The sequence below is a fragment of the Typopeltis vanoorti genome, chromosome 7 (assembly GCF_054136105.1).
Source record: "Typopeltis vanoorti isolate ZY-2024b chromosome 7, IOZ_Tvanoo_1.0, whole genome shotgun sequence".
NCBI lineage: Eukaryota > Metazoa > Arthropoda > Arachnida > Uropygi > Thelyphonidae > Typopeltis > Typopeltis vanoorti.
The window spans coordinates 55,884,491-56,363,376 of record NC_143555.1 but is presented as its reverse complement, the minus strand read 5'-3'; the positions used below and the strand labels follow the sequence as shown (position 1 = coordinate 56,363,376).

Sequence of the window (478,886 nt, the reverse complement as noted above, 5' to 3'; positions counted from 1 at the left end):
TCTGCAGATTTTCTTGCAGTTTCTTGGTGACAAGGCGCGGTTTAATAGATCTGGTTAATATAGCTGTGTCGTCTGCGTATAGGGCAATGATAGATGACATTGGATTGTGCGGAATATCCGCCATGTAAATCATGAAAAGTATCGGTGCCAGTAGGGACTCCTTGAGGCACTCCTGCCAAGATTCGTCGCTGGGTAGATAATATATCATTTAGTTTGACTTGCATTCGTCTGCCACTAAGAAATGATTTTATAATTTGGACTAGATTTAATGGAATGCCAGCTAAAATGAACTTGTATAGTAGTCCAAAGTGCCGTAATTTGTCGAACGCCTTTTCTAAGTCAAGAAAAACTGCTCCGGTGTATGGTGCCAATTGTAACTTCTGGTAATGAATTCGATTAGTCTATGAATTTGTTGGATGGTACTGTGAAACTGGCGAAAACCAAACAGTTCTGAAGGTTTAATTAACTTCAAATTTGTATAATATAGAGTTAAATGAACCCACTTTAATCTAGACATCATCAATCTCTGATAGGTATAGGATATTAAGATAGTGCTACATAAAAAAAATCAGCTAACGCTTTTTATTCCCTTATAAGGAGTAGGCAAGACCTCTATAACCTATCTAGCTTTTGGAGACTGAGTGGGCAGTTCAGTGCTACATAAATTATTATTATTATTATTATTATTATTCCTGATACCTCCAAGGAGGCCGAAGACTCATCGCGGGAGGACATCTTCAACTATCTCTACACCTTACCTCTACTACGAATCAACGCCATCTACCGCCCACCTCCAACACCACCACAACTAGTAATTTTTGTCTGTAAATTGCGTGTGTTCTGAAGGGCCGATTTGTATGTATGCGGAATGAAAAACCCGAGTTTCCGGGAGAAAAAAACCCTGCTACCTCCGTATGAGATCGGCTAACTCACCATCGATTGAAATCGACCAGATAAAGATTCCTCCCGTCGCGACGAGAATCGAACTTAGGCCTATTGCAATCGAAGGGCGCAATGTACTGTCGTTCTTCCAATTGCGCTACGGAGGCGCTGTACTATATACTATATAGAAAAGCAAACAGTACTACATATACAACCATCGGATAATTTAGATATCTGGGTAATAAGAAACATTAGAAAAAATCCAAATGCAAATGAATAAGAGTGTCGCTGGACTATGGGACATTCAGTACTAGGTCATTTCCCCTTTTATGTCGTCTCAATGGCTTGTCTGTCGCGGCTAAGTAACTTGGCATTTTAGAATACTTATGATAGGGCAGTAAATCCTATCTGCACTGTCTGTGAACTGGATGTGTTCTCAGGGGCGTACCAGTAGTGTCCGGCGCCTGTGTGCAAAACTTTAGTTGGCCCCAATACCCCCTACCCCAATAAAAAATCACTTTATAAAAACGTATCGCAGAGTTAAAATGAAATACGAAATATATTAATTAAAAGTTTATTGGAAAAAAAAAGCAGAAATTACAAAAAAAATATAACAAAAACAAAACAAAAACAACAAAAAATAATTTGAAAAAAAAAATAAAGTAAATAAATAATAAGATAAATAAATAACAGTAACTTACAAGTATATAAGATAGGAACATATTAAACATTATTGGGTAAAGAAATAGTTAAATAAATATTTAAACTGAAAGAAAAATCACCTGGTAATTGAACTTTTCTAGTTTTCATTAATGAAAATTCTCGAATAATATCAAGATAATAATAAGATCATGTATATCAAGTTGATCGAAAATATCTGACTCTATTGATATATAATGGCAAGTGCCACTGTGGAGCGCAAGTATATTTTAATAATTTTAAGTTTAGTAAAGGACCGTTCCCAGATGCTACAGATACCGGTAATGACAAAAGAATCCGAAGAGCAATTGTAAAGTTTGGATAAACTGTGATTAAGTCGTTTGAATAAATACACTGAATTATCTGATATATATATATATAGTTTTTAAAATTAGAAATAAATGGTTGACAGTGTAAAATTTCTTCGCATAAATCATCTGTGTCAATGTCTGAATGATTCTCATGTGTTAATTTTTGTCGTAACTTTTTACAACAAGATAATACATATTCTTTATTTCGTGAAGTACTTAACAAATACAAAAACTGAAATGAATTCATATGTTCTTTTAATAAAGTAAATCTTTCCTTCAAAGAATGTAATATTCGATCTATTATGCAGAGAAAAAAAAATTACTTTAAATGAAAAGGATCTACTATATTTTCATTTTCATGTTCATAATCAAATTGTGTTGTCTTTTTACGTCGCCTTAGTGGTCTACTACTACTACAAAATACAGATTCTGCGTCAAATTTTGCTGCAATAATTTTAGCTTTCTACAATTTCTTTGAATTTTCATCAGACCTATAATAATTTTAAAAATCCAATGCATCTAAAGTAAGTTGGAGATTCATAGATGAAGACTGCAGTATTTTCACTGCAGTCTTCATCAGTTGAAAAACATTGCTAAAAGTTCTTCGCGTCCCAGACTAGATTCAAATACACGTCTTACCAGCCAAAGAGAATCGTCCATATCGATTGAATTACAGACTACGAATACTTTGTCTACAGTGGTGTAGAGAACACCGTGACTGAACATCGGAAGATTGAATATATATATATATATATATATAATATGGTCCAACGAAACTCGGTACACGTTGTTCTGTACCGACAGTAGAAAGAGTTTGGCGGGAGTCCCATAAAGCAATGAACGCAGCTTGTCTTCTAAATACATCTCAAGGTTCTGGAGGTAGTGTCATGTTCTAGTAGCATAGAATGGGTTTCTTGATATTGCTGGAAGGTCGAGTGTCCTCCAAGGAATATCTGAGCATTCTTGCCGATGAAGTCCATCCTACAACGTGGAACATCCTACAACTATTTATCCACATGTGATGGTTGTTTCATGGACCGGAATGCTACTGTCCATCGGTCAAGAATTGTTCAGCAGTGGTTCAGCGAGTAATGGCCGAAATTTTCAACATGTTCCCTGGCCACCACAAAGCCAGAATTTGTATCCCATTAGAATGTATGGAACATGTTAAAAAAACAGATCCAGGAGCGAAGTTCTCTGCCCTTAAATCGGTGCCAGTTAAATTAATATCTGATGAACACCTGATACTATGTAGATGCAAAGGAAATCCAACACCTTTTGAAAATCTATGCCAAACCAACCATATATGTACTGTAATTCGGGGTAAAAGAGATCCAATACGGTATTAAATAAAAGTTTCTAATTCGGTGGCAGATATATGTATAATGTACTTTATTTCCGAAACTGTCTCCAAGAGATGAAATTTTTATTTTGTTTCGTTTTCAATTTAAAGGAGTCTGAATTGAGTGTCAAAAATCATTGCCTCAATACTTAATTTAACAAAATGTCTAGAAGCAAACGTTTTCTAATATATAACTTCCTATATGGGAATAAATTTAATGATAAATTATGCCGACAAGTTTCACCAACTGGGCTGTTTGGCTTCTTCAGGGCATACAAACGGTAAAGACAACTCAAAGTCGCTACTACATAAAACAAACGTATAAATGATAAAATTAAAAAGACGCGTAACATCATGCCCATGGAGCGTGTGTTTTCATTAGTTATTGTTGTGTGTGCACGTTCTGTAGTTTGCAGCGAAATTAAATTCTGGCAAGCTTAGTGATCTTATTACGGTTTTCCATATGTCAGGCAGGATCATTCCTTGATTTCTGTTTAGGCTGCTTTCAGAACGGAGAATCACTGTGGCTTCTTTAAATTGCGATACCGGAAATTTTCTTCTAGATAAGGGATGGAACTTTTGTCCCACTCAATGGTGTGGCTTGTTTTGAAGAAGTGGAGGGCTAATCCGGTACTTTCTATTCTGTTGCTTTTAATACTCCCTATTCCTTGTTTCTTATTTCAAGACTTCTTGATGTCTGACCTATGTAGTTTAGATCACATCCTTAATGCAGGAAGAGTGTCAAAAAAAAATTGCAACACACTTCAAACCTTTTAAAATTGGAGTAACTTTCAAACCGATCAAGATGATCCGAAACATATTAAGATCATCAAAAGACAGCAATGCCTTCTTCAAATACGCTGGAGTATACAACGTCCCTTGCTCTTGTGGTCTAAACTACATAGGTCAAACATCAAGAAGTCTTGAAATAAGAAAAAAGGAACACGTAGGGATGTTAAAAACAACAGAATAGATAGTTCCGGATTAGCCCTCCACTTCTTCAACACAAGTCACACCATTGAATGGGACAAAAGTTCCATCCGTTATCTAGAAGAAAATTTCCGGTGTCGCAATTTCAAAGAAGCCACAGTGGTTCTCCGTTCTGAAAGCAGCCTAAACAGAAATCAAGGAATGATCCTGCCTGACATATGGAAAATCCTAATAAGATCGTTAAACTTGCCAGAATTTAATTTCTCTGCGAACTACAGAACAAGCACACACAACAATAACTAATGAAACACACGCTCCAAGTCTATGATGCTACGTGTCTTTTTAATTTTGTTATAATATATATATATATATATATATATATATATATATATATATATATATACCGACTATAACCGAGACTAGAATAACAATTAAATTTATATTGTTAATATAAATACATAATATATATATATATATATATATATATATATATATATATATATATATACCGACTATAACCGAGACTAGAATAACAATTAAATTTATATTGTTAATATAAATACATATATATATGTCCTTACCGTTTGTATGCCCTGAAGAAGCCAACTATATATATATATATATATATATATGTAAAAAATATCTATATCTACAGGTATAGATATATATGTAAAAAATATCTATATCTAAAAATATTTATATCTACAGGTAAAAAAAACTATGTTTTTTTTACCTGTAGATATAAATTTATTCCCAGCATACTAATAAACTATATTACACAGAAAATATGTTATGAATTTCGTACAAATTAAATTGCAATAGGTTTTTGTCAAAAGTTACAAAGTTCTCAAGGATGTAGTTAAGGAATTAATCTACAGTACCTTACACAAAACTATGCAGAGAGATATTTCATTATGGAATATGTCCACCCCGAACTGCGATGCAGCTCCCACGTCGTACCATGCTTAGCACCAAGTGTTCTAAATTCCCCTCCAGAATACAAACCTTGTTTGTATTCTGGAGGGGAATTTTGAGAACAATACAGTTCCCTATTGTGTCCGAAACGTGTTCTGTGGGGGTTGGGATCTCAGGAGAGTGTGCTGGTCATATAATTTCATTATTATCCTCGGTCGACAGAGGTATTTTTACTGCTCATGTACAATGTGGTGTGGCATTGTCATCCATAAATATTAATTCTTTGCTTACAGCACCATGGAACAATCGAACATGACGTTGAAATTCTTTGCAATATCGTTCATCAGTCATAGTCCCTTTTTTCCGCAATTGCAGTTCGACGCGTCTATTAAGCATAATGCCTCCCCACACCATCATCCAAGTACCGCTGTATCTCTCCCTTTCGCGATGGTAAGCAGTACCAGTTTCACGCCGGATCAAGTGCGGTTTAGAATCGGAAGAATGACTAAAACGACTCTCTTCTGTAAAGAATACATTAATCCATTCGTATTTTTTTCAGTGTTTATGGAAACAACGCCACTGAAAACGTGCACTATAATGACAGACTACAGGCCTTTGAGCGTATAGGCCTACTTGTCTCAAACGTCTTGCCACAGTTTGTCGAAATATCCACATACCTGTGCTTGAATGGAACAAATTTGCAAGCTGACCTGCCGTGGTGCGTCGATTGCGTTTTGCTGTTATAACTAAAAATCTCTCTTCATGCTCCATGGTAGAGTGAGGGCGAACTCTTAGCAAACCTTTGGAATACATTCCATTGGTTTGAAATGCTGCCCAGAGCCTGGAGATAGCGTTTTGTGAGATTCCAAACTCTCTGGCAATATCAATAATTCTGCGGTCTTCTTGAAGCTTTCCAATAATTCATCCCTGCATGAAATCATCCAGTTTTTGTCTTTGAGACATTCAAGTTTGCAACTTGATTCCTTCATGAAAAGCGCTTCCTTCAAACACAATTTGCTTAGTGCAGCCTTTTGCCTTTCATCCTTTTGAATGGTATAACGTGACCCCTTTGTGACCAATTCGAAATTTTTACTATATAACCGCTTTCTACTCGAAATCGTCAGTTATACAAATTCACACAAGCTGATTCGTCTGAATTTGCGCTTATAGTCTTCAGAAATAGCGTTTGTTCTAAGGTTTTGGGATACCAGTGGATTCTCCAACTAGAGTACCTTTTCCTGACCCTTTCATTGATGGGTGTCTGAATTAATCGATTTTGGATAAGGACAACTGAGTTTTTTCGTCCTGTAAACTCAAGTAAATCGACCACAAAACTCACTAGATAGCGACACTTGCTTTACCCTCTTCACCGGATGCCGTTGGATTCTCCAACTAGAGTACCTTTTCCTGACCCTTTCATTGATGGGTGTCTGAATTAATCGATTTTGGATAAGGACAACTGAGTTTTTTCGTCCTGTAAACTCAAGTAAATCGACCACAAAACTCACTAGATAGCGACACTTGCTTTACCCTCTTCACCGGATGCCGTTTATAATTACTAATAGCTTTGATCCAAATATTTCCGATGGACTGCCGCTGAAGGTTGAATTGCTTCCTCGGTCTCCAAACGTTAGATGGGGTTTAAACCGGATGAGCCTATTTCCAATAGGAAATAAATATAAATTGGATTAATTATAAAAAACGGATGGAACTGGCTTTCAGGGCTACCTGACATTTTTGTATAAAACGTACGCGCCCATAAAACCGAAAGTTATTAAAAACAGAAAAATCTTTTAGTACTGAAAAGGTGTGATTAGTTTTGTCTTGATAGAAGTGACAGGACACATAACATAGAATTGAAAAAAATCAGAGATGCATAAAAACATTACTTGCGTACATTTGTTGATATATTAAATTAAATATGAGAATTGACTGCTATATTTGAAAGAATTCTTGAACTAGTTTCATTGTTGTGCACATAACTGAATAGCAGAGCAGTAGCAATCAAAACGTTTGGCTGCAGTGGTGCACTCAGGATTTAACCTTTGGGGGGGGGGCCGAGTTGAGTAGACGTTTTGCGAATACACACTACACATTTCATACGACCTATAACTGAGCATCTGCAGTGATCGCTAATTCATAAGTAGCACACAACATAAATAAAATTTTAATTAGGAAAAGATTTTTGGAAATTTTTCTAGTGTTTTTTCCTTTTCTTTGGGGGGTGCCCGGGTCCCTTGGCTCCCCTCTGGGTGCGCCACTGTTTGGCTGAGATTCGTATTATGGCATACAGAGTTAAGTGCAATTTCTGTTGATTGCAATATTTTCCTTTCAAGCTATCATAGCATCTATATGTTGTATATGATTTGATATGAATCCCAGTTCACTGAGTGTGTAATGAATCCTTCATCCCATTTCTAAACGTTGTTTAGAAATGGGATGAAGGGTAGTGAAAGCGGTGGCGTTGATAACTAGATGACGTCAACAACTCAACCTACTTATGATCAGAGGGCTCTCATCCACTCGCATCTGCTCTGACAGATACATACTAATTATTAACATGAATATTTTTTAACCGTTAAAGAATATTCATGTTAACAATTAGCATGCATCCATCAGATCAGATGCGAGCGCCTTGCTTTATCAATCATAATGGCAAATGTATTTGTTTATTATGCAATAATAGTGTGACTATTTCTAAAAAAAGTAATATAGAAAGACATTTCAAAATCATTCATGGCAATTGTGATTTTAAGTTTAATTATTTAAATCAAGAGTCGTCAACGCAGTGCCCGTGCATCATGGCGCCCTTCATATAAAAAAGGTTGCCGACCACCACTGCTTTAAATTATCAATTAATTGTAACCAAGTCCGCAGAGTTAGGGACAATGTGTTTGTTTTATGACACTGTATATTAGAAAACAATAATAAATGAGATGCTATATTTGAATTACTCAAATGTTTAAAATTTAAATGAGGAGGATGAGTCTTACCTGCTTCGACTAGAATACTGTTGACCATTGAAAATATGGACAAAAAAAAGTTATAAATTTATCGAAAATTATATATTAAAAACTTTTCTATATTTCATTATACAGGTAGTCCTCGACTTACGGCGGCCAAAAATTATTATTAAAAATTCTTTAATTTAACTTTGCCACCAGCATATACATACATGTGTCACATTATTTTTGTATACGCATCGCAGCGTCGCCATTAGTCGAAAAGCAAAGCCTATCACCAATACGCAATAGCCGCTGCTATGATTCACCTACTTCTAACTTATCACAGTCTATTAGCACGTTAGCATTAGTGAGGATTAAAGACGGCGTCTCGCGTGTTAGTGTTTCGTGTCGTGTATTTTTGATGGTGAATTGTGAATTTGACTGATATGTTTTTTAGAGATTTATGCTCATATTCATTAATAATATCAGTAATTACTTGCTGCCATAAACAGGCACTTTATTTTCTATACTGGTTTATCGAGGTAAGTCTATTGAATTTACAAGGGCGATACGCTAGGCCTACTGCCGCTAGTATCGCCATTGTCGTATTTTATATCGCCACATCTTATTGCTGCTAGGCACCTTAGTGTGTCTACGGGATTTGCTAGTAGACTCAGTCTACAGGATTACCTGGGAAACTGTTAGTTTCTCTCAAGCCAAACTATGGAGTCTCCATATGACGAGCTTGATTTCAAACAGCTATTGGGTATCTTTAAACATGTAGGAGGCCTACTACAAAGGAAATGGCCAGGTAAGGTGGCAATCCACCTGGTTGAGGAGGTAGAAACAGAGGACTGCCAATCCCATGACCCTCTCCCCTGCACTTCTCAAGATAACATTAGAGAGATTATGTCACCGATTAATGATCAGACCCTAGTGGACTCAGATAACTCATTAGATTATCAGGTTGTCAGCAGGAAAAAACGTAAGAAAAATTTGCCAGTAACAGAGCCTGAAATAGTCCTTCAATCCCTGGAAAAAACAACTCCAACGGAGTTAACAGCACAACCTGACGTAAGAATAGAGACCGAATCCAGGGCACAACCTAAAGAGAGGATCCCACCTATAATCTTGAGAACCAAAGAAAAATGGTCATCAATAACAACCAAGATGAAGAACGTAAACATCAAATTTACATCAGCAAAGAGCACAGATGAAGGAATCCGAATTCAACCTGAAGGTATTTCGGACTACCGCCAACTCACCAGATTGCTGGATGATCTCAATGCTCCTTATCACACAGTTCAGCTTAAAAGCGAAAAGAACTTAAAAGTAGTAATTAGAGGGCTGGCTGAGACCATTCCAGCCGAAGAAATAGCTACTGATCTGAAATCACAAGGCCTAGAGCCGATTAAAATTTCACGGATGTACCGATCGGACAAGCGCCCTATGCCTCTGGTCCTGGTTGAGATCAGTAAAGAGCATAAAGAAATTTACGATATTAAAGTAGTTTGCAGTTTGGTCATCAAGATTGAGCCTCTCAGAAAAAAGGCTTCAGCTGGTCAATGCCATCGCTGCCAAAAGTATGGACATGCACAAAAGCTATGCAAAGCAGAAGTCAAATGCGGCAACAGCCACCCTTCACACACTTGCGTCAAGCCACGAACCACACCTGCTAAGTGTGCAAACTGTGGCGGCCTACACCCAGCAAATTACAAGGGATGCTCACTTTATCCACTCAACCTGCAGAAAACTAGAGAGGTTCTACCCCTGCCCAATCAGAAGAGAATTACACCAGAAAGCAAAACGCGGGTTGTTACTCCTGAAAAGTCATGCTTCTGCCGTCTATACTAATAATAAACCGTCATCTTGCAACCAAGCCACTGCAACAATCCTAGCTGCCACACTAGGAGAGATGTTGACAACCTTTAGTAAAACAAATCCCAGTCAGGCTGACACCAATAAATTCCTCAAAAGCACACAAGTCATCTTCTCTATGATTAATGGATAACATGGTCAATTTAAATAATTCACTACAGATTGCTTATTCGAATGCTAACGGGCTAAAAAACAACCTCCTAGAACTAAAAGAATTTACTGAAAGATACAAGATAGACATCCTTCTGGTCAATGAGACACACCTTAGACCTTATGACAACCACAAAATAAAGTACTACACACTACTAAGATCAGATAGACTTAATGCCAGAGGGGGTGGAACTGTTATATTTGTTAAAAATAGCATTAGATACAATGAGATCAAGAAATCAGCAACCATAAACCTGGAAGAAACAGGAATTGAAATACAAACAAAAAACACAGGCAGTTTAAAACTATATTCAGTCTACAACCCTCCAGGCAAATCACTTCTAGCCTCAGACCTCTCCCAACTCCTTGACACAAACGAAGCAACAATAGTGGCAGGAGATCTAAACGCAAAACACCCTGCATGGAATAGTAGAAACACCAACAACAACGGGAAGAGCCTACACAAATTTGCTATGTCAAGAAACATCACCATAGCAGGTCCTGTCGAACCAACTCACTATGGACCAATGGGCAGGCCTGATGTGCTAGATATCGCCATTTTCAGAAACACCCCATATCATTTCAAGTTGCAAGTTATTAATGATCTTAGCTCCGACCACAATCCAGTTCTGCTTAGCCTTGGCGGAGAAGCAGTAACCATCCACGAACAATCCTACATAAACCTCAACTTAATTCTCAGTAACACCACAGGCCCTGTTCCAACTATCTCCTCACCCAAAGAAGTAGACATAGCGATCAATAAACTAGAAAGAACAATCCAATCTGGCCTTACAACAGCCTCCACCGTCACCGTTCCAACCCAAACTAACCTGCTCCCTGAAGAGATCCTAAAACTTATCCGAAGCAAAAACAAAATTAGGCGACGGTACCATTCAACACTATCACCCGGATAAAAAAGAGCTTAACAGAGCAATAAACCTAGTCCGATATGCAATCAAAGACCATAAAAATCAGCAATGGGAGAGAAAACTAAGCTCCTTAAGCATTGAAGATAACTCGCTATGGAAGATGACTAAAGCCCTTCGCAGCGATCACCTCAACATAAAACCAATACATGGAGAAAAAGGTATAGTCTACCGAGACGATGAAAAAGCTGAAGCTTTTGCAGACTCATTGGAGCTGCAATTTCAACCAAACTACACTCATGCGGACTTGCGCTTCTTTGAAAAAATCCACAAGCAAGTACGCTATGCACTTCGTCGTCCCGCCACCCATGACAACTCAAACTACACTACACCAAATGAAATACGCCAAATTATCAAGAACCTCAATAACAGAAAAGCACCAGGTCCTGATCGGATTTCAAACAAAATTATTAAAGTACTTCCTCATAAAACAGTAATGCATCTTGTGGCAATCATTAATGCTATGCTAAGACTCAATTATTTTCCCACTCGATGGAAGCAAGCAGATGTAATCCTTATACACAGACCAGGGAAGGCGCCCCAGTTCCCCCAGAATTACAGACCTATCAGCCTCCTGTCGAGCCTGGGGAAAATAGCAGAAAAAGTAATTCTTAAACGCCTCCAAACTGAAACAGAGAATCTAGGTGTAATCCCAAAAGAACAATTTGGATTTAAAACTGGACATAGTACAACCCAACAAATCCACAGACTCATAGAATACATCACTATTGGATACAACTGGAGACAGCATACAGGTGCAATCTTCCTAGATGTGGCAAAGGCCTTCGATAAAGTGTGGCACAAAGGCCTCATCCACAAACTAATTACTGCAAAATACTCACTAAACCTCATTCAAATCATAGACTCTTACCTAAAAGACCGAAAATTTCAAGTGAAACTTCGTGGACTCAAATCAACTACAAGAAGAATCACAGCAGGTGTCCCACAAGGCTCCCTGTTATCACCACTACTCTTTAACATTTTCATCTCTGATGTCCCAAGTACAACATCAACCATCATGGCATTTTATGCGGACGACATGGCAATACTCACCAGATCGCTCAAACCATACCTGGCCACCCAAAGATTACAGACTGCAGCTAAAAATCTTGAAAAATGGTTTCGATTATGGAGAATAGATGTTAATGCAGATAAAAGTACGGCCATACTATTTACAAGGAAGAAAGCAGACCATCATGGAGCAATCACGATGTTCAACACTGTTATCCCATGGCAAACAGAAGTAAAATACCTGGGAATCATACTAGATAACCGTCTCCGTTTCAACTCCCACATCTCTCATGCTTGCAATAAAGCAAATTCAACAATAGCTCAGCTCTACCCGCTACTCAACTGCAGAAGCAAAGTCAGTCCAGAAAACAAATTAAGAATATACAAAACAATCATCAGACCTATACTGTCTTATGGTTCCCTGGCGTGGAGTCACACCTCTCCTAGCAACATCAAACGATTGCAATTAATCCAAACCAAATGCCTCCGAATGATCTTTGATGCCCCATGGTTTGTAAGAAACACCATTCTCCATCAAGATGGAAACCTGCAAGACATACCTACATTTCTCCTCCAGATAGCAACCAAGTACTTTACTCAAGCATCACTCCATCCCAACCTACTCATTCGTGAGTCATCCAACTATGATGAAAATGACAGATGGAAACATAAACGCCCAAAGGCGGCCCTGATCACAGATTGAAACCTTTCAACACAGCCCTAATAAGGACGAGCCAAGTGCTCAAAAATTTCTCCATTAAACAGAGAATTTCAGAGCGATGTAGGGAGTAAAGTCCACGGGACTGACATCCATCAAGCCACAGAAGATAAAAGATTAGCACGTTAGTTGCTAATCAGCGGTCGAAGTGTTCGTTTCTCTCGTAACCCTATCATGTCCAATAAGAGAAGTAATACTACTGATGAAAATTCCAACATAAAAAACAAGGCCAGGAAAGCTTTAAGGTTAGATGTTAAAATGAAGGTCATTAAAGCATATGACAAAGGAAAGAAAGTTGGTGAAATAGCACGAGAAGAAAAACTATCGCATTCAACTGTTTCAACAATTATAAAAGATAAATCAAGAATAATGGAGGCAGCTAAAGGAGCAGTTAATATGAAATGTACAATTTTAACGAAAAAAAGATTAGGGCCAATTCATGAAATAGAGAAGCTTTTAATGATATGGATAGATGATCAAATCAACAAGAATATTCCTCTCAGTTTGTTTACGATTCAAACAAAAGCAGGCAGACTATTTGACAATTTAAGGAAACAACAAGAAGATAAATACCGCGAGCATGTATTTAACGCTAGTAAAGGTTAGTTTTATCGATTCAAAAGCCGATTTAACTTACATAACATACGAATAACGGGAGAAGCTGCTACTTCCGATTTTGAAACTGCCGAAATTTTCAAGAAAAATCTGAATGATAAAAGATGAAGGCTATTTGCTAGAGCAGATTTTTAACGTAGATGAAACCGGACTGTTATGGGAAAGAATGCCAGAACGAACTTACATTCACCGATAAGCTACATTGGCGCCTGGTTTTAAGGCATTTAAAGATAGGAATTACGTTCTTCTTGAAGGAAATGCTGCTGGTTTTAAATTAAAACCATTTCTTGTTTACCGTTCAAACCCCCAGAGCTTTGAAAAATATTGACAAAAATAAGTTGCCGGTTTACTACAGGAGTAATCCTAAGGCTTGAATGACATTGTTTTAATTCAAAGACTGGTTCTTAAATTGTTTTATTCCAGAAATACGTGACTACTTTCTTGAAAAAAAAAAATCCTTTTAAAATTCTATTGCTGCTTGACCTCCAGGACATCCTCTTCACATCGGCAATTTGAATGGAAATGTGTGATGTATTTACATCCCAATACAACTGTGATTCAACCTATGGATCAATGTTTGATTGCTACATTCAGGGCATTGTCTGAAAACTACATTTTCTCAAGCAATGGACAACGATGCTATAACATTACACGATTTTTGGAAAAATTACAATATTAGCCAATGTATCCAGAACATGGGAACTTCATGGAAGGAAGCATCTGAACAATGTGAGGAATTTGGAAGAAGTTACTACCGGAGGAGACACTCGAAGAGTATATTATATATACATAATGAACATAGTATGTTAGAACAAATTGGTGAAGAAATCGTTGATATTGCAAGAAAACTGGATCTAGAAGTCAATATTCCCGATATAGAAGAATTACCAGATCACGAAGAAGGTGAACTGACTGACCAAGACTTGATTTTCCAAAACGAAAGAGTTGTAGAAGAATAAAGGAATAATGAGGAAGATGAAGTAGAGAAATCGTTAAAAAAATTTACTGTAAAAGGATTTGCTGAAGTATTTTCTAAACTAAATCAAGGACTTCAGATACTCGAAAATATGGATCAAGACTGATTGCTTCGCCAAAGTCGAAAAGCAGTCAGATGTTATCACAAAGTATATGAAGGAAAAAAACCAACAAACAACGTTAAATTTTCTGATTAAAAAAGCTACTCTCGATCGCGAGAATTAACCATATCGTCCAAATGAGTGACAATTACTCATCTGTTTAATTAAAGACACCGTTAATAAGTTTTGTTTATGTTAACTAATATTTAAAGGAATTTCAAATTAAAGCGAGTGCACCATTTTGATGTGTTTATACATACATCTTCACGGCCCACAATTCCTAATTGGGTTGTGGGGGAAACAGCTGCAAGAGGAACTTCCAATGGTCACGATCCTCTGCCACCAAGCTAAGTTCTGGTGGGATTCCCAATCGTGTCCACCCAAGGTTTTGGATATAATCTATCCAATAAGTCCTTGGCCTTCCACCCTCGGGTTTGGCAAAGAGGGCCTGCTGAGGGAGCCTCTCTTGTGGCATTCTGACCAGGTGCCCGTACCAACGTAACTGTGATCTCTCAACACGAAGAAGCAGCGGTTGAGTATTGAGGGTTTTCCGAATTGCAGAGCTTCTGATCCTGTCGATTCGTCATCCCAGCAACCCCTCGAAGGAACATCATTTCAGCCGCTTGGATTCATGTCCGCATGACCATAATTGAGGATGGGAACATATACTGAAGACAGCCACCTTTGCCTTCTGGCTTAACTCCCGTTTCAATACTACCGAACGGCCAAGCTCCCACAATATTGAGCTTGCTAAGCCAATTCGAGTATGTAGCTCTACGTCCCTTTTTCCATCATTCGTGAATATGGACCTAAGGTATTTAAACTTTTCCACCTGCCTCTTTGGGACTCCACTTACGTGTAGAATGCACTAAATGGTTGTCTTGAGACCACAAATGTTTCAGTTTTGGCCACACTGATCTTCATTCTGGCATCTGCACAAACAGCTACAAACCTATCCAGGGCCTGCTGGAGGTCATCTGTGGAAGAGCTAAGCAGAACTAGGTCATCTGCAAAAAAGCAGATGTCCAATGCAACATCTTCCAATTCTGACACTCACTGCCTCGGCTGTGCCTATCAATCCGGTCCATAAATATTATGAAAAGGAGGGGTGACAGAACACACCCTTGGCAGAGGCCAAGGGAGACTGTGAAAGGCTCAGACTTTGTGCTGTTTACCCTGACACAAAACTCTGGGCATTCATACAGGGGACTTAATGGCAGGTAATAGTTGGACATCCACACCATACTCCTGTACTACTTGCCAAAGCTTATCCTGAGGAACCCAGTCATATGCCTTCTCCAAGTCCACAAAACATGTGTAGACATTCTTGGCATATTCCCAAGATTTCTCAACGACTTGCCTTAAAGTGAAGATTTGGTCAGTTGTGCTTCTACCAGGACGAAAGCCACATTGTTCTTCCTGGAACTTTGACTCAACTATGCTCCTGCACAGTCTTTCCAAGCACCTAGCATACTTTCCCAGGCAGGCTGAGCAAAGAGATGCTACGAGAGTTACTGCAATCCTTCTGGTCTCTCTTTTTGAAGACTGGTATTATTATGTCTGTCTGCCATTGCTTTGGTGCTCGCCCAGATATCCAAGCCACCAGCATTTCGGGGCGAATTTCATCATCGCCAGCAGCCTTGCCCGATTTTAGCGATTTTATTGCTAAATGGACCTCTTCTGCTGTGAGACTAGTCATTGCCCCGATCTGCACCTCTTGGATGTCCACAACTGCTGGGGGCCACCCATGTTAAGAATGCTCTCAAAGTATTCCCTCCATCTGTGGAGGATATCCTTTTCGGTTGTTAAAAGTGCACCATCAGAGGCCTTGATTACCCTTGCTGTGCACAATTTCCTCCCTCGAAGGCAGCGGATGGTCTGCCAGAATACTTTGTTTGCATTTACATAGGATGAGTCTAATCTTTCTCCAAAGGATTCCCAAGCCTTCTGCTTTGCTGTCTTTACTGCCTCAGCATACTGCCAACCCATCTCAGGTGACCTGACCCTAAGCCATGTTAGGTAGGACTCCTTTTTTTGCCCAGACAGTTTTTTGACTTCTTGGTTCCACCAAGGTGTCCTTTTCTCACTGCTCGTTGCCATGCCGAGCAGCTTTCTGCCACAGCATGAGTGCAGAGGCAGTGACAGCTGTTCTTAACAGCTTCCACTCCTCAACATCTGCAGTATGCTTGAGAATCTCTTTGAACCTGGAGGAAATGTCTTCTGCAAATTCTGAAATGTGACATGTTTGTATTTTTTTATTAATTTTGTATTTATGAATTTTATATGTATATGCTAATAAATAATTTATGTTTATGTAAGTTTGTACATTTTTAACCGTTTTAAGTTAAATAGAAACATAATTTATTAAAATATATATAACAGAAATCAAATAAATCAAGAATTAAAAAAAGTCCTAGACTTACAGAGACATTGGAACGCAACTCCGTTGTAAGTTGAGGACTACCTGTATATAAAAACTTGTCTCCATCAGTTCATACTTAAAGCACATAAAACAGATGAAACTCATAAAACAAAAACAGCAACTCATGACAAATAACCAATCACAGCCTCTAGATGCTATTGTCTCAGAGCTCACCCCCTTGTCTCGCGAACAGTTTAAATCTCCTAGAATGCAGAGAATTTGACTCGCTGTACCAGCTGTACTTCAAAGGTGTATGTATTTTGAAAGCACACCTGGGCTATTAACACGAATGTGATGTAATGTTTACACGTCGAAAAGTGTCTCTTTATGAAGTATTAGTCTGTTGCGTTTACTTTTAGGAATCACGTGAAGTCTGGAAACAATTAGGGGAATGTCATTAATGAGAATAAATGCAAAAAACACATCGGTGATATTGCTATTCGATGGATGAGCATGCACACCTGGAATATTCGCCTCTGATATATATATATATATATATATATAGAGAGAGAGAGATACACACACGTGTATACATATTAAATATTAAAAATAATTGGTTTGCAACCCTGATTTTGGCAGGCTTTGCGTCGAGAAGTATGCGTAATAACATTTACGAAAAATTAGCAATGTAGAAATCTAATATGCCATTCCTACATGATTTTTTAGCATGGAGTGCACGAGTTGAGGGAGAAGCAAACCTATATTATGTTCGTGGTTTGATAAGATGAAACACAGTAGTCTTCCGCTGACATGTTTTGCACGTTAACACAGTGCTGGGGCGGCTGTGTGGTGCAGACTGTCTGTGTTACATAAATATATTGTAAGATGAAAATGTTCCATGACACACAAAAGGTAAATGTCAGGTTCCCTAATATTGGAGTAAAAATTAGAAAAATTACTAGTAAAATTCATTTTTTCACACTGCTGGAAAAAGTCATTTCGCAACAGCTCAACAAATTTTCTTTCATTCTTGAGTTTACTCTACTATCCAATCAATGTTCATATAAGTTTAGTCCAATGATTATTCATTCAATTACCCATCAGGGTAATACTGCAACATATTTCATTCTTCCTAGCTACTGAACTGAGGTCTGTAGCAACACCCCACCATGTATGCCATCCTGTTAGCCTCTGCTTCACACAAATAACCTACATGGGACATTATTACTATTTTTGCTTTTACCAGTTTCTGACTTAAGTGGACTCAAATCACTTGATATGTTTGTAAAAATAATGAATATTATTTACAAAGAAACATAGGGAAATCTACAAGCTAACTGAACATGTAAAGGAGCAAAATTCTTACTGGATAAAAAGTCAGAAAGATGTGTGACCATAAAGTGATCCTTACTGAGCAGCATTTCTCAGTGTGGTCCGTGAGCCTCGAGAAAACTTTTAGTAATTTTTTTTTTTAAATCTTAGTCTAAATTTTCAGATAGTTTAGAATACAATATATATTAAAATTCCTGTTAATTAAAAAGTTATTACATAATTCATTTAATATCAGTATATGCATTATATATATATTGCCACATGCTATGTACCTCAAACATGTGAGTGCATAATAGTACATAAAATCTACTACTCCACCATTTTGAATTTATGAGCAGAATATGAAAGCTAACCTCTGGTGGTAAAATGCGATATGAGTAAAGAGTGAGGCATATGAGCTAATGGGCACACCAAGTTATATACTTCGTCTGAGTGGACTAATTAAGAAATACTGCCCTAAAGGACTAACTAGTGAAAATGTTGTAAAAGCAGGAAACTCAGTAAGGATCATTGAGTGTGCCAGCTCACAATGATAGCGCATTGTGAGTGTGCCAGCTCACAATGCGCTATCAGCTGAAACAGTGTGGCAGGAAAGTATCAGTCAGCATGATTATCTTTATTCTCCCAATTCCAGTCCTTTTCACTTTTTAAGATCCAAAATATTATAGCAGTGGAGACATTAAGAAAAACATACTTAAATTGCAAAACAGAAGAAGTCATTACCAGCTGCTGCAACTGATATGAATTTAACTTTCAGCCTAAAACTTATTGTATAAGTGTTATGCATAGCATAAAACACAAATGCAATACCTTATTATATCCACCCAACCTTTCAGTTTTAAAAAATAATTTACTCTATATAATTTCACATGTTCTAATGATAAAGCTTATAGAATATAAAAATCAAAGACAAAACAGTAGCTTAATAAACTCTACAGATAATTTGTGATATGGACTTTTATTTGAGAGGTCAATCTTTTTAAAGATAGTATACAAGTGATGTCATAAATCAATCTGAAAAAAAATACACATACAAAAGAAAAATGTACCATTAAGCAATGAGATTTTCATGTTTTCTTACAAAAAAAAAAAAAATGTTAAGACTACAAATTACTTAAAGCTCAGTGGAATGCAAAAAAAATTATACAAATTTACATCACTAAACAAGTGATTAACTACAGTTCAAAGCAACAAAGTAAATATATTTTTGGTGTGCATAAACTATATCATTTCTTGATTATTAGACAACAAATGAAACTCATGTATGTTAACTCATGGTTAAACTAATGGTTTTTCACATGGAACTATTATATATGAGAAGTAAGCATTCTTTATAATATTTTACTCTAATAAAATTATGATGTGTGTGTATTCTAATTAAACCTAAGTGTAAAATTCATATTTATTAATGTACTTGATTTAGGTGTGAACCTAAGTCCCAGATCACATTTCCACCCATCTCTCTCTCTCTCACACACACACACCATATGTATACCATTTTGGAAAAGAATGTTCCAACAAAACTGCAGATCCCAATTCTTGTGTGATTGCTACCAAGCAAACCCTATTCATGAAAAGATAATCTAACCCAACAAAATTCCTAATACGTTTGCATTTAATTATACTATGCATATATGATGTTTGCCTGTTAAATTTGATAATTTTTTTTTAACTTTAAAACTTATATCAATACTACTACTTCACTGGAAAAAAAAAGAAAAAAAAGAAGCCAAATTCCCTTAGAAAATTTTGGAATTTAACATGCCAGGAGGTTTTTCACATGGCACACAGATATCACAGTTCAGGTACAGCAAAATATGAGTAAAAGCAAAAAAAGAGTAAAGCTGTGACCACTCTCAGCAGAGCAACTTTATGAGGTCATTGTTATAAATCCTAATATATAAAAATAAAACTTAATATCATCTTGTGAAGATAACATTAAACACTTCAACAAATGAAATAAATGATTAGCACTTAATAGTAATAAATACTGAATTATTAATTGCTAATACATAGAAAATAAGTTTATTTTTTAGCATTTTTACATTACAAAAATATGTTACAAGGTAAACTACAATGGTATTTAAATAATTGTTAGCTGTGTGATTTGATTCTGAATTAAAAAAAAAAAAATAAACTTATTTCTGACTTTCTCTCACATCTGTGCTGGCAACTTTATCCTCATTACTCTGAACTAAAATATTTCAAGTAGTAATGGCAATTATAATTTCAATTTAGATTTTCATTCCCTACTTACTTTTAAGCATATTACATTATTATATAAAAGGAGCAGTATTAAACAAATGCAATTTTCTCTTTAGAAGGTCAACTATTACACTTTTCAAAGATCTTATAATATTGGCATAAGAACATTTAATTACATTTTATATCAGTTATGTGATACCAAATCAACCATAAATTAAAGAACTATTTAATTTAAAATAAATTGGATGTAAAATGATGTGTACACAATGAAAACATCCTGCAACTTAAATTACTCTATACCAAATAAACATTGCATAAAATATATAAAAACTGAATTTGCAACTAGGAAAACAAGCATATTTTGTTTTCAGATCCATGCATTTCAATAAATAATATTTTACCACTGGAAATGATATTCAAAACAGTATTTTTGCAAATAAGAAAGAAAAAAATATGATTCTTATTTTTCAAGACAACTTTTAGAGTATAAAAAAACTTCATAAAAATTAGAGAAGCTAATTAATATATATATATATATATATATATATATATATATATATATATATACACACACACACACACAGATAGCAAAATAATTTATATAAGTAAGCAAAAGTGTCCTATGAAAATTTAAATCACTTCTATAACTAAATAAACTGTTTCATGATACAATAAAATTTTCTGTTACAGATTTACATAGAAAATAGAAGGTATCCAATTGCTAATGCTCACATCTATAGGGAAACCAATTTTAACTGCTTTATTACTCCCTTCCTCATCCAACAATATGCCTTGCATGGAATGTATATAAATTATCATAAGAAATCTACATCTTTAATACTATTTATAACCCCCAACACTAAGTTTTAATCAATTTGCATTTCATATAATAACAAATAACACTAATGTATGTGAATTATTGATAATTCTTTTTCTGTTATAAAAAGACAAAAATTATACATTTTTTTAATCTTCAGGAGCTCACTATTTGCTCAAGTTATACAGGTTACTGATCAAGATTTTGAACCAACCAAAATGCTTATCTTTCAAGAAGCACCCATTAATTTGTAAATTAGGTATAATAATAAGCAATCACATTGGATAATTTGAAGAGCTGAAGTAAATTTCATCACTAATTATGTATTTCGAGATGTGCATTACTTTGCTTTGAAATACTGTTCTATACAGCACATATTTGTACAAAAGCTTTCATACTAGATGCATAAAATTAAACATTTCAAATGATGACTGAAACCAACTAAATCCATTCAAAAATTTAAACTGACTTTAGCAATGCAAGTGCATTAGATATCCTTTCACATTAATCAAGAGTCATAAAAGAAATATCTATATACTGTTAATGTTACTTTTTTTGTGTTAATATACACCATCGAATACTAGTAATCAGACTATATCTAAAAACTCTGAACTGTATGTGCTAAAAACAAAAGCTAAACAAATCCATCTAATTAGCTGATGTCATGCTGGAATTCGTACATCTATTAAATATAAAAATATTAGAAAAATGCAGCATATAAGCCACAGTGATGCATATGTCAACATGAAGCTTCTTAGCATTCTTCACAAAAAATATACAATTATAATGATTATCTTAAAAATATTACAATTCTTAACAGAAGTCTTTAAAGACAAAATTTCTGGAAGACATGCATAAAGTTCTTGAGTTTCTGTAGGGGGGAGGGAATCCATTTTTATTTATGCACATCAATTTCTGACTGATCAGATTCTGTTTAATATACAGATGTGGGGCATGAAGTAAGTCAGTGTCGTATTGACACTAACATATTTCATTCGGCCAGGAAAGAATTAAGGCAAAAAAACCTATATCTCAATTAACCTTACACATCAGTTTAGTTATAAATTTAAATGTCTGTTTCTAGTGGCTGTTATTCAAATCAATATTTTCAGGGATGGATGTTGTGTAAGTTGGTGTTTCGAGTTCTTCATGTTTCTTCATTTTAGTACCTTGCTGAAGTTTATAATGATTTATAATATCTTGATCTGCAGGACAGGACTGGGTAAAGGCATCAAGCTGGTACATGTGATACATGTACTGCCAAAGGTGCATTAATTCTTCAAGTATCTCAAAATCAGCAAAATACTTTCCTAGAAAAATGGAAAATTATTTCAAAATGCAATTTCTAAAGCCATGAAAATTTGTAGTATACATATACTAACAAGCACTTAAAGAAACAATATAGTCAGTTATATAGTATTCGTCTTCCACTAAACCACTTATGTACTCCTGATCACTGGCTTAATTCTAATTTTCGCATTACTACCAGAGATAGTATCCAATGTTAGAAGAGAAGAGTCAGAAAACAATAAGGATGTTTATTATCACTGAAGCCTTTAGTATACTTCTCATAACAACTTAGAACTTTAGTTTAGAAAATAACTCCCCAGTCCCACAGATAATTCCATATTTGTGATTGCCTAAATAAAAACTTAGGTTTTTATCCAGGTAAATCACCTCCCAAAAAATCTGGACTAAAATATTTCTGAATTAACATTTTCTATTACAAACTGGCAAAAAAATTCATTTGAGTTAAATTTACTTTATATGCCTTAAGCCAACTTGTAATAATCCAATTTTGTTTTCCAACTTCTATTACCACTGGCATCATCATCATCATATTCCTGCCATGTACCCTCAAGGGGTGTACAGGATATGATAGTACTACATGAAAAATTTACATTATTACTAACTTCCTGTCTACAATTTTCCTCCAAATCAGTCTGTTACTTGTCAAGACTCCAACATTATCAGATCTTACATTTCTATTGTCTAAGGCACTTTGTACCGTATCAATCCACATATATCTTGGTCTTCCTATGGGTTGTTTTCCTGGCAGAGAACACTTACTTTGCCAATCTTTCCCCACCCATTCTGTTTAATTGACCATACCACCTGAGATTAGCTCTACTAACACATTCTTGGATGCTGACAATGTCATGTTCTTTCCTCATATCCTTGTTTTTAATATGATATTGCCATCTGTTCATGCCTCTAATCTTTCTCAGGACTCCCCTATTTGCAGTCTTTAGTCTTTGGTTTTAAGTGTTTTACTTCTGACCCAGCTCTCAGATCCATAAGTTAACACTAGTTTGAACACTGTCTTGTATACAACTAATTTAGTGTTTCGACAAACTTCTCTCTTATTCCATATGAATTTATTCAACTGACTTCCTACCAAGGAAAAGAAGGAGTAGCCATAGTATTCAACACAAAATATGAGGCTAATCTTCTTGAATGGCAGTCAGTCTCAAGTAGAGTAATGCAGGCAAATATGAGAATGGGGAACTGGACAATGAGACTTATTTGTGCCTATGGTCCCAAAGAAGGTTCTACTAAGGTAGAAATGGAGGAATTTTTTGAGGCTTTAGAAAAAGTAACTGACACAATGAAAAAGGTAAAGTTGGTCCTTGTTGGGAATCTAAACAGCAGAGTAGGAAATGATTGTGAGACATACAAAAATATTTTGGGAAAATTTGGAGAAAATAGCAAAGCTAATAATAATGGCAAATATCTGTTGGATTTCTGCTCAGGATAAACTGGTTATTACTAACACCATGTTCCGACATAAAAATGTGCATAAATTCACATGGAGAGAAGAGGAAAGGAATAAGAAAAGTCTCATTGACTATGTTATTGTTGATAGTGATGTTTTCTCCCTGGTGCAGGACACCAGAGTGTACAGAGGATTTGAAATTGGAAGTGATCACTATTTAGTCCTGAGCAGAATAAAATTGAATTTCATATTGAAAAGAATAACATGTAAGAAAGTTTTAAAGCGAATAAAAGTTGAGCAGCTTTCAGATATGAACTGTAGACTAAAATACACAAAGATTATTGAAGAAAAAATGAAAGAGTTTGAGAACAGGAATCAAACCTTGGAGATTCAGTGGCAAATCCTGAAGAAAACATTGATTGATTCTGCCAGAGAGGCATGTGGTGAGGTTGTCTGCAAGGATAAAAAAATCAGAACTCTGTGGTGGACACAGGAAGTTAAAGAGGCAGTGAAGGAAAAGAAGAAAGCATATCAAAAGTTCCTGTCAAATAAGTCAGCGTGTGCTCTTATAGAATACAGAGACAAATGCAAGAATGCTAAACATTGTGTAAAACTAGCTAAACAAAAGTCATGGGAAAACTTTGGCAAGAATATAGAAAATAAATATCAAGAAGGTGGCAAAAATATTCTGGAGGTTATTAAAGAAGCTTAGGAATGGAGGAAAGAGTGCTGTAAAAGGAGTTAGAGATGATAAAGGTGACATGAAAATGTGAGAAAAAGATATCCTTGAAGTATGGAGTAATTACTTTGAAAAACTGCTAAATGAAACAAGCAGTGATGACAGCACAGTGGTAAAAAACACTGACCAGGCATGCAGCCAGGAATACATATCCATACTTGAAGTAGAAAAAGCCATTAAATGCTTGAAATGTGGAAAGGCAGCAGGAGATGATATTTGACCAGAAATGCTGAAGTATGGTGGTATAAGAGTCTTGCAGTGACTGCACTGCATAGTTCAGAAAGCCTGGACAGAGGGACGAATTCCCGATGATTGGAGTAGAGCTCTCATAGTACCCATATATAAAAAGGGAAATAAAACTGAATGTGAGAATTATAGGAGGTATTTCCCTACTGAGTGTTCCTGGCAAGATCTAAGTAAGTATACTTGAGAAATGGTGAAGAACAAGCTGGATTCAGGCCAAATAGAGGATGTCAGGATGAGATCTTCACTTTACGACAAATAGTCGAGAAAGCATGGGAATATAACAGAGATCTGTATTTAAGTTTTGTCGATTTGGAAAAGGCATATGACAAGGTGCCAAGAGAGAAGCTATTCAATACGATAGTTATATGGTGTCAATGGGGCATTATATCAAGCAATACTTAGTCTTTATTTGAGTTGTAAGTCAACACTTAGAATTGAAGGAAGTACAGGAAGATGGTTTAATGTTAAATCTGGTGTGAGACAAGGATGTACATTATTCCCTCTGTTATTTGTTATCTATATAGATCACATTATGAAGGAAAGTGGTATTAAATATGATATCAAAATTGGAGATGTTAATGTCAGCTCTTTGCTTTATGTGGATGATGTTATACTTCTAAATAAATCCGCTACAAGTCTGCACGATTCTCTGACTAAATTAAATAGCCGTTGTAATAGATATGGTATGAAGGTCAGCAATAAAAAGACAAAGACAATGAAAATAGGCAGAATCATTGAAAATGTCAACTGTGCTGTGAATGGAGAACCTGTGGAACAAGTGAAACATTTCAGCTACTTAGGCACGATTTTTACTGAAGATGGTAAATTAAATGTAGAAATAGACAACAGAATCAGCAAAGCTGGTATGGTGGGAAGTCAATTGAATAAATTCATATGGAATAAGAGAGAAATTAGTCGGAACACTAAATTAGCTGTATACAAGACAGTGTTCAAACCAGTTTTAACTTATGGATCTGAGAGCTGGGTCAGAAGTAAAACATTTGACCAAAGACTGGAGACCGCAGATATGAGAGTCCTGAGAAAGATTATAGGCGTGAACACATGGCATCAATGGCAATATCATATTATAAACGAGGATATTAGGAAAGAACTTGACATTGTCAACATCCAGGAATGCGTTAGCAGAGCTAATCTCAGGTGGTATGGTCACTTAAACAGAATGGGCGAAGAAAGATTAGCAAAACAAGTGTTCTGTGCCAGGTTGGCAGCAAAACAACCCAGAGGAAGACCAAGATATAGGTAGATTGATACGGTACAAAGTGCCTTAGACGATAGAAATATAAGATCTGATAATGTTGGAGTCTTGACAAGTAACAGACTGGTTTGGAGGAAAATTGTCGATAGGAAGTTAGTAATGATGTAATTTTTTTAATGTAGTAATATCATATCCTGTACACCCCTTGAGGGTAAATGGCAGGAATTTGATGATGATGACTTCCTACCATACCAGCTTTGTTGATTCTGTTGTCTATTTCCAAATTTAATTTACCATATTTACTAAAAATTGTGCTAAGTAGCTGAAATGTTTTACTTGTTCCACAGGTTCTCCGTTCACAACACAGTTGACATGTTCAACGATTCTCCTATTTTCATTGTCTTTCTTTTTATTGCTGACCTTCATACCATATCTATTATAACACTTATTCAATTTAGTCAGGGAATCTGCAGACTTGTGGCAGATTTATTTAGAAGTATAACATCGTCTGCATAAAGCAAAGAGCTGACATTAAGATCTCCAATTATGATATCATGTTTAATATCACTTTCCTTCATTGTTGATTTTATGTGCTATCCTCCCTCCCATAAAGTATACAGAAAGGCGTGTTTGAATAATAATAATAAAATTAAAATAATTGATGACACTTATGTTAGTAAAAAATTCTTTAACATTTGCAGAATTTTTGTCTAGGTTTCCTTGCCATTATCTTAATACTTAACTGCTGAAAGTTTATTTTTCACCTGGTTAGACTATAATAAAGTTTAATCCTTTATCCAAGTGTGAGCAAACAAAGTTTGCACCTGAATACTAAGTATCTTCAGGACTAGAGTAAGGTAGAGCAAGCTTACATCACTCCTATCTCAGTATCTCCCATAATGCAAAACACATCTCCTTGTGGATATGTATAATGTTATGCATTAAGGGTATAGCCACTACCCAGACTAGTTTCGACCTTTATTGAGTTCTCTTCAATGGGAGCCAGGCCCAGGTGTGGAGATACCAGGCAGAAGCAATAGCAAGATCATCTCTACCTATAGGAGTTGCCAAAAAGTGTGTCACCTTTTTTATTAAATTACTCTGGATTTAGAGAAAGATGTTGAAAGTTTATTTTTCACTGTTAGACTATAATAAATTTAGTTTAATCCTTTATCCAAGTGTGAGCAAACAAAGTTTGCACCTGAAAGTATCTTCAGGACTGGGGTATGGTAGTATAACACCAGGCAACTCGTTGCAAAGGTGGAGTAAGCTTACATCATAAGCTCCCACTGAAGAGACCTCAATAAAGTTCGAAACTAGTCCGGATAGTGGCCCTTCCCTTAATGCATAACATTATACATATCCATAAGGAGATGTGTTTTGCATTATGGGAGATACTGAGATAGGAATGTTGTAAGCTTGCTCCACCTTTGCAACGAGTTGCCTGCTGTTGTACTACCTTACCCAAGTCCTGAAGATCCTTTCAGGTGTAAACTTTGTTTGCTCACACTTGGATATAGGATTAAACTAAATGCAGGAGGATAACTCCATCTACAACTATCAGAAGAATTCAAAGATATAATTTAAATAATTACAATTTTATGAAACACATGAATGGGGAAAGTTATTTAGAATGACTTCCCAAAATTGAGAAAGTTTAAGGTAGGGTTCCCATAATGCTTTACTAAAATCTGGGACATTAAGAAATTTTTACTTAAAAAACCCGGGACATTTTGTAAAAAAAACGGGACGTTAAAAATTAAGAAAACCAAAAATAAAACTATTATATACGCTGCACTTTAAATTAAATGCTACTATAAACATTAACATTAAATCCATTTTAAAAAAACGATTATTATTCACAAACATATTTAATTAGAAAAATAATAAGTTTAGTTTAATCCTTTATCCAAGTGTGAGCAAACAAAGTTTGCGCCTGAAAGTATCTTCAGGACTGGGGTAAGGTAGTGCAACACCAGGCAACTCGTTGCAAAGGTAGAGAAACCTCTCATTACTCCTATCTCAGTATCTCCCATAATGCAAAGCACATCTCCTTGCGGATATGTGCAATGCTATGCATTAAGGCAAGGACCACTACCCATACCGGTTTCGACCTTTATTGAGGTCTCGTCAGTGGGAGCCAGGCCCAGTAGTGGAGATACAAAGGCAGAAGCAGTGAGAGGTCATCCTAACCTATAGGAGTTGCCAGAGGGTGTGCAACCTTATTATTAAATTACTCCGGATTCAGAGAAAGATGCTGAGAGTTTATTTTTCACTTGGTTAGACTATAATAAGTTTAGTTTAATCCTTTATCCAAGTGTGAGCAAACAAAGTTTGCGTCTGAAAGTATCCGCAAGGAGATGTGCTTTGCATTATGGAAGATACTGAGAGAGGAGTAATGAGAGCTTTCTCCACCTTTGCAACGAGTTGCCTGGTGTTGCACTACCTTACCCCAGTCCTGAAGATACTTTCAGGTGCAAACTTTGTTTGCTCACACTTGGATAAAGGATTAAACTAAACTTATTATAGTCTAACCAAGTGAAAAATAAACTCTCCTAATTAGAAAAATATTTATTAGATTTATGGACATTTTAAAGAATTTTTTTTTTCTTTTGATATTTGATCATAGAACTCAACACAAGGGAAATTCTTAAAATATGTCTTTACAATGATTAAAGCTTTTACTGTCTCAAATTTAAGTCTGTTTTTTATCTGTCCAGAGCGCATTTATTAATGAAAAAACAGGTTCAACAGCTGCATTAGTTCCAGGCAGTGGTAAACAAAAAGTAACTAGGCATTTAATACTCCCAGAATTTATACCCTGCTTTGTAAAATGATCAATCATTTCACACCATTTATCACTGACACTTTGATCCTTCTGTTCACTCCACACTTTAAATTTGCTTTCACAATATTTTTTCACACATACAAACTCATGAAATAAATCCTCTTCATTCACAGTAAAACTTGGTGACACTGTCTGTATGAATATGTAGCTTTCTTGAATGTTATTCCAAGTCACAGGATCCTTTCTCTTCAAATGTGTCCAATCCATAGACTGAAGAGGAGTGAGAAATGGTGTGCACCACTCTTGAATATATTCAATACAGGTGCAGTAGAAATCTACTGCATAGCTTTCAAACTTTTCCACTGTTATGTGTCCTCCTCTTTCTAATTCTTGCAACTGTTTTTTCACAGTAGTTGTAAGAAACTTTCTGCCTTACTACAATTTAACCTTTCAACCAGTTTGTTTCATCCTTCACTTCAATTACTGTTATATCTTGCTTTTCAATACATTTAATGGTATCATAAATGGTTTTTAACTGGCTGACAAGGAAATGCAGGAGTGTAATTGAAAGTGGATTTTCAAAGAAATTTTTGAGACTGATAGGACATTTGTCAATAGAAAGAAAATATGACCTCAATGAAGGGAACATGTCAATAACCCTCTGGATTACAGGAAAAAGAGCGAGAGTCATCTTGTCTTGCTGCTACCCAAAACAGTTTTATACTCCGTGTTTGTGAATTCACAAAACGATTTAAGTTCCTCAACTCGTATATGTGGAAATGTTGGTAAATCTTGTTAATTATTAACTGAAGATTGATAGGTAAGCAATCTGCATAGAATTATGTATCACATGTGCAGGGCAACCAATGCTAATTAAATTGTTCACAGTGTTTTCTTGCATTTTGAAGTACGGATTATTCTTTCCACCAAAGTTTGTATTTGTATTATCAACTAATATAGCAATAACCTTTTTCAGGAGACCTAACTTCCGTAACACTTCCAACACAAGAAAATAAAAGTTCCGAAGTTTCAGTCTAAATTAACTAACTCCAACAATTCACCTTCACACCTTTTTCTGGATGATAGTATCTAATGACCAGAGGCACTAATTTCATGTCAAAGTGGGTTGATGAATCGACTAGCACTGATATAAAACAAATTTCTTTTAGCTCTTCCTCAATCTGCTTTGTTGCTAATGGTGCAATAACAATGGTTATTATTGTCTTGCACTTTGTTTGCAAACGCCTGAATTTATCGTTGAAAATTTTTTTCACGATGGTTGATGTGCAGTCCATGGAGTCAAAGCTGTGGTTATGCACTGCTGTGTGATATGCGAAGGTTTCTTCCTGTACTGCCAGTGATAACTCTTTTTCCCTTTCACTCTTGGTTTTCACAATTAAAAAATTACTTATACTGCAGTTTTAAGCCTTACTTCGAACAGCAGCTTTATGTGTTTTCATTTTCATGTGATTGACTACGTCTGACCGACCACCATGCGAAATGCAAAATTTACAGTTACTTAAAGTATATTCCACATTTTCATCTACACCTTTAATGAAAAGAAATTCTCTTCTAATATTATCATTAATACTGCACTTACGTTTCGGCATTATAGGGGTAGAAAACAATAAAAATTATAACATGCAAAGTATTGATCAAGTAAGATACTTTATAACAGAAGCATGGGAAAAAAGAATATCGCCATTAGTTACTATTAGTTAGTTATATTATTTATAATACTAATGGTTATTATTATAAATAATAAATAAATAAAATTTATTATTATCAACATTGTAATAGAAATTGGTACTAAAAATGAGATAAAATCCGTTTTTCCATTTTTTCCTGAAGGATACTTAAAAAAGCGGGACTTTTGGAATTAACTCGGGACATTTTTATAAAAAAATGGGACCGTCCCGGGACGAATGAGAACCCTAGTTTAAGGCAATCATTTTTTGTTGAGGTTTGGACTGTGAATGTGGGCTTCACAACTTTCTTTATAAGATCTTTCCAGAAGAAAATAACTTCTGCATATTAGCTTTATTCCAATGAAATCTATGCCTATATGACAAGGCATGGCTGGCTAAATTAGACTCTTGATGTTCCTCCTTCATGACTAAACTACTTGTACACAGAGGCTATTGACTTCACATTTTCCTTAGTATCCCAAAACTGCACCTTTCAGACATGTATATTGCCATGCATTATGGAAAGGGTCACCATCCAGACATTTTCAACGTTCATCAAGGTTTCATTAGTGCAGCTAAAACCATGGATATTCTAAGAGCACATTTACAAGGAAACTATTTTTCAAGCACAGTTAAGAGACAACATTTCCCATCAAAGTAATAAAGGAGGTTCATTTTCTTCAACATACTCTGAATGGTTGATGTGTGAAATGCAAATAGCTATTCGTATATCTTGTTGATGGGTAGGATCCAACTCTCAAATGTATTTCTCATCTTAGCAATGGATGCAATACCTTCTTCCTTATGCCTGTGTGATCATATTCTACAATAGATCTTAGTCTGTGGAATCTCATGTCTGCATCGATTGCTGAGAGAGGTCATTATTATCAGGCATATACACTATCTGATCAAAAGTATCCAGACCCCCCCCTGTAATTTGTAAACTGACGTCTAGATGTCACCATGACCTCACTTACTGGTATAAATGTAGGCACAGAGCTGTGTGTTGTTCAGTGATAAGAAGTACAAGCAGAATGGGTAGGTCAAGGGAGCTCAGTGGCTTCAAACGTGGACTAGTCATTGGTTGCCATTGTTGTCATCAGTAAGAAATCTGTCAGAGACATTTCAACCATCCTCAAGTTGCCCAAGTCAACAGTTGGTGATATGTTCATGAAGTGGAAACGTGAAGGTACAGCCACAACAAAACCATGCTCAGGTAGGCTGCGTTTAATGACAGACAGGGACCATCGAGAGTTGAAGAAGGTGGTACATGGAAATCGCCAGACATTAAGTGAAACAATCACCTGGGAGTTCTGCAGTGCTACTAACTGTCCAGCCAGCACCATAACTGTGCATTGAGAGTTAAGAGGAATGGGGTTCCATGGTTGAGCAGCTGCCCATAAACCAAACATTTCTCCTGTGAACGCTAAGTGCCACCTGCAGTGGTGTAAAGAGTAATGCCACTGGACAGTGGATAACCACATCTAAAGTAATGAGCAAAGTTTAATATCTCTATTTTTGATATCATGTTTAATACCACTTTCCTTCATAATGCAATACATACAGATGATGAATAACCATGGAAGTAATATGCACTTACACCTGATTTTTTTTTTTTTTAATCAGATCTTCATGTACTTGTTTTTATGACTCCCATTCCACCCACAAATGTTTGTACACTTGCAGCACATTCTTATTGTACAGAATAAGGATTATTTTTGTATTTAGGAATTTAGAAGAATTTACTATCTTGATATATATCTATATATATATGTGCCAGCCTGGTTGGCCGAGTGGTTAGTGTATCCGCCCTCCAGCCATGTGGCTGTGGGCTCGAATCCCGTGTAGGCATGGATGTTTGTGATTGTCTTCCCTTTATACATTCATTCACCCAAGTATAGATACACTCTCCCAATATGGACTGGGTCACCATGGGAGTAGTAGACCCAAACCTCCCTCAACGGGAGAGGCCTTCACCCTCCAGTGGGTAGAAAAATAGGCTGTTCATCATCATCATCATCATCATATATATACACACACACACACACACATATACATACATACACAGTGTGATGCAAAAAAAACAGTACTGAACTTCAACATCCCCTTCAAGTACATGCTGTATGAGATATGCCGTTCAACTGCAAGCACATTAACACATGTAAAATCTATGGCATTACATTTAGCTGTAGAAATGGTGCTGACAATGGAAAAAAGACATTTATTGTTGAGCATTATTTTCATTTATATGGAGTTGGTAGAGCAAATAGTCCAAGCCTACAACACGTTTGTGAGCAGTTTGTTCGTCATTTTCCATAAGCATGCCACAAGCAATAATGACATCGCCTTAATCGAGAAGTTCCAATCTACCGGGAATGTTCTATCCCAATGTAGATTGGAACTTCTCGATTAAGGCGATGTCATTATTGCTTGGGGCATGAACTGTTAACACAAATGAGAATTACAGGCATGTGCTAGAACAAGTGTTACATTCTCCAAAATACAGTCAATGCTGAACAGCAGTAAAACTTGGAATACCAAGGTGGTCACTACACAAAATCCTTAAGGAGCTGGGTGCCTTCTTCTACATCATTCACGTGGGTAATTGTTTAACAGCAACAGATTATGCTGTAAGGTGGGAATACCGTGCACATGTGCTAACCAATATCTATGAAGATCCATCATTTTTCCATAATGTCTGGTTCTCGGATAAAAAATGCATTTCCACCTAGTGGCAATGTAAAGAGATGAACCTAAAGATTTCTTGCTTTCTTGAGAATGGTCTTCACAGTGAGGTCATCGCATGGTGTTTGGTTTTTAGCCATGGCATATTGGGCTCTACTTCATTGAATAGGGTGGTGTAACCTTAAATAGCAAATGCTATGAGGGTGGTCTGAAAAGTTCTCACCGTGACAATAGATGGCAACACTATCGGCAAGATTTTTTTTTCTTCCAAGTTGGTACATCTGTCGTAAGTATCCATGTGAATCATTCTATCAAGTAGCTTGCTTTATACAGCTGTCTGAAGCAAAACTGTTGTCTGTAGCCCTTGAAATGGATAAAATTGAGTATCGTGTGGTTAAAACGTTTTTTGTAAAAGAAGGTTTAACGGCAAAAGAAATTCATTCAAAGTTCATAAAAGTTTATGGGCCCTCTTCTCCTTCGTCTTTGACAATTAAGAAATGGGCTGCCGAGTTTAAACATTGCCGTACCAGCCTTGAAGATGATACAGGTAAAGGACATCCAATAAGTGTAACAACACCAGAAATCACTGATCAAGTGTACGATATGGTATTGGATGATCGGCGAGTAAAAGTGTGTGAAATTGCTGAGATGATAGGCGTTTCAAAAGAACATGTAGGATATATTTTGCATGATGAATTGTATATGATAAAGCTTTGCACAAGATGGGTGCCGTGCTTGCTCACAGCAGATCAAAAACACACTCGCACATGAAAATCTCTGAACAGTGCTTGGAGCGTTTTAACAAAAATAAAACTGGATTTTTTGTGTTGATTTATTACTATGGATGAGACTTGGATTCACCATTACACACCAGAATCCAAACAGCAGTCAAAACAGTGGACAGAAGCCAGCTGTTCAGTGCCAAAGAAGACAGGTCATGGCATCGATGTTTTGGAAAGCTAAAGGCGTTGTGTTTATTAATTATCTTGAAAAGGGTAAAACAATAACAGGGGAATATTATTCCGATCTTTTAACCAGACTAGAAGAAAAAACATCTTTCATCAGGACAATGCACCTGCCCAGTAAGGTGTTTTGCCAATGGGAAAATTAAGGGATCTGCACTATGAATTGTTGGAACATCCACCCTATTCCCCAGATTTGGTTCCCTCTGATTTCTATCTCTTCCCAAAACTAAAACTCTTCCTTGCTGGTCAGCATTTTTCTTTGAATCAAGAGATGATTGCAGCTGTAGAGGGGTATTTTGCAGATCTTACTGAGAACCACTAGAGGGACGGGATAATGGAGCATCGCTGGAATAAATGTATTAGTCTTAAGGGAGATTATGTTGAAAAATAAAAATAATTTTGAAATGATAAATTCATTTTTTCATTGTTAGGCTGAGAACTTTTCAGACCACCATGTTACATCGAGAATGTGTTGGTTCCATTCACCCAGCATATGAATATGATGTGCCATGCAAAAAAACATTCCATTTCATGCACAGGTATTCCAACAGGATGGAGCAACCTGTCACGCATCACACGGTTCTAGGGCCTATTTAACAGAACATTTCCTCAGGAGGTTCATTTCGAGGTTCGCAGGATTCCTGTACCCATCATGTTCTCCTGATCTCACATTGCTTTATGCCTTTGTTTGGGATATTGAAGGAATGGGTATTCCACCATCACTCACCTTTAAACTTTGGACTAAAGAATAGAATTACATGATAAGTCCAACAGATGTTCCAACTCTTATTCTCCAAGATGTCACATGCACTATCAAACCTGTCTTAAAACCTTGAAACACAAAATGTCCATTTCGAGCATGTAATCTATTGCCGTTAATGCTTTATTCGACCAAAATTCCACCGACAGTTGTGGATGTACATATCAACATGTGCAAACATATTTCTTTGTTAATATACCCATTTACTTCATAACATACATTGTTGTAGTAATTTATTACTTTTTTTTTTTGTGCGCCAAAATGTATATGAAAATCAACTCAACAAGAGTTGTCACATAAATCAAACTGATTTGTGATCAGAATATTATCAAATGTAAGGAAGTGCGAATTAAGATCTTTCGTCTGTGAAATAAGACAATTTTTTGGTAGCATTGAAATTCACTACATTATCTTCACTCAACTGGAGAATGATGAGAGGGGATGAGATCAGTGCTTAAGACACTGATTATGGAAGATCTTGAAGCTTGAATCAGTGTAGTGTGGATAGGATTTGAGGTTAGCAAGAGAATGTCAATTATTGGAAGAAGTGTAATCAAAAGAACGGATCCATAGAGTAACCTTGTAGTAAGAAAAATATGATGACAGGAAATCAATCCTTATAACTATGAATAATCAGAGAAGATGCTGGTGACCCAGTCACAAAGGGACAAGTGAGACCTTCGTATGGTCTCACTTGTAAGAAGGCATCTATGCAGACCCAATCAGATGCCTTAGAAATATCAAGAGGAATTACATGAGCTTCTCCAAAGGTGGATAAGGTTATCTAGGAGATCAGCTGGGAAGCGAGAATGTCAGAATCCATATCGATGATCATTAATTGGTGCCCCTCTGATCTTTACTGTCCTTTTAAGGGACAGTAAAAGATCAGAGAGGCACATGCAGTGAGTTGTTCATAGTATAATGTGAGATATTCAGATATTCTCCTTAGTTGTCTAAACAAGACAAGTGTTTTGATGAATAGACCCATTTATGAATTCTCTCTAGAATGCAAAGGCATGCAAACTTTGAAGATAGGACTTACCACTCTATCATACTATCAAGATTTCTGTAAAGCTACTTGAGTTGCATTTGACATTGTGAGAGGATGAGTTGGAGAAAATACACAGTTCTTTAGGAGATGTTACCATGGTGAGACAAGTGGAAGCAAGGAACAAGAGGGCTCAACTGCCATACGAAGCAGGATAAGAGAATTTGCCTCCTGCTTTCTGTTGATGTATCAAATAATTAAAGGAAATTCTATATGTAGTTGGTATATTTAAATTACTAAAAGGCATAAGGAATTATAGGTGAACCATTAATGAGATGTGAACCAGGTATGAACAAAAATTCATTAGAGACAAATGAATTACCTATGACTTGCAGTTGTGATAAGCTGCTATTCAGTGAAATGCATTACATACTACCCATTAATGAAAAAGAAAACTCATGATAAGAATGAAGAATTTATTGAGCTGTTGAAAGAAAGCTTTCTCAAGTAGCATGTAAAGAAAGAACTCAAGGTCAAAGAGATTTGATCATAACATCAGAAAGCCATGCATATCATAAAGAGAACTGATTCAGACTTCTGAAGAAAATTGCAGGAGTGAACAAATGACAAAACTTCACAACAGTATTATTCCAGAATGCAAAAATGACAAGGAAAACAAAAGAACTAAAAAAATGAGTGGACTGATGCAGTTAGGTAAATCTTGTGTTGGAATGTTAATAGTATAGTACTGTAACACTATAATACAATTCCTAGCTTATTTTAATGGTATTACAACACCAAATGAACTAAATTATAAAAAAGATGTTTATTAACTGGTTTATATTTCAATGGATTTCTTCCATTAGATGGAAGAAAACCAATGTGCTATATAGAAGTTGTTACAGGTTATGGCTATGAAGCATTCTCCTAACCCAGACATGAATGGTTTGCATTAATTCGCCAAACATTTGGGAGATTGTTATCTTAAGATCAACTCCTACACAACTGTAATACTTTTTTTACAACATTAGAGGGTGCCAAATTAGACTTTAGATCTTCTGTCCATTACATTATTTCACATACTCATTATCGTGCATAAACTGTAAAGTTGTTTTGTGCTTTGAAGATGCTGGTTGGAAATCCAGCAAAATATAAGCAAGTTAATAAACATCTTTTTTTTTTCATAATTTAGTTCATTTGGTGTTGTAATACCATTAAAATAGGTTATGGATAAGATTCAACACCTAATTTGCTTATATTACATGGCACAGCATGTAATATAAGCAAATTAGTCTGCTTTCTGAGAGAGATTTGTCTCCTAATAAAATAGCTAAGAAATTTTCATAGTACAATAACACAATACTGAACAAGCTCTTTGGATAGGCAAGGATTCTATTAATAAAACAAGTATTTGAAAACTTTCTACTATAAAGTGATCTCTAGCATAACAAATATGATATATAGCAAGCCAAAATTGTCCAATACTTTACCTGCAACCCTGATATGCTGCAAGCGTGGCATCAACTCACAATCAAAGCAACACATGGTATCTCCTGTCAAAAACCGCCCTTCCTTTTGTGACAAATGTGCATCAATGTTTTTTAACTGATTTAGCAAGGCACGCTTTGATTGTTCATCTCTTCTAGTCAACATCAGTTTAAATTTCTACAACCAAAACAAGAAACAAAAAGATCATGTTGCTGAGGAAGCATACTACATATATGCATATATAAACAAACTGAATTAACCAAAACTCTAATGTTCACATAATCATTCCTTATATGCTGTCACAAGACCTCATTAATTATAATACTAATTAATGATGCAAGTCATTAATTAATATTATAATTAAAATTGTTTATTTGTAGAATTTTTGGCTATAAATTCATAGCCATTTTCATTACATTACAGGAAGATAACCACAAAAAAAAAGAGAGAGAATTAAATTGAAAGTGTGTAATATTATATGTGCTACTGACTGCTGGAGAAAAACTTCATTTGCATTAATAGATAAAAAAATAAATAAAATTAAAAATTTTTAAATTTAAATAATAATTAATTACAATTTATGTAATACATGAATGGTAAGTATTAGGATAACTTCCCAAAACTTAGAAAGTTTAAGGCAATCGTTTTTTGTTAAAGTTGGGATTGTGAATGTGTGTTTCACAGCTTTCTTTGTACAATCTTTCCAGAAGACTGCATAATGTAGATAAGGCATGGCTTGCTAAACTGGATTTATTGGGCTCCTTAAGCGAAATATATTCTTGATGTTCTTTAAGATGAATTTGTGCAGAATGACCAGTTTGTTCTAGGTTAAGAAAGATGAAAATATTTATCTTCTGGAGAGCAGGTATTTAGTTTATAAACTAGACAGAGACTTGTAGGGTAATTTGGCGAAGAAGTCTTGCCATTCTTTCTGAGAGTCCTTCAACATATGGAAGACATTCTAGAAACTTATTCATGAAGAGGTTAAGATGAAGGTCATAATTATTGCTTATTTTATCAACAGTTATACAGAGAATGGGAACATCCCGAAAAGGAAGATGATTATCATCTTCTTCTTCTAGGATAAATTTGATTCTAGGATTTACTGAATTCATTTTCTCAAGAAATTCATGATCAGATAAAAGGAGTTCCATACAGCAAAAATATCAACATGTCTGTACCAAATTGGATGGAATTAGGTGAAAAAAATGTTGAGAATGTTGTTCAAAATGTTCCATAAAGTAAGTAGCTAAAGTAGGAGAAATGGACGACTCCATAGCTGTTCCTTCTATTTGCTTGTATAATTTGTTTTGGCAATTGAAGTAACCCCTTAATTAATGACAAAGTCAAATAAATTTAATATTAGTATTACATATTAGAAGCATTATGACAAAGTAGCTTTTGTCCTTCCTTTTAAGGCAAAACAAATTTTTATCATTTCTATTTTTAGTCATCATGCTTTTTTAAATCGCTGCAAGTAAAAAGAATTTTTCATTTGTAGATACATATTAGATTAGTCTTGTTCCTTTATCACTGGAATTTGTGCAACTGATATTTAAGTTGTAAAAACTGAAGATGTCCAAGAAGCTGATCTGGTGCTTAAAGTGTACAGGGTGGCTCATAAGTCACAAAGAGGTTTAAAATGTTAAGTGACTTCTTTGATTATTAATTTTTCATTTTTTTAAAAAATTCTTTTAAGGGATATTTGAAAAGTTTACAACTCAACAACGAACCAAAATCGTGTAATTTTATTTTGAAAACCAGCATTCGATTGGTAATGTTCTCCAGATCTGATAGCTCCTGACTTCTTCCTATTGGGATTACCTCGAAGGAAAAGGTGTGTGTGTGTGTGTGAACAAGCCTTAGACAATCCAACAGCTGCAGGAGAGCATTTGTGCAGAAATTAGGATGCTGCAGCCAGAAACATTAACAGCTGTCATGGAACATGCCATAGAAAGGGCCTGTCTTTGTCAAGCTTAAAATGGAAGGCATTTAAGTGATGTGCTTGCTCATAATTAATTAGGTTTTGTATTTCATTAAAAATAATAAAAATAATTATTAAATAAAAACGCTACTAAATGTTTAAACTCTTTTATGGCTTATAGGTCACCCTGTACAATCCTTGTGTTTAGTAATCTGCATTTTAAGATTTTAGTTTAAAAAAATTTATATTAAACAAGATGTCTAATAGTCCTCAGGATTTAACCAGTTTTAAACACATATGAAAATCAATAATAAAAAGACCAAAATAAAAATCAGCAGGAAACAAAATAACACTTCCATTTTAAATAATGAACCAACAGAGCACATTTAGTTGCTTAAGCAGAATTTTTTAATAAAGTAGGTATTTCAAATAATGAAAATAATACAGCATGGAAAGCTGAGAGGCAGGACATAAATTCATGTGGATATTAGCCAAATACTTTTATAATAATATAATATCTGTACTTGTATGCTGTTCCCTGATGATGCCAATTTGACTTTGGCAAAATATAGAAAATAAATTATTTTAGTTATATCATTTATACTGTCATTACATTTCTAAAATTGTCATAATGTAAACTATATATGAAAGTGCTCATTATCAGTTTGAATGAACTTGAAAGCTTAATTAGGAAAAATCTGATCACAGAGCTCACTGACAGCAAGTTCTAAAGAAAATTAAGAAAGTGAAGGCATCAATGGCTGAACCTAACTAAAACCAAGACATTAGAAAGGAGCATAATATTACACTCAAATTTGTAAGTAGAGCTAATCCCTGATAGTATCATTCAAACAGAATGAGAGATGAAAATTAAATATTAAGTAAAAATGGTAGGGAAACAAAAAATATATTTGTTTTTACCATTTTTGAATCTTAAACTAAGACTGTTTTTTAGAAGCCAGACAAATAACAGCAAATCAGAGAATTATGAATAACAGCATTCTGGTAGAAAAATTGGTGATAAACTAGCAGTAGTGATGAAAATTTATGCAGGACTAGCATAATATTTTGTACATCCCTGAAGGAAGAATATTCCAAGAAATGACAATGATAAATTTATTTGAACCTGGTTCAACTTTGTCCATCCCATCACTGAATTAGATTTTTGTCTTCATTCTCTTTCTCCACCACCTCTCTTCCTCTCTTCGATTTTCTTGAAATTTTCTGTATGTTCTGATCAGAAAAGTCAAAATTCTTTTTTTCCTTCTAATCGTTGGCAACATGTGAAATAGCCAGAAATGTTTTAGATTATACATGCTAAAATTCAGATAGGCCTTGATATTGGTGTGTACATATCTTTGTAAAAATATCAATTCTATTTAAAAAAAATATACAAAGGGTAAATTCCTCAAACCATTCAAGTGCTAGACTCTGGATTATTATTTATGTAACTATTTTCTTTGATTTATCTTAAAATGACAGCTGCCGGAGCTGTCACAAGGATCAGTTTACTAACTTGACAGTTTCCATTATCTCACTTTTGCATGTGGCATACCATTTCCTGTTTTAGCTCAGCATGCATGCTTAGTAACCAGTAACAACCAGATCTGCTTGTATCTTCAATATATAAAAAACAAAATCTAAACACAATTATGAATTAATAGTTAACCTACAGTTCCAAAGGGGAAAAAACTGATAATAATTTAATAAATCAAAAAGATAGTAAAAAAAAGGACTATTTTTAATTCATATAATGAAAATCTGTATCAGAAACACAAAATGATATGAATTAAAAATGTTCAATGTTCAATACCAGAAAAAGAAATCTGGTAGTGTAATAACATGACAATACAATTCAGAATTTGCAGCTTTATTCCTTATACACAAGTTCTTGGTTTTATATATATATATATATATATATATACACACACACACACACACACATCAAGTTTTAAAATATTTCTTATTTCTTAAAATATTCTTAATCACTTCTATTTTCTTAGTGATTTAAAAAAAAAAGACTATAATGTTTGAAAGTACATTAAAATGTCAAAAACAGAAAAAACTTACACTATAGAGATTCTCAATAACAGTTGCTGTATCTTTGTCTTGTATAAAAAGATTATGTCCTCCAGGAATGTTTTTCATAATGTAACGCTCAATCTTTTCATTTTCCAAGATGGCCTGCCCTCTGTCAATAAGAATTGGTGGTGGTGTAGAGTCAAAATTAGAACGGAAATCAGGTGGTGGTTTCAACATATCTACTGTGGTGACCTGAAAATAAAGTCTGATATATTGAATAAGCAAAGACTTACTTAATCCCATTAAACGAATATATTAACGACTGACTCATAAAATAATTGTGCAAGTAGAATCAAGAGGATAAGAACCATTTTTTTATTAACTAAATTATGATGAGCTTACTGACTCTCAAAAACATCAGGATTCTATTAGAATCTTTAATAAAGAAGATTTTTGATCTTCTTCCAAAACTGAATCATAGACAAAAATCATTCTGTGAATTAATACACTTCTGTTTTTTTTTGTTTTTTTTTAATGATAATACTCAAGAAGACTGGAAACTATATCATATTAAAACTATGGATAGGTCAATGGCTAGATAAACCACAAAACCCTTTGAATTTTAAATCTGCACTAAAACTCTACATATGGGTGCACCTCCATATACCCAAGTCATGGTCTCAGACCAGGGAAAGTAATTTACAACCTAAAGACTTTCATAAATATCAATCATAATGTGATTAGAGCCCACACTAGTAGCAAGATCATGATGCTATCTACGCAGCCCAAGGATGACCAATTATTTCAACTGGCTGCCCCATGTTGGTTGCTTAATGTGCGATTGCTTTTTTTTTCTCTGAAACAAAGAATACACTGGATATACTTTAAAAACCCAAGCTGCCATTTTTCCTTTTGTCTCCATAGTCTTGTACTAACACCAAATCTCTTAAGTTTTGTTCCTTCCTGAACTTGTTTAAAGCTAATCTACTCTTTTCAGATAAAACATCTTTTCTTTTATTACTGTCCAAGATGCATTCAACTTTTGTATCATATTAGGATTATGAGACATGACATCTGAAGGTGGGAAAAAAAAAAAAAAAAAAAAGGATCGAAACACACATAATGCAAACATGGGTTTCTTTCTGATAATGTTGTGTACAACAAATCGAAGAGAAAACAAAGCTGTAGGAAGATGCAATTACCAATCCTCAGAGTCAGACAGGCTTGAGAGAATTAGTTTCAATGATTTGTTCATTCTCTCACAAAGTCCACTGCACTGAGATCATCAGTATATGAATACAGACATCTACAGTATTTTTATTTAATTAAATAAATATGAACTTAAATATTCTGTTTCAAATACACATATTGACAGTCTTTTTTTTGTTTGTGTAATTATGTATTGTTTACATATATAACTGGTTGGTAATTGTTATGACCAGTGCCTCTAGGGGTTCTGGTGCCCCAATGCAATTTTAAGTTGAGTACTCTTACTTTTTTTTAATGTACTTAAAAGTTAAAGGTTAAAAAAATCAAATGCATATATTTTTATGTAAAAATGTTTAATTTGAAAAATACATATATAACCTCTCAACTGGCCAGAATGTCTATTTATATGCATCCAGCAAAATCTGGATACAATGCATGCTATCTGTTGAAAGAACATGGATAAGAAGTGCAATTTCACATCATGTCCATTATAAAATGCAATCCTTCAAACTGAAGAGAACACTTAACCAGATTCAACCAGATTATTTCGTGATCATAGCTGTGTCTCAGTTGCCTATAACAAAAAATGCAGTTCCTTGTTCTATGCTGGGTAACTGGACTTTTAGTTATATATTGGATAGACTAAAAATATAGAAATTATTTTTATTTTCTCCTTTTATTGTAGAAATTTTAATACCAGGACAAAATAAGAGATCCTTGCATACTTTCTTCACTTAACTATTGCATTACCTTGAAAAACCAATGTCATTTTCAATTTTTTGTGCTAATTCTGTCCAATCGCTTAGTCAACAATACATTTTATTTGTTCTCGGTAATTATTTGAAATATTTTGGGGAAAAAAAAAAAAAAAATGGGCTGTCGATGTTCCAGATTGTTATTTTTATCTTTGTTCAAAATCAAATTTCGTAGAACACTTCACAGATTGCCTATAGGACTACCTTTGAGGACTTTGCTTTATAGATAATAATATGAAAATCTTCAATCATATCAAATGTGAAGTACATAGTGTGAAAAGTATAAAATACGAAATTAGAAGAAAGTAGATATTTATAATTCAGTTACCATGGGGGGGTTGTTTACAGTGGGAGGTAAGGGTTAAGAATACTTCAAAGCAAACAAAATTTTAATCAATTCTCTAAATAGGACATGCCTCAGATAATTTCATCATATATGTATTTATTTATGTTGCTTCCATCTACAAAAGGTTATTTTGCAATGGTAAAAAAAAACACATTATTATTATTATTGAAATGAGCACTCTACAAATAACAATAGCAATTTTTCATTTTTCAACTGAGAGTTCATTTGAAATACTACTGAATATAATTTTGTGATATTTTAAAATTAGCCTTGAAATAAGAATGTTATGCAATTTAGCATGTATTGTTCATAAAAGCAGAAAGAATTGTTCTCAAACAACAGTATATCTAAATCTATAAGCATAACAATGTGACATGCATATTTCCACACATCATAGTCATGCAAAGTAAAACAAAAAGTAATGTTCAAACCTTATTTATTCTAATAAATTTTACTTGACAGAATTCTTTTCAGAATATTTTAAAACAATTGTTTAACAAGCATGGAAATTAGGATGAAAATAATTTCACAATATTGTCTGTAACACATCTTCCAAAATGATTATATATATATATATATAAAATCATTCTCATTATTTCCGATGGTCAGTTGACAAAAAACTAAGAAAATAATAACGTGCATTTCCTTTTCAAGAAAACACACAAAGAAAGTACATTATGAATCACACATCATTCTGAAATCTCCACTCAATGAAAGAAAAAATACTACATTTTTTCTTATTATTCTTATCATTATCTGGCATTTTCTTTTAATACAAAGAAGAAATTGCCGCATATTTGGAGAAGACATTCACTGCTAGTATAGATAGGTGGCAAAGTAGCTATAATTTTAATACGATTTCACACTAAAATGCATGAGTATGCTCCCCAGGTAATTTACATTTGTAACAATTGTCTTGCGAACGGTTTGAAAATAAATTATTTCAAACATCAGCAGGATGAATAGGTGGGTTCTCTACCCCAAAAAAAGAAAAAGCTGAATGCTTATGCAACATATATGCACCTATTTTTTTAGATTCAAATATTTCTTTCTTTCTTAAATAACTGCATCAAATTTATAAGTTTTCGATAATAAAAGTGAAATTGACTATTATAAATTAAGAAATTATTTTGACATAAATATTGTATCAGACTGTAAAAGAAATATAAGTATTTCTGCTTAGGATATAATTGAAAATAAAACAAAACACTGCTAATGTATTGTGCACTACTTCTTGAGGCTCTTTAGTATGACTTCTGAAGAAGTGGTCTTTCTTTCTCAGTACCATTTGAGAGGAATCTATGCTTTTAGCCTTTACCTCCAGCTGAGAAGATTATTGTCTAGGGTTTCTAAGACAAAAGTTATTCACAGCAGCAGTAAAAGCTGTCATATTTGGAAGAATATGACAGCTTTTACTGCTGTCATATTCTTCCAAATATGACACGTATTTTACTTTTTTTTAAGAAAAAAACAAAACAAAAAACTAACACTACCAAACTTTCTTCTTTTTTGTTGCATACATGTAAATGGTTTTTATATGGTAAAAATATAGAATAGAATTTCTAAAATTTAGAATAATGTCAACAAACAGCTGAACAAATGATTGTAGATTGCAAAGAAATAGTCGGGAATTAGAAAGTATCTGCTTCGCCGGATGCAACAATATTATTGACTTACTTCTTTTATTAAACTGTAAAATGAAGTAATAGATATTGTATACTGTCAATGAAAACTTTCAAACCTGTAGAATATTAGATAGAGTAGTTATTTATAATTCAATTCTAGGAGTTTCATTTTTTTTGAAATAAATATAACTAAATATGTTAGTAAAGAAATGCATACATTTTTCTTTCATTCGTATAGCCTTAGGTTAAATTTTGAATCTACTTACCTCAGTGTGAATTAGATACACATTCAATGTGTTTAGCAATCAACAATCTGATGATTTACAAACAATGCCCAAATGTCACTTCATAATAGAGTTTAAGCCAAGTACATCTGCGGGCCTCAAGTCCTAACTGGTGAATGCGCACTGCATGTAAAAAAAGAAAGTATTAACGATATGCAATCAAGAGTGCATATCGTTAATACTTTATTGATAAAAGCCATAAATCTGAAATGTGGAAAGTCAGTTGGAGTAGTGATGTTCAGCCCAAAATGCTCAGATATGGAGGTATAAAAGTTTTACAGCAGTTGCACTGCATAATTCCGAAAGCCTGGTCAGAAAGTCAAATATCATATGATTGGAGTAACGCTATCATAATCCCCATCTATAAAAAGGGAAATGAAATGTGAGAACTGCAGAGGAATTTCCCTACTGGAAATAATTCTGTTTTTAAGGTAAGGGGGGAAAACCAAGCAGAAATTAAGTGATTGAGATATGGTAGAGATATAAAGCAAGAGTTACAAAAAAAAAAGAAGAAGAAAACACTGTGGAGGAAATATAAAGAGGTGGTCAGCACTCATGAGAAGTACAAAGTAAGAAGGATGACTGGTTTGGTAAGAAAGGCCAAATCAGATTGAGAGAAAATTAGCTAAGCAGGCCAAAGTAAACCCAGAAGTTTTTTTGTTATGTAGCAAGTAAGAGGAAAAATGACAATGATAGGAAGACTTTAAACAATGCTCATAGTAAGAAGGTGATAGAGGCAAAAGAAATAGTGAAGTTGCTGATGTGACAGACACACATCAAAATTATGCTAAATAATGAGGTGGTGTTCAGAATATTGAAAAATATGAATGTGAACACAGCAGTGAGACTGGATGGCATGTCAGCCTGTATACTGTGTGAATGTGCAAGAGAACTGGCATTGCCTCTGATGAAGTTGTTCAAATCTAAGTCTCAGCTCTGGCAGGGTTCCAGGAGAGTGGAAAGAGGATAAGATAGTTCCAATGCATAAAGGTACTCCAAGACAGAAGTAGCAAACTACATATCAATTAATATATCAGGAGTGGTTGTTAAAGTATTTGGAAAAGTTGGTTAAAGGTAAAATCCAACATTGGGTGCATAGGAATGTGATAAGCTATAATGGTCAACATGGCTTTGTAAAAGTAGGACCTGTCTTAGTAATTTATTCACATTTTATAATAAAGTAACAGACAGCAGAACTAGATAAAGGAAATGGCTATGCCATGATACACTTTGCAGAGACATATGACAGAATACCACATGGAAAACTATTACAAAAGTTGGAACAAATAGGAATGGAGCCAGTAGCATGAATAGGGGAGAGTGGTTGGCAGATAGACACCAGAGAGTAGCATATGGTAGAGTACCTCAAGGTTCTGTACTAGGGCCACTACTCTTTAATTTGTATATCAATGATATTGGGAAAATTTTAAGAGAGGTGGGAGATATTTAGTTTTTTTGCTGATGATGCAAAACTGGGGAGAGCAATAGTTGAAGGTTGTGTAGATCTGCAGGATGATTTACCACTTTGTACCGTATCAATCCACCTATATCTTGGTCTTCCTCTGGGTTGTTTTCCTACCAACCTGGCAGAGAACACGTTTTGCTAATCTTGGCACCATGAACAAAGGATAATGACTGTCAATTTAATGTTGCAAAATATAAGGTTATGCACTTTGGGTTGAAAGGCTGCATAGGGTGTATCATATTGGGGATGTTCAGAGGGCATATTGCAAAAGTTGGTAAAATGCCTCAAAAGGATTACTTGGATGTTGAAAAACATGCCAACAAGTAAAGACAGGGAAGTTATTATATCTCTTTATAAGGCTATGATTCAGATGCATCTTGACTACTGTGCTCAGATTTGGTCACCTGGGTTTCTTGGGGGACCAGGAGGTGGTCGAGAAGATTCAGAGATGAGTGACTAAGCTGGTGACAGATCTGAACGATTCCTATGAGGATAGGTTGAGTGGAGTTACAAAGTTTAGTTGATAGGTGAGGAAAAGAGGAATCATGACAGAAACATTTAAGATGTCAAAAGGGATTTATAAAATTTATAAGGAAATTTTTCAATAAATGACAAATAGTTAGAAAAACTAGGGACCATCCATGGAAGTTGTGTAAGTGTGTGATTGTAGCAGTGTGTGGACCAGATTTTCTGCATGGAGAGTGCTGAATGAGTTTAAAGAGATGTATGTGTATAATAGTTAGTTTGGGTCTTCCATGATGAGCCTCTGGACTCCATGGAAATACCCTATAATAATAATAATAATTTTCATTTTGATAAAATTATGGAGACTACTACACGTTGAGCGTAATGATTTCATATTAAGGGCATCATGGAGTATAAATCATCATCAAATTCCTGACATATACCCTCAAGGGGAGTACAGGATATGGTAGTACTACATGAAAAATTTACATCATTACTAAGTTCCTATCTACAATTTTCCTCCAAATCAGTCTGTTACTTGTCAAGACTCCAACATTATGAAATCTTATATTTCTATCGTCTAAGGCACTTTGTACCATATCAATCCACTATATCTTGGTCTTCCTCTGGGTCGTTTTCCTACCAACCTGGCAGAGAACGTTTTGCTAATCTTTCCTTGCCCATTCTATTTAAGTGACTATACCACCTGAGATTGGCTCTGCTAAGGCATTCCTGGATGCCGACAATGCCAAGTTCTTTCCTAATATCCTCGTGTTTAATATGATATTGCCATTGATGCTATCTGTTCACGCCTCTAATCTTTCTCAGGACTCTCATATTTCCGGTCTCTAGTCTTTGGTCAAGTGTTTTACTTCTGACCCAGCTCTCAGATCCATAAGCTAAAACTGGTTTGAACACTGTCTTGTATATAGCTAATTATTCAGTGTTCCGACTAATTTCTCTCTTATTCCATATGAATTTATTCAATTGACTTCTAACCATACCAGCTTTGTTGATTCTGTTGTCAATTTCCATATTTAATTTACCATCTTCACTACCAATCGTGCCTAAGTAGCTGAAATGTTTTACTTGTTCCACAGGTTCCCTGTTCACAACACAGTTGACATTTTCAACAATTCTACCTATTATCATTGTCTTTGTCTTTTTAATGCTGACCTTCATACCATATCTATTACAACAGTTATTCAATTTAGTTAGGGAATCTTGCAGATTTGTAGCGGATTTATTTAGAATTATAACATCATCTGCATAAAGCAAAGAGCTGACACTAACATCTCCAATTCTGATATCATGTTTAATACCACTTTCCTTCATAATGTGATCCATATAAATAATGAATAACAGAGGGGATAATGTACATCCTTGCCTCACACCAGATTTAACATTAAACCATCTTCCTGTACCTCCTTCAATTCTAACTGCGGACTTACAACTCAAATACAGACTAAGTATTGCTTGATATAATGCCCCACTGACACCATATAACTGTAGTGTATTGAATAGCTTCTTTCTTGGCACCTTGTCACATGCCTTTTCCAAATCGACAAAACTTAAATACAAATCTTTATTATATTCCCATCCTTTTTCAACTATTTGTTGTAAAATGAAGATCTGATCCTGACAGCCTCTATTTGGCCTGAATCCAGATTGTTCTTCACCAAGCTTTTCTTCCGCAATTCTTCTCAACCGTTTCTCAAGTATACTTGCATAGATCTTGCCAGGAACACTCAGTAGGAAAATACCTCTGTAATTCTCACATTCAGTTTTATTTCCCTTTTTATATATGGGTACAATTAGAGCTCTACTCCAATCATCAGGAATTCGTCCCTCTGTCCAGGCTTTCTGAACTATGCACTGCAGTCACTGTAAGACTTTTATACCACCATACTTGATATTCGACCAGCATTTCTGGTCGAATATCATCTACTCCTGCTGCATTTCCACATTTCAAGCCTTTGATGGCTTTTTGTAATTCAAGTATGGATATGTATTCCTGACTGTATGCCTGTTGAGTGTTTTTTTACCACTGTGCTATCACTGCTTGTTTCATTTAGCAATTTTATGAAGTAATTACTCCATAGATATCCATTCAAGGATATCTTTTCCTCCTGTTTTCATGTCACCTTTATCATCTCTAACTCCTTTTACAGCACTCTTTCCTCCATTTCTAAGCTTCTTCAACAACCTCCAGAATATTTTACCACCTGCTTGATATTTATTTTCTATATTCTTGCCAAAGTCCTCCCATGATCTTTGTTTAGCTAGTTTTACATAGTGTTTCGCTTTCTTACATTTGTCTCTGTATTCTCTAAGAGCAAAAGCTGACTTATTTGCCAGGAACGTTTGATATGCTTTCTTCTTTTCCTTAACTGCATCTTTAACTTCCTGTGTCCACCATGGAATTCTGATTTTTCTATCCTTGCAGACAACCTCACCACATGCCTCTCTGGCTGAATCAATCAGGGTTTCCTTCAAGGATTGCCACTGAATCTCCAAGGTTTGGTTCCTGTTCTCAAACGTTTTCATTTTTTTTTTCAATAATCTTTGTGTATTTTAGTCTACAATTCACATCTGAGAGCTGCTCAACTTTTATTCGCTTTAAAACTTTCTTACATGTTATTCTTTTCAATATTAAATTCAATTTTGTCCTGCTCAAGGCTAAATAGTGATCGCTTTCAATTTCAAATCCTCAGTACACTCTGGTGTCCTGCACCAGGGAGAAAACATCACTATGAACAATAACAGTCAACGAGACCTTTCTTATTCCTTGCCACTTCTCTCTATGTGAATTTTTGCACATTTTTATGTTGGAACATGGTAATAACCAGTCCATGTCCTGAGCAGAAATCCAACAGGTATTTGCCATTATTATTGGCTTTGCTCTTTTCTCCAAATTTTCCCAAAATATTTTTGTATGTCTGACAATCATTTCCTACTCTGCTATTTAGATTCACAACAAGTACCAACTTTTACTTATTTCTTGTGTCAGTTGCTTTTTCTAAAGCCTCAAAAAATTCCTCCACTTCTACCTTAGTAGAACCTTCTGTGAGACCATAGACACAAACAAGTCTCATTTTCCAATTCCCCATTCTGATATTTGTCCACATCACTCTACTTGAGACTGCCTGCCATTCAAGGAGATTAGCCTCGTATTATGTGCTGAATACTATGGCTACTCCTTCTTTTCCTTGATTGTCATTTCCTGAATATATAATTTTGTATTTATTGTTCAGAAAGATCTCACCAGATTTTGTCTTTTTTGTTTCAGTCACCCCTATTATGTAGATCTGGTACTTATCTAATTCCTCAGCTAGCTCCATTTCTTTGCCATTCAGGCTTCTTATGTTGATAGTACTGATCTTTAAGATCTTTAACTCTGGTGATGTTGAGTTGGGGTGTGCTTTCAGATTTGTTCCAATTGCTGACTTTTCGCTGTTCGCCCTGGTTCCCTGGCGAAAATAACAGGGGCCTTGTTTAGCTGGGCGACGTCCTAGCCGGCATGAAATTTTGTCATGTCATACCATCATTTTCTATATTGGTTTAAGCCAATAAGAATACAATTTGGTTGGCTAAATCCAAAATTGCCAGCCCATCCTCGTTCGTTCAGTATCCAGGTAGATACCCAACAGGGTGCACCACGAGAAGGTGAGGATTGGACATTAGGTCAGAAACCCTGGTCGGTTCTCTGCATTCCTTTAAAGGCTATGTGGAGGTCTCCTCTCAGTTATACAGCTTTGACCCTGATATATGTAGAAACAAGTTACATTATAATTCAAACAACATATCCAAGTAATACTAATCTGGTCAATACTAAGTAATACTTATCTCTTAGTATTACTTATTCCTATTAGCCTTTAATAATGAGCAATAGTTGTAGTTTAATCAGTATTTAAAATAAGTATTAAGGTTTGTTATTAACAATTATGGCTAAGATCTTGGAATAGTACGATACTAATTATTATAACCTGTTAGAATAAAAGGTTATGTGGGTAGATTACGTTGATTGCTTCACAGGCTTATTTAAATTTGTGCTCATACCAGGTTTTGGTGTCATGTAAGGAAAAGGTGCCTTTCCAGTCAATTCTATTTAGAGTATCCAGGGCATGATCAGAAAAGCTAGACTCATCAGTTATTAAATTGAATAACTGATAAATTATTAAATTATGTCATTTATGTTATTTAACTTAAATAGGAATCATACATCCAGTTTCACATATATAAGGCAAAACTCGTAAAAAACTTTATTAACGTAGAATTTTTGCCTAAGTATCATAGGCATCATCAGTACAACATTAGAGAATAATTATGCAAACTCAATATAATTCATTACTGAAACAAACTTATATAAAACAAGTTACAGGTGCAATGAATATAACATATTCAGGTTAGGCAAGGGAAGGTAGGGGATCCTTGGAGGAGTTGAATTAACTCTTTAATTTTGCATTAAGTTTAAAGGTAGCATTAAGATTATTTTTTTTGTAGAATTCTGTTTGTTTTAACCAATATCCTTTTTAATGTATGGAAATGTTCAGTTTATTTTAGGTACAGTCCTGTAAAGAATTCTATTGATAGTATTTGTACTGTACCATTTTTTTTTTTTTTAGAATGTATTACTCATAATTTTAGATCATGCTTAAGTGCTTATTTACTGGCAAATCTTTATAGCCCTGTTTTTTGGTGTGTTAATGAAACCTAGTTTGAAATGAGTGGTGGTAAGATTTTGTATTTACAGGGTGTTCGGGATAAATTTGACATATTTATAATTAATTATATTTTTCCGTAAGTTACATGTATTAACACACACTTCTCTTCATTTAAAAGTTTGGACCCTTCTTCATTCATATACAAGATGTCAGAAAGGATGGATAGCTGGAACCCACCTGAATCATGGAAGAGAATAACTTGTATCATGATGATTTGTGCCCGCCATCAAAATAAGGATATTACGACTGCTGCCCAATGCTCCCTGAATACAGTAAAAACAATCAGGCATGAACTAGAGACTTGCAATGGTGACTACGAGGATGTAGCAAGAAGAAAGATCCCTAGCAGACGATCTGATTGCGTTCGTACAGCAGAATTCCTCGCAAATCTGCAGGAACAGGTGTTGAAGAACCCTGGCATTGGAATTCGGGCTTTGTTCGTGGAGTTGCTAACTGTAGTCAAGCCCTGGATAACAAGGGTAGCCAATGGTAGGCCGTATGTATGGCAGCAGGATTCGGCCCCTTGCCACACCTCTGGGAAAAGTCAAAAATGGTTGTCTGAAAATTTCTACGACTTCACCAGTCCAAATGTTTGGCCTCCAAACTCCCCAGACCTTAACCCCATGGATTATTTTGTATGGGGCGCAGTTGAAAAAGACACCAATCGCACTTCCAGTAATACAAAAGCCCAGTTAATGGATAAAATTAAAACAGTTTTTGCAGCCCTTCCCAGGGAGACTGTAGCATCAGCTTGTTCGAGGTTCCGAAGCAGAATTGAAGCTGTGATCGATGCTAATGGTGGTTATTTTGAGTAAATCTTGTTGATAGTATTGTAATTAACTCTGCTTGTAATGTTTTTTTGTCAATTCATTAAATTTAATAGATACAAAGAAGATTTTCTTTTTCCTTACGAAACTGTCAAATTTATCCCGAACACCCTGTATATTGGTCAGTATGTGTAATCTTATGGTAATCCAGAAACAGAAGTGTATTTTGCCCAAGGGTCAAAGCTGTATAACTGAGATGACACCTCCACAAAGCCTTTAAAGAATGCGGAGAACCGACCAGGGCTTCCAAACTAATGTCCAATCCTCACCAGAAGATTGAGCATTAGGACATTATCTATCCAGGATGGGTTAGCAATTTGGGATTTAGCCAACCAAATTGTATTCTTATTGGCTTAAACCATAATATAAAATGATGGTACAACATGACAGAATTTCATGCCAGCTGGGCTGTTGTCCAGTTAAACAAGGCCCCTGTTGTTTCTGTCAGGGAACCAGGATGAACAGTAAAAAGTCATCTACTGGACAAATCCTTAAACACACCCCAACTCAACATCACCAGAGTTGAAAATCGGTACTATCAACATAAAAAGCCTGAATGGCAAAGAAATGGGGCCAGCTGAGGAGTTGGATAAGTACCAGATAGGGGTGACTGAAACAAAAAAGACATAAACTGGCGAGATCTTTCTGCGCAATAAATACAAAATGTTATATTCAGGCAATGACAATAAAGGAAAAGAGGTGCAGCTATAGTATTCAACACTAAAAATGAGGCTAATCTCCTTCAGTGGCAGGCAATATCAAGTAGAGTGATGTGGGCAAATATCAGAATGGGAAAACTGGGCAATGAGAAAGCAACTGACACAATAAAAAAACGAAAAGTTGATCTTTGTTAGAGTCTAAATAGCAGGGTAGGATTTTATTGTCAGACAAAAATATTTTGGGAAAATTTGGAGAAAAGAGCAAAGCTAATAATAATGGCAAATACCTGTTGGATTTCTGCTCAGGACATGGACTGATTATTACTAACACAATGTTCAAACATAAAAATGTGCACAAATTCACATAGAGAGAGAAGAGGCAAGGAATAAGAAAAAATCTCATTGACTTATTGTTGATAGTGATGTTTTCTCCCTGGTGCAGGACACTAGAGTGTACAGAGGATTTGAAATTGGAAGTGATCCCCATTTAGTCTTCATCAGGATAAAACTGAATTTCATATTGAAAAGACGAACATGTAAGAAAGTTTTAAAACGAATAAAAGTAGAGCAGCTCTCAGATGTGAACTGTAGACTAAAATACACAAACATTATTCAAGGAAAAATGAGAGTTTGGGAACAGGAACCAAACCTTGGAGATAGTGGCAACTCGTAAAGAAAACATTCATTGATTCGGTCACAGAGGCATGTGGTGAGGTTGTCTGCAAGGATAGAAAAATCAGAACTCCATGGTGGACACATGAAGTTATAGAGGCAATGAAGGAAAAGAAGAAAGCATATCAAAAGTTCCTAGCAAATAAGTCAGCCTGTGCTCTTAGAGAATATAGAGACAAATGTAAGAAAGCTGAACACTGCAAAACTAGCTAAACAGAAGTCAAAGAAAGACTTTGGTAAGAACATAGAAATAAATATCAAAAAGGTGGCAAAATATTCTGGAGGCTGGTGAAAAAGATCAGAAATGGAGGAAAGAGTGCTGTAAAAGGAATTAGAGATGAAATAAAAAACACTCAACAGACATGCAATCAGGAATATATATCCATACTTGAAGTAGGAACAGCCTGAAATGTGGAAAGGCTACTGGAGTGGATGATATTCGACCAAAAGTGCTCAAGTATGGAGGTATAAAAATTTTACAATGGCCGCATTGCATAGTTCAGAATGCCTGGACAGAGGGATGAATTCCAGATGATTAGAGCAGAGTTCTCACAGTACCCATATATAAAAAGGGAAATAAAACTGAATGTGAGAATTACAAAGTATTTCTCTACTGAGTGTTCCTGTCAAGATTTATGCAAGTACAGTGAAACCTCGGTTGTCGAACATAATTCGTTCTAAGGCTGTTCGGGAACCGATTTGTTTGAAAACTGAAACCATTTTCCCATAAGAATTAATGTAAAATGGATTAATTCATTCCAGAATCCCAGATGATTGCTTATTTAAACCTTTATAATAGTATTTCATGCATAAAATCATATACAAAAACAATGAAAATACATAAAATATTACACAAAAAGAATAAACACAATAAATAGATAAAATACAGATGAAAATTTAACTTCAATTTAACTATACGGAGGAGAGAGAGAGAGAGAAAAATTGACTCTCTCTCTCACCTTACATCTCAGCCCGCTGAGCACATGGTTGCCGGTTTACGTGTTCGGGAACTGAGATTCTGTTCGGAAAATATGTTCGGGAACTGATTTGCTCGAGATGAGTCATTTGACAACCGAGGTCCCACTGTATACTTGAGAAAAATTTATGAAAAAACAACAAAACACCAAGAAAATCAAGAAAACACACTGCAAATTAGAGCAGGTGTCTGCACTGAGCGGAGGCTGCCACGTAATTGACTCTCTCTCTCACCTTACATCTCAGCCCGCTGAGCACATGGTTGCCGGTTTACGTGTTCGGGAACTGAGATTCTGTTCGGAAAATATGTTTGGGAACCGATTTGCTCGAGATGAGTCATTTGACAACCGAGGTCCCACTGTATACTTGAGAAAAAGTTGGGAAGGGCTGTGGAAGAGAAGCTTAGCAAAGAACAAGCTGGATTCAGACCAAAGAGAGGGTATCAGGATGAGATTTTCACTTTATGACAAATAGTTGGGAAATCATGAGAATATAACAAAGATCTGTATTTATGTTTTGTAGAACTGCAAAAGGAACATAACAAGGTGCAAAGAGGAAAGCTATTCAAAACATCAGTTATATGGTGTCAATGAGGCATTATATCAAGCAATACTTAGTCTTTGAGTTGTAAATCAGCAGTTAGAATTGAAGTACAGGAAGATGGTTTAATGTTAAATCTGGTGTGAGACAAGGATGTACATTATCCCCTCTGTTATTCATTATCTATATGGATCACATTATGAAGGAAGGTGGTATTAAAAATGATATCAAAATTGGATATGTTAATCTCAGCTCTTTGTTTCATGCATATGTTATACGTCTAAATAAATCTGCTACAAGTCTGGAAGATTCCCTGACTAAACTGAATAACTGTTGTTATAGATATGGTATGAAGGTCAGCAATAAATAGAACAAGTAAAACATTTCAGCTACTTAGGCAAGATTTTTAATGAAGATGGAATATAAAATATGGAAATAGACAACAGAATCGACAAAGCCGGTATGGCAGGAGCCAACTGAATAAATTTATATGGAATAAGTGAGAAATTAGTCAAAACACTAAATTAGCTATATACACGATGGTGTTCAAACTCATGGATCTGAAAGCTGGGTTAGAAATAAAACACTTGACCAAAGATATGAGCGTCTTGAGAAAGATTAGGACCATGAATAGAAGGCATCAATGGCAATATCATATTAAAAATGAGGATGTTAGGAAAGAAATTGACATTGTTATCATTCAGAAATGTGTTAGCAAAGCTAATTTCAGGTGGTATAGTTACCTAAACAGAATGGGACAGGAAAGATTAGCAAAATAAGTGTTCTCTGCCAGCCTGACGAAAAAAGATGCAAAGGAAGATCAAGATATAGATGTAGTGATACAGTAAAAAGTGCCTTAGAAGATAAAAATTTAAGATCTTATAATGTTGGAGTTTTGACAGGGAACAGATTGATTTGGAGGAAAATTGTAGATAGGAAGTTAGTAATGATGTAAGTTTTCATGTAGTATTATCATATCCTTACACCCCTTGAGGGTATAAGTCAGGAATTTGATGATGATGATTTCAATTGCGAATTGTATGCATTTGTGTTGTTTTCAGGTGGCTGAAGAAGGTGTTTAAACCCTGGCAGCAGTGAGTCCAAAAAATAACAAAAACAATGATGTTCTCAAGTCTTTACCTTACCACATTCTTGTTTAGGATAAATTTATTTACTAACTTTTATAATGATTTTTTTGGATGTTTGGATGCCAACTCTGTAGTTATCTATTTTTATGTCCTGTTTTGTGGGATATTAGGAAAGAAAAAAAATATTAGAAAAGAAAAGAAAAAAGAAAGAAAAGTTTTTTGGTCATATTAACTCTCCCCACTTTCTGAAAGACCAGTGTTATACATAGGTACTTAATAACTTCACATTACTACAATATTGTTTTTGTAAATAAACCCTGAACCCACCCATTTTTTGGGGGGCAAGCAAAACGAGTTGGTATAAGTTTCAAATTAACAATTAATAAAAAAAATCCTTGTTAACACTCAGTGTTTTTTAGCCATAAAAAAACCCTTCTTCCCTTTTCATCTACCTATATGCAATACAGCATTTTCAACTTAATGTTGCCGAAGTCAAAACACCAAAACCAACTTAATGCACTGTCTATCTTCCATCAAACTAAATATCACTAGACATTGTCTGGCTAAACCAGTCCAACAATCACATTAAATTTGTGTTTTTTGTCATATTAATCCCCCCCCCCCTTCTCAAAGTCCAGTGTTATACATAGGTACTTAATAACTTCACATTACTTCAATACTGTTTTTGTAAGTAATACTGAAATATTTGATATCACAAAAACATAGTACATGATATATTTTATGATCCAAATTCAAAACTGTCAAGTACTGAAAGAGAATTTAAAAAGGAAAATTTGCTGAGGAATCAATAATAATGAAAACTGGAATGATATTACAAGTGGAACAGCTGCAAAATGGGAAAGCTCTTGGAGCTGATGGGGTGTCAGTGGAATTAATGAGAGCAGCTGAGGATGAAGTAGTGAATATATTAAATGAAATTTATCGACAGGTTTGGAAAGGAAAAAAAAAAAAAAATATATATATATATATATATATATATATATATATATATATATATATATATATATATATATACTGGCCTAGGGATTGCAAAACATCAATATTCATCTCAATTCCTAAAAAATAAACTTCCAGAGATTGTGAGAATTAAAACCATCACTTTAATGTCACATGCAACTCAAGTTATTCTGAAAGTGATCCAAAAATGACTGGAGCCATATGTGAAGAGGAATGCCACACGAACAGGCAGGCTTTAGGAGAGGTAGAGGAACTAGAGACCAGATGGTAAACATGAGATGGATTATAGAAAGTACAAGAGAACTTTAGATGGAAGTAGGCCACAAAAGTTAGAATTGTCAAAGAATGGTATTTCCACTGCAAGACTATAAAGACAGAATGCTCCATGGAGGCAATGATCACTAAACAGAAGTAATGTACTTCAGACATATTATGCAGCAGATGAATTATATGCAATTAGATGGTATAGCAGCTTCAGAAGGTACTAAGGAATTTCCAGTGCCTCTGATCACATTGTTTAAGTCACAGCTGTGGGTTGTTCCCACGAGGATGGAGAGAGGAAAAATAGTTCCATAGCATAAAGGAGGTGCCAAGACCAAGATAGCAAATTATCAACCAATCAGCAAAATGCTGATTGGTTCCCAAGATGGGAATGGTGGTGAAGATATTGGAGAAGTTAGTTAAGGGAAAAATCCAGGAATGGGTCCATAAGGATGGAATACTATATTATTATCATCGTCACACCCTCTATGGAGTCAGCAGATTCATTCAACTGACAACACATTGATCATATTGAACTTTAAAATCCTTAACATTCACAATATGTTCTGATAATGTGTTTCATTCACTCATAATTCTCCATGAAAAAAAAACTACTCCTCACACTTTTCCTTGCAACACTTACACAACTTATGGGGAGCAACATGGTTTTGTAAAGGATAGATCATGCCTTAATAACTTACCTTTCATATACAGTGATGACTGAGTTGGGTAAAGGTAATGGCTATACTGTGATGCAGCTGGATTTTTGACTTTGCAAAAACTTTTAACAGGCTACTGCATGCAATTAATGATCTGAGGGGAAATATTCAGTTATTTGCCAATGATGCAAAATTGGGTAGAGCAATAGTCAATAAAGATGTTAAAATTTTTTAGGATGACTTAAATAGACTTGCCAAACAGATGTCAGTTTAATGTGACGAAGTGGAGGTAATGCATTTTGGTATGAAAAGATTACCAGCTTATGTACTATATCGATGGAACTGTACTCCAGGCAATTGATGAAGCCAGGGATTTGAGTGTTGGTGGACAAGAAGTTAAATTTCAAGAGCATATTACAAAAGTGGCTAAAACAGCTCATCAGATTACTTGGTTACTGAAGAACACCCTGACAAGCAGAGATACATTATACCTCTTTATAAGGCCTTGAGTCCTTATCTTGACTATTTACAGATCTGGTCACCTGGGTTTCTTGGGAGGATGAGGAAAAAATGCAGTAGATCTAGCGGGAAGTGACCAAGATGGTGGTATATCTGTGAAATGCACTTTATGAGGATAGGTGGAAAAGGGATAATATAATTGAGACCAGAGTTTTTTTTTTTTTTTTTTGGCATGGAGCACAATGGCACAATATACCAACAACTTTATTACAACGACATACAGAAGCAGTATCATTTTAATTTTCAACTTTTCCTGCTAGCAAGGATGCATACTGGCACCTATTGTTTGGCAAACAAAACGCCGATTGAGACATAAATACTTAAAAGTTTTTACAGGACTGATACAGAAATAATTTTCAGAAAAGGTATGGTAGTGGAAGAACTAGTAGCCATCTTGGAAATTGAGAAAAAGTGTGGTTAGCAAGGGTGTGAAGACTAGATTTTTTTGCCTCGAGAGTGGAAGGTTGCCATGACTGCAAATGAGTTCAAACGAAGTATGACAGATATTGTGCTAATATACTGGATAATGCTTGGCATTATATTTAGGATAATAATGCATAATAATAAGTTAGCAGAATAGAAATAATCAAATGAAATGTGTGATATTAAGAAAAAGACTGAAGAAAACCAGCTAAAACAAATATAAAGAAACATTAAAATACAAGCAGACCTTTCACAATAAAATCATAAAAATTCACAGAGTAATATGTAATATATATTTGCATGATTTTTAGATATATGTACAAAATCATTAAATATGCTTGTGAGAATTAGAAGTCTACCAAAATACAGTTCAGAAAGCACTTCATTAAAAAATTAATTTTTACGCCTAATTAATTAAAATACCACGTGTGTAATAATTTTGAACTTAATTTTCATGATAAAAATACCCCACAACGAAAACCAAAAGCAATTTTTAAAAAGTGAAGGAAAAACTGACTGAGAACATTCACACTATCAGATTATTATATAACAGGGAGAGGAAGGAAGAGAAGAGAGAGAGAGAAAAAAAACTCTTGTATCAATATATAATTTTGGTTCGTGGTAAATTTTCACACAGTAACCATTATTTGGAAATTCATTGCACCAATTGAATTAGTTTTGTCTACCTATCCATGTGTATGTTATTTCTCAATTATGGCTAGACAGTATTTCATTGAAATTTGATATTTGGAACCCTTTCAAAAATTTCAAAAGCCATTTCATTGGATTATTTGGATACAGAAAAAAATGCAAACCATTTTAATTTTAATTTAAAAAAGGAATGACAATTCTGGTTGGCTGGAACAATATTTTCAATATCGCTAATAAAATATAGTCTACATTTCCTTCTCAGTAAAATTATGCAAATCATTTTGCAAAATTTTAGTGAAGATAAGATAGACGCCTTCAAGTTGGTTAATAACTATTATTTTTTCAGAAAATTATAATATACACTGAATATTATTAATTATAATAACTTTAATACTTCAGATATTTCAGCAATGTTACATTGCCATCACCAGGGATCACAAAACAGCAATGTGTGCATGCAGGCACCAATATTGAGTAAAAAGTTAAAGAAAGGCAACCAAATACAGGCCTGGAGTCCTAAATGGCATCCCCTAGCAGGATAAATTGAGTGGTCTTAGTCTTTGGGCTAAAGAATTGAGGGTGAGTGCTTCTCAAATTTGGGAGGCACCCATTAGTCCCTGTGAGCACATATTCTGTGATCCCTGATGATGGAAATGCAACGTTACTGAAATATCAGAAGTATTAATTAAAATAATTATAATTAATGTTCAGAATATGTTGTAATTTCCTGAAAAAATAATAGTTATGAATAGCAAACGTACAAGCCTTTCCACAATTTCAGGTTGGTTAATTTACAGATTAATACAGAAGGAATTATAAAGTGCAGACAGTAAGATGGGAAAGACAAGAGGCCACCCATGGAAGTTGTATAAGGATGCAATAAAGAATGATGCGAGGAGTAGAATTTTTACATGGAGAGTTGGTGAGTAAATGCAGTGTCAGAGTGCAACTGATTTCAAAGGTCCACATAATAAACATGTTGCTGATTGAGTGGGGACCCGCCCACAATGAGTCTACTGTAATAATAATTCGAAATGCAGACAATTCTACTCTAGCTGGCTGAATTTAATTAACGATATTTGGGATTTATGACCTCCATTTTGATTAACTCAATTCTGGTTTCAACATTATTATTGCAAAATGCACTTTTGCTGAATGTTGCACTACTTGTTACTATGGATTTTGTACCTTTGTGTGCGTGATTAAAAAAAAAAAAAAAAAAATGGCTTTAGCATGTACTTGTTTTCAGATGGCATGATAAAACAGTTTTTCTATCACCAACCAATGGAATGTTCTAGAATAAATTAATTAAACTGAAAATGTGCATAAATAATTCACACAGTATCAATTTATTTCAAATTGCTGACAATTGTAATTATAAGACAATTATTACCTTGAGAGAAATTGTTTTTAACTCTGCCAAAAGGTAAAGATCCATAAAATACTCCTGACAAAACAGACATGCTCCTTTACGCCTTCCATCAATTGTGGATGCCTGTAATTGAATAGTCATTAAAATAAAATGAACATTTCCAGTTAATAAATAACATACCTTAATATATAAAAACTACCACTACTAACCAGATGCATTTAAGTTATTTATTCAAATAGTCCTTTGATTTAATTTAATATTTTAGTCAATATTCACAATCCTATTACTCTGTAGAGTGGCACTAACTAAAATTTGTAATTTACTTAATGATCCCTGTCACCAAAAGAATTTAAAAATCTCATAGCTGAAAATTGAGGTTAATAATAAGATTAAAACAAACTTTAAAAGAGACAAAGCAACAAACAGCTTTGTGTAATTCTAATCTTTGCTATGAACTTCATTTTTTTGGCCAGAATTCTACAGACATCACAACACTGTTATTGCCCTGTATATTTTGAAGCTTATTAGCTAACTTTAAAGTTCACCAGTCTCAAAGTGGTATGATTTTCAACATTCAAAAAAGTTGGATATAGATCTAACAATACTGCAGTCCTGACAAATAAAATTTATTAGGAGGAAAAATGCTGAATGTCCTAAATGGACCATTGGGTCACTCATGACTGGTAGGTGATATTCTTTGTTAGCCTCCTCCAATCTCTGTCTCTTGATGTCAATTGAGAAAGGGAGGAATTTGTCCATTTTTTGATGCTATCAGTCCATCTGTGAAGTTAAATTGTTCATATTTCATCTAACCAATTATGAACAATCTTGTTTATATACAATGTTATTTACTATGAAGAAATTTGATTTCAGGCAATGATGAAACAAATGGATGATGTCCTGAGGGAAGAGAATCTCATTTTTTTTTTTTTTTTTTTTATTTATTTTTTTTTTACAGGGTTTTTCAACAATTTGTTGAAAAAATTAAGACAGTCACAATTTCACAAACTGACATTATGGCAAGTCTAGATGTTGTGTCCCTATTCACCAACATTCCGGTCGATGACATGGTTACCATTCTAGGATCATTAAAGGATCTCTTCCCTCAGGACATCACCCATTTGTTCCATCATTGCCTGAAATCAAATTTCTTCATAGTAAATAACATTGTATACAAACAATCAGAAGGCCTAGCCATGGGTAGCTGTCACCACCATGCGCAGACCTATTTATGGAAAAACTTGAAAAAGATATTTTTTCCAAAATTTCACCTATACCTTCAAATATGGTGGAGATATGTTGATGACATGTTCACCATATGGAAAGATACCATGGAAAACCTTCTAGTGTTTCTTAATAAAATCAACACACTACACAATACGTGTATAGAGGCTTATTGGTAAGCTTTGATATCTCCTCTTTGTTTCCTAATATTCCCTTAATTGACACCTTATCTCTCTTACAAAAAGTTTTCCCTTCTGACATCTTAGATCTCTTTTCCTTTGCCATTAACTCTGGGTATTTTTCTTGGAAGAACAAAATCTACAAGCAGATAGAGGGAACCGCCATGGGTTCCCCCCTCTCCCCCCCTTGCTAATTTCTATATGGAAGATTTTGAAAAATGAGCCATAGACTCAGCCCCACTCAAACCTTCTATCTGGCTAAGATATGTAGATGATGTGTTCTCTATTTGGCCTCATGGCCCAGACACATTAGACTCCTTCCTCAGTCATCTCAATAGCCTACAGTCAAGAATCCAGTTTACTATGGAAAAGGAAAAGAACAATTGTTTACCCTTCCTAGACACCTTAGTCACATGTCTGCCTAATGATACACTTGCCTTCACTGTATACAGAAAACCCACACACACAGGCAGATACATTCACAAACTCTCACACCACCACCCCTCGCAACAATATGGCATTATTAAAACTCTTACCAAGAGAGTCCACAATCTTTGTTTCAGTGGAACTGCCCTCACTACTGAGCTTAACTACATACACAACACTTTCCTCTCCAATGGCTACAGCGATCACAGTATCAAAAAAATAATCAGTTCCTCTCCCATTCCCGGTCCTTCTCGTCAACAAGAATTTAAAAATGCCATCACCATACCCTACATTCATGGCACATCCGAAAAAATAGCCAAGATTCTAAAAAAGTACAGCCTACACACAGCATATAAGCCCCACCGCAAACTTGCTACCCTTATCTGTTCTATGAAAGATCAGCTCCCTCCTCTCTCTCTCTCTCTGCCTGGAGTTTACAAAGTACCCTGTTCCTGTAAGCTGGCGTACTTTGGACAGACAGGCAGATCAGCATCCATCCGCCTAGAGGAACACAAGTCTTACATCTGTAAACACAACTATGGTCATTCAGGCTTGGCTGACCATGTCTTGGACACCACCCATAGAGTATCATGGAAGAAAACCACCATGCTCCATCACAGCAAATTCAAGAGAGAGAGACTATTCTTGGAAGCAGCAGCAGCTCTTAGAAATCAACCAAATCTTAATAAATACGGCTGCATTAAGCTTCCGAAAATTTGGGAAACACTGATCACCAGAGATCCTACTTTATATTCCAGGTCACCTACAACCGCCCTCAGAGGGTGCTCCACCTAGATAGGACTTTAGTGTCACCCACATGGTTGGGCTTAGTATTGTATATTTGTGTTATGTTACATTAGTTATTTTTGTAATCCCCATAGATGTCCTAGTGACTAGGACGAAATATAGGAAGTATTAAATTCTTTTTATTCCTTTCTGAGTGTTGTAAAAAATCCATTAAACCTCCAACATTACACTACACAATAAGATCAAATTTTCTATGGAACTAGAGAAGAACAATGAACTACCCTTTCTTGACATACTGGTGAAAAGAGAATATAACAATGTCCAACTGTCCATTTACAAGAAACCCACAGATACAATAAGATATCTACATTATTCGTCAAAACCATCATCGATCACAAAAACACAGCATCATTCACATGCTCCGCAACAGAGCATTAAAGTTTATTTCAAAAGAAGATGATGTACGGTTAGAACTGTCGCAAATAGCTAAGACTATCTCTGAATGGATACCCCACCAACATTTTACACAAATTTCTATTCAAAGACAACCTCCAACAACGTGTAACTGATTCCCAATATGTGTCCACAGCAGTGATTCCATATATTAGTTCAGTATCCACAAAATTAGCTAGAATGTTAAAAGCTCATAACATCAGAGTGATTTTTAAACCAACTACTATGATCAGACAGGTCTTAAGATCACCTAAAGATGAAGTCCCATTCTTCAAACATCCTGGAGTATATGCAATTCCATGCACGTGTGGCCTAGCATACATTGGACAGATCTCTCTAAGTCTTGAAATAAGACAGAAAGAACATGTGGGAGACGTAAATCACAACAGAATAATCACGTTATAGACTGGAAAAACAGTTCTATGCCTTACATCGAGGATGACTACAGACACAGAACTTTTAAAGAATCAGCAGTGGTGCTATGCACAGGCAGCGATTTAAATAGAAATCAGGGTACTATTCTTAAAGACATGGAAAAATCTCATCAATTCTCTCAGCTTATCAGAACTACAATATGCGAAAAACCACACAACACGTGGTCATGTACCGAATTCTGACTAACGCATGCACACTTCCAAACGAGAATTATCAAATGTAACGGCCTAATAGGTACTAACGCTTCTGTATTCATGTAACTTGGTGCATTTGTATTTACACCAGTATAGCCTTGATAATGCTAGACAGTAGCTAGTGAAACTGGTTGGCAATTTGTATTTTATTCATTAAATCGTATGTATGGTCTCTTATTAAAAGTTTTCAGTTATCAGTCCATTTTAATCGAGGTCAGCCCCTAACCCTTGATCCTGGAGCGATTCCTTCTAGTGCTTGCTTTGGAATGCTATTAGCCCTCTCCACATGTCTGAACCATTTTATCTGTCTTCTTCTGATGACTGTCAGAATCAATCAGTTTTCGGACATTTTCATTGGTTTCATGAGCAGTATAATGAATTCTCAAAAGTCTTCTGTAAGTTTTCATTTCAAAAGATAGGAGTCTCCTCTCATCTTCCCTCAATAAAGTCCAGGCCTCACAACCATATAAGAGGACAGAATTCAACAAAGTGTCAATTAGTCTTAGAAATAGTACTACATTTCATGTAGTACTATTTTCCTACACCCTTCCCCCCAGGGTACATATCAGAAATTTGATGTTGAAAAAGTTGGATGCACTCCCACTCAAAAGGATAACTAATCTGACCCTCCACCACAATCACACCAATCCCAAGAAAAAACTAACCTTCAAAGAACCTATGACAGCTTCTTGGGTATATATTATTATTACGTGACACCTCAAAGGAGTCCGAAGATTCATCGAAGGAGGGCACCTACTCTACAACTCTCCGTCTCCACCACTCAATCTACCAACTACAGCGAACTGCATCATCTACAACCACTGCCATCTACTGTCCACCACCACTAGTATTTTCACAGACAATCACAAACATCCATGCTCACGGCAGGATTCGAACCTGCAACTTTCTGGCTGGAGAGTGGATCCACCAACTACAGCGAACCGCATCATCTACAACCACTAGTATTTTCACAGACAATCACAAGCATCCATGCCCACGGCAGGATTTGAACCCGCAACTTTCTGGCTGACGAGTGGATATGCTAACCACTTGGCCAACCAGGCAGGCAACTTATACAACTAGCAGAGATCAAGAATAAGGTGCATTTCATTAACTTGTAAGTTTACTATGCAATTTTTTCAGGTTTAGTGGGTAGAGTACTGTAACAGTATTATTCATTTTTGTAGCGTTTCATAGTTATCGGCAAAAGTTAGCTACATAGAATAGCAATAATAGGAGCTGCTTCTTTTTCAGTGAAGTTAACAAATCTTTCATAAAACTTTCTGCACATGCAAAGTACTGTTATGATGAATTCATGCAAAATATTCCCTGTGTAATCTACAATTTCTTGCACTCATTTCCACATTACTTACTGTGAAGATGGGTGTTTATGCATAATTTAGTGAAAACTTCCAGCTTGTAGTCGAGTTATTTTGATACTCATTATCAATTAACATGTCTAGAACAAAACCACGAGATAAACTTGCTAGTAACACAAGTAAGTGTTAGCAGCAGAATTAGCAAATAGCACTGAAGTGGCACTGCAATGGTTGGAATTTCAGAATAAAATTCTTTGTCAATATTTTTCAGGTTAAATAATTTGTATATGGAATTAAAAATATACTCTGTGAAAATCTAAAGAGAACTCAGAAAACTTTTTTTTTTCTTTTTTTTTTTTGTAAAATAATTAGTCACTTTCACTATACCAAACAAAAAGATGACAACTCCACAGCATTAATGCTATTCTAAGGAAAATTCAGAATAGCAAACTTTAGTAACCTTAAGGATCCTGGGAAATGTTTCAAGAGTTGAATAAATTAAGTCAAATTATTGGAAGTAACTGATACTGACTAATATATCACACCACAGGAACTATTCCTGTGCCAAAGATATATGTCCCAGTTGATGAAATAATTTTCTTTATGCACAAGATATATTTTTTTGTCCTTTATTCTGTATTTAGGCAATACGTCTGACACTACGATAATACAATTTTAATTGCATTTCAAATTTTTTTTGAGCCACATACACTGTACTCTGTCTGAAAAATATGGAGAGGTGGGGGGGGGTGAGAAAAGATATTTGGAAAAAATAAGCAATTTACCTGCTAAGAAAGCTTCCTGCTTTCACTAGTATTAAAACATTCCTAAACTTCACCAAATCTTTGGATCCTCAGTGAACTTCTTTTTTAAACTAAAAGTTTCTTCAAACCTAAGTTACATATCTCCATTTGAGATTAGCTATTTTCTATGGAAATGCCTGTCCCTATTGAAGCAGACAATATATGAAAGGGAAAGAGAATGGAGTTGACCTAGAATTCACAAGCTATTTACTGATATTTAGTTGGCCTTGTCTGTTTAAAAGATTACATAACATTTATACAGATTTTTATAGCCTGTACTTATCTTCAATCCCAGAAATGAGCTATTCATGAAAGTAATGTCACTAAGAGATGGCTTTATTTTACTGATATTACACCCATAAACAATGCAGTATTAATCCTAGAATAAGTCTTCTGTAAAACCAATGATATCAAATCATGTGACACATTTTTAGTATTTGTCAAATTTGTCAGACGAAATTATTAGTTTTATTAGTTTCTTCAAATCACATCTAATGAAATTTGTGAAAAATAGTGTTTCCTAGTGCCTAGCAAGAACAGTGTTAGTATAGCACTAATGCAATTAATAAGCTCTTCTCACCCTTTAAAATTGAAGTAGCTTGCTAATTTTTAATCAATTAAAATTAAATTTTTGATTTATGTATCAGAAATTTGAACTAGCTACTCATATATTACTGTATACAATGTACAGTTCTAAAAGTATAACAGAAAAATTATTTCTTAAATATGAAATTTTTTGTAATCTTGTAATTTTAACATTTAGTCAATTTTAGTCTACAGTGAATTGCATTAACACATTATATATGTGGATATAAATTTAAAATAAAATTAATACATGCAATTAAAATCATAGTTACACAAATGTACTTTCAAATTTGATACCTCAGTATATTTCACAATGATTTCTCATAAGAATCTATTGAAAACACATTGAAAAATGTAGGTCAGAGACCTCATGGCACCTGTTCTTCAAGAGCCATTGAAAAGTAGGTTATTAGGATACTGAACTCCACTGTTCTAACTATCCAAACATGTTACAAATGAGTTAATTAAAACAATTTATAATACTTTCTATTCTTGATTTTAACAACCTCAACGAAACAGTGGTGATGCAAATATTAACTGTGAAGCATATAAAGTAGCAGTGCTTTACAACTGCTGAAAACCATGATATGAGAACATAAAATTAGAAAAAAAAAAATGAAGGTGACAATAATATCACAATATAATAATAATAAAGTGTTGCATTGGAAAGTTGCAGGAAGAGGGAGCACTTGTAAATTGACTTTAAAAAATGCCAATCTTCAACTTTTGGACTAAGTGAGAAACATATGTTGAAAATTAGAAAACTGTAACAAGCCAATGTAAACTTATTGGTTGTTGACATTAAAACTGAAATATTTATGTACCTGTTTCATGGATAACAAAACATCCCATTTACATGAATTTATGGAGTACTCTCCTACTCCAACACTGCCCCACAAACCTACCTCTGTGTAATATTTGCATCTTGCTTTTGAGGTCAAAAAGTCAATATGCAGAAATGTTACCAAAAAAAAAAAAAAAAGAAAGAAAGAAAAAGGAAAAAAAAAGCTGTTGTTTTGGAGAGAGAGAAAGAGAGGGGGGGGACAGGAAAAAAACCCTATTAAGTGAGAAAGTTTTTAAAATTCTCAAAACTGCACCAAGTGTGTGTTTACTTTTAATATTGCGACCTTTTTAACTTAGGACCATAAAAAGAAAAAAAAAAAAGCATTAATTCCAAATATTCAAGAAAGTTTTATGGTGCCAAGGGTTTCATTGAACATTCTTCACAAAAAGAGGGGAAAAAATAAATGCACAGTAAAAATTGAAAACTTTCACTCCTCTATCTGTAAGCATTAAACTGTCCCCTGAATGAATTAACATATTATTATTACAAATAGCAGAACTATCATAATTTTGGTTTAAATCAACTGAAAATATACAAAATGGTTTGAAATAAATTATTTTATAGTTCTTCACTAATCCTTCCCCCCCCCCTTCTTTCTCCTCTCAGTTTTATATCATGCAACAGAATGCAAGAAAAATTATATTTCTCAGTAAAAGACTAACAACAGTATGAAACAAATCTGAACAGATTCTGATGGGGGGGGGGGGGGGAATTATAACCACAATGTGTAATATGTGAACATTGAAAACTTGATGTTTCAATGTGAATAGCTGAAACAGTTGCTTTTAACAGTGCCCTTTCTTGGGTGAATTATACAAACAAGAGAATAACAATTATATCATTCATGCATTACTTATTTGCACATGCATGAAAGAATATATATGAAATTGCTACAAAAAAAGATAAAACACAACCTCCCCAATCCTTCATCTGAGCTTTTCATTGTGATTTGTTCACGTATTATTTAGGAGGACGAAAGCATGGAATGCACACAAGATTCTAAAACAATGCAACAGGAAGTGCTGATCTTTGATGGCTACAGCAGTCAAATAATAATATATATATGATTCCTGCTTTGCTGCTAATGAGCTAAGGATTCAAATGCCAATAGTGGGATATAGGTGTTCGTAAATTATTCAGGTGGTGCTGAATGAAGAGCCTGAAGTAGCATGAAAAGCTACACCATGTTTGGTCTCTTGGAATTATCATAAATTATTCCATGATGCAACCCAAATGAATTAAAAGACCTAGATGTTCACATTAAACAGTTGTGATAATAAAGCAATTTAATATGACTAACAAAGGCTGAACTGGGAGCAGAGTGTCATTCACTCAGTCATTATTAAACTTAAAGCAAAGCTATACATACAGCTTCTGGTTTAAAGCAGATTCCAAAATTACACAAAATAACTAAAAATGATAAATTAAGTATCACACTTAAAAAATGTATCCAAGAAACTAAATATGTACATAATGCAAACAGGTAAACAATCTTCAGCTATTTTCTCTTTCTCTCTGCACTTTCTTTTTGTTAAATGCAAGTTTGGTAGACAGCTTAATAAGAAATTTAAGATAAAGAATTTCAAATGTTCAAAAATATCTATCAACTGTTTCTTGAATTACTGCCAAAGCAACTAAACAATGATACTGAAATTATCTGTTAATTATGTGTGTCAAAAGAATTACAGTTGTATCAGTCTGACTCTTCTGCAGAATTGCAAATAAAGTGTAACTATAAGATGGTTGGCTAACTCACCTTCAGTTGAAAAGCTCATATAAAGGTTTGGCTTTTAATGTCCTAGATGGGATTCAAAATTGAATCCGTAGATGAGATTCTTTCTTACTTAAGAGCACTGTTACAGAGTTATGAAGGCTCTATACATCATAAAAACGACATTATGACTCAGATGAGTGAGGAAGTGCATCATATTTTTCTCTCTATTACTGTGAAATTGATCTTTGTAGAAAAAGCAATCTGTTTGTATCATGTTCAGCTGCAAACCCAAAGACAGCTATATTTGGAAAAGCAGTACTGAGCAACATTGAATTTTAATGGCATTTCAACATCAGAAATGCAGAGGTAATACTATCTCTGATGTAAAGGATTTGAAGCACTTAATTTTTTTTTTTTTTAAAGTTCAGATTGACTACAGAACCATTTGCCAACACATGTGAACTGCAGCTTGTCAGAATGCATTTTCACACTGTCACCTGATTTCCACACATGACAATGTTATGGGCAGTGCCTTTTTTTTTTTTTTAGAACAGTACGCAATGGTACAGCATACCAGGACTTTTATTAAGGATGACATGTGATGCATAGATATAGATGCAGCATCATTTCAATTTTGACTTTTTCTACTAGAAAAGAATACATACTGGCAACTATTACTTGACAAGAAGCGCTGGATATGGATTCCAAGTACCAAATTTCAATATCCATCTTGCTAGGGTGCTAGGAATAACTTGCATATATAGGCACATATTAATGAAAAAACTGATAACATTCAACAATTATCTGAAAGTAAAAACACAAATTTTATTAAGCCATAACTAGATCTGCTGGACAGAATTATGCCAGATGGCAATAAATATTAAAGAAAATCCAATATGCTATAATGCAAATAGTATGCTATATGCAGCAGTATGCTTTAATGCAATTCAACAGTAACTTCAAAATCATGAAAATGTCTGTAGAGATGAAATTTGTTTTCCAGTGCTACTGTAGGTGCATATGTTTTAAGCAAGAACAATGGATGAACAAATGTATTCCAAGCGTCAGAAGGTTATTTATTTCATATGATAACAGCCGTGAACCCCTTTTACAGGAAGGCACGACACCATCCCAATCCCCCCCCCCATTTTATCTGGGCTTGATTCATCATAGCTGACAAATCAGGCCTATGGCTGGTCTTAAGTATCCTGACTGTAATCTGCCTGTGTTCAAAGGGACGTTTTCCTGTGCTGAAAAAAAAAAAAACCTACCTCCTTATGAAATTGGCTAACTCACCTTTCGTTGAAAGAGACCAGATAAAGGTTCCTCACACCATAGACAGGAATCAAACCCAGGTCTTCCCAACCAAAGGGTTTTGTCTATACAGACCAAGCTATGGAGGCTCCGTCAGAAGGTTAAATAAGAAATGTGTGAAATGGATGAATGAAGAGATTAAGTATGCGATACAGAGAAAAAAGGCATTATGGAGGCAGCATAAGACAAGTGCTAATAATCAAGTCCATGAGGATTACAAATAACAGGAAAGGAGGGTGACTTGGTTGATATAGCCAGCAAAAAAAAAAAAAAAAGATTATGGAAGAATGACACGGATTGGAGAAAATGGTATGAGAACAACTGCTGTGGAAGATATAGTGGAGGAGATACTTAATGATCAGTTCATAAAGGTCTTTCATTCTTGTGAATGTGACATCATGTAGAGTTTCAGAGAAGCTGATGATGAGGAGGAGCAAGTGAGCAAGCGGTATATGTGGAATGGAGCAAACTTGATGTTAATAAGGCTGTGGTGCTTGATAATACATCACCATGTATTTTGAGGGAATGTGCCAGGGAGTTGGCATCTCATCTGCCTTGATATATATTTTTATAAGAGGTAATAGAACTCAAGCATCAAATTATAAGCCTATTGTGTGTCAGATGTTGTGGTTATGTTTCTGGAGACGCTGGTGAGAACTAGTATCCAGAATTGGGTTGACAATGCTATTATACAGTAGGACAGCATGGATTTGATAAAAGGAGGTCATGTTTTAGTAATCTACTTACTTATTACAATAAGGTGATGGTTTCATTGGACAGAGGACACACAGTAGAATACTTAGATTTTGCAAAGGCTTTTGATAGATTACTGCATGATAAGTTGATGGTCAAACTAGAGGGGATGGGATTGGATATTAGATTAGTGTATTAGATTAGCGACTGGCTATCTGATGGTATCAGCAAGTTGTGTATGGGGGAGTAATATCCTGGAAGAAGAAAGTCACTAGCGGTATGTCTCAGCGATCCGTTTTAGGGCCACTGCTGTTTAACCTGTATGTTAATGATATTGGTGAAGATTTGGATGGAGTCCTTCATTTCTTTGCAGATGATGCAAAGTTGGGATGAACTATGAAGAGTAGAGAAAATGTTGTGGCCTCACAAGAAGACTTGAATAGATTGAGTCAATGGGTATGCCAGTTCACTGTTATGAAATGTAAGGTGGTGATATATTGTTGGAGGAAATAAGAGATCTTGGGGTGATAGTGGATAAGAATCTGAAATTTAGAGGACATTGCCAAAATTGTGAAGACAATACAAAGAATTCTGGGAATGATGCAGAGGACGCTGACTTGCAGAAGTAATGGGATTCTTGTTCCATTGTATAAGGCTGTGATTATGCCATACACGGACTACTGTGCACAGATTTGGTCTTCAAAAGGATGAAGAGATGTTGAAAAGGGTCCAGAGGCAACTAACTAAAGTAGTTTTTTATCTCTGGAATGTCAAATATGAAGAAAGGTTGAGAAGATAATTTACAGAGGCTAGTGGATAAGAAGAGGGATGATATGATAGACCTATAAGTTAGTAAGGGGTCATTATAGGATCAACGTTGAAGAGATTTTACAGAAAACAGTGGGAGATCAGGAGAGAACCAGAGGTCATCCCCTGGCAGCTGTATAATGAGGGCATAAACAGGGGAGTGAGAAGCAAGTTTTTTGCACACAGAGTTGTGAATGATTGGAATGCCTCGCCTGAGATGGTGTTTGCAGAGAATTTGAGTGTTTAAGGCATGATATAATGAGCTGTGTGTATGACAAAAGGACCTCCTAGATGAGTCTTTGACTCCGAGGTCTTAGAATAATAATCAGGACATGTTGAGTAATTTTGTCATCCTGCAACTGCAACAAAGGAGGTGCTCCATCATACATCATATAAGATAGCACACCTCCCCACGTAGGACATGAAATTCATTACTTACTATCAACATGTCATAAAGGGCAGAGTGAGTAATCACTCACTAATTTTCAATGACTATGGCCATAGCATTCACCACACCTTAACCACTGTGACTTTTGGCTTTGCAGTTACCTTAAAAGCATGGTGTATCAGGGCAAAGTTCTTCACGTGCAAATTTCAAAGAGAAAAAAAAGACATCATGTGCAAAACCTATCAACAGATCAGATGCATTCTTCTATAGAAAATGCTGTATGGAGGTATCAGCTACTGGTCACCCCACACAAAGGCTAACACACATTGAATGCCACCTCCAATGATCATCTGGATCTCCCTGACAGCTCCTTGCAGCATGTCAGCTCTGTGATATGATTTTTGTATCACATTTTATAAAATGAGAGAAATAAACATTAAATAACTTTGTTTATCTTTGACTCGAAATAATTTCACAATCACATACCTACCTAGTTCACATTAATGTAATTTTCTCCCACTCACAGTACCATATATGTATATATATATATATATATATATTTGAAAAAAATATAGATTTAATGACTATAAGACCGAGATAACATATAAAGATTTTAATGATAAATACTACTAGTTTCGGCATATAGCAGCCTTCTTCAGGTATTCATAAAGGAAAAGAATACTAATAAACATTGAATTATTTAACAAACTGGAAATTACAGGTACAAATTGCCTCACATAATTGATACATAAAAACGTATTTTTTCAAGTTGTTCCAACTGGCGTGCCATTGTTTGTTGCAATTGTGCGTGCAGGTTCACGTGATCGCCAATATTGAATAACTGCAGCATGGCTATCTGGGATGTTATAACTTAAATTGTTGTTTAAGTGGACCGGATTCAGTAGGATTTCCCTTGATTCTACGATTTTCCTTTCAAACTCATCATCACAGCGAAAGATATTTTTCTTTCTTTCTTTCGCTGTGATGATGAGTTTGAAAAAAGATATTTTTCTTTCTTTCTTTCTTTCTTTCGCTGTGATGACGAGTTTGAAAGGAAAATCGTAGAATCAAGGGAAATCCTACTGAACCCGGTCCACTTAAACAACAATTTAAGTTATAACATCCCAGATAGCCATGCTGCAGTTATTCAATATTGGCGATCACGTGAACCTGCACGCACAATTGCAACAAACAATGGCAAGCCAGTTGGAACAACTTGAAAAAATACAACGTTTTTATGTATCGATTATGTGAGGCAATTTGTACCTGTAATTTCCAGTTTGTTAAATAATTCAATGTTTATTAGTATTCTTTTCCTTTATAAATACCTGAAGAAGGCTGCTATATGCCGAAACTAGTAGTATTTATCATTAAATCTATATTTTTTTCAAATGTATAACAACCGAGTAAAAGCTGATCATCATATATATATATATATACACACACACACACACACACACACACACACATTTTTTTCTTTATTGCCAAAATCTCTTCCCCATGATCTAGTTAGCATACCTACAAAGTTTGAGGTTTATTGGCTCTCTACAGATTTCTCTGAATAGGGATACTTTAATTTCATATATCCTGTGTACATTAGTTGATCTGTGGTAAATCTTGACTGTTATCTTTCACTTTGTATAATGACTGTTAGTTTAGAGCTCTTTTCCAATGACAGGTTTTCAAGCAAACTTTTCACCAGAGTTAAGAAATTAGCTAATGCTTTTATTATATTATTATTCCTCAAAGAGAACAGATGAAGCTCTTAGTCCCAACTTTTGGAAATTGAGTTGGCTGGTCTCCATTCTTAGATGACACTGCATCCATAGCTATCAATTTCAGAGGCACCAGGATGAGAGTATGGTAAACAACAGTCACCATCTTGTGATGATGATTCTAATACTCATTGTATAAAAATGAGTTCTACAATCTGCATTTGAGATGTTGGGTTAAAAACTCAAGTTTCCAAGAGAAAAATCCTATTTCGCATGCCAGAGATCTGTTAATTCAAATAGACCATTCTTGGACTCATAGGAATGAATTTTTTAAATCTGAAATTTGCATTCTGCTATTTAATGTAGTTTTTAATCTGTATGCTATTTCTTATACAAGATAGCAATGACTTGGAACCAGCAATCAATTCAGATCAGCAATTTTGATTATTTTATCACTTCTTACATTGCTACATTTTAAAATCCCAGAAAGAAAATTTTCACTTGCTTCCTTTACACGTTGCAGAAGCATGCTAATTGGCACTGCTCAGGTCTTAACTTTTTTTAATATATCTAAGTCATAAACAATTATTATTTATCTCTTCTCAAATTCTAAACACATGAATCATTTTTTCTCTATTAAAAATTTATACTGTACTTGTTCAAATGTGTCTCTACTTGTCTGAACATAAATTTTTAAAGCTTTATAAGTACACTAAGCTGAGGTGGCTTCGTTCCAAGGAATTCCATCTTGCAAGAACATCATACTTAAGTTATTCTTTAAATAACCCTTTATTATTATGGAGGTCAATGAAGAGCACATTAGGCACATCATTCTTTATAAGTTCAAAAAAAGGCAACAATGCTGCTAACATCATCATGCCTATCAAAGATTTAGGCCTAGAGTGGCCTGTTCTGGTCTTAGAAGTCATCGTTGAATCTTTTAGGAGAATGTCCTGGTTTTCTTTTTTCTAATGGCTTGTACACAATGCTGCTAACACTGTAAAAAATGTATACAAGAATTGTACAGCGATAATGTTTTGAATGTGCAAAAGTGCCAGCAATGGTTCCAAAAATTTCGATAAGGGGACTTTAGGTTGAAAGACTCCCCCACCCACACTTTGGATCCCCCCCTCTCTCTCTCTCTCGATAATGATATACTGGAAGCTGCTATAGCAAGAAATGTCAATGCAGCTGTTGAAGATTTAGCAAAAGATCTTAATTCATCGTCATTGACCATCCATCGCATGCAAGAACTTGGAATATTGTCTAAGCTTGGCAAGTGGGTTCCTCATGAAATGAAGAACAACAATCGAAGAAAGCACTTCAACATCTGCATTGCTCTTCATTCTCGAGGGGGTTCAATCTCTGTTTTTGAGTCATATTTAGTCACCGGTGATAAAAAATGGATAGTTTCCAAGAATGTTAAGTGCCGAAGACAGTGGGCTCATTCAGGGAAACATGCTAAACCTCAGCCAAAACAAGAAACAAGGTTTGGCTGAGTTTTAAATATCCCTCAGATTTTGTTAAGCATTTAGTGGGATATGGCTGGTATTATACAATTTGAACTCTTGCCACAAAACCAAACAATCAAAGCTGAAGTATACTGTGAACAACTCAATTGACTGAATGTAAAAACTGAAAGAAAAGAGGTGTTCTCTGGTCAATCGAAAGAGTGTTATTTTTCCCCATGATAACGCATGCCCTCATGGTGCAAGAATCGCCTGTACCAAGATTGAGGAATTCGGCTGGGAAAAGCTTCCACATCCTCTGTGTTCTCCTGATCCTCATCTTCAGATTATCACTTATTTCAAAGTTTGCAACATTTCATTAATAAAAAACAATACAATATATTAGAGGCACTGAAACTGAGCATATGAAACTTCTTTACCTCAAAACCTCCGAAATTCTAGAAATGGCATTATGAGGCTTTTACAATGTTGGAAGAGTGTAAATGATTCAAATGTAGAATATATCATCATCATATTCCTGATATGTACCTTCAAGGAGGGGTGGGGAGGAGGGTGTACAGGATATGATACTAGTACATGAGAAAATTACATCATTACTAACTTCCTATCTACAATTTTCTTCCAATTCAATCTGTTACCTGTCAAGACTCCAACATTATCAGTTCTTATATTTCTATCTCCTAAGGCATTTTTTACTGTATAAATACATCTATATCTTGGTCTTCCTCTGGGTCCTTTTCCTGCCAGCCTGGCAGAGAGCTCTTGTTTTGCTAATCTTTCCTTTCCCATTCTGTTTAAGTGACCATAACACCTGAGATGAGCTCTGCTACCACATTCCTGAATGCTAATAATGTCAAATTCATTCCTAATATCCCCATTTTAAATATGATATTACCACTGATGGCATCTCTTCATGCCTCAAATCCTTCTCAGGACAGTCATATCTGTGGTCTCTAGTCTTCGGTCAAGTGTTTTATTTCTCACCCAGCTTTCAGATCCATAAGTTAAATTGGTTTGAACACTGTCTTGTATACAGCTACTTTAGTGTTTTGACTAATTTCTCTCTTATTCCATATGAATGTATTCAACTGACTTCCTACCATACCAGCTTTCTTGATTCTGTTGTCTATTTCCATATTTAATTTACCATCTTCACTAAAAATCTTGCCTAAGTAGCTGAAATGTTTTACTTGTTCTATAGGGTCTCCATTCATAATGCAGGTGATATTTTCAATGCTTCTGCCTTTTTTAACTGTCTTTGTCTTATTGTTGACCTTCATACCATATCTATTTACAACAGTTACTCAATTTAGTCAGGGAATCTTGCAGATTTGTAGTGGATTTATTTAGAAGTATAACATCATCTGCATAAAGCAAAGAACTGAGATTAACATTTCCAATTTTGATATCAGGTTTAATACCACTTTCCTTCATAATGTGATCCATATAGATAATCAATAACAGAGGGGATAATATACATCCTTGTCTGACACCAGATTCAAGAATAAACTATCTTATCTTCAATTCTAGATACTGACTTACAACTCAAATAAAGACTAAGTATTGCTTGATATAATGTCCCATTGACACCATATAACTGTAGCATTTTGAATAGCTTCTCTCTTGGCACATTATCATATGCCTTTTCCATATCTACAAACTTAAATACAGATCTTTGTTATATTTCCATGATATCTCAACTATTTGTCATAAAGTGAAAATCTGATCTTGACAGACAGCCTCTATTTGGCTTGAATTCAGCTTGTTCTTCACCAAGCTTCCCTTCCACAATCCTTCTCAAGTATACTTGCCTAAATCTTACAGGAACACTCAGTAGGGAAATACCTCTGTAATTCTCACATTCAATTTTATTCCCTTCTTATATATGGGTACTATGAGAGAGGTACTCCAATCCTCTGGAATTTGTCCGTTTGTCCAGGCCTTCTGAACTATGCAGTGCAGCCACTGCAAGACTTTATCCTCCATACTTGAGCATTTCTGGTGAAATATCATCTACTCCCACTGCCTTTCCACATTTCAGGCTTTTGATGTAGTTTTTTTTTTGACGTACTTGAAGTAGAACGGATATATATTCCTGACTGCATGTCTGTTGAGTGTGCTGTCATTGTTATTTTATGTAATTACTTCATACATCAAGGATATCTTTTTCTCCAGTTTTCATGTCACCTTTGCCATCTCTTATTAATTTTACAGCACTCTTTTCTCCATTTCTGAGCATTTTCACCAACCTCCATAATATTTTGCCATCTTCTTGATATTTATTTTCTATGTTCTTACCAAAGGTCTTCCCATGACTTTTGTTTAGCTTTCTTACATTTGTCTCTTTATTCTCTAAGAGCACAAGCTGACTTATTTGCCAGGAACTTTTGATATCCTTTTTCTTTTCCTTCACTGGCTCTTTAACTTCTTGTGTCCACCGTGGAGTTCTGATTTTTCTATCCTTGCAGACAACTTCACCACATGCCTCTCTGGCTGAATCGATGTTTTCTTCAGAGCTTGCCACCGAATCTCCAAGGTTTGATTCCTGTTTTCAAACTCTCATTTATTCTTGAATAATGTTTGTATATTTCAGTTTACAGTTCACATCTGAGAGCTGCTCAACTTTTATTCGCTTTAAAACTTTCTTACATGTTCTTCTTTTCAATATGAAATTCAATTTTATTCTATCAAATTATTTCGGTTTTGTGACCACATTTTTATTTAAAGAAAAAAAAAAAAGGCTGTTTTTAAAACAAAACAAGTACTAAAAAAACAAACCCAACAAGTTTCATTAGTTGTCAGACTAACATCTTCAGGTGTAAAGAGACCTAACAGTTTAAAGCACAAACTATAAGAAATTATGAAAAAACAAGTTCTTTTTTGGTATTATGAACATCAGAAAAAGTCTGTTAAAAAACCAAATAACAGATCTATACAACCGTTAATACGTGTTAGCTGGAAACAATGTTATTTGATGTTGCGTTCTGTGGTTCACTTTCACTCTGTCGAGGTCTGAACTGGGTAAATTTTTAATAAACGCTGACCGAACTTGATTTAAAATCAAACCTTCATTTTTGTTGCATTGCGTAAGAATTTTAATCATATTTTGCTGCGTTTTTGAATTTTCTTGTGAAAACAGTTTTTTATCAATGTAGGGACATGTTTCTGTCCCAGAGTACATCATGACCAGTAGAAGTTGTGTGAAATGCCAAATCAGACTTACATTCTCTCTTTTTTTTGTACGTCCTTTTGATGTTCGCTCATGCAGATTTCTCCCGAATCTCCCCATCTGGGCCTACGTAGTAGATGCCACAGGAATAGTGAATATTATAAAACTCCTGGTTTTTTCATTGGGTGACGTGGAGGTTTCGGAGGATGAAGAGATTGTGATATTTTTTCAAGTAGTAGGAAAGTCACTTTTATGTTGTACTTGTAGAGAAGTTTGGCTAATTTATCTGTTACATTCTTCATATAACGAAGGGTGACTGCTTCTTGAAGTCCTTGTTTATTTAGGTTTCTTATAGGTGCTGTATTAAGAATTTTCTTAATTATCTTAGTTTTGAAACCATTCAGTTGTAGGATCTATGTTAAGTATTGTATTTCTTCTTTCCGCTTTTCTTCTGTACTGGGGATAATGTATGCTTCATCCCTTAAAGTTTTTTATGAGGGACTATTTTTTTGCTTGGGGTGGTGGTGTGAGGTAAGCATGAAGGAATCTGTTTGTCAGCTTTCTATAAATGGAAAATGATAATTTGTTTTTTTCTTTCATTTATTTCTATAAGGATGTCCTAGGAAAGGAAGTTTTTTATTTTCTTCTAGTTCCAGAGTAAATTTTATGTTAGGATGTAAGTTATTAAGATAGTCTTTAAATGCAGTGAGTCCTAGTGAGTTCTAGTGATATTCCTGGCCAAATGATGAAGATATTGTCCCATATAGTGGATCCAAATTTTTGGTTTGATGTGCCAGTTTTGTAGAGCATTATTTTCAAAAGTTTCCATATAGAGTTTTGCTAGAGCTGATGAAAGAGTGATCATTTCCAATTTCAAATCCACTGTACACTCTAGTGTCCTGCACCAGGGAGAAAACATCACTATCAAACAATAACATAGTCAATGAGACTTTTCTTATTCCTTGCCTCTTCTCTCCATGTGGATTTGTGCACATTTTTATGTTGGAACATGGTGTTAGTAATAACCAGTCCATGTCCTGAGCAGAAATCTAACAGGTATTTGCCATTATTAGTAGCTTTGCTCTTTTTCTCCAAATTTTCCCAAATATTTTTATATGCCTGACCAATCATTTCCTACTCTGCTATTCAGATCTCCAACAAGGACCAACTTTGTTTTTTATTGTGTCAGTTGCTTTCTCTAAAGCCTCAAAAAAAATTCCTCCACTTCTACCTTAGTAGAACCTTCTGTCAGACCAAAGGCACAAGTAAGTTTTATTGTCCCAGATTCTGATATTTGTCCACATTACTCTACTTGATATTGCTTGCCATTCAAGAAGATTAGCCTTGCATTTGGGGTTCAATACTATAGCTATAACCTTCCTTTCTCTGATTGTCACTGCCAGAATATAACATTTTATATGTATTGCTCAGAAAAATCTCACCATTTTGTCCTTTTTTGTTTTCAGTCACCCTTATCATGTTGATCTGGTACTTATCCAGTTCCTCATCTAGCTCCATTTCTTTGCATTCAGGCTTCTTATGTTGATAATACAGATCTTGAGCTCTTGTGATAGTTGTGGTGTATTTCAGTATTTGTTCCAGTAGCTGACTTTTCGCTGTTTGCCCTGGTTCCCTGGCATAAACAATGGGGGGGGGGGGTTAACTGGGCAACGCCCCAGCCAGCATGAAATTCTGTCATGTTGTACCATCATTATATATTTTGGTTTAAGCCAATAAGAATACAATTTGGTTGGCTAAATCCCAAATTGCCAGGTAGATACCTAGCAGGGTGCACGAGACGGTGAAGATTGGACATTAGGTCAGATGCCCTGGTCGGGTCTCTGCATTCCTTTAAAGGCTATGTGGAGGTCTCCTCTCAGTTATGCAACTTTGACCCTTAAGCACCCCATGGAGAATATATATTTGATTAAAGTAGCAAGCGATTTATCTTTTATATCCTTTCAAAACTTAATGCTAAAAATTATATTACTTTTGGGTTGACCTGACAGATATCATGATACTCCAGTACGATGCCCTGAAATCGGTATCTATTTCTCTTCTACAATTTTTCTTAGCTTCTTTCTAAATATGCTTACATAAATCATTGTTGGAACATTCAGCAAGAAATTCTTCCATTCAAGTTATTTACTTTTGTATTATAGATGGTCACTATAAGAGCTTTACTGCTGGAATTCAACCTTCTGAACAGTCATTCTCAATTATGCAGTATAGTTACTGAACACAATATACATATTTGGGCTTTATTGATTAAATACCTTTACTTCAGTTTCTTTTCCACATTTAAATTTTTTGATGGCCTTTTCTACCTCAAGTCTTGAGATGTACTTCTAAATTTAATCAAGACTGGAGACCTGTCTGAGAGGTATCAAACAGGTTGTGTATGTGGAAGTGGTATCTCAGAAGAGGAAAGTCACTAGTGGCATTCCTCAGGGGTCGTTTTGGGACCACTGTTGTTTAATTTGTATGTAAATAACATTGAAAAGGGTTTAAATGGTGACATACAGTTATTTGCAGATGATGCAAAGTTGGGGAGAGTTATGAGAAGCAAAGATGTTGCAGCTTTGCAAGAGGACCTAAATAGCCTGTCTGAATGGGCAAGTGTGTGGAGATATCAGTTTAATGTAAAATGTAAAGATTTTAAATTTGGGAAGCAAAGATGGGATGCAGACTATACGATTGGTGGGGATGTTTAGGAGGTGGAGAAGATGAAGGATTTGAGGGTTGTAGTGGATAGATTTGAAATTTCATCGACATTTTGCTAAAATTGCGAGGATAACACACCAGATTATGGAATGATGCAGAGAACACTGACATATAGAAGTAAGGATGTTTTGATTCAATTGTACAGGACTGATCAGACCGCATATGGATATGGTGAATGCACAGATTTGGAGAGGATTCAGAGACGACTGACTGTTGGCTTCTGATGTCTGGAATATGAGTACAGATTGAGAGAATGCAAATTACAGAACCTGGTAGATAGAAAGAAGATGGGCGACATGATCTAGACATATAAGTTGGTAAGGGGTAATTACCAGATTAATGTGGATGTTTTTTCCATAGAATATCTGAAGATGGGAAAAAGAGAGGTCATCCCTGGAAGCTGTATAATTTGGGTGTGAGTAAGGAGGAGAGGAGTATATTTTTTTGCATGAAGAGTGGTAGGTGAATGGAATGCACTGGCTGAGAGTGTGGTGAGTGCAAGGGCATTAAATGCATTTAAGTCTAGGTACAATGAGTCTCTTGACTCCATGGAGGTGTTAATAGTAATAACACTCTTGAATGTGCAACCTCAAATGCTCATTAATAACTAAATTTATTTAATTATTAATGAGCAAGGGGTGCTTAAGGGTCAAAGCTGTATAACTGAGAGAGACCTGCACAAAGCCTTTAAAGGAATGCAGAGAACCGACCAGGGTTTCTGACCTAATGTCCAATCCTCACCTTCTCATGGTGCATCCTGTTGGGTATCTACCTGTATTGTGAACAAACGAGGATGGACTGGCAATTTGGGATTTAGCCGACCAAATTGTTCTTATTGGCTTAAATCAATATACAAAATTATGGTACAACATGACAAAATTTCATGCTGGCTGGGGCGTTGCCTGGTTACACAAGGCCCCTGTTGTTTTCCCTAGGGAACCAGTGCGAACAGCGAAAAGTCAGCTACTGGAACAAATCTCAAAACACACCCCAACTCAACATCACCAGAGTTAAAGATCGGTACTATCAACATAAGAAGCCTGAATGGCAAAGAAATGGAGCTAGCTGAGGAATTAGATAAGAGTACCAGATCGACATATTAGGGGTGGCAAACGAAAAAGACAAAAACTGGCGAGATCTTTCTCAGCAATAAATACAAAATGTTATATTTAGGCAATAACAATCAAGGAAAAGAAGGAGTAGCCATAGTATTCAACACAAAATACGAGGCTAATCTTCTTGAAGCCAGTCTCAAGGAGAGTGATGTGGGGAAATATCAGAATGAGGAATTGGACAATGAGACTTATTTGTGCCTATGGTACCACAGAAGGTTCTACTAAGGTAGAATTGGAAGAATTTTTTGATGCTTTAGAAAAAGCAACTGACAATGAAAAAGGAAAAGTTGGTCCTTATTGAGGATCTAAATAGCAGAGTAGGAAATGATTGTGAGACATACAAAAATATTTTGGGAAAATTTAGAGAAAAGAGCAAAGCTAATAATAATGGCAAATACCTGTTGGATTTCAGCTCAGGACATGGACTGGTTATTACTAACACCATGTTCCAATATAAAATTGTGCACAAATTCACATGGTGAGAATGGGCAAGGAATACGAAAAGTCTCATTGACTATGTTATTGTTGATAGTGATATTTCCTCCCTGGTACAGGATACAGAGTGTACAGAGGATTTGAAATTGGAAGGGATCACTATTTAGTCTTGAGCAGGATAAAATTGAATTTAATATTGAAAAGAATAACAGGTAAGAAAGTTTTAAAGTGAATAAAAGTTGAGCAGCTCTCAGATGTGAACTGTAGACTAAAATACACAAAGATTATTGAAGAAAAAATGAAAGAGTTTGAGAACAGGAATCAAACCTTGGAGATTCAGTGGCAAATTCTGAAGAAAACATTGATTCTGCCAGAGAGGCATGTGGTGAGGTTGTCTGCAAGGATAGAAAAATCAGAACTCCATGGCAGACACAGGAAGTTAAAGAGGCAGTGAAGGAAAAGAAGAAAGCATATCAAAAGTTCCTGGCATATAAGTCAGCTTGTGCTCAGAGAATATAGAGACAAATGTAAGAAAGCTAAACATTCTGTAAAACTAGCTAAACAAAAGATATAGGAGGACTTTGGCAAGAACATAGAAAACAAATATCAAGAAGGAAGCAAAATATTTTGGAAGTTGTTGAAGATGCTTAGAAATGGAGGAAAGAGTGCTGTAAAAGGAGTTAGATGTGATAAAGGTGACATGAAAATGGGAGAAAAAGATATCCTTGAAGTATGGAGTAATTACTTCGAAAAATTGCTAAATGAAACAAGCAGAGATAGCACAGGGTAAAAAACACTCAACAGGCATGCAGTCATGAATACATATCCATACATGAAGTAGAAAAAGCCACCAAAGGCTTGAAATGTGGAAAGGCAGCAGGAGTAGATGATATTCGACCTGAAATGCTGAAGTTTGGCGGTATAAAAGTTTTACAGTGGTTGCATTGCATAGTTCAAAAGGTCAGGACAGAGGGACGAATTCCAGTTGATTGGAGTATAGCACTCATAGTACCCATTTATAAAAAGGGAAATAAAACTGAATGTGAGAATTACAGAGGTATTTCCCTACTGAGTGTTCCTGGTAAGATTTATGCAAGTATACTTGAGAAACGGTTGAGAAGAATTGTGGAAGAAAAGCTTGGCGAAGAACAAGCTGGATTCAGGACAAATAGAGGCTGTCAGGATCAGATCTTCACTTTACGGCAAATAGTTGAGAAAGCATGGGAATATAACAAAGATCTTTATTTAAGTTTTGTCGATCTGGTAAAGGCATATGACAAGGTGCCAAGAGAGAAGCTATTCAATATGCTTAAGTTACATGGTGTCAATGGAAAATTATATAAAGCAATACTTAGCCTTTATCTGAGTTGTAAGTCAGCAGTTAGAATTAAACGAAGTACAGGGAGATGGTTTAATGTTAAATCTGGTGTGAGACAAGGATGTACATTATTCCCTCTGTTATTCGTTATCTATATGGATCACATTATGAAGGAAAGTGGTATTAAACATGATATCAGAATTGGAGATGTTAATGTCAGCTCTTTGCTTTATGCAGACGATGTTATACTTCTAAATTAATCCACTACAAGTTTGCAAGATTCCCTGACTAAATTGAATAAGTGTTGTAATAAATATGGCATGAATGTCAGCAATAAAAAGACAAAGACAATGAAAATAGGTTGAATCGTTGAAAATATCAACTGCGTTGTGAACGGAGAGCCTGTGGAACAAGTAAAACATTTCAGCTACTTAGGCATGATTTTTACTGAAGATGGTAAATTAAATATGGAAATTGACAATACAATCAACAAAGTTGGTATGGTAGGAAGTCAATTAAATAAATTCATATGGAATAAGAGAGAAATTAGTCAGAACACTAAATTAGCTGTATACAAGACAGTGTTCAAACCAGTTTTAACTTATGGATATGAGAGCTGGGTCACAAGTAAAACACTTGACCAAAGACTAGAGACCGCAGATATGAGAGTCCTGATAAAGATTAGAGGCATGAACAGATGGCATCAATGGGAATATCATATTAAAAACGAGAATATTAGGAAAGAACTTGACATTGTCAGCATCCAGGAATGCATTAGCAGAGCTAACCTCAGGTGGTATGGTCACTAAACAGAAAGGGCGAGGGCGAGGAATGATTAGCAAAACAAGTGTTCTCTGCCAGGTTGGCAGGAAAACAACCCAGAGGAAGACCAAGATATAGGTAAATTGATACGGTACAAAGTGCCTTAGAAGATAGAAATATAAGATCTGATAATGTTATAGTCTTGACAAGTAACAGACTGATTTGGAGGAAAATTGTAGATAGGAAGTTAGTGATGTAAATTTTTCATGTAGTACTATCATATCCTGTACACTCATTAAGGGTACATGTCAGTCAATTGATGATAATGTCTACCTGAAAGTAGACTTAAGAATAAATACTTGTGGAGGGGGGGGGGGAATTAGCCATGGGTGGTCCCCTCTCTCCTTCTTGTGCTGACTTATTCATGGAAGACCTAGAAGATAAAATCTTATCTCAAATTACCCCACAACCTACAACTTGGTACAGATATGTAGATGACATCCTTATCATTTGGAATCATAAGAAAGACGAACTAATGGATTATCTCAACAAAATCAATCGTTTCCACCATACTATCAAATTCACATTAGAAATTGAAAAAGATGAAAAACCTCCATCCCTAGACATCCTAATAAAGAAACAAACCAATAACAGTATCAACCTGTCTGTGTATAGAAAACTTACGAATACTGGATGTTACCTCCATTTCAACTCATCACATCATATATCCCAGAAACTTAGCATTATCCATATGCTTAAGAAAAGAGCTATACAGTATACCACAAACCAAGATGGCTTACAAGAAGAATTAACTATAATATCCAGAGGGCTATCCTTAAATGGTTATCCTAAAAGACTCATCAACAAGATTCTCTTTTCGGATATACCACAAAGACAACGTGATGACACCCAATACATCAGCACTGTAGCTATTCCATTTGCTAGGACCATTTCCAAAAAATTGGCTATCCTTCTAAAACCACACAATATTAGAGAACATTCAAGCCAGTCAACACTATTCGAAAATTTTTAAGATCACCGAAAGTCCCTCATCCGTTCTACAAGTACTCTGGAGTATACAATATACCTTGTTCCTGTAGTGTTAGTTACATTGGTCAGACCTCTAGAAGCTTCGAAACGAGACAGGAGCACATAGGTTATGTTAGAAACAACAGACAAGATATTTCAGGCCTTTCTTCCCACTTCACCACTACCAACCATCTTATTCAGTGGGATAAAAGTCATATGCCCTATATAGAAGAGAACTATCATTCCAGAACCTTCAAGGAAGCTGCTATAGTCACCTGTTCAACAGGAAACCTAAATAAGAATCAAGGTCTAATCCTACCGGATATTTGGAAAACTTTAATTAGATCACTAAATACTAAAGAAATCAACTTTCACGCCAATTACATTATGTCTCTCAACCAATAAATCATGTACCCGTGACACGCGTATTGTCTCATGCACAGTGCTAATTTTGTATGAATTAGAACTGTCAGCTAAAACCTAGTCTGTTACTTTCATATCGCTTACCAATTGTATCCCTGAAGATGCCGATAGCAAAAATCAGTGAAACTAGTTGGATAATAAATATTACTCACTTGACTAACATTCCTAAAAATGTGTTATAGTTTCTAATCAAGAGAAATGTTTTTAAAAAATGCTCAATATTTTTAAATAATTATATTATTTAAAAAAATCTTGATTTTACTGCACATAGGACATCCATTTTCACAAGTTTAAGTAAAAGAAAACTGTTACTATACAGGAGTTATTAAAAGCTCAATGTTATTTTTGGAGAGGTGCTTAAGGATCAAAGATCGATAATTGAAAAGAGATCTCCACATAGCCATTTAAGGAATGTGGAAAACCTACCAAGCATTCTCCAATCCTCACCCTCTCATGGTGCACCTTGTTAGGTATCTACTTGGATACTGAATGAATGAGGATGAGCTGGCAATTTGGGATTTGGCCAACCAACCTGTATTCTTATTGGCTTAAACCATAATGCAAAATGATGGTACATGATGGAATTTCATGCCAACTGAGGCATTGCCCAGTGAAACACCACTGCTGTTTTCATCATGAAACCAGGGCAAACAACAAGTCAGCTACTAGATCAGATCCCAAATCAACATCAGCAGAGTTTAAGATAGGCAACATCAACATAAGAAGTATTGAAAGCATGGAAAAGAAATGGAACTCGCAGAAGAATTCGATGAAGACCAGATTGACATAATAGGTGTTACAGAAATAAAGAAGAAAAAAGGTGATGAAATCTCTCTAAGTAACAAATACAATATGTTATATTCGGGCAATATTAATCAGGAAAAAAGAGTAGATATAGTATTTAACAATAAATATGAGGATAATTTTGAATGACAGGCAACATCGAGTGATGTGGGTAAACATCATAATGGGGAAATGAACAATGAGAATTATTTCTACCTACAGTCTCACAGAAGATTGTTCTAAAGAAGTAGTGGAGGAATTTTCCAAGGCACCAGAGATGGCAACTGACACAACAAAAACATGAAAAGTTGATCCTTGCTAGAGATCTAAAGAACAGAGTAGAAATGATTACCAGACATAGAAAAATGTTTTTAGGGAAAATCTGGAGAAAAGAACAAAGCTAAGAATAATGGTAAGTACCTGCTGGATTTCTGTTCAGGGCATGGACTAGTTATTACTAACACCATGTTCCCAACATAAAAATGTACACAAATTCACATGGAAAGAAGATGCATGAAATAAGGAAAGTCTCAAGACTAAGTTATTTTCAACAGCAATATTTTCCAGTGGTTTGGGACAGAAGAGTATACAGAGGATTTGAAATTGGAAGTAGTAACCATTTAAGTGTTGAGCAGGATAAAATTGACTTTCATACTGAAAAGGTGTGTGTGTGTGTGTGTGTGTGTGTGTGTGTGTGTGTGTGTGTGTGTGTGTGTGTGTGTGTGTGTGTGTGTGTGTAAGAAAGATTTAAAATGAATAAAAATTGAACAGCTTTCAGGGGTGAAACTGCAGACTCAAATATGTAAACATTATTCAAGAAAAAAAATGAAAGAAAGAACCAAACCTTGGAGATATATTGGCAAAAATCTGATGAAAAGATTCATTGATTCAGCCAGAGAGACATGCAGTGAGGTTGTATGCAAAGTTAGAAAAATCAGAACTCCATGGTGGATTCAGGAAGTTAAAGAGGTGATCAAAGAAAAGAAAGTATATTGATAAGTTCCTAGCTTGTGCTCTTAAAGAATACAGAGAAAAAATATAAGAAAGAAAAGCACTGTGTAAAACTAGCCAAACAGAAGTTATGGGAGAACTGGTAAGAACACAGAAAATAAATATCAGGAAGTTGTCAAAATATTCTGGAAGAAAGAGTACTGTAAAAGAAATCAGATGATAAAGATAACATGAAAACTGAAAATAAAGATATTCTAGATGTCTGGAATAATTACTTTCAAAGATTGCTAAACGAAACAAACAGAAACAGTATGATGGTAGGGAAAAAACTCAACAGGAATACTCATCAATACTTGAAGCAGAGAAAAAGCAAAAACTTAATAAAATATGGAAAGGTAGTTGGAATAAATGATATTCAACCAGAAATACTTATGAAGGTATAAAAGTTTTATATTGGCCTACACTGCATAATTCAAAAAGCATGGTCAGAAAGTCAAATTCCAGATGATTAGAGTAATGCTCATTGTACCCATCTATATAAAAAGGGAATACAACTGAATGCAACACAATTACAGAGGAATTTCCTACTAAGTGTTCTGGAAAACTTTATACAAGCATATTTGAGAAACATCTTGGAGAAGAACAAGCTGATTCACACCAAACAGAGGTTGTTGGTATCAGATTTAAGACAGATAGTTCAGAAATCATGGGAATAAAACAAGGAACTGTATTCAAAATTGGAGATGTTAATCTCAGCTCATAACTTTATGCAGATGGCATCACAATTCTAAAGAAATCCAGTACAAGTCTACAGGATTTCCTGACTAAATTAAATATCTGCTGTAATAAATTTGGTATGAAAATTAGCAATAAAAAGATGATGAAAATAGGCAGAAACATTAAAAACAACAATTACATCCTAAATAGAGAACCTATAGAACAAATAAGTTTCAGTGATTTAGGCACAATTTTTAGTTAAGATGACAAATTAAATATGGAAATAAACAGAATTAACAAAGCTGGTATAGCAGTAAATCAGCTGGATAAATTGATATATGAAATAAAAGAGATATTAGTTAAAACACTAAATGAGCTATAAACAAAACTGTTCAAACTAATTTTTTATGGATCTGAGAGATGGGTTAAAAATAAAACATGATCAAAGAAAATAAAACATATGATCAAAGACTGGAGACCACAGATGGCATCAATAGCACTAGTTAAAACACTAAACGAACTATATACAAAAGTGTTCAAACTAATTTTTTATGGATCTGAGAGATGGGTTAAAAATAAAACACATGATCAAAGACTGGAGACCACAGATATGAGAATTCTGAGAAAGACTAAGAAAGTATCATATTAAAAATGAGGATATCATGAAAGAATTTGACATTGTCAACATTCAGGAATGCATCAACATAGCTAATCTCATATGGTATGGTCAGTTAAACAGAATGGAAGAGGAAAACTTATTTTCCTCTAGTGTTATTTTCCAGCAAAGCAGAAAAAGATCAAGATGTAGGTGGGTTGATATAGTAAGAAGTGTGTGATAGGACAAAAAATATAAGATCTTATAATATTGGAGTCTTGACAGATAAGAGATTAATCATCAATTTCCTGATATGTATTCTCTAGGGGTGTTCAGGCTAGTGTGACAGCATTACATGATTAAATTTTGATTATTAATCTCATATCAACAATTTCCCTCCAAATTAGTCTATTATTTGTCAGCACTCCAATATTGTGATATCTAGCATTTGATGCTTGTAAGTCACTTCTGACTGAATCAATCCACCTAGACCCTGATCTTCCTCTGGGTATCAAATACCTGCTTTGCTAACAGTTTCACACCCACTTAAGTGGCATAACTTAAGTTAGTTCTGCTCACACATTCTTGAATGCTAACAATGTCAAGTTCCTTTCTAATATCTTAATTTTTAATATGATTCTGCCATTGACGCCATCTGTTCACTCCCTTAATTTTTCTCAGAACTCTTATACCTGTGGTCTCTATTATTTGATGAAGTGCTTTATTTTTAACTCAGCTGTCAGAGTGTCAAAGCCACAAATTAAAATTCGTTTGGACACCATCTTGTATACAGATAATTTAGCATTTTTGACTAATTTCTCTTATTCCATATAAATTTATTCAAATTGCTCTCACCATATCAGCTTTGTTTATTCTATGGTCTATTTCCAAATTTAATTTGCCATCCTCACTGAAAGCTAGGAAACAGCTGAAATATTTTGTTTCATAGTATCTCCATTGAGAATGCATCTTAAGTTTTCTATGTTCCTGTCTATTTTCATAGTTTAGGTCTTTTTTACTGTTAAAACTGTTACTCTTAATTTGTAAGAGTAACAGTTTTAACAGTAAAATTGAATTAAATTGAATTAATTAACTTGAATTAAATTAACTAAATTGAATTAAAACTGTAATTCAATTTAGTTAGAGAATCCCGGAGACTTGCACTGGATGTGTTTTGATATCTCAGATTTGAATATCAGGTTTAATGCCACTTTCCTTCATAATATGATCCACATCAGTGGAGATAATACACACCCTTGTCTCAGACCTGATTTAACTTCAAACCATCTTTCTGTAATTTCTTCAATTTTAACTGTTGACTTACAACTCAAAATATAGACTAAGTATTGCTTGATATCATGTACCATTTACATTATATAACTGTAGCTAGAATTTTGGATAGCTTTTCTCTTGGTACTTTGTCATACGTTTTTTCCAGATTCTCTTCTAGGCACTTTATCACATGCCTTTTCCAGATTTACAAGTACACTTCCATATTTCAGCATTTCTGGTTGAATATCATCTAATCCAGCTGCCTTTCCACATTTCAAATTTCTGATGGCTTTTACTACCTTAAATATTGATGTCCTCCTGTTTGCATCCCTCTTGAAAATGTTCCACTACTGTTCTGTTATTACTTGTGTCGTTTAACCATCATTCAAAGTAATTACTCCAGAAATGGATATCCTTATCTTCAGTTGATATATCACCTTTTTCATCTGATTCCTTTTACAGTAATCTTTCCTCCATTTCTAAACTTTTTTCAATAGCCTCTGGAATGTTTTGGCATAACAGATTAATTTGAAAGAAAACTGTTGATAGGAAGTTAGTAATAATGCAACTTTTTATGCAGTACTATCATAATATCCTATATACCCCTTGAGGATACAAGTCAGGAATTTGATGATGATGCCATTTTTGGAATCCCATCAGATGCACCTCCAAAACAGCAACAGGTACAGCTGCACTTGTATAGTAATCTTTCCTCCATTGCTAAACTTTTTCAATAGTCTCCAGGATGTTTTGCTAACAAATTAATGTGAAGGACAATTGTTGATAGGAAGTTGATAATGACATAACTTTTTCATAAAGTACTCTCATAATATCCTGTATTCCACTTGAGGATACATGTCAGGAATTTGATGATGATTTTTGGAAGTCATCTGATGCATCTCTGAAACTGCAAGAGGTATGGCTGCATTAATTTAGCAAAAACTCTTGGAAGGCCACTTCATGACCATATTTAATCCAGCAAATGTAAGCCAAGGCACTACCTTGACATATTGTCATTTTTTCTTCTTTTTCTCCCATTACAATTTCAACTGTTTCCAAAATTATTCAAGCAGATTGCCTCATTATTGTGATATGTTCTCTGCTCCAAGGATGCTGATCTGAAATCCTGCAGAATATCGTATAAGCAGCTTTAATATTCATATTTATTTTGCTTTTGTGTGATGCTGTGAATGAATACCAGAAGAAGTTAAAAAAAAAAAAAAAAAAAGTTTAAGATATAAATGACAAAAGAACACCAGATAATTTTTTCCCAATACATTAAGTGCATCAGAATGGCAATGGCAAAGTTTCAAGTATAGTCCACTCCTTTTTTATTAATAATGAATGTAATGGGAGGGTCTGATATTTCCAGTCTTGACTAGGAATTTCAAGCTCTGTCATTACATTCCATTATTGACAATAACACTTGTGGATTCATAACCAAAACTTCACTCTTTGTTATTTCAAACTTATAAGGAGATATAACTGAGTTAGAAATTGTTTTCCCCACAAGATTATGATTCTCATTAAATAACTCTGAAATCTACTAAAAATAATAATAATAATCAGTATTTCTGCCAATTGATCTCTTGAATGACTTAATTAAGGAGTAACTGTGCTGGAGAAGGAAAAGTGGCCACCTTTACAACATACTTGGGCAAAGCTAGGTTTTCACAACTGATTACAATAATAGAAAAATTCAGAAAAGGAGAACGTTGTATTCCATATGCAAATTCAACTTTCTAGCATCATTCCAAATAATAAATTATATGAAAACACACTCCTCCAATTAAAAAAATCAGAATAGTTTATATTACTGACCTTTACTTAGGCAAATAAAATTTTAATATGAAGTACATTAAAAAAAAAAAAAACTAGTTCTAAAACTTCTTTTATTGTATTTTTTAAGCATTATAATTAAACACATTTTGGATGTGAAGTCAAAATCAAAAAATTTTCAAACTTCTTGCCTCAAAATTGAAACCGCTTCCATATGAAGGTGGTTTTTTCCCAACTTTCTGCTCTGAAAATTTTTCCAACTCAACAGCTTCTCTAATCAAATTAATTTGGAATGCAATTTATGTTATTAACTGTTTAACGCGGAATTCACACAAAATCATCGGTCACTACATCCTTTAATATGTTAATTTTTGGAGATAATTCGTTAAAAAACAGACAAAACTACATGTTAAGATTTTCTTTACTACTACTACTACCCTACAACAAGGTGTCTTAGTGATTTCTGATACATACTGAAAGGTTCAAGAAAGGGCTATTTTATTCAAGACAAAACGTTGCCTTTACCGGAGGCACAAGGTACTAGGTCATTCCCGATCTTTTAATATGCATTTAAAGAGACAAACAGAACTTCCGAAACATATTTCGGATATTTGTAAAATTGTATCCAATCCTTCCTATTCTTTTCCATAATGACCAGGAAGAAATAAACAGGGAAAAGTGATTCTGACTGCCATGCAGTTAAACATCTATATAAACGTTTATTGTTTCGGCCACAAGTACGACTACATCAAGTTGAGGTCTGTAACAGTAAAATAATGAGTGCTTATGTACCATCACTGTGACGTACTGTATGCCTTCAGAGAGTAGAGATTTTCCTCTTATGATTTTTTTTTCGTTAGTAAAACGGCATAAGAAGGATTTATAGAAAATCAAAATCATTGGAGATGCAACAAATAGTTAACACAAGTGAACAATCTAACATTAAACAGCATCTAAACATTAGGCCTAAATATATGGTTTTCTTCTGACCTATTTTTGTATATACCTTATTTTATTTCATTACTTACTCACTTTTATTATTAACTCTATTTCTGGCACCTCCTGTACATCGTTTGTGTGTTCATTAATGTCCTCTGCCATCTCTGCTTAAGACGAAGAAACAAACCTTGCACTATACAAAAATTACACAAATAGGATCAGAAGTTCCGCAAAAAACTGCTTCTAAGAACACAGCGGACAGAACGGCGCACTGTTCCCCACCTACTCTTCTAACGCATGCGTAAGAAACACTCAATAGTATTGACACTACCGCTATCCTCTTTTTTTCTTTTGAAATATGTGATTGTGATCAGTTGGTGTTCTTTTAATTAGATACTTTAAAAATTGCTGCTTTTGCAAAAACGATGATAATTTCAGGGAGTTTTAACATTTAATTTGTTACATAAAAGAATATGTCAAAACAAAGTTATCTGATATCTCGAATGCAAACTGAAATAGAAAATAGACGTTACTTTATGTTTCTGATTTAATTATACTTTACTCAATTTATTTTCCTCCCATAAAGAGACAGATTACATAAACTTTTTCTAGTTGCACAGTTAAAATGGTCTACTGCATTCATTTTTCTAATCTCATATAATTCACGAATATCACATCACCTAATATGGTAAAATAGAAGTAGATACACTTCATTATGATATCATTCTGAAAATTTCTCCGGAAGGCAGAAACGATAGCTTGCAACTACGCATAAAATTCTTTACAGTGAGCTGAATCAATTTAAATCTGTTGTGCTTATCAATTGATAAAAATCAGTTTAAAATGCCCAGCGCCATATAAATTCAGTACTTCCCTATTTAGTTTTATTATTATTTTTTTTTTTAATTATATTGAAAAACATTTTAGGGTTGGTAAGCAACATTTACTCAATTTATTTTCAATCGATTTAGTTACGCCGCATTCCAGGTGTGTGTGTGTGTGTGTGTGTACGAGGAAACTCATACAAGGATCTCTTATCTATTATTTGTTTTCTTTCAGATTACTCTGCCAAGGAAATGCTAAAATTTATGTTCTACTTCATATTGTATAAATTCTTCTCGAACGTGTGTGTGTGTGTGTGATGAGATGAGATGCCATTGGGTTAGTTTATCAATAATCCTTAAGGATTAAGGTGAAAACAAGACAGAAAGAGCGAGAGAGGCGTAGATCATGGTAACACGTAGTCCAAAGTTCTGAAGATAACCATTCTGTTAGTTTCTTAATATTACAGAGATTTCATTCGGTAATTTTTTTAAACCAAGAACTCTACTAGCTTTGCTCTTGCTCTCAACGCCATTACTCCATAAACACATGATTATAACTTTTTAGAAATAAAAGTTACTTTGAGGTCACCGGACCACTTTATAAAGCACTAGAGTAACTGTTCATTGCTCGTTGATGTTCCTGAACATCTAGTTATTATTCATATCACTCTAATTTTTAAACACTTATTTACCTATCTTCACTTATTTTGATCCCGGGGACTGAAGTTTGTGAAATGTTTTTAATGTTAAGTAAAATTTTAAAATGTTTTTTCCATTCTGATAATTCTTTATCTTTGTCTTTATTATTATTATTATTATTATTCGTGACACTTCCAATGAGTCCGAAGACTCATCGCGGGAGGATATAGTACAACTGTCCGTCTCCACCGATTCTCTACTACCAATCATCTACATCAGCGCCATCTACTGCCCACCACCACCATAGCTAGTATTTTGTGTCTATAAATTGCGTGTGTTCTGAAGGGCTGATTTGTCTGTATGCGGGATGAAAAACCCGAATTTCCGGGAGAAAAAACCCTGGTACCTCCGTATGAGATCGGCTAATTCACCTTCGATTGAAAAAGTCCATATAAAGATTCCTCCCGTCATGATAAGAATCGAACTTTGGGCCTTTTCCCAATCGAATGGCGCAACGTACCGTTCGTTCTTCCAATTGCGCTATGGAGGCGTTTCTACAGTTTTATCATCTTTATCTTTACTTCTTAATTTTTTGGGTTTCCTTTCTTTGTTACTAAGATGTTTCACAATCTGAAAAGCTTCTTTGGTCTTATGCTTTCTGTGATAATCTTCCAAAGTTTGACGTGTGTTTTGTATGTGAGATTCTTTGTCTCTTTTAAAGGACTCATATACTTGGCTAATTATCTCGAAGTTTTGCTTTATCTGTTCACTCTTAAGTTGTCTCATTCTTTGCTTGAGGATGTTTCTATAATTAATCAGTTTTGTGGAATTCGGTTATGCCCAGTTTTCTACTGGTAAGGTATAGAACATGCAACTGGATCACTGTTTATCAAGTGATCCAGTTGCATGTTCTTTGGTTAAATTATTGAAGTTGTTATTATTTTCAGAGTTATTACTCGTAAGCATTGGGTTTTTTACTGGTTTGCAAATGGCTTCATTATATTTATTGTGGAGTGAGGGATCTTCTAAATTGTTCTATTTTATATGTATTGTTGCTGTTTTCTTTGAGTTGTTAGCTGAAGTTTGATATGAGCACTAATGATTTTGTGATCCTAGTTAAGAAAGAAGTTGATGTAGGCTCTAGAGTTCTGTGTGGATCTAACCCATTTACCATTTATAGTATGCGATCGTGTCAAGATTTCAATCCATTTGGGTACTCTCTTGTCCATTTTCTATTTGCATAGTGAGGAAATTTGGTGCGGGGAATGATATAGTTATGGTCATTGCAAAGTTCTGAAAGCAGATGTCTATTGTGATTTGTCGTGTGGTGATGTGTATGTTGCTGTATATTTCTGTGGATCCTGCTAAGTCTGCTCCAATTTGTGCGTTAAAATCTCCACCTATTATATGACAATTATGCATTGGGAGGTTTAAAAGATAAGTAGCAAGTTCTACGTAAAATTTAGAATTGTCTTCTTTGGCGACTTCTGTGGGCATGCATACTGAGGTAATAGTTTGTCTTGGGGTCAGAGTCCAATGTTATGGGTAATATTCTGTTTGATACTTCCTCTATTGCAGAGATTTTATTGTATAATTTTTATTAACTATGATTCCAACGCTGCCGTTACCATGTTTTTCTGCTAAAGAATAAATGACAGTCAATTTTTTGTCTGTTGATGCAGTTTCATTCCAGTCCACGTCAGTTTTCCAATTGCGTCGATATTGTTCAGTTCAGCTCCTCTGCAGAGCTCAAAGAATTTTCCACATTTTGAGAGTGTGCATGCGTTATAACTGGAAACAATTAAAGGGGTTTTCCAAAGTCGAAATTTCGAGGGCTTGCTCTTTTCCTTGTCGATCGACCAGCTTCCAGAAAGGCTTTTGCCAGTCAACGTCATGTTCAATCTCAAGGTGGAAGGATCAGAGCAAGCTCTAGATTTATTTGTTCTGTTTCCTTTCGTAATCAATTTCTGAATCAGCATATCAGGAGATTAACCCTAATATGCTTCACCTGTTGGACCGCGGAAGGTATTTCATTTCCCTCCTACCACCTATTTCTGGGAGGCATTCCCCTATCCACCACCTGGGGGATGCGTTCTTCCTCTAGGGGTTATAGGTTCCCCCCCCAAGGGAGCCTGAAGAAATACCTATAAACTGCAACAAGTTCACTCTTGACGAACTCAAATCAGCACTCAACAAGCAAAAAACATTTAATGCCGGAGGAACTGATGGTATCACAGTCGAAGCCATACTCCACGACCAACTATTTAATATTTTCCTCAATATATGCAATAACGCTCTCAGGACAGGGAAAATACCTCCCGAATAAAAAGAAGGTATAATTATACCAATACAAAAAAAAAAAAGAAAACCTAAATAAAAATAAAACTGCCAAGGATTCCTAAAGAACAGAAGCACATTAGAACACATTCACAATATAAGAAGATTACTGGAAGGTTCCAAGGACGAGAATATTCTTCTTATCCTCAATTTCATAGACTTCACAAAGGCATTTGAGTCCATTAGTAGAATTAACGTGTTTAGTATTTTTTTTATCACCCCAACAAAAGTATTGAAGCAATTGCAGCACCTTATCAAGATTTTCGCGCAAGCGTTCTTGTCAATAGAGAATTGACAGAAAAATTTTCTCTAACAATAGCAGATCTACAAGAAACACCTTGGCTCCCTTCCTTTTTATAATAACCCTAGATTAACTTTTCAGGATACCTGAGAACGGATTTGGCGCAACACTGATAACCAATGATAATCAACTCTGTCTCAGTGACCTCATCTAAGCAGACGATATAGTATTAATAGATTCATCTTTATACAATGCGCAACAAAACTTTGATAAACTATGCCAAGCTGCAAGAATATTTGGATTGCCAGTTAACTCAAATAAAGCCAAAATACTTACAAATAATGGAGACATTATTTGTAAGTATTTTGACAGAGCCCTTCTCAGCCATAGCTAACTTTCTGAAGATAGATCTATAGCCAATCTTCAGCATTCATCAATGTCCCTCTAGGATGCGCATGTATAAGTCCACACATCAGTAAAAAGGAGATGCACCCACCCACCTAGTAACTGCCCACACAGAATTTTTGCTTTCAGAATTTTTAATTTACAGTCAATAATTTTTGAACGTAAAAATTATTGACTATGATAAACGAATTATACGATAAATCATACTTGTCACTTATTTTATTTAGTAGTTATTCTAATATATAGGTTGGTCGATTGGTAGAGCCTCTGCTACTAATGGCTTAGTTAAGTAAGTTTGAGCGGGGTTGGTAGAATACACTCGAATAAGTTACTTTTAACCTGAGATGTATGAGCGAACAGACGCAGGCATCTGCAAATTGCAGAGACATATTTGATATCCCAATAAATATGAGTCTCTTTAAAGAACGTTCAAAAGTACTCTCCTTGCCAAAAATCTGGGAAATTATTATAAAGAACTATACTGTTTAATTACATAAGTTTTTATTACATGTACTTTAATTTTTTTTTTTAATCACACGCACGCACACTTCAAATTATCCTATGTAGTAGCAGTTTTTTATCTGGCTGTGCCGAGACTGCATGTAAGGAGAGAGTCCATTCCCCAATTCAGTGAATGGTGAATATACAAGAATATACCTTTATTTTTGGTAATTGTTTTGATTTTTAAGTGTACTATACTGATGAGATACAAAACGTTAATCGAAATATCTGTAGTTAATATATCTTAATTAAATATTTTTCAACTCTGTTAACTTTTTTACAAAATGAAAAATCCATTGAACAATCTCTCCATAAACGTAGAAATAAATATTATTTGGTTTATAAATATCAGCTTTTATCAAAAGGCCTGTGTTGCTCAGTGGAAGTGACGCTTGCGTCCTCTACATTTGGTCGGACTTCAGTTCACGTCTAGTCGCCGACTGGAGGAACTTTTTCTAAGCCTTTCTTCCACCGATTCCCGAGTTAGTCGATCTCTGGCACGGAAAAGCGGGGTTTTTCCTCCCGGAAACTCGGGTTTTTTATCCCGTAAACTCAAGAAAATCGACCGTAGTACCACATTATATTCAGACAGTAATATGTCTTGTTAGGGTTAAGCACCAAGAGATGGCAGCACTTGTTTGCCAACCTCTTCATTGGTGGCTGCTATAATTAGTGTTGACATGGGCCAGCTATCTCTGATTGGCTATCGGTGGAGATTGAACTGCCCACTCAGTCTCCAAAAGCTAGATAGGGTATAAAGGTCTCGCCTACTTCCCTATAACAAGAATAAAAGGCGTTAGCTGATTTTTTTTTCTTTAGCTTTTATCAATTGATTTCTACCTTTCGTATATACTGGCTACCTACTAATAAAAACAAACAAAAAAAATCAGCTAACGTCTATTTGTTCCCGTATAGGGAGTAGACGAGGCCGTTTACCCTATCTAACGTTTGGAGACTGAGTGGGCAGTTCAATCTCCACTGGTAGCCAATCAGAGAGATAGCTTGCCCAAGGCTATCACTGATTCATCGGTACGCAGTGAAGAAGGCGGCAAGCTAGTGTCGCCATCTCGTGGTCTCTAATCCTAACACAATATATTTTTTTTTTTAATGCCTGAAAATAGTGTGGGTTCGACGGTCGATTTTCTTGAGTTTACGCGTTCCTCTAGTCGGTGACTAGATTTGAACCACCAAATCCTTTCTTCGTGCGATCAAGCGCCGTAGAGTGCAAACGCCACTTCTACTGAGCTACACAGGCTCTATAATAAAAACAAAGTATTAATAAAAATATATCATATTTTTATTAGTATTTAACTTTTTATTACTGCCTATTTCTCTTTTAATGTGAACCTGACGAAGGCTGATACAAGCTGAAACTAGTTGTGTAGTACTAATAAAGTTTGTTTTCATGTCTCTCGGTTCTAGTCATTCACTCTTTTTATAAAAATGTACAACAACCGAGTAAATCAATCTTCATATAGATATACACTAGGGGGATCCTCCCTAGCGCCTATGGTGCCCCGAGCTGGTAAGCTGGTAAGACAAAAAATGTGACATAAAAACGTTTCAAATTTCGGCTTATCTTTTTATATATAGAGAGTAGATATATATCATATACTGTATATCTACTCTATACTATAAAATGATAAGCTGAAATTTGAAACGGTTGTGATGTCGGCGTGAAACGGATGTAGGCTGTAACGCTTTTTTGTAACGTTTTATGTGACGTTTTTTGTAACATTTTTGTAACGTTTTTATGTAACGTTTTTGTCAAGTTATTTGAAACTCAGGGGCTACCCTGAGTGTCGAGTCATCGGAATTCAAGGAGAACCGGCCTACCAGTCCGGAACCCGGGCGCCGTAGGCGTCAGGGGGAGGAGCCCCTTAATATATATATATATATATATATATTATTGATCATAATTTACTCGGTAGAAAATGTATATAAAAATGAATTTAAATGACTCTACACGAGAAAGAAAAGTTTAATGTTAAGATACGACTAGTTTCGTTGAAATTCAACTTCAGCTATCACAGGAAAAGAATTACATAAAAAATAACAGAGACATGATAAAATACATTAAAAGATCTAGTATAAAACACACAAGTAGATTTAAAAACAGGAGAGCGTGCTTCAGTTCCAACTGAAGTTGAGTACGTGCGTGAGCTGACACGAGTGCGCCAGTATTGGACAGTGGCCATGTGTGTATCAGAAATATTGTAGCTAAGGATATTATTAATATGAGATGAATCAAGCGATATTTCTCTAGATTCAATTATTCTTCTTTCAAGTTCATCATAGCATACATGGATATTAGAAGTTTGTGGCCAATCTACGAGGTGTTGGCGGCCTTCATCCATGTTGATAGAGAAGAGAACGTGGCTAGAGAGAGCCACGTTTTATTTAACATTAAATAATACAGATATTTTCGCTAGCTTTGATATAACTTCTTAGTTCACCAATATTCCTTTAAACGACACCTTATCACTTATAAAGAAAGTTTTTTTTCTCCTGATATTATCGATCTGTTTTCCTTTGTTATCTATTCTGGATATTTCTCTTGGAAGTATCAATTTTATAAACGGATAAAGGGTCTCCATCTGGCTTCATGGCTCAAACACATTGGACACTTTCCTCTCTCTCCTCAACAGTCTTTCCTTTCCCACCTCAACAGTATACAGAATCCTACCCACGCAGGCAGTTACATTCATAAACTTTCCCATACAATAATATGGGAAAGTTTGTGAATACAATACTAACCAATAGAGCCTGTAATCTTTGTTCAAATGAGTTTTCTCTTACAGCAAAACTTAATCATATACACCACACCTTCTTATCTAATGGCTAGAGTTCCTACAGCACATTAAAAATAAATAAATAAATCATTCCCCAATCCTTGACCTTCTCTTCAGAAAGATTTTAGTAATGCTATCATCATCATCATCATCACCTATGTCCGAGACACTTCAGAAAAATTAGCCACCATCTTAAAGAAATACAATCTCTGCATGGATTTCAAGCCCCACCAAAAGCATGCTACCTTATATGTCATACTAAAGATCAGCTCCCTCCTCTCTGTCCGCGCCTGTAGGATATTGCTTTTTTCCTGCAAGTTGGCCTACTATGAACCAAAGTTCAGGCTTTTCATTTCAATAACATATCATCGTATTCCAGTGTGTTTGTGTTTCCCATCCTACTGCAGTGATCTGGTATATACTGTATACTCGTATCTCAAATCTATTTCCAATACAGCAGCAAAACCAGTACCCAAACAATATCATCCTCAGATATGATAAGCAGCATTGAGGATACAAAATGGCATTACACCTCATCCAGGATCAATATTTAAGAAAGAAAAAAAACATTTATTGTAACTACTGTATTCTGTATCTCTGAATCTACGGTTCATGTATCTCCTTTCTGTGACTTTTAGTAGAAAGTTAAAAAGCAAGGCATTGTTCTATGGAACTCCCCACATTTTTTTTTTTTTTGCTACAACTCTCTTTAAATCAAGAATGCATTCAAAACATTCATGAAAGTGTTTATAAATCATTGCCTACCTTTCTATTTTGAAAGTAAAATCTTGAGGTTTTCTAAAGGCGAAGATTGATCAGGGTTAATGTAAAAACTATGAAATAAAAAAAATTAATAGTGAGTGAGTATGATGTTACTAAAAGTGAATGAGAATGATACAGAACAAATAAATAAACCAAAAATGAATAAGTATGATGTTGAAATAAGTAAAGAACGAGAATAAAAACCGCAGTAAAAATATAAAAATGAATCGGACATTAAAAAGATCGGACGTTAAAATTTGAAGTATAAAAAGACAAATTTAGACAACTTAAGAACTTAAAAACGTAATAAAATATGACACAATGATGCAACAGGGACCAAGAAATCAATTTACGAGGTGAAGTAAAACCGTTTCGTAAATAATCGTCTTCAGGATATATGAAAATTGTAGAGCACTCTATTCATATTCTGTATTAGTGATCGATGGCGTTCTGATAGGTGGAAAGTTTTGTATGCATATTTATGTTACCGAGATTCTTACTATGTGTTTTTTTTTTTTTTTTATCGCTATAGCACGATATTCTTCATTTTATTTCGCTTTTATGAAAGTTGAGAATTGCCTTTTTTTTTTTTTTTCTATTTAGGGGATGCGAAGTCCAATGATTTTAATTGAACTTCACATGAAGTCTAGTTAAAATCATTGGACTTCATGTCAAGCTATTTCTATGGTTATAGATTTAAAAGAGAGAGGTTTTTTTTTTTTTTTTTTTTTTAAATATTGGGGGATAGGTACACAAGCAATTTCGGTATATACATGCTCTAGATTATCGCTTATATGCTCATATAAGCGGTAATCTAGAGATCTACTCGTAGACACAATCTATTGAAGATGGCGTTGCAAATGAGTGGGCAGAGAAAGCGATAAACCACGGTGCAACACTGTATAATTTAGTGGATTGTTTTCATTTCTGTAATTTTTCACGAGTCATTCAAAATTTTGACAATTTTGAATGACTCGTGAAAAGAACTTTATAATCAGAATATTTATATTTTTAGTGTTAAAGGCTGTGTTGATGTAATAACGAAGTTATTACATCGAATGAGAGAAACTTTACTACATCATCCTTAATCTGGACAGACTGAATGCCCTTAAGTTATCCCCTATGACATAACGTAGTTATTACCTCGAATGAGAATGTTAGCAGCATCTTCTGAGAACTACGTGATGATAAATTTATAACCAAGTGATCTAGACAAAGTCTGGGTCGGAACGTAGTGCGTTGGAGTTGTTGGAGGCTTTCAGATTATTCCAGGTGCCTGCCTTTTACTTTTGTGAATTCTGTTTTCTCTGACTTTGGAGACGTGATATAGGACAAATCACAATTCATGATTTAAAGCATTTAACAGTTCTTCATGCAGAACAGCGATAGTTCTTTTATTTTGGTGGGCTCTATGCAAATAGTAACAATTTGCTCACTTAGAAGCGTCTAACTCGTCCTTCGATAAATACAACGTGCCTGATAGATTTCAACTTTTCCATGAATTTGAGAAAAGGAGAAATTGTATTGGTATCGCAGCATCGTTTATAAAAGACTAACCTGTTAGCGCATTTTAGTTAACTCTTGCCAAATTGTAGCGCCTGGGGAAAATATCATCTGTTTAACGTTATTCATAACGTTTTTACGGTACTGTAACACAGAAGCACTAAATTATAATACCAATAATTTCTGCAGTACTCTCTTTCACAGATACCAATTAAAATCATTGACAGTCTTGGGCCAGCTATCTTTAATTGACTAAGAGTAGAGTTCAATGCCTCCACTTTCCAAAAGTTAGTTGGTTAGTGTTAAATAACCTCGCATAATTCTTCTAGGGTTGCCACCTTTTGGTAAGTCCAAAGAGGGACACACTTATCGAATATGAAAGTCTTCTTCTCCTCTAAATGTATAAAATGAAAGAGCAAAAGTTGAATATGTAATTCTAACCTTATAAAAAATTAAAAGATTGAATACATTGGTACTGGTATTAGTGATTTAATAATATTTGTATTTTAAATATATAAGTTGTCCAACTTAGGTGTAATTCGAGACGCTGAAAATTTTCTTAAAATTCGGGATGTCCCGCCTAATTCGGGACAGGTGGCAACCCTAAATTCTTCTGGGAAATAAAAGGTGTCAGCAGATTTACTTTATTTATTATTTGTATTTCTTTTATTAGTAATAGGTAAAATTTAAAATATATATACTCTGTTGCGAAAATATCATTCAGATATTGATATTTTATTATTATGCTATAAAATTTAATCGCATGCTTTTATGACATTTTAAGTTGCCAAGAATGGGTGGGATGACGGTAGCAGAGTGTGAAAATAAATAAAACTTTTTATTTTTTTTTTACGCTGCTGTTTACAATCTACAAAGAATGTTAATATATTATATTAGAAAAAAAAATAATAATGATGAAATTGGGCGCACGTTTGAAAGCCATATCTCCCATTTGGTGGCTGGTGCAGATAAATTCTTTCCTTACGATACTTAATAACTGCGTGGAAATATTTCCATTAAATTTTATCACTTAATGTGAATAGATAAAGAGTGCCCTCCAGCGATGAGTCCTTGGAGGTGTCACGTAATAATAAGAATAATAAAGTGGAATAATTAAAAGAAACTGTGATAATATTTTCATACGCTTTGCCAAAACCATGGTTCGAGAATAAAAGCAACTACTATTTATCAGTTTGTATTCAAGAACTATCTGCATTTAAGTCACGCTATTCATTAAAAAAAAAATAATAATAATAGTAATAAACAGTGTTTCCAATTTCTACATGATATCAGTTAGCAAACACGTGCGATAGACTAACTTTTCCATGACCACCATTTCATACACTGAAGCTATTGTGAAAAAATCAACCTATAGATTCCCAGATTAGATTTGGTTTTTGACTATACGAAACACAGAAAGAAATACTTCACTAACAGACAGGATCCTTAAATATTTTGAAGCTAGTGAGGGAGTAATTTTTAATAACAGAAATAAGGCGACTTATTGCTTTATTTTAATCGCATTTAATAACAAGCAATGCATTATTAGCATTAACAGATGTTATGATCCAAGCCTAAGCTACTATTTTTTTTTTTTTTTTACAACCAATTTGTCTTTTTATCCAGAATAAACTCTAAATTGGTGTCCCAGAAGGAACTTCAATAGTTTAAAAAAAAAAGAAGTGAAATGCAGGACGTCCGACGACATATGAATGAATCCTCTGGACTCTTCTACAGAGGAGAATCTGAAGCGGAGCCCTGCAAAGGACGTTTTGCAGCAGCGGTGATTGCAGCCTAACTCAGTAATTTGTATTTAAAGTAGACTTTAAATACAGATTATGGTATATGGTATAAATGAACAAATCATAAAAGTCAATAAAAGCAACGCGCGCACACAAGGAAAAGATGCCAACGTAACACATCACATTTTACTCTGTACTACATTTTCTGTGGAATATACATATTTTTGTGGCACATATGGCAGAATTTATGTTTTCCTCTCACTTTTAGAGGAAGCTGAATAAGACTAACGTGAGTCATTATCATCATTGGCTCGACAGCACTCTGTGGGCCCTGGCCTTTTTCAGAAATCTTTGCTAGCCTTCCTTATTCATTGCTAAGTTCTTCCAGGTTTTAACATCCTGGATCACTCCATCTTTCCATCTCAATTTGTCTTCCAAAATTTTTTCCCCTTCTGGCTTGGCATCGAATAACTTTTCTTAATAAATCTGTTATGAACTTCTGGACAAACAAACAAAAACGTTGGTGGCAGTTATCTGCCATACTCTACCAGGAAATCACTGATAATATCGGCCTGCTTTTACTATGGGTAAGGGTGAAGTTTTGCTGCAATCAATCTACGAAAACTCTGTTAGGGTTAAAACGACTTCGCCTATTCCCTTTGGTAAATAAAAGGCGTTAGAGGATTTTATTTAAAAAATGGCGGTCTCGACAACTTGATGAACGTCTTTGAAACACTACCCCCTCTCACAAAGCTAAAGCCTGACTTCAGATTTTTGAAATATTATTGCAATAAACAACTCTTTTCCATTTAATTAAATATACGGGTGATTCATCGCTGGAGAGCAATTATTCATATCTCCTTAAACTCATTTACTGACGAAGCACTTCACATCCACCTCACAACCAAAGTGCAAAGTTTCTAAATTTAGGAGGCAAAGATGGAATGCAGAGAATACACTAGGTGGCAATATCTTGGAGGAAGTGCTGGAAATAAGGGATCTGGGAATGATTGTGAATAAAAACGTAATATTTCAGAGACACATTGTTAGAATCGTGAAGACATAACAGATTATAGCAATGATGCGTGGACACTAGCGTGTAGAAGTCAGGACTGATATGGTTCCACTATATAAGGCTTTGATTAGGCCACATATGGACTATTATGCACAAATTGTCACCTGGTTTTTCAAAATGATGTGAAGAGATTGGAAAAGGTCCAGAGACTACTAAGGTCATTTCGGTCTCTGGAATGTTCAGCCTGAAGACAGATCGAGAAAATGTAGACTGCAGAGACTAATGGGTAGGGGAGGAGGGGGAAATTTGTTTGAGACATACAGTATATGTTATTAAATGGTTGTCACTAGATTAATGTGGATGATCTTTTACATAGAATGGGGAAGAACAAAGGAAGAACCAGAGGTCATTTTCGGAAGTTGTACAAGGAAAGTGTGAGCAAGGCAGTGAAGAACAGATTTTTTACATGGAGAGTGGAGTGATTGGAATGCATTGCCTGAGAGTGATGTGAATACTGAAACAGTGAATATATTTAATGCTAGTGTGATAAACTGTGTGTGTGTGTCTACTAGTGGGACCTCCCACGATAAGTCACTTAACTTGATGGATGAAAATAACAGAAATCAGTTAACGCCTTTAATTCTCTTATAGGGAATAAAAAGGCAAGGATTTTTAACCCTATCTAGCTTTTGGAAAGTGAGTGGGCAGGTCAATCTCCACTGGTAGCCAATCAGAGATAACTGGCCTGACTATCACTAATTCTAAGGGGAAACCGCAGAAGAGACTCGCAAACAAGTGCTGTCATCTTTTGGTACCTAACCATAACAAGGTATGTTATTGTCTGAAATAGTGAGGGTTATAAGGTCGATTTTCTTGAGCTTACAGGACGAAAAACTCGTGATTCAGGGAGAAAAAAAGCCTCCTTGTCCATGCCAGAGACCGAAACTCGGTAACTTTGCTGAAAAAGGGCAGAGAAAAAATCGGCGACTAGACTTGAACCTTAAGTATCTTCTGGTGGCCTAGTGCAGAGGATGCCAGTGCCACTTCCGCTGAGCTACACAGGTTACCACTACTAATAATGATAACCATCTCTAGCAAATTCATTTGCCGCACTCCAAGGAAAATTTAGTCTTAAAACCTTTGTTAACTACATTCTTACAATTTTCACGACTGATCCCTCATTCCCCTCCTTCCATGTATGCAACCTGTAGTTTAAAAATGTGGCAAACGGGAATGACTATGTTTACATGAAATTTAGGCAATGGAAGGCACTGGGAGACAGAATTTTTTCGATCTCTGGATTTAGCATCAGCAGATATAGTATTTTGGAATCAAGGGCTCAAGGGCTCACTTTAGTGAGTATGGGCATGGCAAACCCGAGGTACCTGATGCTGGACCATGCCTTATTTCATGTAATATATATCTGTTATATTATTCTGTACACTGGTCCCTCCTCTTCTTTCTTTGCTTCTTTCTCCTCTCCTTGCTCCTTCCCCCTGATGCTATTAGAGTATTCGAGGGCTAGGGGTGAGTCTTTCCTATCTTGCTAAGTCATTTCGTCTTATGCAGCCGCCGAAGGAGGCAAGCTAGCCTCAATAGGTGCCGGTCCCAAGCCCGGATAAATGCGAGGGTTGATGTCAGGAAGGGCATCCGGTCGGAAAACTTCAATGCCAGCTCAAACTATGATTATGAGTCAAAGAGAAACTGATATAAGGGCTAGGGCGTACCCCTTAAGCGACGCGCAGCCACATCGCCCTACAGCTGCGAGAAATGGAAGAGGGCTACCGCATCAAGGGCGGGTGCGGTTAAAGAAGCGAGCCCAGCAGGTGGACAGGATGTTGCGAGTGGGAACACTGAATGTTGGAAGCATGACTGGAAGGGGAAGAGAGGTGGCAGACATGATGAAGAAGAGGAAGTTGGACATTTTATGTGTGCAGGAGACAAGGTGGAAGGGGGGGAAAGGCAAAGGAACCGGGAGATGGATATAAATTGTTCTACTCTGGAGCGAATAACGAGGGAAGAAATAGTGTAGGAATTGTGGTGTGTGGCAGAATGAAGGGTAAAGTACTGGACGTGGGTAGAAGGAATGACAGGATCATGCGAATGAAATTGGGTCTTGGAGAAGAGCGGGTGGTCGTATTATGTGTATATGCCCGCAAATTAGTTGTACAGCAGAGGAAAAAGATGAGTTCTGGAACGTGTTAGATGAAGAAATGAGGGAATTGGAAGAAAATGAGATGGTGATTGTCGGAGGAGACTTGAACGGACACATAGGAAGACAGAATAGAGATTATGAAAGGGTGCATGGTGGCCACGGAGTGGGAATGATGAACCAGGAAAGAGAGAGGGTTGTGGACTTTGCAGTAGCGTTTGATCTGGCAATTGTGAACTCGTTTTTCTACAAGAGGGAAGAACATTTGATAACATTTAGGAGTGGTAACAACAGCTCACAAATTGACTACATTTTGACTAGAAGAAAACATCTTAAGGTTGTGACAAATTGTAAAGTAATTCCAACAGATCAAGTAGCACAACAACACCGACTGCTGTGCGCAGACTTTCAAATAAGATCGAAGATAAGAACTTCTGGATGCCGTGGAATGAAGACAATTAAGTGGTTTCGCTTAAAAGAGGAGAGTGTGAGGAATTGTTTTAGGGAGAGGGTGTTAGAGAAGATTTCGGATGGACTGGAAAGTGCACAGGATTGGTGGAAACATAATTCAAAAGTAATCCTGAGCTGTGAAATTGAGGTGCTTGGTGAGACATCTGGAAAGATTAGAGAGCAGAAGGAGGGTTGGTGTTGAAATAATGATGTACAAGTGGCAGTGATAGCTAAGAGGAAGGCAAAACAGAAGTGGGATGAGTCAAGAGTGGAAGAGGACAGAGAGGTGTACAAAGAGAGAAAGCAAGAAACCAAGAGAGTTGTGGCACAGGCGAAGGCCATGGCATATCAAGATCTATATGATCAATTAGAAACAAAGGAAGGACAGAGAAAAATTTACCAACTAGCGAAATGTAGACATAAAGCAGCAAAGGACATCTTATATGTGAGGCAGATCAAAGATGCTGAAGGAAGAGTATTATGGAAGGATGTGGACATAAGAAACAGATGGAAAATATACTTTCAGGGACTTTTAAATGAGGAAAATGCAAGGACTCTCAGAGGAGATGGGCAGCCGTCTGAGGGGATGGTGCAGAACATCAGTAGAGTGGAAGTGATGGAGGCCGTGAAGAGGATGAAGAATGGAAAATCAGTGGGCCCCGACAGAATTCCAGTGGAGGCATGGAAGGCACTGGGGGAAGAGGGAATTGACCTGCTGTGGGACCTGTACATGAAAGTTTGCCAACAGGAAAATATACCTGAGGAATGGAGGGAGAGTACTCTTGTCCCCATCTACAAGGGTAAAGGGGATGCACAAGACTGTAAAAATTACAGAGGAATAAAGTTGATGTCCCACACAATGAAGATCCTAGAAAGAGTTCTTGATGGTAGATTGAGGAAGGAGGTAGAGATTGCAAAGGAACGATTTGGTTTCATGCCTGGTAGATCAACAACAGATGCTATCTTTGGGTTACAGCAGATGATGGAAAAATATCGAGAGAAACAAAGGGAGCTACATCTGGTATTTATTGATCTGGAGAAAGCATACGATAGAGTGCCAAGGCAAGAAGTCTGGAGGTGTCTGAGGGAGAAGGTGCCGGAGAAATATGTCAGGTTGGAGCGGGAAATGTACAGAAATGTGAAGACAAGTGTTCAGACCTGTTTGGGACAGACAGAAAGTTTTCAAGTAACAGTTGGCTTGCATCAAGGGTCAGCATTAAGTCCGTTTCTGTTTAATATTGTGATGGAGGTGGTATCAGAGGAGGTGAGAGAAGATGCGCCTTGAACAATGTTGTATGCAGATGACATCTTGTTGTGTGTAGATTCAAGAGAAGAAGCGGGAACTAAACTGGAAAGATGGAGAAAAGTACTGGAAGAGAGAGGTATGAGACTGAGCAGAAGTAAGACAGAGTATATGTGTTGCGCAGTGGGCGGCGGCCAGGAGACAGATCTGGAGCTGGAATGAAATGTCATCAGGAAGGTGAGAGACTTTAGATACTTAGGTTCAACAGTGGAAGAAGATGGAGGAGCTGAGAAGGAAGTGGGATGCAGGATACAAGCGGGTTGGAGGAACTGGAGGGAGATGGCTGGAGTGTTATGCGATAAGAGGGTGCCGATCAATCTGAAAGGCAAAATTTATAGGACAGTGGTGAGGCCAGCTATGACATATGTTATAGAAACTGTGGCCCTGAGGAAAAATAATATCAGCAGGATGGAAGTAGCCGAGATGAGAATGCTTAGGTGGATGTGCGGTGTGACCAGAAAGGATCGTCTGAGAAATGACTATGTCAGGGGAACAGTGAAAGTTACGAACTTAGGAGCGAAAATACAGGAGGCAAGGTTGAGATGGTTTGGTCATGTGATGAGGAGGGAGGACGAATATGCGGGAAGAAGGATCATGCAGATGGATGTGCAAGGAAGGCAGAAGCGTGGGCGGCCAAAGAAGAGATGGAGGGAGCTGGTAGAAGAGGACTTGAAGATGAAGAACTTGGATGTGGTGACAGCCCAAGACAGGAAGGTGTGGAAGAGACTCATTACAAACAGTGACCCCACTTAAGTGGGAGAAGCTGCAGAAGAAGAAGAAGAAGAGTTAGTATTTTGGAAACAAATGATGTCGATTTGTGGATACCAGTAGCATGCTGGAAAGTGAAGAGAATTTGGCAGCTTGGTAGAGGGAAACGGTTTATCTGGTGGCCATGATTGTATGCGTGAATGACAGTTAAAAGAAGGATGTGTGGAGAGAGAAACAGAAGTGGTGAGATAGATGGAAGGCATAAAAAGGTTGAGGGAAATGAATGAAGATATTAGAAAACTTAGTGGTTGGCTAGTGTAAGGGGAACAAGAATAGGTGTGGGGGTAAAGGCATGAGAGAGCAAAGAAGAGAAGTAAGCGAGAGAATAGGAGAGAGAGAGAGAGAGAGAGAGAGAGAGAGATGAGAGGAATGAAGTTGAAAAAAAGAGAGACCAGAAGAAAAAAGATTCAGGGATGCCAATGAAGACATTCATTCATTTATCATGTATGGAGATTAGATGATTTACAGCGTGTAAATCATCTTCTAAAAAATATTATAATACGGATAGAAATCGAAGGGTCAAGCAGAATTCTGCAGAACAGGGAAGGTAAATGTGGTAGTGGAGTGTTACTCATGATAAGTGATGAATTGTGCCCTCTCAAGGTATAGAATCAGAGTAGAAACGACACTAATGGCTTTGAGAGGATATAGTGTGAGACAGACACCCATATGGCAAAATATTTAGTAGAATATTACTGTAGACCAAGGAATATAAATGATCTGTCCATTCATCGGCATCATCGGTCCATTCTTCTTCGAAAATGCAGCTGGTAAGGCAATAACAGTTAATGGTGCTCGCTATCGCGACATGATAATCCAGTTTTTTGTGCCTAAATTGCAAGATATAGATGTGGACGACATGTGGTTTCAACAAAACAGTGCCACATGCCATACAGCCCGAGAAACAATTCAGTTTCTGCATGACTCATTTCCTGGTCGTGTAATTTCCCGTTTTGGTGATCAGAATTGGCCGCCCAGATCATGTGAGTTAACACTGTTGGACTTTTTTCTTTGGGATTTTTTGAAGTCTAAGGTTTATGCCAACTGTATCAACGAAACTCAGCCACATTTATACAAAACGGTCATGGAAAATTTCCACAAAAAAGTGCGTATGTGCCACAAAGCCGTGGAGGCCATTTACCCGATATGCTATTCCATGCATAACCCTATACTGTATACGTTATGAATCAATAAGAAATTAAAATTTTTAATTAAAAACCTGTGTTTTCTATTAAAATTACTTTATGCGAGAATTTTGGGACACCCTGTATAACCAAATGGGCAGGACAGCCAATATCAAAATTTCTGAGCACTTGGACTATATCCATTTCTACCATTACAACCACTCTGGACTTGCTGACGATGCACACCACAGGATACACTGGAAGAAGGCCACTCTATTTCACTGCAGCAAACACAAATACGCGACTGTTCCTCAAATCTTCCTCAACCCTGAGAATTTTTTTCAAACCTGAACAACCAAAATCACCCAATTTAACACAGTAGGGAGACACCATTTAGAATTCCAGGCACTACTTCTGTTACATTTCTTCAGCCTCATTAATATATTCACAATGTTAGAGCCTGCTTGAACATATTGTTCTGTGTTCCTTGATAACAATTTAACTGTGCCAATATACAAGTATTAATTAACCTTATAATCAATATACATTATAATTTCCTCAAAAATAAGTTATGAAAACCCAATATGGCGGCAGAATGCAATACTAAGGGAACTGAATTTTTTTTTGGATTTCCTGAGGGACAACTATTTTAGGCAACATGTGGTGGATGGAACAAAAGTTTTGGATCTAGTCATACTTCCCTGTGTAGCTCAGTAGAATTGGTGTTTGCATTCTTCAGCGCTAAAGAACCGCCTGAAGATAAACTTAGGCAAGTGATGTTCAAGCCTAGTCGCCAACTAGAGAAACTTTTTCTGACCAGTTCCATAGTCAGTTGATCTCTGGAACAGGGAGGGCCTTTTGCCCTACTGTGTTAAGAAAATCGACCATAGAACCCACACTATTTCAGATATTAAAAATATTGTGTTAGGGACCTAGAAATGTGGCACTTGTTGAGCCCTTTCTTGACTGCAGGCTGCTTAAATAAATTAGTGATAGCCTTGGGCCAACTACCTCTGATTGGTTACCATTGGAGATTGAACTTCCCACTCAGTCTCCAAAAGTTAGATATGGCTAAAACGGCCTCGCTTATTCCCTATACGCTAATAAGGCATTAGCTGATTTTTTTTCCTCTTCTCATACTTCCATTTGGTGAGTGACATATATTCCTGAATGGAAGGCTGCATAAGTACATAGAAGAATCAAAGCAAAAGGAATTTAAGTGGAACTTTAAGGCAAGCTGCTCTTGTAGACCGAGAAACTAACTTGCAGCAACACAATGGGTGAAAGATGAAGAGAGGTCAGTAGTGCATGGGAGATACTTAAGAACAAACTGTCAATAGCAATGACATTGTATATTTGAGTAAAGATAAAGTGATTTGGAATCAAATGGATGGAAAGGGACATTTAAGGGGAATTGCAGATGAAAAAAAAGAGAAAAGTTGTATGAGGAATGGCCTCGCCCACTCCCTATACGGGCATAAAATGCATTAGCTGATTTTTTTTCCTCTCATACTTCCATTTGGTGAATGAACATATATTTCTGTCTGGGAGGATAAATAGGCACATATGAAGGTATAGGAAATAAATTAAAACACTGTTTGTTTTTGAAGTTAAACTTTAATTTCAACATTCAAAAATGTTATTTTTCTTGCTTTTTTGTTAGCAAAATCATCGATGACATTGGTGAAGTCTATTTCATAGTAATGTAGGTAATTCTTAATCAATTTTATTTAGAAAAACTCTTCTCACAACTAGCAACACTTACAGCAATTGTGAGGAAAATTCGCAGTAGTATTACAATATTTGGAAATGAGTTCTCGAGACTCATCATCAAATTCCTGCCATGTACCCTCAAAGGTGTGAGTGTACAGGATATGACAGTACTACATGAAAAATTTACATTATTACTAATTTCCTATCTACAATTTTCCTCCAAATCAGCCTGTTATTACTTGTCAAGACTCCAACATTATCAGATCTTATATTTCTATCATCCAAGGCACTTTGTACAGTATCAATCCACCTATATCTTGGTCTTCCTCTGGGTTGTTTTGCTGCCAACCTGGCAGAGAACACGTTTTGCTAATCTTTCCTCACCCATCCTATTTAAGCGACCATACCACCTGAGATTAGCTCTGGTGGTATGGTAACGCAATCCTGGATGCTGACAATATCAAGTTCTTTCCCAATATCCTCGTTTTTAATATGATATTGCCATGTGTTCACACCTCTAATCTTTCTCAGGATTCTCATATCTGCAGCCTCTAGTCTTTGGTCGTGTTTTACTTCTGACCCAGCTCTCAGATCCATAAGTTAAAACTGGTTTGAACACTGTCTTGAATACAGCTAATTTAGTGTTCCTACTAATTTCTCTCTTATTCCATATGAATTTATTCAATTGACTTCCTACCATACCATCTTTATTGATTAAGGTTCTGTCATATTGTAAGCATCTCTGTTTTATCTGCCTCTGTTCTTAAATCAGTCAATATCATAGTGGCACTACAATATTATTTCCACTTGGATGGTATACCATTACAAAATGATCACTCAGTAACTCATCCATTTCATATGCTTCTGTTACCTCCTTACCATCAGTATTAGTTATAGCCATTTTCCATAATCATTCCTCCTTTTACTTACCACATAATGAAAGAACTTTTTGGAATTTCCTTTGGGAACAGCTTTCATCAACTGTTTCGTCAATTATTACATACAAGACGTTCTGTTTGTACATACATGTGGCGGTGAATTTGAGCTGTGTAGAAGAAAGTGATTTTTAATTAGTGAATATCCATTTTTTCCTACGTTTTTGAGTGCTAAATCGTTTCTCTGAATACGAGTGTACTTCAATGGTAGTTTTTTGGAAGTTAGTTGCTGCCGCGATATAATATATTTTGGTTACCTTAGGAATCAAATGCATAACGGTGGAAGACAAAACGAAGCTAAGTTTTCATTACTGTATTTAGTTATATTTCATTTTATTTATTGTACTTAAATGTTTTGTTTTGCTTGTAATTGTTTGTACTTTTTTTTCTATTTATTTAACGGAATTTATTAACTGAATAATTAATGATTACGCTACTCGGCAGTAACGAATGATGACGGATTCAGCAGAAGTCGCAAGTGGCGTATCGCCAAGTCCTCCGCCATTTAAGAACTCAATTATTAGCAATATAATAAGGGACTTAGTGGCATGCAGTACTTGCGGCATGTATGCGTCTCGGGAATTAGATATGTGGCTTGTGAAAGAGAGCGGAGGGCGTATATGCGCAAAATGCAGGCAGTTGGAGGAAATAAGTGCATTAGAAATATCGATATCCGACTTTGTTGCTCCAGGAACGGGGAATGAGCGTAGGAAGACAAGTAGTGTAATAGGAGAGAATGAAAAAAAGATATATATGAATGAGAAAATAATAGTTGATAATGTGGAAGGTGTGAGAGACTGTGAAAGTTTAGATGGTTTTGTTTGGGAGAGTGAATTTAGATTAAGAGTGACTGACCTGCAGAGGGGGATAGATGAGTTGAAAGAGGAGGTGGAATGTCTTGTGAATGAGAGCAGAAGTATGAAAGATAAGATTAGGAGAATGGAAGAGATAAATGCAAGGAGAATCAGAGTAGGAGAGAGGGAGAGAATTTAGGGAGTATGAGTGAGAGGTATAAGGGTGCTAGTAGAGGAGAGAATGGAAACAGTAGAAGACAGGGGATGAGAGAGAGGTATGGGAATGCTAGCAGACGAGATGGAAACAGTAGGAGATATGGAAGTGCTAGAAGAGGAGAGAATGGAAACGGTAGGAGAGATGGAATGAGAGAGAGGTATGGGAATGCTAGAAGAGAGAATAGCAGTGGAGGAGAGGGAATGAGAGACCCATGGGAATGAAAGAAGAGAGAATGGAAACAATAGGAGAGGGAATGGTAAGAGGTATAATGTATGGCGACTCAATGATCTGTGGTGTTCAAGATAGGATGCGTGAGGAGTTTGCCAGGAGGAACAATAGAAAGGGTGGCTATGGCAATTAAGAGAGGTGAAAGGGTGGATGAGATGATTGTGATGGTAGGAACGAATGACTTGAGTGCTAATGTAAGTCGGGCAGCGAGAGATATGAGGTTTTTGCTTGAGACTGTATGGAAGAAGACAGAGAGAGGAAAAATAATGTGTGTTGCCTAGGTATCATAATGATGAGCTGAGCAGAAGAGCAGTGATATTGAATGGCATAATAGCAAGAATGTGTGACAAGAGAGGAATTGTATGCGAGAGACCGTTTACATTTGAATGAGGATGGACGTAGGTATCTGGAGAGATTGCTGTTCTGAAAGAGTCAGTGTCCCAGGGAGGATGATAGCAGGGGTGGCCTCGTGGGAATGGATACTTGGGAGAAGGGAGACGATGTCAGGTAACGCTGAGCCCAGTGGAGTCTAGAAGGGATAATGCTTGATATAGAAACAATGGCATTTATATGCTTTATACTAATGCCAGGAGTATCCGGAATAAGGGAGAGGAATTGGTGGCACAGATAGCATCAGCCTGGCCAAAAATTATTGGGATCACTGAGACATGGTTGACAGAAGAGGATATAATAACAGGAATAGAAGTTGCTGGGTATAGCATTTTTAGTCAGGATAGGAGGGGAAAGCGTGGTGGTGGGGTACTGCTTATGATAAGTGATGACCTATGTCCTCTAAGAGTGGAGGCTGTGGAAGGAAATGAGAGAAATGATTTTGAGAACATATGGTGTGAAGTAGAGGTAGGCAAGACAGAATATTTAGTGGGGTGTTGCTACAGACCCAGGAGCATGGAGGATGGGGACCAGGAGATGTTTAGACAGCTAAGTTTGGCAAGTGTAAGAAGAATGATTGTTATGGGAGATTTTAACTACAGTAGTATAAATTGGAGAGAGGAAGATGCATGTAGCAATAGTGGAATGGAATTTCTAGAATTCTTGAGGGACAAATGTCTTAGGCAACATGTAACAGAAGGAACAAGAGTTTTAGATTTAGTTATAGCATCAGAAGAGTTGATAATAACTGAGATGACATCTCTCCCACCACTTGGAGAGAGTGACCATATGGTTTTGACTTGGAAAATGAATAGACATGCAGGAGTATCAAAGAGACGGGAACTTATGTGGAATTATAATGCAAATGATTATAATAGTCTTAGACGTCAACTTCGGGAAGTTTCATGGAGGGAGGAATTGGAAGGCCGGGATATCGTTAGTGCGTGGGAAATTATGAAAGAATATTTGTTAGCAGCAATGGTAAGTTCTATATCACGAGTGAAGAAGAGGACACAATTTGGAGTAAAGTGGATGACAAACAATATTAAACAGGAATTGTATGTGAAAAAGAGGCTATGGAAGAGATATAAGGAGACAGGTGAAGAGAGGATGCGTGAAGAATATAAGACAGAGGCCAGAAGAGTGACTAGTGTGGTAAGGAAAGCGAAACTGGAATATGAGAGGAGATTGGCCCTAAGATCCAAAGAGAATCCTAGGGAATTTTTTAGCTATGTGGCCAGTAGGAGGAGAAATGACTGTGGAAGAATGATATTGTGGGATAAAAATGGGAATAGTGACTAATGCAGAGGACATAGTGGAATTGTTCAATGACCACTTTATTGAAGTATTTCATCCTGGAGGAGTCAGTTTTAATGCTAGAGGGATAGGGCAGGTTCAAGGTTTAGAGGTATAGGAGGAGAGTGTGTTTCAGATACTGAGAACTCTGGATGTCAATAAAGCTTTTGGACTGGATGGTATTTCACCACGAGTTTTGATAGAATGTGCTAGGGAACTGACAGTGCCTTTAACCTGGCTTTTCAATGAAAGTCTGGCTTCGGCAAAGGTGCCCAGGGAATGGAAGGAAGGTAAGATAGTGGCATTGCATAAGGACGGTAGCAGACTGGAAGTGTCTAATTATAGATCAGTCTGTGTGTCATCAGTAGTTGTTAAGATCTTGGAGAAAGTAGTGAGGGCGTATACAGCACTGGGCAGATGAGGGTAATTATCTGTGAGAGTCAACATGGATTTATGAAATGCCGCTCTTGTTTTAGCAATATGCTAGCCTTTTATAATAAAGTTACAAGAACATTAGATGGGGGAAAGGCATATACTGCAATTTTCTTAGACTTAGCAAAGGCATTTGACAGGGTGCCACATGATAAGCTGATATTTAAGTTACAACACATGGGTCTGGATGTCAGATTGGTCAACTGGATTCAGGATTGCCTGTCTGATAGGTATCAGAGAGTTGTGTATGGTGGAGCAGTTTCAAGGGGACAGAAGGTTACAAGTGGGGTCCCACAGGGCTCAGTACTAGGACCTATAATGTTTAACCTTTATATCAATGACATTGCAAGTGGATATTCAGTTGTTTGCAGATGATGCGAAGCTGGGAAGGATTATTAGTAAGAGTGCAGATGTGGTAGCCCTGCAAGAGGATTTGAATAAGCTAGATAGATGGGCAAATGAATGGGGGTGTCAGTTTAATGCAGCAAAATGTAAGGTCTTGAGGTTTGGAACACATCGATGGGATGCTGCATACTCTATGGGAAGAGTTATACTGGAGGAAGTAGGGGAGACAAGAGATCTGGGGGTTGATGATTGATAGAAACCTGAAGTTTAGGGGACATATTGCAAAGGTGGTGAAGGTAACACAGAGGATTGCTGCAATTATGAGGACACTGACTTGCAGAGATAAGAGGGTTATCATTCCGTTGTATAAGTCTCTGATCAGACCACACTTGGATTATTGTTCTCAGATTGGTCCTCAGGATTTGAAGGGGATAAATTAACTGTGGAAAAGATACAAAGATGGTCTCAGGACCGTACAAGGATAGTTATGAGGATCAGCTGAGAGAATGTGGACTGCAGAGTTTGGCGGATAGAAGGAGAGGTGATATGATTGAGACTTTTAAACTGTTGAGAGGTGGTTACAGGGTCGACACTGGGGAGTTCTTTCACTTGGTTGAACAGCGGGAAGGAGTGATGACAAGAGGCCATCCCTGGAAGTTACGAAAGGAAACTGTGAGCAAGAGGGTGAGGAGTGGTTTCTTTGAATGGAGGGTGGTTGAGCCGTGGAATGCATTACCTGATAGAGTGGTGAGGACGAGAATGGTCAGTGAGTTTAAGGAGTGGTATGATAGACTTTGTGTTTCTTAGGGGGGGACCTCCCCTCGATGAGTCTTGACAGACTTTATGTTCTTAGGAAGGACCTCCCATGATGAGTCTTTTGACTCCATGGAGGCCTGAATAATAATAATAATAATAAAAGATTCTCAGACAACAGCATTCTCATTCCTGACAGACTATCTTAGTACCACACTTATGCCTCTTAGACAAGCAATGCAAATTGTTTTTCTACTGATTAAACACCTCGTATATCTCACCTTTTGAGAAACTAGTCATCTGTGCTATTTTCAAAATTGCGGCTCCAGCCAGATAGGCACCAACGAGCCCTTTATTGAACTTAAAAAGATCCTTTGTTTTTCCCATTCTAATCAATTGAGGATTACAGACCAGCAGCAGCATTTTTAAATAGTTGTCTAGAATACATAATGACACATGACCAAGTATTTTGTATATATGCTGCGTAAGTGACATTTATGTACATCTGCATAAAGATTTCTAATTCAGTGGCCAGTATGTCTATATTCATGTGCAGGTTTAATGGAATATAATCAGTACTGAGAAAGGATTAAAAATAATTTAATACTTCCAATATATATCGTCTCCATCACAGAGACATCTTCAGGGATTACAAAAAACTTTTTGTAGCAACACACACAAAATAATACAATAGTGAGTGAAACTAAAATCCTATCTAGGCGGTGCGCCATCTATGTGCATTTGCAGGTGGCCTAGGATGTAAAGAGGGATCTTTGATAATTAATGTTTCCCAAATTTTGGGAAGTTTAATGCAACCGTATTTGTTTAAATCCAGTTGATTGCAGATGCAGATTCAAAGAATAGTCTTTCTTTTTTGAATTTACTATGGTGGAGCATGGTGGTTTTTTTCATGCGATCTTGTGGGTGGTATCCAAAACATGGTCTGCAAGGCCAGATTGACCATAATCGTGATTGCAAATGCATGACTTGTGTTCTTCTAACCGGATGGTTGCTGATCTACCTGTCTGTCCGAAGTAAGCCAGTTTACAGGCACAAGATACTCAATATACTCCAGGCACTGAGAGAGGAGGGAGCTGGTCTTTGGTGGAACGGATAAGGGTATTAAGTTTACAGTGGGCCTAAAAGCTGCACGGAGGTTGTACTTTTTTTTAATGATATGGCTACTTTTTCTAATGTACCATGGATGTAAGTTATGGTGATGACATTTCTGAAGTCCTTCTGAAAAGATGGTCAGGGAATGGGGAAGGAATTATTATTTTTTTAATTTTGTAGTCACTGTAGCCATTGGAAAGGAAGGTGTTGCATATGTGTTTGAGTTCAGTTGAAAGAGCAGTTTCACTGGAACAAAGACTGTGGGCTCTATTGGTAAGAGTTTTAATAATGCCATATTGCTGAGAGGGGTGGTGGTGGTGGGAGAGTTTGTGAATGTATCTGCCTGTATGAGTAGGTTTTCTATATACAGAGAAAGAAAGGCTACCTTTAGGAAGGCATGTTATTAAGGTGTCTAGGAAGGGTAAACTACTGTTATTTTCCTTTTTCATCGTAAACTGGATTCTTGGATGTAGACTATTGAGGTAACCGAGGAAGGAATCTAATGTGTCTGGGCCATGAGGCCAAATAGAGAACACATCATCTACATATCTTAACCTGATAGAAGGTTTGAGGGAAAGAGCCTATGGCTCGTTTTTCAAAATTTTCCATGTAAAAATTGGCAAGAGGGGGAACCCATGGCAGTTCCTTCTATCTGTTTGTAGATTTTGTTCTTCCAAGAAAAATAACCAGAGTTGATGGCAAAGGAAAAGAGCTCTGAGATATCAGAAGGAAAAAAGGTTTTTAAGAGTGTTAAGGTGTCAATTAGGGGAATATTGGTAAACAATGAGATGATGTCAAAGCTGACCAATATGTCTGTATTATATAATACAAACCATCCTACCTTATATAAATCCTTTCATCCATTGAACTCTCTACACATCCACAAACCCCACACCATTCCTCCTGCTCAACCTTAGCTTACTTCTATCAGACCAAGGCAGCAGACTCACAATCTTGACTCTCTTTTACTCTTCTTATTTGCTTGTACAAACAACTCTTTCATATGCCTAACTGCCAAAATAATGATCTATTTCACTTTTTCCTCTCTGCATGCTTACAGAGAGGAAAAAGTGAAATTCACTAATATGTAATCTTTGCCCCAGGGGAAATAATTTTGTCACACTCTCCTCAAGCACTCCTCTTATCACAGTTTCCATGCAAAACTCTATCCCTATTCTTCCTCATTTGCCATTTCATACACTTTCTCTTCTCTTGCATCTCCCTCCTTTCACACCCCTGCAATGCCTATCAGTAAGCATTTTTCCAAATATTCTATCTCGCAGTTTGTTCTATGAACAAACAAAAATAGTTTGTTCTATGAGACAATGTTTTACAATGGGTACATTGTATAATTCACAAGTCTGAATTATACAATTCAGAAGGTTGAATTCCAGATGATTTGTGAGTGAACTTCTGACAGACCCTATCAACAGAAAGGGAAAAAAAACTGAATGCAAATTAGAGAGGAATTTCTCTATTGAGTGTTCCAGATAAAATTTTTCAAGTTTACTTGAAAGAGGCTAAGAAAAAAACTGTGGAAATGAAACTTTGTGAAGAACAAGCTGAATTTAGACAAAACAGTAGTTGAGAAATCATGGGAATATAACAAGGATCTACATTTGTTTTGTAGATCTGGAAAAGGCATATGCCAATATTCCAAGAGAAAAACTGTTCAAAACTGGACATTAGACAGAGTAATACATAATCTATATTTAAGTTGTAAATCATCAATAAAAATATTTTATTTTCTATAAATAAAAGATAATTTTGTAAACAATTTTTTTTTAATTTTAAGAAATCATAGAAGAATATGCATAATATAAAGTAACAAAAATTAATGTAACAAATTATATTTTCCAAAAGAGGAAATGCTCTTCAAACAATGATACAGCACCACTTTAGAGAACTCTTGACTTATTAGGACATAACATAAAAAAAAGGGGGGAGAGGGGTTTCTTGGGCGAGTACATTTATTTTCATGGTGAGTAGGATTTTACATAATCCCTGATCATGCAGATGACTTTATATTCTTAAATCTACAAATCTGCAGAATTGTGATTTTTTACTGACACTAAATTCTTAAGCTCTTTGGGCACAATTTAGTAGATATTCAATTTGCCTTGAATATGGCAAATTAAATATAGAAATACACAACTGAATAAAATTAAGGCATACAGTAAATATTAATACAAACAAGAAAGTCACTGTATACAATAGTTTTCAAACCAATTCTAATTTATGGATGTGAGATCTGAGTCAGAAATAAAAAAGTTGGTCAAAGACGAGGGGTAACAGATATGAGAATTTTTCTGAGGAAAAATTAGGGAAATGAACAGATGGCATCAATTGCAGAATCATATTGATAATAAAAGATATTAGGAAGGATCTTGATATTGTTAGCATACCAGGTGTTTGATGGGAGGAATTAAAAGATCAAAATAGGCTGATGCAGTTAGGAGTGCTGCTTTAGAATCCTGATCAACAATATTAAATTTCTGACAGATAACAGATTTGGAGCAAAATTGCTGATAGGAAGCTAGCAATAATTTAAACTTTTTGTGCAGTAGCATCATTATACTCCTTGGAAGAACATAGAAGAGGTTGATGATGACCCTCCATTATTAGCTTGTCTCCAAATTTTCTTGTATATCTGGTATTCATTTCCTGCTTTATTTAGTTTTCTAATAAGGATCAGGTTTTTCTTTATGTTGGTTGCTTTCTGTAATGGCTTGAAAAATTTTTCCATTTCTTCTTTTGCAAATCCTTATGTGACACCAAGCACACACACACACACACACACACACAAGTTTCAATGTCCAATTTCCCATTTTGAAATTCGCTCATGTCACTCTATCTGAACTTGCCTACCATTCAAGAAATTTGTATTGAGTACTGAAATGTGACTGCTACTCCTTCTTTTCTTTAATCATTATTGCTCAAATAATATCTTAGTTATTTCCCCCTGCTTGAATCTCTCCTGTTTCAATCTTCTTTGTCTGAATAAAAGATTATATGATTCCACTTATGTATTATATGATTATATGATTCCACTTATCCTGTTGATACTTTTCATGCTGATGGTACCCATCTTCAATTCTCCTGATGTCCAAGTTTGAATTTGTTCAAGTGGCTAACCTCTTTTGCTGTTTATTCTGGTCTCCTGATGAAAACAACAGTCTTGGTGAGTGGGTGACACCTCAGTTGGCATGACAGTTCATTATATTTTAACATCATTTTGTTTTTGGTCTTAGAGTCAATGCAAAATACAGTTTAGTCAGCTTAGTACTACCAAATTAAGCCTGGAGAGAAACAGAAAATGATGGGTAAGTGCATAAATTTAAACTATTATTATGACATTAAATTTTTCTGTATTAAATCAAGTTTACTGTGAAAAAGTGTAAGAAAGAAAGAAAAAGAACTAGCACATCTTACCCTTTTTTTTTTTTTTTTTTTTTTTTTTTTTTTTGTCCCATCTTGTTTCTTTACCAAAAATAACATAATTAATGCTGTATGATTTAACTGAAACTGAGTGAAGTAGAACTTTTTTTTTTTTTTTTAAATCAATACTATATAATAACAAAACCATTACAAAGACAGAACAAAATAAAAGTTGTACTGAACTTTTATTTAGGCATTAGTAAGAATCAAATATTAAATGTAAATTCAGAATTTTAAAATAGTTAAAGGTAGGATTACCATAATAAATGAAAACTTGTTTGAAAGACTATTTAAAACATCTGGACCTGAAAACAGGCTCACTGTATAAAAGTGGCATAATTTCATTGACAGAACAATCATCACTTCTTGCACTCTCTGTAATGTATGCATGTTTATCCTCTTCAAAAAATGTTTTGGTATTTTTACATATATCTTCTCTCCTTGCATGATTTCTACTCCATCGATAAGTATAATGCAAATAATACAAAAATTGGATTAGTAATTCATTTACTAAAGGATATGATATATCCATTTTTATTATTTAGTTGGAGTCAAAATTTTCTTGAAAGCTTATGAGAATATGACCTTAGGAATAGGAGTTGCCTTGGTTTGCACTACTTAAAAAGGAAATGAACTCAGTATAAAAGCACATATATTTGCCATTTATTGCTTTTTAGGTTTCACTGGCCTGAGAGCTGTTTTGAACTGCTGGTTCTCATCAGGAATCAGGCATAAAGAGAGCAAAAATCCTCTGTCCAACAATAGCAGCATTTCATCAGAAAGTTATTATTATTATTATTATTATGGGTATCTCCATGGAATCAGTAAACTCATCACAGGAGACCCAAACTATCAAAACAATATCTATCATATCTCTTCTTGAATTCATTTACAGATGAAGAACTCACAACCGAGTCAGGCAATGCATTTCACTCATTCACCATCCTCCAGGCAAAAAACCTCATTCTCACACCCTTGTTAACCACACTTTTCCTTAATTTCCAGGGATCACCTCTTGTTCATTCATTACTATCACACATATGAAACATTTTCCCTGCATCAATCTTATAAAAACCTTTTAGTAATTTAAATGTTTCTATCATATCCCCTCTTCTCTGCCTATCAACTAACCTCTGCAATCCACAAGCTCTCAATCTATCAATGTAGGGAGCATTTTTTACATCACTCACCAACTTAGTCACTCTCCTCTGAACCCTCTCCACAACCTCCTCATCTCGAAGGAATCCAGGTGACCAGACCTGAGCACAGTAATCCAAAAGTATCGACACTTTATAAAGGGGAATAATAACCTCTTTATCTCTGGATGTTAGTATGTTCCTCAATAACAAAGTAATCCTATGTGCAATCTTGGACACCTTAGCAATGTGTCCCCTGAACTTCATCTCACTATCCACAACACCCCTATGCCCCTAGCACCAGGAGTACCGTTCCATCAATGTAGTACACAGCTGGTAACCAAAATGCATAACTTTACACTTTTCCACATTGAACTGACATCCATTACCTTTTGCCCATTTTGCAATCATCTTGCAAACTCTCAACATCAGCTTGATTTTTTATTGTGCTACCCAACTTTGCATCACCAGCAAACAACTGAATATCTCCCTTTAAGCCATTTCCTATATCATTTATTAACATTTATTAAAATTAACAATATACAAATTAACAAACAATGGCCAAAGCACAGATCCCTGAGGCACACCACTGAGACACCTTCTGGTATCTCTCCCTGAGCCATTCTCCTATCCATATCACCAGTTTAGTATCCATCCCTATCTGCACCAATTTGCACAACAGTATTCCATGGGATATCCTGTCAAAAGCCTTAGCAAAATCCAGAAGTACCACTGTGTAGCCATTTCCTTTGCCCAATTCAGATGTCATTCTATTATAAAAAGTTAATAAATTGCTAAGGCAGGATCGACCTTTAACAAAACTATGTTGGTCCCTATAAAGTTTCATATCCTGATCCACCCATTCTTGAATTTTGTCTTTAACCAACTTTTCCATTACTTTTACCACCACTTCCAAGATGGTGATTGGTCTGTAATTAACTACTGCAGTTTTAGAGCAACCTTTATGCAAGGAACTCCTGAAGATACTGTACCCATCACATTCAATACCAATGCAAGAAGCATTCGAAATAAGAGAGAAGAATTTTTGGCATTGGCCAGTGCAATTTCACCAAAAGTTGTAGGCATTAGTGAAACATGGCTGTCACCAATTTCAGTAGTCCCATGCCAATTTTTATCCACTCTATTCTGCAATTTATTCCACAAATAAGGATCAACAAATATACAATCACTACTTAAGTTTCTCCCTCTTACACTCAACCTTTTCAATTTTAGTTTCCCTGTCCAATTACTTCAACTTGTTTAGAAAACAGTAACTTCTTCAATTACTTATGACTTTCCATGTTCAGATGCAACCCATCTCTTTCATACAGCTGTCTTTTTCTTTCAAACACACACTCCAGACATAAACAAATTCCAGACCTCTTTTTTTGCACATTTTTGCAATCATATCATTCATTATCATCGTTCGTCTACTTAACTTATAATTGTCAAAATGAGGCAGCACACACACTATCCTTCCATTGACACTTTTCTTCTTTACGATATCTAACAATGTTCTTAAATCTTTTGTTACCCGATTTATACTACCACTCAGGTCATTTGTACCCACCATAACTATCATTTTTTCTGCATCATGCCATCTCTTTATTGCTAAAGCCACTCTCTCTATTGTTCCACCAGCCAAGCACTCCTCAGGCGCTCTCCATACCCTTAATTATAGAATCACTATCTATTTTACCACTCATAACTTCATTAAGTTATACATAGTTATACTTTTCATAAGGATCAACAAATATATAATCAACTAAGAAAGGTGCAAACATAAATTACTAAAACAAAGAGTCTAAAAATCTTCATTCTAGCAACTGTGCTCAGGTTCTGGTCACTTGGATTCCTTGTAGATGAGGAGGCTGTGGAGAGGGTTCAGAGAAGAGTGATCAAGTTGGTGAGTGATGTAAAAAATGCTCCCTACATTGATAGATTGAGAGCTTGTGGATTGCAGAGATTGGTTGATAGGCGAAGAAGAGGGGATATAATAGAAACATTTAAATTACTGAAAGGTTTTTATAGGATTGATGCAGGGGAAATGTTTCAGCTGTGTGATAATGATGGAAGAACAAGAGGTCATCCCTGGAAATTAAAGAAGAGTGTGGTTAACAAAGGTGTCAGAACAAGGTTTTTTGCCTGGAGGGTGGTGAATGAGTGGAATTCATTGCCTGACTTAGTTGTGAGCTCTTCGTCTGTAAATGAATTCAAGAAGAGATATGACAGATATTGTTTTGCTAGTTTGGGTATCCCGCGATGAGTCTACTAACTCCATGGAGATACCCGTAATAATAATAATAATAATATTACTGTATTCACTTTTATTATTTAGCAGTAATCAGGAATATTATACTTTCATTCACACTAAAAATAGAGCTGATTTGCAATTTAACTAACTTTTCTTGCATGACTTCTTCATTTACTTTCAGACAATGCAAATAACACACACACAAAAAAAGAAGATATGATTAGAATGTTACCCTTGCTTAAAAAAAATGGACCCATTTGTTTTACAATATTTCTTCCTCCACACTTAATTTCATTTTAGCATTTCTGAATTCACATATGACATTTGATTCTTTTTTTTTTTTATTAACTCTACTATAAATTTTGTTTCTTTTTTTCCATTCCTAATTTTTAATTTTAAATTAATTTTTTTTATCTTCTATGTTATAATGCGTGATTATAATAAGTTAAAACTTAACTGCTTTACTCACAGTCCTATTGCCTATTATTTTTTTTTTTATGTTAATCCCATGCACTAAATGTTGTGGATGGGAACCTATAGTATATTAGTACTATATAAGGTTACGGGAAGAATATTTATATGGATTTTTTCAACTGAATGTGAGTTAGCCAATCTCATATGGAGGTAGCAGTTTTTTTTCTCTCAGAAACTTGGGATTTTCATCCCATATACAGACAAATCGGCCCTTCCGAACAGATGCAATTTACAGACAAAAACTACTAGTGGTGGCATTGATGTAGATGGATGGTAGAAGAGGTTTGGTGTCGTGATGTCGAGTAGGTTGTCCTCTCTTGATGAGTGTTTGGACTCCTAGGAGGTGTAAAGAAATAATAGTATACTATAAGGTTACTACTATAGAATGGGCTGAAGGTTAGATAATCCTAAAACCCTACTCTAGAGAGCAAACCTGGAACTTCAAGTTGCTTCAGGCTTCCAGTAAGCAGGGTTATTAATCTCAACAACAGGTGATGAAATTCATCTATCAATTAAAAACACACAATATCTCTTTCTTAAGGTGAGATCTGAACCTATAGTTCAAATCTAAATTTGTAGGAAAAGAACCAAGATAGGATAAAAGTATGTTGCATTATTTTTAATTTTATTTTAAATTATTTTTTATAGATAATATTAATTCATAAATTGGCAAACTACCCATACCTAATTTAAAAGCTTAGTTTTTAAATAAAAAGAAAAGTTTCATAGAGTAGCTTGGGATAAAATTTTATATGTATATCAAAAATTTTATTTTATTTTAATTGCATTTCAACAGAAATGCAGTTAGAAATGTTAATACATGTGTATGTGTGGATATATATATTTAAAATAATTTCTGGACATACTTCAACACTGATTTTGTTTCAACATTTATTCAGCAATTTTGTTTAAATAATAAAGTTGAAACAATTCATATAAACATTCACGTATCATACCTGAAAAACTTACAATTTACCAATGTTAAAAGTTTTTACAAATTATGTAGTTGATTTAGAAACATAAAACACAGGTACAATTATAATGGAATTTGTTGATCACATAAAAATTAAGCCGTATTTGAAAATGCCAACAAATTAAGATGATTTAAACATGTACTGTCACAAATGCCTATAATGGGAGAGTTTCTTCTACAGACAATTAGTTTGAACAATATCTTAACACAATGTATAAAGTGCAATAATGTTAATGCTTTGATATATCATCTATTTCCTATTTTAGGAGACTATTAAAGTTCTATTCTTAATTTGCAGTTGAAAATTTGGTTATAAATATTTCAATAGTTATGTTTATACCTGTTAATTACTTTATTAGTGTAACAAATCAAGAGGTCACTATTTTAATTTATTTGCCACTGTTTCAGAAATCACTTTTTAAAAAAAAATGCATTTTAATTAAAGTATTAAAAGCACTGTGATGAACTATGTAGGTTATTTAAAGTGCTGCCTATTGCAAAACTTGAAAACTAAAGGCAGAGAATTAGTAGAATATGAAATAAACAATGATTCAATTACAGAAATATTTATGAATTTTAATAGCAGAATATCAAATCATGATTCAATGCATACTGTTTTAACAGCAAAAAAACTTTATATTTAAGGTTACAACAGTTCATTTATTATATTGTTGTCATCTACAGGAGTACATAATATAGTGAACTAACTAAAAAGAAAGAAAATAATAAATTCAAAAAAGTAATGTACAGGTGTAGCTGGTTTTGGATTTATGCCCAAAGCAACTCGAGACTTGAGCTCTACTGGTGTAAGGCTCTAAGCCACACTATATGTTAATACTTATACAATGATCACTGTCTGCTTAAAATAAGGCTTACCAGTTTGGTTCATGGGTCTTACAACACTGTTTTAATAGCCTATAATTTTAATTATATTTAAGATTCCTTCTCAACATTTCATTTTTTATCTTTACACTACATCTCATCACGAGCAGCTATCACAGCGGACTAATAAACTTGTAAGCAACTAAAGTCTTTTAAATTAACTTTATAACTAGCTAGCTTCAGCCTAATGGCAAAAACATAGTTTAATAAAAGTTGTTTTTTCCCCAACTAGGCAGAGACTAGTTACTATAAGATTAATTTTTTTTATAAGACTTTACTTCTTATATGTTCATGATATATGAATAAAATGTTGCATATGAATTTTAAATATAATTGACAAATAAGCCTACATGTTTTCTTAAGCATCTCTTCCCCCCACCCTTATATTTAATTATTTAAAAAAAAAATAAAAAATAAAAAGATTCTTGTAAATTTAGCTGTCTACCTTCAATACTATTAAAATCTGAAGAAAATTTATGAAAAAATAAAGAAATTCAGTCATAGAAATTATTACAAATTTTAATAGCAGAATATTTATTCAATCTGATAGCTACTATTTTAACACCAAACAGCAAATTTATATTTAAGATTGCAATCAATCTGTGCTGTATATAATACTATTAAAACAGGTAAAGACTCATTTAATACATAAGCTATTTGCCATTACTCACTGAAGCAGAGAAAAAAAATTCTAATAGGATGGCAATATACTACATTTCAAGTGAATAAAGACAATGTAAAACAAACAATAAAGCAAGATATGTTTTGAAATAAGCATAAATCATATCACTGGCTCTTTCTACTCACAGTTAAACTGCTTATCTTGTGTGGCAGCATATTTTTAGAAATATTGTACAATGGTTGCTGTATTTAATTATTTAAAAAAAAAATTCTTGTAAATTTAGTCATCAGTATTCAAAAGGACAATAATATATGCTGATGTCATATCTGAAAGAAGTACGTTCAGTTTCAAAATTATTCTTTCATCTTATCTTCACTGGAAAAAATGTAATGTTTATAAATGGAATGATTTTGATCCCTCAATGAATGTTAAAAAAATAATATACTAGGATAAAATATACTAGAATACACAAAAAACAGATAACTTTAATATTATATTATTTGCTGAATTTGCAATACAGAACATTAGTTATATTTAAAAATAATTTAAGCTCTATTTTGATCATTGAAAAACAATGTAATAAATTAAGCAGTTATTTATAGATTTTTAACTGTGCAACTACATGCCTAAACTAAACGAGTCCCATGAAAAACACTAAATATAAACAAATGAATGCATATTAAGTATAACAATTTTAATATATTCCTCACTATAACACTTTTATGTTCTGTTTGTTATTTGTACAATATTAAGAAAAAAACAAACAGAAAACTAATTTCAATTATTAAATAATTTGCTATTTTTAAAGGTGAGAGCTATTATAACTTCACGTAAGGGAGTGTATTTATTAGTAATCTTGTATATATACATTATTTAAGAGTTATCATAATTTGAAAATGTCCAAATGATTAAAATTTATAATTTAACTTTCTGATCTCATTAATAAATTCTGGGACATTTTCATTAAATTAATAATCATAATTTCTTTGACATATATTTAAAGAGAAAGAAGCAAACTGTGATAACTATGTTTTTGTTATGCACATAATGTATTATATATTCCCTTGTTTGCAGAATGCAACATTCAAACACTATTACTGTTAAAAATCTATGGAAGACAAACTATAAAACAGTGCAGAAATTTTTTTTTGCAATTTATTACAATTCTACAACAGACAGAATTAGCGGCAAATGCATAAAGATCAAGATGACAGTACAATAACAGCAGGAGAGGTAAACAATCAACACAAGCAATATATTTATATATTTATATATATATATATTTATTTATTTATTTATGTGGACCAGCCACTAAACCTATACTACATCTTTTCCCTTTTCTTCTTCTAACATTTGCTGAATTTCATTCTCCCATTCAGGATCATCACCTGCATTGGTCTCATCAGCTACTACTTCATATTCCTGTAACTCTTGCTGAAGCTCTTTTTCCCACTCATCCTCTACGGGAAGATTATTCACACTGTGATATTTGATAAAGACTGCTGAAATATTTTATGTCTGTAAAATAGTTTTTATTCTGCAAAAGAATAGTTAGGAACTATACAAAGAAATTTACGCTACTCCATATACACAGAAAATTAAAAACCAAATAGAAAAAGCCTCTCTATATAAACACTTTTTTTTTTTTTAATGGGGAATCTATCCCCAATATCTTATTGCAGGAGTCAGCAAAATACTGCCTAACCACCATATTACAAAGGTTCACAGCCATTCCTTTTCTAAACTGACACTATAAGACACTTGTATTTATATAAAATATCAGAAATTCTAGCACCATATTCTATATGTTCATTAAAAATATTAAAGAGAAAAATGATAAACTCAGATGCATTAACATTAGTCATATATTAATTATTCAGTTTAGTGACATCTACATAACTCAGAAGTTTCATTAAAATTTAGGAGGGATTTCTGAAGATTGCCATGTATGAGCTGCAGTAACTTATATTTTGAAGAGCAAAATTTACAATACTTACTCCATTACAAAGAACAGGTGGCAAAGAAGTTGTGCATTTGAAACTTTATGACAACTAATATGGGGATGACAATGATATCTTGACAGGTATAAAAATGGAAAGGTAGAATGTTTTTTGCAAGGGCAGAAAGGATAAGAAGGTGCTGTTGATGATAGATGAATTATGTGAATCAGGGGAATTATATAATTCCCCTGATTTCATCAGGAAATAGTGACAATGTTTTTTTTTTCGTTTTTTTTTTTTTTTTTCAGACAATCCATTTTGAGATAGAGACTGATAGGAAGAGATATTTAGTTGAATATTGCTATAGGCCAGGAAATGTGGAATCATGCCAAAGAAATATTAGTGAACAAAGAGAGAGGGTGCTCATTATGGGTAATTTTACTTATGCTAATAAAGATTGGAAAGAATAATAGCATTTGGGAATAAGGAAAATAAATTTCTTGAGTTTTTGACAGAGAATTATCTTAGGCAGTAAGTATAAAGAAGGGCACATAGGATCAAGAATTAGATCTGATCATTTCATCAGAGGATGTAATTTTGAGTGGGATAGCAAATTTATCACTAGATGGTGGATAGTCATAGGAAGACTTCTGTGAGGCAAGGATATATGTGGAATGACATGTTTGATTATTATAAAAAGCTAAGAAGACAGTTTGGAACTAATAGCGTAGAATAAGTTGACAGAATTCAAGCACATCAGCACTCGCAATGTGCCTGAATCCTGTCAACCGCAGCATTGTTATTTTTACATAATAAACTAACAAAAAATATTTAAAAATAATCATAATTTATAATTATGAATCTTTTTACATTTGTTTATGTTAGTATATTATTAGTTTTGCTTTCATAGCATGTATGATTGGCACTTGCGATGTGCTCATTATTGATTTGTAAAAATGAAATGTCAAGCATTTGAAATTGATGTACTTAATTTCAGTCTTCTTTATCGTAATTCATATTTATTAAGTGTTGAGATTCTTTTGTATTTTGTCAAGACATTCTCTTTGTTGCTAATGGCGACATGTCAACCATTACTATGTAACTTCTTGCTATTTACATGAAGTGCACATGCTCACCGAGATTGATAGCTGAAAAAGAGAGAGTTCAGTATCTGAATAACAAGAAAATCAAGAGAGAGAGAGAGAGAGAGAGAGAATGAAAATTTGAGAATGGCAACCAGAGAATTTTGTCAGGAAGTTTTTAAGAAAACGTGAGTCAGGAGAATATTAATAGAAGATTCCAAAAAGGAATCGTAGCATTGTGAATCTTTTCTCAATGAAAAGTTGAGAAAAGATTCACAATGAGTTGTGAATCTTTTCTCACAAGTGTTTAGTAGATATTTGGAGTTGACATTCTAATACAATGTCCGAGGAAATACTGAATGAAAAGTTTTGTCGTCTGTCTTAAGAACACTGGATCTATTTGTTATTCTAATTAGTAAACGGAATTAATAAAATCTGAAACTGTAAAGTGGCTTAACATGAGCTCTACTTAGATTTGTTTATGAAGTAGTAGAAGAAACTTCTTTCTCTGGTACAAAAATTAGTAATTTGTGTGTCAAATTGAACTGCAAGCGGTAAGAATATTTAAACTCCAGTGAAACAGTGAAAAAATCGTATGCTAAATAAAGAATTTAAAAAAAGGGTCTCATGGAAGTGAAGAAGGTAGTTCTATGTTTTGAGGAAAGGGCTTAACAAGAAAACTGACTCTGATGAACATTTTGTTGTTGTGTAAACAAAGTATTTAGTCTGGTAGATGTGATTAAGTATATGTTAAACAAAGCAGTTTTAAAGAAAGTCAGAGAGTGAATGATTGTATTCTTTTAAGATAAAGAGATATCTAAAGTATAGACTTATTTAGAAGGCCATGGATCCAGTTATTTTTGTAGTTATTTATGTAATTTTATTTAAAATGTATATAATGTTTTAGTTTCATTAAATGTATATATGTTTTTTATATGGTCCTGAAGTCAATATTTTTATTTTTCCGAATTCTAAAAGGAATAGAGTTAAAAGTCATTGCACCAATTGGAATGAACTCTTGTGTAAAAAAAAAAAAAACCTCTTTACAGAGATGAAAAATGATAAAAATAACACTAGGATATATATATATATATATATATAGAAGATCACAATCGTAATATCGTTTATTCTTGAAGAAAGCCAGCAAAGATTCTTAATAGAAACATTTCAAAAAGATCAACTGAGATCACTGAGGGCAAAATAATGGACATAGAGGAAAAAGATCAAGAAAACAGTTCTGATAACACACAAGCAAACTTCTTTTTGAAGACAAGACTCATGAACCACCTGATATTTACCATTTGGCACAAAACAAAGCAACTTGGCTCACTTTCATTCAATAGACTATTTCCATGATTTTTTTTGTTATATGAATATTTACTGAAGAACCTTCTGATGATGAAGGTTCTTCAGTAAAGTAATGTATACTACAAGGGGAGGGGGGGAATAATTAATGTCTTTCAAAATACACTATGACACAAAAAAAAAACCTCTTTACAGAGATGAAAAATGATAAAAAATAACACTTGGATATATATATATATATATATATATATATATATATATAGAAGATCACAATCATAATATCGTTTATTCTTGAAGAAAGCCAGCAAAGATTCTTAATAGAAACATTTCAAAAAGATTAAACTAGAAGATTAAACATAGTGTATGAGACCTGTTCCGGTCTCATACACTATGACACAAAAGCATCATGCAGCTTCTGAATGCTGTTTTTAAAAAGACACAGAAATCTTAAAGACAGCATCATATCAGCTCCCATTTCTACCACAGTAATACGAATATAAACTGCAGGACTGCATTTCTTCAGCATATACATCTTTCACGGTTGCCCAGCACTTTACAAGGCATTGCGAGAGCAAGTATCTATAGACATTGATTAATGTGACTGATTCAACAAAGAAGAGCAGCAGAGTTCTATCAAAGAATTCTGTTACTCATTAATATTTACCTATACTTTTTTCTAATTCATATGAAGTAGTGTACTTAATAGGTAGCGTGCATTAGTTTAGTTCATTTGATAAAGGATTTGCATAGTATTTATCACACAATAAATACTGTTATATCTGTTTTTACAGAAATGGGGTGCAGAAATATTACAGCCATTATCTGAAAGTATTATGTACTTGTAGAATGACAATGCACTCATCACATCCAAAGTAAAAAATCTGGTGCTCACACAATTCCTACTAAATGCATTCGAATTCTCACCATCCAAGAATGACTTCTGTTCTCTTCTTCTTAACATGGATTTTAAGCCAGGTGGCCTGTTACGGTCTCATGCCATCTCTTTTTTGATCTTCCGATTCTTCTTTTTCCATTTACTTTATATTATTATTATTATCTGAGACCTCCAGGGAGTGAAGGACTCATTGAGGAAGGCTGTAAATTACTCAACCCAGCTATCATACCTTCCCTTAAATTTATTTACACTAGATGCACTCACTACCCCCTAAGGGCAAATTATTCCAATCACTCACTGCTCTCTGGGAGAAAAAACCTAGCTCTTACTCCTTTCTTGACAGAGAATAACCTTAACTTCCATGGATGCCCAGTGTTCTCTCCTCGCTTTCCATATAATGAAAAATTTCATCATTTGAAATGCTATAACACCCATTCAAAAGTTTATAGACCTCTATCATATTACCCCTCTTTCTCCTGTTAACCAGAGTCTGCAATCCACATACTTGCAATCTGTCCTCATAATCTAAATCCCACAATCTGGATATAATCTTTGTAACTCTTCTTTGTACTCTTTCCACAGCTTGGAAACTGGGAGACCAAATCTGCGCACAGTAATCCAGGTGTGGTCTTCTCAAAGCCTTATAAAGAGGCAAAATTACTTCCTCATCCTTACAAGTCAAGGTTCGCTTCAACATAGTAATTATCTCTGAGTTGTATTTGCAACTTTTGCTATGTAACCTTAGAACTTTAAATTCTTATCCACCAATACACCAAGATCCCTTGCCTCTTCAGTTTCTTATAGCATAACCCCGCTAATATAATGTGTCACTGGAACTCTAATCACACTAAAGTGCATAACTTTACACTTATAGTTCGCCCACCGATTAGAGGTCCCTCGACACTTCTGCGCATCTCAGAAAAAGGAGAACCCATTCCGATAATAGGGTAATCAGTCCTATTGTGGGATGAGTTGTTCATTATTACCGGTCGGAAAATTAACTTCTCTTTTATGATTATTGTAGTTAACTATGTTGCTTGTATAACAGTTGGAAAATTTTACCTATAAAGCACGTAATTTCGCGTGTTGATGACCAATTCGGACGTCCTTCATTTCTTTTTCCCCTTCAGCATGAATCGACTATTCTTGGAAAGACACAAAGCAGGGACCTACAAACGGTGGGCGAACTATACTAACATTAAATTGACAGCCATTTTCATTTGCCCAGATTTCCAATTTATTCAAAACATTTTGTAATTGTTGAATATCAGTAGCATCCCTGATTGCCCTGCCTATCTTCGCATCATCAGCAAACAATTGTACATCTGGTGATAGACCCTGCTTGATGTCATTAATGTATAGATTGAACAATAATGGCCCAAGGACTGAATCCTGAGGTACACCACTGGTTATCTTAAATCTGGCAGATTCACACCCACTGTATACCACTTTTTGATATTATTATTATTATTACATGGCACCTCCAGGGAGTCCAAGGACTCATCATGGGAGGGCACACTACTCTACTTCGCTAAATACATCTCATCCTCTCATATCCGTATAATATTTTTGGTAGTCTGCTGTTGTCCATTCAATTTAAATGCTCTATCCATTTTTGTTTATACTGTCTTATGTAGCACAGTATGTAGGACTTCTGTTCTCTTGCACTTTAATGAAATATTTCTTTCTCAACATTAATAATCCTCAGTGCTACACTTCTTGGAAAGAAGTCAATGGACACCCTCATGGGCAATCCTGCCATGTAATGAGTCACATGCTTGAAGCCAGTATAAATTGGAGGAATATGATGCTCCCAAGTCAGTGCAACTGTGTCTGGGAGAAATGACTGCAAAAACGGAACTTATGGATTTGGAAAGAGGCACTGTGATAGGATGCTATGTTGCAGACCTATCACAGATCAACAATCGGTGATACCATACTGAGATGGAAGTTCAGGGAGTCAACTGCAAGTACTATCTGCAGTGGACAACCCACCACACTCACCAAACATGATTATAGGGTATTACAAAACGATAATGTGTAAAACTGCCATTCATCAGCCAACAACACCTTGAATGTGGAGTTCCAGACATCATCATCTGTAACACGAATCTGCACAAAAATATTCAGAACTGATGCTCACAACATGGATTTCCATGGTAGGATCACAATATGCAAGCTCCACATTACCCGAACCAACATGTTATCTTCAATGGGATGAAGGAAGCTTGGAAAGCTGCACGTTATGGAGCGATGACTCACACTACACCCTCTCCCAAGCAGATGGATGAGTGTGGGTGTGGCGGATGCCCAGTGAATGTCTCTTACCAGAGTGTGTAACCCCAACTATAAAATTCGGAGATAGCGGTGCGATGGTAGGGTCCTATTTTTCCTGGTATGGCCTTCAACCTCTGTTTGTGGTGCCACAAACATTGAACTCGAAGGGGTATCTAAACATTCTGGATAATGCAATGCTTACTACTTTGTGGTGTTTTCTTTGGAATTGACCATTGTCTCTTTCAGCAAGACAATGCTGAAATCATAAGGCTGCTGCTGTAACTGCATGGTCTGTGGACATGAATGTCACAATACCTGATTGGCCTCCACAGAGCTCTGATCTCAACCCTACTGAACATCTGTGGGATGAACTGGAGCATCGGGTGAGGACAAGGGATGTCTGTCCCACAACATTACATGCTTCCAGGAAGAATGGCCCAAAATTCCCATTGATTGCTATCTTATGCTTGTGGAAAGTATGTCCCATAGGACAGCTGAAGTCATCATAGTGAAAGGAGCTTCTAAGGTGGGTGACGTGGCTGTTTGTTCTTCATACTATGGTGTCCACTGACTTCTTTCCAAGCAGTGTATTTTAACCACTTTCATAGTGTGTTCCCTAAACTACCTATTACTATCACGTCTAGATTGTAGCATGAACAACAATGCAGCCAATCAATGTAATAAGCAACTTGTTATCTCTTCTTTCTCCTGTCAGGAATCTAGGCTAGATCATCTGTTTTGGTCTCAGCTTAGCCTAGCATTTCATCGGTTTGACCTTTTGGTTTGTACTTTATCATCTTCCTGAATATTCTATCACATGCCATTCATCATAGATGCTCTTTCCATTTGGTTCTATATTTTTCCATGGTATTTGGTTTAGTTCTTTCAGTATGAATAAATTTCTCTTTTTATCTAGCCTTATATAACCTGCTGTTCTCATATATTTCATTTCCATGTTTCACTGCCATATAATAATATTGGTTTTGATAAAATATTATATATTCTTAGTCTGCTTTTCCAGTAACTATTGCTGGCCTTAATGTTTTGTTTATTATTCCATTTACTTTGAAGAATTATTAATTTTGTTAGAAATGTCTAAATTTTCATTGAAAATGGAAGGATGGACATGAGCCTTATTCGAAATACCTTAGAGTGAGCCTGGACAGAAGCCTAACCTATAAAAGGCATCACCAACCTGTCCAACAAAGTTAAAATGAGAAATAACATAATCTCGCAGTCCTGTCTAAGAAAGAGGTGCACACACTAGCATTATAGACACCCAGCTAAACTCTACCATGCGCACAATTAGTGGGACACTGAGAAGGACCCCCTTTCCCCTGGCTGCCTGTCCTATCTCACTTTGCTCCACTAAATATACAGAGAAGACAAGCCTCGATTAAAGTATATAATAAAGTAATGAGCAACCTCTCCTGCACCAGACTCTCATAAATCCACCCAATATTCGGCTAAAATCACGAAACCCTTTCTGATCCATGGACGAACTCTCTTCATCTGCCTTACCATCAACACCTGACACGTGGAGAGAACACTGGTCCAACAATCTTCCAACAAATGGTTTCCTGGTTGAAGACCCTTGTGCTCTGCAGCCTGGTTTTGCTCTTCCCAGGAAGATTTGGTCATCTTTCAACAAGATCGGAACTAATCAGGGCAGTTGTGGCTACCTAGTGCATAAATGGAGATTATCAGACCACCCTTATTGTGACTGTTCCCCCTGTGGCCCAGATGATCATTTATATTGTGAATAACTGCTGAGATGCCAATTTCATGGCGGTGGCCTCCAGGACCCACAAGATGACAGATGAGGGCCCTGGATTGGCTTTTTGGTCTGGACATTGACCTGTAGCTGCTTTTGCCATAAGAATAAATAAATAAATAGATAAATAAATCACTTGTAATCTCTAAAATGCAAAATTTTATGCATGATTGGTTTTAAGATCTTAAATCCATTATACATTATCCACAACATGAGGCTATTCAAATCATCCAGCAGAATCTCATGACTTATCATTTGTTACTGGCTTTTCCATCTTGGCATCATCTACAAATAATTAAATATTGGCTTGAAACCATCTCCAATATCATCTTCCTGGATTTCCATGTTTATCTATCAGCTTTCTGATTGATGTCACTAACTGCTATTTCCATTCTCATTCTCCAAATTTATGTACTTTTTTTAAAAAATAAATAACTGGGTTTACTATTGTAATAAACACAAAAATTAAGCAATTAGCTAATACCTTTGCTACTGCAATATGTGGCCATATAATCAATGTTACAGAGTTAACATAAAATACAAAGAAGACTGCACAACAATACAACAAAAAAAAAAACTATTAACAGTATACAGTAGTGAATAAATTAATCTCAACAAGCTGAATTTTTGTCAAGTTTTTGGTTTGGTTTTTGTTCAGTTTACAATCAATTTGGTTTTGGTTTCAGTTTTACTATTTTCAGTTTTCAAATATTGGTTTTTAGTTCACTATTTTGGTTGAGTGCTGTGTGTTTTAACTGTCTCTACAATGTTTATTAATAGTGTTGTGTGTTTTTAATACTGTAAACAAGCTGACATTTGTAGTGTTTTTATTCATTTTGTGTAGATATACATCTCCAACAAAGCACTCAAAAATATGTACTCTTTCTCAGCATATATCCATGACTTTAAGACAAATTGCCAACGAGTGTGGGGTTGGTTTGCATTTTGTTAATGCAATTTTAAAGGGGCTTAGGGAGACAGGTACCTTTTCTCCTGACAAAAAAAGGAAAATGTGGGCAAAAAATGAACTACACTTACGCAAGATCGTTTACTACTGTTAAATTGTGAATGAAGATATTTATAAATAATAATACTTCATTCATAATTAACATGACCTACCATATCATATGCAGGACTTATTTAAATTTATTTCGTTAGTCTCTTGCTTATAAAATGTTATTCATGTAATTCCTTTTGAGTTTTGTCAGTTAATTTTATTTATGTAATTTAAAAATATATTATAGACATGAAAAGGCTCTATATTAAAGTGTCATTTATTTTATTTGCTTTATTCCTTTATTAATAATATAAGAAACTGTAATGCATGTAATTTTAATATATCCAGAAGATTCTTTGTGATATCATTTGATTGGCTGTTGTGAGAAAACATGCAAATTTCTCCTAGCGCGTGTTGGAGCATGAACTACTATATACCAAGGGAAAAACAAGTTTGATGTGAGCCTAACCGGTGAGAACCAGTTACTGGCGGGAAAAAGGAAGGAGTGGATACGAAAACGAAAGTAAAAGAGGGAATCGAAGAGGAGAGTATAGAGAACGGTAGATGGAAACTGGAGGGGAATTTTGACATGCCGAAAATGGAATTGAAAGGACTGGGATTCACTTGGTATTTTAACTTACCTTTTTCTGAGTTGGATTTATACCAAATCTTCCTAATGCCTAGTAGTGGAATAGTACAGGAAATAGGATAATACATATAAGAAAAAGAAGAAATAGATAATTTAAACCAAGTGCATAAAGGTTATATTCTCCCGAGTCTATAAATGAGTCGCGGAAGTGGAAAATTCTTTTAAGTCTGTGTTACTACAAAGTAAAAGTCAGCAAGGATTTTAAAATTATTGTTCGGTCTCCTTATGATGTGATGAAGCTATATCCTGGTAAGATTACTTTTACTATACTTAGTGAAAAGTAACGAAAATTAATTCCGCCAAAGGTAATTTATTCCTAGTTGGTGTATTCAGCGAGTCAAGATTTAATGTGTGATGTGCTAAGACTTTTCCCTCTTCAAGTGACAAATGCTATATTATTGAATTAGGTGTTCATTGACTGAAGAGAATATTGAGAAGCCTATTTGTTGTAATTTAGGAATCTCGAACTTACAAGAAGTAATTTTGATTGACTGAGCTTAGAGAATTACAAATGAATGTCTGATAGTTCATGAGTTGCATTCTTTCTGAATATCTTGAACTGATTCGATATTTAAAATGTTTTGAGATGTAACCTTGGTCAGAGTAAAGTTGTGATAGAAGTTCTTTATAACAAGATGAATAAGATCTGTTAATATAGTTTTTAATTATAAATTTTAAGCTCAGCTGAGTAGTATACTAGTATCTTAATGAGAGCGTTATATTCGTTTAATTGTAATGTCCCTGTTGGAATACTGTGTTATGATGTAATTTATGTGACACTGCATTAAATAATTTTAATTGAATTGAATCTTGTATTTGCCTGATTTTTTTCATTGCACCGCTCATTAAAATAATTCGAATCTTAGCAGGAACCCTATATAATAAAGAGAACCTCGGCCTAGAATTAGCTTTATAATAACTTAGTACAGTTGATGGTTGATTTATCAAAGTTGCTCATGCAATTCAGAACATGGAGTGGTGCAGTATAATATAAATTTTCTTCATGTTCGGATGATATATCAGCCTACAACTAGTTAAATACTAACGAGAGAGAACTATAAGACGATAAAACTTGATTGAGAAGAAGTTACGATACAACACTACTTAGGAAAAGCAAAAATGAATCCAAGATTGTCTGCTGTAGACTAGAGACTTGCCATGTAACAGGATTAATGTTTCTGACATGAGTCCATCGAAGATTGTTGGAAACAGAGAGGACTGCCTACAGACCAAAAAAGAAAAAAGAAACTGTCGATGAAGACTATGCCGAAAACAAGGCTCCACTGGGCAAAAGTGTACAAAGATTGGACTGTTGAGAAGAGGAAGAAGGGCATATTCTCAGATGAGAGCCGTTTCTTTGTCAAGGGAAGAGTGAGTACCATATGTTCGCAAATCAGTGGCTGAGAAGATTTCTCCCATCCACCTTCAACAAGCTCCTAAACACCCAGTTTAAAAAAAAAAAAAATAAGTAAGTAAAAAAAAATGCAACACGCAATTGCTTCAATGGTAAGTTAATTCTTTCTTGATATTAACCCAATAAAAAATTTGTGGGCCACAGTGAAAAAGAGACTTGGAAAATTAAATTGTGATACAAAGAATAGCTTAATACAATCCATTATAAAAGGATGATTTCGATATACAGACATAATATGTGTTCTACGTTGGTAGAGTCCATGCCTTAGCAAATTAATCAACTTATTAAGAACAGAGGAGCACACACATTATTAGGTAAAGTTTTTTCTTGCAAAATTAAAATTTTTCTTTAAAATGAGAATGTTTGGATTAATTTGTTCACTACTGCACAGCTGCATCTAGACTACAGCACAGGTTTGGTTGCCTGGATTTCTTGGAAATGAGAGTCACAAAGAATCCAAAATCAAGTGAACAAAGTTGTTATAGATCTCTGATTATGAAATTAAAGATTGTATTCAATATTAAAATTAGTCGATAGGTGTAAAACAGAGATATGAGAGAAACATATAATTTACTAAAGAGATTTTTATAGAATTGTAGAAGAAATTTTTCAATATATGACAAGAAGAGAAAGCATAAGAGGAATCTTGGAAATTGTGCAGGAGTGTGATTAATAATAATATAAACTAAAGAAGATGAGAGGTTCAGCAGGACAGAGGATATTAACAGTTTTAGAAGGAAAAATTATGGGAAAAGGATCAAGAGGCAAAAAACGAAGGACATGGCTTGAAGATATAAGATCATGGACAGGATCACATGGCTATGCAGAAACAAAAAGGAAAGCCACCAACAGAGAGAACTGGAAGGACATGGTGCTGCACCCTCTCACTGAGGAAGCTACATGAAGAAGAAGAAAGAAGATGAAATACGAAACAAGACAAAAACTTAACTTCTAAAACAGAATATACAGAACAATGCAAAACAATAAGGAAAAAGATGAGAAATGAAATAAGATATAACACTACAAAAATAAAAGAAACAATTGAAAACAATACAAATATGAAAAGACTAAGGAAACATTTATCAGTTGGTAAAAGTTAAATAACTGCAATAAAAGATAAGAATGGAACTACAATAAGGAACCAAGAACAAATCCTAAGCAGAGTAGAATTTTATAAAGAACTCTATAGTGATCCTTCAATAGATAAATCAAATATAAATATCTTCCCCATCACATATGGAATTCATCTCCCCCATTCACTTCAGATGAAATAAAGCAAGCATTAAAACAAATGGAAAATGTCCTGGTAAAGAACCTAATTCACAGAGAATTAATTAAACGGGGAAGAAACAACATAATTCACCATGTCACAAACATGCTAAATTTATTCCTAGAATAGGGGAAGATACCAGAAAACTGGAAAAATGCTACTCTGATACTGTTATTTTTTTAAAAAAAGGAAACAAAGAAGAAGTAAAGAACTATAGACCAATTAGTATTCTCTAATCTGTACAAAATTATCAAAAAAGTAATAACAAACAGGTTAACCCCTCTTTTAGACTCAAATCAACCTGCAGAACAAGCAAGATTCCATAAAGGCTTTAATACAATTGATCATATTCATGCAGTAAAACAAATAATAGAAAAAAGCAAGAAAAAGAAAACTAATTGCCTCTCTGTTCAGCCTTTATTATGAAAAAGCATTTGATTCCACCAAAACTAATGCAATAATTAAAGCACCCCAGAATCAGGGAGTTCCTGGAGAATATATGGACCTCCTTCAGGAAATATACCACACTGCAACAGCAACAATCCAACTTCACATGAGTAACAATAAAATATCAATTGAAAAAGGTGCCCAACAAGGAGACTATCACCCAAAATCTTTACAGCAGTCCTTTAAAGAAATATTTAATAATATAAACTGGACAAACCTTGGTATAAAAATTAATAACAGAAACTTAACACACCTTAGATATGCAGATGATATCATAATTTTTGCAACCACTCCAAAAGACCTATTTTGTGAAAGCAGAAAAGTCTGTCTAAAAATAAACAGAGAAAATACTAAAATCATGTTTAATCATTTTGTAACACTAAAAAAACATAAAAATAGAAAACAATTTCTTGGAAAGAGTCTCTACATATACATATTTAGGTCATCTCATTGATCTAAACTGTGGACTCCAAAAAGAAATAAACAGAAGAGTCCAACTTGCCTGGAGTGCATTCAGAAAATTGAAAAGCATTTTTCAAAACAATGATGTCTCACTCTGTTTAAAAAGGAAGACATTTAACTAGTGTATATTTCCACTCCTCACATATGTGTGTGAAAATTGGTCTCTAATAAAAGCACTCACAAATAAACTAGCAACAACGTAAAGAAAAATGGAGAAGCTGATGCTAGGCATCACATTAAAAGAAAAGAAGCTAGACTAGCACCACTGAAATCATTCTTCACCACAAGCGACTAAAATGGAAATGGGCAGGACATCTATCCAGAAGAAGATGAGTGATGGACCATCACACTAATGAACTGGATTCCAAAAGAAGGGAAACAAGGCCGAGGATGTCTGAAAAGAAGGTGGAGTGATGAATTGTCAAATTTTGCTGGGAAAAATTGGTCAACCATTGCCAAGAACAGAGAAAGGTGGAAGGAACTGGAGAAGGCCTTCGTCTAGCAGTGGACAGAAAATGGCTGAAAAGAAGAAGAATATAAACTATGAAAGATGCAAGTCTTATGTTGCAGATATGTTTTTCATCAACCTTCTCATACTACTTTCTGATAATTATTAGAATATTTGAGGTCTGAAGTATTACATGACCTGATAAGCAATTTCCATGTCATGCAAAATACACACCTGATTGTTATTAAGAGGTGCAAGCTTTTGGAATCCTCAAGAGTGGCATTTTCAAAAAGGCTCGTTAATCACCCTAATATTTAAATCCTTAAGTAATGAAACAAAACAAGTATACAAGTGGAAATTCCATTTATGAAAGGGGAGATGGTCTCTGTTCTTTACATATGTAGTTGAACATGGTGTTTTCTACAGAACAGTTTAATGTATAATTAAATTTATAGCCAGCATGTCTTAGCAATGGATAGTCCTCCTATCTAAAGGTGTCAGTTTAGAAAGATCTAAAGAAGAAACTATATCTCAAGTAACAGGGATGACATGTTTCATTATCTAGAAACACAGGAATATGATCAAAATTCTTTTCTTAATTTGTCATAAAAAAAATAAAATTTACTATGGCACTGGGAAGAAATAATAAATTGCCATTTTTAGATGTTTTGAGCAACAAAAAAAAATAAAAAATAAAAAAATAAATAAAAAATCAGAAGGTAGAATATTTCTAGAAATTCTATCATTAACCCATCCACCCAGGATATTTCATGCTAACTCTCTACACCTACACATGCACACAAAAATTTGGCTTCATTAATATTCTGTAAAATAAAATATTTTACATCTTAAAAAGATACAACAAAAAGAAGAGCTAGATATCTTATATATATAAATTTATTATTATCTGACTTCAATGGAGTCAGAGATTCATCGTGAAGGTACACACTATTGCACATCCAACCGTGCTTTAAACTCATTCAATACATCTACATTCATAACACACTCAGGCAATGCATTCCACTCTCCATGCAAAGAACTCACTCTTCTGCTCACAACCTTCTTAGAGTTTCAGTGATGGTCTATTGTTCTACCCCCCCCTTCCATTCTATGAAAAATCTCTTCCATGTCAACCTGATAACAACCCCTGACTAGTTTATATATCTCAATCATATTCCCCCCCCCCTTCCTCCTATTCACGAGGCTTTGCAACTTACATTCTCTCAATCTGTCCTCGCACTCTACATTCCAAAGACACCGACCACCTTTGTGAATCTTCTATGGATCCTTTCCAACATATCCTCGTCACCATGAAAACCCGGCAACTAAATCTGTGCACAATAATCAATATGAGGCCTGATCAAGGCCTTATACATGGCATCATAACCTTTTTCTGCATGTCAGGGTCCTCATCATTGCCATTATCTGATGTGACAACTTCACAACTTGTGCAATGTGGCTCCTGAATTTCAGGTCCTTGTCCACCATCACTCCTAGATGTCCCATCTCCTCTATTTCATTTAAAGTTTCCCTGCAAAGTGTATACTTCACACCCCATTGCTGCTTACCAAATCTCAAAACCTTACACTTTGCAACATCGAACTGATAGTTCCACTTACCTACCCATTCATGCAATCTATTCAAGTCCTCTTGTAAGGCCATAACATCTGCTTGACTATGCATTGCTCTCCCCAGTTTTACATCATCTGCAACAGCTGCATATCACTAGTTAAACCCCATCCCAATATCATTCTTAATGGTTAAAAAAAAAAGTTTATAACATATTGCATGCAGAGACTATCTCCCTTCATACTTTGGTTTTATTGTTTCATTACTTAGATTTTAACATTAGGTGGCTTATGAGCCTGTCCAAAAACTACACAGCCTCTTGAGATCTTCAGAGAATCTATAAAATATAAAATTTGGTGTTTTTGTGGGAAAACCTTACCTTAATCAGATGATAAGAAATTATGATTAGACAACAAATACTATAATTAATTAATTAATTTTCATGTGATGGTACAATGGCCATGAGTCCCCTTTTACGGGGAGGTACGGCACCATCTCAGTCCCCCCAAATTTTATCCGGGCTCCGGAACCGGCATAGCTGATGAATCAGGCCTATGGCTGGGTCAGTATTCCTGACTGTAATCCGTGTGTGTGTGTTCATGAGACCAGTTTGTCTGCTTGCGAGATGAAAACCCCCCAGATAAACTGGCAGAAAAAAGCCCACTGTCCATGCCCAAGACCAGCTAACTTGGCTATGGCTGAGAAAGATCCTTCAGCTCCTCACGTCACCGATGGGAATCGAACCTAGGACACTGCTTCCCCAGTCATATGGTTGTGAAGCGCAAAGCCACTAGGCTAACCGCACGGTTTAATACTATAATGACATGACATCACTTATGATAAAAATAAAAACTTAACTACAAATTACACCAGGAAGTAGAATGCATCTAAGATCAAATTTTAAAGCATCTAGGGAGTTATTTATTCACATGAAACACTCAACAGGAATCAGGGAATGATTTTGCATGACAAATCAAAGGTCACTTATCAGATCTTGCAACACTTCAAGCCTTAATTATTCTAATAGATGCTAGAAAGCAATTTATCATCATCAGACCTCTGTGGTGTCTAAAGACTAATCATGGGAGGTCCCACTATCACTCACACAGCTCATCATACTGCGCCTTAAATGCATTCATCTCTGCACTCACAACCTTCAGGCAATGCTTAATAACCTACGACTCTTTATGCAAAATGTTAGCTATACAACTGTTAGCAGCTGTATAGCTATCATGTTTGCATTTTATATTAATTGCCAATCCTGATGAAGCTATCAGATATTAAGGTAGCAAAATGTACTCATTATTTTCTTAATTCTTGTGTTTATTAAGACAAACCCACTAATTTAAAAAGAATATTCACTGTAGTAAAGCATTCTTCATAAATTTATGTACCAACTATCCTTCATATCTTGTCAAATGCCTTTCCAAAATCCAGCAGTATTATGGCATAACCACATCCCTTATGTAGTGCAACCATTATTTGATTATAAAAAGGGAGTAAACTACTAAAGCAAGACTGCCCTCATACAATCATACTGCTATTCCCCCATTCTAGAATTTGGTATTTAACTATTTAAGGCTGGATCACCTAAGGGTGAAAGCTAGCAAACTTGGATGAGACCTCCTCATGACCTCAAAGGAATGTAGAGAACTGACTAGGGCTTTTGACCTAATGTCCAGTCCTCACCTTCATGCGTTTAGCTACTAATGGTGCATTCCATTAGTAGCTATTGTTAGATCCTGAATGAGGACCTTTTTATCAAAAGGGTTGTTCAGTCAGGATTTACCAAAATTCTGAACTAGAAATACTTGTACTTTTAGTCAAAAAGGCAAAAGGAAAACATGTTAGAATTACCCTAGAAAGAAGTCAAGTAGAAGTAAAATTTATGTTTAAGTAAAATTGTATTGTTAAAAAAATTTTGGTATTTTAAATATGCTCTGTGTAAGAATGTATGTCTAAGTGTGAACAAAGGTGCAAAGGTTGCTAGCTAGCTGCCTACAATGACATAACACCCAAAGCGAAAGCGTTTGTGGAAGGCAAGCTGAACTCGTGTTCTGCGAAAAAAGTGCTCTTCAAGGAGCAGAAGTGTGATGCAACCACGTATGAACGAATAGGCGAGTGCAATGAGAGCTCCTCTGATACGACAAGAGGGCGCTACAGAGGGCAATAAAAGGAGTTCACTCGGGTTTAAAACCCCGTTTTTTCTGTTCCTGTTTCCTCGTGTGGACCAGCAGTGCTGACCGATCAAAGGCAATCTTCCCGGTTGCTAACTGAAGGAGCCGGGCATGCTATAACGTGAGATGACGGCATCCACCAACTCGGGCCATCGGTAAGAGTTTACCGATGCGAGACAGCGGAAAGTCTCCCCCCCCCACCGAAGGACAGCAGAGCTGATGATGACGACGACCTTCTAGACGAGTGTTAGTCTGGCAAAAGCAAGGAATGGCCATTTGTGTTGATCAGAGCAAGCTCCACGTGGACCCAACTAGATAAAGCAGAAAGACGTCTGACTACAAAGGATGGATGAAAGGAGCATGATGACTGCTCAAGAAAGTGGTAATGTACAGAAATTTCTTTATTCATGTAACAATTAGTATTGGAGAAAAAAGAGAAGAACAGATTTCTAATTGAAGGGAAAGAGAACTTTTAAATGACTTTGTGCTCAGTAACTTATTAACTATATTGGACTAGTAGTCTGAGAGTATGCAACACTCAGTTGAATGTGAATGGAATTTGTTAGCGAACTTCGCTTAGAAATTGAACTAGTGTTTTATGATGTGTGTATCTTTTAACCTAGAGATGTAAATAGTGTGTTTGATAATTAGAATGTTCCTTTATTGCTTAGCTAGTGAATTAGAATTTTGATATGACATACATACCTTTGATGTGTGGAAGTCTATTTGTATGCAATTTGATATTTAATAAACATGTTTTTTCTATGTAAGCCTGAGTTTGTCTGAGCATGAGACTGATTTTACCACTCATAAAAGTTCGGACCTATGAATAAGAGGAAATTAAGGGAAGTTTAGAAAGTTAAGGCCATGACTGCAATGTTGAAATTTCTATAGGCACTTAATACTTTAACAAGATTAGGTAATACTTGAACTCTGGAAGGTTTCTTTGAGCAAGAATTCCTCTGTTCTAGGACTCTGACTAGTGCAGCTAAATCAAACAAATTTTGTCAGAGTTCCGAAAGGAGAAACGGCCCCAGAGAGATAGGTTAGAGATTTAAGCTTAGTAGGCACAAGACGGATAAGGATAAGGAAATAATAGAAAAAAGTAACGACATAACACTATCCATTGGATACTGAATAAATGGGAATGGATTGGCAATTAGGAAACTTAGTCAAACAAACTTATTTTGTAATGGCTTAGACCATACACAAATATGATGATACACTGTGATGAAATTTCATGCCAGCTGGGATGTCACCTAGTTAAACAAGACCCACCATTTTCATTATAGAACCAAAGTAAACAGCAAAATAGTCATTCATATTTGTTAAATTAGGGACACAAAACACACGTGTTGAAAAGATTATTTTACTCATTAATAATAAAATAATAACTTTACATTTCGACCCCTGTATTGAGGTCATCTTCAGAAGGATACATTCAGAAGTATAAGAACAAGCTACATGTTGTTGCACTCTATACAAGTAAATTACATCTACGTTGTTAACTAATCTTTTTTTCTTAGCCTGCCCTCTAGTGGGAAAAAAATAATAATAAAATAAAAATTAAAATTAAATAAATAAATAAATTTTGCCATTTGGCCCCCAAGCACTAGATACATTCCTTAGCCACCTGAACAAACAACACAAACGCATCCAATTCACCACTGAAATTGAAAAAAACAACTCTCTTCCGTTCCTAGACACACTTGTCACACGTCTTCCTTCAAGCTGTCTCTCTCCTTCTCAGTTTACCGCAAACCTACACACACAGGCCAGTACATACACAAAACTTCTTATCACCACCCAACACAAAAACTAGGGGTCATAAGCACCCTTAAACACAGAGCTCAAACCATTTGTTCAAATGAACAAGCTCTTAACCATGAATATGAGACCATCAAACATACCTTTATAAAAAATGGATACAATATAAAAACCATTCACAAGATCCCACAAAGATACCACTAATAACAAAAAAGATTTCAAAAATGCTATTGCTATACCATATGTTAGAGGCATTTCAGAAAAAATAGACAACACTACACAAATACAACATCAAAACCACCTTTAAACCCCCAACAAAATTAAGACACCTACTCAGTTCTTCCAAGGATCCCCTGCCACACTTAGCCCACCCAGGGGTTTACAAAATAGATTGCACATGTAACATACCATACATAGGGGAAACAGGGCGAACCATCCCAATCAGAAAGGATGAACACAAACATCACATAAAATACCTCCATTTTGGAAAAACCGGCCTTTCTGACCATGCACTCCAAACATACCAGAATTGACTGGAAAGGTACCAAGTCCCTACACCGCACCAAAACCTGGTTCGAGCGGAAATTCAAGGAAGCTTGTGAAATGCTCAAACATGATCCGAATCTGAATAAAAATGATGGTCTAACAATTCCAAGAATGTGGAGGACCCATCTACAACCTTCATAGCAACCACGAAGAAAAATCTCAATACAAGATCTAGTGAAGTTTTTTTTTTTTTTTTTTTCCCCTTGAACATTCAATAGCAACATGTACTGTACAAATCCAAAAGATAATCGTAATATAACTGTATAATTCCAGAAGAATCCTAGTACATGAGGACTTTAGCAGAGTTTATTGTATTTTTTAATTTTTTTATTTATTTATTTAATTTTAATTTTTATTTTTTTATTTTATTTTATTTTTTTCCACTAGAGGGCAGGCTAAGAAAAAAAGATTAGTTAACAACGTAGATGTAATTTACTTGTATAGAGTGCAACAACATGTAGCTTGTTCTTATACTTCTGAATGTATCCTTCTGAAGATGACCTCAATACAGGGGTCGAAGCATAAAGTTATTATTTTATTATTAATCAGTAAAATAATCTTTTCAACACGTGTGTTTTGTGTCCCTAATTTAGCAAATATGAATGCTGATCATCGTGTAACCTTAAAAGAAAGAGCAAAATAGTCAGTTACTGCATACTCAATATCAGCAGATTAAAGATAGTTACCATCACCATAAGATGTATTAATTGAAAAACAGAAGAGGCAGAAAAACTAGAGATCTCAATGAAGGCTGAAACTGATCTGGATAATGATCCCTCCCATAATGTATAGCAATACACAATTCTGAAAGTGCAATGCATTATGTGATAATAAGGCAACTGATGTGAAGTTATCTTTTTCTATTTTATATATATATAGAAAAAATTTTTTTACTTTGGGTGTAATATACGTTAAAGATACCAAAAAATTTTATATACTTACATGAATTACCTGAATTAAATAAAAATATATTTTTGTTGGATATGTCATTGTTGTTTATATAATTTAAAAAAAAAAAAAGATTTTGGAACATAACTCTACTTTTTGTATGTGATTTGAGTCTCGCAAATTTTTTCTCTCACAAATTTGGGTTTTTTATCCTACATACCAGGCAAATTGGACAGAAAATGTATGAAATTAAGGAACAAAAATACTATGAAGATAGATCAGTGGTCACCAGAGTGGTCGATTTGGGCTCAGGGGTCGATAGAAAAATATAAGACATCATTGTACGGGTAATATTTAATTCAGTTAACTTGGATTCCTTCCATCCTGAATGACAACGCAATTAAGAGTGAATCGTGGGAACAGTGACATGAATAGGACCTGTAAGATGGAGCAAGGTCATGAAAATAGTTACGAAGGCCAATCAAGTAGGCCAAAATGACGTATTTACCAATAAAGGGATGTCGGCGATTTTATATAAATATATTTTATATATTATTTATTCCTCCTATCAAATATATAATGTTAAGAAGGACATCAAAAACAAAAACGTATCCCTTTGACGTTAGGCCAATATAATAATATATACTATATTATGCATACAATAAACACTGTAACTATAAAATAAACAATCTAAAAACTCACATAAGTGTCTTTTTTGCTTGTCCTATTATAATTACGTAATAGTAAAATAGAGGGGGTCGATAAAAAGTCAAGAAACACCTGAAGGGGTCGACGGTCAAAGAAGTTTGGTGACCCCTGAGATAGATAGTAAATGGTGTGGTGCATATGGTGAATTGCATACTTAAGAGCAACTTCCTCTGATGAGTCCTGAGATTTCACAGTAATAATGTTCTCTCCATCCCAGTATTTCCATTGGGACATATGCCCCACAGGGAGGCAATTTGAATATTTGGAGGAGGGGGCAATTAGAAAATGATGTCGCATTTGTCCTCTCATCACCGATATAGTCAAAAAATTACCATTGTGGGTGATAAATTATTGATGTTGCAATCCTGACTTTCTGAGGAAAAAAAACTGGCAACACAAATACAATGAACATAAATACTAGGCAGCATAAGTGCGTTAAGGTTAGATCATAGCATCTCTCACTTCTGAAAAGTAAGCAGTGCCAGTTTGACTTTGAGCAGTTTTTGTTGTAAAAATGAGGCGAGTTTGTTTAATTTTTTTATGTATTGTTAATGTTTTTTAATGCTAGCAGGCATTTTTTTTATGTAACATTTTTACCTGTTGTTAGTTTCTGGTTACCCAAAAGTTGTGCTACTATGAATTTAAATAAAATGAACACTTTGCCACAATTGTATTAGGTTCATTTGACAGTTGAAAACATAAACATAATCTCTCATATTTCGTTGTTTCTTTTTCTCTGCTTGTTGTTTCTTTTTACAATTTTACTTTTTTTTATTTTAACTTTTGAGTTAAGCAAAGGAAAACTTTCCTTCCCTTTGTGTTAAGTAATGCAAATTCGATATGCACGATAACCGGTTAGTGCGAGTGAGTGAAATGATACTATTTCCTGCTTTAAGTGAGTGATTAATCAGTTAACATGATTGTGTCACCAATCAATCTGCAGTGAGCAGAAAAGCTGGAAGTCATTAAGAGACATGAAAGTGGAGCTAGTGATACAATGACTGCATGCGGCCTGGGATACAGCAAGTCTACAGTTTGGAGTTTATTAAATAAGAGCAAAAAATACAAAGAACAAGGAAAAGTTGCTACTGCTTCTTTAACACTTTGAGTCCTAGACCTACCGGGACTTAAAAGAACCCTGTGTCCTGACCGTTTATTATTAGCTCTATTTAAAAAATTGCTCTGCAGTATTTCTATGGAATATTCAAATAATTATTTTTTGTCTTTTAGTTAGCATCTTTGACAATTAATTGGAACAAAAATTTTAGTTATACATGTGGTATGGGCTCCGGAAACAGATTGCAAGAAATCAAGGTTTTTAAAAAAAAATAAAGTTAATTTTTTATTAGTTTCTAGCATCCAAAATTCAACAAATTCAGTCAAAATATTGTTTAGATGTCACATAAATAATGAAAATTATAAATAAAATTTGTGTGTTATTATGATGATGAAAATATCATTTTACATAGGGGTGTACATCACTATAATTATCCACTATTGGCCACAAAAGTCGAATGGTAAATTATTGAATTAGGCCATTCAGTTTTTGAAATGCCATGACCTCGCAAGCGATTGCGAACATGACTCGCTGGACGGCCTCGAATTTGGTCACCTCTCGTTCAAAGTTCTGTGTCACTGTCGCTTGACTCGAAGCTCACATTTGTGGGGAGATCTGCTTCCTCTTGTTCTAGATCACTGTCTGCCCAAATTCAGATCCTTCGTTATCGAGTATTTCCTCGAGCATTTGTTCTAATTCGCGTTCACTCAAGAACTGTTTTACACCCCTGCTTTGGGTACCACTGGGTCCTGGTCTGCCCATGGTGACAGAGAAATTCAAACTGATCTCTCAGGTCACAAGAAGAGAGTTGTGAATCCCTTATACTGTTTAGTTTGGAATAGCCAGAGTAATGACAGCACAATGTAATATAAACATGAAAAACATGCGATCGTACGTGACACAGCCGATGGGCAGGTGTTACAATATACTAATATAAATTCCCTTTTTTATTGATAAAAGTCAACCATCCTCATGGATAATGAATTTCAAGCATATATTATTATTTTTGGAATTTTTAATTTAGCAATGTAAATATACATCGATGGGATTTCACATGCGATCAATGTATATTTACATCGATAGGATCAAAGTGTTAAGCATGAGATCGTCTGAAATAGAAGTCATTTAATGATCAAGATGGAATGTCTTCTATCACTCTGGATTGAAGATTATAACCAAAACAGAATACTTCTTAGTACAGGGAATATTCAGGCAAAAGCTCCCAATATTTTTACCTCATTGAAAGAGACCAAATTTCAAGAGGAATGTGAAAGCTTTACTGAGTTTAGGATTGTTTGACCATTTTAAAAATTGAACTGAACTGCATAACATAAGAATAATTGGGGAATCTGCTAGTGCTGTTAAAGATTCTGCGGCCCAGTTTTCTGATAATTGCAAAGGATAATTCAGGTGGGTGATTATGATGATTGGCAAATATTCAATGTTGACGAAATTGGTCTATTTTGGAAGAGTATGCCAACAAAAACTTTCCTAGCTAAAACTGAAGCATCTCAATCAGGATACAAAGTATCTAAAAATCGTCTTACGCTTTTATTAGGAGGTAATGTAGAAGGTGACTTTAAACTCAAGCCTAAGTTAGTTTATCATGCGCAAAATCCAAGATCTAACATTAATGAAGAAATCAGCACAATTGGAAAAGAACTTCGATTTAATGAACTGGATAATGAAGATGTGAGAAATTTGCTCGATTCCCATTCAGAACAGTTAAGCAAGAATGATCTCCTTCAACTAGAAGAACAGCATGCGTATGAAGAAGAAGTGGATAGGAGTGTAAACAAGAAGAGGTTATGACTAAGAAGCTAACTGAAAAAGAACTTGAGCTGGTTTTCAATCACATTGAGTATGCTAAGGAAATTTTGTTTGATGCTTATCCTGATATGGAACAAAGCTTCGAAGTCCACTGAAATCTTGATAAAGCAATCGCCAGCTATCACAAATTACGTGACAAGATGAAAAAGTCGAGCACGATTCAAACATCTTTACTTAATTTTTTTGTAAAAAAGTAGCTCAATCAAATGTTTACACATGAGATAAAAATTTAAGCAATTGATTTTTATTAACTTTGATGATTTTATCCTCTAATATAGCTTATACTGTATTCCCCCCCCCCCCAAATTTACACTAACTGATGGATGAATTATAATTATTTCTATTGTTCATTGTATTTGATTAATGCAATTTTGCTAGTGCGCATTAATTGATGGATTAATTAATCACTTTAAGCGAGGTTTTTCTGTAAATACATGTTATACACCATTAATTTCTTTGTATAATCCACACATGAGTATAGTATACTTTATCTTTATAAACCTAGTTTTTCATTTCAGTTGCTAATCCAATGCATAAAGTCTGGTTTCATACCTGCCACTCAGAATGAATGGTCACCATTCTGTCTATTGTGCAAACACTGTTTGACCAACAAATCAATGAAAAAAGGTCGTCTCGAAGCACATTTGAAGGCAAAACATAGCGGTTAAGTGAACTATGATTTGAACCAATTTAAGTCTCTAAAGGAGAAGTTTGAGAAAAGATCAACAATAAATTCATTGTACGAACTGCTATCCAAAATCGTACTCTTGAAGCTAGTTATGAAATTTCTCTGCCTATAGCTAAATCAGGAAAAAAATCATACTATAGGAGAGGATTTAATTAAGCCAGCAATATCAAGGGTTCTGGAAACAGTTCTGGAGAAGACGAGAAAGATGTCAAAGGAATGCCACTGAACAATAACACTGTTAGCAGCAAAAGAATAGATGAGATGGTTAAAGATGTGTAAACACAACTTGTTGAAAAGTTGAGATCAAGGAAATTCTCAATACTTGCTTGTTTCTACACACTGATGATGTGCTATTATTTTCAGCACGAAATATTTGTACTTCCATTTCATTAAAGTTAATTACTGTGGTTATCGTGTAATTTATTGTTTAGAGAAAATTTAATTTCTAAAAAACTTTCACTGTTCTAAATGAGATATTGAATTCAGTTATAAAATGTATCAATACTATCAAAGCTAATGCCAAATGTGAGTGCCTCTTCAAACAGCTTTGTGAGGATAAAACTGCTGACCATGTAAGACTAATGCTTCACACCGAGGTGAGATAGCTGTCACAGGGGAACTGCCTGAGAAGATTCATGGAACTATTTGATATTCTTAGTGAGTTTTTGAATGACAAACCTGAAACGGAACTCCTACAAACAGTTGATGGTCAAGAATTTTGAGTTATTTGACAGATATCTTTGAAAAGCTGAATATGAATAAGCAATTGCAAAGAGCAAAAAAGACCCTTGTTGATGCAAAGGTTAAGATATTTGGCTTCATTGCATTTTTGCAATTATGCTAAAAAAAAATTTTTTGAGCAAAAAAATTTGACCAATTTTATTTGCTAAATAAGTGTGAGGTAAGTGATGCTGCTGTAGTTGTTATTACAAATCACCTGAGCAAAATGGCCTGTGATTTAAAAGAAATTGATTTTCCATTTTGGATAACTCAGCCAATGCTAGTGGACTTAACTGTTGTGGCCATGCAATATCAAGAACTCTCAGAAATGTAAAACGAGGTGTCTATTAGAACTTTATTTAACATAAAAGGAACAATAGCATGGCTTTGTGATGAGACAGAAACAAAATACCCAAGAACTACTTTTACAAGAAAATTACTGTTACCCTTCCCATCATCATATTTAGTTGAATGTGGCTTTAGTGCAAATGACTTGTTACTGAAAAAAAGAAATCATTTGTATATCACAAACCATGAGGATTTGAGATTGAAATTGATTAAATTGGTACCTCAAATAAACAACTCTTTGCAGTAGACATCAAGCTCAAGGATCACATTAACTTGGATTTTATTTTCCCCGAGTTCGATTTATGTTTTATAATATACAAAATGTAATATAAAATTTATATTCATTGAAGAAAGTCAAATTAAAAACAGTAAATGTTACTTTTTTAATTGAAGTACCTATTTATATTATACTTTTTCAGAACTTAGGTGACTATTATGCTAGAGGGGGCCATCAACATCTTTGAGGTGTTGAGGTGGGGCATGATCCAAAAGAGGTTGGGAACTAGCCTGTTCTACCCCATATAACTGTAGCATTTTGAAAATCTTTTTCTCTTGGCACCACATGTGCCTTTTCCAGATCTATAAAACTTAACTACAGATAATTTTTTATTTTCACGATTTTTCAACTATTTGTCTTCAAGTGAAAATCCTGATCCTGAAGTGAAGATCCTGAAAACTCTTATTTTCCAATAGTCTCCAGAACATTTTTCCACCTTTATGACCTTCTACATTACTCCAAAAGTATCCCCATGATTTTTTTAATTGCCTTTATTGATTGTATTGCATTTTTCTGTGTGTTCTCTTAAGGTACCTGTTAACTTACTTGGTACGAAAACTTTTGATATGGCTTCTTTTCCAGGTCTGCTTCTAATTCTTGAGTGTAATTCTTGACAATCATTCCAATTTAAAATTGGAATACAATAAGGCAATGGAGCTTTCCTTAAATAGATGTTCATATTTAAAATGGCTTCTTAATAATCTGTGCTGAGCATGACCAAACTTGAGATTTTTGGTAATAGAGTATTAATGCTCTTGAAGTCTCTTTTATTATTTCTCCTTTCTTTTTTTTTTATGTGAATCTCTCTCTACAAAAGTTTGTAAATCTGTAGTACATAGTGCTGTGGATAGGTGATTGAGAATTAAGTAATACAGAAAACCTTACCCAAAAGACCAAAATATGGAACTTTATTCAAGTCATTTCAGCACTCCATTAAGCTGGGTGGTAATCACACTGGGCAATAAAATTCATCTATTCACAAACATCCATACTCTAGTCAGGATTCATATCCACAGCCTGAATGATACTATCTACTCAGCCAACCAGGCCAGCATTCTTACAAGGCTTCCTAGAAAATAATGTTTTCCTTTTTTAATACTTTCTTTCAATGATACTATCTGTTCACTCCTGTAATTGTTCTCAGTATTCTCTGTATCAGCAGTCTTCATTCTTTCATCAATACTGATATTTCTAAATCAATTCTCCAGTCTACATGCTGAAACTGGTTTGAGCACTGTCTTGTTTATCATTCAAATCAGTGTTTTGATGGATGTGTTTCTTGATCCACATAAACTGATTCAGTTGGCTTGCTGACATACCAGCCATAGTTATTCTGTTATCTATTTTACATTTAGTATGCCATTTTCATTTAAAATTATTTTTAAATAGCAAGTTCCGTTATTTGCTCTGTAGGTTCATTCTGATAATATGGTTGCTATTTCTTATTTTACTACCCATTTTCATTGTCATTTGCATCTTTATTTTCATCTAGCAGTTATTTTATTTTAAAGTGTTGAAAACTTGTAAGAGATTTAAGATAAACATCATCTGTTTAGATAAAACAACCCAGCATAACTTTCTATGACATTACATTTAATATTGCTTTCCTTATTATTATTATTATCTGAGACCAAGAGAGAGTAAAAGACTCACTGAGAGAGGCTATAAATCACCCACACTAGCTGTCATATCCTCTCTTAAACTCATTCACGCCGGATGCATTCACCACTTCAGAACAGACAAACTGTTCCACTCATTTACTGCTCTTTGAGAGAAAAAGCTGGTTCTTAATGGCAACAAAACTTAACTTCCATGAATTCCCCTGAGTTCCTTCCCACCTTCCATATAATGAAAACTTTCATGAGATAATATCCTATAATAACCATTCAGAAATTTATAGATCTCAATCATATCATTCGTCTTTCTCCTGTTAATCAGGATCTACAGTCCACACACTTTCAATATGTCATCATAATCTACATTCCATAATCCTGATAGAATCTTTGTAACTTTTCTTTGCACCCTTTCTACATCTTTCTTATTCCTGTAGAATAAGGAAGATGTAGACCAAATGTGCCAAACACTATTCCAGCAGTAGTCATATCAAGACCTCATAAAGAGGCAAAATGACTTCCTTATCCTTATATATCAATGTTTGTTTCAACAGTGCAATTATCTTCTGAGTTGTATTTGCAAATTTTGTTAGTAACTTTTGAACTTCAGTTTCCTATCCACCATAAATAACTCCAAGATCCCAAAGCCTCATCAGTTCTTGTAGCATCATCCCACCAATATAATATGTTACTGGAAATCTTATCACACAAAGTGCATAACTTTACACTTACTAACATCAAATTGATAACAATTATCATTTGCCCACATTTCTAACCTATTGAAATCATTCTGCAGATGATGGATATTAGTAGCATTCCTGACTGCCCTACTTATCTTTCATTATCAGCAAACAATTGAATACGTATCAGATACTTCCCAATATCATTAATGTATAGACTGAACAATAATGGTCTAAGGAGTGATGAACCCAGCACACACCCACCACTCTCTTGTCTTTAGCAACAACTGTTCCAAAAGAAACTGTTGAGTCAGGAGGATCAAATCTCCCCATTTCTTTCTATCCTCCCAAATTCTTCCTTCATGAACATTGTGCCAGTTCAGGTTTCTCTTTTCTAGATCTCTTATCTGGTCCTTCCACGTTTTCCGTGGTCTTTCCTTTAAATCTGGCAGATTCACACTCACTATACCATTTTCCGATACCTGTCCATCAACCATCCGCTTATCCAAGTCAAGTGTTTATATTCCAATCCCACATTCTACAGTTTATGTAACAGCCTTTCACGTGGTATTTTATCAAATGCCTTAGCAAAGTCCAACAGTATGACAGCGTATCCCATTCCCTTTATCCAACTCAAGCATAATATTGTTATAAAATATGAGCAAATTGCTAAAATTGACCTCTCTTTTGTAAACACATGCTGTTTATTGCAAAGTACAGCTTGCCAGTCAACTCATTTCAGTATGCGAGCTCTAACTTCTCTAAAATCTTCACCACCACTCCAGAGAAACTGATAGGTTGGCAGTTATACATTGGTTTTTGCACACCCTTGACCATCATACATTCTTTTCATTTGTGGTATATCTCATGAGTTGAGACTCCAGTTAAACAAACATGTCATGGACCTAGCCAATTCGGCTGAACAGTCCTTTAGCATATGTGGTGCTATTCCATTTGCCCCTATTGCTGAATTCTTATCCAGGTAATGCGATAGCTTTTATTTTGGACATGCTCCTCTATCTCTTTAAAGTGTAGCAATAGTAGTGTGCAAATGTTATATGTACCCGGTTGATAGATCTTAGCAAATTAGCACTCATTATTTGAATAATCTCATCAGCTTCTGACACAAGAGTGACATCTTCATTCATTCATGCTTTCTTTCTTTATATGTCATAAAAACAACTTCTCAGAGACAAAAAAAAGGCAACCTTGTTAGTTTTAGAACAAATCATATTTGTATTGTTAGACACAATTTAATGTTAAAAAGTCTTTGCAGGGGCAAAATATTCGAGAGAGAAAAAGAACGATACAATTGGTAGCTAAGGTTTGATCTTTCTAAACAGTCTGCCTGAGTCACTTAAGATTACTTAATTACACATGAAATAGATAATGGCTTACCTGGTTCTGTTGTCTGGAAGATGCTTGTTGTCTTGCATGACTGTTATCTTCAAATGATATAGTCATTTTAATGGTATCAGAAACAAAAGGAAAAGAAGTTTGTTTTTAGAGAGAAGAGGACGACACACCATGTTTTACAACTGTCTGGCTTGGGAAAAGGAAAGAATTTGAGGTAAGGGAGAGAGAAGTTGCTCAATTAGAATGGATACAAGTTTCTTTCAATGCATACCATCATCAAATTGAGCATGAAGTTAAAAGAAGAGATGGGATGAAGGGCATGTATAGTGAGCATTAGTTAAAAAGTAAGTAGAAGATGCTATTGTGGTTGAATAAAAAAATAAATAAAAACAAAAATTAATAAATGTTAAAAAAAAAAAAATCCACTAATGCCTTTTCATTCCCCAAAGGGAGTAAGCAGCACTCTTTTTAGCCCTAACTTTTTTTTGGAAATCAGTAGGTCGCCAGTCTCCATCTTTCACCATTGCTGAGGTCGAGTGCATTCACATGGCATTCTACATAAGAGGCGATGTTCCTAACCCTAAAATTAATGAAAAATATATATATTAAAAAAATTTAATGAATAAATATAATTTAATTTAAAAAAAGAGGGAATTTGGGTTGGATTTTTGTAGCATATATTTTTGGCTACTGCTGGAGTCCCCCCCACATTGCTGGTTTATGGTAGAAGAACAGGAGTACAATGGGGCAATAATACTGGATAAAAATTAACTTGGGAGGTGTTCAATATTGGAGTGATGATGATATGGGAAAGCCTGATATTTAAAGAGTTGAGATCTCCATACCTAATTTCAATCTGGAAGGAATTCTTCCCTCATTTCTGTCTGTCATTTCATAGCACACAACATGTTCGCCCTTAACAAGCTTCAGAGAATACCTTGTTTAATATTTAAAACAAAAATTCTATGTATAAAATTCCTCTACCAGTTCATTGTCCTATGTAAATTCAAAATATTCTTCCATGTGGGAAAATAAAAAAAATCCGCACAGTTGCAATAATAGCTCTGAACACCACACAGGAGAGTGTCTTAAAAAAACATATGCTTTGTGTAACTGAAACATAAACAAAGCAAATAAAATTAGCAGCACTAACAAAACAGAATAGTAAAGCATCTTCTATCCCCCTCCTCCAAAAACCAAAACTTCATAACAAACTTTTCTAACTACATCCATATACAAAGAGATAAACTCTTCATTCTGGAAAAAGTTCTTACTGTTGGCACTCTTGGTACATCACAGTCATATTATGTAATAATGAACACAGAACACTATCATTCGAAACTAATAGTCATTGATATGACACAAGCACACAAAGAGGTGGGGAGGAATAATGGAAGGACAATGCCAATAAATTAAAAAATTACCTGGAACACACACCACAATGCATCTACTAAAAATAAAAATATGCCATCACAGTGTTACAAGAAATTGCAGGTATCCTTACACTAATCTCATTTCAGACACCTAAAAATCATAAACAAAAAAACTTGGTCATAAGGCCAATACTGCCTTAAAAAGAACAACTACCACACGACTATTCAAATCTCGTATAAATCCATACAACTGATTTAGCCTACTTAATCATCAAAAGAGACCTGTCATCAGGATTCTTTTGATGGTCACTTCCCATATCAATGTCCCCACAACTCTCCAAATTATCCACTTTGTTGCAACAGTCTTATTAGCAACTTTTACTCCAGTAAAAGTTGTTAACTAAAACAACACTTTACTCACCCCTGACAACACACAAGAACTTCTCAAAATACTACAAACAAGTCTTTGGCCTGGCAGGATTCTCAGTGTCTATGTCCCTCTTTAATATATTGAAAATCTTTAATGTTTCTTTCTCAATCTCATGCTCAAACATAGCTTATTACAGTTGATAAGCAGATGACTTTTTCTAAATTGGTACTCTGAATACCACACAACAGTCCTATTAGCAACTTTTACTCCAGTCCAAAATTCATTCTTGAAATAGAAAACTCAGTAAATTTCCCAAACCATAATCTGTCAAACCAAATGAAATTTAAAACATATCACAAACTCATCGACATACACAGTTACCTTCCCTACAATTTCTACTCTCTCATCCCCAATCAGCATCAAAATATCTGTTATTTACTATCAGTTCCATAACAGATGCAATTACACTGAGAATGCTAAGACCAACAGGAAGAGAAAAAATTTCCTTTAAGCATCTTTCAAAATAGGGTCAATTTATATAAATGACCTATTCTCATTCACTGCAAACCCTATTTATAGTTTTGCTGATGATAGCACACGCGACTCGATCTACTTATATGACAGGCCTCATTACTACTCAAACATCCCATACTTCAAGATCATCTATAATAAGTGCCCTGAACACTACTGATCTTCACAGTATCCTTGATTTGGGTGAAAGCAACCAAATCAACTTCAATGCTTCCAAAATGCAGTTTTGTTTGTTTTCCCATAAAAAAAAGGCCTGAGATTATGTCTCTTCTACAGATATTTCCATGACCACTGTTCAGCAGAACTAGCATCTGTTGTGCCTTCTATTTCTTCCAGATCTACAGAAACTTGTGCTACAGTAGCTCAGCATCCTTTTATAGTCGAACTGCATACTAACTGAACCTGCTACTCCCTTTCATTCCTTCCACCTCAATTCTGTGGAGCAGTCTCCCTCATGAAACATTTCCAAAGGACCACAACTTCAACAGTTCAAGAATATCAACAGATTACTGTATTCCTAATTCTCCTCATACAGTATCTGCCTTTCATGTGTGAGATAAATATATATATATATATATATATATATATATATGAATATTAATATGGTTTAAATGACTATAACACTGAGATTAAAAACTAATAAGGTTTAATTGTGAGAAACTACTAGTTACATTGAAAAAAATCAACTTCCTCAGGTGTCCAATACAGAGAATTATATAAAAAATAACAGAAACATTGTAAAATAATAACAGATCTAATGTAAAAAAGTGAAGAACAAGTTAAAAAAGAATACGTGCTGAAATTCCAAATGAAGTAAGCTACGTGCGTGAGCTATCAATATTGGACAGTAGAGATGTGTGCATCAGATAACAGCCTCAGCTACAATTTATGTGATGCGCACATCTCTACTGTCCAATATTGGTGCACTCGCGTAACTTACTTCAATTGGAATTTCAGCACATATTCTTTTTTAAACTGTACTTCAGTTTTTTACATTAGATCTGTTGTTGTTATTTTACAATGTTTCTGTTATTTTTTATATAATTCTCTGTATTGGACACCTGAGGAAGTTGATTTTTTCAATGAAACTAGTCGTGTCTCACAATTAAAACCTTATTCTTTTTTAATCTCGGTGTTATAGTCATTTAAACCATATTAACATTCATAACATTATTAACCGAGTAAATATAAACTACTTACTTAATAAATATCACTGCAAAATTCTGAAGATAACAACTATAATGCAACAGCATTATCAACCCCTTTCCTCATGATCTGTTTCCCATACATTAAACAAATCTACAGCAATATCCCTAACTCTCTTTCTCTACAGATTGCATACTACAATTACATCAACTATAAAATATAATACCCTCCCTATAATTCCATCAATACCCCAAAATCCCCCCCCCCCAAAAAAAACTCCTCAGATCAATAGGAGCCACCTCACTATCAATCCATGCTACACAAATGAAATCCAACTCTCAGATCAAATCTGTGGAACTCATCAGTTTCTGATCCAATCTTCTGTAATTGTTTTGTATGGAAACATTAGACATGAAATTAGAACCAAATTTCATAAATATCAAGTGCTCAGATATTGTCTCTGCCATCTGGGACACCTCTCAAGTTAACTGGCCAGTATTTCATTGAACTCCTTTCATAATCTCTTCACACAGTAAGTCAAGTTTTCTTTTATTCCCTCTCCTTCAAGCCAACAAAAAGACCTCCAAAAGGTAGTCAAACAAAACACATAGATATGTAACTATGAAAATCCAAGCCCCATTTAAAATTCTCTCCTTTTTTTAAATCGTCTTATATTTATTCATTTATATATATATATATATATATATATAGATAGATAGATAGACAGACAGAAAGTGCTATGTATCTTTTAATTTTTTTATATTTATCCTTTTATTTTTATTGAAATAAGATAAATATAAATAAAAAAATAGGATTTCTCTCTTTTTAAATGAAACCCCAACCTATGTACTTTCTAACTAGTGTTCACTAAATATGCTCTTCACCAAATCCCTTGTTACGTCTCCTTTAATCTGAATACCAGTATGCAATGAAAGAAAATGAATTACACTGAGTGACTATTCCCCCCCCCCTCAAATTCTTTCTTCTCCTGCCATTACTAATAATGCCAAAATTCAATGCACTTTCTTTCTTCTCTATAAATAATTATTTCCCTTTTCCTTCCTAATAACACCAACTAACAAACAATAACCCTGCAGGATAATTAATACCTTATAGACAATGGAAACAGGTAACATTCCATGTTTATTAAATAATCTATAAGTGACTCATATAACTCCAAAAATTGTAGCTTAGCTGCCAAATGTGAGAATCACTTAAAAATATATTTAGGAAATTGATAAATTTAACCAAATTTTAATAAGTGTAAAAAAGTTAAATACATAACAGAGAGATAATATAACTTTGCCTTATACCTGTATAAATGTCACTATGCTTATCAACACATGCAGGTTCAGCTGATACCAAATGAAATTGGGATAACTTTTTTTTTAAGATACTATCACATATATGATAGGTAGAAAGAACCTATAAACACATCAAGTGCCATGTGGGTTATAGGTGAGGGCTAGAAAAGAAGTTTATTGATATTTTTCTTGAAGAGTCGGAGTTTTTGGGAACACTTTATGGGAGCAGCCTTCCTAGGGGCTGTTCCAGGACACAGAGGTAAATGGAATAAAAGAGGAGAAGCAGGTTCAGTGTGTTTGCAGTTGTACTGTAAAGGGATGTTGGACAGCTACGGCTCTTATTTAAAAAGAGCTAACAGAAAGTAGAGGAATGATGACTACCAGTTCACTAGAACAGTGACCAAGGAAGTACTGGTAGAAGAGAGAGCTGAAAGAATGTGTCTGTAAGACAGAAGTTGAAGCGAATCTGTGATGGAAGTAATAATTTATGACCAAATTGCTGTCTTCTTGACAGCATTCAGAATTTTTAGAGATGATTTAGGTGCAAAAATCTAATGAGCAGTTATTCTAAGGAAGGGCTGATATGGGATTTGTATAGAGTTAGTAGTGAGTGGGTGAAAAATAGCATCTGGAGTGAAAAAGAATGCCTGGTATTTTAGAGCCTGAAGAAATTACTGACATATGATGTGTTTGTGCAAGGAGAGGCAGGAGGTAAATGCAGAGAGATATCATCTGGTCTGGTGATTTGTACATTTCTGATGGTAAGAGTAGATGAGTTGAGACTGCTTTTTGCAAGAGAAAAAGTAAGGCTATGTTTTAGTGGCACTGAAGGTAACCAATCTGTCCACACCTCACTGAAGGATGGCATAGAGATAAGTGTTTAAGGCATAGGTGAAGATGATCACGAAGCTTGGGATGTCTGAATACTTCATGGCTTGTCAAAACGATTAGATTGTATTATCATCAGTAAAGCTGTGAACAGAATTAGTGGGGATTAAGAGAAGGTCATGTAAGAATAGAAGAAATAGGGTAGGTAATGGAACAGAGTCCTGAAGCACTCCTGCATTGGTGGTAATGCTTGAAGAGTTGGAGTCATCCAACACAATAAGCTGTGAACAACCAGAAAGCTGGATACCCAATTACAGAGGATGGCAATTTGCATAACAGGCCTAAATGTAAGATATGATCAAAAGCTCTGAAAATGTCAAGAATAACAACACATATTTCTCTGCAGAAGCATCATTTCTATGATTTATAAGTGGCTCATGGTATCACCACCAAAAGAAAAAACTACTGTATGTACTAATATTTTACTAGTTTTCTAATCAGCATTGTCAGAGCACAAATTACAACTGTGGCAAGCACACAGCACTCACTAAGTAGTTGTAGAAAGAATTCAAATTGTAACTGAAAAAGAACTAATGTCCTAACAAGGTGCCCTCTAGAAGTTGGACAACCAAAAAGTTAATCTGAAGAAGTCAGGCTATACTGGTCTCAGAATGATTATCGCAATTTCTGCAGCCATAACTGTTAAGGTTGGGAAGTGTTTCGTAGCTGATGGCAAGTCTAAAAATGATCTCTCACACCTATAGTGATTTGTATATGTAGCACAAATGCCTTCTTCCATTTGATCATGAGTGAAGCAATATCCAGAGCATGGTGTGTTAGTCCTGACTTGCCAAAAATTACACAGTAGATGTAATTTTTGTGTTCTTCAAGGCAGATGTTAACAGATCTTCCAGTCTGTCTAAACTATAAGCACAAGGAACTTAAATATACTCCACAATGTACAAGAGGATGAAGTTGATCCTTAGTAAAATGGATGAAGCTACCTAAATGAATGTTTGAAAATGGCATGGAGATATGGGCTAGCCTGGTTGGCTGAATGGATAGTGTATCTGCTCTCCAGCCAAAAGGCTGCGGGTTCGAATCCAGGTGTGGGCATGGATGTTTGTGATTGTCTGTGGAAATGCCAGTGGTGGTTGGCGGTAGGTGGCATTGGTGTAGTTGCAGTCAGTTGGTGATTGAATGGTGGAGATGGAGCTGTAGAGCATGTGTCCTCCCTTGATGAGTCCTTGGACTCGCTGGAGGTGCCAAAGAATAATAATATTTGTAAAGAAATTTAGCTATCTTTTCTGAGTATCCTGAATATAAGAATGGGAATAGTTTTGCTGTGATCATGTGTGTTGGTTGCAGGAGTGGCATGGAGTATTTTATCTATTTTATAAAGGTTGTAGCCATTGGCTAAAAAAAAATATTGCATCCACAAATACCACTGTACATGGCATACTTTTGGATAATGGTGTAATGCATATGCAAATAGGGTTTATACAAACTGAAAAGGATAATGAACAATTTGGTAGTCATGTCACTTTTTTTTTTTTTTTTTTTTGCTTCCACCCACGAAAGGTTAACTGGTGAATCTATAATTATATTTGTATCATGGGCAAGTTAAGAATTATTTTTTCTATTTTTGATTTTTTAAATACCGTGTGTTTCAAAAAGAATGACCCAATTTCAAATAATTATATTTAATAATGAAAAGCCTTCTGTTGACTAGATGCCATCTTCTCATTAACTAAGCATAGCGGCTGTTTGGGCGCTAGTACTGGCATCTAGCAGTCGTCATATCAAACTCTAGGCCAAGGCCATTCACATGGTACAAGTTGCTTTCATTTGTGGTTCGTGGTTGCAGAGATGTACAATTTTTAAATTGGAACATTCTTTTTGAAACACCCTGTATTTTTGTATTTTTCAAAGTTTTACCTGGTATGGAAACCCTGCTCTAGAGAACAAACATAGAACTTTTTCAAGCCACTCCATGCCTGGCAGTGTGAAATCCATCTCTCACATTAACCAAATCATAAACATCCATGCTCATGGTGGGATTCAAACCCATAGCCTGTTGGTTAGAGAGTGGATATGCTAACCACCTGGCTAACTAAACCAGCGAGGTCTATAAAGGAAAGACAACTATAACTTTCTTTTCCTATTGTAAAGTGTATTTTTGAATGTTGGCTATTCAGATGCATTGAAAATGCATCTAATGTGCTAGGCATGAGGCCAAACAGCAAACACATCATGTACACAGCATAGCTGAACTACTGGTTTTTGTGTAGCTGTGTTGAGGACTTGCTTTCCCAAATGTTCATACAGAAACTGGATAGTGAGGGAGAACACTGCAGTCACATCTAGCTGTTAGTGTATTTTTCCTTTTCATGAAAAATAATGAGAATAATTCATGAATACGAATAATTCAAGATTCATAGGTACATTGATACATATGCTCCCCCTCCAACCTATTTGAATTATTTGAGTTCACCATTTATTCTGATCATTTTTCATGGAAAAAATTGGGTGTGACTGCAATGAGTCCACCCCCCCCCACCCCAACCTACTAGTTTCTACATGGAACATTTGGAAAACCAAGCAATTGACATGGCACAAATCTCAGGGTCTAGACACATTAGATACATTTTAGTGCATCTAAACAGCCAACATCCAAAAATACCTTCTACAAAAGAAAAAAGTAATAGTTGTTTTCCATTTATAGACACATTAATGACATGATGATCAAATGGTTCATTATCATTTTCTGTTTATAGAAAACCCATACATATGTGAAAGTATTTAAATAAGCAATCACAAAGCCACTACCACTAGGACAACAGTATGGCATCCTCAAAACAATTACAAAGCCAGGACTATTTGTTCAAATTATGCAGCCCTTGAAACTGTGCTCTGGTACATCTGCAGCACTTTTTTTTTTTTTTTAGACAATGGCTACAATCCTTATAAATGATAAAATACTGCATGTCCCTCCCATCCCTCTGGCAACCAACATATAAGATTGCAGTAAAACAATTTCACTATTCCTATCTCATATATTCAAAGGTACGTCAGAAATAACAGCTAAATTTTTCCATACATATAATCTCTGCACCACTTTCAAATCACTCACTCAGCTACTAACTAGCTTCATCCATTGTCCTTAGGATCAACTTCATCCTCTCACACATTCTGGAGTATATAAAGTTCCTGGTGCTTGCAGTTTAGCCTACTTTGGACAGACTGGTAGACCTGCCTTGAAGAATATAAAAATTACATTCGCAATCACCTATATGGTGTCAAATCAGAACTGGCAGGCTATGCTCTGAATATTGAATAAAGTATTGTTATTTTTTTTGTGTTGTTTATAAAAATAATGTTATGAATGACCACTAACAATTAAGTCTATCTATACATTCCATTACTCAGAGAAACATATGCTATCACTCTTGACAACAAAAATCATTCTGTTCAGACACATTTCTACTACAATATGTGTTGTGGTGGGTAATGTAAAAAAGAAGTCAGCTGCAGATCTTAATTGGAAGAACTGCTGGTAGTCACTAATTAAATGGTGGGTCTCTGGTTGAGAAGAAGTTAAATGTTAACCTTCTCCATATTTTGAAGAGGACTGAGGTGATGACAATTGGCCAGAAGAATTTTATCTCCCTTTTCTGGAATAAGATGGATATATATACTTGTTACCATATGATGGAATAAGTGTCAACTGAGCATAGAAAAATAGACTGCATTTATAAAAATGCAAATCTCCCAAAGCATTCAGATTTACTTTACAAAGAAAACCTTAGTTTTCTCAATAAATAAATTATGGAATTCATCTATGCTGGAAATAGATATTTATTAAGAGCAAAATTTTCAGTCAAGTTCCAAAACAATTTTCAATGGTAACAGTTAAGATGACAAAATACAAAGAATATCAACTGAAAATTTTAGTGCATGATATTATATTGACTTCAACAGGAGATCAATCAATTTGTAACTATTAGGATTCAAGGAAAGAACATGGAAATTATTATCAATCAATAAATTATTTAACACATTCATGAGGAGTATTGAGTAAGATAACTTCCCAAAACAAGGAATGTTTAAGAAAGTCATTTCTGTTCAGGTAGGATGATGAATATGAGCTTCATAGCTTTCTTTATATAATCTTTCTAATAAAAATCAGTTCCTATGTAAAACTTTAGTCTTATTCTGTTGAATTCTATGTGTGGTAGATATGCTATTACTAGCAAGACCTGACATATCAGAATCATGGAGAGCTGGAGATAATCCTGATGTTCTCCTAGGTGTATTTGGGAAGACCAATCTGTCAGTCCATAATGAGAGGTTACATGAGCAATGACTGTAAACTACTTGATAGAAGAGAGGGGCATATTTTTCCTTAGGAAAGTTAAGAATGAATTTATTTATTTATTAATTTATGAGCGAACATATAAAGAAACACTCCTTGAGACAAAAAATAATCACACTGTTTAATTGAGAAAATTGAGATACATAGTACTTGAAGAATGGAGACGGAAATTAACATCAAAATTGGAACTAAGACTATTAAAATTACACAGTAAGATTAATTATGAAACACAGAAATGTAAGATAAGACACCAAGTAAATACATGACAGAATTCACTTATGCTGAAAATAAATATTAAGAGAAAAAATACAATAGAATAACAATTATTATTATTATTATTATATTTACAGCTATTTTGCCTGTTTCTGTTTAGGATGTCATTGGCTTTTTACTCACGTATTCTTGGGGCATTGTAGATGTATATTTACTAATAAATATATGTAGCATAAAGGAAGAGAAATTTACACATACCTTTTTCTGGGTGTTGTGTCTTTTCTTCTTTCTACGATGTGCAAACTACTGTGTGTGTGGGAGGGGTTTTGGCAATGTGGGAGAATTAAAATAGAAATGGAAAAAACCCAGGTTTTTTGAATAATATATATATATATATATATATTATATTATTAGGGATGGGCAGAGCGTTTTTTTTTATATTTATATAGGGTGGGAAAGGGTGAAAGGGGTTGAAAACAGCAACTGATTTTTTGAGGGGGAGTGTGGGAAAGGGGGTTGACGGGGTGCAGTCCGTTTCGACTATGCTTGATCGTCGTCTGAACACATCCTCCATGTGTTCAGATGATGACCAAGCATAGTCAAAATGGACTGCACACTGTCAACCCCCTTTCCCACAATCTCCCTCCTCTAAAAATCAGTTGCTGTTTTCAACCCCTTTCACCCTTTCCCACCCTATATAAATATAAAAAAACGCTCCGCCCATCCCTAATAATATAATATATATGTATATATATATTATTCAAAAAACCTGGGTTTTTTCCATTTCTATTTTAATTCTCCCACATTGCCAAAACCCCTCCCACACACACAGTAGTTTGCACATCGTAGAAAGAAGAAAAGCCACAACACCCAGAAAAAGGTATGTGTAAAAAGGTATGTGTATAATATATATGTATATATATATTATTCAAAAAACCTGGGTTTTTTCCATTTCTATTTTAATTCTCCCACATTGCCAAAACCCCTCCCACACACACAGTAGTTTGCACATCGTAGAAAGAAGAAAAGCCACAACACCCAGAAAAAGGTATGTGTAAATTTCTCTTCCTTTATGCTACATATATTTATTAGTAAATATACATCTACAATGCCCTAAGAATCTGTGAGTAAAAAGCCAATGACATTTAAACAGGGGCACTCCTAAACAGAAACAGGCAAAATAGCCACAAATATAATAGTTTGTAAAGAGGAGTAACATGGGAGTTTTCCCAGAAATAATATCCATAATTATTATTATTATTATTATTAAGAGACACCTCTAGGGAGTAAGGAACTCATTGAGGGAAGTCATACTATTCACATCAGTTGTCATACCTGTTCTTGAATTCATTCATGTTACTTGCACACACAACATCAAACAGCAATCTATTCCAATCACGCACTATTCTATGAGAGAAAAAAAACTAGCCCTAACCTCCTTCTTGACAGCATTCAATCTCAACTTCCATGGATGCCCTCATGTCCTTTCCATACCCTCCATAAAATGAAAAATTCCACCTACTGAAATTCTGTATAACATTTTCAGAAGTTTGTAAGTCTCAATCATATCACCGCTTTTTATCCTATTTGCTGGTGTCTGCAGCCTACAAATTCTCAATCTGTCTTCATAATCTGTATTCCACAATCCTGATATTATTTTTGACACTCTCCTTTGCTATCTCAGTCCACTATATCAGAATCACCACGAAAACCAGGAGACCAGACCTGGTCTCCTGGTTTCCTGGTTCATTTCGCCTCTTTACAAAGTCTTGTAAAGAGGCGAAATGACTTCCTTATCTTTACATGTCAAGGTTCATTTCAGCATTGCCATTATTTTCTGAGTTGTATTTACAATTTTTGCTATATGACCCTTGAACTTCAACTCCCTATCCACTAAAACTCCAATATCCCTAACCTCATCAATTTCTTCAAGCATAATCACACAAATATCATACAATAATGGATACCTAATCACACTAAAGTGCATGCCTTTATATTTATTAACATTGGAATGACAGCATTTTCACATGCCCACAATTCCAGTCTATTCAAGTCATTCTGCAAGTGCTGCAGGCAGCACTCCTAATTACCCTACCTATCTTTGGATCATCAGCAAACAGCTATCTGTCACATGTCTTCCAATGTCAATGTACAGATTGAATAACAATGTACCAAGGACTGCTCCTTGATTCACACCACTGGTTACCTTGAATCTTGCATACCCCCCCCCCAATATGCACTTTTGATATATCACAGTCAGCCATCTTCTTATCTATGCTAATAGTTTATAATCCAATCCTATATTCTCCAATTTATGCAACAGTATTCCATGATGTATTCTGTCAAAAGCCATAGCAAAATCCAAAAGTATCATGGTGTATCCATTTCCATCTAACTCAGTGGTAACATTATTATAGGATGTGAGCAAGTTGCTAAAATATGATTTTCCCTTAGTAAACCCATGTTGTTCAATGCAAAGTAGCGATTACCTGTCAACCCATTTCTGAATGCGAGCCCTAACCATCCTTTCCAAAATCTTCACCACCACTCCTGGGATACTTATTGGTCAATAGTTGATACATTAGTCTTTGCGCACCATCCCTGTGCAATGGGATTACCATACATTCTTTCCACTCCTGTGGTATCGTTCATGTTCTGAGACTCAAATTATATAGCCTGGTTAAAGGGAATGGCCAGTTCAGCTAAACACAGTTTTAGCATCTGTGCTGATATCTCATCAGTTCTTATTTCAGAATTCTTATTCAGTTTGTGCACTAGTATTTCCTCCTCATTCACATGAGTTTCCTCATATGGTGAAGAGGTAGTGGTGAACTGAATGTTGCATACAGCAGATTGACAGCTTTTAGCAAATTGCTTTCATTAGTTGAACAATCACTTCTGCATCAGTCACCTGCATGCCATCTGCATTCAGTAGAGCTATTCTTTCAAATTCATTCTTTCTTTTACTTGCAGAGCCAGTTTCTCTTTTAATATTCAGATTTAGCTTTCTGCACAACACTCGTGACTCTTGTGGCCTGCTGCTTATAATTATCATAACTGACATCACCCTTATGCACACAATATTCCTTCCACATCATCCTTTTCTTACGAATCTCTTGCTGAATTAGATTACACATCCATTTCACTCTTGCTCTATTTATTCTTTGAACTCTAGGGACAAATTCTGATATCACATCATTTAAGTATTTTTTTAACACTTCCCCCACACACTGTCACTCATGTTCCAATCACTGATACCATGGCACAGAACCAAGCATACTCCTGAAGTGGTCACAATTTGCTGCTTTGTAGTTCAGCATGTAACCTTTTCTGAATGGAACATTCATAAACTTAGCCACTTCCCAAATGAGTACTGCATGATTACTGTCACCGACTGGAGGAAAAATAGTATTGTCTTTAACTGGACCCCCCCCCTGCTAAGACTATAATACCCCCCCACACACACACACTGTCAATATCCTTCCCATCCAATAACTGATACCATGACACAGAACCAAGCATACCCATCAGGTGGTCACAATTTCCTGCTTTGTAGTTCAGCATGTAACCTTTTCTGAATGGAACATTCATAAACTTAGCCACTTCCCAAATGAGTACCACATGATTACTGTCACCAACTGGAGGCAAAATAGTAACGTCTTTAACTAGAAACGCCCTGCTAAGACTATAATCAGATCTAACACTCTTCGACCTCAAGTTCCTTCTGTCACATGCTGCTTGAGGAAGTTGTCTCATAACAGCTCAATAAATTCAGTTTCATTCTTCTCATGCGATTTCATAATATTTGGATAATTAAAGTCCCACATTTTGATTACTCTTTCTGCACCCATATTTATTTGTTGATGCATTTCTTCATCACTAGCAACTGATCCACCAGATCTGTACCAACACCCCACCGTGTATTTAATCTTTTTTAGACTCCACCTCACACCAGATGGCTTCAAACTCACTGCCATATGAAAAACTGTTACTAGTATTGCAGTCATAGGTCTCAACTCTAACTGGATATTTAATAAAATTAGCAGTATGCCCACTCCTCTCCTATTTATCCTTCCTAAAAATACTAAAAATTAATAAGAATAAATCTGATAAACCAGGTCAAACTGCTTCCAGCTTAGTATTTCCTATTATTATTTATTTTATTTTTTATCTTGTCTGGTAAAAAAAAAAAATTCTTCTCCATTCTATCAAATTAATTTACTCTTGCTAATGCAGTCCTAATACCAACTATCATAAAAAAGAATCACGTAATAAACATTCTGAACTTTTTAATTTTCTTTCTTTAATTATTATTTTTTTTTTTTTCAGTCCAATTTTCCTAAATGTGAAATCATCTTCCTTGGAAATTTTAAAGTGTACAACTCCAGCTGGATTACCTTTTCTAATCACACTCATTCAGCAAGTAGAGATGCTGAGACATTTGGTGTAAAACAATGATCTCAGACAAACTGTTCATGTCTATCAGACAACCAAAAAGACTAAATACTTTTATCTTTACTGCAGATGTCCTCTAAGCAATTCAGACAATGATCTAGTATCAATTCTTCTCTCACAGAGAAACATTCATACAGCCTCTCTCACCAAATGTTGTTTTGCATTATAAGAATGACAAGTAGGATAATTACTGTAATTATTATATCTCATTTCCTTAGTGTTTTCAGTCTTCCCATCCAAACATTTCACTAAATGCCACACTAAAATAATTGTTATTAGTATGAAAACATTCATTCCACTTTAAATTCTCATATTACCCTAGGCTTTGGTTCTTTAAGAAGTGCGCTTTAAGAAGAAATGGTTCTTATTTAAATTTATAACTTCCTTTCATGCTTGCAACTAAATACTGCAGTTGCAAGTAAATTATCAACATTTCCAAAACTGATTTTTGAAAGTGACAAATGCAGGTAACTTACATCATGTCTAAATTTGAAAAGAAAAGGACAAATGGAAGGAAACAGAATTTATGCAGCTAAGGAATAAATACCTGAGGCAACATGCGACAGAGTACTGAAATCAACAGAATAGAACTCATCCTTTCCAGCTGTGGTCATCACATTTATAGAATGTGCTGAACTGGATTTATGCATAAGCTAGACAAGCTATAGCTCAGGGCCCTGCATTACAAGGAGTTGCCCCTATCACAGTACAAATAACTTTCCTCAGACAAAATTTACTCAGTAGAGGGGGACCTCTTAACAGTTACAGCTTAGAGCCACAACGACCATAAATCCATCCCATAGGTGTTTTAATTAATTCTGCATTATTTCCTTTAATCTATGTTGGTCTTGCTCTAATGATACTAGGTGAAATATAAGCTATGGTAGGTGAAAGTTTCTTATTATTTTTATGTTAATTGATGCTCAATTCCATTAAAGATACATTTATAACAATGAACCAACTGATATATCTAGCAAATTAAATCAACACTTTCATTTACCTGACCAGAACAGCATTAGCCCTAAATATTTTTAATGACGATATCCATCCACAAAAAGATTGAAGATGCCCTACAGCATGTTTTCCAATATTTCTGTAAATGCAGACCGTCATATTTCTGTTTATGACAGTTCGCTCAAACCATGGCTTAATAAAGAGGGAGAGGTAAGGTGGAAAGGAGGTTGGATTACATTACTGTAACTTCGTGAAGCCACACACACACTGGTGTTAAGCAGTACCTTAAACAAGACACTGCTCAAGCAATATCTTTATTAAACTTAATAGACCTTTCTATTAACTCATTGCCTACATTTACAGTGATGTTACCTGACCTTCAAATAATTAAAACTTCCATTAGCCATTTCTTAAATTAGCATGTTAATCAACTCCAAAGAAAAGAAAAAAAAAACACTATATAATTGTACATTCAGTGAACCATACCAGCATAATGATTTCAACTGAATGGCATACTGATTCGTGAGAGGCCACTGTAATAATACTTTTCTCACCTCTTTCCCTTAGCATATTAGGCAACGACTTGTAATGGACAAGTGACATGGCTTGACGGTTGTCAACTGAATGATTCCTTGGATGGTTTGCCTCTTTTGTGGGATGAAAAAACCAAAGTTTCCAGGAGGGAAAATTTTCTCACCCCCATATGAGACTGGTTAACTCATGTTCAGCTAAAAAGCCCTTAGAAGCAGTTCTTCATGTCCTAAACGGGATTTGAATCCAGGTCTTTCTTACTAAAGAGCACTGTGATTGCTGACTGAGTTATGAAGGCTCTAAATAATCATATTTTTAATAATCATTTATCTTAAATTTGTTCAGTTGCATATTTCCACTATGTATTTACTGGGTATGCAAGAATAACACTGTTCTGAGTTTTAAATAAGCCATAATGAGGAGAAATTTACAAAAATTATTAAATCCCTTAGTTTTTTATTTTATTTTATTTTTTTTTTTGTATATGTTTAAAAGCATACAGATTTTGAGTGAAAACAAGGAGATAATATTTTCATTAATTCAGTACAAAAGCTGGGATTGTTAAAGTTATTATTTAAGGAGAAGATATTATCCTTAGTCATAGCTCCTAGTGTTGAGGGAGAGGATCATAATTCACAACGAATGTCACCTTGACATAGTCAGGATCAAGTTATAAATGCAACAAATTACATGAAAATCAAATTTATGTGGAGGGATGTGTGTGTGGGGATTTCTAGTAGTGACAGGGAGCTTCAGTAAGAAGAGTTGTTCTTCGTACTCTATGGAGAATCTCTACACAGAGATTCTCATGGAAAATAATATATACAGGAATTCCAGGATTTAATTCAATGCAATATGAATTTGATGTTGTAATAGATTTAACGGTTTTGATATGAACACAGATGGATAAAAAAATAACTATTCATTAACTTAAGCTAATATTTCGCTGGTATTATATCCAGCATCATCAGAGCACACAACACAAAGTTTGTTACAAATGCAAGGCAACCACAATCCAGTGTAACAGTGGGGCTAGTATAAGTAATTGCAGCATGCAACACAAGACTAAAGTTCTAATAGGGCACCACTAGGTTAAAAAAATAAAATAAAATAAAATAAAAAATAGTGCAAAGTTTTGAAATAGTAGTTCAAATAATAGTCTTAGAAAGTTTGAAAAAAATAAAAAAATAAAATAAAAGTAATAAATATTAATTTGGTCTTAGAATGACTGTCTCCCAAATCTTTGGTAGATTTATACAGCCATACTTGTTAAGGTTTGGAGTATGTTTTAAGGCTTCTGTTGATTCTAGGAACAACCTCTCTGACTTGTAGAAGCTTCTGTGCATTACTTTTGTTATTTTCCAATTGAGGTGTGCAGGGGTATCCAAAGCATGGTCTGCCAGACCCGACTTGCCATAGCGAAAGTGTCGAATATATTTTTTGTGTTCACTGAGGCAGATGTCCACAGTTCTTATGAATTTGAGTTTCCATATCCTTATCTGGGAAAGATCATTTATAAGAAAATTTTGAATCATGTCTGGACTACTGCTATGTTTGAGAAGGAAAGATAAGATATCTAGCAAGGAAAGATATCCAGCAAGCCATTTCCAAATTTCTCACAGACTATAAGGTCTGTAGATCACCGATTGAGAATAATCTGCTATTGCAGATTAATATGAGTAAACTGCAGGCAATGTCAGATAAACTAGAAACAAACAGTGCTGAATTCTAATATGATCTTTTTCATTCCACTTCAGCCATCTTGTAAACAAGATGGTGGTGTCACACCATGCAATGAAAATCATTTGCCACTTAAAGGCTTTCCCAAACATCCATGCCATAACAGAATTCAAATCCATAGCTCACTGTTAGCAAAACAGACCATCCATTTAACTGACCAACAACTTTGTGTAATAGTACCATGAAGTCCTTGAATAATGGAGAAATTATTATTATTATTATTATTAAACAAGACCTCATGGAGTCAAAGACTCATCTAGGAGGTCCTTTTATCTCACACACATCTCATCATACCGGGTCTTAAACACATTCAAACTCCTTGCAGACACCACACTCTCAGGCAAGGCATTCCAATCATTCACAACTCTGCACGAAAAAAACCTGCCTCTCACTCCCCTACTCACACCCTCTTTATACAGTTTCCAGGGATGACCTCTGGTTCTCCCCTGATCTCCCACTATTCTCTGTAGAACTTCTCCACCATTGATCCTATAACAACCCCTTACCAACTTGAAGGTCTCTATCATATCTCCCCTCTTCCTTCTCTCCACTAGACTCTGCAAATTACATCTTTTCAATCTTTCCTCATACTCGACATTCCAGAGGTCAGAAACTACCTTAGTCAGTCGCCTTTGGACCCTTTCCAACATCTCTTCATCCTTCTGAAAACCAGGTGACCAAATCCGGGCACAATAGTCCATGTGTGGCCTAATCAAAGCCTTATACAATGGAACAAGAATCTCCCTACTTCTACACGTCAGTGTCCTCCTCATCATTCCCAGAAGTCTTTGTGTTGTCTTCACAATTTTGGCGATGTGTCCCCTAAATTTTAGATCCTTATCCACTATCACTCCCAGATCTATTTCCTCTACTTCCAACAATATATTCTCACCAAGCATAAATTCTGCATCCCATCTTTGTTTTCCAAATTTTAAAACCTTACATTTTGCAACATTGAATTCACATCCCCATTTCTGTGCCCAATCACTCAATCTATTCAAGTCTTCTTGCAAGGCCACAACATCTTCACTACTCTTTATGGTTCGTCCCAACTTTGCATCATCTGCAAACAACTGAATATCTCCATCCAAATCTTCGCCAATATCATTAATATACAAGTTAAATAGTAATGGCCCTAAAACAGATCCCTGAGGCACTCCACTAGTGACTTTCCTTTTCCTGGATATTGCACCCCCATACACAACTTGTTGATACCTATCAGATAGCCAGTCTCCAATCCAATGCACTAATCTAATATCCAACCCCATCTGCTCTAGTTTGACTGTCAACTTATCATGAGGTACTCTATCAAAAGCTTTTGCGAAATCCAAGTATATTACTGTGTATCCTTCTCCTCTGTCCAAGGAAGCAGTCACTTTATTGTAATAAGTAAGTAGATTACTAAAACACGACCTCCCTTTAGCAAATCCATGCTGTCCATCAAAGATTATACCATTGTTGTCAACCCAACTCTGGATCCTAGTTCTCACAAGCTTCTCCAACAACTTAACCACAACACCTGACACACAGATAGGCCTATAGTTTGATGCTTGAGTTCGATCACCTCCTTTATGAAGTGGCACAATCTTGCCCCCCTTCCACTCTATAGGGACTTGACCAAGTGCAAGACTCGTATTAAAAAAATATGTCAAGGCAGGTGTCAACTCTCTGGCACATTCCTTCAGAATACGCGGTGATATATTATCAAGTCCCACAGCCTTATTTACATCTAGTTTACTCAACTCCCCAAACACCTCTTGCTCACGTACAGTCAGTCTCTCCTCCCCATCATCAACTGCTCTTAATCTCTCCATGAAGTCACAATCACAAGATTGAAAGATCTTTATGAACTGCTCATTAAGTATCTCCACCACACATTCTGCAACAGCTGTCTTTATACCATTTCCTGCAATCAATGTCATCCTTCCATAATCATTCTTTCTTTTGCTGGCTACATATGGAAAGAACTCCCTAGGATTCTTTTTAGCTTCATTAGCTACCTGCTGTTCATACGTCTCTTTAGCTACTCTCACCAACCAAGTCACCCTCATTGCCTGGTCTTTGTAGACCTCATGAAATTGGTTACTTCCACTTCTCTTATGCTGCCTCCACAATGCCCTTTTTCTCTGTATTGCATGCTTAATCTCTTTATTCATCCATCTCACACCTACCTTATTTAACCTTCTCACCCATGGTATACATTTAGACATTGCATCCACTAAATATTTTTTGAAAATCCCCCAAGCTGCATTGATCTCTTTTCCAGCTAACTCCTCATTCCATGCTACACCTGCAAGCTGTCTCCTGAGCTCTTCATAATCACCCCCTTTGTAGTTCCACATATACCCTTTTTTCACAGGGGTCCTTGCACTGCTGGCAACCACCCAAGTAATCACCTCATGGTCACTTTCACCAATTGGTGGATGATTTGATACCTCATTGATAATTACATCCTCCGATGAGATGACCAAATCCAAGACCCTTAATCCTCTTGTGCCCTCTGTTACATACTGTCTGAGGTAGTTATCCCTCAAAAACTCAAGAAACTCATTTTCTTTACTTCCAGTTGCTATCTCTTCATTCCAGTCTATATTGCCATAATTAAAATCACCCATAATGATCACCCTTTTCTTATTTGCTTGGCTTATTTGACTATACATTTCACTATCACCACCATCCACATTACCAGGTCTATAACATCCCACCAAGTATTTGATTCTATTCACCTCTATCTCACACCATACTGCCTCAAAACCACTGGCCCTATTTCCCTCTTGCATCTCTACCTTGTATGGACATAACTCTTTCTCTATCATCAATAGCACTCCCCCTCCCTTTTTACCCCTTCTATCCTCACGAAACACATCATACCTTTCCATCTCTATTCCTGTCAGGATGTCATCCTCATCTAACCATGTCTCACTTCTTCCGACAATCTCTGGGTGCACAGATGCAATTAGTGAAACCATTTCATCTGCCTTGTTTCTTATACTTCTAGCATTGGTATACAAACACAACAGCTCATTTCTGGATCTACAGCTAGTTCCACTGATGCCACTCACTCGATGTGATCTCTCCATGCTGGACTGGGGCCATTTCCCTTTCTGCTTCTTCATTTTAGAACCCTTTGCAATTCCATCTGTTTCCTTTTGATCCCTGATCATCCCATTACTTTCCTGCCTACACATGCTCTCACCTCCTCTTGGAGCATCCACCTTTCTCACGCTGTGTATCCCTGTCCACCCTAAGCCTCCCCTTTTCCCTGCTCCTCTTGCACACCCATTCTCTCATTTTCTATACTCATACCACTCACTTCCCCATTCATTTCCACTCCTTCTATCACTCCTGTCTTACTCTCCTGCTCTTCCACATCACTCCCCTCTCGATCTGATTCATTCTCTCTATTCACTTCTCCACTTTCCAGCAGCAGTCTCTCCAAGCGACTCACACCATAACCACTCAAATGTAGTCCATCGCTCCCATACAGCTCACTTCGTCCCTCAAACTCATTCCACACATTAACAAACTGTACTCCCATCTCCTCACACATTTCAGCCAGAATATCATTCATAATCCTTGCTCTCCGCTCTTCGAAATATCATATTAAGGATTGAAATCAATTAATGGTTCAACATTGCAATAGACTAAGAGTAGTTAAAGAAAGGAAGGCAGAAAAGCATTAACTGGTCATAGCTCTAGTTAGGCTGATGTAACTAGTGAGGTTCCACACGAATCAGCGAGGTCACCATAATTCTCGTTACTTATTAATGATAAGGGTATTTTAAATTAAAAAGTTAATGTCAAAACTTTCAGTGCATAGTATTAAAATTGGAAAAACGGCATTCACAAAATAAATTATATTCTTGTTTTAATCCTTTACCCAAGTGCATGCAAATAAAGTTTGTGCATGGAGTATCTTCACCTATTATACTTGTATATCATCAATATCATCGTCAAATTCCTGACATGTACCCTCAAGGGGTGTACAGGATATGATAGTACTACATGAAAAATTTACATCATTACTAACTTCCTATCTACAAAATTCCTCCAAATCAGTCTGTTACTTGTCAAGACCCCAACATTATCAGATCTTATATTTCTATCGTCTAAAGCACATTGTACCGTATCAATCCACCTATATCTTGGTCTTCCTCTGGGTCGTTTTCCTGACAACCTGGCAGAGAACATTTGTTTTGTTAATCCTCCCCCCCCCATTCTCTTTAAGTGACCATACCACCTGAGAGCTCTGCTAACACATTCCTGGATGCTGACAATGTCAAGTTCTTTCCTAATATCCTCGTTTTTAATATGATATTGCCATTGATGCCATTTGTTCACGCCTCTAATCTTTCTCAGGACTCTCACATCTGTGGTCTCCAGTCTTTGGTCAAGTGTTTTACTTGTGACACAGCTCTCAGATCCATAAGTTAAAACTGGTTTGAACACTGACTTGTATACAGCTAATTTAGTGTTCCAACTAATTTCTCTCTTATTCCATATGAATTTATTCAATTGACTTCCCACCACACCAGCTTTGTTGATTCTTGTTGGTCTTGCACTACCTGCAGGGTCAGCTAGACTTGCATTATGTGCAGGCACAAACTTGACTTATTTGTCTGTTTGCTTACTTGGGAAATGGAGTAAAACCAGGTTTAAAATAGCTTGGTATCTTTAACATTTATTATACCCAAGGTAAAATACTTTCTACTTTGTTGATTCTGTTGTCTATTTCCATATTCAATTTACCATCTTCACTAAAAATCATGACTAAGTAGCTGAAATGTTTTACTTGTTCCACAGGTTCCACATTCACAACATAGTTGACATTTTCAACAATTCTACCTATTTTCATTGTCTTTGTCTTTTTAATGCTGACCTTCATACCATATCTATTACAACAGTTATTCAATTTAGTCAGAGAATCTTGCAAATTTGTCGCAGATTTATTTAGAAGTATAACATCATCCGCATAAAGCAAAGAGCTGACATTAACAGCTCCAATTCTCATATCCTGTTTAATACAACTTTCCTTCATAATGTGATCCATATAGATAATGAATAACAGAGGGGATAATGTACATCCTTGTCTCACACCAGATTTAACATTTAAACCCTCTTCCTGTACATTCTTCAATTCTAACTGCTGACTTGCAACTCAAACAAAGACTAAGTATTGCTTGATATAATGCCCCATTGACATATAACTGTAGCGTATTGAATAGCTTCTCTCTTGGCACCTTGTCATATGCCTTTTACAGATTGACAAAACTTAAATACAGATCTTTGTTATATTCCCATGCTTTCTCAACTGTTTGTTATAAAGTGAAGATCTGATCCTGACAGCCTCTATTTGGCCTGAATCCAGCTTGTTCTTCATCAAGCTTTTCTTCCACAATTCTTTTCAACCATTTCTCAAGTATACTTGCATAGATCTTGCCAGGAACACCAAGTAGAGAAATACCTCTGTAATTCTCATATTCTGTTTTATTTCCCTTTTTATATAAGGGTACTATTACAGCTCTACTCCAATCATCAGGAATTCGTCCCTCTGTCCAGGCTTTCTGAACTATGCAGTGCAGCCACTGTAAGACTCTTATACCACCATACTTCAGCATTTCTGGTCGAATATCATCTACTCCTGCTGCCTTTCTATATTTCAACCCTTTGATGGCTTTTTCTACTTCAAATATGGATATGTATTCCTGACTGAATGCCTGTTGAGTGTTTTTTTGCCACTGTTCTATCACTGCTTGTTTCATTTAGCACTTCTTCGAAGTAATTGCTGCATATTTCAAGGATATCTTTTTCTCCCGTTTTTATATCACCTTTATTATCTATAACTCCTTTTACAGCACTCTTTCCTCCATTTCTAAGCTTCTTCAACAACCCCCAGAATATCTTACCACCTTCTTGATATTTATTTTCTACGTTCTTGCCAAAGTCCTCCCATGACTTTTGTTTAGCTAGTTTTACACAGAGTTTAGCTTTCTTACATTTGTCTCTGTATTCTCTAAGAGCAAAAGCTGACTTATTTACCAGGAACGTTTGATATGCTTTCTTCTTTTCCTTAACTGCATCTTTAACTTTCTGTGTCTACCATGGAGTTCTGATTTTTCTATCCTTGCAGACAATATCACCACATGCCTCTCTGGCTGAATCAATCAGGGTTTTGTTCAAGGCTTGCCACTGAATCTCCAAGGTTTGGTTCCTGTTCTCAAACTCTTTCATTTTTCCTTCAATAATCTTTGTGTATTTTAGTTTACAGTTCACATCTGAGAGCTGCTCAACTTTTACTTGCTTTAAAACTTTCTTACATGTTATTCTTTTCAACATGGAATTCAATTTTATCCTGCTCAAGACTAAATAGTGATCACTTTCAATTTCAAATCCTCTGTACACTCTGGTGTCCTGCACCAGGGAGAAGACATCACTATCAACAATAACATAGTCAATGAGACTTTTCTTATTCCTAGCTTCTTCTCTCCATGTGAATTTGTGCACATTTTTATGTTGGAACATGGTGTTAGTAATAACCAGTCCATGTCCTGAGCAGAAATCCAACTTGCCAGTATTATTAGCTTTGCTCTTTTCTCCAAATTTTCCCAAAATATTTTTGTATGTCTGACAATCATTTCCTACTCTGCTATTTAGATCCCCAACAAGGACCAACTTTTCCTTTTTCATTGTGCCAGTTGCTTTTTCTAAAACATCAAAAAATTCTTCCACTTCTACCTTAGTAGAACCTTCTGTGGGACCATAGGCACAAATAAGTCTCATTGTCCAGTTCCCCATTCTGATATTTGCCCACATCACTCTACTTCAGACTGCCTGCCATTCAAGAAGATTAGCCCCGTATTTTGTGTTGAATACTATGGCTACCCCTTCTTTTCCTTGATTGTTATTGCCTAAATATAACATTTTGTATTTATTGTTCAGAAAGATCTCACCAGATTTTGTCTTTTTTGTTTCAGTCACCCCTATTATGTAGATCTGGTACTTATCTAATTCCTCAGCTAGCTCCATTTCTTTGCCATTCAGGATTCTTATGTTGATGGTACCAATCTTTAACTCTGGTGATGTTGATTTGGGGTGTGCATTCAGATTTGTTCCAGTAGCTGACTTTTCGCTGTTTGCCCTGGTTCTCTGACGAAAACAATGGGGGCCTTGTTTAACCGGGCGACGCCCCGAGCTGGCATGAACTACTTGTATATAGAGGCTGCTAACTGCATATAAATTGCCTCAGTATCCCATAATACACAGCACACTTCCTTTTAAACATGTATATTGCTATGCATTATGGATAGCAATATTATAAGTAGTAGCAGTAGTCTAGCAGTGAAGATAATTCATGTGCAAACATTGCTTATGATTGGGTAAAGGATTAAAATACAAATATCATTTACCTTTTAATCAAGTGGGAAAATTTTTCATGACATTCTCAAAAACTACACTGAAGTGGAAAGGATATTCAACAATGATTAATAAGGATTACTGCATCAAACCACAACTAGACTGGAAAGCAGAGATATTATTTATTTAGTCAAAGTGTACTTTTAAAGTGGGCATCTGAATGAGGTACTCCATAATCTCAACAATCTGCACTGATTTACTTGAAATTTAGAATATCACAGGCTATCTATATACAGTAGATGTATATAGTATATAGTAATAGTATAACTTAGATGTGCACTATGGTGAATACCACTATAATGATGCTATAACAAATTACAGAAAAATTTTGGCCTAAACTCTAATCTTCTCTTGAAGCTGTGCATGCACACACAGGCAAAAAGGCATAATTACCTGATATATTTTGCTTTTAAAATTTCTAATTTACAGTCGATCATTTTGGAATGTACTATAAAAATAAATTATGTGATAAATCATACTTGTCACTTATTTTATTTAGTAATTTTTTCAATGTCTCCATTCCAATATTATCTAACCCATTGCTACTTAATACACTCTAATTTTACTTTCTTTATGTGGCTCTTATCCACAAAAGAATTATTTGTGAATCTATAGTACATTCATACTGTAGGTGGGTTAACGATTAATATTTTCCCTATTTTTATTGATTTATATATTCTTTTTTGTACTTTTATTAATTTTTACATAGTCCAGACACTTTGCTTTAGAGATCAAACATGGAACTTTTTTGAGCCACTTCAGGCCTTCAAATAAGCAGGGCAGTGGCTTCACACAAGATGATGAAATCCATCTCCCACCTTAAGACATTTACAAGCTTCCAAGCCACTGGAAGGAATCTGAACCTGCAGCTTGTTGGTTGGAGAGAGGATACACAAACCACTCAACCAACTAGGCCAACAATTAATTAGTTACTTTTAGCTAGTGCCATATGAGCAAACTGATGTTGACATTAGCAAGTTGTAGAGGTGCTCTCAACAAGTATGCAGAGGCATACTTGTTGAGAGCATCTCCTGTCAAGACAGTACAGTCACTTGAACTCACATAAAAGGTGATGGATTTTTAACAAATTTCAGTGAATTAATTAAGTGCTCACAATTTTACATAATATAGCTAGATTCATTTAAATTTGAGTAGCTGGACAAATATGACATAATTTATTTATAAACTGCATGTATATGCAGTATTTAAGTAGCTGAAGGAGTAAGCATTTAAGTTGCTCTAATAGAAATATTTAGCATGCAACGTACAAGATCGTTTAACAAAGTAAATAGATGTTGTCACCAATTGTGTGTGAAATTCATAGGGAAGGTTACAAGGTACAGTGAGAAATGTAAGCAAAGGCATTAACAGCACACATTGAGTCTAAGATTGGAAAGTTGTGCACAAAATGCTTTTCATGTGAACATGAAAAGTTCACATGAAAAGTGAATTTCCTAGAAAAAGTTATTGCAATCCACAATAAGAAATTTTCATTTAATGAAAACAGAAATATATATCACAGGTGCAGACTTCTGTGGCTAATTGGTTCAAAAGACACATTTCGGAGATTACACCACATTTTTTATTATTCAGTTATACAATATACTGAAATAATAATTTCTGAAAGTTTCGTAAATTGTAGGATTTACATCTTCAGGGGTAAATAGTATAACTTAAAGTTTAAACAAGAGAAATTAATAAATACAAATCATAACCATCTGGCTGTTCATAAACTCAAATAACACAATGCAGATATAAAACGTTATTGACGGTGAACAATACTGGACGATGTCACATGTTCTTGTTCTCGTTCATATAGTCCGAGCTCAGATTGAGGTAGAGTTCTTATTAGAGCTGACCACACTTGAAGAATTAAATCTTGATTTTTCTTGCATTGGGTTGGGTATTTCAGCATATATAACAACAGCTACATAAGAAAATTTAAAGAAGCTGCTAATATGCTGAAAAATCCAACCAAATGCAAGAAAAATCAAGATTTAATTCTCCATCAAGTGTGGTCAGCTCTAATAAAAAAATCTACCTCAATCTGAGCTCAGACTATATGAACGAGAACAAGAACATGTGACATCATCCAGTATTGTTCAACGTCGATAACATTTTATATCTGCATTGTGTTATTTGAGTTTATGAATAGCCAGACGGTTATGATTTGTATTTATTAATTTCTCTTGTTTAAACTTTAAGTTATACTATTTACCCCTGAAGATGTAAATCCTACGATTTATGAAACTTGTCGGGAACTATTATTTCAGTATATTGTATAACTGAATAATAAAAAATGTGGTGTAATCGCCGAAATATGTCTTTAGAAATATATATTTTTTAATTTTACCTACCCAGAAGAAGAGGAGAACCTGTACTGGTATAGAAAAAGATATGAAAGTAAGTAGTTACCATGTCATAATGGGGGAGAGGGTAGAACAGTGTAATGTTTACACAGACTGATGAAAACCATCAGCTCAACATATAGCTACTAGAAGTACTGCATAAAATTTATCAGTGTTTTGTTTTAAAACTAGAAAATAAAAGAAAGGATGATACTAATTTTCTTTTTTTTTTTTTTACTAAGAAACTAAATCAAATTCATACTGATAATTTGTAAATACACATGAAAACAATGATCTATTACCTATAACAATCATCATAATAAATTTTTGGATAGTACTCTCAAGTGATGTAAGTAAGTTTATTATTAATCTCCTATCAACAATTTTCTTCTAAATTGGTCCAATTACTTGTCAGCACTCCACTATTATCATATCTAACATTACATTCTTCTAAGGCACTTGTGACAGAATCAATCCACCTAGATCTTGGTCCTCCTCTTTTACCTGCCATCTTGGCATCAAACACCTATCCCATGCCAGTTAAGCGACCAAACCACCTTAGATTAGCCTTGTTCACACATTTTTGAATGCTGACAATATTAAGTTTCTTCCTTAACATCTTCATTTTGAATGTGATTCTGCTACTGATGCCATCTGTTCAATCTCTTAGTTTTTCACAGAACTCTCACTTCTACAGTCTCTAATCTTTGATCACATACTCTAAAATCATAAAATAAAATCTTTGATGAAATACTTTATTTCTAATCCAACTCTCAGATCCATACCTTAAGAACAAGTTTGAACACTGTCTTATATATTGTTAGTTCAGTCTTTGAGGTAATTTCTCTTTTATTCCATATACATTTATTCATCTGGTTCCTATTATTTTTATTTATTTTTGTTTGTCTCTCTGTAAAGATTGTTTCTCCGATTGGTGCAGCGACTTTTAACTCTAGTTCTTTTAGCATCCAGAAAATTATTGACTTGAGTACCAAATAAAAAATATATACATTTAACGAAACTAAAACATTACATACATTTTAAATAAAATTACATAAATAACTACAAAAATAACTGGATCCAAGGCCTTCTAAAATAAGTCTACACTTTAGATATCTCCTCATCTTAAGAATACAATCATTCACTCTCTCTGACTCTTTCTATAACTGCTTTGTTTAACATATACTTAATCACATCTACCAGAAGAAACACTTTGTTTACACAACAACAAAATGTTCATCAGAGTCAGTTTTCTTGTTAGGCCCTTTCCTGAACATGGGATCCTTTTTTTAAAAATTCCTAATATAACATACATTTTTTTCGCTGGAGTATAAATATTCTTATTTCTCGCAGTTCAATTTGACACACAAATTACCAATTTTTTGTACCAGAGAAAGAAGTTTCTTTTACTACTTCAAAAAAAAAAAAATTTAAGAGCTCATGTTAAGCCACTTCACAATTTCAGATTTACTGATTCTGTTGCTTTTTCCAGTAGAAACAAATAAATCCAGCATCTTTAAGGCAGAAAATTAAACTTTTCATTCAGCATTTCCTCGAACATTGAATTAGAATGTCAACTCCAAATATCTTCTTTTATTTACTAAACACTTGTTGATAGTCTCAACTCTTCCAGTTTCAAGATTCATGGTGCGATTCCTTTTCAGAATCTTCTATTAATATTCTCCTGATTGTCACATTTTCTTAAATAATTCCTAACAACAAAATTCCCTGGATGCCGTTCTCAAATTTTCATTTTCTCTCTCTCTTGTTTTCCTCGTTACTCAGATACCAAACACTCTCTCTGTCAGCTGTCAATCACCCATCAGTCTCTTCAGTGAGCACAAGCACTGCATGTAAATAGCAAACAAGAAGTTACGTAGTAATGACTGACATGTTGTCTTCATTAGCATGAAGAGAATGTCAAAACACAAAAAATATCTCAACACTTAACAATTTTAAATTACAATAAAGCAAATTGAAATCATTACAAACTATCAGAATCTAGTAAGTACATCAATTTTAAATGCTTTATATTTCATTCATGACAGGCACATCACAAGTGCCGATCATACGTGTTATGAACAAAACCAAAACTAATAATATACTAGTGATGAATAAACCTAGTGTTTCAATTTATTTCCCTATACGTCGTTTTGACTTTTTGTAGTATTTTTGGTGTGTATTGAATGATGATATACAGAACCTATGTAGACAAACAATTGTAAAAAGATTCATAATTTAAATTATGATTATCTTTACACTACCATAACAGCTTTGTTTATTCTGTTGTCTCTTTAAAATTTAATTTGCCATCTTTACTAAAAACTACACCTAAAGAGATGTAATATTTTACTTGTTCTACAGGTTCTCCATTGAGAATGCAGCTGAAGATTTTTATGTTCCTGCCTATTTTCACAGTTTCAATCTTTTTATTGCTGATTTTCATGGCAAATTTGTTACAGCTGTTATTTAATTTAATTAGAGAATCTGGAGACTTACAGTAAATGTGTTTAGAAGTACATCATCATGTGCATAAAGAGGAGAGATAAATTTGATATCTCCAATTCCAATATGAGGTTTAATGCCACATTTTCATAATGTGATCCATATACATCAGGGCTGTCCAACTTTAGGTAATCCGAGGGGAGCATTAAAAAAAAAGATTTCTCTGAGAGATTCCATCCCTTTATTACTACATGCATTTTCCTCTTCCCAGCTTATGCTGCTGTAGTTAAAATCTCCCATAACAATCATTCTTCTTGCACTTCCCAAGCTCAAGTGTCTAAACATCTCCTGCTCCCCACCATCTGTGCTCCCTTGTTTACAGCAACACCCCACTAAATATACTGTCTTGGCCACTTCTACCTCACTATATGCTTTCAAAACCATTAGTTTCACTGCCTTCCAAAGACTCCACTCTTAGAGGACATAAGTCATCACTTATCATAAGCAGTATTCCACCACCACGTTTTCTTTTCCTATCCTGCTGAAAAATGCTGTACCCCGCCACTTCAATTCCTGTTATTATATTATCCTCTGTCAACCACGTTTCAGAGATCCCAATAATCTTTGGCCAGGCTGACGCTATCAGCGCCACCAATTCATCTCCTTTATTTCGGATATTCCTGGCATTAGTATAGAGCATAAAAATGTCACTACCTCTAAACCTATCATTGTCCCCTCTCGACCCAACTGGACTCAGTATTACCTGAAGTTGTCCCCTTCCCCCAAGCCCACAAGAGGCCACCCTGGGAATTCTAGTTTCCCTACACTGACACACTGCCTCGTCACAGCAATCTCTCCAGATGCCTTCGTCCTTCCTCATTCAAATGCAAGCGGTCTCTCACATACAGTTCTTCCCTCTGTCCTCAAACGCCCTCCAAGCATCTACATATTCCAATCCTTTCTTCTGACACATTCTGGCTATTATGCTATTCAGCATTACTGCTCTTCTGCTCAACTCGTCACTATCATACGTGGGCAACACACTCACAATCTTTCCTCTCTCTGTTTTCTTTTGCACAACCTCAAGTAAGAATCTCAGATCTCTCACCGCCCGATTTACATTGCCTCTCAAGTCATTCGTGCCCACCATCACAATCATTTCATCCATCCTTTCACCCCTCTTAATTGCCATAGCCACATTTTCTATCATTCCTCCAGGCAAACACACCTCTGGCATCCTATCTTGCACACTTGAGATCATCGAGTCGCCATACATCACACCTCTAACCATTCTGTTCCTTGATTGCTCACCTGCATTCCCTCACTCTCTCTCTCTCTCCCCTCTAACCCTTTTTCTCTGTGTTCCCATACTTACCTGCTGTCCTGGCATCACTCTATTCCTGGTTCCAGCACTCCGCATTTCTTTTCTCTGTTTCTATTCTCCCCTCTTCTATCATTCCCATAACTCTCTCTCACTCCCTCCCTCTTTTCTACTGTTTCTATTCTCTCCTCTCCACTTTATCATTCCCATACCTCTCTCTCATTCCCTCTCTCCTACTGCTTCTATACTCTCCTCTTCTATCATTCCCAAAACTTTCTCTCAGTCCTACTGTGATTCACCTTGCATTCATCTCTTCCATTCTCCTAATCTCATCTTTCATACTTCTCATCTCGTTCACAAGACATTCTACCTCCTCTTTCAGCTCATCTATCCCTCTCTGCAAGTTAGTCACTCTTACTTGCCATTCATTTACCCAATCAAAACCATCTCCGAAAACTATCATTCATATTTCGCTCATCATTCTCTCCTATCACACTGCTCATCTCCTGACATTCATTTCCTGTTCCTGAACAACTAGGTCGATTATTGAAATATCTAATTCATTGATTTCCTCCTACTGCCTGCATTTTGCACATATACCCACTCCCTCTTCTCTCACCCGCCACATATCCAACTCCCGGGAAGCATACATGCCGCAAACACTGCATGCCACAAAGTCCTTTATTATGTTACGTATAATAGAGTTCTTAAGTGGCAGAGGAATTGGTGACATGTCATTTGTGATTACAGCTGTGCCCGCCATCATTCCGTACTGCCAAGTAACTACTAAACTAATCGCTAAAAATATATATAAAAGCTATATAAGCACCGTATCACAGATATATATATATATATATATATATATATATATATATATATAAAAATATAAATGCTATATTCAACTATACTAGACAGCAAAAACTTATCTTCTCTTCCACCGCAAATACTGCCGACTGTGATCTCGCCCTATCAGTAACCCAAAAATAACACACTATATAACAATGAGACTCCAAAAGCAGAACCACTAAAGAACACTTGTGTTACTGAGAAAAAAATGTAGCACCAATTCACAAAAGAATTCACACTGTACACCGTTTAAAAAACACTTTTTTCTACCACAGCTCAAATCACTCGCCGTATGCTTCAGCGATCCTAGTGGCACCAACCCACATGTTGTTATCAAAACCATAGTAAACAGAGCTAGAACTATCTGCTCATAGTATATTAATTTAGTGCTCACAACTGTACAAGGTTATAGCTAGAAGATAAAAGGGCAACATTAATATCAAATTATTTTGTTAGTGCACACACTGAGTGTAAGACTGGAAACTTGCACAGAAAATGTTTTTCATACACACATGGGTCAGCAAAAATTAAAGGAAACATTGGTGTGTACCCTTGTCTTACATCTAACTATACAGTCAGACATGTTGATATATTTCTTTCAATTCTAACTGCCAACTTACAACTTAAATAAAGACTATGTGCTGCTCAGTATGATGCTCCATTTACCCCCAAAATAATTGGAGCATTCTGAAAAGCTTTTCTCTGTCCACCTTGTTGTATGCCTTTTCCAGGATATATTCCCTCAACTATTTGTTGTATAGTTGTAATTTGATCTTGACAACTCTATATGGCTTGAACTCAGCTTATTCTTCTTCAAGTTTGTCTTCCACAATTTTATTCTGACTCTGCTCAAGTATGCTTGCATAAATCTTACCTAAAACTCTTAGTAGAGAAATTCCTCTTCAATTTTTACAACCAACTTTATTCCCTCTTTAAGATGGGAACTATGAAGGCTCTACTCCAATCATCTGGAATTTCTGACCATGCCCCTCTTAAGCAGTTTAAACATTACAAAGCTTTTACACCTATGAGCATTTCTGGTCAAATATCATCTATTTATCTAATCTCATCTTCCTTTTACCCTCTTTTACTTTGCAGTGTCGAGAGTTTATTAATCATCAGACCTCAAACTGTTCACAGGATAAGGTGGGCAAGCCCTATGCCCCAGTGTATCCTATGTCCTGTAGTGTTGAGTTCTCAAGGCCGGTTTTCCTGCTTTGTGGGATGAAAAGCCCCAAGAAAAACTGGGGGAAAAACCCTACTGTCCACGCCCAAGACCTGTTAACTTGGCTATGGCTGAGGAAGATCCTTGAGCTCCTCATGTCATTGACCGGAATCGAACCTAGGACACTCCTTCCCCAGGCATATGGTTGCAAAGAGCACAGCCACTAGGCTAATGGCGCAGTCATCTATTTATTATTATTATTATTACCTGACACCTCCAGGGAGTCCATCGAGGGAGGGTACCTATTCTAGAACTCTTCATCTTTACCAACTACAGCGAACCACATCATCTACACCAACACCATCTAATGCCACTACCACTAGTATTTACACAGACAATCACAAACATCCCTGCCCATGGCAGGATTTGAACCTGCAGTCGGAAGATTGGATATGCTAACCACTTGGCCAACCAGGCCAGAATTTCAGCTGCCTTTCCACATTTCAGGCATTTGATAACTTTTTTATAGATCAATTATAGGTATATATTAAATTAAATTAAATCTTCAAACAAGACTAAGAATCTCCAAATGTTACATATGGTCCACATTATTATATGGAGTAGAGACATGGATGCTCTCCAATCTGGGGTGAAAAAACTGGAGGCCTTTGAAATGTGGATGCTGCAAAGAATTATGAGGATATCATGGAAAGACAAATGAAGAGGTACTAGAGATGGTGGGTGTAAACAGCAGCCTGATAAAAGAAATTAAAAAGAGAAAAGTCAGCTATTTCAGACATATTCTTAGACATAACTGCCTACAAAGGACACTTCTCAAAAGAACTGTTAAGGGAAAGAGAAGGAGAGGAAGACAAAGACTGGAATGGATGAAAAATATAGAAGACTGGACCTATCTCTCATGTGAGGAATGCAGCAGAGAGGTGCAGAATAGGACATGGTGGAGACACACATGGTAGTTGATCTCCTGGAGGGAGAAGACACCTGACAGGACAGGACAGGACATATATATACTCCTGTTTGATTTCCTCTTTAATATTTTTACTACTGTTCTGCCCCTGCTTGTTTCATTTAACAGCTTTTCAAAGTAATTACTCTAGACATCTAGAATAACCTTACTCTAGATCAGTTTTTCCAGAATAATGCTCAGTTTTCATGTCATCTTTGATTTCTTTTAGAGTATTCTTTCCTCCATCTCCATTTCCTCCAAGGATACCACCTTGTTCTATTTTTTCCTAGTAAGATGCAGTATGGATGGACATTCTAAGAGATAGCAAAAGTGCAAGATAGTAAAATACTTGTGCATGGCAGAGGAAGAAGCAAGGCTTTGCAAGTCATAAACCAGCAAAATCCTTGTACATTCATTGGGACATGGAGTGTGAGAACCTTCCTACAAATTGGAAAATTTGAAGAGAGAAATGGATAGATTAAAAATAGCCATATTGGGAATTAGTGAGATGAGATGAGATGGAATGGAACTGGAAACTTTTGGAGTGGGTGATTACAGAATCATTTATTCAGGTGACAAGACGGCAAAAAAATTGATTCACAGTGGTTCTCAATAAGGAATGGGAAAGAAGTGTAATCAACTGAGTAAAATGTAGTAGCAGATTGATAATGGTAAAACTAGAAGCAAAACCAACAAATATTATAATAATACAAGCTTACATGCTTACTAGTGACCACAGTGATGATGAAGTTTAGAGTTCCCTCTTCTAGGTCATCCTATTTCTGACTTTCCTGTTTAGATTCATCAGAAGAGGTTGTAACTTACTAAATACCTCCTCTAAGAATGTATATTTTGCCTCTCCTCTTCCCCCCCCCCCACCTGATATCTTCCCTTCTAATATGTTTAAAATCCATTTATTATATTTCCATGTGTCCCAGGAATTTCACCTTTCTTTCTATGATTGTCTTCTTTAATACTCAGCTCTCTTTTATTTCATGAAAGATTTCTTCATTAGTTTTTCTTTCTCTCAATTTATTCCTAGCAGTACTCTCCAACAATACATTTGAAATGCTTCAATCCTTTTCCAGTCTTCTGCTGCTATAGTCTAAGTCTCACAAACCATATAAGAATATGCACCAAACAAATGCTTCTATAGATCTCATCTGAATGTCTTTACTTATCTTACTTGTAATAAATGATTTATTTTTCTTTAATACTTCTTTTAGTAATTCTTCAGATTTTCAACTTACATCTTCCATTTTAAATATCCCTCCAAGAATGATTTATTTGTTGAATATTCTTACCTCTAATCACTATTTTGTGATTAGAACATTATGGCTATTTAGGCCCAATTTTTAATGAAGATGGCAAATTACAGATCAGTGTATATATACATATATATATACTGGGCTAGAAATAAAACAGCTGGTCAAAGAACCAGAGACTATAGATATGAGAGTACTGTAAGAAAATAGGGCATCATTGACAAAATCATATTAAAAATGAAGATATTAGGATGGAACCTGACACTGTTAGCCTTCAGGAATATATGAGGAAACCTAATCTCAGGCAGTATAGTTAATCGAATTTGGAAGACAAAAAGTTAATAAAACAGGATGGGAGGGAAAAGACACAGAGAAAGATAAAGATCTAAGGGGATTAATGCAGTTAGAATTGCCTTAGAAAATTGAAATATAAGATCTGACTAGGGATTGGAATACCAGCAAACCAGTTTTCTGGTTTGCTGGTGTTCCAATCTGCAAAAATCATTTAAACATTTACTGATAATTTGGTGTTTTCTACTGGTATTTTGGTAAATCAAAAATATTTTAAACGCATGTTGTAATAATGTTACTGCTGCCTAATTTTATAAAATATAGCATCTTGTTTGAATAAATCACTCAGAACTTAATGAAATTTGGGACTGTGAAATCACATGCTTATATTAAACTGCTTACATTATTGCCTAAAATATTTCATGATTTATTCAACTTTGTGGTACTAGTTAACTCATAAGTTTATGCATTAACTTATGAGTTAATGACAAGAAACTGGGACAGTTGTCCCAGCTTCTTGTCTGTGTCTCATGTGAAGAGTTGCATGTTAGACAGGAACTCAGTCAGTTGTATAACGTTTCTCATTCATCTGGTAAGCATATTTTTATAAGTTGCTAACATGTTTATGCTGGCAGTGTCCATACGTGTGTAAACCACCAGCAAGAGCTAGCATTAGAGTATATATGCCACGTCCACATTGAGCAGTTGCGTTTCTCAAAGCTTATACAGCATATTAGTTGCAACTTTTTCAGTAGAATTTTATTTGTAAAATTAGCATTTATGAAATATCTTAATGTTACTGAAAATTTCAACTGCATCTTTAACTAATTTCAAGTTTTTATATTGTGCTGGATAATTAGCAACAGTTCGAGTTAGAGTCTCATGCCACCATTAACCATGGTGCATTGAGTCTGCCTGCCATGTGGCATTGAACAGTGTGCACTGGAACAAGTGTAATGTGTGATGTTCTTATCATGTGTTTGTGAGTTCTGCAATTTCACTATGAACAGGAAATCAGAACAAAGGACAAATGTAAAATTTTGCATAAAACTGGGGAAATCTGCTACAGAGACCATCGAATTACTTCATAAGGCATATGAAAATGAAGCCACGAGCCAAACTCAGTGTGTGGCACTCATGTTTTAAGTAGGGTAGAACCACCTCGAAGGATGACAAGAAGCTGGGACAACTGTCCACCAGCACAACCCATGAAAATGTTGAAAAAATTCAATAGATCATTCATGCAGATCAATGCATCAACATCCAGGAAGTTGCTGATAGAGTTGGGATTTCATATGGAGCAGCTCAATCAATCATCACAAGAAATTTGAACATGCATCACACTGCTGCCAAGTTTCTTCCCCGTCTCTTGACTTCTGACCAGGAGCACCATGTGAATGTCTGTCAAGTTCCTTCATCAAAAGGCCATTGATGATCAACCTTCATTTCAAGGGTCATCACAGGGGCAGCGACTTGGGTTTACAGCTACAAACTGGAGACAAAACAGCAATTATCACAGTGGAAGGGTCCACATTCCCCAAGACCAAAGAAAGTAAGGCAAATAAGGAGTGTGACAAAGAGCATCTTGATTATCCTTTTTCGACATTAAGGGGTATTGTGCAACAAGAATTTGACCCACCTGGTCAGATGGTCAATGCAGAATTCTACTGCAATGTTTTAAGGCAGTTGAAAGAAGATGTTTGTCACAAAAGACCGGAATGAGTCCAATGTGTGATGTGTAACTGTGACAAAGCTGCAATTGGCTCATCCACCACCATGACAACGCTCCCTCCCACAGTGCCTTAACAATGCGAGAGATTTTGGTGGTGGATAGCATGGTGGTCATCCCACATCCTCCTTACTCATCAGATTTAGTCCTTTGTGACTTCTTTTTGTTTCCAAAAATGAAATTGAAGCTGAAGGAGCAATGGTTTGAAACCGTTAAGGAAATCCAAGATGAATCGTAAGCAGTGCTTGATGTGCTTCAAGAAAAAGATTTCCAGAAAGCATTTGGAGCATTGCGAAAGTGGTGGAATCGCTGCATGAACTTGGAAGGGGAACTACTTTAAAGGGGGACTGGACCCAAATTTAAATTCGGTAGGTTGTAAAGATTTTATTAGCCTAATCCGGTTTCTTCTTGATAGCAACTTGGAAAGACGTCAATGGACATCATAGTATGAGGAACAAACAACCATGGTAATAACCTTCATACGATGTAGGGCCTCCTTTTGCTGTATTAACTGTAGCAATCCTAAGGGCATGCTTTCCACAAGCATATGATAGTGACCAATGGAATTTTGGACCATTCTTCCTGTAGGCATGAAATGAGGTCCTAGATTGTTGTGGGGGCAGAAGTCTCTTGACTTCACCTGATGCTCAATCTCCAGTTCATCCCACAGATGTTAAATACAGTTGACAGGGTTCTGTGTAGGCCAGTCAAGTTTGGTGATGTTCGTGTTCCACAAACCACACAGTTACAGCTGCAGTCTTATGATACGGTGCATTGTCTTGCTGAAAGAGACAATGGTCATATCTGTAGAAACGCCACATAGTAATTGAACTCTGAGAGCAATCTGTGCAGAATGTTCAGATACCTTTCAGAGTTCAATGTTCGTGGCACCACAAAGAGGTCGAAGGCCAAACCAGGAAAAACAGGACCGTATCATCACACTGCCGCATCCGAATTTCATAGTTGGAGTTATGCACTCTGGTAAGAGATGTTCACTGGACATCTGCCACACCTATCCATCTGCTTGGCAAAGGGTGTAGCATGATTCATCACTCTATAACACAGCTTTCTAAGCTTCCACATCCCATGCATGCTCTTTGCACCACTGAAGATGACACTGCACATTGGTTCAGGTAATATGGGGATTGTATATTGCAATCCTACCATGGAAACCCATGTTGTGAGCCTCGGTTCTGAATGTTTTTGTGCAGGTTCATGCTCCAGTCAATGCCCAGAACTCCACATTCAATGTTTCGGCTGACGAATGGCAGTTTTTACATGTTATCCTTTGTAGCACCCTATGGTCACGTTTGGTGAGTGTGATGGATCATCTACTGCAGGTAACACTTGCAGTTGACTCCCTGAGCTTCCATCAAAGTATGGTATCACTGACTGTTGACCTGGGATGACAGAATTTGTCAACAATTTACTGAACAGATAGGCCTGTAATATGGCATCCTATCACAATGCCTATTTCAAACTCCATCAGTTCCCTTCTCACAACCATTTCACCCAGACTGATATGGGAGCATTATATTACTCCAATTTATACCATCTACTAACACGTGACTTGCAACATGGCCTGATGACCTTGCTCATGGGATTGTCCATTGACTTCTTTCTAAGCAGTGTACACACACGCACACACACAATATACAGGGTGATTCAAAATTCCATGTACAAACTTTGAGAGGACGTAGAGAACATGAAAATTAACCATATTCACATAGGAAAGCATGACCAGAAATGGCACCAGAAGGTACTAACAGGACACAAAGATACAGAAATAACACAAGGTAAGTAGTGTAAAAAACTTTATTAGGCGTAACTGAAACAATTCAATAGTAGCTGGATACATAATATGGTAAACGAGGTGCATGTCTGCCATCTCAGCATTCGTAAAACGACACATGTTCTTCGTATGACGTTGAACGCTTGAATGAGGAAGTCTCAATTGCTCACCTGGAGCGCTGGCAAACAGCGCCACCTATCACATTCGGGTAGCGTTTCCGGTCATGCTTTTCTATGTGAATATGGTTGATTTTGATGTTCTCTACCTCCTCTCAAAGTTTGTATGTGGAATTTTGAACCACCTGTATATGCATCTTTGTTGGTTTTAGAAATCTTGCTTCACATAAACTATGCTTTCTGTTCCCAGTGACTGCATTATGAAAATTTGGAAGAAGCTATTAGGACAAATGTATTTAGTTACTGTGTTTGGCATTAAAATAAAACATGTCTGGAATGAATGTAGCACAGCTTTTGTAGGAGGAGATTTTTTTTTCCCATTAGGTTCTTCTAGTTGTCTCTAATTACACAAATTAGAGACAAATTGCTAAATATAGTAAATAGAGTGTAAATATCTCTGTATTGTATTTATTGATACAGTAAAATGACTTGTTTTCTTGCTTCTGCAGTATAGTGTCTGTTGGAGATGGAAGGTTTCCTGTTTTCTAAAAAGAATATACAATAAATTTAAATGATCTATCCCAGAATAAAAATATATCTTTCTATGTATTATAAATGAACTGCGTCTGCTAATCTGCAACAAAATCCAATGATACAAGATATCTATAATCCAAGTGTAAGCAAACAAAGTTTGTGCCTGAAGTATCTTCAGGACTGGAGCAACTCGTGGTAAAGGTGGACTAAGCTCTCATCACTCCTTAGTATCCCATAATGCAATGCACATCTCCTTGTGGACATGTATAATGCTATGCATTATGGGAAGAGTCACAAATATATAATTATAGTCTAATCAAGTGGGGAAAAAACTTCCAACATGCAAGATATCTATTAGTAAATTAACATAGGATTTGCAAAAAGGTGGATAATTTCAAAGATGATCAGAAATTATTTACATATATAACAGTGTATGCTGATCATTAGCAAATAAAAGAAAATTGCAGAAAACCAATTTTACAAGATGATTTACTGCTCCATCAATCTACACATATTCCTGCCATGCCTAGATGAATCACTTGATTAGTCCTTCCATGTGGTAATGTACTAAGCTACCAAATGTATAAAGCCACTGTTTATTATTGGTTTGTTATTTATATTTTGTGAACAAATCTCTTTCACTCTTTGCTCCTCATAATTATTATTATTTTTTTAAAATTATGCTGTTATTATGTCTAGAGTTTATAGATCATGTGTTATTTGTTCCACCCAACAACTTTAACTCATTTCCAGTGATAAAAGTTTACACCTGTTCTTTCTCTCCCTTATATTTCCCATTCTCTCATTAATGATGGTTCACATATTTACACCTTTTAGTAATTCAAATACATTGGAATTTTGGTTAATTGAAACAGCTGCCGAACCACAGCATATAAATGACTCATCACTCCTCCACTGACTTAGCATATACAGGGCATTACCTTCTTAAGGGGGGGGACAGTTTCTTGCAGTTTAATGCAAGAAACTGTCCCCCTTAAGAAGGTTTAGTGCATTATGTCATCTTTCGTGCAAAGCCAACGCATAATCAGAAAAGTGTAGAGATTTTTCAGTGCTCTGATTTTTGACAATTTTCTTCTTAATTTTATAAAATTTTGGACCCTTACCAAAACTCACATAAAGATTTGTCACAAGCCAAAAAAATTGCATTACTAAACTCAATTGAAGACAATTCACCCAATATCAGTCAATGGCATCTGACAGATAACTGGAATACCAAAATCTATGATTGCAAGCTTGATACAACAGGAAGATAAACTGCAAGAAGCATGGGCATGACATGGAAAAAAGGGAACATCCCAAAAACAAAGCGTGAAGTTAAGGATCCTGACACTGGGTATGCCTTAAATCAGTGGTTCTCCATTATAACTGGATGAAAGGTGTGCATCAGTAGTCCAATGTTAAAAAAGAAAAAGGAAAAAGAAAAAAGTCAGAGGGGCTACAAATAAGCACAACAATAGGTCTCCGTTGATATTAATAATGACAAAAATTTAAACATGTACATATTTTGCTACTGTAATTAATTTGAATAAATGATTAGTTCAGTGTTAGTTAGTCGTTTATATCTTTTTTACTATTAGCATGTAACTTCACATAAATGAGAAAGCTGCCTAACTGGGTCAAAGTGTTCTAGTTCTGATGTGTCCCAATTAACTGGAATCTGCTGTATACCAAATAAATATAGCATTCTCTTTAATTATTGTTTTCTCTATCCCTCCACACAAAGATTTAGTTACAATTGACAAACCGCCATGATATGTGGAGAATCTGCCGATAAGCAAGGACGAAAGTGGCACAGTGTTTTCACTCTCCCTGTCAGACTGTTAGGGTGGGGGGGGGGGGAATGAGAAAGTCAGGATCGTTCTGACATGAAAGTGTTAAAACATATATAGACCAGTTTTAATTCAGTACTTATTTCTGAAAATAGTATTTGTTAACAATTTGAATAGAAAAATCCCATATGATACGAAATGTTCTCTTATTTCAAATAAAAAAAAGTATTTGCTTTTTAAAATTTTCATTATGTAAATCCATTTGTTTCTGAACTTAGTGAAGTATATAAGAATGAATGAATTTCCCTTATCAATTACTTTGTAATAGGGTGTTAGAATATTACACGCATACTAGCCACTGAATTATAAACCTTTATACAGATGCACATAAACATCACTTATGCAGCATATATGCAAAATACTTGGTCACTGCATCACCACATGTTCTAGACAACTATTTAAGAATGCTGCTGTCATTAATAATCGTCAATAGTGTTGATCACAATTGGAAAAATACAGGATCTTTCGGAGTTCGATGAAGCAACTATGTGCATGGCGGGTTCAAATCCTGCCATGGGCATGGTTGTTTGTGATTGTCTTGAAAAATACTAGTGGTAATAGTGGGCAGTAGATGCCATTGGTGTAGTTCGTGGATTGAGTGGTGGAGACAGAGAGATGCAGAGTAGGTGCCCTCCCTCAATGAGTCTTTGGACTCCCTGGAGGTGTCAGTAATAATAATAATAATAAAATTGCTTATTGTGGATGCCTGTCTGGCTGAAGCCACAATTTTGAAAACAGCAGAGCTGACTGGTTTCTCAACAGGTATCCCACACTGCTAGTCTAAGAGGCATAACTACAGTTCTAAGACAGCTTGTCTTAGGGGTCTGAACTAACTAAGAGATCTCAATCAATCAGAGAATGGCACTGTCTGAGAAGGCTTGTATGGACAAACAGAACTTTATGTACAGCAACTGACTGAAGCATCTAATGATCCCAACTCATATCTCACTGAACTATGCACATTGAACTGAAGAGGATCAGTATTGGCAGTTGCTAAAGGAGGTCCAACACGGTTATTAAATAAAAGTTTCTAATTCAGTGACCAGTATGTGCACCTTAATTCAGGGCTATAATAAAACTTCTACTTTGTTTGGCTTGTGTTTGAATGGTATGGTCTGTGGGGAAAGGATGTTTTCACTATACAGGGTCATAAATTCCAGTTGTACCTAATTACAATAAATGCTGCAATTACTCTGATTATCCATAAATACAGTGCACTGGCGCTATATGCTGTATTTAATGCTACAATAAAATTTGCAGCTGTGCATTAGGTATCTTTTGGTGATACTTTTCACTATATAAGGTCATTTTCAGTACTAACCTACTGATATACAGTATACAGCACTTGTATATTTAGTTAGTTTAAATATACCAACAAAATATAGAATTTCTCTTAATTACTTGATTCTAATATATGCTAAAACTAACAAAACACTTCTATACCATTTCATATATTTGGTTTCGATGCAGGTAAGTAGCTATGAATCACAAACATGTTGAAATATCTAACATTTTGACACTGCATATAAACAAAAAAATTGCATTGATTAATTCTGTGTTCTGATTGATTGCTGAGACAGAGCAGTGTCAGTAGTTTACATATTGTGTCAAACAGTGAAAAGTAAAAGTTAATTAGAATATTTCATGTGGTGATAAAAGATAGGTACTAAAAAGGGACCTTTTTTGTAGTCACAGATAAGAATTTGCCATGGTATTATTTTAAATGTAACAAAGTAGGAGATGCAGATGTATTTGCAACAGTGCTAAAATCAGTAGGTGGAAATAGTAGTGGCTTACATAATTATCTTAAAAGCCAGCACAAAATTTGCTTATTAACTCCCCAACCGGCCACGACGTCTAGAGACGTCGAGCTAAATCTAGATACGAAGCTCTAAAACCTATTGAATAACATGGATAAGAAGTGCAATTTGGTGTCACTATTTCATCCACATTGGCCGGTAGGGAGGTTAAAAAGAAGGAAAGAAAAAAAAACTGATACAGCACCTTCAAATGAAATTATTGGTGTTAAGAATGATTTGGATTCTCAAAGCCAAAATTACATTTTATTTTAACAAAACACCTGATGACACTTCTGCTATAGTAGCAAGCATTTGTACTTGATATCTCCAAAGCCTTTGGCTGGGTCTGGCACAAAGGTTTACTAAGCAAACTACCATCATTCGGTCTGACCCAGGACTTCTGTAGTTGGATTGCCAGTTTTCTGTCTGGATGCACAGCGTGTGATGGTCGATGGCTCCCTATCCTCTCACCATTCAATTAATGCTGGGGTTCCACAAGGCTCTGTCCTCTCATCAACCCTCTTCCTGCTATATATCAACGACCTACTTCAGCTGACCTACAACCCAATACACAGTTTTGCAGATGACAGCACCCTATACTCCTCGTTTTCATTTGATAAACCTTACCCTACACAACTCACCTCAACCTACAGAACATCAACCACCACCATCCTCAATTCCGATCTCCAAGACATCCTACAATGGGGTTCGGATAACCTCATCAATTTCAATGCTAATAATAAAACCCAATTCTGTCCTATTTCCCATAAAAAAAGAACCATTTTTTCCCAGTATCCTTTTTGACGATACCCACATTTCCAGACAGTTTGAGATCTCTCTTCTTGGAATTACTCTCACATCAAACCTCTCCTGGCATAAACACATCACATACATTGCATCCTAAGCTTCAAAAAAACTAGGATTTCTCTTTTGCTCAAGATGTTACTTCACCCCTGAATGGCTGTTAACATTATACAAATCCACCCAGCTACTGAATACTGCTCCCACATGTGGGGGCCCCTAAAAGCCCATCTCTTACCCCCCCCCCCCCCAGTTTTGCACAGGCGTTTGGTTTCTGCAGTATGTATATTCTACAAATATTTCCATGGGAAATGCTCATCTGAAATATCATCAATAATTCATCCACTCAGTACTAAGCTCGTTGGAACATGTGCAGTAGCTGCTCAACATCCTTTCACAGTACATATAGAAACAAACAGAACAAGTTTCCTTTTTCCTCCTCCTTCATCCCTGCAACTGCTGCACTGTGGAACAGTCCTCCCCCACTGCTGTGTTTCCCAAGGAATACAATTTACATTCATTCAAATCAAATGTAAACAAGTTCCTCCTTTCCCAACCCACTACCCATACACGATTCTAATGTACTATAGGTTGATCAACCAACCTCTTGTGTGTAGGTACAACATAAAAAATTTAAAAAAAAATAAAAAAAGCATGGGATGGGTTCCCCTTAAGGTATATTGTATTATTTGAAGCTCTATAAAAGTTATTAATCACAAAGGGATATAAAGACATTTGTAAGAAAAACTATCATGGAATATGCAGACATTTTTAGCAAACAAGCAATCGACGAGATGTAAACTTTGTGGTGAAACGTTTAGTTTAACAATTAATGAGTGGACGTTTATCAAGAACTGCAATTATGTGAAAACTGTTGCCCATGCAAGTGATAATAAATTTTGGAATCTAGGTTTATGTCGCATTCATGATTCTATGCCTACTGACAGATAACCCTTCTCCAAAATAAATTGAAGGAATTTGGTATTTCTTTTAGACATACTGCATCTATTACAACAGATGGAGATTCAGTAATGAAGAAAGTAATAAAACTGACCAATGCAAATCATCAATTATGTTTAGCACATAGCATACAATTAATGCAATCAAAATTCTGAATAGTAAAAATTATTTTCAAGTGACAAACAGGAAAAGACACTCATTGAATTATTAGATACAGATGATTATAACAACCCTGATGAAGAAGAAATTCATGATCTTGATGCTGCGTGATATATCTGCTGATTCAGAATAAAATTCTATACAAAATGCAGAACCGAGTTCTCTGATAGCAAAGATATGAGAGGAAGTCAATATTCCATAGATCAACAACAGAAATGTTTACTGGCTATGATGGAGTACTTTATCTTCTCAGTGGTTAAAATTGTGTCAGAAAGTCTCATAGATTTGAAATCAGATATCAGCTTTGCAGATATGTACTTAAGTTGCTCTTTCACACAATATTAGCAATGCAACTAATAATGGTTGCAGCAGTTGTAGTTCCAGTACAAAAAGCATCCGGTAAGGTTATATACATCTCCTGCATTAGAAGAAGTCTTTAGAAGATTTGAGTGGGATACAAAAGGAATAAACATAAATGGAGAAAGACTGTATCATCTGAAATTTGCAGATGATGTTGTCCTAATATCCTAATAGCAGATAATCTTGAAGATCTGGAAGAAAGGCTAAATCAGCTAAATGAAGCCTCCAGAGTAATTGGAGTAAAAATAAATAGAGAAAAAACAAAAATAATGATGAATAAATACATAAACCAAAGAACTGTCAAAGTTGAAAACCATGAAATTGAACAAGTTACCTCATATGTATATTTGGGCCAATTGTTATCCTTTGATTAAGTTATAGATACCAAGCAATTTGTTTGCTCACTTGGGAAAAATGGAGTAAAACCAGGTTTAAAATTGCTTGGTATCTATAACATAATTATACCCAAGTTAAAAATACTTTCTACATTTGTTATCCTTTGAGGATTGTCAAAGAAAAGAGATTGAATGAAGAATTCACCATGGATGGATGGCTTATGGTAAAATGAGAGACATATTCAGAAGTGACATCCCTATAAGTCTAAAAAGGAAAGCTTTTGACCAGTGTATACTTCCTGTCCTAACATACAGGGAGAAACATGGATTTTAATAGAAGTCCTAAACAAAAAGCTGAGAACCACACAACATCACATGGAGAGAGAGGGGTATGCTAAAAATAACATTAAGAGATAGGAAGACAAATACTTGGATAAGATCTCAAACAGGTGTCATGGATATTGTAAAATACATTAAACAGGCTAAGTGGAGATGTGCTGGCCATATTGCCAGATGCAATGATAGAAGATGGACTAGGAAAAACAACAGAGTGGAGACCAATGGATGGAGTAAGACAAAAAGGAAGACCAAGAAGAGAAGGTGGAGGGATGAACTGGAACAAGTTGCAGGAGTGAGATAGACGGAAGAGGCAGAAAACCGAGTGGTCTGAAAACCATGGGGGAAGACTTTCGTCCAACAGTGGACAGAACCAAAAGTTTGAAGAAGAAGAGATATTATGTTATGAAAATGTGAATTTGTATATCACTGATATAACATTAAAATGTGTGCTCGATGAAATAAATTAAATAAGCACTGATAAACTTGCAAAAAGGAATAATAAACATCTTATTCTGATGTTCTTCAGCATTATCTTTATGATCCCAAGAAATTGAATGATGAAGATTATGGAATTTTTAATAAAAGCAAACATGCAATATTGAAGATTATCAAGGTCTTTGTGGAACTCCTTTATAACAAAAAAAGAGAATTCAACTGAAGTTAGTGATTCCATGTCTGGTGATGCTGCAACTTCAGAATCAGTTCTCCATGAGCCGATTTATCAATGAATGAAAAACTTCAATAGGGAATAAAAAATAACACAAGTTATTAGAAAGGAAATTATGTTTTTCAAGAACAAGTAAGGGGAAATACTTAAAAATGGCTTTTAGCCTACTGACCAACAAGTGACAAATCTGAGAGAGATTTTTCCACTCACTGATGGATTAATTTGTACAAAAAGCTAAATTTAGAGGATCACAACCTCGATAAGTTATGCTTTCTACATGCTCATTTTAATAAAAAAAAAAGACATTAAATAAATTTTAAAAAATAGTTTACGTGGAGTTAGATGTATGTTTGTATTTTCCTTATCCTAAGCTGCAATTTACATTCTTAAATAAAAATTATTTATAATTTATAAAATAATATTAATATTATTTTTTCATTAGAATAAAATATTTAATGTTTTTATGCAATGTTAAATATCTGTGTTTGAATAAACATTTTGTTTATTAATATTTATTGATTGTTTTTCAATATAACTTTTGAAAGGGTAAGAAATTACTGGTAGATCACCAATAATTTTGTATTAATGAAACTTTTTACTGAATTACCAGTAAATCTGCAATTCCTAGATCTGACTGGAGACTCCTGACAAATAACAGATTAATTTGAAGGAAAACTGCCAACAGGATGTCAGTAATAACAAACTTTTCATGCAGTACTTTACTTTCTTTGTATCCTGTATACCCCCCCCCCCCATGATGGTATATATATATCAGGAATCTGATGATGAGATTTATTATTAATATGGTTTTATTATTAATATGGATACTCCATATAGTCCATAGCTAGTTTAAAATAACTAGCTATGTAACTAACTAGTAATAAAATAAGTTCATAACTGAAAGGTACCAATGCTTAGAACTCTGCAATGCATATGGAAAATAAATTAAAGGCTAATTAATATGCCCTGGAGAAGTGGAGGAAACGATATTATCAACAGGTGGTGTGCTAAAGCTTGGTGTCAGAAAATTTCAAAAAATCACAACTGAATGCCAACACCTTTTTACATTCCTGGGAACAAATTATTTCTCTGGCTTCTACAGGTTTGCTATAGTCAGTGTAATTAATTTAGAGGACACACTTAAATCTTTAATTTCTTTTGCCATTACAATTTGAATTATGTCCACCCATTAAACTAATACCATGCAATTTAAGACAAGTACTTTTGTGTTCCAAATATGTTGGTATGCAACATAATAAATCATGCAGTTTATTTCATTCTTTGATAGTGTTATGAGTTAATATTCAAAAAGGTGTAATGAATAATGCTAGAGAAAAAAAAATCAGTCTGACAGGAGGGTACATGTTATAAGCTACATAATTTCTCTTAACTAAAAATTCATTTTGTGCCTCAACTAGATAATTAACATTGAGCTTCATTGTGAAATTTAAATATCCTTGAATTATTATCAATTACAATTATAACTGATACTAATCAAAGTAATGACTATTCAAAAATGAAATACATGCATTGTTATATGTGACAAAAAATTTACTTTTAGTTGTGGTAACTTCAGAAAAATAAAACTAATAAATATTTTCTTAAAATTTTATACCATCTAGCCAGAAAATAGTTAAACCCTATTGCTTTTATATTAAAAGTACTTCAAAGAAAATGTATGCAAATTAGAAGTTATGGGGATTCCCATGTTATTCTTGAGATCTTAAATCAGTAACTGACTGATATCTTCAACTTAGGCCCAGTTCAGTCCATATTTACCACATTATAACCAATGAAATGTGAGGTTCAGCAGTTATCATTCTATTTGTAAATAATATCAGCAATTATTTCATTTGATTGATCAGATTTAGAAAAACAATACCATAGATCAATATATATTCATATTCTTTTGTACCAATAACATGAAGAGTCTAAGTCTCGGGCCTTGTAACTCTTCATGACTTCAATATCGCATGCATCCTTACAATGTTACATTTCAATTCTGAAGGAAATGATGATAATTGATCCATTCACCACACAAGAGCTGTTAGCAGTTTGACATATTCCATTTCAGACATGAAGATCTAGGAATACAGTATATTAGTAGGGTGTGGAGCAGCGTAGGAATCAGTCATCATTACTAGTCATGTCAGTCTTCAGACGAATGTGGTATGCACATGTAGTGTGTTATTCTTTTTAATGAAGAACCTAGTGGCATTATTGCTGATGAAATATCAAATGCTAATGGAATAATCCATGACACAATGAATTCAAGATGTTATTAAAGCAAGGGAAGGGTTTCTATTTGCCAGGCAGTGCATATGAAATTATTACATGCAAAACAGAGGAAGAAAAAATTGTTTTTCTATACCTTTGCTATCTTTACCAGTTACTCCGAGTTGTTTCATTCCCTGCTGCAAATCTTCTTTAGACATCTGATTTCCCTGGAAGGCATCACTTACAAATTCATGAGTGGGACTGTCAAGAATTCCTTCTGCCTCTTCTCCAGCTTCATCTGCAGTCTTTTGTTTAGCAGCTATGAATAATACATTATTCCTACATTGTTTAATATGTCTACAAAGATGTTGCCTATTTTTAACTTGAATAAATAGGCACACAATCTCATTATAAAGGATAATAAAAATTAAAGTTTCCCTGTTTTAAGGCCTTGTGGAGTGCCAGCAAATGATCCAAATGCTGCAAAACTTTGCAGGAAAAAATTGTCATGCAGAAGCAATGTCAATGAAAAAAAAAAAAAGTACTTTCAAAATTCACCACCAAGGAGTGCTATGGTGTACTGAATGTAGATGTAGGAATTTTTCTGCGTGTGTGGTGTAAGAAGAAGAAAAGCGACACAAGCATAAATAGAACATTTTATTCATTTCCATTATGCATTCACAGGCTGTACTGTTCAGTGTGCTGCCCTTCCTGGCATGCCACAAACTGCATAGTTTGTGCCATACCTTTTGGCATCCTTTACACAGTGTGTTCACCAGCAGAACACATCTAGTTGGGATTGATGCTGCGCACATGCTCTCTTTCAGTGCTGGCAAGTTATCAGGATGATCTCAACCCTGTCTTTGAGAACCCCCCCCTCCCCAGAGCCAGAAGTCACAGGGGGGGTCAGATCAGGTGAATGAGACAGCCATGCAGTGAGAAACACACAGCTGATCACTCTGGATTCTGTGAAATGTTCTCAAAGAACCTCCTGTACAGATCAAGAAATGTGTGGGCCCCATCCTGCAGGAAAATCACTCAATCCATGCATAGGAGCTACTGTAGCTGGCACAACAAATTGTTTATCATATCGCGATATCTCTTGTCAGTAACTGAGCAGGTCACAGGACCCAACTGACAAATGTCCTCAAAGAAGAATAGTCCAATGATCAAGCTGTAAACCTGCACCAGACAGTAACTTTGAGTGAATGCAAGGAATTTGTTGGATCACATGTGGGTTTTGTGTAGCCCATACCCGGGCTACACAAAATCATCCATGGGCATGCAGCATCCAACTCCGTTCAAGCAAGTAATGTTAAAGCGAATGTCAGTTGACTTTCAAAGTCCCGAAGGTGCAATTCCTGTATCAGGGTTATCTTGAATGGGTAGATATGCAGAATCTGCCATAGAATTTTCCAGGCAGTTGTGTAAGACACATCCATGTCTTGATATAGCAAGTACGCTGCAGGAACTAATGCTGTTATTCAATGGCCTACTCTACAACGGCAGTAGCAACTTCATTCACTTTTTGTGAACTGATTCCTTTGCCAGGTCTAACTCCCAACGATTCAATTTCTAAAAAAATGACTAATCATTAATCACAGAACACACGGAGATAATGGATCTTGTCGACATTGGTTAAGGTAATGAAATTCACAGAGTGCAGCAAAAGCATTGCAATTTTAGGTAGTACAGCAAAGCACAATGGAGCACGATTAATGTCATCATTGTGTATTAACAACCAGAATGAAGGGAAAAATCCCATGTCCATCTTTTTAAACCCTCTTGGCACCTGCCAAGTTGTGTAATATGTAAATTCCATGCATCTGGTGTTTACAATGCCCCTGGCAATGAATCTTGAAACTACTTCTTTCCCTCATATATTGATTTGGTATGATGCAGAATGTATTTTGCAAAGTTTTGCAGCATTTTGATCACTGGATGGCACTCTGCAAGGCCTTAAACGGGGATATCATTACTGACTCAAATATTGTACTTCAATGCCAAACAAGTAAGAAATAGCACAAAACATAGCACAAAGTGATAATCAAAAAAGCAATAAAACAAGTCGTTTGAAATATGACATTAGTAAATTTTATAAATCTTAACCATTTAAGATTTATAAAATCTTAAACGGTTAAGATTTAAGACCGTTAAATCTTAACGGTCTTAAATTACATGAAACGGTTAAGAGAAGTGCAGCAGACACTTCAGATTTTGAAGTAAAAAATATGTCATTCATGTTTGTTGGAAAATCTAATACGAATTTCAGCCACTGATATTCATGATGGGGCTCTTTCTCAAATGGTAACAAAGATGACAGAACACTGACTGGATAATATGTGAAGTATTTTTTATTATATGAGAAATTATGAATCAGACCTAACCAGTACTCTACTTTCCTAAGGATTTTTTAGATACTAAAGCAGTGTTTCTCAACCTGTGGTCTGCGGACCACAGATGGTCCGTGATGATAGGACAGGTGGTCCGCAGGCAGACTTAAATTAAATAAATATATATATATATTTTTTTTTAATTATCCACACAAAACAAATTAAAATTGAATAAGTAAAAATTATTGAAATAAAATGGATATTTAAAAAAACATACAAATAGTGGCAGAATGCTCATGGAATGAACATTCTGCCGCTATAATAATTTGTAGCGGCAGAATGACGAGTAATAAAAGAGGAGTGAAGTGAACAACAATATGGTTTTATTGCTTCCACCTTCTCTTGCTGTTTTGTCAGATTTGAAGTAAATATCTATATTTAAACCAATTGCTTGTTGTTATTTTTTATTATTGAAGATTTTGCTCCTTCAACCAATGCTCAGTATATCATCAGAAGTGCTAAGTGATACTTGGACAAAGGGTGTTGTGAGGAAACCCCAGTATTTATATATTTTTCGAAAACGTTTTTTTAAATAATGGAAAAGTGGCTTAGAACTAGGACTTTGAAAAGAAAAGCAAATGAACCAGGTGATGCTAACCCTAATTGTGATACACCTGTTGTAATGGCGAGTAAATCTGATACTATTAAAGTAGAAGAAACACTCGGTTCAAAGAAAAAATACAGTAGGAAATATAAAAGTTCATATTTGGATTTCGGGTTTACTTGGTGTGGCGACGAAAGTGAACAGAAAACTCAATGTGTTTTGTGTTATGAAGTGTTGTCGAACGAGTGCATCAAACCTGCAAAACTACGATGACATTTAGAAATTAAACATTGTGATATGAAAAATAAGCCAACTGAATTTTTTTCAGCAATGCTTAGGGGCATTAAATCATGGAAAAGATATAGTTTCAGCCATGGGTTCGATTAATAGCAAGGCACTGGAAACATTCTATCTCTTAAGTTTGCGCATAGCGAAAACAGGGAAACCTCATTCTATCAGGGAAATTTACTACTTCCAGCTAAAAGATGTTTTGAAAACTATGTTTGGCAACAAGTTGCTAAAAGATGTTGATTTGATTCCTCTTTCATGACAGTGTCCTGAAATGGAAAAGTGGCTTAGAACTAGGACTTTGAAAAGAAAAGCAAATGAAACAGGTGATGCTACCCCTAATTGCGACACACCTATCGTAACGCCGAGTAAATCTTATACTATTAAAGTAGAAGAAACAAGCAGTTCAAAGAAAAAAATAATTTATTTGTTTAATAAAAATTAAAACTTTGTTCTATGATGATACACTTTTAATTGTCTACTTCCAATTTAATTAATCATGGTTTCATATGTATTCAAAACATGCCTTTTAGATTTATTATGTTATAAATGGCACAGTTTTTCCCAAATGTTGGTAATACCCACATAGGTTTTTTTTTAAAAAACTTATACAACTTAGTGGTCCATAGAATTGTTTTAGGCATTTTACTGGTCCTTGGGCTTAGAAAGGTTAAGAAATGATGCACTAAAGTATCCAAATTATTATTATTATTATATGACACCTCCAAGGAGTCTAAAGACTCATCGAGGAAGGACACCTACTCTACAACTCTGTCTTCACTTTCAATCCACCAACTACAACGAACCACAACTACACCAACGCCATCTACCACCCACCATTAGTATTTTCACAGACAATCACAAACATCCATGACCACAGCAGGATTCAAACCCTCAGACTTTTGGCCGGAGAGCAGATACGCCAACCACTCAGCCAACCAGGCCACTAATGAAATTAAGACAAAACAGACTTCCTGTTTTGTCTTTTGGTCCTGATTTGAAATTAAAGTTTTTATCACTAATATATATCGGAGGCGAATCAGAGTAGGAGAGAGAGAGAATTTAGGGAGTATGAGTGAGAGGTATGGGGGTGCTAGAAGAGGAGAGAATGGAAACAGTAGAAGAGAGGGAATGAGAGAGAGGTATGGGAATGCTAGCAGACGAGAGGATGGAAACAGTAGTAGGAGAGACAGAATGAGAGAGGGATATGGAAGTGCTAGAAGTGGAGAGAATGGAAACAGTAGAAGAGAGAGGTATGGGAATGAAAGAAGAGGAGAGAATGGAAACAATAGGAGCGAGGGAATGGTAAGAGGTATAATGTATGGCGACTCAATGATCTGTGGTGTTCAAGATAGGATGCGTGAGGAGTGTTTGCCAGGAGGAACAATAGAAAGGGTGGCTATGGCAATTAAGAGAGGTGAAAGGGTGCATGAGATGATTGTGATGGTAGGAACGAATGACTTGAGTGCTAATGTAAGTCGGGCAGCGAGAGATATGAGATTTTTGCTTGAGACTGTACGGAAGAAGACAGAGAGAGGAAAAATAGTGTGCGTGTTGCCTAGGTATGATAATGATGAGCTGAGCAGAAGAGCGGTGATATTGAATGGCATAATAGCGAGAATGTGTGACAAGAGAGGACTGGTATATGTGGATGCCTGGAGTGTGTTTGAGGAAAGAGAGGAGTTGTATGCGAGAGACCGTTTACATTTGAATGAGGAAGGACGTAGGCATCTGGAGAGATTGCTGTTCTGAACGAGTCAGTGTGTCCCAGGGAGGATGATAGCAGGGGTGGCCTCTTGTGGGAATGGATACTTGGGAGAAGGGAGACAATGTCAGGTAACACTGAGCCTAGTGGAGTCCAGAAGAGATAATGCTGGGTATAGAAACAATGGCATTTATATGCTGTATACTAATGCCAGGAGTATCCGGAATAAGGGAGAGGAATTGGTAGCGCAGATAGCATCAGCCTGGCCAAAAATTATTGCGATCACTGAGACGTGGTTGACAGAAGGGGATATAACAACAGGAATAGAAGTCGCTGGGTATAGCATTTTTCGTCAGGATAGGAGGGGAAAGCGTGGTGGTGGGGTACTGCTTATGATAAGTGATGACTTATGTCCTCTAAGAGTGAAGAATTTGGAAGGAAGTGAGACAAATGATTTTGAGAGCGTATGGTGTGAGGTAGAGGTAGGCGAGACAGGATATTTAGTGGGGTGTTGCTACAGACCCAGGAGCACAGAGGATGGGGACCAGGAGATGTTTAGACAGCTAAGTTTGGCAAGTGCAAGAAGAATGATTGTTATGGGAGATTTTAACTTCAGTAGTATAAATTGGAGAGAGGAAGATGCATGTAGCAATAGGGGAATGGAATTTCTAGAATTCTTGAGGGACAAATGTCTTAGGCAACATGTAACAGAGGGAACAAGAGGTTCAAAAATTTTGGATTTGGTTATAGCATCAGAAGAGTTGATAATAACTGAGTTGACGTCTCTCCCACCAGTTGGAGAGAGTGACCATATGGTTTTGACTTGGAAAATGAATAGACATGCAGGAGTATCAAAGAGACGGGAACTTATGTGGAATTATAAGGCAGGTGATTATAATAGTCTTAGACGTCAACTTCGGGAAGTTTCATGGAGGGAGGAATTGGAAGGCCGGGATATCACCAGTGCGTGGGAAATTGTGAAAGAATATTTGTTATCAGCAATGGTAAGTTGTATACCGCGAGTGAAGAAGAGGACGCAATTTGGAGTAAAGTGGATGACAAACAATATTAAACAGGAATTGCATGCGAAAAAGAGGCTATGGAAGAGATATAAGGAGATAGGTGAAGAGATGCATGAGGAATATAAGACACAGGCCAGAAGAGTGACTAGTGTGGTAAGGAAAGCGAAACTGGAATATGAGAGGAGATTGGCCCTAAGATCCAAAGAAAATCCTAGGGAATTTTTTAGCTATGTGGCCAGTAGGAGGAGAAATGACTGTGGAAGAATGATATTGTGGGATAAAAATGGGAATAGAGTGACTGATGCAGAGGACATAGTGGAATTGTTCAATGAACACTTTATTGGAGTATTTCATCCTAGAGGAGTCAGTTTTAATGCTAGAGGGATAGGACTGGTACGAGGTCTGGAGGTACAGGAGGAGAGTGTGTTTCAGATACTGAGTACTCTGGATGTCAGTAAAGCTGTGGGACTGGATGGTATTTTGCCACGCGTTTTGAGAGAATGTGCTAGGGAATTGACAGTACCTTTAACGTGGCTTTTCAATGAAAGTCTGGCTTTGGCAAAGGTGCCCAGGGAATGGAAGGAAGGTAAGATAGTGCCATTGCATAAGGGTGGTAACAGACTGGAAGTGTCTAATTATACGCCAGTCTGTGTGTCATCAGTAGTTGTTAAGATCTTGGAGAAAGTAGTGAGGGACCGTGTACAGCATTGGGCAGATGAGGGTAATGTTATCTGTGAGAATCAACATGGATTTGTGAAAGGACGCTCTTGTTTTAGCAATATGCTAGCCTTTTATAATAAAGTTACAAGAACATTAGATGAGGGAAAGGCATATACTGCAATTTTCTTAGACTTGGCGAAGGCATTTGACAGGGTGCCACATGATAAGCTGATATTTAAGTTGCAGCACATGGGTCTGGATGTCAGACTGGTCAACTGGATTCAGGATTGGCTGTCTGATAGGTATCAGAGAGTTGTGTACGGTGGAGCAGTTTCCAGGAGGCAGAGGGTTACAAGTGGGGTCCCACAGGGCTCAGTACTAGGACCTATATTGTTTAACCTTTATATCAATGACATAGCCAGTGGATTGCAGGGGGATATTCAGTTGTTTGCAGATGATGCGAAGCTGGGAAGGATTATTAGTAATAGTGCAGATGTGGTAGCCCTGCAAGAGGATTTAAATAAGCTAGATAGATGGGCAAATGAATAGGGGTGTCTGTTTAATGCAGCAAAATGTAAGGTCTTGAGGTTTGGGAAACATCGATGGGATGCTGCATACTCTATGGGAGGAGTTATACTGGAGGAAGTAGGGGAGACAAGAGATCTGGGGTTGATGATTGATAGATACCTGAAGTTTAGGGGACATATTGCAAAGGTGGTGAAGGTAACACAGAGGATCGCTGCTATTATGAGAAGGACACTGACCTGCAGAGATAAGAGGGTTATCATTCCGTTGTATAAGTCTCTGATCAGACCACACTTGGAAGTTTTATTGTTCTCAGATTTGGTCCCCAGGATTTGAAGGGGATAAATTAACTGTGGAAAGGATACAAAGACAGATGACAAAGATGGTTTCAGGACTGTACAAGGATAGTTATGAGGATCAGCTGAGAGAATGTGGACTGCAGAGTTTGGTGGATAGAAGAAGGAGAGGTGATATGATTGAGACTTTTAAACTGTTGAGAGGTGGTTACAGGGTTGACACTGGGGAGTTCTTTCGCTTGGTTGATCAGCGGGAAGGAGTGATGACAAGAGGCCATCCCTGGAAGTTACGAAAGGAAACTGTGAGCAAGAGGGTAAGGAGTGGTTTCTTTGTGTGGAGGGTGGTTGAGCCGTGGAATGCATTGCCTGATGGAGTGGTGGGAGCGAGAACGGTCAGTGAGTTTAAAGAGTGGTATGATAGACTTTGTGTTTCTCAGGAGGGGACCTCCCCTCAGTGAGTCTTGACAGACTTTATGTCTTAGGAAGGACCTCCCTCGATGAGTCTTGACAGACTTTATGTCTTAGGAAGGACCTCCCTCGATGAGTCTTTTGACTCCTTGGAGGCCTGAATAATAATAATAATAATAATATACGTTCATTAGTTGAGAGATGAGAAAAATCTTTAGCAACCTAGATTCCTCTAAAATTTGTGCTTCATACAAAATGCAGAATTAATCCCTACGCTGCCATTTTACACTCCAGCCTATTTAAAAATGTGAGAGAAATTTATATATACAGTCATCCCTCGACTTACATCCGGGTTCCGTTCCATCTGTCAGGACATAAGTCGATACATTAAATCAACAGAGTTATGGGGGGTTAAGGACTTAACCGTAATAAGTATACAGTCATTTTAATTTTTAAACCATTATAAAACTGTACTGTGCATACTGCCACTATAAAATAGGAGAATAATCACCCAAACTTCCTCCACAATCACATCTTCATTATCTTCCCTGCATGAATGATCAGGATATGGCTCTTCTGGTGTAACCCTTGTTTTTGATGAAAATGTCCAATATGCTTTGCTTATTCCTCTTCTTCTTTTTATCATAAATTTGTTCATAGCAAGCAAACGCATCATGTACTTTTGTTTCTATTATTAAGTAGCTTTCAACATTGGGATCCATGTCTTCAGCCATTTTGAGAACATCACTAACTGCAAAGAACATTTCTGCAAGAACCTTCACTGTAAATTGTTTAACTACCTCTTCCTGTTTCTCTTTTCCCTCTTCCATTTCTTGTTTTTCCTCTTCTGCAACCCATTGCTCCTCCAGTTCGACCAACTCTTCAGGGGAACTTTTTATGAGTTGAATTATATTGTCATCATTCACTTACAGATTCAGATTGTTTACTAGGCCCACTATTACAAACTTCCAAAATCATGCACAAACCTTTTTAATGTATTTTTCCATATGTCACTCATACATTGAGAGGTCATCCCAAGTCATAGCAATATTTTTAATAGCATGATAAATATTGAATGTTTTCCAGAATTGCACGAGTCTGGTCATTTCGTTCAGTAACACAAATGGCTTGTGAAAAAGTTCTCTGTAGTAGATAATTGGAGAAATTAGGAGAAAGCCTTAAACACTGCAAGAACTCCCTGATCCATCGGTTGGATCAATGAAGTAGTGTTTGGAGAGAGAAACATGACCTTGAACTTGAACCTTGAAAGATGGATGACCTGGAGCATTATCTAGAATTAATAAAATTTTGAATTCTACATTTTCTTTCACACAATAGCTTTTTATTTCACTCGCATAACAGTCCTCAAACAATTTTTGAGTCATCCACAACTTCTTATTGCTCCGATAATGAACTGAGAGTATGCTTCCTAATGTTTTTGAAGATTCGTGGATTCTCACTATGCCATATCACAAATGGTTTCAGTTAATATCCAGCCACATTACCCATAACAGAATCGTAATACAGGCATTAAGAGCTTTGAAACTAGGTATAGATTTTAGCTTTTTGTGGATGAATGTCTGCTCAGGAATTTTTTCCTGAAACGAGGACATTTCATCCATATTAAATATTTGATGTACAAATAATTTTCCTCCGTAATAATTTTATACAATTTCTCCACAAACTCATTGGCAGCCTTCTCATCGGAAATTGCAGATTCACCATATATTTTCACATTATGCAGTGCAAAAAAACACTGCTTGAATGTCATGAACCAACCGGAAGAAGAGTTGAATTTGTAGTCATAATCAGGTTCTTCTTTCTCCCAACATGTTGAAGAGATTTAGTGCCTTAGCGGTTATGGTCACAGTGCAAAAGGGTATGTGCTTTTGGTTCAGGTCCTCTATCCATGATGCAAGCAGCTTTTCCATATCGCTGACAGGACCTTGTCATTGCTTCGTCATTATCATCGATTTAATGGAAGCAGATCCTTTCACAGCCTCTATGATTTTATCCTTATTTTTCAAAATGGTCATCACTGTAGAATGAGACCATACGAAGTCATGTGCGATCACATTGATGGGCTTATCAGCTTCATGTTGCTTTATAACTTGCGACTTCATTTCAAGATCAATTGCTCGCCTCTTTTTCTGTACTTCTTCACTGGGTTTTTTTTTTGATTGTGCATGTAGGGGCCATGTTGCACAAAACATCACAAAATGTTTAATGATAAATACACAAATAACCCATTTCTCAAACACAAAATCAACAGAGGAACTGTTGAAGACATGTGCTGACTGCCGAGAGTAGTTGCCGCTGAAAGCACTGTTGCCACTGTACATGTTTACCATACACTAGTTTGCATCTTGTTTGAAAGTATAGCCAAAAATGTTATTTATTCCTTATTGGATTACGGACGTATCTTTGAGAGGACATAACTTGAATGGACGTAAGTCGAGGGATGACTATACTTAAGTCACACGCATTAATTTTTTTTCAAAATAATGGAGAAATCCATTAACATCCAACTTCTGCACTATTCAGCTCAAAATCATTAGTATACTGTCACAATCATTTTAAAGGACATTCTTGTTCATGTCAATCAGTTCTACACAAATTGTATGGGGATGTAATGAAACACAAACAACTGATTTAAATATCTCCAGAAACAAGATCTCCTTTGTTAACTTTGCAAATGATATATTCTGTGATTCTCCACCATCACTCTTTCCAGAAACCAGATAATGTGCAAACAAACATGATTGTGAGAAGATCTACAACCTCTTTCTCACATACTAATTTCCATACCATTCTCCAAATGGGGAAATATATAAATCAAACCCAATCAATCCAAAACTAGACCTTGTCTCATTCCACACACACACACACAGAACCCAGTCAGTTTTACTTTTACTATATCTGGAATGCCAGCAAGAAGAGATTTCCTTTTGTTGAATATCAAAAACACCTTTTACATCTAGAGAAGTACCTTCCTCATCTACTACTCTAAATACCAACCCTCTCATGTTTACACTTTACCTTCTACAAATCCCAAATCCATCTGGCATATAATTCGACCCCTCCGCTAAGTTTCAAACTATTTTCAAAAATTCTAGCAGCAATCAGTCAATACCAATTCATAGTCCAGCTTCAGATTCAAAATACTAATTACTCACCCTCTTCTCATTTATTTCTGTTGCCTTGATCAAGGATAAGAACACTATAACCAGCAGACATTAAGAAAATTTACTATCATTCTTCTTTTAGTCCAACTCCAGTACTGATACACTACAGGTTTTGAACTTGTCATGAGTAACTTATCAAAAAGAAAGACAAAATGCTCATTGTCTGTTTCTCTGATTTGAAAGATGGAAATGACCTCAGTTTGTAGAAGCAAAAATCCTGTTACTTCCATAAAGCTGAATTCTGTACAAAGGGCTGTGCAGAGATCAGCTTAAGTACTACTCACTTAACTTTATTAATTATCGGCTCACCATTTCTGTTGAGCCGATAATTAACTTCATTAATTATCAGCTCACCATTTCTATTCAGGTTTATTATACTCTTAACTGTTGTCTAAAAGCCAGTCATTAAAGTAGTTATCCCTCAGTAACTCTATAAATTCCCTTCTATCCAGTTTATATCTTCTACCCCAATCCCCATACTTGAAATCACCTATAATATACGGGTTGTGCAAAAGGAAGGATGTAGTTTCTGGACCTGTGGTGGCCTGAGTTTGAATGTAAAGATATGTACAATGCTGATGGACTGTACTTAAATGGAATCGGAGTTAGGTGTCTAGAACAGTGTCAAGCTTTGTTCACTGAGAGTGTGAAATAGTAAAGTCAGGAAAACCAAAGAAAACAGGGTGGATGCAGAAGTGTGAGCGTCTGAAGGCACCAATGAAGCAAATGAGTGTGAGAGTGACTGCATTAGAGAAGGCAGTCATTCTCACACTCAATGAAAAAGGAAAAGATGATCCTTGTTGAAGATCTAAACAGCAGAGTATGAAATGATTTGGGAAAATTTGGAGAAAAGCACAAAGTAAATGCCTGCTGGATTTCTGTTGCTGGTGTTAGTAATGACTAACACCATGTTGGAACATGGTGTTAGTCATTACTAACACCATGTTCCAACATAAAAATACACACAAATTCACATGGAGAGAAGACACAAGAAATAGGAAAAGTTTCATTGACTATGTTATAGTTGATAGCAATGTTTTCCTACTGGTTCAGGGTACAGAGGATTTGAATAGGAAGTGATCACTATTTACTTTTGAACAGGATAAAATTGAATTTCATATTGAAAAAAAAAAAAAGAAAAAAGTGTAAAAACGTTTTAAAATGAATCAAAGTTGACAGTATTCAGAGATGAACTGTAGTCTCAAATATACAAGGGGGTTCAAGGTTATATGGTGAGTGGTCGGTGTAATTTAGCACTCGTGTAAAATTGGTGATTTTTGGTGTTTTTTGTGTGTTTTTCCTTAGAAAATTGGTTTTATAGTATATTAGAATGATTTTCGTGTTTTTAGAGTATTTTGTGTGTCTTTATAACATATTTTATTGGGGCTGTCGCCGCTAGAGGGATTCAGTGTGTAGTGTTCGTGAAAGCTCCGGATAAGATAAGTTATTTTCAGTTATCGTTGATAAATTTATTTAATATTTCGTAGTTTTTTTTGCCTTGCGTCTCTTAGTGCATCTTTTTGTGTGTTTTCGGTGTGTTATAATTTATAATTTGATAAAATACGTTGCAAATAAGTATGGCTCCAGTACGAAGGAAAATGGCGGCCAGTAATGATTGTTCGCCATCTTTATCAAAGAACGGTAGTATAAAAGTGATGATTCAGTGTACTAGCTGCAAAATGTACGCTTTTGCAGAGTGCAGTTAGATGATAATAAAGGAGTGAATGTGTGTAGAAAATGTAGGGAGAATGAGAAATTGAAGAGTATTTCGGATCATGAGTGTGATATTTTTGTCAAACTTCAGAATGAAGAAAATAGGGATATGACAAGAAACAGCGAGGTTGTACCAGAGAATTGTGAGAGTGTGAATGATAGCATTAATGGTTTTACTGAGAATAAAAAAGATGAGATAGACGCAATGAGTGAGATCACGTTGTTGAATGGTGTGATACAAAGGGCAAAACAGCAGCTAGAGCGTATGAGCAAAAGTCGACTGAATGAACCAGCCAATAATAAAAAGTATGACAGGAAAAATAGGCGCATGAGTGTGAACATGAACAAAATGAAGGATAGAGTGCTGTATGCAGACTAGTTAGTACGAGGTGTGTTAGTAGAGGATTTGACAAAATCGTACCAACCTGGTGCGACCATAAAGGATGTAACTGAGTCTATTAGAGAGCAAAAGGAAAGGGTGAAAGAAATGATTGTTGTGGCAGGTCCGAATGATTTGAAAGGAGACAAAATGGAAATGATAGAAGACCTGAATGAATTGTTTGAGGTAGCAAAAGAAAAGAGTGAGAGAGTTAGAATGATTAGTCTTTTGGCACGGTATGACAGTAAAATGTTTAAAAGGAGGGCCATAATTGCAAATGACTTTATGCGTGGGTTATGTATGACGAGTGGTGTGGAATTTGTGGACGTGTGGAGTGAATTCGATGGGCGAAAGGATCTATATAAGATGGATGGCTTGCATTTGAATGGTTACGGTCTAAGAAGACTTGAGAAAGTGTTGCTGAATGTGGTGGATGTGCAAATTCAGGGGTAACTAGATTTATTAAGGGGGGGGTAGATATACAGTCCTTAGGGAGGCAGTTGGATGTAAGAATAAATATAATATGCCCGAGTAAATAAGGACAACAAATCAGAGCGGGATAGTTATTATAAGGCATCAAGGTAGGGTTGGGGCTAATGGGGGTCTTAAATTCATGTACACTAATGCTAGGAGTATTAGGAACAAGAAGGAAGAGTTTTTGGCCATGGTTGGCACTTCCAGACCACAGGTTATTGGTATTAGTGAAACATGGCTGACTGTAGATGATATAGCTAGTGGGATTGAATGTGATGGGTATAGTGTGTTCAGGAATGACAGGGAGAATAAAATGGGGGGGGAGGAGGAGTATTGTTGATGATAGCTGATGAGCTGCAGCCAAGGAGAATAGAAGTTGAATTGCAGGATAGAGAAAAGAGCACATTTGAGGCCAATTGGTGTGAGATTGTGGCTAGCAGAACTAAATATACAATTGGGTGCTGCTATAGACCAGGTGATGGAAAAGATGGTGGTGACAGTATGCACAAGCAAATAGAAGAAACGAGTGGAAGGAGGGTGATTATTATGGGAGATTTCAACTATGGTCGCATTGATTGGAGTGAGGAGAGGACACACGGGAGGAAGGAATTGGATTTTATGCAGTTATTAAGGGATAACTATCTGTGACAGCATGTAATGGAAAATACTAGGGGTCAGAGAGTGCTTGACCTAGTAATTACATCTGAGGATTTGGCTGTAACAAATATGACCACATTGCCACCAATCGGTGAGAGCGATCATAGGGTCTTGACTTGGGAGGTGGCTAAAGGTGTAGAATTTTCAATTAAGACAGGGTACATGTGGAATTATCGGGCTGGAAAGTATGACAAGCTTAGGAGTTTGATTGGTTCAGTGCCATAGCATGTAAAACTGCAAGGACTAGAAGTCGATAGTGCATGGGAGGTAGTTAAGAAGTGCTTGCATGAAGCAATGGCTGACTGTATACCTAGAGTCCGAATAATAAATCAACTAGGGGTTAAATGGATGAATAACACCATTAAGCTTGAGCTGCAAAAAAAAGAAACAACTATGGAGGGAATTTAAAGAGAAAGGTGACCGGCAGGCACACGAACGGTATAAAGCGCAGGCCAGAAGGGTAACGAGTGTGGTAAGAAAAGCAAAAAAGGATTACGAAAGAACATTGGCCATGCAGGCTAAAGAGAATCCTAAACAGTTTTTAAGATATGTAGGAAGTAAAAGGAAAAATGTACATAGCAGAATGATTTTAAAGAATGCCGATGGTAGGGAGGTAACTGAATCAGTTGATACAGTTGAGTTACTGAGTGAGCACTTTGCAAGAATATATCATCCAGGTGGTGACATTACAGAAACGAATGTACCAGTAGATTATATGGGAATTGTGGTGAATGAAGTGGAGGTGAGTAGTCTATTGCATAACCTAACCTCAACGTCAATACATCTGTGGGATTGGATGGTATACCAGCTCGTGTTGTACGAGAAGCAGCTAAAGAATTGTCAGTACCCTTGACCATTTTGTTTAATTTGAGTCTCGGATCTGGGTTAGTCCCGAGGGGGGTGGAAAGAGGGGAAAAAGTTCCACTGCATAAAGGTGGTTCCAAGACTGCTGTTGTAAATTACCGACCGATTAGCATATCAGGAATCGTTGTCAAGGTCTTAGAGAAATTAGTCAAGAAAAGAATACAGGATTGGATAGATGAAAATGGGATATTGTATGGGGGACAACATGGTTTTGTGAAGGGTAGATCATGCCTCAGTAACTTGCTCACGTTTTATAACACAGTGACGGCTGAACTGGATAGGGGTAATGGGTTTACAGTAATACTACTGGACCTTGCCAAGGCTTTTGATAGGATACCACATAGAACCCTAATCAGTAAACTGGAGCAGATGGGCATAGATATAGGGTTGGTGAGATGGATAGGAGGGTGGTTGAAGGAGAGATACCAGAGAGTGGTTTATTCAGGAGTGGAGTCTAAAAGATGGCTTGTGACTAGTGGAGTGCCACAGGGCTCTGTTCTTGGACCACTGCTTTTCAATTTGTTCATCAATGATATAGGAAAGGATTTGAGAGGAAGTGTTCACTTGTTTGCTGATGATGTAAAGTTGGGTAGAGCAATTATGAGTGCACAGGATGTCAAAATTTTAAAGGATGATTTGGATAGTTTGGAGGACTATGCTAGGAAAAATGGATGTCAATTTAATGTGCCAAAGTGTAAGGTTATGCACTTTGGGGTGAAAAGAATAGCAGCAGTATATCGCATTGGTGGAACCGTACTCCAGGAGATTGATGAGGCCAGGGATTTGGGAGTGTTGGTGGATAGGGAATTGAAGTTTAGGGGGCACATTGCAAAAGTGACTAAAACAGCTCACCAAATCACTTGGCTTCTGAAAAATACTTTAACATGTAGAGACAAACAAGTTGTTGTTCCTCTGTATCGAGCCTTGATAAGACCCCATCTGGACTACTGTGCCCAATTATGGGCACCAGGGTTTCTTCGTGATGGGGAGGAAGTGGAGAGGATCCAGAGACGAGTGACCAAGATGATAGCAGGTCTGTGGAATGAACCTTATGAGAATAGGTTGAAGATTTGTGGGTTGCAGAAATTGGTCGATAGGCAAAGGAAGGGTGATATGATTGAGACATTCAAATTACTGAAGGGTTTCTATAAGATTGATCCAGAAGATATTTTTGAAAATATGACTGGTGGTGGGAGGACTAGGAGCCATGAATGGAAGCTGGGCAAGAGCGTGGTTGACAAGGGTGTTAGAGCTAGGTTTTTTACTTGGAGAGTAGTGAATGAGTGGAATAAGCTTCCAGAGTCTGTTGTGGGTGCTATGACCGTGAATGAGTTCAAGGCAAGGTATGATAGATACTGTGTGAATGTCGAATAGTTGTTCTTGACATGATGTTAGGGCCTCCCTCGAAGAGTCTGTCGACTCCTTGGAGTTGCCCGGAACAACAACAACAATAATAATAATAATAATAATAATAATACAAACATCAGTGAAAAAAAAAAAAAAATGAGAGTTCGAAAACAAGAACCAAACCTTGGAGATTCAATGGCACAAACCCTGACAAAACATTGATTGATTCAGCCAGAGACATGTGGTGAAGTTTTCTGTAAGATAGAAAAATCAGAACTCCATGGTAAACTCAGGAAGTTAAAAAGGCAGTCAAGGAAAAGAAGAAAGAAAGTTCCTGGCAAGTAAGTCAACTTGTGCTCTTAGAGAATACAGAGAAAAATATAAGAAAGCAAAGTCCTGTATAAATCTAGCTAAACAAAAGTCATGGGGAGATTTTGGTAAGAACAAAGAAGATAAATATCAGGAAGGTGATAAAATATTCTGGAGGATATTGAAAAAGCTTAGAAATGGGGGAAAAATACTGTAAGAGGTGATATGAAAATTGAAGATAAAGGTATTCTAGATGGTTGGAGTAATTAACTTTGAAAGACTACTAAACATTCATATAATACTGGTCATGTGCAAGTGCCCACTAATGTATACCATAAAAAAGCAAAGATAGTAGCAGTAAAGCCCAACGACTACAGAGTATGCCAGTCATATCCAACACAGTGCAGTTGCTTAACACCAATAAATCCAATGATACTATCAAGTGTCACAGCTGCAAACTAGACATCACACACACTAAAAAATTCCTTCTATGCGATTTCTGTCATCAATGGTCACATGTTCAATGCATAAAAATCGATGAATCAGAATATAAACTTCTTGTGAACTTGAACCAGCCTTTCTTCTGCCCACAGTGCCTTGCCTCCCTTCAGTGAAACAGTTCCTAAACCTACAAAAATGTATTGAAAGCTTGGAACGACCAAACCTTCTCCTGCCAAATCCAATTAACTGAAACCAAGCAAGAATAGATCCACCATCAGTGCTTAGATGAAAACACACCTGACAACAATACCAACCCCATCATGTTAAAGGTGCACAACTCAATCAAGGAGAAAAATAAAAATATAACACCATTATCCTCAACTTCCACTGAAGAAAGACATCACCAAACTAATGGCAAAATTGTCAGATGCCACCACTATGGTCTTATAAACAAAAAAAAGTGATGGGATGACTATCACACAACTGGTTGAAAGTAACCTGTGACACAACGGCAAGTGCATCAGAACTACCGGTGGTTGTGAACAACCTCAAAATCAAATCTCCACAATCCCATACATGAGCTAGGCTCGACCTTACCTTTACCCAGCACAAATAAGGTCGGCAACTTTGCAAACAACTGGAAGAAATATGACAAAGTGATGACAAAACATGGCACATCAACTACAAAAGAGGAATTCTAGTGCAAAAATCAAGCAGTGTTAACAGCCAACTTGAAAACCAAAGTACAAGTACTGCATAGATAATGTGTATAACCCACTCGGTCAACAACAAATCCCACAGAGACTTTCCAATCCACTTTACAAATATGTGTAGTCTCTGCTTCAACCTCCAGTGTTCACTTCCACCTCCAGTCTGCAAAATCTCACCTGCTTTTCTTGATAAACTCTCCAAGCACTACTCATCTGAACTTACCCAAATACATACTCTTCAACTCCTTTCAGGTCAAAGGCGACGTTTGTGCATATATTTTCTCTGACATAACATGTCAGAGAGCATTCCACTTAGAATCTCCTGATCACAATCTGCTTTGGCTGAAAATCTCTCTGCTCCACTCCGTCATCATATGCTGTCTATATCACTCTCCCAATGCCACCAGCCAACCAACCGGAACTCTTTGAAAGCCGACATCCTGCAATACAACTTTCCTAGCAGTAAGGTTATCTTCATCAGCAATTTTATTGTACACAATACCAACTGGCTTTCCTTCTCCAACTGCAGAGATCAAGCAGTTAGAGATGCTGAGACATTTGTCATCACAAATGACCTTACGTAGATTGTTCGCATGTCCACCAGAGTAGCAGATAATCCCAACCACTCTCCAAACACTGTGGATCTCTTCCTCACTAGTGAACTCTTCAAACATACTGTGAAGATGCATCTCCCTTAGGTAATTCAGACCACAACTGTGTGTTTATCCCTTCATTCACTGAGCAACACCCACATAACCATTTTCAACCAAGAGTCATCTGACATTACAAGAATGACAAGTGGAATGACCTCCAAGATTTTTATGCCTCATTCCCATGCCTGGATTATTGCTTTCAGTCTTCCAACCTAAGCATATGCACCAAATGCATTGCTGAAGTATTCCTCTCTGGAATGGAAGCACATATTCCCCATTTCATGCTAAACTACCACCCCAAAAGTAAGCTCTAGTTCTCAAAAAGATGCACCAAGTTAAGCTATACAAATGAAGAACCAAGCATACTGTAACTGGCTATCATCAAGAACTCCACCTTCTCTCACCATTTACACCAAAGCCCAAAACAGCTGCAAGAAAATGATCAGGCATCAAAAACAAGAGCCAAAAGCAGGAAACTTGAATCATGTCCAAATGGTAGCTGCACATTTTGGTCTCTGGCCAAAGAAGTTCGCCACAACTTTTTTCCAACACTGCTTCACTGCTCCTGTATCCAGATGGGTCTGCATTGTCATCCACAGGGAAAGCCAATCTCCTGGCATCATACTTTTCCTCAAATGCTGCATAGATGATTTTGGTAAATGTCCTCCAAATATTCCAAACACCCAACAGTCAATGCCTCCATTGATCTTTCATAAGGAAATGTTCAGATATATTAGATGTATCTGATCACTTCCAGGAAGGAAAAAAGTAAAGTCCACTGGTCCTGACAGCAATTGTCCTGAAAATCTATGTGCTTGAATTGATCCTACCCTACGTGGCCTGTTTATTCTCTCTTATTCCAAAGAGGGATAACAGATCCTTGCTATCAAACTATCTCTCTCTCACCTGACTCCTCTCCAAAGTAATGGAGAGAACCATGAACAGCCCACTTCTATGCCTATTGAGAAACTACTCAACTAATAAATGACCACCAGTATGGATTCTGCCAATGCCATTCAGAGAGATCTGCTCACCTATGTCACCCATCTCCAAATAAGTACCATGGAAAAGTTGGCAAATCCCAAGTGGCTGCTCTAGATATCTCCAAGGCTTTCGACTGGGTCTAGTACAAGGGCCTATTAAGTAAGCTTTCATCATTCAGGCTGTCCCATGACATATGCAACTGGGTTACCAGTTTAATCACTGGACGCACATTGTGTGTGATGGTTGATAGTCCCTTATCTTCTAACAATGTAATTAATTCTGGGTCCCACAAGGTTCTGTCCTCTCACCTACACTGTTTTTTCTATACATTAATTACTTGCTCCAGTTGGCCACCAATCCAATACACAGTTTCACCAATGACAGTACACTACATTTCTCACTTTACAAACCTTGCACCAAACAAACCACCAAAACCTCTGAAAGCATAAATTTTGATCATTTTCTATAAATATTTTTATGGTAAATGTTTATCAGCTCCGATGTGGTGACCAGGAATTAGAATAGTCCCACCATGAGTTCATACAGGGGAAAGCCAAATACCCTGCCTCCAGGGGTCATAAATATGGAGGCCTAGTCCTCAAGGTTGGGAGTTGGGCTTGGTGCTGACAACTCCATCCTGTAAAAAAAACCTTGTTAAGAAATTCAAAGAAGTAAAAGCCAGCCTGATTCAGTGGCGTACCTAGGGAGGGGCGGTGGGTGCGGTCCGCACCGGGCGGCACATATTTGGGGGCGGCATTTTTTATATTTAGTTATAGTTGTAAAAAACACTTGTTCACTTCATAAGTTTACTATTCGATTTCCACGAATTATGAATTACTATATGATTTCGAATATAATTAATTCTTTTAGAAATAATATTTTCTACCCTACATTGACTTGACTCGTCGTCAAGTCAATGTAGGGTAGAAAATATTATCTCTAAAAATTTTGCTCGGATATAGACATCAATGGTGCTGACGTCGAGTAGAAGTTCTATGTACTACTCCGTGCTCGATGTTTATCGAATGCTTAGTATTACCGTTACCATAGAGATGACGCGGCTAAGTCACACTCACGAGGCTACGTCTCTGCTTCCACTTCGTCCCTCAGAGGCAAACTCTCGCTGCGCGAACAGTATTTTGTTCTATGTTGGTGCTTGAAATGTACGCAGGCAACGATACTAGATGAAACACTGGCGGCCGCGTATGAATAATCTTGAAGGTCCGCGATATCCGATATATTTTCATAAGTTAAGCGGTCGACCTGTACGCACTCTTTACTGCATGGTGGTTCAAATATTGTGTAACTTGCAAGTAGTAATTTATATTACTGTTTCAGTTTTCAGAAAATTGTTCTAAGGTAAGTTATTACAAATTAAATTTCTTTTGTTTTCTATTGCATTAAAGTAGCACAAATTATTTGTGTTTTATTGAAATTTCATGAAATTTATTATTTATTAAAAAATACGAAATAGACGTTTTATTTCTATAATTTATTTTTTTAATATATCCATAGGATGAAACGAATAAAAGAAAGCGGAGCGTCATTTAGAAAGAAAAAGAAGTCAAGGGAGGAAATACAGAATAAAAATACTGGAGCACTACTCAAATACATCTCCCGTGAATCAACTTCTAGGTCTTTTAATATTGTTGCCTCAAGTACTGGCAAAGAAGCCGCCCTCGAAAGCGAAAAAACTTATTCCAATGTTGTTGAAGAGGAAAGACCTGGCTCACATACTGGCGAAGAAGTAGAAAGTTCATCAAGTTCTGATGAAGAGTCTGCTGCACAAATTATTCCGTCTATTTCTATGAAAGATGTTGGATTATGGCCTAACAAGATTGACGACAATACAAGAGTATTCCTGGTACGTCAAGGTCCGTTTGCAATTCAAAATTTAAATGCCAATTTTAGTGAAGGAGTAAAACGTCCTGGTAATACAATTAAAGCCAAAGGTGAAACAAGAAAGCTTAATCGCGACTGGTTTTTTCAAATTTTGCCTAATGGTGAAAAGCTGTTAAGATCGTGGATGGTGTATTCACCATCGAAGAAAAGTATTTATTGTTTTTGCTGCAAACTGTTTGATGATCTTTGTCAATCAAGTTTTAACACGGAAAATGGTTTTAACAAATGGTGGAAACTTCATCCCAAAATAAGTCAACACGAGTTGAGCCCACTGCACATTCGATCATTTTCCCAATGGAAGGAATTAGAAATAAGACTTGGACATGGCAACTTTTGATAAACTACAACAACAGAATATTGATAAGGAAATTAAAAAATGGAAGGAAATTCTTACAAGAATACTTGATATAATTAGATTCTTAGCAAAACAAAATTTGGCATTTCGAGGTCATCGTGAAAGTGTTCATCAGGAAGACATCAATTCAATGGAAAATAGAGGAAATTTTCTAGAGCTTGTTGATTTGTTGGCTAAGTACGACCCAGTATTACGTGAACATGTAATAAAAATTAAGATGGGTAATAAATATAGTATCTCTTATTTGTCGCCGAAGATTCAGAACGAATTCATAGAGCTATTGGGAGGTGCAGTGAGAAAAACAATTATGGATCAAATAAAGAAAGCTAAATACTTTTGTATGATATTTGACATCACTCCAGATATTTCTCACAAAGATCAAACCAGTCAAATTATTAGATATGTAGTTATTGATGGTAGCGAAGTTAAAGTTGTAGAATCGTTTATTGACTTTGTAGAAACTAAAGGAAAAACTGCTGAGGAAATCACAAATATGATTTTAACAAAATTAGAAAATGACGGTTTAGATATAAAAAATTGCAGAGGACAGGCTTACGATAATGCTGCCGTCATGGCAGGAAAGCACAGTGGTGTTCAAACTCGCATTAAGGAAATAAATCCAAATGCAGAATTTGTATCATGTACAAATCATTCTTTAAACCTGGCATGTTTACACGCAGCTTCTACTGCTATCGATTCCATAACATTTTTTGGAACTATCGAACAGTTGTTTTCGTTGTTTTCTTCTTCCACTCATCGATGGGATGTTTTACTTTCTGTCACTGGTCAAGGTGTTAAACGCAGTGTAGAAGCTCGCTGGATCGCTAGAGCAGAAGCGGTAACTATAGTAAAAAACCAATTTTTTTACATTTTAAGCGCTTTAGAAAAATTGACATCTGAAGAAGAAAATAGTAAAACGAGATCAGATGCTGGAATATTACTCAATTCAATGAAATCTTTTTTTTCTTTTCTATGTTATCTCAATTTATGGGAACCCGTCCTTTTGGAAATTAATGACGCGCAAAAATACCTGCAAATAAAAGGGTTAAATATCCGTCAATGCCATATAAAACTAAATTCTTTGCAAACCCATTTCATGGAACAAAGAGATGCACTAATACAAAACGCTGTTATAGCAGCCAAAACAATTTGTGAAGAGTTGGAGATATCGACTGAGCGTCGAGTTAGAAGGAGAAAAAATATGAGTGGGGAAAATTCACGAGACGTGGGGCTATCCTTAGAACAAGAAGTACGAAGAGAAATGTTTTTATCTATGGATAGAATTATAAAGGAAATAAAAGAACGCTTTGATCAGTTGCATGTCCTTGCAAGAAAATACTCGTATATAATATCATGTAACCTACTAAATGAAGAATTTGAATGTCAAATAAATGACTTTATTGACAGGAAAATTATGTACCCAACATTGTAATTTTGCTAAGAATTTTTTTAACAATTGCTATCAGTGTCGCTAGTTGCGAAAGGAGCTTCTCCAAATTGAAGTTGATAAAAAATTATCTTCGTTCCACAATGAGTGATTTAAGACTACAAAATCTTGCAATATTGTCCATAGAACAAGAAATTACAAATAATATAAATTTTGAGAGCATTATACACGATTTTTCTACTATGAAAGTTAGAAGAGTAAATATATAAATATGTTTACATACACATCTGTGTACAATTTGTTTGTTTATCCAAAAGAAATGAAATTATTTATTTATAAATATAAAATAAAAAATATTTAATGGTAATTTTTTTTTGTAAATTAGGTATATGTTTTGTCTCATAGGTGGGGAACCTGCGGCCTCCGTAAGTTTCTTGTGGCCTTTAAAAAAGTATCTTGTATTTTTATAAAAGTTACATTTATAGGTATATCAACTTATGCGGCCTCCTTTATTACTGCCTAATTTAAATATGGCATCCAATGGTAAAAAAGCCCCCACCTATAGTTTGTCTCAATTACAATTATTTATTTATGTTTATTAATTTATAAAAACCACCATTTGTTTGACTTAGAAAGGGCGGCAAAAGTTTTAGGTCCGCCACTGGCCTGATTAAAGGACAAAGACATACTAAACATTTAAGAATGTGATTATTGGAACTTGGAATGTTTTATCGTTGCATAGACAAAAAGCCTTGATGTTGCTCCGAATGAATTTAAACCCTACAATATAGACATCATCTGTTTACAGGAAATAAGATGGAAAGGGGAAGGTATTGAAAAAAAGGATTATACAATATTTCATAGTTACCAAAAAAAAAGGAACATAAGTTAGGAGTAGGCTTTATTGTAAACAAGAGGGTTAAACACTTTGTTTTAAACTTCAAAGCAATAAGTGAAAGACTTTTCTGGGTAAGAATAAGAGGAAAAATTTTTAACTATAGTATCATTAATATAAAGTCATAATCAACAACAAGCTAATTGAAAAAGTCACAAATCCAAAATACCTTGGTATTATGCTTGATCAGGAATTACGTTTTGCACACCACATCTCTAACACTTCCAACAGAGCTCTAAAAAAACTAAATACACTGAAAAGACTTTGTGGAACAAATTGCGGCGTAAAGCCAAAAATCCTCAAAACTACTTACACTACACTAATAAGGCCGGTAATGGAATATGCAACACCTATCTGGTCACCTTTAGCCTCATCGGTAAAGGAAAAATTAGACAAAATACAAGCAAAAGCATTCAAGATTATCATTGGTGCAGTCTCATCCACTAACAACATCAGAGCCCAACAGGAATGTGGGCTCGACCTGCTGGAGGACAGATGAAAATTTGCCACCATAAAATTCATAAATAATATCAGAAGCTACCAAAGCGATTATATCCCCTTAAAAACTTACGAAAATTGGAATAAAAAATGCAGACTTCACAGATCATAAACTTTACAATATGATGACACTATCAGGAAGGAAATAGGTCTTGATCAGCTAAATGCCTACATAAACAGAGAACCTTTATTTTCCAGTCCTTTACCTCCAAATACCTCCATAAATCTAAACCTTACCAAACTCTATATAAAAAAAGAATCAAAAGAAATGTTCAAAGAAAAAGGCCTAAATACTATCAACCTTCTTTCATCCTCCAAACAGGTTATTTGTTATACCGATGGATCGTCAGACACCAATATGATTAATGGAGGTGCTGGTGTTCTCCTTCTACTCCCAAAAGGTGAAAAACTTTCAATAAAAGTTGGATCTGGGAGAATAGCTTCCAATTTTACCAGAGAACTTTACGCAATAAATAAAGCACTTGAAGCCTACAAAAAATTATCATCATCTCAACAATCTGAGGGAATTATAATTTACAGTGACTCAAGATCAACTGTGCAGGCAATCAAAAATGGCAATACCAAGCTCACACAAGACACCCATAAACTCTTAAATCAACTAAAGTGTTTAGGAAAAAGTTGCATTTTACAATGGTTTCCTGTTCATGTAGGCATTGATTACAATGAAGCAGCTGATAAATGAGCAAAAGAAGCCAGAGAACTCAACCAAGAAACTCACATGATAACTCCTGCTGATGCTAACGCACTAGCAAAAGCTAAACTAATTCCATCGAAATCAGTGATACAACATCAAATTTCCAAAATCAATGCTGGCAGAAAGACGTCCACCATGATAGCAAGACTCTGAACAGGACATTAGGAACGAAGATCAATACAGATGAAACGAGAACACATAGATACTGAACCGACACCCACTCACATCTTTACCTGCCCAGCAATTACAGCAGCCTTGCAAGAAATAGATCCTAATCCTGAACAACAGCTCTATACAAACAAAATCGACGTAGTCAAAGCAGTTCAAGGAGAACATAGAAACATCTAAGACTCTTCAAAAGACAAGACAACAACAACATTAATATACACGCACTTACCAAAGAAAAAGATGAAAATGAAAAAGATAGTTTTTATGATGCTCTGACCAAGTTATATGATAAATGCCCAAGACATGATATAAAAATCATCATTGGAGGTGCAAATGCACACTATCCTATTATAGGTATGAATGGACTACATAATATAACTAATGATAACAGAGAACGACTTATTAACTTTGCTGCCTCTAGAAATATGGTAAAAGGATCCACTTTGTTCAAACATGAAGATATACATCTGGCTACTTGGAGCTCACCAAATAAATTATATTTTAACCAGACAGACCATCCCAAATGACAAGAGACATGTCTCCGACCTGATGGACATAAGAACATATAGAGCTGCTAACATCGACTCTGATCATTATTTAGTATTATCTCGAATACAAGCCAGGATTTCTAATGCTAGAATAGTTCAAGCACTAAAGTACAAAACTTTGAATGTGACAAACTTAAGGAGTCTAAAATTGTATCTGAATATGCAAATAAGTTATACGAATATTTGAAGAATTCTGACTTAAATGAACAGTCAACCTTGAAGACAGAAGGTCTTGCCTACTAACTGGGATTAAGGAGTCAGCACAACAGATATTAGGTATAAAAGAAAATAAAAAGGAAGTAGATAATTGGTATGATGAGGAATGTAAAGTAGTTAAAGAAGAAAAAAATAAATGTTATATCAGGATGAATCAGAAGAATTTTAGAAGAGTTGCTCTTGACGATATTGTGAAGCCAGAAAAAAAGGGGGAGAAAGGTATATAGAAGAAAAAAGGACGGATTAATTATGTAAACCATAAGGTGGAAGAGTTGGAGCATTTAGAACTAAGAATGAAGTCAAGATGTTTTATGGACAGATCAATAAAACTAGAAAAGAATTTAAGCATAGACTGACAATATGCAAGAATGAAAATGGTGATATAATAAATGATAAAGAAAATATACTGCTCAGATGGCAGACACATTTTAAAAATCTTTTATCTAAAGAAACAATCTTAGATAATAGCAGCAATGAATATTACTATTATAACCACAATAATAACACTATAGAGCAGTGATGGCAACCCTTTTTACCCAGGTGTGTCAAACATCTTTTTTTTTTTAAATATTGACATTGTTGATGTGCCATTTGCATACATGCATTATAAATTAAACTACATAATCATAGATGGTGACTTATACATATCATATTAGGCTATTTATTTAATAGGACATTGATATAAAATCTATGAATTCATATTATACAATTAATTTAATAAACTGAAATAATATGAATTCATAGATTTTATATCAATATCAAATTGTTGCTGAGTACTGGTAGAAAGTTGCTTTATAGAAGGGCTATAGTGTGTACATTTTAATGATACACAGGCAACGCTTAAAACCTGCTCAATCTATTTCTCCTTTTCCATTTGATATTATTTAAGGCAGAAAACAGAGTTTCACAAGAGTACGTAGAAGAGAAAATTGTTAGAAGTTTTCGGGAAGGCTATTCCACACGCTTAGAATTTCACAGTCTGAATTTTTACACGCAGTATCATGCAGACGTTCCCGCTCAAGTTCTTCTAATTCATTTCTAAGAGCAATAAACTTTCTTTTCCAGATAGGATTACACTGGAAGTCGGCTGGCATTTCTAGATCTCTTAAATCCAACCACTCAAAGTCATCTAATTTAAGATCCATGAATTCTGTTTCATCAGGATACTTTATGAATTGGATTGTTTGTTCTGACATTCGAAATTGCTTAAATCTAGAAGAAAACTGCTCAGTTACTGACTTTAGAACTTCAATAGATTGGTTGATATGTTGTTCACGATTTTTGGGGCTGGTTTCATTAAAAAAATTTTTCACTATTTGGAAATACTTAAAATTGTTACTTTCTAAATCACGTTGAAATATTTTGAGTTTATTCTCAAAGCTCTTGATTGGGCCAAACATAACATCGACAGATTTTCTGAAACCTTGCAATTGTATATTAAGTTCATTCAGGTGCAATGAAAAATCTGTGAAAAACATCAGCTTAATAAGCCAAGCAGAATTGTTCAACTGAGAAAATTCGTGCCCCATGCCCATCGTATTTAAATATTATTTAATTTCATTTAAACATTCAACAAACCGTTCAAGTACTTGGCCACGACTCAACCATTGAATATTATTGTACATTAATAGACCATTGTACACTGATTCAACTTCACTTAAAAGTGAATTAAATTCTCATTTGTTTAAAGCCCTGGCAGCAATAAAATTAGTTACCTTTGTCACAATTCTCATCCAATCATCCAAATCTTTTAAGCCTGATTTCACACACAGTATCTCCTGATGTATAATACAATGGAAACAATCCAGGGGATGACCAACATATTCTGTAAATTGTTTGATAAAACCAACATTACGACCAACCATATTAGGCACGCCATCAGTTGTAATCGAAAATATTTTCGATAAATCTATCTATTTCTCACGGAACGCTTTAACAGCACAGTCGCATTTGTCTTTACCTGTCAAGTTTTGAGGTAAATTTTCTAACTTTATCAATTCCTCGTGCATAGAATCACCATGAACATACCTTGTAATAATAGCCAATTGAGCTGATGATGTAATATCTGTAGTTTCGTCAAGACAAATGGAAAAACAATGGCATGAGTTCAAGTCTAGTTGTATTTGATTTTCTATACTAGCATTCATTGTGATTCTTTCGTGCGCTTTACAATAGCTTCCTTATTATGAATGTCCTCAAATAAAAATGGTGCACACTTTACGAAAGATTCTTTAATAAATCACCAACACTAAGTGGTTTCCCATGTTCAACAATAGTATGTGAAATACTGTAACTTGCGGCTACTAAATTTGAAGGTCCTGAAACAAATTTAATTAAAATGGTTGGTGGGGTAGCAGTGTTCACTTTACTTGGCCAGTGTGCCTGTTTTGAGGGATGACAAGATTGTGATTCTGCCAGTTTTAGATGTTGCGATATGTATTCTTTCTTCAAAAGTATTTTCTAGGAGCCATTTGTGCTTAGTTTCAAAATGTCTTCTTACATTCCAAATTCTACTCACAGATAGCTCGTAACACAATTTACAGAGAACTTCATCGCCTCTATCAATAACACCATATTGCTCAGTCCAGGCATCTTGGAAATTTTTTCCACTTCCTTTCTGTGATAATTTTAGTTTTTTATTAGTGCTAGCTGCCATTGCAAAAGGGTTCACAAATTAACAAAGAGCACAATAATATACAGTGATAATTAAGCGGTAATAATTAATAAGAACTAACAATTACTGGAAATGAATTATACACCAGCAACTCAAATTACTTAAGTGGCAGACCATGCAAGACTACCACTATTTCTTCTTTCAGCAGGGTTGCCAGATTTATTACCAGTACGTTCGTAGAAACCTTGTTACGTTTTACTCTCTATGATGCTACTAAATAGCAACTATTTAGTACGTCTTGTTGGGACGTCATCGTAAGTTGTTACTATTTGCATTATTTAACAAAATTTACTGAATTTATTGCAACTATAAAAATGTTTTCATTATTTTCTCAGATAAATTCAATATTTAATGCTGCGAATTATATTTTCTGTTAAAGTGGTTTTAAATATGTTTAGAACTTGTATTACTCAGTCAAGAGACTTGGAATGCATGCACGAATGAATTTCACACAGAAGTCAAATGAAAACTTTAAGTTTATAATATATAAAGCACGTATTTATAAGTTTGTATCGTATAATATTGATAATAATTTTTATAAGTTTTTGTAATATCATATGATGACTATGCAGAAATTATAATGATTAAGAAAGAAAATGTAAACTTAAAACACTCTTTGTTTATAGGCTAGTTACAAAATAAAATAGAAATAAGCTACTTACAAAATAAAATAGAAATAGGCTAACTATAAAATATTATTCTTTCAAAGAACCCAAACCGACCTTCGCCTTAACTGAGAGCAATCTTAAATGATTTATCACAGTTTTTTCATCAGAATACCAATATTTTTCAACATCCAGGGTGTGTCATCTGAAATCCTCAAGTGTGTCAGTGCTGACATGCGTGTCATAGGTTTGCCATCACTGGTATAGAGGAACTGCCCACCTTGGAAGAAGTACAAGCAGCAGTGCCTAAATTAAAGAATGGTAAAGCTCCTGGATCCAATAATCTGCAGGCAGAACTACTGAAACAAGGAGGAAGAGAATACCTCAAACAAATTCATGAGTTAATGGCTCATATATGGTTGAATGAAATTCTCCCGAAATACTGGTCTACCAGTGTTATATGTTCAATATTAAAAAAAGGAGGTCACTCAGAATGTGCTAATTATAGAGGGATTAGCCTTTTAAATACAAAATGTTAAGTGTTCTCTAATATCTGATATAACAGACTGCCCAAATATACTGAAAAAGAAATGGGAAGCTATCAATGTGGATTTCAACCAAACAAGTCCACAACAGAGCAAATATTCACGCTACGACAAATATTGCAAAAAACCCATGAATACAATATAACTACTCTTCATTTATTTATAGAATTTAAATCTGCATATGACACTGTTGACAGGCAAGTTATTTTTGGCATGGAATTGAACATCCTAACTAAACTAATTCGATTAGTCCAGATGACAATGAAATCCACTATATGTCATATTAAAATTAAATCTGATTTGTCAGAAGAATCTGAAACAACAAATGGTCTAAGGCAAGGAGATGTATTAGCTTGCCTGTTGTTTAACATAAAGTTAAAAAGGACTTTAAGGGACTCTGGAATACAGAGAACAAATACAATTTATTATAAATCAGTCCAGGTCTTGGCATATACTGATGACATTGATATTATTGCTAGAATACAGAAAGCATCGGTAGAGGCATTCATCTCCCTGGAAAACTCAGAAAAAAGAATGGGCCTAAAGATTAATGAAAAAAACTAAATACGTGGTTCAAAGTCACAATAATAATAACATGAATTTATTAGGAGAATGCATGACTACTATTTGGTTTTTTTTTTTTTTTGGTCAAATTCATTTTAAAACTAAGTTATAAGATACATCTACTTACCATGTTCTAGATTCGGACCCCACTTTAAAGAATTATAATGATACCAACGATTTATTACATAATATGGATAGCTGGCCAACAGATTTAAAATGAAGACTGAAGTCTATGCATCCACTGACAGCGAGACTATATGGCTCTCTAAAAGTTCACAAAAATGGTATACCGTTACGCACCATTGTTGACAGTATTAATTCGCCTACCTATTTATTATCTAAACACCTTACAAGTCTCCTCAAAGCACACATCCGCAATTCAGATACTTATATACGAAACTCACAACATTTCGTGGAGAAATTAAAAAGCATCTCGATATCCAACACAGATCTTTTAGCAAGCCTGGATATTACATCTCTATTCACCAACATTCCAGTAGAAGAAGTGATCGACATATTAGGAAGCTTATTCCCTCAAGACATCACTTCTTTATTCCATCATTGTTTAACATCTAACTTTTTCCTATGGAATAAAACTATTTATCAACAATTAACAGGCCTTGCAATGGGAAGCCCTCTTTCACCACCTTGTGCGGATCTCTTTATGGAGAAATTTGAAAGTAAAATTTTATCTCAACTAGACCCTTAACCCACAGTTTGGTGGAGATACGTTGATGATATCATTATTGTTTGGAAAAATATTTAAAAGGATCTGTTCGATTTTCTAACAAGATTAACTCTTTGCATCAAAAAATTAAATTCACTCTAGAACTTTAGAAAGATAACCAATTATTATTTATGGACATTTTAATCAAGAAATGAAAAGATGGTCGTATCAGCGTCACAGTTTATCGCAAACTCACCAATACAGGTAGATGCACTTCACTTCTTCACACCATATTTCTCAGAAACTTAGCATTGTACACATGCTAAAAAACAGAGCTTCTCTCATTATGACAGATGATAAAGACTTCCAAGATGAGCTGTCCCTGATATCAAATAGCCTTACAAAGAATGGTTATCCTAGAAAATTGATACACAAGTTTCTTTTCTGTGATCCCCCCACAAAGACAACCTGAAGATATACATTATTTTACTATAGTGATTCCGTTTGTAGAGACAATTTCCAATAAGATTGCCAGACTCCTCAAATCGCATGGAATACACGAGTGGCTTTTAAACTTGCACAGACCATTCACCAATTTTTACGATCTAATAAAGACAGTTCCATTTTTTAAATATGCTGGAGTTTACAACATACCCTGCTCGTGCAGCTTGAACTATATTGGCCAGACTTAAAGAAGTTTTGAAATCAGGTAGAAGGAACACATAGGAGACGTCAATAATAACAGAGAAGACAAATCGGGATTAGCCTTTCATTTTGCTAGGACTAACCATATGATAGAATGGGATAAAAGCTCAATGCCCTACTTAGAGGACTTCTGCTCCCGAATTATAAAAGAAGCCACAACAGTTCTCTGTTCAGAACAAAACCTCAATAGAAACCAAGGATTGATTTTGCCCGAGATCTGGAAGTACCTCATTAGATCTTTCAACATGCCAGAATTAAATTTTGCTGCCAAATACAGAACGTTCCTACATAACAACTAGTAGATCATACACGCACTATGCGTGTGATGTACGCATTCTTCTGCTTTTATAAATATGCAATTGTATTCAGTTCATTTTATGGTTTTAGTGCAAACAGGTTTTAGCGTTTAAGTGTTCTTATTTTTTTATACATCTTTTACCCTGATGAGGCCAACAGCCAAAGTTGGCGAAACTAGTTGATATAACTTAGTTTTAAAATAAATTTGACCAAAAAAAAAAAACCCAAATAGTAGTCATTCGTAGTTCTTATGGTCAAAAATTACCGTTTTTATCATCATGAATTTATTATACAACAATTGGAAATTATAAATTTGAGCATGTGGAAAACTTTATATATTTAGATTCCATGATCAGTCATGATAATGATACAAGCCTTAGATTAGAAAAAGAATATCTGTAGCAAATAGATGTATCATGGACTTTTAAGACATAAAAGCAAGACTATTAACCTCTCCAAAGTAAAATTAAGATTTATAAAATCTTAATTCGACCTGTATTAGTGTATGATCTGAAACACGGAGCATGAACATACAGGATATAAGAAGATTAAGTATTTTCGAAAGAAAAATACTATGAAATATATATGGACCAGTTATGGTGAATAATGAATGGAGAATAAGGTATAATAATGAACTATCGGCAAGATTATTTTTTCTAAGTTGGTACATCTGTCATAAACATCCATTTGAAATTGCAAGCCAATCTATCAAGTAGTTTGTTTTTGTTTTATAAAGCTGTCTGAAGCAAAAGTGTTGTCTGTATCCCTTGAAATGAATAAAATTGTGTATCGTGCGGTAATAAAATTCTTTGTAAAAGAAGGTTTAATACCAAAAGAAATTCATTCTAAGTTCATAAAAATTTATGGGCACTCTTCTCCTTAGTTTTTGACAACAGAAACCATAAATCATTGATTAAGTGCATGATATGGTATTGGATGACCGACAAGTCAAAGTGCATGAAATTGCTGAGACTATAGGCATTTCAAAAAAACGTGTAGGATATATTTTGCATGAAGAATTGCAAATGAAAAAGCTTTGCGAAAGATGGGTGCTGTGCTTGCTCACAGCAGATCAAAAATGCACTCGCATGAAAATCTCTGAACAGTGCTTGGAGCATTTTAACAAGAATAAAACTGATTTTGTGCAGTCAAAGCAGTGGACAGAAGCCAGTTGTTCAGCACCAAAGTAGACAAAGTTGGTTCCATCAGCAGGAAAGGTCATGGCATCGGTGTTTTTGGATGCTATCATCTTTCATCAGGACAATGCATCTGCCCACAAAGGTGTTTTGGCAATGGGAAAATTAAGGGATCTGCACTGTGAATTGTTGGAACATCTACCCTACTCCCAGATTTGGCTCCCTCTGACTTCTATCTCTTCCCAAAACTAAAACTCTTCACTGGTCAGCGTTTTTCTTCGAATCAAGAGGTGATTGCAGCTAGAGGGGTATTTTGCAGAGCTTACTGAGAACCTCTAGCGGGAAAGGATAATGGTGCTGGAGCATCACTGGAATAAATGTATTAGTCTTAAGGGAGATTATGTTGAAAAATAAAAATAATTTTGAAATTATAAATTCATTTTTTCATTGTTAGGCTGAGAACTTTTCAGACCACCCTGATATGATTTGTTTAGGGAACCAGCTATTATTACATTCATAAAAATTGGTCTCCTGCAATGGGCTGAACATTTAATAAGAATGGAAGACCTAAAACCAGTAAAGAAAGTCATTCTCTCTAACCCAGTGGGTAATAAATCTAGAAGAAGACCAAAAACCAGACGGGGAGGATAATGTGACAGAAGACACCAAAACTACTGGAGAATGTAATTGGATGACTAGGGCAAAAAACAGAGGAGTGTCAGGAGCTTCTGAGGAAGGCTAGAATCTCAAAGGGTTAAGCCAATGATGACGAAACATTCACCAGCACTCTCAATAATCTCCCCCCCATCTCTCTCTCTCAACCAAATTCACTGAAACACATGCAGCTAACATCCCTTCACAAACAAACTCAAAATCATAGCACAAGTGTTTCTTCACCCTCCTCCTTCATTCCTATTGCTGCTGTATTGTGGAACAGCCTTCCCTCCCATGTGTTTCCCAAAGAATACAATGCACAGACTTTCAAAATCTAATGTTATCAAGTTCCTCATTTCCCAATTCTTTTCCCATACACAGTACTAATGTACTATAGGTTGACCTGCCAATCTCTCATGTACGGGACAAACAAAAAAGGAAAACACCCATCCATCCATCTGATTATTGGACATCAACAGATGCCATATGGTCACTCAGATTCTCGTTGATGTGCCACACCAGTCCTCACCATGTGGTCCGGTTGTATGCTTTTCGGGAGGCTTCAACTCTGTGATGATTAGTCACTCCAGACATGCCATCCATTTATCTCATTGACAGTCCACCTCTTACTCTTCATCCAGAAACTTTATCTTCTATTACTGTTATAAAAAAAAAAGGGATAAAGGTATTGAAAGAATAAAATGCACTATGGTATTTAACTGGATTGTGTCAATTTTAAGTTTTGTGTTTATTTTGTTGATGAAATAATATTGTAAGATAAATACGCTTGATCTTTTTATACAATTAATATTTTTTAAAGAACAGACTGTCTAGTACATCTGCTGTGTAAGTTTAATAATGAAATAAAGGAATGCATTGATTTGATTAACAATTTATTTAATGGAAATAGTAACTTCAATTTAATTTAAATGTATATATGCAGATTGCAGTCAAGAGTATACAAAAGAACATGCAGGTAGATTATTATGTCTGTACACGAATGCTAACAGTATCAGCAATAAAAGGATAGAGTTGGTTGCTTTGGTCAAAATGTTGGGACCTCAGGTTGTAGGTCAGTGAGACCTGGCTATCAGAATCAGACATACTAACTGGTATCAAGTGTAAAGGGTAGAGTATTTTTAGCAAGGATAGAGAGGATAGGGGGCATGCAGCTAATGACTTGGATCCAATTAGAGTTGAGAACTATGATTGTAGTACTACTACTAAGAGAATTTCATATGGCAGTGAGTTTGCAGCCATCTGGTGTGAGATGGAATCTAACAAGAATTACATAGTGGGATGTGGTTACAGACTTGGTGGATCGGTTGCTAGTGATGAAGATATGCATCACCAAAATAGAAAAGATGAGTGCAAAAAGAGTAATCATAATGGGAGATTTTAATTATTCAAATATGGATTGGGTAGCAGTAGAATCTCATGAGAAGCACGAAAATGAATTTATTGAGCTGTTGCAGGACAATTTCCTCAAGCAGCATGTGACAGATGGAACTTGAGGTCAAAGAGTGTTAGATTTGATTATAGTGACAGAGGACGTTTCAGTTAAAGATGCAACTGTTCTGACTCTGGTTGGTGATAGTGATATCATGTGGTACTCACTTGTAAAGTGACTAAGTTTCTGAATATTCCATTCAGAAAAGGCTACATGCTGAATTACAAAGTAGGAAAATTATGACCAATTGAGGAGCATACCGAGTTCAGTGGAATGGGATCGGTTGCTGGATGGGAAGAATATCGACAGTGCATGGTAAGCATTTAAACAATACTTAAATGATGCAATATCAGAATGCGTCCCGAGAGTTCAAAGAATAAATAGGGCAGGAGTCAAATGGATGTGTAGTCATATTAAGCAAGAGATTCATAAGAAAAAGGATGATGTGGAAGGAATACTGTGTGCATAAGGATGATGTCTGTGATGAAAATTATAAGCAGCAGGATAGAATAGTCACAACTGTTGTATGGAAAGCAAAATCTGAGTATGAAAAGAAACTGACTCTGCATGCTAAAGGCAACCCACAAGAATTCTATCGATATGCTGCAAGTAAAAGAAAGAATGGATATGAAAGCAAAACCCTTTTAAATGCAGATAGTGTGAGGGTAATAGATGCAGAAGAGTTTGTGCAACTAATAAGTGCCCATTTTGTTAAAAGCTGTCAACCTGGTGTACACAACATTGAGCTCACTGCTACCTCTTCACTGGATGAAGAAACTCAGGTGTATGACAATGAGGTATTAGAGCTGTTGCACAAATTGAATAAGAATTCAGCAAAAGGGACTGATGGGATATCAGCACCTGAGCTAAAAGAGTGTTCAAGATGAACTGGCTCTTTCTTTGACCAGGCTGTTTAATATGGGTCTCAGAACAGGGAAGATTCAACATGAACAGAAAGAATGCATAATAATTTCATTGCACAAGGATGGTGCAAAGGCCAATGTATCCAAGTATCGACCAATTATTTGAGCCATAATTTGTGTAAGTTTGTATCATCAATCTGCTTTAATCAATTTGATGTTGATTCAGTCCTCTGTATATCATGCCGCTAGAGGGACTCGTGGTCTGTAGTGTTTGTTGAGAGCTCCTGATAAGATAAGTGTTATTTTAAGTTATCATTGACAATTTTGCTGGAATATTACGTAGTTTTGTTTGCTTTTAATATCTCAGTGTGTCTGTTTGTGTGTTTTTGGCGTTTCAATTATTAATTTGATAAAATACGATAGAAGCGCGCACATGGCTCCGGTAAGAAGGAAAATGGCAGCTAGAAATAATGGTTCGCCATCTTTGTTCAATGACGGTAACATAAAGGAGATTATTCAGTGTACTATCTGTGAAATGTATGCGTTGCGGAGAGCGGTTGGAGTATGGTTAGATGATGATAATGGAGTAAATGTGTGTAGAAAATGTAAGGAAAAGGAGGAATTAAAGTGTATTTCAGGTCATGGGTGTGATATTTTTGTCAAATCTCAGAATAGAAAATAGCAATATGGTAAGAAATTGCGAGGTTGTACCAGAGAGCTGTGAGGGTGTGAATTTAGAAAGTGTGAATGAAGGTATTAATACAGAGAAAATTAATGGTTTAATAGATAATAAAAAAAGATGAGATAGATGCAATGAGTGAGATCGCGCTGTTGAGCAGAGCGATACATAGAGCAAAGCGGCAGCTGGAGCGTATGCGCAAATGTCTACCGAGCGTACCAGCTAATAAAAAGAAGTATGAAAGAAAAAATAAGAGTAGGATTGTGAACATACACAAAATGAAGGAGCGAGTGCTATATGGAGATTTGTTAGTACGAGGTGTGATAGTAGAGAATTTGACAAAATTACCAACCTGGTGCGACCATTAAGGACGTAAGTAAGTGAGTCTATTAGGGAGCAAAAGCAAAGGGTGAAAGAAATTATAGTGGTGGCAGGTACGAATGATTTGAAAGGAGTTAAAATGGAAATGATAGAGGACCTGAATGAATTGTTTGAGATAGCAAAAGAAAAGGGTGAGAGAGTTAGGATGCTTAGTCTTTTGACGCGGTATGACAATGAAGAGTTCAGAAGGAGGGCCATAATTGCAAATGACTTTATGCGTGGTTATGCATGACGAGCAGTGTGGAATTTGTGGACATGTGGAGTGAGTTCAATGGGTGAAAGGATCTATATAAGATGGATGGTTTGCATTCGAATGGATTCGGTGTAAGGAGACTTGAAAAAGTGTTGTTGAATGAAGTGGATGTGCAGAATCAGGGAAACTAGATTTATTAAGGGGGGGGGGGAGTAGATATGCAGACCTTAGGGAGGCAGTTGAGTGTATGAATGAGTATAATATGCCCGAGCAAATAAGGACAACAATTCAGAATGGGATAGTTAGCATAAGGCATCAAGGTAGGGAATGGGGCTAAAGGCGGTCTGCAATTCATATATAATAATGCTATGAGTATTAGGAACAAGAAGGAAGAGTTTTTGGCCTTGGTTGGCACTTCCAGATCACAGGTTATTGGCATTAGTGAAACATGGCTGACTGAAGATGATATAGCTAGTGGGATTGAATGTGAGGGATATAGTGTGTTCAGGAATGACAGAGAGAATAAAATGGGGGAGGAGTATTATTGATGATAGCTGATGAGCTGCAGCCAAGGAGAATAGAAGTTGAATTGCAGGATAGAGAAAAGAGCACATTTGAGACCATTTGGTGTGAGATTGAGGCTAGCAGAACAAAATATACAATTGGGTGCTGCTATAGACCAGGTGATGGAAAAGATGATGGAGATAGTATGCATAAGCAAATAGAAGAAATGAGTGGAAGGAGGGTAATTATTATGGGAGATTTCAACTATGGTAGCATTGATTGGAGTGAGGAGAGGACACACGGGAGGAAGGTATTGGGTTTTATGCGGTTATTAAGGGATAACTATCTGCGACAGCATGTAATGGAAAATACTAGGGGTCAGGGAGTGCTTGACCTAGTAATTGCATCTGAGGATTTGGCTGTAACAAATATGACCACATTGCCACCAACTGGTGAGAGTTATCATAGGGTCTTGATTTTGGAGGTGGCTAAAGGTGTGAAATTTACAATTAAGAAAGGGTACATGTGGAATTATCGGGCTGATAAGTATGACAAACTTAGGAGATTGATTGGTTCAGTACCATGGCATGTAAAACTGCAAGGGCAAGATGTTGATAATGCATGGGAGGTAGTTAAGAAGATTTTGCAGGAGGCAATAGCTGACTGTATAGAGTCCGAATAATAAATCAAATAGGGATTAAATGGATGAATAACACCATTAAGCTTGAGCTGCAAAAAAAGAAACAACTGTGGAGGGATTTTAAGGAGAAAGGTGACCTGCAGGCACATGAACGGTATAAAGCCCAGGCCAGAAGGGTAACAAGTGTGGTAAGAAAAGCAAAAGCGGATTATGAAAGAACATTAGCAATGCAGGCTAAAGAGAATCCCAAACAGTTTTTTCGATATGTTGCAAGTAAAAGAAAAAATGTATACGGCAGATTGATTTTAAAGAATGCCGATGGTAGGGAGGTAACCGAATCAGTTGATATAGTAGAATTACTGAGTGAGCACTTTGCAAGAGTATATCATCCATGTGGTGACATTGCAGAAATGGAAGAACAAATAGCTTATACGGGAATTGTGGTGAATGAAGTGGAGGTGAATAGTCTATTAATTCATCTATTAACTATCAACTCATCTGCAGGATTGGATGGTATACCAGCTCGTGTCGTACGAGAAGCGGCTCAAGAATTGTCAGTTCCTTTGACCATTTTGTTTATTTTGAGTCTCGGGTCTGGGTTAGTCCCAAGGGGATGGAAAGAGGGGAAAATAGTTCCACTGCATGAAGGAGGTTTCAAGACTGCTGTTGAAAATTATGGGCCGATCAGCATATCAGGAATTGTTGTCAAGGTCTTGGAGAAAATAGTCAAGAGGAAAATACAAGATTGGATAGATGAAAATGGGATACTTTATGGGGGACAGCATGGTTTTGTGAAGGGTAGATCATGCCTCAGTAACTTGCTCACGTTCTATAACACACTGACGGCTGAACTAGGTAAGGGTAACGGGTTTACAGTTGTTACATCCTGAATGAAGCACTTTATTAAAGAAACAATTCATTCAGGATTTAACAAGTCAGAAAAATCAGCTGAGAGAAAAAAACTTGTACTCGAGCAGAAGAAATAAAGTACTAATTGTAAATAGAAATAGAATTACCTCCTTTTAGTAGAATTGTAATACCATGTAAAGAACTTCGCGTATAATTTAGTATTATATGAAATGCATCATGTATACAATGAATGAGTAAATTAGATGTAAACATTAGTCCAAAGGTCACAGAAGGGCCTGAGGCATTGGCAATCTCTGAAAGCAACCCACATTCGTTTCCCAGAAGATGCTGCTATGATCTTGCGATGTGCCGAAGTTGCCGTGGACGAAGAAAGTAGCGGGCGGGAAAAGATCACAGAAAGTAGTAAGAGCGCGCTATCACAGCTAGTAAGAGGATGCTAAAAAGGGGGAAAGTGAAGAGAGAATAAAAAGGTTTGCACCCCTTCTCAAGGCTTTTCTCGCCTATTTTGCTGGATGATGATTCGACTTCTCCCGTGGACCGGAAGTTCCTGATGGCGTTTCTTGGCGATAGTACGATATTGGACGGTGCGCCTTTCCCTTTGATGTCGGAATTTCCGCCTGTACGAAAGCATGAGATGTCGGCATATGCTGACTTCGCTGAAAGTTCCGACGGAATAATATCGCAGACTTATACCAGAACCGGCAGTAGAAATGACGATGGTCTGAAACAGATCCAGAATAGACGAGGGAAAAACACCAGGTCCAGAGCATAGCTTAATCTGATGAACATAGTGACCCACCACATGGACACAGGCTTATGGAAGTAAGTATCAAAAGAGAATTCAAACAAAGAAGGACAGTTCAGACGGACCTGGAGACCCTGCCCCAAGAAATGGTAAAGTACAGAATTTGTTGTATAATTACCCAGTCGGAAAAAGGGAAAGATCATTGTAGTGTATTAATCGAGTATGGACAGTATTTGAGAACTCTAATTGAAAGTGAGATTGGTCTAAGTGTATATTAAGTCTTTAGATTCCAATAAATATGTTTTTTCTTTTATACCTGAGTTTTGCCTGTGATATGAACCAAAACTACCACTCATTAATCTGAACCATAGCAGGGGGTGGGGAGGAATTGAAAGAAAGGCATAACATGTTATAGAGGTTATGACTGCAAGCCAGAATTTACTTAGCCACAGTAGAGCATTTAATTTATGAGTTTAAGCACTAAATTTATTCACCTATGTGCACCAAAGATCTGGAAAAGTCTCCCTGAATAAGAGTCCATTCTATTCTAAGATATTGGCTGGCGCAGCATTAAAAAATAAATTTGTCAATATCTGAAGAGAAGATGTCCCAGAAAGAATTAGAGGATCCATTTCTTTTTGCAAGGAATAACATTTAACAGTCAGGGTAAGCACGTGAGTAAAATTAGGAATCGGCTAGAGATATAGAATTTACTTTACTTATAGAATGAACACTTAAGAAGTGATACAGATATTAGTCAGGGAAATCTTGTAAGTATTGTAGTTAAAGTAGAGAGGTTAAATTCATAAGGGAAGTAAAATTATTTTAGGAAGAGCAACGACATACAATGGCAAGGTAAAATTGTAACACAGTGATTCTAATGGACCTTGATAAAGCCTTTGATAGGATACCACATGGAATTCTAATCAGTAAACTGCAGTGAAGTGTATTAATCGAGTCAACCTGCAGTAAACTGCAGTTTCTGAGATGGATAGGGTGGTTGATGGAGAGATATCAGAAAGTGGTTTATTCAGGAGTAGAGTCCAAAAGACGGCCTGTGACTAGCGGTGTGCCGCAGGGTTCTGTTCTTGGACCATAACTGTTTAACTTGTTCATTAACGATATAGGAAAGGATCTGAGAGGAACTGTGCATCTGTTTGCGGATGATGCATAGTTAGGTAGAGCAATAGTGAATGCTCAGGATGTCAAAATTTTGCAGGATGATTTGGACAGTTTGGAGGACTGGGCTAAGGAGAATGGATGTCAATTTAATGTGGAAAAATGTAAGGTTGTGCATTTTGAGGTGAAAAGATTAGCAGCAGTATATCACATTGGTGGAACTGTACTCCAGGAGATTGAGGAGGCCAGGGATTTGGGAGTGTTGGTGGATAGGGAGTTGAAGTTTAGGGGACACATCGCAAAAGTAGCAAAATCATCTCATCAAATCACTTGGTTGCTGAAAAACACTTAAACGAGCAGAGACAAACAGGTTATTATTTCTCTGTATCGAGCCATGATAAGACCCCATCTAGACTACTGTGCCCAGATATGGGTGCCAGGGTTTCTTTTTGATGGGGAGGAGGTGGAGAGGATCCAGAGACGAGTGACCAAGATAATAGCAGGACTATGGAATGAACCTTATGAGAACAGGTTGAAGATTTGTGGGTTGCAGAAATTGGTTGATAGGCAGAAAAGGGGTGATATGATTGAGACATTCAAATTACTGAAGGGTTTCTATAAGATCAATTCAGAAGATATTTTTGAGAATAGGACTGGTAGTGGGAGGACTAGGGGCCATCCATGGAAGCTTGGTAAGAGTGTGGTTAGCAGGGGTGTTAGAGCTAGGTTTTTTACTTGGAGAGTGGCAAACGAGTGGAATAAGCTGCCAGAATCTGTTGTGGGTGCCACGACTGTAAATGAGTTCAAGGAGAAGTATGATAGATACTGTGTGAATGTTGAATAGTTGTTCTTGACATGATATTAGGCCTCCCTCGATGAGTCCAAGGACTCCTTGGAGCTGCCCGTAATAATAATAATAATTAGTATCTCTGGAGTGGTAGTGAAGATTTTAGAAAAATTGGTTAGGGCTTGCATTCAATCTCTACTTTGAAATGAGCAACATGAGTTTACTAAGGGAAGGTCATGTTTTAGAGACTTTCGCACATTCTATAACAATGTTATCACTGAACTAGACAAGGGGAATGGATACACCATGGTACTTTTGGATTTTTCTAAGGCTTTTGACAGAATACAGCATGGTAGACTTTTGTAGAAATTAGATAATATGGATTTTTATTATAGAATATCAGCGTGGATAAGAGGATGGCTGTGTGAGAAATATCAAAAAAGTAGTCTACAGAGGATGAGAGCCTGCAAGATTTAAGATAACCAGGGATGTACCACAAGGATCAATGCTTGGTGCACTGTTATTCGGTCTGTACATTAATGATATTGGGAAGGATTTAACAAGAGACATACAGCTATTTGCCGATGATGCAATGATAGGTAGGGTATTCAGGAATGACGCTGATATGTGGTACTTGCAGAATGATATGAGTAGGCTGGAATTGTTGGCATGGGAAAATAGATGTCAGTAAATGTAAAGTCATTCACTTCGGCATGATTAGATATCTAATATCAAAATAGGTCTCATTTCCGACAAAGTTCCGAGGACGGTCACACGACCGAAATGGTCCACACCCAGTTAACCCTGCCCCAGTTGCCACATAAGTTTACCCCCCCCCCCAAATGCACCCTAATTCAAAATAATATATGTATACATTTATATATATATTATTAATATTAACCCGGGTTATCCAAACTTATTTCCCACAGCTAAACACACCCCCACGCTCCCTCCTTCTTCTCCCCCCCCCCTTTTGTAAACAACCTTCAGCGAGATCATGGAAGTGGAAGACATCGTAGAATCAAAAAAGGCATGTACCAATGTTTTCCACCTCTTTTATTCTACCTTAATTGCCCTAAATATATATATATATATATATATATATATATATATATCCCTCTTGAGTATTGATAGCCAATGTATTTAAATAAGGGACACTCCTAAACAAAAACAGGCCAAATAGCCGTAATTATAATAATAGTGTTTAAGAGGAGTAACATGGGAATTTTCCCAGAGACTATACTTAATCTAATATCATATTTTATTGGTGGGATTATGCTAAAAGAAAGTGATGAGGCTAGGGATCTTGGAATGTTAGTAGATAGGAAGTTGAAGTTCAGGGGCCATGTAGCAAAGATTGCAAACACAACTCAAAAGATAATTGCAATACTGAAATGAAAGTTCACATATAATGATAAGGATGTCATTTTGCCTGTTATAAAGACCAAGCAAGGAGGGTGACTTGGTTGGTGAGGGTAGCTAAAGAGAGGTATGAACAGCAGTTGGCTAATGAAGCCAAAAAGAATCCTAAGGAATTCTTTCGATATGTAGCCAGCAAAAGAAAGAATAATTATGGAAGGATGACATTGATTGGAGAAAATGGTATAAAGACAGCTGATGCTGAATGTGTGGTGGAGATACAGTTCATAAAGATCTTTCAATCTTGTGAATGTGACTAATGTGACTTCATGGAGGAATTGAGAGCAGTTGATGATGGGGGAGAAGAGACTGACTGTAGGTGAGCAAGAGATGTATGTGGAGTTGAGTAAACTAGATGTTAATAAGGCTCTGGGACTTGATAATATATCACTACGTATTCTGAAAGACTGTGCCAGGGAGTTGACACCTGCCTTGACATATTTTTTTAATATGAGTCTTGCACTTGGTCAAGTTCCTATGGAGTGCAAGATTGTGCCACTTCATAAACGAAGTGATCGAACTCGAGCATCAAACTATAGGCCCATCTGTGTGTCAGGTTTGTGGTTAAGTTGTTGCAGAAGCTTGTGAGAACTAGGATCCAGAGTTGGGTTGATAACAATGGTATTATCTTTGATGGACAGCATGGATGTGCTAAAGGGAGGTCATGTTTTAGTAATCTACTTACTTATTATAATAAAGTGACTGCTTCCTTGGACAGAGGAAAAGGATACACAGTAATATACTTGGATTTCACAAAGGATTTTGATAGAGTACCTCATGATAGGTTGACAGTCAAACTAGAATTAAAATAGAATTTAATACTTCCTATATTTCGTCCTAGTCACTAGGACATCTACAGGGATTACAAAAACAATTAATGTAATATGCACACAAATATCATACAATACTAAGCCCAACCACGTGGGTGACACTAAAGTCCTATCTAGGTGGAGCGCCCTCTAAGGGCAGTAGTAGGTGGCCTGGAATGTAAGGTGGGACCTCTGGTGATGAGTGTTTCCCAAATCTTCGGAAGCTTAATGCAACCGTATTTATTAAGATTTGGTTGGTTTCTGAGAGCGGCTGCTGCTTCTAAGAAAAGTCTCTCTTTCTTGAATTTGCTGTGGTGGAGCATGGTAGTTTTCTTCCATGATACCCTGTGGGTGGTGTCCAAAACATGGTCAGCTTAGCCTGAATGGCTATAGTTGTGTTTACAGATGTAAGACTTGTGTTCCTCCAGGCGGATGGATGCTGATCTGCCTGTCTGTCCAAAGTATGCCAGCTTACAGGAACAGGGTACTTTGTATACTCCAGGCAGAGAGAGAGAGAGAGAGAGAGAGAGAGAGAGGAGGGAGCTGATCTTTCGTAGAACGGATAAGGGTAGCAAGTTTGCGGTGGAGCTTATATGCTGTGTGTAGGTTGTACTTTTTTAATCTCTTGGCTATTTTTTCGGATGTGCCATGATTGTAGGGTATGGTGATGGCATTTTTAAAATCTTGTTGACGAGAAGGACAGGGAATGGGGGAGGAACTGATTATTTTTTTGATACTGTGTTCGCTGTAGCCATTGGAGAGGAAAGTGCTGTGTATGTGGTTAAGCTCAGTAGTGAGGGCAGTTCCACTGGAACAAAGATTGTGGGCTCTCTTGGTAAGAGTTTTAATAATGCCATATTGTTGCGAGGGGTGGTGGTGGGAGAGTTTGTGAATGTATCTGCCTGTGTGTGTGGGTTTTCTGTATACAGTGAAGGCAAGTGTATCATTAGGCAGGCATGTGACTAAGGTATCTAGGAAGGGTAAACAATTGTTCTTTTCCTTTTCCATAGTAAACTGGATTCTTGGATGTAGGCTATTGAGATGACTGAGGAAGGAGTCTAATGTGTCTGGGCCATCAGGCCAAATAAAGAACACATCATTTACATATCTTAGCCAGATAGAAGGTTTGAGTGGGGCTGAGTCTATGGTTCGTTTTTTGAAATCTTCCATATAGGAATTGGCAAGGGGGAGTGAAAGTGGGGGGGGTAACCCATGGTGGTTCCCTCTATCTGTTTGTAGATTTTGTTCTTCCAAGAGAAATACCCAGAGTTAATGGCAAAGGAAACGAGATCTAAGAGAGATAAGGTGTCAGTTAAGTAAATATTGGTAAATAAAGAGGAGATATCAAAGCTTACCAATATGTCTGCATTATTCAAGGTTAAATTTTTTGTTAGGGCTTTAAAGTGGGTCGAGTTTTTTATTATTAAATAAAAACTCTTATTAAAACTCTTACCAAGAGAGTCCACAATCTTTGTTCCAGTGGAACCGCCCTCACTACTGATCTTAACCACATACACAGCACTTTCCTCTCCAATGGCTACAGCGAACACAGTATCAAAAAAATAATCAGTTCTTCCCCCATTCCCCGTCCTTCTCGTCAACAAGATTTTAAAAATGCCATCACCATACCCTACATCCATGGCACATCCAAAAAAATAGCCAAGATACTAAAAAAGTACAACCTACACACAGCATATAAGCCCCACCGCAAACTTGCTACCCTTATCTGTTCTACGAAAGATCAGCTCCCTCCTCTCTCTCTCTCTCTCTCTGCCTGGAGTTTACAAAGTACCCTGTTCCTGTAAGCTGGCGTACTTTGGTCAGACAGGCAGATCAGCATCCATCTGCCTGGAGGAACACGTCTTACATCTGTAAACACAACTATGGCCATTCAGCCTTGGCTGACCATGTTTTGGACACCACCCAGAGGGTATCGTGGAAGAAAACCACCATGCTCCACCACAGCAAATTCAAGAAAGAGAGACTTTTCTTAGAAGCAGCAGCCACTCTCAGAAACCAACCAAATCTTAATAAATACGGTTGCATTAAGCTTCCGAAGATTTGGGAAACACTCATCACCAGAGGTCACCTTACATTCCAGGCCACCTACTACTGCCCTTAGAGGGCGCTCCACCTAGATAGGACTTTAGTGTCACCCACGTGGTTGGGCTTAGTATTGTATGATATTTGTGTGCATATTACATTAATTGTTTTTGCAATTCCCGTAGATGTCCTAGTGACTAGGACGAAATATAGGAAGTATTAAATTCTATTTTAATTCTTTTTGAGTGTTGTAAAAAATCCATTAAGCCTCCAACATGATGTCCTCACAGCACTTAAGCCTCTACACACACGGAAGTCAAACTAGAGCAGATGGGGTTGGATGTTAGATTGGTGCATTGGATTGGAGACTGGCTATCTGATAGGTATCAACAAGTTGTGTATGGGGGTGCAATATCCAGGAAAAGGAAAGTCACTAGTGGAGTGCCTCAGGGGTCTGTTTTAGGTCCATTACTGTTTAACTTGTATATTAATGATATAGGTGAAGATTTGGATGGAGGTATTCAGTTGTTTGCAGATGATGCAAAGTTGGGACGAACTATGAAGTGTAGTGAAGATGTTGTGACCTTACAGGAAGATTTGAATAGATTGAGTGATTGGGCACAGAAATGGGGATGTGAATTCAATGTTGCAAAATGTAAGGTTTTAAAATTTGGAAAACAAAGATGGGATGCAGAATTTATGCTTGATGAAGATATATTGTCAGAGGTGGAGGAAATAAGAGATCTGGGGGTGATAGTGGATAAGGATCTGAAATTTAGGGGATACCATAGCCAAAATTGCGAAGACAACACAAAGGCTTCTGGGAATGATGCGGAGGACACTGACGTGTAAAAGTAGGGAGATTCTTGTTCCGTTGTATAAGGCTTTGATTAGGCCACACAGATTTGGTCACCGGGTTTTCAGAAGGATGAAGAGATGTTGGAAAGGGTCCAAAGGAGACTGACTAAGGTAGTTTCTGACCACTGGAATGTCGAGTATGAGGAAAGATTAAGAAGATGTAATTTGCAGAGTCTGGTGGACAGGAGGAAGAGGGGAGATATGATAGAGACCTACAAGTTGGTAAGGGGTTGTTATAGGATCAATGCTGGAGAAGTTTTACAGAGAATAGTGGGAGATCAGGGGAGAACCAGAGGTCATCCCTGGGAACTGTATAAAGAGGATGTGAGTAGGGGAGTGAGAGGAAAGTTTTTTTCATGCAGAATTGTAAATGATTGGAATGCCTTGCTTGAGAGTGTGGTGTCTGCAAGGAGTTTGAATGTGTTCAAGGCACGGTATGATGAGCTGTGTGTGTGATAAAAGGACCTCCCAGATGAGTCTTTGACTCAATGAGGTCTTGGGGTGGTAATAATAATAATAATAATAATAAAAAAGGCCTTGATAAAACCTAACTTGGACTATTGTGCCAGGTCTTGTCTACTAGTTTCCATTGTGATTCTGTTATAGTGGAGAGAGTGCTAAGAGTATTAAGAATGATATCAGGATTGTGGAATACTGATTATGAAAACAGAGTGAGAATTTGTAGACTGCAGACACTAGCAAAAAGGAGAAAGAGGGGTAAAAAGACTGAGACTTACAAACTTCTGAAAGGGTCATATAGGATTTCAATTGATGGAATTTTTCAATTTATGGAGGGTAGGGAAAGGACAAGAGGGCATCCTTGGAAAATGAGAATGAATGCCCCTAAAAAAGGGGGTGGGGCTAAATTTTTCTCTTATAGGGTGATGCATGATGCAAATGGATTGCCATTGGATGTTGTGTGTGCAAGCAGTGGAAATGAATTCAAGAACAAGTATGATAGTTGGTGCATGTAGTATGTGGCCACACTCAATGAGTCCCTGACTCCCTGGAAGTCTCTCTTAATGTTAATAGTGACTTAAACAAAAGTGAAAAGTGCATTGCATAGTGGAGGATGAGTGGAGTGAAAAGAACCTTGTAATATTACTTTGAGAGAAATGAGATTTTTGGAACTTGAAAGTGGATATTTATGAAGTCTTATGTATAGAAAGAAAAAATTTAAAAGTTATCAACTATTATGTCAATAATGAAAGGATTCCTGCCCACCTCGCAGAGAATACTTGTTTTACTAATCTTTCCTCTCCAATTCTGTTTAAGTGACATACCACCTGAGATTAGCTCTGTTAACACATTCCTGGATGTTAACAATGCCAAGTACTATCCTAATATCCTCATTTTTTTACATGATATTGCCATTGATGCCAATATCAATGTCAATATCATTGATGCCAATATCAATGAAAGATTAGGTTCACGCCCCTAATCTTTCTCAGCCCATTCTCATATCTGTGGTTTCTAGTCTTTTGGTCAAGTGCTTTATTTAATTTCTAGCTCTCAGATCCATAAGTTAAAATTGGTTTGAACAACGTCTTGCAGCCCTACTCCAATCATCTAGAATTCGTCCCTCTGTCCAGGCTTTCTGAACTATACAGCTAATATAGTGTTCTGACTAATTTCTCTCTTATTCAATACAAATTCAATACAGATGACTTCCTAACATAGGCTTTGTTGATTCTGTTGTCTATTTTCATATTTAACCTACCGTCTTCACTAAAAATTGTGCCTAAATAGCTGAAAGTTTTACTTGTTCTACAGGTTCTCCATTCACAATGCAATTGATATTTTCAATGTCTACCTATTTTCATTATCTTTGTCTTGTTTTTTGCTTATTTTCATACCAAATTTTTTACAACAGTTATTCAATTCAGTCAGGGAATCTTGCAGACTTGTACAGCATTTATTTAGAAGTATAACATCATCTGCATAAAGTAAAGAACTGATATTAACATCTCCAATTTTGATATCATGTTTAATACCACTTTCCTTCATAATGTGATCCATATAGATAATGAATAACAGAGGGGATAATGTACATCCTTGTCTCACACCAGATTTAACATTAAACCATCTTCCCGTACTTCCTTCAATTCTAACTGCTGACTTACAACTCAAATAAAGACGAAGTATTGCTTAATATAATGTCCCATTGACACCATATAACTGTAGCATTTTGAATAGCTTTTTTTTAAACAGATCTTTGTTATATTCCCATGATTTCAACTATTTGTCGTAAAGTGAAAATCTGATCCCTATTTGGCCTGATTCCAGCTTGTTCTTCATCAAGCTTCCCTACCAACCGTTTTTCAAGTAGAACAGGAACCAAACCTTTTCATTTTTTCTTTTCAATGTTTGTGTATTTTAGTCTACAGCTCACATTTGAGTGCTGCTCAACTTTTATTTGATTTAGAACTTTCTTACTGTTCTTCTTTTCAATATGAAATTCAATTTTATACTGCTCAAGACCATATGGTGATCACTTCAAATTTCAAATCCTCTGTATAGTCTAGTGTCCTGCACCAGGGGGAAAACATCCCCATCAACAATAACATAGTCAACGAGACTTTTCTTATTCCTTGCCTCTTCCCTCCATGTGAATTTATGCACATTTTTATATTGGAACATTTGCTGTTTTAAGGAAACTTGTGACATAAGACTGAATGATATATGCACATAAACACAAGAAAGATATTTAATTAACCAAATATTTCAGTCTGGAAATAGCAGACCATCCTCAGTGGTATTACAAGAACCGTTTTTTTTTTTTAAAAATACAAACTAGGCAACTAGCATTAAAAAACTCCTCAGATTTCTTAGAAAAATTAAAAAATGTCTCATTACAACCTACAGATCTTATGGTTAGCTTTGATATAGAATCTTTATATACCAATGTACCTCTCAAGGAAACTTTAAAATTACTTGCTGACATCTTTCCTGAAGACATTATAAAACTATTCGATTTCATAATACATTCTGGATATTTCGTATGTCAAAATAAATTTTACAGCCAAGTAGAAGGAACGGTTACGGGAAGTCCTCTTTCTCCTGCTTTAGCCAACTTTTATTTAGAACATTTAGAAAAAGTCCTCCTCTCATCTATTTTCCCTCAACCATCCTTTTGGGTAAGATATATAGATGACACCTTTACTATTTGGCCACACAGCAAAAACTCTTTACCTTCTTTTTAAACAGTATCAATTCCTTGCATCATCGTATAAAGTTTACTATGGAAATAGAAGAAAACAACCAGTTATCTTTTTTAGACGTTCTCCTCATCTGGTCACCTTCAAATACTTTTACAACTACAGTATACAGGAAACCAACGTTCACCGGTCGCTATATTCTTAAAGAATCAGTCCATCATCCCTGTCAAAAAAACAGGAATTATACAATGCCTCATCAGAAGAGCCACAACTAATTGTTCTACTTTTGATTATCTACAGAAAGAAATTTCTACTATCCAACAACACATGAAACTCAATAGCTTTTCTGAAAAAAGTACTCAACATCTTCTCAATTCTTATAATCCTTCACAAAACAACAAAGTTTCAATACGTCGAGTGCCTATTCCTTATATCTCCAGTATTTCAGAACTTATCGCAAGAATTTTACAGAAATACGATTTAACAGCTACGTATTCACCTATTAACAAATAGTATTCTCATTTTCCTTCTCTTAAAGACAAATGCTCAACTTTATCTCTTCCTGGAGTTTATCAAATTCCTTGCAACTGTGATCTTTCCTATTTTGGACAGACTGGACGTTCTCTTGAAAAAAGAATCCAAGAACATCAATCCTCCATTCTTCATAACAAACCCTGAAAAGTCTGGATTGGCTCAACATGGGATTGAAACTGACCATAGCATCTTTTGGTCCAGGACTCACCTCTTGCATAGATCCCGTTATAGGTTTGTTCAAGGAAAGCGTGGAGGCCTTGCTCCATCATCCCAACCTGAATCGTAATGACTGTATATCTATATCAAAAATCTGGGAAAGTCTTTTTTTTTTTTTCCAATCATGTCTCTACTTCAAAATATTCTGTTTCATACTTAGTGATATAACATCACGTGGTGAGTTCTATTTTTAACGATCTATTGTTAGTATTCTAGCTTGTATTTTTTTAAAACTGTTCTTTTAATACCACTGAGGATGGTCCTATTTCCAGACTGAAATATTTGGTTAATTAAATATCTTTCTTGTGTTTACGTGCATATATCATTCCTATTGGAACATTGTGTTAGTAATAATCAGTCAATGTCCTGAGCAGAAATCCAACGGGTATTTGCCATTATTATTAGCTTTGCTCTTTTCTCCAAATTTTCCCAAAATATTTTCGCGTGTCTGACAATCATTTCCTACTCTGCTATTTAGATCCCCAACAAGGACCAACTTTTCCTTTTTCATTGTGTCAGCTGCTTTCTCAAAAGCCTCAAACAATTCCTTCACTTCTACCTTAGTAGAACCTTCTGTGGGATCATAGGAAAAAAAATAGGTCTTATTATCCAGTTCCAGTCTGATATTTGCCTACATCACTCTACTTGAGACTACTTGCCATTTAAGAAGATTAGCCTCGTATTCAGTGTTGAATACTACAGCTACTACTTTTCCCTGATTGTTATTGCCTGAATATAAAATTTTGTATTTATTGCTTAAAAAGATCTCATCAGTTTTTTGTTTCACCACTATTATATCGATGTGGTAGTTATTGAATTCTTCTGATAGTTCCATTTCTATGCCATTCAGGCTTCTTATGTTGATAGTAATGATCTTGAATTCTCGTGACGTTAAGTTGGGATGTGTTTCAGGAGATGTTACAGTAGATGACTTTTCGCTGTTTGCGCTGGTTCCCTGGTGAAAATGATGGGAGTGGGTCTTGTTTAAATGGCAATGCCCAAGCTGCCATGAAATTCTGTCATGTTGTACCATCATTTTACACTGTAGTTTAAGCCAATAAAAATACAATTTGGCGAGCTAAATTCCAAATTGTTATCCCATCCTCGTTTCTTCAATATTCAGGTAGATACCTAAAAGGGTGAACCATGAGAAGGTGAGGACTGGACATTAGATCAGATGCCCTGTCGGTTCTCTGCATTCCTTTAAAGGCTATGTGGAGGTTTCCTCTCAGTTATACAGCTTTGACACCCTTAAGGACCCCAAAAAATAAAGTTTGGAACCTTAAAGCAGATAAAAGGGGTAAAAATGACTGGTTTATGTTATGACTTTTAAAGAAAACTACCACATAGCATGAAAACATGCCTATACTATTCATCAACAGTGTGCCATGAACTGTTCAGAAGGTGAGCTGATGAGAAGGTTATTAACAGTGAACTTCTTCACCATCTGGAGACCAACCAGCTGTTGTATTTTGACTCTATGCTGGTTGAAGCTCATGTTAAGTTATAACAGCGTGGACAAAGCACAATAAAAAAAATACAGCAATCCCTCGATTAATGCACCCCCGATTAGTGTGTCATTTTTTTTCGATACCCAAATTCGATTAGTGCCTCTAAAATTCAATTCGCGTGCCAATATACATCTTAAAATAAATGTTACAGATTTAAAAAATTTTCAATCTATACATTTTTTATGGCTAACTATTTTAAAAAATCACTCACCAGGATGAAATAATTTAGTTACCGATTTGAAACATTTTACAAAGTTATTTTTAATGGCATACTACACTACTTCCATGTACTGTTCCAAATTTACCATGAAAATTTATGTCGTCTGCTTTACATAGCATTTTGCTGATCATATCTCATGCAATTGTTTTCCATATCTTTTTATTTTAAATTATTTTCCTAACCTTTAATCATGAGTAAAAGAATTAGTGAGCAAAAAACAGAAGTGTGAAAATGATTCGAAAAGTAATCTGATTAGAAGAAAAACTTGAAATAATAAAGAAAAATGAACAAGGCAAGTCCAGAGAAAAGATAGGACAAGAACACAAAAATGGGTGGATCAACTGCTGAATACAAAGAGAAAGGTAAGGCTGCTTTGAAGTTCATCATGCGTGCACTGAAAATCAAAGTATTATAATGACTGAATTAGAGAGACTTCTTTTTACATGGATCGAAGATTGTAACCAAAAATGGATCCCTCTAAACAATGGCCTTATTAAATCAAAAGCATTGTCTCTTTGTAACCCGGAAAGAAAGGGCTATCAATGATGGAAAAGAAGAAGAATTCCACGTTAGTGCTGGGCGATTTGAGCATTTCAAAAAGAGAAATAACCTACATGATGTTCTAATCATAAGAGGTGCTTAAAGGTCAAAGCTGTATAACTGAGAGGAGACCTCCACATAGCCTTTAAAGGAATGCGGAGAGCCGCCAGGACTTCTGACTTAATGTCCAATCCTCACCTTCTCGTGGTGCACCCTGTTGGGTATCTACTTGGATACTGAACGAACGAGGATGGGCTGGCAATTTGGGATTTAGCCGACCAAATTGTATTCTTATTGGTTAAACCAAAATAAAAAAAAATGATGGTACAACACGACAAAATTTCATGCCTGTTGGGGCATTGCCCGGTTAAACAAGACCCCCGTTGTTTTCGCCAGGGAACCAGGCCGAACAGCGAAAAGTCAGCTACTGGAACAAATCTGAAAACAAACCTCAACCCAACATCACCAGAGTTAAAGATCGGTACTATCAACGTAAAAAGCCTGAATGGCAAAGAAATGGAGCTAGCTGAGGAATTAGATAAGTACAAGATTGATATAATAGGGGTGACTGAAACAAAAAAGATAAAAACTGGTGAGATCTTTCTGAGCAATAAATGCAAAATGTTATATTCAGGCAATGAATGACAATCAAGGAAAAGAAGGAGTAGCCATAGTATTCAACACAAAATACGAGGCTAATCTTCTTGAATGGTGGTCAGTCTCAAGTAGAGTAATGTGGACAAATATGAGAATGGGGAACTGGACAATGAGACTTATTTGTGCCTATGGTCCCACAGAAGGTTCTACTAAGGTAGAACTGGAGGAATTTTTTGATGCTTTAGAAAAAGCAACTGACACAATGAAAAATGAAAAGTTGATCCTTGTTGGGGATCTAAATAGCAGAGTAGGAAATGATTGTCAGACATACAAAAATATTTTGGGAAAATTTGGAGAAAAGAGCAAAGCTAATAATAATGGCAAATATCTGTTGGATTTCTGCTCAGGACATGGACTGGTTATTACTAACACCATGTTCCAACATAAAAATGTGCACAAATTCACATGGAGAGAAGAGGCTAGGAATAAGAAAAGTCTCATTGACTATGTTATTGTTGATAGTGATGTTTACTCCCTGGTGCAGGACACCAGAATGTACAGAGAATTTGAAATTGGAAGTGATCACTATTTAGTCTTGAGCAGGATAAAATTGAATTTCATATTGAAAAGAATAACATGTAAGAAAGTTTTAAAGCGAATAAAAGTTGAGCGGCTCTCAGATGTGAACTGCAGACTAAAATACACAAAGATTATTGAAGAAAAAATGAAAGAGTTTGAGAACAGGAACCAAACCTTGGAGATTCAGTGGCAAGCCTTCAAGAAAACACTGATTGATTCAGCCAGAGAGGCATGTGGTGAGGCTGTCTGCAAGGATAGAAAAATCAGAACTCCCTGGTGGACACAGGAAGTTAAAGAGGCAGTGAAGGAAAAGAAGAAAGCATATCAAAAGTTTCTGTCAAATAAGTCAGCTTGTGCTCTTAGAGAATATAGAGACAAATGCAAGAATGCTAAACGCTGTGTAAAACTAGCTAAACAAAAGTCATGGGAGGACTTTGGCAAGAATATAGAAAATAAATATCAAGAAGGTGGCAAAATATTCTGGAGTTTGTTGAAGAAGCTTAGGAATGGAGGAAAGAGTGCTGTAAAAGGAGTTAGAGATGATAAAGGTGACACGAAAACTGGAATAAAAGATATCCTTGGAGTATGGAGTAATTACTTTGAAAAACTGCTAAATGAAGCAAGCAGTGATGACAGCACAGTGGTAAAAAACACTGACCAGGCATGCAGGCAGGAATACATATCCATACTTGAAGTAGAAAAAGTAATCAAAGGCTTGAAATATGGAATGGCAGCTGGAGTAGATGATATTCGACCAGAAATGCTGAAGTATGGTGGTATAAGAGTCTTACAGTGGCTGCACTGCATAGTTCAGAAAGCCTGGACAGAGGGACAAATTCCTGATGATTGGAGTAGAGCTCTCATAGTACCCATATATAAAAAGGGAAATAAAACTGAATGTGAGAATTACAGAGGTATTTCCCTACTGAGTGTTCCTGGCAAAATCTATGCAAGTATACTTGAGAAATGGTTGACAAGAATTGTGGAAGAAAAGCTTGGTGAAGAACAAGCTGGATTCAGGCCAAACAGAGGCTGTCAGGATCAGATCTTCACTTTACGACAAATAGTCGAGAAAGCATGGGAATATAACAAAGATCTGTATTTAAGTTTTGTCGATTTGGAAAAGGCATATGATAAGGTGCCAATAGAGAAGCTATTCAATAAGCTGCAGTTATATGGTGTCAATGGGGCATTATATCAAGCAATACTTCGTCTTTATTTGAGTTGAAAGTCAGCAGTTAGAATTGAAGGAAGTACAAGATGATGGTTTAATGTTAAATCTGGTGTGAGACAAGGATGTACATTATCCCCTCTGTTATTCATTATCTATATGGATCACATTATGAAGGAAAGTGGTATTAAACATGATATCAAAATTGGAGATGTTAATATCAGTTCTTTACTTTATGCAGATGATGTTATACTTCTAAATAAATCTGGTACTAGTCTGCAGGATTCCTTGACTAAATTGAATAACTGTTGTAATAGATATGGTATGAAGGTCAGCAATAAAAAGACAAAGACAATGAAAATAGGCAGAATCATTGAAAATGTCAACTGTGTTTTGAATGGGGAACCTGTGGAACAAGTAAAACATTTCAGCTACTTAGGCACAATTTTTACTGAAGATGGTAAATTAAATATGGAAATAGACAACAGAATCAGCAAAGCTGGTATGGTGGGAAGTCAATTGAATAAATTCATATGGAATAAGAGAGAAATTAGTCGGAACACTAAATTAGCTATATACAAGACAGTGTTCAAACCAGTTTTAACTTATGGATCTGAGAGCTAGGTCAGAAGTAAAACACTTGACCAAAGACTAGAGACTGCAGATATGAGAGTCCTGAGAAAGATTAGAGGCGTGAACAGATGGCATCAATGGCAATATTATATTAAAAATGAGAATATTAGGAAAGACATTGTCTGCATCCAGGAATGCGTTAGCAGAGCTAATCTCAGGTGGTATGGTCACCTAAACAGAATGGGCGACGAAAGATTAGCAAAACAAGTGTTCTCTGCCAGGTTGGCAGGAAAACGACCCAGGGGAAGACCAAGATATAGGTGGATTGATATAGTACAAAGTGCCCTAGATGATAGAAATATAAGATCTGATAATGTTGGAGTCTTGACAAGTAACAGACTGATTTGGAGGAAAATTGTAGATAGGAAGTTAGTAATGATATAATTTTTTCATGTAGTACTATCATATCCTGTACACCCCTTGTGGGTACATGGCAGGAATTTGATGATGATGATGATAAATGTTCTAATCACAGGCGAAGCTGCAAGTGCAGATAAGGAGATATCCAGAGATTTTGAAGAAAATTGTGCAAGAAGGGGACTATTGTGATCAACAAATATTTAATGTCGATGAAACCGGCTTTTTTTTTGGAAGCGAATGCCTTCCAAGACTTTTCTAGCCAAATCAGAGAAATCTCAGCCTGATTATAAAGTCGCAAAGTCGAATGAAATTACTGCTAGCAATATGTGAGCCGTTTGGAAGCACATTCTTCCACATTGTGCAAATGATTGTAGAGTCTTTTCAAATGAATCTAGGTTAATTAAATCTCATTCTGAGAAGTTGAGTGAATCCGACCTGCTAAATTTAGATGCACAGCGGGAAGATCTTGAAGAATATGAAGAAAATTTAATCACTGACAAGCCCAAAAGAGGTTTCACAGAAACAATTTAAAAATAGTTTTCGTACAATCAAAATTTTTAAGCAGCAATGCTTAGAGACTGACCCTGGTGAAGAGAGAACCAGTAAAATTTGCAGAAGATGCAATAGGGCCATATCATCAGTTGTATGAAAATAAGAAATAGAACCCGCCAAACTACGTTAGCTCAATTCTTTGTTAAGAAGCAGAATAATAAATAATTTATATTCTGAATATGTTTTATTGTCTTTCAGCTTCATGGTTTTCCTTTAACTAGGCCCTGAGACATACCCTAATTCTTTTATAAAAAAAATATAAGGGTCAAAAAAGAAGTCTGAGGAACAAATTATACATTTTTCCATAGGTTATTATATTCTATTAGTGCGTATTTGATTAATGCGCCTGTTTTAAAGAACACATTAGGAGCACTAATCAAGGGATTGCTATAGATTTTTAATGGATGCAATATTTAATATTTTTAGTAGGGATACTGGAATTATTCCTCCTGTATGAATTAAAAATCAAATTCTGCTCTAAAAATCCCTCCAAATCTACAGTCACAACATTGCATTGCTCTGAAATAAAATTGCCACCACTTATATCAAGCAAGCCACTACAAATAATGGCCATTTGTCCCCCCCCTCCTCTCTCTCTCTCCCAACACAACTTCCTGCTATTCTCAGGAACTCTGAAGTATCCTTTCTAATAAATATGTTCACAAAAAATTTCTAAAATAAGGAACAAACACATCATTTCTAGAAAAACACATTTTTCTAGAAATATAACAACCATTTCAGCTCATTCTAGCTGCATATTCAAAGCCTCTTCAAGTTGTCATCAACCTTTCTTCTGAAAAACACAATAACCTCCACATGGCTCAGCATCCATAGCTTAGGATGCAACTTTGCTGTAGCAACTTGTCAAATGATAACATTAGACCTCATGTTGCACACAGAACCTGGAATCTGCAAACTGCTTTCAGATACTGCCAACAATGTCACGCTCAATATAGCTAACATCCTTAAGCAACTTTACCATTTAAAAGAAATCTCTCTAGGTGCTCTTTCCATGCTTTAGAAATTATGCAAAGGTAAAAATATAATAATTACTACAGTTGATAAGGGTACTACCACCATGGTCCTCAATACCACTAAATGCATACTAAGTTGTAATGGAGTGAAAACAGAGTTGTAATGGAATGAAACATCACATACAAAACCATGAGATTATGGCACAACTAATTCCTACTATAAAAGGCACATTTTTAATCCTTCCATGTGAGCTCGCCATGTCACCACTGTATGTATTCCTCTGTTTTTAATTTTCATATTTTTTATCTTTATTCTATTCTATTCTGAAAAATGTCCATGCATTTTTAATCTAATTGATGGTCTTTAAACTCATTTTATAGCTCATTGTTGTTTTAAGAGTTCCGTTTATATTTTTACTGATTTTATATTTCCCAATGTTGTTTCATCAAAAAATTCGAAGTAAACACGAGAATCTTCAAAAGTATATCAAAAATTACTCTTTTCATGTAATTTCTTTTTCAATATATGTTTGAAAGTATACCATTCATGTCTTAATTTTATAAATACTAGGGGGTGCCCCCTTTAGAAAATAAACGAATGTGCTATAAGTACTGATGTCCACTTACAGGAGCAGCATGAACAATTTCAGAAAAATAACATTTAACAGAACACTTTAAATCTAACATTAATCTCAACATACAGATTACAGTACTGCCATTACTATTTCCTATATATAAGAACACCTCAGAAAAAATAGCTAAACCTCTAAAGAAATATAATCTCTGTACTGTTTTTTGAACTTCAAAGCAAGCTGGCCTTATCTGCTCTATTAAAGATTGACTCTCTTCCTCTCAGTTCCAAGTATATACAAGATTTCATATTCTTACAACCTGTTATATTATGCTCAAATGGAAAGATCTACCTTTAAGAAAAGAAATATATCAACTGTCACAACAGTCAGTCACATCTAGATGATCATGCCCTGGGCACTCTGCACTAAAAAGTGCAAAGTGCCCAGGGCATGCTCACTGCAGCAAATGCAAACATGACAATTTTTTTGGAATCATCAGCAGATTTAAAATCTAACTAAATCTTAATAAACATGGTTTTGTGAAACTCTCAAGATTTCAGAAACACTAATTCTTAGACCTGCTCAACAGCCAAGGTTGCTACCAGCATAAGAGGGCATTCCTCTTATGACTTTAGGCTTACACCCTAATATCTTCCACAATTTGTGTGCATTATTACAACTCTCTATACAACTCTTAGAACTCTTTATACAAAAATACAGTATCCCAGCTGTCTCTGTGAGAGAGATGAAATTTCTTTCATTGTGCTCCTTTCCCTCCATTAAACCTTTACATACTCACCAGCTAATTAGTGACCAGCAATATGAATTTTGCCATTCTCAATCCATAACTGATCTAGCCTTCACCACCCACCCACTTTTGGACACATGTCATGGAAAGGTACAGAACTCATATAGTTGCTCATATCATCCTAAAGTCTACTTCTATCTTTTCCAACTGGGTTGCCAGCTTCCTCTCTGATCATTCACAACATATCATGGTAGACGATTTCCTCTCCTCAGCCACTGACACATGTAACCAAGGAAACATGTGGTTAAGTTGTCAGCAGAGCTAACTGAATATTCTGAAATCTTGATCAGAAAGTCAAATCCAAGATGATTGGAGTGAAGTTCTCATTGTATCAATCTATATAAAAAAAAATAATAAAATAAAATAAATGAATGAAAATGGGGGGGGGGGGGATCATACATGAATCTCTCTCTCTCTCTCCTCACAGTATTCCAGTGCAAACATACTAAAATGAGGCTAAGAGAAATTGGACAAAAATTTGAAAACAAGAACAAATCAGAAGAGTGAAACTCAGCTAACTAGAATTTTATCCACACACATATGGCACAATAATATAACAAGGATCTTTATTTCCTCACTAATGCAGAATTATCCCATGAGTTCTGTACAAAAATGACCTTCTCACTAACTTCCAATCCATAGTTGATGACAATATTTTCCATTCCTCTTTTTCATTTGACAACCTTTGTAGAAGCCAATTATTAGAGGCCTCAAGATCTTCCATAACCAATGCCTTACTTCTTCAATAGGGTCAGATAATCTTGTGAACTTTAATGTTACCAAAACATAGTCATGTCTAATTTCTTACCAGATAAGATCAAGTCACTTCCCCTCACTTTCAATATTACCCAGATATCCAAACAATGATCAGATTTCTCTGCTTGTTATGACCTACACCTGCAGCCTTTCCTAGCACATCTCAGTCATGGTTTCTGTAGCCATCAAGTGTTAACAGTTGTACTTCTCACCTGTACAACTGCTAACACTGTAACACTGTATAAATCCCAAACCATAGACTGCTGCTCACAAATCTGGAGTAGTGCATCCAAAAGCATCACTAAAATTGCTTGATACTATTCAGAAGACAATTTCATTAAATGATAGAACTGCTTCTGAATTATACTATTATACTTAGTATGGTAACCACAGATCCATTCCGATCCTTCTCTCTCTTACAGATGTTCAGTTTCTGCATTATGTCATCTCTACATATACAAGTAACCCTCATATAACGCGATGTTAGGTTCCATAGAAATGCTGCATTATATAAATCGCGTTATGCAAGACTCAGATCACATAGAAAAAGTAGGGTTAGGTTCCGAAATCATTTTTTTTTAAGATTATAAATAATGACATATCCAACAAAAAATATATTTTTATTTAATTCAGGTAATTCATGTAAGTTAAGAAAACATATAATCTATGAAACAAATACATAGTATAAAATTATAAAAAATTATAAATTGTACGTAAACTTCATAAAGTGTATATTTTAATCGTCATCATTCTCTCTCTTCAAAACTAACATTTCGTAGATGTTCTTTATTTACGAATGTCCAGACGATGTCATCACTTGAAATCTCTTTGACATCATTTGTATAATTCTCATTGCATACTTAAGCTGAGATAAGCTCTTGCTTACCACTATACTGCAATTTTTTTATTAAGTTCATAATATGGAGCTAAACAAATATCCAATTGTCTCGTGAATTTTCCGGAGCACTCCATTGAGGGATCATTATCCGTAAAATAACTTCCTAACTTTCTTGCAAAGTCGAATCCTTCTGCTAATTTCTTTAAACTGAATTCTTTAATGGATTCATCGCAATCAGAATCTTCGGAATTTTACTTTACCTGCCATTTGGTTCAACATCATCAATTAATTGTACCAGTTCCTCCTCATTTAAATCTATTTCCACATCAATTAATTCACTAATTTCGTTTTCAACCATATCGCCATTACTATAAAAATAAATTTTTTTACATGAAAAAAAAAAAAAAAAAGCATTACATATTGTATGTAACTCACCAAAAAATAAAGTGCTCAGCTTGAGATTAACACACTTATGATTTTTAATGAGCTTTCCTGGCAGAAAACGAAGATAATTTTCAACAATAAACATTTTATACGGTAAACAATTGACGTATATGTGTGCTGAAGGGTATTTCCCCTAATATAGATTTGCTACTTATAACTACACGTGCGATACGGGCAAACGCAAATTTAACGAAGATAAAATTTGATTTTTAAGTCGCGCATTGAAATATATATGAAAAGATAAAGGGTTACTACAGTTTGTAGACCATCTTATATCGAAACTGCGTTGTATAAGTACAGCATTCAACAAGGGATACTATAATTTGTAGACTGCATTATATCGAAACGGTGTTGTATAAGTACTGCGTTATACGAGAGTTACCTACTTTCATGGACAATGCTCCCCTGAGCTGATGAGTATCATTCCTTCACTTTCTTCCAAGATGTACTACATAAGCAGCCACCAGTGGACATCCATTTAATATCTAGCTCTAAACTGCCAAATCAACTTCTCTTAATTTCTCATCTCATTCCATCTATCTCTGTTGTTAGGAACAATTTCCCTCACTCTGCTGTTGACAAAACTGTTCAAAAAAACATGCCAAGAAATTCCTTCTTATCCTTGCCCATGAAGCACTGATGTGCTATGGGTCTAATGACCCTTCTTCATGTATAAGTCAGATATTAAAAAAAAAAATTATAAAAATATTCTCTAAATAACAACTGTTGTCCCCCCCCCTGCAAAACAAAACAAAAAAAAGAAACTTATACAAGTGATACATAACCCAACATATAACTAAGTTTTTTGGCAATGATCATTATATTTTTATATATTCTCCATTTAGGTGTAAGCAACGAACTACATGAATCACATGGAAACATTGTTAGCCATTTTTACCCCATTTGATGACCTGACAATAGCTTCTCAACTTATTTTTGAAATTGGCACAAAGAAGGACATCCAGTAATTCAGGTTGTTCATTTCCCCCCCCCATGGAACAGTCCACACAGTAGCTGATTAAAACCATCCAATTTTTTAAACTTGGCAACCAATCAACAGCTTTCCATCAATGTAACGTGCAAAATGCATTTTTGAAATCAACACACAGAAAGATGCTTAGTGATTCAGGTCGGATCATTTTTTACCCACTCCCTCTTGGTGGAGTTCTCAGAGTAGTTGATTCCAATAATTCCAATAGCTAGCTGAACTATCTAATTCTTTAAATGGGCTACCAAAAAGCACCATATCAAGTTTGCTGGCAATGTATATTATAGTCTCCAAAAGTCAGTGATATTGTGAATGAGGAACACAGAAGGCATAGGATTAATCTTAGAAGAGAATTTTACATTACCATTCTGAGAAATTATCGATACAATAACTGAGGAATATATATACACAGAAAATAAACATAATATGAAAGTTTACCTTTAACACTTTCATCAGAAGAACTTTTCCTAGATGACCAAGTGGAAGAATCCCCACTACTACCTAAATGAAAATAAAAATAAATTAATAAAATATTAGTCTAGATGTTACATAAGTATGTCATTCTCTAATTTTGGAAGTAAGTATGTAAAGTTTTGATTATATGGGTCTCAGTTAACCATGATTTCTCATATCATCTCAAAACAAAATTTGCAAGAAATGCAAGAGTATATGCAGTGTACACCCACTATACAGGCAAAGCCATTTACCAGCTTTGCCACTAAAATTGCATTCACACTTTAAGTGCTAGTGATCAGATGAGATAAAAGACTTCCTTAATTTTCATAAATGATGCAGTTACATTTGTTTAGGCTTTGGATTATACTTAGAATGATAACTTTTATCAGCTCAGAATGATATTGGACTAATACTGCCTATTCCTCTCTACCACAGCTAATGATTTATTTGTTATTATTTTTGTACAGGCACCTCCATCAAGTACAAGAACTCATTGTAGGAGACCTAAACTATCTACACAATCTATCATACCTCTCCTTGAATCCATTAACAGACACAGCACTCACATCTGACTATGGCAATCCATTCCACTCATTCACAACTCACCAAGCAAAAAATATGGTCATCACACCCCTACTAACCACACTTTTATTCAACTTTCAGGGATGACTTTTTGTTGTCCTCCTCCTCTAACCCGTTTAATCTCACATCAGACTGCTTCAAATGAACAGCCCCCCCGACCTATCTCCCATTCCTTTTGGCTACAATTCATCTGCTATCATCAGCAATGCTGTCCCTCCCCATCCTATTTTCTTGATCTTCTGTGAAAATACTAAACCCCTCACATTCTATCTCTGTAACTACATCATCTGCTGTTAACCAAGTCTCACTAATGCCAAAAATTCCTTCCTCTTGTTCCTGCTACTTCCCTTCTTAACAGAATATTGCCTCAATGGCTCATTTTTGAGTATGGATGTGGCAAAAACCAAGGTACCTGATGCTGGATCATGCCTTACATCATGTAATATACATCTGTTATATTAGTGATAGACTGGTCCCTCCCCTTTTTTCTTTCCTTCTTGCTCCTTCCCCCGAGTGCTATTATGCAGTGGGAGGAACTGGCCAATGTGGGATGAACTGGAGGACAAAACTTCCCAGATATGTGGAAAGGGCCTCTGCAACCCTACCACTTTTTTCTTGAAGTAATTTCACTCCAAAATGCTAATATGGTTGTGCCTCATAACATATCTCATGCTTCATCGGTTGTTGCACAGAATAATCAGAGCTGCATTCACGACTTAGGCCTGTTCGAGAAGTATATTACAGTCTCCAACAAAAGTCAGTAATATTGTGAATGAGAAACACAGAAGGTATAGGATTAATCTTAGAAGAGAATTTTACATGGGCACATGGAATGTTCAGGGCCTACAGATGGATAGGTATAAAATTGGCATCCTGGGAATTACTGAGACCAGATGAAATGGAGAAGGTCACTTCAAAAGACATAGGATGGTAAGCTAGTTGTTTACTCAGGAGGTGACTCAAAGCATCATGTGGTAGCTGTGATACTAAAAACAGTTCAGGCAAGAATCCTGCTTGGTTATAACCCCATTAATGATAGGATACTTTCTATAAGACTAGAGGCTCATCCTACCAATGTGTCAATCATGGTAGTTTATGCACACCACATAGATAGGCCTTATGAAGAGAGTGAGGAATTCTATGAAAACTTGGACTGCCTACCAAGGAGAAACACACTTTACATCTTGGGGGGGGGGGGCTTATGGGGGTGAACGAAACACACGTGGTAAAAGACTGTAGGAATTTGTCCATGCTAACAGATTAGCAGAAACATGCACGATGAACCTATACTTGGGATATCTAACATTGACAGGTCAAGATACCAGACTGATTACATCCTGGCTCTCCAGCAGTGAAAGACAAGCGTCTCTGATGTGCATACTTGTCCTGGAGCAGACTGTGACATGGACCATCAGCTAGTAAGAGAGTAAGACTAAGACAGACTCCGAAAACTTCTATGTCAGGCATATCTCACTAGAGTGAATATTAGAGTAATTCCTAGTGGATTCACAGAAGGAACAAACTAGGTTGATGTTTCTTCTGTGAATTCATTGGATGATTTTTTGGAGATCAATGAGGAGAACTCACCAGAAATGCTTTAGGAGGGAGTCAAGGTGATAATATAGAATACAGTCAAGAAGTATCTCGGCCCAATAAGAAGGCCAAGAGACCCATGGATATCAGATTCAACTAATCAAAAGAAGGTGGTTGGAAAAACAAAGAGAGACAGGGACAGGGACTGAAGAATATAAGAGATTACACAGAGAAGTCAGAAGAACCATCAAGCAGGACAAGGAAAAGTTCTATAGTAATAAATGTGAAGAGATAAGAGTTTCAGATGAGAAGACACAATTATAAAAGGATGGTTTATTTAGTTTGTGATCTAAAGCCAAAATTGAATGTCAAAGACAGGAATGGAGCATTACTAACAGAAGAACTGGAAATCAAAAACATATGGAAATAATACTGTGAGTAACTGTACAATAGTGTGGATAAAGAAAATTTGGAGGAACCCTCTAACCAGTAAAATTCCGATTTGGAACCTCCTTCACTTAGGCATGAAGTTGAAAGAGCAGTTAAGCAGCTTAACAGCAATAAGGCCCCAAGTGCAGATGGAATTCTAGCAGAGTTAAGGCCATGGGGAATGGAGGGATAAGAGTGTTTCATAGATTGATTACAAGGATATGGGAGACAGGATATGGCCTAAAGACTGGAAGAAGTTGGTTTTCTAACACTACTACATCAGAATGGAGATATGAAGGATTGCAAGAACTACAGAACAATTAGTTTAATATCTCATGTAAGCAAGATTTTATTGAAGATCATGCTAAATAGGATTGCGGCCAAAGTTGAGGCAAAGATGCCCAAAGAACAAGCAGGTTTTAGGGAAAGTAAGGGCACCAGAGATCAGATGCTTTGCTTACACAGATCATAGAAAAATATAAAGAATTTAGACTCCCTATGTGTTTCTTAGACTACTATGAAGTTTTTGACTGTGTTCAACATGTGAAACTGTAGGAAGTAATGAAAAGAGTGAGTTTTCCTCAACACACTATCAGGTTGATAGCAACTTGTACAGGGAGCAAGAATCCATGGTAAAAACAGGTGTTGGATTAACTGATTGGCTTCAGGTTGGAAAGGGAGCTAAACAACTAGAAAGGGAGAAAATAAACAGTATGTTTATTTTCTCCTCACTTGTTTAGTATATATGCTGAGGACATCATATGTGAAGCCCCTGTATGAGCTCAAGACAGGAATTAGGATCGGTGGTAGATTGATCAGAAGTATGCTGATGATACTGTACCCCTCTGTAATCACAGGGAAGAACTAGGACAAATTCTCGATAAAGTTAACAGGATCAGTAATAACAGAGGACTTCAACTCAATCCTAGCAAGACAAAGATTATGGTTCTCAAAGGAAATACAAACAGGGAAGCTCTGCTTCAATTCTTTGTCCTTAACGGACAAAGAACTGAAGCAGTCAGCAAGTTCGAGTACCTGGGATCCATTATTAATGTGAAGAATTGCTGTTCAGAAGAATGTTGGCTAAAACAACAATCAGAGACATGTCTACAATCTGGAAGAATGGATCTATCTCCATACAAAGTCAAGGATTTTTGGATGAAGTTGTTTTTCTAACAGCAACTTATAGATATGACTTGGAACCTAAAGAAGTCAGATAAAAAAGGATAGCTGCTTTTGACATGTGATATTACAGAAAGCTGTTGAGGAAATCATATACTGAAAGGCGTACAAATGAATTGATGTTAGAAAAGATCAGTAGAACATTAAGGCTCTTTAAGGATATTGACAGAAGTTAAAATATTTTGGCCACATTGAAAGGATGGAAGGAGGTCTTCTCAGAACAGTAATAGAAGGCAAAGTTTCTGGAAAAGCGGAAGGGGCAGACTGCCAATGAGATAGATAGATGGACGGACGGACAGATGGATGGAGTGTGTGTGTGTGTGTGTGTGTGTGTGGAGTGACTGATCTTCAGAGAGTTGAAGCCTCAGAAAAGCATGCAACAGGACTACATGGCGAGGACTGGTGTGGCACGTCACTGAGCATCGGAGCGACCATACGGCTTCTGTGGATGTCCAATGAATAGATGATGATGACAGAATATTCCTCATGTTTTACAATTTCCCAAGTCAAGACAACATGGTCACTTTTGCCATTCAGAGGCAATGTGGTCAACATGGTTATGGATAACTTCCGATCCTATGACCAGGTCCAATATTCTCACACCCCAAGTCTCCTCCATCACATGCAGCCTCAAGTAATTATCTCTTAGTAAGTGTATAAGTTCCATTTCCTTCCTGTCATGTGATCTTTCTTTCTTCCTTCCAGTCTAGATCTCCCATAATAATTATTAGACTTGCACTCATTGTACTAATTTGCTGATGCATGCCTTCCAGATCATCCCTGGAACTGCCAGGCCACTATACCAACAACCATTGGATATTTTGTCTTACTGGTTTTGATGTTGCAAGTTTTTCCACTTGGTTATACTATAAATTAACGATGCCAAGAAATTATATTTCTGGTTTAATCCTTTATCCAAGTGTAAGCAAACAAAGTTTGCACGTGAAGTAACTTCACAACTCATATAAAGAAGATAATGACTTCACATCACTTGTCTTAGTATCCTATAATGCAAAGCACATCTCCTTGCGGACATGTATAATGCTATGCCTTATGGGAAGAATCACTACCCAGACCGGTTTCAACCTTTATTCAGGTCTCATCAGTGGGAGTATAGTATAACCAAGTGGAAAAACTTAGTTATACTATACTCCCTTCTGCATTACTTCAACTTAAAATATGACTTCTGCATTACTTCAACCTTGGTATCACCTCTGGGTCGGGCTCCAACTGATGGGACTTTAATAAAGGTCGAAACTGGTCTGGGTAGTGACCATTCCCATAATGCATGGCATTTTACATGTCCACAAGGAGATGTGTTTTGCATTATGGGATACTAAAACAAGTGATGTGAAGTCATTAGCTTCTTTATACGAGTTTCCCCAGTCCTGAAAACAGTTCAGGTGCAAACTTGTTTGCTTACACTTGGATAAAGGATTAAACCAAGAATATAATTTCTTGGTATCCTTAATTTATACTGGCTTTGATCTCACACCAGACTTCTTCAAATGAACAGCCACCCTCCTGCCCTCCTATTCTTTTTGGCTGCAATTCATCCGATATCATCAGCAGTACTCTTCCCACCATCCTATCTTCTCTATCTTTCCTGAAAATACTAAATCCTTTACATTCTATCCCTGTAACTACATCATCTACTGTTAGCCAAGTTTCACTAATGCCTATAACGTTTGGCAAGATTGCACTAAACAATGCCAAAAACTGCTCCCTTTTGTTCCTGAATATAGAAATATATAGTGAAAGATGAAAGCATATGGGTTCCATTTTGGTAATGCCATTTTTGGAAAGCTATCATCATCATCATCAGTTTTATCTTCAACTAGGATAGCATTAATTATTTTATAAACATTACTAAAATCAATTTGTGAAATTCTCTTTTATACAGTATTAAATTATACAATGTTATTTAGTGTGCAGTAAACTGCAATCTAATAATAACTTTTATTGCAACTTATTTTTAATTCTTTTAAATTAAAAATTTGTGAACATCTATGAACAAATGAAAATTCCCTTGCAATTGTCTAGGTACTCGCAAACAAAATGTTACTGCAACATGTAACATTGAAATATAAACTCTCTCTCTCTCTCTCTGGCTTTGAGAAATATGTCTCTAAGTCTAAAAATTAAAATATCCTGTCTTTGTGTTAGCAATTGAGATCATTATCACTTTCAGTAAAATGCTTGTCTAGCTTTAAAAACATTGAAACCAACTGTCAAGTAATTATATTCTCGTGTTTAATCCTTTATCAAGTGTGAAGGTACTGATGAGTGAATGAGTATAAGAATGACCAAGTGCAGAATCCAATCTCTCAAGCAAAAATATTGAATAGGATAGTCAATTCAAGAAGGTAAGGGTGGTTGGGGCCCTACCACCCTTACCTTCCTGGATTGACTGAAATGATGACAGTTTTCCCAAAATGGTCTTACTTCACCCATACGATTTCATCTTTCACCAAATATTTCTATATTTTTACTTCTGAGGCCTTTATATCAGTCTTTTTTTCATTCTTTACAGTTTTTAAGTTATATATTTTTAATCTTTCAATATTTTTCACTTTTAATTTTTACAAGTTATATAGTGTATTTACCATTAATACCATATCATTCATTTCCAAAGTTATTCTCATCTACATTCCATCTTTTAATAGTATCCTATCACTTTTACATTTTACTCTTATTTATATCTCAGATTTTAATTTTTAAGATTCAACAAAGCTCCATCTTACCATTCTACTATCATTAATATCATATTCATCATCAATCTTCACTTCAAGTTTCAAAAATACAGCACATACGAGCAATAACACTTACATGTGATCATTCCATTAATGTTTTAATTTTAAAAAAAATGCAGTCAAAAAACACTCAAGAGTGTTTTTTGACTGCATAAGCAATTATTTTAGACTAGATAAGCAATTATAATTCAAGAGTGCTCCATAAAAATAAAAGCATTGCTTATCTTTTTATTTCTATGCTATTTAAGTTTTGCTGATCTAGAAAAAACTTATGATAAAGTATCAAGAGAAAAACTTGATCTCATGAGGCAGGGAAGTAGTATTTATAATCTATATGGTCCATGTTATTAAGAAATGTAGTGCAAATAAGGACCTGATATTCAAATAGAAGGTATTAAGTTTAGTACTTTACCGTGTAAAGATGACATCATCCCCTTAAATAAATGTCTTCAAAGAGCATTTAGCTAAATTAAATTTAGCCAAAACAACAGATACGAAAACATCAACATGTGTTACATATACAGTAACATATTTTAGATGCTGCAAAACAATGTTTATTGAAGATATGAAAACAAGTAAAAAAAAAAAAAGTAGGGAATATGAAAAAAAAAAAAAAGACTATTACTAATATTATATATATTGCTTATTATGGTGCAGATGCAAAAGTAGAACAATAGCAGAGAAATTCATTATGCAAGATGTTGTTCACTGCAGTATGTGAAAGATGTATTTGTTGCAAAGAGTGAAAAGATTTAAGGAAGGAGAGTAAAATTGGTGAGCACATGTGTAAGAAGTGTTTTGAAAGTGAGTGACTAACATGATTCACTCAGAGAGAGAAAGCAATAACAAAAGGTGGAAAAATGCAAGTGAGAATATTGGCAAGGTTGTTGTTGTTGCTGCTGAAAATAAAGCAGCAAAAATGAGCAACAGTGAACATGAGGGATGAGGAGAATGACAAGACGCACTGAACAAAATAGTGTGCTTACATAGTCTATCACAAGACAAAACACGAAATAGAATGGTTGGAGAAACAATGATTAGTGGTATGGAAGAGAAATGAAAAGAGTATGAAAAATTGTACATATTTGGTCTGATGTATTAAAATAAAAAACTTTTATTATTAAAAGACCAGAAAATAAATGATAAAATATACAAAGAGCCAACAAGTTTCACTAGCCACTGTCTAGCATTTTCAAGGCTGAACTGGTGTGAAAACAAATGCATTGAGTTACATTTCAAACATACACTTTAGTAACTGTTAGGCCGTTACATTTTGTTCCTTCTGTTTGAAGGCGTGCATGTGTTCGAAAGCTTCAGTCAGATTCCGGTACATGACCACATGTTTTGTAGTTATTTGCATATTGTAATTCTGTCGAACTAAGAGAGATGATGAGATTTTTCTATATGTCTTTAAGAACAATGCCCTGATTTCTATTTAAATTATTGCCTGTGCGTAATACCACAGCTGCTTCTTTTAAAGTTCTGTATCTGTATCTGTAGTCATTCTCGATATAAGGCATAGAACTGTTTTCCAATCTATAACGTGATTTGATGTTGAGAAATGATGTGCTAAACCAGATGTGATGATTCTATTATGATTGACATCCCCCACATGTTCCTTCTCTTATTTCAAAACTTCTAGAAGTCTGACCAATGTAAGAAAGGCCACACGTGCATGGAATTTCATACACTCCAGGACATTTGAAGAAAGGTACCTCATCTTTAGGTGATCCTAAGATATGTCTGATCATGGTAGTTGGTTTAAAAACCACTCTGATGTTATGAGCTTTTAACATTCTCGCAAATTTTGTGGAAACTGAATTAATATATGGAATGACAGCTGTGGACACATATTGGGGTACTGTAACACGTTGTTTGTGGTTGTCTTTAAATAGCCACTTGTTTATAATGTTAGAAGGGTATCCATTAAGAGATAGAGTGTTAGCTATTAGTGACAGTTCTCTCTGCACATCTGTTTCTTTTGAAATAGACCTTAAGGCTCTATTACGTAGCATGTGAATGATGCTGTGTTTTTGTGATCTATGATGGTTGGACGAATAATGTAGATATCTACCAGTATCTGTGGGTTTCCTGTAAATGGACAATTGGAAATTATTATCTTCTTTCTTTACTAGGATGTCAAGAAAAGGAAGTTCTTTGTTCTTCTCTAGTTCTATAGTGAATTTGATCTTATTGTGTAGTGAGTTGATTTTTTTCAGAAACACGAGAAGGTTTTCCATGGTGTCTTTCCAGATGATGAACACGTCATCGACATATCTCCACCAAATTGACGGTTTTGGTACAATGGTAGAAAGAATATCTTTTTCAAGTTTTTCCATAAAAAGGTCTGTACATGGTGGTGACAGAGGACTACCCATGGCTAGACCTTCCAATTGTTTGTATACAGTGTTGTTAAATTTGAAGAAATTTGATTTCAGGCAATGATGAAACAGCTGTGTGATGTCTTGAGGGAAAAGATCTTTCAGAATGTTAACCACCTCTACAATCGGTACATTAGTGAATAAGGACACTACATCAAGACTAGCCATAATGTCCGTTTCTGATATTTTAATACTCTTGATTTTTTTTAACAGATCACAAAAACACAGCATCATTCACATGCTACGTTCACATAGAGCCTTAAGGTCTATTTCAAAAGAAACAGATGTGCAGAGAGAACTGTCACTAATAGCTAACATTCTATCTCTTAATGGATACCCTTCTAACATTATAAACAAATGGCTATTTAAAGACAACCACCACCAACGTGTTACAGTACCCCAATATGTGTCCACAGCTGTCATTCCATATATTAATTAAGTTTCCACAAAATTGGCGAGAATGTTAAAAGCTCATAACATCAGAGTGGTTTTTAAACCAACTACCATGATCAGACATATCTTAGGATCACCTAAAGATGAGGTACCTTTCTTCAAATGTCCTGGAGTGTATGAAATTCCATGCACGTGTGGCCTTTCTTACATTGGTCAGACTTCTAGAAGTTTTGAAATAAGACAGAAGGAACATGTGGGGGATGTCAATCATAATAGAATCATCACATCTGGTTTAGCACATCATTTCTCAACATCAAATCACGTTATAGATTGGAAAAACAGTTCTATGCCTTACATCGAGAATAACTACAGATACAGAACTTTAAAAGAAGCAGCTGTGGTATTACGCACAGGCAATAATTTAAATAGAAATCAGGGCATTGTTCTTAAAGACATATGGAAAAATCTCATCATCTCTCTTAGTTCGACAGAATTACAATATGCAAATAACTACAAAACATGTGGTCATGTACCGGAATCTGACTGAAGCTTTCGAACACATGCACGCATTCAAACAGAAGGAACAAAATGTAATGGCCTAACAGTTACTAAAGTGTATGCTTGAAATGTAACTCAATGCATTTGTTTTCACACCAGTTCAGCCTTGAAAATGGTAGACAGTGGCTAGTGAAACTTGTTGGCTCTTTGTATATTTTATCATTTATCTTCTGGTCTTTTAATAATAAAAGTTATTTATTTTAAGAGTATGAAAAGTAAAAAAGGAGCAGCAGGAGAGTTTTATATGGAGAGTATAAAAAAGTGTGCTTGAAGGGAGTGTTCATGAAATCGTGCTTCTCTGGGGGATTCAGAGATTGATGATGTCAGTGATGTAATCAGGATGCAGAGAGAGAGAGAGAAAAGAGATGATTATTTTGGCAGATACGAATGATCTGACAGACAAGTGATATGCAAGGAGATATGAAGCAGCTGTTGGAAGAAATGAATAAGAAGAGTGAAATAATGAAGACTGCCGCCACAGTATGTCAAAGACAAGATGAGAAGAAGTGTCATGATTGCAAATGAGTCAATGTGCAGGTTGCAACAGAGAAATGTGTGGACTGAGATCAACGGATAAAAGCACTTATATAAAGATGATGATCTGCATCTGAGTGGGTATATGGAGTTAGATGACTTGAGAAAGTGTTGTTCAGTAAAAGTTTGGAAGTGCAGAGTCCATGAATCTAGATTTTTTTTAAGGGTGGGTAGCAAGTTGTGCAAGTAAGTCTAAGAATGATCAAGTGATGTTGAATGTAGCTCCTCAGGTCCTTAAATTAAGTTGAAGTTATGGGCATCAATAAGCCTTGACTGAAGAATGATAATAGGGATAGAATCAGGAGGAGGACATTTGCAAATGATAGCAAAAGAACTGAAGCTAAAAAAGAATAAGAATTCAGCAGGAGGATAGAAATGCAAATGGCAGTGCATTTATTGTTATTTGGTGTGAGACAATTCCTCCTTCCAATCTGTCCTTGTACTGGAACATACAATGGAAGGAGGAATGGTCACAGGGCAGGAAGGAAATGAAATCTACATGACTGCTAAGAGATAATTACCAGTGACACCACATAATAGATGGAACTCAGGGTTTTAGAGTGTTGCATCTAGTGTGAGCATCAGAGAACCTGGAAGCAACCAATGTAGCAACATAGCTTCTGACCGGGGAGAGTGACCATGCTGTCTTAACCAAGGAGATTGCCAGATGAAATTTTCAGTTAGGAAAGGGTATATGTGGAATCACAAAGCTGCTGATTATGACAAACCGAGGAGCCAGTTGGAATCAATGCTGTGGCATAAGAATTTGAAAGAGAAAACAGGTTAGTAATGCATGGGGATGTCAAAGGCATTTGAAGAAAGCAGTATCACACTGTAAACCCAGAGTCAGGAGAATTAATCAAGTAGGAGTTAAATGGTTGAGATGATCAAGAGATGAATGATGAATTGTGATGTCTACAGAATGCTCCATATGAGGATAGATTGAAGGGTTGTGGGTTACAAACAATAGTTGATAGGCAGAAAATAGGGAGTATGACACACATGCTATTAAAGGAATTTTATAAAGTTGACAAAAGACTTTTTTTTAATACATGCAGTAAGAGAACAAGGGAATTTATTTGTAGCATTGGCAAGGATGTAGGAACTAGATTTTTTGCTTTGAGAATGGTCAATGGGTGGAATGGGTTGCCACCTCTGGAAACTCATTCCACCCATTTTGTTAGTAAATGACTTAAAGAACTGTGATAGGTATTGTGTGAATAATGGTTAGTATGGGCATCTCATTATGAGTCTTTGATGCCATGAAATTCCATCAAGATGGGCAAGAAATTATAATTCTGAACAATCTGCTAATAAAAGATCCAATTATCTTTTTTAATTATTTTGCCAATAAAAATTGCATGATACTAAAAAATCAATCATCCAGCCTTGAGACTAGGAATGGCTAACAACAAAAATTACTACATTATAAGAATCTACACAAACAATTAATCATGGGATTAACAGGTCCAAAACAACTGGAGATTATTAATAATTGAATTTTCAATTGCTAATATTTCTGTCATTTTTGAGAGAATTATCACTGATATATATGGAAAATTTGCAGTATTGAATGATGATAGTTTTGTAAAGAAAAAAAAAAAATTAACAAGTGTACCAAAAATGTGATCATGATTTATAAATGTTTGATAAATTTTTGACTTTCATACTTTGAATACAATTCTGTTTTACCATTGCATATGGCGCAACTGAGACCAAAATTAAAATGACTTGAGAAATTTAAATATATAAACTAAATAACAAATTTCATTAAATTCCATCCAGATGATGTATAATTATTACCAGATTACTTTACATATTTTATTAAGAAAAATGAGACAATGAAAACTAAAATTTAACTGTATAAACAGCTTTATGTATTCTGAATCCCAAATATTAAAATCCACACTAGTTATTTCAGTCTATAATTATGACATATTTTCTCCTCTACTATGCCCATAAAAATGATTGGACTGCAGAATAACTTGGAATGGCTTGGCAAATTTTTCTAAGAATGCTAAACACCAAATTTCAATAAAAAATCAATCAGTAAGAGTCCAGAATAACTTCCATATGAACAGATGAATAGGAAAAATGAATTTAATACCTGCTTATTCATTTTTCAAAATGCACTTAAGATTGGTCAAAAAGCAGAAAGACGGTTATATAGAAAGAATAACTCTGAGCATTGTTGGATTCAATACTTTTTTTTTATACCAATAGTAACTTTTGAAGCTGATGAAGGCAAGATGAATGTTACATCAGGGCAGGACTTTTATACATGTTCACAAATTTCACAAGTATTAGGAAAACGAGTTCATGGACTTGAATGCTATTTTGGTATTTAATCCTGATGAGGGCTAGTAGGACTAAATATATGCTGGGTATATATATTATTATTACATGCCTCTCTAGAGATATAGAGAAAGATGAATGTGATATTCAGTGATTGTATAAATTAACTCAATAGCCAAAAAAAAGTAATCATTATGGGAGGCTATAGGAAATATTAATCATTACTACTGTATTCAGGGCATTTCAAAAAAGCAAACACAATCTCCATACAAACCTAAATCTTTTCAAATCGTCTAAACCTCACATCCAGTTTTCAACCTGTATTTGCACACTCAAAGATAAACTGCTTCCTCTCTCGGTTCCAGACATCCACAAAGTTCTTGCATCTGTAAGGAACTTGGTGGATACCTGGAAGTTTGTGCTGGCCTATTATTAAAACTAAAAGAACCAACATCTGCTAGAAGACCATGAAAAATACATCCACTGTTACAACTAATATTATATGGCTAACTCCACAGAGTTCAAAAACTCACTGCAGGAGGCCCCCTTTAAATATTATTCACAAAAATATCTATCACACTTCTCCTTAAACTTATTCCTCTAATAGTGCTGTAGGGTTTTGTATCAGGAATGCTATTTAATTTGTACAACAGTGACACAGAAAATAATTTGGAAGAAATATCCAGCTGTTTGCCAATGATACCAATGACAAATGAGTAGAGTAACAGTTGGTGAAGATGATGCTACAGGATGATTTTAATTAAACTGGCAGCAGTATGGGCAAAAAAGGATAATCAGTTTAATGTGGCAAATGTTATGCATTTTGAAATTAAAAAAAAAAATACCTTAGAGAAGAAATAGCTCAGTTCAGAACAAACAGGGGTTGCCAGGGTCAGATTTTCACATGAAGACATATCAAGCAAATAAGTAGTCTATACTTGAGTTCTAAGTCAAGATGCATGCTTTCTCCACTGTTAATTATCATGTATATGGATCACATTATGAAGTATAGCAGCATTAGACCTTATATCAAAACTGGAGATATTCAACTCAATTCTTTACTCTATACAGATGATGTTATACTCTTAAAGAAATCCAGTACAGCATTCCTTAACTGAACTGAATAACTGCTGTAAGAAATTTGACATGAAAATCAGCAATAAAACAAGTGAAAACTATGAAAATAGGTAGAAACAGAGAAAAACACTTCAACTGCACTAAATTGCAAAATATTTCAACAATTTAGGCTCAAGTTTTAGTGAAGATAGCAAATTAAATACTGAAATAAACAAAATAAGTAGAGCTGCTCTACAGCAGGGAGCCATGTGAATACATTTATGGATATGTGCATTCATAAAAAATGTATATACATTTATGAATACATATACATTTAAGAGAGAAATTAGCCAAAACACTAAAGTTGCACAATATAAGAAAGTGTTCAAACCACTTTTAACTTATGAATCTAAGAGTTAAGTTAGAAATAAAACAGTTGACCAATGGACCACAGACCACATATGACAGCTCTGAGAAAAATTGGAGGAATGAACAGATGGCCTCAATTTCATAATATAAAAATGAAGATATTAGTTAGCATTCAAGAATATGTGGGCAGAACTAATCATATGTAGTATGGTCTTAAACAGAATAGGAGGGGAAGGTTAGCAAACAAGTATTTTATGTCAGGAAATTACCAAGAGGATAACCAGGATCTCAGTAGGTTGATTCAGTCTAAAGTGCTCTAGAAGACAGAAATCTTACAATACTGGGGGTGCTAGCAAATGCAGACAGACTAATTTGGAGAAAAATTATTGATAGATATTAGCAATTATATAAACTTGTAGACTGGTAATAATGTATACTTAAAAAATCATGCCTTTGAGGGTACATATCAGGAATTTGATGATGGCATGCTTTCAAAACAACAGAAGTCAATAGAACTCTCTCTCTCTCTCATTATGTAAATGAAAATTCTGTATACAAAATTTAAAAAAAAAAGTTTACTTTTTTGATGGGTTAAAGAGGATAGTTCTGTAGACTGCTTTACAAGGGATACTCTGTAAAAGTAGTTTCTCCAGAAGTTCTCTTCACTTATACTGCAATACAGAAAAAAGAATCAACTAATTAAAATAAAACTAAATTGCTATATCAGTTGGATTTCCATAATCATAGCATTATGTTAAAAAAAAAAAAATTACATGAAGGGATGTTTGAAATTAGTGAGGCTACTCACTCCTTAGACTTTAGTCTAATTTCCATTCCAAAGTAATATTCTTTACATTTTGTTATATATTCTTATATTGTTCACCCACTTCACTAAACACTGCAATAGGTAGTGTCTCAGAACAAACAAATGTCAGAAACGCCTGGAAGTCACAGATAATAGTAAAGAATCAGACCATTAGATTCAATAAATAATATTAGCATTACTTTCAAATGAAGTGACCAAGCAAAATTTCTTAGATGTAGACAAGATTTTGTGTTTCCAAAGAGTGATTGTTTCTATTCTCAAAGTGTATAATTGAAGGTCATTCACAGATAATTATGGGTAATCGAAAATCAGTTTATCATTCAATAACATCTGTGATGTTCAATCAAATATTGCTGGCAGACTTACATTCGTGTTCAATTTTTTTCATTACTGACATCTATAATCTTTTTTACATTACATCTTTGGCTCATGCTTAATATGACCACAAGAATTTAGTGAATTCTTTCTGATGACCCATTTAACAATACTCTTCTATCTTCCAATAATAATCAGTTGACTTTCTTTATAATCACATTTATTACCATAGTGCCTAGACTCTCCATTTCAAGTATCATCAAGCAACATTTTTTTACATATCTTTACAATGTTTTCACTACTTGAATGCTGTCACTTATTTATTGCTTCCGATAGGAATTCTGTAATAAAATGACTATCAGTTTGGAGTTTTACACAAAATTCTATAGTAGCATATCTTTGTTTTAAAATATGAGCTATTGTTCTACACTAGCAATGAAAATTAAGTTTTTATGAAACAGCTAAGAAAAACATCCATACACAACTGAATGAAGCACAATAACTGTGGCATTACTGATGCACTGAATGCTAAGCTGCAAAGTGAGCATGTGCCTTATTAATCAAGACTGCTATAACTAAACTGTGTTGCCAGTCTCAATACTTTCACTCTCTCTCATAACTAGTGATATCAATGTAGCTTCAAGTAATTTTAATCAGTATCTTCTACTGCTAAGCATGTGCTAACTGTTGGTATGATATAAATTAAGTTTCACAGCAGTTTTCATGAAACCATTTGATAATATAATAATAATTATTCTTTATAAGTACCATTCCCACAAAACCAGTCATATAATTCAAAAATTTCAACTCTGATTTCTATCTGTATTAGGAAAAAAAATCTGGGTTCAAGACTAGTGCAATGATGTTCTGAAAGAACAGTAAATTAATATTGCAATAACTAAAATCTCAATTTAAGAAATTAAGAACTTGTGTATGAAATTTGAAAAATACATATGCTTTTCTACAGGTGAATTTATTTTCTAATTTTATAATATGATTAAACATACGAAGAATCATGGAAATTATAAATAAAATGACTTTAATAGATAAAAATAACATCAAATTATATTTACAGTAACTCAAAGAGATTTCACCAAACGCTGATAGATGTGTATGTACATTGCCAACAGTCAAGGATTATATCTTTCACTGTGGCTGCTGGAAATGATGGACTACGCAAATAGAAAATTGATTGTCCCATAAAGAGATCAATAGCACAATCATATATGCTGAATAATGAATATACAGAAGAGTTAACAATAATTCAGAATGAATGCAGGAGGGTGCAGGCATTTGGAAAGTGTTGTTTTCTGGTCAAGTGATTATGTGAGTGTGTCAGGACAGAGAAACTAGAATTGCACAGGTGGAATGTTGCAGGGACAGTGTCACGTGGGAATAGTAGCTTGAGAAATGAGGGCTGTGCACTATATTACAAAGCCAGGTGGAGTATGAGAAGAGTAATAATGGCTATAAGAATACCAACAATCAGTGTCGGATTTATGTATAAGCTAAAAAAGCTACAGCTTAGGGCCTCGCAATCTGCCGGGGCCTCAAATAAAAAAACAAAAAAATATAAAAATTGATAAAAAAATATTCGTAGAAAAATCACTCAGATGAAGTCAGACATATCACGATGATAATTTCTAAATAATTTTAAATATACAAAAGATAACATTAAAATAATTTTGGCGCATTGTAAAAGTGATTGAGATATTTTGTCTTCTTTTTTTTTTTTTTTGAGCTTTATTTGTCGTTTTTAAAACCCTTTAATCATATAATTATTTCTGTGATTTTGTAAATACATACTTTATTATTTTTTTAATAAAAATTAAAAGACAATATATTTTCATATATTAAAAAGGCTTATATATTTTAAATTTTTCTGAGACCAGCTGATGTAATTTAAAAGGGGGGGCCTCTGGGTTTTGTATAGCTTAAGGCCTCAGCAAGTCTAAATCCGGCCCTGCCAACAATACACTGGTTTTTCTGTACACAAATGCTAGGAACATTAGAAATAAAGAGAATGAATTTGTGGCATACTGACTCAGTCTTGCCAAAGGTTGTTGGCATCAGTTTCGCTGATACCATATTTTGGTAAATTATATAAATTTGATAAGGTAAATGTGGTGGTGGAGTGTTACTCATGATAAGAGATGAACCTATGCATTTTCAAGGTGGAGAATCTCAGTAGAAATAACACCAAAGGCTTTGAGAGTATATGGTGGGAGATACATGTTTATAAGACAAGATATTTAGTGGGATGCTGCTACTAGGGAATATAGATGGTGATGAGCAGGAAATATTTAGGCAAATTAATTTGGCAAGTGCAAAGCAAGCATTCATTACGGGGGACTTCAACTATAGCAATATAAACTAAGCAGAGGAAACAGCATGCAGTAAAGAACTGAATTTTTAGATTTCCTGAGAGACAATTGTCTTAGGCAGCATGTGGTGGAGGAAACATGAGGATCAAGAGTTTTGAATTTGGTTAGGCAGCAGATCTTATAGTGACTGAGGTGGCATATTTGTCCCCTGTTGGTGAGAGTGACCATGTAATCCTGACTTGGAAGATGAAGAGGCATGTAGAGGTATCAAAACAGAAAGAATTTATGTGTAATTATAAAACTAGCTAGTAGCAGTACAATGGATGAAAGAATATGTGCATAGGAGATACCTAAAAAAAAATTGTTGACAACAATGGCAGATTGTATATATATCAAGTGAAGAAGATAAAGCAATCTGGAGTCAAATGGATGACAACAGAAATAAAAAGGGAATTGCAGAAGAAAAAGAGATTATGAATGATATATAAAGAAAAAGAGGCAGAGAACAGTTACATGAGGAAACAGTTACAATACTAGGAAAGTGACTAGTATTGTAAGGAAAGAAAAATTAGAATATGAGAGGAGACTGGCATTGCAATCCAAGGAGAATCCCAAGGAATTTTTTTGCTATGGCTATGCGGCAAGTAGGAGGAAAAATGATAGTGGATGGATTACCTTGCTGGGTGGAGATCAGGTGACCAAAGCAGATGGCATAGTTGAGTTATTTAAAAATCACTCCATTAGTGTTCCATTTCTCCTGGTACTATAGGATTTATTCCTAGAAGGATAATGATAATGGAGGTGAAATGTTAGAAGTGAGCAGAGGATGTATTCTGAATACTGATTACTCTAAATGTCAATAAGGCAGGGGGACTAGATGGAATTTCACCATATGTTCAAGGGAATATGCTATGGAACTGACTGTGCCACTAACTTGGCTATTTAATGAAAGTCTTGCAAATGGAGCAGGTTCCTGGAAAATGGAAGCAGGGTAAGATAGTACCATTGCATAAAAGGTGGTAGAATGAAGATATCAAACTATAGGCCTGTTTACAAAGCCTGTTTGTATTTCTTCTGTAGTTAGTTGTTAAGATTTTGGAGAAATTAGTTAGAACTCATCTACAGAAATGGGCAGGTGAAGGTAATGTTATTTATGCAGGGATTATCTTTTACAATTAGTTGTAAAAGAGGAATAACAAGAGCAGTGGATGAGGGTAAGGCATACACTGCGTTTTGTTTGGATTTTTCCAAGGCTTTTGGCAGAGTGCCACATGACAAGTTGATTTTTAAGTTGCATCATATGGGTTTGGATGATTGGATTTGTGACTGGCTCTCTGATAGAAATCAGAGTTGTATATGAGGGAGAAGTATCAGGGAGTAGGAAGGTTACAAGTGGAGTTCCACAGGGTTCAGTCCGCAACCATTACTGTTCAATCTTTATGTCAAATGGTATTGTCACAGGACTACAGGGAGATGTTTGCAGATGATGTGAAACTTGGGAGGGTTAGTAATAATAGTGCTGATGTTTTGGCTCTTCAAGAGGGTTTGAATAGGCTGAAAAGGCAGACAAACAAATGGGGGTCAGGACATATTGCAAAGGTTGTGAAGACATCTCAGAAAATTGCAGCAATGTTGAGAAACCCACCCAGTTGGAGGACATAGAATTCAGAGACAACCAAGGAAAAGATGGAATGACACCAGAACAGGCCATTGGACCTAAATCCCTGAGAGGATGATGATACTGAGGTGAACACTGACCATGAGAACTAAACGTGTGCTCGTCTCATTGTATAAAGCTTTGATCAGACCACATCTGGATTTCTGTGCTCAGATCTGGTCACTGGGATTTGAAGTAACCTTCAAGAGGGTGCAGAGACAGATAACAACAATGATATTAGGACTGTACAATGTTGATTATGAGGATAGACTGAGGGCATTCAGAATACAGAGTTTGGCGGATAGAAAGCAAAAGGGAGATATGATTGAGACATTTAAGCTGTTGAAGAGTTGTTATTGTATTAACACTGAGGAGATTTTTCATATGGTAGAATGAAGGAAAGAAGCAAGGACAAGAGGCTATCCACAGAAATTGCAAAAGAAGGTAGTGAGTAAAAGGGTAAAAAGCAAAGTGCTTTGCATGGAAAGTGGTAGGAGCATGGAATGCATTGCCTAAGAGGGTGGTGAACGTGCAGACTATGGATGAGTTTAAGGAATGATATGATACTTTGTGTTGACCTCCCACAATGAGTCTTGTGACTCTATGGAGGTCAAGAAAATAATAATAATAAATGGAAATCCAAATGGAAGAAATGGAAATGAGAATCTGATGGATCACTTTCAATATCTGTCTATCAAACAAATTTTTTTTTAAAAGTGAGAGTAAAAATTGATATCTTATTATTATTACTATTATTATCTGAGAGCTCCAGGGAGTCAAGAACTCATCGAGGGAGTTGTAAATTATCTAACCCAGCTATCATAGCTTCCCTTAAATTCATTTACACTAGATGCACTCACTACCTCTAAGGGCAAATTATTCCACTCACTCACTGCTCTCTGGGAGAAAAACCTAGCTCTTACCCCTTTCTTGACTGAGAACAACTTCAACTTCCATGGATGCCCCCCGTGTTCTCTCCCTGCCTTCCACATAATGAAAAATTTCATCATTTGAAATGCTATAATACCCATTCAAAAGTTTATAGACCTCTATCATATCACCCCCTTCTTTCTCCTGTTAACCAGAGTCTGCAATCTACATACTTGCAATCTGTCCTCATAATCTAAATCCCACAATCCGGATATAATCTTTTTAACTCTTCTTTGTACTCTTTCCACAGCTTCTTTATCCCCTTGGAACCCGGGAGACAAAATCTGCGTACAGTAATTCAGGTGTGGTCTTATCAAAGTCTTATAAAGAGGCAAAATTACTTCCTTATCCTTACATGTCAAGGTTCACTTCAACATAGCAATTATCCTCTGAGTTGTATTTGCAACTTTTGCTATGTGACCTTTGAATTAGGTCACATAGCAAAAGTTTGTTATGTGACCTAATTCAACTTTAGTGTTACTTTAATGCTAGTAAAAGTATTAGAGTTCCAGCTGCATAATATGCAGCTGGAACTCTAATCACATCAAAGTGCATAACTTTACACTTACTAGCATTAAACTGATAGCCATTTTCGTTTGCCCAGATTTCCAATCTATTCAAATTATTTTGTAATTGCTGAATATGAGTAGCATCCCTGATTACCCTGCCTATCTTTGCATCATCAGCAAACAATTGTACATCTGATAATAGACCCTACTTGATGTCATTAATGTATAGATTGAACAATAATGGCCCAAGGACTGAATCCTGAGGTACACCACTGTCTACCTTAAATCTGGAAGATTCACACCCACCGTATACCACTTTTTGATATCTGTCCGTCAACCATCCCCTGATCCAAGTTAACAGATTACATTCCAATCCCATATTCTCCAGTTTACGCAACAGCCTATCATGTGGTATTATCAAATACCTTAGAAAAATCCACCATTATCATAGTATCCATTCCCTTTATCCAACTCAGCCATAACATTGTTATAAAATATGAGGAAATTGCTAAAACATGACCTTCCTTTAGTAAACCCATGCTGTTCCCTGCAGAGTATAGAATGCTTGTCTACCCATTTCTGTATCCGAGTTCTTACTAATTTCTCTAAAATCTTCACTACCGCACCAGAGATATTAATAGGTCGGTAGTTAGACACATCAGTTTTTGCACCACCCTTGTGCAATGGAACTATCATACATTCCTTCCATTCCTGTGGTATCATTCCTGAGCTGAGACTCAAGTTATACAAATGTGTGAAAGGCCTAGCCAATTCAGCTGAACATTCCTTTAACAAACAGGCAGATATTCCATCTGTCCCCTATTGACAAATTCTTATCCAGGTTATGCAAGAGCTCTTCAACCTCATTTTCATGAACCTCTAACTCTTCATCCAACATAGCAGTAGCACTGTGCACCATACTACATACACCTGGTTGATATATCTTAGCAAAAGTGAGCACTCATTAACTGAACAATCTCCTTAGCTTCCGACACTCATGTACCATCTGCATTCAATAGAGTTATTCTTCCACATTCGTTCTTTCTTTTGCTTGCGAGCATAACAATAAAATTCTTTTGGATTGCCTTTAGCTTGCATGGGCAATTTCTTTTCATACTCCGATTTAGCTTTCTGCACAATATTCGTTACTTTTCTGGCCTGAGCTTTACATATTTTATAACTCCTCTCACTCTTATTCTCACGATATTATTTCCACATCATCTTCTTCTTGTGGATCGCTTGTCTTATTACCTAGATAATGACAAAAATGAGTTAAAAAAACATTTGTACAAGAGAGAGAGGTGGCCTGCACTTGAATGAATCAAGTGCAGGAGCAAGGAGAAATTATTAATTAGGTTGAGACGTAATCCAGAGAGTCAGAGAAACTAGATCTTCATGGGAGGAATTGTGAGAATGCACGTGTAAGTTCAACTATGGTATGCAAACATGACAATGATTTGAATGTCTTTGAGTATGGTTATGAATCTGGTGAAGAGGGTGGAAATTTACACTTTCAGTTCAGACCTTGTGAATGTATCTGTGGAGAAAAAAGAGAAAGCTGCCTAATCGGGCCAACCAGACTGTAGATGTAAGTATACAAAAAGGCTAGGAGGTAACTTGTTAGGTCTAAATACAAATGCCAGGAGCATCAGAAACAAAAGAGTAGAGTTTGTTGTCACGGTGAATGTGTTTTGGTCTAAGATTATTAGCATTAGTCAATAAGACAGTAAACTGGAAGTGAGTGTAAATGGTATAGTATTTTTTAGGAATTACTGAAGAGAAAGAATGGGGGGGGAGGTGGAAATACTAATGATATCAGATGATTTGTGTCCAGTTAGGATAGAAACTAATGAAAGCAATAATAGTAATAATGTACTATGTAACAGTCTGAGGCTATAGGGTTTGAAGATGATAAAATGCATTGCTAATTTACACTGATAGGCACTAAGCGAGTAATCATTATGGATGATTTAAGTTATCCAAACATTGATTGGGTAGAAGAGAAATATTATGATAAGAATGAAAGAGAATTTATCGAGCTGTTGTGAGACAACTTTCTCAAGCAGCATATGAAAGAAGGAACTCAGGATAAGCATTAGAATTGATCATAGTCTTATAAGAGGTCTCTGTTAAGAATGTGACTGTTTTGTCACCAGTTGTTGGCAGTGATCATTCCATATTGTCCTGGGAAGTGATCTAATTAGGACAGGTTACATGTTGAACCACACAGTTGGAAATTATGACAAATTCAGGAGAACTATCTTTAGTCTAATAGTATCACATATGATACCATCAGACTAAATGATGCTTTCCCATACATTGTTATCCTTCCCATTCATAATATCCCATTCTGAATATGTTGCCAGAGTTTGAAGATCAAAGAGTGGGAATGAAATAGATGTGTAACCTTATTAAGCAAAAGATCAATAAGAAGAAGACAATGTGGAAAAAACATCATGAGAATGACAGTGAGAGGAGAACGAAATATATAAAAGACAGGCCACAAAAGTTATGCAGTATGGAAAGCTAAATCAGAGCATGAAAAGAAATTGGCTGTGTGGGCTAAAGGCAACTCAAAAGAATTTTATTACTGTGCTGCAAGTAAAAGAAAAATTGAATATGGAAGAATTATTTTAGCAAATACAAAGGTGCATGAGATTGTTTAAATAATGAGTGCTCACTTTGCTAAGATTAATCAACCAGGTGTATGCAACATGATGCGCAATGCTACTACTATACTTTGATGACAACAGGGAGGCAAAAAAGAATGAGGTCCAAGAATAACCTCATTCTTTTGCCGCTGAACATCAATTCAGCAAGAGGGCCAAGATGGGATATCAGCATATTCTAAAGGAATGCTCAACTGAATTGGCTTGGCCCTTAATATGTTGTATAACGCAAAGTCTCAGCTCAGGAAATATCCCACAGGAATAGAAAGAATGTATGATTGTTCCATTATAAAAGGATAGTGCAAACCCAATGTGCTTAATGACCTATCAGTATCTGGAGCAGTGGTGAAGATTTAAGAGAAGTTGGTAAGAACTTGTATATAGAAATGGGTTGACAGATGAACTATATTTTGCATGGAATAACACAGGTTTACTAAAGTGAAGTCATAATCTTAGTAATTTGCTCATATTTTATAATAATGTTATAGCTGAGTTGGATAAAGAAAATGGATACACTATAATACTGTTGTACTTTGCTAAGGCATTTGATAAGATACCATATCAAAGGAAAGCTATTGCATAACAAATAAAATATGGGATTAAAATGTGAACTATCAAATTGAATAAATGAATAGCTGATAGGTAATGGAAAGTGAATATAGTGGAAACGTGAATCTTCCAGATTTAAGGTGACCAGCGGTGCACCTCAGGGATCAGCACTTGGCCTTTGTTGTTCAATCTATATATTCATGATACTGAGAAGGATCTGAAAGGAGATGTTCAATTGTATGCTGATGATACAAAAACAGACAAGGCAATCAGGGATACTATGGATATTCAGCACTTACAGAATAATTTGAATAGGCTGGAACTGTGGGCAAATGACAAAGGCTATCAATTCAATGTTAGTAAGTGTAAAGTTCTGGCATGGTGTGATTTCCAATGACATATTTGATTAGTGGAATTATGTTACAAGAAATTGATGAGGCTAAGGATCTTGGAGTTATGGTGAAAAGGAAATTGAAGTTAAAAGGGCACGTTGCAAAAACTGTAAATAAAATTCAGAGGATAATTGTGATGGTAAAACAAATATTGACATGTAAGGATAAGGTAGTAATTTTGCCTATTTACAAGGCCTTGGTATGACCTCACCTGGACTACTGTTCCTCGATTTGAGGGGGATAAAAAAGCTGTGGAAAGGGTGAAAAAAAAGAGTTACAAAGGCTATATCAGGAAATAGAATGTAGATTATTAGGTAAGATTGAGAGTATGTGACTGCAGATTATTTAAACTTTAAAAGGGTGTTTTAGGATATCAACTGATGAAATTTTTTGTTATATGGTGGGGAGAGAATATGGAGTCCATGGAAGCTAAGTTTGTGCATGGTAAGGAAAAGGATATGAGCTAGATTTTTCTCTCACAGAGCAGTGAGTGACTGGAACAATTTTCCTGTTGAAGTGTTAAGTGTCCAGTGTCAAAAGTTTAAGAGAAGGTATGACGTGTGGTGTGGGTGATCTACAAATCTTTGATTCCCTGGATGTATCTGATGGTAATAATATCAACAGATCTAGGTATTATAGAAATACACTCAAAGATTCCAGGGACAGAAAATTAACTTCTTATTTAAGCAGTTGAAGATGGAGTAGCTCTATATTTGTTAACAATTTGTTACGATATGCTTTCATCAGCAAATGAATAGACAAAATTTTTTATCTATTCATAAGACAGAACAGGTAGAAACAGAAAGACAGGGTTGTCTTTTTCTAGAAATTAAGTAAATTAGACAGAAATTTCTAGTTTCTATCTAATTCAGATAAAAATTATTAGAAAATAACCTTAAGTGTTCTATTTCTTGTTGTATGTGCACAGAACAAAGCCAACTGATGGAAGTCATTACAGCATTAGATTTTTAACATAAAGTATAGTGAGATAACAGTATGAACATGATATTCTGAATGCTTCTTCTTCCAAAAACTAAGAACTGTAGGTCTCCATGAAGGTTCACTGTAAAAAGTCTCTCTATTCAAGAGTAGGTTCCTTATAGAAAGATTACTTTGCCTGATTATTTTTTTTATGTATACCTTTTGATGAATAATATGGACACGTATTAAACTTTAATTAGATAAAGTATTAAATTAATCATACTGGAAAAGTATTAAACTTAATAGTATTTATTGAGGACGGCTTTGAAAGGGGGTTAGCAACAGAGCTGTATTTATAGATTTGATGGTAATAATATCAATAATAATATCAGCAGCATATGACACACTAAATCTTAGAAAGCTTATAGTCAAAATTTACAGCATGACAAACAGCTATTTGAGCTATCAGTTAGTGGAGGTATTTAGGTCGCTGCTGTTTAGCAGGAGATTCTTTGTTGATTTTCAAGGAAAAAGAACAGATGGCATATTCATAAAACAGAGCATACTCTATCCCTCCCTCTTTTTATTATTTTCATTTCTGAAAATTTTCTCTGTTCCAAGTTACACGATTTCTGTAACTTGGAACAGTGTGTGACAGCATTCCAGTTACGTAGAGCAGTGTTTCTCAAACTTCAGACATCCGCATTCATATGATTGGTGCGGTATTAACAAAAGATCGTGCTACTAAATGACAAAGAAAGCCGATAGTTGAGTTGAAATGCTAATTCTCTTCAACCAAACTCCTTATATAATATCTGAAACACATTCAGTATATCTTTCTTCGTTTTAACACGTTCACTCAAACAAAACCATATGTTGCCCCAGCAACATATGGTTTTGCTTGAGTCATACAGTATTTTCTGTGGGAGGGGGACATGCGATTCATTAGTTAGTGCCGTTTTTATCCCAGTTGTCTCTAATTGCACTGTTTGTTGAGAAACATATTGCACAGCCTGCAGATGTCTCTGTACCTTATTCAGTGATACAACAGGAATGTTTTAATATCTCGAACTTCACAGATACATTGAATTTTATTCTATGCGTTAATGATGCATAGCCAAAAATTGCCACGGACCCCCCTGAAGACCTTTCGCGTACCACACTTTGAGAAACACTGACGTAGAGTTCAGTGGATGCGCATGCGCTGTCATAGACGATCACAGCTATGTCCTGTTCGTTTAACCTTTCCAATTGTTGTCACAGTTGTGAACAGTGATAAATTTCTGCCGTTAAATTTTCTCTAAATTTCTTGGCAAATTATAGCTGAAAAACATTGGCATTGTTACAATATTGCATAAAAGCTACGTGTGATCGCGTATGCTAAAGAACATGGAAACAGGGCTGCAGAGAAGCATTTTGGACCAACCCCAACTGAGAAAATGATAAGAACTTGGCGGAATCAGAAGAGGATTTAAAAAAAGCAACTCACAGTACACATAACTTACGAAGTGGAACTGCAAAATGGCCAGAACTTGAGGCAGAACTGAATACTTGGATTTTAGAGTCTACAAAAATGATTATTCATCAAGCGAAATCGATAGCCACTAACAGAGAGATCGGCAATTTTACTGGATAAACATCATGGTGTTCAAGATTCATGAAGGGAACCAGCTATGTATACGGACTAAAACAAAAATATCACAAAAGATGCCAGTTGAATATGAAGAAAAAATGATTGAATTTCATCAATTCGTCATTAACGCAAGGAAACGAAAAAATTTTGAACTTGCACAAATAGGAAACATGGACGAGGTTCTGCTGACTTTTGATGTGCCCTCAAACAAAACTGTAGCTTCCAAGGGCATTAAAAGTGTTACTATTAAAACTTTGGGGCATGAAAAAACTCACTACACGGTTGTTTTATCCTGCTGTGCCGATGGGACAAAATTGCCGCCACTATTGATTTTTAAAAGGAAGCAGCTTCCCAAAGAAAAACTGCCTAAAGGAGTGTTTGTACATGTTCAAGCAAAAGGCTGGATGGATGGAAGAGTAATGAAGTTATAGATAGATAAAATTTGGTCGAGGCGCCCTAGTGGACTGTTGAAGAAGCCTGCCATGCTAGTATGGGATCAGTTTCGTTCTCACAGAACAGACGATGTTACAAATAAACTCGAAGAATTGAAAACTACAGGAGGTCTAACTAGTCAGCTTCAACCTTTAGATGTCTGTATTAATAAACCATTTAAGGGATTTATGAAGGAGAAGTGGAACAGCTGGATGCAGTCTTCAGATTTTGAGGTTACGCCAAGGAAGAGGCCAAGCATTTCGCAAGTTTGTGAGTGGGTCAAAGCTTCATGGGATGCTGTGAAAACTGAAACAGTGGTTAAATCATTTAAGAAGTGTGGAATTAGTAATGCACTCGATGATACAGAGAACAATTAGTTGTATGAGGATTCAGATTCTGATTTAGAAGAGGTTTCAAGTGTCTCTTCATTTAGCTCTGGAGAAGAATTTCTGGGTTTTGACGATTAAAAGGTGGGTACTCTTTCCTAGTTAAATTAGGTATTTGTTGAAAGTAGACCTACTTATTACTTTATATTTGAAATACTGTAAATTCATTATAATATTCAGTGATAAAGTTTTTTTCCTAAAAAATGTGTACAAAAAAGGGGGCACATCTTATACGCTGGCAAATACGGTATATGCTAACAACCAACCTACAAACCCACAGCCAAGAACCTTCTTATATGCAGATGACCGGGAAATAGCTTATCAATAAGAAGCAGCTCATACAAGAACTAGGAGCCCTTACAGTTTACTATAAGGAAACTCAACTGAAACCAAATCCCAGTAAAACTCAAATGTATCTTTTCCATCTCAATAATAGGGAGGCGAGGAGAGAGTTGAATACAGAAAGAAATGGTGTGAAATTGGTCAATTATCCAAATTCAACTTACCTAAGTGTTACTAGATACGACCTTAAATTATACGTGACACATAGAGAAGACAGCAGCTAAAACTCAAACATGTAATAATATTCTGTGCCAATTAATATAATCTCGGTGGGGTGCAAGTCCACAAGCACTGCCACTTCGCTTTTTGACAGCTGAGTATGCTAGCCCTGTTTGGGAAAGATCATCACATGTCAAAATTATTGATAAATTGATTATTGATTCTTAATAAAACATGCTGGCATATTACTGGCTGCCTTAAAGCCTACAAAAATTGACCATATATATATATAACTAAATATAACAACAACTAAATGATGCACAGCATCCTCGGTATGGACATGTTGCAGTACATAGGAGGTAAGATCAAGGAAAAGTTTTATTCACATAAAACTTTTCCTTCATCTTGAACCGTTGGTTGAGTCCATAAAAGCTATAAGGTCAAAAATGTGGCAAGAACAATCTCCAGAGGCTCTGAACTTAAACGAATCTCTTCCTTCTTAAATCTAGACTGGCAAAGATGGAAGACATTGAATAGACTTCATTCTGGAATGGGCAGATCAAAGCAGAATATGGCCAGATGGGCTACTACACAGACAATGACAGCAGCTCATGAGGTGACACACAAACCATGGATCATCTGCTTAATAGACATTAATAACATATGTACCCATACAAAATTAATAACGGAAAAAACTCATTTACAAAGATTATTTAATAGTATAATTTTCGTCTGTGTCACAGGCATCTTCAGTACATATTAAGCTCAAATTAAACAATAACCGACAATTCCAAAAAGCGCCACCTAAGTGGCTGGTGTAAGATAACTAAAAAGGTGAATAAATTTCCTAAAAAAAAAGTTAGGAAAGATTAGCTGATTTGTAAAGTATTATCTCCCATAAAACGGATAGACGTAAGCCGTCGGATCTGTTTAAGTAACGAGAATGAAGTAGAGTTTCACATGTTTCTTTATAAAGGCATTCCATGAGGAACCGACTTTTGTGAAGAATTCTTGTCTTTCTCCAATGAACTCTATGTCTAGTGAAGATGGCATGTTCTGCAAGTCCAGACTTTTCAGGTTTAAAGTATTCAATATAAGACTGGTGTTCTTCTAGCCGAATAGAGGCAGATCTTCCCATTTGTCCGAAATAAGATAATCCACAAGAGCATGGAATCTGGTAGACACCTGGCTGATTAAGATGCGGAAGCTTGTCCTTAGGAGAAGTGAGAAAGGTGGAGATTTTACTAAACGGTCGAAAGGCAACACAAATATTCAGTGGTTTTAAAACTTTTGCTATACGTTCACTGATGCCTTGTACATAAGGGATAGGAATGCATGTTATTTCTTCTGTGTTTGAAGAGGAAGACATATTAAAACTACTCAAAGTTCTTTTAATGAAGCAATTCTTATAACCATTAGATAGAAACGAAGAAGTTATATATTGTAGTTCTTTCTGTTAAAGATCGTCTGAAGAACAAAAGGAGTGGGCTCGATGAACCAGTGTTTTAATAGTTCCTGCCTTTTGACTGGGATGGTGATGAGATTCCGCATGGATATAATGGCCTGTATGAGTCTTCTTTCTATAAACTGAGAAATGTAGGTTACCATCTGGTTGGCGAAGAATTAGAAGATCTAAAAAGGCTAACTGCTTATTTGATTCTACTTCTAGGGTAAACTTTACCCTAGAAGATTTCTCAATTTATAGAAAGAAGACTCATACAGGCCATTATATCTCTACTCATACGCTAACCACTCGGCCAGCCTGGCTGGCATGAACTCTCAAATATAAACTTCTACTGTAAATAATCTTCACAGACAAGGAAGATGAAAATATGAACTATGTGAAACCATAGTTCATAGCTAAATATCTTTTTTGAAATTTTACTTAATTTATAATTTTTTTTTTTATTATACAAGAAAAATTACCTGCAGATTGAACAATCTTATTAACAATAATTCTAAATTCATGAACATTCTGTACATTAACATCAATTCTCTTTATGGGTATTGCATTTTTTTAAAATTTAATCCCATAAAGAGAATTGATGTTAATACCTAATAAAAATATTTCATATGTCAAATACTTACAGTTTAGGAACCAGCTCGAACCTCATTTTTTCAAGTTGTGGGTCTTCTTGCAATATAACTGTAGCAACAGGATACATATCATCGAAATTAAATGGAAATTGAACACCAGATGGAGGGCTACGCAAAAAATTTCTTTTATCCTACAATAAGCATCATATTTATATAAGATGTGATGATAAATCCCTATTTTGGAAATAAAACTGATCTTTAAAAAATCATGTAATGAAATTCAATGTTTTTGCAATGTTACTAACAATTTTATTTTCTTAATTTCATCGTCAAATTCTTGACATATACCCTCGGTGACAGGGGGTACAGGATGTTATGATAATACTACATAAAAAAGTTACATCATTACTAATTTAATATTGACAATTTTCCTCCAAATTAACCTGTTATCTCTCAACATTCCAATATTATCAGAACTTATATTTAAGTTAAGGCACTTTTTACTCTATCAATGCACTTAGATCTTGATTTTCCTCTGGGTCTTTTTTCCCACTTAATGGCCATACCACCTGAAATTAACTCTATTACACATTCCTGAATGCTAACAATGTCTAGTTCTTTCCTAATATCCTCATGTTTAATATGATACTGCCAGTGATGCCATTAATTTTCTTAATATCCAATAGTAAAATGCAAGAGGATTTGATGCCCCCCCCCCCCCCCACCATAGCAATTTCATCCACAAAGGAAGGTAAATATATTTATAGCACTTTGGTTATGGCTGAGATATAATTACATAATTTGAAAACCCTACTCTACAGACCAAATACATTTTTTTTTTTTTAAAAAAGCTGCTTGGCAGTGGTGTCAACACTGAGCACTGAAAATCTACCACTAAAGTAGCGAGAGAAAGATAATTTTTTCATTATATATAATGAAAAAATATATAATATATAAAAATATATAAATATATAATATAAAATTTTATTATATATAATAAAAGTAAATCTTACTTTTAGAACCAGATCCGAAGGTATAATAATCCTAAAGATATGGGCAGAAGAAAGCTAGTGAAAAACTAGCTTGCTCCTATTGATAGGTATGGTATATAGAGCCACGGATGTATACTGGGGGAAAAAAAAAAAAAATCCTTTCATGGTAGGTAGAACAGTGAACTGCTAGTATTATCTGCAGATGCATTGCAGAGTAACTTGAGCCTCTCTGTTTATCCTACCTGCACTCTGACACTTTGCACAAATAAAGACAGATCATGCCAAATTAGTGTAAAAGAGCGAATTTTTCACACCTACTTATATAAGTTAATTTGTGCAAGATACGGTTCACAGTTCAACCTGAACTAAAATATAATTCATGCAAATAAATCTACTGGTATTGACAATGTAAACCAGTACAGGTAGTTCTCACTTTACGAATTTTTTGGAGATCAGACTTTTTATTTTAAATTGTACGCGGCAAAGGATGTAATGATCGTACGAATGTAATGATTAGTTAGAATGGGCCTCAGTCACTCACGAGCTTTTGAGATGCGAGCGTGTTATTCATAGTTTTATTCAATTGCACCTGATTTTTTATTTTGTTTTAACTATAACCCTTTCACTGTGATTGCGACATTTAAAGCACATTATTTCAAAGAGACTTTTGAAATGTTAATAGAAGCAACTGATAAAGATTGAAAGTTTTCTATCAAAGAGTTTCGGAAGAGATTCAACATTTTAGACACAATGCAGAGCGCCTGGCATAAAGTTTCCAAAAAAACTGTGAAAGGAGCATGGCATAAACTTTGCCCTCAGTTTAATGATAATTTTGAAGGCTTTGAAGACCCAACAAAGATTATGAATTCTGAAACTCAGGAGATCATAGGTATGGCTAACGAGTTGCAAATGGAAGTTTTGGAAGGTGATGTTAATGAGCTGCTTCAATCTCACACTACGGAACTCTCACTCAATGATCTCCTTGAATGAGAGGAACAGGAAAGAAATGAAGAAGAAAGGCCTAGAAGAAGCATTTAAACTTCCTGAAAAAGCTCAAGCAATCTTTGAATCACAAGATTCAGACTTTGAACGATTTAGTAAATTTTCCTGCGAAATGAATAATGCTTGTGCTTGCTATCGAGCTGTTTTAAATGAAAGGAAACAAAAGTCGATGAAGCAGATGACACTCGAGGCCTTCTTCGAAAAAAAGATGCACCGATTTACCCAGTGATATAGAAATGAGCTAATTTTCTTTTCAAAGAATCTTTTTTAATTTAAAATTTTTCTTATGTTATTTTTTAAATATGTAAATTTTTGGGCAGTAAAGTCTTTTCTCTTCATTTAATATTCATTTTATATTTTATATATTCCTTCCTACGAACGTAATTCTCACTTATAGCATTATATCTAAGACAAATAAACTCCCTCTTTACGAATTCCCAATTTACGAACGGTTGCCAGAATTCGTAAAGTAGGAACTACATGTACTGACAAGGTAGATCTCTTACAGGACTTTTCTTTCAGTCTTCATAAATTTCATCTCTAGTGATCCTATACAACATTATAACCAGTGGTCTAATGAAAAGCAAAGAAGTGGAAGGAACAAAAAAACAAAGTAGTGAATCCTACTTCCTTATTATACTCTAACCATCACATCCACTAAAATAAATCCCATAACACTTTTAATTTTACAAAGGAAGTATTCCGCATAATTTCAGCCTTAATTTTTGTAAACTAGCCAGAAAATGGTATCACCTTTTTGCTACTGGAGCAAAGATACTAGCTAGTATAATCAAATACACTGCTTGGAAAAAAAGTCAATGGACACCATAGTGTGAGGAACAAACAGCCATGGTGTCCAACCTTGATAAGATGTAGGACTTCCTTTCACTGTGATGACTGCAGCAATCCTACAGGAGCATGCTTTCCACAAGTGTACAATAGCGATCAATGGGAATTTTGACCATTCTTCCTTTAGGCATGTAATGAGGTCCTGGACTATTGTGGGTGGAAGTCCCTTGATCTCATCCAACGTTCACTGGGTATCCCCCCCCCCACACACACACCTGTCTATCTGCTTGGTAGAGGATGTAGCATGATGCATCGCTCCATAACACAGCTTTCCAAGCTTTCATGTCCCACTGTACACGCTCGTTGCACCACTGAAGATGACACTAAATGTTGGAGCTTGCATATTGTGGTCCTACCGTGGAAACCCAAGTTGTGAGCGTTAGTTCTCAATGTTTTTGTGCAGATTCATGTTCCAGTCGATGTAAGGAACATGGCATTCAACATGTCAGTTGACAAATGGCAGATTTACATATCATCCTTTGTAGCACCCTACAGCCATGTTCAGTGGGTATGTTGGGTAGTCTGCTGCAGATAGCACTTGCAGTTGGCTCCCTATGCTACCATCTCAGTATGGTATCACTGATTGTTGACCTGGGATGGCCCAATTTGTCTTTGCCAAACAGATAGGCTTGCAACATGGCATCCCAAATTCAGTCACAGTTCCCTTCTCAGAGCCATTTCACCTGAACACAGTTGCACTGATTTGGGAGCACCATATTCCTCCAATTTATACTGGCTACAAACATGTGATTCATTACATGGTGCAATGTACCTTGCTCTTGGAGTGTCCATTGACTTTCTCATGTTCCTAATCCTAACTAAGATTGCTGTGATTTTATAGTTAGTTTTTCTAAGTTATATGGTTAAAATCTAGAACTACTTCTGAAAGAAAAATCTTATATACTCAGGCCAAAGATCAACTAACTCAGAAATCGGCTGAACTAAGCCTTAGAAAAATTTTCTTTATTTGCTTAATAGAATCCAACCAGCAAGCCTTCTTTTGATGAGATAGTGCTAAGTTACCTGGCTATGTTTAATCTCAGAGGTAGTAAATCTAAGCAATGCGTTCTTGGGAATCTTTAATCTCTGAAATACTACATCCAATATATTTCATCTAAAAGATAATTTTTTTTTTAAAATGAGAAACACACCCATGAAAGTATATAAACTGATATACATTACTATTTTGGCTGGACTAAGAGTCAAATAATCATCTGTAAGCCATTCTCTAGAGATCAAGCATGGAATAACTTTTTTTTAAGCCACTTTAAGTCTCCTATATGGAAGTCTCACATCAGATGGTGAAATACATCTACCACCAAAAACATTCACAAACATCCTGCTCGTAGTGGGATCCAAATGCAGCTGGCTGGATGGAGAACAGGTATCCTACACAATCAGCTAACAAATGTTAATTATTAGGTAACTAATTAACTTATTAGTACTCTCTCAGCTTAAAAGTGAAATCCCACATAGCAAAATAATTATTTATAATTATTTAATGATTCAGGCAGTTGATTCAATCTACATGTTGGAACAATACTGATGTCCTTATTTCCGACAACAAGGACATCAAGATGGTTAAAACAATCTTAATGTCTTCACTATCAGAAATAAAAATAAAATAAAAATTAAAAACATAAGTAAATAGTCATAGGAATGGCCTTCTGGTTGATATTCTACAAACATTCTACAACCAGATAGAGGGGGACAGCTATGGATTCTATACCTCTGGCCAACTTTCAGACCTTTGAAAGAAAAAGGCTTGAACTCTGCCCTACATAAACCCCACTGTCTGACTGTGCTATGTAGCCAGACAGTGGGTGTTCTCCCTTTGTACATGATGTGTTCTCCATTTGGCTACATGGCCTGAATACTCCACATTTTCTTAACACATTTAAACAATCAACACCCTGTGATCCAGTTTACCTTAGAAAAGGAAAACAATGTCTACCATTCCCAGACACTCTGATTACATGCCAGCCTAATGGATCCCTGGCATTCTCCATTTACAGAAAACCTACACATTCACCAGCAGTCACTCTCATTCCCCCCCCTCCCAACAATATGGGATTATAAAAACCTTATATAACAGGGCAAAATGAATTAGTTCTGATAACAGTGCCATAACTACTGAACTTGACCACATTCTCACACTTTCTTAGCCAATGGCTACAATCCCCCAATAAATCCTAAGGAAATACAATCATACAACCACTTACAGATTACATAAAAAATTGGTATCGCTTATCTACTCACCCAAAGACCAGTCACACTCCCTAGACTTACCAGTTGTCTACCAAGTTTCTTGCAGTTGCAAATTGTCCTACTATGGCCAAACAGGCAGGACAGCCAATATCAGAATTTCTGAACACAAGGAATACACCAGTTCCACCATTACAGCCACTCAGGACTTGATGACCATGCTTTGGATAACAATGATATGCTGGAAGAAGACCACTCTATTACATCACAGCAAGTACAAATATGAAAGGCTATTCCTCGAATCTGCCTAAAGCCCTGAAAAAACTTTCCAAACCTCAACAAATTTGAGAACATGAGACTGCCCCAAATTTGGGAAGCACTCGTCCTTAGATCTTCAGTCCAATGGCCAAGACCATCCAATCTAGCTCACTAGGGGGGGGGAGGCCAATTAGGATTTGAGGCCTGATCTTTGGTTGCCTTTCTTCATTCTCATTTTCCAGTGTTAATGTATGTGTGCACATATCATTGTTTTTGTGATCCCTGATGATGGAAATGTAATGTTGCCAAAATATAGGAGAGTATTAATTAAAGTTGTTATAATTAATATTTTGGTATATGTTGTTATTTCCTGAAAAATAATACTTATGCTGTTAGGAATGGCCTGTGATCCGAAGATAGACATCATGAAGACATAAAAATGTTCTGGAAGCTATTGAAAAAATGCTTAGAAATAAAGGAAAGAGTTCTGTAAAAAAGAACAAGGGATATGACAAAAGTAATGTCAAAACTGAATATAATTATTATTATTAATTTATTTTTTATGTCTGGAGTAATTACTTTGAAAATCTGTTAAATGAAACAAGTAATAACAAAAAACAGTAGAATTTGAGAATACTCAAAGACAGGGCAACTGGGGATGTATATAATAACCTGGGATTGAAAAATCATCAGAAATTTGAAATGTGGAAAGGCTAGAATAGATGACATATGACAAGAAATCTCAAATATAAAAGTCAAAAATTTTACAGTGGCCACTGCATAATTCAGAGGGTCGAATTCCAGATGACTGGAGTAGAGCTATCATAGTACCCATCCATTAAAGAGAAAATAAAACTGAATGATTTATAGAGAAATTTTCCAGCTCAGTGTTAAAGCCAACATTTACACAAACATATTTGAAGAGATGCTAAGAAAAACTGTGGAAGGAAAACATAGAGAACAAGCCACATATTCAGGTCAAATAAAGATTATCATGACTAGATTTTCACTTTAAGACAAACAGTTGAGAAATGGAAATTTAATAAGGATTAAGTTTAAAATTTGGAAAAGCCATATGATAAGGTGTCAAGTTAGAACATCAGGGAAAGGAATTTGGCTGAGGAATGAGGCAGAGAGACCTGATATTGACTAAATTATTTTCTTCTCTGATTAGAAAAATGCTTTAGTAATGCATCACAGCAACTATGGAATTAACATCAACAGAAAAAATCTGAATCATTCATGCTTTGCAGATGACACCATTCTGTTAGCAAAAAATGAAGTTCAGAAAATGCTAAATGACCTTGACAGAGAAAGATGGGGAAAAAAGGTTTAAAGAGTAACATAACCAAAATTTATGACAAATTCAGACTAAACCGAAACAAAATTAACAGCAAATACTAACAAAAGTAGTGGATGACTATCTTGTCATCTACTGCTTTATGCAATCAGTTAGCATAAAGCTAACTGATTGCACAACTAAAAACCAGACAATTACACAGAATTATATAGAAACAAAGAATTTTGGTTGTTAAAGATTATCAGTTAGGAGATTTACTTGTATGTTTAAAAAGGAAGTTATTTAATATGTACATTATTCCAGTGTTTACCTATGGAAGTGAGAAATAGGAAAATGATGACAAAACAGGAAGACAAGTTGTATATCATCCAAAGTGCGCTAGAGAAGAGAATGCTCCCCATAACAACAAGAATTAGAAATAATAGACTTAGATGACTGGAATAGAGAATACTGAATGCTGTCAAGCATGTAAATGGAGACGGGCTGGTCCTATTAGCAGATTAACATATAACAAATTTATTCCATATAAATTTATTCAGTTGGCTACCAACCACATCAGCTTTGCTTATTCTGTTGTCTATTTCCAGATTTAACTGGTCATCTTCGTTAACCACTGTGCTTAAATAGCTGAAATATTTTACTCTGCCTATTTTCATTTTTGTTTTTTTATTGCTGATTTTCATGCCAAATTTGTTACAACTGTTACATTACATTTTAGTTAAAGAATTCTGGAGACTTGTACTAGATGTTTAGGAGTTCAACATCATCTGCATAAAGCAAAGAGCTAAGTTTGACATCTCCAATTCTAATATCAGGCTTGATGCCACTTTCTTTCATAATGTGATCCATATAGATGGATAAGAGTGGAGATGATGTGCATCCTTGTCATACACCTGATTTTATATCAAACTATCTTCCTGTATTTCCTTCAAATTTTAACTACTGACTTACAATTTAAATAATGACTATTATTTAATATTATTATTAAATAATAGTCATTATTATCTCTCTTAAATATATTATTTAAGAGAGAAATTACCCAAAAAACCAAACTAGCAGTATACAAGACCATGTTCAAACCAGTTTTAAGTTATGGATCTGAGAGTTGGGTTAGAAATAAAGCACTTGATCAAAGGCTCGAGAGCACAGATATGAGGTTTCTGAGAAAAATTTGTGGCGCAAACCAATGGCAGAATCATATTAAAAATGAAGATATTAGAAAGGGATTTGACATTATTAGTATTCAAGAATGTGTCAGCAGAGCTAATCTAAGTATGGCCACTTAAATTAAATGGGTGAGGAAAAGTTAACAAAACAGGTATTTATTGCCAAGATGGCAGGAAAGAGACCCAGATGAAGACCAAGGTCTAGGTGGATTGATTCAGTCAGAACTGCCGTAGAAGAACAAAATGTTAGATATGACAATGTGGGAGTGCTTACAAGTAATAGACTAATTTGGAGGAAAATTGTGGATAAGAGATTAATAATAATGTAAACTTAATCATGTAGTGCTGTCATAGTGATCTGAACACCCCTTGGGAGTATTTATCAGGAAATTGATGATGGTTTGAAAAATATGGAGACAAAATGCAAACATTATTTTTCGTTTATCAACGTTTTCTTCCAAATTAATATGTCATCAGATATCCAATATGGTCATGTCTAACATTTTGGTCTTCTGAGGAACTACCAGTGCATCAATCTACTTTGTTCTTGGTCATCCTCTGAGACTGCCTTTCAGGCATCATGCACCTGTTTTGCTAGTCTTTCTATTTAAGTGGTCATACCACTCAAGATTAGCTATGCTCACATATTCCTGAATGCTAATGTCAAGCTCCTTCATTAATTCAAAAATATCATTTTTTATATGATTCTGCCATTGTTCAATCCCCTCTGTTTTCTCATATCGGTGTCTAATTTCTTTCTTATTCTATATAGATTTATTCAACTGGCTATTCACCTTACTAACTTTGCGTATTCTGTTGTTGTCTATTTCCATATTTAATTTGCATTTTCACAAAGCTATGGGGAAATTGCTGAAACAATTTACTTGTTTTATAGCTTCTCCATTGAGAATGTACTTGATGATTTCCATATTTCTGCCTGTTTTCATAGTCTTTATTGTTGATTTTCATGCCAAATTTGCTCTACAGCAGTTATTTATTTTAGTTAGTCCTGAGGACTTGTTCTGGTTTATTTAGGGATATAACATCTGCATGTAGTAAAGAGCCAAGTTGAATATCACCAGTTTTGATATCAGGTTTAATGCTACTTTCCTTTGTAATGTGATTTCAGTGAAGATCATATCACAATGATGAATAAGAGCTCAGGTAGTGCTGATTTTTTATCAGACCATGTTCCTTTTCTTTCTTCCTTCAATTCTTATAGCTAACTTACAACTCAGATATAGTCTGTATAATGTCCTGTATATGCCATATAATTGTAAGGTTTTGAAAAACTTCTCTCTTGGCACGTTTTTCTTCAGCACCTTTCCATTCACTACTGTATATAGGCTTCTCCCATAAACATTAGCTAACATCCACCATTTTATGTTAGACTTTTGTAGATCATCATCCCTTCATTTTTTCCTTTGGTGACCTTTCCTTCTCTTTCCTCCTCTCGGTATCTGTTCACTACCTAATTTTGTCCATCTTTTATCTGTTAATCTGCTAATAGGACCAGCCCGTCTCCATTTACATGCTTGACAGCATTCAGTATTCTCTATTCCAGTCATCTAAGTCTATTATTTCTAATTCTTGTTGTTATGGGGAGCATTCTCTTTTCTAGTGCACTTTGGATGATATACAACTTGTCTTCCTGTTTTGTCATCATTTTCCTATTTCTCACTTCCATAGGTAAACACTGGAATAATGTACATATTAAATAACTTCCTTTTTAAACATACAAGTAAATCTCCTAACTGATAATCTTTAACAACCAAAATTCTTTGTTTCTATATAATTCTGTGTAATTGTCTGGTTTTTAGTTGTGCAATCAGTTAGCTTTATGCTAACTGATTGCATAAAGCAATAGATGACAAGATAGTCATCCACTACTTTTGTTAGTATTAGCTGTTAATTTTGTTTCGGTTTAGTCTGAATTTGTCATAAATTTTGGTTATGTTACTCTTTAAACCTTTTTTCCCCATCTTTCTCTGTCAAGGTCATTTAGCATTTTCTGAACTTCATTTTTTGCTAACAGAATGGTGTCATCTGCAAAGCATGAATGATTCAGATTTTTTCTGTTGATGTTAATTCCATAGTTGCTGTGATGCATTACTGATACATTACATCAGGAATTTAATGATGATGATGATGATGATAAATTTTTCGTCAGTGCGGTTAGCCTATTGGCTGTGTGCTTCGCAACCATATGACTGGGAAGGAGTGTCCTAGGTTTGATTCCCGTAGGTGACGTGAGGAGCTGAAGGATCTTCCTCAGCCATAGCCAAGTTAGCCGGTCTTGGGTATGGACAGTATGGTTTATTCCCCAGTTTATCCCGGGGGTTTTCATCCCGCAAAGCAGGCAAACCGGCCTTGAGAATTCAACACTATGGACATAGGATACACTATGGACATAGGGAGTAGGGCTGACTACGTTATCCTGTGAATGGTTTGAGGTCCGATGATTAATAAACCCTCGACACCGCAAGGTAAAAGGGTAAAAGGAAGATGAGATGAGATGATAAATTTTTCTATCCCTATTTCCTAGATACTGTATTATATTTTTCATAAGAATCTCTAAGCATATATTGTATATCAACTTTCCTTTAAAATAACCTATGATCTTTACAAACTACTCATATCATCATTTCCACACACAATATCTTCACGTAGCTTCAGCTCTCTTGAAATAACCTTGACACGTCATAATGACTTGCTGTTTCAATATTGCAAACACTTCTGTGGATTCCCAATAATGAAACAGGGTGTGACTGATCTTCATGTGAGTGCATGGGATAATGAATGCTCTACAAAGAGACACCACTAATAGAGTTATTGTAACAAGCACACCAATACAAGAAAAAACTATATACAAGTAATTTGTATAATTCACTGAATCTGTATGCTTCTACCTCTAACTCAAGTGCTGTAACTTGGCAGGTGCAACTGGTGCCCAGGTTGAAGGCCTGAAATGGGGTATAAAAAAAGTAAGTAATCAGTTATTTAAAGTAAAGAGCCAATAGCTTCATTTCGGCGATGTGAACATTATTTAAATTAAGGGGATATTAAATCCCACATTTTATAGTAGCTTTTATAGTAGTATATATAGTAGCTTTTATAGCTACTATATTCAGCATGAAACTATTTGATTCCGATTTTTGAGTTTCTTATTCAGTTTTAAAACAATGTGGGATTTAATATCCCCTTAATTTAAATAAGTAATCAGTATTATGTTTTTATTTTCAAATTTTAAATTTTGCTGTCATGGGGGCTGATACTGTAACGTTTTTGATTAAAGTTAAAAATTAACCAATCTATTTCAATTGTATTTGTTTTTTTTTGTTTTTTTTTTCCCAAAAAATGGGGGGGGGGGGGGCAAAAATAAAATCAAAAATCAAATAAAATAAAAAAATAAACAAAATAAACTTAAATAAGTAATCAGTATTATGTTTTCATTTTCAAATTTTAAATTTTGCTGTCGTGGGGGCCGATACTGTAACGTTTTTGATTAAAGTTAAAAATTAACCAATCTATTTCTATTGTATTTGTTTTTTTTTATTTTTTTTCCCAAAAAATGGGGGGGGGGGGAGCAAAAATAAAATCTTGCACAGGGCCCAGGAAAAGCTAGTTACGGCACTATCTAACTCAACAAATAACAATGAACTTTTTTTTTATATATATTTTCCTTTTTCTAATCTAGATTACCAGTACAGCAACCTCCTCAACAGAAAAGTTATTCTCCTCTAGGACTTACAAACACAATACTGACTGACTGTTCTTTTTCTTTAGTCTGTTTACATCCACTGCTGGATATAGTCTCGCACCCCCCCCCCCTCTTTCCTTCTGTCTTTAGCTAATATCCACCATCTTAAGTCAAGCCTCTGTAGATCATCCCTCTATTTTGTTCTTTGGTGATCTTTCCTTCTCTTGGTATCTGCTCAGTGCTTAATTTTGTCAATCTAGCTATTATATGATTTCAAATATCTGACTAGGAGAGATAACAAGGGTTTGTTATCAGTAATTACCTTACAAATGGTACAACTATGAATCAGAACTCCTCATCATCCTATCATTCTTCCAATGCCCTCAATTTTTTTTTGAAACCAATACTTTTTAGCTCCCACCTCCCCTAACCATTTCTCTAAATGTCACCTCACCCACAGGTAACCCAAATCACAATATGATAGAACAGACAAGCAGATTTATTACCATCTGCATGACAAGTTAAAACTCGCAGGTATGTTCTGTATACCACTTCACACAGGATTAAATGAAAGAGGACAACTGTGCTGTATTGAAACTTGTTATAGGTCTGTGAGACTATTATAGGTGTCAGCATCATTTATAAAAACACTCCCCCTAATCTCAATAAGTATAGCTTCATTAATTTGCCAAAGATCTAAGAAAGAATTATTCTGTGACTACATTTAGCATGACTTCTCTAAATTAATTTAATTTCTTATCTGTCCCCCCAAGAGGTACCCTGATAGGACTTTAGTTTCTATAATAATCTAACAGAGCTCTGAGTGTGTTTTATTACAGCTGCAATTTTTGCTCTGAAGATACTGGGTTGAAGTGCAACAAAATATTAGTAACTCAAATTACTTATTTCATTCCTCAAGTATTGTTTATACTCTAAAGAATGGTTGTGAATAACCACCAACACTAAAGTCTACCATTACATGAACTAGTATCCATGATGTCTCTGCTTTCCATCAAACCTGTTATAAATGAGTAGCAAATGGCCAAGATTTGTTTAACTACAAGTGAAACTACAAACTCATAAAATCTGCTTCTACTCTTCCATTTTATCTAACTCTATTCTCTGAAATAGTCTTCTTCAAGAAGTGTTCCCCAAAAGTTATAATCTCCAGCTTTTCAAGAAAAATATAAGCATACTTCTTATGCACGACACCAACGTGTTTTGGGTCTGCAGTTTCTTTTATGTGGAACTGATATTTAAAAAAAATAAAATAAAATAAAATAAAATAAACAAATAAAAAATGGTCTTGGCAGGCATATATAAACTACCCAGTTTTTGAAATTTATTATTATGGTTGTCTTTATATAAAAAAAAAAAAAGCAAGGTGAGAGGATTTTTTATTACTGCTTAAATAGTATCATTTCAAAAGAATTACTGAATAATCATTCTTTATATGAAAGGAATCTCAGAGATCATCCACATTTAAATGAGTTTAATTAGTATACTTTCTTCACTCTGATTCAAAAGTTTGGCTTTTTCTATCTGCTAAGAGCAAGATTCATTCCATGAATCTTACTCTTAGCAGATTCATGAAATGAATCTGTAAATTAATACTGTAAATTCCAGGAGTTTACAGTATTCTTTGTCATGTAACTTGAATTCTTATGAATAAACTGTCCACTCTGTCCAGAAGTAAGAAGGGGAAGAACATATGTAAAATATTGTATTTTACCACCATGAAAAATTGGGAAACAAGCAGGCTGTGTTTTGCTACAAACCACAGTATAAAAGTAGAAACAAAAGGAAAGAAGATTCCATCACATCACAGTTCCTTCAAATCTGCACGTCTATTATACCACTGTACCAGCCCAGGCATGTATAAATCCATAATTACATGGATGTGAAGTGTCCACTGAAGTTAATATAACCATTGGATATTATACAAAAAAATGATACAGATACAAAGCATATATTTTTGATATACTGATTCATATAGAAGGTTAGGTGGTTAAAGAAGCCAAATCTATGCTGCACAAAGTTATCATCTGCACAGAAACCTGAATTTTTTTTTTTTTTTTTTTAACAAAGAATCACTATAACACAGTGAAAATATATTTATCTGCAGCTGGAAAATGAATTGCTTTTCTCTTACATTGTCTCTATAATTTCTATAAGTATGTTGTTCTTGCTCTGAACAATGCTAGCAGTTTTTCTCCCTTTTATTTTTTTCCTATCAGCCACATGACAGGCTACTAAATCAATAGCACATCACTGTTGTATATGGCCAAAATTAAAATTACTAGGAAAATATTGAGGTCTTCGTTAGTGGATTATCAGGTTATCAGGTTGACTGCTTATTTATCAAAAGATTGCGCGTTTATTCAAATTTTGCATTAAGGGCCCAGATGTTTGTAAAGGTTGTGGCTTGTCTTTTAAAAAAACATTAATAGAGTGATTATGCTACTTTATATTAACTCATATCTTATATCATTAAACTGCATACTCAAAAATGATTAAGCAGTAAAATTACTCAGAGACAGCATGCTTAAATATCTTTGCATGTGCATAATTAATAATAAGAACAACAATAAAATCTACGCACCGCAGAAAGGGACAAAATTTGTTGCTTTACTCCTTCTTCATCTTCACATCCAGCCCATGGCGGATTCCCAGTTTCCTTGTCTTTGGAATTTTTGCTATTTACAAAGGCCTCTTGTTCTTTATTAAAATCAGCCAATATGCTCTGTAAGTTAAACATAATATTTTAAGAATGAAAATAAGTTTACTGCCTAAACACACACTTTCTCATGATAATACAGCTGACTCTCTATTATAAACTCAGAGGGATCATAAAAGTAATTTCTTATAGTGAATAGTTTGCTGTACTGAATTTTGTTTAGCATAGCATTCTATCTATGAAGCATTGGTTGGGGATTTTCAATAGTTTGTTATAATGAACAAATTTGTTATAGTGATGTTTTTATAGTGAGAGTTGACTGTACAACCATTTCAAATATATACAACATAACTTCAGTAATAAAGAATGACAACTGCATCTGTTGGTATACTTTAGCCTGTTTTCAAATACATTGTTCAGGTAGAGTTTGCAATCAAAGGGGAAGGAAAATATAATATAGTATTATATTATATAATTATAATTATATAAACAGTGTGTTTAAAACTACACTAATTACAATATCAACAAATGCTGTGGTGAAAAAATTAGCTACTAGGAACTTTCATTTACTGCCAAAAATCTCACATACTTATAATAAAAGACAATGCAATGCAATGGCATTTTGTAATAAACTAAATACCACAACTGCTTCTCCTCTTCCTCGTTTATTCCATCCACCTCTGTCCTTCGGAACAGCCTTCCTCATGAACTATTCCCAAATAACTACAATCTGCAACTCTTCAAAAAAACTATCCCAGTCCTCATCACCCCACACATGGAGCTAAAGTGCTCATAATTCATTTGATCCCTCATGTATGGGATCAATATAAAAAAATTTTTTTTAAATATTTTCATTAAATGAGAAAACTAGGTACATTGTTATAAATGCAGATATGCAATGAGAATTCAGTTAATGAAATAAATAATATACAACACTTTTTGTTATCGTCTTGTCTTGCACAAGACAATAACTTTTTTTTTTGTCCTGTGCAACAGATGATCAAAAACTCAGGAATTCTTCATATATTTTGAGGTTAGTAAATAGGTGGTTAATTTACAATTTTATTACACACACACACACACACACATCTCCAACAAACAATAGGTTGGTGAACCTATAATGCATTAATACCACAATAGAAGCTGGAAAGAGGGAAGCGACTGTTGATAATTTTTTAACAGCAAGAGGTTGTTACAGTTCTTGGACAAAAACTGGATGAGGAAGGAGGAACTGGTTGAGTAGGTCTGCAGTTGGACTCCAAGGACAGTAAACAGTTGACACTTTCTGCAAAGCACCACACCTCTTACAATGTATGGATTGCCCCTGTCAAATCCTGGAAAATCCAAGTGGGAGAGTCATTTTCATACTGGACTGTATCCATATCCTCAGCGGGTCTCCAAGATGAACAGGTTCTTGTCAACAGAGTAATGTATGGGAAGTTGGCAGATGGATTTGTAATCTTAGGACAAGAACTAGCCCAGTCAGGCTGGGATCTGAAGAGGATACGGTACTGTGCTAGGACCAGATGAAACCATCTGATGGAATGTTTGAGCCTGGACCAGTGTTGGGACCTTGTTGTGGAATGCCTCAGCCAACATGGTGCACTAAAAGGCCCATCCAGTGTGACCATTTTGGCATGTAACACTAACAGCCAACTAACAACTAGCAAGAACCATGAGAATCCAACTGTCTATTTAAAATGAACTACAATGGCCACTGGGAGGTATCCATTGAGATATGATGGCTGCTGCTCGCTGAATGTGTAACTGAAAAAATATCAGTGAACGACAGGTAATCATCAAAAGTGATTAGGATCCTCCCCGAGAGAATCATGGAATAATCCACATACAAGAATATGTTAGCCAATCTAATTAATGGCACTCCTTTGCTCGTCTTGATAAGGATACCCATCTACACCTGGTCAAGTGCAGTACAGATCCTCTAGCTGTAACTAAACATGGATCTAGTTGTCCACAATGCAGAGTGGGTGTTTAATAGAAAATAAATGACTGCCTCTCAAATAATAGTATGCTCTTGAGAACAATGGTGGAATAAATGAGCTGAACACCTAAATACTGGCCATATTGATTACTAGCTGCAATACTATTCCTATTTATAAGTGTATGGGTCACAGTGCCTATGCAGTTTAAGTTGGTTTAACATAGTTTTATTTTTGTTAATACAGTATGCTGTAAAAAAGTGCTGAATAACTACGATATATGTTAGAGTAAACCAGTTTATTAACAAAGAAATATGTTTATACATGATGATGATATGTACAGGGTGTTCGGGATAAATTTGACAGTTTCGTAAGGAAAAAGAAAATCTTCTTTGTATCTATTAAATTTAATGAATTGACAAAAAACATTACAGGCAGAGTTAATTACAATACTATCAACAAGATTTACTCAAAATAACCACCATTAGCATCGATCACAGCTTCAATCCTGCTTCGGAACCTCAAACAAGCTGATGCTACAGTCTCCCTGGGAAGGGCCGCAAAAACTGTTTTAATTTTATCCATTAACTGGGCTTTTGTATTACTGGAAGTGCGATTGGTGTCTTTTTCAACTGCGCCCCATACAAAATAATCCATGGGGTTAAGGTCTGGGGAGTTTGGAGGCCAAACATTTGGACTGGTGAAGTCGTAGAAATTTTCAGACAACCATTTTTGACTTTTCCCAGAAGTGTGGCAAGGGGCCGAATCCTGCTGCCATACATACGACCTACCATTGGCTACCCTTGTTATCCAGGGCTTGACTACAGTTAGCAACTCCACGAACAAAGCCCGAATTCCAATGCCAGGGTTCTTCAACACCTGTTCCTGCAGATTTGCGAGGAATTCTGCTGTACGAACGCAATCAGATCGTCTGCTAGGGATCTTTCTTCTTGCTACATCCTCGTAGTCACCATTGCAAGTCTCTAGTTCATGCCTGATTGTTTTTACTGTATTCAGGGAGCATTGGGCAGCAGTCGTAATATCCTTATTTTGATGGCGGGCACGAATCATCATGATACAAGTTATTCTCTTCCATGATTCAGGTGGGTTCCAGCTATCCATCCTTTCTGACATCTTGTATATGAATGAAGAAGGGTCCAAACTTTTAAATGAAGAGAAGTGTGTGTTAATACATGTAACTTACGGAAAAATATAATTAATTATAAATATGTCAAATTTATCCCGAACACCCTGTACATCCACAACTATCAGTGGAATCTTGGGTAAATAAAGCATTAACGACAGTAGATTATGTGCTCAAAATGGACACCTTGTCTTTCAAGACAGGTTTCGTAGTGCATGTGAAGGTTCCTGTCATCTTGGAGAACAAAGATTGGGCCATCTGCTGGATATATCGTGTAATTTTATCCCTCAGTTCAAAGTTTGAAGGTAGGTCACAGTGGAATATCCATTCCTCAACATACCTCACATGAACGCATCAAATGAGATGTGAAATCAGGAGAATATGAAGGGTATGGGAATTCTGTGAACCTCGAAATGAGCTTCCCAGGGAAGTGTTCTGATAAGCTCTAAAACAGTGTTTCTCAATGTGGGGCATATGCCCCATGGGGGGGGGATTTGAATATTTGGGATTGCAATTTGAAAATGTACATGTACATATGTATACATATTAATATTATACTTTTTCAGAACTTGGCTGACTATTATGCTAGAGGAGGAGGCATCAAAATCTTTGAGATGTTGAGGTGGGGCCTCAAGGTCTTTGAGACGTTGAGGTTGGGCATGATCCAAAAAACGTTGAGAAACACTGCCCTAGAACCATGTGATGTGTGACAAGTTGCTCAGTCCTTTTGGAATATCTGTGCACGAGATGGAATGTTTTTTGCATGACACATCTTATGCAAATCATGGGTGAACGGAACCAACACATTCTCAATATAGCATTCGCTATTCAAGGTCATGGTTACACCAACTCTTCAATGAAGTAGGGCCCAGTTATGCCATGGCCAGAAACCGCACACCATGCAGTGACCTTATTGCTGTGAAGAGGTTTCTCTGGGACAATTTGCTCTACCAACACCGTATGAATGAAAATAATGCTTGATAATAAATGTGCTTTCTTCCAATGTCAACACCATTGCTAAATGTAATGGCATAGACTCTACAAGTTCTATTCTGGTGATGTACATGCAGTCGAATGTGGCAAATCTCATAGTGCATGTACTGAAAGGGGGTGTCGAAGAAGTTCAGTACTGTTTTTTTTTTTTTGTGCGCCATTCCATATAATGGCATAGTGCACAAAAAAACTCATTATACTCTTGGTAAAATAATCAAGTGCAATTAGCAATACTAGTGGAAATGCAGAAATGGTGAGTCACTGCACCATTGGTCTAATTCTGCACCATAATATGAATGGTAGTTTCCATGCAAAGTTTCCAGTTGTGAGATTATGACTAAATGTCTAAGAATTCTGTGGAGCCCACTGCAATGGCATCACTGTGCTTCACTGAAAGGGTAGTGCTAGCCAGAGTTGCTTTTCATTCAAACTAGAAACTCTTACTTTTCTTTCTTTTGTACTACACAGGGGTGGGGAATGCCTAAAGATTCCCCACCTTCAGGCATTAGAAGGCCACATATAACTTTATGGATTTCTCATAAAGGCACACACTTCATATATGATAAATTTTTGCTAAAATTATAGAGAGGTTATGAAGATATTATGAATATTGATATCACAACATTAAAAATATATTAAAATTCTCAAGTGTTTTATTTATTTACAAAAAACCCTCAAGAACTCATTAATAATTCAAGAATAAAGTTCTACCAACTATCTCAACAGTTAATAAAATTGTTTATTTTATTATATTCTAGGAATACAAGCTTTACGTTAATCTATTTAACGAAGTAATACTAATGACCTATTTTAGATTGCTGATAAGAAGTGGATATTGGGTTTCAGCATTGTTGTCTTTAGTTTCAGTTGGTCTTCCTGGTGAGTGTTAATCATTTGTGATCTCAAGCATGTCTTAATTTGAACCATGTGTGAAAATGTTGATTCACAACAGTAGGTTGTGCTGAAACAAGAAAGTGTTGATGCATTTTTGGAAACTGCACAGCATTTTTCATATTTCAATGGGATCTTTTTACTGTCAAAATAGAGATTTCAGAATACTGTCTTGGGAGAGCTCAATCAGATCCATTTGTAAATTTTCAGGTGCACTAGAGACTTTACCCAGATGTGGTTGGAAAGCCAGTTTTAGTGAGTTTTCCTCTGCTCATAGAAGGAGCACCATCTGTGCATACACCTAACAAATTACACAACTTAAGCAGTGCTGGATTAAGGGGTGGGCAGACCGGGCAGTTGCCTGGGGGTGACAAAACTAAGGCCAGCAATAGAGCTTTATATCTATGCAACTTTGAAAAGGTGAAGTAGGATCTTATTTCTTATTAAAAGTCCATAGGGAGAGTGAAGAATGTATTGATAGCAACAATAAACGATAACAGTAAAATAAACCACGCTAGATAGCAGGGACTTCATTTTATAACAGTCATCATCACTATTCATTATGCATGATTTTTTTTTTTTTTTAATATTTAAGATAGGATGGATTGAAAAGAAATTAACTTAAAAATATCATGTACTATAAAGTTGTTTTAATTTAAGCTCAAATTATAAAAGTTTAGTAAACAAATCGAAAATGTACATAATATTCAGTAGGCGAGGTGGAAGAGTGTGCAAAAAGTTGAATATTGGTACGACGCGGAGCATTGGCTAAACCAATTAACTAATTTAAAACTCTATCGGAAAAGTTGTCAAACAAAGGCTTTCTCCATATTAATTCTAATTTTAGGTGTTAGTTCATTAAATTAGAATTATACAAGATCGTCTTTGTCCATTCTGTGTTTTTGTATGTATTTATATGTTTTGAAATTATTAAGTATTTCTTTTTGTTTTATTTGCCTGTCCTTGAAATTTATAATAATACTGGTGATTTAGTGGTAAGTTTTACATTTTATTATTTTTACTATTAAATCCCCTTTTATTGTTAATTCAATTTTTTTTTTTTAAGCATAGAAATTTGAAATTTCTAACCCTTCAAAATATCTTCTAAAAAATTATCTGGAGCAGAAAATCGTAAAAGAAAATTAGAAAAAGAAAGAAATATTTCCAAAAGTACAAAATATTTAATTAACTTCCTAAAATCAACAAATTCATCTTCACCTGACACTACTTCTTTTAACATTTTAATAAAAGAAGATGCATCACGTGATGAAAATTCTAGAGAATTAAACTCTCATGATATAAGTCCAAATGAAAAAGATCAAAAAAATGAAAATAATGATTTGCAAATTTCAAATTCAAAAGTGACAAATTTCAAAGAAAACCCGCAGAACATTTCTGAAAATACTTTTCAGTATAACGATCCTGCTACATGGCCCTTTCCCATTAAACGCTGCAGTTCTCGATTATATTTTTATCTTCAGATTTATTAGAAGATACCAGAGTTGAAAGCACTGATTTCGTTTATCCTGGAGATGCAGAAAATCGATCTTCTTCAGCATCAATGTATTATAGAATAACTCCAAATGGTGAAAAATATTTACGAAAATCACTTATTTATTCAGTGAGTGCCAACAGAGTATTTTGTATTTGCTGCAAATTATTTTACTCTAATAAAGTAACTTCAGCCTTAGGATCAGTTGGTCATTGTAAGTGGAAACATACTAATTACTTAAAGAGTCATGAAAATTCACCAGAACATATAAAAAAATTATTTCAAATGGGTTGAAACAAATATGAGATTTCAAAATAGTAAAACAATAGAAGAAATGCAGTCAGTCATTGTTAAAGAACGAGAGCACTGGAAAAATGTATTGAAATTATATTATTTTTATCAACCCATAATTTGGCTTTCTGCGGTTATATCCAAATAATGGCAATATTTTGGATTTGACAGAATTATTGAGTAAATATGATGTCATTAGGCACAAACATGTACATCGCATTTTGTCGAAGGAAACCCATGTAACATATTGCAGCAAAACTATTCAAAATGAAATAATTTCTCTTTTGGCATCAGCTGTTTGCGATGATATTGTTAAGCGTACTAAAGAAGCAAAATACTTTTCAATTATTTTAGATTGCACCCCAGATATTAGTCACAAAGAACATCTTTCTTTTACTCTACGATTCGTAGATTTAACAGAATCTATTTTAGTTATTCGAGAACATTTTGTTTCATTCTATGAAATCAATGAATCTACAGGAGAATCATTATATGATAAGATCATTAAGTTGCTTTTAGATTTAAAATTAAATATTAATGATATTAGAGGACAGGGCTATGATAATGGGTCCAATATGCAAGGGAAAAATAAAGGTGTTCAAGCTCGTTTACGGCAAGTAAATTCCCAAGCATTTTACATACCTTGTGGCTGCCATTCATTAAATTTAGTTATAGGCGATGCAGCAATGTCTTGCCCACAATCTGTTTCATTTTTTGGTGTTATTCAACAGCTTTATACATTATTTTCAGCATCCGTTGCTACATGGAAAATTTTAACTGATGATGCACCAAATTTCACTGTTAAAACAGTATGTGAAACTCGTTGGGAGAGTTGTATTGAATGCATAAAGTCAGTTAGGTATCAGATTGTCGAAATTTATGATGCACTGATAATACTTAGTAAAAATTCAACCGATGCAGCTACCAAATCTGAATCTTTAACACTAGCAGAAAAATTTTGGGATTATTCCTTTTTAGTTATGTTAGTGACGTGGTATGACAATCGGATTAACATAGTTAGCAAATCAATGCAAACAAAAAGTATGGATTTAAAAACAGTTATAAATTTATTAAAATCATGTACAGAATTCTTTAGACAATACCGTACACTAAAATTTGAAAATGCTTGGACTCAAGCTGAGGAATTAGCAAAGCTTTTAGGAATGGAGCCAATATTTACTGAAAAAAGAAGAATTCGTAGGAAGAAATTATTTAGTTATGAATCTGAAGACACTCTTGTTACTGTTGATGAGAGAACAAAGTTTAGAATAACGATATTCAACATCATTTTGGATGCTGGATTTTAATATCTATTTTGGATATTAACCTCTCTTGAAGAAAGATTTGAACAAATAAAAACGTATAAGCGAAATTGGGGTTTTCTTTTTAATATAACTAAAATAGGCGATTTAAATGAATTAAAAAAACAATGTATGGATTTGCATTCGATTCTTCATCATAAAAATAATAGTGACATTGATGGGAACGAGCTCTTTGAAGAAATTAAATCTCTAAACAGTTTACTTCTGGAAAACATCAATTCAATGTACTATTTTTTTTTTTTGTTAGTGAATAGAAATGATAAGTAGAAATCATGAAGTTACGAAATTATTAATCATTTGAGAAAACCTATACCTACTTACAATCAGGAAGTATTATAAAAAAAAAAAAAAAAAAAAAACCTTGGCGCGCCAAAGAAGGAGGAGTTTGCCCGTGGTGCAAAATTGTCTTAGTCCGGCCATGAACTTAAGCTTTGTTTCACAACCATTTCAGACAAATTATAGAGGCTACAACTCAGTTAGAATCTGGAGTACAACACACACACATATATATATTATTATTATCATCATCTAGGCCTCCATGGAGTCAAAAGACTCATTGTGGGAGGTCATATTTAGGAAATACAAAGTTTATCATACCACTTCTTGAATCTATTGACCGTTCCTGCATCAACCACTCTCTCAGGCAATGCATTCCAAGGTTCAACCACCCTCCATGCAAAGAAACCACTCCTCACCCTCTTGTACACAGCCTCCTTTTGTAACCTCCAGGGATGACCCCTTGTCATCGCTCCTTCCCGCCATTCCACCAAGTGAAAGAACTCTCCAATGTCTACCCTGTAACTGCCTCTCAACAGTTTAAAAGTTGTGATCATATCACCTCTCCTCCTCCTAACCACCAAACTCTGCAGTCCACATTCCCTCAGTCGATCCTCATAACTTATATTGTACAGTCCTGAAACCATCTTTGTTATCTGCCTCTGTACCTTTTCCACAGTCAATTTATTCCCTTCAAATCCTGGGGACCAAATCTAAGAACAATAGTCTAAGTGTGGTGTGATCAGGGGCTAATACAACAGAATGATAACTTTTTTATCTCTGCAGGTCAGCGTCCTTCTCAGTATTGCAGCAATCCTCTGGGTTACCTTCACCATATTTGCAATATGCTCCCTGAATTTCAGTTTTCTGTCAATCATCACCCCCAGATCTCTTGTCTCTCCTACCTCCTCCAGTACAGCTCCTCCAATTGAGTATGCATCCTCCCATCGCTGAATCCCAAACCTCAAGACTTTACATTTTGCTGCATTGAACCGACACCCCCATTCATTTGCTCATCTGTCCAGTTTATTCAAATCCTCTTGCAGGGCTGCCACATCTGCACTATTACTGATAACCCATCCCAGCTTCACATCATCTGCAAACAACTGAGTGCCCCCTTGCAATCCATTGACAATATCATTGATATAAAAGTTGAACAATACAGGTCCCAGTACTGAGCCCTGTGGAACACCACTTATAACCATCTGCTTCCTTGATATTCCCCACCATACACAACTCTCTGATACCTATCAGTCAGCCAATCCTGAATTCATTTAACTAACCCAACATTTAAACCCATGTGCTGCAACTTAAATATCAGCTTATCATGTGGCATCCTGTCAAACGCTTTTGCAAAATTCAAAAAAATGGCAGTATATGCTTTTCCCTCATCAACTGCTCGTCACTTTATTATAAAAGGCAGTCATATTACTAAAGGAAGAGCACCCTTAACAATTCCATGTTGATTCTCACAGATAACATTACCCTCATCTGCCCAACGCTGTGTACAGTCCCTCACTAATTTCTCCAAGACCTTAACAACTACTGATGACACACAAACAGGCCTATAATTAGACACTTCCAGTCTGCTACTGCCCTTATGCAGAGAGACAAGCTATATTACATTTCAAACAGTATGCACCTAACCTCTAGAGGAGAAATGTAAGATAGCTTGTCTCTCTCTCTCTATGTATCTATATAATATATATATATATATATATATATATATATATATTAGGAGAATTCATTTTTACTCGGTAGGAATATTATAAAATAAGTTTAATGACTATTACCGAGAGAGAAAAGATGGCAAGATATATTTAAAAGATACTACTAGTTTACTAGTTTCGTTACAAGAACATCATCAGGTATCATACTCAAAGAAATATATAAAAAATTACAGAGACTTAAAATTGTATTAACAGAACAAGTGAAAACAGTAGCATGTTTGAAAAAATGCAAGTATGAGTTCCATACAAACGAATACTACGCGCTGTCGTGAGTGCGCCAGTACTGAACAGAAGCAACGTGTGCGTCCGAGAGATTGTAACTCAGGCTGTTGTTGATATGAGAGGAATCTAGAGAAATTTCTCTTGATTCAACAATCTTTCTTTCGAGTTCATTGTAGCACACATGGATATTAGCAGTTTGAGTCCAGTTTACAATGTGCTGGCGGCCTTCGTCTGAGTTAGCAGAAAAGAGAACATGGCTAGAGAGAGCGATAGCTCTAGTCCTGTTATAGGAGATATCTCTACGGTGTTCATCCAAACGTAGAAGGATGGATTTGGCAGTCTGTCCATAATAAGGCTTTCCGCAATCACACAAAATCTTGTACACTCCTGGAAACTGAGTAGGAAGATGTTTCTGTTTATGTTTGCAAAGTAATGAACGAAGTTTTGGAAGCGTAGTGTAGCACGTTTTGAAGTTAAATTTCTTGAGAATCTTTGCCAGTTTTGGTGAAAGAGAGCTGATGTAAGGTAAGGAGATGAAGGCTCTTGGGGGAGAGGGATCTTCAGCAGTAGTTGAGTGCCTGGGGGAAAGAAATTTGTCAATCTTCTTTGGAGAGAAGCCATTGTTAATAAACGTTTTTTTAAGAAAACTGAGTTCATTTATAATTTCTGTTTCTTCGGTAAGTAATGATTTGGCTCGGTGGGCTAAAGTAGAAATAATACCACATTTTTGTGGAGGATAATGATGGGAGGAAGCATGAAGGTATCTGTCAGTATGAGTAGGCTTTCTAAAAATTGAGATTTTAATGTTCTCAGCACATCTGGTAAGTTTGAGGTCTAAAAAGGGAAGACAGTCATCCGATTCCAGTTCGAGGGTGAAAGAGATTTTTTCGTGGCACTTGTTTAGGTGGTCTAAAAATAAATAGAGGTTATTGACGCCGTCTTCCCAGATGAGGAAAATATCATCAATATATCGGAACCAGACTTTTGGTTTAAAGTGAAAGGAGTTAATAGCTTTTCCTTCAAATTCGTTGAGAAATATATCCGCAAGAATCGGAGAGAGTGGGCTGCCCATAGCCAGACCTGCGTTTTGTAAGTAGATCTTGTTATCATATTTGAAGTATCCTGACTTTATGCAATGGGAGAGAAGAGCAAAGAGTTTTTTTGATAATTTATTCTTGAGAAGATCGAGGACTTCTTGAGCAGGAACATTTGTAAAGAGAGAAACAATATCAAAACTTGCCATTAAATCTGTTTTTTTAAGTTTGATGTCCTTGATTTTAGAAACAAAATCTGCAGAGTTTTTAATATGTGAAGAAGAAATTCCAGAAAGATTTCTTAGAAAACTCGCTAGAAATTTGGAGAGATTATAAGTGGGAGAGTGTATGCCCTCAACTATAGGTCTGAGTGGGCAGTTATTTTTGTGAATCTTGGCGAGACCATACAGTCGAGGTATCAAGGGATGAAGCGACCGAAGAGAAAGCCGAATGTTTTTTTGTAACTCTAAGGTGGTTTTTAATAAATTATTAGTTCTATTATGTAGTTCCATCGTAGGGTCATTAGCAATTTCTGAGTAGGTATCACTATTTAAAAGTTCCAAGATTTTATTATGGTAATCAGACTTGTTTAAGATGACAGTTGCATTCCCTTTGTCTGCGGGAATGATAACTATGTTACTATTATCTTTTAAGGACTTGATAGCTTTCCTTTCAGAGTAAGAAATTTCCTACTCAGTTTCCAGGAGTGTACAAGATTTTGTGTGATTGCGGAAAGCCTTATTATGGACAGACTGCCAAATCCATCCTTCTACGTTTGGATGAACACCGTAGAGATATCTCCTATAACAGGACTAGAGCTAGCGCTCTCTCTAGCCACGTTCTCTTTTCTGCTAATTCAGACGAAGGCCGCCAGCACATTGTAAACTGGACTCAAACTGCTAATATCCATGTGTGCTACGATGAACTCGAAAGAAAGATTGTTGAATCAAGAGAAATTTCTCTAGATTCCTCTCATATCAACAACAGCCTGAGTTACAATCTCTCGGACGCACACGTTGCTTCTGTTCAGTACTGGCGCACTCGCGACAGCACGTAGTATTCGTTTGTATGGAACTCATACTTGCATTTTTTCAAACATGCTACTGTTTTCACTTGTTCTGTTAATACAATTTTAAGTCTCTGTAATTTTTTATATATTTCTTTGAGTATGATACCTGATGATGTTCTTGTAACGAAACTAGTAAACTAGTAGTATCTTGTTAAATATATCTTGCCATCTTTTCTCTCGGTAATAGTCATTAAACTTATTTTATATATATATATATATATATATATATATATATATATATATATATATTATATATGCTAAAGAAACCAAGCAATTTTATAAGCTAGGTTTTTAATCCTTTTTCCAAAGTAAGCAAACAGACAAGTCAAGTTTGTGGCTGCATGTAGTGCAACACTAGGCAACTCGTTGTAAAGGTGAAGTAAGCTCTGATCACTTTCCTTAGAATTTTCCCCTCATGCAAATCACATTTCCTTGCGGAGATGTATGATGTTATGCATTAAGGTAATGGTCTACCCATACCGGTTTCGACCTTTATTGAGGTCTCGTCAGTGGAAGCCAGACCTAAAGAATGCCAAGGGTGAAGTAATACAGAGCTTATAAATATTTTACCTAAACAAGTTGCCAGAAGGTGCTTTAAACTCATTAAATAAAAATCTCAGGATGAGAGTAAGATGTAGAAAGTTTTTTATCTTGGGTATATATTATGTTAAAGATATCAGGCAATTTTATAAGATAGGTTTTTAATTCTTTTTCCCAAGTAAGCAAAAAGACAAGTAAGTCAAGTTTGCGACTGCACGTAGTGCAACACTAGGCAACTTGTTGTAAAGGTGGAGTAAGTTCTCATCACTTTCCTTAGAATTTTCCCCTAATGCAAAGCACATTTCCTTGCGGAAATGTATATATATAATGTATATATATTTGAAAAAAATAGATTTAATGACTCCAAGACCGAGATAACATATAAAGATTTTAATGATAAATACTACTAGTTTCGGCATATAGCAGCCTTCTTCAGGTATTTATAAAGGAAAGGAATACTAATAAACATTGAATTATTTAAACAAACTGGAAATTACAGGTACAAATTGCCTCACATAATCGATACATAAAAACGTTGTATTTTTCAAGATGTTCCAACTGGCGTGCCATTGTTTGTTGCAATTGTGCGTGCAAGTTCACGTGAACGCCAATATTGAATAACTGCAGCATGGTTATCTGGGATGTTATAACTTAAATTATTATTTAAGTGGACCGGGTTCAGTAGGATTTCCCTTGATTCTATGATTTTCCTTTCAAACTCATCTTCACAGCGAAAAATATTTTCTGATCTATTCCAGCATACAGAGTGGCTTTGTTGGTCATCATTAGGATTATTTGAAAAAAGAACATGACTGGATAACGCAGTTGCATGAGATCTTTTGTATGAGATGTCTCTCTTATGCTCTTCTATGCGTTGTTCAATAGATTTGTTAGTTAGACCAAAGTATGGGATATTGCAATCACACCACAATTTATATACTCCAGGGTACTTAAGGTTGTGATGAGTAGGTTTTGGATGGCTGATTAGAGAGCGGATTTTTGGAAGTGTGGTGAAGAAGGTCCCGATATTATATTTTTTAAGGACTTTAGCTATTTTCTTAGAGACTGTGCTAATGTATGGAATGGAGATGCTACCTTTAAAATTAATAGTCTCTGTTGTGCACTGCTTAGGAGGGTTCAGAAGAAATTTCTTAATTGTTTTTTCAGAGTATCCATTTTGTTTAAAAATAAGAGTGAGGTGATTCATTTCTTTTTGTAGAGACAACAGAGACTATTAATTTTAAAGGTAGCATCTCCATTCCACACAATCTTGTTCAGATGACGACCACAAATAGTCGAAACGGTCCACACCCCGTCAACCACCTTTCCCCTTCCCCTCCCTATTTTAAAAAATTAACCCTTTCACTTTTTTCCCCACCCTACATAAAAGTATATGTTTCTATATGTTACGAAAAAAAACCGGGTTTTTCTAACTTATTCTACCAAACTGCCTACCCCCCCCCCCACACACACACTGCAGTTTTCGACATCGCAGACTGAGGAAAAGCCACAACACCCAGAAAAAGGTATGTGCATTTTTCTATTCCTTAGGCTACATATACTTTTTAGTACATCTACACTCATAATACCCTAAGAATCCATGAGTAAATAGCCAATGACATTTAAACAGGGGTACTCCTAAACTGAAGCAGGCAAAATAGCTGTAATTATAATAGTTTATAAAGAGGAGTAACATGGGAGTTTTCCCAGAAATAATATACATTAAATCTATTTTTTTCAAATGTATAACAACCGAGTAAAAGCTGATCGCCAAATGTATATATATATATATATACATACATACACATATGTATATATATACATATATATGTATACATATATATATGTGTGTGTGTGTGTGTGTGTGTGTGTATGTATACATATATATATATATATATATATATATTGACACACTGATGACACACAAACTGGCTGGCCTATAATTAGACACTTCCTCTGCTACTGCCCTTATGCAATTGAACTATCTTACCTTCCTTCCATTCCTTGGGTACCTTTCCCAGCCAGACTTTCATTGAAAAGTTGAAAAGCCACGTGAACGGAGCTGTCTGTTCTTTAGCACATTCTCTCAAAACCCGTGGTGAAATACCATCCAGTTCCACAGCTCAACTGACATCCAGAGTACTTAGTATTTGGAACAGACTCTCCTCTTTCACCTCTAAACTGCCCTATCCCTCTAGTATTAAAACCTAATTCTCCAGGATGAAATACTCCAATAAAGTGTTCCTTGAACAACTCCACTATGTCCTCTGCATCAGTCACTCTATTCCCATTTTTATCCCACAATGTATTCTTCCACAATCACTTCTCCTCCTACTGGCCCCATAGCTAAAAAAATTCTCTAAGATTTTCTTTGGATATTAATGTCAATCTCTTCTCATATTCCAGTTTTGCCTTCCTCACCATACTAGTCACTCTCCTGGCCTGAGTCTTATATTTTTCATGCATCTGCTCTCTACCCTCTCCTTATATCTCTTCCGTAATCTCTTTTTCACATGCAATTCTTGTTTGATATTGATTGTCATCCACTTTACACCAAATTGTGTCCTCTTCTTCACTCGTGGAATACAGCTTACTATTGCTGCTAATAAATATTCCTTCACAATTTCCCAAGCACTAATGACATCCCTGCCTTCCAATTCCATCCTTCATGGAACTGCCCCGAGTTGATATCTAAGACTATTACAATCACCTGCCTTATAATTACACATATGTTCCATTTTCTTTGATACTCTGCATGTCTATTCATCTTCCAAGTCAAAACCACATGGTCACTCTCTCTCCAACTGGGAGGGGGGGGGGGAAGATGTCATCACAGTTATTATCAGCTCTTCTGATGCTATTGACCAAATCTGACCAAATCCAAAACTCTTGAACCTCTTGTTCCCTCTATTACATGTTGCCTAAGACATTTGTCTCTCAAGAATTCTACAAATTCCATTCCCTTATTACTACATGAAATTTTCCTCTTCCCAGCTTATACTGCTGTAATTAAAATCTCCCATAACAATCATTCTTCTTGCACTTGCCAAGCTTGCCATTCATCCTCCCAATCAAGACCATCTCTAAAAACTTCACTAATCATTCAAGCCTTCCACACTCCTGACTCTTATTTTTTCATTCATATTTCGCTCGTTATTCTCACATTCTATCACACTCCTCATCTCTCAAAATTCTCCTGCCCTTGATGCAACGAGGTCGGTTATCGTAATATCTAAGTCACTAAATTCCTCCCATTGCCTACATTTTGTGCACACACGCACTCCCCCTTCTCTCACCTGCCACATATCCAACTGCTGGGACGCATACATACCACAAGCTCTGCATGCCACAAAATCCTGTATTATGTTATGCAAAATAGAGTCCTTAAATGGGGGAGGGGGACTTGGTGACATGCCATTTTCAAGTGGAACTGCAGCAGCTGCCATCATTCAAATTGTGGCGAGGAACTACTACAACTAAATGCTAAATATTATGTTATATATTCTACTGTAAGCTAATTTACTTACATGATACTATAAGTATAAACTATATTTAACTATACTAAATAACGAAAACATCTTCCCTTCCATCGCAGATGTGTCCATCTCTGACCTCGCCTTCTCGGTAACCCAAAAATAACACAATATAAACAACACCTAAATTCCAAAAGCAGCACCACTAAAGAATACTTGTGTTACTTAGAAAAAATGTAGCACAATTCACAAAAGAAGTCACATTACACACCATTTAAAAACTTCTTTTTTTTTTACCATAGCTCAAATCCACCACCATATTACATTTTAAACAGTATGCCAAAGAGAGAATGATTTGATCAACCATTATTCTACTTGCCTAACCTCTAATAGAGAAAAATGTAATATAGCTTGTCTTTCTCTCTCTCTCTCTCTCTCTCTCTATATATATATATATATATATTTATAAAAATAAATTTAACTGACTAGAACCCGAGAAAATATAACAAAAACCTTTAATATATCACAACTAGTTTCATCGGTGCTCCGACTTCTTCAGGTGAGAAATAAAAAACATAAAAATAACAAGGTAAAAAACATGGACTTTCCAGCTTAATAAAAAGTAGAATAGTAACAGTCATATTTGAATAGGTGACCGCATGCTACCGTGGGCATGAGTTGAATGTGTGCGACAGCTAATTTTAGAGCACCAGTACGATTACTGCACTATGGGAATCAGGCAATTGTAGCTTAGATTGTTGTTCAAATGTGAAGGGTCCAGAACTATTTCTTTTGATTCGATAATTCTTTTTTCGAATTCATCCTTGCATATATATAAATTAGTAGTGCATTCCCAGTCAACTTGATGTGGCTGTTCTTCAAGGTTAGAGTTTGCCGAGAAGAGGACATGACTGGAAAGGGTGCTCGCTCGTGTTCTACTGTAAGAGATGTCACGTCTATGTTCCGCAAGACGAAGTGAAACAGATTTATCTGTCTGGCCAAAATACTTCACTTAGTCTTGAGGAATACCTAAAACCGCAAAACTCTTGTGTGGCACAGCATCCATATTTACTCAAATATAACTTGCACTTTTTTAAAGTTGTCTTTAAAAAATTAAAGTTAAAAAATCGTGGTGCAAGATATATACAGGGATTTTTGGAAACTAAAACTTTTCAGGAAAAAACGAAATTGATAATTATAATTAAATCCTCAGTATTCATTGTAATTTATAATTGCTCACATTATTTATGCAATCAGCTACTCACCTTCATCACGAGATATATTTGAATTTTTTTAGCGACAATGCTTCTGCAATTAAATTAATTATTTCTAGCGAAATCATGTTCCAAGCTCTCAAAATTCAGTTGCACAACAGTTTCAATGATGGTCTCAATCTTAATTAAGATGGAAGGAACCACTACTGGTTCATTCCATCTATATGCATATGATTGGTGTGATATTAATAAAAGATTGCAAGACTCAACGAAAAAGGCAAACCGACGAGTGTCGAGCTGAAATATTGATTCTCTTCAATCGTATTCCAAAATATCTGAAACTGCCATAACAACATTCACTATCTATTTCTTAAAGTTTTCAATTTTTTTCGTGTGCAAACTATATGTGAAACTTTTTAATTTCTTTTTTTCATGAAGTAAAATCAGGGGTGCGAGATATACACGAGGGTGAGTTATTGTTGTTTATTATTTTAACGGTATAATAGAACACAGAAACTAAGTAAATAATTAATTTATTAACTTGATGCTGATATTTCGCTGGTATTATAACCAGCATCTTCAGAGCACAAACACACTTTGTCACAATACGCGAGACTAAAACAACATGGTGTACTTAAACAAAATTGTAGCAGCAACACAAAGACTAGAGTCCTGATTTTGGTGCCCTCTATCTGAAAAAAAAAAAAAAAAAAAAAAAAACCGCTATCATATATTACTAGAGTCCTAGAAAAGTGCTAGTTTTTTCTTAATATGACTGTCTCCCAGATCTTCGGCAAGTTAATACAGCCATATTTGTTGAGATTTGGAGTGTATTTTAGGGCTTCTGTCGCCTCTAAGAACAATCTCTCTGATTTATATGGGTTTCTGTGTAGTACTTTTGTGTTTTTCCAGTTGATCCTGTGTGCAGGGGTATCCAGAGCATGGTCTGCTAGGCCCGACTTCCCATAATGATATTTCCGGACGTATCATTTATGTTCGCTGATGCGGATATTCACAGTTCTTCCTGTTTGACCGTAATAGGCTTGATTGCATGAGCAGGGTACTTGGTAGACTCCTGGATGTGATAAAGGAGGAATGCTGTCCTTGGGTGAGCGGATGAGGGTGGCTAATTTGCTACATGGTCTGAATGTAGTGCGTAGTTTATGTTTACTGAGAATTCTTGAGATCTTTTTGGATGTGCCTTTAATGTAAGGGATGGTGACTGTTTTGTTGTAGTTCTCTGTGGTGGATGGTGGGAGGGGTTTCTTAGGAGTGTTTAGTATTTTGTTTATTTTTTGTGGATTGTAGCCGTTGGCCAAGAAGGTGTGGCATAAGTGAGTCAGTTCAGCAGTAAGAGCCTTGTCATTTGAACAGATTGCTCTCGCTCTATGGGTTAGCGTTTTTAATATGCCATATTGTTGCGAAGGATGATGGTGTGATTGTTTGTGTAAGTATCTGCCTGTATGTGTGGGTTTTCTGAAAACTGAAAATGATAAGGAACCATCTGGGAGACGTGTGATGAGTGTATCCAGGAAGGGCAGACAGTTGTTGGCTTAGTCTCGCGTATTGTGACAAACAGTGTTTTTGTGCTCTGAAGATGCTGGTTATAATACCAGCGAAATATCAGCATCAAGTTAATAAATTAATTATTTACTTAGTTTCTGTGTTCTATTATACTGTTAAAATAATAAACAACATGTTCGACGAACACATAAGTCTGTCCACACGTTTGAGGGTGAGTTATATTCAAGTAAATAAGGTAGTATTGATGCTACACACAGTATTCTGTGGAATGAAGCTTGTCTTCTCTGCGGAAACAGTTTTAAATATGAATGCCTTTTCAAAGAAAGTTGTGAAGCCCTTAACACTGGCCTAACTTGAATTGGAATGATTGTCTCTCATTTATGAGAGACAATTATTCCATTTTAATTGTAAACCAATTGCTGTATTTACCTTATGTTATATCATAAGATTAAATCATGAGCTATCATATACAAGAGAGATAAACCAAGGGGTCCGACAGGGATGTCCCCTCTCAGCAACTCTTTTTAATATCTACTTAAATGAAATAATAATAAAATGGAGTAAAAATTTACATCAAGGAATTAAACTTTCACCTACGGTTAACTTAAACACTCTCCTCTTTGCAGACGACCAAATAATAATTACAAATTCTGAAGATAATTTACAGAAAGCTATTTTAAATCTAAATGAGATATCCAAAGATTATGGTATGATAATATCAACGGAAAAATCAACAACTATGGCCTTTAAAGGACAAGATCCAGCAAGAACTAAAATAGTATTAGATAACAAGATCTTAGAACAGGTGAATTCATTTAACTACCTAGGATGTATGATCACTTATGAAAATGAAAAAGAAATAAACATAAAAATTGCAAAATATTTAAAAATAACAGGAGTAATTAACTCTATATTTAAACCAAATCTAGTTCAAAAACAAACCAGGCTAAAAGTATACAATACATTAGCCCTACCTGTCTTAATGTATGGAAGTGAAATCTGGACAATAAAACAAAAAGACAAACAAAGATTAACAACAGCAGAAATGAAGTTTATGAGAAAAACTGCAAAGTATACCCTATTTGATCACAAAAGAAACGAAGATATTATGAAAGAATTAAACCAAGAACCAGTAATAGAAAAAATTAAAAAATATAAACATAGATGGATGGAACACGTTCAAAGAATGAAAACAGAAAGATTACCAAAACAAGCCTTAAAGTACAAGCCATTAGGAAAAAGAAAACCAGGACGTCCTCTTAAACGATTCAACGATGACTTCTAAGGCCGGAACAGGCCATACTAGGCCTAAATCCTTGATATGATGATGATGACCTTATGTTATACCCTAATAAGTTAGAATATTAAAATTCATCTTATCATTGTCTAACAGAGCAAACACCCAATAAGAAACCTAAAAATATGCTTGGTATCTAGGTATGAGTAGTTTTGAATACATTAATAAGAAAAGAAAGAACTGTAAAGTAATGAGGTATAAAAGAAAAGAATATGTAGGAAAAAGTCTGCAAATATTATGTGTATAATTAAATACTGAATTAAGGTCGACATTATCTTTAGTATGAATTAACCTTTATTGTGAAAATACATGCAAGAACCAGACCAACATAATCTGGGTAAACGTAAGCTTGAAGTTCCGGGGACAATGCAGACAGTTGCCCCAAGCGGTCTCGTGCTCACGGAACATAATTAGAAGTGGGGTGACAATCAGACAATATGAGGTCAGACACACATGACGACAAATTCTACATGCTGTGTGAACAGCCAAAGTTACAGTGACAGCCGTTAGGGAGGAAGTATAAAAGGGTTAGAAACCCCCCTCCCCCTCTTGTTCTCTTAGTCTTACCATGAGGGTGATCGGAGCTCTGGGTGCATGGTCCATTGCTGGCATGTGATCGAACAGTTTTCAGCGGGAAATCTAATCCTGAGATACGGCAACAGGCTATGCTGCATGGAACGTCGAGGAATGTACATGTCCGGAATGTTGTGATAATAGAGGTCAAGGAAATGATCGCGTTCAAATACTGACGATCGGAAAAAGAGGAACAAAGGAGTATAGATAAGTAGAGTTTATTCTTTAATGACAAGAGACACGGATAGCAACTAAAAGAGACTGTATGAGAAAATACTTGTTTGCTGCAGAATATTATGAAAGAACAGGCACTGTATGAATCTGAATATTATGTGTATTTAAGAATGTATAACAGGATTTGATCTATAGAATAAAAGTTAACTGAAATTGTAAGGATAAGATCATAGTGTAAGAAATATGTCTTGTATAGAGTAACTTAGATTGATTGAAATTTGATAGAGTTGTTTGTAGAAGGTATAAGGGATATCAGATATGATTTATGCCTTAGCTAGACTTTGAATGGAACCTTTTTACTTGTATTATTAGCAGTATGTATATTATGCTTAATAAATCTTACTATTCTTTAACCAATTTTGTCTCTTTATGGAATTCGATGCACCACTTGTAAAATTAGTTACGAATCTGGGCAGGAGATTTATAGAAAATAATTCAGGGTCATGATTGCATATCTTGTGTTAACTTTGTTCACTTCTTGCCAACTTCTTGATTAACATTCTAATTAATCTAAGAGTCCTAAGTGTCGCAGCAGAAATAAATAAATTTTCTCAGGACAACGAGAAGTTGGTAACGAAGAGTCCGCCACATAGGTTTTGGCTCGAGCCTCGGGCTATTACTTTGTGACCCAGAGATACCACGTGCCACACATATAGGCAAGACTTTAAGGAAACTTATAAAACGTAAGATTTAAAGGAAGTGAGACACAACACTTATATTCCTGTTCTTTGAATTGCTTGTTGTTTACACACTCATGTACTGATAATTTTACTGTTAATTTTGTATACTGTTAATTTTAGTACAAAATACTGTATTTGTACTTTAAAAAGTTTATTGCTATGGTTATTGTATTTTTTTCATTGTTTAATGAAATGGGGCTTAATCTCTCACTCTCTCTACATATATGTGGAAGCATGGCTATAAATTGCATGCTCCCTACACTTTAACTTCTCCCAAAAAAAATAGAAAAAAACAACAGTCCACCATGTTGTAGTATAATGTTTGATGTTTAATGTTTGAAAAAGTAGATGAGTTTTCAAATAATTAGAGGACAAAGGACAAAAAGAAAAAAAAAAGTGAAAAACTGATTCTTGTTCAAGACTGGAACAGCAGAATAGGAAATAAATCCTAGACACACACAAATGTTTTGGGAAAATTTGGAGAAAAAAGAGCAAAGCTGATAATAATAATAATAATAACAGTAAGCATCTATTGGATTTCTTTTTAGGATATATATTGACAATGTTATTGTTGATAGTGATATCTTTGCCAGGGAAACAGGGCGAACAGCGAAAAGTCAGCTACTGGAACAAATCTGAAAACACACCCCAACTCAATACCACCAGAGTTAAAGATCAGTACTATCAACATAAGAAGCCTGAATGGCAAAGAAATGGAGCTAGCTGAGGAATTAGATAAGTATCAGATCGACATAATAGGGGTTACTGAAACAAAAAGACAAAAACTGGTGAGATCTTTCTGAGCAACAAATACAAAATGTTATATTCAGGCAATGACAATCAAGGAAAAGAAGGAGTAGCCATAGTATTCAACACAAAATACGAGGCTAATTTCTTGAATGGCAGTCAGTCTCAGGTAGAGTAAAGTGGGCAAATATGAGAATGGGGAACTAGACAATGAGACTTATTTGTGCCTATGGTCCCACAGAAGGTTCTACTAAGGTAGAAGTGGAGGAATTTTTTGAAGCTTTAGAAAAAGCAAGTAAAACAATGAAAAAGGAAAAGTTGGTCCTTGTTGGGGATCTGAATAGCAGAGTAGGAAATGATTGTCAGACATACAAAAATATTTTGGGAAAATTTAGAGAAAAGAGCAAAGCTAATAATAATGGCAAATATCTGTTGGATTTCTGCTCAGGACATGGACTGGTTATTACTAACACCATGTTCCAACATAAAAATGTGCACAAATTCACATGGAGAGAAGAAGCAAGGAATAAGAAAAGTCTCATTGACTATGTTATTGTTGATAGTGATGTTTTCTACCTAGTGCAGGACACCAGAGTGTACAGAGGATTTGAAATTGGAAGTGATCACTATTTAGTCTTGAGCAGGATAAAATTGAATTTCATATTGAAAAGAATAACATGTAATAAAGTTTTAAAGCAAATAAAAGTTGAGTAGCTCTCAGATGTGAACTGTAGACTAAAATACACAAAGATTATTGAAGAAAAAATGAAAGAGTTTGAGAACAGGAATTAAACCTTGGAGATTCAGTAGCAAGCCTTGAAGAAAGCCCTGATTGAATCAGCTAGAGAGGAATGTGGTGAAGTTGTCTGCAAGGATAGAAAAATTACAACTCCATGGCAGACACAGGAAGTTAAAGAGGCAGTGAATGAAAAGAAGAAAGCATATCAAAAGTTCCTGGCATATAAATCAGCTTGTGCTCTTAGAGAATACAGAGACAAATGTAAGAAAGCTAAACACTATGTAAAACTAACTAAACAAAAGTCATGGGAGGACTTTGGCAAGAATAGAGAAAATAAATATCAAGAAGGTGGCAAAATATTCTGGAGGTTGTTGAAGAAGCTTAAGAATGGAGGAAAGAGTGCTGTAAAAGGAGTTAGAGAGGATAAAGGTGACATGAAAACGGGAGAAAAAGATATCCTTGAAGTATGGAGTAATTACTTTGAAAAATTGCTGAATGAAACAAGCAGTGATGACAGCACAGTGGTAAAAAACACTGACCAGGCATGCAGTCAGGAATACATATCCATACTTGAAGTAGAAAAAGCCATCAAAGGTTTGAAATGTGGAAAGGCAGCAGGAGTAGATGATATTCGACCAGAAATGCTGAAGTATGGTGGTATAAGAGTCTTACAGTGGCTGCACTGCATAGTTCAGAAAGCCTGGACAGAGGGACGAATTCCCGATGATTGGAATAGAGCACTCATAGTACCCATATATATAAAAAGGGAAATAAAACTGAATGTGGGAATTACAGAGTTATTTCTCTACTGGGTGATCCTGGCAAGAACTATGCAAGTATACTTGAGAAACGGTTGAGAAGAATTGTGAAAGAAAAGCTTGGTGAAGAACAAGCTGGATTCAGGCCAAATAGAGGCTGTCAGGATCAGATCTTCACTTTACGACAAATAGTCAAGAAAGCATGGGAATATAACAAAGATCTTTATTTAAGTTTTGTCGATTTGGAAAAGGCATATGACAAGGTGCTAAGAGAGAAGCTATTCATTACGCTACAGTTATATGGTGTCAATGGGGCATTATATCAAGCAATACTTAGTCTTCATTTGAGTTGTAAGTCAGCAGTTAGAATTGAAGGAAGTACGGGAAGATGGTTTAATGTTAAATCTGGTGTGAGACAAGGATGTACATTATCCCCTCTATTATTCATTATCTATATGGATCACATTATGAAGGAAAGTGGTATTAAACATGATATCAAAATTGGAGATGTTAATGTCAGCTCTTTGCTTTATGCGGATGATGTTATACTTCTAAATAAATCCGCTGCAAGTCTGCAAGATTCTCTGACTAAATTGAATAACTGTTGTAATAGATATGGTATGAAGGTCAGCATTAAAAAGACAAAGACAATGAAAATAGGCAGAATCATTGAAAATGTCAACTGTGTTGTGAATGGAGAACCTGTGGAACAAGTAAAACATTTCAGCTACTTAGGCACGATTTTTAGTGAAGATGGTAAATTAAATATAGAAATAGACAACAGAATCAGCAAAGCTGGTATGGTGGGAAGTGAATTAAATAAATTCATATGGAATAAGAGAGAAATTAGTCAGAAAACTAAATTAGCTGTATACAAGACAGTGTTCAAACCAGTTTTAACTTATGGATCTGAGAGCTGGGTCAAAAGTAAAATACTTGACCAAAGACTGGAGACCGCAAATATGAGAGTCCTGAGAAGGATTATAAGCATGAACAGATGGCATCAATGGCAATATCATATTAAAAACGAGGATATTAGGAAAGAACTTGACATTGTCAGCATCCAGGAATGCATTAGCAGAGCTAATCTCAGGTGGTATGGTCACTTAAACAGAATGGGCAAAGAAAGATTAGCAAAACAAGTGTTCTCTGCCAGGTTGGCAGGAAAACGACCCAGAGGAAGACCAAGATATAGGTGGATTGATACGGTACAAAGTGCCTTAGATGATAGAAATATAAGATCTGATAATTTTGGAGTCTTGACAAGTAACAGACTGATTTGGAGGAAAATTGTAGATAGGAAGTTAGTAATTATGTAATTTTTTTCATGTAGTACTATCATATCCTGTACACCCCTTGAGGGTACATGGCAGGAATTTGATGATGATGATGATTCAGGATACAACAGCATATACGGGATTTTAAATAGGACGGTATCACCACTTAGTTTTGAGCAAAATAAAAATTGGTACATTATATTAAAAAAAAATGTATGACAGTTATAAAAAGAATCAATGTCACAACTTTCAGGCAAGCTGTAGACTAAAAAATACAAATATTAAAACTATAAATTCACATGTATGCCACAGTAATTAACTTTTAAAAATAATATGTAAATATTTCATCTTAAGTATCATAAGACATCATCAGTATAGTTATAAACAACAATAGGAATTACATTAAAAAAAACACATTAGCGCACATGATTACGTTGGAATCCTATGTATACAGCATGCTTAAGGACTAAATACTATTAGGCTGTAATTAAATTAAATTAAAACTGATATGTTTGTTGATGATTTGGTCCTATTCTCAGCTCACAACTCAGAAACAGCAAAAGGTCACTTAAACAAAGCCATCGAAAGTTTATCAACATACTGTGCAAACCAAAAAATCAAAATTAACCCTACTAAATCAGAAATTTGTGTATTTACCATTAATAACTACTTCAGAAAGTGGAGACCAAAGATTAAGCTAAACAGTCGACTAATTACATTTAATGAAAACCCCAAATACCTCAGAGTTACTCTGGATCCATCACTAAGCTTCGATAAATTTTCTTCAATTATGTTGCAGTCAGAGCAAAAAGAAGACTAAATATCATGAAAAGTATATCAGGTAAAGAGTGGGGAGCGGATGACAAAACCTTAAAAGTCACATACACCTCTATTATACGACCCATAATGGAATATGCTTCGCCATCTGGATGCAAACAGCACAAGCTAGTTTAGACAAGCTTATAAAAATTCAGAAAAATGCAGCTATCTTACCAAGGATACTAAGTAACATCAGAATAATATAAAATAGAAAATGTATGTTTCCACCTCTCTCACATTCAGATGATACCATTATAATATAACTAAAAGACTGTACAGATGACCAAGAACAGTTTGCTGCAAGCCTTTTCTGATCTTCTGTCTGAAATACAGCAGAAACATCTGAATAGCTTGGTGTACTAATGTAATATAGGTAAACCTATAGTACATTAGATTGATTAAGCATATTTTTCTATTTTTCATTAATTTTTTGTCTTTTATTTATTTATTTATTTATTATAAAAACTATAAACTAACTCTATGGAAAAGTTCCATGTTTAGAACTTTCCAAATATCATTCACATAGAAATTAAACAGCAATGGACCCAAAACAGACCCTTGGGGTATATCACTAGTAACTTTCCTTCTTCTGGGATATCGCTCCTCTGTAGTCAACTCACTGATACCTATCAGACAGCCAATCTCCAATCCAGCGAACTAATCTACTGTTCAGCCACATCCATTCAATTTAATTAGCTTGTCATGTGCAGATTATCAAATGCTTTTGCAAAATCTAAATATACCACTGTATAAGCAAACACTCTTATCCAATGCATTTGTCACTTTATTATAAAAAGTAAGCAGACTGCTAAAATACGATCTTCCTTTAGTAAATCCATGCTGGCCACCAAAGAGCATTTTTCTTTTGTCAACCCAATTCTAAATCTTGGTCCTAAGTAACTTCTCTATCACTTAACCACAACTCCAGACACACAAACTGGTCTATAATTCAAAACCCTACCCTTATTACCTCCCTTCTGAATTGGAACAATTTTACCCTCTTTCTACTCCTTTGGAATTTGACCTATTGAAAGACTCATGTTGAAAAGATATGTAAAAACTGTTAACTTTCAGGAACACTCCATCAAAACATGTGGTGAAATAGCATCCAGTCCTACAGCCCCATTTATATCAAGTATATTCAATTTCTCATATACCTCATGCTCACTTACTAACAGTTCCTCTTTCTCCTTCTTCTTTCCCACTGGTTTCAAGTTCTGCATGATGTCACATTCATAAGAATGAAATACTTTTATAAACTGCTCATTAAATATCTCAACTATATCCTCTGCGGCAGTTATCATTCCTCTGTTTTCACCAATCAATCCCATCCTACCATAATCATTCTTTCTTCTACTGGTCACATATCGAAAAAATCTCCTTAGAATTTTTTTGGCCGCTTTAGCTAACTGCTGCTCATACTGCACTTTTGTTACCCTTATCAAGCGAGTTGCCTTCCCCGCCTGCTCTTTTGTACTTCTCATGCAATTGGCTGTTATAATTACTCATCTTGTGCTTCTTCCAAAATACCTTCTTCTTCCAGATTGCATACCTTATCTCTTGATTCATCCATTTCGCATCTGCTCTATTTACCCTCTTAACCTTTGGAATACAATTTTGATATTGTCTCCACCAAACAGTTCTTGAGTAGGGACCAAGCAGCATTGATATCCTTTCCAACCAGTTCCTCTTTCCAATTTATTACCACAAGCTGTTTCCTGAGCTTTTCATAATTATCACTCTTATAATTCCACATATATTCCTTTCTAACAGACGTCCTCGAATGACTAGTCACCCTGCAAGTGATCACCTTGTGGTCACTTTCACCAACGTTTTTATACCTTTAACCACCCACCGGCCAGGACGTATATATATGTCCAGGTTACTTTTTCACATTTATCTTGAAGAGCTGTGGATTGTATTCCTTGGAAAACACATAACATGGCAGTGTGTTCCAGAGGACAGCAGTGGATTGGATGACTGATGAGGAGGTGAATGTTGTTCTGTGAGTTTGGAGATGCACTGTGAGGGAGTGTTAATTAGCTGCTGCATGTGTATGAGCAGATTTGAGAGAGAGAGAGAGAGAGTGGGGTATTGATGCTAATTCTAATGAACAGTGTATTTGTAGAAGAGTGAAGGAATGATGAAAATGAGTGAAGGGTCTTAGTGAGTGAGGGGTCATTAATCAGTCTGTCTACTCTTTTCATTACATAGTCTAGTATCTTTAGGGAGCTCCTAGGGAAACCACTCCAGATATGAGAGCAATATTCAATGGTTGGATGGACTGGTATAAAGTTAAAAGTTGTTTGAAGTTAAAGTAATGTCTTGAGGTAAAAAAATAAAATTAATTTTTTGGAGGCAGAGAAGGCAATGTTTGTAACATGTCTGTGCCAAGAGAGATAACCTCTCTCACAAATTCACTTTCTTATAAATACTGTTTTCTTCTTATCCCCCCCCCCTCTTCTGTAAGTATTTTAATGGATATTGCTATTATGAACTGGTTAACATCATTCCAATGCTTCTTTTAAGCATTGGAATGATGTTAACATAAGCAAATACTGGTCAACATCTGTTCACTTGTTCAGCATTAAACCAACTTCTTATCCCCTTTTTCTTTCCTGTTGATTTCTGTTCTCTGGAACAGAAGTCGACAAGAAAGCCATATCAATAGATTTCGTCTTTGCTACTCACCAGTTACAGCACTAATGAACTATAGGTTTTTCAACCTATCTCATGCGTTGCGTGATATGTTAAAAAAATAAAACAATAGAATAATGACATCCAACTAGCCACTTTTAAATTGCAGCCAACCTAATGCTTTTTCATAAGTGATTCACTTTTTTTACATATGTTATGGTTTTCATAAGATATTATTTTTCATCATCATTATCAAATTCCAGATACGTATTGTCAAGGGTCACACAGAATATTATGGCAGTACTACATGAAAGCATTCTAATAGACAAGCTTAGGTGTTGAACATTATTCATAACTTATTTTAATAGTATTAACAACACCAAACAAACTATTTTATATATTAAAAAAATGTTTATTAACTGGCTCATATTTCGCTGAATTTCAAATCAGCATTTTCAGAGCGCAGAGCACAAATTGTCCATTACAATTTGAATGCTTCACTTACTCACTGTTACATATAAACTATAACATGATGCTTTGTGCTCTGAAGATGCCGATTTGAAATTCAGTGAAATATAAGCCAGTTAATAAAGATTTTTTATAAAATAGTTTATTTGGTGTTGTTAATACCATTAAAACAAGTTATGAATACATGAAAACATTACATCATTATTAACTTACTATCTAAAATTTTATCTGTCAAGATTCCAATATTATTACATCTCATATTTCAGCCTTCTAAGACATTTCTTATTGTATATCAATCCAACTACCTAGTCTAACCATAAATATTGCTGGAACTTGAACAGTGCATAAACCTTTAACCACCTAACCAGCCAGGTCATTTATAGACGTCAAGGGGTTATCATGGATGCGAAGTACATATTAAAATTGTAATACCATTCATATTACGTTGAAATATATGATGGATACGAAGACTATGAAGATGTGTATTTCATCCATATGGCTGATTAAGTGGTTAATCTATCAGTAAATCATTTCAGCTTTCAGGACATACAAACCACATGCATAACATGCATATAGCAGCACTCAATGTTAAATATGTCCCCCCTTTTGCCTTCACACAGGCCTGAAGTCTGTAACACCATATACTGATGGCAGCATGCACAATATCAAATGGAAACGCTGCCAATGATCACTCCAAATCCATCTTCAAGCTAGCTGGCAATACCGTGGTGTCATTTCTTGCAGACTATTCTCTCAAGCTCCAACAACAATTTGAAGTCCGATGGATTCAGATTGGGACTTCCAGATAGCCAATCAGATAGTGATATGTGGTCAGACACATTCACCTCCAATCATTGTTGTGTGGTCCTTGCCTTGTGTGCAGGAGCTGAGTCCTGTTGGAAGTCTGCTGCTTACAGTGAAACAAGGTATTGTTCAGGGCCGTATCACAGGTTCCAGTATGGTGTCCTGATACACTCTGATAGAGGTTTTGAGCCCTTTCTCACAGAAATGCAACTTGGATACTCCCTAGTATGTCACTCCCCCCCCCCAAAAAAAAAAAAACATCACTGACACAGGGTGATGACGTCTCTGAATCCTGGATGCTATGGGACCATCTGGAGCATGTACTCGATCATTTTGATTAAATACCTCTTCAATGGTGAAAATCTTCTCATCTGTGAAGAGGATGTCTCTGTGTCTGTTGTTTGCATATTGCCGGAGAAGCGACTTTGATTTTATCACCCTCTGCACATAGGTTGTGATGTTAGGAAATATCCAGTAGAATGACAATAGGCTCTCACCCCCAGGTCACTTAGTACATGTGACATCATTCTCTGTGAAACATTCATCTCTTGTGACATCACTTTCTGCATTCTCACAGGATTAGGTGGAGGCATGCCTTAACAGCCTCACAAGATGTGTCCTAACACAGCATGGTCGAATTACTATTTTGTGGTTAGATATGTCTTCTGCATTGTTATGACATTAATAGTATACACAAACATCCTTGTGATCCCGAATGTTTTTAGCATGTTGAAAATAACAGGTGGATGCATTACAACCTTGTGAAGTGCCATTATGGCACGTCTCAATCTCTCCACTGCATGTTAACCCATACAGCCAGACAACTCTCTCTTTATTGATAAACATGAAAATGTTGGCTGTGCACAATGTGGCTAACAGAAGCAGGCTTGTGCAATTCTGTGGGCAGCACAGGGTGGGGGGGGTGCAGAAGCTGTAACAGTATTTAACAGTATGACCGGCAAGTCAGAGTGCGTGAAATTGCTGAGACTATAGGCATTTCAAAAGAACGTGTAGGATATATTTTGCATGAAGAATTGCAAATGAAAAAGCTTTGAGCAATATGGATGCTGTGCTTGCTCACAGCAGATCAAAAATGCACTCGCATGAAAATCTCTGAACAGTGAACAGTGCTTGGAGCGTTTTAACAAGAATAAAACTGATTTTGGGCGTTGATTTATTACTATGGATGAGACTTGGATTCACCATTACACACCAGAATCCAAACAGCAGTCAACATGGACAGAAGCCGGTTGTTCAGTGCCAAAGAAGAGACAAAGTCGGTTCCATCATTAGGAAAGGTCATGGCATGGTGTTTTGGGATGTTAAAGGCATTTTGTTTATTAATTATCTTGAAAAGGATAAAACAATAACTGGGGATCTTTTAACCAGACTAGACGAAAAAATTCGTGAGAAAAGACCTGGTTTGCAGAAGAAAGAAAATCATCTTTCATCAGGACAATGCACCTGCCCACAAAAGTATTTTGGCAATGGGAAAATTAAGGGATCTGCACCTATGATTTGTTGGAACATCCACCCTATTCCCCAGATTTGGCTCCCTATGACTTCTATCTCTTCCCAAAACTAAAACTCTTCCTCGCTGGTCAGTGTTTTTCTTCGAATCAAGAGATGATTGCAGCTGTAGAGGGGTATTTTGCAGATCTTATTGAGAACCACTACAGGGACGGGATAACGGTGCTGAAGCATCGCTGGAATAAATGTATTAGTCTTAAGGGAGATTATGTTGAAAAATAAAAATAATTTTGAAATTATAAATTCATTTTTTCATTGTTAGGCTGAGAACTTTTCAGACCACTCTTGTATTTTATATATAACCCAGTTCTAATATCCATAACTTAAAATTGGTTTGAACACTCTCTTGTATACAGCTAGTTCAGTGTTTTTACTAATTTCTCTTTTATTTCATATAAATTTATTCAATTGACTTCCTACCACAACATCTTTGTTTGCTAATTCTCATGTCTATTTCCATATTTAATCTGCTATCTTCATTAAAAATTGTGCCTAAACAGTTGAAATGTTTTGTTTTATAGGTTCTCCATTCATGATTAAGTAGATATTTTCATGTTTCTGCTTATTTTCATTACCTTTGCCTTTTTTATTATCGATTTTTTTATTTATAGCAAATTTATTACAACAGTTCTTCAATTTCATTAGGGAATCCTGGACTTGCACTTAATTTATTTAAAAGTATAACACATCTTTACAAAGTAAATAGTTGAAATTAAGACCTCCAATTTTGATATATGATTTAACATCACTTTCTCATAATGTGATCCACACAGATGATGAATAAATGTGGAAATAATGTTTATCCTACCCCTTGTAATGTTACAGCTGATTTTACATCAAACCATATCCCTTTACCTGCTTCAATTCTAAATTCTGATGTACAACTCGAATATAAACTATGTAACTGCTTGATACAATATCCCATTTAGACGATATAACTGTAGGTTAGAACTATGAGCTTTTCTCTTGACACCTTATCACATGCCTATTCATATTTACAAAACAAATACTATATCTTCTTATATTCAAATGACTTCTCAATTATTTGTTTTACAGTGAAAATCTGATCCTCACGACTTCAATTTGACTCGAATCCAGCTTATTCTTCTTCAAGGTTTTCTTCCATAATTTTTCTTAGCCTTTTCTCTAGTAAACCTGAATAAATCTTGTCAGGAACACTTAGTAAGGAAATCTCTCTGTAATTCTCACATTCAATTTTATTTTCCTTTTTTATGGATGGGTACTATGAGAACTCTAATCCAATCATCTGGAATTTGACTTTCTGCATGTGATAAGACTGATGAGACCTCAATGAAGGTCAAAACCGGCCTGGGTAGTGATCCTTCCCATAATGCATAGCATTATACATGCCCATAAAGATATGTGCATTGCATTATGGGATACTAAGGCAATTGATATGAAGTTATTAGCCTCTATATACAATTAGCCCAGTCATGAAGTGACTTCACGCACCAACTTTGTTTGCTTACACTTGGATAAAGGATGAAACCAAGAATATAATTTCTTGGCATCTTTAATGTAATGTTTTTCTAAACAACAGAATTTTAAAATAAGTCATTAAAGTTGCTTTTTGATTTTCTTTTTTTGACATTTTCTATTAGTGTTAAAAGATAAAACCCAACTGAGAGTATGCTAAGTGACCATCACAATAGTTCCAGATGAGGAAAATATGTAATAAATATTTAAATTACAGAAACTTACATTTTCTTCTACAGTATGCTTCAGATGTTTGGCAGTTTCGGAAACTGTACGTCCAGCTTTATTGGCAACAGCAAAAAGAAAACCTGTAAAATTCATTATGTAAACACTATGCTTAATTTCCTCTTTAACAGTTATTATTCCGAATATTTTCAGTACCATATTAAAATTATTACTTTTATGAGTATCATATCATAATCATGATAGAATTAGCATCATAACCACTAAACTTCCACATGCAAATTACATTATCTGTATTGTAATAAATATACACTGACATCAAGGCAAATGAATATTTGAGAGGATGGTGAAAGTAGTGTGTTAAACACATGACAGTTATGTTTCTTGTTATATAATTTGGAATAGTTTTTTGTTGTGTGTTTGTCATGTATAGAAACAACACAAAATAAAGTGGAACTAACTAGACTTAAAGCCTAATATATTAGTTCATAATTTGATGGCTATAATTTTTTTTTTTAAATGCCAAAATGCTAACCAGGTTCATCCTTAAGAAATAGTACTGATTTCAGGTTCAAGATTTCAACTCAATACAAAGAAAAAGGTCTTATAATTATTCTAGCTGAAGTCAGACATTGTGCCAAGTATATTCAAATGAATAATAAATAACCAATATTATTTACATAATTATATACAAACTCATTAGTAAATGAAGTCATTAAAAGTCATTCTCACACACTTTCTTTCATTTAAATTATACAGTAAATAAATCTGTACACTGAGCTTAAGGCAAATTAAATTCATAATGAGAAACATAAGCCAAGAAATAACATCAGTAATCATTAAACTGCACTCCAAGCAAAATTTAAACTTCCAGTAATTTTCAACATTATTAGTTCTTTTGGAGAGAGAGAGAGAGGGGGGGGAACAAAGTTTTTCTCAATCATTCTCTCCTTTTCAACTAAAGAGGTTTTAACAGAAAAAACAAAATCAATAGAAACACTTGCCTGCAATATGAAGAATGGGTGTTCTTATATAACATAGCATAATGGAGGCACAATTAAATAGTTTCTTCACTTCCAATCATTAATTATATGAATTATCAAGTTGGCTTTGCTTTCATTAATTAAAAAAAAAAAAATCCCGTACGAAGTACTTTAGAGTTAGCAACATATTAATTGTCTTTAACAGACTCTATGTCAGTGCACTTCATAATAAAACTTCCATTCCTCTTCCCTTAAAATTTAGAGAAAGTCTTAATCCATATGATCCCATAATTCCAAATTTTCTGCTACTTCTCTATCTCTCCCCTCTCCCTCTCTGCTCCTGGTGCTTGATATCTACTGACTACATCATCTGTCAACATATCTAGACAAGTAGTTTTCACCCTATGAGTTGTGATCCAATGAAAAGTTGTGAAAAAGATTTCAAATGAGTCACCATTCTACTTAATGCAATATTTTATTAACTAATACTGTTAAGTAACTAAAACATGAAGACAAAATAATAGAAAAAAAAAACTGTCAGCAACTACATGTAATAAATATATGACTACAATTTACAAATATGAAGCAAGATTTTCAAGTCTGAATGAGGGCTAATTTGGCAAATGTATCATGAGAATATCTGAACCAAACTTTTTGGTTCAGATATTCTGATCTAGAGCTTGTTGCTTGCTCAAAATCTTCCATAGAGAAGTCAGTACTTGGGAGAGGAGGGGATGGCCAGTCATGGCTGCACCTTCTTTTCTGTAGGTAAAAATTACCTTGCAACACAAAATAAAAAAAAGTGAAATATGTGAACAAATAGGGCCATGATGATGATCATCATCAAATTCCTGATATGTACCCTCAAGGGGTGCACAGGATATTATGATAGCACTACATAAAGAACTTATATCATTACCAACTTACTATCAATTTTCCTACAAATCAATCTGTTATCTGTCAAGACTCCATTAATTAGATTTTATATTTCTGTCTTATAAGGCAATTTTTACTGTATCAATCCACCTATATCTTGGTCTTCCTCTGGATCTTATTCCTGCAACCCTGGCAGAGAACACTTATTTTGCTAATCTTTTTCTCTCCATTCTGTTTAAGTGACTATGCCACCTGAGATTAGCTCTGATAACACATTCCTGGATGCTAACAATGTCAAGTTCTTTCCTAATATCCTCATTTTTAATATGATATTGCCATTGATGATCATGCCCCAAATCTTTCTCAGATCTCTCATATTTCTAGTCTCTAGTCAAGTGTTTTATTTCTAACCCACTCTCAGATCCATAAGTTAAAATTGGTTTGAAGACTGCCTTGTATACACATAATTTATAAATTGCTTTGTTGATTCTGTTGTCTATTTTCATATTTAATTCAATGTCTTCACTAAAAATTATGCCTAAGTAGCTGAGATGTTTTACTTTTTCTATATGTTCTCCATTCACAATGTAGTAATGTTACTACATTGTGAATATTAGGCAGAAACATTGATACTTTCAATGTTTCTGCCTAATTTTATTGTCTTGTTATTGCTGATTTTCATACCATATCTATTAAAACAGTTATTCAATTTAGTCAGGGAATCTTGAAGAATTGTACTGGATTTATTTAAAACTATAACATCATCTGCATAAAGTAAAGAGCTGACATTAACATCTACAATTCTGATATCATGTTTAATTCCACTTTCCTTCATAATGTGATCCATATAGATAATGAATAACAGAGGGGATAATGTACATCCTTGTCTCACACCAGACTTAATATAAACCATCTTCCTGTACTTCCTTCAATTCTAACTGCTGACTTACAACTCAAATAAAGACTAAGTATTGCTTGATATAATGCCCCCCCCCCCACTGACACCACACAACTGGAGCGTTTTGAATAGCATCTCTCTCTTAGCACCTTGTCATATGCCTCTTGCAGGTCTACAAAACTTAAATAGAGATTTTTGTTATATTTCCATGATTTCTCAACTATTTGTCAAGGGAAAATCTGATCCTGACAGCCTCTATTTGTTCTGAATCCAGCTTGTTCTTCACCAAGCTTCCCTTCCACAATCCTTCTCAACCATTTCTCAAATATATATGCATAAATCTTACCAGGAACATTCAGTAGGGAAATGCCTCTGTAATTCTCACATTCAGTTTAATTTCCCATTTTGCATATGGGTACTAGTGTAAAATAACATTAGTTGCACCCTTGTTAAATGTATATATGTTGGCTGCTGCAACTTTGTAAATTTCCAATATTCTACTATGAATCAACCTTATATTTCTTTTACAAGCGTGTACTTCAGGCCTAACTTATTTCTTCTACTTTACTCAAATAAAACTAGACTCTGCTTAATATAGACCTCGCTATTAATCCTTTATAATCCTCTATATATCCACACTGCTGGTTAATGACCTTTGTTTTCAGTCTATTGACGAAAAGCAAGTTACCAACTCTCAAACTATGTAATTTAGAAAAATTTATTTTTTTAACGACTGCACTATTCTAAATTATAAATATAGCCAAAGAATTTAAGTATGGAAGATATACAAGATTAATTTAACAAATACAACCCTTTATAGCTAGTTGTGGCAATTCTTACTTAAACAGGCTTGCAGGTTCGCTTATTTTTTTGGAGACAGTGCATTGGCAAATAGATCAGGCAAGATAGTTACACAAACAAAACATTTTATTTTAACCTAGTAAAATTGGTACAAAGGACACACAAATAGGACACAGTAATCCCCTATGGCCTATTACATACACAGTAGGCAACATATACAACAGAATATTAAACACACAACATTAAGTTAACCCTATCACAACACTGTTATTTAAACTGAACATGTAGCTGCTTCTTACATTAAACTTAGCTAAACTTCGTTCAAAACACATATAGGTTAACATTCTTCTAATTGCCATTATAACTATCTAAATCCTAACAATTTCTTGTAAGCACACATACAATTCTCAATTCTCATTTAAGACATAAAGTACTTATATTTGACTTTCACAACACAGTTCTATCAACTTGGACAAATCTCAGTTAATTTTACTTGACATTGCATTCTTTCCTCATGGGTACTGGTTGGTGCGTGGATGATCCTGGTGGTTCTGCTGTGGAATTTTTCCGGAAAAGCTTTAGATTGATTCTCAGTCAGAGAAACTGGATGGAACAGCAAAAGTTACCACAATTTCTAACGGGTAACCACACTCTCGCAGCTCGTCCTTACATCCACAGGAAAATACATCAAAATAACTGGTCATGTACCTGGAACCAAATCTGGAAACAACAAAAACCGAGAGCCCTTTTATATCATAGCTAATCCTTGTTCTTCTGATGTAGATTCCAGGATTACCCGAAAGCACGATGACGTCATTTCGGCTCCCTCCATTCTTGGGGGGCATATTTCTATATGACCTTACGAACTTCCGTTCTTACTTTATCATTGCTAATCGGGGTTAATCCCTAACTTTCCATTTTAGATATACTTCTATATGCATTAATTTATGTATTAACAGTAGAGGTATAACATTCATTTCAACACATTATAATTTCTAACTTTTATATGTTTTGAAACCTCTGTAAAATCAATCTCGGAAATTTAAGAAAAAATTTATCGCGATAGATTTTACACGATGAGAGCTCTACTCCAATCATCTGGAATTCGTCCCTCTGTCCATGCCTTCTGAAGAATGCTGTGCAATCAATGCAAGACTTTTGCATACTTGAGCATTTCTAATTGAATATCATCTGTTCATGCTGCCTTTCCATATTTTAGGCTTTTGATGGCTTTTCTACTTCAAGTATAGATATGTATTCCTGATTGAATGCCCGTTGAGTGTTTTTTACCACTGTCACTGCTTGTTTCATTTAGCAATTTTTCAAAGAAATTACTCTATACATCAAGGATATCTTTTTCTCCAGTTTTTCATGTCACTTTATCATCTTTAATTACTTTTACAGAACTCTTTCCTCCATTTCTGAGCTTTTTCAACTGCCTCCAGAATAGTTTGCCACCTTTCTGATATTTATTTTCTATGTTCTTGCCAAAGTATTCCTATGACTTTTGTTTAGCTAGTTTTACACAGTGTGAAAGAGCACAAGCTGACTTATTTCCTAGGAACTTTTGATATGCTTTCTTCATTTCTTTCACGGCCTCTTTAACTTCCTGTGTCCACCACGGAGTTCTGATTTTTCTATCCTTGCAGACAACCTCACCACGTGCCTCTCTGGCTGAATCAATCAATGCTTTCTTCAGGGCTTGCCAATGAATCTCCAAGGCCTGCTCTCAAACTCTTTCATTTTTTTCTGGAATACTGTTTGTGTATTTTAGTCTACAGTTCACATCTGAGAGCTGCTCCACTTTTATTCGTTTTAAAACTCTCTTACATGCTTTGCTTTTCAATATGAAATTCAATTTTATCCTGATCAAGACTAAATGGTGATCACTTCCAATTTCAAATCCTCTATACACTCTAGTATCCTGCACCAGTGAGAAAACATCACTATTCAATAATAACATAGTCAATGAGACTATTTTTTATTTCTTGACTCTTCTCTCCATGTGAATTTATGCACATTTGTATGTTTGAATATTGTGTTAGTAATGTTAGTAATAACCACTCCATGTCCTGAGCAGAAATCCAACAGGTATTTGCAATTATTTTTCTTTGCTCTTTTCTCCAAATTTTCCCAAAATATTTCTGTATGTATGACAATCATTTCCTATTCTGCTATTTAGATCTCCAACAAGGACCAACTTTTCCTTTTCATTGTGTCAGCTGCTTTCTCTAAAGCCACAAAAAATTTCTCCACTTCTACCTTTGTAGAACCTTCTGTGGGAGCATAGGCACAAATAGGTCTCATTGTCCAGTTCCCCATTCTGATATTTGCTCACATCACTCTACTTGATATTGCCTGTAATTCAAGAAGATTAGCCTTGTATTTTGTGTTGAATACTATAGCTACTCCTTCTTTTACCTGATTGTTATTGCCTGAATATAACATTTTGTATTGTTATGATATCAGGTGCAATTTGTTCTATAGGAGAATAATCACATCAATGATCAAGCCATTTGTGAAAAGGGCACTTATGTAAAAACTGAGTAATAAATCTTAGCTGTTAAGCATGATATTAATTTTGTTTATGAAGTTGTGTGTGTTTCATTCAGGAGGAGAATGACTTACCAATTCCTCAAGAGCCAACATGAGCTTTTTTGGCTAAGTGATAATTAAGACTGTTGATTCCTTCCACTATCAGTCACACAATTTCAATAATACAAACACATATGATACATTAAATTCCTTAACCCTTGACTGCTCACCCCTTTTTTTAGACATCATCACTGCTCATCTCGGGGGTATGCTGTCACACCCACGACATTTCTTCTCCCCCTCCCTCTTCTATAGGTAATTGAAATTGTTATTGTGTTTAGATGGCCCAAGCTATTAACAGATTTTACCTACTACGATATTTTGAAAGGAGAAAAAGGAAGGGAAAATAAAAAATAAAATACAATATTATGCAATTTTAAATTTTTACTGATATTTACCAGGTATCATACTTTCTAATTAAACATAAAAAAAAAAGAATATATCCTAATTTTTCTCCTGTGCAAATGTGATGTTAGGTTTCAGTAAAAATGTACATGAAGAAAAAAATGCCTTACAATACAAATGACGAACTCATTTACACAAAACAATGAGTGTCAAAAATTGATTTTTGCTTTAATAATATATTACACAAAAATAAAACATTTTTCTACCATGTGAATGATTTGTAATTGGTAAATCTAATAAAAGTTTAAAATACATCAAAATCAGTTTATAAACCATGTAGAATGTTAATTCTTTCTAGCACATTCATCAAAAATGTCTTTCCTGTGATCCGCACACACATAAAAATGTCACATACGGAACAACAGACTTTGGTTTTCCGATCTGTAGCTCGTGGACAGATCTGACATCTAGCTCGCTTCTTCACTTTTAGTTGTGGAGTTCACTCAGCCTCAGCAGGACCAGCATTGGTGTCTTCAGCACTTTGAGTGTTCAGAACTTTCTTTGATTTTAAGAGGAACCTGCGGCATAGTAAATTAAATAATAAAGAAACACATAAAAACCACAGTGATATCTTTAATTAGTAAAAGGACAAATATTTCGTACTAAAATTAATAGTACATCTTCAGTGTCTGTTACAGTAATAGGAATGGAATGCAAGCAAAACGTTTGGTGGATCACCTATTAAAATACAATTGTTACTGCGTGCTAGGAAATAATAGAAAATAACAAATTTAATCTATTAAGATAAATGGTTTTTTACATAAGATAAAAGTCTCCCAGATCTTTGAGAGAGAAAGACAGTTATTTCTATTTAAATTCGGTTGGTGTAAGATAGTTTCACAACTTTCTTTGAAACTGCATCTATGGAGGAGAACAGCTTTATCCCACTGGACACTATGAGTAGAGTCAATACTGTGCTGCGCCAGACCAGACTTCAGAGGTTTGTTATAATCAATATAAAATTGATGTTCTTTTATTCTTTTTTTCCAAAGAACGGCCAGTTTGTCCAAAATAAGAGACATCACATTCGCAAGGTAATCATTTGATTCCATTAATTTTTTAATGATGGAAAGTTCTTGTTGTAAGATTATTGGAGAAGAGCAAACTTTATGTGCTGTATGAATTAGAGATTTAAGAATGTCAAATTTTTGAGATGTGTGGTGTGCAGACTTTTTGTGAATGTATCTGCCAGTAAACGTGGGTTTTCGAAAGACGCTTGTAGATAAGGTACCAGAAGACATTCTAGTAAGGAAGATGTCCAAAAATGGTAAAGTACCAGAGTTTTCTTTTTCCATAGTGAATTGGATGTGTGGGTGAAGTTATTTATCCATTGTAGAAAAGTGAAAAGTTCATCTTCAGTGTGTGGCCAGACAGCAAAAACATCATCGATGTAACGGTACCAAAGAGATGGTTGAGGATGAATGGATGAGAACATAGCATCTTCGAATCGTTCCAAATAGTAGTTTGCCAAAGGTGGAAACAGAGGGCTACCCATGGCAGTACCTTCAATTTGTTTGTAGATTTTGTTTTTCCAACTGAAATAACCTGAATGGATGACATATTCAAATATCCTTGCGATATCTGGAGGGTAATCTTCGTATAAAGAATTGACTGTGTCGGTTAATGGGATATTGGTGAAACAGAGAAATGATGTCAAAACTGACTAACATTTCAGAATCTGTAATTTTAATATCCTTGATTTTTTCAAGAAGATCTGTTGAGTTTTTTATATAGGATCTGCAATGACCAGTGAGAGCACTTAAGGAACGTGATAATACTTTTGCAATCCAATAAGTTGGAGAATCAATGCATTTCACGATAGGTTGTACAGGACTGCCTTCTTCGTGAATTTTAGGGAGTCCATATAGATGAGGAGTTCTTCCAAAGTAGGTGCGCATTTTATCCACATAGTTAGGATCCCAACTGATAACCTCATCAAGTAATTTATTTAGTTGTTTAATTTGTGAATTAGTAGGATTGCGTGTGATCTCTTGGTAGGTCGTGGTGTCTTCTAATAGGCTGGATACTTTTGTCTCATAGTCAGTCTTATTCATGATTACAATAGCTTTTCCTTTATCGGCCTTAGAAATGGATATTGCATTATCTTTTCTTAAAGAATTTAGATCTTTGATTTCAGCATTTTATAAATTGCATGGAGGTAATTTGCTTTTGAATAACGATGTCGCAACTTCAAAACGTAGTTTGTTGGCATCTTCGCTAGGAAGTCCTGACAGATTGCATTCTATATTATGTAAGAAATCAAGTTAAGGAATGCGTGAAGGAATAACAGCAAAATCAAGGCCCTTTGCTAAAGCACTGGTTTCAGCGTTGGATAACGGGCAATCGGAAATGTTTACAATCCATTTATTTGTAGACGTACTGTCAGAGATAAGGTTTTTCTTTTTTTTTCTTACCTCTGACAGTACGTCTATTCTCCAACTTATTGGATTGCAAAAGTATTATCACGTTCCTTAAGTGCTCTCACTGGTCATTCCAGATCCTATATAAAAAACTCAACAGATTTTCTTGAAAAAAATCAAGGATATTAAAATTACAGATTCTGAAATGTTAGTCAGTTTTGATATCATTTCTCTTTTCACCAATATCCTATTAACTGATACAGTCAATTGTTTATATGAAGATTACCCTCCAGATATCGCAAGGATATTTGAATATGTCATCCACTCAGGTTATTTCAGTTGGAAAAACAAAATCTACAAACAAATTGAAGGTACTGCCATGGGTCTCCACCTTTGGCAAACTACTATTTGGCACAATTCGAGATACTATGTTCTCATCCACTCATCCTCAACCATCTCTTTGATACCGTTACTTCGATGATGTTTTTTGGCCACACACTGAGGATGAACTTTCCACTTTTCTAAATGGATAAATACCTTCACCCACACATCCAATTCACTATTGAAAAAGAAAACTCTGGTACTTTACCATTTTTGGACATCTTCCTTACTAGAATGTCTTCTGGTACCTTATCTACAAGCGTCTTTCGAAACCCACGTTTACTCGCAGATACATTCACAAAAAGTCTGTGCACCACACATCTCAAAAATTTGTCATTCTTATATCTCTAATTCATAGAGCACATAAAGTTTGCTCTTCCCCAATAATCTTACAACAAGAACTTTCCATCATTAAAAAGTTAATGGAATCAAATGATTACAACTCCAATCAAATCCAACAGATACTTGACTCTTATGTTCCAATACCTACAGTTTCTTCAACAGTCTGCAGAGTTCCTATTCCGTACATTCCAGGAATCTCAGAACCTATAGGTAGAATTCTGAAAAAGTATCAATTGATTCCAACGTATATTCCTATCAACAAAATTTCTTCTTTATTACCTTCTACAAAGGAGAAACTGTCTTCTCTATCTTTGGCTAGCATTCACCAAATACCTTGCGAATGCGATGTTTCTTATTTTGGACAAACTGGCTGTTCTTTGGAACAAAGAAAATCAATATTATATTGATTATAACAAACCTCTGAAGTCTGGTCTGGCGCAGCACAGTATTGACTCTACTCATAGTGTCCAGTGGGATAAAGCTGTTCTCCTCCATAGATGCAGTTTCAAAGAAAGTTGTGAAACTATCTTACACCAACCGAATTTAAATAGAAATAACTGTCTTTCTCTCTCAAAGATCTGGGAGACTTTTATCTTATGTAAAAAACCATTTATCTTAATAGATTAAATTTGTTATTTTCTATTATTTCCTAGCACGCGGTAACAATTGTATTTTAATAGGTGATCCACCGAACGTGTTGCTTGTATTCCATTCCTATTACTGTAACAGACACTGAAGATGTACTATTAATTTTAGTGCGAAATATTTGTCCTTTTACTAATTAAAGATATCACTGTGGTTTTTACGTTTCTTTATTATTTAAGAACTTTCTTTATGATATTCGTAAGTTCTCTAGGCAGTGGCTGAGCTAGTCTCCTTTTCATGTGTAGTGTCGCAAGATTCAAGCCCAAATTCTTCAAGTATTGGCACCTAATCATCTTTTTCTTAGTTGCTGACTGGAGAATTATCTGTGAATTGATTCCTGCCTGATCCAGCATCCCATAAAAATAGTGCAGAGGCCATCTTCTGGCTCATCAACTATCTTGTCACTGTGCATTGACAGAAATAGCTGTGGTGCCTAACACAAATTTAACACACACACTAATGCTCACCGGAGTATGCTATCACCCCAACGGTATTACAGAATGACACATACTTCATGAAATTACACTCACTCATTGACTGATGTGGAGAACGATTGTTGGTTAGAGTGTAGCTGGGTGGGGGAAGCGGTGTGCACATCTGCGACTAATGTGTACAAAACAATGGAGTCACTAGGTAACGCGTCACCCCAGGGAGCATTGCAGGGTTAAATATGGAAAATCAGCCCTTTTCAATCATACACTTCAAACAAAGGACACCCAGTCCTTTCACCATACCAAAACTTTATATGAAAGGAAATGCAAAATGCAAAGAAGCCTGGATAATTACAATGCTAATCATTCATACCATATCCCAATCTTGCAATAATGAAATTAAATATATTCATCATGGACTAGTTGCAGCTCTATCCCAGATTTATTAGAAATAGTGCAGCATATTTCAACTGTTTCTGCAAATAAAATATTTGTCACTACATAGGAAAAGCTCATAAAAAATGTTACAAGAACATTAGATGAGGGAAAGGCATATACTGCAATTTTCTTAAACTTAGCAAAGGCATTTGACAGGGTGCCACATGATAAGCTGATATTTAAGTTGCAGCACATGGGTCTGGATGTCAGATTGGTCAGCTGGATTCAGGATTGGCTGTCTGATAGGTATCAGAGAGTTGTGTATGGTGGAGCAGTTTCAAGGAAGCAGAGAGTTACAAGTGTGGTCCCACAGAGCTCAGTACTAGGACCTATATTGTTTAACCTTTATATCAATGACATTGCCAGTGGATTGCAAGGGGATATTCAGTTGTTTGCAGATGATGCAAAGCTGGGAAGGATTATTAGTAATAGTGCAGATGTGGTAGCCCTGAAAGAGGATTTGAATAAGCTAGATAGATGGGCAAATGAATGGGAGTTCAGTTTAATTCACCAAAATGTAAGGTCTTGAGGTTTGGGACACATCGATGGGACGCTGCATACTCTATGGGAGGAGTTAAACTGGAGGAAGTAGGAGAGTCAAAAGATCTGGGTTTGATGATTGATAGAAACCTGAAATTTAGGGGACATATTGCAAAGGTGGTAAAGGTAACACAGAGGATTGCTGCAATAATGAGAAGGACACTGACCTGCAGAGATTAAAGGGTTATCATACCGTTGTATAAATCTCTGATCAGACCACACTTAGACTATTGTTCTCAGATTTGGTCCCCAGAATTTGAAGGGGATAAATTAATTGTGGAAAGGGTACAAAGACGGATGACAAAGATGGTTTCAGGACTGTACAATTTTGGTTATGAGGATATCGGCTGAGGGAATGTGGACTGCAGAGTTTGGTGGATAGAAGAAGGAGAGGTGATATGATTGAGACTTTTAAACTGTTGAGAGGTGGTTACAGGGTTGACACTGGGGAGTTCTTTCACTTGGTTGAACAGCGGGAAGGAGTGATGACAAGAGGCCATCCCTGGAAGTTACGAAAAGAAACTGTGAGCAAGAGGGTGAGGAGTGGTTTCTATGCATGGGGGTGGTTGAAACGTGGAATGCATTGCCTGATGGAGTAGTGAGAGTGAGAAGGGTCAATGAGTTTAAGGAGTGGTATGATACACTTTGTGTTTCTTAGGAAGGACCTTCCACGATGAGTCTTTTGACTCCATGGAGGCCTAAATAATAATAATAATCATTAACCTTTTCTTTCATCCACTGGGGATCTATGAGTATGTAGTTGGACTGTGAAGGGATGTTGTGTGGAAACTGCACATTTAAATGGATTTGACAGAAAGAGAGGTTTATTGAGGATAGTTCTGATGAATTTTTACCATGGAAATATTTATACAAGATGCATGCAGTAGATACTAAATGGCTGTGCAAAAGTGATTAGAGTGAGTTGGTAAGAAATGAGTCTTTAATCAGTCTGATTGCTCTCTTCTGTATTGCATCAAGTATTTTTAGGAAGCTCTTGGGGAGGGGGGGGGCACATCACCAGATGTGCAAGCGGTACTTGACGGATGGACAGATTTGTGATTTGTACAGGGTTATTTGGGATAAAGTAATGCCTTGAAGAAAGAGAAATCCTAATTTTTTGGATGCCAAGAAGGCAATGGTGGTAATGTTTTTATACCGAGAGGCTTCATGTCAAGGTAATCTGAAGGAAAAGGATCTTGTCTTGCTTAGAGATTTGGGTGTTGTTAAAATGGTGTTGACTGGGATAATATGGTTCTTTTTTTTTTATGAGAAATAAGGCAGAACTGTGTTTTGCAGGCATTAAAAATTGACAAGGTTATCCAAGCCCTATCAAAGAATGGTTTTGGAATCAGAATTTAGGCTTTAAATTTTTCAGGAAATGACAACGTATACTAAAATTAATTAAAAAACTTTAATCAATACCTTCCTATATTTTGGCAATGTTACGCTGCCATCTTCTGGGAACATAAAACTATGATATGTGAATGCAGGCACTAACAACGAGCAAATGAGGCTGAAGAAGGCAACTAGCATTGCCTAGTTGCTAGAGTCCTAAAGGTACCCCCCCCCCCCAGTGCGCTAAATTGGGTTGTCTTGGCTGTTGGGCTGATGTTCTAAGGATGCAAGCTTCTCAAATTTAGGGCAGTCTCATGCACCCAAATTTGTTGAGATTTGGGAAGTTTTTTAGAGCTGAGGCTGAGTCCAAGAACAATCTTTCATATTTATATTTGCTACTGTGTAGTAAAGCGGCTTTCTTCCAGCATATTCTGTGGTGGGTATCTATGCATCGTCTGAAAGTCTTGAGTGGTTGTATTGGTGAAACCGGATGCATAGTCTTTGTGTTCAGAAATCCTGATATTAGCTGTCCCATTTGACCGTAGCAGGACAGTTTACCATGCACTAGATACATACCACAGAATATGCTGGAAGAAAGCCACTTTACTACACAGTAACAAATATAAATATGAAAGATTGTTCTTGGAATCAGCCTCAGCTCTTAAAAACTTCCCAAATCTCAATAAATTTGGGTGCATGTGGCTGCCCCAAATTTAGGTTGCTTGCATCCTTAGAACATCTGCCCAACAGCCAAGACAATCCAATTTAGTCTGCTGGGGGGGGGGGGCACCTTTGGGACCAACGCCAGTTGCCTTCTTCAGCCTCATTTGCTCGTTGTTAGTGTCTGCATGCACATATCATAGTTTTATGTTCCCAGAAGATGGCAATGTAACATTGCTGAAATATAGGAAGGTATTGATTAAAGTTTTTTAATTAATATTTTAGTATACATTGTCATTTCCTGAAAAATTTAAAGTCATGTGTAACCAACTTATAACTTTATCTACAAGAATTTAGGCTTGCAGAGGTTGCTGCTCTTTGAATTGTGGTGCTTTATTTGATGCAAGGTTTGTCAAGTGAGAAGGAACGAATGTAGTGTACTTGTCATCAGCAAAAATGTGTATTGAATTGGTGATCAACTGGAGCAGGTCATTGATGTATAAAAGAAAAATATTTATTATTAAATTTTGTTCAAGTTATTTTTACTAGAAACTTAATATAATCAAACCATGATGCAGTACATCACGTATGTGCATTTTGCACATGTCATTCATGAAAATACCAGTTTCTGTTCTTGTTGTTTAATTTGAAAGTCATACTGAAGATGCCTTTGATTAGGGCAAGAATTTTATACTAATAAAAATTTATACGTAAGTTAAATCCATTTTATGTTATTTATTAACAATCAATGTATGTTTCATTTACATTACATTTAAAAGGAATTTCATTGTTATAATTATCCTGGGTCACAAGTTACATTAACAAAGAAAAGTCAGCAGAAAGGTTGAGAACCACTGGTCTAGGTAAATGACATAACTTCACTAAAATATTACTTTTCACAATTTTTCTTTAGCTTGGTCCAAAATGTGTTTCATGCAACAAAAGGAATTTACTTTCAGTTTTGGAATAGCTATGCTGCAATATCAACAACAGTAAGCAATAGTATTTGTTACACACACACACACACACTAAAATACTTACATCAATCCTCAGCTACTTCCATATTATCATATTTCATAGAATATACATTGCAAATAAAATACATATTATTAATTAAAGGGACATGTATTTTACTGGAACAGATGTTTACAAAATGCACACTATGAAGAGCATCCACTATGTACACTAGTAGAAAGCCATGGATGTTAAATGAAGATCTAAGATACACAATTTTCCATATTTTGAAGAGTTTCACACAATCATATTTACTTAAGTTAAGCTGAGTTTTAAGAACAGCTACAGATTCAGATTATAATGAAAAGTCTCATAATTTATACTATGTCAAAGCATATGTTTTCTTCCATTTGCTTTTGTGGGGAGTATCCATAGCATGGTCTGCTAGACTTGACTGTCCAAAACAGATGTGTTTCTTATATTCTTTCAATTAAATATTAGCAGATCACCCATTCCACCTATAAAGGAGCTAACTTGTCTGAAAAAGGAACATCATATGTTTTTATATATTCAGCCCTACACACACAAGGTCCCAAGATTTATGTTCAATCCATATATTAATGACATCAGGAAAGATCTAACAGGAGATGTTTAATTGGAAGTTTTTTTTTCACTTGGTTAGACTATAAATTATATATTTAGTTTAATCCTTTATCCAAGTATAAGCAAACAAAGTTTGCACCTGGAATATCTTCTGGACTGGGGCAACTCGTGGCAAAGGTGGACTAAGTTCTCATCACTTTCCTTAGTATCCCATAATGCAAAGCACATCTCCTTGTGGACATGTATACTGCTATGCATTATGGGAAGGGTCACTACCCAGACCGGTTTTGACCTTTATTGAGGTCTCTTCAGTGGGAGCCAGATCCAGAGGTGATACCAAGGTTGAAGCAACTGGCATATGGAAATATGAGTTCTACATTGCGTCAACCTTGGTATCACCTCTGGGTCTGACTCCCACTGAAGAGACCTCAATAACGGTCAAAACCGGTCGGGATAGTGACCCTTCACATACTACAATGCATTATGTGACCCTTCACATAATGCATTGCAGTATACATGTCCACAAGGAGATGTGCTTTGCATTATAGGATACTAAGGAAAGTGATAAGAACTTAGTCCACCTTTACCATGAGTTGCCCCAGTCCTGAAGATATTTCAAGCACAAACTTTGTTTGTTGACACTTAGATAAGGATTAAACTAAATATATAATTTATAGTCTAACCAAGTGAAAAAAACTTGCAACATCTTTCTCTAATCCAGAATAATTTAATAATAAGGTGTGACACCTTTTGGCAACTGGCATATGGAAAATGAGTTCTGCATTGCTTCAACCTTGGTATCACCTCTGGGTCTGGATCCCACTGAAGAGACCTCAATAAGGGTTGAAACTGGCCTGGGTAGTGACCCTTCCCAGTGACCTTTCCTTAGTATCCTTATGGGATACTAAGGAATGTGATGAGAACTTAGTCCACATTTGCCACGAGTTGTCCCAGTCCTGAAGATATTTCAGGTGCAAACTTTGTTTGCTTACACTTGGATAAAGGATTAAACTAAATAAATATATAATTTAGAGATGTTCAATTGTTTGTTGACGATGATGCCAAGATACACAGGGCAATCAGGGATGCTACTGATATCCAGCACTGACAGAATGATTTGAATAGAGCAGTGAGTGACTTTGTCTGAATTTGCGGCGAGTGTATCTAGTGTGAATGAGTTGAAGAAAGTGAATAGCAGTGAATAACACTAATTATTTTTAATAAGTTCTCCCTGATGTATCGTAAGTTTTGAACCTTTCGTAGGACAACAGTCATATGGAAAGGAGTATTATTATTATTATTATTTTTAATGCTGCAGGAACTTGTTTCAGAAAGCTATGATATAATAAGTGTTGGTTAGCTTAAATGCTGAAGGTTCTTCAGAAATACATCTTTTAGAAAATAATGCATTTTCTTATTGAAACCTTTTTGTCACAAGAATGTACTGTAGTAGTCGATTCACAATATTTTCCTTTCAACTGCCCAAAGCAGATTTTTGAAAAAATTTCACTTTTGGTCTCTACAGCAGGTTATTTATTTGATTTAGCATATGATGTACAGGTCTCAGGATATTACATACATATTACATAAAATAACATAAAAAAACAAAAAAGGGATACAATAGGTTGAAATGATTAAACATTAAAAATTAATGTTTAATCATTAATGTTTTTAAGAATTAGAGTCAGAGCTTAATCCTTAAATCTCGGATCCACTCCAGGGATTCTGAGGTCAGTTTAAAAAAGTCCTCTTTAGTGCCTGCGAATGAGTAGATAGGGCACTCAAGCACAATGTGATTGATAGTCTGGATCCCACTTCCACAGTCACAGTTTGGAGTACAGCAGGTTACTAAATGTATTATGGGTTATAACTTTTCATGGATGAGATTTGCAAAAAAAAATAATAAAATGAAATAAAATAAATAATAATAATCCTGAGAATGCAATAAAGTACATATGATACTGATCTGTCAAAAGAAACATAGCAGCCACAGTTGCAGATACTCCAGCATAAATCTCCAAGTGGACAGAGATTCTGAGACATTTGCCATCACAAATGACCTTATGCAAATTGTTCATGTGTTCATCAGAGTAGTGGATAACTCCAATCACTCTCCAAACACTGTGGACCTCTTCTTCACTAGTGTTCTCTCCAAACATACTGAGAAGGTTATATCACTCTTTAAATCATTTTCAGACGGTAACCTTGTGTTTATCTTTTCATCCACACAAACAATCTTGACAAAGAGTCCTCTGGTATTATAAGAACACCAAGTAGGATGCCTCATTCCTTTGGATTGTTACTTGGAATCTTCCAACCTAAGCATATGCGTGAACAACCACTGAAGTAATCCTCTCAGGAATGGAAATATATATTCCCAATTCCACACTAAATTCCCATTCCCTAAGCCTTGGTTTTCCAAAAGATGTGCCAAGGCTGTACAAATGAAGAACCAAATCAGCTCTTTGGAAGCTGATTTCCAAAGAGCCAAAAGTAGAAAACTTGCATTATGCCCAAATAGCAGCCACAGATTTTTGTCTCTTGCCAAAGCAGCCTGACCACAATTTTGCACAACACTACTACTACTGTACCCCAATGATCTACTGCATTGGCATCCACTCATAGAGAAAGTCAATCTCCTTGCATCATATTTTGTCTCAAATGTTGCATAGATGATTATGGTAAATGTCATCCAACACCATTCCAAAGAAACAACCAATGCTCAATGCTGCCTCTGACCTTTCACCAGAAAATGATCAGAAAATTTCTAATCAAATTAGATACCAAAAAAGTCCCCTGGTCCTGATGGCATTCCTCCAATTTTGAAGATGTGTGCACCAGAATTGACTCCTATTCTATGTCACCTCTTTATGTTCTCTTACTCCACACACACACAGCTAGCCTACATCCTGGAAATTAGCCCATGTCCAACATATTCCCAAGAAGGACGACAGATTCCTACCATCAAACTATCACCCAATCTCTCTCAACTCAGTCATCTCAAAAGTAATGGAGTGAAAGAACAATCAACACCCAACTCCTAAGCTACTTTGAAACTACTCAAATAATAAATGACCACCAGTACAGAATCTGCCAATAGTTCAACAGGAGATCTGCTCACCTATGTCACTAACCTCTGGATAAAAACCATGGAAAAGTGTGAAGAATCCCAAGTGGTTGCTTGCACTTGATATCTTCAAGGCTTTTGACCAGGTCTGGCACAAAGGCCTATTAAGCAAGCTCCAATTATTTGGTTTGTCCCATGGCTTCTGCAATTGAGCTACCAGTTTTTCCACTGAATGTACATTGCACGTAATGGTGGATGATTCTCTATCTTCTAACTATGCAGCCAATGTTGGGGTTCTGCAAAGTTCTGTCCTCTCACCCATTCTCTTTCTTCTATAAATCAATAATCTGCTCCAGTTGACCATCAATCCAATACAGTTTTACCAATGACAGTGCACTACTTTCCTCTTCACTTGACAAACCTCGCACTAAAAAAAACCCACCAAATTTGACATTGCAAGCCTAAATTCTGATCTCCAAACCATTCTTATGTACTTTGAACTACAATAATACCTTATTACATTTTCTGGACTAAGCAGAAGAAAACAGTGAAGCATGAAAAATAATATTTAAGTGAAGTTATAAGATGTCATTTACCTCTAGACCAGTTGTTCTCAACCTTTCTACCAATGCTGACTTTTCACTGTTTCACTTAACATACCTTGTGAACCAGGATAATTATATATTAATGAAATTCTTTTTAAATATAATGTAAATGAAACAGACATTGATTGTTAATAAGTAACATAAAACAGATTTAACTTATGTATAAATTTTTATTTGCATAAAATTCTTGCCCTACTATCATGGGCATCTTCAGTATGACTTTCAAATTAAACGAGAACAGAAACTGGTATTTTCGTCAATGACGCTCGAGAAATGCACATACACGATGTAGAGCATCGTGGTCTGACTATATTAAGATTCTAGTAAATATAACTCGAACATGATTTAATAATAATCAATTTTCTTGTATACATCAATGACCTGCTCCAGTTGATCACCAATCCAATATGCATTTTTGCTGATGACAGTACACTACATTCCTCCTCCTCACTTGATAAACCTTGCACCGAATAAACCACCACAATTCAAAGAGCAACAACCTCTGCAAGCCTAAATTCTGATCTCAAACCATTCTTTGATGGGGGCTCGGATAACCTTGCCAATTTTAATGCCTGCAAAACACAATTCTACTTTATTTCCCATAAAAAAAGAACCAGGTTATCCTAGCCAACAGGTAATGTGTTTATGTTGGCATAAACACATTACCACCATTGTCTCCCTGGCATTCAAAAAAATTAGGATTCCTCTTTTGTTCAGGGCATTACTTTACCCCGAACAGCTATTAATCCTGCACAAATCACAAATCTGCCCTTCCATCAAATACTGCATGTGTCTTCTATAAATATTTCCGTGGTAAATGCTTATCTGAACTGTCCTCAATAATTCCCCTCTATCAAATCTATTGAAACGTGTAGCTATCACCAACATCCCTTCACAGTCCAACTCCATACTCATAGTTTCTCTTCCTTTCCTCTTGTTTCTCAAGGATTGCAATGCACAGGTCTTCATATCCAATGTGAACAAGTTATTATTATTATTATTACGTCACACCCCCAGGGAGTCCAAGGACTCATCATGGGAGGCCACACTACTCTACTTCACTAAATACATCTCATCCTCTCCACTACTACTTAACTCTCCTACTACAACACTACTGCCATCTATCGCTCATCACCACCACTAACAGTATTTTTTGTCTATAAACTACATGTGTTCTGAAGGCCGATTTGTCTGTATGCAGGATGAAAAACCAGAGTTTCTGGGAGAAAAAAACCCTGCTACCACAGTATGAGATCAGCTAACTCACCTTCAACTGAAAAAGTTCATATAAGGATTACCCTCATCACGATGAGGATCAAACCCAGGTCTTTTCCAATCGAAGGGCGCGATGTTCTGCTATTCTTCCAATTGCACTGTGGCAGCAAGTTCCTCCTTTCCCAGATATCTTCCCATACACGGTGCTATAGGTTGACCATCCAACCTCTTTTCTATGTGCCCACCATTAAATATATATATATATATATATATATATATATATATATACACACACACACACCTTTCCATAACCTTTTATTTTTGCTTTCTCATTTACATTTTCATTAAAAATGTAAATGTGCAGTTTCAAGCAGTTATAATTCTAGAATTATAACCTTGATATTATCAAGTTGCACATTTCATTTATTTATTTATTTTATAACTTGATAATGCTAACCCATGCTTTTGCCACTCATAAACAGCATTTAAGAAGTCACTTTTTTCCTTGTCAAATGTACAAAGATAATTTTCTTCATTGTTAGATAATCCTACAAAGAATTACTGTCAGATAATCCTACTATTGACAGCATTTACTGTAAAAGTTAAATCATTATAATTAATTATAACTAATATGGTACATATCAACATTCAGACATACTGATATATGCATGTGCCTGATGGTCAGACATCTTCCATCATACAGATTTAATAACGGGAATATAGAAAAAATCTATAATAAAATTTTTAATAAAAACAAAATTTAAAAAAAAATAAAGATAACATCAACATATTAAAGTTACTAAAGAAAATAAATGTCGCATAAATGAAAATAATCATATTTAACATATTTACTGATTTTTTTTAAGTGGACTACTGAGCTCTCCGTGAAAACTATTACCTACGCAAATTTATGAAAAAAAAAGTTCTGTTTATTGATCAATAAGTTAAGCTAACGTGTTTGAAAGAATGGTCTAGAATTGCTAATTATAACGATTTTTATTAAGTAATCAACTACAGTATAAAAGACAACAAAATCAACTATCTTGTTTAAACAGAATTGCACTTGGCTTGTCTATGATAACTTGAGCTTTTGATATTCAAAATCATTGCAAGCCTAATTGTGTATCATACGCTATGATGTGAGAATACACACACACACAAATATGCATATTATTTTCTTTTTTTTTCTTCCCCTTTCAAAATCGAAACCTAGTCTGAGACTACTTACTTCCTATTGACTTTGCTGATTCTACTGCTTTATGGGACACATCCTTTAAATCTCCAGCTATTCCTGCACCAACAGTGGCTGCTGGATCGGCCTCACCATCAGTCTTCTCTTTCGCGTTTTCTTCTCCAACAGAAGGACTTGAACTTCGAACGGAATCGGGACCCTCACTTTCTGGGGAGGATGCTTCAGATCCACCCTGCTGTGTTTCAAGGCTCAACGATGAGGCAGGTTTTTGAATATCTCCACCTTCTGGAAGCAGTTCTTCTTCTTTTACTACATCATCTTGTTTTTCAGGAGAAGTTTCGTCTTTATTTGTTAAAATTTCTCTCGCCCTAGCACTAACTTTCCAAAATCCAGATATGAAGTCCATCGTTTAAGTATTTAGTGTATTCACTCTCAATAAATCTAAAGCCAAATATAAATTATATTATATAAATGTCACAATGTATATGCCTTTTTGTATATCCCTGTGTGTATTTCGAAAACACAAACGTGTATAGTTTAATATTTACTCTCCACAGAATAAATAACAGAACAATTTCTCGAATAACCACAACAGCTGTAACCACTGCTGTATACTACACTAAGCATGCGCATTACCAACCAAAACTCGCTAGTGAAAATATCAGTGTCACCTAACGAGAAACGTATTTTTTTTTTACTTTTTTTTTAATTCATTTAATATTTTTTTAATTTGAGACTTCAGTTCAGCTATGGTTTTAAAGCAAATAATTCTTTTCTGATTACAGAAGTGCACCTTGTAACTGAAATGAAAAAGTAATATTATTCCCAGCGCCCGACCCGATCAAATTTTTGAGTGTGAGCAAGATTTTTTTTTTTTCGCCCTTCGGTCAAAATTATATATTATTATTATTATTATTATTGTTACGGGCGACTCCAGGGAGTCCTTAGACTCATCGAGGGAGGCACTAAACATCATGTCCACACAACTATTGGACATTCTCACAGCATCTACCATACCTTGCCTCAGTGGCGACCGGTGAAAAGTTTAAGTGGGGGTGCTGCATATTATTATTATTATTCAGGCCTCCATGGAGTCAAAAGACTCATCGAGGAGAGGTCCCCCCCCCCCCTAAGAAACACGAAGTCCATCATACCACTCCTTGAACTCATTGACCGGTCTCACTCTCACCACTCCATCAAGCAATGCATTCCATGGTTCAACTATCCTCCATGCAAAGAAACCACTTCTCATCCAAAATAAAAATAAATTTTTTTTTTCCTAATCAGTAACAAATTTATTAATAAATAAATTTACATATTAAAAAATTGCTTTATTAAAAATATTTCACCCTTACCACGAACAAACACCAATAATAAAAGTTTCGTCATCATCATCATCATACGTATCAAGGATTTAGGCCTAGCATGGCCTGTTCCGGCCTTAGAAGTCATCGTTGAATCGTTTAAGAGGACGTCCTGGTTTTCTTTTTCCTAATGGCTTGTACTATAAGGCTTGTTTTGGTAATCTTTCTGTTTTCATTCTTTGAACGTGTTCCATCCATTTATGTTTATATTTTTTAATTTTTTCTATTACTGGTTCTTGGTTTAATTCTTTCATAATATCTTCATTTCGTTTGTGATCAAATTTGCAGTTTTTCTCATAAACTTCATTTCTGCTGTTGTTAATCTTTGTTTGTCTTTTTGTTTTATTGTCCAGATAAAAGTTTCGTATTTCACAGAAATAATGCGCGCAAGCATACGATACACTGCCCAACCGAGCAGTGTCTGAATGACTTGTAACGTGCAATCACAAGCGCAAACGAATATCGGCGAGACTAGCTGCGATTGGTCGAACGTGACAATATTGACAGTGCGTTAGATGGCAGTGTATTTGTTTCGTAATCTAAAGCGTTAATCGAACAATTCCAATTATTAACTATTCAATGTCAAAACATAAGCTGTGATCTTTAACATGTTGTATTGCATTTATATAATGTTGTAAGCATTGTTACTATTTATAAACACAAACAAAATTTACATTTTTCATTTTTTTTTTTGGAGGTGCTGCAGTGCTTATGTATCAGCCGCCACTGCCTTGCCGTGAACTCATTCACTGTCATAGCACCCACAGCAGCCTCTGGCAGCTTATTCCACTCATTCACCACTCTAAAAGTAAAGAACCCAGCTCTAACACCCTTGCTAACCAGAATCTTGCCCAGCTTCCGTAGATGTCCCCTAGTTCTCCCACCACGTCCTGATTTCAAAAATATCATCTGAATTAATCCTATAGAAACCCTTAAGCAATTTGAATGTCTCAATCATATCTCCCCTTTTCTGCCTGTCAACCAATTTCTGCAATCCACAAATCTTCAACCTGTTTTCATAAGGTTCATTCCATAGACCTGCTATCATCTTGGTCACTCGCCTCTGGATCCTCTCCACCTCCTCCCCAGGAGGTGGAGAGGATGTGCAGGCACAAACTTGACTTATTTGTCTGTTTGTTTACTTGGGAAATGGAGTAATAACCAGGTTTAAAATAGTTTGGTATCTTTAACATATATTATACCCAAGGTAAAAAACTTTCTACATCTATCTCTCATCCTGAGATTTTTATTTAATAAGGTCCAAGCACCTTTTGGTAACGTGTTTTGGTAAAATACTTATAAGCTCTGTATTACTTAACTTTGGTATTTCATAGCCTGGCTCCCACTTATGAGACCTCAATAATGGTCGAAACAGGTCTGGGTATTGGCCCCTTGCCTTTAATGCATAGCATCATATATCTCCTCAAGGAGATGGGCTTTGCATTAAGAATAAATATTAAGAATAGTGATCAGAGCTTATTCCAACTTTACCACGAGTTGCCTACACTTGTACTACTTTACGGGTCACTTAGACTTGCATTATGTGTGAAGGCGCACACTTGACTTATTTGTCTGTTTGCTTACTTGGGAAATGGAGTAATAACCAGGTTTAAAAAAGCTTGGTATCTTTAACACACACACACACACACACACACACACACACACACACACACACACACACACACACACACACACACACACACACACACACACACACACACACACACACACACACACACACACACACACACACACACACACACACACACATATATAGTGAATAAATAAAATAATTTTGCTTATTATATAATGAGTACATAATTTTAATACAATTTATAAATATTACATAAATCACATTAAACATGACAAAATATGAAAAAATCTAAATTAAGAATTAACAGTTTTAATTATTTTAAAAAAGAAACCTTTCTAGCCTTAATTTCGGCAAAAGACTTTACTATTTTTTCTAGATCTAATGTCTCGGCTATATCACGTTCAATAGATAAAGTGGCTAAGCCATCTAATCTCTCTTGGGACATTGTGGACCTCAAATAATTTTTGATGTCTTAATTTAGAAAAACTGCGCTCTGCACTTGCAACTGTAGTTGGGATTTGTTTAAAAAATTCGTAGTGATGTGTGCACATTAGGAAAAAGACTTATGCAGTTATTTGCACAAATATAATTTAATACTTCTTTGGGATAATAATTATTTGATATCTTCCGAGAGAATATCTTTAATTCATCTAATAAATCTATTGCTGAAATATCTTTTTGATCACCATCAGATAGAACAGTTTCCAAGTCGAAACAAGCTTTTTTTTTACTGTATCATTATCAAATTTTAAGTTATCAATGTTAAAGAGAAACCCAAAAATTGATTCATATTTATTTAGCTGTTCAAATCTCTCAGTAATTGATGTTATTGCTGAATCAAGAATTACATTAAAATAATTAATTTGAAACTGTCGCTCAAAATTAGTAATTGATTCGTCAGGAAATTCATAATCGAATTGAGTTTTTACATGTCGAGTTCGTGTTCCTGTCGTTAGTTGGAAAATCAGCATTCAATCCAATATTTAGAGCAAAGTTATGAGCAAAGTATAATATCTTGGGTTTCTTCATTTTTTTTCTTTTATAGAGACATATCTTACAATTAAGGACATTTCCTCCTGCCGCGAAATATCAGTGGTGCAATCAACAATTACTGAAAAATACTTTGCGTTCATTATTTTAGATACAATTTCTTTTTTATTTCATTACTCAATATATTAATGATTTCGTTTTGTATACATTTCCCTAAATAATGAACGTGAATTTCATTGTTTTTTATGCGTTCTACATGTTTTTGTAATACGCTGTCAAATTCGGCGAATAATTCAATCAGTTTTAAAACTTTTCCATTATTATTTGTATATAAAATATCCGAACTTTCTCTGAACGCTATGTTTTCTTTTGCAAGAAATTTAATAACCGATATTATGCTTTTTGAAACATGCATCCAGTGTTCTTGTTCTTTTTTGAGTAATTTTAGCTGATGTTGATCAATTGTAGTTTCATATTTTAAACGCTTTTCCAAATCAATCCATTTTTCAAAATTATTAAAATGTTCTTGAGATTTTTCATGGCGCTGAAGAACTTGGGAAATATGTTTCCAATCGTTATTTCCTTCCGAAATTAAGTTCATAGTTCGAATATTAGAAATTAATTTGCAGCAGAAACAAAATACTACATTTTTTGAACTTGAGTATATTAACCAAGATCTTTTAATGGTTTCTCTGTTACTCAAAATCCTATAATAATGCGATACATGAAAACTTCTATTATGTTCATCGCGTAGGAAAAAAGTCTCTTTTGATTCAGCAGGAGAACCTCATTTTACTAATACATCAATAATTGAATTGGACAAGTACCTTCATAAATACGAACTAACAAAATTCATTCAGCAAGCTAATAATATAATACACATTAATACAGGGATAGCGAACTGGCATGAAAGAAAATTTTGCGGATATGTCAGCGATCAAAAAAAAAAAAATCAGCTAACGCCTTTATATTCCCGTATATACGGGAGTAGGCGAGGCCATTTAGCCCTATCTAACTTTTGGAGACTGAGTGGGCAGTTCAATCTCCACTGGTACCCAATCAGAGACAGATGGCCCAAGGCTATCACTAATTAAGCGGTACGCAGTGAAGAGAGACGGCTCAAATGTGCCGCCATCTCGTGGTCTCTAACCCTAACACAATATATTTAATGTCTGAAATAATGTGGGTTCTACGGTCGATTTTCTTGAGTTTTACAGGACGAAAAACCCGAGTTTCCGGGAGGAAAAACCTGCTTGCCCGTGCCAGAGATCGACTAACTCGGGAACCGGTCGAAAAAAGGCTTAGAAAAATTTCCTCTAGTCGCCGACTAGACTCGAAACCAAGACTTCCTTCGTGCGGCCTAGCGCGATGGTGTGCAAACGCCACATCCACTGATAATAATAATAATAATTATTATTATTAATTATAATATAATAATAATAATTATTATTATTATTATTAATTATAATATAATAATAATAATAATAATTATTATTATTATTATAAAAACCTTCATGGAGTCAAAGACTCATCATGGGAGGCCCACTATTATACACATAGCTTATCATACCGCACCTTAAATATATTTACTGTCTCTGCGTTCACCCCACTCTCGGGCAATGCATTCCAATCACTCACCACTCTCCATGCAAAAAACCTGCTCCTGATTCCCTTTGTGTGAGCAAGGTGTGCTCACCTTGCTCACATAAAGAAAATTCCAAATCTCCTTATATCACTTGTTGCTTTCTTTACTTGCTCTTACTTTTCTCTTTTCCTTTTGAGAGAAGTAGCGCCTGATAACTTTTTCTCTTTCAAAATACTGATCTAAGTGACAATAAATTTCGTATTGATAAATTATTCTTTATCTATTAATTATTAATTTTGAGTTAATTTCTTATTTTTAAGAGTTTTAAAACAATTAAATTTTATTTAAAAAAATCGATTTAAAATAGTTGCCTTCAACGGATTTTTACTATAAATAATTAATTTATACAATAATTTGAAAATTTGATAATTAAAGGTAAACTATAATTATTGAGGGCAATGTAAGATGTAAAGTATGCTGCCACGAGCGATTTTGGCATTTTAGCAAAATGCGCCTCTAATTAATATGTTTATAATTTGTAAACTATTATTTTTAAAATTTTATTTGTCTATCAAAAATCAAAAATAAGTACACAATTAAAAACAAAGTCAAAAATTGTCCAAAGTCACTTAAACACAGAATACACAATACACTCAATATGTTTCACATTCAAAATTGAAATGACGCTGAAAAAAATGTCAGTGGATATCAACCTGTTTCGTCTATCCAAATTTGAAGCAGAATTTAAGAAAACAAAACAAACAGCGTAATATACACCTGTGTTTCAGACTAAATGTTTGGATAGATCAGTGTTTCTGAAACTTCAGATATCCGTGTACCCCTTCTTTAATTTTCATTATTACCAAGTACCTTATCAAAATACTCTGATCAAAATAATAATAATAATAAATAAATAAAAATATAATATATACTCTCAGGGGACCCTGTAACCCCTAGAGAGCGCATCCCCTGGGTGGCGGATAGGGGAGTCCACCATGTGTGTGTGTACATGCGCGTGCGTGTGTGTGTGTATATATATATATATATATATATATATATATATATATATATATATATATATATATATATATATATATATATGGTGGGGTGGTCCGAATATACTGAATAAGGACGCGTGGACCAACAGGGCCATAAGGGGCAATCATCTTGATTGTAAGGGAAGCGGCACTCCCATGGACCCCTAGCTGGATCTATCCTCTCCTTCTTCTACTTTGAGGAAGATCCACTTACTTTAATCTTTCCTATAAGGCCTTATCAGCCAACTCGTCTTACTTTACGACCCTTATGCTATTAGAGTACTCGAGGGCCATGGGGTCTTTTCATTTCTGGCCCATAGGAGGAATAGGATATATTGAAGGGGAAAGAGTAGATTATAGAACAAATATAGTAAGGTTTATAGAGAGGGCATAGTTGTAATATAATCTACTCTTTCCCCTTCAATATATCCTATTCCTCCTATGGGTTTAAATTCGGAAGAAGGCTAGTTCAGAAGCCTTAAGGTAGCAGCCCAACCACTCAATTATTCCATCGTCAGGCTAGTCCCCTGACATGGAGAACATAATCCTACTTGTAAGCTGACAGAAAAAGATAATCGGATTGAATCTGTGGGAAACGACCCTGGAATGGAAAAGGGAAAACGAAAATAGAAACGACAAAATATAATACACATAGCAAACTGGAATGGAAGAGGAATAGCATATAAAGAAATAGAATTAGACCAACTATTAAATGAAAGAAATTTTAAAATAGCAGTAATCACTGAAACAAAAAAGAAATTAAAAGGAACTATGAGAACTGAAAATTTTAATGTGATATACAGTGGAGTCGACAGAGACCAAAGAGCACAAGCAGGAGTCATGATTTGGATTCGTAACTCCCTTTCAAAACAGTTAAAACATTATAAATTATGGAATGAAAGAATAATAGAAGCTAGAATAAAAATAGATAGAGGATATTTAACAATAATTGGTTTATATGCCCCAGAAGAAGGAAGAGAACAGGATAATACTGATTTTTATAATCAGCTACAAAACATATATAATAAAATAAATAAAAATGATTACGTAATTTTAGCAGGAGACTTAAATGCAAGAATTGGAAACACGAAAATTAATAATAATATAGGAATACATGGAGAACACACTCTAAACAGAAATGGTAAAAAATTGATTGACTTTGTAGTTTATAATAACCTAAAAATACCTGGGCAGCAAGAGGATGGAAATCAATATTAGATTACTTCATATTAAATGAAAAGACATCAAAATTTTCACTAGATGTTAGAGTTCACAGAGGATATGAAATAAGCAGTGACCACTTCCTTGTTAAAATAAAATTAAGATTACCACCTAAATGGCTACAAGTAACAAGAACAGAAAGAAAAATTGAAACATTTGTTTATAAAACTAGACTATTGAATGACACAAATGTACAATGGCTATATGAACAAAGAATTAACCAATATCTAGATAAAATAAAACAAAATGAAGAAATAGAAATAGAATGGCTTAATATAAAAACGATACTAAATGCAGCAGCAAATGAAAGCTTAGGAAATACCAAAAAATTCAATAAAAGAAAAAAACTGAAGATCTGGGATGATACAATCAAAGAAATAATCAAAAAGAAAAAAGAAGCCTATCACAAATGGTTAAGCAGTAAATGATTAGAAGATGAAATAGAATATAAAAGAATAAGAGCCATAGCTAAAAGAGAAGTCAGAAAAAACATAGAGAATCATGGAATAAATTTGTTTCTAATTTAGAACATGATTTATATAAAATAAGACCCAATGTATATAAGATTTTGAAACACATAAATGCAGATACCAAAGAAAATATAAAATTAAACACTGAATTGAAATTAGAAGAATTTCTAAATTACTACACAGAACTGTGGACAGACAAATATTTTAAAAAAGACAACTGGCAAACAATTAACGAAAATGAAAAGGAAAGAACTGAAGAAGAATTAGAAATCAGCCTGAAAGAAACAAGAAACGGAAAATCACCTGGAGAAGATAAGCTAGGTTCAGAACTACATAAATATGCAGGAACAAGATTCAAAGAAAGATTCTTCTTATTTTTAAATAAAATTTACTCAACTGGTATCACCCCAATAGAATGGAAAAAAGCAATTGTGATTCCTATCTTTAAGAAAGGTAATAGAGATGACCCTAAAAACTATAGAGGTATCAGTATACTAAATTCCTGTTACAAAATATATAGCAGAATCTTAAATAACAAACTAATGAAATATTCCGAAAACTTTATTCTAGAGGTACAGAATGGATTTAGAAAAGGATGATCATGTATGGACCCAGCCTTTTGCCTAAAATTAATAATAGAGAAAAGAAGAGAATATAATTTAGAAACACATATTGCATTTATTGACTTTGAAAAAGCATTTGACAAAGTTAAATGAAACATATTATTTAACATATTAAAAGAAAGACAAATAACAAATAATATCCTAAAAGCTATCACAAGTATATATGAAAATAATCAAATACAAATAAGATTAAATCACGAGCTATCATATACAAGAGAGATAAACCAAGGGGTCCGACAGGGATGTCCCCTCTCAGCAACTCTTTTTAATATCTACTTAAATGAAATAATAATAAAATGGAGTAAAAATTTACATCAAGGAATTAAACTTTCACCTACGGTTAACTTAAACACTCTCCTCTTTGCAGACGACCAAATAATAATTACAAATTCTGAAGATAACTTACAGAAAGCTATTTTAAATCTAAATGAGATATCCAAAGATTATGGTATGATAATATCAACGGAAAAATCAAAAACTATGGCCTTTAAAGGACAAGATCCAGCAAGAACTAAAATAGTAATAGATAACAAGATCTTAGAACAGGTGAATTCATTTAACTACCTAGGATGTAAGATCACATATGAAAATGAAAAAGATATAAAAATTGCAAAATATTTAAAAATAACAGGTGTAATTAACTCTATATTTAAACCAAACCTAGTTCAAAAACAAACCAGGCTAAAAGTATACAATACATTAGCCTTACCGGTCTTAATGTATGGAAGCGAAATCTGGACAATAAAACAAAAAGACAAACAGAGATCAACAACAGCAGAAATTAATTTTATGAGAAAAACTGCAAAGTATACCCTATTTGATCACAAAAGAAACGAAGATATTATGAAAGAATTAAACCAAGAACCAGTAATAGAAAAAATTAAAAAATATAAACATAAATGGATGGAACACGTTCAAAGAATGAAAACAGAAAGATTACCAAAACAAGCCTTACAGTACAAGCCATTAGGAAAAAGAAAACCAGGACGTCCTCTTAAACGATTCAACGATGACTTCTAAGGCCGGAACAGGCCATGCTAGGCCTAAATCCTTGATACGTATGATGATGATAATGATGAAATAAAAATATATTTCATTGTAAATATCTGTTTTATTTGAATTTAGATGTACATTTAAACAAAATAAAAGATGTATTTTTAATAAAACAAAATTTATAAAGATAATATACATTTTTACTTAATATAAATAATTTATCATCAATGAGAGGAGTGAAATTGCTTATTTCTATATCTGCCATATTGCTCTCTTTTGTGCATTTTATAAATCCAGTCTTTAACCAATGATCCACACTTAAGAATTCGAAAGCTAAAAAAATTACCGTATTTACTCGATTATAAGCGCCTCCGTAGCGCAATTGGAAGAACGACGGTACATTGCGCCCTTCGATTGGAACAGGCCTAAGTTCGATTCTCGTCGCGACGGGAGGAATCTTTATCTGGTCGATTTCAATCGAAGGTGAGTTAGCCGATCTCATACGGAGGTAGCAGGGTTTTTTCTCCCGGAAACTCCGGTTTTTCATCCCGCATACATACAAATCGGCCCTTCAAATCACACGCAATTTACAGGCAAAAATTACTAGTTGTGGTGGTGTTGGAGGTGGGCGGTAGATGGCGTTGATGGAGATGATTCGTAGTAGAGGTTAGGTGTAGAGACAGTTGTAGGTGTCCTCCCGCGATGGGTCTTCGGACTCCTTGGAGGTATCAGGAATAATAATAATAATAATAATAACTCGCACTTTTTTCCCAAAATTAAAGCTAAAAAATCGTGGTGCGAGATATATGCGGTGATTTTCGGAAACTAAGGTTTTCAGAAAAAAAAAAAAAAACTAAAAATGGGTATGACTTACCAAGAAGCTTCTCTTCTCCATCACTTCTTCTGTCCTCAAGAGCAGGTTCCTTGAGTGCAACGTCAAAATTATCTACCCAAATGTGTAACGTCAAAATTATATACCCAAATAGAGACATCTTCTTTCCCATTATATCAAGCAAAAATTACCAGTAATTTAAGACTTGAGATATGTAATGAACAATCCTTGACAAATTACTAATGAGAAGTGAAAGATGTGCGCGATTGTAGGCCAGTAGAGAAAAAGCAGCTATTAAGAAATGCATATGATTGGTGCGGAATTAACAAAAGATCGCGCGACCCAAACAAAAAGCAACAATTGAATGGAAATGCTAATTCTCTTAAACCGATTTCCGTAACATCTGAAATGCATTCACTATATATTTCTTAGTTTTAACGCGTTCATGACGGGGTAGTTCAAGCAAAACCTTATGTTGCACCAGCAACATGAGGTTTTGCTCGGGTCTATATAGCAGTTTCTTTTGGAGGGGAGATGTAATTCTTTAGTTAGTGTTTATATTCGCAGTTGTCTGTAATTACACTATTTGTTGAGAAATATATTACACAGTCTGCAGATGTCTGTGAACCTTATTCAGTGACATGATAAAACTAATGGTTTTTCATGTTTCTGCAGTATAGTTGCTGTTATGGAGGGCGTATTGTTTACTGCAGGGAGTAAGGAGAATTCATGCTTAGAACTTCTTTGGGAGATGGACCGAGTCCTTGACTCTTTATCCCTTCATCTGATTTTAGCTTGTGTATGAGAGGATTATTGTGGGTAAATTACCCACTCATTGTGAGCATTGTAAGCTGTATTAGCTTTATCTTGCGATGGAGGGTTTTGGTTTTTTTATGTTTGAAATGATCTGAGGGTTTGTAGTCTACTGCCTGTTGAATTAGCTGATTATCTGTGTCCGTGAAGAATTTTTCTGCAATGCCTGTCTGAAATGATCTGAGGGTTTGTAGTCTGCTGCCTGTTGAATTAGCTGATTTGGATGATTATCTGAATTTTTCTGCAATGCCTGTCATGTAGGTCTTCATATCTGGAAGGTTGGCTTCCTGGTGTAACTGGAGGTTTCTCATGAAGGGAGAATCTGTAATCTGTTGATGTATGTACCCCAGGTTGGTGATGCGTAAGTGAGTTGTGGTCTTATTACTGATTTATAGAGGAGGATTTTGTTATTTATATTTAGGAAGCTCTTTCTATTCAAAAGTGAATATAGCTGTGCTATTGTCTGACTTGCTTTGGTGGAAATGCTATTTATGTATATCTTGAAATTCAGGCGTTTGTCAAGATGAACTCCTAGATATTTTGTAGAGTTGTGCCAAGGGATGATTTTTCCAAACATTTGTATGCTTGTGTTCGGTTCTGCTTTATGTCTGGTGAAAAGTACTGCAGAGCTTTTTCCTGGATTAATGGCAATCCGCTATTTGGTGTACCAGTCCTCTAATTCGTTGACTGCTCTCTGTAGCTTGTTTGTGGCCAGATGTGGACGGAGGGATGGCTATGATAATTGTGTCGTCGGCATAGAGAGCGGTGATGGATGGGGACAACTTGGGGAGATCCGCCATGTATATGAAGAAGAGTATGGGATATAGCAGAGAGCCTTGTGGAACTCCTGCCATGACTCTCCTTTCTGTGGAGCTGATGCCATTTAGTTTAGTTAAAAATTTTCTGTTACTGCTTGTGTTATGTCCAAGAAGACTGCGCCAGAATGTTGGTGCCATTCATACCCTTCGGTGACGTATTCAATGATTCTGTAAATTTGGAGGGTCGTAGAATGCTGTTTTCTGAATCCGAATTACTCGTCTTGTATGACTTGGTTGTTATTTGTTGATTCTTGAACCCGTGTTAGTATAGCGCGTTTGGCTATCTTGCCTACACATGATAGAAGGCTGATAGGCCGATAGTTCTGTGGGAATTGTGCATTTTTCCCAGGTTTTGGAATTAGGAAGACATCTGCAAGCTTCCATCGCTCTGGGAAATAATTTAGCCGAAGGATGCCATTGGTGATGGCTACCAGATGTATAACCCCTTTACGTGGGAGTAGCTTGAGCATTGTTCCTTATACCATTTGGACCCGGAGCCATTTTGTTGTTTAGTTTTCCTATGATGTCATATATTTCTGTTGGTGACACGGATTTGTTGTTATATTGGAGTGAGGCGTTTTATACCATTTGGACCCGGAGCCTTTTTGTTGTTTAGTTTTCCTATGATGTCATATATTTCTGTTGGTGACACGGATTTGTTGTTATATTGGAGTGAGGCGTTTTGAGTTATTTTACGCACTTGGATGTGGATTTTTCTTATGAAGCTTAAATCTACATTGGCATAATTGGGACTGCATTGTCTTTCTAAGCTGTATGCAAATACTTCTACCTTTTCCTCATCACTGTATACGTTTCTATATTCTCCTTGGATTGGGGGAAGAGTGTTACGTTTTGAACGAAGTGATCTCATCATTCTCCACAATGATTGATCCTCTGTGTTTAATTGCTGTATTTTGTTATTTCAGAGTTCGTTACGGTGATCCTTTAGGGCATATCGAACCTGGTGTTAACTGCCCGCTTATCTGCGGGATTCAGTGTTCTGTGATATTTTCTTCTTAATCTGTTTTTCTCTCGGATAAGATATTTTATGTCCTCTGGGAGTTTATTTGGTGGTGCGCATTTGGTTGTATGTTACCTGTGATACTGCTGTTAGTACTTGCTTTTCAAAGGTTTTTACTGCTTTTTCTGTGTCTTCAGTGGATATTATATGTGGTACTGGGAGAATTTCCTGGAAGGCTGAGGGAAGTTGTTTCCAGTTTATAAAGGTGGAGGTATTTTCCGTTAAATCTTGTGTGATGCCTAGTTGCAATATGATGGGGTTGTGATCAGAACTTAATTCGTTGACTGTATTTGATAGCTGTGCGCTGTGTTTTTTAATATAGCTATATCAAAGTACATCAGGACGTCCGGTTGCTCCGTAGTGTGTGTGGGTTCTGTGGGTCCTATTACTGCTAAGTTTCGTGAAGTAGTATAACAGTTAAGTATTCTTCCATTGATATTTGAATTTCTGCTATTCCAGGCTGAATGTTTGGCATTAAAATTGCCAGCTACGATTACTGCTTTACCTGCATTTAGTATTTCGTCCTAGTCTGATTCTAGGAGTTTTTTATTTGGGTGGATGTATGCTGCAAATACCATAACACGCTTGTGTTCTCCATGTGTATTTCAATTCCTGTTGTTTCCATGTGTTCTGTTTTGAGGTGTTGCGTTGTTTTATACTTCTTTTAATGAAGATGGCAGTTCCTCCTCTTCTTGCATAGGTTCTGTCTGTGCGGTACATGGTGTAGTTGTTGATTCTTGTCTTGTCAAATGGACGCACGTGTGTTTCATTTACTAAGATGATGTCTGCTTGGGTTTCTGCCGCGAATTCCTGTAGTTCTATTGCTTTGTTGGGTAGTCCGTTAGCATTCCAGCTGATGATTTGTAGAGAGTTGGGTTTTACTTTGCTTTTATCCATTAAGGATTGCAGAGAATAAAATCTGTGTGTTTTAAAATGATGTCCTTGGCCTCTTGTGTTGGGTCACTTTGTCGGAGTTCTGCAAGCATCTCTCCTATGCAGCTTGCCATGTTGAGGAGATTAGTCTTGCTGGTTTGCTGTGGGTGGTTTGTTTTGGATTTGGAGTCTTGTTGTTGGGTTGGTTTTGCAACTTCTGCATATGTTCTTCTGTTTGTTGTGGAGGCTGTGATTTGTTGGGTGGGTCTGCTTTCTTGTATGGGCTGGCTGCTTTGGGGTTGTATCTTCTGGTTTTGGGGATGTGCTGTACACCTTCTGTAGTTGGCGGGGTGTGGTCCCCGCAGTTAGCACATTTCGCTGGCTGGGTGCGTGGTTTCTTGCATTCTAGTGTGGCGTGTTTTCCTCAACATTTCACACATCGGAATTCTGCTTTGCAGTATCGCTGTGCACGACCGAACTTCTGTGACATTGTGTTGTTGTGGATCTGCGTCTCAGAGATTTTACTTTTATAATTAGGTCGCAGATAGTTTGGAGGTCGTATATATCTTTCTGGGCTTTTGAGATTTCGACTAGGATCCAGGGGGTAGGGAGTCTTGTCTGCTCTGTGCATCAGGCTTACTCTGTGCATCCGGAAAAATTAAAATATTTTACGCCCCCCCATCGAAAAAAAAATCGTAATACAGACATATATTATTATAATATTTATTGTATTTATATTTAATACAGTTTATATTCAAGATTTTGCGTGTGAAAGCTTTTTTTGCTTCTTACCTTTGAAATGAAACTTATATGAATAAGCATATATTTACTAATATTCATTAAGCGACGAAATACGCAGGAAGCAAAATTTGTGAACGAACACCAATGTGTTATTTTTTACATTAAAATATAAAAAAATAACATAAAAGAAATAATAAATAATAAAAATTAAATGCGTTTCTTTTAAGATTCAAAAATAAATAAATACTTAGTCTTAAAATTTTAAATTTGTTTTCATTATTTCACGGCTCCCTCAACAAAACTTGCGGCCCCCAAGGGGACCGCGGCCCACAGCTTGGGAAGCGCTGTTCTAGAGGACATGTATGATAAATAAGCCTTTGGCTCTCTATTTCAGTAATACATGATAGTTTATTTATTTTCAGTTACAATCTAGAAATTATTGAAACAAAGAAATATAAAGAATAAAAATGTTCGTTACAAAATAACGCAAACATCGATAATGAAAGAAAATAAAACTAAACTAAAACTAATTATGGTAATATAGACTGGAAGCAAGAGACTGCATCTGGGGGTAAAGAAAATGAATTTTTGGAGTTTTTGAAAGATAATTACCTTAGGCAGCACGTAACGGAGGGTACACGAGGATCAAGAGTATTGGATTTGATCATCTCATCAGATGATGTTATTATAAATGAGGTGTCAAATCTTCCACCAGTTGGTGAGAGTGACCACGAGGTGATCACGTGCAGGGTGACCAGTCATTCGAGGACGTCTGTTAGAAAGGGATATATGTGGAATTATAAGACTGGTAATTACGAAAAGCTCAGGAAACAGCTTGCGATAATAAATTGGAATGAGGAACTGGATGGAAAGAATATCAATGCTGCTTGGGCCATACTCAAGAACTATTTGGTGGAGGCAATATCAGAGTGTATTCCAAGGGTCAAGAGGGTAAACAGAGTGGGTGTAAAATGGATGAATCAAGAGATAAGGTATACAATATGGAAGAAGTTATTATGGAAGAAACACAAAATGAGTATATATAACAACTAGTTGCATGAGAAGTGCAAAGAGCAGGCGAGAAAAGTGACTAGCTTGATAAGGGTAGCAAAAATGCAGTATGAGCAGTTAGCTAAAGCGGCCAAAAAAAAATCCTAAGGAGTTTTTTCGATATGTCGCCAGTAGAAGAAAGAATGATTATGGTAGAATGGGATTGATTGGTGAAAAAAGAGGAATGATAACCGCTGCGGATGATATAGTTGAGATATTTATTGAGCAATTTCTAAAGGTATTTCATTCTTGTGAATGTGACATCATGCAGAACTTGAAGGCAGTGAGAGAGGAGGAGGAGGAACTGTTAGTAAGTGAACAGGAGGTATATGAGGAATTGAATAGACCTGATGTAAATAAGGCTGTGGGACTTGATGCTATTTCACCACGTGTCTTGAGGGAATGTGCCAGAGAGTTAACAACAGCTTTTGTATATCTTTTCAACATGAGTCTCTCACTGGGTCAAGTTCCAAAAGAGTGGAAAGAGGGTAAAATTGTTCCAATTCATAAGGGAGGTGATAAGAGTAAGGCTTTGAATTATAGACCAGTCTGTGTGTCTGGAGTTGTGGTCAAGGTATTAGAGAAGTTAGTTAGCAATAAAGTTCAGAATTGGGTTGACAACAGAAAAATACTCTTTGGTGGCCAGCATGGATTTACTAAAGGAAAATCGTGCTTTAGCAACCTGCTTACTTTTTATAATAAAGTGACAAATGCATTGGATAAGGGTGTTTGCATATACAGTGGTATATTTAGATTTTGCAAAAGCATTTCATAATTGCAACTAATTAAATTGGAACGGATAGGACTGAACAGTAGATTGGTTCACTGGATTGCAGATTGGTTGTCTGATAGGTATCAGCGAGTTGTCTATGGAGGAGCGATATCTCAGAAGAGGAAAGTTACTAGTGGTGTACCTCAAGGGTCTGTTTTGGGTCCATTGCTGTTTAATTTGTATGTAAATGATATCTGGAGAGGTCTGAATAGTGATGTGCAGTTGTTTGCAGATGATGCAAAGTTGGGCAGAGCTATCAGCAGTAGTGTGGATGCTGTAGCTTTGCAAGAGGACTTGAATACACTGTCTGAATGGGTAAATAAGTGGGGATGTCAATTCAATGTTTCAAAGTGTAAGGTTTTGAAATTTGGGAAGCAGAGATGGGATGTAAAGTACACAATCGGTGCGAATATCTTGGAAGAGGTAGAGGAAATGAGAGATCTGGGAGTGATTGTAGACAAGGACCTAAAATTTCGGGGACATGTTACTAAAATAGTGAAGACAACACAGCGGATAATGGGAATGATGCGGAGGACATTGACTTGTAGAAGTAAGGATGTTATGGTTCCTTTGTATAAGGCTTTGATCAGGCCACATATGGATTACTGTGCACAGATCTGGTCATCTGGTTTTCAAAAAGATGAAATTGCGTTGGAAAAAGTTCAGAGGCGATTGACTAAGGTGGTTTGGAATGTAGAGTATGAAGACAGATTGACAAACTGCAATTTGCAGAAATTGGTGGATAGAAGGAGGAGGGGGGATATGATTGACACATATAAGCTGTTAAGTGGCTATTACCAGATTAACGTCGGGGAGGTTTTGCACAGAATGGGTGAGGATAGCAGGAGAACAAGAGGTCATTCCTGGAAGCTGTATAAGGAGGGTGTGAGCAAGGGAGTGAGGAGAAGGTTTTTTGCATGGAGAGTGGTGAGTGATTGGAATGCTTTGCCCGAGAGTGTGGTGTGTGCAGAGACAGTGAATATATTTAAGGCACAGTATGATAAACTGTGTGTATAATAGTGGACCTCCCACGATGAGTCTTTGACTCCATGGAGGTTTTTATAATAATAATAATAATAATAATAATAATAATAATAATAATAATAATAATAATAAACAAATGCATTTAGCATTAATTAATCAGAATCTTCAATAATTGGATTTACTAAACTGTCATAACAGTCATCGCAAACAATATTGCTATGCTGAAAGCATAATACATTTTACAATGCTTGCAAAAATATTTTGATAAGGACTCGTTTTGGATGCATAGTACATAAAACATCTTTTTCTTTTTCTGTTTGTCGAGGGAGCCGTATCTATGTCTTCATTAGAATTTTCTTCAAATCGTGTCTGAAATTGATGAAGTTTCAGGTGTAAAGGCCTATTCACACCTGTAGAGATTTCTGAACGCCTTTTTATTTGTTCTAACACTAACTGCATTACGAGATTTCTAATAAATATTCTGCGCCGTATTTTCACATTGTTGTTCAGCATATGAATAATCTGAGCATTTATATTTATATTCAGAGCCGGCGTTAGGGTCTTTGCCGCCCGCATACAATTTCTATCTAAGCTCCACTATAACGATCCGGGAGTGTGTGGTTCTTTTACGATAATAAAAATTTAAATTATTTGAAATTTCTTAAATAAATTTTGACATAACAGCCATACGTTGGTTCGCGAAATGTAACGAACCGAGGGTGTTGACTAGGCAGGATAATCGTTAAAAAGCCGAATATTCAAAAAATTCTCAAAAGTTAAAGCAAATTTTGATAAAGCCACTTCACTTTAATCGTTGAATATAATGACACAGGGATTATAGCCTTCTCACCGACCCGAATCGGTAACAAAATTAAAATGAATTTTAATTAAAGTTAAAATTTATTTGAACTAAAGTTTAAAAAATTTTTTAATAATTTTTATAAGTGGAACTATCTCTTAGGAAAATAAAAGAAACTCAAGATAGATGAGAAAATAAGAAAAGAATTCAGAAATAAATTCAGAGTAAATTTATAACAGAAAATAAAATTAAATTACATAAATATAATTGAAATTTTTTAATTTAAATTTTAGGGTTTTTGATTTCATATTTACAAAATTAGAAATAATGGTCTTAACGTCTAATTCCGCATATATATAATTTTCAATACAAACAAACAAGCTTTTTTTTGGCATACATCTTCTTAAGTAGGTTTTAATCAATTTCAACTTGGAAAAGGAATGTTAACCGCTCGCTACACTAACAGGTAAGGTTAATAGTATTCTTAAAGCAATTGAAAAGTTAGGGAAAGATAAATTAATGGGCAAAATAAAATTAAGAATATCCAAAGGGTTTTGAATATTTAAATTATCCTTCCGAAAAATATCCCGGAAAGCACATAACTCGTCATATAGTTCTATTGCATTTACGTCTTTATTGTCTTTATTGTCACTGTCCTTCAAGAGAATCTTTAAATCGTCACAATTTTTTCGTAAATCTTCGTTATTAATTTGTAGTAATCTATACAAGAAATTGAAATTATAGAGCGTTTTGAACAACTAAAAACATAATATGTTTTTAGTTGTTCAAAACGCTCTATTAACGAACACATTGCAACGTCTAGAAGTGTATAAAACACATTCACTCTAAATTTATCTTCTGGCGATTGTGGCGTTTCATCATGATGCTCTTAATCAAATTGTCGTGTCTTCTTTCGTCGTCGAACTTCCGTACCAGTTTTAAATTCTTGTTCTCCATCCACCTCTTAACTCAGTTCTTTTGCCGTTTTTAGAACTTCTTTAAAATTTGTATCTGATCGATATTCTTGTAAGAATATTTTTAAATTTTCGATAGATTCTAAAGCAAGTGTAATGTTCATATTTTCGTCTTGAAGAATTTTACTCACAGGGTTTATTCTGTTAAGTAAATCATGCCAAGTTATAAGAGAGCAAATAAATTTGTAGTCCTTTATTTTAGCACATAATGTTTGTGCTTCATGCCGAGTTTCTTTATTAAAATTTTCATTATTTAAAATTTCAAAATGTGCATCGTAAATTTCTCCTAATTGATATCATAGAGGGCGGATTGCATTAATTTTACTCTCCCATCGCGTTTCTGATGGCTGTTTCAATATTAATTTTTTTACGAACTTTAAAAGGATTGCCCAACGTTTGTAAGAGAATGAAAAGAAATTGCATATTTCTTGAATAATTGCAAAGAAACTAATTGCATCTGCATTCACTTTGGCTGCATCGTTAATGATTAAATTTAGAGTATGAGCAGCACATGGCACGTAAAAAGCTCGAGGATTTTTGTTCAAAAGGAAATTTTGGAGCCCATATTTTTTCCCTTTCATATTTGTCCCATTATCATACCCTTGACCTCGCATGTCTTCAATGGGAATGTTACATTTTTCCAGTTGTTCCATTATTGTTGCACATAAACCACGTCCTGTGGAATCTGATATATCTGGAAATCTGATATACCTAAAAAGTTTTCCCTGATCTTGACAATTCCATTGTCACAAGAAACAAAACGAATAATAATGGTCATTTGTTCTGTTTTACTTGCATACGGTGTGCAGTCTAAAATTATGGAATAATATTTAGATTTTCGAATTGATAATAAAATTGTATCCCTGATTGCGTTACTTAAAGTTTCCAATATTTCATTTTGACTGTCTTTACTCAAATAGTGTACTCTATTGTTTTTGTAGGGCTCTTTCAACATGATTTTCCATAACGGGATCAAACTTCGCAAACAATTCGACTAATTTTAAAAAATTGCCGTTATTCCTTTCATATAATTTATCAGATAATTCGCGAAAAGCTAAATTTTGGCTACCAAGGAATTTTATAATTTTACTCAAGCGTTCTAAAACACTCGTCCAATGTTTCTTTCTCATTTCATACACGCTTTGAGTCTGGCAATCAATAGTAGTTTTGTTTTTTAAATTTTTATCAAGTTCCTTCAATTTTAAGAAATTTTTCACGTGAGTTAAACTAGTCTCATGTCTATGCAAAGTTGTATTTACATTTCTCTAATCGTTATAACCTTCTACAAGACTACTTGATTCAGTAGGTGCAAAAAGTATTATATTTTTCTTTTGAACAGATTCCATTTCAATTAAAACAACTCGTAATTTTTCATCAATATTTCCCCATTCACCTGGATCTTCTAACTTTACAGAGACTAACAATGTGTTAGTTTCGTGGTCAACTACAACTAAATCCTCTCCAAACTGTTTTTCACTTAAATCATGCCGGTTCTTCAACTCTGATTTCTGATGTATCGAGTTGGTTACAATCTGCATCAGAATATTTTAATATTTTAACAAATTTATTAAGAGCCCCAGTTTGTTTCTTAATAGCTGCTTCTTTCGCAGCATGATGCTTACGATTTTGTGCACCGGATAACGTTTTTTTTTTTTTTAATTTTTGATTCCATTTCTATTTTATACCCACAAGAAATTATTACACAACACGATACAGAGACGAAATAATAGTCGGCACTGCGCTACTGTCAGTAGCCTACTGGGGTGTGTACCCTATGACTGGTTAACTAGCAACAAATGTTTTGTACGAAAATTCGTTTCTGCGCATAAAAACCGTTCACCGTTGCACTTTAGATAGACTGCAGTAGACACAACATTCTGCAAGCAAGCATTTAGCCTGCTCTCGCTGCAAAATTATAAACAGCCAGCTGATCAAAGAGGCCGCAATATACAATTTTTTTTTCGGTGTATCCGGCCTTATTTATTTTAATATTTATCATTCTAAGAATTTTTTGTTTTTATGATAAAAATTTTGTTTCTTAAAAATGAACTTACATACTGTGTCCCGGCGGTGGCGTCCCCTTAGTAGCGGCGCCCGCTTCCGCCGGCCCTGTTTATATTTATGAGCAATACTGACATCGGAGCTCGCGATAATTTACTATCAAATATCACAAACCTTTACAAAAAAACGTGTTCAACCAAACCGATAGCAAAAAAAAAAAAAAAAAAACAGAAAAAAAGTGCGGAATATCACTCGTAACATACGCACGCGCAACTAGTCATGACCTTCAACCTATACAATAAAATATATATGTCAATTAGCAAGTATCTGTCAGATCTGCCAGGACTTCGCACGGTCAAATATCACAAATCTTTGCATAACACGTGTTAAACCAAACTGACAGCAACAAAAGTGCAAAATAGCACTCGTAATATACTCACACGCAGCTACTCATGACCTCCAACCTATACAATAGATAGGTTAAAGAATATTCATGTTAACAATTAGCATGTATCTGTCAGATCAGATGCGAGCGCCGCCCGAGTGTTAAGCAGCGCCATGAGGCAGGCTCCCTCTATACTACACCCTGTCGATGGTACTGGTCCCAGGGATTATCAAAATAAAAATAATTATTTGGAGCTTATATAATTAGAATAAAATATAATTATCTTTATAAACATTATTTAAATTAAGGGGATATTAAATCCCACATTGTTTTAAAACCGAATAAGAAACTCAAAGATTGGAATCAGAGAGTTCCGTGCCGAATATAGTATAGTAAACTATAAAACTACCGGCGACTACTAGCGTGAGCTAATGCACGTAGTCCAAGTACGTAGTACAAACTCGGGCAACTCGTAGCAAAGGTGGTAAAGGTATTTTCCATAATGTAAAACACATTTCCTAGGAAATGTGTTTTACATTATGGAAAATACCAAGAATAGCGATCAGTATCGGCGACTACGTGAGCATTAGCTCACGTAGTCGCCGATACTTTTATAGTTTACTATACTATATTATATTCGGCATGAAACTCTCTGATTCCAATCTTTGAGTTTCTTATTGGGTTTTAAAACAATGTGGGATTTAATATCCCCTTAATTTAAATAATGTTTATATCGCCGAAATGAAGCCTATTGGCTCTTTATATTTAAGTATCTTTATAAATATGTATATATAAATTTAATATTTTTTTAAAAAATTTTTCTGCCTCCAGTATAATTGTAACATAAACTCTAAGTTTTCCGCCTGCAGCATTCGCTCATTTCGCCCCTGCCTCGCGTCGAGCTTGATTATTCCCTGTTCGATGTTAAGTCACTAATGATGAATATGTGTGATCCTCTCATCGGTGATCTCTGGAAATATAAAGTTTTTAGTATACCAAGAGAGCTCAGTATTTGTCACTTATAAGCAGTATGAAAGTATGTTCTAGATAAAAGTGAAACTTAATTGCTTATTAGTTAGGGTGAGTGGAGTAGATTTTGACGGCTGCAGCATTTTAAAGCGTTAACAGTAGAGGGGAGGTTGTATTTGTGATATATGAAGATTTTTACCGAGATAATTCTGCAATTTATATGGAGTGCCATTAAGATTTTCTCTTTTTTTAAGATGAGACCAACCATAAAATGTTGTGTTCCAATCATACATTAGCATCGTGGGTGGGATAATGATTAAATACACCTGAAACTCTGCTCTAGAGACCAAGCATGGAAGATTTTTCAAGCCACTTGACTTCTAATGCAAATAGGATGGTAGTCTAATAGAGATGAAATTCATATCTGGTCTCAAGATATTCACTAACATCTTAGCCGTTGGTGGAATTTCATCCATGCTCCATTGGTAAGGGGGGGGGGGAGGTTTAACAAGGCCAACCAGACTGGGTGAAATCTTTCTAATAGTGGTAAGTAAACAGAAATTGAATGTCATTTTGGAAAAGACAACATCACAGCAAGTGATTATAATGAACGCTATAAAGTATACCTGGCATAAATTTGATGAGGAGAGCACTTCAACTCATTGGTTTTGCCGCCTATGGCAGTCCCTGAATTTACCGCCCTTTCAATACACACCAAACATGCTACAAAAAGTCAAAACGACATATAGGGTAAGTTCAAAGTGCCTCTCAGGGAAGACCCCCCCCCTTAGCTACGCCACTGCTTCAACTGCTAATGAGACCAAGTTTGTAGAGAAGCCTGTGATGGCTATTACAAGGAAAAATTAGTTGGATTAAATTATAATTACTGCAAAAGCATCTAAACAATGAAATCGGACTATAAGGTATGGCGCATAAAAATCAGTACTAAACTTCGACACTCCTCCCCCTTCAGTACACACGGTATGAGATATGCCGTTCGACTGCACGCACATTAATAGAAGAACCCGTTTAAAGTGTACTCCATTACATTTAGCTGTAACCATAGTGTTGACGTTGGAAGAAAAAAAACATTTATTTTCATTTTCATTTTCATTCATGAGGAGTTGGTAGAGCAAATAAACCAAACCTACATGTTTGTTCATCGTTTCCGTAAGCGTTCCCGGAGCAATAGCGATCCCCTCCAAAAAAAAAAAAAAAAAAAAAAAAAAAAAAAAAACCATCTCTTTTAACTTTCAACACACATTTTATTTTAGATTCTGCGGCACTTAACATTTACGTAAAGTTCAATAACTTTGTCAAAGTTTATCTTGCTGGCATAATTATTTTCTACAGAAAGTATGGATAAATTACTTAGTCTCTCTTCTGTCATATTGGACCACGGGTAACTTTTTATTATTAATTTTAATTTAGAAAAAAATGTCTTTCACAAGAAGCCACTGATACACAAATAGTTAAAAAAAAAAAATCTCCAACACAAAAGTGAAATATTTGGAAGAGATTCCACAAAATCCCACTTTACAATGAACTGATTACAGTTCATTGTAAATTAAAGAACTGTCAATTTTTCTTCTTGTTGTTTGCTGATATTAACAGCTGTTAGATGTCGCTGAACTTTTTATTTCAGGAATTATATCTTCGCTTTGAGATTCATAGACATTTGTTAACTTGCGGATGCAAATTTTCGAAATCTTTTTCTACGCCATGTATTAAAATATTGGGTTGTAGAATCCTATTGCTTTGTTACGGCTACATAATTCTAGAAAAAAAAAGCGATCTAGGCACACAAACATTGATCTTCTCATCTCCTCTTGTAAGACCAACATTGTCCAACAATTCTCCAGGTATTTTTCTTTTTAGCTTTTTCTACCCCTTTTTCTATAGGAATGTCCAATTTATCGCATTTTGTTGTTGCACATTCGATTGTTCTATTCACCAATCCTTCTCGTCAATTTTCAAGAGTTTCAGATTTTCAAGTCTCGCACATTTTTCTAAACTTATTCCGCTAGTTTGCATATTTTTGAGTACCATTTACTTCTTCTAAAACTTCATTCCAAAAAGATAGATAACACAAAAAATTAAATAGCAAACTGCACCAAGGAAATTTTGAGCTGATCCTCGTGTGTCAATATTTTCTTTTATATCACATAGTGCTTCTAAACTTAAAATTAACTTTTCGATATTACATCTTGCAGTATGAACTGCTTCATAGTGAGCACTCCATCTTGTGTCTGATAATCTTTTTAATGTTAGTCCTACATTTTCCTTCAATACTTCCCAACGGTGAGTTGAACTTGAAAAAAAATGAATGTTTTTCCAAAACTGCAAAAAATGTTACACAAGTAGAAATTCTTCCAAAAGCATGCACTCCATGAAGATTAAGTGAGTGATTTGCACATGGCATAAATAACGCTTTAGAATTTATACATTTTATTTTACGTTGAACTCCACCATGAATTCCAGACATAGTTGCAGCATTATCATATACCTGGCTACGGCATAGATTGATTTAAGTGTGTCCTCTTCTATTTTCTTCAGAATGTCAGAAGTAATATAATTTGCATTTTTTCATGAGATAGGAAAAAAACCTAAGAATGACTCCCTTACTTCAACTTTTCCATGTGCGCGTATCTGATAACTTCACACATTTGATCAACGTGAGATACACCAGGAGTACTGTTGAAAAGGATCTCGTAATATTTAGCCTTTTTTTTATGTCCGCCAATATTTTATCTTTTACATGGTTTCCTAGTAAATTTATGAATTTATTTTCGATTCTGGGAGATAAGTATGAGCTGTATCTCCTATTATGTAAAGCAGAATGTTCAGTTCTTAATAAATGTTCTTTTAGAACAGGATCATAATGATAGAATTAACTCCAAAAATTTCCTTTATTTGTCACTGAAGAATATTCTCTATGGCCTCGAAGAGGAAGATTTTGACGAGTTAAAAAGAGAATTCCATCCAAAACTCTCTTCAAAACATCCTTCATTCTTGTCTTTTCCTTAAAAATTTGATCTCGAGTAACCTAATCTATATAGTCTTATTCAATTTTAACCTTGTTGCTAAAGTTTTCCGCATTTCTAAGCAATTAAGATGTTGTTCCGAAGTTTCATGTTGCAAAATCTTTGGATTTAATTTCCACCATTTATTAAAAAAACATTCACAAAACTCGATACTCTAGTTGTATCGCCGCAGGCAAATAAACGGCAACAAAAACAGTATAATTTTTTTTGCTGTCTGAGAATAAACCATCCAAGTTCTAAGAACATTTTCGCCATTTGGTAGTTCTTATAAAACCATGATTTTGTAAGTTGGTGACAATCTCCTTTAATTTCTATTCCAGATCAATCTGTGGCATCAAAAGGTCCATCTTTATTTTGAAATACTTCACTTCCTTGCTTAATAATATCAATTTTAATTTCATCTGGTACTGGGATTGACCAAACAGCAACATCGCAGAATATTTAATTTGCATTTGTCCATTCCATTTCCATACTATTGACGTTCTTTACTTGTTGTTCTATTGCTTCTCTCGTATTGAGTTCAATATTCTTTTAATCATCAATATTTTTCACTATTTGTTCCAAAGTATCTTCCATTTCTTGCCGTTCTTCAGCCCTTATTTCTTCTATTTCATCTGCTGTGGTTGGAACTGGATGTCGCTGGCATTATATATTTTATAATAGCTCCCGACATATTTGTAACAGCTACTTCATTAATTTTTTTATTATTTTTCTTCTTTGATATCCACTTGGTCTTTGTCGTCTCATGTCCCTATATATTTTTAAATAGGGTTTGATTAGTGTTTGACTAGTATAGATAGCATCGAGCAGAAGCAAATCAACAAATAATAGTAGAAAAAAAGTTTTAAATTTGTACTTTTAAAAACTGTACTTACGACTGTATTTGCTATGTAGTACAAACACAAAAATACTTCTTCCAAATTTATTTATAATTGGCTATTTTCAACACACAGTATTCTATCACCGACTATAAACACAAAAATACGAATGTGCACACTTATACGTTTGGATAAATAATGTGTGATTTTACTATGAAATTGTTCCGTTGGTCTTTGCCTTGCTTTAAAACAATAAAATTTGAAAATTTAAAATATTCAAGTTTATTGGTTGTTTTCAATCAAGGTCACGCGTGTTTCTGTCTTTACACCACATTACTTCATCCCCACTAACTGTAAATTAGAATGTTATACGCCCTCTAGTTACAAAAGTAACTAAATTTGCGCGTTTTGATTTGAATTCGAATTAATTATCTACATATTGTATATGTATGTCCAGTGGCGCACTCAGGATTTAAACTTGGAGGGGGCCGAGCGCTCAGGATTTAACCTTTGGGGGGGGGGGGGGGGACGAGTTGAGTAGACGTTTTGCGAATACACACTACACATCGCATACGACCTATAACTGAGCATCTGCAGTGATCGCTAATTCATAAGTAGCACACAACATAAATTTTCTAGTGTTTTTTCCTTTTCTTTGGGGGGTGCCGGGCCCCTTGCCCCCTTCTGGGTGCGCCACTGTGCATGTCGTATTTAGCACCAAATTTTTTAAAAAAATTATTTACGAATATCAATAATATGAAATAATTTTTAAGAACTGAAAATGATACAAAAATTTTATACAAATATCTGGTGAATAGTAATGATATTCCATGCTCTTGGTCCCCATTCAGCTTGGTGCCCGGGGCGGACCGCTCCCCCTCGGGGTACACCACTGGTGTCATTACTGCCATAATCGAGGGGGTTCCGACGTACCGGGAATGTTCTGTCGCAATGAAAGGGCATTTGGGGGGAGACAATGAAACTGTTAACACAAATGAGAATCACGGGCGTGCTGGAGCAAGTGTTACAGTCTTCGAAACGCAGTCAACACCGAACAGGGTAAAACTTAGAATACCTGGGCAGTCACTACAGAGAATCTTTTCAACGAGGTGGATGTCTTTCCATATTTCATTCAGGTGGGTCAGTGTTTAACAGCGACGGATTACGCTGCACGGCGGGAATACTATGCACGCGTGTTGGCCAATATCTATAAAGATTCGTCCTTTCTCCATGATGTCTGGTAGTCGGACGAAGCACATTTCCATCTAAGCGGTTGATTTCTCGAGAACTCAATTTGTCGAAGAGAAGCCTGTTCACTGCAAGGCCGGAAACCACATGGTGTGCGGTACGGCCATGGCATAATTGGGGCCCTACTTTACTGAAAACGTGGTGTAACTGTGACCATGAATAGTGAACGCTAGATTGAGAATGTGATGATTCTTTTCACCCAGAATTTGCATAGACTGTGTCGTACAAAAAACATTCCATCTCGTGCACTGGTATTATAACAGGACGGAGAAACCTCTCACACCTCACAAGGTTCTAGAACCTATTTATCAGAACACCTCCCCGGGGAGCCATTTCTAGGTTCACAGAATTCCTGTACCCTTCACATTCTCCTGATCTCACATCACTTGATGTCTTTGTGTGGGGTATGTTGAAGGAATGGGTATTCCACCATGACTCACCTTCAAACCTTGATGAACTAAGGGATAAAATCACATGATATGTCTAATAGATGTTCCCACCCTTCTTCTCCAAAATGAAAGAGAACCCTTACATGCACTACAAAACCTTGAAAGACAAGGCGCTCATTGCGAGCATGTAATCTATCGTTAATGTTCGACCAGTTTATTAACAAAGAAATATATGTGCAAACATATATTTCTTTGTTAATAAACCCGTTTACTCCGTAACATAAATTGGCGTAGTTATTCAGTACTAATTTTTTTTTTTTTTTTGCGCCATCTTATGTTGTCCATAAAGTGCCTGTATTATCTATCAGTCTAATTGTCTGTGGGATTTAACAATAAGGATTCACAAAACCTATAACAGAACAGTACCACATATGAAAAAGCAATTAGAGAAAGAGAAGTCATGGATTAGTATGTTTATTAAAGAGTTTGAGACAGTGCACGTTGGAAAAAAAAACAGCATCTGGGAGATTGTTCCAAACAACAGAGATGAATTAAATTAAAGATGATGAAAACACCATTCAGTATGTTGGACAGTGTATGGGTGCTGACAAGTGGCTGCTTTATTTCTTACACGGTTACAAGAAAGTGGATGAATGTTATTGGCAATTTCAGTAAAGCAATGCCCATGTAAGTAACGATGGAAAAGGCACAATGTAGAAATCGACCGCGTAAAGGAAAGTAACCGAAGGGAATATGTAAGAGAGAGAGAGAGAGAGAGGAGCTGATCTCTTAAGCGGTAGCCCTATTTTGTATATCATCAAGCATCCTCAGGGTGGTTTTGGTGTACCCCAAATATAAGAACAGTATTCCAAAGTTGGTAGGATCTCAGACTTACAAATGTGTGAGAAGTTGAGAAGGAGAGTGTAATGTTTGAACAAAAATGAACACCGTTTTTTAGAAGCTGAGGAGGTTACTGATGTAATATGTTTGTGCCAGGATAAGATGAATGCAACAGTTAGTTCAAGAAATCTAATTGGAAATCTAGTCACGAAAGGATATCCTGCCAGCCTGGCTGGCCGAGTGGTTAGCGTGTCCGCTTTCCAGTCAAGAGGCTGCGAGTTCGAATCCTGCCGTGGGCATGGATGTTTGTGATTGTCTGTGGAAATACCAGTGGTGGTGGTGGTCGGCGGCAGATGGCGTTGGTGTAGTTGCGGTCAGTTGGTAAATTGTGAGTGGTGGAAACAGAGTTGTAGAGTGGATGCCCTCCCTCGATGAGGCTTTGGACTCCCTGGAGGTGACTAATAATAATAATAAAAATATGGAACATTATCAAAAGTGGGAGTAAAGTAAGATCTTTCTTTGGGTGGTGGGGAATAAAACAAAATTCAGTTTTAATAGCACTAAATTTCACTAAGCTGTCTTCATTCTACTGCTTGAGAATGATGAAGAGAGCATCTAAATCATTGGTTGGAAGGTCTTGAAGCTTCAATCCTTTCGGAACTAGTGTTTCTCAAATGAAGAAGAGGAATGGGGAGTACTGTCATCAGCAAAACTATAATAAACAGGATTGGAAGTCAGAGGGTAAATTGTTGGTGTAAAGGAGGAAGCACATGGGTGAGAGTACAGTATCCTGGGTATTCTAGTATTCATAAAGAATTCTTAGGAAAGAAAACCGTCCACATGACCTGTAACGAACGAGCAGATAGCAAGCTGGCAACCATAAGGAGCAGGAGGGAGACCATAAGATAGTAAGTAACTTGTTCAGAAGGCCTCGAAGCAAGACATGACTAAATGCCTTTGAATTATCAAGAGAGACCATATGGGTTTATTCAAACCTTTCCATGGCTTGTGGGGAATTATGGATAAAGTTATTGAGGTCTATCTACTGTACAATGGCAGAATCCATAATTATGATCGATTATTAACTGATGGATCTCCAGGTAGTGAAGAGAAGTTGTTGATGCTTTTCCATCACTTTCGAAGTACTGAGATAAGAGCAATGAGACGATAGTTTGATGACTGACTTTACCTCCCGTTTTAAATACATGCTGAATAAAGCCTTCCTTGGTGCTCGCAAAATATCAAAAAATATAATAGCTTATATAAGCGATACAGGTATGCGTTAATCCTTGATAAGCAGTTTTGAGCACAACTGGAGGAATACTTAGGTACACTGGGAGATTTACTAAAATCAAGATTAAACATGATTTTTCTAATGTCCTGGAGAAAGATCAGAGAAGACATGCAATGGGCAGTTTGTGATAGTGCAGGAAGTGATTTGGCATGGTCGTCTAAACAACAGTTGGAAGACTAATACCAAGAGGGCTACCTCATTTTTGGGGAAGATTACCGTGATGCTATTAGGATGGGAGAACGTGGAACGGTAAAAACATAGAATTGCAGAAGTTACACCAGACAGCATTTGGTGTGGGACCAGAAGGCCAGTTAAGTTAAGCAGGAAGAAAGTTTATTGTTTCATTCTTATGAAATGCTTGGAATCTTTGATAACTACACCAGTTTCATGTTGTAGTGAAAGGAGAATAGGATCTGGAGTTTTTGGAATGAAGCCATTACGCGTATGCTGCATTTTAATTATAGACTGCAGAGGCACTATTTTGGAGAACAAAGGACTTGGATAAGGGTCAGGAGTTTACAGTAATCGGAAATGAATACCCTAATTTCAATAAAGATTATGTTGGTAACTAGTTCATTGCAGATATATATATATATATATATAAAACGACAGTCTGATATTCTGGTTGGTAGTTAACTATTTGTGATGGATTATAATTGATGACAAATGATTCGGCTTCCCTTCTAGCTTGATCAGTAAATTTAGAAAGAGGAGCTACTTTGTGTTATGGACTTGAAAGTCTCATAAGAAGGTAGTCTTATTATTTGGGTAATTACAAATTATGAAGTCAAATTTTAACGATAAGTAGTCAAATAGGGCAGGATTATGGGAGCAGTAAAGACAATAAAAAACTACAAAGTGAACGAAATCTTGAGTTAGGGCAGATCAGAAAGCAGGGAATCCATTTTGGATAGCCTTTAGCAAGGGATGTCTGATTTGATAAAAGCATACGTTGCTCTTCTTCTTTTTTTTTTTTTTTTTGAGAACGCATCATGCAAGATCTCGAGGTAATTCAGGTGGGCAGTAGTAGTGGAGGAACCAAATTGGGATTCAGTTAGGAATAGTAGATCAAATTTTCATGTCGATAAGTGGTGGCGTGTCATTAATATGGTGAAATGGATGTGGAAATGTTTTGATGAAAGAAATTTTGGTATTATTTGTGAATGGGTAGCATATTTTTATTACTGTGGGCGTTTTGGTATGTTGTTATTATTTTGTTGCAATTTGTATTGTATTTTTCGCATTTAAAAAATTTTTAAGGTATTTTATTTTAGTAGATTATTTTACATCCACAGTGATGTTAGTAGCTGAATGACTATCTTTCATGGTAGAATTGATGTTGTAAACTTAAAAAGCAGGGTAATGCAGCAAGGGTGAAGAACTCGTACACAGTGGCGTATCTAAGAGCGGTCCGCCCCGGGCGACACTTTGAACCTTTTTGAACTTTTGCAATTTATTCTAAAATACAGTCTCGAGAACTCAGTTCCAAATGTTGTAATACTATTGCGAATTTTCCTCACAATTGCTGTAAGTGTTGCTAATTCTGAGAGGAGTTTTTCTAAATTAAAATTGATAAAGAATTACCTATATTACTATGAAATAGACTTCGACAATGTCATCGACGATTTTGCTAACAGAAAAGCAAGAAAAATAACATTTTGGAATGTTGGAATTAAAGTTTTACTTCAAAAATAAACATAGGATTTTAATTTATTTCCCTATACGTCGTTTTGACTTTTTGTAGTATGTTTGGTGTGTATTGAGAAGGGCGGCAAACTCAGGGACCGCGCCGGCGGCAAAAGCTCTAGCTATGCCCCTGTTCATACACATAACTTCCAAACAGGGGGTTGCCAAATTCCAAATGTGGTCTTGGAGAGTTCAGACATCCTTGAGGCATGACCTGGGAGAGTAAGAAGGAGAATTATTCACCAGCTGATCTGGAAGCTACCAACAGACGCGTTACCATTGGGTTCTGTCCCGTGTTCTATCTGGGTTTCAGCCTGCAGGAAAACTATTTTACTGCTGTACCCTCATGAGTAGTTAGGAAATTTTGGTAGAGAGTCTACACAGGTTCTGATCAGTAGTAGTAAGATCGTATAGAGCTGTCTGGCTATGTCTATTCCCTTCAGCCTTATGGCTGGTGAGGCAGCAGTACGCTACTAGACCAGAAAGATGATTATGACGCAAGGTGGTTTCCCGTTGAGTTCCTTGCCAAAAGTATATTAATGGCTGTAGCAGTGTGTGTGTGTGTGTGTGTGTGTGTGTGTGTTCATGGGACCGGTTTGCCTGTTTTCAGGGATGAAAAAACCTCCACCTACGCATGTGAGACCAGTTAACTCACCTTAGTCGAAACAGACCAGATTCTCGCGACATGGACGGGAATCGAACCCAGTTCTTTCCGACCAAAGTACTTCGTCTATACCGACTGAGTTACGGAGGTTCGGTAGGGGCTGTGCCTAACCTAAATATGAACCAGGCAATCAAATCACAAACTATACTGGCAGAAGAACATTATAATTGGTTTGCACAGTGTTGGAAATTAGTGATATTATGTAACAAATCAAGTTACATCCTGATTGAATGGAAAAGTTTCAGCGCAGAGGATGATTTGGGAATGCTATCGCCCAGTGTGCATCATCAGAATTGTGAAGTTTGGGAGAGAGAAATATGTTGTCTACAGCTGTTTCTAATCGTACTTTTTTATGTGAATCTCACCTACGAATGGCTGTAAACCGAAACCTATCGCACATGAACTTACCACCATAAGTGGAATAAAACCCGAAACTCCCCAAGCTGAAAACCAAACCTCGAAATTTTCAAGCCAGTTCAGAAGTGGTGACAGTCTCACGATAAAATGTATCCATTACTTGAAGATATTCATAAATATCCATACCCAAAGAGTCGAATCCACATCTGGATAGCAAAATTGCTTTTCCCTCGATCGCTGGGCAAAGTATAAATTTGGCCAACTTTGGTTTTGGTGTGTTGAAATCTCTTTCAACACAACCAGGTGCTGTTGCCACAGTTTGGGAAAATGATCACGAAAAACATGACTGGTCGGCATAGCGTCCTTATATCAAACCTAAAAGCACACCTTTGAGATACACTGGAAGAACAGATGCAGGTCAGACTAGTGTCAATATTGGGAGTTGGACAAGTGGTCATACTGAAAGACATATAATCTAAAACAAATAGCTCATCGATATTATCGCAAACTACAAGAGTATACTAGATTAGTGGAAATTGTGATCAGCCAAAAGGAAGTCTACACACTATAGATCATATGTCCAATTTACAATTTATGTTTCTCTGAAATAGTTGCAATGAAATACTTATTTCAGCATAATGTAATTTACGTATCCACTCATTATGGTTGGTGTAATACTGAATTGCGCAATCTGAAAGGATTACTGGGGGGGGGTGATAATATGAGAGCGATTACAATGATTGGGCTGTGATTTTCCTGAGATATTCAACAGTTGTTCCATTTTAGAGATGGAGTCCGCCCTTCCCCCCACGCACACAATCAAGATGTGTTCAATGTAGTTTCTCTGAAATATAGTCTAATCCCAGTACTTAGTTTAACTTAATGCATTTCAGGTTTAGATTCCACCTTTCGCTCATGGCAGTTGTAGTGAAACAAATCAGAATGGTGTAATTAATATAATCTAAGAGCGGTTCTAAGAGTGACTGTGATATGACTTTCCAGAGATAGGGGGATAGCTCCATGTTAACGAGAGACAAACTTCTCAGAATAAAACCTACAAAGTCTCGTCTTCAAGTTTTTTTTTCTAAACAAAACAGGTGATTTATGAAGATGATTCAGAATGGAAAAATTACCTTAAAATAAGTGTAAAAAATATCAAAATTGTCTTCTTTTTTCTTTTTTTCGTGGGCTTTTTTAGAACATCCCTCCTGCATCTCCATGTTTATGAGGAATCAATAGCAGGCGAGTGAAGTGCCAGTTCTTTGTTCTGATGGATTAAAAAAATAAGAATGGCCTTTTAAATAATCCATATTTCAAGTAGTTCTTCACTAATTCTCAGATTATCTTCCCTGAAACAAACTATCGATTTCTTTTCGATGGCTTTATAGTGCTATTATGTTCATGCTTATTAAATGCGCTATTGAGAACTCCTAATGTACAAAATAGTTCCCTGGGTTAGAGACGCTTTCAGTAAGACTGACTGAGGTCGCCTGATGTATGTATATATATATATATATATATATATATATATATATATATATATACAGGGTGTTCGGGATAAATTTGACAGTTTCGTAAGGAAAAAGAAAATCTTCTTTGTATCTATTAAATTTAATGAATTGACAAAAAAACATTACAGGCAGAGTTAATTACAATACTATCAACAAGATTTACTCAAAATAACCACCATTAGCATCGATCACAGCTTCAATTCTGCTTCGGAACCTCGAACAAGCTGATGCTACAGTCTCCCTGGGAAGGGCCGCAAAAACTGTTTTAATTTTATCCATTAACTGGGCTTTTGTATTACTGGAAGTGCGATTGGTGTCTTTTTCAACTGCGCCCCATACAAAATAATCCATGGGGTTATGGTCTGGGGAGTTTGGAGGCCAAACATTTGGACTGGTGAAGTCGTAGAAATTTTCAGACAACCATTTTTGACTTTTCCCAGAGGTGTGGCAAGGGGCCGAATCCTGCTGCCATACATACGGCCTACCATTGGCTACCCTTGTTATCCAGGGCTTGACTACAGTTAGCAACTCCACGAACAAAGCCCGAATTCCAATGCCAGGGTTCTTCAACACCTGTTCCTGCAGATTTGCAAGGAATTCTGCTGTACGAACGCAATCAGATCGTCTGCTAGGGATCTTTCTTCTTGCTACATCCTCGTAGTCACCATTGCAAGTCTCTAGTTCATGCCTGATTGTTTTTACTGTATTCAGGGAGCATTGGGCAGCAGTCGTAATATCCTTATTTTGATGGCGGGCACGAATCATCATGATACAAGTTATTCTCTTTCATGATTCAGGTGGGTTCCAGCTATCCATCCTTTCTGACATCTTGTATATGAATGAAGAAGGGTCCAAACTTTTAAATGAAGAGAAGTGTGTGTTAATACATGTAACTTACAGAAAAATAGAATTAATTATAAATATGTCAAATTTATCCCGAACACCCTGTATATACAAAAAATTTTAAATCCATTAAAATCATATTACATGGTACATACCTGTTTATGAGTGAAAATCGGAGGCACTGGCTCTTGTAAGTAGGAGATACTTGTAGACCTATGTTATTAAAATAATAATAATAATAATAATAATAATAATAATAATAATAATAATAATAATAATAATAATAATAATAATAATAATAATAATAATAATAATAATAATAATAATAATAATAACACATTATTAAAGTAATGTATTAATGCTCTATTACACTGCACATTACACGTTTCCAATATACAACTCATTGAAATTTCTTCCACAGATGCAACAAAGAAACTTGTTTTCACTTTTTTATGATCATGTCTTTTTGAATGCAGTCCTTAACTGTATACAATAGTTCAAGAAGGCTGGAAGAGGTTGAATCAATTGCAAACTGCATTACTTCACTGATGCAATGAAGGGCCTGTGCACTTTCCCTGTGCACATCACTTCCCCCCCCCCCCAAACCCAGCATCAGCAAAACACTTTTTTACTATTTCTGCTTTAATTTTCTTCACTGCCAACCCTATCCAATTCACAGCATCCAGAACCGATACAGATCTTGCTAATGCGTACGAGCTATAGGCTTCTTCTGCATTCGAAATCGTCTGTAGTGCGATTTGAATGTGTAAATAATACCCATATCCATGGGCTGTAACACACTTGTTGCATTTTCTGGGAACCAGGCGATTTTCACATTTGAAAGTGTTACCTTTGAGTGGCAGGTAGCATTGTCAAGAAAAAGGATGACATTTCAATTTTCCTTCTTCTTCATTTTTGTGTTAAACATGTTTAACCACTCTTCCGGTGCAGCCAGGACCGACTCTACCGATGGTGCAAGAGGGGCATTTGCACGGGGCGGCAAGTTTTTTGGGGCGGCAAAGTTGGCATACACTATACGAAAAATAAGGGAGAATGGGCGGCAAAATATGCTACTGCACGGGGCAGCAAAATTCCTGGGGGGGGGGCTCTGGTTGCAGCTGCAGTCATCTAAGCTTTTTTATTGTTTCTCAAATTCACTGGTAAATTATTAATTTTTAGGTTCTTGAAACATCTTGGGTTTGCTGCTTTTCCATATTTCTCCCACCATATTCCCACACAACCAATCGTTCGATGCTGTTGGCACACTCTCCCTCGATGAGTCGTTGGACTCCCTGGAGGTGTCAAATAATAATAATAATAATAATAATAATAATAATAATAATAATAATAATAATAATAATAATAATAATAATAATATAGATATGCAGATGACACCGTGCTAATTGCAGATAATATTATGGATCTCCAAAAACTCATTGACAGAGTATACATAGAAAGCCAAAGAATGGGAATAAATATAAACATCAACAAGACAAAATACATGATCATCAGCAAACATCCAACCTCATCAATGAAACTGACACTCAGTGGGAAAAATATTGATCAAGTGTCAAGATATAAATATCTTGGTTGCTGGCTTAATGAACGGTGGGATCCAGAAATAGATATAAAGACAAGGATTGAAGTTGCACGGCAGTCCTTCATGAAAATGAGAACACTATTCTGCAATAAAGACCTGAACATGGAAGTCAGATGCCGAATGCTGAAATGCTACGTGTGGTCTATTCTGCTCTATGGAGTTGAAACATGGACATTGAAGGCGACAACCATCAAGAAAATCGAAGCGTTTGAGATGTGGCTATACAGAAGAATGCTAAAGATATCATGGACAGAAAAAATTACCAATGAAGATGTCTTAAAATCCATTGGCAAAGCTAAACATCTTGTACAAATAATCAAGAAACGAAAAACATCATATCTTGGCCACATAATGAGAAACAGCAAATACCAACTTCTACAAACTATTTTGATAGGAAGAATTGGTGGCAAAGGAACTAGAGGAAGAAAAAGAATATCATGGTTTGACAACATCAAGACATGGACAGGAAAGAGCAGTGCCCAACTGCTCAGATTAGCACAAGAGCGCAGTTTGTTCGCCAAGATGATCGCTGACCTTCGATAGAAGATAGCACAATAAGAAGAAGAAGAATATAACACTGTAAGTCTTGCTTTTGTGACTCCCCCCCCCCCCCGGTACACTTTTCTCCCTTAACCGTGAGTCATTTTGTTGTTAATGCCCGAAAAAACAATCCTGTTTCGTCCACATTGTAAATGTTTTTAGATTCACATGGTGAAATGAATTCTAGCAGTTTTGGTTTCCACTCACTCACTACACTTTCATCCACTTCTTTAGATTCTCCACAGACTTCGTTCTACACAATATTGTGCCTCATCTTAAAACTATCCAACCATCCTGTAGACGCCTTAAACTGATCATTTCCGAGAGATTTGCTACTGCGAGAGCTTCACTTTGGATCATTGGACCGGATATGTGAATGTTTTTTTGATCTTGCATTCGTGAACTACTCCCACACTACCTCTTTGATTTCCAAGTTGCCGGTTACCTTTGGCTTCCTCTTCATTCGACCGTTTCCTTGCAGCCACTCGTTGATTATTTTATCCTTTTGTTTAAGTGTGTGTTTAATACTTGCGTTTTGCCACACTTAAACCGCATCATTATTTCCCGTACCGAGAGTTTATCCTTGTCTTTAGCTTCAATGACTTGACTTTTTCGTTTAGCGACAAACGCCACGTACGATTTAGCAATGATGTAAAAAATGAACTGATCGGTTTGTTGAAATTCGGGTTACTGAAATGTTTGGACATACCGGAAACAGGCCAACATTAATTCTCAAAAGAAACAGTAAAAGTAACACAGGTGCCAAAATCTAATAAATATAGATGTATTTTTAAAATCTTTCCGCATTATACAAGTAATTTTTAATAAATTCTTCAAATATTGCTTTTCGTTTCCGCATTTTACAAAATAAATAACACCGTAATACCTATTTTACTGGCCGGAATATAATTTGTTCACATTGCGCAAGTTTCCGCCTTAATCATGTTCCGACTTAGACAAGTTTTACTGTGTGTGCGTGTGCGTGTGCGTGCGTGTGTGTGTGCGTGTGTGTGTGTGTGCGTGCGTGCGTGCGTGCGTGTGTGTGTGTGTGTAGATTGATAGACAGATACGTTTCAAATTTCGGCTTATCTTTTAATATATAGAGACTAGATTTAATTAGTTACACACACACACACACACACACGTGTTAAAGATACCAAGTTATTTTAAATATAAACCTGGTTTTTTACTCCATTTCCCAGGTAAGCAAACAGACAAGTCAGTCAAGTTTGCGCCTGTAAGTGTTGTAGGCGCAAACTTCACTGTTTTGTCTGTTTGCTTACTTGGAAAATGGAGTAAAAAACCAGGTTTATATATATTTAAAATAACTTGGTATCTTTAACATATATTATACCCAAGATAAAAAACTTTATATATATATATATATATATATATATATATATATACTGTATATATATATATATATATATATATATATATATATATATATATATATATATATATATATATATATATATATATATATAGTAAAAGTTCTAGCTATAAATATAGCTAGAACTGAAGGGCAGACTCCAATTTAAATTTAACTACAGCTTTTGATAGCTCTGTTGTTGTTGGTGTGTAATGTTTCTGTCAGCCTTTTTTGTATATACCTTTGTACTTTGACCTGATGAAGTTGGCTTACCAACGAAACTAGTAGTGTCCTTATTAAACTTTATTCTTAATTATCTCGGTGGTTTAAGTCATTAAAATTATTGAACATGTTCATAAACCGAGAGTCAAACTGCATACAAATATATATATATATATATATACACACTAGGAGGACTCCACCCACCCTGGCGAACCACCCCTGAGTTCCGGGCTGGTAAGCGGTAAGACAAAAAACGTTTCAAATTTCGGCTTATCTTTTAATATACGTATATATACGTAGAACGTTGCTGACTTGATGGGTGAAGCATAAATTCTTTTCATATTCCCCTTTGTCTGAGGGGGGGGGGGGTTCTTTCAGTGGAGAGTTATTGAGCGTTAAGCTCGCCCAAGAAGGGCAACGAGATTAGTTGTGTTCAGCTGAGCATAGAATTGATTAGGGTCTCTTGTACTTGTAGAATTCTGTTTTATCGTAGTCTGAAGCTTGCTTGATCAGCGGGTTTGGATGATTGTTTGTCTTGGTGAAGAACTTTGCTGCTAGATCATGGAGGAAGGATGCAATGTATGGAGTGTTGACTTCTCGGTGAATCTGGGAGTTTCTGAAACACCATGGGGCATCCAGAATCATTCTCGAGCATTTGTTCTGTATCCTCTGCAGTTTTTGAATATTTGTGTTCGAGGTGTGGCTCCAGGTAGGAGATGCTTAAGTGATAACTGGGCTTATTACCATCTTGTATATGAGTAGTTTGTTCTGGATATCCAGTTTACTTCTTCTGTTGATCATGGAGTAGAGCTGAGCGATTGCTTTGGATGTCTTTGAGCTTATGTGTTTTATATGATTGATGAATTGGAGTTTTTTGTGCAGTATGACACCGAGGTATTTGACTTCATTCTGCCATGGGATCTTGACACCTAGCAGGTGTATGTCTTCCTTGATCTGAAACCTCTTTCTGGTGAACAGGATGGCTGAACTCTTCAGTAGGATTGTTTGGATTCTCCAGTCCATCAGCCATTTTTCCAATGCGTGAATCCTGTTTTGGAGGGTTTTGATAGCTAGGTTGGGACTGAGAGATCTTGCTAATAAAGCAATATCATCTGCATATAATGCTGTGATTGTTGAACTTGGATTTTGTGGAATATCAGCTATGTAGATAGAAAACAGCAGGGGAGCCAGAAGAGAACCCTGTGGCACACCTGCAAGGATCTTGTGTCTGGTTGATACGGTTTCATTTATTTTTACTTGCATGAATCTGTCTTTAAGGTAACTATGTATGATTTTTATTAGATTAGTTGGCATGTTAAATTTGATGAGCTTGTAGAGAAGACCCTGGTGCCACAACTTGTCAAAAGCCTTCGCAGCGTCTATAAAGACCGCAGCAGTGTGGAGGTTCCAGTTAGAACCTGTGATGATAAATTCAACCATTCAGTGTATCTGATGTGTGGTGCTGTGGTTTTTTCTGAATCCGAACTGGGGTTCAGAAAAAGGGATAATACCTAGTTTATCTGTTGTTTATTGAAGCCTTGTAAGGATGACTTTTTCTGCAACCTTACCTAGGCTGGACAGTACGCTGATAGGTCTAGTTTTCGGGGAGTTGAGTTTTTTTCCAATCTTTTTGATTGGTGTGATGTCAGCCGTTTTCCATGCTAAGGGAAAATATTTGAATCTGATTATTGCATTGATAATATTGACCAGGTGCACAATGGCTTTTCTGGGGAGTAATTTGATTGTTCTGTTTGTGATTCCGTCTGAGCCTGGAGCCTTGTTGTTATTCAAGTGCGTTATGATATTTATAACTTCTGCTGGAAAGGTGGGTGTGATGAGTTCTGTCTTCTCTTTTTGTTCTGTTATAACCTGCCTGACTGTGCAGTGAATCTTGTAGATTAGATTGATGTTTAAATTCTCATAAGAGGGGTTACACTGAGTTTCCAAATTGTCAACCAAAGCTTCTGCTTTTTCTTGGTCAGTGTGAGCTGCTGCTTTCTTGGTCTGAATTGGGGATATGAGTTGCCTTTTAGTACGGAGGGTTCACAAGGATTTCCAGATGGAGTTATCCCCTGGGTTCAGATTGTTTAGTTTGGTTTCCCAATCTTGATTTCGATGTTTTTGTAGAGCTTCCCGGACTTGTCTATTTAAATTATTCAAAGTGGTTTTATCTTGTGGGGCTTTTGTGTTATGGTACCTCTTTCTGGCTCTGTTTTTCAGCCTGATCAGGTCCATAATTTCCTCAGTGATCCGACCACTGGAATGAAAAACTGTGGTTTGTGTGACTGAAGCTAATGCTTTTTTAATTTGGTAAGTAAAGTTGTTGACAGCTATATCTATCTCCTCTTTGTTATGGATGATGGGTGTTGGGCCAATGTGGTCTGAGAGAGTTTTGCAGAGCTTTTCCCTTGATATAAAGGAGTGTGGAGGAGAGAATTGTTCTTGTTTACCGAGCTTGAGCAGAATGGGGTTGTGATCAGATGATAATTCGTTTAGTGTTTCCAGTTAGTATTAGTATCTGATGTTTCTAAGGACTGTGATGTCCAGTACGTCTGATCTTCCATTTGGGCTGTGATGAGTGGGCTCTGTGGGTCTGGCTATAACAATAGAACTTTGCGTTGAGTAATGGTTTTAGGTGCGGCCTCTGTCATTGATTGTGGAGCTATACCAAGTTGTATGCTTGGCATTGAAATCTCCATCCATGATAATGGAGTCTGTGGAGCCAAGAATGGAGTCCAAGTCAGATACCAGTAATGGAATGCTGGGTGGGTTGTATACTGCATAGATTTTGATACTGCCAGCATTGTTTGTATGGACTTCAATGCCTGTTATCTTTAGGTTCTCGGTTTGTGGATTGGTCAGTACATTGTGGCTCATGTAGTTTTTAATGAATATGGCTGTGCCTCCTCCACTGGCAGCGAGTCTGTCTGTTTTGTACATTGCATAGTTCCGTAATTTAGGGTTATTAGATGGTCTGAGATGTGTTTCATTTACTAGAATTATCTGTGAGTGAACTCTTGTAGTCCAAGGATTTTGTTATTCAATCCATTTGCACTCCATGCAGTTATGGTAAGCGAATTAGGTTTATATTTCCTATTGCTCATGATTGAGCGCTGTCAGAATGGAATGGGTACCTTGAAGGAATTTCTTCATGGAGGATGATGTAGGATTTGTTTTGCTGAATTCCTGAAGCATGGTAGCTAGTGAGGCAGTTAGAATTGATGTAAGGTTGGAGTTTGTAAATTCGTTGGAGGAAGTATTTTTGGATCGTGCAGCCTCGGCATATGTTTTGGTCCTAGTTTCAGGTTGATTTCCTTTCTGAGCTGTCAGGGTGGAGGTTATTTGAACTGGATGGCGAACTGCACAGTTGCCTAGGGTGTCACTGCGGGTGATGGATGAGCGGTTTTGGGAGACCTGCAGTTCTTTGGGTGTGCTATACATCCTTTATATTTGGCGGGGTGAGGACCTCCGCACTTTGCTGGTGTAGATCTTGGCTTGGTGCATATGACGATCTGGTGGCCTTCACCACATTTTAAGCACCTGAAGTTGGCCCGGCATAGCTTTTGGGCATGCTCAAATTGCTGACATCTGTGGCACTGTCCTGCTGACGCTCTCTTTTTTAGAGGTTCTGTAGTAATTCTGAGGCCACAGACAGCTCATATATTTTCTTCTGGGTGTTATCAATCTCCACGAGTACTAAAGGCATTGGCCTTTTATCAGACCTGAGCATCCAACTTACTTTGATTGGGGGGTCAGGCTCTGGTTGCTTAAATCAGCTGAGATTTCTTCTGGAGTGATTCCTTCTGACTCCACGTATTACCACCTTTAAGGTCTTTTCACTCGGTAAAGCAAATGTATGGTAAGGAAGGTTTTTGGTGTCCAATAGCCTTGTCATCTGTCTGTAGTCAGTGACGGTGGCTGGCTAGATTTTGACTCATCTGAGTCTTTTGCCCAGGAGTATGTGACGTTTTGCTCCCTGAGAGCTGATATGACAGAAATCCATATCTCCTTGTCCTGAAGAATAACTGGAGGGACCTTCTCCGAGTTTTTCGGTGAGTCCTATGTGGGCGAGTCATCCTCCATAAGATCGTCTGCGGTTCTTCTCCGTTTGATGGAGTGCTCTTCTTGTGAATTGTTATGACGGAGATTTTTAGATGGGGAAAAGTTATGAATTCCCCTTGGGTTTCTTCATCCTCTACTTCTGGATCATTTATTTGGGTGTACAGGTTTAAATAACTCGGCCAGTCAACCTCAAACTTTGCCATGATAAGTTTTAATACTTCTGACTCCTCCTTGTTTAGAGTCTTAATCTGTTCCTTGATATCTTCCATACCAATCGGGAGTCTCCTAGAGTTATGTAAGGGCTACGGAAAAAAAAACCCTCAAAAACGTGGGGCGGTGAGCCTACGATTCAGTTGCTTTTAGTAATTAATCAACAATGGCGATTCCTACGGCGGTTAGGCCTATCAAATCGCCCAATTACAGTCCACTTACCTGTGATGTTAACTTGCTGTTCTTGTATATAATTTAAAAACTATAATCGCGCCTCTGCTAGTTAATCTAGTAGCTACACTACAAAACCAGTTTCACATCATACTTGCATTACAGTAGTCAACACTCATTCGCTCATCTAACGCTAAAAGTAGAAACACAGTGAACACTCAAGTGCTGCCATCTTTTTTTTTCAATATATATATATAGAGTAGATATAATTAGTTATATATATATACAATCTGCACCGGTAGCCAATCGGCTATCTCTGATTGGTGGAGATTAAAATGCCCACTCAGTCTCCAAAAGCTAGTAGGGTTAAAAGGTCTTGCCTAGTCCCTATATGGGAATAAAAGGAGTTTGGTCTGTGTAACTCTATTTTTAATGATATATATGTGTGTGTGTGTTTCACTTACAAGATAAGTGTGACATAACGAATTCAGGTTTTCATCTTGAAAAGAGACAAACCTCTTGAGAACATGTTCAAGTACAGTGGAGGCTCGTGGCTTGAAATCGTGGGGTACTGCAACTTTCGAAATATATATACACATTGTAAGTACAGTGTATATGTGTTTGGATAAAATATCAAAATTATGGTAAAAATTAAAAAAAAAAAATTAAACATGAAATACTGTTTATTATCGATAAAATTAGTGTTATCGTGTTTACTCCGTCTCCTTAAATTTTTGGACATTACAAGTAAATCCTTCAATTGTAATGTCCAAATATTTAAGGAAACTGAGTAAACACGATAAGCAATACGAACACTCTACTACTGGCGCAAACTGCATATAAACAACATATCTCACTATGACGTACATTTGCTTGCGCGCGTAGCAAGTGCTACAACATGGATTTTTATTATTTTTTTATACAAAATAAGAGAATTGCATAGGATTGTTGATGATAAAATAAATATTACAAGCAAATATAAATAAATTAATAAATATAAAATAAATATTACAAGCAAATATAAATAAATTAATGAATATATTTATATATCGAGAAAAATTGGGGGTGCTGCATTTTCACAGTGCCTATGCACGAGCTGCCCCCGTTCGAGTATGAATTAAAGTAGGGCAGTCTAATCATGTATTCCTTATATCCAGTGCTCAAACATGAAAATAAAACCTTGGAATTTAAATCACAATACTGATCGAAAATGGATTTACAGTATAAATTATACATTTTTGGTCGTTTTATAATAGAAATACAATTTTATTAATACAGACCAGTATTTTACAATAAAAACATTTATTCAAACCTAAAGGTTTGAATAAATGTTTTTATTGTAAAATACTGGTCTGTATTAATAAAATTGAATTTACAGTATATGAGCAAGGGAAAGTATACCCTGGAAAGGGGGATACAAGATTAACTGCTGTCCATGTCTTAACCCAAACATTTTTTTAAATGATTGCTCCTGAAAACAGTACATGTAATTAAAAATTTAGATATTGAGGATATTTTACTGATCTGTGTAACTGAATGGAAATTGCATTTGCATCCATTTCACATAGCTAACCAAGGAATGACTGCTCTCCAGGAATATTTATAAGCTTTTTTGAAATGAAGGTTAATTAGCCAATCTCAGATGGATGTAGCAGCATTTTCTCCCTGAAAGACTGGCTTTTCATCCAACATACAGGCAAATCAGCCATGAGAAGATATGCAACTTACAGACTAAAATGCTGTTGGTGGTGGGTAGTAGATGGTGTTGATAGTAGTGCCATTGCTTGTGGGTGAAGAGTTCACTGGTGGGGACGAAGTGGAATGTGTGTGGCAGAGTGGAGTGCCCTCCTGAAATGGGTCCTTGGCTGCTGTTATAATAATAATAAACCTTTCTTCAAGTCCTTCCCGAGTTAGTAGAACTCTCTCAATCATGGGCAACAAGGTTTTTTATCCCAGAAACTCAGGTTTATAATCCCACAACTCAAGAAAATAGACCATAGAATAAAACACACTATTTCGGTAAAGAATATGAGGATCGTAAATAAAGTAGCGGCAAACGCTGTCAGGAGATGCAGTCAGTAACTCAAATGTTACTCTTGACAGATAGAGGCACTAGTTATGTGACACAGCACAATGTGACACATTCCATTCTAAGAAGTGTCCTTGTGTGGAGATATGGTTAAAGTCAACATCTCCATATGCAATTCCCTAAGGTATGTTCACAAGATTAGAACAACGATCCTGAATCAAGGTCCAGGTTGCACGAGGTAGAACATAAAACTGCAACTGTTATCGGGATCTTAGAAAATCCTGTGGCAACAGTCGGCTGCAAGATAGGTAAGTTAATTTTGTGCAAGACGAGATCACCCAGATGATAATCACCATGTAGGGATGACCCACCATTTCAGATGAACATGTTGAGCTTGTTTGGTTGACTCATCACAGTTGATCGACGATGAACCATATGCCAGTTGGCCCAGGAAAGTGAGATAAAACCACCAACGTGTTTGTCATATTCTAAAAGAGAGGCTTGGTATGTACAAAATTCAGCTCGTTGGGTTCCATCACTTGAACTGAGATGCAAAAATGGCACAGGTATGCGGTTGTGTTTGCCACCATCTGGAAAGATAGGAAAATGAAGGGGATGAATTGCATTGCAGCCACTGATGAAACTTGGGTAAAGCCTTGTGAGCCTGAACTGAAGACAATCCAATGAATGGAGGCATTCAGGCTCACATATGAAAAAACTACAAAGTTAAAGTAATACTGATAATCACCATATTCAAAGTGTCATTCTTGGATGCTGTGCCCTATGGGCAAATTGTTAATGACAGTACTATCAATTTCTGGAGCATCATTTGCACATCTAGCTTAAAGAACAAAGTGATGATGTTTTTTACAGGTTCTCCACCATGTTTGTTGCATGACAATGCACAATGTAATGTGTCAATTGTTGAAGAGATATTGGATGGGTGGCAATGGGAAGTATTGTAACATCCTCTGCATTCACCGGATATGAGTAATTGCAACTTAGACTTGTCCCCAGAAATTAAAGAACCCCTCAGAGGTCTGCAGGTGGTGATATGCAAGAGGTTCTTCAAGCAGTAGATCACACTATCATTGATATCAACAGACAACACTACTAATGGTATTCTACAAATTTCGAAACAGGTGCAGAACATGATAGGATATTACATCGAAGGAATTTAATTGCATAGACTTGATAAACTATTTTACAGTTTGTGCACATCTTGTGGTACTTTATTTACAGCTCATATATGTAATGTTGGCATTAGAGTACAAGATGGCAGCAGTTGTCTATGATGATTCCCTGTGATGGGACTCCTGGAAGGCAACAATGTAGTAGTAGTAGTAGTAGTAGTAAAATAATATCTATTCTGATGCCTGTGAAGCTCAGTGGAAGTGGTGCTTGCATCCTCTGTACTAAGCTGCCTGAAGATAAACTTGAATTCAAGTCTAGTCACTGAGTGGAGTAACTTTTTCTAAGTCTTTCTTTGGCTGTTTCTGAGTTAGTTGATCTCTGGCATAAGCAAGCAGGTTTTTTCTCCCAGAAACTCAGGTTTTTCATCCCACAAATTCAAGAAAATCGACTGTAGAACCCACATTATTTCAGACAGTAATATATCCTGTTAGAGTTAGCTGCAAGAGATGGCAGCACTTGTTTGCCTGACTCTTCATCGGTTGTTTATACTTAATGATAGACATGGGCCAGCTATCTCTGATTGGTCACCAGTGGAGATTGAACTGCACAATCAGTCTCCAAAAACTAGACAGGGTTAAAACAGCCTTGCCTACTCCCTATATGGGAATAAAAGTATTAGCATGTTATATATATATATATATATATATATATATGTTGGATGTCATTTAAAATCATTGACAGTCTTGGGCCAGCTATCTATGAGCATGGGGTAGAATTTTGCTACACCCAATTAGCCCGGACACTAACATTTTTCAGAAACTAGTGGCAGGGTTAATTGGACTCGGCTACTCCCTTTGGAAGAAAAAACAGCATCAGTGGACTTATTTTAATTTATAGTACATTTTTTAATTTTGGAAGGGGATATCAAAATACATATTAGTATCAGTATTAGTACTGGGATCTAGTTGTAAATAAAACATGTATATTTCCTTAAACTATACATTGTTGGTTTAGTAGCCATGCCATCTTTGTTAGCCGAGCTAAATTAGCATGGTTTTGTCCAGAGTAAAATTTATGAGATGTACTAGTCGCAAAAGTTGAAAGATTTGTGGAAGGAGAGTGAAATTGATGAGCAAGTGTGTAATAAATGTTTGGAGAGTGAATTCGGAGATAACAAATTACGTGAAGGTTATTTGTTATCTCGAAAGCAATAGCAGAGAGTATTGATAGTTGACCGAAAATGTAAGTAAAAATAATAATACTGAAAGAGTGGTGGCAGAAGTAGTCCTTCACAAGACAAAGAGCGAGACTGAAAGGCTGCACAAACAGCAAGAGATCAGTCGAACTGAAAACAGAATAAAAGCAACAGGTCCAAAGCCAAAAAATAAATGGTAAGAATAAATGAGCGAAAGAGCTTAAACGGATAATTTTTTATGTCAACTCTATGATAAGAGGAGTCCTTCATGAAAGCGCTACAAAATCTTGTTTTCCTGGTGCGAAAAGTAATAATATTAGTAATGCTGTTAGAGTGCAGAAAAGGAATGTGAAAGAATTGATTGTTTTTTGCTGAAAGTAATGACCTGAGAGGTGAGAGGTATTGTAAGAGGCAGGATGTGAGAGTTATACGAAGAAGTGAAAAGAAGAGGGAGAAGTTTGGGGGTCTGTTACCATGCTATGATAGAGACAAACTAAGAAGGAGGGTGATGATAGCTATTGTATCAATAGGCAGTGCAGAAGGAATGGTGTACAGTTTGTGGACCTATAGTCTGAGTTTGATGGACAGAAGATTTGTACAATGCTGATGTACCGCACATAAAAAGATTCAAAGAGAGTCTAAAGAGTTTTAGCACAAAGTCAGGAAAACTAAAGAAATCAGGGCAGATGCAGATCAGTGTGTGTGTGTGTGAAGACACCCATGAAATGAATGAGTGTGTGAAAATGAACAACAAAAAAAACAAGAATCTAGTTTCGCAACAATATCGAATGGGAGTAGTCAAATCAGGATGAATAAGAGAATGCTATAGTATACATATACTAATGTAGAAACATCAGGAATAAGAGGGATAGGTTTTGGCATTGATTAGTTCATCAGAAATCATAGGCATTAGTGAGACTTGGCCATGGCATAATTATGGGGATAGAATTATTATTATTATTATTCGTGACACCTCCAAGGAGTCCGAAGCTCGTCACGGAAGGACACCTACTATACAACACTCCGTCTCCACTACTGCACCGACCCTCTACTACCAATCACCTATCAACTGCCCACAACCACCATTACCATCGCTAGTATTTTTGTCTGTAAATTGTGTGTGTTCTAAAGGGCCGATTTGTCTATATGCAGGATGAAAAACCAGAGTTTCCAGGAGAAAAAACCCTGCGACCTCCATATGAGATCGGCTAACTCAGCTTCAATTGAAAAAGTCCATATAAAGATTCCTCCTGTCATGACAAGAATCGAACTTAGGCCTTTTCTGATCGAAGGGCGCAATGTACCATCGTTCTTCCAATTGTGCTACGGAGCTGAGTGTGATGGATTTAGTATTTTCAGGTAGGATAGAGCAGACACGACAGGGAGTGGAGTGCTAGGATTATGTATATATGATAGTCTATGAGGGACAGCATGGTTCTGTGAAAAATCTGTCATGCCTTAGTAATCTATTATCTTTTTATAATAAAGTGACAACTGAGTTTGATGAAAAGAATGGCTACTTAATGGTAATGCTGGATTTTGCAGAGGCTGTTGGAAGAATATTACACTGAATTCTGTTATGCAAACTTGCAACAAATGAAGATGGATGAAACTGGTGATATGGAATAAAAAGGTGGATGATGGACAGATACCAAAAAGTAATATGTGAAGGAGCAGAATCCAGAAAGCTGGTGACTAGTGGGTGTGCCGCAGGGCTCTGTGTTTGAACCACTGCTGTTTATTTTGTATATAAATACTATAGGAAATAATTTGAAGGGAGATATTCAGTTGTTTGCTGATGATACAAAGTTGGGTAGATAATAGTTAATCAAGGTGATGTAGATAGCTTGAAGGATGACTTAAATAAGCTGACAGTATGAGCAAAATATAATGGATGTCAATTTCATGTGGAAAAGTGTAAAGTTATGCATTTTGAATACAAAGATTACAAGCTGTGCATCATATTGAGGGAACTGTACTCCAGAAAATTGATGCAGCCAGAGATTTGGGGGCAATAGTAGATAGAGAGTTGAAGTTTAGAGGGCATATTGCTAAAGTAGCCAGGGTAGCTCACAGGATTACTTTTTAATTAAAGAACAGATGAACAAGCAGAGATAAGGTAGTTATCATTTTTCTTTATAAAGCCTTAACCACATCTGAATTACTGTGCTCAGGTCTAGTCACCTTGGTTTTTTTTGGAAATGAGGACGTGGTGGAGAGGATCCAGAGATGAGTGGTCCATGGAATGCTCCCTATGTATATTTGTAGAGATGAGGAGATTCAGAAATGGGTAATGGGTAAAATGGATAATTTTAATTATGATAAATAGATTGAGATGAAAAGACTATCTCGGAGCAAAGAGAATGAATTTCTTGAGTTTTGTGGGATAACTACTTTGGGAAGTATATAAAACAGAGGGCACACAAAGATTGAGAAGCTTGGATTTGATCATTTCATCAGAGAACATTATTATCTCTCTCTATATATATATAGTTGGTGAGCGTGATCATGGAGTAATTACCCGAGTGGCAGCCAGTCATATGAGGATTGCCATGAGAAATGGATATATGTGGAACTATGAGGCTGTTGATTATGAAAAGGTAATTATGAACTCTTCATCCATGACAGCTTGAAGCTATATCATGGAAAGGAATGGGTGGAAAGGAGATCAAATGCTACTTAAGAAATATCTAGCAGTAGCTATCGGTAAATGTATACCAAATGGCAGAAGGTTAAATAAGGTTCATATAAAATGGATGAATAAAGCAGTTAAGCATGGGGGTCTGAAGGAAGAGGGCATTATGGAGGTGGAAAAACATGAGTGGTAATAATCAGCTGCATTGCAGAAGAGCACTTATCTAATGAGGCAAAAAAAAAATTCCAAGGAGAGGTATTTTGATATGTAACTAAAAGAAAGAATGATTAAAAGAATGAAAGGATGATACTGGTTGATGAAAATGATAGAAGGATAATCATTACAGCAGCTATTGCTGAGATATTAGATGAGTAGTTCATAAAGGTATTTCATCCTCATAAATGTAACATAATGTACAGCTTGAATGTAGTAAGAAGGGAGCAGGAGAAACTGATTTTGAGTGAGCAGGATGTATATGTGTGTGTGTGTGTGTGTGTGTGTGTGTGTGTGTGTGTGTGTGTGTGTGTGTGTGTGTGTGTGTGTGTGTGTGTGTGTGTGTGTGTGCGTGTGTGTGGAGACACACATACATATATGTATATGTGTCTCCACATATATGTGGAGAATTGAGTCAACTGAGAACTGAGTTAATGAGACTTGATGGAATATCACATGTTTCAAGGAAATGCATGCAAGGATGTTGATATCTGTCTGTTTTGACCTACTTGTTTAATATGAGTCTTACAATGGGTCAAGTTCCAAAGTAGTGGAAAGAGGGCAAGACTGTTTCATTTCATAAGGGAGATGACAAGACTCAAGCTGTTTAAATTACAGGTAATATATGTATCTGGCATTGTGGTAAAAGTGTTGGAAGGTTAGTAAAGACTGAAATCCAGAATTCAGTAACAACAGCAGCAGCATTTTCTGATGGACATCATTGGGTTTGTAAAAGGTCATGTTTTAGTAATCTACTTATTATAATAAGACAACAAGGGGATGTGACAAGCGAAATGCATATACAGCATTATATTTTGATTTTGCAAAGGACTTGAATAGACTGTTATGTGACAAGTTAGTAATTAACTGGAATGGATGAGGGTAATGGATAATAGATTTGTGTGTATGTTGGATTGGAGATTGGCTATATGATAGGTATCAGCAAGTTCTGTATGGAGGAGAAAAATTCTGGAAGAGAAATGTCACTAGTGGTACCTCTAATATATATTTTGGGATCTTTGCTGTTTAACTTGTATACTAATAATATAGTGAAGATTTGAATGGGGATATGCAGTTGTTTGCAGAGGATGCAAACTCAGGATAACCATGAGGAGTAGAGAAGATGTGATTTTATAATAGGACTTATTCAAGTCCTATTATAAAATCACATCTTCTCTATTCAGACTGAGTGAATGGGGGTTAAGTTCAATGTAGCAAAGTGTAAGGTTTTACAATTTTGGAAATGGAGATGGAATGCAAAGCAAGCAATTGGTTGGGATATCTTGAGGTAGGTGGAGATCTGTGGTGATAATTCATAATGATCTAAAATTTAGTGGAGAATTGTTAAAATTGTGAGGTCAGCACAATGGATTCTGGAAATGATGCAGCAGACAGTGACATGTGGAAGTAAGGAGAACATGGTTCCATTGTAGGCCTTGATCAGGCTACATATGGACTACTGTGCACAAATTTGGTCACGTTGATTTCGAAAAGATGAAAAAATATTGGAAAGGGTCTATATCATTGAAAACTGAAAGGTCTTTGTTTCGGTTCCCAATAATTTTGGTTTTGGCTTTAGTTCACTAATTTGGTTGAGTGCTGCGTGTTTTAACTGTCTCTGCGATGTTTATTAATAGTATAATATAATAGATTTAGTTTAATCCTTTATCCCAGTGAGAGCAAACAAAGTTTGCGCCTGAAAATATCTTCAGGACTAAATATAGTGTTGTACTGTAAGTAGTGCAACACCAAGGCAACTCGTGGCAAAGGTGGAACCCAGTATCTCCCATAATGCAAAACACATTTCCTATGTGGATATGTATACTGTTATGCATTAAAGGGATTGGCCAACTACCCAGAACTAGTTTAGTGTTGTGTGCGTTTATAATAGTGTAAACTAGTTGACGTTCCTAGTGTTTTATTCATTTTGCTTAGCTATAAAATGAATACATCACCAAGAAAGTGTTCAAAAATATGTACTTTTTCTCAGCATACATCCATGACTAACAGACAAATTGTCAATAAGTGTGGTGTTGGTTTGGGTACTGTTAATGCAATTTTAAAGAGGTTTAGGGAGATGGGTACCTTTTCTCTTGACAGAAAAGGAAAATCTACTACTCAAGATCATTTACTAGTTAAGAAGAACAAATTGAATCCAAGATTCTCTGCTATAGACTTAAATAGAGATTTGGTAGCTAGTGTGATTAATGTTTCAGACATGGCAGTACATCGAAGATTTTTGGAAGCAGGGAGGACTGCCCACAGACCAAAAAAGAAACGACTGCTGACAACAGCTATGCAGATAAAGAGGCTCCAGTGGGCAAAAATGTACAAAGATTGGACTGCTGAGAAGTGGAAGAAGGTCATATTCTCAGATGAGAGCCATTTCTTTGTCCAAGGAGAGAACATACCCTATGTTTGCAAATCAGCAGTTGAGAAGACTTCTCCCACCCACCTTCAACAAGATCCTAAACACTCAGCTAAAAAGATGTCCAGGGGTTGTTTTACACATGATAGACTAAGATCATGTGCCAGTTGAGAGTATGATGAAAAGTGACCAATATATTGGAGAAAAGAGTGGTCCCACAGATCCAGAAAGAAAAAAGAACTCATCTTCCAACAGGATCTTGCTCCATGACACACTGCAAAAAAAAGTAAAAGAATTCCTCAAAATTCACATCCGATTGTCAGGTAAATCTCCTGACATTAACCTAATAGAACATAGTGAAAAAGAGACTTGAAAAATTAAAGTGTGATACAAAGGATAACTTAATACAATCCATTATAAAAGTATTGCTTCAAGATGCAGAAATAAGAAAAATGTGTTCTACTTTGGTAGAGTCCATGCCTAAAAGAATTAATGCTCCCCTTTTCCACTATCACTCACACACACACAAAGTTCATCGAACCATGCCTTAAACTGATTCAATGTATCTACATTCACAACACACTCAGGCTATGCATTCCTTTCACCCACCACTTTCTATGAAAGAATCTACTCCTCTGCACACACTTAGCCTCTTGTTCTACCCCCCCCTCATTCTATGAAAAATTTCTTCCATGTTAACCTGATGACAACCCCTGACTTATATGTCTCAATCATACTCCCCCTTTTCCTCTTATTCACAAGGCTCCAGCTTACATTATCTCAATCTGTCCTCGTACTCCACATTCCAAAGACCACTGACCACCTTTGTGAATCTTCTCTGTACCCTTTGAACATATCCTCGTCACCATGAAAACCCGGCGACCAAATCTGTGCACAATAATCCATATGAGGCCTGATCAAGGCCTTATACAATGGGATCATAACCCGTCTATTTCTGCATATCAGGGTCCTCTGAATTATTCCCACTGTCTGATGTGATGACTTCACAACTTGTGCAATGTGGTTCCTGAATTTCAGGTACTTGTCCACCACCACTCCGAGATCTCTCATTTCTTCTACCTCCTTTAAAGTTTCCCAACCAAGTGTTGGGAAACTTTGCATCCTGTTGTTGCTTACCAAATTTCAAAATCTTATGCTTTGCAACACTGAAATGACAGTTCCATACTGTTGCTCACTCATACAATCTATTCAAGTCGTCCTGTAAGGCCACATCTGTTTGACTCTGCATTGCTCTTCCCAATTTTGCATCATCTGCAAAAAGTTGCATATCACCAGTTAAATCCATCCCAATATCATTAATATACAAACTAAACAACAATGACCCATATATATAAAAAGCAACCAGATAGTAATCTGATTGTCTTTTATAATAAAGTAACAAAAGAAGTGGATGAGAAGGAAAGGCATACACTATCATTTTTATAGATTTTGAAAAGGCATTTGATAGGGGTGTCATGATAAGTTAGTATTTAAATTGTATATGGGTTTATATATTAGGTTAGTGGAGTGAAAACAAGCCTTTGATAATATCAAGAGAATTGATGGGAGTGGGAGAACAGTATCGGGTAGTAGGAAGGTAGCAAGTGGAGTTCATTAATGGAAAAACCATTACTAATCAACCTTCATGTTAATTATATTGTCACTGAATTACAGGGAGATATTATTTGTAGATGATGTGAAGTCTAGAAGTGTTATTGGTAATGGTAATAGAGCTGATGTAATTCTGCAGGAGGATTTGAATAAGCTGCAAAGATGCGCAAATAAATATGGAGGATATCAGTTTAATACAATTAAATGTGAGGTTATGAAATTTGGGATCCACAGATGGGAAGTTGCATACTCTCATGATGGAGTTCTACCAGAAGAAGTAGAGGAAGTAGGGGATTTTGAGGTGATAGAAAAATTAAGTTCAGAGGACATATACTGCAAAGCTTGAGAAGACAACCCATAGAATTGCTGTAATATCAAGAAGGATGGTGACAAGCAGAGATATGGTAGTAGTTCCATTGCATCCCTTATCAGACTATATCTCACATCTGGTGACTGGCATATGAAGAACCCTAAAAGCAGGTACAAAGGTAGATAACAAAAATTATATCAGGGCTGTAGGATTTGAAGTGGTTATGATAATAAACTGAGGGCATGTAATTTACACAATTTTGTGAACAAAGATAAAGGAGCAAATTGCGACATTTAAGATATTGGGAGATATTTATCAGACTGACACTGGGGAGATTTTTCAGCATGGCAGAAAAAGAGGAAGGAATAAGGATGAGAGGACATCCTTAAAAGTTGAAAAAAAAGGTAATAAGAAGTAAGTTTTTTTGCATGGAGAGTGAATGCATTGTATAAGGCCTTGATCAGGCCTCATATGGATTATTGTGCACAGATTTGGTTGCGGGGTTTTCATGGTGATGAGGATATGTTGGAAAGGAGAAGATTCACAAAGGGGGTCAGTGGTCTTTGGAATGTGGAGTATGAGGACAGACTGATTGAGAAATGTCTAAAGTAGACATTCCTCAATCACTCTTATGATTCCATGGAGGTTAACAATAATAATAATATTATTATTATCCCAAGACCCCATGGAGTAAAAGAGACTCATCTAGGAGGTCCTTTTGTCATACACGCACAGCTCATCATACCACACCTTAAACACATTCAAATTCTCTGTGAACACCACACTCTCAGGCAAGTCATTCCAATCATTCGCAACTCTGCATACAAAAAACCTACTTCTCACCCCCCCAACACACACACACCTTCCTTATACAACTTCCAGGGATGACCTCTGGTTCTCCCCTGATCTCGTACCGTTTTCTGTAAAACCTCTCAAGCATTGATCTTACAACAACCCCTTTACCAACTTGTAGGTCTATATCATATCACCTCTCCTCCTCAAATTGCATTTTCTCAACCTTTCCTCATATTCGACATTCAGAGATCAGAAACTATCTTATTGTTTCTGATCTCTGGAATGTTTCTGATGTTGGAAAAGGTCCAAAGACAGTCGTCTTTGGACCTTTTCCAACATCTCTTCGTCCTTTTGAAAACCAGGTGACCAAATCTGGGCACAGTCCATGTGTGGCCTAATTAAAGCCTTATACAATGGAACAAGAATCTCCTTCTACAAGTCAGTGTCCTCCACATTATTCCAGAATTCTTTCTGTTGTCCTCACAATTTTGTCAATGTGTCCCCTAAATTTCAGATCTGTATCCACTATCACCCCAAGATCCCTTATTTCTCCACTTCCAACAATATATCCCCAACAAGCATAAATTCTACATCCCATCTTTGTTTCCCAAATCTTAAAAACCTTACATTTTGCAACATTGAACTCACATCCCCATTTCCATGCCCATTCACTCAATTTATTCAAGTCCTTGTAAGGCTACATCTCTACTCTTCATAGTTTGTCTTTGCATCATCTGCAAACAACTGAATATCCCCATCCAAATCTTTGCCAATATCATTAACATACAAGTTAAACAGTAATGGTCCTAAAACAGACCCCTGAGGCACACTATCAAAAGCCTTTGTGAAAGCAGCTAAGTATACTACTGTATATCCCTCTCCTCTGTTCAAGGAAGCCATCACCTTATTGTAATAAGTAAGTAAATTACAAAAACATATCCATGCGGTTAGCCGAGTGGTTATGCGCTCTGCAACCATATGCCTGGGAAAGGAGTGTCCTGCATTCGATTCTTGTCACTGACGTGAGGAGCTAAGGATCTTTCTCAGACATAGCCAAGTTAGTTGGTCTTGGGCATGGACTGCAGGGTTTTTCTCCCTAGTTTATCTGGGGTTTTTCCTTCCACAAAGCAGGCAAAGTGGTCTTAAAAACACAATGCTCTCAGACAATTACACATGGTTGAGCGTGGGGATAAAGACCTCACCTCGTAGTGAGTTATGAAACCCAAAAATGGGAGGCCAAAGAAGAAGAAGAAATTACTAAAACATGACCTCCTTTTAGCAAATCCATGCTGTCCATCAAAGATAATACCATTGTTATCAACCCAATTCTGCATTCTAGTTCTCACCAGCTTCTCAATAACTTACCTACAACACCTGATACACACAGATAGTCCTATAATTTGATGCCCGAGTTCTATCATCTCCCTTATGAAACAGCACAATCTTGCCCTCCTTCCACTCCTTTGGAACTCGACCCACTGTAAGACTCATATTAAAAAAATATGTCAAGGTAGATGTCAACTCCCTGGTACATTTCGTCAGAATACATGGTGATATATTATCAAGTCCGACAGCCTTATTAGCATCAAGTTTGCTCAATTCTCCATATACCTCTTGCTCACTTACAATCAGTCTCCCCATCATCAACTGCTCTCAATCTCTCCATGATGTCACATTCACAAGAATGAAAGACCTTTATGAACAGCTCATTAAGCATCTACACTATATCATCTGCAGTAGTTGTCCTTATACCATTTTCTCCATTCAATGTCATCTTTCCATAATCATTTTTTTGCTGGCTATATATCAAAAGTGCTCCCTAGGATTCTTTTGGCTTCATTAGCTAACTGCTGCTCATACTTTACTTTTGCAACCATTACCAATCATGTCACCCTCCTTGCCTGGCCTTTGTAATCCTCATGGAATTGGTTATTACCACTTCTCTTATGCAGCCTCCATAATGCCTTTTTTCTCTGTATTGCATGCTTAATCTCTTCATTCATCCACTTCACACCTACCTTATTTAACATTCTGATCCCTGGAATACATTTAGACATTGCTTCTACTAGACAGTTTTTGAATATCCTCCAAGCTGCATCGATTTCTTTTCCAGCTAACTCCTCATTCCATACTACACCTGCAAGCTGTATCCTGAGCTCTTCATAATCACCAGCCTTGCAGTTCCACATATAACCTTTTCTCACAGAGGTCCTCACACTGCTGACAACCACCAAGGTAATCACTTCATGGTCACTCTCACCAACTGGAGGGTGATTTGGCACCTAATTTATAATTACATCCTCTGATGCAATGATCATATCCAAGACCCTCAATCCTTGTGTGCTCTCTGTTACATACTGTCTGAAGTAGTTGTCCCTCAAAATCTCAAGAAACTCATCTTTTTTACTTCCAGTTGCTATCTCATTATTCGTCTATATTGCCATAGTTAAAATCGTCCATAATAATCACCCTTTTCTTATTTGCTTGGCTAATTTGATTATACATTTCATAGTCACTACCATCCACATTACCAGGTCTATAACAACATCCAGCTAAGTATTTCATTCTATTATATTATTTCATTCTATATATTATATAGCGGTGAATAGAATGAAATTCTATTCACCTCCATCTCACACCATACTGCCTCAAAACCACTCCCCCTTGTATCTCTACTTTGTATGGACTTATTTCTTTTCTCTCTCATCAGTAGCACTCCCCCCTCTCTTTTCACCCTTTCCATCTTCACGAAACACATCATACCCTTTCATCTCTATTCCTGTCAGGATGTCATCCTCATCCAACCATGTCTCACTTATTCCAACAATTTTTGGGTGAACAGACTCGATGCAATCATTTCATTTGCCTTGTTTCTTACACTTCTAGCATTTATATACAAACACAGCAGCTTATTCCTGGATCTACAGCTAGTTCCACTGACATCACTTATTTGATATGACTTCTCCATGCTTAACTCGGGCCATTTCTTTTTCTCTTTATTCATCTACAAACCTTCTTCAGATCAACTGTTTTCCCTTGATCCCAGGTCATCCCCTTCCCTTTTTGTCTACACATGCATTCACATCCTCTTGGAGCATCTACCTTTCTCACTCTGTGTTCATTTATCCACTCTGAGCCTCCCCAATTAATATGGTGGAACAAGGTAAAACAATTAATATGGTAGAACAAGGGGAAGGAACAGGGACAAGGGACCATCTCCGGAAGTTGCAAAAGATAGTTTGTGAATAAAACTAAGAAGTAATTATTTTGCATGGAGAGCAGCAGGAACATGGAATGTATCGCTTAAGGATGGTGAAAGTGCAATGGTGGATGAGTTTAAGGAGTGGTGCAATAGACTTTGCGCTGACCTCCCATGATGAGTATTCTGACTCCATTTAGGTGAAGAAAAGAATAATAATAATGATGATCATTTTTTTTTCAATATCATAGTTTATTATTATACAGCATATTTACATATATATACAATTAAAAACATTATTATTACATTTTTTATCACTACTACAAAAATTCTGTATACAAATTTATATCAAAAAGAAACCGGACTGTGCTGGATACTTGACGAGAAAGTCTCACACCACCAGGTGTCAGTGGCATACACATTGTTGAGTCAGCCTGCCATGTGGCGTTGAGCTGTGTGCACTAGAACTTGTGTAACGCACGTTATTCTTATCATGTGTTTGTGTCATTTGCTGTTTTGCCATGAATGTGAAATTAGAACAAAGGACAAATGTAAAATTTTGCGTAAAACTGGGGAAATCAGCCACCAAGAGCCTTGAATTACTTTGTAAGCCATATGAAAATGAAGCCATTAGCGAACACAGTGCTTTGAGTGTAATTTGCATTTTAAGAAGAGTAAAACCACCTTGGAGGACGATGAGAAGCCGGAATGTCCGTCCACCAGCACAACTGACAAAAATGTCAAAAAAATTCGACAGATCATCAGTGCAGATCAACACATCACCATCCAGTAAACTGTTGACAGAGTTGGGATTTCATATGGAGCAGCTCAAGTGTTCATCAGGAGAGATTTGAACATGCATTGCATCGCTGCCAAGTTCATTCCCCATCTCTTGACTTCTGACCAGAAGGAGCACCATGTGAATATCTGTCAAGATCTTCATCAAAAGGCCATTGATGACCCAAACTTCATCTCAAGGGTCATCATAGGGGATGAGACTTGGGCTTATGGCTACGGCCTGGAGACAAAACAGTAATCATCACAGTGGAAGAGTTTACATTCCCCAAGACTGAAGAAGGCAAGCCAAATCAGGAGTGCACAAAGAGCATGTTGATCATCTTTTTTGACATTAAGGGAATTGTGCACTAAGAATTTGTCCTACCCAGTCAAATGGTCAATGTGGAATTCTACTGCAATGTTTTAAGGCAGTTGAGAGATGATGTTCATCGCAAAAGACCATAACCGGGGTGAAGCAGCAATTGGATCCTCTACCACAACAATGCTCTCTCCCACAGCACCTTAACGATGTGAGAGTTTTTGGCAGCCAACAGCATGGCAGTCATCCCACATCCTCCTTGTTGAGTTTTATATATTCTCAAATCTTCTACTCAACTCGCACACGACCTATGACTGAGCATCTGCAATGATCGCTAATTCATACGTAATATAGAAATAGAAGATCCGATACAACATAAAATAAATGAAAAAAAATGAATTTTATTAATTAGGAAAAGATTTTTGGATAATATTCTAGTGTTTTTTCCTTTTTCTTTGGGGGTACAGCCCCCCCCCCATCTGGGGGAGCCACTGTATATTACTCCATCTATCACACACTAACTGCATTTCTGTCTTTTCAATGCGTACTTTCTAGCAGTTATTTTGCCCTGCCTCCATATAAGAACATCTAACTCACCTTCAACTGTAAAAAAATCCTTATAAAGATTTCTCTCGAACTCAAAAATCGAAGGGCACAATCCTGTTGTTCTTCCGACTTGTTGTCATGTTTCCATGGCAACGGTAGATTACGCATAGGTACGTTTCTGCTGTCCCAAAACACTGTGTGTATATATATATATATATACATACATACACACACACACACACGATACGATATAGTAATATCGTATATTAGTGCTACAAGTCGTGAAGGATTTAGTTATTTGTGTATTTGCATGCCGCTGTTCAGCATTCTCATCCGAAGTGAATAGTCTAGTAATGAAACAATACAACGAAATGTCTAGTAAAAGGAGCTTATCTTTAGAAAAATCGGCGCGCTTTTCACAAGTGTGTATCCTAACCCAGTAGTCTCTTTACTCTGAGCTATATCATTTGTACTGGTTGTCATTTAATACACTACCATATCACCTACAAAACTATTAACGCTCATAAAGAGACTTCGAAATAAATATAGTTTAACAAATAAAACTTCAATCACATATGCTTTGGAAGGGCTAAACTGCGACACTGAACGAGTCATAATTTGTTTCCTAACTAGCGAAGAGATGGCAGCAGTAGTCAACGTTGAATGGAAACACTGGTAACTACTGCGTAGTTTGTGAACTCTGATAGCTTCCATGCTGTGGATTATACTTGCTTACATTTCAGTTCTGATAACTAAATTTATACGATATATTTATGTATGACTGTAGAAAAATAAATGAGATAAAAATACATATACTGCCTGTATCTACAGTATTTCAATTCTAATCTATTTCAAAATTTAAAATTCTTATCTATGATAGAAAAAGTACTAAACTCGGGTTTTTCATCCGTCATATTCGCATAATAAGTATGCGAACACCCCAATTTACAGACAAAAAATACTTTTGTTAGTGGTGGTTTCGGGCAGTAGATGGCGTTGTATGTTGATGGTAGTTGTGTTGTGTGTGTGTGTGTGTGGCCGGAGAATTAAGTAGTGGGGTGAGATGTGTGTAGTGGATGTGACATACATCTAGTGAGATGTGATAGCTTCCATGCTGTGGATTATACTTGCCTACTTTACTGATAACTAAATTTATACGATATATTTATGTAGAACTGTAGATACTCTGTAGAAAAATAAATTAGTCAGAAATATAAATGCATGTATCTACGGTATTTCAATTCTAACCTAATTTAAAATTCTTATCTATGATAGAAAAAGTACTAAACTCGGAAACTCGAGTTTTTTATCCCGCATTTCAGGCAAATCGGCCATGTAACACACAATTTACACACAAAAAATACTATTGGTGGTGGTGAGCAGTAGATGAAGTCGTGTGTTGATGGTAGACTTGAAATAGGTACTGCCTGTACCTATTTCAATTATAATCGATATCAAAATTTAAAATTCTTATTTAGGATACAAAGAGTACTAAACTTGAGTTTTTCGTCCTGCATACAGGAAAATTGGCCATGCAAACATACACAATTTACAGATAAAAAATACTATTGTTGTTTGGTGGGTGGGTGGTAGATGGCGATGTGTCACATGTAGCTGGAGAATTAAGCAGTGGAGATGGTAAGATGTGTGTAGTGGTACAGAGTAGAGTGCCCACCCATTCTGAGTCGGTAATAATAGTAATAAGTACTTTCAACGTTAGTCCAGTTGTGGGGAATATGACAAAATATTTCTTACTTAAAATGTTTTTTTTTTAAATATTCTTTAATAATTGTGGCCTTTTTAAATTGACCTAGACAACTGCTTCTCTTGTACACGGGAGCATTCGCTAACCATTATGTGGTTTGATAACCATAATAAAATATTAGTATGAAGAATAATGATTGTAAGAAAAAGAGCAATACAAATAAAGAGCCAATAGTTATAAAAAGGTATAGCATTACCGACATGTCAGGTTTACTAAGCTGACCACATGACTGCCTCAGAGAAATGACTAGCAAAAGGTACCATGGTCCTCTGAATAAATGAGAACCTTTTAAAAGTAATGCCGTAAGGCCTTTTCTGCCCATTGCTTTGGCTCTGGTTCCACAATTGACAATCCATATTAAAATTGTCAACTCACGAGAACATTTATGGACAAAAGATGTAGAGAACATGGGTAGATCATGCTTCAGTAACTTGCTCAAGTTTTATAACAAGGTGACGGCTGAACTGGATAAGGGAAATGGGTTTACAGTGATACTGCTGGACCTGGCAAAGGCGTTTGACAGGATACCACATGGAATACTAATCCGTAAACTACAACATATGGGAATGGATATAGGGTTGGTGAGATGGATAGGCGGTTGGTTGATGGAGAGATATCAAAGAGTAGTTTATTCAGGAGTAGAGTCCAAAAGACGGCCTGTGACTAGTGGTGTGCTGCAGGGTTCTGTTCTTGGACCACTGCTGTTTAATCTGTTCATTAACGATATAGGGAAGGATCTAAATGGAACGATTCATTTGTTCGCTGATGATGCAAAGTTGGGTAGGGCAATGGTGAATGCAGAAGATGTCAAAGTCTTGCAGGATTACTTAGTTAGATTGGAGTTCTGGGCTAAGGAGAATGGATGTCAATTTAATGTGACAAAATGTAAGGTTATGCATTTTGGGGTGAAAAGATTAGCAGCAGTATACCACATTGGTGGAACTGTACTCCAAGAGATTGATGAGGCCAGGGACTTGGGAGTGTTGGTGGATAGGGAGATGAAGTTTAGGGGGCACATTGCAAAAGTAACTAAATCAACTCATCAACTCACTTGGTTGTTGAAAAATACCTTGACGAGCAGAGACAAGCAAGTTATTGTACCTCTGTACCGAGCCTTGATAAGACCTCATCTCGACTACTGTGCCCAGATTTGGTCACCTCGGTTCCTTCTTGATGGGGAAGAGGTGGAGAGGATCCAGAGGCGAGTGACTAAGATGATAACAGGTCTATGGAATGAACCATATGAGAACAGGTTGAAGATTTGTGGGTTGCAGAAACTAGTTGATAGGCGGAGGAGGGGAGATATGATTGAGACATTCAAATTGCTAAAGGGATTCTAAAGGATTAATTCAGAGGATATTTTTGAGATCAGGACTGGTGGTGGGAGAACTAGGGGACACCTGTGGAAGCTGGGCAAGAGTGTGGTTAGCAGGGGTGTTAGAACTGGGTTCTTTACTTTTAGAGTGGTAAATGAGTGGAATAGCTGCCAGAGTCTGTTGTGGGTGCTATGATGGTGAACGAGTTCAAGGCAAGGTATGATAGATACTGTGAGAATGTAATCGCATAGTTGTGTGGACATGATGTTTAGGGCCTCCCTCGATGAGTCTAAGGACTCCTGGAGTCGCCCAAAAAAAAAAAAATAATAATAATAATAATAGATGTCAAAACAGTCAACATTTACTTTTTCACTTAAATTGAATATTAAATAAAGCAACAAGGAAGAAAGATTGTAAATGGCTGTCAGAAGAGCTATTCAAATAGCAGAAAAAAAATTAAATTTCAGAGAAACAAAGAAAGGGTTAGACAACTGAGAGCAGATTTTCAGAGACAGACTAGGAAAGATAAGGAAAAACAATTAACTAAAAAGTGCAAGGAGACTGAAGAAAGCAACATTATGAGTAGAACAAGAGATCTGTTTGGAGAGACAAATAAAGTTACAGTGAAGTTTATCCTTAAATTAGGAGATGTAAATAGTAATTTTGAAAAATGTTTAATGGAAGAAACAGAAATGAAAAAAAAAAGATGGAAAGAATATGTAGAGGATTTGTAGAAGGAAGATATTAATATTGAAGGAGAATTTGAAAGGGGAGAATTTGTTGAGGAAGCCATGATAATGGAAAGTGAAGTGATATCAGCAATTGAACAGCTGCCAAAAGGAAAAGCTCTTGGAGCTGATGGCATGTCAGTGGAAATATTGAGAGCAGCTGGGGATGAAGCAGTGAATATATTGACTAAAATTTGTCAACAGGTTTGGAAGAAAATATACTGGCTAGAGATTGGAAAACATCAATATTTATCCTAATTCCAGAGATTGTGAGAATTATAGAACCATTGCTTTAAATTTACATGCAAGTAAAGTTATGAAGTGATCCAACAAAGGCTGGCACTATATGTGAATAGAAAAAATGCCACAAGAATAGGCAGGCTTAGGAGAAATAAAGGAACCAAAGATCAGACAGCAAACATCAGATGGATTATGGAAAGAACAAGAGAATTTCAGAAGGAAGTACTCATCTGTTTTATTGATCATAAGAAAGCTTCTGATTGAGTGGATCACAACAGATTGTGGATTGTAATGGAATAACCTGAGCATTCAAATTTCTTGATAAGAGAGCTGTATGACAACTAAGAAGTTTCAATAAAAACAGTCTTTGGAGAAACAGATAGTGTTTGAGTGGAAAAAGAGGTTTGTAAGGAAGGGTACTACCACCCTAGCTTTTTAATGTTTATAGTGAATATGTTATGAAAATGGCTGATTTAAACAAAGATCCTGCTGGAATTAAGATTGGTGGCAGAAAAATACATAATTTAAGATATGCAGATGATACAATTCACAGCAGAAACTAAAGAAGTTCTGAAGTAGTTGCTTCTATTGGTTAAGAGAGAAAGCAATAAAGCTGGAGTTAATTTAAACATCAGCAAAACAAAAGTGATGCCTTAAATTTAAATGACTTTATGATAGAGGGAGATAAAACAGAGATCGTTGAAAATTATGATTTACTGGAGTCTATAAGAATTAATGGTAAATATGAATATGAAGTTAAAAGACGTATATATTCATGGGGAAAAAAGCTACATTAAACCTGACAAAAATTTTGAAAGAGAGAGAGAGGTGCAAGTAAGGCCACAAAAGTCAGAAATGCCAAAGCAATGGTATTTCCAGTAGTGATGTATGGATGTAAAAACTGGATTATTAAGACGACAGAGGGTGAACTGATTCATTTGAATTACAGGTGTGACAGAGACTATTAAAAATCATATGGACTGCAAGAGTGACTCATAAGAATTACAGAAAGCTCCTTGGAGGCAATGATCACTAAACAGAAGTTAATGTACTTTTGACATATTATGCAATCAGATGAATTGTTGGTAAAGGAAGTTATGTTGGGGATGACTGAGGACATGAGAAGGAAGATTGCAAGTGCTGTATGGACAGTAAAAAAGGAAATTATCAACTTGAACTTACAACTACTGAAAGAAAAGACAAAATGCCGAGCAAGATGGGGAGAGCCTTTGTTCACAATATCACCAAGAGTTTAAAATGACTGGATAGCCCATAACAACAACAAATCTATAAAAGCATTTCAAAATGCTAAACATGATGGCAGATATCTGGTGGATTATGGAAAGAACAAGGGAATTTCAGAAGGAAGTATAAGAAAGCTTTTGATTGCATGGATCACAACAGACTGGATTGTAATGAGATCAATTGGAATACCTAAGAATCTACTTCTTTTGATAAGAAAACTATATGATAACCAAGAAGCTTCATAAAAACATCTTTAAAGAAACAGTTTTTGAGTGGGAAAATGGGTTTGGCGGGGTTGTATTCTGTCACCCACTCTTTTTAATATTTATAGTGAATATATTATGAGAATAACTGAGCTGGAATTAAGACTGATGGCTGAAAAATAAATAATTTAAGATATGCAGATTATACAACCCTCATAACAGAAACTAAGAAGATCTGGAGCAGCTGATTCTATTGGTTAAGAGGGAAGGCAGCAATACCAAGCTTAATTTATACATAAAAGTGATGGCTTCTGGCAATTAGATTACTTTATGATAGAGGGAGATAAAATAGAGATCGTTGAAAGTTATGATTTACTGGAGTCTAGAATAAGAAATGATGGTAAATGTGAAGATGAAATTAAAAGAAGGATCGTCATGGGAAACAAAGCCACATTAAACCTGACAAAAATTATTATTATTATTATTATTATGTGACACCTCCAAGGAGTCCAAAGACTCGTTGATGGAGGGCACCTACTCTACAACTCTCTCTATCTGCACCACAAATCCACCAACTACGGATGATGATGATGGTAGTTGGTGGATTTGTGGTGTACACTACCGTCCACCACCACCACTAGTATTTTCACAGACAATTACAAAGGCCTCAAAAGTTAGAATTGCTGAAGCAATGATATTTCTAGTAGTAGTATGGATGTGAAAGCTGGATTATTAAGAAGACAGAGAGCGAATTGATTCATTTGAATTATGGGCATGGAGAGATTGTTAAGAATTCCATGAACTGCAAGAATGACTAATAACAAGGTTTTAGAAGGTTATAAGTGCAGGATGCCCCTTGGAGGCATGATTGCTAATCAGAAGTTAATATACTCTGGACAAACTCGCATCTGATCTGCCGGTTAGTATTCCTGCCTCTCACGCAGGCTGCCCGGGCTCCACTCCCTGCGTGGAAAGCTGTTTTATTGTGGTCTATAAAACATTGACATTTGCTGGCCTGATTGGTCGATCGGTTAACATATCCGCTCTGTAGCCAAAAGGCTGTGGGTTCAAATACCACCATGCACATGGATGTTTGTGATTGTCTGTGAAAATACTTCTTAATCTCAAGGTATCCAGATAACCAGATCTGTTCTGTAATCCAGGTGTAGCCTTATTGAAACCTTGGAGAGGAATAATTACCACTCTATTCATTCTTATCATGTATTCTTCAAAATCCACGTAATCTGATGAGCTATTTTGGCCTCCCATCACAACATTCCTACTAAACTTCAACTTGTTGTCTGCAGCGACCCAATTCCCTGAATCCAATTCCATTAGCTCCAAATGTTTGTTGATGATGCAAAGTTAGATTGAATTATCAGTAGTATTGCTGATGTTAATCATCTGCAGGAAGATTTGAATAGACTTTTAGCTTGGTTAGATGAGTGGGGTTGTGGTTTTAATATTAATAAATGCAAGATGTTACACTTTGAGGCACAGAAATATAAGACTACATACTGTATTGGTGGAGCTGTACTTCAGGAAGTGGAAGAGATTCAGGAAGTTGGAGTGATGGTTTACAGTAGACTGAAGTTTTGAGCTCATATTGCAAAAACTGCACATCACAGTGCCACTATGATAAGAAGTCCTCTAACATGTAGGGATAAGGAGATGGTTGCGCCACTGTATAAAGCACTAGTCGGACCACACTTAGACTATTGTACTCAGATTTAGTCACCTGGTTTTCAATGCGATGTGGAAACATTGGAGACAACTGACTTAGACAATATCAGGACTCTCGAATGTTAGTTATGGAGAGAGGTTGAAGAAAAGGGGATTGTAGAGTTTGGCGGATATGAGAAAAAGATGAGATATGATAGAGATCCCCCAGTTAGTTAAGAGATTCTACCAGATATTACAGAAGAAATTATAAATAGAGTGAAAGTCAAGATGGGAAGAACGAGAGACCATTGTAAAACTCGATGTAGGTTAGAAATACCAAAGCACTTTACATCGATTTTTACAGAGGTCAAGTCTCATGAGAACTGTTACAAAAATAATCTTGTTTGTCTCTATGTATTTTATTGTAAATAACCCTATGGGAATTGATTGTATTTACCGTTTTAACTAAAGTTTCTAGAATGTCAAAAACAAAGGCAATGTCTTGCCATTGGAACTTTGTATAATGTATAATAGCTATGTATAAGAGCACAAGAAAGTTGTTTACGATTAAGCGTGTGAGAAAGTCTTGTGAGCTCTGCACATGAACACCTTCAAAGCTAGTATCTTGTCCTCTGGTTTCAGAGAAGTTTCTGCTGCTCGACAAGACAAGGAAAAAAAAGAGCGCATGGAGGAGAAAAAAGAACGGGCTGGCCTTAGAACAAAGAGATCAAGGAGAACTGCCGATTTCTTTGGGATTTACAACCCTTGGTGTAAGGTCCTGAGAAGGCGAAAATAAAAGAGGATTGAGAGCCTAGTTCTCTGCCGGAAACTGGGGTCAGTTTCCAGCAGAGAACCAGAAGCAGTCGAGGAGGCGAGGTCCAGTTGCTGAAGCAGGAGAGGCGAAGCACTGTTACCGAAGAAAGCCAGAGGCAGTCGGCAGAGAACCTGAAACATACTGACCCACAGAAACAGACTTTATGGGGATCCCACGCCAGAGGAAAAAATTGGGAAGTCAACTCGAAGCCAAAAGCCACAGAACAATCTTCAAGCCTGTATGCTGAAACTTCTTGCCTGAGCTTTTGAGTACTGGGAAAATTGCAGTCCAAGAACCGCTAAAACACCGATGAAACGTCCCCTGAAGTAAGGCCTGATATGAAGGAAAATCCATAGAGACTTTGATGCAGGTTTGGAAGGTGTCATGACAAAGAGCCTCCGTAAGTGTGTCCAATCTTTAATATAAATTCTTTTTGTAATCTAGGAGATATGTCATAGATGGACTGATAAGAAGTAAATAAGAAATATCTATAAGAGAGTCCTCTGAGTTGTTAACTGGAATATAAATTGTAAGATAACTTGCCATAGCTAGCTAATCTCTTTATGAGTAATTTAGTCTTGGCAATCTGAATTTTTTAGCAGAGAAGTAACAGTTTGGTCGATTGGCAGAGCCTCTGCTACTAATGGCTCAGTTAAGTAAGTTTGAGTGCAGTTAGTAGTTGGAAGGGGACCAATCGTTCGATGCTGTTGGCACACTCTCCCTCGATGAGTCTTTGGACTCCCCGGAGGTGTCAAATAATAATAATAATAATAATAATAATATTGAAAAGGGAAAGTTTGTTTCTTTGTACCAAAAGCATAAAGGATAGGTAGAGAGAAGAGTATCCTCCCTATCACTCATTTAATGTACTTTACTTTAAAATGTAAATAAATGTGTTTTAATTATATGTCAATAGAGTGCCGCCTGATTGTTTATTTTACAGTGCACTGTTTCTAAAAAATATCGGACTTATGAGCTGGGAAACCAAGTGAGATAGCCAAAGCGTATAGTGAAGTGTAAATAGACTACGACTGTTTGTGTAAAGTTTTACTGGAGGAATTTGTGTTCGAGAAAGAGAGAGAGAGAAATCAACCAGCCGTATTACCGATTTTTTTGCCAATTTAAAGATATTAGTGGTGCAGTCGCAATAAAAATAAATTTTCTAGTATCCATAGGCATAAGACTCGTAGTGCGAAAGCTAGATAAACACAGTACGCAACAGTAAGCAAAAACGTTACGAGATAAAGCACACTGATAATTAGAATAGCGGTATTTCAAAGGTGCAGTAACTAAACAGGCTTTATAAATAACAAGTAATAGCGCAAATATTACACCATCCCTGAAAGTTGTATAAAGATGTAGTGAAGATAGGTGTGAGGAGTAGATTTTTTTTTACATGGAGAATTGTTGGTGAGTGGAATTAATTTCCGGAGTGCATTGTGAATGCAAGGAGCCTAAATAAGTTAAAAGTTCATTATGATAGACATGTTGCTGGTTGAGCGGGCCTCCCACAATGAGTCTATTGACTTCACTGGGGTTACCGAAATAATAATCATTAATTAGTGTTGTACACAGCTTGTGATCTCTTCCCAAAGTTCATGACCATAAACTTTACCATGGTATCTGTTACAGTGTATTTAAATCAGCCTGCAGGATTTCGAATATCATCTTCTATTGCTCTTCTCAGTTTTGTGTTCTCAACAAATAACTGGAAAAGTCTCCCTAAATCATTAAGAACAATGATGTACAAAATAATAATAGCTCAAGTACAGTATACCACCAGTCGCCTATCTTCTCCTGGATTCTGTTTCTCCATATACTGCTGTTTGATATAGAACACGGAACTAATTCTTTGTGAATCATCACTGCATCCTGTTGATCAGGACTGCAACTGGGCGTCAATTAATTCAACAGTATTTGAGATGGTCAGGTGACTGTAGGTAGTGTCATCTTAAATTCGATATTTTTACTCAGTCGTGGCTCTTCTACCCTCACCGAATTCGGCACACATTGAAGTGATTTCTGAACTATAATATGATGTTCAACTCCTCAACTAGATGAGAAACAGAGCCCTGAATGGATATTTGGCGCTAATAATCTTTGTCTCATACCGTTTCTATCGACATTGCCTCTCTATTAATATCCTCAAATACTTCTGGTGACCCTGGTTCTAATCTTTGATGACAACTAGTTCTCTACGAAATCTATAATGCTTTCTATTTTTTCTCTTTACCCGTGGCAATTCTGCTGTATGTTGTTGCGGCACTCCACCAGATGGCAAAAACGGGGTACCAGTTTTTTTTTTTTTTTCGTTTGGTTCATGTTGTGTAAGATCCGAAGCACTACAATGCTTGCCTGTGACCACTATTAAACTCTTAACTTTAGAGCCTCTGCTGATTTTAGGAACGTAGAAGTCCGGTCCTGTAAAGCATTCACTTCACTAGGTACATGAAGTCCTCAATTGCTTTCAGATCTGCATATGTGATATCTTTGAACTGTGATATCAAGGATTTGCGAGAAATAAACTGCGTAAGAACGGACTGCACCCAGACAGCACAATTTTGTTATCATATCAGTGCAGATCTATTTAACTGAGGATTAGATTACTTTTACTACTGTCAATCGCCGTGCTTTTTTGAAGCCAAGAAGATTTTAGTGATTTAAAGCCCCCACCCCTTCCTATATATATATATATCTATATATATATATAGATATATATATATATATATATATAATTCACTAAAATTCCTCTCAATAGTTGGTTTCGCGAAACTGTAATTACAGCGTACTGGAATAAACATGATGTTGCAACTTACCTCTCTCCCCTTTGAAAAAAAATTCCTAGCTACATTAGTACATGAATCTTTCTGAACGAACTTGAGCCCAGGGAAACCCTAATCGTGTGATTGCACGACGTAGTGAATGTGCTAAACCACAGCATGCTCCCTTCAAAGCGAATCAGAAGATAGTGGCTCATAAGGAAATCATGTGACCCCAAGAGGGCACGTCAGCACACGCCAGTGGCGCATGCAGGGAGGAGAACAAGGGGCCAGCCCCCCCCCCCCAAAAGTTAAAAACACTAAAAAATTTTCCAAAATACTTTTCGTAATTAAAATTCATTTTTTTATTTATGTTGTGTCATGTCTTCTATTTCTATACTACTCATGAATTAGGGGCCACATAAGGTGAGAGTATCCTATAGCAGTGTTTCTCAACCTGTGGTCCCCGACGATGGGACAGGTGGTCCAGAGGTAGACTTAAATTAACCAAATAAATCTATATATTTATTTGATATATAGATTAATAGCGGCAGAATGAGAAGTAATAAAAGAGGGGTTAAGTGAACAACAATATGGTTTTATTGCTTCCACTTTCCATTGCTGTTTTGTCAGATTTGAAGTGAACATGTGTTCTCCACATGACCATATTTCAACCAATTGCTTGTTTATTGATTTTTATTGTTGAAAGGTTTCCTTCTTCAACCAAGGCACAATATATCTTCAGAAGTGCTAAGTAATACTTGGACAAAGTGTGTTGTGAGTTAACCCCAGTATTTATATATTTTTAGGAAATCGCGCGACTGAAAGATAAAAGCAAGCTGCCAATTGAGTTGAAATGCTCTTCAACTGAATTCCATATGTGAAACTGCCATAACAACATTCACTATATACATATATTACTTAGTTTTAACACGTTTACGAATTTTAACACCTTCGGTTGAACTTTATTGCTGCTTTGGGGCATGCGAACTCACACACACATCTAATTAATAACAATAGTTTTTAGTTAGATGCTGTGTTTGCGGTGCAACATATGGTTTTACTTGATCTTTACAGCATAGTTTCTGTATGAAAGGACATGTGATTCATTAATTATTGTTGTTTTTATCCAGTTGTCTCTAGTTGCACTATTTGTTGAGAAATATATTACACAGACTGCTGGTAACTTATTCACTGACATAATAAAAGTACAGTATTTGTTTTTCTTGCTTCTGCAATATAGTGGCTATTGAGGGCGTGTTGTTTACCATGGGAGCAAGTTACTATCCCCCACTCTGAACGTGTTTCAGCTTTTTTTTTCATTTGCGAGGTATATGCGAAACTTTTTAATTTCTTTTTTCGAAAAGTAAAATCAGGGGTGCGAGTTATATGCGAGTAAGTACGGTATTTCAATTATGGATAAGTACATTGGTACCTTCTTTAAATGGAAAAATAACTTGGATGACAGTGATAATACAAAACGAGTTTGTAATGATAGTTTGTGTGTAGTTTCTGAAGTGAAAGAGGTCTTTAACGAATCCACAGAAACACAGAATTCCCATCAATTGCAATGCAATAATATTAATACGCTGAACGAAAGGAAAGATTTGCTGACTTGCTGGACACTCGACCAGTGGATCTCATTCAAATGTAAATATAATTGGTTATTTTGTAGGAACATTTTTCTGTTTTGTGACTTTTCTCCCTTTACGGTAATTATGCCTTCATTATTGTGTTATTATTCAACAACTGTTTACAGTTTTTTTGAATGTGTATATAAATGAATATCAACAGTAGCCTGATTACGAACGCGTGATGAAAGGGACAGGGAGGTTTGGAGCTTCCCCGGATAGTATTCAAAAGGTAAATACAATTGGTTATTTTGTATAGGGCCCCGAAACTTATTAGTTTAGAATTTAACCACTGGGAAAGCGTTTGTGTCCACCTTAAAACTCTGAAACAGAATTTGGAAACATATTTTCCGAATAACTTTAATAAGAAATTTCTGTAGGTTCGCGATCTATTTCAGGCTTGCAGTCAAGAGAACGACCTTTCGTTATCGAAAAAAGAACGGCTAATTGAACTTTGAAGTGACAGTGGGCTTAAAATGTAATTCCGTGATCGTGGTTTGGCTCGATTCTGGATCTTTCCTTCACTGAAAAGTGAATTTCCCGAATTATCTGAAGAAGGATCGAAAATCGTCATGCAGTTTTCTACAACCTATCTTTGCGAGAATGGATTTTCATCGCTCCTTCAAATAAGAACAAAATACAGAATTCGTCTTAGTGTGTGTGCCGATCTTTGACTGAAGTTGATCAATATTGAGCCAGATATCCAGCAACTCTGCAAGGCCGAGAAGCTGATCCATCTCATTAAAAGTAAATAGTAAATAATTATATCGTATTATTTATTTGTTTAATAATAATTAAAACTTTGTTCGATGATGATACGCTTTTAATCGTTTACTTCCAAGTTAATTATGTTTCCATATATATTCAAAACATGCTTTTAGATTTATTATGTTATAAATGGCACAGTTTTTCACAAATGTTGGTAATCCCCACATACGTTTTTAAAAAAACTACATACCTTAGTGATCTATAAAACTGTTTTAGGCATTTTACTTGTCCTTGGGGTGAGAAACACTGTCCGAGCGGGGGCAGAGAGGATCACGAGTATCGTGTATTAGTGAATCATTGCAGATGCTCAGTCATAGGTCGTGTGCGATATGCTCGTATTCTGTGCTATTTTGCATTGAGTTTGTTGAAAAGCATGTCTTGAACTTGAAACTTTTTTCCATCTCTGATCGTACGTAAATTCTTCAATAACACTGAAGTTAAGTTAAAGTTAAAATTTTAAAGTTAAATTTGTAAAAGATTTTATTTTGTTTTTTGGATTTTGTGCTTTAAATTATGGCTGAAAAACGTACGCAGAGTATTTTATTGAACTATTTCAAAAAAACCAAAAAAGGATGATTCAAATGTTAGTAGCAGCAACGTTGGCGCTATTAATATTGTCAATACCGATTTGGATTCGGTTTCCCCAGTCGTAAGTCTGACAAAACCATCGATTTATCCAGAAGAAAGTACTTCCTTAGTTATTAATAATTCTCACGACATCGCATTTTTGAAAGAACAAACATTTAATTCTCACGATAATTTAGATATTGTGAAAAAGTTGTGGAAAACAGAACCAAATTTTAATTTTTCTGCAACCTGTGCTGCAATTCACAACCGAAGTTTTCAAGACACATGGTTTGAAAAATTTACATGGCTTGTGTACTCTCAAGTTGAAAATAGTGCGTACTGTAAATATTGTGCGTTTTTTGCACCTGCTAATGTTGGAAAATCTAAATCTGAAGTACCCAGGCAGTTAGTTACGCAAGGTTATAATAATTGGAAGAAAGCCATTGAAAAATTTAATAATCATCAAAAAACAAAATATCATATAACGGCTGTTATGACTTACGAAAAGCTAAACAATATTCCAGATGGAAAATGTATTCCAATCAATTGACAAATTGATGTAGATAGTGCATCACAAGCAGCAGTTAATCGGAAACGATTAGAGCCGATTATAAAAACAGTAATTTTATGTGGTCGGCAAAATATACCCTTGAGAGGACATCGTGATTTTGGAGAATTTTCATTTGAACAGGAGCCAATCGCCAATGAGGGCAATTTTTGAGCTTTGTTAAGAACGAGAATCGATGCGGACGACAAAAAACTTAGCTGAATATTTTAAACATTCTGCCAAAAACGCTACCTACATTAGCTGGAACATACAAAATCAAATTATAAATGCATGTAATGAAATCATTTTGAACCGTTTGGTCGAAAAAATTAATTCGGCGAAATGTTTTTCAATTCTTGCCGATGAAACTTGTGACATTTCTACCACTGAACATCTTTCCTTGTGTGCCAGGTATATAGACGAAGAAAATGACAACAAAGTTTGTGAACAATTTTTACAATTTGTTCCTGTAATAAGCACTACAGGAAAAAACTTATCCGACAAAATATTAGAAAGCTTAAATAATTATGGCATCGATTTGTCATATTTACGTGGGCAAGGTTACGACGGTGCCGCATCAATGAGCGGAAAGTTTAATGGTGTCCAATCTCACATATCAGCTATATATCCACAAGCTTTATATGTTCATTGTGCCTCACATAAGTTTGCATTTGGCAATTAGAAATGCTGTATCTGTGACTGAAATAAGAAATTGCATTGGCATAATTAAAAAGGTACACAATTTCTTCAATACCCCTAAGAGACAGGACATCCTTGTTGACAACATTGATAAATATACACCGGATACTAAGAGACAGAAACAACGCCAAGTTTGCCCGACTAGGTGGGTGGAACGCCATAAAGCTATCATGACCATGGTGGAATTATATGATGCAGTGATTCATACATAGTCTTGAAACAATAATTTCTTGGGAAGATTTGTCCTCTAACGCAAAACTTTTGAATAATTCATTGTGTGAATTTGGTTTTATAATATCTTTATTTAGCTTGCAAAAAACATTTGCGTGCACCTTACCATTGTCTAAAATAATGCAAAAATCTGACAGTGACCTCTTAATTGTCCTAAATTTTGTTGATGCTGTTGTGGCTCAATTAAATACCATTCGTGAAACAACAGATTTTTCATTTAAAGATATTTACGATGAAGCATGCATAAAAGCCAATAATTTTAATATTGACATTAAAAAGCCAAGGACTACATCAAAACAAACATTAAGGTCCAATGTTCCAGCCGATTCTGTAGAAGAGTATTTCAGGAGAACTATTTTCATTTTGAAACTGCCGTTGATGCAGTTTCAAAGTGTGACAAAATGACATATCCTGGCATTTATAACTTATTAAAAATATTTGCAACGCTTCCAGTAATAACGTGTCAGTGAAAGCTCATTTTCTAACTTACACCTTTTAAAAACCTATTAAAGATCTACCATGACACAATCACGATTGAACGGACTGGCTTTGCTATATATAAATACAGAGAGAGAGAGAGAGAGAGAGAGAGAGAGAGAGAGATTAATGTAACCACGAGTGAAATAATTCAAGAGCTTTGTAAAAAGAAAAGAAAACTGGATTTTATTCTTTAAATACATTTTTATAATCACGTAATAAATTTTATTTAATGACTTTTATTGAATGAATGAAATTTAACGAATTTTAGTTGAACGGGTAAAAATATTTTTAATGCAAATTCATTGCATTAAAAATATTTTTATCCGTTCAACTCGGCTTCCCCCCCCCCCCCCCCAAAGATTAAATCCTGGGTGCGCCACTGGCACACGCAGGTATATAATTTGGTCAGTAAACAAATTCTCCTGCAGCTGTGAACGTATCGTCGCTGCAGAGTCAGAAAGAAATGCAGTACTACTGACTCTCAGACTTGCTTCAGTAACGGGATGCATCCACACTACTATAGGAAAATATATTCCTGATAACCCAGGAGCAGAAGAGCAATAAACAGAAAACTATCATGATTACTAAACCGTTCAACTCATGCTTGCATACAGCGATATGTGTGTGTTTCAGAATGAAACATGCTAATACACGCAAAAGATTACATCACTCAAAATTAACTGTAGCTTTTTCAGCCAAGAAATACACAAGAAAACCTACGAAGCTAGCACCGAGGGGCAAGACCATTTTTTATTTCTTTCTTTTTTTCTTTTTTTTTTTTTTGAGACCGTACTCGAGAGGTTCGTTAATCAACCTATAGTTACCTTACCATTTATAGGTAATAGGTTGGGAAAGAAGAAACTTATTTACATTTGATTTTTTTTATTATATTGTATTTCTTGGGAAACACATAAGGGGGAGGACTGTTCCACAATACAGCAGTAACAGGGATGAAAGAAGAAAAGAAACTTGTTCTGTGAGTTTCTAGGTATACTCTGAGGGGGGATACTGTGCGTCAGTCACACGTATTCCAACGGACTTAGTATAGGTCAGGTCAGGTACCGTTGTTAGGATATATGCCTTCTCTAAATTCAAGAAAATATGTAGATTTTTTTAAAGGTGTATTTATCGATGAGATAAAAAGTTGCCAATTTTTGCCGCCCTCCAAACTTGTCGATTCTAGGCATTGCCTTAATTGTTTAGTGGGTTGTAACGACCCTGCTGAATACTCCAAAGGCTAGTACGAAAATCTCGGCAGTCAGATATGGAAACAATCAACCAGAAATTCGAAGAATATACTAGTACAAGAAATTGGACTGCAGGTTAGTAGTATGATATTACATAAAAAGCTGCACATTCTAGTATTTACTGAAGGACAGCTGCGCATAATCCAAACATCTACCATGGAAATTAGTGGCATACACTACAGGACTATGACAGTGTAAAGAATGACTAGTCCCTAAAGCGTTAGAGATCAATGATATGGGACGACGAATCACGTTACACCCTACCAGCTCATCCGATCAGCTGGCCTGGGGAATACCTAGTACTGGAGTGAATCACTCCAACTGCGCAGTTTGTTGTTACGAGTTGACGTAATAGGCTACGGGTTTTCCTTCTATGGACTCCCATCTTTAGCTGTAATAACATGGAAGGATGAATCCCAACGGATAGGTAATACTTCTTATATTATGGAAGTTTTACGAAGCAGACCAATGTCTCTTTTAACACGACAATGTATCGTCATATTTTAAGTACTGTTTGGAAATAGTTGGAAGAAACTGATAGGGACGAACATAACTAGACTGCACTTTCAGTCTTAAAACCAACAGAACAACTTAGGGACAAAATGAGCGCGAAATGAACGACGGTACGTTGTGCCCTTCGACTGGAAAAAGCCTAAATTTGATTTTCGTCGTGACGAAAGGAATCTTTATGTTTTGTTTTTTTTTTCATTTGAAGGTGAGTTAGTTGATTTCATACGGAGGTAGCTTTTTTCCCGAAAACTCAGGTTTTTCATCCCACATACAGGCAAATCGGCCATGAGAACATACGGAATTTTCAGACAATAATACTACTGGTGGGCGGTAGATGGCGCGATGTGTAGATGATGTGATGGTAGTGGCGTTCTCTGTAGTTGGTGGGTTAAGTGGAGGAGACAGAGAGTTGTAGAGTAGAGTAATCTCCCTCAATGAGTCCTGGGATTCATTGGAGGTGTCACGTAATAATAAATGGAATATTGGATGCATAAGGGAATAGACCTTACATCCCAATTACTAAACATGAACCAGTAGTTCAAAATATCTGATTCGTTATTATCACAGACTGTTGGTACACATACCGGCCGCTGAATTAGAAACCTTCATGCAGATGAAGGTTTCTAATCATTGCAGATGTACACAAATGTCACTTAAGCAACGTATATGCAAAATACTTGGTCACGTGCATCACAACATGCTATAGGCAACTATTTAAGAATGCTGCTGGTCAGTGTTCGTCAACAGTGTTGATCACAATGGCAAAAACAGAGTATCTTTCGGAGTTCGATAAAGGGCCCGTCTGGCTGGAGCCACGATTTTGAAAACAGCACAGCTGACTGGTTTAGGAGATACCCCGAGTGTTTAATCAGTTGAAAAAAACCCACATCACTGCTTGTCTAAGGTGTAACTGGTCCTAAGACAATTTGTCAGCAACGAGATCGCCATCGTCTGAGAAGGCTTATATAGACAAACAGAACTTCTTGTGTGCAGCAATTGACCGAAGCATTTAGTGAGGGATGTTCCCGACCCATACCACACCGAACTGTGCGCAGAGAATTGAAAAGGATCAGCAATGGCAGCTGCATGCCTATACAGAAACCACCACTGATTTCTGCGAAATTTCTAATTCAGTGGCTGTATGTTTAGAAGGCATATCTGAAAAAGAGAAAAAAGTGTGATCGGAGCCCATACGCTACACCTTTTTAAAATAAAGGTAGTGTAGGTTTTGCTGAAATATAATGGCGTCGCAGTGTTTAAGGTTTAAACACGAAATGTAGCTCACACTGATTAGAATGATTAATTATGATATATCGATGGCTAAAACCGAACTATATTATTACTACTACTGCTATTACAACACATCATCTGTAATATGAGTCCCAAAACTTATCGCGGGAAGCCATTTCGCACTGCACCATACAATGCAACTTAATTGCATGTGTTGCATCTATTAATTGCATGATTTCTAGGTAGTTGTTTAAGAGGGGAGAAATCCGCGTTTTCGGTATAAAAATGTTAAGTCCGTTTGAGACTGACTATCTTACCTTCAAATGAGAAACCCAGAGAGCCCTAATAAACATTCCTCACATCAGGATTATAATTGAACTCAGGTCATTTCCAATCAATTTCAACTACTACGCTGGATATGTGTTAGTTATGCTATTATTATTCATGAGACATCAGTGTATTATGCCTGCCAATTATGCATATTCTTCTGGCAGACGGGCCAAAAGAACACACAATTAGTAGACATAATAACACTGGCCTCGTAGCATTAATTTGCTTTGGCCATAACTCCAAATAGTCCAGCACATTTCTTAGGCTGGCTTATCTGTTGTGCAGGGAACAAAATAAATAATAAAGTTTCTCCTTTCTCATCAGAGAAAATTTGGAAGTAGGCAACTGATGTGTGAGATATTATTCGTATTTCCCTACCTTAAAATGTAGGCATTTTCCTACATTCAAACTCTAAAATTTATAGTTTGAAAAACTGTAACGTTAATAACAGCAAACAGCTGTCACTTTTTGAATAATAGTAATACTGAACTTAATGAATAACATTATGTAATGATTCTAGAATTAAATAATCACTAATCACATTGGAATCGTATAATACAAATATGCAAAAATATTTGTATTATGCAAATATATATATATATATATATATTTTTTTTTTTTTCCGTATTTCAGTTGTTTTAGCGTCTCATAAAATTTCGTCAAACATGGTAGTCATTTTGACTACCATGTCCTATTCTGCGCCTCTCTGCTGCATTCCTCATATGAGATAGGTCTAGTCTTCTATATTTTTGATCCACTCCAGTCTCTATCTTCCTCTCCTTCTCTTTCCCTCAACAACTCCTTCGAGAAGTGTCCTTTGCAGTTATGTCTCAGAATATGTCCAAAATAGCTGACATTTCTCTTTTTAATTTCTTTTATCAGGCTGCTGTTTACGCCTACCATCTCTTCGTTTGTCTTTTTGTCTTTCCATGATATCCTCATAATTCTTCGCAGCATCCACATTTCAAAGGCCTCCAGGTTTTTCACACTCAGACTGGAGAGAGTCCATGTCTCTACTCCGTATAATAATGTGGGCTATATGTAACAACATTTGGAACATATGTAACATTCTTAGTCTTGTTTTCAGATTTAGGTTATATTTACGGGCCCCTAAAAGTGTTTATATATGTATATGCTACAAACAGAACTACGGCTTCACTATAACAAAAAATTAAGCACGCATAATGTGCGATTTAATATTTTTTATTTTATTTTAGAACATTGCAATAAATTTTTCTTTATAACAAAATCAGGCATAAAATATATATAAAAAATATAAAAATGAAAATTACAACAAAGTAATAAAATATTTAAATAAAATATTTAAAGAAAGAAAGAATATATTTAAGTTGAATAATAGTAAAAAAATAATAATAATAAATAAATAAATAAATAATTTTTACATTTGGAAAAGTTGACGACATTTCTCTTGCAGCCATATATTTCAGTGTAGCATTATTGAATTTGTCTTTATTTTCTTTTAAAAATAGTAGAAACTTCCAATTCATTATCAAAATACATAATATCTATATCATTCTTATCGATCTCTTTTAATTTTTCCACATGCTTCATTTATTCTGGATTAGGCAAGCTTAAATCATAGAATATTTGGCCCCAATCTTTTCTTCTGCGAGCTAAGGGCCCCTTCGAGTTAGGAACCTCTGGCGCCGCCAGGTCCGACACCCGCTTGATCCGCCTCTGTTAACAACATACGAGTTTGACCATACTGAGTCATCAAGTTAGTGCACATCAGTTGAAGCTCCAGCCTCTAATACTTCGGTTCAGCTCACTTGTTATTATTGTTATTAAGCACCCTGTTGGGCATAATATCAATCAGTACTAGGGGAAATAAACTTCATAAAAAAAGAAAAGAAAAATTCTTCACTAACCAATACAACATTCAAAATTTGTTATAAATACTCCATATATACGGCTTAATGGGTTAGAAAAATTATTGCAGAATAAAAACGGAAATTAAAGCATGACGTTTTATTGATTTTCGGCTACTAAGGGACAGCATCCAGTTATTTATTTTTATTTAATTTTATTTTTCTGATGGTTTTTAAATAATAATCAGTTTAATGCTTAATCCTGAAATGAAATATTTCAGTGAAATATTTTGATTATGATGAATTCTCTACATACATTTTATACAAATGTATGTAGAGAATTTTCAAATACCATGGGAGTTTTTAATTACCTAGGAGGAATGTTGTTTTTGGTTTGCGTTTATTATGTGTCTTGAAGATCATGCAATTTTGAATCAGTGCTCTTACCAAAACAGTTCAGAGTCCTGCAGCAGTGCCGGTAAGGCTACAACTGCACGGTAAGCGTTTTTTTTTTTTTTTTTTTAAGGTCCACATTGACAGATATGGAACAGCAGCCAAACGAGACAACGTTTGAAGAAGTATATTGGGAATTTATCAGACTGGGCGAACTACTCAACAAAAATTGGCCAAGAAAGGTGAAACTTTATGATACGTTTCCCCCGGCAAGTGTCACAGACGTTGACGCAGAGATTATGGAAGATCAGTCAGAATCGGCAAACCCACTACTTCTGATTTTCAAGAAGTCCGCGTACGTAAAAAGCGGAGAACAACAGATGAACCACTCAAAGACAACATAATGGAACAACACGGTCAAGTTTCGGACTCCAATGCTTCTCCCAAAGAAAAGGTGCCTCCGATTATATTACGAGAGAAGCAGAGATGGGCAGCTTTAAGATCAACAATCTCCAACCTGCACATTGGCTATGTAAAGGCCAAAAATGTGGATGAAGGAATAAAGATATATCCTACAACGGTGATAGACTACAGGCGACAAACAAAAGAAATGGACAATAGAGGCATACAATATCATACCTTTTCGCTCAGCTCGGAGAAAAATTTAAAAGTGGTCCTCCGTGGCATCTGTGAAGACCTTGATACAGAAGATATAGTTGCTGATCTCAATTTACAGGATCTACCTCCTGTTAAGGTCAGCAGAATGTACAGATCCAACAAATCTCCCATGCCGTTAGTCCTCGTAGAGATCCATAACATATATAAAAATATCTACAACTTGAAAACAATCTGCAGGCTCATTGTCACACCAGAGCCATTCCGAAAAAGGGCACCTTCTGGGCAGTGCCATAGGTGTCAAAATCCCCTCATTTCAAACATTTACATGTTTGAAATGCGGGGACAGCCACCCAACCAATATCTGCACAGCCAAAAACAACCCCGGCTAAATGTGCCAACTACGGTGGCCCCCATCCTGCCAACTACAAGGGATGCATTCAGCACCCAAAAAATAGACGGATGGAATCAGCCAAGCAGTCCTCTTCCTCTAGTACAAGCACACCAGAGGCCTCTGCACCACAGCCAGAGGCTCAGCGTCCACAGTCAGAGACCTTCAAAGATAGAGTGAACCAAAAGCAAACAAGAAGTTATGCTGACGTGGCCCGTACAAACAAATCAGAACCTAAAAACCTAACAGCTGTTATTACGGCCTCTTTAGCCAACATGCTACAAGACTTCAGCTTGTCAAACTCTTCAGCAACTTCCACCAAAAGATTTCTCAGTGAAACACAGGTCATCCTCACAGCGCTAATTGATGAGTAGAAACAAACTTATTCCAGCCTCTTTGCAGATCATTGCATGGAATGCAAATGGCCTAAGAAACAAAATTCCGCAGCTTCATGACTTCACTAACAGATATCAACCAGATGTTATATTAATCAGTGAATCACATCTAAGACTCTCAGATAACCCTAAAATAAGGGGTTTCCGCCTATACAGAAATGACAGATTGGTCTACAGAGGTGGCAGCACTGCCATCTTCATTAACACGTTCATTGCCAATCACGCGATACGCGCGATGCGAGTTCTCACCAAACGGCCGATCACGCGTTATCGCGTGGACGTCGTTAACTAAATAAAAAAATGAAAAAAAAGTTGGCCACCACACGAAATTCCAATTTTCAGCTTGGCAATGAAGTGTTAAAAACTACATCAAGTACAATTCTGTGAACAACCCTCCAACCATAAATCTTGAGATCACGGGCGTGGAGGTGTTCACCAGCTCGGCTGGCAGATTGAAAATCTACTCTACTTACAACCCATCCCTAAAAACTCTATTACACTCTGACCTAAATGCCATCTTATTCGTCAGAGAACCCACCATTATAGCCGGGAATCTGAACTCCAAGCACCCTGCATGGAATTCCAGATCCACCAACAAGAACGACTCCATCCTTTCCAACTTCATAGGTTCACACAATGCTGTTGTAGCAGGCCCCACCGAACCAACTCATCTTAGTATGTTTGGAACTGCGGACATCCTGGATATAGCTATCCTGCGGGACATTAATCTTCAATACAGCCTAAGATCATTAAATGAATTGTCATCTGATCACAACCCAATACTACTTCAGATGGGAAAACAAGAATACCTGTTCCCCCCCCCCCTCACTCCTATATATCGTGGGAAAGATTGTCGGAAGTACTCAGGGATAGTATTGGCCCTGTTCCTCACATACGTACAACAAAAGAAGACATAGAATCTGCAGTTACAAGCCTCTTCCAACTAATTAACTCCGCCATAACGGTAGCTGCCTTCTACAAATCTGTCCACAAGCCTGGTCGTTTGCCTGAAGACATTATGAACTTGATCAGGGGAAAAAAAAATAGAGCTAGCAAAAGATTTCGTAACACTGGTGCGCCACAAGATAAAACAAATCTACTAGGGATATGTGAGAGAGATGCACTCAAGGCTCACAGAGACCATCTATGGGAAGAAAAATTATCCCCTATCTGACCTACTGATCACTCTATTTGGGGATTACTAAGAAATATCAAAAACAAAGGCAAATCTCTTCCCCAATACTCTCTGACCAAGGCCTTGTGCACACTGATGCAGACAAGGCGGAGGAGATGGCAAGAAATTTGGAAGAGCAGTGCAAACCCGCATATGGAAATCTAGACTTCATTAGATAGACTAGAATTAACAGACAGGTCAGACACTCACTCAAACTTCCTGATACCAGTACTGACCACATTGTACCCACATCACCTGGTGAAATATATAATATTATTAATAAACTTAAAGAACAAAAAAGCTCCTGGACTAGACGGCATTTCAAACAGGGTGATCAAGCTGTTACCTCGAAAAGCTGTAGTGCACCTGGCCATTATAATAAATGCAATCTTAAGATTTCACTATTTTCCTTCCACCTGGAAACTGGTTGATGTAATCCCTATACATAAGCCAGGCAATGACCCACACCTACTACAAAATTATCGTCCAATCAGTCTTATCTCCAACTTGGGTAAGGTTGCGGAGAAGGTCATCCTCTCACGACACTCCAAACCTCAGTAAATGACCTAAACATCCTCCCCCAAAGAACAGTTTGGTTTTCGACAACACCATAGTACTACCCAGCAAATCCACAGAATTGTGGAATACATCACCACCAGCTATAACTGGCGCCAATTTTCAGGAGCTGTTTTTCTAGACCTATCCAAAGTATTTGAAAAAAATTGGCATTTCGGACTCCTACACAAACTTATCTCAGACGCTATCTCACTAAAAATGGTTCATCTAATCCGTTCATATCTTCAGAATAGATCAATACAAGTCAAAATCAATGATTCTACCTCACCCCAGTTCCATATCTTCGCTGGAGTGCTGCAGGGATCCCTACTAGCTCCATGGCTGTTTTCTATATACATGTCGGACATCCCGCACAATCCGATGTCTTCCATCATGGCCCTGTATGCGGACGATACAGCAATACTAACCTGATCTCTCCGACCACATTTCATTACCAGAAAGCTTCAAGAAAACCTTATAAAGTTTGGAGGGTTGGTTCTCCAAATGGAAATTGGAAGTCAACCCCCAAAAAAGCTCAGCCATTCTTTTCTCGAAAAGGCCAATATCTCCTGCAGATGTATTACTATTCAATACTAAAATTCTCTGGCAGACAGAAACAATCTTTGCGCACACAGACTTGTGTGCGCAAAGATTGTTTCTGTCTGCCAGAGAATTTTATCTAAAGGCATCTAAAGCCATCCCTCAGATCTCTCCGCTAATTAATAGAAATAGCAAGCTAAGTAACAGAATCAAATTGCAGCTATACCAGATGACGATTCGTCCTATCATCACCTACGCCTCTCCAGCCTGGAGTCACACCTCTAATACTAACATTATCAAAATACAACGAGTAACAGAACAAGTGCTTGAGAATGATTCTGAACGCCCCATGGTATGTTAGAAACAATCAACTTCATAGAGATACAAATATTCCCTATATTTTCTCTTTCCTACAATCTTTAGCATCTAAGGTCTTCCTAAAGACGTCTATACACCCCAACGATTTGGTTCAGCAAGCTGCAGCATACGAGGCAACGGGCATATTCAAACATAGAAGACCAAAAGCTATTTTAACCTCCTGTAGCGATGCATAATCTCCATGCCCAATCAGGGCGAGCAAACTGCTCATAAATTTTACCCGCAACAGATAGCGGGGAATATGAAAAGCATCTTGCTTCATCCCTAAAGTCATAAATGTCAATTGTCAAATACCATAGTTGGTTGCACCTAAAATTTTATTTAATCATTTCATTTTGGCTGATTAAAATAAACGAACAGAAGTCGGCTAATGAGGCCACTAAAATAGCATTTTTAACTAATTAAATGCATTAATAAACATTACTATTATTTATGAAAAGAAATACTAAACACTTTCAAAACTTTCTGTGCATAATAGATGTGAACACACACACACACACACACACTGCTAGTTTAATTCCCAAGAAGATAACACTTAGCGAACGACTATAATCATACAATATAATATTCCTTCTGTGTAGTTTTGTAAACTGAAAATCTGATTTAGAGGATCTTATTTAACACCCTTCGGATAACGACGGCCATTTTTGGTGAAGTAATTGGGTTATTTACTTATGATTAGATATCTGAGATGTAACGCTTACCTCTTTGGAATATATTTTTTAAGTTGTTATATTCTTTATTAACCCTGCAATCAGCAACTTCTTATTTTCCGAGATTTCCTTACAGACTTATTTTGCTCTTCTGCTTAAGCTAACTCTTCGTGCAATTCATTAGACCAGTGCTTCCCAAACTTATGGATGTAAAGTTGGAAAAATTAAAATATTTCAGCCCTCGTCGAAAAAAAAATCGCAATACAGATATATATTATTGTAATATTTATTGTATTTACATTCACTACAGTATATATTCAATCAAATGCAAATATTTCATTTATAGCATTTTACATACATATTTGACATGGCACACTTAGTCTTAAAACATTTTAAATTTGTTTTCATTATTTCACGGTTCTCCCCCTCAACAAACTAACGGCCCCCAAGGGGGCCGCGGCCCACAGTTTGGGAAGCGCTGCATTAGAACCCCCCCCTCAACTGAACATCTTCACTACTTTCAGATATTCGCGCTCACAAATAAGTCCAAATTCCCACACCCGTATTTAAATCTGATTGCATGCATTAGCACTACTCCCTTCAGGTAAAAGAAATTCACAGCCAATTTATGAAAGTGTTTTGGATGGGTGAGGCGGAGGGGATAGATTTCCTGAGGATTTTTCCAGTAATTATTATTATTATTATTACTGATTGCAATCAGGAAGGAGAGTCTCATAAAGGAGTTCAAATGGTTTCGTGTGCAGGAAGACGTCAGAGCTTGAGTGGCACCGTACAAGAGTACACGTGTGTCAGGATTTCGTTAAAGTGGATTTATTTTAGATGAGAAGCTGCTTTTAAGAGGTGAAATGCGAGCCCTTTTAATGCGCCTTGATGGAAGCAAAACTGCTCAATGCTTAGCGATAATTGGAAACAGGATAGGTAAATGGCCACCATTGTTTAATTAATATTTAAGAAATTCATAGATGAAAGAAGTTTTTAACTTAAGGCTTATGTGACGGATAGAAAGAGTTCCGATGAGAGTTTTTATGTTTGGAATTCTATGTGAAATTAACCTATTTTTGCATTTGGATTTTTATTTATTTATTTTTAATCAGAATTAAACTTCAGTATTTCCATATTGACACAGAATGAGGTAATATCTTCAGCGAAGTCTTTGGAATGTCTACAAATGACATTTAAGAAATCGACGTTTTTTTCGAAAGAAAAAAAAAAAGAACTTAATTTCGGTTCCCATTTGAAAAGATGGGAAACTGAAAGCATACATGAATTAGCGTCAGCTGCACGAATGACTTCTCATGGTATCTTGTTAAGATGTCAATCGGAACTTTCAATAAAATTCATCATTAATATTGCGCTCTAAATTTTTTCGTTACGTAGCACTATTTACAGCTTCACACCATATAAACCATTTCATTTTCGAAAAACAGTAAACGTACTTTTTAGCATTTATAAAATTGTACTTTTTGTTTTGTTTTCTTTTACTCTCGCAATTAAGCTGTGGAATCACGGCATTTCCATTCAGAAATAAGACACGCGGGACGATAATCCTGATACATACTACAATTCCTATAAATAAATAAATAAAAACATGTTCACTTTTGTAGTTTGTGCTCGTCATAAACAACAGGACAGAACTGCATGACAATGTTACACTAACAATACTATTAAATGTACTTGAATGACATTGCGCTCTTCAAATGAAAAAGACCTGAGTTCGATTCTCGTCGTGCTCAGAGGAATCTTTATATGGGCTTTTTTTTTCGACTAAAGGTAAGTTAGCCGATCTCATACGGAAATAGCATTTTTTAAAATCCCGCATACAGGCAAATCGACCAAGATAGTACATCCACATGCAATTTACAGACAGAAAATACTGTTGGTAGTGGGAGGTAGATTGCGCTGTGCGGTGACAGTCATTGTGAGTAATGTGCCCTCCCACGTTGAGTCTTTGAGCTCCCTCGAGATGTTACGTAATAATAATAATAATAATGAACATTATTATAACTGTTGTCGCTACTATTACAAATCTTCTAGAGTCAAATACTCATCAAATGAAAAATTTACACAAGTGATTATGACAATAAACAGAGTCCACTGACTCATCCTGGAAACATATCTGTCATACTGAATCTTAAACTCAATTACACTCTTGTCATGTATAACACATTCAGGCGAGGTATTTCACTCAAGCCATTACTCTCCGCTTAAGAAAAAAAAAAAAAAAAAAAAATCTTACCCCGCGCAACTCGCAGTAATAGTCTTAGTTCCGCTTTCCTTTGTTCTACTGTTTGAAAAAAATCTCTCACATCCATCTCAACGCACTTCTCAACAGCTTAAATATCTCAATCATATTCGTTTACTTGTAACTTCATGTGTCTATAGCCAGGAGATCGTTAATATAGGTCTGGCTGCCAGTAGTCGCTCTAGCTCATTTAGCATTACCCAGGGTACACCACGTGGAGGCGAGCTAGGAATACACCCAGAGGTGTAGTCCTAAAAGAAATAGTGCCAGGGAAGTACCTTGGAAACAAAAATCCAGAGCACGAAGTGCGGCATTATTATTATTATTATTATTATTATTATTATTATTATTATTATTATTATTATTATTATTATTATTGCGATATGCGACGACCGTATAGCAGAGAGACTGTCTTGTTTTCTGAAACGAAAATGACAAGAGTGCAAGCTGCTATTTTTGGACCGAAAGCTGGAAATGCATTATAAGTCTCATTATTATAATTCTTATAATTTATTATAATGAATTAAAAAATGTTGATAGTTTTAAAAAAGTACCAGTTTTAAAAAAGTACCAGTCGGGCCAGGGCGTCGCCCTGGAGCGCCCTAGCCCGACTACACCCCTGAATACACCCCAATCGCCGCCGGACTTAAACAAGTATATCCTTCCCAACCAAAATCCAAAAGGGATTGAGCTTCCACGTCACCTGTGGAAAAGCCTAAATAGGATACGCACAGGACATGGTATCTGTGTAGACAGCTTATACAAGTGGGGAAGATCACCTACACCCCAATGTGACCGTGGGGCCATAAATCAAACCATCCGGCATATTGCGGAGAACTGCAGCATACGAGCCTACTCTGGTGACCTGAGAGACTTTTTTGAGGCAGATCCTTCAGCTCTTGATTGGCTATCTGAACTAGACTTAAAATTTTAGACTTGACTTTTTTTTTTACCTGATATTTTTATATGTGCACAAATATGTATTTATATATTCTGATGTCATGTGTCTTCATTATGCCATACGCTAAATAAATAAATATTCGTTTACTATCCACTAAACACTGCAGACTACCTGCCTTCAATCTGTCTTCATAGCTAACATTATTCTACAGTCCTGAACTAATTTCTGTCAACTGCCTCTGCACCTTCTCCAAAGTTTCTTTCCTTTCGAAATCTCGGTGACCAGATCTGAGCAAAAACAGCAGTCCAGATATGGTCTGATCATGACCTCATACACTGAAACTAGTAACCACTACTGCAAAATTGTTATTACTACATTTCAACATTTGATCCATCGTCATCCCAAGATAATGGACCGAAACTTGCACAATATCAAATCAAAACAAGTGGCTACAATGTGGAACAAGTTCCACATGCTATTTACTGTATCACTTACCGATTTGTTAATGTCAACGTAAGTTTGTCTACCTAATTTAAAAAAAAAAAAAATGGACAAGTATTTAGTTAAGCAGAATAAATAATCTTTTTTTTTTCTTTTTTTTTTTCTGAACCCGAGGAAAGGAAAAAAAAGCAAAGCTGGAACTTGAGTTTGAATTACCTTTGCAAGGAATTGTCTTAATATGTATAACCAATCCGAAAGTACGAGGGGCTGTACAAAAGTGATGCCTATTATTATCAATTCTCTCGAATAGAGTGCGACAGAACGCTTTACACGTTACTGAATAGACAGCAATATTCTATGGTTCAGCCACATAACCAAGACAGCCTTCAATCCACAACGTTATGGCAACCGTATTCTTGGACAAAGATGGGGATGTTGTTTGTGGGTGGGCTTTTTGAAGGCAGAGAGTGATAAGCTCAGACATCGCCGAAACTGGGGTGGGGGAATCCTTGGAGTTCGGACCAAGGACATGAACGAGAGCGCCCTTCTCTGAAACAAGCTGTTCGAGAAGAGAGCTCCAGAATAGTTGGAATAAAGACTGTTGAAAAGAGATAGAATACTCACGAAGCAGGGAAGATTAATATATGTAAAAGATATGAGCCTTTGGAAAATCTACGGAAGATTCTGCATTTCTACACATTCAAGATAACCCCGACCTTTAACAGGAACTGTTAGCGTAGCAAATGCGGAAAGAAGTTTTTCCAAGCTAAAACTGATTAAAAATTATTTGGGAACAGCAATGACACAAGAAAAACTGGTTGGTGTAGTAACTCTATCGATAGAGGCGGATAGCTTATATTTTAAATTCAGAAGCGCTTATAAACAGTTTTATTGTGCGATATCCCCGTAGAGCAAACATTTAATTAATATTATTATGTAATTGTTTTGCATTAATATTTCTCTTGTAATAAAAACAAAATAGTAATTGGAGATTTTCTTATATTTTTGTCTTATAATCCATCATGGGCTATATTTAATTGTTTGCCTCTGGGCGCGATCTAATCTGGCGACGACTCTGGATGCAGTTTGTGGTATACTGGGAAGGACAAAACATGGAACAGTACAGCCCGTGAATGTATAATAGGAGTGAATAAAAATATGTTTTTTACGCGTGTGCCGCGTTTCTCCTTTTTACACACACACACACACACACACACACACACACACACACACACACACACACACACACACACAGAAATTACTACGTCTACATCATCAGCATCAAATTTTTGATGCCCTCAAGGGGGGGGGTGCAGGATATGATAGTATTACATGAAAAAAACATCTTCTACATCTATATTAATATCACCCCCCTCGGACACTACCCCGTCTCCCCTGGGATATCGCTTCCGCATGAGGCACAATGCATTCCTGCAAATTTTCGCAGTATTTGGATCACTGGGTAGCGGTCCACACGGCCTTAAACAGGGATACTTTTATTTTGATCATCCTGTATAATGAAACAGCACTCTCATGTTAGAAAGAGTCTCCGTAGCTCAGTCACTTTCGACGATTCTCTTTGGTTGCAAAGATCTGGGTGAAGAGGCGTAGCTAGGGTGGGGTGGAGGGGGAGGTCCGCCCCTGGCGGCACTTTGAACCTTTTTGAACTTCTGCAGTTAATTTTAAAATACAATCTCGAGAACTCATTTCTAAATATTGTAATACTACTGCGAATTTTCCTCACAATTGCTTTAAGTGTTGCTAGTTCTGAGAGGAGTTTTTCTAAATAAAATTGATTAAGAATTACCTACATTACTATGAAATAGACTTCGCCAATGTCATCGATGATTTTGCTAACAGAAAAGCAAGAAAAATAACATTTTAGAATGTTGAAATTAAAGTTTTACTTTAAAAAAAAAAAAAAAGTGTTTTAATTTATTTCCTATACGTCGTTTTGACTTTTTGTAATATTTTTTGGTGTGTATTGAGAGGGGCGGCAAACTCAGGTATCACCCCGGACGGCAAAAGCTCTAGCTACACCACTGCTGGGGGGACTCGAATCCTGTCGAGGAAGAGAAGAACATTCACCAGAGCTTTTCAACTGAAGGTGAGTTAGCTGGTCTCATACGGAGGTGGAAGGGTTTTTCATCTCGCAAAATAGACAAGCCGCCAAAAGAACACAAACAATTTACATACAAAATATACTATACGCATAGGGTTAATCACCCGCTCCTGGAATAACGGTTAGGAAATCCAAAGGTGCTTGGAAAGTTATGGGCACGTAAGATCCTATCAAAATCAAATGAAGAGAATAAACTCTTGTTATTATCGAAAATGTTTTATATTTAATATTATATTAATATACATCAATACCTGGAAAAATACAGTAGTATAAACGGTATTCTCATTATCGGACTTTCTATTTTACATTATATAGACTATATAGTAGTGTATGTGTATTAATGGGTAAGTGCACCAATGGTTTTGAATTCCTCATTTTGAATGAATTTGTTATTTCATTTGATTTGACTAGAAATAAGAACTAACAGTTCATTTGCATATATTATGATCAAGTGCCAAATATCACGTCTAAATGTAAGCGTTTCAATATCACTAATGCAACCTTTGGAAGTCATCAACAGAGATCATTTAAGAAGCTTGATTTCAACGTCACGTAACTGACAACTCTGAAGAGAAAATGGTCACGGCAAAGATATCATATCTTACAAAGTCAGACATACCTTTTTTATTGAGTAGACTATAAATATTTTAATGTATTCACTATCTAAACTGAAACGTCTGACTGGTATTAAAATAACTTTCAAAAAGTTCTAAATCAGTCGGGTATTTTTATTCATAGCAAATACTTGATATATTTGGAAAAGTTATTATTATTATCGTTATGTCTTCACAAAGCCTCATAAAATTATTATTATTAGACCTCAATGGAGTCAAGTGACTCATCGCGAGAGGTCCCACTATTGCACACACAGTTCATCCGTGCCTTAAATATATTCACAGTCACAACACTCAGGGCCGTCGCCAGATTATATCGCGCGCCCTGAGGCAAACAATTAAATATCGCCCCTGATGGATTATGACAAAAATATAAGAAAATCTCCAATGCTATTTTGTTTTTATTACAAGAGAAACATTAATGCAAAACGATTACATAATAATATTAATTAAATGTTTGCTCTACGGGGATATCGCACAATAAAATTGTTTATAAGCTCTTCTAAATTAAAATTATAAGCTGTGTCCGCCTCTATCGATATAGTTGCTAGACCAACCAATCTTTCTTGGGTCATTGCTGTTCGCAAATAATTTTTAATCAGTCTAAGCTTGGAAAAACTTCTTTCCGCAATCACTACGCTAACAGCACCTACCGCAATATGGCTGAACGAGCGCCCTTATTAAACCGCGCCGTGTGGCAGACTGCCTCTATGCTACAGCCTGTCGACGGTACAGACAACACTCTCGGGCAACGCATTCCAATCACCCACCACTCTCCATGCAAAAAATCTGCTCCCCCCCCCTTGCTCATACCCTCCTCGTACAGCTTCCACGAATGACCAGTTGTTTTCCATTTGTTTTTTCCCATTCAATGCAAAACATTATCCACATTAATCTGGTAACAACCCCTTGATAACTTATATTTCTCAACCCTATCCCTCCCTTCCTATTAGCTAGTCTCTGCAATTTGAATTTCCTCAATCTGTCTTCATACTCAACATTCCAGAGACCAGAAAAGACCTGAATCAATCGTCTCTGGACCTGTTTCAATATTTCTCATCCTTTTGAAAACCAGGTCACTAAATATGCAGTGCATATTTAGAACTATTTAGTGTGCACACTAAATAGTTCATATGTGGGCTAATCAAAGCCTTGTTTAGTAGTGGAACAATAACATCCTTACTTCTACATGTCAGTATCCTCAGCATCATTGCCATAATCCGTTGTACAGTCTTCACGATTCCAGCTATGTTATCCCTGAAATTTTAGGTTCTTATCCACAATCACTCCCAGATTCCACATTTTCACCACTTCCTCCAAAATATTACCACTAGTTGTATATTCTGCTTCCCATCTTTATTTAGTTTGTTGAAAAGTTGAATTATATTAAGTTGAATCATATTGCCAGCCTGGTTGGCTGAATGGTTAGCGTATTCGCTCTCCAGCCAAAAGCTGCGGGTTCCAATCCCGCCGTGGGCATGGATATTTGTGATTGTCTGTGGAAATGCTAGTGGTGGGCGGTATATGGCGTTGGTGAGATGTCCTCCTCGATGAGTCTCTAGACTTCCTGGAGGTGTCATGTAATAATAATATTGTAGTCTATGTGTGATCAGGAATTCTTAGGATAAATGAAGTCATTAATATGATAAAGTCAGTAATATGATGTAATTCTTTCATTGATTGGAGTTTCGTATACATGTGCCAAGAAGGCCTAATTTACATGCGCTTGACGATTAGCATTGTATTGCCAGTCAAGATATGACAATCTGTTACTAAGAATCTAATTGTATTTTACAATTTGGTATTGGTTTACATGGGGGGGGGGGAATTGTCACTAAATTGTTTAAAAATATATAATCACCATATCGATATATTAACTGCTTTTAATGAATTACTTTCTACAGAAACTTTAATAGATGTGACTTGAGTGTGTGAAGGTAAGAGACTAAAGGCACAAAATAGTGCTGTGTGCGTACTGTTCTTTCTTTTATAGCATATTTCTTGAAAACTTCTGTAAACATCCAAGTGTTATTCTCGAGGATATAAAATACAGAAATTTAACAATGATAATAGATTTTATGTATTTCTCAGGACAAGCTTGTACGCTACTTAGTGTTGCTGAAAGTCAGAATGTGCAAATTTTTAAAGAGGTTGCGCATTGGGATACTTCCACTATTAATCAGGAAAAGTGTGAACATGATTCGAGTAACCAAGCCTTGTTATTTGCTGAGGTGCAACAAACAAACAAAACAGCACAGAATTGCCATCGCTAAGTAAGAGGAAAAGAGAAATATCTTGGGGTAGATTTCTTAGCAGTTCTAACAGTAAAGACATAAAGACTATAAAGTATCATCGATTGTGGCACATCCAAGCCACAACTTCGATTATTGCTTGGATGTGCATGGCAGCTGATTTTCATCGCTCAGTGTAAGACGACCATACAGCTCAATGAAAGCCCGAAGTAGATTTAGAAAATACTTTGCTGTCGGATTAGGACCGTGTAGGACTGGACGAGAATTGAGAATTAGATAATCTCGAATCATCTAATTCTTAGTCCGACTATTATTACTTCATTCTTCTTACAAGTGAAGCTTCTTTTAATTAATCCTGCGGTCTGCTGAATTTTACTTTTAAAACCTTAACAACCTTTTCGTGAGTAAAATTCATATTCAATAAACCGTTCGTCCAGTTTGCACTAAGGAGAGATCTGTAAATCTTGAATAAACAGTATTATAGAAGTTTTTTCCCACTTGGTTAGACTATAATAAATTTAGTTTAATCCTTTATCCGAGTGTAAGCAAACAAAGTTTGCGCCTGAAGTATCTTCAGGACTGAGGCAACTCGTGGTAAAGGTGGACCAAGCTCTCCTCACTCTGTCTTAGTATCTCCCATAATGCAAAGCACATCATCTTGCGGACATGTATAATTAATAATAAGGTGAGACACCTTTTGGCAACTCGTATAGGTAAATATGACTTCTCCATTGCTTCCACCTTGGTATCACCACCTCTGGGTATGGCTCCCACTGATGAGACCTCAATAAAGGTCGAAACCGGTCTGGGTAATGGCCCTTCCCTTAATGTATAACATTATACATGTCCGCAAGGAGATGTGCTTTGCATTATGGGAGATGCTAAGACAGAGTGAGGAGAGCTTGGTCCACCTTTACCACGAGTTGCCTCGGTCCTGAAGATACTTCAGGAGCAAACTTTGTTTGCTTACACTTGGATAAAGGATTAAACTGAATTTATTATAAACAGTGTTATAGTTTTTGAGTCTTAGTTTGCAGCATCCAACACTTATAACAGGAACATACAGGATATGAATAACATACAAATTCCGTATTTCGCAGCCTTGAACACTTCCAATTGTATATGCTGATTTCATTGTGAGAAAAAAACAGAACTTAACTTTGCGTTTTTTTTTTATCTCATTTTTTACTCGTTATGGAAATCACTTTATTCACTTTCTTTATCTTTAAATTTAAAAGTAATATTTAAAGACTCCACTAACTGTTACCTATGCATGTGACTGAAAATAAGAGCCTTTCGAATTACTGCGTAAAGTGAGTTGTTCGTTTACCCACCTTTGAGAGGTCTAAAAGCTTCTCATTGTTTGAATCTGTAAGTCTCATCCATTATAATGTCGTTTCAAAGAGGTCGAGGACTAAGAGGCGTCTTCCAACATGGACCTGTTGTTCATATGCAAATCAGCGTAGACGTACCTAGTAAACTAAGGACAGAAAATGGGAGAGCACAAATTTTAAGTTCGACTTACCGCAGAATGCCTTTGCGTCATGACGCGGCATATTTTATTTAATATTTTCAACACACACACACACACACACACACACACACACACACACACACACACACACACACACACACACACACACACACACACACACACACACACACACACACACACACACACACACACTAAATATTGAAAGATGCTTGGAATAGGCACCGTGTTTACTAACGTTAGGTGTTCAAACATCGAAAAAAAAAAACGGAGATAAAAAAGTTATATTATCAATGACGTTTACTTTGCTATATCATCAAATTATATGATTATAAAACGTCTTGGTATCTATTGCTATATCAATTATCAGTAACTTAATCTATGAATTTTCAAATCTCCAAGACCAAATTTCATTCACTCACTCCACGAAGTTCTAAGTTCTCCAGTAATCAAATTCAAAACGGGACGGATGCTAGTCATTCAATATGTAATTGTTCCTGGAAAGATGACATTCAGCTTAATGCAGGAAAAATATTTCGGCTATCAGCAATCCCTCTGCTCTGCACATGAGCAACAGGAAGAAGCGACCCTTCGTCTTCGCTCTCCCACACACGCTGATTTCCAATTTAGCTACGATAATATATTGTATACACAGGTGGGCAGTCAAATATAATTTAAAGATAAGGCAACCTTGAAATAGAAAAAAAAAATCGATAATAAAGCTGGCACAACATCCTTACTTATTTTACGATTAATTGATAGTATAATTCAAATAAAGTAAAATGCAAACGGGCTTTTTTAATCAGCCTTTTACTGAGATGGAAAAAGCCTCACGAAAGCAGCTTCCTCTACTGAATTTGCAGGTAAATATTATGTGTCGGGACACTGTGTCACCATATACACGTGCCAGATCAATATTGACACTAGAATTTGTCCCCCACAACCATGAGGAACATACTGTGCAGCGCCGTATCCTTTATAGAGTCGGCGCGAGTTTTCAGCATCCAGCACGCTGTTTCAATGTCAAGGCTGGATAATGGCCGACTGCTACAAACGATATTTCCTTATCGACACAATCTATTTGATAGGCAACTTGTCACTCCTTCATATTTAAAGTGACATCTCTGTATCATCGACTTTATAATATTAAAAGAACGTTCTGTTCATCTAGCAAATTAACAGACAATAAAGTACTAGTTTTCGATCATCTTTACTCCATGCAATCTCCCTTCAGGCTAATAATGGGCCAGCCCTACCGCCATGATGCCCTTGACCTTGAAAGGAAAGACTTCCTAGCATTGCTGTCGTGATGGGCACTTGGAGGCTCCGCCTACTCGGCACGTGTAGGCCGATGTACGTTTTCTTTTTTTGCTCTCTCTCTCTCTCTCTCTGCTTTTTTTCTCCCTCCTTCCCTGATGTTGGAGTAAACAAGCAGAGTAGGAAAACAGCCTAGAAATAGCGCACCAGGGGAGTTTATGTCTTGTTATGACATAACAGAGAGGCATCAAGCTGCTCTATCATCTTTGCACTGAAGAAGCCATATTTTCATAATGTAGATGAAAAAGCATAAACAAATCAATACTGTTTTTATTTGAATGAAAAATTTGAACGGCGTGGGGGATGAAAATTGAGTATTTCTAATTTAAACAATTCTAAATGAAATCGGAAGTTGAGTCAAGAGATTCTTTAATTTTGAGAACATAATTTACTCCATATAGTTAATAATATATTAATTAACGTTAAAGATGAAGTTATACCTTATAATAAGCGCCTATTTAAATAACAATCTTGAAATAGCAAAGAAAAATAAACTGCAAACTGATGATGGAAAAGCAGTATTACTTAGAGGGAAGACGAAACATTTTAGAAATTCTTCGCTAGCTTTCATAATTATCTTAAAGCTCTCACGAGCAATCTCAAAAAAAGGTGTCGGGTGTGACTGAGATAGTTTTGCAATCGGTGAAGGGCACAGTGAAGGCCACCGAATTTGTATTATATTTTCATCGGTATATACGATCTTGAGGTATTTCTTTCCTGCTTCTACCGGTGACCTTGAACTTTGTATCTGTTGTTTACGCCCTGTCGGCTACATTCTGAACTACGTAATTGACTATTCCTGCCGTATTATTTCCTTATTTATATATATATACTTGTTTAAATCAGCGTGCCGGAAGTTTTTTTTTTTAATCTTAGAGTAAAAAAAGTTATCTGACAAGGAAATAGATATTGACAAAGGAAGGACTAAAAAGTGAATATTTCTGATGAATACAAACTTATGTATGATGACGAAATGCGGTGCTGATAGAGTTATTTAGAATTAACGCGAGGCAGCGAAGGTCACAAGGCGAGTGCATTATATCTGTAAATATCTGCGTGCGTGTGTGTGTGTGTTCATTGGTTGGTTATCGGCGTTGAGAGTTTTTAAGGATTTTCATCACCGACTTGGTTGAATATCGCTGGAAATTGTTACTCGCTCCTTTATTCTGGTTTTACCAACAACCAGCGAGAAGAAACAGGATATTACCGATCCGTATAATTTGGGATGGGTTGGGTTGGGGAAAAGTATCAATTTTTTGGGGGGTGGGAGAAAATAATTCCTGCACCACATCACACTTTAGGGCTTTTATAAAATGTAAGAATCTATAATGGTTATTTTGCTCCCTATCTTTCCATACGCAAGTTATTCTGCGAACTATGAAATTTGGTAAACTTTTGTCGTTTCAATTTTCATTTCAACTTGACCGTTTGTAGGGAAACACAAAAGCAAACATTCGAAATTAAATACTGCAATAACTCCGCTTTGGATGGATGGATTTATTGAAATTTATCAGTTGGAATTTCAATTAAGATTTTTTGAATTGTTTCAATTTTGGTTTCAGTTAAACAGATTAACGGCGGCAAAATTAGGCAAATCAAAAACATAAGTCAATAAGTACATAAGCCAAATATGCTGACGCATCATAAATAGGTTATAACTTTTTGATGCGCTTTTCGGATTTTTATAAAATCACCACCAATTTATATTATTATTATTCATAGTAGTAGTAATGGTAGTGGTAGTGACAGTAGTATACAAACACTCCCTGGAGTCAAGGTTCATCTAGGGAGGTAACAGTAACAAGCAACTAACAGAGATAATATCTGTCATACTTCATCTTAAACGGATTCAAAGTCTGTGCACTTACCTCATCCGGCAATGCATTCCACTCACTAACCAGTCTCATGCAGATAAGTCATGCCTCACTCCATTATACACCACACCTGTACACAATTCTCTTTAAAAAATGCCCTATCTATCTACATGGTAAACTTTTCTTAATTTATGTCTCATTTGGTAGTTTTTTTTTTTTTTTTGAATAACGTAGCGTTGTCTCAAACATCATGATGGCTCCCGCAAAAAGTCGGAAATATCGAAATCGGGAATTCACCTCGGATCACTATAACACCAATGCTGCTTTATAGATAGCTAGACAGCTTTATTATAGCAAGATTTCTTAAGCGCATATATATATATATATATATATATATATATATATATATATATATATATATATATAAGCTCTCTATAAAGCAGCAACTGAGTGATGAAATCGACGATTTTGCTAACAGAAAAGCAAGAAAAATAACATTTTAGAATGTTGAAATTAAAGTTTTACTTCAAAAATAAACAGTATTTTTAATTTATTTCCCTATACGTCATGTTGACTTTTTGTAGTAGTTTTGGTGTGTATTGAGAGGGCTGGAAAAATCAGGGATTTATTCCATTTTTTATCAATTTTATATATATATATATTTTTTTGTAAATTTATTTTTACATAGTCCGGAAATCATGCTCTAGAGGCCAAACATGGAACTTTTTCAGTCACTTCAAGCCTCCAATAAGCGCGGAGGTGGTCTCACACCGGGAGAAGAAATTCATCTCCCACCTAAAGACAATCACAAACATCTATTCTCACAGCGGAATTCGAGTCCGCGACCTGTTGATTGGAGAGTGGGTACGGTAACCATTCGGCCAACAAGTCGACAAGCAACTATATACAATTATATATATAGATACTTTTTTTCGCTATAATTAGACTATTTTAATAACAAAATTAGCCAACAGTGAAGTAGCGCAAAGGGAAGAACGATAACAAATTACACACAAATAGATTGAAAAGGACTTGTGTTCGATTCCTCGGCGTGACGAGAGGAGAATTTATATGATTATGAACGTTTATATTTTTTTCAATTGAAGGTTAGTCAGCCGACCTCAAAATGACGTAGCAGGATTTTTTCCTCCCGCATACAAGCAGAACGGCCAGGAAAACACACGCAAATTACAGACAAAAATACAATTGGTTGGGTAGTAGTTGATGAATTAAGTAAGTACTGGAGACGGTGAGTTGATGCAATAGAGCAGAATGCCCTCCCTCGATGAGTCCTTGAAGGTGTCATGTAATAGTAATAATGAATGATCTCCCATTACAAGAATACCGTTGTGAAAATTCCTTTTTAAGATTATATACAATCATATCCTTATTTTTATTTTTTTCATATACTTTATGCCTTGAACTTTTGCTATGCATATCTCATTATTTTTATTTTATAATTTGTTTTTGTTTTACTCACCCTGTCTTGAGATACCTGTTGGGAGGGTACTGTTGTCACCATTACTGCTTGCCATGATTCTGAAAAAGGATGGTTGCTTTTATATATTCGAACTTTGTTAATTAGGAAAATTAGTTAATTGCTTAAAAATAGAAATTTGGGGCTTATTTACTTCCTAAATGGAGTATATCTACACCTAAAGTTTATTATTATTATTTATTTATTTTATTTTTTTTTTTTTTCCCGGTGGCTAGCTGGTGTACGATCTCCAGCCGACGTTCACTGATATTTGGTTGTGCTGTTTTGGAATCCCTGCCGAAGCGAACTTCGGCAGAGAGTCCAAATTGTGAGACCAATGCATTATATTACTTGCATTATTAGCTGCAAGAGTTTTCATGGCCAGGTTTATTTGTTTTTTGTGGCATGAAATATTCGAACTTCTGGGAGTGAAAAACTGCTACTTGCATGTGAGGTGTACAAACCCCTTCTATTTTCAGAATGGCGGGGGGTTCAACTGAAAATCCTTATTAAATACTTACTAGCACGGATAAAAAGGACAAAGAATTCTATCTTATCCTTCTCATCTGTTCCTTAGGACTGCTTGAGTTCCTCCCTAATGAGGGGCTTACGACGAATTAATGCAGCCGGCTCGTCACTCCTCTGCTGCATTCCCTAAGGGCGATATTCATTTCTGTAATCCGTGTGTGCGGTTTGCCTGTTCTGGGGACTAAACACCCCTAACTCTGAATGAGACCAGCCTTACCGAAAGGTGAGTTAGCTGGTCTCATACAGAGTTAGGATACAAAGTTAAGAACCAGATAAAGGTTCTTTCCAACCAAAGAGCTTCGTCTATACCGACTGAGCTAGGAGGTTCTGACAAAGAATTATGGGATTAAAATCAGAATTTCTAGAAAGAGAGGGAGAGAGGGAAATAAAATGCTACCTGTGCAAAAGATTGGCTGAAAAGGACAAAGAATTAATTATGGTGTTAAAAATCAGAATTTTGGAAAGAGAGATAAAATTCTGCTTTTGCAAAAGATCGACTAGCATGGCAGACAAGGGCAAATTCTAGGCTTTCTCCAACAGTGAAAAGAAAATCAGATCATATTTTTCTTCTGAATCATGGACGTCACCACGAATCTAGGCAGGTACCATTTAAGTAAATTGGCGCCATTTTTTCGTAAATAACTTGAACAGATTCGGAAGATAATCCTATCTTTTAGTTCATAATGTACGTTTCACAATAAAAAAAAAGCAGTGGAAGCTAAAAAAAAAAAAGTAGGAAATGAACATAAGTAACAGCAAACTTAAAAATGAAAACAGAACAAATCCTTTAATGCCTTTTATTCCCCAAAGGGAGTAATTATTATGCGAAGTTCTTTTTGGCACTAAGAGACTTTCTGGAACACTGTGGCTACCTGGGTCAACCCCAAGCAATCATTGAAAGCTGAGGGCATTGTTATTGGTCATTTTAAAGGTACTCACGTGATAATACAGCGGATAATTCCCACCATCTCTGATCCTAAACCATAACACCTGTACTGTTGTCTGTAATAGTACAATTTCTATGGTTGATTTTTCTGAGGTGTGAGGTCAGAAATAGTTTCAAGGAGAACAGGCTGAAAAAAAAAAAGCACTAGAAAGTCGACGACTAGAATCGAACTACAACAATCTTTTTTTTCTGCCGGTGTAGGATTATGGTACATGAAACGTTGCCGAAGACACTACATATTTACTTAGCAAATTTACTTTAATGCTAAAATAAGTTTAATAGTCACAATGATAAACTTAAATCTGTAATTTTAATGCTTTCGGAGTGAGTTCGTAAGGACAGCGAAAACTGTACTATTGGAGAAGACCTGTGCTGGAATCGTATTCTAACTTGAGAAATATTTATCAAGTTAGAATACTAATACTACTACTAATAATAATTTCTAAGAGCTTTAGCACTGCAGACTTTTAAATTTATAAGGGCATTTTCTAAATAAAGTTGAGTTATCCAGTTCCATAATGTAATAGCAAATGAGTCTGAGTCTGTAACACAAATAGTTAACAGACAGAAATATATTATTATTTTTATGGCTAATATAGCCTACTTTCGTTTAGGAGTTCCCCCCCCCCCCTTTTTTTTTTGACAATGTCATTGGCTTTTTACTCGAATCTTAGGGCATTAGTGATGTGTTATAAAAACCGATATATGAAGAATAACATAGGAGGAAAATTCGGGCACACCTTTTTGGATGTTGTTGGCTGTCTCCGTCTCCTTATCCCGGCGATATGCATTCATCTGCTGTTAAAGGAAGGGGATGGGGGAAAGTGGGGGGGGGGGGTAAAGCAATGTGGGAAAATTATTTGAAAAACCCGGTTTTTTCAGGTTTTTCAAATAATTCTCCCACATTGCTTTATCCCCATTTTCCCCAACCCCTTTCCTGTAACAGCTTAACAGCAGTAGAAAAAACTGAAAAATTATTGACTACTTTCGTAGTCAATAATTCTTCCACACTGCTTTACCCCCAATCCCCTTCCTTTAACAGCAGATGAATGCATATCGCCGGGATAAGGAGACAGCCAACAACATCCAAAAAGGTGTGTCCGAATT

At 35.8% G+C, this 478,886-nt stretch overlaps 2 protein-coding genes across 7 annotated transcripts; both read right to left on the bottom strand.

The window, feature by feature from the left end:
* Positions 1-19,034: 19,034 nt before the first annotated feature.
* Clic (chloride intracellular channel protein 5) lies at positions 19,035-95,449 on the bottom strand. The gene is made up of 5 exons (XM_090395276.1): positions 95,250-95,449; positions 61,858-61,959; positions 41,388-41,591; positions 37,396-37,570; positions 19,035-22,424 (listed from the first exon to the last, which is right to left on the bottom strand). The coding sequence occupies exons 1-5, from the start codon at positions 95,316-95,318 to the stop codon at positions 22,195-22,197; spliced, it is 780 nt and encodes a 259-aa protein (XP_090251402.1). The 5' UTR covers positions 95,319-95,449; the 3' UTR covers positions 19,035-22,194.
* Positions 95,450-130,106: 34,657 nt separating this feature from the next.
* Sap47 (Synapse-associated protein 47kD) lies at positions 130,107-375,405 on the bottom strand. 6 transcript variants are annotated; one of them, XM_090395268.1, is made up of 8 exons: positions 374,843-375,405; positions 353,523-353,605; positions 320,008-320,148; positions 305,985-306,124; positions 290,432-290,523; positions 275,770-275,832; positions 212,587-212,751; positions 130,107-133,208 (listed from the first exon to the last, which is right to left on the bottom strand). In XM_090395268.1, exons 1-8 carry the CDS (start codon positions 375,210-375,212, stop codon positions 133,027-133,029), a joined length of 1,236 nt encoding a protein of 411 aa, XP_090251394.1. In that variant the 5' UTR covers positions 375,213-375,405; the 3' UTR covers positions 130,107-133,026. The 6 variants fall into 6 exon arrangements, with proteins under 6 accessions (XP_090251394.1, XP_090251395.1, XP_090251397.1 ...); XM_090395269.1 differs by having other exon boundaries at positions 130,107-133,169; XM_090395271.1 differs by having other exon boundaries at positions 130,107-132,084.
* Between the last annotated feature and the right edge of the window lie 103,481 nt (positions 375,406-478,886).

What these genes read in the sequence shown, in the direction of transcription:
- Clic (XM_090395276.1), bottom strand. Translation starts at nt 95,318, where the DNA reads ATGGCAGAGGACATTAATGAACACACAAACGATGTACAGGAGGTGCCA. An exon ending in AAATAGAGTTAATAATAAAA is followed by an intron (nt 61,960 to 95,249) that starts GTGAGTAAGTAA and finishes ATTCAATTACAG; the next exon opens with GCATCCACAATTGATGGAAG. An exon ending in TAAAAACAATTTCTCTCAAG is followed by an intron (nt 41,592 to 61,857) that starts GTAATAATTGTC and finishes CTTTATTTTCAG; the next exon opens with GTCACCACAGTAGATATGTT.
- Sap47 (XM_090395268.1), bottom strand. Translation starts at nt 375,212, where the DNA reads ATGGACTTCATATCTGGATTTTGGAAAGTTAGTGCTAGGGCGAGAGAA. An exon ending in ATCAGCAAAGTCAATAGGAA is followed by an intron (nt 353,606 to 374,842) that starts GTAAGTAGTCTC and finishes TGAATTTTACAG; the next exon opens with GTTTTCTTTTTGCTGTTGCC. An exon ending in TTCGAGCTGGTTCCTAAACT is followed by an intron (nt 290,524 to 305,984) that starts GTAAGTATTTGA and finishes TCTGTATTGCAG; the next exon opens with TATAAGTGAAGAGAACTTCT.